We start from the raw sequence: 481,474 nt of genomic DNA, 5'->3' as shown, positions 1-481,474 counted from the left end.
CCTGCGGGTCATCTGTTCTTTGTGTTTGGGTCCCCTCTCAACTTTATACCCCCATTTTATTTTTTTAAATTATTAAGAAGTGGGGTATAGGCCAGAGCTGTGGTGGGTGAGAAGATTCACCAGAGACCAGGGAACAGAACAGGCAGATGTACCGTAATACACTGCTGAGGGGAGCAGCGGGCGAGTCAGGAGAGGTCTGCTGTGCCATAAGGGTTGCTCCCCAGCCGGCTGGGGATCGAACTTGCACTGCAAAGACCACGGACAGCCTCACAGTGCTGTACTTAACCCCCTGCGCCACCAGGGAGGCCCCCAGTTTCATTTTGGATAGATCCTAAGGGCCCTTGGGAATCCCTAGTTATGTTCTTTTTATTTATTTATGCATATAAGAACTGTGGTATAGGCCAGAGCGGGGGGTGTGTGTGTGTGTGTGTGTGTGAGAGAGGATTTACCAGAGACAGAGTGGGGAGCAGAACAGGCGGTTCTACTGAAATACATTGCTGAGGGGAGCAGTGGGTGAGACAGAAGAGGTCTGCTGTGCTGTATGGGTCACCTCCCTGGCTGGGGATTGAACTCGTGCTGCAGAGGCTGTGGATAGCTTCATAGTGCTGAGATTTAACCCCTTGCACCACCAGGGAGGCCCTATAGAGCTCTCATTTTACATGATTCAACCTGCCCTCCCCTTTTTTGATCTCTCCTTAAGTGTTTGGTTTTCGAGTAATGCTAACAACTGGGCAGAATTCTAGAACAGTACTGTTAGGAGCATCAGTGAGATCTGGCCCGATGACACTTGCAGTCGAAGTCTAATGGTTCCCAGGCTGGAGTGGGTGCTCAGAGCGGTGGGACCACCTCATGAAATAGACCACTGATAACAAATTTGGTTTTGCACTATTATAGATTATCTAGGATGGAACAGTTATAGTAGATACTAAAGGTTAAAAAAGTATGTGAAAAAATTCAAGTACTGATCATTGTTTTTGCAGTTGTGATGAGACCTAGCAGTAGGATAAGGCCTAAGTTCTCATAAAGAGGTTAAGCTCTTTCCGTCAATCACCTTGATGTGTGGGAGCAACTCTGTTCTAGCTCAACTCAGTGTCTAAATGTTTGACCAATGTCTGGGGCAATTTTTTTTAGGTATTCCAGTTGTTGGCAGGTTTATCTTTCTTGGCTAGTAGGGTCACATTTTTGGCTATTTCCAACATTTTCATATATGGGAATGAATATACAGATTTTTGGAGTTCTAGTTCTAACATTAGTTACTAGGTGATCTCTGCCAAGTTATTTAACAATCCTATTTTCCCACCTACAAATGAGAAATAATGATTTTAGAGGCTATAAGGATTTTGTTTTGTATAAAATTTAAATTTTGGGCCTCCCCGGTAGCGCAGCAGTTGAGCGCTGGGTTGCAAAGCTGTGAAGCCTCCGCAGCATCGGTTCGATCCCCAGCCGCCGGGCTAGGGTCCCACATGGCGCGCAGACCTTCTCCTGCTGCCCGCTGCTCCCCTCAGCAGTGTATTTTGTCAGTCTGCCTGTTCTGCTCTGGCTCTGGTGAATTCTCTCACCCTCCCGCGCTTCTGACTGTACCCAGTGCTTGTAAAAATAAATAAATTTAAAAAAATTAAATTTTACAACTGACCATATTTGGATCTTCTTACATTAAATACAATGGAAATGTTCATACTAATTTTTTCCCCAAAGGAAAAATTTCTGAATCAGTATTCTGCAGAGAATACAAATGAGTTCAGATACTTGAAATTCAAATTTCCATAAAGAACATAAATAACACAAAATTTTACTTCCAAAATCTGAAATCATCAACATGATTTTGTAGTATTGTCTCTCAGGCTTTCCCTAAAAATTCACTATTATTCAAAGATAGAGCCCTAGTCATATTTTTGAAAAATCCTCTGCCCTAGCACAACTTCCCGAGATCTGTGAAGAAACTGCAGTTCTGGGATCAGGGTCCACAGTACTGGCAGTTTTGTATTTGTAAGGGAAAAACAGTGACTGGTCAGCAGCAGTCTGCAGATTTTCCTGAAACATCGACAAGGGCCTGGTAGTCACTGTGGACGACTGCCAAGCATGTGGGAATAATAAGGGAGTGCACCATTTTTGTGTCAATTCTTGTACAAGAATAAAGGAACAACAACAACAACAAAAAGAATAAAGGAACAAAACTATCTGCGAGTAAGGTATCAGGAAAAAATTTCCATAACCAAACGGCAGGGGAAGTAACCCAGTTTTCAGGGAGAGTGTTCCTGTGGTTCCTTCAATGGGTTCCTCTGGGTGCTGTTGGATTTGTTCCACACCAGCCTGTTCTAAGTTGCACTGATTTAAAACAGAGTAAAACACTGCTGCCCTTGCTAACAGAGACGATCCCACGCCAATCCTTCCCATCCGCGGATAGAAGTTCATCATTCTTCATGCACTGTGCAGTGGTCCCGAATATCTTGTTCTGAATCACTTAGTTCTGAATAATGGGGGTGGCTTTGGCATTTCAGAGAAAGCCACCACAAAAGAAATCCCCAGTCACCAGCTGGAAGAAAGGGGAGAGGGGGCAGCCTGGAGCACACACGCTTACTGATTAAGGACAGGGGCTTGCGTTTGGTCATGCAGCGGCTTGGTCCCGTAGCAGAGCCCCGGTCTGTTATCCATATTGCGAAGATTAACCAACGAGCTTGGGCAAGTTACATAGCCTTTCTGTTGCTTCAGTTTCCTCATCTATGAAACTGGCTTTTGACACCTACCTACAACGGCTCTTATGAAGATTAATAAATGAATACACGTAAAGTGCTCATGAGGGAAATGAACTAACACAGTGGCCTAAGAAAATGTGGCCTGAAGGGATCGCCGGCCTTGGAGGTTACTATTAAATGAGATGATAGACACACGTGCAAGGGACAGGGGTCTACGTGACTACTGTGCTGACTGGGTAGGCTGGGCTCAGACCACAGAGATCCTAGTATTGAGGAAAGGGCTTTAGCTAAGAGGCAAAAGCAGTGAGTACACTCATTTGGGGCCCATATGCTCATGATGTGGTATTAAAAGGATCTCTTTGGAAACAGGAAGGAGAAGGTCCTGGAAGATAAATGAAGGACAGGGAAAGAGGAAAAAAAATAGCAAGCTCACCACTCTGCAGTTAGGAAAAGTTTTTTTCCATTTAATACTAGACTTTCAAGGATTGAGATGCAAGCTTTTTATGCAATTACATCCAATGTTAAAATTGGTAATACATAATTTACAAAGATTAACATCAAAACAATCATCTATTTAGATATGCTTTTGTAAAAAGGAAATATATTAGCAGCATTTATATTTTCCGCAATCACACAGCCTACAGACATGCAGACTAACTCTGTATCTATTTGCAGTGATGTAGTGCTTTGCCCCGCATTTCAAACACCAAAACCCGCCTGGCAGCTAGGGGGTTCTTTTTATTTCGTTATTATAAAATAACTGAAAAATAAAAAAAGGCATTAATTTCTACACCAGTAAGAAAAACGAAGTTTTTGCACTTACCTAACATTTGATTGTCTAAAAAACATTTCAGTTTTTAGTCTTTCAACAAAAGAAAGATAAAATGACAGAGCGTAGTGTCTTTTGCTTCTGTTCTCGCATTTTACAAAGTTTTTTTTTCTTTTTTTCTTTTTTTGTATTTTTTAAAATTTTAGTGTTTAACACTATTAAAGGAAATATTGAATTTTATCTCTTTCTTCTCATTTTCCTGCTTCTGACTAAAAGGAGACCCCCAAAGTGCCCCTAGTCCCCCACCTCCCTCCCACCCAGCTCCCTGCAACAAAAATCAAAAGAAACCACTCAAACGGGCTTGGACATGCGATTTTTCCAGCTCCACACATGAGTATCTTATACCCAGGTCTCTTAGTAATGTACAGTGCTTCTCTACAGTAAGAAAATACTCCAAACTATTTTCTTAATTCTCTTTTTTCTTTAATAAAATATTTATTCTGCTTTTTCTCTGCTCAAGGGGATCTTTGGCATCCCCTGTCTCTTTTGTTTTTTCCTTCAAGATTGACACAGAAAGAAGAAAAAGAAAAAAAGATTCAATGGAATGGAAGGTGGTCAATGTTTCTACCTAAACAAGTCAGAGTGTCGTCATCATAAGGGGAAATGTACAGTTAGGACAGCATTGGTCCAATATTAGAAAAAAGTAATGGGACATGTTTACTATTGTATTGCTTACTAATCACGCAGCAGATATATATATGCATATATATATATATATATACGCATATATATATACACACACAACTTGGCACGTTTAAAAACCATCTTTTCTTTATAAGAACATCTAAAACATATATGCATATGTATGTCTGAGAGACAACAAAGCAAAGCTTCTTAAATTTTATTTTTAAAGAGACAGTATTGTCTGGTAACTTCTGGTCAAGAGAATGGGAAGGAAGGAGGCTCCCTGGATATTCCTCCTGATGATGGAGGAAAGACGGGACAAGGGGGTGGGGAGAACACACTGTCTCTTTAAGAGATGGATATTGAAAACTGTACAATTAAGAAAACAAGAGTAGTGTTTTCAATTGATAATATACACCCACAACAAATGCTCTGATAGGTGAATACTGCTCAACAGTTTATGTAGTGATTTTTGTTGGGAAGGGGGAGGTTAGAGTTTTATGTAGGTGTTAAAATGATTTTATTTTGAAATGATTCTCCATTCGCACAGCACAGAGAGACACACAAGAACCACAGCGCATAAAGAGCATGTGTGCTGGCGGGGGCTCGGCCTTCTCGTTAGAAAAAAATATGTTCGGCAGATTATGAAGGCTAACACAAAAATAATTACAATAAGTACTGTGCCCTTCTGACCCCATGGGGGCCTTCCCTATTCTATGATTCTATTTTGGGGAGTAGAGGTAGGGAGAGGGGCAGCAGTTACAAGTGCTTTGAGTTGTCAACTCACGTTTTATTTTGACCTGGTTGGGCAAGAAAGGAGAGAGAAACTTTTCTAGTCAGGGATCTAGAAAGAGGCCCCAGTTAACTGCTTCTGTTCTAGGCCTCAGAGTAGCTCTTGGAGCTATAGAGAACAGATGGGGTAGCGGTGGGGATCTTGGCCCTATCCCTTTGGATTGATTTATACCTGGGTAGGAAGCAGTGCCTGTGGGATCAGAAGATGACACAGAAATAGCCAAGCTGGGAGGAGAGGCAAGTGCTGTAAAGTACCAACAAGTCCTGGTCATCCTCAATGTGCTCTGCCCTCCTCCCTACATTATTAACCCTCAGGGTGAAGCAATGGAGAGGAAAACAAGTTAAACTGAACTGTTTTAAATAGATCCCCTTCCTCTTCCTCTCTCCTAGCTCCAAGTTTTATTAAGTACCTAATGTCAATGGCATGGCCCCATTCCCCCTGCTGGACGGACCCTTCCCACCCCTGTTCACACTCAGAGAACAGGAGGCAGGACTGTTCACTCCACTGGATTCCAGACGCTTGAGGTTCTCATTCTTTGAGGTTCACTTCCGAAAGCTGTTTTCCGGCATAAACAAAGTACGCCTTCGCAGTTTCCTGCCTGATCCTTCCTCCAGCAAGTAGGTCACATCAATGGCTGAAAACAGAACCAAGGAGGCTCATCAGATACCACCCTCCCACTCCTTATTCCATATTTGAGCTCTAAGGATATCACAGAAGTTCACTGATTCCTTTTCTAACCCATAAGCAGTCAGGCCTTCCTTTAGCCCAAGGTGATAAAAGGTATTCTCTGGGGAGGAGATCCTCGCACCTCCCAGTTTCATTAGCAACATAAAATTAAACACAGGCCCATGAAAGAACTATGCTATTTTCTTAGAACATTATCCATTCTGGGTTTAGAAGTTGTTTTTCCACTCCCTCCTCCCCATTTATCTTAAACCCCAGATATGAACTTGCATCGTCTTACCATTTTTTCCAGGGATTTTTTCCAGGAGATTGAGCAAGATCTGGTTGAGTCGTTCCCGTTGGTTATGCCGTCGCTCCTCGGGGGTACATGCTGGTTGGGATTCTTGACTACTTTCCTCCACCTTTTTTTCACTATCACTGACGTCCACAGTGGTCCCCTCCTGTTCTGGCTCCTCCAGGCTGGGCATCTCATTGGCTGCTTGCTCTTGACTGGCCAGAACTTCTTCAATCAAGGGCAGAGCATCATCCTCCTGGCCCAGGTCTTTCAGGGGTGGCTTTGAGCGTTCAGACTTCCAGGATGATCTGCCAGAACGACAGACGAATTTAATAAAGTAAGACTGAGCAGGGTATTTGGGGATGGAATGAAGGGAAGAAACCTGAGGATGCCTTGAGATTCTGCAGTCTAACTGTTAAGAGTCTTAGTTCAAGAGCTATAAACTTGGCTCTAGTCTATTATTATTTGAACAAATCACACTACCTTTCTCTGAAATTTATTATGTATTTGTAAAATTTAATTTTTTTTCTTTCTTTCAAGAATCCAAAAAACATACCAGAGCTGGGAAAATTACTTAGCTTGCTCTCATTGATTGCTTCATAACTATACAGAAGAGGTATGGGTATGGCATAGCCTTGTAACAACTACAATGAGTATTTAAAAGGAGCTTTTACTTTTCCCGACTTTTCTTACATCTATTATCTAATAATTTCCCCCTTATGCTAGCTAAGCTACTGACACAGGCAAAATAGGTGTTATGCCCACATTCAACAAAAAAGGAAACTGAAGCCTTCAGTGCTCTTTCTCCAAGAACACTCCACTCACGAACAAAAAAGCACAAATAAAAACTATAAACCCAAAGTGCTCAGCTAAAACTGTGCACTTTCTGGCTATTTCTGTTCCTTAACAGAGGTCTCAAGAGCTGATTCACCATGGGATAAGGGGAAAGCTTGCAAAAATCTAAAAATGACTTCTGAATCTGTCTAGAGTTCTGTTCCAAATCTCTTCTTCTGTATCTTTAGTCCTTGCAAACCACCCTCCCTGCCCCAACTAAGGCTTTGCTCCATGAGACCACGTCCATTGCAGTCTAGTTCTTTCATACTGCTGTTGACATTACACTGGGCTACTATGTCAGAGAATCCCAATCTCAGGGTGGTGCTGAATGGGTAGATGTCTAGTCACTTGCTCCATTCAAGTTGTTCATCAAACCCTTAAACTCCTTATATTCCCCACAAGACTCACCGCCCTCCGTTCCTCTTGTAGTTGTCTGGGACATAATGAGGCTGCAGAGAAAATAAGGAACCAGTAAGTGTATTGTAGAAGCTGTCAAAGCTAAATCAGGTTATCCGGGGACAACTCAGAAAAAGGGAAATGGGGGAGGCAAGTAAATAAAAAGGTAAAAGGAAGAAAAAGAATAGGGATAAAGACTTTATAAGCCGGGTGACTGTTTTAAGGTCAGAAGTTTAGTACATCTATTATTCTGTGGGCCACAATGGCTTTTTAGCACTTTGTAAGACGTGACTGATTGACAGTAAAACAGGCTCACAATCCTCTCTGCTGTACCCCAACACTTGTGTAGTTAAGGTTGGGCTTTCAAAGCTAATTAGTGAGCTGTGACTGAATAAGCAAGACCAAAGAACTCTAGATGAGAGGCAGGGCCTTGTGGTAGGCAAAGAGAATATAAAATACTATTTAGAGAAATCCAAAAATAATAATTGGAAGAACAGGGATACAGAGGTTTGCTTTCTTGTTAGACTATTTCTAAGCATCCCAGGATGACAGCTATGAATTCTGACAGGCCCAATATAGGGACACTCAAGGATGAGGACTCAGTCCATGTTCTCATTACAGCAGGTGGACGGATATCAAAACCTTCATGGAAAAAAGAATGGCACAAGATTGGTATTGTATTTTCACAATTTGAAAGAAAAAATACAGGAAAAAGGTTGAAAATGCAAATGTTAACCGTTATTTTCTCAGCGGGCAATACACAATGTTTTTCTTATTTCTGTACTACTCAGATTTTATATCATGATGTCTTTATGTCTCTTTGTCCAGGGGCACAAAGAAAAGGCATTGAATTATTTTTACCAAAGGTTTCTCAGGATTCTTGCTATTCTTCCTACTGACTTCTTAAAATTATGGATGTGAAAAACAAAACTACAACATGGGGCTGAAGGGTAAAGATGGTGAAGAGATGAGAGAGGATAAAAGAGGAAAACCTGACTGAAATCAACAATTTCCTGAGACATAACCCATGCCAGGAAATGCAGAATATTTGTATTTATGTTGTTCAAACATCCCAAATAGAGATGCAGATTTTCATAATTTGGGATGGGAACAGGATGAAGAAGCAAAGTGACTTGAAAATTCTTATGTTGTGAATTCCACACATAAATTACATTGTCCTGACAGGGTAGGAAGGGGACTTACTGAGAAATCTCTTTTGGGAGTGAGCTTCTTGGGGAAGTGGTCGAAGGCATAGTGTTTAGTGCAGACTGGATAGCGGTTCCGGTGGATCTTGTAAAACAGGTGTGCTGACTTGTCAAGTCGATAATCACAGATGTACACATCTTGTTCCTTCACTCCTTTGGGTCTCCCTATGAGTCCAAACATTGTTAAAATCCTCCCTATTTTTCTTTCATCATCCTAAGCTACCCAGAGAGCACAACTGGGAGAACAGCTAGACCCTTAAGAGCAAAACACTAGCTATTTTGAGGCAGAACAATAAGCATTTGGTGATTGCAGAAGAGAGTTTCCAGATAATGTCAAAAAAGAAGAAAAAGAATGAAGAGTGGAAAGGTATAATATAGGACAGAAAGAAACCAGAAATGTAGATTATTTGGTGCTGTAGGGTTTTAAAAAAATTTTTATTTATGAATACAAGAACTGGGGTAGGTGAGGATTCACCAGAGACACAGTGGGGAGCAAAACAGGCAGATCTTCTGAAATACACTGTTGAGGGGAGCAGCAGGCGAGACAGAATAGGTTTGCTGTACCATGTGGGTTAGTTCCCTGTCCAGGGATTGCATTCATGCCACAGAGGCTATCGACTGCTTAATAGCACTGAGACTTTAACCCCTGTGCCACTAGGGAGGTCTGCTGTAGGGATTTCTGACAGACTATTTCTTGGGGGAAAACAGACCAGATTATGGGGCTGTTATGAGGAAAGAATGACATATTTGGACACCAATACTTTATAACTGGGGATGACTTCATATCAGCACCATGGAGCTTCAAGCAGTTTTTGAATGAAATATAACTTCTTCTGGCCTATTTTGCTATGATATTAGAGAAAGAGTTAGATGCTGAATTCTGCTAATAATGACAACTAAACTAACATACATCAAGCTCTTACTGTGAGTCACAAATTGCTGTGCACTTTTGTAATTATTTCACTTAATCTTTATAAAATTCTCTAAATATAGATACTAATAGGTACTAATTCTTAAATTCCTATTTTTAATAGGTTAAATAATTTGCCCCAGGTAAAAAGTGCTGGTGCTGGAATCTGAAATTAGCTTGTCTGATTCTATAGTCTACATTGTTAACTAAGAAGCTTTTAAAACTATTGTGCTTTTTTGTGTAGTGTATAAAGTTGATGATGACCTTAAGGAACACTTCTCACTCTTAAGAATACTAACAGAATGCTAGGTGCATAGTATTAAAAAATGTCAACTAAATTAATAAAATTGAATTAACATTTATTGAGTACCAAGCACTCAGTTAAAAAAAATTTAATATATATAATAAAAAATACACATTAAAAAAAATATATATATATAGCATAGATCTCTGAAGCGTCACAGATAGCCTTGGATAATCTTTTACCAGATAGACAACCAGAAGGGAGCAACTGACCTACAACTGTAGATCAATGAATAGGGGATTGGAGGGCATTTCTTAAGAAGCCCCGGGCACTTACCTTTACAATATGTATAAAGGTCTAATACACAGCAGGTCCCCACTACAGCCTCCAAGGGAATGATCTCATAGAGTGGCACTCGAAATAGTTCGTTATGATAGAACCGGCGGGATGGAGAATGGTGGGTCTCGTGGGGACGGAAATAATGGTGACCAAAGGCAAACCGTTCTTCTCTATGAAGAAAAAGGAGTGTTTTAGCTGTTTGGCAAGAACACAGTGAATTTTCAGTTCTGCATTGATAGGGCAAAGTTGGAAAAAAAGAGCTAGGGCCTCAACACATACTTTTCATTCTTCCAAAGCTTCTCAATGCGGAATATGTCAAGTTTATCTCGATTAATGTGAGATAACAGTCGATAGGACTGACGGACTGGGTGGCCATCAGGAGTGCGCCGACTATCCCTCATCAGATATACACAGTCACCTAAAAAGGCATGAACACAGGAGAAGATTAAAATTATTCTTGTAACAATTTCTGAGAGACATCTATTAGTTTGATCCAAGGTCTACATAGAGAAGACTTAAAACCTAACATAATAAATACACACAGTTACAACCAGCATGAATGACGACGATAATGAATTCTAGATTATAAGAATGACATGAGGGAGATTTTACAGCTCTTAGACTTCTGACATGTCTTTCCCCCTCTTAAAATTAGCTTTATAAACCCTGGTCTTTCTAAATTAGTTTTATTTGTTGGAAGGCAAAGATACATAAGCCTAAAGACTTAGGATAACTAAAGGATATAAAAAAATCTATTTTCTATTGCTATTAAAAGTCATTTAGAAATAATGACTATTATGTAGACAACAGACACTTCTTATTACTTAGAAAGTTCAGTTTTGAAAAGTAGGTTAGTCCTTATATTCACCTTGACGAAGCAGCAAGTCATCTCGGAGCAAACAGATGAAGTAGACACAGCCAGGTTGGGCATAGTGGGGGCGAGGGATCATGGGCACTTCCTGGTAAAAGCAGAAAGCCAATGTGTAAGGCTGGGACTACTACATCCATCTTACTGATCTCTATTTAAGATGAAAAGAACTAAAACCTAGAATTCCCAACCAACGAAAGCTTACTACTTGGTCATTTCAATACACCACAGAGGTTAAAAAAAAAAAAGGAAAAAAGAAAAAAAAGATGAAAGCAACCAGAGTTGTTATATTTGGAAAAGCAAAGGTAGAAGACAAAGTTGTATGGTTTAGTACTCAATACTATAAGTATCCCAAACTATATCCCACACAATCAGTTACTTTGTGTGGTTACTCTGTGCCATCCAGGGGGCATATGAAAATGTGAAGGGAATTTTGATTGTTGCAATGATTGGGGGAGGCTACAAGCTTTTAGTGCCCATGGACTGAGGAAGCCAAACATTCTGCAACGCATTCCTCACAACATTCACTCAAAATGACAAAAACACTGTTAAGAAATACTGCCTACATAGCACCTTTTGTACAGTTGACTTGCCCAAGATCACGAATAATAAATGTGGCAAAACCAAGATAAAAATGTCATTTAACAACTCAGTCAAGTTACTAACCCACTGTCTCTCCTGGAAAGTGATTCTAAGACTAACTTTTGTTGACTAAGTCCAGTGCTCTTTTAACTTAAATACTGCTTAACATGAATGACATTTAGAGTACTCAAGTTTTGGGCTTTATAAACTACTTCTTTTATGGATAGTTGATAATATTTATTAAAAATCTTAAGTTTTAGAGGCCTCCCCGGTGGCTCAGTGGGTTGAGCGCAGCACTGTGAAGCTGTCCGCAGCCTCTGCAGCGAGGGTCAATTCCTGGTTGGCCAGGGAGAAACCCACATGGCGCAGCAGACCTCTCCTGTCTCGCCCGCTGCTCCCCTCAACAGTGTTTTCGGTCATTCTGCCTGTTCTGCTCCCTGCTCTGTCTCTAGTGAATTCTCTTGCCCTCCCACGCCTCTGGCCTGTACCCCAGTTCTTGCATAAATCAATCAATCAATCAATCAATCAATCTTAAAAAAAAAAAATCTTAGTTTTATAATACCATTTCTTCCATAGACTTCTAGGCATTTTATTTTTCCTTTAATCACACAGTTGGAAAAAATGGCAGAATTATCACCCTCAAAGTATAAGAAACTGAGGGTGAGAAAGATTGAGTAACTTGTCAATGGAAATTCAGTGTATTAGGAGGAGAGTAGATAAGATACCATGTGTTATGTCACCTACTTTTAAGGTCAGAGTATTATAAGAGGCCAGCTTACTCTGTCCACGGGCCTTGGGTCACACTGTTCACAAAGGTAGTGCTCCACATCTGAGTTCACTCCCATACAGTCACAGTGCTGCCACACCTGGTGAAAAACAAGTGAAAAGGTATGTGTGTGTTTGGGGGGTGGTTTAGACTAATCAAGAGAAGTTCTAGAGGATAAAAATAAGAAAAATTAGCAAAAGGATAAAGAACTAAGGAATAAATAGGTGAGAAATTTAGGAAAATGGTAAAATAGGGGAGAAGAAGAGTAAGCATTTATCTGAATACAAGGTTACAGACTGGTTCACAATATATAGTTCTGGGCAAATAAAATGGAGAAATGGACAAAGAATAGGATAATGAATACAGTATTAAATTATTACTTACTAATGATAAGGCTCTTTTCAAAGGCTTTACAGTTACAAAATGCTTTTACTTACCCTTATCTAAGTATACCCTCCTAACAATCCTGTATGTTACTCATAGCCCAACTTTCCATCTAAGGTAATGAGTTCAGATGTATCAGTGGGGATACTAGGGCTCAAATCGAGGTCTTGACTCTTTCACTAGTCACTCTATGTGTTGTACTCTATCTGTATTAATACCAAGAAGTACTGCTAATGTTTTTCAAGTTGAAGGACTAGCCTAAATATCATCATTTATCTTGATCCAGATTGTCTGAGAAGTGTGAAGTGAAAAGTGGGTAGAAAGAATGGGAGGTAGAAAAAGAAGTAAAATGAAATAATAGACATAAAAAAAGGAGAAATATGGTGAACAGTGAGGGATAACAGAAACCAAGGTGAAGTTAAAGTTCGTAAAAGCCTGTTAAGCTGAAAGAGGCACAGGCTGCTTTTTTGCGTATGGTCGCCATGCTCATCAGGACCAGGCTTCTGCTTCACTTCCTGACTCTCACCATGCACTTGTCACACTGGATCATGAGGCCTTCATCCTTGTAGAGGCCACAGATACAGCGAATAACATCATCGTCCTTCTCATGCCCATTCTCCTTCTCAGAAGCTGAGGTCTCACTGCTGTCTGCCTCACTTGCTGTCTCTCCCACAATCTCATCAATTTGGGCTGATGCCTCATGTCGGGCATTATAATAGGCCTTTCGTAGGCGGCAAACATCTCTCCCAATTGGTGATTTACGCCCGTAGTACTTCTGAAGAAAGCAGAAGAAAGAAATCATATCTGGTCTTCACAATTTGGCTTAAGAATATAACTGAAGGGCTAGCAGGATTTTCTTATCTTCTCATTTTGGTTTCATAGATTTTCAATATAATCAAATGATGCCTGGCAATGAATTAGAATTTTATCTGCATGACAATCTTTCCATTTGCTTTATTGCTCTGTCATTCAACTTCTGTCAGAGGTCTTACTGTCCACTAGATAAAATACACTGGGACCTTGGAATATGAATTAATACCACAAACATAACATGGAGAAACTCTGAATTTACCTTTGTCTAGCAGATATTAGGGATAGAGCTATAGATTTTAAATAGATATGGAAATTGAGTTTCAGCAGAAGCATGTTATAATTCAAGATTGCTCTAATTCTCCCATAGGTCTGTTTTTCTCTCTCATTTCATCTGTCTTCATAATATATAGTTCTGGGCAAATAAAATGGAGAGATGGACAAAGAATAGGAAATGAATGAAAACAGTAACCAATTATTACTTACTAATAATTATTAGGTTTCTTACTAATAATTATTAGTAAGTAATAACGAGTAAGTAATTATTCTTTCATCCAGTGGCCTCTTTTGTCTTTCAAATACCTATTTCAAAAATCACTGAATAATTTCTTTTCTTCTATGCACCATATTTCATGCACAATAATTTCATTCTTGCCTTTATATCAGTTCAAGGTTTCTAACCAATGACTTTCACATATTCTATAACCTATTAGCATAATACCCATCCTTAAGGTATATTGTTCCATCTATATACCTATACATATTTCTATTTCACATGTACTTACTGTCTTGAGGAAAGAAACTACAGATATGATTTAACTGAGCAAAATGTATTATATACATATAAGCATTTAATACTAAGTTAAGTTTAAAGTTTTGATTTTTTGGAAGTATGATTAAACTTCCACTCTAGTAATATCAATGTCTTTACTATACAAGATAATATAATATTTAGTATACTACAACTCTTACCCTAAAGATATGTAATAAATACTGCTGTCTTTCTTAACTAGAAATATGAAGGTTGCTAGAAAATGGTAAAGGTCTTAAACTTCTAGAATAGTTCTCTTCAGAACAAATTTCTTAAATCTGTGTTTGAAGTCAGCAAAAAATACCTCAGCATTCCGGAAGACCTTGAGCATGTCAGCATCAAAAGCCTCCACTGTTTTATAATAACCAATGAGGATCTGCTTCTCTATGGTGACAAGATCCAGGGGATCAGAAATCTTCTCATAATAATCAGCATTTCTGCAACACAAAGCCAGGGTGTCAGCATGGTACACTCAGTACTTTTCTAAATCTCAGATGATTCCACATATGTGAACTTACTTTTTCTTTGGAGGAAGGTTCAGAAGAGGTGCTGCTAGTGCTTGTCGGGAAGAATCTACAAAAGAACACCAAGGTTTAGTGGAAAGATTACAGGGAAGTAAATATTAACTCCTAACTGAAGAAGGAGAATCCCCAAAATTAAAAGAAAAAGAAATACAAGTTACTGTGAAAATTCAAGTTTTCAGAAATGTGGGTGAAGGCAGGGATAGAAGATATTTTCAGAATTACCTAGAATATGAAAGATTGTATATAGACTATGTTCTTCAAATGTCAGTTGTATAAAGAGAAAAACTTCCTATGAATAATAAGAGATGAGAATTTATTGAGGCAGCTAAGTTGCCTGGGAGCAAATTCCTACTCTACAAATCTTTTTTTTTTTAAAAGGATTTATTTATTTATGCATACAAGAACTGGAGTGTAGGCCAGAGGTGAGAAGGGTGAGAGGAGTCACCAGAGACAGAGTGGGGAGCAGATCAGGCGGATTTAGTGAAATACACTGCTGAGAGGAGTAGCGGACGAGACAGGAGAGGTCTGCTGTGCCATGTGGGTTAGCTCCCTGGCAGGGGATTGAACTCATGCTGCAGTGGCTGTGGATTGCTTTATAGTGCTGTGACTTAACCCGCTGTACCACCAGGGAGGCCCCCTTACTCTACAAATTTTATTACAGCAAAGATTATCTCATTCAAAAAATGTTTTCTAGTTCTCCTTAATGGCCCATAATTAATGCTACTCTGTTGGTTTGGATTCAGTTAAAATCCAGATGATGAATAACTGACTACTATAAATATATTCTGGAACCCATTTTTGTATAGCAGTTAGTTTGTATTATGAAACAGAATTCAAGCTGTAGGACTACTTATGACTTATGACTTTCTAGCAACTTACTAGAGGGAGAGGAAAATACTTCTTGTTTCATGCCCAGAATGTAGTGACATGTAGATATAGCTACGTAGTTAGAGCAGACAGGACTGGTTGAGAAGAGATCGGGAAAATTAAGGGAATAATAGGAACCATAAAACTTTACATTTCAGCACAGGTTGGTCCTCCCTTTTCTCTCTATACCTTTAGGTTAATAAAACTGCAAAAAAAAGTCACTAAAATGCAAATATAAATATTACACAGAGAAAGAAAACCAATTTCCTTAAAATTTAGGAAAAGGAAGAGTGACAAGCCAAAGTTGATGTTAAAAGATGTAATTATTTCTTAAAATTTCCCATTTTAAATATCTCAAAATTTCTTGGTTAGAAAGTCACGTAGGCAGCTCAGGATCCTGTCCACTGTAACTATTCAAGGCCTCTCTTTTTCTTTCTCCTTTTCCTAATAAGCCTGCCCTTGTAAAATGTAAAAAAAAAGAAGAAAAGGAAAGGAAAAGTTACGTACATCACTCAAACTACCAGCCCCCAAATAAAAACTCTCTTCCCTTTCCAACCTTCAGCATCAACATACATGAAAAAGATACGTCTTGCTAGAGGAAAAGAATGGGGTAAAGGTGTTGCTTGAAAATAATTTCCTTGCAACTTCATGTTCTTTATCTTAATTTATAGGGAGTAGAGCCTGTAAATCCTCCAAAATACTTGCAAAATTATGTAGGGGGGCAAGGATCCACAGATGTTATTAGATTCTCAAAGATCAATCTAAAAAGGTTAAGAACCAATGTTGTTATATGTTCATAATACTTGTTTCCTTAAATTGCTAATTCACTCCTTATTTAGGAAAATTATGTCCAAGACAGAAAGACCTGCCTCTGTCAAAAAATAAGTGATTTCTAAATACAGTACCTATGATAAAACCCCAATGAATGCAAAAAAAATCATCATTTAAGTCTCAGGGGTTTATAAATAACAATCCCTGAAGACCATAATCAATTCCATAGGTCAACCTTCTAAATTCAAGTCTCAGTGCTCTCAAGCTATCACCAGCCATTGCAGCATGAGTTCGATCCTTGGCCAGAGAGCTAACTCACATGGCACAGGAGACCTCTTCTGTCTCTCGCTGCTCCCCTCAGCAGGGTATTTCAGTGGATCCACCCGTTCTGCTCCCTACTCTGTCTCCGGTGAATCCTCTCACTCCGGTCACCTCAGGCCTACACCCCAGTTCATGCATGCATAAATAAATAAAGATAAATCTTTAACAACAACAACAACAACAAAAAATTCCCAGCTCTAAACTTACTTATTCTTGGGTATCTCAGGTAAGGAAAAATGATGTAATTTAAAAAAAAAAAAAGATTTATTTGTAATTTATTTATGCACACAAGAACTGGGGTGTAGGCCAAAGGTGCCCGGGGTGAGAGGATTCACCAGAGACAGAATGGGGAGCAGAATGGGTGGATCCACTGAAATACACTGTTGAAGGGAACAGCAGGCAAGAAAGGAGAGGTCTGCTGTGCCATGTGGGTTAGCTCCCTGGCCAGGGATCGAACTCAGGATGCAGTGGCTGGCAACAGCTTGATAGTGCTGAGACTTTAACTCCTGTACTACCAGGGAGGCCCAATGATGTGATTTTTTAAAGAAAGCTAAGGAGGACTGAATTTGTGATTGATATGGTTACCTTTATAGGAGATGATACCGTCACAGATCTCTTTGAAGATTTGGGCTAGGCGGGCGGCCCGAGCCACTTCAATGTTTTCCTCCGCAGCTGCCAACCTTCTTGTTCGAACTGATCGGGCTGTTTGTAGGGCGGAGAACTGGGTCATAAAGACATCTGAAAGGATAAAGTGAAAATTACTTTCAGGAAAAGAGGCAATCTATGTGGCTTTCTCTTCCCCAATGGATTCTTGCCATAAGTTCTATTTTCCCTGGAGAGATTAAGTAAAGAAAAATCAGGAAACATTGCAGTTTATCAGAGAGACAAATGCTGCAAGTTAGAGTGATGAAATTAGTGGCCAAATGCTATACAGTAGAGGACAGAAGTTATAACACTGGGCTTCGGAAAAAGTCTGTGTGTGTAATTTTGGTTTCACTACTTACAAGTTGGATGATCTTGAACAAGTTACTTAAATTCTCTGTATCTCAGCTTCTTAATTATAAAATGGGAATAGTGGAAGCACTTCTTTCATTAGGTAATTGTGCATATTAAATGAGACAATGCTTTTAATATGCTCACCTCAGTTCCTGACATATAATTATTACTATCAGGAGACTTGAAATAATTGGGATACAAGTTTAGAAAATATATGCCCATTAAATCATTGAGAGGTGGGCCTCCCCGGTGGCGCAGTGGTTGAGCGCTAGGCTGCGAAGCTGCCCGCAGCCTCTGCAGCGCCGGTTCGATCCCCAGCCGCCGGCGAGTGTCCCACATGGCGCGCAGACCTCTCCTGCCGCGCCCACTGCTTCCCTCAGCAGTGTACTTCAGTCCTTCTGCCTGTTCTGCTCCCCGCTCTGGCTCTGGTGAATTCTCTCACCCTCCCGCACTTCTGACTGTACCCAGTGCTTGTATATAAAAAAAAAAAAAATCTCTGAAAGGATATAAGATGCTGGGCCAATTTATGTGTCTACCTACCTAGTTCCCATTTAGCACATTCCCTTAAACACCATGCAGAATGAGTCTACTTTTTTTTTTTAAATAATATTTATTTATTTTTATACAAGAGCTGGGGTACAGGCTAGAGGCGCGGGAGGGTAAGAAGATTCACCAGAGATAGAGCGGGGAGCAGAACAGGCAGACGACCAAAATACACTGCTGAGGGGAGCAGCGGGCAAGACAGGAGAGGTCTGCCAAGGCATGTGGGAATCTCCCTGGCCGGCTGGGAATCAAACCTGAGCTGCTGAGGCTGCGGACAGCTTCACAGCGCTGTGCTCAACCCGCTGCGCCACTGGAGAGGCTCAGAATGCTTCTACTTTTGAGGGAAAGAAAGAATAAAAGGAGAGCATCTTTGCATTGAGAAAGGATACTTGGACATGCCAGTTTCTCTGCCTTCAGTTGTTCTGGATAACAGATCTGAACTAAGGAGTACTGTTACATTATTTATGGAACTTTTTTTTTTTTTAAAGATTTATTTATTTATTAATACAAGCATTGGGTATAGTCAGAAGCGCGGGAGGGTGACAGAATTCACCAGAGTGGGGAACAGAACAGGCAGAAGGACTGAAGTACACTGCTGAGGGGAGCAGTGGGCGGCAGGAGATCGAACCGGCGCTGCAGAGGCTGCGGGCAGCTTCGCAACCCAGCACTGAACCGCTGCGCCACCGGGGAGGCCCTGGAAAGATTTTTTTTTTTTAAAGATTTATTTATTTATGCATAAAAGAACTGGGGTACAGGCCAGAGGTGTTGTGGGGGGGGGTGGGGGGGCGCGGATTGAGAGAATTCACCAGAGACAGAGTGGGGAGCAGAACAGGCAGATCTACTGAAATACACTGCTGAGGGGAGCAGTGGGCAAGACAGGAGAGGTCTGCTGTGCCATATAGGTCACCTTGCTGACAGGGGATCAAACTCGTGCTGTAGAGGCTGGCGATAGTTTGATAGCACTGTCTTTAACCCCTGCACCACCAGGGAGGCCCCTATTTATTGAAGGCTTTAAAAGGGAAATTTGAAAGTCTGTGTGAATAACACTGACCTAAATATGGGGTGAATATGTATTCAAATTCACCCTAATTTTCTTTTCTCTAGCATTTGACTTCACCATTTTACCCTGTTGGCAACTTATTTTCCAGGTAGGAACACAGAGGACCTAGCTAATGTCTAGTGACTTTCAGGCTATCAGCAATATTTGGGTGGTTAGTGGTGGGAGTTTATTCCAATTCTTTTTTTTTTTTTTAAAGATTTATTTATTTTTTTATTTATACAAGAGCTGGGGTACAGGCCAGATGTGTGGGAGGGTGAGAGAATTCACCAGAGACAGAGCAGGGAACAGAACAGGCAGACTGATGAAACACACTGCTGAGGGGAGCAGTGGGCGAGACAGAAGAGGTCTGCCGTGCCATGTGGGATTCTTGCAGGATGGCCGGGATCCGAACCCGTGCTGCAGAGGCTGCGAACTGCTTCACAGTGTGGCGTTCAACCGCCTGCGCCACCAGGGAGGCCCAATTCTTTTTTTTTTTTTAAAGATTTATTTATTTTGGGCTTCCCTGGTGGCGCAGCAGTTGAGCGTTGGGTTGCGAAGCTGCCCGCAGCCTCTGCGGCGCCGGTTCGATACCCGGCTGCTCCCCGGCCACCGGAGGGGGGTCCCACATGGCGCGCAGACCTCTCCTGCCGCCCGCTGCTCCCCTCAGCAGTGTACTTCCGTCCTTCTGCCTGCTCTGCTCCCCGCTCTGGCTCTGGTGAATTCTCTCACCCTCCCGTGCTTCTGACTGTACCCAGTGCATGTATAAACAAACGAACAAATAAATAAATAAAACATGCCTCTAAAAAAAAAAAAAAAAAAGATTTATTTATTTATTCATACAAGAACTGGGGTACAGGCCAGAGGTGTGGGAGGTGAGAGGATTCACCAGAGACAGAGTGGGGAGCAGAACAGGCAGACTAAGTGAAATACACTGCTGAGGGGAGCAGTGAGCGAGAAAGGAGAGGTCTGCTGTGCAATGTGGGTTTCTCCCTGGCCTGGGATCGAACTCATGCTGCAGTGGCTGTGGACAGCTTCATAGGTCACATCTTAACCCCTTGCGCCACCAGGGAGGCCTTATTCCAATTCTTTAGGGTAGAGATAAGGAAGTTGAAAAGCTACGGTGGATAGGTTATTACTGATTGATGCTTATATGTCTGGATCTTAACTTTATTGATTCAGACTAAAAGGAATCTCTGAATAGATTTTTGTTTGATAGTAACTAAAAAGTTACAAAAAAATTTGAGACAATCTTTTGGAATTAATAGGAACTTTTTCTAGATCTTACCAGACTTTATGTTTCCATCATCGCGACAGATACCATTCCAGCGGGAATATAATGATGCTGAGTGAATATTATCACTAGTGTGCTTTACTTCCTCCTGTTTCTGCCGAATCTTCTCCCAGTTTCGGACCAAGAACACATGATGCTTTAATACAAAGTTCCTCAAGGAAGGAAGAAAGGAGTTCCTTTATTCCTCAATTTACCAAGTATTTTTGTCCTTGTCATGATGTAAATGCATACTTACTTACAAGTGTATGTAGTTATCAAAAAGAGAATTATAGATGAAGAAACATTACTCAGTTTTGCATCTCGATTTTTTTTACTTAAAATAAAACATTTCCCTGTACTATTTACAAATATCTAAAACGTACAAATATCTATTTGTACTATTTACAAATACTTAAAAGCTGCAAAAATTCTGGGAATTGAAATGGCAGGACTTGAAGGCAGAGCTTTATGGAACATTTGTACAAATTTTAAAGGAAGTTGTCAAGATAAAGTCTGGGCTTAGGATCAGTTATAACAAGGAGAACTGAACTGACATTAAAAGAAGTTTTTTTTTTTTATCCCAAAAGGCACTATTTAATATATTTTTTTAATAAATTTTATTTTTATATTCCCCATACAATTGCAACCCCCTTATTCTGACCCCAATCCCTCCCCTCCCGCCCTCTACCCCCCATAGAGTGTCTCTGGTTCATATTTTTTTTGTTGATTTTGATTTTCACTTTCTTATAGTTATTCATTTTCCCGGTCCCTTATTTAAGTTTTCTAGGTTCCTGCTATGAGTGAGACCATCCGGTATTTTTCTTTTTCTAAAAGAAGATATTTAAGATGGTATGTGCTGGGCAAACCATGTTAGGTAAAGTACACGCCCATGAATCTCTAAACTTAAATGACTTATGTGGATCTTCACTGACTTAAAATTATTTTCATGGTTCTGTAATTTGATTTTCATACCAGCATACAGATAAAAAGATATGACCTTGAATAAATATCAGACTGTGGGCCTCAATAAATGGGAGATTAATGTTATAGTTTCTGACTTTGGCTGCACACTGAAATCACCTGGAGAGCTCTATAAATCACTAATGCTTGGGTTCCATCTCTGAAAATTCCAACTTAAGTGGCATGGAATACACCTGTAACCTATACAGTGTCGTAAACTAGTTAACTTAAAAAAAAAAAAGAGGGCGGGAGGATGGCCTCTCCTTTGGCCAGATGGCCTCCTTCTTTGGCTTGACAGACTGGTCAAAAAGAGAATGTAGAATGAAGGCCCTGCAGGTCTTCCAGGCAGTGATACGCTCCTTCAGCTCAATCACCAGGGACCACACTGAGAACAGAGTGGCTGAGAAACAAACTTTTCCAGGTGGACAATGACCTTCCAGCATAATTGAGGAGAGGAGGTGCTATGTACAGTGATAATGGTCTAATGTCTGTACTACCTCGGCTGGGCCTCCTTCCCAACAAGGAGTGAATGAGCCCAAGAAACATGCAGGACCTGAGACACTTGAATAAGTGTCAATAAATGTGGTGGCTTCTTGGGGAACCAAAAAAAAAAAAAAAAAAAAAAAGGTGGTCTGAGGATACCTGGGTATCAGGAATTTTTAAAGACTCCCTAGACTAACATGCAGCCAAAGTTGAAAACCACTGGAACAGATCATCTCTATTTTACTGAAGTTTAGAATTTCTATGACTCAAAGTGAAATAGGATGAAAGGGATTATACATACAGTAAAGTTATAAACAAAGATGAACTTTCTCATATATTGGAGTGTTATGTCAGGGAAGTTGTACAGTATGTCCCAAGGCAATTCGAGTCATGGCACAAACATATTTATTCACTTCTGGTTTTATCTGAATATAGGAAAGAGCAGAAATGATCCCTACAGATCCTTATTATTGGTCTGTTAACATGTCCACAAAGCAGGGATTTCTCACCTTTTCTCTGCCATGGATTCCTTTGGCAGTCTGGTAAAGCACATTTAACCCTTTTATGAACAATGTTTTTAAAAAGTTTAAATTAATTAATTTATATTATTCCAACATTCTCTCATTGAATCCCCAAGAATCCTTGGTTTCAGACAACCGAATAAAAGGATAGGCTCAACTATCTAGATGTTTAATCATTTTTGAACCGGCAACAAGTCACAAAATTTTAAGAACTCAAGGTAAGAAAAACCTTTTTACCTTTCTCGATTGGACATTGGCTTCATTTGTAACTGGGGGGTCAACCTTGTTGGAGTGTTGATGTTTTCACTGGGTTCCTCAGAGAGATGGCCTCTCTGAAAAGCAGATCAGATTGAAGGGGGAAAAAAAACGATCAATAAGAAATCAAGTAAAAAAAACATCAAAACTATTCTCAAAAACTTTGGTAGTGCCCTTATTCCATTAACTCCCTTAAAAAAGCTGTTTGGAAAGTCATTAGGTCATTATTCACCCTTTTCTTTAGCTTGTGCTTAGATTTCCTCTTCTCTTTTGACCGTCCAGACTTTTTATGTGTGGTTACAGGCTGGCTGTTTTTGCTGCTGGTGAGTCCATTCATGCGTTGACTCTTGCCTCCAATAATTCCTCGACATTTCTCAAAGCCACACTTACACAGTTGCTTTGAAGGGAGAAGAAAAATGCTTTCAGCCTTCAGTTTCATTTACAAGTTCAAAAAGGATGCCTTAGCATCTGAACAACCAACAATAAATAAGAGTCGGGAAATTTTCACGCAGAGGAAAATAACTGACTAGGTGTAAAATAAATACAAATAAGTTTCCATTATAGTAGAAAGGAAATATTAAACTTTGAGAAAACATATTCACCAGAATAGTTAAGAACTTCCTGGAGATGAAAAATGATTAGACAATCTCTTTTTACAGAATTCTGAAAGAATAACTGAGACCTATGTATCTTGATAAGTAGAGGTAAGAGTGAAAAACCACCCTCTCCAATATACTTCTCAATGGCTACAAATTGGTAATGTTTATTGAAGGCCTATGGTATAGTGAACACCGTGAGAAAGTTTAACTTCCTTCTAGGTTTTATTATTCTTACCTGTTTTTCAACATTAAAGGAATGAAAGTTGTAATCATAAGTGAGTTCAGTACCAGCTGGCATATCTTTAAGAGCATATAGTCCAATCCGATATACTCCATTAACAGACCTACACAGGAAGGAATATAAAGACAGAGATTCTTAGTAACTATGCTTGAAAACTACAAAAATTGATAGGCTTTTTCAAATTTGCCTTTTTTTTTCCTATCAGATTAGTCAAGAATTTTAACGATTCTTCCCCTAATAAATACTTTTCTGCATTTATTTCTTCTTTATTCTGATTATAATCATTCTATTTCTGTAAAATATCCTTACTCCATTGAATGGTGTTGGAAAACTGTCAAAAATCATTTGATTGTCATACAGGGTTTATTTCAGTACTCTTTATCCCATTGATGTATATATCTGTATTTGTGCCACTATCACTGTTTTGATTAGGGTTGTACCGAGTTTTGAAATAAGGGTGTATGTGTCCTCCAGTTCTATTATTTTTTTAGCATTGTTTTGGCAATTTGGCGAATCTTGAGATTTAATATAAATTTTAAATTTTAGGTTATATTTAATATAAATTTTAGGTTGGGTTTTTCTATTTATGTGAAAAAAATTTTTGGGATTTTGACAGGGAGTGTACTGAATTTGCAGATCACTGTGGGTAATACTAACATTTAAACAATATTAAATATTCTAATCCATGCACATTCAATACTTCAAGAATGTGTTTCTGTTTATCTGTCATTCATTTCTTTAGCAGTGTTTTGTAGTTTTCACTTTGTCTTTTACTTCCTTGATTAATTCCTAAGTATTTTATTCTTTTTGGTGCTATAATAGATGAAGTAGTTTTTGTAATTTCCTTTTCAGAGCATTCATTGTGTATAGAAAAGAAATGATTTTTGTGTTTGCTTTGTATCCTGTTACTTTGTTAAATTTATTTTCTTAAGTTTAACAGCTTCTTTTTGGAACATTTAGTATTTTCTCCATATAAGATCATTATCGGGCCTCCCTGGTGGTGCAAGGGGTTGAGCACAGCACTATGAAGCTACCAGCAGTCTCTGCAGCATGAGTTTGATCCCCAGCTGATCAGGGAATTACCACATGGCACAGCAGACCTCTCCTGTCTCGCCTGCTGCTACTCTCAGCAGTGTATTTCAGTCAGCCTGCCTGTTCTGTTCCCCACTCTGGTGAATCCTCTCATTCCCCATACCTCTGGCCTGTACCCCAGTTCTTGTATGCATAAATTAAAAAAAAATTCCTTAAAATAAAACTTGACACCAATATGCCTTATGAACAATATTCCTTGGAAAAATCCTCAAAAAATACTAGCAGAATAAGTCAGCAACATATAAAAAAGATTATTCACCATGACCAAGTGGGATTTATTCCTGGAATGCAAGGGTGGTTCAACATATGGAAATCAACCTATATAACATGCATGAAGGGGAGAAACCACATGATCATCTCAATGCAGAAAAGCATTTGACAAAATTCAACACCCTTTCCTGATAAATATAGCACTAGAGGGAACCTATATAATAAATGTATATGTGTGTGTATGTGTGTATGTAAAATCCACAGTAAACAGAATAACAATGTGATAGTCAGAACTGTTCCTTTAAGATCAAGATTAACACGAGAGAGATCAATATGGCTGCAGGGAAACAATGCGAGTAAGTCCTCCCATAAAAGAAAGTTAATAGGGAGGAAAAGTGGCAGGTCCCTGCGAGAACTGGGACATGGAAGATAAATGGGCAACTCTGGCAAACTGCCCAAAGAAGAAAGTTGCCATAAAAGAGGACTAGAAGGGAGGAAAGCTCAGAACCCGGCTACCCTCCCCCACCCACAAAGTCGGCACTCTCCAACCAACAGAAAGGAGGAAAACAAACAAACAAACAAAAACAACCAACAAGAACAAACTACACATCAAGTGGGACTATGAGTGGAAAGGAACTATTTCAGGCACTGCACCCTGTGAACTGGAACTGTAGAGAACCCGGCAAGAATCACCCATGGAGGTGAGTGAACTGCTCCGGGTGCGATTAGAGGAAGATAAGTACTCCATGGAGACCTACAAATAGCCCAAGGCCAGCTGAGAACTACTGGAAAAAAGCACAGGTCAGCCAGTAGGGATCTCTGGCACCACCTCATGACCAGAACAAAATCACCAACTAGCTGATTCCCTGTTGAAATTGAGTAAATAAAGAGAGAGGAACTATAAAGGACAGTGCCCAGCAATACAGCATCAACACCCTGGTGGAGTTTTGGCTTGCCAGTGCTGGTCTCAGTCTGGTAAACAGTTTCCGGCACCCCTAAAGCAGCAATCCAAAGAGATGCCTGCCAACATCAGTGGCACAACGTCCCAAAGCATTGAACTAATTAGAAAGCAAACAACAGGGAGAAAAAAAATATAACTAACCAGGCAAGCCTGCAAGAGAACACACCACAAAAAGAAATACAGTCACCAGAGCTCAACAATGACATGGAAAAACTTCTCAGCCTATCAGATAAAGAATTAATGATCATGATTAAAAAGCAGAAAGAAAATGAAAAGGAAAAAAATGATTTGAGACAAATAGTCACTGAACTGAAGATTACTAGAGGAGATAAAGAACTCTGGGAAAAGCAATGAAAACAGAATCGATGAAATGGAAGAATGGATCAGTACTATCGAAGATACAGAAATAAAAAGAGCCAGGGCCTCCTTGGTGGCGCAGCAGTCGAGCGCTGGGTTGTGAAGCTGCCCGCAGCCTCTGCAGCACTGGTTCGATCCCCGGCTGCTCCCCGGCCACTGGAGGAGGGTCCCACAAGGCACGCAGACCTCTCCTGCCGCCCACTGCTCCCCTCAGCAGTGTACCTCAGTCTGCCTGCTCTGCTCCCTGCTCTGGCTCTGGTGAATTCTCTCACCATCCTGTGCTTCTGACTGTACCCAGTGCTTGTATAAACAAACAAATAAATAAATCTTTAAAAAAAAAAAAAAGAAATAAAAAGAGCCAAAAGAGAAAAGGAGAGAGAAGTGCAAATGAAAAGGTGTGAGGATACTCTTAGACAATGATCAGACTCCATGAAGAGAGGAAATGTAAGAGTTATAAGCATTCCAGAAGGTGAGGAGAAAGACAAAGGAACTGAGAAATTATTCAAGGAGATAATTGAAGAAAACTTCCCAAGCATGAAAAAGGAGATGAATATAGACATACAAGAAGCGAGAACTCCCAATTACCACAATGAAAAGAAAACTACAGCAAGACACCTAATAGTAAAGCTTGCAAGAGTCCAAGACAAGGAAAAAATAATGAAACTGGCAAGGGGGAAAAAACAGATAACTTATTAGGGAAAACCAATCATGTTAACTTCAGACTTCTCCGAAGAAACATTACGGGCAAGAAGAGAATGGAGTAACATATTCAGCAAACTTCAAGACAGCAAATGCCAACCAAGAATACTTTACCTTGCAAAGCTCTCCTTCCTCTACGAAGAAAAAATATGGACCTTCTCAGACAAACAAACTCCAGAAATTCATTATAACTAAACACCCGCTCCAAAAAATTCTACAAGAAGTCCTAAAGCCAAAACCAACAGAGGAATGAAAAAGAAGAACAGAATAAAGCAAGGAATAAAATCGCAAAAAAGACAAACAAAACGGCAAACACAGATGCCAACATATCAATATTAACTCTAAAGAAATAGACTTCAAACTAAAAAAAGTAAAAAGAGTCATAGACAGACACTACATTATGATCAAGGGGACAATACATAGGAAGATATAACGCTCATCAACATATACTCACCAAATGAAGGGGCACCAAAATATATTAGACAATTATTATAGCTCTGAAAACAGACGTTAAAGAAAATACATATATAGTGGGAGACTTCAACACTCCACTCTCACCAATGGACAGATCAACGAGACAAAAAATAAACAAAGACATGAGAGCCCTAAATAAAGACATAGAACTCATGGATTTAACAGACATCTATAGGACACTGCACCCAAAAAAATCTGAGTACACATTTTTCTCAAGTGCGCATAGATCATTCTCCAGAATTGATCACATACTGGGCCACAAGACAAACATCAACAGATACATGAAGATCAAAATCATTCCAACTATCTTCTCCGATCATAAAGGCATCAAGCTAGAAATAAATCATGAAAAGAAAATAAGGAACCCTCCCACTTCATGGAGATTGAAATCCACACTACTGGAAGACCACCGGACTAATGAGGGGATCAAAGAAGAAATTAAATAATACTCTGAGTTGAAAAACAAGGAGAACACCACTTTACAGAATGTATGGGATGTGGCGAAAGCACTAATAAAAGGAAAATATATAGCAATACAGGCTCACATCAACAAACTAGAAAGAACTCACAGAAACAACCTAATCTCACATCTCAAAAAGCTAGAAAAAGAACAACAAAAGAACCCTAAAGCCAGCAGAAGAAAGGAAATAATAAAAATCAGAGCAGAAATAAACAAATTGGAAATTATAAAAACAATCCAAAAGATCAATGAAATCAAAAGTTGGTTCTTCGAAAAAATAAACAAAATAGACAAACCTCTAGCCAGGCTCACAAAGAAAAAATGGGAGAAAACTCATATAAATAGGATTACAAATGAAAGAGGAGAAATCACAACAGACTCAGCAGAAATCAAAAGAATAATCAGAGATTAATATGAACACTTATATGCAAACAAATTCAACAACCTAGAAGAGATGGACAAATTCCTAGAACGATATAATCATCCAAAGCTGGACAAAGAAGAAATAGAACAATTAAACGGACCAATTACAAGCAGAGAAATTGAGGCAGTAATCAAAGCACTCCCCAAAAACAAAAGCCCAGGCCCAGACGGCTTCACAAATGAATTCTACCAAACATTCAGCAGTGAATTAGTGCCTATCCTACACAAACTCTTTCAAAAAATTGAAAAAGAAGGAATACTACCAAATATGTTCTATGAAGGCAACATTACACTAATACCAAAACCAAATAAAGACAGCACAAAAAAAGAAAATTACAGGCCAATCTCCCTAATGAACACTGATGCAAAAAACCTCAACAAAATCCTTGCCAACAGAATCCAAGAATGCATCAAAGTGGGATTCAAGTGGGATTCATCCCAGGGGCACAAGGATGGTTCAACATACGAAAATCAATAAGTGTAATCCGACACATCAACAAAAAGAAAAATAAAAACCATATGATTCTATCAATAGATGCTGAGAAAGCATTCGACAAAGTCCAACATCCATTCATTATGAAGGCCCTTGAAATTCTTGGGATAGAAGGAACATACCTTACCATGATAAAAGCCATATATGACAAACCCATTGCCAACATTATTCTCAATGGCGAAAAGCTGAAGGCCTTTCCTTTAAGATCAGGAACAAGACAAGGATGACTGGCGGTCCTAACCAGGCCAATAAGACAAGAGAAAGACATACAAGGAATCCAAATAGGGAAAGAAGAAGTAAAACTATCACTATTTGCAGACGATATGATAATATACATAGAGAACCCTAAAAGCTCCACAGAAAAACTACTCAAAATAATCAACCAGTTCAGTAAAGTAGCAGCATACAAAATCAACACACAAAAATCGGTAGCCTTCCTATACACAAACAATCTGAAGAAGAAACCAAGAAAACCATTGCTTTTATAATTGAAACCAAAAAAATCAAATACTTGGGAATAAACCTAACAAAAGAGGTGAAAGACCTATACAAAGAAAATTAAAAAACACTGTTAAAAGAAATTGAAGAAGACACAAAGAAATGGATAGACATCCCTTGCTCATGGATTGGAAGAATCCACATTATTAAAATGGCCATCCTCCCAAAAGCAATATACAGATTCAATGCTATTCCAATAAAAATCCCAATGACATTCTTCAAAGAAATAGAACAAATACTGATGAAATTCATATGGAACCACAAAAAAACACGAATAGCCAAAGCCCTACTGATGAAAACAAAGGAGAAAGGAGGTATCACACTTCCAAACTTCAAGCTGTACTACAAAGCCATAATAATCAAAACAGTTTGGTACTGGAACAAAAACAGACACACAGACCAGTGGAACTGAATAGAAAGCCCAGAAATAAAGCCATGCTTATACGAACAACTAATCTTTGACAAAGGAGCAAAGAATATGCAATGGACAGTTTGTTCAATAAACGGTGCTGGGAAAACTGGACCTCCACATGCAAAAAAAATGAAACAAGACCACTATCTCTCACCATGCACAAAAATCAACTCAAAATGGATAAAAGAACTGGACATAAGACCTGAAACTATAAAATATATAAAAGAAAATATACGTAAAATACTACAGGACATACATCTCAGAAACATCTTTAAAGACTCATCACCCAAAGCTGTGATAGTGAAGGCAAAGATAAACACCTGGGATTATATCAAACTGAAAAGCTTCTGCACAACAAAAGAGACATTAACCAAAACAGAGAGATACCCCACTGATTGGGAAAAAATCTTTGCATTCCATCCAATTGATAAGGGACTGATCACAATGATATACAAAGAACTCACACCGCTCGACAAAAACAAAAAACAATCCAGTCAAGAAATGGGCAGAAGAGCTCAAAAGACATTTCTCCAAAGAGGAAATGTAAATGGACAACAGGCATATGAAAAAATGTTCAACATCCCTTATAATCAGGGAAATGCAAATCAAAACCACACTGAGAGACCACCTTACACCAGTGAGAATGACACGTATCAAAAAAACAAGCAACAACAAATGCTGGCGAGGATGCGGTGAAAAAGGAACTCTCCTACATTGCTGGTGGGAGTGCAAACTGGTCCAACCACTGTGGAAAGCTGTCTGGAGGTTCCTCAGTCTACTAAAAATGGAGCTACCATACGAACCGGCAATTCCACTCCTAGGGATCTACCCAAAGGACACAAAAACAGTGATTCAAAAGAGCACTTGTACACCTATGTTTATTGCAGCACTATTTACAATAGGTAAAACCTGGAAACAACCCAAATGCCCAAAAATAGATGACTGGATCAAGAAAATGTGGTATATATACACAATGGAATATTATTCAGCAATCAAAAAAGATAAACTCATGCCATTTGCAGCAATTTGGATGGAGCTAGAAGAAATTATGCTCAGTGAAATAAGCCCGAAGGAAAAAATATCAGATGGTTTCACTTATAAGAATATAGAGGAACCAAGTAAGACATCAGTGTAAAAAAAAAACAAACAACAGTACAAAACACAACAAAGCAAAAACAGACAATTATAAACCAGAGACATACTGCAGGGGAGGAGGAGGGAGAGGGGTGAGAGGGAGGGAGGGAGGAACACAGGGGACTGTGGTGATGGTGCATGGGTGCCTTGGGGAAGGAAATTCTATGGAGACTCAATCTGAGGGAATGGGGAGGGGAAGCAAATATTGTCTTAAAAAATATAAAAAATGATAAATGTTAAAAAAATTAAAAAAAAATCTAGATTTAACCAGTTCAGTAAATATATTACTGGAAGTTGTAGCCAGAGCAATTATATAAAAAAAAGATCTAAAAGGCATCCAAATTAGAAAGGAGGAATTATCTGTTTGCAGATGGTAATGATTTTTTTTTTTTAGGGGGCAAGACAGAATTCTTTTTTTTTTTTTTTTAAAGATTTTTTATTTTATTTATTTATACAAGCACTGGGTACAGTCAGAAGTGCGGGAGGGTGAGAGAATCCACCAGAGCCAGAGCGGGGAGCAGAGCAGGCAGAAGGACCGAAGTACACTGCTGAGGGGAGCAGCGGGCGGCAGGAGAGGTCTGCGCACCATGCGGGACCTTCACCTGGTGGCCGGGGAGCAGCCAGGGATCGAACTGGCGCTGCAGAAGCTGCGGGCAGCTTTGCAACCCAGCGCTCAACCCCTGCGCCACCAGGGAGGCCCGGCAAGACAGAATTCTGCTGGGCCATGTAGGTTAGCTCCCTAGCTATCAAACTCATATGGCAATGGCTAGCAATAGCTTGATAGTGCTGAGACTTTAACCCTTGTGCCACCAGGGAGGCCCAACTTTTCTTTTCTTATAGGGTCTTTGTCTGGTTTTGGTATAAGGTTATGTTAGCCTCATAGAATGAGAGGGAGTGTTTCTCTTCAATTTTGGAAAAAACTGAGAAGTGTTAGCTTACAGTGAAACCATCAGGTTCAGGGCTTTACGTTGTTGGGTTTCTGATTACTGATATAATCTCTTTATCAGTAATTCTGTAGGTCTATTCATATTCTGTATTTTTCTCATGATTTAGACTTGGTAGGTTTCATGCTTCAAGAAATCTGTCCATATCAACTAGGTTACCCAATTTTTGGGCATAAAATTATTCACAATACTCTAATAATTTTTATTTCTATAGAATCTATTCTTTTTAAGTTTGATTATGTGTCTTGGTCTATGTCTCTTAAGCTTCTTGGATGTGTATATTCATGTCTTTCATCAAATTTGGGATTTTTCAGCCATTATTTCTTCAAATATTCTCTCTGCTCCCTTTTCTCTTTCTCCTTTTGCAATACCAATGCCATCTATTTGTCTGTTTGATGGTATCAGAGTTTCCTTAGGATATATTTCCTTTTCAAAAAATTTTTTGGCTGTTCCCCAGGCTTGATAATTTCCATTGCCCTACTTTAAAGTTCATTGATTATCCCTTGTGATTTACTGTTGAACACTAGACATCTGATTCTAATAATATGGTAACCGCAGAAACTAGATTATCCTGCTTCTCCAGGGCTTGCTGTTTTTGGCTGTTCATTTTTTGATTGTTCTAGACAGACTGGGCCAAGGATCAGCCTGAAGTTTAAACTTAATGTCTTCTTATGTCTTTTCTTGCATTTGCATAAACACTTTCTTTTTTTTCTTTTAAAGATTTATTTATTTTTATACAAGAGCTGGGGTACAGGCCAGATGTGTGAGAGGGTGAGAGGATTCACTGGAGACAGAGCGGGGAACAGAACAAGCAGATTGACGAAATACACTGCTGAGGGGAGCAGCGGGCGAGACAGGAGAGGTCTCCCTCATCATGTGGAATTCTCGCCGGCCGGCCGGGATTGAACCTGTGCTACAGAGGCCATGGACAGCCCCACGGTGCAGCGTTCAACTGCCTGCGCCACCAAGGAGGCCCCAGTCACTTCCTTTTTTTCTCCACATATGCAAGTTATTTTTGAATGTCCTAGTCTTTAATGTCTGCTTCCTGAAAAGGGGAAAGTGAAAAATGAAGTAGGGATAAGAGAGAGTACAAACTCTTTAAAATTTTCTGGAATTCACTTCAGCTGGAAGAGTAAATTGCAACAATGGAGGGAGGTGCAATAATAATGACTGTCCTATTTGCACCTTTGTGATCAAAGGTTGCTGCTGCAGATCAGTGATCAGAGAATAGCTTCCCAATATTTGGATGAGAGAGGCCTTTTTATCCCTCTTACTCCTGCAAGTTCTGTGCAAGTTTTCCAGGAACACATATACAGCAACCTGGCATGTGGCTGGGGTTGGGTGATGGATACTACTATGCTAAGAAATCAAATGGACTTAAGTTAGCCTTTCCAAGCTGCAAGTTTTCAACACCCTACTGTGTTCTAAAATAGTTATATCAAGTTCTGCCATGCAACTGCCTATGTGAGTAGATTTCCAGTCCTTCCTATTTTATTACAGTTCCAGAATCCTCCTATCCTATCATTTTTTAAAAAATTGTTTTTGAGATATAATTTTATCCTTAGATTCTAATTTTTTTACTTATTTTTATTTATTATAATAAAGCTGGTATACATGAAATAAATGGGAATATAATAAAAATAAATACAAATATGGGCCTCCCTGGTGACACAAGGGGTTAAGACGCACCCTATAAAGCAATCTGCAGCCACTGCAGTGCGAGTTCAATCCCCGGTCAGGGAGTTACCCACATGGTGCAGCAGACCTCTCCTGACTCTCCTGTTGTTCCCCTCAGCCACGTATTTCAGTAGATCTGCCAGTTCTGCTCCCCACTCTGTCTCTGGTGAATCCTCTCACTACCACCCCCACACCTCTGGCCTGTACCCCGGTTCTTGCATACATACATAAATCTTTTTTTTTTTAAAGAGGCATGTATTTTTATTTATTTGTTTGTTTGTTTGTTTGTTTTGTTTGTACATGCACTGGGTACAGTCAGAAGCGCGGGAGGGTGAGAGAATTCACCAGAGCCAGAGCGGGGAGCAGAGCAGGCAGAAGGACCGAGGTACACTGCTGAGGGGAGCAGCGGGCGGCAGGAGAGGTCTGCGTGCTATGTGGGACCCTCCTCCGGTGGCCGGGGAGCAGCCGGGGATCGAACCGGTGCCGCAAAGGCCGCGGGCAGCTTCGCAACCCAGCGCTCAACCGCTGCACCACCGGGGAGGCCCCACACATAAATCTTTCAAAAAAATTACAAATATGGGGCCTCCCTGGTGGCGCAAGGGGTTAACATTGCACTATGAAGCAATCCACAGCCTCTGCAGCACGAGTTCGACTCCCTAGCCGGCCAGGGAGAACACATGGTGAGGCAGACCTCTCCTGTCTTGCTTGCTGCTCCCCTCAGCAGTGTATTTCAGTGGATCTGCCTGTTCTGTTCCCCGCTCTGCCTCTGGTGAATCCTCTCACCCCCTGCATCTCTGGCCTATACCCCAGCTCTTGTATGCATAAGTAAATAAATCTTTAAAAAAAAAATATGGTGAATGAGCTGATCTAAGAACCATGTAACAGTGTTTAGTACTGTATTATCATACACACACAAATATATATATATGAATATATATATGTATATATATGCAGTTGTATTTTCCTAGTAGTGAGTAGTTAAGGTGAAGTACAGGGCCTCCCGTGGTGGCGCAGCAGTTGAGCGCTGGGCTGCAAAGCTGCCCACAGCCTCTGCAGCGCCAGTTTAATCCCTGGATGCCGGCAAGGGTCCCACATGGCGCGACAGACCTCTCCTGCCGCGCCCACTGCTTCCCTCAGCAGTGTATTTCGTCAGTCTGCCTGTTCTGTTCCCCGCTCGGGCTTTGGTGAATCCTCTCACCCTCCTGCATTTCTGACTGTACTCAGTGCTTGCATAAATAAATAAAATGAATCTTTAAAAAAAAAAAAAAGAAAGAAATAGAAGAACAGCAGAAATTTAACTCTGCCTGGACGAGCTGCATTATGTAAGCTGACAGATATTGTAGAAAAATCAATCTCTGTATGCCCTCAATGCCTTCTCCTGTTGGATTCTTGGCTTTACCTTCCTCTGCTTCCCTTACCATTTCTGCATTTCACAATTTGGGTCACAGCTGTGGTTGATGAATCGAGCCTCATTTCCCATGCGGTAACTGTCAATCACCATCCCGCTATCCAGGTTCAAACAATAGTGGTCACTGTGATTATGATACTGCTCAATCATTCTATTCCTGAAGAGGAGAGAAATGATTAAAAGCTAATTAATGATTAAACTGAAAGTAAATTTCAAATCTTCCATTTTCTATTGTAATCCATTTTACTGAAGTAGAGCTTTTACTACTGTACCTGAACTCCTGTTCACTGACAACTTCCCCAAGGTATTCAATTATGAACTGGCCAGCTTTTAGGGGTTCTTTGGTTCTGATTCCCCAACCTTTTTCCTCAGCTCGAAATCGTTCTAAACATTGCACCCACTCATGCCTCTGTATCCTCTGGTTACAGCACTGCTCACCACAAGGACAAGTGTTGGGGGAACACTCAGCAAAGATCATTCTAGAGAGAAAAGGAATAACAATGTGTCAATTAACATAATAAATCCTTCATGAATTCATTTTTAAAATAGGAACTAAAAGAATTAATGCCTAAAATTAATTTTTATTTTAACATAGTTAGACTGGTTAATGAGGTTATAATACATAACTTTAAAAATTACTAATATGAAAATTTCCAAGTCAAGTTACAAACACTGAATGTTTCTTGTATGTTAAACAATTGCCCGCTCAGCATCCTGGGTAGATACTATCATATTTAGCTTACTTCTACAAATAAATGAACTGCAACCCATAGAGGAATTAATAATTTGATGATTACACTTCACTCTTGTTTTGAAGCAGCTTGTGGCCAGATTTTTTAAAAAATTGTGATAACGGGGGTGGAAGGGGCAGGGAAAGGAGGGATTGGGGTCAAAATAAGGGGGTTGCAATTGTATGGGGAATATAAAAATAAAATTAAAAAAAAAAAAACAACAACAACGACTGCCATTCCACCCTGAAAAAAAAAAAATTGTGGTAACAGACAAAAATTTATCTTAGGGCCTCCCCTGGTGGCGCAGCGGTTGAGTGCTGGGCTACGAGGCTGCCCGCAGCCTCTGCAGCGCTGGTTCGATCCCCGGCCACTGGGTGAGGGTCCCACATGGCACGCAGACCTCTCCTGCTGTGCCCGCTGCTCCCCTCAGCAGTGTACTTCAGTCCTTCTGCCTGTTCTGCTCCCTGCTCTGGTTCTGGTGAATTTTCTCACCCTCCCGCACTTCTGACTGTACCCAGTGCTTGTATACATTAAATAAATAAATAAATAAATAAAATAAATGAATATAAAAATAAAATTAAAAAAAAACAAAAACAAAAACAACTGCCACTCCACCCTCAAAAAAAAATTGTGATAACAGACAAAAATTTATCTTAGGGCCTCCCCTGGTGGCGCAGCGGTTCAGCGTTGGGCTGCGAGGCTGCCCGCAGCCTCTGCAGCGCCTGTTCGTTCCTGGCCGCCGGCAAGGGTCCCACACACAAAAAAAGAATCTTATCAACAGTTTTAATTATATTGCTAGTATACTCATGTTTTAATGGAATTTTGTATTTTATAACTATAAGTGACATTTCCATTGGAAATAGTATTTCTAGTCCATTCACTACCTGAACCTAAAATTTCTAGTGAATTCACAAGTACATTCAATCCAGAAGATGAAAGTTGGCTTTTGTTATGAGCTCATGTTTTTAAAAAAATTTTTGAATTCTTTTACAGAAATCACTTAATTTTGGGATATAGTTTAGAATCTCAGTAAGGCTATTTAGCATGATCAGAACAACAGAGGATGAAGAATATTATGGTAGATCAAAAAAATCACAAAATATTTGTAATCAAATTTCATAAGTCTTGTAAAGAATTTATTTATTTATTTATTTATTTATTTATTTATTTATTTAGTGGGACCCTCGCCAGCGACCGGGGAACGAACTGGCGCTGAAGCTGCGGGCAGCCCCGCAGCCCAGCGCTCAACCGCGGCGCCACCAGGGGAGGCCCAAGTCTTGTAAAGAATTTAACACTTCACAATTTGAAGCACTTTTAGGGTCATTTGATTATTCTCTTATAAGTAGGTCAGTGTCAAATCACAAATGAGTACTAAGTAGATAAAGTATTCACTGTATTTTTCTTTCAATTTAAGCTAAATTTGTGAAATTTAAGCTAAATTTGTGAAAAATTTAGCTTCACTGCTAAGTCTACCTACCAACTTTATTCTTTAGATGACTTCTTTGTTGCATGAATTTTGAATTGCTCTTCTGAAAATGTCCTCCCTTTTTTTTGATTTTTTGATCTTGTATAATGGATTCCCACCTAAGTCCTGTTGTTTTTGTTGTTGTTGTTTTTTTTTTAATAGAGGCATGCTTTATTTATTTGTTTGTTTGTTTTGTTTATACATGCACTGGGTACAGTCAGAAGCGCGGGAGGGTGAGAGAATTCACCAGAGCCAGAGCGGGGAGCAGAGCAGGCAGAAGGACTGAAGTACACTGCTGAGGGGAGCAGCGGGCGGCAGGAGAGGTCTGCGCCATGTGGGACCCTCCTCTGGTGGCCGGGGAGCAGCCGGGGATCGAACCGGTGCCGCAAAGGCCGCGGGCAGCTTCGCAACCCAGCGCTCAACCGCTGCACCACCGGGGAGGCCCTTGTTGTTGTTTTTTAAAACAGGAACGCTTTTTTGCTCTCTAGCTTTCATGGCACATTCCTTGCTCCTCTTCATTCATGATTTTAACTAACTATAACCTCTTGTTCATAATGCTCCACCTATATTTTTATAACAGCTCATAACATACAACAGTAAACTTTAGGTGGGTAAAAGAACTAGACAGACTTCAATTAAAAAAAAAGTTCTGGGCCTTCCTGTTGGCACAAGGGGTTAATTCTCAGCGCTATGAAGCTATCAGAAGCCACTGCAGCATGAGTTTGATCCCTGGCCAGGGAACTACCCACATGACTCAGCAGACCTCTCCTGTGGTAGGTTGTTCTGGCACTAGGGATGTATTTGGCTACAATTAACAGGAAACCCAATTCAAATTGACTTAAACAGGGCCTCCCTGGTGGCAAAGGGGTTAAAATCTCAGTGCTATCAAGCTATTGCCAGCCACTGCAGCATGAGTTCTAACCCTGGCTGGGGAGCTAACCCACATGGCGCGGCAGACCTCTCCTGTCATGCTCATGCCTGCTGCTCCCCTCAGCAGTGTATTTCAGTCAATCAGCCTGTTCTGCTCCCCACACTGTCTCTGGTGAATTCACTCACCCTGGATCGCTGACCTAAACCCCAGCTCTTGTATGCATAAATAAGTAAAATAAATCTTAAAAAAATTCAAGGTTTAAAAAGTTTTGCTGAGTAACAATTATTTAGAAGTTGCCGAAATTTGTGGTTTCTAGGGTTGAAGGCATTGAAATAGATATTCTATTTGTTCTGAAAAATAACTAAGATAAGCCCTTTAGTTGTACATAAAAAAGGATGTTTCTACTTTGCATATGGAAAACAAAACTGTATACTATCAAAATCTAAAAGTAGATGCTATAAACTAAGATGTGAAGTGAAGCCTTTGATTTAGGAATGTAAATTGCCATTATCTTTAGCTAAATAATACCCCTGAAATATCAAGAGAAAAATGTTTTCTTCTAAATGTAGATCTAGATTGGCAAGTACTTTCCCTCATATGGTAAGATTTAAGGTTCAGTAGTCACTGGGAAATGTATTGTATGTGACTGACTTAACTAGCTATGGAGGTCTTGTTTTACACTTCAAATAAATGAATCATTTAAGAGAGGAGTAAATGTTGGAGGCAGGGGAGAGAATCACTCCTACATTCTGGGACCAAGAAAATTTGAGGCCGTAGGGCTTTTCTGCAGCAAAAGGTGAAAGCCCCTAGAAATTCTTATTGGTGGACAAGTGGAAGCAAATTGCAATTAACAAAGGGGCAAAGAATACTCGTTGGTAACCAATGCACAGATCGAACTTAGCTTGCTCACTTGCCTCGCTCTACTTCCTCTATAACTATGTCTAACAAAACTAATACGACTGAGATTGTGAAATTCTGTAAGTCAAAATTGAAGACAGAAACATAAGAGAAAAATTCACTGCTTTCAGGAGAAATAATTGAACAGGGGCCTCCCCAGTGGCGCAGCGGTTGAGCACTGGGTTGCGAAGCTGTCCGCAGCCTCTGCAGTGCCGGTTCGATCCCCGGCCGCTGGGCGAGGGTCCCACATGGCGCGCAGACCTCTCCTGCAGCCCGCTGCTCCCCTCAGCAATGTACTTCGGCCCTTCTGCCTGTTCTGCTCCCTGCTCTGGCTCTGGTGAATTCTCTCACCCTCCCATGCTTCTGACTGTACCCAGTGCTGGTATAAATAAATCAATCTTTAAAAAAAAAAAATAATTGAACAGGAGAAGCAAGCGGGCAAATCATAACACTGCCTGGGCTGCCAATATGTGCTCTTCATTCCACAAACACTGCTTTCTTACTTTCTTTTAGCTGTTTAACTCTGTAAGATGTGAAGAGGTTGGATTAAGTTTAAATGACAATGCTGCCCCTTTTCACATCAAAGAATTGAGGACTACCAAGAACAAAGGCATGCCTACCTCTCCCATCTGCCTGTCAGGCTGGCAGGAAAGCGAAAGATCTTGCATGTTGGTGAAGGAAGAAGCTGGTGAGACAACAGTGAACACCTTGGTCCAAGGTGTCTTGCAGGCTATTACATGTAGTTCAGTCAGAAGGCCTTTTTTTGTTGTTCAAATGATTTTAATTATTGGATTGCATGATTTGTTAAATATGCAAATAAGAAGTTTTAACTCCCCCGCCAAATAAAAAGATACAACAACAAAGAACAAGGGGCCGGACAGAAGGATCCTCTGTGGGGTCAGACAGGGAATCTAATGTTTAGGACCCAGTTTTGTTATACAGCATGCCTGTCCTTACGGATTGCTGAGGGAATGGGTTCAGTATATGCTGTGAGCAAATGTATATAGGACTATAAAACAGCACAAGACTTTGCTCTAGGGAATGAAGAATGTTCTGGAGCATTAATGGATTTGACATAGTGTACAGAAACAATAATCTACCACCAGGGAAGATTTGCAGAATTTGATGATGTTTGGAAGAGCGTACAAGTTTGAAAAGTATTTATTTGAAGAAACTGTAAATACTCATAACTTGTGTTTAAAAATAGTCCTGATTCAAGCTTTCCTTGAATTACCTGCAAATGAGTACAATTCTGCACTAGTTTTACAAAGATGTAAAAATGGACCCTGCAGAATCTTTAACTCCCTCTCCACAATTATTTATAGAACTTTGAACACAAAGATAGGAAAGGGCCTCCCTGGTGGCGCAGGTGTTAAAGTTAAAGCACTATCAAGCAATCGCCAGCCACTGCAGCACAGGTTCAATCCCTGGCCAGGGAGCAACCCACATGACGCAGCAGACCTCTTCTGTCTTGCCAGCTGCTCCCCTCAGCAGTGTATTTCAGTAGATCTGCCTGTTCTGTTCCCCACTCTGTCTCTGGTGAATCCTCTCATGCCCCACACCTCTGGTCTACATCCCAGGTCTTATATGCATAAATAAATAAATTAAATCTTAAAAAAAAAAAAAAAGACAGGAAAAACAAAGCCAGTCTCCATTTTAAGTATTTCTATTTAGCTGAAACTTAATGTGTTCCTTTTAAGTATGTACGGAACATCCATCATATTATGTTATAATTTTCCATAGATATGTATCCGTCACATTTATTATCATGTCATTCATCAGATGTCTGATTAAGCAGTGATATCACATTCCTATTATATAAAGTTGGCAGTACTGTAGCTGAGAGTTTTTTTTCTTATTTGGGGAAATTTTTTTTTTTTTTTTTTTGAGAAATGGGGAGGGTAAATGTGACACCTATACTAACAAAAAGTATATAACAGCAAGTGATATAATTATGTAAAGGTAAATATCCAATTTTAATTTTTACATGATTAAAATACTAATTAAATTATACAAAAGCAGTGCAGGAAGAACAAGACATTTGAATCTTATATGGGTTCAAATTCTGTCTCTGTCACTTAAGTTTTGTATAATATGAAATAACTTACTACCTAAATTCTAGGTTCCTTCATCAATAAAACTATCACCTACATCATGGGCCTATTTTGAGAAACATGAGAATTAATCACTAAGGTAGTAGCTATATTGGTAGACAATATAGGACAATAAAAGATATTTACAAACACAGTAATGTTAGTATCTAAAGAAATGTACATTTAAAATTTAAGGACACATGGTACTCCCACATATCAAACCAATGAAATACTAAAGTACCAAAGATAAGGTCAGATGTGAATACTTTAAGGAGGTAGAACTATGGGGCAAAGAATATATCTATATATTGGTGGTATTACCAAACATTAATTCAGTATTTTAAGAGTGCTACTTGACCAAAAATAGTAAGAATTATAAAAATGTTCAAATTACAAAGTATAAAGAAAGACAATTCTACTAAGAAAATACTCTAAGGGGGATCTCCCTGGTGGTGCAAGGGGTAAAGATGGAACCTACGAAGCTAGGCGCAGCCACAGCAGCACAAGTTCCATTCCCAGCCAGGCAGTACCCACATGGCTTAAAAGACCTCTCCTGACTCGCCTGCTGCTCCCTTTAGCAGTGTATTTCAGTGAGTCTGCCTGTTCTGTTCCCCACTCTCTCTCTAGTGAATCCTCTCAACCCCCACAATTCTGGCCTGTACCTCAGTTCTTGTATGTATAAATAAAAAAAACTTAAAAAAAAAAAAGAGCACTTAAAATATTAAAAAAAAATACTCTAAGAGGACAAAAATCTATACAAAGAATTTCACAGTAGAATCTTTTAAATAGCAAAACATTGAAAGTTCCCTTGAATGCCAAACAACAGGAGAATGGAAAACCATGGAAGACAATATGGCCCCTAAAAATGATGAGTCTATGGACTACACTGATACTTTTTTTTTAAATAAAAGTTTATATATTGGGCCTCCCCGGTGGCGCAGTGGTTGAGCGCTGGGTTGCGAAGCTGCCCGCGGCCTCTGCGGCGCCGGTTTGATCCCCGGCTGCTCCCCGGCCACCGGAGGAGGGTCCCACATGGCGTGCAGACCTCTCCTGCCGCCCGCTGCTCCCACCGGCAGTGTGCTTCGGTCCTTCTGCCTGCTCTGCTCCCCGCTCTGGCTCTGGTGGATTCTCTCACCCTCCCGCGCTTCTGACTGTACCCAGTGCATGTATAAACAAAACAAACAAATAAATCAATCAATAAAACATGCCTCTATAAAAAAAAAAGTTTATATATAAAATACTTATGAGTAAAAGAAATCAGTGCATAAAACATGGATATCCATACCACCAGCTAGCAGTACTATATAAAAGTTTATGTATACGCAGTAACAAGATGTGAATATATAGTGATGCAGATAAGGCAGGATTTCCCAAGTGGCATGTTGAAGTACTGAAACACTGATTTCCTCAGTCCACAGGACAGCTGACTGCAGAGTGCGTAAACAGTTGTCTATGGCCAGGAAAACTTTCTAGAATGGGAAGTATTGACGTGAAGTTCACTGAGTCTTCTACGCTGCAAATTTAAAACCAACAAATTCTATCTCTAATCCTATGCCTCCATTAAACATTTCCATTTTGAAATCTCAATGTTAATTTTATTTATTTATTTATTAAAAAAAAGATTTATTTATTTATGTATACAAGAACGGGGGTACAGGCCAGAGGTGCGGGCAGTGAGAGGATCTACCAGAGACAGAGTGGGGAACAGAACAGGCAGACTGACTGAAATATACTGCTGAGGGGAGCAGTGGGCGAGTCAGGAAGGTCTGCTGCGCCATATGGGTTGCTCCCTGGCTGGGGATCGAACTTGTGCTACAGTGGCTACGGTGAGCTTCATAGGTTGCATCTTATTCCCTTGCGCCACCAGGGAGGCCCCTTATTTATTCTTTTAAAGGTTTATTTATTTATGCATACAAGAACTGGGGTATAGGCCAGAAGTGTGAGGCTGGGGGTGAGAGGATTCACCAGAGACAGAGTGGGAAGCAGAACAGGAAGATCCACTGAAACACAGCGGGAGAGTCAGAAGAGGTCTGCTGCACCATGTGGGTCACCTACCTGGCTGGGAATCGAACTTGTGCTGCAGTGGCTGCAGATTGCTTCACAGTGCTGATGCTTAACCCCTCCCTTGCGCCATGAGGGAGGCCCCTCAATGTTAATTTTAAACTTAAAAGTCCCATATCAAAATCCCAAGTTGTATCCCTGGCAATGGTATTATCATCTCTTAGCAGCATTGATTCAATTATCATATACCTATATGCGTATGCCAATGGTTTATCAACTCATTTACCCCCAAGTATATCATGCCCTTCTCTCTCACTGCCATCATCCTACTTTACTCTTATTGTGGGGTCATATATTGAGATCTAGGAATGTTTCCAGAACTGTGCTTTATGAACATTAGCTCAATTCTCACAACCTCCCTCCCCCAACCAGAAGGCAGTAGTAGTAAGGATTGAAATATGGCACAAGACCCTAAATCTCATTCTTTTTCTGTTACTTATTCAGCCCATAATTATTGCCACCTTGTCCCCCAATTCATAGTTGAAGCCATAGCCCCCAATGTGGTATTTAGACATCAGGGACTTTGGGAAATAAATTCGGTCATAAGGGCAGAAACCTCATGAAGGGATTAATGTCTCAATAAGAAGATCCAAAGATCTCTCTCTCCAAAAGCATGCACTGGGGAGAGGCAGAAGTAGGCTCCACTGGGCGCTGAAACTGTTGGTATCTTGAACTTGGACTTCCCAGACTCCAGAATTGTGAGAAATACATGTTTTTTTTTTTTTTAAAAAACAACTGAAGCAGATTAAGATAGCTCCATCAATTAGATTTTACATATCTCTGTGTAACATCTTGAGGGGATATCAACAAGCTTATGTAACTTTTCCTTCCAAATGAATGCCTTATATATCTTAAAGTCTGTGCTTTTAGAGGACTCAGTTTAGTACAGTACCTATTGAGGCAGTCATCTACACAGCCTTTCCTGGTGTCATCATCTGGCTTCTTACAATTACAGGTGGTAGCCTCGTAACCAGAAAGGGGTTTGACATCAACGTAGACATCTTAAGAGAAGACAGCAAAGAATGGTTTGTGAACATACAGGGTAATTTATAAAATGCCAGGCAAAGAAGAACATTGATGGTGTGGAAATAGAAAAAATAGCCACCAATTTACTCACTTGAACGGATTTTTTTATATAGTGGGACATCTGGCTTTTTGTATAGCTAGAAGAAAAAAAGAAAAATCTTGATATAGCAGTTGACTTCAAATGCCAGACAGTAGCATCAATCACTAAATATATAGGAAATTATCCATGTGCTCTATTCATATGGAATATTTACAAGACTTTCTGGGAACCTCTTAGTATGATCACTTTTTACCTTGAAATAAAGAGTGCCTTACTACATCAGTGTTAACGAGAAGAAAATTAAACATAAGAAAAATCAAATAGTTTAAAGAAATGACTTTTGAATTATGTGTTTTTCTAGCAAGTTGTTGGGTAGACATAAAATCACACTGCAGATCAAAGCTATTTACTTGGATATATTAAAATTCTATATGGCGCTACTAAAATAAAGGAAAACTTGCATAGGGTTTATTTAGATGGTCTGGCAAAGTCTACAAAGTTAAAAAGAGTTTCCCTGACTTTTTTGGAAAGGGCATTGTAGAAAAACACATTTTACATTTTAATTAAGAGAATTAATAAAGGTAAATAAAGGGGAGAGTGCAGGCAAGAAAAATGAAGTGCTCACATTACAATCAAGAATGCAGTAGTAAATAGAATGTATTAGAAAAGAAGTAGTTAGCCCGCCAGTGTTCTACCACAGTAGTTTTTTTTATGGAATATCACTTTTATTTGAATGAACAATTGACTGGTTATTTCAAAAAAGGTATTGAAATGAGTGAAATGAGCTTAGTACTTCAAGAAAGAAAACTGAAAATTGGTGGAATTTTAGCAAAACTCATGAGCTTATTCAATTCACTCTTATTATTTCAATTATGGAACCAAGAAAAAAAAAAAGAGCACCTTCCATTTTTGGTTTCTCATATATGTAAACATTTTCAAAGTACAAGAGTATTATACATTTCTCCTGTTTCTCTTAGTAGGAGAATCTCTTTTGTATGTGAGAAAATGAATTCCAAACTGAAGGAGCCAACAAAAATAAAGCCTGAAATTTCTTAATGCTGCTGGCAGTACATCTAAATTCTCCTGAGACCCGCATCAAACAGGATTCTTATAGAGCAGACTCTCTGCTACCAAAATAAAAGTCCAGAATAATAACAGAAGATTGCCTAGGGAAGCAGGCACTTACTGCTATTTTGAAGAATGATTTAAGGCAAATAGGTCACATTAAATATGCATGTAAATTCATTTTTCTTAAGTCTGTAACCTTCACAGGGACATTTCTTTATACTTCCTAGATGAGAACATAACAAGGAGGCAGAGAAAAAGATTTGCATCCCTCCCCCACCCTTTACCACTTACAAATGAAACCTGGTAAAGATTCCTGGTACCTGATTATGTTTCCACTGCCAAAGGATGTCATAGGGAAGCTGGAAGTCAATTCTCTTTTGCCTTAGATACTTTCCTGAAACAAAAAAATACTATCAATTTCAATACTTATACATACAAAGGGTCAAAAAGCCACAAGATCTAAAATGCACTGGCTAGAAAAATAAGGACTTAATTTTTTTTTTAAATATTCTTTATTTTGGGCCTCCCTGGTGGCGCAGCGGATTGAGCACCGCGCTGTAAAGCTGTCTGCAGCCTCTGTAGCGCGGGTTCGATTCCCGGCTGGCCAGGGAGATTCCCACATGGCGCCGCAAACCTCTTCTGTCGTGCCCACTGTTCCCCTCAGCAGTGTATTTCAGTCCTTCTGCCTGTTCTGCTCCCCGCTCTGTCTCTGGTGAATCCTCTCATCCTCCCACGCCTCTGACCTGTACCCCAGCTCTTGTATAAAAATGAATAAATCTTAAAAAAAAAAAATTCTTTACTTTTTTAAAGATTTATTTGGGGGCCTCCCTGGTGGTGCAAGGGGTTAAGCACTGCACTATGAAGCAATCCACAGCCTCTGCAGCATGAGTTCCATCCCTGGCCGGCCAGGGAGAAACCCACATGACGAGGCCTACCTCTCCTGTCTCACCCGGTGCTCCAAAAGCAGTGTATTTCAGTCAGTCTGCTTAATCTGTTCACCACTCTGTCTGGTGGATCCTCTCAGCCGCCGCATCTCTGGCCTGTGCCCCAGCTCTTGTGTGCATAAAGAAAATAAATCTTTAAAAAAAGGATTTATTTATTTATTTATGCACACAAGAGCTGGGGTATAGGCCAGAGATGCAGGGGGGTAAGAGGATTCACCAGGTACAGAGTGGGGAACAGAACAGGCAGACTGACTGAAATACATTGCTGGGGAGCACCGGATGAGACAGGAGAGGTCTGCTGTGCCATGTGGATTGCTCCCTGGCCAGGGGTCGAACTTGTGCTGCAAAGGATTCACCAGAGACAAAGTGGGGGACAGAAAAGGCAGAATGACTGAAATACACTACTGAGGGGAGCAGCGGGCAAATCAGGATATGTCTGGTACGCCATGTGGGTTGCTCCCTGGCCAGGGATTGAACTCGTGCTGCAGAGGCTGCAGATTGTGTCTTAACCCCTTGTGACACCATTACTAATTTTTAATTTTAGCTACTCTCTTCTACCACATTCCATGTGGCATACGTTAAAGTTATATTTTATTTTATTATTTTTTAAAATTTTACTTATTTATTCTTTAAAAGATTTATTTATTTATACAAGCACTGGGTATAGTCAGAAGCGTGGGAGGGTGAGAGAGAATTCACCAGAGCCAGAGCGGTGAGCAGAACAGACAGACCGACGAAACACACTGCTGAGGGGAGCAGCGGGCATGGCAGGAGAGGTCTGCGTGCCATGTGGGGACCCTCGCTGGTGGTCGGGGATTGAACTGGTGCTGCAAAGGCTGCGGGCAGCTTCGCAGCCCAGCGCTCAACTGCTGTGCCACCGGGGAGGTCCTAAAGTTATATTTTAAAAGTAGCTATATAAAACAACTTATAGAACAAATTTACTAATAAAAGTATACAGGTACTTATGAAACAAACAAAATACTAAGAATTGTTCAATTATTAAAATTATTAACTAGTGCACCTGGCATCTATTTTCCTTCATTGTTATACATAATCTAAGGTGGCCTATAAAGAGTTTAAGGGTTTTCTAAAATAGGAGTCGCTGAATTTAAATAACTTAGGTTATTTAAATTAATATGAATAAATTAACATGAAAATTTATATGGTCTGCTAACCTTTTTTTTTCAACCTATTGATGTGGGACTACTTAATAAGCCATTTTGAAAGCCCCTTTCTACCTTCAAGAGGCCAGTTCAGGGCCTCCCTGGTGGTGCAGGAGGTTGAGCACGGTGCTTTGAAGTGGTCCACAGCCTCTGCAGCACAGGTTCGATTCATGGCCAGCCAGGGAGATACCCACATGGCATGGCAGACCTCTCCTCTCTCACCCGCTGCTCCCTCAGCAGTGTATTTCAGTCAATCTGCCTATTCTGCTCCCTGCTCTGGCTCTGGTGAATTCTCTCACCCTCCCGTGCTTCTGACTGTACCCAGTGCTTGTATAAATAAAATAAATCTTTTTTTTTTTTTTTAAAAAGAGTATCTGAGAGGTCAGAACTATTTTAATAATATTAAGAAGTTATACGCCATTTTCATTATGCTGAATTTGCACTACTGATATAAAAGTAATGGTGAGTAAAACTGCTAATATCTTAGTATGAATCAAGGTAAGAGGCACAAAACTGTACCAGTAGAATGAAACCAGCAATGGGAAAAAAATGAATGGATACAATGCAAAAAATTATCAACTGGGAAATAAACTTTGGTACGCTGAAATAATTTTTGGTATTCTGCATGACCCAGTGGAAAGATACACAAGGCATTTATGCTGTATTATTGAAGTATGATGGTTGTCTTAAGGAAATGCACTTATACAAATATTTGAGTTGTGGTCTGAACCAGTACTTTTTTTAATAGTGGAATATCACTTTTATTTGGATGAACAATCGATGAATTGGTTATTTCAAATAAGATATTGAAAATGAGGGAAATGAGCTCAGTACTTCGAAAAAGAAAACTGAAAAATTTCCAATAAAAAAATATGAATTTCAAGAGAAAACTGGAATTTTGAATAATTTTGTGTCTACTACCCTAAGATTCTGTTTCCTAATACTTAGATTTTTCTCATAAAATAAGAGATATTAATAAATGTGAACAGTTTTGGATATATATAGAGACTGGAAGAGGAATATAATTCGGTGCGTCAACATTTTTCAATAACCAAAGCATGAAGTGGTAAGATCATAAACTGTAGAAATAAAATTTTAAAACAAAGAGAAAAAGGCAAAAAATCATACATGGATTAAAAGATAATTTAACAATAGATTTTAATATAACAATACAAAAAGCTCACTAATTTTATACTCCATACATGTTACAATTCACCTTTAAGGAACTATTACACTTCTATGTTTGGTACACTATCAATGAAGAATTTCTATAATTATTTTATTATTATTAAGATATTCCTAATTTATGTTAATGTAACCATGAAGTCAGGAATGAAGACATGAATGGAAACAATGCAAAATTTATCAACTGGGAAATTAATTTTGGTATATGGAAATAATGATATTATGCAGCTGTTGAAATGAAATGAGCTATTTATTAACTCACATGGAAACATATTCTCCAAGTTGAAGAACAGTGTAGCATGAACTCATTTAAAAAATATTTTTAAATTAATTCGAAAGGATACTGGCACCCTTGTTTATTGCAGCAATATTTACAATAGGTAAGATATGGAAACAACCCAACTGCCCCAAATTATATGACTAGATCAAGAAGATGTGGTATATATACACAATGGACTACTATTCAGCAATCAAAAAAGATAAACTCATGCCATTCACAGCAACATGGATGGAGCTGGGATTATGCTCAGTGAAATAAACTAGGAGAAAGAAAAATATCGAATGGTTTCACTTATAGGAGGAATATAGGGGAACCAAATAAGGAATCAGGGGAAAAAAAAACCTAATAATAATAAAAAAAATTAGCAGGAAACTATAAATCAGAGACATTCTGCAAGAGAGGGGGAGCCAGAGGGATCAAAACGGGAAGGAACAGCACAAGGGATTATGCCAATGGTTCACAGGTGAAAAGGTGGTGGGAATTTTACAGGGAATACATGCGAGAGGAGAAAGTATACAAACATACACTGTACAAAAATGAACAATGATGTAAAGAATATATATATATATATATAACTATTTAAAAAAATATGTTAAAAATATGGTGAGGACTGATTGGGAAAGGGTATAAGGGAATTCTCTGGGGTGATAATAATAATAATGAGAAGGGCTTGGGTTACACAGGTATATAAAAAATTCTTTAAAAACTCAGCAAATGTACATTTATAACTTGTGCATTTTATTGGTAACAAATGCATCTCAAAAGAAAAATCTACACAGTTCTAATAGGAATACTGAACTATTTAGGTGGTGGTATATTAACATTTGCAATTTACTTTGGAGTACATTAAAAAATAACATGGGGCCTCCCACTGTGGTGCAGGCGGTTGAGCACAGCGCTGTGGAGCTGTCCGCAGCCTCTGCAGCGCTAGTTTGGTCCTGGCCAGCCGGCGAGGGTCCCACATGGCATGGCAGACCTCTCTTGTCACGCCTGCTGCTCCCCTCAGCAGTGTATTTCATCAGTCTGCCTGTTCTGTTCCCCACTCTGTCTCTGGTGAATCCTCTCACCCTCCCACGCATCTGGCCTATACCAGGGTTCTTGTATAAATAAATAAATCTTAAAAAAAAAAATAACATGGGTACATAAATATGATAATTAAATAAAGTCAATCATTAATGAAAAATCTAGGGATGGAATATCTGTGTGTCTAAGTTTTTTATAATGCTGAAAACTTTCCTAACAAAATGTCGGAAAAAACAGCTATGTATAGAGGAAAAGTTTGAAAGGATATATGTTAAACTATTATACGTTCTGGTAAGGGAGACTTAATTTTTTCAATTCACACCCTCCTATATTGAAAAGTCTAACTGGGGCCTCCCCGGTGGCGCAGCGGTTGAGCGCTGGGTTGCGAAGCTGCCCTCAGCCTCTGCAGCGCCGGTTCGATCCCCAGCTGCTCCCCGGCCACCAGAGGAGGGTCCCACATGGCGCGCAGACCTCTCCTGCTGCCCGCTGCCCGCTGCTACCTTCAGCAGCGTACCTCGGTCCTTCTGCCTGCTCTGCTCCCCGCTCTGGCTCTGGTGAATTCTCTCACCCTCCCGCGCTTCTGACTGTACCCAGTGCTTGTATACATAAATAAATAAATCTTTAAAAAAAAAAAAGTCTAACTGATCCTAAGAAAATAGGACAAACCACTTACTAAAATGCGTTAATGCCTTTCTTTGCCAATAATATCTTACATGTTTTCTATAGAGACGTATAAAAGGAAGAAGCAGAAAACAAGTTCTATATTTTTAACAAGAATACTTGTTTCTGGGTCCTCCCTAGTGGTGCAAGTGGTTAAGCACCGCAGTATGAAGCAATCTGCAGCCTCTGCAGCCCAAGTTTGATCCCCGGCTGGCCAGAGAGCAGCCCACATGGCGCAGCAGACCTCTCTAGTCTCGCTTGCTACTACCCTCAGCAGTGCATTTCAGTGCATCTGCCTGTCCTGTTCTCCACTCTGTCTCTGGTGAATCCTCTCATCCCCTGCGCTCTGACCTGTGCCCCAGCTCTTGTATGCATAAATAAATAAATCTTAAAAAAAAAAAAGAATACTTGTTTCTCTTTCTCGGATAGAATGCATCCACATTCACTTCAACTAACCTCATGGATAAAATTTTCCCCTCAGTGCAACATCTTGACTTTTCTAGCAACAAGTCTCCATAGTTGTTATGATGCTTTTCCTGGTATTATTGCTATTTCTCCTTTCCAACTCATATATTGAGAGCTGGAGAAAAAAATTATAGGTCAGTCTTTGTTTCCTTTTAATATTTCTAAAACCAGAGCCAGGTAAATAATTTCTAAGTCACACTCACCTAAAGAGATTTCCTTGATCAAATTCTGCTGGAAATGATACCTCAGGGGAACTCAGTCAGGAATTCCTTATTTGGAAAAATTGATTCTTAAGCTAATGCTCATTTAAGAAAAGAGAAAAATAAATCACTTTCCACCCATCGGAAAATTAGATAAAATCCTATCTTCTATTTTTCTTATTGCTCACTAGAGAACTGAGATTTCAAGTCTTGCCACTGATCACTAGGGAAGGAGTAAAGAAATCTTTTACTTTTCTCTTAAAAGAAAATTGAACTTGTGGACAACAAAGTAATTTTAATGAAGAGTCTATAGAAATTCTAAGCCTATGTTGACCTTGAAATCTAAAAAGGATAAAATTCATGATGATTTTCTTTTACCAAATCAATCCTAGTAGGAAAAGGAAATGAATACAAATAATACAAACTAGTGGCTAATGTCTCTACAAAAATCCATTGCTAATGAGGGAGCCAGGCAAATAAGGAAACAAAGGAGAGGGAGATACTCAATGAAAAGGAGAAAGAAAATAATGATTTAGCTTACTATTTCCTGACAAAATATTTGGCTTTTTTGGGAAAGATTTATTTTATTTATTTATGCATACAAGAACTGGGGTGTAGGCCAGAGCGGGGTGTGTGTGTGTGTGTGTGTTTGAGAATTCACCAGAGACAGAATGGGGAGCAGAACAGGTGGATCTACTGAAATACACTGCTGAGGGGAGCAGCTGCGAGACAGGAAAGGTCTGCTACACCATGTGGGTTAGCTCCTTGGCCGGGGATTGAACTCAGGCTGGTGATAGCCTGACAACACTGAGACTTTAATAAAGCCCTGTGCTACCAGGGGGGCCCTATTTGGCTTATTTTTTTAAATAAGGTAACTGACTTAGAAAAGGCTCTGCTTGTTTTTATATATATATTATCTGAGTGTTGGATTATAATATCCAAAAAATTATTATTATAATTTTTGGGCCTCCCTAGTGGCACAAGGGGTTACAATGCAACCTATGAAGCTGTCTGCAGTCTCTGCAGCACGAGTTCAATCCCCCAGCCAGCCAGGGAGCTACCCACATGGCGCAGCAGACCTCTCCTGACTCACCCGCTGCTCCCCTCAGCAGTGTACTTTGGTCAATCTGCCTATTCTGTTCCCCACTCTGTCTCTGGTGAATCCTCTCACCCCCCCACATCGTTGGCCTGTACCCCAGCTCTTGTATGCATAAATAAATAAATATTTTTTTAAAAAAAGAATTCTGTATTTTTTCACTGTTATTCTGTGTAAATGGTCCCGATATTACCCAAAGCAAAGCTATAGTGGTAGTTGAGAGAAAATGTCAGTGTTTGAGTGAAATGTGTGACATGAAGGGGGTTATAAAAAATGATCACTAAGATGAAACACTACAAAACATTAATAGCATTCAAGCTTTTGGACTTTTGAGTCTGAGGAAAAATTGGTGAGATCCAGAAAGACAGGGATATTGTGACTTCCTGCTCTATTGAAAGAATTTCAGCTCCTCAGAGGCAAGCCATCTTCACCTGTTATGTTTACTCTGATTCCCTAAACACCTACAAAAGTGCCTAGTGAAGAGTAGGCATTGAATAAATTTTTGGTGAATGAGTGGATGGATACAAACATATATTCCATGGCATAAGCTGTAAGGTACACCACTGTCTTCTTTTAACCCTATTAAGCAAGAGTGTCACTTTCCCTCACTGTTTCTGAATTCTATTCTTCCTAAGCATCATTTCTTTAACATAACATCCTCTTGCTTTATCTTTTCATGTGTCATTACATCTAAAATTATACACTTTGCCTCCTTCTAAACCTTACTTTAAAATCTAAAATTTTAACACAGCTATTGTAGAAAACTCAACCCTGATTACTAGACCTGCTGTCTCCAATATGTTAGTTAATGTAATTAAATTTATCAACATTTTGGGCCTCCCTGGTGGTGCAAGAGGTTAAGATGCAACCTATGAAGCTACCATAGCCACTGTAGCACAAGTTCCATCCTAGGCCAGGGAACTACCCACATGGCGCATTGTTTTGTCTCTCCTGACTCACCTGCTGCTCCCCTCAGTGTATTTCAGTCAATCTGACTGTTCTGTTCTCCACTCTGTCTCTGGTGAATCCTTTATTCTCCACACCCCTAGCCTGTACCCCACTTCTTGTATACATAAATAAACCTTTAAAAACATGGATAAGGACATGAATGGACATTTCACCAAGGAAGATAAACAAATGGCTAGTAAGTACATGAAGAGCTATTCAACATCATTACTTACTAGGAAAAAATGCGTATCAAAAGAATGAGATACCACTTCACACCCATGAGGACAGCTATTATTGAGAAATTAGAAAATGACAAATGTTAACAAGGATGTGGAGAAATTGAATCCTCATGAATTGTTGGTAGGGATGTAAAATAGTACAGCTAATGTGAAAATAGTATGGTAGTTCCCTCAAAATTAAAGGTAGACTTAACATATGATCCAACAATTCTACTTCTAGGTATATACATAAAGTAATTGAAAGTAGGGTCACCAACAGAGAACTGTAGATCAATTTCCATAGTAGCATTATTCACAATTGCAAAAAGGTAGAAACACATAAATGTACAATGATGGAAGAATGGATAAACAAAATCTGGTGTGTATGTTAATTCAACCATATAAAGGAATGAACTCATACAGGACTACACACATGGAAGAATCATAAAGATATGCTTACAGAAATAAGGCAGACACAAAAAGACAAATATTTTGAGATTCCAGAATTCAAAATACCAAAAATAGTTAAAATTATAGAGACAGAAAGAAAAGCAGTGGTTATTAGGGGCTGGGAGTGGGGGGAGAGGAATTGGAGAGTTATTATTTAATGGGTACAGAATTCAGATTGAGATGATGAAAAAGGTTGTTAAACAATGTGCATATATTTAGCATTATTGAATTTTACACTCACAAATGGCTAAAATGCAAATTTCATGATGTGCACATAATCACAAGTAAAAAAAAAAATCAATAAACATACCCAAAACCACTGTACACTTTAAATGGATGAAATGTAGAATGTATGAATTATGCCTCAATAAGCAACAGAAAAAATATCAGTGTTAAAAATCTTTTGCTTCATCCATCAAAAATCTACTTAGAATACTCAAAAGGAAAAAAAGCCTACTGCATATGCCCATATTTTTGCTTACTATATTCTTTCTGCCTTCCTTCTTTTCTTTTTAGAGAACTTCCTTTAACCATCGGAGAGCTCTGCTGGCAACAAACTCTCTTAGCTATTCTTCATCTATGGATGCTTTGATTGCCTTTTAATTCCTGAAGGCTATTTTCACTGGGTACAGGATTCTGGCTTGACAGTTTTACTCTGAGCACCTGAAAATGTGCTGTTTTCAAGAATTTATATGAGAAATTCACATTTGAATTGTTTTATTCCTATAGGCAAAGAGTCACTTTCTTCTCATTATTTTAAAATTGTTTTGTCTTAAAACCCTAGAAATTTGACTATAAAACTGAGGCTACTAGAGGATAGTAGAGGAAATAGGGGAGGATTATTGGTGCTTTGGTGGTGAGTATAGTTTGGTAACATACATCTGGAGAAATGTGACCTACATTTATAATAAACCAACATTACTTCTATTTGATTTTTCTTTGTATCTGTTTCTTTGCTTAGATTTTCTATTTTTTTTTTTCACATTTAAACCACATTCAGATATTTCCAACAACTTGTTGTTGGCATATAGTGATTGTCTTTTAAAATTCAGTTTGAGATATTCCTGGTTCTTGGTATGATATACGATTTTCAATCTAGACATTTTGCTATTACAGTTCTGGATTTTATATAAACCTATTTTGGCTGGCTTTTTCTGAAACTCGTCCAACAGAGAAAGGGAAGAATTTGCTTAATTTTTGACAGTTGGAGTTTCCCCACTCAGTCCCTGTTGACAACTAAGTATTGGTAGGTTGGGGAGGCGCCTTGTTATGCTAGGGAATGGTGGGAGTGGCCATGTTACTGCTGAGTGATGATAACTCTCTACTGGACTTCCTCTGACATTACCAGTGGAGCGGGAGAAAGAAACTACCAGGTGGGGATGAAAGTAATAGTTCCCCACTTGTCTGTTGGTATTAGTGGGGGTATAATAACATTATTTTCTGTGATATTTGCCTGGAATATGGAGGGAAAGGTCTGAATGTTTTCTGACTTGCTAGTTTGTCCTTTTTCTGGTTTTTCTGGCAAGGGAAAACAGGTTTTCCTTTGCTTGCTTTGTGTGTGCCCAATGGTGTTTGCAGGTGGCCATTTTGGGAAACATGAGGTAAAAAAACCAAAAAACCCAGAGAACTCATCACCATGAAGTTCCTCAGTCCTGAGGTTCCTGGTTGTTCTTCCTTCTTTTTTTCACCCTTCAAATATTTTTGTTTGTATATTTTATACAATATATATAATTTATTTCTCCTTTCAACTAGAGAAATCATAGGACAAAAGAACAGAACAATTTAGCTTACAGTGATTCAAAAGAAAAAACATAGGTCCTTCTTATGGCTGTAATCAGTTCAGTGGCCAGATCCACCTCTGGGCAGAGCAAGAATCAATCTCCTAGATCTCTGGCGCCACCTAGCGACCAGAAAAAAAAAGTCACTAACACCCCATAGAACAGGAAATTTCTTAAGACTGCTTGAAAAGGGCAGAAGGCTTCTGGAGGACCCAGTGGCCAGCCGGGAAGTTAGCCCACGCCAGGCCCCTTCCGACCAGCAGTCTGAGCCCACAGAGGGAGCAGGCACCCACGTCCGGGGCAGACCGGGTGCGCAGAAGAGTGTGCCTGAAACCGGAGGCGCAGGGACTGCATCCCGCTTCGCCATTTTAGAACAGGGACATTTCTTCAGTAAAAACTGCCTAAAACCAGCAGAAAGCTCCCCCAGAAGCCAGAGATGGCTCCTGGAGGAGCCAGAGGGGAGTGGAGAAGTTCACCCAAGATGCCAGCCAGTCCGAGCAACACAGTGTCCCAATGCATACGACAAATTAGAAAACAGACAGTAGGGAGTAGAAGAACCACACGCAACCTAACAACTCCTCAGGAAAGAAGCACACCACAAAAAGAAAACCACTCCCCAGATTGCAACGACAGCAACTTGGAAGAACTTCTGAGCCTTTCAGAAAGAGAATTTAAAATTGCCATGATTAAAAAAGTGATAGATCAGAAGAAGGAAATTGAGTCCCTAAAGAGGGAAAACTTAATGGTCAGAAGAATGAAATTGAGTCCCTAAAGAGGGAAGTAAAAGAAATGCAGGAGATCAAAGAATTAATGGAAGAACTAAAGAACTCTGGGAAAAGCAATGAAAGCAGAATAGATGAAATGGAAGAACGAATAAGTACTCTTGAAGACACAGAAATAAAAAGAACCAAAACAGAAAAGGAAAGAGAAGTACGAAGGAAAAAGAACGAAGAAAGACTTCGGGAACTATCTGACTCCATGAGGAAAGGAAATATAAGAGTTATAGGAATTCCAGAAGGAGAGGAGAGAGATGTAGGAACAGAGAAAATATTCCAGGAGATAATTGAAGAGAACTTCCCAAATGCGAAGAAGGAGCTGAAAATTGATATACAAGAAGCAAGAAGAACACCAAACTTCCACGACGAAAGGAAAAACACAGCAAGACACATAATAGTAAAGCTCCCAAGAATCCAGGACAAGGAAAAAATAATGAAGCTGACAAGAGGGAAGAAACAGATAACATTCAAAGGAAAACCAATCAGGCTGACATCAGACTTCTCTGAAGAAACACTACGGGCAAGGAGAGAGTGGAGGGACATAGTCAACAGACTCCAAAAAAACAGATGCCAACCAAATACTCTATCCCGCAAAGCTCTCTTTCCTCCATGAGAAAGAAATATGGACCTTCCCAGACAAAGAGAAACTCCGGAATTTCATTACGACTAAACCCCCACTCCAAAAAATACTACAAGGAATCCTAAAGCCAGAACCTCAGAGGGACGAATAACAACGAAAGAAGACCAAAAAAAAAAAAAAAAAAAAAAAAGTTATTAAAAGAATAAATAAATAAAATCAAAGGAAAGACAAACACAATGGCAAATACAGATGCTAACATATCAATATTAACTCTAAATGTAAATGGACTAAACTCTTCAATAAAAAGACACAGAGTTGCAGCCTGGATTAAGAAACAAAACCCAACCTTTTGCTGTCTCCAGGAAACACATTTAGCTACAAAAGATAAAAATAGGCTCAAAGTCAAAGGATGGAAAACAATCCTACAAGCAAATGGGCCAAAAAAGAAAGCAGGAACAGCTATACTTATATCAGATAAAACAGACTTCAAACTCAAAAAAATATAAAGAGACCCCAATGGTCACTACATTATGATCAAGGGGACAATACTTCAAGAAGAATTAACACTCATTAACATATACTCACCAAACGAAGGAGCACCTAAATATATCAGACAACTGTTGTCATCTCTGAAAACAGACATCAGAGAAAACACATACGTAGTGGGAGACTTCAACACACCACTATCAACAATGGATAGATCAACAAGACAAAAAATAAGTAAAGAAACTGAAGCTCTAAATAAGGACCTAGAGCATTTGGGCTTAACAGACATCTATAGAACACTAAACCCAAAAAAAACGGAGTACACATTTTTCTCAAGCGCACACGGATCATTCTCCAGGATCGATCACATACTGGGGCACAAGACAAACATCAACAGATACACCAAGATTGAAATCATACCAACCATCTTTTCTGACCACGAAGGCATCAAACTAGAAATAAACCATAAAAAGAAGGCAAGGAACTATCCTACCTCATGGAGATTAAAAACCACACTACTGGAAGACCACTGGACTAACGAGGAGATCAAAGAAGAAATTAAAAAATTCTTTGAATTGAACGACAAATGTATGGGATGCAGCAAAAGCAGTAATAAGAGGAAAATATATAGCAATAGAAGCTCACATCAAAAAACAAGAAAGAACTCAAAGAAACAACCTAATCTCGAAGCTCAAAGATCTAGAAAAAGAACAACAAAAAAAACCCAAAACCAGTAGAAGAAAAGAAATAATAAAAACAAAAGCAGAAATAAATGAAATTGAAACTAAAAAAACAATCCAAAAGATCAATGAAACCAAGAGCTGGTTCTTTGAAAAAATCAATAAAACAGATAAACCCCTAGCCAGGCTCACAAAGGAAAAAAGGGAGAAAGCACAAATACACAGGATCATAAATGAAAGAGGAGAAATCACAACGGACACAGCAGAAATTAAAAGAATAATCAGTAACTACTATGAACAGTTATATGGAAACAAGTTCAATAATCTAGAGGAGATGGACAAATTCCTACAACTCTACAATCACCCAAAGCTAGATAAAGAAGAAATAGAACACCTAAACAGACCAATTACAATTAGCGAAATTGAAATGGTAATCAAAAACCTCCCCAAAAACAAAAGCCCAGGACCTGATGGATTTACAAATGAATTCTACCAAACATTCAGAGACGAATTAGTGCCTATCCTTCACAAACTCTTCCAAAAAATTGAGAAGGAAGGGACAATACCAAACACGTTCTATGAAGCCAATATTACACTAATACCAAAACCGAATAAGGACAACACAAAAAAGGAAAACTACAGGCCAATCTCCCTAATGAATACTGATGCAAAAATCCTCAATAAAATTTTAGCAATCAGAATCCAACAATGTATCCATAAGATAATTCACCACGACCAAGTTGGATTCATTCCAGGGACACAAGGATGGTTTAACATCCGAAAATCAATCAACGTTATCCAACACATCAACAAAAAGAAATATAAAAACCATATGATAATATCAATAGATGCTGAGAAAGCTTTCGACAAAGTGCAACACCCATTCATGATAAAAGCCCTTGAAATTCTTGGGATACAAGGAACATACCTCAACATCATAAAGGCCATCTATGACAAGCCAACAGCCAGTATCATTCTCAATGGTGAAAAGCTGAAAGCAATTCCATTAAGATCTGGAACAAGACAAGGATGTCCACTCTCACCACTGCTTTTCAATATAATACTGGAAGTCCTAGCCAGAGCAATAAGACAAGAGAAAGACATCCAAGGAATCCAAATAGGAAAAGAAGAAGTCAAACTATCACTATTTGCAGATGATATGATAATATACATAGAGAACCCCAAAATCTCCACAGAAAAACTAATTCAACTCATCAATCAATTCAGTAAAGTGGCAGGATACAAAATCAACACGCAAAAGTCAGTAGCCTTCCTATACACAAACAACAAATCTGAAGAAGAAGAAATCAAAAAAACCATCCCTTTTATTATCGAAACAAAAAAAATCAAATATTTGGGAATAAATCTAACAAAAGAGGTAAAGGACCTATACAAAGAAAACTATAAAACACTGTTAAAAGAAATAGAAGAAGACACAAAGACATGGAAAGACATCCCCTGCTCATGGATTGGAAGAATAAACATTATTAAAATGGCCATCCTACCAAAAGCAATATACAGATTCAATGCTATTCCAATCAAAATTTCAATGTCATTCTTCAAAGAAATAGAACAATTATTGATGAAATTCATATGGAATCACCAAAAACCCCGAATAGCCAAAGCTCTACTGAAAAAAAAAGAAGGAGATGGAGGCATCACACTCCCAGACTTCAAACTATACTACAAAGCCATAATCATCAAAACTGTATGGTATTGGAACAAGAACAGACATACAGACCAATGGAATCGAATAGAAAATCCAGAAATAAACCCACAGATTTATGGTCAACTAATCTTTGACAAAGGAGCAAAGACTGTGCATTGGAGCAAAGAAAGTTTGTTCAATAAATGGTGCTGGGAAAACTGGGTCGCTACATGCAAAAGAATGAAGCTTGACCACTACCTCACACCATACACAAAAATCAACTCAAAGTGGATTAAAGAACTAGACATAAGACCTGAAACCATAAAATACATAGAAGGAAATATAGGCGAAACACTACGGGATTTGCACATCAAAGACATCTTTACAGACACATCACCCAAAGCAGTGATAGTGAAGGCAAAGATAAACAGCTGGGACTACATCAAATTAAAGAGCTTCTGCACAGCAAAAGAGACAATAACAAAAACAAAGAGAAACCCCACCAACTGGGAGAACATTTTTGCACCCAACACTAATGATAAAGGACTGATCACAAAAATCTGCAAAGAGCTGATGAGACTCAGCAACAACAAAGAAAATAATCCAGTCAAAAAATGGGCAGAAGAGCTAAAAAGAAACTTCTCTGAAGAGGAAATGCAAATGGCCAACAGACATATGAAAAAATGTTCAACATCACTTGTCATCAGGGAAATGCAAATCAAAACTACCATGAGATACCATCTTACACCAGTGAGAATGGCACATATTAAAAAAACTAGCAACAACAAATGTTGGCGAGGGTGTGGAGAAAAAGGAACTCTTCTGCACTGTTGGTGGGAGTGCAAACTGGTCCAACCACTATGGAGAGCTGTGTGGAGATTTCTGGACCTACTAAACATAGAGCTTCCATATGATCCAGCAATTCCACTCCTAGGTATTTACCCAAAGGACACAGAAACATCAATTCCAAAGAGCACCTGCACCCCTATGTTTATAGCAGCACTGTTTACAATAGCTAAGCTTTGGAAACAACCCAAATGCCCAAAAATAGATGACTGGATCAAGAAGATGTGGTACATATATACGATGGAATATTACTCAGCATTCAAAAAAGATAAACACATGCAATTTGCAGCAACATGGATGGCGCTGGAAGGGATCATGCTCAGCGAAATAAGCCAAAAAGAAAAAGAAAAATACCGGATGGTCTCACTCATAGCAGGAATCTAGAAAACTTAAATAAGGGACCAGGAAAATGAATATAAGAAAGTGAAAATCAAAATCAACAAAAAACTATGAACCAGAGACACTTTTTGGGGGGTGGGGGGCGGGAGGGGAAGGATTGGGGTCAGAATGGGGCGTTTGCAATTGTATGGGGGAATATAAAAATAAAATTTATTATTTAAAAAAAAAAAAAAGAATCCATCTCCTCAGAGATGCAGGTGCCAAAACTGCACCTGGTAAGGGATTGATGTGTGAATGGACTGTCTCTAAGTCTGAGATGTGAAAAAGCCTGGTTAGTTGGCACCCAACAGGAATGCTCTGGGACCAAATATATTATTGTAATGTTTTTTATTGCTTCTTACTGGAACGGGAAAAATATATCTACTTCATCTTCCCTGAAGTGGAGGTATGTCAATTATAAAGCTTTTTTCCTTTTTACTGCTGCCTAATCGTTCACTGTATGAATATACCACAGGAGGTAAAGTTATTTGGGGAAAATATGCCCAGATTACCAACAATCCCCAAAATGATGGTTGCACAGATGCAGTCTTAACTTGTCTGACATCAGTTTCACACAGTAACTCTGTACACTACTGAAGACTATACAGCAATCAGGAAAATCATGGCTGTTATGATGTTTCTGAAAACTACCAAACAATCTTACATGTCCTGCTTTCATCAAGAGAACCATATATTTTATTGCAAAAAATTTTTAATGGCTTAAATTTACAAAAAAATAGTACCATTTTGCTCTCCCACAACTATTTCTAACATTCTGGTTGTGCCAACATTTGTTGTTGTCTGTATTTTTAATTTTAGGCCTCTGTGGGTGTGTGGTATCTATTTGTGGTTTTAATTTACACTTCCTAATGACTAATGTAATGCTACTTAGTGGTTTATTTTTTAATACCTAGTGTTTAGTGGCCATTTGTATATTTTCTTTGGTGAACTGTTCAGATCTTCATATTAAAATTAGGTTATCTTAAAATTCATTCATAGAAATTATTTTTTTGAAAGATTTTTATTTATACAAGAACTGGGGTACAGGCCAGAAGCACAGGAGGGCGAGAGGATTCACCAGAGACAGAATGGGGAGCAGAACAGGCACGACAGGTGAGGTCTGCCGTGCCATGTGGGTTTCTCCCTGGCTGGCCAGAAATTGAACCTGCGCTGCAGCTTTGCTGCACTCAACCCGCTGCGCCACCGGGGACGCCCTGTAGAAATTCTTTATATTTTCAGGAATATATACAGTTTGTGAGTATTTTATCTCAGCTTGTGTCTTGTGTATCTGTTTTTTTAAAGGTATATTTTGCTTGTTTTCACTAACTGAAGTTGTTTCACTTTCTTGTAATTTCACCTTGTAGATTTAACAAATTATCATGGGCAAAAAAGTAAAATTTTACACCTCTTTTGCTCTAACAGTGTATTTTTATGAGTTAATACATTTGTCAAAGTACATTAGTACTTTCTTTTACAGTTACTGTTCTTTATATCTTACATAAGAAAATTACACATAGGTTATAAAAGATATCATCTTATGCTTTCTTGTAGCAGTTTTATTCTTTAGCTTTAAAGTCTACTGAACTATGTCATATCAAGTTTCTAGTCCTAAAGTGTTTCTCCCATATATATTTACAATTAACTTTGTAGACTTATTTCCCCCTAAAATTTTTGTTAGATTTTTGTGTCAGGGTTATATTAACTGCATGAGTATAGAATTGCACAAGGTAAGCATCAAAGTTTAATTTCATATGAGCATTCAACTGTTTCTGTATCATTTGTTGAAAGGATGTTACTTTCCCCACTATATTGCTTTAAGACTTGTGCCCAAATCAAATGGCCATAACAGTGTGGGTCTATTTCTGGGATATCTACGGAGTTTTATAGATCTATTTTATTTTATTTATTTGTTTTTAAGATTTATACATTTATGCCTACAAGAACTGGGGTGCAGGCCAGAGGTGCGGGGGAGGGTGTGTGTGAGAGAATTCACCGAGACAGAGTGGGGAGCAGAACAGGCAGGTTTATTGAAATACACTGCTGAGGGGAGCAGCAGGTGAGACAGGAGAGGTCTGCTGCACCTCGTGGGTCACCTTCCTGGCCGGGGATCGAACTCATGCTGCAGTAACTGTAGATAGCTTCACAGTGCTGAGTCTTAACCCCTTGTACCACCAGGAAAGCCCCTTTATAGATCTATTTTAATAGCAACATGACAGTTGATCAAATTGCTTTACAGTAACTCCCAATAAAAAAACCTTAAAAAAAGTTTATTGATGCACCATTGGATACCAACCCTGTGTTGTTATACCATGTGCACCAACAAATCACCAAATCCACCAGAGTCCACAGGGTCCTCTACCCGCCCTGACTGCGAACCTCCCCTTCCAGCAGCCTCAGTCTATACCAGATTTCAAGGGTTTGTCTGTTTCTTTGTATCACAATACGAGTGAACAGTAACTCCAAAAGTCAAATAATGTTAAATTTCCCAGCCTTTTTTTTTTTAAAAGATCACTGAACTTTTTTGACTATATTTTCAAAATCATTTTGAAGATTTTTTGCAAATCCATATAAAGCTTAGAATTAGTTATCAGTTTTTCTTTCTCTTTAAATATTAGGCAACTTGCCAACAAATAACTGAAAAACGGGTCTTCAGTCACATTGCTTCAGATGACAAGAGAGTTTCTGGCTAAAGAACAATGGATAGTATAGTAAACAAAACCAAAAAGTTTAAATAAGAACATCAGCTCACATTCCCCAGAGACAAGAGGAAAGGTAAGGGCTTATTTGGTTTTGGGGGAAAAAAATCAGAGCCCAACTATGCATCTTTAACAGAAGATGAGTATCAAAAAATACAACAAAACAATCTAAGTTTAAAATTATAGAGAAGTTTTACATTTCTAGGCAACTAATTGTTACTTGAGAATGAGACACACTGAGCATGGTGTGGGTGGGCGCCTGTGCAAAGAAAGGCCAGAGAAGGGGCTGTTTCCAATGGAGGCCCATCTCCAGCTACTAGAACCATGCTCATTTAGTAAAGGAAGAATTCAAAGAGCTTAATTAAGGCTTTGTGGTTTTTTCTTCTTTCTTCAATTTTTACAGTAAGATTGATGGTACTATAGTTTATAGATTATGCTGCATATAATATTAGAGGCTTCCAATCATGGCATATTTCTCCATTTATCTAGGTCTTCTATGATCTTGCCTATTTTTGGATAAATTTATTCCTAATTACATTATACTATTATACATTGTTTTTAAAAAACAGACTTTATATTTTTGACCAGTTTTAGTTCAAAGCAGTACTGAGTAGAAGGTACAGAAATTTCCCATATACCCCTGGTTCTAAATGTGTAAAATCATTTGTATTATCAACATACCCCACCAGAGTGGTACGTATATTAACAACAGATGAGCACATTTATTATCACAGAAAGTCCATAGCTTGATGCAGCCAGAGGTTATTGCTCTTTTCAAATCTTCGTTTTCTTATTGTCTGTTTAATATTTTACTGATCTCTATTCTTTATTATTTCCTTCTTTCCACTTATACTTCAGTTTTCTAGAAATGAATGGGATGGCTTTTCTCTTTCTCACAGCCATTGAACACTGTTACAGTAAATCAAGGGGAAGGGGCATTCACTCTGTTAAGTAAAAAATAAATATCACTTAATCTTATAACTCAAGCTTATAATAATCAAAATACATAAGTGAATGCTGAGATGTACAGTAGTTATATAACTTGCTCAAGATCATCTTGCTACAAGGGTGTGCAATGGGGAAAGGAATCCATAAATGTTTGATTTAATGTGTGTCAAGGATCCTTAAAATAACACTTTTATCCTTGAACATTTTCCATTTCACAACATTTTATCTTAATGTTAATTTTTTTTGTTTGAAATTGTTTTATTGACAAGATACCCCCCTACTCCATAAACATTTTTTTGACATTAACATCTGATACTACCTCTGGCCAAAAAGCTCAAAGCATGAATTGTTTTCGTCAGTACTTTGTAATCACTGATTTTAATAATACATGCCTGGATCAAAATAACATAAATATACTTAAAAAAAAGCTTCATTGAGGAGCCTCTCCTGGTGGCGCAGCGGTTGAGCGCTGGGCTGCGAAGCTGCCCACAGCCTCTGCAGCGTTCGATTCCCGGCCACCGGCGAGGGTCCTGCATGGCCCGCAGACCTCTCCTGCTGGCCCTCTGCTCCCCTCAGCAGTGTACTTCGTCACTCTATTCTGCTCTCCGCTCTGGCTCTGGTGAATCCTCTCACCCCCCCCCCACCTCTGGCTACACCCCAGCTTTTGTATGCATAAAATAAGTAAAATAAATCTTTTAAAAAATAGAAAATTAGGGCCTCCCCGGTGGCACAGCGGTTGAGCGCTGGGTTGCGAAGCTGCCTGCAGCCTTTGCAGTGCCGGTTCGATCCCCGGCTGCTCCCGGTCACCAGAGGAGGGTCCCACATGGCGCGCAGACCTCTCCTGCCGCCCGCTGCTCCCTCAGCAGCGTACTTCAGTCCTTCTGCCTGTTCTGCTCCCTGCTCTGGCTCTGGTGAATTCTTTCACCCTCCCCGAGCTTCTGACTGTACCCAGTGCTTGTATAAATAAATAAATAAATCTTTTTTTTTTTTTAAAAAAAAAAGAAAATTAATTTTTTAATAGAAAATTAAAAAATGAAAAAAATGTACTACCCAATGAGGTTTAGTATAGAGTTGTGCAACTATCACTATAGTGGTTAATTTTATTGAAAAAAATTTTTGAAGTCTTTGTTTTTTAAAGATTTATTTTATTTATTTGTGCATATAAGAGCTGGGGTGTAGGCCAGAGGTGCGGGTTTGGCGGGGAGGAGCATGGGTATAAGAGGATTCACCAGAGACAGACTGGGGAGCAGAACAGGTGGATTGACTGAAATACAATGCTGAGGGGAGCAGTGGGCGAGACAGGAGAGGTCTGCTGTGCCATGTGGGCCAGCCCCTTGGCTGGGGATGGACTTGTGCTGCAGTGGCTGCAGATAGCTTCATAGTGCAGAGACTTAACCTGCAGGGAGGCCCAAGTCTTTGTCTTTTTAATTTTATGTACAAAGAGCTAGCATTGTATCTGCTGAGAAGTACATGTCTTAGATGACCAATTTAAGGAAGTTTACTTAATCCAACTTAATGAAGCTTATATTCTTGTTGTACTGATGGAAACATGTGTGGCACATATTGAAGCCATATTTTGGGATCAGACCTTGCCAGTTTAAACAGATGTGGCAAGAGAAGAAACTTGGCCAAATTTTCTCAGATGACTCCAGTAGAGCTGCTGGTGAGCCATCGTGCTTTCTCAGAGACAATGAGGCAAAATGGTGTAATAGTTAATTTTATGTCAGATATTTGGTCAAACATTCTAGATTTCTGTAAGGAATTGTAGATGATATTAACATTTAAATTAGCAGGTTCTTAACAAATCAGATTACCATCCACAATGTGGGTGGATTTCATCCAATTGGTTTAAGGCCTAAAGAGGAAAAGACTGATTCCCCCAAAAGAATTTTGATTTGACTGTTTTCAGACATCTTGAGCTACAATATCAACTCTTTCCTGGGTCCCCACCCTGCAAAACCACTTTGTAGATTTTGGACATGCCAGACTCCATAACTGCCTAAGCTAAGTCCTTAAAATAAATCTTTTCCTATATCTCATTGGTTCTATTTCCTTGTAGACCACTGACTAATGTAACCAACATTAGTCATTAGTCAATGTTATAATTTTATAACATTTCTGTCCTCCCCCAAGAAACTCCTTTACCATTATCCGTCACTACCCACTCCTTCTGCCTCCAGTCCCTAACAATCATTAATCCATTAATCATTAATCCATATGTTTGCTCTTTTGGACATTTCATATATGTGGAATCATAAAATGTGGCATTTTGTGGTGGTTTTCTTCACGTGTCATGTTTTCAAGGTTCATTTATATTGGTGCATGTCTTACTACTTCATTTCTTGTAATTGCTAAATAACATTCCATTGACTGGACATAACATATTTTATCAATCAACTGAAGGATACTTGGCTTCCACTTTTTGGCTATTGTGAATACTACTGCTATAAGCATTCATATATAAGCTTTTATGCGGCTATAATCTTTCAATTCTCTTGGATATATACCCAGAATCAGAATTACTGGGTAATATGGTACTTCTATGTTTAACTTATTGAGGAACTGTCAAAATGTCTTGTGAAGAGGTTAATACTACTTCATACTCCCACCAGCAGTGTATGAGGATTCCAATTTCTTCCTACCCTCACCAATTCTTTAATGATGTTCAGCAACTTCTCATGTACTTATTGGCCATTTCTCTGTGTGTGTGTGTGTGTTTGTGTGTGTGTATACTTCATACTCCCACCAGCAGTGTATGAGGATTCCAATTTCTTCCTACCCTCACCAATTCTTTAATGATGTTCAGCAACTTCTCATATACTTATTGGCCATTTCTCTGTGTGTGTGTATACATATAAAGTTTTGAGAAATGTCTTTAAATTATTTACCTGTTAGAAAAACTGTATTATTTGAGTTTTATTATTAATGAATAATAATAGTTGTTTTCATGTATGGGTTTTTGGATATACATCTCTTACTTGCTATATGATTTGCAAATGTCTCTTCCTTTCTATGGGTTGCTGTTTCAGTTTCCTAAGGTGTTCTTTGGAGCACAAAGTTTTATTTTTTTTATTTTTATTATTTTTAAAAGATTTATTTATTTATTTATTTATTATTTATTTATTTTATTTTATTCTGGGTACAGTCAGAAGTGCAGGAGGGTGAAAGAATTCACCAGAGCCAGAGCGGAGGTAGAACAGGCAGAGTGACGAAGTACACTGCTGAGGGGAGCAGTGGGCGGCAGGAGAGGTCTGCGCGCCATGCGGGACCCTTGCTGGTGGCCGGGGATCGAACCGGTGCTGCAGAGGCTGAGGGCAGCCTCGCAGCCCAGAGCTCAACCGCTGCGCCACCAGGGGAGGTCCAGGAGCCCAAAGTTTTTAAATATTGATAAAGTCCAATTTCTTTTTCTTTTGTTGCATAAAATTTTGGTGATATATATATATATTGCTATTGCTTAGTTTAAGGTCATAAAGATTTACTAATGTTTTCTTCTAAATGTAACTCTTCTAAGAATTTTAGCTCTTCTTCTTTTTTTTTTTTTTGAATACATTGGTCTTACTTTATTACAACTTATGTTCAAAAAGTTAGTTGAAAGTAAAAATTAACATATGTTGACTGATTTCATGTTGTCATTGACACTGTAATTATTAGGACAAATAGTTACACAAGGGCACTATGTTGACCAATCATAAAATAATGCAGAATGCACTAAGCCTGATCTCAATCTAAAAATTTCAGCTATGATTTACAAATTATGATTAATTTCATATTTTCTAGGTTAAAATCAAAACTCTAATAATGAAAAAATTCATAAGAAGAGTAAGTTTCAGTCTTGAAGGCAGTGTGAACTCAGAACACTCGGAGATCAATTCAGATGTCAGAACATCCCTAAGGTCTGTTCCAACTTTCTTATTTCAGCCCTAGGATAAATGCCAGCCTCTCCTTCTTCTGAGTATACACAGCAGGTAACCTTTATTTATTTTTTTTTTGAAACTATTTCCCTTTATTATTATTATTATTTTTTTAATATTAAATTTTATTTTTATATTCCCCCATACAATTGCAAACGCCCCATTCTGACCCCAATCCTTCCCCTCCCGCCCCCCACCCCCCCAAAAAGTGTCTCTGGTTCATAGTTTTTTGTTGATTTTGATTTTCACTTTCTTATATTCATTTTCCTGGTCCCTTATTTAAGTTTTCTAGATTCCTGCTATGAGTGAGACCATCCGGTATTTTTCTTTTTCTTTTTGGCTTATTTCGCTGAGCATGATCCCTTCCAGCGCCATCCATGTTGCTGCAAATTGCATGTGTTTATCTTTTTTGAATGCTGAGTAATATTCCATCGTATATATGTACCACATCTTCTTGATCCAGTCATCTATTTTTGGGCATTTGGGTTGTTTCCAAAGCTTAGCTATTGTAAACAGTGCTGCTATAAACATAGGGGTGCAGGTGCTCTTTGGAATTGATGTTTCTGTGTCCTTTGGGTAAATACCTAGGAGTGGAATTGCTGGATCATATGGAAGCTCTATGTTTAGTAGGTCCAGAAATCTCCACACAGCTCTCCATAGTGGTTGGACCAGTTTGCACTCCCACCAACAGTGCAGAAGAGTTCCTTTTTCTCCACATCCTCGCCAACATTTGTTGTTGCTAGTTTTTTTAATATGTGCCATTCTCACTGGTGTGAGATGGTATCTCATGGTAGTTTTGATTTGCATTTCCCTGATGACAAGTGATGTTGAACATTTTTTCATATGTCTGTTGGCCATTTGCATTTCCTCTTCAGAGAAGTTTCTTTTTAGCTCTTCTGCCCATTTTTTGACTGGATTATTTTCTTTGTTGTTGCTGAGTCTCATCAGCTCTTTGCAGATTTTTGTGATCAGTCCTTTATCATTAGTGTTGGGTTTTAGCGCTTCTTTAGAGTGATAATTTTTTTAAAAAAGATTTATTTATGCATAGAAGAACTGGGTGTAGGCCAAGGTGCAGGGGTGCGGGATGAGAGCTTTTGCCAGAGACAGAGTGGGGAGCAGAACAGGCAGATCTAAGATAGAAGAGGTACATTGCACTATACATAGATTAACCCCCTGGCTGAGGATGGGGATAGAACTAAGGCTGTTACAGTGATGGCGCTGAGACCTCACCCCTACGCTACCAGAGAAGCACTTAGCTGATAATTTTTTAATATGATGTGAGGTAGGGATCCAACTTCATTCTTTGTATGTGTATATCCAATTATAAAAACATAAGCTGAAAAGATCATTCTTGGGCCTCCCTGGTGGTGCAGTCGGTTGGGCGCAGCGCTGTGAAGCTGTCCGCAGCCTCTGCAGTGTCGGTTCGATCCCCGCCAGCCATGGAGATACCCACATGGTGCGACAGACCTCTCCTGTCTCGCCCACTGCTCCCCTCAGCAGTGCGTTTCTGTTGGTCTGCCTGTTCTGTTCCCCGCTCTCTCTCCAGTGAATCCTCTCACCCCCCCGCACATGTGGTTTGTACCCCGGTTCTTGTATAAAAATAAATAAATTTTTTTTTTTTTTTAAAAAAAGAGCATTCTTTCCTGTGGCACACTTGTTAAGTACCAATTAACTATAAATGTAAGATGTGGTACATATACACAATAGAATACTCAGTAATCAAAAAAGATAAACTCATGCCATTTGCAGCAACTTGGATGGCTGTGTAAGGAATTATGTTAAGTGAATAAGTCAGAAGGAAAAAGATAAATATTAGATGGTTTCACTTATATGTAGAATAGAGAAACTAAATAAAGGATGGGAAAAAAAAAAAGACCAAACTTGGAAGGTGACCATAGCTCTGAGGCATACAGCAGGGGAGGGGAAGGAAGAAGGGTCAAAATGGAAAGGAAGAGCACAAAGGACTATGGTGATGGATCATGGGTGCTAAGGTGGTGGGAGAAGTACAGGGATTACACCTGAGGCGAGAAATCAAATACTGTACAAAATTAACAATGATGTAAGAAAATAAATTTAATTAAAAAAAATAACCCCATATATATAAGGGGTACATCATAAATTTTGATAAGTATTTATTATAAGTAAAATTTGAATTGCATTTTTCTGATGAGATAAACCTTACATCACTAAACATTTCAAAATAAATTAGTTTCCATATATTGAATTTGACTCCATCAATGGTAAGATGTATTATTTTATTTATATGACTATTTTATTCATATAACTGATATGTCAAGGGAAGAGATGAACCTAGGTCTGGTTGATTTGAAGTATGCTCTTTATCTGTGACCTGTGTAAAGCAAATGACTGGCCTCTCTCCCTATCCTAATCATAATTTACTATTTGGACAACAAAACAGCACTGTACAGGAAAAAAAAAAGCAAACAAACCTACTATTCAATAGTCTGGTTTTAAGCCTTGATTCACAGGAAAATAACCCACTACATGTAGATTTTTCCATTATTTAGTCACTGTACCATGAGCAGAAATTAGTCTGAGAGATTAAAATGGGGACTCAAGAGATATAATCTTTATTTACATTAAGTGATTTCCATTCTGGACTTCTTGAACACTACTCATGCTAAAGATGTGACAAATACTGGCATATACATTATTATTCCTCTCCCCCTTGAAATTAACTGACTCCTCCCTACTCTCTTGAATACTTAGAGCTTCATTCTAATATCTAAATTAGCTAATTTGTCATTCAGTACAAAACTAGTGGGCAAAACTGCCATGTTTTCTTTAAATGGGACTTTAATATTACTTTTTATTTTCAAGACTAGTTATCATTAGCTGGTTCTAGGTAGTAGCTAAATCTTCTGAGAATCTATTTCCACTGCGTGACCTGGCTAGTAAAAACAAAAGGCTTTTTCAAGAGAACTTAGGCACCACTCCCAGAAAATATGAAACTTACTCTTAGCTTCATTAAGTAAGCACTAGCATAGTTACCTGAGAATGAAACCTTGTAACTAACTCTGTTGTAGTTAAACCCCTCCTCCAACCAACCAACACAAAATAATGAAATCACACTAATCTTTACTTCAGAACTTGTCTATAGCTGCTGCTTAAAATACACTGCTGGTACTGGGCCCTCTGGGAAGAAAAAGAGGATTAGATAATTACAACAAAGAAAAGATTCCATAAGAGTGTGAGAATCATGTTGAAAAAGGTTTAAAGCATCCAATCAACATCAACTATACAAGTTGTTCCTAAAAACTGTCATCTATGTCAGTAATTTATCATGGGGCACTGGTGGTGCAGGGGTTAAAGTCTCAGCGCTATTAAGCTATCACCAGCGGCTGCAGCATGAGTTTGATCCCTGCCCAGGGAGCTAATCCATATGGCACAGCAGACCTCTCTGTCTTGCCCACTGCTCCCCTCAGCAGTGTATTTCAGTAGATTCACCTGTTCTGCTCCCCACTCTGTCTCTGGTGAATCCTCTAACCCCCAGCACCTCTGGCCTGTATCCCAGTTCTTGCATGCATAAATAAATAAATCTTTCAAAAAAATTAATAATTTATCCTAATTTCTCCTCCTTTTCTTTCAACAAGTATTTGTTAACTCCTGTTATGCAACAGGCACTGGGAAATCAAAGAAGAGTACTATGCTCCTAGAGGGGAAACAGATAACAAAACAGTAAACAGAGTACTTATATATGACATCAAAAAAACAAGCAGAATACAGAATAAAGAAATAGAAGTCCTTTTGGATGGGACAATGAGGAAAACAACTTTAAAGAACATGATATATAAGACGCCAACTGACATTAAGGTCATCATTAAAGGATGAGAAGCAACCACCACAGGAAGATTTTGAAAAGTTCTTCAGACAACGGCAATAATAAGTATAATGAAAGTTTAATGGGAAAGGATTTGGTGTATGTTGTAAGATCTGAAAGAAGATCAGTGTGACATAATACAGTGAATTATGAAAAGATGGGAGCAGAAAGATGAGAAGTGATAGTGAGTTAGAACCAGCCCATTTTTAAAAATCAGGGTAAGGAGTTCTAATGAAAGATTTTAACAATGATCTAGTTCCAGTTATAAAATAATTTCTCTCCATACTACATGGAGAGTGGATTGGAGGGGAAGCAAGATTGGAAGTCGATTTGTTAGATTACTGCAGTACCTAAGCAAAAGATAATCATGGCATTGGGCCCTCCCCACTGGTGGCGCAGGGGTTGTCTCAGTGCTATCACACTATTGCCCCTGTGGCCGGAGTTCCATCCCTGGCCAGGGAGCTACCCACATGGAACAGAGACCTCTCCTGTCTTGCCCGCTCCTCCCTTCAGCAGTGTATTTCAGTAGGTCTGCCTGTTCTGCTCTCCACTCTGTCTCTGGTGAATTCTCTCAACCCCCGCACCTCTGGCCTACACCCCAGTTCTTATATGCATAAATAAATCTAAAAAAAAAAAAAAAAACCAACAAAACCTTAAAATACCCCTATGTTTATTGCAGCACTATTTACAATAGGTAAAACCTGGAAACAACCCGAATGCCCAAAAATAGATGACTGGATCAAGAAGATGTGGAATATTATTCAGCAATCAAAAAAGATAAACTCATGCCATTCACAGCAACGTGGATGGAGCTAAAAGGAATTATGCTCAGTGAAATAAGTCTGAAGAAAAATATCGGATGGCTTCATTTACAGCAGGAATATAGGGGAACCAAAGAAGACATCAGTGTAAAAAAATAATAAAATACAAAACACAACAAAGCAAAAACAGACAATTATAAATGAGAGACATCCTGCAGGGGAGGAGGAGGGAGAGGGATCAGAGGGAGGGAGGAATGAACACAGGGGACTGAGGTGATGGGTGCATTGGTGAAGGAAACTCTATAGGACTATACCTGAGGGTGTGGGAGGAAGCAAATATTGTTTAAAAATGAACAATGATGTAAAAAATAAAAAATTAAAAAACATCTTAATAAAAGGGGCCTCCCTGGTGGCGCAAGGGGTTAAAATGCAGCACTATGAAGCTATCCACAGCCACTGCAGCACGACTCTGGACCCCAGCCAGGGAGGTGATGCACATGGCACAGATCTCTGTCTCGCCGGCTGCTCCCCTCAGCAGTGTATTTCAGTAGAGCTGCCTGTTCTGCTTCCCCTGTCTCTGCTGAATCCTCTCACCACCCCAGTTCTTGCATAAATAAATAAATCTTTGGAAAAAAAAACTTAAAAAAAGATAATCATGGCATTAACTTGAGTGCTGGAATGAATTCGGAAAGAAGCAGGACATATTTCAAGGTGGAAATAACAGAATAGGGAGAGGGACTTGATGAAGTATTAAAAAAAGGGAGGACCTATAATGACTTCTAGGTACGTTTTATTTAGCTAATAAGCTCAATCGTAGGATATTAGAAGGTACTGTTACTCAAATGCTAAACAAAGTCTTGATGTTATTTTCTTTGTTTTAAAGATTTTATTTATTCATGCATACAAGAACGGGGATGTAGGCCAGAGGTGTGTGGGGGTAGGCGTGAGAGGTTTTACCAGTTACAGAGTGTGTAGCAGAACAGGCAGATCTACTGAAATACACTGCTGAGGGGAGGATCAGGCTGAGGGGAGCAGCAGACTGAGGGGAGCAGCTGCCCTACAAATCTTCAAGTAACAGGTCTCAGTAAAATAGTTTTGCTTGAGAATTTACCATGTCAAGGAGAATTAGCATTTTTATTTTTATTTTTTTAAAGATTTATTTATGCATACAAGAACTGGGGTGCAGGCCAGAGATGTGGGGGTGAGAGGATTCACCAGAGACAGAGTGGGGAGCAGAACAGGCAGATCTACTGAAATACACTGCTGAGGGGAGCAGTGGGCAAGACATGAGAGGTCTGCTGAGCCATGCGGGTTAGCTCCAGGGCCAGGGATCAGGCCAGTGATCGAATTCAGGCTGCAGGTGGCTGGTGACAACTTGATAGCACTGAGACTTAACCCCTGCACCACCAGGGAGGCCCAACAGTATTTTCTTTCAAAACAAAATAGAAGATAAATCTTGCTCAGTTTTCAAGCAGCCATATGACCAGGAAAAGCAGCAGGCCCTTTGCCTTTGACTACATACCCATAAATCATCTCACTCCTTTTGATCATGGGAAACATTTGAAAGTGAACTGATAGTTGTGTTTTCTTAGATGACTTGGTTAGGAAATAAAAAACTATAGGTAATGTTGTCCACTGAAACTCCAGTAAATAAGATTTAAGCCATTTGGCTCCTAGATAGCATGGAGTTTGTAGAATTTTTGAGAATGAGTATAGTTTCTCCAAGTTGTTTCATTCAACATTATTTTGTTATAACCATCATAATGAATGGAAATGGCAGAGTTTTTGTATAATTATTCATGAAGATTTAGCCAAAAATTACTCCTCATCTGTATGTTCCCATCTTTTTCTTATTCACTCTTGTAGGGTAAGGAAAAATGTCAGGCTTTTCTGCCCTCCTGCCATCAGGATAGATGATGGATCCTGCGGTCCTGAATGCATGCCTGATGGCGGGCACCTGGAATAGGGTGTGGGCAGAGGTAGATGGGATTCACCTGGGCTGAGACTGTGCTTTTTTAAGGGCGGCATCAGAGGGATGCCAGTAGAAGCCGAGAAGGGCAGCAGAAGCCGAAAGAGAAGCCGAGAGAGAAGCAGAGAAGAAGCAGCAGAAGCAGAGAAAGTCAGAGAGCCCAGAGAGAGTGCGGATTTGCTGGGGGCTGGGAGGACTGCCAGCCTCCTGGCCCCCCAGCACTCCTGCCTGCTGTGTACCAGGTAAATCCTCCTCCTTTATCTGGTTTGCTGGATTAGAAAACCTGCATTGTGTCCATTCCTGCCCATACAACTCTATTCTGTCATGCTGATAAGAGGGGGGAAAAAAATTCTTAGCTGGGTGTAGGGTAAAGAAAATGTCAGGCTTTTCTGCCCTTCCGCCATCAGGATAGATGGTGGATCCTTGTCCTGAATGCATGCCTGATGGCGGGCACCTGGAATAGGATGTGGGCATAGGTAGATGGGATTCAGCTGAGCTAAGACTGTGCTTTTAAGGGCGGCGTCACGGGGACGCCAGCATGCAGTAGCAGCAGGAGCAGCAGTAGAAGCCGAAGAGAAGCCGAGATCACCAGAGAGCCCAGATAGAGTGAAGACTTGCACCAGCACCCAGCCAGCACCCCTGCCTGCCATATGCCTGGTGAACCCCAAATAAAAAACCTGCAAAACTACTGAGGACTCCGACTCCTCCTTTACCCAGTCTGCATGGGATCAGAAAACCTGCACTGTAACCGTTCTTGCCTTTACACTGGGGCCATTACCTATGTGGAGTTTACACATTCACCCATGCCTGTGTGATGTACTCTGGTACTCTGGCTTCCTCCCATATCCCAATATCCTAAGTTAATTGGAGTGTCTCAATTGTCCCAGTCTGAGGGTGTAGGGGATGTGTGAGTGCACCCTGTGATGGGAGGGAGTCCTGTCCAGGGTTGTTTCCTGCCTGTAATGAGCTGCTGGCACAAGCTCCAGCCATCCTCAACCCTCAGCTGAAATACTTGAGTTGTAAAATGAATGAAAAAATTAATACAAAATATTGCTTAATATTAGAATTGTTTTGGGTCTTTCTATAGAAGTTTGGTGATGTTTTCGTGATCAAAAATATGCCTAGAGAACTTAACCTTTATTCTTCATTAAGAAAGATAGCTTGTGGGCCTCCCCTGGTGGCTCAGCGGTTGAGCACTGGGCTGCGAAACTGCCCGTAGCCTCAGCAGCGCCGGTGTGATCCCTGGCCACCGGCGAGGGTCCCACATGGCACGGCAGACCTCTCCTGCTGCGCCCGCTGCTCCTCTCAGCAGTGTATTTCATCACTCTGCCTGTTCTGTTCCCCACTCTGACTCTTGTGAATCCTCTCACCCTCCCGCACTTCTGACTGTACCCAGTGCTTGTATAAACAAACAAATAAATCTTTAAAAAAAAAAAAAAAAAGAAAAATAGCTTGTGGTGAAATGAATTCATTACATATTGTTTTGTTTAAAGTTCGAGTTTCCAAGTGAGGCTTTAGTATATAAATCATATAGTAAAGAAAGCTTCTCCCCACTGGAGAAGTAAAAATAATAACATTAATATTTTACTCAAACACAAGAAATACCATTTCTATTCAGCAATAGATTGTGTATATTGAGTACTCACCAACATGAATGGGGGCTGGGAATAATCCATATTCATGCTCTCCTGGAGTGTATTCCAGCTTCTCTTTTTTTAATTGGATCAATCGGCTCTTTGGGCTGTGATCAGAAAAGAACAGGAAACAGATGCAATGATATTTCCTCATTGGTCAAAGGAGAGCATCAATCTACCAGAATTTTTGTTTTAAAAATGGTTTAAATCTTAAATGCTTATTTTTGGGTGAAGGGGTACCAATTACCTTCAGAGAAATTTTAGAATTTCTACAATTGCCCCTTATACATAAGTCTTTTCAGTATTCTCCAACAGTTTTTCAGAGGAAACTAAAGTTCAAATTTGGTAACTATGTTACCTTATATTTGGTTAAAGATTTACAGTTCATAAAGCACTTTCACAGATTATCATTTATATGAATCCTGTGAAGTACGTAAGAAGAAATGTCAGCTCTAGTTTATGATTTGAAAACAGATGCAACTATGAAGTTAAGTGATTTGCTTTAATTTTAATTTTAGCAGCTGGTGAGAAGACTTAAGAAAACCTGTTTCTTGCTCAATTTCTACTCACTTACTAGTCTCACAATGTCTCCACAGGTTTACCTCTTCCACTTATCTTACTGGTCTATGTTCCTAATGTTTGGTGTGAGTTTAATCTCAGGAGATTTCACAAGTATATAAAATAAAGGGAAAAGAGAAAGAGAAAAAGAGGAAGTGAGAAAAAAAGCCTTTAGTATTTTGCAACCATCCTAGGCTGGTAGGTTCACTGTCGGTTTGGGCGGCTTAAACGAGAACCTTGGTGCCCTTGGCATCATCCCCACAGGTTTTTTAATAGTATGCAGTGGAAAGCCCTCCAAGTCATCAGGGAGACAGCAACTTGAGCCCCCCTGTTAATCTCTGTATACTCTTTCCTCTGGGCTTCCTGTTGCAGCTGTTCTGCAGCAGCTGTCCTCTGTCTCTGAGTGACATCACCCTTATAGCCTGTCTCTAGGCTCAGGTGTACACACTTGCACATGCGCATACACCCATGCTCAGGTGTCCATAGTTGGGCACACATGCCCCTCACCCACGTTCCCAAGCGCCTTCTGCATTCAAGGCTACAGGTGATAGTCACAGAGGCTACTGGTGTACAATCCTGACCATCTGTGCTTACCCTATACTCATTTAGTCTACTCTGATTTTATTTTGACTAAGTTCCAGTAAATAAGGCAAGGCAAGGCTGATTACAATATAACATATTACTTAAAAAAATCTAGTGTATCTAATGATAAAGGACTGATCACAAAAATTTGCAAAGAGCTGATGAGACTCAACAACAACAAAGAAAATAATCCTGTCAAAAAATGGGCAGAAGAGATAAAAAAAAACTTCTCTGAAGAGGAAATGCAAATGGCCAACAGGCATATGAAAAAATGTTCAACATCACTTGTAATCAGGGAAATGCAAATCAAAACTACCATGAGATACCATCTTACACCAGTGAGAATGGCACATATTAAAAAATCTAGCAACAACAAATGTTGGCTAGGATGTGGAGAAAAAGGAACTCTTCTGCACTGTTGGTGGGAATGCAAACTGGTCCAACCACTATGGAGAGCTGTGTGGAGATTTCTGGACCTACTAAACATAGAGCTTCCATATGATCCAGCAATTCCACTCCTAGGTATTTACCCAAAGGACACAGAAACATCAATTCCAAAGAGCACCTGCACCCCTATGTTTATAGCAGCACTATTTACAATAGCTAAGCTTTGGAAACAACCCAAATGCCCAAAAATAGATGACCGGATCAAGAAGATGTGGTACATATACACCATGGAATATTACTCAGCATTCAAAAAAGATAAACACATACAATTTGCAGCAACATGGATGGAGCTGGAAGGGATCATGCTCAGTGAAATAAGCCAGAAAGAAAAAGAAAAATACCAGATGGTCTCACTCATAGCAGGAATCTAGAAAACTTAAATAAGGGACCAGGAAAATGAATAACTATAAGAAAGTGAAAATCAAAATCAACAAAAAACTATGAACCAGAGACACTCTATGGGGGGTGGAAGGCGGGGAGGGGGGGGATTGGGGTCAAAATAAGGGGGCTGCAATTGTATGGGGAATATAAAAATAAAATTTATTAAAAAAAAATCTAGTGTATTATGTCTTATAATGAGCAGGTATAATAAAACACATTTTGCAGATGGGAAAACTGAGGTCCAAAGAGATGTTTTTAATTTTAGCAGCTGGTGAGAAGACTTACGAAAACCTGTTTCTTGCTCAATTTCTATTCACTTACTAGTGAAGTTTTTAAATTTGAAGAGCGATTCTAATGAACCATTCATTTATTTATTAAACAATTATTAAGCACTCAAGACGTCAGTCCAGGTCCTGTTGTAAGTGCTAACATTGGTGAATAAGATAGTTTGCATTCTACTTTGTTGGATAATGAGGAAATAAACAAAATCAGACCGTAAAAAATGCTAGACAAATAATTAAAATGTGACGTATATAGAATAATTCTGAAAGACTTCTGTGGAAGTGACATCAAGCTATGAAGTAAATGTTACTAAAATATCAGTTATGAGGGGAATAGAGGAAGATCAGGTAGAGGAAATAGTTGGCATAAGATCAATGCCAGAATGAGATCGAAGAGTTAAAGAAAATGAAAGAAGGCTGACATAGCCCAGATGAAGTCCCAAACTAGGTCGTGTTTTTTTTTTTTTTTTCAAAGATTTATTTATTTATTTATACAAGCACTGGGTACAGTCAGAAGCGCAGGAGGGTGAGAGAATTCACCAGAGCAGGGAACATGCAGGGTCAGGAAGACCACAGTGCAGGTTTTCTACGATCCAGCAGACCAGGTAAAGGAGGAGTCAGAGTCGTCAGTGGCTTTTTACAGGTCTTTTATTGGGATTTACCCGGTACACAGCAGGCAAGGGTGCTGGAGGGCCAGGGGGCTGGCAGTCCTCCCAGCCCCCAGCAAATCCTCACTCTATCTGGGCTCTCTGGCGTTCTCTCTCTCTCTCTCTCTCTCTCTCTCTCTCTCTCGGCTTCTGCTGCTCTCTTCTCTTTCGGCTTCTTCTGCTGCAGGCTTTCCTGTGACACTGCCCTTAAAAGATCAGTCTCTCAGCCCAGGTGTACCCACTTCAGGTGCCCGCCATCAGGCATGCATTCAGGACCACAGGGTTCCCTCATCTATCCTAATGGGAGGGCAGAAAAGCCTGATACCTTTTACCTACGCTACAGAACAGAAAGGCAGACTGACGAAATACACTGCTGAGGGGAGCAGCGGGTGCAGCAGGAGAGGTCTGTCGAGCCATGTGGGACCCTCACCCGGTGGCTGGGGCTCGAACTGGTGCTGCAGAGGATGCGGGTAGCTTCGCAACCCAGCGCTCAACCGCTGAGCCACCAGGGAGGCCCTCAAGTAAAGTTTTAAAAGCTGTGCTAAGTTTGGGAAAAGTTACAAAGAAGGAAAGGGAAGAGAATACATAGTTTCTACTAACACACCTAAAAACCACTTTCTCATCAAATAAATTTACCCAAAATAATGATTGCCAACAGAAAGATACATTTTTTAACCCAACTAAGTTACATTCTTTATTATCAATGTCACCTACATCAAGAAAACAACTGTGTCTAGAGCCAGGCATCTATGAAAATCTGGTCTTTATTTCATTGGAGTTGAAATTTACCCAAATCAATTAAACAGAGACCCTAAAAGGTTTCATTTAGTTTAAACAGGAATGGAAGCAAAACTGACATTTTAACATGCTGCCATTAGGTTAAGCAAGCACATAAAGACCATAGTTAGGCAGGAAGTACCTGGCACCCTGAAGTGAACACACACACAAACCCACAAACAAATCCAGGTGGTACCTGTATACTGACAGTCCCTAAAATAAATGGAACCTTGTTGACATCCCATCACACTGAGTGGCTCCCTAACAAAAACAATTTTATCTTAGATTTTGCAATGCTGATGTCTACGATGTGTGACACAATTAAGGAAATGACAATCATTTGAGATACTGTTTTCCCAGTTCTTGGCCAAGGCTAATTTTGTTTCTAATTTAGGCATGGACACTTAGTTCCCTGTTGGTGTTAACATGGGAATCTTCCAATCTGTCTCTCTCTCATTTTTTAAATACCCTGTGTTCCATAAGTGCTTTGTAGAGTAGCAGATTAAGAGAATTTGTTAGTTTATCTTGGAGGTTCTGAACACATCTAGTATTTACTGTGGTATTCACCTGTTAGTGTAATCACTGTTTTTTTTTTAAAGATTTATTTATTTATTTATTTATTTATTTATTTATTTATTTATTTATTTATTTATTTATTTATTTATTTATTTATACAAGCACTGGGCACAGTCAGAAGCGCGGGAGGGTGAGAGAATTCACTAGAGCCAGAGCGGGGAGCAGAGCAGGCAGAAGGACCAAAGTACACTGCTGAGGGGAGCAGCGGCGGCAGGAGAGGTCTGCGCGCCATGTGGGACCCTCCTCCGGTGGCCGGGGAGCAGCCGGGGATCGAACCGGTGTTGCAGAGGCTGCGGGCAGCTTCGCAACCCAGCACTCAACCACTGCGCCACTGGGGAGGCCCAGTGTAGTCACTGTTGATTCAAACCACTCAAGAAAAAAATCTTTGAATCTATAGGAATTAATAGTCATTTCATGCAAATGGCCAACAGGCATATGAAAAAATGTTCAACATCACTTATAATCAGGGAAATGCAAATCAAAACTACCATGAGATACCATCTTATACCAGTAAGAATGGCACATATTAAAAAAACTAGCAACAACAAATGTTGGCGAGGTTGTGGAGAAAAGGAACTCTCCTGCACTTTTGGTGGGAGTGCAAACTGGTCCAACCACTATGGAGAGCTGTATGGAGATTTCTGGACCTACTAAACATAGAGCTTCCATATGATCCAGCAATTCCACTCCTAGGTATTTACCCAAAGGACACAGAAACATCAATTCCAAAGAGCACCTGCACCCCTATGTTTATAGCAGCACTATTTACAATAGCTAAGCTTTGGAAACAACCCAAATGCCCAAAAATAGATGACCGGATCAAGAAGATGTGGTACATAAACACCATGGAATATTACTCAGCATTCAAAAAAGATAAACACATGCAATTTGCAGCAACATGGATGGAGCTGGAAGGGATCATGCTCAGCGAAATAAGTCAGAAAGAAAAAGAAAAATACCGGATAGTCTCACTCATAGCAGGAATCTAGAAAACTTAAATAAGGGACCAGGGAAAAGAGTAACTATAAGAAAGAAAATATTAAAATCAACAAACAACTATGAACCAGAGACACTCTATGTGGGGGTCAGGGGCAGGGAAAGGAGGGATTGGGGTCAAAATAAGGGGGCTGTAATTGTATAGGGAATATAAAAATAAAGTTTAAATAAAAAAATTAAAATAAATAAAATGTGCTAGATTAAAAAACAGACAGAGTAGTCATTTCAGATATAGAACTGACAGAATTTAGAGTATGGGGCCTCCCCGGTGGCGCAGCTGTTGAGCACTGGGTTGCGAAGCTGCCTGAGGCCTCTGCAGCGCCGGTTCAATCCCCGGCCACCGGGTGAGGGTCCCACATGGCGCGCAGCCCTCTCCTGCCGCCCGCTGCTCCCCTCAGCAGTATACTTCGTCAGTTTGTCTGTTCTGCTCCCCGCTCTGGCTCTGGTGAATTCTCTCACCCTCCCGCACGTCTGACTGTACCCAGTGCTTGTATAAATAAATAAATAAATCTTTAAAAAAAAAAAAAAAAAAAAAAAAGGAATTTAGAGTATGCTGGGCAGTTAGTTTTTCTGACTTGTGTTACTTCTGACCTACTGAAAAAAGTCTTTTGCTTTTCTTATCAAAAGAAAGTAATTACATTTTATTATGTTTGATTTTCAAATGTAATTTAATATTTCTAGCCGGCATTTTCTTTGGTAGATTATTAGCTTTAATGATTTACCATAAGGATGTATTCAGGAATACCAAATTTAAACAGGCAAATCCACCAACAAATGGGAGAAGGGTTATACAAATATTTAAGTAAAAACAGAAAAATAAAGCTTTTCTAAAAAACTGTCAATTGCTAATAAGTTTATCTTAAATATTGTTTATAACTATTTCCTAGCTTTAGCCTTTTTTGTCACCTCAGTTTCAAATTTTGTCACCTCTAATTTAGGCCCCAACTTCAGATAATAAAACGGTTAGTACATCTTCAACACTCAAAAGCATTTTTGAAGTTTCTCAGATAGCCGGTGAGTCAAACCAAGGGGGTCTGCTCCCACACCTAATAAAAGAAGGGATGAGGAGATTTTTGGAAGCCTCTAGATTTTAAGGAACACATCATTGTTTTAAAGGCAGTCCTGTTTGTCAAAAAATAATGAGGAGAACCTGCAAGTCAAAAAGAAGTTCAATTTTCCTATGTTAATTAAATGTAAGTGATGTTATTTATAAGAGTGTATTTTAGTTACTGTGAATTTTAAGTACACACTAATGTTCCTATAGTGTATTGGAAAAATAACTGTCAAAAACTTTACTATTCATCAAGAAAGACAGTCTTTTTATAGGTTTGAATACCCTTCTCAGTTGGAGTTGGTGAAAATCAAAATCTACATGATTATTGATAAGTTAGTAGCATCTGAAGAACTGCTGGTGTTGTTACTTTCTATATAAGTTTTTATTTTCTGAGTAATTTTTGGTTAAATCTTCATGAATAATTACACAAAGAACTTCCATTCATAATGATTTTATTGGTATTTATAATAGGTTAACCAAAGGCATTCATAATCATCTAAAATTAGTTTCTGATTTTTTAAAATACAATTGTCAAAAAGCCTTAGCTACCAACAAAAACAGACTGGAATAAGTATCAAAAAGGGTTCCATAAATGTCTGTACCACTTATCTTTATTTACTTTTTAATTTTTTTTTTTTAAGATTTATTTATTTATACAAGCACTGGGTACAGTCAGAAGCGCAGGAGGGTGAGAGAATTCACCAGAGCCACAGTGGGGAACAGGACAGGCAGACCGACGAAATACACTGCTGAGGGGAGCAGCAGGTGGCAAAGTCTGCGTGCCACGTGGGACCCTCGCCAGTGGCCGGAGATCAAACAGGCGCTGCAGAGGCTGCGGGCAGCTTCGCAGCAGCACTCAACCGCTGTGCCCCCGGGGAGGCTCTACCACTTATCTTTAACTAATACTACTACCTGGAACAGAATTATAAGTATACAATTTCCTAAATTAGATGAAAGCACCACCTCAAGCAAACTGGTTAGAAAAGGACAGATCAAAATTTGCAGGACAATTCTAGTCCGGAAAGTTTGTGAAAGTAGATTGCTTAAATCAAGATCAACAAGATGAGAATTAATTACCCAGGATGAAATAAACTGGTTTAATTTTGATAAAGATTATATTTTGAAAGAGTATGGTAAATACCTTTACGTTTTTTTTAATCTTTCAAGTTAACAGGCTACACTATTTTTTTAAAAAAAGATTTATTTATTTATGTATACAAAAGCTGGGGTAGAGGCCAGAGGTGCAGGGTGGGGGAAATGGTGTGGAAAGATTCACCAGAGACACAGTGGGGAGCAGAACAAGCAGACTGACAGAAATACACTGCTGAGGGGAGCAGTGGGCAAGACAAAAGTAAACTTTTGCCAAAATTTCCCAGGAAAAGCTTATTTCGAAGCATTAGAAATATGTTACTTTAGTTGTAATAACCACACCACAAGATCTTTTTTAAAAAAAGATTAATTTCATGCATAGAAGAACTGGGGTGTAGACCAGAACAGCGTGTGTGTAGGGGGTGAGAGGATTCACCAGAGACAAAATGGGGAGCTGAACAGGCAGATTTACTGATACACTGATAAAGGGAGAGCAGGCGAGATAGGAGAAGTCTGTTATGCCATATATGGGTTAGCTCCCAGGCCAGGAATCAAACTCAGATGGGAGCAGTGAGTGCATGATAGCACTGAGACTTAACCCCTATGCCACCAGGGAGGCCCACAAGATCTTTATGCACATATCAATACTGCACATATATAAATAAAAGTGGTCAAATAAACATCAAATTAATGATACTGAATCACAAACCAACTAAACATGTAAAATCTCTACCATAAACAGAGAGAATTAACTACACTGAGGGACTGTGAAGTTAAAACTCACCCCTTGTACAAGTCATTTTAGATATGTTATTGACTCCCTAACAATTTTGTTCCTAATTATTGATACTAATGTCTGAAAACATGTGTTAGGATGTTTGTGAATAAGATAACCACATAAGAAATTTTATTTTTTTCCTACCAAGAACAGAAATATATAAGGGCCTCCCCTGGTGGCGCAGTGGTTGAGCACTGGGTTGCGAAGCTGCCTGCAACCTCTGCAGCGCCGGTTCAATCCCTGGCTACTCCCCAGCCACCAGAGGAGGGTCCCACATGGCGCGCAGACCTCTCCTGACGCCCGCTGCTCCCCTCAGCAGTGTGCTTCGGTCCTTCTGCCTGCTCTGCTTCCCGCTCTGGCTCTGGTGAATTTTCTCACCCTCCCACGCTTCTGACTGTACCCAGTGCTTGTATAAATAAATAAATAAATAAAAATAAATAAATCTTTAAAAAAAAAAGAAATATATAAACCTGGTATTCCTGGTGTGTTTTTCCCTGGAACACCCATTGTAGTTTTCATATGGGAGAGTACTACCTTGAAATCCTGGAATTAACGGCAAAACTTTTTTTTTTTTAATAATACATTTTTTTGCATTTCCTTGTCTCTGGTCTTTCCTTAACAGGTATGAACTTCATTAAACTTTGTTTGCTATACTTGTCTTGTCTCAGATCTTAAGGGAAAGGTTTTCAGCTTTTCACCATTGAGAATGATATTGGCTATGGGCTTGTCATATATGGCCGTTATTATATTGAGGTATGTTCCTTCTATCCTGAGAATTTATCGCACCCCTATGTTTATTGCAGCACTATTTATAACAGGTAAGCTATGCCCAAAAACAAATGACTGGATCAAGAGGATGAGGTATATATACATAATGGAATATTACTCAGCAATCAAAAAAGATAAACTCATGCCATTTGCAGCAACATGGATGAGGCTGGAAGGGATCATGCTCTGTGAAATAAGCCAGAAAGAAAAAGAAAAATACTGGATGGTTTCATTTATAGGAGGAATGTAGGGGATACAAATAAGGGATCAGGGAAAAAAAGTAATTATAATAAAGTAAAAATCAAAATCAACAGGCAACTATAAACTAGAGACATTCTACAGGGGCGGTGGGGGGGGAGATGGGAGTAGGATCAAAACACAAGGGACTATGGTGATGGCACATGGATGAATTAGTGGTGGGAATTTCACAGGGACTATAACCGACTTGAGAAAGCATATATTGTACAAAAATGAAGACTGATGTAAAAATATATATAAAATAAATTAATTTTAAAAATTAAAACAAAACAAAAAACCCCACTTTGTGTTACCATTTGCTGATTACACAAATGACTTATAGAATAATTTCCAAATATTATAGATTAAGCTAGATGCTACAATAAATAGCTGAGAAACAACATGGGGACAACCCACAGGTTAGAACATATCAATTTTAATTTACTTTGCTGATAAGGGCAGTTTCTATAGTGTAGTTGGAACTGAAAAACCAAATGAAAGTTCTTTCCTACCAACCTGTGTGTGTGTGTGTGTGTGTGTGTATGTATATGTGTGTGTATATGTATTTATATATATATATATATATATATATATTTTTAGCTAATGTAATCATTGGAATTCTGACTAGGATTCTACAATTTTTATTACAGTAGTTAAGGGCAAAACAATTGAAAGATTAAAACAAAACAGTATCAAGCAGAAAAGATTTTTCATGAAATACAAAAAATAGACAAATGTTAAACATAGGTAATCAACTGTAGACTCATAACTATTAGAGAGCTAAGAGATCAAAAGGGGTATGCATCATAAAACCATTAATTTTGACACCATGTTAATTGTCACTCAGATATGAGAACTTTTAACTAAAGGTAATGTATAATATGTTATAGGAATCAGTATTAAAAAAACAATTTAGTTGGGTTTACAGATCATCTCTTAGAAATAAAATATTATTCTTACAATTCTTTTCATTTGGATTCAGGAGAAAAAAACTTAATATGGTGTATATCAGAAAACCAGAACACATTAATTCAGCTATTTCTCATTTCAGACTTACATTATTTGATACTAAATTGTAATAAAATTAATATAAACAGGATGTCTGAGCCTGATTTTATGCTTTTCTTGACCCAATTTTAAAATCAATCATTTCCCCATGGATTTTTAGCTCTTTTTAGTGGGAAATAGTACTTAGAATACAAACTATATACTAAGAGTGGTCACTACTGAAGGGGAATCACTACTTTGTAGGCTCTTTTGGCTCACAGCTGGAGAAACTGAATTTCAAAAATTCAATGATTAAAAAAAATAATTACACATATGTAGGGGGTTCTGATTCAAGATAGTAACAAAGGATAATAAACTCACCTCTTCTGATGGACATGCCAAATTTATAGCTATATATGGAACAATTCCCTCTGAAAGAACTCCAAAACTAAGTGAAGCCTACATATTAAGCAAAAGAGAAAAAACTTACATAAAAAGGGGCAGGTGAGGGTGAGACACAATCTTCATAAAATGACACAGCCTATGTAAATAAGTGAGATGTCCTAAGTCCTACTGAGTCATAGGCAAGCTGATAGCTTCTAGGGTCAGAATAAGCCTCAGAGGAATAAAGAAGGCTCCAAGAAGGACTAGCAGGACAAGGGCTATAAAGAAAAAAGGACTCTAAGAGACTTAAGTCCCAGCAGAGAGGTATTAAGACATTGTGAGTGAGACCACTGAGAACTATTCAATCACAAAGAATAATTAGGTATATATGAGAATAATTTAGAATAATAAGGTATATATTCCCCGAGGCACGACTCCATTGCTGTGTCTTTGCTCCTTCCTGGTTCCATGAGCCTGGGAGTCCCACTTTCTGTTTCTTTTCTACTTAATAAACTTTTCCTCATATCTACTGATATTTCTCTAAACAAATTTGCCTCTTTTTTCTTGCTTCCCTGCCTGAGAGTAAGCGAAGTTCCTGCTGAGGCTTCATTAGACACCAACCTGTGGTTCTAATGGTTAGAACTCAGTACCGATGCCAGAGTCTAGGGTCAATTCCTGGCTGGGGAACTAGACCTGAAAACCTGAAATCACGGTAACACTATTTGAAGATGTGGACTGAATCTTGGATTAGGGAGCCCTGTTCAAATAATTTAACCACCACAGTGATCACACTGATTATGATAGGCAAAAAGCATTAGATCCTGACTGATGATTATTTCACAATTTCCTGGAGGGAGAGGGCCCAGAGCCAACATGCACAGTTGGAATATGCATGGGCAGGTATAGGCCAAGAAAACAAACTGTGATGCTGCACTATTCCACCCAACCTCATGGACCTATCTTTAAATATCTCCTCAGTAGAGCTTTGGCTATTCGTGGTTTTTTGTGGTTCCATATGAATTTCATCAGTATTTGTTTTATTTCTTTGAAGAATGTCATTGGGATTTTTATTGGAATAGCATTGAATCTGTATATTGTTTTGGGGAGGATGGCCATTTTAATAACGTCGATTCTTCCAATCCATGAGCAGGGGATGTTTTTCCATTTCTTTGTGACTTCTTCAATTTCTTTTGACAGTGTTTTATAATTTTCTCTGTATAGGTCTTTCACCTCGTTTGTTAGGTTTATTCCCAAGTATTTGATTTTTTTGGTTTCAATTATAAAAGTGATGGTTTTCTTGATTTCTTCTGCAGATTGATTGTGTATAGGAAGGCTACTGATTTTTGTGTGTTGATTTTGTATCCTGCTACTTTACTGAACTGGTTGATTATTTTGAGTAGTTTTTTCTGTAGAGTTTTTAGGGTTCTCTATGTATATTATCATATCGTCTGCAAATAGTGATAGTTTTACTTCTTTACCTATTTGGATTCCTTGTATGTCTTTCTCTTATCTTATTGCCCTGGCTAGGACCGCCAGTATTATATTGAAAAGCAGTGGTGAGAGAGGACATCCTTGTCTTGTTCCTGATTTTAATGGAAAGGCCTTCAGCTTTTCGCCATTGAGAATAATACTGGCGGTGGGTAAAAATCTTTGCACTCCAGTCGGCTGATAAGGGACTAATCACAAAGATATACAAAGAATTCACACGACTCAACAAAAACAAAATAAACAATCCAGTCAAGAAATGGACAGAAGAACTTAAAAAGACATTTCTCCAAAGAAGAAATGCAAATGGCCAACAGGCATATGAAAAAATGTTCAACATCCCGTATAATCAGGGAAATGCAAATTAAAACCACATTGAGATACTACCTTACACCAGTAAGAATGGCACATATCAAAAAAAATAAGCAACAACAAATGTTGGCAAGGATGTGATGTACCTTTTACACTGGTGGAGTGCAAACTGGTCCAACCACTATGGAAAGCTGTCTGGAGGTTCCTCGTCTACTAAAAATGAAGCTACTATATGACCCAGCAATTCCTCTCCTAGGGATCTACCCAAAGAACACAAAAACATTGATTCATAAGAACACCTGTACCCCTATGCTTATTGCAGCACTACTTACAATAGGTAAAACCTGGAAACAACCCAAATGCCCAAAAATAGATGACTGGATCAAGAAGATGTGGCATATATACAAAATGGAATATTATTCAACAATCAAAAAAGATAAACTCATGCCATTCGCAGCAACGTGGATGGAACTAGAAGAATTACGCTCAGTGAAATAAGCCAGAAGGAAAAAAAAAATATGAGACGGTTTCACTTACAGCAGGAATACAGGGGAACCAAATAAGACAATAGTGTAAAAAAATAATAACAGCACAAAACACAACAAAGCAAAAACAGACAATTATAAATGAGAGCCATCCTGCAGGGGAGGAGGAGGTAGAGGGATCAGTGGGAGGGAGGGAGGCGCACAGGAGACTGAGATGATGGTACATAGGTGAAGGAAACTCTATAGGACTACACCTGAGTGGGTGGGGGAAGCAAATATTGTTTAAAAATGAACAATGATGTAAAATAAATAAATAAAAATCTCCTTACAATTCCCAGGAGCCAGACAAAATTCTCCTTTCACCGCACTGGTTTCCTCATACATGAGTCTTTTTTTTTTTTTTTTAATTTTTATTTATTTATACAAGCACTGTGTACAGTCAGAAGCACAGGAGGGTGAGAGAATTCACCAGAGCCAGAGCGGGAGCAGAGCAGGCAGAAGGACCAAAGTACACTGCTGAGGGGAGCAGCGGGTGGCAGGAGAGGTCTGCGCGCCATGTGGGACCCTTCTCTGGTGGCCGGGGAGCAGCCGGGGATCGAACTGGCGCTGCAGAGACTGCAGGCAGCTTCGCAACCCAGCGCTCAACCTCTGCGCCACCGGGGAGGCCCCATGAGTCTTTAATAAAAGCTTGCTTGGTTCAACTGTATAAAGTGCTATCCAATGAATTCTTTCTTTTCCTAGAGGGTAAAAGGACCCACTCTGGGTTGGGGGCTGTAACCAACCTCATCACTATAGCAACAACCCACAATTACAGGGGGAGGACACACAAATCCAAGATTCTCCCAGAGAGAACAATTTGAACTCCACAACACTTGGGTCCAAATAGCTACCTGAAAGCCACGGCATTTGTATCCATGAGATCCACAAGACTATAGTAAACTGAACAGGCAGTTCTTAAAGGGCTCATTTAGACTCATTGTAGTTAACCTCTTAGTGTACAGTGCCAGTGGTAGCTGATCAAACACACTTATCCTTGAATTTTTGCTTTCTGAACAAAGAAAACAGAACCAATCAATAGAAAATGAAATTAAGCCTGTCAAATTTAGTGATAAATATTTTCAATCAAAAGTAAATGTGAACGGAAAATTTATAAATGGTAAAGAATAGATGTGTGTACGCTCTGCATGAGTGTGAAATAAAAGTGACTTCAGAATCCAAAAAAAAAAAAAAACAACACACTTATCCTTAAAGCTTCAGCCTTAAGGGCAGGCATTTAAATTAACATATACTGAGGGGTGGATGACATATTCTCCAAAGACTGGAGGCTGGTGGGAACCATCTGTAAGATCTCCCTCTGCCTTACTCCAGGTGCATGTTATCTAATTTCCTGGAAAGGAGCTGGTATACATATTTGTAGTCCCAGCTTTTGTGAGTGCCAACCTAGGAAGACCACCTAATCACCTGGCTCTGATGGTCAGCAAGGTTTTGGCTTGTGGGGCTAATAGGATTGTCACAAACAGAGAAACAGTTCTTTGTTGGATAATCCTTCCCCACATGCCAGCACAGAAGCAGCAGTCTTTCCATGACAGAGGCCTACCAGCTTATCTTCATAGCTGTGGCCTGACAATGAAAACTTCTAGTTAAACACACCCAAGTGAATTTAATGGACATATACAGAAGACTCTATTCAAAAGCCAACAGAATACACGTTTTTCTCAAGTGCATGAGGAACACTCTCCATAACAGACCATAAACAAATCTAAATAAATGTAAAAAGACTGAAATCACATCAAACATCTTTTCTTTCTTTCTTTCTTTTTTTTTTTTTTTTAAAGGATTTGAATATTTATTTATTTATTTATACAAGCACTGGGTGCAGTCAGAAGCGCGGGAGGGTGAGAGAATTCACCAGAGCCAGAGCGGGAAGCAGAGCTGGCAGAAGGACCGAAGTACACTGCTGAGGGGAGCAGCGGGCGGCAGGAGAGGTCTGCACGCCATGCGGGACCCTCCTCCGGTGGCCGGGGAGCAGCCGGGGATCGAACTGACACTTCAGAGGCTGCGGGCAGCTTCTCAACCCAGCGCTCAACCGCTGCACCACCGGGGAGGCCCTCAAACATCTTTTCTGATCGCAGAGGTACAAAACTGAAAATCAATTAACAAGAATTAAATTGGAAAATTTACAAATGTGAACATTAAACATTACATGCCACTGAACAACCAATGGGTGCATGAAGCAATCAAAAAGGATTCTGAGACAAATGAAAATGGGACTATTACATACCAAAACTTAGGGGGATGCAGCAAAAGTAGCTCTAAGTGACAATGTCATAGTGATAAATGCCTTCAACAGGAAACAAAAAAAGATCCAAATAAACAACCTAACTATAAGCCTCAAGAAGTCAGAAAAAGAAAAAACTAAGTCCAAAGTTAGTAGGTGGAAGGAAACAATAAAGATCAGAGGGAAAAAATGAAACAGACTAAGAAGACAATAGAAAAGATCAACTAAGTTAATTAAACAACACAGAGAAACCTTTACTAGGCTCATGACCCTCCCACCCCCAAATAAAAGAAAGAGGACTGAAATAAATAAAAGAAGTGAAAGACAAGATAGCACAACTGATCAAACCGAAATACAGAGGATCACAGATACTACTATGAACAATTAATTACACACCAATAAACTGGAAGAAATGGATAAACTGTTAGAAACACACAAACTACCAAGACTGGATCATCATGTAGAAATTGAAACTCTGAACAAAACAATGACTAGTAGGAAACTGATACAGAAATTAAATATCTCCCCCAAAACAAAAATTTAAAATAAGATGGCTCACCTGGTAAATTTGACTAAACATTTAAAGAATGATAACACTAACAATGCTTCTCAAAGGAAAAGGAGAGAACACTTCCAAACTCATTTTATGAGGCAAGCATTATCCTGATACTAAAATGAGACAAGCATACTAAAAGAAAATTACAAGCCGTTATCTCTGATGAAGATAAATGCAAAAATCCTTAAAAAATATAAGCAAATTGGGCCTCCCTTCGTGGCGCAGGTGGTTGAGCGCTGCACTGTGAAGCTGTCTGCAGCCTCTGCAGACCTGGTTCAAACCCCACCAGCCTCGGAGCAACCCACATGGCGAGCAGACCTCTTCTGTCTCGCCCGCTTCTGCCCTCAACAGTGTATTTCGTCAGTCTGCCTGTTCTGTTCCCCGATCTGTCTCTGGTGAATCCTCTCACCCTCCCGTGCATATGGTCTGTATCCCGGTTCTTGTATAAAATAAATAAATAAATCTTAAAAAAAAAAAATATATATATATAAACAAACTGAATTCAACAATGCAATAAAAGGATCATGCACCATGATCAAATGGGATTTATTTCAGGGATGGAAGGGCGGTCCAACATCCACAAAAAGCAATCAATGTTATATGCCACATTAATAAAATGAAGGATAAGAGTCATACGATCATCTCAAAGGATGCAAAAAAATCACCTGATAAAGAGAAATAAACAATTCCATTTGCAATGACATCAAAAGGAGAAAAAATACCCATAAATAAATTTAAGAAAGGAAAAAAAAAGGGTATGTACACCAAAATCTATAAGATACTGATGAATGAAACTGAAAGATGCACAACTAAATGGTAAGATATTTCACACTCATGGACTGGAAGATTACTAAATTTTGATTTTTATTGATAATAAAGCTAAACTGCCCATATCACCCAAAGCAATTTACAGATTTAATGCAATTCCTGTTAAAATACCAATAGCATTTTTTCCACAGAAAAAGAACAATCCTTAAAGACTGAATAGCCAGGGGCCTCCCCTGTAGTGCAACAGGTTGAGAACAGCGCTGTGAAGCTGTCCGCAGCCTCTGCAGCACAAATTTGATTCCCAGGCAGCCAGGGAGCAACACACATGGTGCAGCAGACCTCTCCTAACCCCCGCACCCCACCGCTGCTCCCCTCAGCAGTGTACTTCGGTTTATCTGCCTGTTCTGTTCCCGCTCTGTTTCTGTTAATCCTCTCACCACGCCCCCCCCCCAGCATCTCTGGCTTGTGCCCCAGCTCTTGTATGCATAAATAAATAAATCTTTGAAAAAAATAAATAACCCAGTCAAAAAGTGGGCAAAAAGGATTCCACCCACAACATGGTAGAGATGTTAGAATCACCTTCTACCTTGCAAACAGTTATAAAAATAGATTGACATGCTCTTGTATGAAAATCCAGACATTTGTACCAGCTAGCCATATATATATATATATATATATATATATAGTTGATGTGAGAATAGGTCCAGCTCCAACCTAGGGCAGTGGAAACTGAGCAGCCTCCAAGCTGAGAAATTGGTAACCCTGCAATGGGGATGGTATGGCCACTGAAAAGTCCCCTTTCTCCCTACCTCCCAGAAATGATAAAAGAAAAGTCAAGCTGACCCAGGGCAACTCCATAAAAAACCCAACAGCAAAAAAGAAGTACTTTAGATTGAACTAACAAATCCTCTGGGATGGCAAAGGGCACAACTGACATCTGAGGCAAGGGCGGTCCAGCGACAGCCACTGTGGGCATACTATATACACAGTGTCGATTTTGAGCCAAGTGCAAGTTATTTCCAGAGTGTGAGCCTGAAGGTCTAGATATTGTCCTTCCCACTAAGAGGCCCAAGCTTCATAGATCATGACTCCAGGAAGAAAAGAACAAAATGTAAAGAAGTGAAGACCACCTACACACAGAAAACAGCTTACTGTGGAACAAAACAAGACGTAGAGGTTACTAAGGTCACTCCTTATACTGAGATTGAGTATTAAAGCCCTAGAATCTCCTCCTATCTCCACCTCACACCAAGCTAAACTAAGAAAAAGACAAAAATAAATCACCAGTGTACCACCACACATACGCATACATATTATAAATAAGGTAATATACATGCCTAGAAAACAAAATATTCAACAAAAAATAGAGCAAAGTGAGAAAGACAGAAGGCCCATGATAAATATAAAGGAAACAGAAATAGAAAAACTATCTGACAATGACTTCAAAACAACAATATTAAAAATAATTAAACAAGATACTGGAAGGTGAGTGAAAGGCAGAGAGGCTGACACAGATCTCAGAAAGATCCAGGAACAAAGAGAATTCCGTCTCACTAAAGAGACGGAAGACATAAAAAGATCACAAAATGAGATTCTAAATGAAATGCAGACAAACTTAGAGCTTTAACTAGAAATAAATGGCAGAAGAAAGAACTTCAGCTATCGAAGACACAAATGAACAAATTACATATTTAGAAGAGAGAGCATCAAGACAAAGGAAAATGAGGAAATTCTACAAGGTTTATTAATTCAATTAGAATAGGAAATCTAAGATTGACTGGGCTCCTAGAAGGGAAGAAATAGTAAAAACTCTATTGAAAAAAAAAAATGAGGGGCCTTCCTGGTGGTGCAAGGGGTTAAACACAGCACTGTGAAACTATCCGCAGCCTCTGCAGCACAAGTTCTACCCCTGGCCAGCCAGGGAGCTACCCACATGGCACAGCAGACCTCTCCTGACTGTCCTGCTGCTCCTCTCAGCGGCGTATTTTAGTAGATCTGCCTGTTCTGCTCCCCACTCTGTCTCTGGTGAATCCTCTCACCCCCCTGCACCTCTGGCCTACACCCCATTTCTTGTATGCATAAATAAAAAAAAATCTTTAAAAAAATGATAATGTCCTAAAATTACACAATGTATTAAATATGGAAGTCCAGCAAGCAGGAGAACATCTAAATTCTTTAATGCAAAAAAGACCTACATTGATATACACATTGAAAACTACCAAAAATTAAAGAGAAAGAAAAAATTTTGCAGGGAGCAAGGGGAAAAAAACAAACAAAACTTGTAAGGGTTCTCAAATTAGGATTTCCCCAATTTCAATCCAGACACTCTTTAAGCAAGAAGAGTGTGGGAGGAAATATTAGCAATCCTAAAGGACAAGCAATTCCAGCCAAGAATTCTCTATCCTGCAAAATTATCAATTAAGTATGCAGGTATAATAATGGTTTTCTCAGATAAAAAGAAGTTAATGGAATTTGCCACAGCCAAACTTGCTCTTCAAGTAATACCAATAGGGATTTTACAAGAAAAGAAAAATTGAAGTACAAGCTCCTTGGAAAATGACAATAGCAATGTAACAACAGTACCAGGGCAAGAATACTATGAAACAATAACACCAAATACTAAAGGGTAGGAAGAACTGGATAGAACTTGTATAGTTAAATGTTGGAGAGCAGACACCAGCTCATACAGGGCTTAAAACAAAGGAATTTCAGTAAAATCCCTACAGTAACCATTATCCAACCATAAGCTCTGAGTTTAAGAGCAGTAACTTCTCCCTAAGAACAAAAGCCCAAGACCAGAGGGCTTCTTCAAAGTGAATTCTACCAAATCCATAAAGATGATCTAATATCTATCCTACCCATTATTCAAAAATAATCAAAAAGGGAGGGAAAACTCCCTAATACATTCTATGAGGTCAATATTACCTCAATCCCAAAACCAAACAAAGACACTACAGAAAAAAAGAAAATTATAGACCAATACTTCTGATGAATGCAGATGCAAAAATCCTCAACAAAATTCTGTCAAACTGGGCCTCCCCCGTGGCGCAGCGGTTGAGCGCTGGTTTGAGAAGCTGCCCGCGGCCTCTGCGGCGCCGGTTCAATCCCCGGCTGCTCCCCGGCCACTGGAGGAGGGTCCCACATGGCGCGCAGACCTCTCCTGCCGCCCGCTGCTCCCCTCAGCAGTGTACTTCGGTCCTTCTGCCTGCTCTGCTCCCCGCTCTGGCTCTGGTGAATTCTCTCACCCTCTCGCGCTTCTGACTGTACCCAGTGCATGTATAAACAAAACAAACAAACAAATAAATAAAATAAATAAAACATGCCTCTATTTAAAAAAAAAAAAAACTGATACAGCAACATATGAAGAATTGTCTACAATGACCAAGTAGGCGTCATCCAAAGGATGCAAAGGCTGGTTCAATATACATAAATCAATCAATGTCATCCATCAGGTCAACAAAAAGGAAGACAAAAATTGCATGATCATCTCAATAGACACCAAAAAAGCATTCAACAAGACCCAACATCCTTTTATGATACCCCCCATCCCCCCATGGGAATAAATGGAATTTATCTAAATATTATAGAAGCCTCATATGGCAAGCTCACAGCCAATATCATACTCAATGTTGAAAAGCTGAAAGCATTTCCACTAAGATCAGGAACATGACAGGGATGTCCACTATCACCACTGTTATTCAACAGTCTTGGAAGTTCTAGCCGAAGCAATTAGGCAAGAAAAAGACATAAAAGCACCCAAACTGGAAAAGAGATGAAAGTGTTACTATTAGCAGATGACATGTTAATTAAAGAAACCAAAAGATTCTACAAAAAAATTCTAGAAGTAATAAATCAATACAGTAAGGCAGGATATAAAATCAGTACTCAAAAATCAGTGGCATTTCTATATGCAAATAATGTTAGAAGAAAGGGAAATAAGGAACACAGTTCCATTTATAATCACACTTTCATATAGAATGAAACACCTGGGAATAAATTTAATAAAGAAGGTGAAGGACCTGTACAATGAAAACTATAAAACTCTGTTAAAGGAAATACAAGTAGACACAGAGAAATGGAAAGATATCCTGTGCATATGGGTAGGAAGAATGAACATCATTGGCCTCATTATCCAAAGCAATTTACACATTTAATGCACTACCTATGAAAATACCAGTGACTTTTTTTTTTTATAATGGTTTTTTTTCTTTTAAAGATTTATTTTATTTATTTATTATATAAGCAGTGGGTACAGTCAGAAGCGCGAGAGGGTGAGAGAATTCACCAGAGCCAGAGCAGGGAGCAGAGCAGGCAGAAGGACCGAAGTACACTGCTGAGGGGAGCAGCGGGCGGCAGGAGAGGTCTGCGCGCCATGCGGGACCCTCCTCCGGTGGCCGGGGAGCAACCGGGGATCGAACCGCTGCAGAGGCTGCGGGCAGCTTCGCAACCCAGCGCTCAACCGCTGCGCCACCGGGGAGGCCCCAGTGACTTTTTTTTTTTTTAAAGGAAGTAGAACAATCAATTATGGCCAGCCACTACAGCACAAAATAAAACATGCTGTTTGATCTCCAGTCAGAGAGCTAACCCACATTGCATGTATCTACAGTGGTAGATACATGTAACTTACATTTAGACATTTATCAAAACCCAGAGACTATAAAACATACATTTATCAAAACCCAGAGACTATAAAACATGAAGAAGCAACACTAATTTCATCTATGGACTTTGGTGAAAAACAATGTGTCAATGTAGTTTCACTGATTGTAATAAATATACAATGTGGTGCAGAATTGTGTACACATGGGGGGCAAGAGGGTGTATATGAGCTGTGTACTTTCCATCAATTTTGCTGTGAACTAAAAATTGCTTTAAATAAAGGCTGAATTAAAAACTAAAAAAAAAAAACAAAACAAAAAAACCCCCAAACTTGTCACCAATAAAAAAGTCAACCAACAAATTTACTGGCTCCATCATCTGCAAGAATGTATACATATATTAACTTGATCATTGTTCTTTAAAATAGTTCAGAATAAATTATATTTTATGAGATGAAGGGTTCCTTTTTTTTTTTTTTTTGCTTTTTAAATTGACTTTATTGAGCCATAATTTACATACACAAACTTCTCCGATGTTAAGTGCATAATGTGAAGGATTTTGACACATGTATATTTGTGTAACCACCAGCAAAATCTTCATATATAACATTTTCATCACCCCCAAATTCCCCCTAGCTTCTGGTACCCCCTATTTCTTGTCTCTTTCCCTATAGTTTAAAAAAAAAAAAAAAAAAAAAAAAAAAAGAAGGGTTCCTTTTAACACATACAGGTGATATTCAGTTCATTTTCAGAATGAAAGACTTTTCTAACCAGAACCATTTTTAAAACACTGATGTGGGTGATGACATGGCTCTTTACATGCATAGTCTGGTTATATTATTAACCTCCCATTTGTAGGAATTTAACTGTGAGAAAAAAGCACATTAGTAAAAAAAGAAGTAACACTGAAACTTTTTTTAAGCAGAAAATTTGATGACTATATTTCAGCTTTTTTATTTAGCAAAAAACACTGCTATAAAATTAAAACTGTGTTTCCTGTCAGTGGACATCGAGTATAGAAGTTTCCCTTTCCACTTCTATCATGTCTAAGTCAGAGTCTCCCAAGGAGCTGGAACAGCTGCACAAGTTCGTCATCAGTGGTTTAAGCACTGAAACAACAGATGAGTCTGAGAAGCCATTGAACAATGCGGAATGCTCACAGACTATGTGGTAATGAGAGATACAAACACCAAGCAATCCGGAGGCTTTGGATTTATCACTTATGCCACTATGTAGGAAGTGGATCAGCAATGAATGTAAGGCTACAAAAGGTAGATGGAAGAATTGTGGAACCAAAAAGGGCTGTGTCAAAAGAATATTCTCAAAGATCCAGTGTTCACTTAACTGTGACAGAGAGTTTTGTTGGTGGCATTTAAGAGGACGCTGAAGAATATCACCTAGGGTATTATTTTGAGCAGTATGGGAAAAATGAAGTGATTGAAGTCATGACTGATTGGGGCAGTGTCAAGAAGACAGGCTTTGCTTTTGCAAGCTTTGATGACCATGATTCTGGGGACAAGACTATCATTAAGAAATACCATACTGGCAGCAGTCTTTCTGCCCACCTGTGACTATGCAGTTGCTTCCTTTCACCAACTCTCTCCCTCCGCAGGGCAGCAGCTGTCCTGTCTGCCCGTGACCTGTACCATGCTGGGACTTCTTTTCAGTGACCTCCCTCAGTGGAGGAAGTTCTCAGGGCCACCCGCCTGCAACCATGCAGGCCTCTCTCAGCAAACCTGTCCCTTTTGGGTCAGCTCTTTCTGTCCACTTGTCTATGCAAGTGTGTTTTACTTTTCTGTCCCTTTCTCTAATAAATCTGCTCTTTAAATATTAAAAAAAAAACAACAAAAAACCAAAACCATACTGTGAATTGCCATAACTGTGAAGTAAGGAAAGCCCTATCTATGTAAGACATGTCCAGTGCTTCATCCAACCAAATTTCTGGAAACTTTGGTGGTGATCATGTTGGTGGGGTAGTGAAAGAAAACAACTTTGGTCATGGAAGAAACTTCAGTAGTCAAGGTGGTAGTCATGTGGTGGTGGACATGGCAGCAGTGGGGATGGCTATAATGGATATGGTAATGACAGAAGCAATTTTGTAGGTGGTGGTAATTACAATGATTTTGACAATTACAACTATTACTCTTGATATTTTGGACCCATGAAAGGAAGAAACTGGAGGCAGAAGTTTTGGTCCCAATAGTGGTGGAAGCAAATACTCTGTCAAACTACAAAACTAACGTGGCTGTACTGGTTTTAGCAGCAGCAATAGGTATGGCAGTGGCAGGTTTTAACTACTAAGAAACAAAGCTTAGCAACAGAGGCGAGCCAGGTAAGTGACAGCGAAGTTATGGTTAAAACAGAGTAGTGAACTCAGCAAAGGATAGTCGTGTCAGGGTCTATTACAAAGACATGAATTAGTCAATATTCATGTATGTGGGCAAAAACCTCAAGGTCTGTAGTTGTGACTAATAGTTAAACAGATTATTTTTTTAATTTAAATTTAATTTTTATATTCCCCATACAATTACAACCCCCTTATTTTGACCCCAATCCCTCCTTTCCCTGCCCCCCAACCCCCCATAGAATGTCTCTGGTTCATAGTTGTTTGTTGATTTTGATATTTTCTTTCTTATAGTTATTCTTTTCCCTGGTCCCTTATTTAAGTTTTCTAGATTCCTGCTATGAGTGAGACCATCCGGTATTTTTCTTTTTCTTTCTGGCTTATTTCGCTGACATGATCCCTTCTAGCTCCATCCATGTTGCTGCAAATTGCATGTGTTTATCTTTTTTGAATGCTGAGTAATATTCCATGGTGTTTATGTACCACATCTTCTTGATCCGGTCATCTATTTTTGGGCATTTGGGTTGTTTCCAAAGCTTAGCTATTGTAAATAGTGCTGCTATAAACATAGGGGTGCAGGTGCTCTTTGGAATTGATGTTTCTGTGTCCTTTGGGTAAATACCTAGGAGTGGAATTGCTGGATCATATGGAAGCTCTATGTTTAGTAGATCAAGAAATCTCCACACAGCTCTCCATAGTGGTTAGACCAGTTTGCACTCCCCCACCAACAGTGCAGGAGAGTTCCTTTTTCTCCACAACTTTGCCAACATTTGTTGTTGCTAGTTTTTTAAATATGTGCCATTCTCACTGGTGTAAGATGGTATCTCATGGTAGTTTTGATTTGCATTTCCCTGATTACAAGTGATGTTGAACATTTTTTCATATGCCTGTTGGCCATTTGCATTTCCTCTTCAGAGAAGTTTCTTTTTAGCTCTTCTGCCCATTTTTTGACTGGATTATTTTCTTTGTTTTTGTTGAGTCTCATCAGCTCTTTGTAGATTTTTGTGATCAGTCCTTTATCATTAGTGTTGTGTGCAAAAATGTTCTCCCAGTCGGTGGGGTTTCTGTTTTTGTTATTGTCTCTTTTGCTGTGCAGAAGCTCTTTAATTTGATGTAGTCCCAGCTGTTTTTCTTTGCCTTCACTATCACTGCTTTGGGTGATGTGTCTGTAAAGATGTCTTTGATGTGCATGTCATGTAGTGTTTCACCTATATTTCCTTCTATGCATTTTATGGTTTCAGGTCTTATGTCTAGTTCTTTAATCCATTTAGAGTTGGTTTTTGTGCATGGTGTTAGGTAGTAGTCAAGATTCATTCTTTTGCATGTAGCAACCCAGTTTTCCCAGCACCATTTATTGAACAAACTTTCTTTGCACCAATGCATATTCTTTGCTCCTTTGTCAAAGATTAGTTGACCATATATCTGTGGGTTTATTTCTGGATTTTCTATTCTATTCCATTGGTCTGTGTGTCTGTTCTTGTTCCAATACCATGCAGTTTTGATGATTATGGCTTTGTAGTATAGTTTGAAGTCTGGGAGTGTGATGCCTCCATTCCCTTTCTCTTTTTTCAGGATAGCTTTGGCTATTCGGCGTTTTTGGTGATTCCATATGAATTTCATTAATAATTGTTCTATTTCTTTGAAGAATGACATTGAAAATTTTTTTTTTATTAAATCTTTTTATTTTTTTTTTCATAGAGGCATGTTTTATTTATTTATTTTGTTTGTTTGTTTGTTTTGTTTATACATGCACTGGGTACAGTCAGAAGCGCGGGAGGGTGAGAGAATTCACCAGAGCCAGAGCGGGGAGCAGAGCAGGCAGAAGGACCGAAGTACACTGCTGAGGGGAGCAGTGGGCGGCAGGAGAGGTCTGTGCGCCATGTGGGATCCTCCGCCGGTGGCCGGGAAGCAGCCGGGGATCGAACCGGCGCCGCAGAGGCCGTGGGCAGCTTCGCAACCCAGCGCTCAACCGCTGCGCCACCGGGGAGGCCCATGACATTGAAATTTTTATGGGAATAGCACTGACTCTGTATATTGCTTTTGGTCGGGTGGCCATTTTAATAATGTTAAACAGATTATTTTAAACAGGCTATTTCTGTTCTGTGGGAAGCATAAAGCATTCCAACAAATGGTTTTAATGTGGATGTTTCTTTCTTCCCCAACTCAAAGATTTATTTATGCATATAAGAGCTGGGGTGTACAAAAGAGGTGTGTGTGAGGGGTGGGAGGTGGGGGCAGAGGACTTACCAGAGACAGAGTGGGGAGCATAACAGGCAGAATGACTAAATATACTGCTGAGGGAAGCAGGGGGTGAGATAGGAGAGGTCTGTTGCACCATGTGAGTCAGCTCCCTGGCTGGGGATTGAACTCGTGCTGCAGTGGCTGCAGAGAGTTTCATAGTGCTGAGACTTAACCCCTTGTACCACCAGGGAGGCCCTTACCCTTGACTGTTAACTGTAATTTTCTGATCATGTGCTGAATAAGTGTGTCTTTTAAAAAATTAATAAAATAATAATTATATTAGACCATCCCAAGATGCATTTCTATTTTCTCATTTGTAGAGACAGAGGTTCATTTTTTTCTTTCAGGCATTGTCAAATGGAATAATGACAATGAATCCCCAGCCATCATGTGGCTATGTTCTGGCTAATGCTATAAATGAGATTTTGAAATATCTTTACTTAGCTCGTGATAGTTGTAATTGTATATGAATGACAACAGATTGGGTGGCTCAAGCACCAAACATTGATGTCTCACTCTTCTGGAGGCTGGGAAGTCTGAGATTAGGTTCAGAATCTGGCAAGAGCCCTCTCCCTGGCTTGTAGATACTGTCTTCTTGTAATATCCTCACATCATGGAGAGACAGATCATCTCTCTCAGCAATGCCCAATTCTTAAAAGGGAACTAATCCCGTTCATAAATATTCCACCTTCAGGGCCTCCCCTGGTGGCGCAGCGGTTCAGCACTGGGCTGCGAAGCTGCCCGCAGCCTCTGCAGCGCCGGTTCGATCCCCGGGCACCTGCGATGGTCTCACATGGCGCGCAGACTTCTCCTGCTGCGCCAGCTGCTCCCCTCAGCAGTGTATTTCGTCAGTCTGCCTGCTCTGCTCCCTGCTCTGTCTGTGGTGAATTCTCTCACCCTCCTGTGCTTCTGACTGTACCCAGTGCTTGTATTAACAAATAAATCTTTGGGGGAAAAAAAAAAGATTCCACCTTCATAACCTACTTACTTCCCAAAGCCCTCACCTCAAATACCACTACATTGGAAAATAGGTTTTTAACATATGAATATTGGGAAGGATGTATTTAGTCTAGGGCATTCCTTACAAAACTGCATGGCATTTGCTTCCTTTCTTTTTTTTCTGCTCTCTGTAACGGAGATACTAGGGCTAGATGCTAGCAGTTCTCCTGGAACAAGAGGTAGTTATGAGAATGTAAGCTTAGTGCTGAAATAGGAAAAAAGGAGTGTAGGCCCTTGAAGACACTGTGAAGATACCACAATAACCCTGAGTTGTGTATCTCATAGCTTATTTTTAATTAAAGAAAAATAAACCTCCATCTTTTTGAACAGCTGGCTATTTAAGAGGATTGATAACTGAAACAAAGTTTAACTAATAAAACATTTTCATGAACTAAGAAGCAGGAATAGAGAATAGTTTGTGGTATCTACATCAGTAGCAAAGGTATGAAAAATCTTCTCAACGTAAAATAAAATGCTATGGTTTACATGTTGACCACTTTAACCTACACCAAGTCAAATACCTCTGAATGCCATCATTTCCTCCTTCAACTTCACATTTTTCCCCTAAATTCAGAATCTTGTGACCTTTTAATGTATACTGTGAATTTCTGCCATTAGTAACTCTCATTCTTTTCCCAATCTGTTGCCAGAGTTATCATCTTAAAACACAAAATTGTACTTCTTATTTTTTTAAACTAAAACTTTTTATTTTCTTTCCTAAAAATCCTATTAAAAATAGGCTATAGGCTTATGAGATAGAGACTGTATCTTAGGATTATTTAAGTCCATGTTTAAGTGGTCCCGATTCCAATTTTAATTTCTAGAACACCAGTAAATTTCAGAAACATTGAACCTTTAAGTTGTTCTATTACATGTAAAATCTTGTCATTCTTGTATATACCTTGGTACATGCTACTATTCTAACACAAACTCTCTTCACCATCTTGCAAACAACTGTAACTAACCTAGCTATATATTATAAAATAACTCTAGCTCAATAACATAGTTCATATCTCCTTGGAACTTTAAAAATTCTCCACTAGATGGGCCTCCCCGGTGGCACAGAGGGTTGAGCGCAGCACTGTGAAGCTGTCTGCAGCCTCTGCAGCACAGGTTCAATTCTGGCCTTCCAGGGAGAAACCCACATGGCGCAGCAGACCTCTCCTGACTCACCCCTGCTCCCCTCAGCAGTGTATTTCAGTCAGTCTGCCTGTTCTGTTCCCTGCTCTGTCTCTGGTGAATCCTCTCACCCCCCAAACATCTGGTCAGTACCCTGTTCTGTATGCATAAATAAATAAATCTTTAAAAAAAAATTCTCAACTAGAGAGCTTATTAAGCTGTACATGCTCAAAGAAACATGGAGTTGTTAAATGCTCCTTACATGGAGTAAGGAGCATTTCACTCATCTGGCATAGTGCTTAGAACATAGAAAACAATCATAGAGGTGTGAATGTAGAAAATCATCAAGATCATTTTAGATACACACATAGTACCATCTTTCATTTTTAATTAACGAAAAAGGCACTGTTAGAATCTAAAATACAGGAATATAATCTAGAAAGACATAGAGAAAATAAAGACCATGGTAAATAACTAGCGCCAAACAACATAATGGAGTATCATGAGTACAATAAATACTGAAGTATTTGTGGTAAGTTCATATTTGGTTATATTACATTTGTATTGTGTTTTCTGATGGTCAAAGTATATTTAAAAACATAAAAGATTAACAAGTCTTTAAAAGATATCAGTCAAAAGGTACTACTACTTACTCTGTAGTTTTGTAAATGTCAGAATACAATCCTGCTTTCTGATACTTCTTCTTTGGGGGACGTGGGGCCTTCTTTTCCCTTGGGATGAGAGAAAGCACAGGCTGCAAGGTGTTTTCAGGTTCAGGAGGCTTGGCTGGGGTTTCTGGAGGACTGGCAATCTCAACTGCTGCTTCAGAAAAGCTAGAAAGAGAAATTGAAAGATAATTATATGGCAAAAAAAAAATTTTTTCCTGCAAATAGCTGTCTATTTAAAAACACCATGGCAATTAAAAAAAAAAAAAGGGATCTTTCTCATCTAGCCATGCTGGAGTAACAGACAACAGACTTGTCCTCCTGAAATAAAGTCAGTAAATAGAAACCTGGAGAAAGTTTATGAAATAATTAACAGATACTGAACAATGCAGTACTGTGAACACTGAGAATATGAAAAGAAAAATAAAATGAGCTAAGTCCTACAAGCAATTTGCCTTTTACGAAGGAACTGTGGTAGAAGGGATAGAATCAAAGTAAAGAATCTGGCCAACCTAGCAAGTTGACAGGTGAGAGATCAGCACATGGAAAAGCTGAGGTAGCTGGAATTAGTGAGTACCAGAGCAGAGAATGCTATGAAGAAAAAAACTCCAGAAATCTGGACATGCATCTCTTTTAGTATGATGCTAAATATACTAAGTTGTGCATGTGCAGAGTGCAATTGTGTAAAGCTGGACAAAGAACTATCACAGTACTATAAAAATTGAACAATTCTCAGAGCTCACATATGGTGGTAGATATTCAGATTCTACCACGGAGTGTAAAAAGGCATTTCCCAATTGTGGGCATTCAACACAGATTTCAGATGGTAATAATACCCACTTCTGTAGGGCTCAACTACCCCTAGAATAAAGGTCAGTCCTAATAAAGCTTAAAAACAATCTTCAAAAGAATCCAAGCTGATTCACTGCTTACCAAAATAAAACAGAACATTTGGAAAAGAACAAAAACCAGACACAAAATTATGCAACCTACACAATGTTCAACAATCCTAACAAAACAATTTAGAGTAAATGCCAAAAATTTTCCAAATTTGATAAGAAATATAAACTCAAGAATGCCAAGAAGCAAAGGAAGATAAACTCAAGCAAAGCAAGTAAGGCACAGATGTCATACTAAATACGCTAAAAATTCTTGATAAGGAAAGAAAAAAAATACACATTGTAAGGGCCCGAGTACAAAAATAAGATTCAGTGAAGATTTCATGTCTGAAAAACACTGCAAGTCAGAAGATAATGAAATTACATCTAAAAACACTAAAATGGGGGGCTTTAGGAAACCTGTCAAAAATGGAATTACAAAAACACCTTTAAAAATTAAAGTGGGGGGCCTCCCCGGTGGTGCAGCAGTTGAGCGCTGGGTTGAGAAGCTGCCCGCAGCCTCTGCAGCACCGGTTCGATCCCCGGCTGCTCCCTAGCCACCGGAGGAGGGTCCCACATGGCGCGCAGACCTCTCCTGCTGCCCGCTGCTCCCCTCAGCAGTGTCCTTCGGTCCTTCTGCCTGCTCTGCTCCCCGCTCTGGCTCTAGTGAATTCTCTCACCCTCCCGCGCTTCTGACTGTACCCAGTGCTTGTATAAATAAATAAATAAATCTTCAAAAAAAAATTAAAAAAAAAATTAAGGTGGGGCCTCCGTGTTGGCACAGCGGTTGAGCGCTGGGCTGCGAAGCTGCCCGCAGCCTCTGCAGCACCGGTTTGATTCCCGGCCACCGGGCGAGGGTCCCATGTGGCCCGCAGACCTCTCCTGCCACCCGCTGCTCCCCTCAGAAGTGTACTTCATCGGTCTGCCTGTGCTGCTCCCCGCTCTGGCTGTGGTGAATTCACCACAGCACCCTCCCGTGCTTCTGACTGTACCTAGTGCTTGTATAAATAAATAAATCTTAAAAAAATAAAATAAGAAAAAAAAATTAAGGTGATTCTGTTATAGGACAGGGAGAGGGGCAGCCCAAACCCCGCAAGCTTGCCTATTCTAAATGGGTTCTGTCATCCTCCGCATCAACACAAAACATCTGAGACTTTAATGGGAAGGAACTTTAATAAAACTAGGAAACAATACAGGAAAGGCAAAGAGTTTAGTTCCTAAATGAAGCACCCAAAGTTACCCGTCCCCTCGTGGGTAAAAGTCCACCCATATGGGAATGGCCCAGAGCAAGGCCCCAAAGCCTGCCACAGGTCTAAAGCATCTTTCAGTGGGGACCCACAGAAAAGGGTCAGAAACAACCAGACAAGCCTGGAAGGAAAAGAGCAAAATCAACATTAAGATAAAAGCTGCCACTGTCACCTTCCCATGGATCTCACCCACATCTGTGTCACCCAGTCCACGACCAAAAGACAAGCACAGTCTCTTCTGCAGCTTCTCCTCTCCCTGCTCAGCTCCACCCTCTCTTGGGTGGGGCAGGGTACCTCGCCCTTTCCTGGGGACCACCCTGTTACAATTCTAGCTCCAGGTAAAGATGGAAAAAACATTTCTACTTATCCTCCTACTAAATATAACTAAAAGCCCTAGAAATTATATACAAAATAAACATCAAACAGATTGGATAGGGGCCTCGGGACCCATGCAATGAAATGGAATTGCCTCCATTTTCTTTGTGCCTCATTGTTGCTTTTTTTTGTCTTTTTTATTTCTCTTTTTTTTTATTTTATTTTTTTTATAGAGGCATGCTTTTACTTATTTATTTATTTCTTTGTTTGTTTGTTTGTTTTTGTTTTATACATGCACTGGGTACAGTCAGAAGCGCGGGAGGGTGAGAGAATTCACCAGAGCCAGAGCAGGGAGCAGAACAGGCAGAAGGACCGAAGTACACTGCTGAGGGGAGCAGCGGGCGGCAGGAGAGGTCTGCGCGCCATGTGGGACCCTCCTCCGGTGGCCGGGGAGCAACCGGGGGATCGAACCGGCGCCGCAGACGCTGCGGGCAGCTTCGCAACCCAGCGCTCAACCGCTGCGCCACCGGGGAGGCCCTTTTTTGTCTTTTTTAGATTTATTTTATTTACACAAGAGCTGGGGTACAGGCCAGAGGCACGGGGGGCGGAGGGGTGGTGGTGAGAGGATTCACCAGAGACAGAGTGGGGAACAGAACAGGCAGGAAAGGTCTTCCGCGCCATGTGGGACCCTCGCCAGCTGGCCAGGATCGAACCCGCACTGCAGAGATTGTGGACAGCTTCACAGCGCTGCGCTCAACCGCCTGCGCCACCAGGGGAGACCCCTGTGCTTCATTCTTAGTGGTAGAAGACTGAATACAGTTTACCTGCTCTCAGAGTATAGGCAAAATGTCTGTCCTCATTGCTTTTATTTCGTATCATGGTAAAGGTTCCAGCCAGTGCAAAAAAGGAGAGAAAAAGAAAAAACCTAGACATGTGAGTCTTATAAAACATTGTTCCTTTTTTGAGATTGTTTTGGTTATCTGGGGTCCTATGAGATTCTTTACAAATTTTAAGATGGATTTTTCTATTTCTGCAAAATAAGTTATTGGGATTATGAAACTCATTACACTAAACCTGTAGAATGCTTTGAGTAGTACTGATATCCTACATATTAAATGTTCCAATCCAATCCATGTCTATTTATTTAAGCTTCTTTAATTTTGTTCAACATTTTATAGTTTTCAATGTACAAATTTTTGCCTCCCTAAGTTTATTCTTTAGTGTTTTATTCTTTTTCATGCTATTGTCAATGGAATTGTCCTCATTTCCATTTTGAAAATGTTTACGTAGGAAAAAACAATTGAACTTAGTATACTGGTTTTCTCAACTTTGCCAAATTCACTTAGCAATTTTATTCCCCACTCCCCTTTTTTAGGTGCAATGTCTTTATTTTATTTAATATGTGAAATCACAGCATCTGCAAATAGATAGCTTTATTTTGTCCTTCACTACTTGGTCTTACTTCTTTTTCTTGTCTACTTGTGGTTATGAATCTCAGTCCTACGTTCAAGTGAGAAAAGTGCACATTCTTGCTTCACTCCTTTTACCATTGATATTAGGTAGGGAATCTCATATATGACCTCTATTATGTTGAGGTAGTTTCTTTAGTATTTCTTATCTAGCCTATTGATTTGATGGGTTACATTAACTGATTTTCAAATGTTAAATCTTGCATAATTGGGATGAATCTTATTTGGTCGTGGTGTTTATTTATTAAATAATTTATTATTTTTTTACTGTTCTCCTTATAAGTGAAATTAATTTCTACTTCTATATACAATCTCATATTTGCTTCTCCTACAATCAAAAATGTTTTCTGCTCTCCTGCTTATCCTGCACACATATAAAATCAAGAGTCATGTTTCTGCTATATCAGAATCACCTTTATGGTTTATAAGAAATGCAAACAGGACCTCACTGGTGGCGCAAGGGGTTAAGATGCAACCTATAAAGCTGTCTGCAGCCACTGCAGCACTCGATCCCTGGCCGGCCAGGGAGCAACCCACATGGCTCAACAGATCACTCCTAACTCGCCCACTGCTCCCCTCAGTGTACTTCAGTCAATCCGCTTGTTCTGTTCCCCATTCTGAATCCTCTCACTCCGCACACCTCTGGCTATACCCCAGTTCTTGTATGCATAAATAAATAAATCTTAAAAAAAATGCAAATATCTACTCACAGAATCAAAAAAACTCCCTATTAAGGAGGTCTGGGATGGATACCTTCCTAACCTTGTTGGTCTTAGTATACTCTTTACAAGAGCATCCTTCCCATCCTACTCGGGCTTTTGACACCCCAGTCTGGACTCATACTCTCTATTCATGGCCCAATTTCTCACTCTTAAGTCTCTAACACCTAGCACTGGGCAACCATGGTTTCCTTGCTTACTCCCTAATGGCTTCAAGACAGAAATTTTCAGGGAATGAGAGAGAAAGCGAAGGCATTCTAAAATGTTTTTTTTTTTTGATATATTTATCTACATCAACACAATACTTTGTGAAGTTTTATTCTGGTTTGTTTTATAAAAACAGTAACAGCTACTGCATTGTTCTTAGGAACTTCCTTCTTTTACCTATTATGTTTCTAAAATTTATCCATTATTATTTAATTCATTAACTTTTATTAGAATATTACATTCCAATGTCTGAAAACCACAATACACTCAGCACTTTTACTAACAATTGGGATTTTCCCAGTTTCTATATGTTGTAATCAATCTTGCTACCTATCTTTCTGAAAAAATGTTTTCTGCTACACCTTTGAAGCAAAAGTTTTTCTAAGTTATATAGGAGGAAGTTGCTACATATATAGAGTTGCTTTGTAATACTTTCCTTTGCTGTAGTTATATATTCTGGATGCCAAAAAGGTATAAAATAAATTTCCTCTCCAAGTTTGTATCTAGTCTCCAGTGTTTTCCATGACGTTTCATGAACAGAAATTCTTAATTTTATTATATACAGCATGGATCTTTTTAAAAATCTACTCAGTTCCATACTAGATTAATATTCTATTGTTGGAAATGAAGACTTGGGGCAAATTCATTGCTTTATTCAGTTATTCCTTTCTTAGGCATAGAACCAAAGAAAATAGTACCCATAATCCTCAATAGACATTTGAGTCATATTAAGAGCAGCAATGTGGAATAATAACCTCAAACTGGAAATAATCTAATAGTAACATGAAAAAATTCTATTATAAACAATGGTTACTACATAACTACAGCAACATGCAACAAGACAGATGGTTTAACATGTATATGTACTTTCTATGTATGTATTCCCCTCCCTAATCCTTTCATACTCTCTAAAGAATTTTAATGAGACTAGAAGGATCTTCTCCTTTAAAGTGTGGTAGAACTTTCTTTTAAACTGTCTGGTTCTGGCATTTTCTCAGTAACAAGATTTTAAATTGTAGGTTAAAAATATGGATGAAATTCATACGGAACCACAAAAACTGTGAATAGCCAAAGCCCTACTGATGAAAACAAAGAATGGAGGTATCACACTTCCAAACTTCAAACTATACTACAAAGCCATAATAATTAAAACAGTATGGTATTAGAACAAAAACAGACACACAGACCAACGGAACTGAATAGAAAGCCCACAAATAAAGCCACACTTATATCAACAACTAATTTTTGACAAAGAAGCAAAGAATATGCAATGAAACATGGACAGTCTGTTCAATAAATGGTGCTGGGAAAACTGGACCACCACATATAAAAGAATGAAACTAGACCACTACCTTTCACCATGCACAAAAATCAACTCAAAATGGATAAAAGAGATGGACATAAGACCTGAAACCATAAAATACATAGAAGAAAATATAGGTAAAACACTACAAGACACACAGCTCAGCAACATCTTTAAAGGTTTATCACCTAAAGCAAAGAAAGTCAAGGAAAAGATAAACACCTGGGATTACATCAAACTGAAAAGCTTCTCTACAGCAAAAGAGACTTTAAACAAAACAAAGAGACACCCCACTGACTGGGAAAAAATTTTTTACACTCCAGACAACTGATAAGGGACTGATCACAAAGATATATAAAGAACTCACATGACTCAATAAAAACAAAATAAACAATCCAGTCAAGAAATGGGCAGAAGAGCTAAAAAGAAACTTCTCTAAAGAGGAAATGCAAATGGCCAACAGGCATATGAAAGTGTTCAACATCCCTTATAATCAGGAAATGCAAATCAAAATCATACTGAGATACCAGTATGGTGCACACCAGTAAGGTGCACATATCGAAAAAACTAGCAACAACAAATGTTGGAGAGGATGTGGTGTACCTTTTACACTGGTGGGAGTGCAAACTGGTCCAACCACTAAGGAAAGTTGTCTGGAGGTTCCTCAGTGTACTAAAAATGAAGCTACCATATTATCCAGCAATTCCTCTCCTAGTGAGCTACCTAAAGGACACAAAAACATTGATTCAAAAGAACACCTTTACCCCTATGTTTATTGCAGCACTATTTATAATAGGTAAAACCTGGAAACAACCCAAACACCAAAAACAGAAGACTGGATCAAGAAGATGTGGTATATATACACAATGGAATGTTATTCAGCAATCAAAAGAGATAAACTCATGCAATTAGCAGCAACACAGATGGGACTAGAAGGAATTATGCTCCGTGAAATAAATCAGAAGGAAAAAGAAAGATATAATAAAGTTTCATTTATAGGGGAACCAAATAAGAGATCAGGGAAAAAAAAAATAACAATACAAAACACAACACAACAAAACAAAAACAAACAGAAAATTATAAACCAGAGATATCCTGCAGGGGAGGAGGAGGGAGAAGGATCACTGGGAGGGAGGGAGGGGCACAGGGGGCTGTGGTGATGGTGCAGGGGTGCATTGGTGAGGGAAATTCTATGGGGACTAAACCTGGGGTGGGAGGGAAAGCAAACATTGTTTAAAAATGAACAATGATGTAAAATATATATAAATAAAAATAAAGAAAATTAAAAAGAAAAAATAAATTGTAGGTTCAATTTTCTTAACAGAAGCATTCAGTTCATTTCCTCTTGAGGAGGTTTTCCCTAGGAATACATACATTTCAACTGAGTTTTCCAATTTATTGTGCATAAAATTCTTATAGTCACTTTTTAATCTCTCATATTTCTTAATTCCTAACTATTCCCTTTATTGATTAGTTTTGCAGAAAAATTTCTATATTTTATTAGTTTTCAAGGAATATGGTCCTCAGTGATTTTATTATTCCCTGGCTTTATTATGCCAATTTAATGTGTACGTTTTATCTTCTTTTCTTTACCATTTTGGGGCTTATTACCTTGTTTTTAAAATTTATTAATTGAACAACTCTTGGTTCCTAAATTTTTAGCATTAAAAAAAGGTATTAAAGACTATGAATCTCCTTTTAGGTACCTCTTTACACAGACCTCAAAGCTTCAATATGTAGCAGACATGGTGTCAAATATTTTTATTTTATTTTTTACTTTTTGTTTTTTTAGATTTATTTATTTATGCACACAAGAGCTGGGGTGCAGGCCAGAGATTCTGGGGGTGAGAGGATTCATCACAGACAGAGTGGGGAACATAATAGGCAGATTGACTGAAACACACTGCTGAGGGGAGCAGCGGGTGAGACAAGAGAGGCTTCACCATGTGGGTTGCTCCCTGGCTGGCACGGGATCCAACTCATGCTGCAGAGGCCGTGGATTGCTTCATAGTACAGTGCTTAACCCCTTGCGCAACCAGCAAGGCCCATTTTTTACTTTTAGAATTATAATTTGAACACAGGTTATCCTGAGTTTTGAACCCAACCCATACATATTTTTTTTAAATGCTTTTTTTCCCCCAAATACTTTTTTTTTTTAAACTAATTTTTTTAAATTTATTTATACAAGCACCGGGCACAGTCAGAAGCGCGGGAGGGCGAGAGCATTCACCAGAGGCAGAGCTGGGAGAAGAATAGGCAGAAGGACCGAAGTACACTGCTGAGGGGAGCAGCGGGTGGCAGGAGAGGTCTGCGCGCCATGTGGGTCCCTCGCTGGTGGCCGGGGATGGAACTGGCACTGCAGAGGCTGCAGGCAGCTTCACAGCCCAGCGCTCAACTGCTGTGCCACCAAAGGAGGCCCCAGCCCATACATATTATAATATTATTTTGGATTCGGGTTTGTTATTAATCAACAAATAGTGACCTGAATCTTTTTTAAAAAGATTTATTTATTTATGCATACAAGAACCAGGGTACAGGCCAGAGGTGTGGGGGGTGAGAGGATTCACCAGAAACAGAGTGGGGAACAGAACAGGCAGACTGACTGAAACACACTGCTGAGGGAAGCAGTGGGCGAGTCAAGAGAGGTCTGCTGCGCCATGTGGGTAGCTCCCTGTCTGGGATCAAACTTGTGCAGCAGTGGCTGCGGATTGCTTCACAGATTGCGTCTTAACCCCTTGCATCATGAGGGAGGCCCAGTGACCTAAATCTTAAGATTGCATACAAGATCCTCTACATGCTCTGACCCCCACAGCCTTTTCTCTAGATTCATTTCATACCATAGTACTCTAATTCTGTATTTTGGCCACAAAAGTTTTCTTGTACTTTCCTGAACCTTCCATGCTTTTTCACATTTATCAGAACATTATGTTTATTGTAGACTTGTTACTTTAAATAGATGTTTATTTTTATTTTTCACATTTTAGTTTCATTATTACTTTCACAGGGATACTAAGTCAATTACATCTATGATATATTCTCATTATCCTAAGTAATATATCATGGACTAAAAGATCCATAAGAATAATAAAAATATCTACATTTGCTTACCATTTTATTATTTATTTATTTATTTTTTAGAGATTTATTTATTTTTATACAAGAACTATGGTACAGGTCAGAGGCGTGGGAGGGTGACAGGATTCACCAGAGAGAGCAGGGAGCAGAACAGGCAGACAGACTGAAGACACTGCTGAGGGGAGCAGTAGGAGAGGCAGGAGAGGTCTGCTGGACCATGTGGGATTTTCCCTGGCCGGCCAGGAATCAAACCTGCACTGCAGAGGCTGCAGATAGCTTCGCAGCGCGGTGCTCAACCCACTGCGACACCGGGGTGGGGGTGGTGGGGGTGGCCTGCTTACCATTTTATTCTTAGCATGTGCAATAAATGACTTTGCAATAAATACATGTTGAATAAACTCTGGTTCTATAATAAGTATTATTACAGTACATGCCAATTAGAGAAAGGTTAAAAAAAAAAAAAAACTGCTGCTGTCCCTTAGAACTCACTGTTCTCTAGAATAGACCACAATCTGGGACACAAACATTAATAATTTCATGAAATCATACCCAGCATCTTCTCAGACCATAAACATACCAAACCAGAAATCACCTATTAAAAGAAAGCAGAGAAAACTTAATATACGGAGACTGAATACCACACCACTAAAAGATCACTAGGTTATCAAGGAAGAAATAAAAAAATACCTCGAGACAAATGAAAAGAAGCACAGAACCATTCAAAAATTATGGGATGCAGCAAAAGCTGTACTAAGTAGGAAATACATAGCAATACAAGCCCACATCAAGAAACACGAAAGAGCTCAAATAAACAACCTTCTCTATCAACTTGAGGAATAAAGAAAACAAGAACAAATCAATCTAAAGCCAGTAGAACAGAAATAAGAAAAAATCAAAACAGAAGTAAATGAAATAGAAATTTAAAAAACAGTCCAAAAGGTCAATGAAACCAAAAGCTGGTTCTATAGAAAAATAAGCAGAATAGACCTCCAGCAAGATTCATGAAGAAAACAAGGGAGAAATCTCAAACAAGCAGATTCAAAAGCGAAAGCAAAATTACAACAAATGCTGCAGAAATTCAGAGGATAATTGGAGACTACTAAAAACATCTACATGCTAACAAAGCCAATAACCAAGAAGAGATGGACAAAGTCTTAGAATTACACAATCATCCAAGGGAATAGATGAATAGGAAAGAAACAGAAACCCTGGACAAACCAATCTCAAGCAAGGAAATTGAAACAGTAATCTAAACCCTCCCCCAAAATAAGAGTCCAGGACCAGATGGCTTCACAAGTTCACAAAGTTCTACCAAATTTTCAAAGATGAACTAATGCCTATCTTACTCAAACTCTTCCCCTCAAAAAAAATCAAAAAAGGAAATATTTCCAAATACTTTTTATAAGAACATTACTCTAATACAAAACCAAAATAGACAAGTCACTCAAAAAGAAAATTACAGACCAATCTCCCTAATGAACACAGAAACAAAAATCTTGAATAAAATTCTAGCAAAGCAAATCCAATAATGCAGCAAAAGAATCATTCACCATCACCAAGTGTGATTCATACTAGGAACACAGGAACATCCAAAAATCAATTAACGTAATTCACCACATCAACAAAAACCATATGATCATAGCAATAGATGCTGACAGAACATTTGATAAGATCCAACATCCATTTATGTTGAAAACTCTCGAAAAATGGGATAAATGGAACATACCATAATAAAAGCCATTTACAACTAAAACATAGTGTCATTCTCAATGATGAAAAATTGAAAACTTTCTCACTAAGATCAAGCCAAGACAAGGATGACCATTCTCACCATTGTTGTTCAACATAATATGGGAAGTTCTAGCTACAGCAATTAGAAAAGAGAAAGATATAAAAGGAACCCAAACTGGAAAAGAAGCTATCATTATTTACAGATGACCTAATAATAGACCCTCAAATTAATTGAAACAATCACTTTAGCAAAGTGGCAGGGTATAAAATCAACACACACAAAAGTCAGTTGCCTTCCTATACACAAACAATGAGATAGAAGAGGAAGAAATTAAGAAAGTGATACCGCTGACAATTACATTGAAAAAAAAAAAAAAAAAGCAAAACAAAACAAAACAAAAAAAAAACCCTATGAGTAAATCTAACAAAGGAGGTAAAACATCTATGCAAAGAAAACTATAAAACACTGTTGAAGGAAACAGAAGACACAAAGAAATGGAAAACTATCCTCTGCTCATGGACTAGAACAATCAACATTGTCAAAATGGCCTATCTAATATATAGATTCAAAACAACCCCAATAAAAATATCAATGGCATATTTCAAAGAACTGGAGCAAATACTACTGAAATTCACATGGAATCACAAAAGACCCCAAATATCAAAAGCAATTTTGACAATGAAGAAAGAGAATGGAAGTATCACATTTCCAGATCTCAAGCTATATTAATTAAAGCAGCCTGGTAATGGAACAAATACAGAAACACAGACCAATGAAATAGAATGAAAGCCAGAAATGAGCCCACATAAATATAGACAGTTAATCTATGACAAAAAAGCCAAAACCATACACTGGAATAAGGACAGCCTCTTCAATAAATGGTGCTAGAAAAACTGGACAGCTGATGGGGCCTCCCTGGTGGTGCAGGGGGTTAAGCACTGCACTATGAAGCAATCCACAGCCTCTGTAGCACGAGTTTGATCCCTGGCTGGCCAGGGAGAAACCCACATGGCGAGGCAGACCTCTTCTGTCTTGCCTGCTGCTCCCCTCAGCAGCATATTTCAGTCAGTCTGCCTGTTCTGCTCCCCACTCTGTCTCTGGTGAATCCTCTTCTCACCCTCCGCATCTCTGGCCTCTAGCCCAGCTCTTGTATGCATAAATAAATAAATCTTTTTTTTTTTAAAAGATTTATTTATACAAGCACTGGGTACAGTCAGAAGCACGGGAAGGTGAGAGAATTCACCAGAGCCAGAGGGGAGAGCAGAGCAGGCAGACTGACGAAGTACAATGCTGAGGGGAGCAGCGGGCGGCAGGAGAGGTCTGCGCGCCATGTGGGACCCTCGCCCGGTGGCTGGGGATCGAACCGGGGATTGAACAGGCGCTGCAGAGGTTGTGGGCAGCTTTGCAGCCCAGCGCTCAACTGCTGCGCCACAAGGGGAGGCCCTATAAATAAATCTTTAAAAAAAAAAAAAAAACAAACACAAAAACTCTGGACAGCTGATAACAAAAGAATGAAAGTAGACCAGGCTCTCACACTACACACAAAAATCAACTCAAAGCAGATCAAAGACTTGGATGTAAAACCTGAAACCATAAAATATATAGACAAAAACACAGGCAAAATATTTCATGACATATACTTTAGTGTTGCCTTTGGGGATTCGTCACCAACAGAAAGGAAATCAAAAGAGAACATGAACAACTGGGATGACATATCAAACTAAAAAACTCCTGTACAGCTAAAGAAACTAAAACTAAAACAAAGACACCCTACTAAATGGGAAAAAATACCCACATACCATACACCTGACAAAGGACTGACATCAAAGATAGAAAAAACTCATAAAACCCCACAAAACCAAAACAACCCAATCAAAAAATGGGCAAAAGAAAGAAACAGACAGAAAAGATGTCTCCAAAGATGACATTACAAAGGCCAACAGGCACATGAAAAAATGTTCACAATCATTTATTAGAGAAATGCAAATCAAGATCACAATGAGATACCATTTCAAAACACATGTGAGAAAGGCCCATATCAAAAAGACCAAAAGAAACAAGTGCTGGTAAGGATGTGGAGAAAAGGGAATCTTCTTATATTGCTGGTGGGAATGCAAACTGGTCAGTCCCTATGGAGAGCAGTATATGGAGGTGTCTCAAAACATTAAGCATGGATCTGCCATCCAATACAGTAATTCCATTCCTAGGCACCTATCCAAAAACTCAAAAATCCTAACTCAAAAGGAAATTTGCACTTTCATGTTTACTGCAGCACTATTTACTACAGCTAAACTATGGAAACAACGTAAGTGCCTCAGAATAGATGAATGGCTCAAGATGATACAGTATATACGCACAATGGAATACTACTCAGTGATCAAGAAAGAAACTCATTCCATTTGTGGCAACATGGGGAGCAAGAAATGATAATGCTAACTGAAATAAGTGAGAAGGAGAAAGATAAATATAGGATGGTGTCACTAATATGTAGAATATAAAATAACTAAATTGAAATGGATAAAGATGATGTTGGAAAACTAACCCTTCATAGCTGACTACAGAATTGAAATACAAAGAACAAAGAGGGAAGAAAACACACAATGGTCTATGGTGGTGTATGAATACGGTAAATTGGTGGTGGGTACACTACAGTAGTAATAGCTGATGGCGGTACCCCAATATTACCTCAATTAAAAATAAAACAAAAGGTAAAAAACCAAACTGAAAGAAAGAACTCCCTTTGTCCAGTCCTTTCTTGCACAAAATCTTGAATATAATTTTGTGGAAAATAAATGTTTGATGTTGCTGACTATACTAGATTTTGCTTTATTTTAAATAAAGCTTTTCTTCTGAAGTACATTTTTTTAAAATCAATTTTATTTTTATTTTTATTTTTTTTAAAGATTTATTTATTTATTTATACAAGCACTGGGTACAGTCAGAAGCGCGGGAGGGTGAGAGAATTCACTAGAGCCAGAGCGGGGAGCAGAGGGTGGCAGGAGAGGTCTGCGCGCCATGTGGGACCCTCCTCCGGTGGCCGGGGAGAAGCCGGGGATCGAACCAGCGCTGCAGAGGCTGCGGGCAGCATTGCAACCCAGCGCTCAACCGCTGCGCCACCAGGGAGGCCTGAAGCACATTTTTAAGGTGATCCTTCCTAAGGCTAATGGTCAAGATGTCACACTGCTACTTTCTTACTATGATGGAGGCAGAAGTCATTTTCTTTATAGTATTTTAAAGCATTAGTACTTAAAAGGTAATGACATCAATACCAAAAATACTGATGGGAAGAGAATATATTAAAAAAAAAAAGACAAAATCTCTAAAGACACAAGAAGGTTGTTACAAAATCAAGTATAGTAGAATACCACTTACATAAAACAACAGCTTGCATGTGCACATATTTGTGAGTAAGAAAAGGTATCAAATACACAATATGTTGTTAGCAGCCTTACAAAGGATGAGAAGGAACAGGATTTGAGAAGAAATGAGATCATGTGAGAAGATTTTTAACTTGTGAAACAGTAAACTTCTGGTTTCAATGGTTTATTTACAAGTATGTATTACTCACAAAAGTGTTAAAAATCCCTTAGTCTCTAGGAAAAACAGTGAATATTTTTATTGATTCATGCATACAGATATAAAAAACCTTTCTATACAGGGTTCACTAGGGCAGACATAGAGGAAAAAACTATATTGTTGATATATGGCCAGTAAAGGAAATCAAATGTCAAGCAACCATTAAGGGTTAATATTCAGACTATATATAATTAGCACTTTAAAAGTAACAGAAAAAAAGGGGGCCTCCCTGGTGGCACAGGGGTTGAAGGCAGTGCTATCAAGCGATTAGCCACTGCAGCTCCATCCCTGGCCAGGGAGCTAACCCACATATGGCTCAGGAGACCTCTCCTGTCTCGCCCGCTGCTCCCCTCAGCAGTGTATTTCACTAGATCTGCCTATTCTGTTCCCCACTCTTTCTCTGGTGAATCTTTTCACCCTCCCGCACCTCTGGCCTGTACCCCAGTTCTTGTATTCATAAACAGAAATCTTAAAAAAAAGAAGTAACAAAAAAACCAAGGAACATAACATTAAGAAACAACTAAGAACTAACAAAAAATGTATTTCATCTGTATGAGGTTGACAAAGATTTTAAAAAATTATTTTCTAAAACTGAGGTAATATTGGTTATACCACTGCGTATGTTTTAGGAATGCAGGTTACATCTCTTCAAATTTATGAAAGAGATGTTAAAAAAGTAATTTGTGGGGCATCCCTGGTGGCGTAGGCGGTTGAGCGCAGCGCTGTGAAGCTGTCCGCAGTCTCTGCAGTGCCAGTTCGATCCCCACTGGCCATGGAGATGACCACATGGCGCAATAGACCTCTCCTGTTTCGCCTGCTGCTCCCCTCAACAGTGTATTTCAGTACATCTGCCCGTTCTGCTCCCTGCTCTGTCTCTGGTGAATCCTCTCACCCTCCCGCATATCTGGCCTGTACCCTGGTTCTTGTATAAATAAATAAATCTTTCTTTTTTTTAAAGTAATTTGTAAAGATAAGGGTGGGATAAATACAACTGTTGTATAAAGAGTGAAAGACTGAACAGGTTTCAAGAAGGCAATTTGACAATATTTATTTTACGGGCTTAAAATATGAGTAGGAGTTTTAATTTGTATTTCTCTAGGGCCTCCCTGGTGGATCAAGGGGTTAAGCAACGTGCTATGAAGCAATCTGCAGCCTCTGAAGCATGAGTTCAATGTCCAGCCGGCCAGAGAGAAACCCATATGGCGAAGCAGACCTCTCCTATCTCGCCCGCTGCTCCACTCAGCAGTTTATTTCGGTTGATCTGCCTGTTCTGTTCCCCACTCTGTCTCTGGTGAATCCCCTCATCCCTCCCAACTCTGGCCTGTACCCCAGCTCTTGTATGCATAAATAAATACATCTTGAAAAAAAACTGTATTTCTCTAATTGTGAGTAAGGGTTGCAATGTGCCTAAGACTATTCATGCTATATATTTGTGAAGGAAAAGCCATTTGCAAATGATGAATAGTGATTTATTTTGAAACACCAACTATTCCTCCACAGTAAGAACTTGGCTTGATATATTAAAAAAGAATTAAATGGTCTTTTTTTGGGAGGTGGTGATTTTTTATTTCCCAATCTATGGAAAACTAGAAAATATGAAAGTTAACTGAAGAAAATAAATTTAACGTTCAGGAAAACTTAAAAATATATTTAATGGTAGGATGAAAGGTTTAGAGCACAGAAAATACAGTGTCACATATAGCTATCTATATATTGCATAAAATACATAATCTTTCTGGGCCTTAGTTTCCTTATCTGTAAAGGGAATGAAGGGTTAGGACTGGGTATTCCCTTTGTTTCTTAATTCTTTCTAATTGTGGGCAGTCATAAATCAGAATACTTTTAAATAGAATAGAAAAGGAACTAGTCTTATACAGCAACCATTACAAGATTAACTGAAAAATTAAAATGTTCTATTTTGCAAGAAGCTAGTTTCCTCTACTCATACAAAATGTTAAACATATTAGTACCTTTTAGTATTCTCTTGTTCTTCTTCTGGGAATGGTTTCTGCTTTTTCTTGGTCTGTTCTTCCAGTAGCCAACTCTTCCTCTTCAACCCCTTCTTATGTTCTGGATTTAGATTTACACTCTGAACAACTGCCTCAATGACATCCGTAACCGTATCAGAACCAATGTGCAGTGCTGCTCCTTCGCCTTCGTTCAATTCTGGGCTGACAAGCTGGGCAGCCTGGAATGCTTGCATTGATACAACAGCCTGGAGGGGGCATTTCCGAGGTCGACCTGGTCTGCGTTTCACAAAGTTATTTCCTGTCCTGGCTTGTCTTTGAAGTTTTTTGGCTTTTAAAATTTTATTGACATGGTCTAGGTTTTTCTTGGTGGCCAAGATTTTGTCATAATTGCACATTCTCCGAGCTTGGCGCTGCATAGCTTCCACTACACTTCTCTTGATATGATGGGGGGAACAGCTGCTTGGCAACTTTTCAGAAAGGAGTGAGATACTATTACTGCAAGAGTCACCGGGGATTGCAGGCACTAAAAGGCTGTCCGGTTTTCCCAGGGCTCGCTCCTTGCTGTGACTATGGCCTGGACTGGAAGAAGGTGGCACAGAGGCAGATGCAATCACAGCATCAATATTTTTCTCCAGGGGTTCTTGGTCCTCATGTTGCACTATCCGCTGCAGCAGACTATCCACAGAGTCATCCCCAGAAGCAACCAATCTTGGACTTCGAGAGGGAACTCCATTCACTAAACAATATGACAAATCACACATAGATAAAAATTGACACAGCTAGTGATCAAATTATTTTTACACTAAATAAAAGACAAAGAATCTTTCATAGCAATATATTTGCTTTTCTAGGAAAGCTCATTTTACTCTCCTAAGATACTGTATAGTAACCAAAATAAACTTAAAATTGGCACACATTTTCCTAATAATATGTATATTAAAAAACAATATCAGCAAAAATTTTTACTCTCTGAAATGAGGAAAATGAAGGTCCAGTTAAGGAACTTGATAGTTAAATGTTGGATAGATCTAAACTTTGAATAAAGATATTTCTAATTCAGTACCTTTTCTGACAATGTTTTCAGTGCAAAAGAACAGAACTGAAAACCTCTTGGGAAAAGCTTTAAAATTAGAATCATAAATATTTGTTAAAATTAGTTCAGAAAGAATATATGTTGAGTGTAAGATTAGAAAGTAAGTGATTTTAGGGGCCTGTCTGGTGACACAAGGGGTTAAGTCGCAGCACTTTGAAGCTATCTGCAGCTACTGCAGCATGATTTAGATGCCAGGCCAGCCAGGGAGGTGACCCACATGGCACAGCAAACTTCTCCTATCTCACCCGCTGTTCCCCTCAACACTGTATTTCAGTCAATACACCTGTTCTGTTCCCCATTCTGCTTCTGGTGAATCCTCTCACCACCCCCAATCCTCTCACCACCCGTACCTCTGGCCTGTACCCCAGCACTTATATGCATAAATAAATCTTTAAAAATAAGTGATTTTAGATAAATTTCATTTTCTTATTGGCCCAAAGATCACTTAGCAACTTTTTAAGAATTGTAATTAATGTGAGCAACACTCAACTTCCTCTAGCAAGCTATGTTAGCTTTACAATATTACAAAAATCCTATCATAACAGATGACTTCCTAAGATACCTAATTTACTACTAGTGATCATGGATTATACTTTTCCAATGTTAATCGATGGAATTCTTATACACACGGCTTTAATATGATTTCAGATATTCCTTTGATAGACCCCTAGCATTCCAGCTTCCAATTTCACCAGACAATCGATGGAATTTTTCTCAAATTACTAATAACTTATTAAAAATAATATCCAGTAGTCTTGTTTAAATTCAGTATTTTCAAATTCTCAGCTATATTTTATACGACTAATAAAAATTCTGCTTCCATTATTTCTACCAAATACATTTTGATTACCTTCCATGTACTCATGACTCGATTGAATTTAATTGCATGATCCTTAATTCCCAGTACTTATTTTTTACCTTTTATGCAGAACATTCCTACTGGGAACATATTTTTTCTCACAGTTTCAATTACCATCAAAAAATACATATTGATCTCCAACTTTATCAAAAATTTCCAAACTGGGGCTCCCTGGTGGGTTAAAGACAGCACTATCAGCTATCGCTTGCCACTGCAGCACGAGTTCAATTCCCGGCCAGCCAGAGAGCAACCCACATGGCGCAGCAGACCTTTCCTGTCTCACCTGCTGCTCCCCTCAGCAGTGTATTTCAGTCTATCTGCCTGTCTGCTCCCCACTCTGTTTCTGGCCTGCACCCCAGCTCTTGTATGCATGAATAAATCTTTTTTTAAGATTTATTTATTTATACAAGCACTGGGTACAGTCAGAAGCACGGGAAGGTGAGAGAATTCACCAGAGCCAGAGGGGAGAGCAGAGCAGGCAGACTGACGAAGTGCACTGCTGAGGGGAGCTGGGGGTGGCAGGAGAGGTTTGCGCACCATGTGGGATCCTCGCCTGGCGGCCGGGGATGGAACCGGCACTGCAGAGGCTGCAGGCAGCTTTGCAACCCAGCGCTCAACTGCTGCGCCACCAGGGAGGCCCTGCATGAATAAATCTTTTAAAGAAATTTCCAAATTGAAAACCAACCCTTCCTTTTACCATACCGTAACTTTTATTTATTATTATTATTTTTTTAGAAATAGATTTATTTATCTATGTATTTATTTATTTATTTTTATACAATAGCTGGGGTACAGGCCAGAGGTGCAGGAGGGTGAGAGGATTCACCAGAGACAGAGCGGGGAGCAGAACAGGCAGACAGACCAAAAGCACTGCTGAGGGGAGCAGCAGGCGAGACAGGATGGGTCTGCCGCTCCATGTGGGAAGCTTCCTGGCCAGCCAGGAATCTAACTGGTGCTGCAGAGGCTGTGGACAGCTTCAAAGCGCTGCACTCAACCTGCTGCGCCACTGGGGAGGCCACATAACCGTAACTTCTAAATGCTATAGTTTCTCAAGACTCTCTAGTCTGATTCTTATTTCAACGTCCTCTTTGGCAATTCATTCAACTACTATCTATATCCTGATTATTCCAATTTCTGTTTTCTTAGAGCTTTCTTCTTACTCTCTACTTCTGTATGCTTCATAGACTTCTCAAGTCATATTCACAAATAATTTATTTCCTTCTTCGGTTCTGCTCCTTCTCCAGAATCCCTCTCTCAGTGAATGATACCGTAAAGACAAAGTTAATTACTATGTATTCTGGAACTGTTTGGTCCAGAATAAACCATCTGTTATTTCTCTTTTACTCTCCCCCAAACCATGTAATTTTGTTTTATGTTAATTTATCTTGAACCTACTTACTTTTCTTTTTCCTACTACAGCCACTCACAATTAAGCTAACTTTATCTCCCTCCCCTAAAGCAGTAAGCATTATTGTTAGGCTATTAAAACATGTACACAAATCTTTTGATGCCTCTCCTATTAAGTGGTAGTATCTAGATCCCCTTCCTGTATATATATACTGCCCTTTCTGTGACTTGGTTCTAGCAAAAATAATTTGATGGATTTAAGAATGTTGTGATATTCAAGGTTAGGGTAGAAAAGGTAAAACAGCTTCTACTTGGGTTATCGCTCAGGACACTTGTTTGCATAACCCAGTTCTTATTTCCGTCCCATCATAAGGAAGTTCAGGCAACATAGTGGCATGATGCCCAACAGATCCACCCAGGATCACAGTTAACCACCACCAGATGTATGTGAATGAGGAAGCCTTTGAGATGATGGTAGTCCTGTCACCATCTGGTTGCAACCACAGAAGAGAGTATGAGAAACTGTCTAGATGAAAACTCAGAACTTTGAGATGATGAAGATAAATGATTATTATTGTTTGACATCAAACTTCAGGCAGTCTGTTATTAAGCACTAGATAACTAGACCATTGTCTTGTTTCCCATCAGCGGTAGTGATCTTTAAAAAAAAAACATAAATTTAGGGCCTCCCCGGTGGCACAGCGGTTGAGCGCTGGGTTGCGAAGCTGCCTGCAGCCTCTGCAGTGCCGGTTTGATCCCCGGCTGCTCCCCGGCCACCGGAGGAGGGTCTGCTCCCCGGTCTGGCTCTGGTGAATTCTCTCACCCTTCTGTGCTTCTGACTGTATCCAGTGCTTATATGAATAAATAAATAAATAAATCTTTAAACAAACAAACAAACAAATTTTATCAGGCATCTGTTTCTGCTTAAATCCTTAAAAAGTTTATTATTACATAAAATTTTTTTGAAAATACCTTTTCCTCCAGGTTTGCCATACTAGCCCTCTCTCTTAGACCCTCTATTGTAACAATAATGAACTTCAATTCCTTAAGCTCAACATGTTTTGTTCTTTCTTTATACAAGGTCTTTAAAAATTTAACTCTGCTTGGAACAATGTTTGCTCACAAATTTACCTGAGTTTATGCTTAATTACTGTTCATTCTTTATAATAGTTAAGATTCACTTCCTTATGGAGAACTTCCCTGACCCATCCCCTCTTGCCCTCCCCCATCAAAAATTACTGAGGGCCTCACCAGTGGCGCAGCAGTTGAGCCTGGGCTGCGAAGCTGCCCACAGCCTCTACAGCCCCGGTTCGATCCCCCACCGCCGGTGAGGGTCCCACATGGCACGCAGACCTCTCCTGCTGTGCCCGCTGCTCCCCTCAGCAGTGCACTTTGGTCCTTCTGCCTGTTCTGCTCTCCGCTCTGGCTCTGGTGAATTCTCTCACCCTCCCGCACTTCTGACTGTACCCAGTGCTTGTGTAAATATATAAATCTTTAAAAATTTTTTTTAAAAAATTACTGATACCCTTCTTCTTTCATAGCACAAGCTGCATTTTTAAATGGTGGTTTAATGTATGTAATTTTTTTTAAAGATTTATTTTTATTTATTTATACAAGCACTGGGTGCAGTCAGAAGCGCAGGAGGGTGAGAGAATCCACCAGAGCCAGAGCGGGGAGCAGAGCAGGCAGAAGGACGGAAGTACGCTGCCGAGGGGAGCAGCGGGCGGCAAGAGAGGTCTGCGGGCCATGTGGGACCCTCCTCCGGTGGCCGGGGAGCAACCGGGGATCGAACCGGTGCCGCCGAGGCCGCAGGCAGCCTCGCAACCCAGTGCTCAACCGCTGCACCACCGGGGAGGCCCTAATGAATGTAATTTTTAAGCAACATATAGTTCATGAAGACTGAGATGTTAGTCAACAAATACACTCTGTCTCTCCAATGACCAGGACATAATAAATCCTTGGCTCAAATATTGAAAATTACTTTTGTCTCCTCTTTCCCTTCATCAACTGTTTTGAGTCACAAAATGTATTTAATACGAGTATAAATTTAAACCATAATTATAAAGCAGGTATTTTGTTTGAAGCTTCATTCCTCAGCCACTCACCTAGGGCTACCTCATTACTTACTTTCTAAATTGTTTCCAACTTCCCAAATTTCACCCTGCCAATTTGTTTGTCTTGGTTGTTTGGCTTGTCTAGGACATGAAGCACTATGTTTTAGATGTAGTAACTTTTTAAAATTTATTGAAGTAAAATATTACATAAGGCTAAATACACTTTTTATTAATACATTTTTATGGATTTTGACAAATTTATCATGAAATATACCATCATAACCAAGATATAGAACATTTTTTATCATCTTAAAAAGTTCCCTTGTGCCCAGGTAAACATCATCTGCCAATCAACCACAGCCCCAGGGAAGAAAACCACTCATGTGCTTTCCTGATACAGTATTTGCTCTATTGTTATCTAGCTTTTACACATCACATTTTTGAGATTCATTCTTTTTGTTACATTCCTTTTTACTGTTCATATTTACAGATTCCATTTTAATGTCAAATTATATGAATATACTTCAATTTATTATATATTCACCTGTGCATATGCATTGTTTTCATCTTCTGGCCATAAAGAATAAAACTCCCATAAATCTCTGTGTATGTAACATTTTGTTTTATGTTTTTTTTCCTTGTGTCAATACTTTAGACTGTAAATACTAGGTTGAACGAAGAGTATGTTAAACCTATGAACTCTTCAAAGTGACTGTACCATTCTACAAAGTACCATCAGCAATGAAAGAGAATTCAAGATGTTATGCATTCTCACCAAGATTTGGAATTATCAGATTACTGGGTATAAAATGGTAACCAATTAGGGATTTCATTTGCATTTCCAGACTTGAGCACATTTTCATGTATTTTGGGGGCAATTCATATGCATTTTTTTTGGGAGGAGATTCTATTACCTTTTATTGGGTACTTCACTTTGTGGTCTGTGTTTTTACTTTCTTTTAATTGAGATATAATTAACATATAATATTAGTTTCAGGCATATAGCATAAAGATTTGATATTGCTATATATTGCAAATGATCACAATAATAAGTCATTATATCCACCACAGTCATACATTTTTTTCTTATAATAATACCGTAATATCTTTTAAAGAGCATGTTTTAAATTTTGAATAAGTCCAATTTATCTTTTGATCCCTGTTAGTCTGTGCTTTTTATCCTATTTAAAATAAAATCGTTCTTACCCAAAAAAAAAAAAAAAAAGTCTTTGACTATCCCATGGTTATAACTTCTTCTGTGTGTACAGTTGTTTAATAAAGGCTAGCATTCATTATTGCTAAAGTAAATGAGAATGCCAGAGCATCTAAGGTTCAGGTTATAATGATAATTAAAAAAAAAAAAAAAAACCCTTAGTTTACACTGAATATTAATTAATTTTGCATTTGCCTGGGCAAGGCAAGGAATGTTTACTAACAATCTATGACATTTTAATTAATGTTTTTCTGGTTCTCATAGGCCATCTACACAAGAGAGAGATGAGTATAAGTTTGTGATTAGGAACTCTCCTTCACCTATTTTTCCCAAAGCCAAAATTGAAACAAGGAATTACCTTCTTCTATGACAGATTTGTTTCTATTTCCTCTTATGCTGATTTATGTGACCTTTTAGGAGTTACAGCTTTATGCAGGGAAATCTGATGTGATCTCTGTCCTGCTAGAGTCCTAGGCTTTGTTTTCTCCTTTGTCTCATATCTTGATGTGTTTCCTGGCTCTGTGCCATCAGAATCAAGCAGATGCCAAGCAGCTCTAATGTTCTTTATTTCTGTTGAGCCAAACTTTGTGAAAGTTTCTTGTTTTCTATTTACTTACCTCAAAGTTCAGCAATCTTTTAAAAAAAGATTGCATATTTAGATCTTAGATTCCAAGAAGTTTGTTCATTTGCTCTACCCATCTAATCTACTACAGTGCTGGAAATAAAGAGCTCTACTTTATTCCAATTATTCCTAAATCCTAACAGTTCCTTTCCCCTCCCAAGCTGCCAAATTACTCTAATTCCAAACCTACAAACTAGGTTTTATAAAAATTCTTTCTCAATCATTTGACAACTGTCAAAACCTTTTTCTTTCTTTCTTTTTTTTTTTTTAAGAACTGGGGTGCAGACCAGAGGTGCAAGGCATGAGAGAATTCACCAGAGTGGGGACCAGAACAGGCAGATTTACTGAAATACACTGCTGAGGGGAGTAGCAAGTAAGACAGGAGAGGTCTGCTGTGCCATGTGGGTTGCTCCCTGGGAATCGAACTTGTGCTGCTGTGGCTGGTGATAACTTGAGAACGCTGTGTCTTAAACCCCCGTCCTGGTCCAAATCTTTCTTAACCTCTTCATGACATCTGCCTAAAAGGCTTCAATAACATGGACCATTGACAATATTTTCTTACACTTTCCTTTCAAATGCTACTGTTTTTGAAATCTCCATCCCTGTTGTCTTCTCAGTGAGTAATTTCTCCCCAGGAAATTTCATTCACTGCCAGATCCAAGTTTATATATATCTTAGAAATCAGCATATCTAGATCTTTATCTCCATCACAGATGTTCAGATGTGTCTCCAACTATAAACCACTACACTTCTAAATGGTTATCCAACATTTTACCTCAATAGCCAAAGGACAGTTCAAATATAATACATCCAAACTGCTAGGATGTAGCATTTTTCTAAAGTTCCTGTGTGGTACATTATTTGCTCCCCTTCCCTTGATGGGATTACACTTCCTACACCTTAATTTAAACATGTGGCTTGCCTTGGCAGTAAAATGTGAAAAGTCACATACTTTACTTCTAAGCAGAAATTTTAAGTGTTTTACTATGGCCCCTTAACCTTTTCCCATAATAAGTAACATTCTAGACATAGGCTGTTCTGCAGACAGTCATAGAAGAAAACATGGAACAGATCCAGTATGGTCACAGAAAAAAATAAGTCTTTGTTGTCTTCAGTCACTGAAAGTTTGAATTTTTTTAGAACTGCAAAACCTACCCTATTTAGGTCGATATAATATGTTAAATAATACTTATCTTCCGGGTCGAAAATCCTTCAATTGCTCTGCTTCTAAACACATCTACAAAAAAAATCTTAGGGCCGGACTCCCTGGTGGCACAAGGGGTTAATACACAGCACTATGAAGCTACCTACAGCCACTGCAGCATGAGTTTGATCCCTGGCCAGGGAGGTGACCTCTCCTGACTAGCCCATTGCTCCCCTCAGCAGTGTATTTCAATCCACCCGTTCTGTTCCCCACTCTGTCTCTGATTACTCCTCTCAACCCCCACACCTCTGGCTTGTACTCCAGTTCTTGTATGCATAAAATAAATAAATCTTAAAAAAAAAATTCTTAGGGCCTCCCTGGTGGTGCAAGGGGTTAAGTCTTAGCACTATGAAGCCACTGGCATCCAATGCAGCATGAGTTCGATCCCTGGACAGGGAGCTAACCCACATGGTGCAGCAGACCTCTCCTGTCTCGCCCACTGCTCCCCTCAGCAGTGTATTTCAGTAGGTCTGCCTGTTCTGCTCCCCACTCTGTCTCTGGTGAATCATCTCACCCACCACACCTCTGGCCTATAGCCCAGTTCTCATATGCATAAATAAAATAAATCTTAAAAAAAAATCTTAAATGAAAAAACATACCATACGTAATACAATCCAGTTGTTATTTTTACAGCTTCATTTCGAATCACAAATAATGCCTCTTGGACACCAGTAATATCAAATAATCTATCTCCAAAAATACAATTCTATTTTAAGATTCTGTGTCTTTCTTTAGATATGATACTGTCACTGTGTTAAATACATTCTTACGCTTTATTTTATTTACACAAATTATAGTAGTGCATGTGTCACACCTTCAGGGATGTCTTCAGTCATTCCAGAGGTTAGTGCCTAGGTTTCTCTTTGTGTCATAACATTTTGTACAGTGATCTGTTATAGAATTTAACATGCCTTTTAATGCTGAATATGTCTGAATCCTAGAGGACAGGAACCCTATCTAATTCACATTTGTATACCCATTATACACAGTTAACTTCAATATTAAAGTTTATATTAAGTATTAAGTATTTACATGAATGAATAAAATGGTCTTAAGAAAAATTACGGCTTTAGGTATTTCCTTTGTTTACTAAAGCAAAATAGCTTGGTGATTTTCTTATCAAAATCAAATTCATTTCTTCAAGGGTTGGGACAGGTTTTCTGTTAAGACTAGGTAGTAAATATTCTCGACTTTGAAGGACAAATGATATCTAATATCTAACCATTTAAAACTAAAAACAATTCTTAGCTTGAGGATTGCCAAAAAGAGACCTTGGATCACCATAAGGCTGTTGTTTGCTAAAAGCCTGTCTAGGTCAACCTGCATTAAAATTAGTCATTCATTATTAAAGAGTTGAAAGTCTCCCTGAAGTAATAGAAAAACAAAGCACTATGTGAGACACAATTACCATTGTTGCTTGAATTCCACTGTAACTTTGGCACAACAGTACTACTAAAAAATAAAAATCTCAAATAAGTTGAAGATAATCGTAAATTCAACAAATACCACAATGACAGAATTTGACAGTGAGGCCTTGGACTGATGAAGAAATTAAATTTGCTGACCTGATGCCACAAGTAATCTAATAAAAACATGGAGTAGGAAAAAAGAGATGATACATTCCTTATTTGTTTAAAACTTGCAGTGGCTTCTAATTGTTAATAAGGTTCTATGTGACTGGTCTTAAGCCACCTTTCCAGCCTCATATTCAGTGTCTTTAACCATACTGGCTCTTGTAAGTTACTAGAATTCACTATTCTCCTTTTTATATGTATTAATCCCACTGCTGGAATGGACCTACCAATCCCTCTTTCCTGATAATGATAAATTGAGTTTTTATTCTTCAGTCCTCAATAAAGGTAGAAGAAATATAACATCCTTTTTTGTGTGTGTGAATACATATACTATCAGTAAGAAGAAAACTGAGAGCATAAATCAAAATATATGTATAAATTATACAAGTATATCACACCATATAAAGAGTTTATATATATTTAAAATATATAAACAGGTGGGACAAAGGGTTAAAGTTTCAGTGCTATCAAGCGATCACAGGCCACTATGGCATGAGTTCGATCCCCAGCCAGGGAGCTAACCCACATGGCTCAGCAGACCTCTCCTGTCTTGCCTGCTGCTCCCCTCAGCAGTGCATTTCAGTAGATCTGCCTATTGTTAATCCTCTCACTCCCCGCACCTCTGGCCTAGACCCCAGTTCTTAAATGCATATATAAACATTAAAAAAAATAAGCCAAATATTTTGCCATGAAATAGTAATAAAAAAAATAAAATATACAAACATTATGAATTTTAAAACTTGAAATAAATAATAGTGTATACTTACAATATCATCAATTGCTTTGTAAGGAGCTCCAGCCCACATTCCCCTATTGTACAACACACCCCTATACTTCATGTTAACTTTTATTTATTTTTTTAAAAGATTTATTTATTTATGCATACAAGAACTGGGGTATAGGCCAGAGGTGCAGGGGTGAGAGAATTCACCAGAGACAGAGTGGGGAACGGAACAGGCAGACTGACTGAAAAACACTGCTGAGAGAAGCAGCAGGTGAGCCAGGAGAGGTTTGCTGCGCCATGTGGGTAGCTCCGTGACTAGCCAGGGTTTGAACTCGTGCTACAGAGGCTGCAGGTAGCATCAGAGTGCTGTGCTTAACCCCCTGTGCCACAAGGGAGGCCCCAAGTCAACTTTTAAAATCTCTAATTGTGTCTGCCTATTGTTTAGCTATATTTTGAATAATTCCCTCTGGACTACACCCAAATCACTACTACTCATGAAGCATACCTAAATGGATATAAAGAGGAGTAAAAGAGGAAGACAATTATATTGCTTTAATGTACATTATTACTAGTGCTTGTATCCTAGGACCTTTTGATTTTTCAAAAATATTACATATATTTTTTCCAAGTTTCAGATATTTATTAATCAGTATTAACCCTAACAGAATGCATAAACATGATTTGTGCATTTAGAAAAAAGTATTTCCTGGTTAAGTGGAAAACTGTGCAGATGGCTTCTGGAAGACCTTCATTTTAAGCAGCTTTATAGTATAATATTTCAGTTAGAAGTCTGGACCTTCTTTCTTCAGTTTGCTGTCATCTACATTCACTGAGTAGAACCTGTATCCATCATTGGCACCCAGTCTGTTCCAGGGTACTGGGTTATTCTTTCTCTCCCAACTGACATCTGGAGTGAACAGAGCCAGACACATGACATAGAGTGCTGCTCCAGTACCTCCCACTACAATAAATACAAAGAGGGGGATCAAGCTAGGATGCTTTTGAACAGAGACTTCGGCAGAGCATGGTTGTGGGAGAGGCTCTGGGCCAGGAAGAAGAGATTCTGTCTCTGCCTTGCATTATATTTTAAGTTAATATAAATTGTAATTTATATTGTAAGTCTACTGTAAATCTATAGTATTATACTGTAAGTATTATACTGTTCATGAGTATCAGATGGGAAGTTATCATCAAAGACTGGTAAAATAAATAGCACTTACCTGTTGAAGAAGTACTCTCAGATAAAGACCTTTTCCGGGTAGGACTACAGTTTGTGCTCTCTGATGGTCGCTGGGAAGACTTATCTGAGGTTGGATGGGAACCTGGAGAGACAGAAAAAAAAAAGAAATCATAGGAAAATCCAAGTCTAAAATTAATGTTAAGCCATTCTGTGTTAGAATGGCAATATTTTAGTTGTTGCCACTGCCATTCCCTGTAATACGACTTTTAAGCTGACATGAGGACAAGCAAAGGATAAACCACACTAGATATTGCCAACAGAATTTCACAGGCTTCATATATGTAATCTCTCCTTTTATATTATCAGAGGAAAAACTAGGTTTAGTGAAAGAATGAACAATATATGATTGAGTTTTTATGCATTAGCTTTATGAAACACATTAAGATTATTTATTGAAAATCAAATTCTGATCAAATCTAATTCTGTTCCTGCTTAATTCAAATTCATCATATAAACTGACAAACGGTACAGTGTAGTTAATAAGGAATTATTTATGTGAGAAAACCAGGTCCAACATGAACATTCAACAAACTCAGAGGTAAAAATTAAGAGCCAGACCTAAAATACACACATCCTATCTAATTCACACAGATCACTTTCCTAGTGTAGGTTTTTCCTCTCTAGCACACTCTGGAAGAACTGGTTGCTAATAAATCCATGGAATAAACTTCCTTTAATGATACACACTTGAGGCTTTCTTGTTTATATACACAAAAGCTCATAAAGAAAGATGAAAGATTAGTTTCCTGAATAAAATATATGTAATTCTAACACTAGATTCTTATAATCTAAAAAGCCAGCTGTTGAGAATATATAATGAATGTCCATTTCGTTTGTCAAAAAATTAGTAGTGCCCTGGAATGTTTGCTTGAAAAAAATTATAAATGTCTTACATTTGAATGGAGAAAAGGTATAAGAAATCAAATAATTGAAGATGAGATTTTTTTAAGATCTGCCTCTAAATGAGAGTTAATTCTTTAATGAAGAAGTGATTAATTCACTGAAGGACAACATGGGGACAGAAGAAATGAATGGAGCTAATTTTCTAATCTTTTCCTTTCCCTAGGAGAAATCATAAACCACGAGCTTTATTCGAATAATATAGTATTTTGAGTCATATCACTGTAAACACTCTTTTAACACTACTCAGGGTGAGATATAAGACTGTGTTGTGTGTTGCCACACAAAAGCAACAAGTTAGATTTTTGGGAAATTAAGGTTGTATTCTGAAAATAATGATGACTGATGGAAGATCTAATCAAGAAGCAAGACTTTATTGCTGAATGTTAAAAACAGATACAAAGGGATTTAAAAAAACAACAGTACAATAAATCCCCCTAGAGTGTGGTTCAGATAAGGTAAGATTTCCATTAAAGAACTGAATACCACATTAAAATGTCTAAGAAGTAAATGCCCAGGCATCACTAAAGATGTAACATTAAGTATTAATACTGAAAATTCATGTACTGGACAGATAAATACTTCCTACTCAGACACACATTCAAGACAGAAGACAACAGTGGCTAAGAAGCTTGAGACATCACACAATTCCCTTTATCACTTTTTTCCTGAAGAATGGGCAAACAATCTTAGAATAAATAGTAGGGAAAGAAAAGGGTGGAGAGCACTTTATAAAGTCTTCTCTCAGTCATAAACTAATATTTATTGAATAAAGTATATAAGCTTGGTACTAGGTTGGATCTTGTGGAAGCGGGTAAAGGGAGAAAAGATATAAAAACCGTCTAGTCTCTCAAGTCGCTTATTTAGGGTCTTGTATGTCATCACGTATTACATACTGCAGGTGGCATTTGTACCACCTATTTATTCTTGAGCTTCATCTTCAGTTGCTAGGCTATTTGGTAACATTCCCCAAATTTCTTGGTCATCTTCAAGAGAGTCTTGATGAAGGCTTCAACTATACCTTTGATCATCAGGATATCCTGAGAATCACCCTGCCTGGCCTCACCCACCTCAGGGTAAAAGAGGGTACAGGCATTTTCTTCAAAGCTCCTTCTTTTGGTGGCATCTGGAGCTGCAGAGGCAGTGGGAGGTGGAATGGGGGTCAGATCCCCGGAGATCGTTATTGGCAGCATTGTACAGCAATTCCTGAGAAACTGAAACAATTGAGAGAGAGATGGCTTAGCTCACTTGGCTTCTGAGCCATTTTTCATTTCCTGAAAGTAATGGAGGCCAGCAGCCTATTCTAAGGATTTAGATTGGAATAAAACTTTCTTCATGAAGGTTCTCACTTTTCATTTTTAAAAGTCTGTTTGAATTCCCTGTTCATACAGAGCAGAGCTATTCTTAACAATATTCCATACATAAGGGGAATAAAACTATCCCTGAGATAAAAGAATCTATAGGGCTTGGTAATCATTAGTTCTAGATCCTTATCTCATTTAAAAACAGAGCTTATAGGAGCAGTAAGAGGATGAGGATACCCATTACCTAATGATGTAAAGCAAACAAGTTTAAGACAGGAAAATGAAGATATAAACTTAAGCACAAGAGGTAACCACCTGTTAAAGATGTTCAGAAACAAATTAAAATTGGCCTGATAGAAGAAATCATATGAAATCTGTAAACACTATCTCCACTACTGCCAGAAATACTGAGTTATAACTGCCATTATGCAGTTAGGTGGCTTGGGAAGAACAAGATAATGCCCAGGAAAAATTAGCATATAACATTTCAGGTGAACAATGTATCAGTTTCAAAACCTAAAACAAAATGCAAAGCATTCTGCAATGTGGAGAAGGCATCCTGAGTTAAGAGTACTGATACTGATATAAATTAAACTATAATATTTAGGCAAGTAAATGTACTTCAGTATTGGTTTAAAAAAGTACTCTAACTCACATGTTTTTTGGGAGTTCCAAAAATGAGATAATGTAAAAAATTAGGTCATATGTACTGTAATATATAACATACAACATATAAATTGGATATGATTTTACCACAGAATTTTTAGAACCTAAATACTTAGTGATGACCTAAAGTGTAGGCAACAACTCAATGTTTAAGATAAAATTAAACAAGGGCAAGGACTTATGCACACATAGGAACTAGAATCAGTCTAAAATATTAAGCATTTATCAAGAACTATTAGTAAAATAAAGACCTCCAATTAATAAGTACTAATGAAACTGGTACCTCCAAGCCTGATAGGTACCTTAAAGGTTGGGAAAGTTCCTATAAAGTTTGGGATTATGTTTGGATTACATCAATAAAACCAGACGAGACCAAATGAGTCAGAACCAGAAGATGTCGTTCTGTTCGGCTCTGTACCAAGGGAAAAATTAGTTTGTTTCCCCTGCTTGGTTCTTTGAAATTAGTTTATTTCTTGAGGGAATTTACTGCTTTGTTGCTATCTCCATGTGATGAATGTTTATGTCTCATAGGTGGTAATTTTAGATCTGCCTGGAGGAATATGTGATGTCTCTCCACTGTTCACAGGACAAGAGGTTTGTATGTATTCTAGTCCTCAAATACTCAGGGACAACACATATAATTTCAGACATCAGGAAATCCCATTATTTTTCATTTCAATATAGTATAAAACAGAATAATTAAGTACTTCAGAAGTAAACAAAGAAATGAGAGTATCTCAATTCCCAAAACTACTAGATATCAACACTACTGAAGCTCATTATACAAATGAGAGTTTCAGAAATATGTTGAAAAATTCTACACACATAAATGAAATAGAAATTATAGACACACCACAAAAGAACTTAAAACTGGACTTCAGTATAAATATAGTGACTACTACAAGTAATTTTCTTCAGTTAGAAAAACAGAGGCCATCATGTACAAAAAGCAGCGTACTACAAAGAGGAAAACTGAAAGAAAAATAAAGAAGAAAATATTATAAATTGGGATAATAAATTAAGAAGAATAAAGAATTAAAAATAAACTTGGAAATGTGATAGTCTTTGAAGTGGTTTTGATTACACGATCTCTAGGTTATATTTGGCATGATATGAGCTTTTAAAGATAAAGACAGATTTGGGGGAAATATGTGTATCAAATTAGACAAAAAGGAGTCAAGATGGTACTTTTACAGCAAAACCATGAGATGAAATCATGGGTAAGAATGTAAGCTAAAAACAAAAAAGAACATGACTGAATTACAAAGGGATAAGACTCTAAATACTTTATATCTTATACAAAAATGGGTGGAGACCAAGAAACTGTTCTGAAGTTGATTTGTCACAAGAGATCTGAATGATGTCTACATAGAAGGAACTGATATAAATCTAAGATTTAAAAAGGGAACACATTTAAAGATGCCTGGATGTGAGGACAGAGTCAAATAAGCAAAAATGTAAGCAAAAATAGAGAAAAGTCCCACAGATAATATTGTCTGTGGGAGAGAGAGGAAGGAGTCATCAAAAAGAAAATAGTGGAAAAAAGATTCAATTTATTTCATTCAAGTCCTAAGTATCTTATGCTAAAAAAGTTATCGAATGTAAATTAGTGTAAGAACACAGTGAAAAAACCAACAGCTGAATAAAATGTGTACTTCTTTAGTTTAACTGAATATAATTGAATATAGTTACATTAACTATAATGAATATGGTATAAATTTTGGTCACACTCCGTTGAGAGTGTGTGACTAAAGACCCAAGAACTCGGGAATAGTTTGAATAAGCAGACTGTTTGATGTTTCTAATACTTAAATTACAGAAAAACAAATTTAGTATGCTAGATTTGGAATGATACGATGCAGCAGTCAGTTCACAGATGATAGAAATGTGAATCAAAACTGGTCGTAATAAAAATGGATATCATCATAAAAAGTATGAACATGAAACACCAAACTATTTGGAAACCTCTGGTCAAGTATTTTTGCTCTCAGTTTCAAGTTCTTAATCCTTTACTATGGTTCACAGCTCATAAAGTCCATGAAGCTTCTTTAGAGTGAGCTGAATGCTGAGATAAAAGCTGGTTCCAGGATAAAAACAGCTGTTTGTAATTGTGGTAAATACATTTACTGAAAGCAATACATTTCATCTGACTCACCAATTAAATGAACTATGAAAATGATTCAGAGACTCCGCTAGTGATTTTTAAGCTAAAAAGTCTGCTTTTCTCCCTCTAATTAGGCTATTTCTCCTAAGTCCCAAATCAGATCATTCACTGAAATGGAATTCCTCTGGAAATTCCCAGAACTGAAGTAACCACCACAATCAATGTTCTGATTTCATTTCACATTTGGGTGTAACATATGTCATGCTATAGATATTGTCAGATGAGAGAATTCTTATCAAATACTGCATTCTTCAGTTAAAAAGAAAACAAAAGCCAAAACAAAATCCAGTGTACTCTGCTCCAACCATTATGTCTTTCCAGTGGATATATCTTTATAATCTGTAACCTGTAAATGAAAAATACTCTGTGCTACTGAATTCCCCATTTTTGAAATCAGGTTATAGGTTTTAGCATGTGCAGTTAGCCATGAGTCAAAAATACTGAAAAACCGGGAGGGAATAAATGACCCTAGTTCAGAAACTCTTCTCTCTAGACCTATTTCATGGCTATCTAACAGATTAAATAATTTCATTTGCATCAAGCTGGTTTTAGACTGTTAGTACAGCTGGTCCTCAAAAAGTATGGGGTTGGGAGAGTTGACCCACATCACTGAAAATATGCACATAATCTTTGACTCTCCCCAAACATAACTATTAATAGCTTGCTATTGAACAGAAGTCTTACAGTAACATAGTTGATTAGCATATATTATGTATATTATATGTATTAGGTATTATATTCTTACAATAAAGCTAGATAAAAAAATCATTAGGAAAATAATTTACATTAGGAAAATGTATTTATAAAATTGTAGGTTTGTCATCTGTTTACAAAAACATCCACAAGTCAATCGTGAAGTTCAAACCTATGTTCAAGGATCAACTGGTATTTAACAGTACAGAACAAAATGTTAAAAATATTGTACTCATGGGCCTCCCGTTTGGCGCAGCATTGAGCGCTGGGTTGCGAAGCTGCCCGCAGCCTCTGCGGCGCCGGTTCAATTCCTGGCCGCTGGAGCGAGGGTCCCACATGGCACGCAGACCTCTCTTGCCACCCGCTGCTCCCCTCAGCAGTGTACTTCGTCAGTCTGCCTGCTCTGCTCTCCCCTCTGGCTCTGGTGAATTCTCTCACCCTCCCGTGCTTCTGACTATACCCAGTGCTTGTATAAAGTAAATCTTAAAAAAAAAAGAATATTGCACTCATTTATTTTCCCTAAAATTTACAAACTTACATTAATTTCACAAATTACAATGTAACTGATCAAATGTTTTAGTCCAACTATTGCGAAAATCTAATCACTATAAATAAGAAAGGATTTTTTTCCTTATCAGTCATCAGTTTGAAATTGATTTCACTTGACAATTTGTATTGTTTTTAGAAAAAAGTTATTTTAGAATGATTTCAGATGTACAGAAAAGGTCCAAAGACTGTATAGAGCAAATTCTCCAAGTCTTCATTCAACTTCTTCTGTTAGTTTTACATAGCTATGGTAACATTTGTTAAAACCATGACATTAACATGGGTATAAAGCTTCCATTTTGTCCTTTTCCTATTTCAGAGTACAATCTTGCTATCACACCGAGTTTATTTAGTTGTACTATCTCCTTGATGTCTCATCTGTGACAGTTTCTCATGCTTTTCTTGTTTTATTTTTCAGGTCTTTGATACTTCTGAGGAGTATATAACAAAGTTGGTATTTTAAAAAGATTTATTTATTTATGCATACAAGAACTGGGGTACAGGCCAGAGGTGCGGGGGTGACAGGATTCATGAGAGAAAGTGGGGAGCAGAACCGGCAGATCTATTGAAACACACTGCTGAGGGGAGCAGCAGGCAAGGCAGGAGAGGTCTGATGAGCCATGTGGGTTGCTCCCTGGCCAGCCAGGATTGAACTCGTGCTGCAGTGGCTGGTGATAGCTTGACAGCACTGTCTTTAACCACTAAGCCACCAGGGAGGCCCTCAAAGTTTGTTTTTTAACTAGACTGGGTTTATGGCTTTTAAGAAAGAATACTACTGTAATCAAGTATTCTTTTAACCACACCACATTACATCAGAGACTATGTTATGATTTGTCACTGTAAGTTAACCTTGCACTTGATTAAGGTGCTATCTACCAGATTTCTTCAGTGTAAAGTTACTATTTTTCCCTTTCACTATTCTTTTATTTTTTAAAAAGATTTATTTATGCATACAAGAGCTGGGGTACAGGTGAGAGGTGTGGGGAGTGAGAGGATTCACCAGAGACAGAATGGAGAACAGAACAGGCAGAAATACTGAAATACACTGCTGAAGGGAGTAGTGGGAGAGTCAGGAGAGGTCTGTCAGGAGAGGTCTGCTGCGCCATGTGGGTTGCTCCCTGGCCGAGGATCGAACTCGTGCTGCAGCACCTGCAGACAGGTTCATAGGTTGTGTCTTAACCCCTTGCACCACCAGGTAGGCACCCTTTCTCTATTCTTTGGAAGTAGGTCACCAAGTCTAGCCCATAGTCAAGAAGGGAATTAAGCTCCAATCTTTGAAGGAATAATTTACATATACTGTGAAATTCTATGCAAAAAAAATTGTCTCGTTCCTACATTTTTTGTATAATCAATTATCTATTTACATTAGAATGAACTCCTGTATATTCACCATATTCGTTATTTTACAATCCAACACTATTTGGTTGCTTAATCCATTTCAACTTTCGCCTTTGGGAGCTGTTTCAGGGTAATAATATCTTGAAAGTAATTGACAACTTTGTAATGCATGGTAGAATAACTAGTTTTTCGGTACATTTGAATAGGATACTGATGAATGTATGATGATTCTACAAGTTATATATGGAAAAAAATATCAAAAGAAGGCATGAGGACAATTTGAAATAACATGAAGTTTAGTTATGTCCTTTTTATACTTTAAGAAGTGAGTCCCAGGCATCCCCTGGTGGTGCAGCAGTTGAGAGCTGGGCTGCGAAGCTGCCCGCAGCCTCTGCAGCGCCAGTTCGATCCCCGGCCACTGGCAAGGGTCCCACATGGCACGACAGACCTCTCCTGCCACGCCCGCTGCTCCCCTCAGCAGTGTATTTCTTCATCAGTCTGCCTGTTCTGTTCCCCGCTCTGGCTCTGGTGAATTCTCTCACCCTCCCGCACTTCTGACTATACACAGTGCTTGTATAAATAAATAAATCTTAAAAAAAAAAAGTGAGTCCCTCTCTTCTCTGCTCCCCAAAATGCATTGTGAAAATCTCAATTTTTGGAGTTAATAGTATTTATAAAAGTCTATATTCTCCACTGGAAGGTAATTCCTTGAGGACAGAAATTAAACCTTACTCATGTTTGTATTTCCTATACCTGGCAAACAAGAGACACAAAATAACTACTAATAAAGATGTAAAGAAAACACCAAATACATAGTTTAGGCTAAACAAAAAAATTCTTTCAAAGTGGTCAAATTAGAAATATACAATTATTTTATTTACTGTCTTATTTTTCTTAACTAAAAATCTTCTTTTTAACTCATTTTGAGGTGACATGAATTAACTTTCCTGCCAACTTGAAAAAAGTTCCAATAGGGGCCTCCCTGGTGTCACAAGGGTTAAAGTCTCAGTGCTATCAAGCTACAGCCAGCCACTGCAGTCTGAGTTCAATCCCTGGCCACAGAGCTAACTCACATGGCTCAGCAGACCTCTCCTGGCTTGCCCGCTGCTCCCCTCCGCAGTGTATTTCAGTGGATCTGCCTGTTCTGCTCCCCACTATGTCTCTGGTGAATCCTCTCATGCCCACCCCACACCTCTGGCCTACACCCCAGTTCTTGTATTCATAAATTAAAATCTTAAAGTTTCAATAGAATATCAAGTCATGTTTTTACCCGATTACCAAGAGTAATTGTGAAGATGCATTATTCCAGAGTAAAGACCAATTAACAAAGGAATTTAGACTTGATGTTATAAATAACATTGTCCCTGATTCCTGGCGCAGACTTTCAAAAACCCTTGGAATTTCCTGAGTAATAAGACTGTGTGTTACCCAAAAAAGTGACTTAAGGTGGGCCCACAGATAGCTTCAGAATGAGAGCTGGTCACTAAAAAGAGCTACAGGATTAGTGGGTCCATTTCAATCTACAGTGGGGCTGGAGATGAGCTGGAGCTATAAGAGAGTGGTTCCCAAGGAAAGGGGAGGTACCAGGTTCCCTACCCAACCCAAGGAAGGGTGGAACTGAACAGGGAGGAGGAGGAGCTGGAGAGGAGACTGGAGGAGGAAGGAAGAAGGATGTTGGAGTGCAAAAAGGAGTCATGGAGGAGGCACATGGAGCAGAGAAACATGTGAAGAAGCTGCATTTGGTTTTTGGTCCTGGACTGCTTGAAACAGATGTGAGCGAGAGCTCCATGGGGAGGTTAACAATGAAAGTGTTTGGGCATCCCCTGGTGGCTCAGTGGTTGAGCGCTGGGCTGCGAAGCTGCCCGCAGCCTCTGCAGCACGGGTTCGGTTCCCGGCAACCAGCGAGGGTCCCACATGGCGGCAGACCTCTCCTGTCGCTTCTGCAGCTCCCCTCAGCAGTGTATTTCGTCAGTCTGCCTGTTCCTGTTCTCCACTCTGGCTCTGGTGAATTCTCTCACGCTCCCGCGCTTCTGACTATACCCAGTGCTTGTATTAAAAAAAAAAAAAAAGGAAGTGTTTATCTTAATTTTGATTTTGCTCCTTTCCTTCCAGACTCGTCGGCTGTTTCTGACGCTTTTCTGTGGGTCCCCACCAGAAGGTGCTTTAGACTTGTGGCAGGCTTTCAGTCTTTCAGGCCTCAGTGGCCCCGCTTTGAGCCAACCTTGTTTGGCTGAGCATTTACCCACTAGGATATGTGTAACTTTGGGTGTTTGGAAATGATATTCTTTCCCATTCTTCCTGTTTTCTGCACTGCACATTAACTATTAATATTCCTTTCCATTGAAGGTCTTACACATTAGAATATTTTTGTCTTGATGCCACAGATGGCAGAGCCTATTTAGAGCGGGCAGGTTTGGGGGTGACCCCCTCCCTGTCCTGTAACAGAGCTAGAGTTGAATTAAGGAAAATCATTTAATCAACAATGCCCACATAATGAGACACCAATAAAAACTCTGGACAGATAAGCTTGGAGGAACTTCCCAAAAGTTGGGAGGGTGACATGACCACATGCCAGAGAGGGCAAGAAAGCTCTGTATCCTTTTACAAACCTCAGACTTTGTCTTGTACATCTAAATTATTTTTAAAAGATTTATTTTATTTTTGCATGCATGCAAGAGCTGGGGTGTAGGCCAGAGATGCAGGGGTAAGAGGATTCACCAGAGACAGAGTGGGGCACAGACAGGCAGATTGACTGAAATATACTGCTGACGGGAGCGGCAGGTGAGACAGGAGAGGTCTGTTGTGGGTCAGATCCCTGCGCGGGGATCGAACTTTGTTGCTGCAGTGGCTGCTGATAGCTTCCTAGTGCTGAGACTTAACCCTCTGCGCCAACAGGGAGGCCCTTTATCTCAATTTCTGATATGATCCTTTATTAAAAAACTGTAATTGGGCCTCTCTAGTGGCACAGGGGTAAAAGTCTCAGCATAATCAAGCTATCCCCAGCCAGGGAGATAACCCATATGGTGTAGCAGACCTCTCCTATCTCCCCGCTGCTCCCCTCAGCAGTGTATTTCAGTAAATCTGCCTGTTCTGGTCCCCTCTCTGGTGAATCTTCTCACCCCTTGCACCTCTGGCCTACACCTCAGGTCTCGCATTCATAAATAAAAAAAAAATAAATCTTTTAAAAAAAAAACTGTAATTGTACAAATAGTGGTTTTAGTACGGTCTCTGAGTTTTTCTGCCAAATTATCAAAATTGAGGAAAGTCACAAATGTAGCGGGCTGAGCATAAGTGTGGGTGGATTGGGAACACTGAAATTTGTGGCTGGCATCCTTTTTTTAAAAAAAAGATTTATTTTTATTTATTTATTCATTCATTCATTCAACCACTGGGTACAGTCAGAAGCGCGGGAGGGTGAGAGAATTCACCAGAGCCAGAGCGGGGAGCAGAGCAGGCAGACGGACTGAAGCACACTGCTGAGGGGAGCAGCAGGCGGCAGGAGAGGTCTGTGTGCCATGTGGGACCCTCCTCCGGTAGCCGGGGAGCAGCCAGGGATCGAACCAGCGCTGCAGAAGCTGCAGGCAGCTTCGCAACCCAGCGCTCAACCGCTGCGCCACCAGGGAGGCCCTGTGGCTGGCATCTTAAGTGGTGACAGCCTTTGAAGGATTTTTGCTCTTAACTTGTGTGGCATTCCCTAAATGCACATAGGTAGTATCACAACTAAATGGAACTGCAAGATCCCAACAGATGAGAGAACTGATGTCATAATGGTGACTTCAGGGGTTTTGTACATTTTCAAAGGGAAAAAAAAAAAAAGAATTCTAGTTAAAAAAAAAAAATCCAGGGTCTCCCTGGTGGCACAGGGGTTAAGACTCAACCTATGAAGCTATCTGCCGCCACTGCAGCACAAGTTCGATCCCCGCCCAAGGAGCTACCCACATGGTGCAGCAGACCTCTCCTGGCTTGCCCTCACATCTTTCCCCCTCACATCTATGCTGCCATGAATTCACAGAGAATGAGTTGCAGCAGCTCAGGCTTCTTTCCATTGTTTCTCACAAACTCTGCTTCTCTGGGTGAAATGGGGTGGCACTTCAATTGAACCCAAGTACCTTTTTCTTTGGCTTCCTCTTTTTTTGCTTTTCCTTTTTTTTTTTTTTTTTTGAAGATTTATTTATGCATACAAGAGCTGGGGTACAGAGTTGTGAAGGGTGAGAGGATTCACCAGAGACAGAGTGGGGAACAGAACAGGCAGAATGACTGAAATACACTGCTGAGGGGAGCAGTGGACGAGACAGGAGAGGTCTGCTGCGCCATGAGGGTTGCTCCTTGCCCGGCCTGGGATGGAACTCATGCTGCAGAGGCTAAGGATTGCTTCACAGTGCGGTGCTTAACCCCTAGCGCCAGTAGGGAGGTCCTGGCTCCCCTTTTTTCTAATAATTTTCTTTCTTGCATTTGAGAGAGCTATCTCAGTTCTTAGAATGCTCGATATGCTCAATAGAAACATTAATTCCTATGACAAGAATCTTACCCTTTGTTTATTTACAATAATACCAGCTGTGTGCTGAGTAATATTATCGATTCTTCCAGTTTTGCCATGGTAACATTTATGGGCACTTCTTTTTGAACAGTGCCCATTGCCTTGATGTCTACAATATTAGTTTTCTTGTAGATTTCCATGTATGTGGCCAAAAGAACAACTTCATGTTTTCTAAAAGGCCTAAAGAACATATAGCAGATGCCTCTCCTCCTTCCCTTTGTGGTGGTCATTTTGGCAATTTACCAGAAGATGGTGGTTCCCCACTGAAAGGGAAGTTCTTTCTTAAGGCAGATTTTTTTTTGTGTTAGACTTATAACCAGGCTCACATTCACCTAGTTTACCCCCACCTAGTTCCTATAAATGACCTCTTGGGTGACTTTAATGTCCATATTGGTACATTCAAAATCTAGCATATACATCACCTCACCTTCACCCAATTTTCCCCTACTTGTTATAATTTCATTCTCAGAATTCTTAAATTAGGTAATCCAACTCCAATGTTCTCTGGAGCCAGATACACTACTTGGTTCAGCAGCTTGACTGAATTGGGCCAGACACATAACACAGACCAGGAAACTGTAAGGACTGAGGCAAACTGAAGAATAAATGTACCAATTAAAGGGAGAAGGGCTGCCATTACTGAGTCCCATTCATCAGTGTTAACCAGGAAATCTCTTGCCAGATGTTCTAATTTTTAAAAAAAGAGGCATAATTCTTTTTATGTGAATATCCTGATTTTTCATTTTAACAACTTTTTAAAACTGTAGAGACCATCGGTCACACATACAAATCAAAGGGTGATGGATTTTAACAACTACTTTATATTATACAGCTCCTAAGAACTGTCCAACGTTAATTTTTTTCTCACTGTCCATTTTCTTCACAAGGAAATACCACCATTCTCATGATTCTCATGACAGACAGACAAATGTTTAATATTTGCACGTTCTGTTTTGTTATAGTGGAGATCTGGATAATTTGAAAATTGTATGAGATCATATATGATTTTTCTTCTTTTTAAAAAAAATTATTTCATATATAATTTTTCAAAGCACTTTAATGTTTTGAAACACAAAGTTAACAGTTAAACAGAGAATATACTAACACAAACTAAATGCAATAAACCACAGAGTAATGCAATTCTGTTAAGGTATCAATTCATCATAAGCTCTTCCTCTTGGCTCCAATGGATCAGAGACTTTCCTAGCATTGTTTATGATGTGATTTTCCCACAAAGGAGAATGGTTATATCTGATACCACATCATTTACCTGCCAGTGTTATACTTCTGTGTCTACAATTAATTGAGCAGCTTCAACCATTCTTTATATTCTCCTCTGTTAAGCAACAGTCATCTTTTTCCTAAAGTTACATTCTGTTTATTGTAGTTCACATTTATTAAACAATTTAATATGACCTTTTAACTATTTCCGAGATTTTTCCTTGATGCTCTGGTTATAAAACTGGGATTTGAGAATGTGCTGCCATCTTTTATTAGAAGTCCTTTTTATTTTATTTTTTCAGTCCTTTTATTGAATGATATAGCTAAAATTTTCTAAAAGCTCACAGTGAAATAGCCATCTTTGGACCAAACATCTCTGAGTTCTAGAACTAGATGTCCAGTTGCCTACTCAACATCTCCACATGAATGCTCAAAGGGTATCTCAGTTTACACACACACACACACACACACACACACACACACACACACACACACACACACGGAGAGAGAAGCAACCAGTTGAGCTCTACAATCTGTTCCTCCTTCGATCCTCTCAGTTACCAGGGAATGGCAATACCAATCTCCCAAATGTTAACAAAGAAATCTGTCACCACGCTGGTCTAAGCATCATCATCTCACTGAAATTGCCTACTAAATGGTTTCCCTATAACTATTTGCCTTCTACTATCCAGTGCTCTGGCACATGAAAGTCAGAATGATCTTTTAAAAATGCAAATCTAAAATCAATACTTCTTTTGCTCTTATTACAAAATCCAAAATCATTAACATGTGGTCTGGAATTCTTCTTTCACAACTCTCTCAATATTCTCTTCTGTGTTTATTCCATTTGCCTACCATAATGAACCACCTTTTTGTCCCTCTAGTTTTTCCAGTAACTAAGCTCTTTTCCCATTCAGGATCTTCAAACATACTGTTTACTCAAACATCAGTTTGAGAAGCTGATGGATTCTTATCCTTCAAATTTCAACTTCAGGCCATTAGTAAATCATTATCTAAACAGATAACCACCTCCCTTTAAGTATCCACTCTAATAGCATTTTATTCCAGTCTATCTTTATATGCTTACCACATTTCCTTAATAAAGCTGAAAGCTAATGAGGCCAGACATTGTTTTATATTATATGCTCGTGACTAGACTAGTGCTAAGACTTTTTAAAGATTTAGTAACTAAATGAATAAATGATTAGTGAATGAATAAATGAGATGAATTCTGTTTACTCAGCTAACTGCTGCTCATCCTTTAGGTAAAAGTATAGTCACTTTCTCAGAGAAGTCTTGCTGAATTTGGTATCTATTTCATGTTCTCATAAAACCCTCTACTTTGTTTTTTATTATGGCCTTATCATGGCCATAATAAAGTGTAATTTTTTTTTGCTTATTATCCATCTCTTCTACTATAAAGTTGCACAAGAACAACTGAACCTCTGTGTTTTATTTCCTAATGTATAAGGCACAATGTCTGGAAAATAGTATTCAATAAATTGTTGATTAAGTATTTGCTCAAAATTTGTTGAATAAACCTAATTAAAGTTTAAGGTCAGACCTCTCTTTATTGCACTTTTGAAAACTACAGAATACTCAGCTGTTCCACCAAGATAGCTTTTGTTTTTCAAAAATTCATGGATAATGAAAACCAAGAATAGAAACTCATCTTTGAAAAGTTTGTATTCCTCTAATTCACAATTTTTTTAAATCTTTTGAGAAAACAATAATACCAATTAACATGTGGGCTATGTGCAGATTGCTTTGAAAAATACTGTAAATTCATTTACTTTTTGCAACAATCCAATCCCATTTTATAGGAAAGAATACTGAAATTCAAAGAGTTTACTTGGAGAATCTGATGAAATGTATGGAATTCCACCTGAAAAAGCACAGAAGCACAGGTACACATAATTTTATTTACATCAGAAGTTTTATGGACTTCCTAGAGTTAATTTACAAACCCTTAGGGTTGAGATCTCTGATAAAAACTTCAGATTGAAGAGATATCATTTATATAAATGGGTTATGGGTCCTTTGTTGTTTTCTGTTTTTATATTCTTAAACAACACTTTGTTATGAATGTTATAAATACATTATCTGGATTTGTTTCATGCCATTTATATCCAATTGAAGCATCTTTTATGAAGAAACCTAAATATACTCTACTCAGCAAAATGAAATTGTTCTGATAATTCAACTTTATGAAATTGCTCATTTTGAGTGCTTACACTTTTAATAAGACATACAGAGTTAAAGTATTTTTCCTATAACATAGAAGCATTTATAATTTCTGAATTGGTGTATAAAAAAATTCTGCCAATTACTAACATACATATGAGCCATTTCTCATTAAAAAAATTGTAATGCCTTTTTGTATAAGAAAGATACATTTTTTTCCTAGTTACAAAGCTGTGTGTTATTTGATAATGATCTCAAGATACAAAATTAACACAAAGACATGCCTTATCTTTTCACATCTACGGAAAACAAAAACTTTGAAAATAACATTTCAAAGTTCATAAAAACATTTATAAACAATGTTTATTAAAACGTTTATAAAAACAAAAACACAGATTTATTAAAAGTTCAGGCATATATTAATAGGCAACCTGTGGGCAAAATCATCTACTTCTCTAATACAAGTAACAGGCAGCAAAATAATCCTCTTACCTGTTAAGGTCTGTACTGCCCTTTCACTGGAAGGCAGCGGCTCCTTTCTGTGAGGCCGATTTAGTGAAATGTCCTGTGCAGAAAAGAGTCCGGGGCTGTCAGTTAATTTTTTCCGGCCACTGGAATTAGGGTTTGAAACTCTGCAGCTGCCTATTGCACTTGTGAAAAGATTTGTATGTTCATCACTGCTGGCTGGATCAGAGCTGGGAGTGAATGCCCCAAGGGACAAACTTGGAGAAGTTTCTGAACAGTCAATCTGTAAAGGCGTCTGCAAGCCCAAGGTCAATGGACTAGATTCTGAAGGCTCTCGGTGGACCCACTGTTCTTCTCTGTTTATTAAGCTTTTTGATGGAGAGAGATGAGGGCAGGTCATATGACATCGGTGCTTTTCCTTATGCTTATATCGCTCTCCAACAGCATCTTTTCCAAATCGATAGCGCTTCAAAGACTCCAGCACAGATCTGGAAGAGCCAGTGTCCATGGAAACTTGGGGTTGCTCAGAAGAACGGTGTTCTCTGTGTTTGTGACGGTGTCTGTGCTTGTGCTCAACCATCCAACCATAGGCCATCTCAGGAGGGACACTAGGATAAGTACTCATGGAAAGAAGAGGAGTCCTGCTGGTTGTAAGAAAGGCCTCCTGTCGAAGTAGCTTATGTTTTTTCTTATGGTATTTGGTGGGATTGAGAAGTAAATGACCAGCATGCATGTAGGAAGGAGGTGGGAGTGGAGTGGTGAAAGAAGGAGATGGAGGAGGTGGATAAAGAGTAGGGGGATACCTTCCGTAGTAACCTAACCCTATGGGAGCAGCTGTAAGGGGTGAGGGAGAGTAAGGCATGCCATACGAGGGATAGAATCCAGTACTAGAAAGAGGAAAACTAAGGCTATGCATAAAAGGCATTTCAGCCATTGCCTCCCTCATCTTAGGGGGTCTCCCTCTCTTCTTTTTTAAGTCAGGCTTTCTAATGTAGTGCAAAGGGTCTAAAGGGAAAGAAGGATGTGTATAGAAACTATTAAAGTTGATTCGAAAAATAGTTGGCAGAAGGTCTCGAGGGATAAAATGGTGACTTCGATGAGTGATTCGAATTTCACTTAGACGACTTATTAATTCCTCCAGATCTGCAATAAAGTCTGGATCCTGTCTATTTCTCAGTTGGGGATATTTCTTTTTCCGTTTTCGTTTCTGTCTTTTCATCTTGTCATAACTGAGGTAATCATGATTTCTGCGCTTACATTTATGTTTATGTTTTTCTTTAAGACTGCTTAAAACTGTGGAGGTTTCAGGGGGAATCAGAGAAACATGCTCAAAAGAATGTCTCCTCTTTTTTTGCCCACAAAATTTCTCTGCCCTGTCTGATGTGCTGTTATTATCTGTTCCAATTCCACTATCGCTGGGAATGGTCTCATCACTATGAGACTCACTAATGGGAGAAGGAGTAGCTTCTTTCAGAGATGTGAGTTCACTCAAGTGTGAAGGAGAATTTGGCAACAAAGTGGGAGGAGATAATCGCCTTCTCCCCTTTGAGGCCTTCTTCATTGCAAGAGTCTGAATCATACTGCCCTGTCTGGAGTGTAAGTGCAAATATGGCACTGAACTGGGTTCAACAAAGCCTGCATCACTACTCACAGGGCTCTGACCTCCACTGGTCCCAGAAGACTGAGAGCAAATAGGTGATGGGAGAATCTCAGAACTGCTAGCAGATGAAGGCAGTAAAGGGGGAAGGATCTGTCCTAATGCTGACCCAGCTGCCTGCTGAGCTGTTTGCTCAAGAACAGCAAGGCTGGTAGGGCTACCAGAAAGAATGCCGTTTAAGACAGTTTTTGGTTTTCGACCCCTCCTCTTTCCTATGTATATTGTTCCTTTCTTGCTGACATTTATTTGTTGACCCAATTTAGAGCCAAATGTGGCAGCAAGACTTGATACTGTATTATGGAGTTTGGATTGCACTTTCCCTTTATTACTTGATTCTACAGAGCTTGAAAGAATCTGATTCAACAGTTTCTTTCTTTTTAAAGTCTTCATTTTATTTATTTTGCGGATAATTGTTTTCATTAATTGTCCATTATTTCTCTTGGTAATCTTTTTATCTGGTTCCATTTCAAGGTCACTCATACTACAGATAGTTGGCCTATGACTGTCATCTAGGTCATCAGGATCCTGAAGTTGATCCTCACTCTCAAAGAAATCGCTGCTACTTCTATGGTTGTCACTTTCAGATTCTATCTTGCTTGGACTTTCAGTGGCAACAAATGGAGCCACTGACAGTACAGGTGGCTTCATCTTGACTGGTGACCTCATTTGCCTCTTAGGCCTGCCTCTCTTTTTTGGAAATGGAGACACAGACAGACTCTGTTTGAAGGAAGGAATTTCAATTTCTGGCTGTAGAATTGGGGGTTCCTGTTCTTCTTTAGACTGCAAAGAAAAAACTTTAGAGGCAGGGATTTTTAAAGTCCTTTTAGGTGGACCTTCCAGTTGAGGCATCTCCTTAGATTTAGGCCTTCCTCTTTTGGGTTTATAAATATCAGACAAAAGGTCACTAGAGACACACATACTCGAGGACAGTTTGTGAGTGGCAAAAGACTTATGAGATGGTTTTTCACTATCAGTTAAGAGAGCAAGAGATGGAGTTGTAGATTTGCTCAACTTTGGCAATCGGCGTTTAAGGAAGTCATGATCTACAAATGAAGATGGTCCAATATTTTTCATAAACTTGGCCTGCTCAGAATTACTATTTGATAGAGAGCTGCATGAAACATTTTTAAATAGCTCTGATCTTTCTAATTCTAGCCCTTTTGGAGAACGGCACGTGCTTCTTGCCACCACTTTAGTCCACCGAGGTTTTCTTCCTTTCCTTTTTTTTAATGGTTTGGACTGCAAACTAGTGCTTAGGCTCTCAGCAACTTGGCAGTGTTTGTCTGATGCAGTTACTGCACCAAGTTTTAGAAAGGGCTTGTTACTAAATAAACTAGTGAAGTTCACAACAGAGGGGGTAATTGTATGAATACTGGATTCAGAAGTCAAATTTGGCTTTTTTCCCAGGGAAGAGCTTATTCTTGTAATATCAATATGTGTCGTTTTTGAATCACTTAGTTCTTTATCAATTCCTTTACATTCAATATTCATGCTATGACCCATGGACCTATGACCAATGTTCAAGTGAGTACTTTCAGAAGAAAACTGGTTCTTTCCAACAGATTCAGAAATTTCTTCCATTAGTTCCACGGTGGGACTTAAAATTAACGGATTAGGAGTCAACTGTGAAGAATTTTCAGGAGGACTTCTGGTTAAAGGATTAACAGACACAGTAGGTGATGGGGAAGGAAGAGTGCTTTCTCCTACTGCACTAAAAGGGGATTTAGCTGTGGATACATCTGAAGCACCTCCCATTTGAAAGTCCGGAGAAGTGCAATATACGGGAGGTTGCTTTTCATGCTTTGAAGTTTCATAAGACCCCCTTTCACTGGATGAGAAACTGTCTTGCTGAATGCATGCTCCTTCATTAAACATTTCTTTCTCCAAATTAATGATTTCTTTTCGAACAGAGAACTTTTCCAATATGCTCTCTTTACTCTGCCGTAAAATATTCTTCTCAAAAGTTTTGTTGGTGGCATTGTCTTTCATTGATTCGGAAAGTTCCTGACTTTCATGACTACTGATGCTTGTACTACAAGAAGCCTTAAGCGGTTCCTGAGTGGGGAGCAGTGCTTCAGCTTTAAGGTTTATGGCATCTTTAGTGACTAGTCCTGCTATAGGACAACTCACTAATTTCTTTCCAATGTCCTTATTAATCAACCCTATTGTTGAATTTGTTACAATCTTCTTTGCACAGTCCTTGGCCACTAGGCCAACAGTAGAACCCAATTTCTTTCCCAAGTCTTTATTAACCAATCCAACTACAGTGCCAAGTCCTAACTTTTTTCCAGATTCTTTATTTACTAAACCTGGAACAATACCGATTCCTAGCTTCTTTCCTGAATCCTTGCTCAGCAGTCCTACTGTAGTGATAGTCCCTGGCTTTTTGCCTAAGTCTTTATTAATGAATACCGCGGTAGTGCCAGTTCCTAGTTTTTTCACAGAGTCTTTACTGACCAGTCCTACTGTTGCATTAAACACTGGCTTTTTCCCAGGATCTTTAGTTACCAATCCAACTGCTGTGCTGATAGTTGGTTTTTTAATTAAGTCTTTATGTATAATTCCTGCTACAGAGCCAACACCTGCTTTCCTGATCAAATCCTTGCTAACTAATCCTGCAGTAGTGCCAGTTCCTAACTTCTTCGATTTTGTCTTGGAAGACTTGGAGGGAGGACAAGTTGCAATGAGCTGTGCCAACTTTTCTGTTACACTTGTTCCTCCATTAAGTAATGCTCTCTCCTTTAAATCGGGATCCCGGCTACCAATAAGAGTAGATGATGCCGCATTAATGTAATCTGCCATTTCTGAGTGTACTGGGGAAAGTTTCTTAGACAAATGATGATTTTCTCCCTGTGAGTGAAGATGGATGCTTTCTTCAGATTGGCATTCAATGGTTGAAACATCACCTGCTTTCTTGTACAGCTTTGAAGGGTCCTAGAATTTGAATTAAAAAAAGGATTTCAGAGAGAGTAAAGCTTATACCACCTTCAGTTTAGCATTATAATCGAACAAACCAATTGAGCACATATCAGATAAATGACAGACAACATTGCTCTAAAAACGAAACCTAAAATGAAAAATGTAAAAAAATAGAAAATAAAATATATAAAAAAATAAAAAATAAATTAAAAAAACCCAAAAAACAAAACCTAATTCTATTACATTAAGTCAAAGTAGGTTAGTTCTTCTACTGTTGTATTAGAAACTTTTAAGATGTTTTTCAGCAATACCAACTACATTGCTGGATATTTCACTGATATGACCTTGTTTTTAAAAGGTTATTTCCAGTAGTCTACATTCATCTTACTTTAGACAAGATACACATTAGCACGTGAATATAATATTTCTCAAAGTGAAAGGCTGTCAGTATATCTCACGGTCATCTTAAAACAATGGCTCACTGACTATCTCTCTCACTGATTTCAGTGATTTGAAACCAAAATGGGACAATTCCTGACTGATTTCTCACTGTCAATTATAATATTAAATTGACAACGAAGGGTCTCCCTGGTGGCGCAGGCAGTTGAGCGCAGCGCTGTGGGGCTGTCAGCAGGCTCTGCAACGCAGGTTTGATCCAGGCCAGGGAGATACCCACATGGCACAGTAGACCTCTCCTGTCTTGCCTGTTGCTCCCCTCAGCAGTGTATTTCAGTCAGTCAGCCTGCCTGTTCTGTTCCCCACTCTGTCTCTGGTGAATCCTCTCACTCTCCCGCATATCTGGCCTGTACCCCAGTTCTTGCATGCATGAATAAATAAATCTTCAAAAAAAAGGAACAACAAAGTTTTCTCAATGTGGGAAGAGTACAAAAGACAATAAAATGCACTCAAATTTTCTTTAGATTGTGTTTTAAAATAAAACCTCAAGAGTTGGAAGTATTTTTAAAGGCATTAATAAAAATTGTTATCTAAGACATGAACTCTTCTATATGCTTCACAAATGAATCATGATATCACAAAAGAGTCTTCTTTATTTTTGGATAACAAAGAGCTATTTTTATTTTGTATTTCAAGCACAGATTTTTTTTTAATTGAAGTAAAATTGACAGTTTTTTTTTTTTAAGATTTTATTATATTTATACAAGAACAGGGGTATAGGCCAGATGTGCGGGAGGGTGAGAGGATTCACCAGAGACAGAGTGGGCAATAGAACAGGCAGACTGGCTGAAATACACTGCTAAGGGGAGCAGCTGGAGAGACAGGAGAGGTCTGCCACACCATGTGGGTTGCCCCGCAGCTGGCAGGGATCAAACTGGCACTGCAGAGGCTGCAGACAGCTTCAGAGCGCTGCACTCAACCGCCTGCGCCATCAGGGAGGCCCAACTGCTTGCTTTTAAAATTCCTATTTACTATGAATAAAATAATGATAATCAAATTTAAAAGTTTTGTCTAGTTGCCTAATTAATTCATTCAGATTAATTACTAAAGCTGGAAATGCTGGGCCAAAAGGTATATAAAATAATTACATACACTGGAAAGATATGTACCAATAAGCGTTCAAATGGGGAAAAAAATTACAAAAATCCAGATTTCATAAGCATGACATTTTTTTATTTAAAGACTTATTTATTTATTTATATAAGCACTGGGTACAGTCAGAAGTGCGGGAGGGTGAGAGAATTCACCAGAGCCAGAGCAGGGAGCAGAACAGGCAGAAGGACCGAAGTACACTGCTGAAGGGAGCAGTGGGCGGCAGGAGAGGTCTGTGTGCCATATGCTCCTCCGGTGGCCGGGGAGCAGCCGGGGATTGAACAGGCGCTGCAGAGACTGCGGGCAGCTTTGCAACCCAGCGCTCAACAGTTGCGCCACCGGGGAGGCCACAAGCACTACATTTTTATTTAATATTTTATGACTTCTGATAATCTACAGTTAGGTAATGATTATTGTAGAAGAAATAATGGAAACATCTAATAACCCTAATTCTGATAATTCTGAAAATAAACAATAAGCTAACAAGTTATATTGTTATGCTTCCAAACCCTGAAAATTTGAATGACTCTTACAACTGTTTTAGATAATTTACTATCACTTCTTTATTGTTCCAACAAAATTAGTGAATTTTCATTTCAAATACTATTATTTTTACAGTTAATTACCAAGTAAATAATTTTCAAATCTACTATTTTTAATCAAAGGGTTATCTTTTTGGCCATTTTAAACTATTGATAATCTTTCAGAAGGGCATTACATATTAATAAAGGGACAAATCCAACAAGAGGATATAAAGTTGCAAATATTGGGCCTCCCCTGGTGGCGCGGTTGAGTGCTGGGCTGCGAAGCTGCCTGCAGCCTCTGCAGCGCCAGTTCGATCCCCGGCCACCGGGCGAGGGTCCCACATGGCATGCAGACCTCTCCTGCCACCCGCTGCTCCCCTCAGCAGTGTACTTCCGTCCTTCTGCCTGTTCTGCTCCCCACTCTGGCTCTGGTGAATTCTCTCACCCTCCCAGCTTCTGACTGTACTCAGTGCTTATATAAATAAATAAATAAATAAATAAATCGTTAAAAAAAAAAAAATAAAATTGCAAATATTTATACACCCAACAAAGAGCTACAAGAAATATATAAAGCAAATATTAACAGACCTAAAGGGAAAAATTGACAGCAACAGAATACTAAGACATTTTAATACCCCACTTTAATCCATGGGCAGGTCATCCAGATAGAAAATCAATGTAGAGATACCGTCCTTAATAACATGGACCAGTTGGACTAAATACATATACAGAACATTCCACACAAAAGCAAAACATAGTCTTTTCAAGAGCTCATGAAATTATCCAGAAAAGACTATATCTTAGGTCATAGAACAAGACTCAATAAATGAGGGCCGCCCTGGTGGCCCAGGGGTTAAAGACAGTGCTATCAAGCTATCACCAGCCACTGCAGCACAAGTTTGATCCCCTGCCAGCCAGGGAGCAATCCACATGGCACAGCAGACCTTTCCTCCCTTGCCCTGCTGCTCCCCTCAGCAGTGTATTTCAGTACATCTGCCTGTTCTGCTCCCCGCTCTCTCTGATGAATCCTCTCACCTCCTGTACCTCTGGCTTACACCCAGTTCTTGTATGTATAAATAAATAAATAATTTAAAAAACCCTCAATAAATGCAAGAAGACTGAGACAAAAGTATCTTTTCTCACCACAGAGTACAAAACTAGAAATCACTTAAGAGAAAAACTTGAAAATTCACAAATGTGTGGAGAGATTATACTACATACTACTGAACAAACTACTGGGTCAACAACAAAAAAGTCCAATAATACTCTGAGACAAATGAAATAGTAAGTTTGAAAGTTGATATGAAAAGATGATAAATTTGTGATAATCATTTTGCAATGTGTACAAATGTTGAATTGTTATGTTGTATACCTGAAACTAAAATAATGCCTGTAAAGTATACTTCAATAGACTGTATAAGGACTTACACAGAAATAGAAGCATAAGAATATAAAAAAACAAAAACCTTTCATATGGTTTCAATTTTGTCAGTTCTTTGGTTGCAAAATCTACTACATTCATCTGTTGATGCTTTCCCTACATTGCTTTGTATTCTTGGGTTACAGTTTTCCAAAGACAATAAAGATGGCCAACAGGAACATGAAAAGTTGCTTGACATTTTCATATTAAGCTACATGAGTTATTTTTCATAACATGTCAATGCACTAAACATGAAGGATTGTCATAATTTAAGACCACAAAAAACAGACATAATTTCTTACATTTCGATTTACATTTACTTTATTACATGTAATGTTGTAGGCACTGTCACATGATTTTGCTGGCCATGTGTATTTCATCAGCAGTGGAATAGCTATTCAAGATCTTGGACCATATTATTTTTCTAAATAGTGGAATTTATTTCAGATTTAGAAAAACCCTTAATCTTTTAAATATAATAGTTCTTTGTATCTCTTATGTTGCATGTTTGTCCAAATTAATCAGCTATCTTTCTACTTTTTCTTTTTCTTATTTGAAAAGAAGTTAAAATTTTAATTGTATTCAAATACACATGAAAAACCATACCAAGTAACTCATGTATTGTCATTTTATCCTTATAACACATGATGCAGTTACTATACCTATCTCCACTAAACAGATCTTTAAAAAGAATAATTTAGGGCCTCCCTGGTGGTGCAAAAGGGGTTAAGGGTTAGCACTATGAAGCTGTCCACAGCTATTGCAGCATGAGTTCAGATCCCCAGCTGCCCAAGGAGCAACCCATATGGCACAGCAGACCTCTCCTGTCTTGCCCACTGCTCCCCTCCACAGTGTATTTCAGTCAGTCTGCCTGTTCTGCTCCCCACTCTGTCTCTGGTGAATCCTCTCACACAGCTCCCACACCTCTGGCCTGTACCCCAGTTCTTGCATGCATAAATAAATAAATCTTTTAAAAAAACAAAGAATAATTCAGATATTAGATTACCTGTTCAAGGTCACTTAACCAGTTAATTAACTGGGGCATTATTTAAACCTAGTGTGACTTTAAGTCAAAACTCTTTTAATTGTTACATTAAATAAAATAGTTTCATTTGCATCTTATACTATATGAGAAGGGTAAAGGCAACAAGAAGGTAACATAAAATATTCAATATGTCAGGCGGTGAAATGTGTTATAGAGAAAATCACAGCATGCAATAAGAAGAGTAAAGGGTTAGAAAAGATTTACAATATTAAAATATGTTGTTTGAAAAATTATACTTGTGCAGAAACCCAAAGGAAATGAAGAAGGGATCTACATAAATACTTAACAACAATACACCCCACGGAAGAAACAAAAGTCTATGTCCTTAGACAGGAGCTCCTGAGGTTTATTCAAGGAATCCAGATCTGCTGGAGTAATTAAGGAAAGAATAGTCTAGGGGACAGATTTTTCCCAGTCCAAGCAAAGGGAAGCCACAGGAAGGTTTTAGGCAAAAGAGGTATGTGACCTGATTCTTCATTCAACAAACATTTATTGCTGCCTGCCCATTCCTGGAGATATATTAAACAGCAAAGACAAAAATTCCTTCTCTCACAGTTGTCTATATTTCAGTGGGAGAGACAAAGAAAAATATAGTAATCTTTAATAAAGAACATCCACCTTCTACTATATTGCCAAAATGAGAGAAAAGATGAGAAAGATGAGGGGTACCCACTATATATTCTCTAGAAATCATGGAGCTGTTCCTTTGGCCACAAGCATGGGAATTTACAAGAAAGGTGATATTGCAGGCATCATGGGCACTGTTTAAAAAGGAATGACCCACAGATGTTACCATGGCAAAACTGGAATTGATATTACTACTCAGCATTCAGCTAGTATTGTAAATAAACAAGTACAGGGTAAGTTTCTTATTAAGAGAAGTACTATATCTATTGAGTATATCAAGCATTCTAAGAGCTGAGATAGCTCTTTGAAAGGCATGAAAGAAAATTATCAGGGGGAAATGAAGTCAAAGAGAAAAATATTCAGGTTCAACTGAAGTTCCAGTCCAGTTGAACCAATGGAAAGAGTCTTAAGTGGTGGAACCCATTCTTTATGAATTCATGACATGATAGGTGTGTGTGTGTGTGCAGGCGCCCGGGGTGGGGGGGGGGGGAGAGACCTCTGTACTATAAAAATGATTCTCTTAGGAAGAAAAATAGAGTAAATTATTAGAATATTGTCAGAAGGCAGTTACCAGTATGTAAAATACTATGGGAAATACAACTGAGAATGTTAAATGTCAAGAACGAATTTACAAAATTGAGGCGACTGGATTAAGTCTCACTGATCAGGTAAAACATCTGAGTAAAGACTTTGCAGTGAGAAAGTTATTAACAGGATCAAGAACACTAATGTGGCAGGACAAGAGCCACTGTCTGAGGAGAGTAATACAGAATGTGATCAGAGAGAATTAGATTATGGAGGGCCTTCAGACCATTAAAAAGTCTTGTGCTTTTATTCTGGATGAAATGGGAAAGCGCTAAAAGGTTTTAAGCAGAATAACAGGATTTCATTACATCTTCAAACATTCCCTCCCTCTAACTGCTCTGTTCATAAAACTATAGGTATTCAAGAGTTATAGCATGAAGTCTTGTTAAGCAAGCTGTACTAGTTATCTGACAAGAGGTAATAGTGAGATGGACTAGAGTAGAAACATTAGAAGTGATGAGAAGATACGCATGTGACTGAAAGGTAATTAAATATGACTATCAGGAGTTCAGTTTGGGACATGTTTAGATTGGAATGCCTTTTAAACATCAAATAGAAGTCTGAACAGGAAGATTTAAATTTGGAAGACAGGAACATACAGATGCAAAGTCTTGAAACTGCTTGACATCCACATATTATTTTATCTTCTGATTGTGTGTGTGTAGGTTTATATTTGTGACTATAAGAGAGAGTAACATTAGAAAATCCTAAGACTAACAAGATCAGCAAAGATTGAGAAGCCTGAAGTAACAGAGTGGAAATAAAAGGAAGAAATATTTCCAAGAGTTACAACTGTCAAATGCTGCTGACATATCAAGCAGAAATGAGAACAAATATTGGTGGAATTTAACAATGTGAGGGATCACTGGTAACCATACAATAGCAGTTTCTATGAAATGCAAAAGTAAAAGACAGGTTTTAATGGATAAAGAAATCTAGACCCATGTAAAGAACAGCAAGGAAACAAAAAGGGGTGGGGTGGGGAGAATGTTATTTTAGCAGATAAAGTAGCAATCAGAAGTTTTATTTTTTGTAGAAGGGCAGTGGAAGGGTAAAGACACCTAGCCTTGGGAGGCCCTATAGGAGTCCCTCACCTGCCTAGTCTTGCTTTATGAAGTACAGCATATGATAGTCTTTTCAGATTAAGCACCTTATAATTTCTACTTTTAAAAGACAGAAAGACAATAGAATGTAAAAGGTCATGATCTGGGGAATCAGAACAGCTGAGTAAACTATTGCTGATCTGACCTACAGATGTTAGTTTTTAAGAGAAGATTTTAATGGGACAAATTTACAGATTGTGTGGTGATGAGATAACCCACCCCCCAAACAAAATATTCAACAAGCTTTGGTTTTTTTAAATGTTAAAGAAATGGATGCAGCAATGTGTTTTCAATCACACAAAGTTGAGAGCACCTAGTTAAAACAAAGTCTGGTGGTCATCTATGAGTGAACAAACTTTTTGTTGGTGGTATTAAAGATACTGAAGAATATAATTTGAGAGACAATTTTGAAAAGTATGGCAAGATTAAAACCACACAGTTATGGAAGACAGTCAGTAGACAAAAGAGGTTTTGAAACATTCAATGATCATAATACAGTTGGTAGAATTTATTCAGAAATACCACACTATTAATGAGCATAAGAAGTGAGAAGGGTCTCCTGGGTCACAAAGAGGTCATGGAGGTAGATCTGGCAACTTTTGAGTCATGCAGGTATCTATGGAAAAACTGTGGTGGAAGAGGAGGCTATGGAGGTCAAGGCAGAGGTAGTTATGGAGGTGGTAATGGTGGAAATAATGAATTTGGATGTGACAGTGGCAACAACTGCAGAAGTCCTGGTTATAGTATTACAGAAGGGTATAGTGGTGGGCCAGGGCATGGAAACCAAGGTGGTAGATGTTATCATGCCAGATATGGAGGACATGATTGATAATTACAATGGTGGAGGAAATGTGGTAATGGGTAATGATTCTAGAAATTATAGCAGAAAACAGCAATCATAATGTATCCGGGGCCTCCCTGGTAGCACAAGGGTTTAAGGGCCAGCACTATGAAGCCACCCACAGCCACTGCAGCACAAATTCAATCCCAGACCAGGGAGGTGACCCACATGGCACAGCAGACCTCTCCTATCTCACCTGCTGCTCATCTCAGCAATGCATTCTGGTCAATCCACATGTTCTGTTCCCCACTTATCCCCCGCACTTCTGCCATGTACCCCAGTTCTTGTATGCATAAATAAATAAATAAATTTAAAAAAACGAATAATGTATCCATAAAGGGCGGTAGTTTTGCTGGCGGTGGTTATAAATCTGGTCAGTGAAATGGTGGCCATGGTAGAAGGTTCTGAAAATATAACAAAAAAGAACTACAGCTACTAGTGGGAAAGCAAGGAGTTGTCACAAAGCTACAGGTAAATTTGAGACAGTCATTCCAAATTCAGTAGAGGAACTGTGAAAAATCTGCCACTGAAGGAAGATGATCCAGAGTCAGGAAAGTTAACATGGCTTAAAAAACTAAACTAGGAAACTTGATTTCAGGGCAACTATGATTAATGCAATATAGTATCAATTAGATGTGTACTGTGAGGTCTTTCATTTGTTGTAGCTTTTTTACTTCTGCTTTCATTGTTTCAGATACATTGCCTGTAAAGCGTGGTAGTGCCAGGAATAAAAATTTAAGGAGTTTTTAACTACGGAAAAAAAGTTGCCTCTCTTTACTCTGAAAAACAAAGGCATCTTTATATTCTTAAAGGAAATACATCAGTGAAAAGATTTAAATACACGTGTGAAGTTGGTTTTGTGTGTGTGTGAATACAAGGACACAGGCATATGTGCATGTAAATTCTAGAGAACTCACCCAGCTCTAATGGAATTTATTGTATCATTTCATCATTCATCCTCTGCTGTGAATTGCTACCCTAAATTCTCATATATACTTGGGTCTATTACACCGTACTCCATTCTGGGTCCTTAATTTTCTCTCTATCCATGTTCTACTTATTTTAACTTTATTATCTAACAAGTCTAATTTCCGCATGTTATTGTTTTCAGAAATATCTCTGCTACTCTTAGTTTTCCATACAAACGTTAAAAGCAACTTATCTAGCACCAAAAAGAATTTTTTTTAAAAAAAGATTTCTTTATTTATTTATACAAGCACTGGGTAGTCAGAAGCGTGGGAGGGCGAGAGAATTCACCAGAGCCAGAGCAAGGAACAGAACAGGCAGCAGACTGACGAAATACACTGCTGAGGGGAGCAGTGGGTGGCAGAAGAAGTCTGCGTGTCATGTGGGATCCTCGCTGGTGGCCAGGGATCGAACTGGTGCTGCAGAAGCTGTGGGCAGCTTTGCAGCCCAGCGCTCAACCGCTGCGCCACCAGGGAGGCCCGAAAAAAAAAAAAGAATTTTTTTTTAATTTTTTATATTAATTTTTAAAATTTTTTACATCATTGTTCATTTTTAAACAATATTTGCTTCCCTCCACCCCCTCAGGTGTAGTCCCCATAGAGTTTCCTTCCCCAATGCACCAGTGCACCATCACCTCAGTCCCCTGTGCTCCTCCCTCCTCCCTGTGCTCCTCGCTCCCTCTGATCCCTCTCCCTCCTCCTCCCCTGCAGGATGTCTCTGGTTTATAATTGTCCATTTTTGCTTTGTGGTGTTTTGTACTGTCATTTGCTGTCTTATTTGGTTCCCCTATATTCCTGGTATTAGTGAAACCATCTGATATTTTTCTTTTTCCTTGAACAGGTATTTGTATACCAATGATCACAACAACATTATTCACAAATAGTCAAACTATGTAAGCAACTTTACTGATATCTATTGACAAATAAATGAAAGAAAAATGTGGTATACACCTATAACAGAATATTATTTAGCCATCAAAGGAAATGCTACAACATGAATAAACCTTGAGAACATTATACTAAATAAGCCAGTCATGAAAAGACAAACACTGTATGATTCGAATTACATGTGATATCTAGAGCAGTGAAATTCATAGGGACAAGTTGCCATGGGTTTTGGAATGGAAGAGAATCACTTTAATGAATGGGTACAGCATTTCAGTTGGGGAAGAGAAAAATTTTTGTAGATGTATTTTGATATTGGTTTCAGAACAACGCAAATGTGCTTAATTACCACAGAACTGCATGTGAAAAAATTTTAAAACGATAATGTTGATGGGCCTCCCTGGTGGCAGAAGAGATAGAGAAGCAGCACTATGAAGCAATCCACAGCCATTGCAGTACTAGCTCAATACTGGCCAGGGAGGCGACCCATATGGTGCAGCAGATCTCTCCTGATTCGCCTGCTGCTCCCCTAAGCAGTGTATTTCATTACTTCTGCCTATTCTGTTCCCCACTCTGTCTCTGGTGAATCCTCTCACCCCCACACTTCTGGTCTGTACTCCAGCTCTTATATGCATAAATAAATAAATCTTTGGCCTCCCTTGGTGGCGCCGCGGTTTAGCACTGGGCTGTGAAGCTGCCCGCGGCCTCTGCGGCGCTGGTTCGATCCCCGGCTGCTCCCCGGCCACCAGAGGAGGGTCCCACATGGCGCGCAGATCTCTCCTGCCGCCCGCTGCTCCCCTCAGCAGTGTACTTCGGTCCTTCTGCCTGCTCTGCTCCCCGCTCTGGCTCTGGTGAATTCTCTCACCCTCCCGCGCTTCTGACTGTACCCAGTGCATGTATAAACAAAACAAACAAATAAATAAATAAAACATGCCTCTATTAAAAAAAAAAAAATTAAAAAAAAAATTAAAAAAAAAAAAGTCAACTGTATCTGGAATTTTTTGCCCTTTAACACTCTTATTTTATATACTTTTCTTTTCCCTAATTTTTATTTCTAGGTAAGACTTGCTAAATAAAATGACATGCTCTATCCTTTCCCCTTCCCCGCCCAAGAACCACTCTTAGTTATTACTTTTGTTTTCTAGTTCATTTCTGCCTTCAGGTTTCTCAAGCACTATTCTTTCTAACAGGATTATTTTGTTCTCTTGGTAACTACTGAGTTCAATTGTTTATTCCATTTATTTTTGTTCTTTTCCATTTAATTAGTCTTTAATGGTAACTTCCCTTGAAATACAAGCTTTACCTGAAAACCAAAAATCACTTTGCTAATTAATCTAGAAACGCTGAGTTTCTGGAAACTTTCAGAAGCTGCTTTTATTATTTATAACTTTCCAGTTTTACTGCATTGTAATCAGAGTATATTGTTTGTTTTTACATTTTGTGGTAGCTTACTTAATACTCAGTTTTTGTGAGTACCATCATTATGGATTGAATTGTGTGGCCCCTTAAAATTCAAGTGCTGAAGCCCTAATTCTTAATGTGATTATATTTGGAGGCAAGACATCTAACACTTTACTTAAGATTACATGATGACATACAGGTGGATCCTTAATCTAACAAGATTAATACTTTTTAAATTTTTTTTAAAGATTTATTTATTTATTTATACAAGCACTGGGTACAGTCAGAAGCGGGGAAGGGAGAGAGAATTCACTAGAGCCAGAGCGCCGAGCGGGGAATAGAACAGTCAGACTGTCGAAATACACTGCTAAGGGGAGTGGCAGGCGTGGCAGGAGAGGTCTGTCGCACCATGTGGGACCCTCGCCAGCGGCCTGGGATTTAACTGGCACTGCAGAGGCTGCGGACAGCTTCACAGCGCTGTGCTCAACCGCCTACACCACCAGGGGAGGCCCTAAAAGGTAGAAATTCTAAGAATAAATAAAAAATAAAGCTAGTGATCAAAAACTGTAACAGAAATGAGGAATGCTGCTGATGGGCTTATTAACCAAAAGAAAATGGGTCAAGAATCTGAGTTTCAGGTTAAAGGGTTAAAGCCCTCCAAAACTGAAAGGCAGAGAGAAAAACTGGAAAACCTGCCTTGTTGGAGCAGCACCCAAACTCCATGCTTGACACCACACTACTCAGGATGGAAACCTGTGCAGAGTCCTTGTCTAAACTATGCCCCTGATCATATGAGAAAATGTTCAACATCACTTGTAATCAGGGAAATGCAAATCAAAACTACCATGAGATACCATCTTACACCAGTGAGAATGGCACATATTAAAAAAACTAGCAACAACAAATGTTGGCGAGGGTGTGGAGAAAAAGGAAATCTCCTGCAAACTGGTCCAACCACTATGAAGAGCTGTATGGAGATTTCTTGACCTACTAAACATAGAGCTTCCATATGATCCAGCAATTCCACTCCTAGGTATTTACCCAAAGGACACAGAAATATCAATTCCAAAGAGCACCTGCACCCGCAGCACTATTTACAATAGCTAAGCTTTGGAAACAACCCAAATGCCCAAAAATAGATGACCGGATCAAGAAGATGTGGTACATATATACCATGGAATATTACTCAGCATTCAAAAAAGATAAACACATGCAATTTGCAGCAACATGGGTGGCGCTGGAAGGGATCATGCTCAGCGAAATAAGCCAGAAAGAAAAAGAAAAATACCGGATGGTCTCACTCATAGCAGGAATCTAGAAAACTTAAATAAGGGACCAGGGAAAAGAATAACTATAAGAAAGAAAAAATCAAAATCAACAAACAACTATGCACCAGAGACATTCTATGGGGGGTGGCGGGTGGGGAAAGGAGAGTTTGGGGTCAAAATAAGGGGGTTGTAATTTTATGGGGAATATAAAAGTAAAATTTAAATTAAAAAAATAATAAATAATAAATAGAGAGAGGGTACTGCTGAGAAGGGGCAGAGCTATCCACTTTTTCTTTTTAAGTTTTTCAAACAAAATGAGGCACTCTATTTTGCTGGAGCTGTTGAGAAAGGCAGCTACTACCCCTTCTCACTCCTCTCCACCCAGGGGAGGCGAAGTCCCTGACCTCAACAGCTGCAGAGTTCTGCCACATCTTGCCACGGTCATATAGGTGCAACTCTACCTCACACCATCCATTGTTTACTGGACCTTCTCCAACCCCCCAGCCCCACTGGTCCCTATCCCTCTAACCCGATGTTCAGAACAAATTATTTTCTTCTTTTTTTTCCTTCATACAAAAGACCCTTTTGTTTGCATTTGTGGCAGTGGGGTGCCAGACCCTGAAAATGAGAGCGGTTCTGACCTGGTGACAGCTTTTAGACCCTTTGCCCAGTAACACCTACCCAAACAAAAAAAGAGAAAAAATATCCAAGAAATATGGAACAACAAACTGTGTGACACACACTTAAGGGGAATATCAGAAGGAAAAGAGAGAGGAACAGAAGAAATATTTGAAACAATGGCTGAGAATTCCCCCAAATTAATGCCAAATACAAAACCCACTGATGCTTAATTAAAGCTCTAGAAAATGAGGCAGGATAAATACAAAAACGAAACCAAACTAAACTTCTAACTTTCATTTTCAAATCACAGTAAATCAAAGAAAAAAACTGTGAAAGCAGAGGGGAACAAAAAGAAACAAAAATTATATCCACCTCAGAAATCATGCATACTAGAGAGTAGAGTGACATAATTAAAGTATTGAAAGAAGAAAAAGACCAACCTAAAATACTGTACACTATGAAATGATCCTTTAAAAGTGAAGGAGAAATACTTTCTCTTACAAAAAGTGAGGGAATGTATTGCTACTAGATGTGAATTGCAAGAAATGTGAAAAGTCAGGCCTCCCTGGTGGATCCTGGCATGAGTTCAATCCTGATCCCCAGGCAGGGAGTTAACCTACATGTTGCAGCAGACCTCTCCTGTCTTGCCCATTGCTCTCCTCAGCAGTATATTTCAATGGATCAACCTATTCTGGTCCCCACTCAGTCTCTGGTGAATACTCTCACCTCTCATGGCTCCCCCACCCCCACCCCACACCTCTGGCCTACACCACAGTCCTTATATGCATAAACAAATAAAAACGAATCTTTAAAAAAAAGTTTCCTGCTATTTGCCAATGCTTATTTAAAAAAAAAAGGAGGGAGGGCCTCCAAGGTGGCGCAGCGGTTGAGCGCTGGGTTGCGAAACTGCCCGCAGCTTCTACAGTGCTGGTTCGATCCCCGGCCACCAGGTGAGGGTCCCGTATGGCGCGCAGACCTCTCCTGCCGCCCGCTGCTCCTCTCAGCAGTGTACTTGGTCATTCTGCCTGCTCTGCTCCCCGCTCTGGCTCTGGAGAATTCTCTCACCATTCGGCGCTTCTGACTGTACCCAGTGCTTGTATAGATAAATAAATAAATCTTTAAAAAAAAAAAAGGAGGGGGTGCTTCCCTGGTGGCTCAAGGGTAAAAGTTTCAGTGCTATCAAGCAATCCCAAGCCACCAGCCAAGCAGTCACTGCAGCATGAATTCAATCCCAGGCCAGGGAGCTGACCCACATGACTTAGCAGACCTTTCCTGTCTTGCCCACTGCTCCCCTCAGCAGTGTATTTCAGTAGATCCACCTGTTCTGCTCCCCAATCTGTCTCTGGTGAATCCTCTCACCCCCTATGCCGCCCCCCCCCCCCCGCTGCACCTCTGGCCTACACCCCAGTTCTTGTATGCATAAATAAATAAAAATAAATCTTTTTTAAAAAGAAATGTAAAATGTCTTTTAGAGAGAAGGAAAATTACACTGGTCAGAAACCTTGGTCTACATGAAGAAAGATCACTGGAGAAGGAAAAAGTTAGGGTAAAATAAAAGCATTTTTCTTATTCTTAATTAACCTAGCAATAAGTTTGTTCAAAATAATAATCGTAACAATGTATTGGGATATATATATATATATATATTCTTACTGATATATCAGTAAGAAGCATGTATCTTCTTACTGATAAATGAAATGAATTATAGCAATGACACAGGGAACAAGGAAGGGAAGGAGGAACTTAGCTTATTTTGCTATTATAAGATACCCATGAAGCAACAGTATCATCTGAAAGCGAATTTCTATTGTTTGTTGTAAATGTATATTGCAAACACTAGAGCTACCACTAAGACATGCACAGAAAGACTGGATAAACAACTGTATGAAACATGTTACAAAATTATGCCAGAAATTAGAAATATTTGCAAGGCAAGATTCTTAAGTCTGCTTATATTCAGAAAATATCTTTTAAATGTTTATATCTGTTGCTTAAGATTTGTGGCAAATAATCAGAAGAGAATCAAAACATCTGACAATGCAAGGCATGGGGGTGGGGTGGGGTGCAGGCAGAAATCTCTTTAAAAAAAAAAAAACAAAACAAAACCATGGGCCACCCTGGTTGTGCAAGGGGGTTAAGCATAGCACTGTGCAGCTATCCACAGCCTCCGCAGCACAAGTTGGATCCTCGGGCAGGGAGCTATCCACATGGCACAGAAGACCTTTCCTGTCTCTCGCCCGCTGTTCCCCTCTGCAGTGTATTTCAGTCGATCAGCCTGTTCTGCTCCCCACTCTGTCTCTGGTGAATCCTCACCCCCCATACCTCTGGCCTGTACCCCAGTTCTTGTATACATAAATAAATCTTATTTAAAAAACACATAATTGGGCCTCCCCGGTGGCGCAGCAGTTGAGCGCTGGGTTCCGAAGCTGCCTGCAGCCTCCGCGGCGCCGGTTCGATCCCTGGCTGCTCCCCGGCCACCGGGGGAGGGTCCCACAAGGCGCGCAGACCTTTCCTGCCGCCCGCTGCTCCCCTCAGCAGTGTGCTTCGGTCCTTCTGCCTGCTCTGCTCCCCGCTCTGGCTCTGGTGAATTCTCTCACCCTCCCGCGCTTTTGACTGTACCCACTGTTTGTATGAATAAATAAATAAATCTTTAAAAAAATAAAAAACACATAATTAAGTCAAGTATTTTAATAGAAAAATAATCACACATTTTCTTTTCAAATGAGGACCACTATGTGATCTTATGAAAGTACTAGATGCTGCATTTGAACTCCATATTCCAGGTGGAAGTCCAAAATCTATGCTCATTCACATATCATATTACCCCCCATTATCATCAATAGTCAGTCAAAACCTATTACTAGAGGAAGCTTAGTTCCTTCAGAGACTATTACGGGAATCAAAAGAATAACAATATGAAAATTATGTGATGTGTGAACTTTTACTAGCAAAGAGCTCTTCTCACTATACATAATTTAAGGAATAAACATAAAATGCCAATGAATTCGTCAGGTTTTTCTTTATCCTATTTTATTCCTCAAGAGAAAAATCACCACTACAGCACATATCTAATTTAACCTGTAACCTTTCTCTAGATTTCTCTTCCCAAATCCCTATATGACTAGTTGGGGAAAGAATACAACTTAGAACCATGTACCCAGTGATTTCAGCTGACCAAGTGAGGGCAGAAGGAAACAATTTCTCTTACATCATGTATTTCAACCTTTCCTCCATATTAAGTTTCATAAAAGCTCCAGGGTTTGATATCTTAGAAGGCCTTTAATTCTGATATTACTTCAAAAGTCTTCATTTCTATGCAGCTGTATTTCAAAATTAATTAGCAGTGTGCAGTTATGGAGCAGTCTGTATGTGAGGGTCTCTGGAGTGATTTAGTCATTAAAATGAAATAAAAGATATGAACATAAAATCATAAAAAGCAAAATGTGAATTAGCAAGTCAATCTGTTATTTAGGCTTAATTCTCTGGGACTAAGAAAACTTTGCCTTTTATCAATTAGGTTCAATAATGACTTTTTCCATTAGCAAGATCAACAATGAAATGAGAAACAATCACATTCACCATACCTCATTATGTACACCATTAATATAAACCACAACACAGGTTCAAGCAGATATCCCTAATATTCTACAGTTTAAGAGAAAGTGAACTGCTCAATCAGGCCAATGCAACTTTTTCTAACAGATTAGAAAAGTTTCTACTACAAAATGAAAACAAGAATTGAGGACACACTTTATGAAACTAAGTACGGTAGTTTTAATCTTCCTGGAATATTTATAATAGTGGCTTACAATAGCAATACAAGGGATCTGCTTTTTCCCCACAATTTATGGGTGCATACGCTTCCAAACAGACATTATTTTGGGAAAAGAATAGCAGCTTGTTTTGTCTCCACGATTTAGGATTGATCATGGCCGCCCCCTTAGCTATCTGTTTTGAGTAAATAGAGGGAGAAAAGAAGGCTTTACTGAAATGTAAAGATCCAGGCCAATTTGCATAATAGCTGCTGCCATGCACAAGCAGGGCTCAATGCCAATTGTATTCTACTACAAAATAACTCTAGCTGAAGCAACTTCCAAAGTAAACAATCAATATGGGGATGAGACAATAACACTATTCAAAGAAGGACCAGGAGATACCTACAAACCATTAGGTCTTCTTGCCTAAATTAACTTTTGTCAACAAGAACAGGGGAGTGGAAAGGTAGCAGCGGGATAATATGGACTTGTATTCTGGACTTCTTCATAAACTGGTATAAGAATGACAACACTCATAGATGGCACTCAACCCACAGACCGTATGTTGAGAGAGAAAATGACCATCTTCTCCTACATAGCAAGTCTCAAATTCTCTAGTGAGAGGTAAAGAGTGTAAACATACAGAGAAAACTGGTTTTAAAAAAAGGCAGAGGGGTCTCCCTGGTAGTGCAGCTCTGATAGCACTATCAAGCTATTACCAGCCACTGCAGCACAAATTCAATCCCCGGCCCGCCAGGGAGCAACCCACATGGCTCAGCAGACCTCTCCTGACTCGCCCACTGCTCTCCTCAGCAGTGTATTTCAATTAGTCTGCCTGTTATGTTCCCTACTCTGTCTCTGATGAATCCTCTCAACCCCCACACCTTTACTCTACATCCCAGTTCTTCTATGCAAAAATAAGTAAATCTTTAAAAAAATTAAAATTTAAAAAAGGCACAGGGCCTCCCTGGTGACACAAGGGGATAAGATGCAAACTATGAAGCTATCCGCAGCCTTTGCAACACAAGTTCAATCCACAGCTAGGGAGCTACCCAAATGGCGCAGCAGACCTCTCCTGCCTTGCCTGCTGCTCCCCTCAGCAGCGTGTTTCAGTTAATCTGCCTGTTCTGTTCCCCACTCTGTCTCTATTGAATCCTCTCACTTCCACACCTCTGGCCTGTACCCCGGATCTTGTACTCATAAATAAATCTTAAAAAAAATAAAAATTAAAAAGGCACAGGGATAACCATAAAACCTCATTGCATAATAACAAAAGTTTCACTTGATAACACTTTTTTCGTGGATGAGTCACTAAGATGTGTTAAATGTTTTCAAAAGGTGTTTGATATATAAAAAATGTTTTCCTAAAGCAAAGTCTAATGTGAGGTTGCTACAGACAACAGAGATACTATGAATAGCTTAGTTTACCACTGCGTTGTGATAACATACTTAAAGGAAACTTTTTGGTTGACCTATTACAGGATGAAGGGTTTCTAAGGGTATTCACTGAAGTTGTCCTTTACCAGGAAATTCACTGAACACTCACATATAGTAGCATTTCTACCTATCAGTAATTTCTTAAAAAGAGCAAACTATAGGGCCTCTCCTGATGGCGCAGGTGGTTGAGCGCCATGCTGTGAGGCTGTTCGCAGCCTCTGCAGTGCAGGTTCAATCCCCGCCGGCCAGTAAGGGTCCCACATGGTGAGGCAGACCTCTCCTGTGGTGCCCACTGCTCCCCTCAGCAGTGTATTCCGCCCATCTACCTGTTCTGTTCCCCGCTCTGTCTCTGGTGAGTCCTCTCACCCTCCCGCGCATCTGGCCTGTACCCTGGTTCTTGTATAAATAAATAATCTTTAAAAAAAAAAAAAAGAGCAAACTGTAGATTGTTGTAAAATAAACCTAGAAGTTTTACTATGTACACTTCTAGAAAATGAAAGTAAATATTTAGGAGCAGTTGTTATAAAACTATATGCAAAAGCACCATCTTAGGGCTGGTGAAACAAATCCTTATCCCCAAGCTATATTTTGGTGGTTGCAGTATTTGCTTTATGCTTACAGATCTTATCCCACAGTTCACAATCTTATTAAACCATTTTTTAAAGCATATTCTGAAATACTAGAAGGTGTCACTTATATGGGAAATATAGAGAAACAAAGGAAGAGTTGGAAAAAGTCAAACTTTAAAACTAGGTAGGGAGGCCCCTCAAGGTTAACTCAAGGGGTTAAGATTATGAAACGCTCCACAGCCATTGTAGCATGACTTCAATCCCTGGGCAGGGAGCTACCCACATGGCGCAGCAGACCTCTTCTGTCTCACCCGCTGCTCCCCTCAGCAGTGTATTTCAGTACATCTGCTTGTTCTGCTCCCCACTGTCTCTGGTGAATCCTCTCACCCTCCACACCTCTGGCCTGTACCCCAGTTTTTGTATGCATAGATAAATAAATCTTTAAAAAAACAAACACCTAGCCCTTGAAAGCTGACCACAGAACTAAGGCACCCAAATAGAGGGATGAGAACCAAGTTGGGAGAGAGCAGAATGGACTATGGTGGTAGACAATGGGTGCTTTGGTAGTGGGTACACTACAATGATTGCTCCTGGGGAAAAAGGGAAGAGCCTATACTTATAAAATACTAACTACTGGGTAAACCAACAGTATTTCAATAAAATAAATAAAAATTCATTCTCTGATTAAGAAAAAATAAAGTCACATTGTGGAAGTTACAAAAAATAAAGTATATTCTGTGTTAAGAATGCAAAATTAGGGCCTCCCTGGTGGCGCAGCGGTTGAGCGCTGGGTTGCGAGGCTGCCTGCAGCCTCTGCAGTGCTGGTTCAATCGCCGGCTGTTCCTGGCCACCGGAGGAGGGTCCCACATGGCGCGCAGACCTCTCCTGCCGCCCGCTGCTCCCCTCAGCAGTGTACTTCGGTCCTTCTGCCTGCTCTGCTCCCCGCTCTGGCTCTGGTGAATTCTCTCACCCTCCCGCGCTTCTGACTGTACCCAATGCATGTATGTATAAATAAATAAATCTTTAAAAAAAAATTAAAAAAAAAAAAAGAAATGCAAAATTAAAATAAGTTCACCCTGGAATGATTTAAGGAGCATTCACTAATAAAAGACAAATAAAATTATTATAATATAATGTGATATATGCTAAAATCAGAAAAATACATGCAATAGAAGCACAGAGGTTAGATTAAACTCTGCCTGTTAGGGTTCCAGAACATTTCACAGAATTGGGTTACATTTAAGAGTCTTTCCACCCACTCATCCTCCCTCTTTTTCTCTACTGCATACTGAAATCTTTTCTTTTTCTTTTTGATTAAGGAATTCGGTAACCATAAATCAATTTTTCTAAGTTTTCATTTTTATCTTAGATAACTTCTTGAGGTTAAAACAAAGGGAAAAATGCCACCTTCTTTTTAGGGCACTTAGGAGAATTTCAAGCTCCACTTGTTTGACAATTCCTAACTGTCACAATGAAGAAGTTAAAATGAGAAGTTACCAAGCTCTCCTGCCTTTGGCTTGTATCTGTAATTTCCTTAGAAATCTTCTATTGTCCCCTACCCATACACGCAAGGACTAGACAAGGAACTATAGGAAAGTCACTCAGCAATTTGGCAAAAAAAAAAACAACAACAACCATAAAGGTTCACTCTTTTTTTTTTTTTTTAATAGAGGCATGTTTTATTTTTATTTATTTATTTATTTATTTACTTATTTGTTTGTTTGTTTGTTTGTTTATACATGCACTGGGTACAGTCAGAAGCGCGGGAGGGTGAGAGAATTCACCAGAGCCAGAGCGGGGAGCAGAACAGGCAGAAGGACCGAAGTACACTGCTGAGGGGAGCAGCGGGCGGCAGGAGAGGTCTGCGCGCCATGTGGGACCCTCCTCCAGTGGCCGGGGAGCAGCCGGGGATCGAACCGGCGCCGCAGAGGCCGCGGGCAGCTTCGCAACCCAGCGCTCAACCGCTGCGCCACCGGGGAGGCCCAAGGTTCACTCTTGTTTCACTGTTTTTTTACTGAGAAAGCTACTCCTGAGTCCTACAACTGTAAGGCTCATTTTTCTGCTTTCACATATACTCTCAGATGTTATTAATTCAACATAGTTTGACTAAAAACAGCTAAAATATTCTAGTATATGTATCTACCATCTGTGCATTTGTGTCAAAATGCTTCTGATTACCTCCTAAATCTGATTTCCTAATATAGTACCAAAACTTTGCACTGCAAACTTGTATACTTGACTTTGAAATGTTTTCTCAAAATGAAGGTAAAATATATATAGTATATTAGGACTTGCCTGTTAAAAAGCAAAGAAGAGTAGAAAAAGACCAAATTTAATACAGAATCTGTTTAAAGAGTGAATTTAATAATAATTTTTTTTAAAGACTTATTTATTTATCCATACAAGAACTAGGGTACAGGTCAGATGCGCAGGAGGATGAGAGGATTCACCAGAGACAGAGCGGGGAACAGAACAGGCAGACTGACAAAATACACTGCTGAGGGGAGCAGCAGGCGCGACAGGAAAGGTCTGCAGCACCATGTGGGACCCTCGCTGGCCGGCCAGGATCGAACTGGCGCTGCCGAGGCAGCGGACAGCCCCACAGCGCAGATCTCAACTGCCTGCGCCACCAGGGGAGGCCCAATAATAAATAATATTAATGGCACCGTATTTTGCTAATCTGTACTCTCCACCTAGAGAACAGATTTTGGAAAAACTAAAGTTTTAGGAAGACCATAAACCCAACTGGAATAAAGATTCATATTTATGTTAAAGGGCTCCAAAGGAGCCAAAGACCTCCCTGGGAGGTTTTTATCCAATAATATATACCTCTCTTAATTCCTGACTTTAAGCACTTATTAGTACAAAGTGATATTCATTTATAATGAAAAAGCAAGGTTATGAAATAGACCCTGAATGACACCCTCATATTTTCCCACCTTTAAGTTTAGGAGGGGAGTAGAGGCTATTAGATGAACAACAAAAGTTTTCTTATCTTCTTGTACAGAATTCTAACCTACTAGATTTTGAAGTAGCTGGTTAAAAAATCTACACATGTAATGTCTATAATTTTTAAACAAGCCAACAATACCCAAGAGTCATGGTAAGCCTTGCCAATTGTACCCTGAGCCCCCAATACATGTCACATCCCTTTTACCCCTTTAATAGTTAAATCCTTGCAAGTTATCCTTAAACCTGAACTCGAATGCCACCTGCTGTTGCAGTTCTGTGCTCAAAAGCTCTACAAATCTGCCCCACTATTATTACTGCTTGACTTTCATTACTGCATGAAGAACAGGGCAGTTCATTATTAACAGATTTGTAAACAAAATTCAGATACTATATCTTTGGTAGGATTTAACATTAGTTATAAATAGTAAGGTTCTTTCTTACTACAAGAAATCCCAAATTTGTCAAATAGAAAATCTTTCTTAAAAAAGCAATTTTAACTTTAAAATATTTCCTCCTTCTAAAAGGAAATCTAATATGAAGTAGGACCACAAGACTTTAAAAACAAAGAAACAATTCTAAGAACAAATGAATGAGCTCATGCAACTATTTTAAAATTTAAAATTATTAAAAGCGAGTCTGGGGCCTCCCCGGTGGCGCAGCGGTTGAGCGCTGGGTTGCGAAGCTGCCCGCGGCCTCTGCGGCGCCGGTTCGATCCCCGGCTGCTCCCCGGCCACCGGAGGAGGATCCCACATGGTGCGCAGACCTCTCCTGCCGCCCGCTGCTCCCCTCAGCAGTGTACTTCGGTCCTTCTGCCTGCTCTGCTCCCCGCTCTGGCTCTGGTGAATTCTCTCACCCTCCCGCGCTTCTGACTGTACCCAGTGCATGTATAAACAAAACAAACAAACAAATATAATAAATAAATAAATAAACATGCCTCTATAAAAAAAAAAAAAAAAAGCGAGTCTGGAAAGGTCTGCTGTGCCATGTGGGTAACTCCCTGGCCGGGGATTGAACTCGTGCTGCAGTGGCTGCAGATAGCTTCATAGGCTGCGTCTTAACCCCTTGTGCCACCAGAGAGGCCCCAAAATTGATTTCATAAACACTCTGTATATGTTTCTATTATGGAATATCACATTACATCATAATGACTGGTTTATTTGCACAGGGTATTTTATGGAGGAATAAATAAGTAAAAGGATGCTGTGAGTCTAGACGAGATTATATTCAAAATTAAGTGATACAGAATTCAGCCCTTCCTTTGTGAAAAGTACAAAGTAAAAAAAGTAATCCCTTAAGTCATTGTTTAAAGTGTAAGAGACACAATGAAAACACATATTCAGGGTAATAAAATGTTCTGAAATTAGATAGTGGGTGCTTGCTTTGGCAGCACATACACTAAAATTGAAATTAGATAGTGGTAATGGTTGTACAAATTATGACAATAATTTACCAAATATACTAAGAAACCCACTGAACTGTATACTTTTTTTAAAGATTTATTTATTTATTTATTTATTTATACAAGCACTGGGTACAGTCAGAAGCGCGGGAGGGTGAGAGAATTCACCAGAGCCAGAGCAGGGAGCAGAACAGGCAGGAGGATCGAAGTACATTGCTGAGGGGAGCAGCGGGCGGCAGAAGAGGTCTGCGTGCCATGTGGGACCCTCCTCCGGTGGCCGGGGAAGCAGCCGGGGATAGAACAACCAGAGCTCAACCGCTGCGCCACCGGGGAGGCCCTGAACTGTATACTTTAAAAGAGTGAATTACATATAGTACTTGAAGTATATCGATAAAAAAATAATACACAATTTACCAAAACTGGATTAATCTAACATAGGGCGCAGTTTAAAGAAACAAAGTAGAAAACCATACACACTGCTGCTATTTAGCAGAAATGCCAAGAAAGCCAAAAGCTAGTAATATCAAACCAATTTCTGTCCTCAATATTTTACCTCAAAACAAATGGAATTACTGTGCAGCAATTTAAAAATTGCTAGGCAAATTAGCTATATGGAGCAAGAGGTAAGATCTTATCATTATCATCTATATATTTTCTTATTAAAGAAACTATACTAATCTATCAGTTCTATAATTTAATAAAATCTCAGGCCAGTAAGCCTTAATTAGAATACGAGGATTCATGTAGGTTTTAATAACTCAATAAAAATCACTTTACTGAAATTCAAATTACATCTCCAACGAACTGTTTCTTAAATAATCTATTAAGTCAGGATAGGCGTTTCTTTTCTAAGCAGAAAACCATCTTTTGGAAGGGGAATTATAATTAGGGCAGTAAATTTTGTTTATAATTCACTGGGTTCATTACGTCCACTCAACTAGGCTAACATGACATCAAATAAACCATTCACTGACAAAATGTTAAGCCAATAAAGCATCAAATTTCAATTCTCTCTGACCTAATTTGTAATCTATATAGTGGAACTGAAATATCTCCCAATCTCTTTCTGTTCACACAGTTTTAATTTTTAATTACCTGCTACAGGAAACAAGATATTTTAGCTATTTTTTACTTGTCACAAAAGCACATGGGTGGGAAAGGCTTAGCTATGTAAACTATCCAATGTAAGTAAGCTATGCTATACATTTCCAAAATCGGAATTTTGTTTAAATGCTAGAACTGAATGTACCATTGCCTATTCTCCTTTTAAGTTAATGTGTGACAGATACAAGTAAATATTATGACTTCCACCTCTACTTTCACTTTCTTAAATACTGCTATAGAAGAATGAATATCACTGTGACAATTTGAGATAACAAAGATACTACTATATGATGCTGCAAGGCAGCAAAACCAAAATTTTTACAGTAAATTAAATGTATTCCTGTCCACTATACAAAAACAAAAATGAGACAGAAAAATCTGGTCTAGAATTAATAATGAATATATTTCTTATAAAACAAACAGGTGATTTCTACCATAGCCATATGGCAGGCTAAATATGGTAAGAAGTCTTCTATTACAATAAAATAGTTCAATTCAGCATAAGATGTAACGTTTGCTACACTGCAGGCCTCACAGGAAGAAAACTACTAAAGAAAAGAAAAATCTCCAAGGATACCAAAAGAAAAGATTGCTCAAAGTTTAAAAGCACGAAGCCATGGCCTAGAGGCAAATTAGGACTCCCAGGAAAGATGTTAGTAATATTCCCTAATTCCTGGCACAACAAATTCAGAATATTAAAGGAATTCATCCCTCAATTAAGTTCCAAGTTCAATTACAGATAAAAATGAGAAAAATATGGACTTTATAATTAGCTGGACAAGTCTGAGATAAAATTTCTATTTTTACTGAAATCATATTAAGTTTATCAATTAACAGGCAAGAATTCAAGTAGTACTCTAAAATATGAATAATGAAGATGAGCCCCACCCAATATAAAACATAATAAAAAGTATCATGTTGACAAACATTAGAGACACAAAATGGAAAGTCAGACCAGATCCAAGCACATAAGGAAAGTCAACAGATGGTAAAAGGTCTCATATTTGAGGAGTAAAGATACTTAATAAGTGTTGGAACAACTATTAGCTATCTGGAAAAAGATAAATTTGGATTCACAGCATTTATTATATATCATGATAAACTCCAAACAGATCAGAGATTTCTTTTTTTAATTAATTATTTATTTATGCAAGTACCGGGGTACAGACCAGATTCACGGGAGGGTGAGAGGATTCACCAGAGACAGAGCGGTTAACAGATCAGACTGCTGAAACACACTGCTGAGGGGAGCAGCGGGCGAGACAGGACAGGTCCGCCCCACCATGTGGGACCCTCGCCAGCCGGCTGAGATTGAACTGGTGCTGCAGAGGCTGAGGACAGCTTCACAGCGCTGCGCTCAACCGCCGGCGCCACCAGGGGAGGCCCAACAGATCAGAGGTTTCTATGTTAAAAACTGAAACATAAAAAGTCCTGAAAAATACATAAGGAGAGCCTCCCTGGTGGCACAAGGGGTTAGCACGCAACCTATGAAGCTGTCCACAGCCTCTGCAGCACAAGTTCCATCCCCGGCCAGGGAGCTACCCACATGGCACAGCAGGCCTTTTCTGTCTTGCCCGCTGCTCCCCTTAGCAATGTATTTTGGTTAGTCCGCCTGTTCTGTTCCCTACTCTGTCTCTGGTGAATCCTCTCGACCCCCACAACTCTGGCCTGTACCCCAGCTCTTGTATAAAAATAAATAAATCTTTAAAATAATGATAATAATAATAATAATTACATAAACAGTTGACCAAAATCATTCTGTACTAACCAGGACAAGAATCTCTCCCCCTCCTTGTTTTTGTCTGGACACTGCTGAATGAAAAAAAACCGTCCCTTTAAAAGAGAAAATGCAGCCTTTGCAGCGCTGGTTCGTTCCCTGGCTGCCAGTGAGGGTCCCACCAAAAAAAAAAAAGAGAAAATGCATACTCTATCTATGTGTTTAACGGAAATTTAAGACCTATTATTTGCTATAAAGATAGCATCAACCGACCACTTTTAAAGAAACAGGGAAATGTTTGTTAAAACAACCTTGCTTTAAAATAAAACCCCAAAGTTTTCATAGACTACTATCATTCTTCACAATAGTCACTCTTTCCCTCCTTAGCCAGTGATGCTTAATCTTTTGAGTCATGAACCTTCTGAGTATCTGGTAAGAGTTATGTAAAAATGAAGTTAAAGACACAAACTTCTGCACAGATTATCATACTATGAGGACAACCAACTATACCCAAACCTTTCCAAAATACCAGGTTGTGAAGTCCTACCTTAAGCTGTAAAAAGGAAGGGAAAACATTCATAAGAATCAAATAACAGATACCATATATAAATTTAATTATTTATATAACTATTTAAGATAGATATTACTAGTGAAAACCATGGCTCAGTAAGTAAACCAAATTGCTTAAATACAATAATAAAGCTGAGATTTGAATTTGGTTCTGACTCCTTAACCCATGCTCTCCATTATCTTTGAAGAACCAATTAATATATTCAACAGCAGTTTTGCAACTATATAGATAACTTCTTTCTAAAACCCAGACTGCACTCTACTACAAAAAAAATATGTGGGATATATATTGAGAGTAAGTAAATATTATGGGTGAAATATTTTCAGTACAAAAACTTCATGATTATGCCATTTAAAAAGCACTATAGAAGGAAGACTATAGACAATCATCTGCAGTCCTTTACAAATTGACTGAGCAAGATAAGCTCTAATACTATTTCAAGTAAAAAGGTCTAGATAAAAGCGTTCACCAACCCCATGAAAATGCTTGAGGTCAGTGGAAACAAATATTATCTTCATTTCACAGATGACGAAAATAATATTCAGGGTAGGTTAGCCAACTCCAAGATTCATCCAGTTAATTTTCTTTAAGAACAGGGCCTCCCTGGTGGCACAAGGGGTTAAGATGCAATCTATGAAGCTAACCGCAGCCACCGCAGCACGAGTTGGATCCCCAGCCAGCGAGCAACCCACATGGTGCAGCAGACCTCTCCTGACTTGCCTGCTGCCCCCCTCAGCAGTGTATTTCAGTCAATCTGCCTGTTCCGTTCCCCACTCTGTCTCTGGTGGATCCTCTCACTGCCCACACCTCTGGCCTGTACCCGTTCTTGTATGCATAAATAAATCTTTAAGAAAAATTTTAAGAACAGGTACAAAATCTTAAAAAAAATTTATCATCTACTCATTCAGTTGATATTTATCAGTAAAACATCCAAGTTAATTACATTTCTTTGATTTGCACAGAATGGCAACTATTAACAATTTCTGGATGCCACAGCAATTTGGAAAACAAATAGTCCACATTGTTATTATTTCTGGAACATATAGAAAGCACATGAATTTGCCATTAAGGACCTAATAGTAGGGCCTCCCCAGTGGCGCGGCAGTTGAGCGCTGGGTTGCGAAGCTGCCTGCAGCCTCTACAGCGCTGGTTCGATCCCTGGCCACCGGGTGAGGGTCCCACAAGGCGCGCAGATCTTTCCTGCTGCCCGTTGCTCCCCTCAGTAGTGTATCGTCAGTCTGCCTGTTCTGTTTCCCGCTCTGGCTCTGGTGAATTCTTTTACCCTCCCGCGCTTCTGACTGTACCCAGTGCTTGTATAAATAAATAAATAAATCTTTAAAAAAAAAAAAAGGACCTAACAGTAAAGTCAAGTTATTTCTCACTCTCAGGGATAGTCAAAAGTGTTAGGTCAATTCTTTCTCCCTACCTCTAGTGTATTACTTATGTGTACATACAATGTAAATCTTCATGTGGGCACATATTATACCTACAGTCTAAAATTAGATATTATAGGGCCTCCCCTGTGGCACAGCCGTTGAGCGCTGGGCTGCGAAGCTGCCTGCAGCCTCTGCAGCGTCAGTTCAATAGCTGGCCGCCCGTGAGGGTCCCACATGGCGCACAGAACTCTCCTGCCACGCCCACTGCTCCCCTCAGCAGTGTATTTCCTCGGTCTGCCGATTCTGTTCCCTGCTCTGGCTCTGGTGAGTTCTCTCGCCCTCCCATGCTTCTGACTGTACCCAGTGCTTGTATAAATAAATAAATAAACAAATCTTTAAAAAAAAAAATTAGGTATTATATACAATGACTATAATTTGCAGTCAGCACATGATTTAAAACTTTACTAAAAAAGTAAACAGAGTTATGAAAAATTAGTCTTTATACTTGGATAGCTACCAGGAAAGTGGGGACAGTTTTTAATATATTAACTTGCTTTATGAGGAACAACAGGTATTAATCCTCACAAATTCAATATTCTTTCCACTATACAACATTAGGAGTAGCAATCTGGGTATATCCATTAAAATATTTGCCATAATTCAACAAATACAAATATATTCATTTGTACATCTCTGAAAACAGCCTCAGCCTATTTTAGGCACAGAAAATAAACTATTTGGAAAAGACATATGAAGATTGAAATAAAACTTCCTAGATGATGTATGAAAGTTAGATAGGAATAGAGAATTTCAAACATTTAATGATCACATATTGTGGGGAATTCTACTCACCCGTTTTGAAGGACAGTGTTCATTCTTTTCATCTGTCATCTTCCCACTTTTAAGTGCTTTTCTTGGGTGCTTGATAGTTGCTTTTATGGCAGGTCGACATACATAGTTCTCCAAGTTCTTTGGAGGTTTTTTAGTTCTCTTAGCCTGAAGACCAATTTTCAATTTTAAATTTCCCTCTGAAAAGTTCGTTTCTTTCACTGAAAACTGTTGCTGTGCATCAGTCAAACCATCATCTTTCCCTGATTCAATGTTTCTTTCCCGACTCCACTTGCGAATATCCTCCTCCTCCTTTGTGTTGTTCTCTAGCTCCACTTCTCTCTTGCTGACCAGTGTGCCAGTATTGATGGCAGAGGGACTCTTTCTTGAAAATCCTTCGGAATCAGAACCCAATCCTAACATAGCAGTATTTCTAGGGTCCATCACAAGTGTATGTTATTGCCAAGAAATCTTAGGAAAAATTTTACAGAACTGTGTTCCATAAAAAACAGGGATCTCCAAAACTTGCAAACAGCATCTCTTTCTCTGCAGGACAGACCATAACAAAAATTTATCAGAATAGCGCCAAGTATTGGTTAACATGAGAAATGGATATAGTGGGAAAGGGTCAAAAGGTTAGGAAGAATCCACAATCACCATGAAAATAAACCATAATGTACTTCAAAATGGATTGAAATTCATTTGTTATATTTAGTTATAAATAAATTTTAACTTTCAGAATAAAATTATTATTCACAAGATACCATGAACCATCTATAGTGGTAGAATACAAATCAGTCTTTAACAACTGCTGTGAAAACTCAAGCAAGGAGTTTGTGCAACTAATGATCAAGCACACAGTAAGAAAAAAAAAATTCCTATGCTTTACCAGTCCTCAATTTTAAGGGAATATACTTCTTGCATCTGAATTGAATAAAATCAGTTTCAATGAAGGTAAAGAATCATGTTTTGGGCTGGCTTCAGTGCTCCAAACTTTTCTAAGAGGTTGTCAGGGCTTTTTAGGTTGGGACTCAGACGGGAATTATCTGTTGCTGGTGTATAATTCAACTCTGAATTCATTCATTCATTCATTCATTCATTCAAAAGTATTTCTGAGCACCTACTATGTGCCTCATATTGTGCACATCCAGTACTCAACTAAACAAATCCTATTCTTTGTAAGACTTCTGTATTGAGAACAAATGTTAAACAGATAATTATAGAAATGATTTATAACAGTTGATATAAAATTTTTTTTAATTAGAAGTAAATTTTTACAATAGCAAATAATGACTGGCATGCTTCAATTCGCCAAATTCTTAAAATATTTTTAAATCAGCTTGCTAATTTATTATTTTACCACAGTTGGTATACCTTACCTGGAAATCTGAATAATCGATACAGGGCAACTCTCTCCTCATAAAGATCGTCAGAAAATAAGCTTACTATATAATCAGAAGGATGATTAGCAAGCATGAAAACAAAACAAAACAATTCACTATTGAATTGGTAAGTAGTATTCATTTTAAGCATATGTCTGAATCAAGATTCAAGACCAATATCTGGAAAAAGAAGAAAATCCTATCCAATAAAAATTTCCACTTATGAAGCTGAATATTTTAGCTTAAGTAATATGCATTAAAACTCTATTTTCCAGGGCCTCCCCTGGTGGCGCAGCGGTTGAGCGCTGGGCTGCCTGCAGCCTCTGCAGCGCCAGTTCCATCCCTGGCCACCAGCAAGGGTCCCACATGGCCCACAGACCTCTCCCGCCGCACCCACTGCTCCCCTCGGCAGTGTATTTCGTCAGTCTGCCTGTTCTGTTCCCCACTCTGGCTATGGTGAATTCTCTCACCCTCCCGTGCTTCTGACTGTACCCAGTGCTTGTATAAATAAATAATCTTTAAAAAAAAAACAAACTCCGCTTGGCCTCCCCGGTGGCGCAGCGGTTGAGTGCCGGGTTGCAAAGCTGCCCGCGGCCTCTGAGGCGCCGGTTCGATCCCCGGCTGCTCCCCAGCCACCGGAGGAGGGTCCCATACAGCGCGCAGACCTCTCCTGCCGCCCGCTGCTCCCCTCAGCAGTGTACTTCGGTCCTTCTGCCTGCTCTGCTCCCCGCTCTGGTGAATTCTCTCACCCTCCCACGCTTCTGACCGTACCCAGTGCTTGTATAAATAAATAAATACATACATCTTAAAAACCAAAAAAAAAAACAAAAAACTCTTGCTTTCCAAAAAAAAAAAAAAATTTTTTTTAACTTCTTACAAGGAAAGTAAGTAAAATGCCTAGCCCAAAGACTAACACATAGCAAAGGTTCAATAAAAATACCAAAAATTTGGGCCTCCCTGGTGGCGCAAGGAGTTAAGATGCAACCTATGAAGCTATCCACAGCCACGCAGCACGAGTTGGAGCCCCAGCCAGGAATCTACCCACATGGCACAGACCTCTCCTGTCTGGCCCGCTGCTCCCCTCAGCGGTGTATTTCAGTCAATCTGCCTGTTCTGTGCCCAACTCTGTCTCTTGTGAATCCCCTCACTCACCCACACACACACCTCTGGCCTGTACCCCAGTTCTTGCATGCAAAATTAAATAAATCTTTTTTAAAAAACCAAAAATTTTATTACTACTAGTAATTTTATAGCAGCAGTTTTAGTAGTTACTCAACAAATACTTGCAAGCTGACTAAACTCTTTAGTTTGTTCTTACTCTATTCATTCACACAGACAGCTCAAAGTGTAGTACTCTTCCAATAGTTCACTCTGACAATTCCTACTGCCTACCACTTTATATATTAACACTTCACAATGACATTCAAAGCGTTTCATAATCGGGCTCTATTCAAATTTGTTTGTCCTTATTTCTCAACATACATCCCCTAGGATTTAGTCAATTTAGTTTTCTTTTCTGTTCCTAACAAATCAGGTTGCTATCTGCTTCTGTGTTGTGTGCCTTCTTTCCCCTATCTTCTCCATAATAAATTCACATCCTAAAATTCAAAACACTCTGAAAATCAAGTGTTTTCATAACTCACTAGTGACAAAACCTAAACCTAACCACAATTGCTATGAACAGTCAGGTATTTCACTGTAGAAGTACTAATATGTTTGATTAAGAAGCACTATTCCAAACACCACAGTGGAAATAACTCAATTTATATTATCTTTCTAAAAGCAAAAAAACTACTGGCATCAAAAGTTTTAGATGCGGCCTCCCCTGGTGGCGCAGGCGGTTGAGTGCCGCGCTGTGAAGCTGTCCGCAGGCTCAGCAGCGCTGGTTCGATCCCAGCCGGCCGGTGAGGGTCCCACATGGTGTGGCAGACCTCTCCTGTCGCGCCCACTGCTCCCCTCAGCAGTGTATTTGGTCAGTCTGCCTGTTCTGTTCTCCGCTTTGTCTCTGGTGAATCCTCTCACCCTCCCATGCATCTGGTTTGTACCCTGGTTCTTGTATAAATAAAAAATAAATCTTAAAAAAGTTTTAGATGAAGTATGGGGAGATCTATATTCTTAGCTCTATGTTTAAGCTTATATTGGCCTGATCCTCCCCTAAATACCTATTATCCATACAGGACCACAATTTTTCTTGCTCCACATTTGTCAGCTACATCCCTAAATAGACTATACTTAAAAGTAAGCTTCATGAGGGCAGGGACCTCTTTTGGCTTGTTCACCATTATATCCTCAGCTCCTGGAACAATGAATAGCACGTATTTTAGTGTCCCAAAATAATTAAATGAATGAATGAATTTTAGGTCTGTATAGCTTCTAACAATGTCTAGCATGTAGAAAATGTTTCTCCTTTTTTGTAATTTCCTGGGTTACAATGAGAACACTACATACAAATTTTGTATGTTGACTGTATTTCATAGAGGTAGTTTTTGTAAACTTACTAAAATATCTCAATTTCACCACTAACAGCTTCCAAATAATATCTTAAATCTTTTGTTTCACAAAGCTGATATAAGAAAAACAACCATGCCCACAGATCTCATTTTTCATTACTAACCACTAACCTCATGTAAACTAACCCATTCACTCCACCATTCTCCTAGTCAACTATTCATATCTTCACTCTCACTGACTTTGCTCCAATCTCCTAATAGTAGAAACAATTAGAAGAAATCTGCCAAAGTTTCCACCATGTATCTGCTCACCTGTCAGTGTCTATTCTAGAATTTTGCCTACCTTCCCATCATACTATATAAATATATCTTATCTGCTTCCTACCTCTCTAAATCCTACTCCCTGTTGTCTTCTCAAGAACACTAGCCTCTTTTTCTCTCACATCATCCATTTCTCACTGATCCTATGATAATGCCAACCAGCACGAAAACATACCAGTTTTTCTAAGAAAACTCCTCTTGAGAGCCTTCCTAGTAGCACAGGGGCTAAAGTCTCAGGGCTACCAAGCAATTGCCAGCCACTGTGGCATGAGTTTGATGCCCGGCCAGGGAGCTTACAGACATGGTATAGCAGACCTCTCCTGTCTTACCTGCTGCTCCCCTCAACAGTGTGTTTCTGTTCAGTTCCCCACTCTGTCTCTGGTGAGTCCTCTCATCCCCAGCACCTCTGGCTTATACCCCGGTTCTTGTATGCATAAATTAATAAAAATAAATCTTTTGAAAAAAGAAAACTCAGGGGCCTCCCTAGTGGTGCAGTGGGTTGAGCGCAGTGCTGTGAAACTGTCCGCAGCCTCTGCAGCATGGTTTGATTCCCAGCTGGCCACGGAGATTCCCACATGGCACGGCAGACCTCTCCTGTCACACCCGCTACTCCCCTCAGCAGTGTATTTCTGTCGTCTGCCTGTTCTGCTCCCTGCTCTGTTTCTGGTGAATCCTCTCATCCTCCCATGCCTCTGGCCTATACCCCAGTTCTTGTATAAAAATAAATAAATCTTTAAAAAAAAAAAAAGGAAGAAAGAAAACCCCTCATCCTCCTCCATTTTCCCATTTCTCTATTCCACTTACATAACAAAACTTCTTGGAAAGTTATCTATATTTCCTATCTCCAAATTTTCACCCTTTTTTCCCTCTTAAACTTACCAATTACACCTTAACCACCATCTCTCAACAAAAATGCTGGTCAAGGTCACCAACATAAGCAATCTATAAACAGACGAATAGCCCCTTCTTCACTTGACTTGCAGGATACCTCTCTCTCAATTCTCCTAATGCTTACTCAAACTCAGTCGCCTTTACAGGTTCTTCCTTTTCTCCCTGAACTCTAAACATTGGAGTGAACCAGGTGTGTTCCTCTATTTTTTAACATAAGAAAATTACATTTTTATTGTTAAAATGATACACATAGCTGGGGAAGAAATCAAATGTGGTATAATACAATCATGTATTATTTGGTTCCCCTATAATCCTGCTATAAGTAAAACCATACAATATTTTTCTTTTTCCTTCTGAATTATTTCACTGAGCATGATTCCTTCCAGCTCCATCCATGTTGCTGCAAATGGCATGGGCTGATCTTTTTTGATTGCTGAATAATATTGCATTGTATATATATACCACCACATCTTCTTGATTCAGTCATCTATTTTTTGGCATTTGGGTTGTTTCTAGGTTTTACCTATTGTAAACAGTGCTGCAGTAAACATAGGGGCACAGGTGCTCTTATTTTTTTAAGATTTATCTATTTATGCATATAAGAACTGGGGTACAGGCCAGAGGTGTGGAGGGTGAGAGAATTCACCAGAGACAGAGAGGGAAGCAGAACATGCAGACTGACTGAAATACACTGCTGAGAGGAGCAGCAGGAGAGTCAGGAGAGGTCTGCTGCACCATGTGGGTAGCTCCCTGGCCGGGGATCAAACTCTTGCTGCAGTGGCTGCGGATAGCTTCATTGGTTGCATCTTAATCCCTTGTGCCACCAGGGAGGCCCTACAAGTGTTGTTTTTTTAAAAAGATTTATTAATTTATGCATACAAGAACTGGGGTACAGGCCAGAGGTGCAGGGGCTGAGAGGATTCACCAGAGACAGAGTGGGGAAAAGAACAGGCAGACTGACTAAAATACACTGCTGAAGTGATAGTGAAGGCAAAGGTAAACAGCTGGGACTACATCAAATTAAAGAGCTTCTGCACAGCAAAAGAGACAATAACAAAAACCAAGAGAAACCCCACCGACTGGGAGAACATTTTTGCACACAACACTAATGATAAAGGACTGATCACAAAAATCTACAAAGAGCTGATGAGACTCAACAAAAACAAAGAAAATAATCCTGTCAAAAAATGGGCAGAAGAGCTAAAAAGAAACTTCTCTGAAGAGGAAATGCAAATGGCCAACAGGCATATGAAAAAATGTTCAACATCACTTGTAATCAGGGAAATGCAAATCAAAACTACCATGAGATACCATCTTACACCAGTGAGAATGGCACATATTAAAAAAACTAGCAACAACAAATGTTGGTGAGGTTGTGGAGAAAAAGGAACTCTCCTGCACTGTTGGTAGGAGTGCAAACTGGTCCAACCACTATGGAGAGCTGTGTGGAGATTTCTAGACCTACTAAACATAGAGCTTCCATATGATCCAGCAATTCCACTCCTAGGTATTTACCCAAAGGACACAGAAATATCAATTCCAAAGAGCACCTGCACCCCGCAGCACTATTTACAATAGCTAAGCTTTGGAAACAACCCAAATGCCCAAAAATAGATGACCGGATCAAGAAGATGTGGTACATATACACCATGGAATATTACTCAGCATTCAAAAAAGATAAACACATGCAATTTGCAGCAACATGGATGGCGCTGGAAGGGATCATGCTCAGCGAAATAAGCCAGAAAGAAAAAGAAAAATACCGGATGGTCTCACTTATAGCAGGAATCTAGAAAACGTAAATAAGAGACCAGGAAAAAGAATAACTATAAGAAAGAAAAAATCAAAATCAACTAACAACTATGAACCAGAGACACACTATGGGGGGTGGGGGCAGGGAAAGGAGGGATTGGGGTCAAAATAAGGGGGTTGCAATTGTATGGGGAATATAAAAATAAAATTTAAATTAAAAAAAATTAAAATAAAATAAAATAAATAAAATAAAATACACTGCTGAGGGGAGCAGTGGGCCAGTCAGGAGAGGTCTGCTGCACCATATGGGTTGCTTGCTCCCTGGCTGGCCGGGGATCGAACTCATGCTGCAGAGGCTGTGGATTGCTGCATAAGTGTTGTGCTTAACCCCTTGTACCACCAGGGAGGCCCCAGATGTTCTTTTGAATCAATGTTTTTGTGTCCTTTGGGTAGATCCCTGGGAGTGGAATTGCCAGGTCATATGGTAGCTCCATTTTCAGTGGACTGAGGAATCTCCAGACAGCTTTCCATAGTGGTTGAACCAGTTTGCACTCCCACCAGCAATGTAGGAGAGTTCCTTTTTCACCACATCCTCGCCAACACTTATTGCTAGATTTTTTGATATGTGCCATTCTTACTGGTGGTATCTCAATGCGGTTTTGTCTTCTTCTCTCCTTTTTTTATTTATTTATACATACAAGAACTGGGGCACAGGCCAGAGTTGTTGGGGGTGAGAGGATTCACCAGAGACAGAGTGGGGAACAGAACAGGCAGATTAACTGAAATACACTGCTGAGGGGAGCAGTGGGCGAGTCAGGAGAGGTCTGCTGTGCCATGTGGGTAGCTCCTGGCCGGGGATCGAACTCGTGCTGCAGTGGCCGCAGCTAGATTCTTGGTTGTATCTTAATTCCTTGCACCACCAGGGAGGCCCTGTCTTCTCCTTTTTTTAAAAAAATATTTATTTATTTTTATACAAGAACTGGGGTACAGGCCAGAGATACGGGGGGTGAGAGCATTCATCAAAGACAGAGCAGGGAACAGAACAGGCAGACGGACTGAAATACACTGCTGAGGGGAGCAGCAGGCCAGACAGGAGAGGTCTGCTTTGCCATGTGGGTTTCCCTGGCTGCCTGGGAATCAAACTCGTGCTGCAGTGGCTGCAGATTGCTTCATAGGTTGAGTCTTAACCCCTGTGCCACCAAGGAGGCCCTCTTCTCCTTTTTTAACTACACTTCCTACATGATCAGATTTAATCTTTTAACTTAAAATTCTAAAAATCAGGATTCACAAATTCCTACTTCCAGATAGAAACCAGCTAAAACCTCTTCCTGGAAATCCAGAAACACCTATCTAAATGCCTATGTGACACACTGGCTGGATGTTTGTAATTAGGCACTTCAAGGTTAATGCCTACATCGATTCATCTTCGCCCACCCCACTTTCCCAAATCTGTTCTTCCCATAGGCTTCTTTATCTCAATAAATGCAATTTCAACTCATAATATTTATGCCAAAAAATTCTAACCACCCATGATTCCTTTCTTTTTTTAATGCTTCATGTCTTATCAGTCAGCAAAGTCGTCTATCTTCAAAATGTATGAAGAATCAGTTTCTCACAACTTGGACAGCTATCAATCAGATCAGATTAATAATATCTGACCTAGTCTATTGCAGTAGCCTCCTAACTGGTTCCTTACTTCAGTGTCATAGTATGTCACTCCTCTGCTCAAAACCCTTTCAATGTCTTCCTATCACATTCAAACTAGAAGTCCTTACAATGTTTTGAAGGCCCTATCTAATCTGCTTTAAAAACTCCCCACCTACCTCTCTTCAATCTCCTACCACTCTCCCCACTTAGTTCTAAGAAACAGGGGACATAGGACACCTCCTTCTGTTTTTCAAATACAAAAGAAATACTCGTACTTTAGGGCCTTTTTGCACTTATTATTCTGTCCAAATAGCACACTACCCACATAATTGCATGGTTTGCTCTTTTACTTCCTTTACTTCTTTTTTTGTTTAATTGAGGTAACATTAGTTTATAACATTATATACATTTCAAGCGTACAGATTTTTACCTCAGCAACTGTTATTTCCACCACAAATACCAAAAGTTCAATCGCCATCCACCACAAAGCTATTTCCTTCCCCACACTGATAACCATTTTGTTGTCAAGAGTTAAAAGGTCTTTGTTTTTAGTTGTGTTTGATTGCTTTTGCTTTTCTTTACATTCCACAAATGATACATTTGTCTTTCTCCTTTTTATTTATTTCATTTAGCCTCATTCCCTCAAGATCTATCCCTGTTGCTGAAAATAGCAAGATTTAATCTTTTTTATGGTTGCATAACATTCCATTGTGTATGTATATTACAACTTGAAAAAAGATTTTATTGAGGTAACATTGGCTCACAACATTGTATGTGATGCAGAGCATAGGAACATATTTCCTCAGAAGCATGTTCTCAACACTCCCACCACCAAGGCAACCAATATCACATCTTAATGCATTCATTCATCACTGGGCAACCTCCTTCATGTCTCTGCTTAAATGTAACCTCACCCAAAAAAAACAAAAAATCCCTGACCATCGTTCATAAAATAGAAAAACACCTATCCTACCACAGTCTTCTCACTCTGTTCTATTTTTTTCATTGCTCTTCTCACCATCTGGAGTACAGTATATTTATATATTGTCTCTATCTTCCCACTGGAATGCAAATTCCACCAGGAAACAGATTTCTATCAGCTTACTTCAATGATGTATCCCAGCATTAGAAATGTACCTGTCACATAGGAGCTATTCAATAGATAAGAATTAATTTCATGCCATAAGTGAGTTATGTTTTATAAGCTTTAATTTGTTCCTTTTTAAATCCCTTCTCCCCCCTCCCATCTTACTTGCTTCTTAATTGCTAATGCCCATTTTTGATCTCATGTTACTTTTGATTAATTATTAAAACAAATCCTCTCTGGAATAAAAACTAACAATATACACAAAATCAATTACTTTATATTCACTATGCACAAGTATACATGTTTAAATTTTTCCCTACAATTTTTGTTTTTTATATTAAAGAATGCCTAATGAAAGACTTGTGTAAGTCTTATTATATTTTTGTTAGTGCAAAGTAGAATTTAGGTATTTCTTCCCAAACTCAAAAGGATTTTGATCAGCACTGATTTGCTTTCAAAGCATTCCAGAGAAGAGTTTTGGAGAGCATGATTCTCTTCAATTTAAAAGTGGAAAAACTGAGGGGGGTGAGGAGAAAAGTGGGGGAAAAATTGAGTAAGTTTGGGTCTCCCTGGTGGTGCAGCAGCTGGGCACTGGGTTGCCAAGCTGCCCACAGCCTCTGCAGCGCCGGTTCGATCCCCGGCCGCTGGGCGAGGGGACCACAGGCGTGCAGACCTCTCCTGCCATGCCCGCTGCTCCCCTAAGCAGTGTACTTTGTCAGTCTGCCTGTTCTGCTCTCCGCCCTGGCTCTGGTGAATTCTCTCACCCTCCCGCGCTTCTGACTATACGCAGTGCTTGTATAAATAAATAAATAAATCTTTAAAAAAAAAAAAAAAAAAAAAGAATAAGTTTCACAAATGATTACATAAATAGCAGGATATCTATAAACTGAAAAGGAATTAATTTAAAAACATTGATCACCACCCTAGAAATCCATACAAAATTAGGAAAACATGTTTCTCTAACTTGATCAAGGTGGAAAAGAATAACATGCTTAAGGTCATTTTAGGCAGCTGGAAAGTCATGATTGGCAAACCCCATATACCAAATTTAAGAGTTTCTAGTAAAGATAAATACAAATTCTGAAGATACTTCACAACAAAGAGTGCTTTTTATCTGCTGAAAGTAAACAGCTTGAAAAGCCGCCCCTACAGCTGCTGACAAAATGCTTTTAAACTTTCAAAACACTGTTCTTTGTGAATGGTACTCTTCCAGCTTTTGTAAAGATATCCACACAATCTAAGTTTTCCATTCAGGCACATGGATGCCATGTTGCTACACAACTTACTCTGGTTCCTACAACAATATATTCAGTTCACTTAAAATTTTTTAATCATAGTAACACTGCATTATAACATTACATACATTTCAGGTGTGCATCATTATAAATCAACATCTATATTAAGTTCACCATTAAAAGTTCAATTCTATCTTTCACCATGGAATTAACCCCTTTACCTTACTTACACACACCTTTCCCTTAAGTAACCACTAATTTGATCTTATAGTCTAAAAGATTATTTTTGTTTTATTTATTCAGTTGCTTTATTTCTTTACGTACCACTTATGAGTGAAATCACATGGTGCTTGTCTCCACCTGACTTATTTCACTAAGCATAGTGTCCTCTAGGTCCATGTCCATCCTTATTGTTGCAAATGGCAGGATTTAATCTTTTTTATAGCTGAACAGTATTCCATACAATATATTCAATTTAAAATATAATTCCATATACATAATTATATATAATTATATAACAGGTTGATGGCCTATACATATATAATTACATATATATAATTATATATATATAATTCCAAAAAGAAACACAAACTAGAACCGTTATAATATTTTTGCTCAAAGAGACAAATTCAACATTCATTTCAAAAGCAACTTTGGAATTTAGAGTATATCTTCAAATTTTTCCAAAACAGTATAGCCCAAAATCCAGGGCAACTAGCACTAAATACTGCTGTTAATATTCTATAATATGCCACTATATACCTGGGCAAACAATACAGATACAGAATTTTTGAACAGGAATTGCTCAGGCTTGTTTTTCACCTTCATACCCTATCTCCTCCATAGAATGACAACCACCAGCCAACCCTCACCTCCCACAGTAATCACATATCCAAGTAACGAAAGCCTGGTTATGGTAAAAAATAAATTCACTATTAATACAGTGCTCTGGTCAGTAAGATACTACACCACTCTGGAAAACAAGGAGACCTCTTTATGTGTAGTTACACTGTTTTTCATAAGGGGTAGAAAGGTAATAGACATTGTAGGGTAAAGAAAATATCAGGCTTTTCTGCCCTTCCGCCATCCGGATAGATGATGGATCCTTGTCCTGAATGCATCTGATGGCGGGCACCTGGAATAGGGTGTGGGCATAGGTAGATGGGATTCAGCTGAGCTAAGACTGTGCTTTTTTTAAGGGCGGCGTCACCGGGGGACGCCAGCAGCACCAGTAGCAGCAGTAGAAGCCGAAGCCGAAAGAGAAGCCGAGAAGCAGCAGAACGAACGCCAGAGAGCCCAGATAGAGTGAAGACTTGCTGGGGGCTGGGAGGCTGGCAGGCCTCCCAGCCCCCCAGCCAGCACCCCTGCCTGCCATATGCCTGGTGAACCCCAAATAAAAAACCTGCAAAACTACTGAGGACTCTGACTCCTCCTTTACCCGGTCTGCATGGGATCAGAAAACCTGCACTGTGCCCAGTTCTGCCCTTACAGACATACTTTGACAGAATGCTATTTAACAAGGCAATATAAAACCAACATATTGATATTTAAGAACTCTAAGTGATGAGTCCTTATGGTGATTTTAGTATTACTAAAAGTAATAAAAATACCTAACATTTACTGCAGTAAAATATTACTTAATATGTTCAAGAGTCTATGTTTAAGATTTTATACATGTTATCTCACTTAAGTCTCCCAATCACCATGAAATACTTGTTACTATTATCATCTCCTTTTTCAGAGATGAAAAAACAGGTTGATGGCCAATAAAAAGGTAGAGCCCAGATCCGCCTGGTTCCTTTTAAATGATATGCTATGTTGTGTCCCAAGGATCATTTCTAGTTCTGATCTTATTACTCCTCTATACCACATTTGACATATTTGCTATTTGAAACTTCCTAGCAGTCATCCACTTTCTTTTTGCTCCCAAACTACTTCTATCTCATCATTCCTTTATGCATTCATTATTCTTAGTCTTTTTCCTTCATTCATTCAGTAATGAATGAAGTACCTTATAATATGCTTTGAAAATTGTGACACCAAATGTACATACAAATATGGTCCTTGGTCTTATGAACTTTACATTTTAGAGAGGGAGGCAGATAAATGACTAATCATATAAATATGTAACTATAATAAAGTGAAGGTGCTACTATATATGAGGAAGTTTATCAAATGAACTTGGAGTGACAGGGAATGTATCTTAGAAAAACATTTAGCTAGAAGCTGAAACCCAGTTTTTACAGGAAATGGGCAAAATGTGGAGGTAAAAATAATGGCCCTACAAGGGAACACTGTATATAGAAAGTCCTTAAATTGTAAAGGTTAACAGTAGATAAACCAAAGAGGGAAAAGCACAAAACAGAAGTGGAAAGACAAATAAATGAAATAGCTTGCAAAGGGTTTTGTTGAGCTGGATTAGGGATTTGGAATCCAAAACTAAGCTCTGAGTAAGGGAGTAACAACACAATTTACATTTTAAGAAAGCCTCTAAGGTTGTTGTGGGGAAATGATTAGAAAGAAACATAGGTTGATTCTGTAATATCAATCATAAGACTGACATAACAAATTAGGGATGTACCACTGGAAATAAAAATGGATGACTGAGATATTTCAGAGGTAAAGTGTCAATAAAATACAGGAAGAGAGGGAAAGAAAACACAGGAAGAGAGGGAAAGAAAAGACGTGAGAAACTTATAAATAGCAAAGTGGTAGCATTTAGAGACTCCTTCAACAAATATTTACTAATTGCCCATTATGTAACAGGAACTAGGAATGGAGAAGTGCAAAAAACCCACAAAAGACCATATCTTCAAAAGGTTGACATTCTAGAAGTTGTTTGCCAGAATGAGATAGAAAGGGAAGATCAAGAGTTCAGTAATAAATACATTAAATTTCAAATGCCTGTGAAACATGTAAGTGGAAAGGCCAAGGAGATAGCTAGAATGTGTGTACAAGATATACTGGAGGCAGGTTAGTATACAATAATGCAAAAATGACTTTTTTCTCTCTTTTGGATAAGCAGACATTTAAATTATCACATGCAGACTGAACAAAGCTAGCAGATTTTTTTAGTTTAAGTAAATAGCTTGTATCATCTGATAAATTTGTTTTCCTTTATGGTCTTTACTAAACAGAGATTGTGTTCACTGTCCTATTTCTCAACATTAAAAACCAGATATGAATTAACTATGTAAGATTTAAAAAGAAAATTTATGGCACATTATGCATTTTAATGTGTCTGGGTTTCATGTACTTCAAGATTCTTATAGATGACCATTTATTTCTCATGATACAGCATATTAACTAAGTAATCATAGCGCCACTATTGCTCAAATCAGAACTCTGGCAGTCATTCTTGACTCTTCTTAGTCCCTTGGTTCCCTACCTTCAATCTAACTTATGATTATCAAAAAATTTACATTATATTCAATTCTTTGCAATTCCACTGCCGCTCACTTATAAACAAACAAACAAAAACCTAGCCTAGAATACAGATGTATTCTGACTTCTTTGTCAGAATGTCTTCTGACTTCTTTGTATCTCCATCTTGCCTCTATCACAGTCCTTTCCCCACGATATAGCCAGAAAAATGATTTTAAAAACAATTCTAGGCGTGGTAGACCTCTCCTGTCTCACCCGTGCTCCCCTCAGCAGTGTATTTCAGTCAATCTGCCTGTTCTCTTCCCCGCTCGATCTCTGGTGAATCCTATCATCCTCCCACACATCTGGCCTGTACCCCAGTTCCTGTATGCATGAATAAATAAATCTTTAAAAAAAAAAATTCTATGTTATTTCCTTGCTGAAAACCTTTGGATCTTAGGGCCTCCCTGGTGGCGCAAGTGGTTAAAATGCAACCTTATGAAGCTCTCCGCAGCCACTGCAGCACTAGTTCAATCCCTGGCCGGGGAGGGGGGCGACCCACATGGCACAGCAGACCTCTCCTGACTTGCCCCCGCTGCTCTGCTCAGTAGTATATTTCAATCAATTGGCCTGTTCAGCTCCCCACTGTCTCTGGTGAATCCTCTCACACTCCCCCCACACCTCTGGCCTATACCCCAGTTCTTGTATGCATAAATAGATCTTTAAAAAAAAAAAAACAAAAAACAAAAACAACAACCTTTGGATCATTTCTTTTCCTTTTTTTTTTTTTTTTTAAGATTTATTTATTTATGCATATAAGAACTGGGGAACAGGCCAGAGGCGCAGGGGGTGAGAGGATTCACCAGAGAGAATGGGGAGCGGAACAGGCCGATCTACTGAAACACACTGCTGACGGGAGCAGCTGGTAAGACAGGAGAGGTCTGCTGCACCATGTGGGTTGCTCCCTAACCAGGATAGAACTCATGCTTCAGTGGCTGGCAATAGCTTGATAGCGCTGTGTTTTTAACCCCTGCGCTACCAATGGATCTTTTCTTAATGACCTTCAGATACGTAAGCCCCAATTCTAATCACAATTTGTAACTCAGATATACAGCATGGGTACAGTGGCTAAGGACAGACTCTGAATCCAGAATAAATAGGCTCAGATCCCAGTTCTGCTATATGAATTTTGGGCAAGATAGTTCATGCCTCAGTTCCCTCGTCTGAGACTAGAAACTTCTGTTAAGAGTTCAAAGAGGGCCTCCCTGGTGGCGCTAAGGGTTAAGACTCAGCACTATGAAGCTATCTGCAGCCACTGCGGCCAGTGCAGCATGAGTTCAATCCCCAGCCAGGGAGGTGACCCACATGGCATAACAGACCTCTCCTACCCACTGCCCCCCTCAGCAGTATATTTCAGTAGATCTACCTGTACTGTTCTCCAGTCTGTCTCTGGTGAATCCTCTCACACACACCCCACATCACTGGCCTTCACCCCAGCACTTATATGCATAAATAAATCTTTGAAAAAAAGTTCAATGAAAAGCATTTAGAATAGTACCTCACACACATTACTGTTTACTTTTTGTTCTTGCTATTATCTGCCCCTACCTATCTCTAGGCTTAACCATTTCACCCTATGTCATAGGCAGAAAAGGGACAATTAACAACCAAAAGCAGCAAAAACATGTGTGGGACATGTGTTTGAATTATTTTTCAGATCCTCAGCCTCTCTGTCTTCCCTCCTCTAGGAGAAGACAGTTAATTTTCTTTGCTAGGACTCTCTTCCACCCCCTTTCTGAATGACTTAAACTTATTGTTTCCTATCTCAGCTTAAAGGTCACTTCATCAGAGAGACATTTTATAACCCCCTAGACCAGGGAAGATTTCCCTGCAAAGTGTTCACAGAGCATAAGTCTCTTAACTACAAATCTATAAGCTTAATATCCCTATATTTCATTAGATCATTCGTTCCTTGAGAATAAGAATCTTGTCTGCCTTATACACTGCTAAAGTGCCTACAATGGGCCTTCCTGGTGGCACAGGGGTTAGTCTCAGCACTATCAAGCTATCACCAGCCACTGCGGCATGAGTTCGATCCCCATCCAGGGAACTAATCCACATGGCGCAGCAGACCTCTACTGTCTCGCCTGCTGCTCCGCTCAGCAGTGTATTTCAGTCAATCTGCCTGTTCTGCTCCCCACTCTGTCTCTGCTGAATCCTCTTACCTCCCGTACCTCTGGCCTACACCCCAGTTCTCATATGCATAAATAAAATCTTTTAAAAAAAATAAGGTACCTACAACATAAAAGATATTCAATAAGTATCTGCTGCCTTTCAATAAACATATTACTACATTTTTGATCATGCATATAGACAAACACAGAAAATTAAATTAAAACGAAACGAAAATTAAAATATTAAAAATTGATCTTGAAATATTGTGAAACATTCTGATACTGTTTATTTTTACACAGCTTAAAAAATAAGCCCTATATGTGCCACCATGTAATTTGCTCTCTAAAAATAAAAGGGTTCTGGTTTAAGATATTTTATATTAAACCACTGAATCAGTGACAGAACATGTCAACAAAATTTTAAAAAGCTAGAATATCTTCATAAAGATACTAATAAAACTATGTTCTTCTATACCCAAATTATTTATACAATATAAATTATACTTACAAAGTTGACAAAGCATAAGGTTTTTACTCAACCACAGAGCAATCCTTCATTTAAAAGACAGTGGCAAACACAATTCCTAATTTTCAGAGTACTAATCATCAACAAATCTAGTTTTTTTTATTTTTATATATTGCAAGATGAGGGAAGTAAACCTTACAACAAAAAAAGATTTCTCCTAATGAATCATTACATTCTGACTTAAGTTAGGGGTTGTCAATTCAGGACCAAAGCATATGGTAAAAACAATTAACAAAAGAACCACTGCCAAGAGGGCTGTAAATATAATCTTCCATTTGTCTTTTCATAATTTTCTATGAAGAAATTGAAAATAGGGCCTCGCCGGTGGTGCAGTAGGTTGAGCACAGGGCTGTGAAGCTGTCTGCAGCCTCTGCAGCACAGGTTTGATTCCCAGCCGGCCAGGGAGCTACCCACATGTCGCGGACCTCTCCTTTCTCACCCGCTGCTCCCCTCAGCACTGTCTTCGGCCCATCTGCCAGTTCTGTTCTCCACTCTGTCTCTGGTGAATTCTCTCACCCTCCCACGCCCCTGGCCTGTACCCCAGTTCTTGTATAAATAAATAAATCTTTAAAAAAAAATTGGAATAGGAATGTAAAATGCATCAATTGATTTGGAAAACAGTCTAGCAGTTCCTCAAAAGTTTAAACAGAGTTACCATACCCATCAATTTCAGTATTAGGTATCGCTAAAGAGAAATGAAGACGTCTTCACACAAAAACTTATACATAGAAGTTCACAGCAACATTATCTATGATATAGGACGTTATTCATCAATAAAATGGAACGAAGTACAGATATATGCTACAAGTGACTTATTAATTGTAATTTATGTTTGCTATTTTACTTTCTTGTTCAAAGTTTCTAATAGCTGAACCTTGGAAAAAACACTAAACGAAAGAAGTAAATTCCAAAACACAATATATGATTCCATTTATGTGAAATGTCCAAAACAGGGCAAGTCTAGAGAGAAAGTAAATCAGCAGTTATCTAGAGCTGGGAGGAAGAGGAAATGGTTAATGAATACCTACATGAAGTGTTCTAAAATTTGATAACTGATCTAAAATAAAATAATTGACATAATTTTTTGAACATACTAAAACCAGTGAATTGCACTTTAAATTGGTAAATTATATGGTACACATTAATGTCCCAAAGTCGTTTACACTATTTCTAACATATCAAAATAATATATCTTATGAAAGGGGCTCCTTTCTACTTTCATAAAAACAATATGGACTAGTGGCAATCCTGTGAAAGCTTTTCAATTAACATATTTCCATATAGCAAAAGCTAATTTATTTGAAATATGTTGATGCATGTGATCTGACTATCCATTTGGAGAAAACAAATGACTATTCTTCACAATATATACAAAAGTAATTCCCTCATGGATTTAAGAATGATACACAAACATAAAAAGTACTTGAGGGAATATTTGTGACTATTTCCATAGTCTGGGAAATTTTAAACCAAATTTCAGGAAACTAGAATCCATAAAGGAAAATATTAACAGATTTTATTATATAAAAGCATTGTATTTCTGAAAGGTAAGACTTTGCAAACAAAATCAAAAGACAGATTGGGGGGGGAAGTAAGTAAATGAAAAAGGATTAATATCGCTAATATACAAAGTTATTCCATAAATCAGTAGTAAGAAAAGGATATACAGGAGATGTGCACAGTTCCAGAAGAGACAGAAATAATCAATTAGAAGCAAAAAAAGGTACCACTTCACTTGTAGTGAGGGAGGTATGAGTGGAAATAAGGTCTTTTTCACTCATCAGTTTGGTTGAAAAAAAAAATTTTTTTTAAAGATTTATTTATTTATACAAGAACCGGGGTACAGGCCAGATGCACGGGAGGGTATGAGGACTCACTAGAGACAAAGTGGGGAACAGAACAGACAGACCAACGAAATACATTGCTGAGGGGAGCAGTGGGCGCAACAGGAGAGGTCTGCAGCGCCATGTGGGACCCTCGCCCGCAGGTCAGGATCGAACCAGCGCTGCAAAGGCTGCCCCACAGCATGGCGCTCAACCACCTGTGTCACCAGGGAGACCCAGCTTGTCTGAAATTTAAGACTAGTAGCTAATACTACCAGAGTGTGGGAAAATGAGCTCTAGTGGTCACCATCATTTTGGAAATTTTAACAGTTATCTATTACAACTTAAAAGTTTACCTTTTTTTTTTTTTTTTTTAAGATTTATTTATTCATCCATACAAGCATTGGGCACAGTCAGAAGGGCAGGAGGGTGAGAGAATTCACCAGAGCCAGAGCGGGGAACAGAACAGGCAGATGGACAAAATATACTGCTGAAGGGAGCAGCGGGCACAGCAGGAGAGGTTTGTTGCGCCATGTGGGACCTTCACCTGGCAGCCGGGGATCGAACTGGCGCTGCAGAGGCTGCAGGCAGCTTCACAACCCAGCGCTCAACCACTGTGCCACCAGGGAGGCCCAAAAGTTTACATATTTTTTTAAAGAATTATTCCTTTACTGTAAAATTTTTAATTAAAAAATGGGGTGTAGGGCCTCCCTGGTAGCATAAGGGTTGAAGTCTCAGTGCTATCAAGCTATCGCCAGCCGCTGTGGCATGAGTTTAATCCCCCGCTGGGGAACTGACCCACATGACTCAGCAGCTCTTTCCTGTCTTCTCCGCTGCTCCCCCTCATTAGAGTATTTCAGTGTTATCTACCTGTTCTGCTCCTCACCCTGTCTCTGGTGAATCCACTCACCCCCCCCCAATCTGGCCTACACCCCATTTTTTAAAAGATTTATTATTTACTTATGCATACAAGAACTGGGGTACAGGCCAGAGGCGCAGGGATGTGTGTGTGTGAGGATTCACCAGAGACAGAGTGGAGAGCAGAAGAGACAGATCCACTGAAATACACTGCTAAGGGGAGCAGCGAGCAAGATAGGAGAGGGCTGCTGAGCCATGTGGGTCAGCTCCCTGGCCCAACTCAGGGAGGGCTCTCTTGGTGGCAGCTCTGAGACTTAATCCACAGACCACTACGGAGGTCCCCAAAATGTTATTATTTCACTCCAATAGTAATTTCACTTTTGAGACTCCATCACAGAAAAATAAAACAGCATGTCTTGAAGTGGCCACAAAAAGAATGCAATATACATACATACACATAATTAAGAGCTCTATCTGCTAATTTTAAGTAAAAAGCAAGCAAGATCTCTTATTTGTAAAGAGGAGGAAAAACCCATATATATTGGTATGCGTTCAGAAATAAGTATGGATGACTACATATTAATTGACAGTACTCGTTACTTTAGAGAGAAAAATTTGTAAGTAAAATATATATATACACACACACACAAACACACTCTTTGTATTAGTTTTATAATTTTTTTAAAATCAATGAAAAGATTTTTTAAAGATTTGAGCAACCTCAGCTATACTTAATAAAAATCCTGAATCATGGGGGGGGAAACACTAAAATTTACATAGCCATCATATGCATATACCACTCAAAGTCTTGTTTTGATCATGTCTACATGAAACTGAGAAGTTAACCAATTAGCTTCAGGATTTACTTTCTAACCCCATTACTCTTATACTGACAAGTTATCTTAAGACATTCCTCTCCTATGTAGGGGAACCAAGTAAGGGATCAGGAAAAACTTTTTTAATAAATTAAAAAATAAAATTAACGGGCAACTATAAATCAGAGACACTCTGCAGGAGATTGCAAGGGAAAAGGATCAAAACAGGAAGAGAAGAGCACAAGGGACCAGGGTGATAGTATACGGGTGAACTGATAGTAGGGATTATACAGGTACTACACCTGAGAGAAGTAAACATACATTGTACAAAAAGGAAGAATGATGTAACATATATATAAAATTTTTAAAAATAGGGCCTCCCTGGTGGTGCAAGGGGTTAATTCTCAGCATTATGAAACTACTGGCAGCCACAGCAGCACAAGTTCAATCCCCGGTCAAGGAGCTAACCCACATGGAACAGCAGACCTCACCTGTGTCACCCACTGCTCCCCTCAGCAGTGTGTTTCAGTAGATCCGCCTGTTCTGCTCCCTACTCTGTCTCTGGTGAATCCTGTCACTCCCATGCACCTTTAACCTACACTCCAACTCTTGTATGCATGAATAAATAAATCTTTTAAAAAAATTTTTTTAAATAATAAAATAAGATGCCTACCTGATGGCACAAGGGGTTAAGCACAGCACTATAAAGCTATCCGCAGGCTCTGCAGCACGATGACGAGTTTGATCCCCAAGCAGCCAGGGAGCAACCCACATGGTGCAGCAGACCTCTCCTGTCTCTCCTGCTGCTCCCCTCAGTGGTGCATTTCAGTCAGTCTACCTGTTCTGTTCCCCACTCTGTCTCTGGTGAATCCTCTCAATGCCCCCCCACACCTCTGGCCTGTACCCCAGTTCTTGTATGCATAAATAAATCTTTTTTAAAAATAAAATAAATTAAAAAAAATTCCTCTTTGTTTCCACTCAATATACCACCACCTACTGTACACCTACTTTTTAAAAATGTTATTCTATTTTATTGTGGTGAGAGCTCTATCCTCTTAAAAAATACCTAAGTATACAAAGCAATATTGTTGACTGAGGCATAATGTTATAAACAGATCTGTAGATCTTATTTATGTTGCTTTGGTGAAGTTTTACCTTCATGACTGTTCATATTTCTCTCCCAATTCCCAACTACATACTTCTGCTAACTAGATCATTCTTTTTTTTTTTTTAAGTAAAAAAAGTGACAAATTGGACTTTATCAAAAATAAGAATTCTGTTCATCATAAGATACCAAGAGAGTAAAAGACAAGTCACACATGGATGATGATTCTTGCAATACATATATCTGAGAATCACATTCAGAGTATACATTAAGAGCAGGTACTTCATAAAAGAAAATGTCCAAATGTCCAACAAACATAAAAAAAGATACTTAACCTCAACAGTAATCAAGGAAATGCACAGCAATACCACAATGATTAGCCACCAGAATGGCTAAAACTAAAAAGAATGACAATGAAATGTTGGTGACGTAAAACAACTGGAATACCCATATACTGATGGTTTTAAAGTCAAACAATCAACATGAAAAACTGACAATATTTACTAGATATAACAATATGCTCATCCCACGACCCTGCAATTCCAATCCTAAGTATATGCCAAAGAGTGCCTATTGCTTACCAAAATGAGTGCCTATTGTTTACCAAAAGAGGGGAAGTGACCAGGTAAGGCTTCATAGCATTACCTTGAACTTTGTCTGAGGAAGGGTAGGTGTTTTGAAGCAGTCAGTCATTAGTAGGAACCATGTTTGGGAATAACAGTTCCAAACAGCTAGAGTATAAGTAAAGGTAAAAAGGCCCAATGAGACACAAAACTGAAGTAGTAGGCAGATCTTGAAGAGAGTGCTAAAACATCAGTTCTGTCAAGAAACATGGTCAGGCCTGAATTCATAAATTGCCTTCAGAAAGGTGTATGCAGGTAAAGCCAGAGAGACAGGGAGTCAATCAGGGTGAGGAACAGAGAGATGATTACCACTTTGCTACTATCCAATTTTGGAAAACAACTACTTTTCTTATAGCCAGTTGCCCCTTCTAATAACTTTGATAGGTTGTATTAACTGATGAGTCTCCAGAAATCATTCCACTGAAAAAAAGTGAGGAGAAAGCAAAATGCAGAGATGAAAGCAGTTCAGCAAAGATTTACTTAAACCACCATTATACTCTCATGTGTTTATTTCCATGTTTTAGAGCAGTCTCTGTTGGTAAAGAATTGAACTGTCATTCCGTAACATTCATAATTAAGATGCTTATGAAATAAAAGATACTGGCCTACAGTCACAGGTGCCCATGAACCCCCGAAAAATTATGTATCAAAAATTTTATTTGGGGCCTCCCCTGGTGGCGCAGCGGTTGAGTGCTGGGCTGCGAAGCTGCCCACAGCCTCTGCAGCGCCAGTTCGATCCCCGGCCACCCAGAGAGGGTCCCACATGGCGTGCAAACCTCTCCTGCCACCCGCTGCTCCCCTCAGCAGTGTACTTCGTCTGTCTGCCTGCTGTTCCCCGCTCTGGCTCTGGTGAATTCTCTCACCCTCCCGGGCTTCTGATTGTACCCAGTGCTTGTATAAATAAATAAATAAATCTTTAAACAAATAAAATGCTGGTTTATTTAAAAAAAAAATTTTATTCGTATATGTGCATTTTGGGAGAACGGATACAAAAGTTTCACTAAAGTCTCAATGGGGCCCATGACTGCTATAACTACCATTGCCACCACAAAAGAGTTGTGACCCTGTTTTTATTTTTTTTTTATTTTTTTTTTAATAGAGGCATGTTTTATTTATTTATTTATTTGTTTGTTTTGTTTATACATGCACTGGGTACAGTCAGAAGCGCGGGAGGGTGAGAGAATTCACCAGAGCCAGAGCGGGGAGCAGAGCAGGCAGAAGGACCCAAGTACACTGCTGAGGGGAGCAGCGGGCGGCAAGAGAGGTCTGCACGCCGTGTGGGACCCTCCTCCAGTGGCCGGGGAGCAGCCGGGGATGGAACCGGCGCCGCAGAGGCCGCGGGCAGCTTTGCAACCCAGCGCTCTACCGCTGCACCACCGGGGAGGCCCGTGACCCTGTTTTTAGAGAAGCTTCTAAGGTAAGGTACAGGATGGATACCTATGAAACTAGGAGGTAGTCATTTTTAAACCCTCTAGCTCCAAGGCCTCCCCTGGTGGCGCAGCGGTTGAGCGCTGGGCTGCGAGGCTGCCCGCAGCCTCTACAGCAACGGTTCATTTCCCGGCTGTACAAAATAAATAAATAAATAAATAAATAAATAAATAAATAAATAATAAAATAAACCCTCTAAGTCTCAGTGAATAGTTTCCAGATTTTTGTGGAAGAAATTCATTTAGAAATATTTGTAGAGAGTTATCTGAATCCCAAATTTATTACTATCTTAAACAGCTTCGTTCTACTTAAGACAACAACCTCTTGGAAGAGAACTGGATGTCTAATACACACTACTAATAATTCTAACTGGGGAAAAAGAAACTGTACAAGATAGGGACCCTCAATTCTCTGGTGATTTCTAGAAAATAACAACAAGAAGTCAGATAAACTCTGGGGAATATGTTGTTTCTAGAAATGTTTCCCTTCAATGTTTTGAAATTATTTTCTCTTCCTGGAACGACACAGTCCAAAACTACTGGTCTTTTAGGCACAGCGCCAATTCAACAGATGTGCCCTACATTTTCCTAATGGTAGAGGTGGAATGGCAAGTGTGAAGTCCTATACTCAAGCAAAAGAGTATTTATTTCAGGCATCAGCTAAGATATTGGATAGGTTTTTTTTAAAAAAGATTTGCTCATTTATGCATACAAGAACTGGGGTACAGTCCGGGGTGCAGGGGTGAGAGGATTCACCAGAGACAGAGTAGGGAGCAGAAAGGCAGACTGACTGAAATACACTGCTGAGAGGAGCAGCGGGCGATACAGGAGAGGACTGCTGTGCCATGTGGGTAAGCTCCCTGGTGGGAGATCGAACTCATGCTGCAGTGGTTGCAGATAGCTTCACAGGTTGCTTCTTAACCCCTTGCACCACCAGGGAGGCCCAGATCTGATAGGTTTTTAAATCAACAATTAATAACTTGTATGCTGTCACTAACTTTATCATGTCCTATTTCCATTCCATTCCATAGATTCTTGCCCACACCTAGAAAATATGTCCCAAAGTACACAATAAGAAAACTTTAGTATTTACATGTATTCTAGGATTTTTATATTTATTAAGTATACAGATAAAAATACCATCTTCTTCAAAGGAAGGTTTAACACTGCCCAGTAAACTAAATAAAAAATTAGGAAGCATCTTGATCTCATTTTACTCTGTAACTTTTCTTTTTAAAGATTTATTTATTTATTTTATACAAGAACTGGGGTACAGGCCAGATGCGTGAGAGGGTGAGCGGATTCACCAGAGACAGAGCGGGGAACAGAACAGGCAGACTGACGAAACACTGCTGAGGGGAGCAGCGGGCGCGACAGGAGAGGTCCGCCACACCATGTGGGACCCTCGCAGCGCTGCAGAGGCTGCAGACAGCTTCACAGCACAGGAACTCAACTGCATGCGCCACCAGGGGAGGCCCTACTCTTAAGTTTTCAAAGCCAAAATGGTTACCACATTAATGGGTAAGGAGTTTCATGTCTTTTGATACCTCACTCATAAACATGTATTTAGTTGTATTACCCTATGTGGTTATTCACAATGGATATCTAGAAAGCTAAGTCTAGCCATTTTATCAGCATACTCAAGTAGAAATAAGCACTGTGGTTCTTAATTTCAGACAATGAAATGTAACATGTTTGTTAACAAGATGTTCCTCAAACTAGATGTACAACTCTGAGAGAGAAAAAAAAAGTCTTCTTTCCCCAACACCTAACCACAGAAAAGGGACTAGAGTAAGCATTGTAGTAATTTTATTTGGCTGGAAGAATAAACAAAGAAATACTTGCTAACCTGTATTAAACCCTGATCTTATGGTCTATATATGAAGGTTTTTCCTCTTTAAACACACACACAGTTAAATTTCTAATTCAGGGCCTCCCCGGTGGCGCCGCAGGTCAAGGGCAGCGCTGTGAAGCTGTCCGCAGCCTCTGCAGTGCGGGTTCAATTCCAGGCCGGCCAGGGAGATTCCCTCATGGCGCAGCAGACCTCTCCTGTCTCGCCCACTGCTCCCCTCAGCAGTGTATTTCACTCAGGCTGCCTGTTCTGTTCCCTGCTCTGCTTCTGGTGAATCCTCTCACCCTCCTGCACTTCTGGCCTGTACCCCAGCTCTTGCATAAAAATAAATAAATCTTTAAAAAATAAAATCTCTAATTCATTGTGGTTTCAAGATGACTGTTCTTTTCTTTACTGATATGCTTCTGCATCTAAACTCTAACTTCCCAACCTGTGTTATCATTTAGCTTGACAGAATCTCAATTTACTTGGGATTTATATCTTCCAATGATCTTTGAAGACACTGATATTCATTCATATTATATATAATAATCAGTTCACTTTAATTATTATGTATGACTGAGTCACTCCCCCATTTTCTCAAATGTCAAAATTAATAGTTTCTCCTTTCAAAGATAATCTTTTTTAAAGTCTCCACATTCAGCCCTATGTTAGTCTTGTTATGTTAGTAAATATTTAAACCCCGGAGTTTTCATTATTACCAGTGAATTTAAGAAAACTTATTAAAAGGTGTGCCTCCGTCACATTCCAAATGATATCATTTACACTAGGAAGCCCTCATATAGCTACTTTATAATCTATGCACTTGTTATAGCGCAAATAAAACTGATTTGGTATCAAGTATGGAAAAGGCAAAACAAAATGTCAAACAATAAGATTTAGCCAAAGATTCATGGGGCTACAACATAAGACATAACAAAAGAGGGCCTCCCTGGTGGCGCAGGGGGTTAAGATGCAGCACTATGAAGCTATCCGAAGCCACTGCAGCACGAGTTCCATCCCAGGCCAGCGAGGTGACCACAAGGCACAGCAGACCTCTCCTCTCTAGCCCACTGCTCTCCTCAGCAGTGTATTTCAGTACATCTGCCTGTTCTGCTCCCCAATATGTCTCTGGTGAATCCTCTCAGTCCCCACACCTCTGACCTGCACCCCAGCTCTTGTAAGCATAAACAATCTTTAAAAAAAAAAGATAGGGCCTCCCTGGTGGCACAAGGGTTAAAGCACCACACTTACGAAGCAGTCCACAGCCTCCGCAGCACGAATTTGATCCCTGGCCGGCCAGGGAGCAACCCACATGGCACAGCAGACATCTCCTGACTCGCCCGCTGCTCCCCTCCGCAGTGTATTTCAGTCAGTCTGCCTGTTCTTATCCCCACTCTGTCTCTGGTGGGTCCTCTTGCCCCCCGCATCTCTGGCCTGTACCCCAGCTCTTGTATGTATAAATAAATAAATCTTTAAAAGAAAAAAAAAGATAAAACAAAAGATAAGTTTACCAGACTTTCACTAATGATGGAATTCACATTCATTAATCTATAACTGTCAGCTTTTTGTGGAAAGGAAGGATGCATATCTAAATGCTATTTTACTAGCAACCACTCATATCTTTCTATTGATTCATCTTAATAACTCAATAAAAATTCAATTCAACTTAATAAAAAATAGGAATATTTGCTTTCTTTTTCTGCAATATCAACAGCCATGCTCTATAACACAGTTCATATTTAAAAATTTAAGCAATATACTGAATTTTCCAATGCCCACAGTGAGAATTTCAAAATGCAAACCAATGTGCACTTCATTCTCTTTCAACTCTAAGGTGACTTTAGAACTTCAGCTCCTATTCATTATCACCAGTATCATCTCTGTAGTGATTGGATCCACTCAGAAAATCAAGAGGAACTAGAAAACGTTTTTAGTATCCTGTCACTATAACTAAAACAAAAAACAAAAAAAACTATGAGACTCATAACTTGTAGATTTCAAAAAAGTTGATAAGCTTTTCTGGCAAACAGAAACGGCATTTCAATGCAAACATCTAAAAACAGTGATGTTAATTTAACCTGTTCCTATCATTTCTTCTCATTTTGCAGAGGGAATCGGAATCCCTATCAATAGGCAATAAGGATCAGAAGTAGTGTAAGTTTAGTTTCAACTACTGTCAACCTTAAGAAGTTATATAGGGCCTCTCCTGGTGGCGCAGGCGGTTGAGCACAGCACTGTGAAGGAGTCTGCAGCCTCTACAGCACCGGTTCGATCCCAGCGGGCCAGCGAGGGTCCCACATGGCGAGGCAGACCTCTCCTATCTCGCCCGCTGCTCCCCTCAGCAGTGTGTTTCGGTCCATCTGCCAGTTCTGTTCCCCGCTCTGTCCTGGTGAGTCCTCTCACCCTCTCGTGCATCTGGCCTGTACCCCAGTTCTTGTATAAATAAATAAATCTTTTTAAAAAAAGAAAAAAAAAAGTTATATAAACCTAACTATGGAGAAATGAGTCCCTATTTAAGAGTACAAACAACATATAAATAGAAGTATTTATGGATGAAGTAATAAAATATCTGGGAGATTTGCTTCAACATTATAGTAAAGGGGGGAGGATGGGGAGAGGCCCATAGATGATTAAAGTGTGATAAATAGATGTTGAAAATTGTTGAGGCTGGATGTTGAGTACATAAGGACCTCATTATACTATTCTTCTCATGTTTGCAATTTCCAAATTTAAAAGCTGAACAAAATCAAATGGAAAAAAGTATACGATCCTGGCATCAACTTGCATGTCTGAGAGTAAATGACTAAGAACTATGAAGGGTCTTCAGGTTAAGTTTCAGCACTACTACCATTAAGGCCGGAGTTCAAACCCCCACCAGGTAGCTAACCCACATATGGCACAGCAGACCTCTCCTGTCTCGCCCGCTGCCGGCCAGGTGAAGTAATGCCGGTGAAATACACCGCTGCTTAGGAGTGTATTTCAGTTGACCTGTCTGCTCTGCTTCCCATTCTGTGGTGAATCCTCTCACCCCCTACACCTTTTGCCTACTCCCCAGTTCTACAAAATGAGCATTTAAAAAAATAAAAACTATGAATAGCAAAAACAAGCAATGTTAAAATTGTATGGATTTTTCAAACATGAAAAAGTTAGATGTTTAATGTAGTAAATACAACTCTGAAGTAGCAATAAGGTTATCAGTTAAGTTTCTGGCATCAAATCAAAACTACCATGAGATACCATCTCACACCAGTGAGAATGGCACATATTAAAAAAACTAGCAACAACAAATGTTGGCGAGGGTGTGGAGAAAAAGGAACTCTTCTGCACTGTTGGTGGGAGTGCAAACTGGTCCAACCACTATGGAGAGCTGTGTGGAGATTTCTGGACCTACTAAACATAGAGCTTCCATATGATCCAGCAATTCCACTCCTAGGTATTTACCCAAAGGACACAGAAACATCAATTCCAAAGAACACCTGCACCCCTATGTTTATAGCAGCACTGTTTACAATAGCTAAGCTTTGGAAACAACCCAAATGCCCAAAAATAGATGACTGGATCAAGAAGATGTGGTACATATATACCATGGAATATTACTCAGCATTCAAAAAAGATAAACACATGCAATTTGCAGCAACATGGATGGCGCTGGAAGGGATCATGCTCAGCGAAATAAGCCAAAAAGAAAAAGAAAAATACCGGATGGTCTCACTCATAGCAGGAATCTAGAAAACTTAAATAAGGGACCAGGAAAATGAATATAAGAAAGTGAAAATCAAAATCAGCAAAAAACTATGAACCAGAGACACTTTTTTGGGGGTGGGGGGCGGGAGGGGAAGGATTGGGGTCAGAATGGGGCGTTTGCATTTGTATGGGGGAATATAAAAATAAAATTTATTATTTTAAAAAAAAAAAGTTTCTGGCATCACTTAAAGTCATAATTTATTAATTATATTGTCAACATCATATGGCCATTAATATCCCTAATGAGTCACTAAAAAAGTGATTTCTAGAGCATGAAATGTAAGATAGAAAGCTATTAACTAAGATGACAAATCTTAAGTATGAAAATCTAACCTCTCCATAAAAATAATATAAACAAAAAGCATTACAATTTAAATAAAAATTATTTTTTTAAAAGATACCACTGGCTCAAAAACAAAAGTTAGTTTCACTTTTTTCTCAATGACAACTACGTTTTCATGTTTTTGGAGATATCTCATGTTTTTGGAGAAGCTACCACCAATCAGCTCTTTCAGGACATTTCAGCAAGGTTGTATGCTACCTTTAAGAGATTCAGAACAACACACTAACTCAAATAGAAGAATGACATTACTTAGCTGAAGACCTAGCACCTACACACATAGTAAAACTTCTCCACTGTGTACCAGCAGTTCATTTTAGGCAGGATTCAATGTAGCAATTCTTTATTCATAAGGCAGGAAAGAGAAGACTTAAAACCTCAAGTGGTACTGCTAATACTGTAAAGACAATGCCTAGGGGCCTCCCTGGTGGCAAAAGGGGTTAAGACGCAACACTATGAAGCTATCCTCAGACACTGCAGCACGAGTTCGATCCCAGGCCAGGGAGGTGACCCACATGGCACAGCATGCCATGACTCTCCTGACTCACCCACTGCTCCCCTCAGCAGTTTATTTCAGCCAATCTGCCTGTTCTGCTCCCCACTCTGTCTCTGGTACGTCCTCTCACACCCCACACCTATGGTCTGTACCCCAGTTCTTACATGCATACATAAATCTTTAAAAACAAAAAAAAGACAATGCCTAGCCAGATACAAGTAAGTTATTTTCCATATTTTAGAATACAAGCCAATAACAGAACATGAAAATCACTTCCTATTCTTGATCCTCAAAGACCCTAAACTTTTTGTAATTATTACAAAAATTTTTTTAAATTGTGAAGTATTTCACACATACAACTACACTATATACAACTATACACACAAGGTATATACATATATGACATGTTATGAAGGAAAGAAACTTACTACCCAAGATAAAAAAAAAATACCGAATATACCACTCTTTCCAAATTTACATGACAATCACACTGAAGCCATGACAACAGCAAATCATTTTCCTTAAGATCTTTCCATTATCATACTGAATCCTGTCATCTGTCCTATTAAAACATCTTTCTGAGTTTCATGTTCTTTTTAAAAGGCAGTAATTATTTTTAATTTTCAGTACTAGATTCATAAGGAGTTTGTCAAATAGTTACTGGATTTTACCCCAGAAGTATTTTCCAGATGCACATATATCCCAAAAGGACCTTAAGAACTTTTTATTATATAGGCCTCCCCTGGTGGTGCAGCGGTTGAGCGCTGGGCTGCAAGGCTGCCTGCAGCCTCTGCAGTGCTGGTTCATTCCCCAGCTGCCAGTAAGGGTCCCACAAAAAAAAAAAAAAAAAAAAAGAGAACTTTTTATTGTAGAAATGTATCCAAACAAGATAAGAATGTAACCAATGTCTGCCTCCTTTCAAACCCATAGCTCTTTCATCTAAAAACATGACATGAAAGCAACACAAAAGTCTGAGTTACAAAGTTGCATGTAAAAAAGAGTTACACTTACTTAGTCCTAGACTAAGTAGTGGCAAAAAGTCTCTGCACAAAATTCATAAAAACTTAACTTCTAAGAATATCCTGTTTTGTTCCTCCTCTTTTTGAATTACCCCACCATCATACAACTCATTGATTTAATTGGATTAGATTTTCTTTTAAGGACAAAGGCCATATATTTTCATTTTCGCATTCCCTTCCTAGGATTAACTCAATAATGTTTGTTGTAACTAAGATAAACTCCAGGAAACGATCTTCAAAACATCTCAGTTCCAGTGCAAAACTGAAAAGAAATGAGTGTGAGAACAAAAAGATAATGATAAAGAATAAAGTTACACATATTTGTGCTATATCATTCTCTTATCACCTCACCCAAATTCATTGTACTGACACTGATGAAATAATCTGCAAAAAATAAAAAACATGGATCTTAAAGTGCTCCTTAATGTCAGCATGCTTAAATACTGTCAGAGACGCATCTTAAACTCATAGCAACATTTCCACACCAAAACAAAATGATTAACAGAAAAAGGCTTTCAAATGAGACCTGAATATAAATTGGCTCTACCTCACTGCAATTTAAGTTCCTGAAATTGTATGCATAATTTGTGTGACTGTGCTTATGCTCATTTTCTACAGTGAGGGTCTTTCATTACTCTCAGAAGGATAAGTGACCCCAAAACACCTAAGTACCACTAATCCACCATATCAAAAACATTCTCTTTTCCAGAGAAACACAGTTAAGTTGGCTTAGTTCAAGTAGTCTCTCCTTAAACTCACAGAAGGAATCCTTACTACAAATTTAGACTTTCGAAGAATTCCTTCAGTCCAGCCAAAAAGTTCTAATATCCACAGGCACATATATCAGCTATTTCCAGATGCCAAAAACAGTTAACTCATAAATGCCAAAAGAAATGCAAAAGGCGGCACACTCTAACACAAACTGGCCACCCTATTTGATACTTAAATACACTTGTATCCTGTCATATTAGAATGTGTAGAGAACATAAATTCCATCCAAAGGGAACAGACTTTTTAGGAAGATTTTCTAGTTTCAATTCCACATTGACTTGCCTTTTTCCCTCTACTTAATACACTGCTGTCAAAACAAGTACCCTCATAGGAACCCAAGGTGTCTCGACAGGGTCACCTTGATTATTCTCACCCCAATGTGGGACCAGTTACTGAATAGTAATTCCATAAATATTTGTCAGAGGAATGAAAGATCCTTTTTCGTTTATATTGAAAATTAAGCCGTTAAGCCCTACACAGCAGCTCCAATACAAGTTATGATAGACATGCGCCCCTCAAACAAACTGAAGTGTTAGAAATGCTCTGTTTCCTCCATTAAGAAAGATAATGTAGTCGTGGATACCCACTTCAGACTGGCTAATCTGGCAAGGACAACCTCCTCTGCACATATACCTGTTTGACAAAAATCTCTACCAATTACAATCCAACTACTCCCATCTTTTCAATAAACTCAGTTTTGTCTGACAAAGACGCACTGAGGTACCATGGTATGGTGTGGACAGATAATAACTATATTTGAGTTACAGACCCCTTTGTCACCAATTTAACATGTGACCTTGGAAAAATTCTCTTTTGATGCCTGAATTTTCTATTTGGTAAAATGGGAGAAAGCATCCATCCTACCAATTTCAAGACTTAGAATCACAAAGAAATTGAAAAAGAATTGTGAAAAATATAAAACGCTTTATTCGATCATAAAGCGTTAATAGAAAGTCAACAAAATGGCCATCCATTCCGTATACTCTCACAGTAATTGTCCTGTTTAAGATGTTCTGGGTCTTCACATTTATACGAGTCACTCTACACAGAAAAACTATTCTTAAGACCACAGCTGGTTCTGACAAGTTTCTCCTGCCTCCACACCTATACGCTATATTGTCTAAACTACTGCCATGACTGCTGTTTCCCAACAAATGAGCGCTTCCAATCCCTAAAAGACACATATAACAACCAGCAGGGTACACAAGTTTTATTTTAAAATAAGCTAACTTTTCAGTGGGATTCCATTACACGCACACAAAAGCAAGCAAACTCTTTCGGAACACTTTTCCGTCCTTGCATACACACACAAACACAGCCGCTATACACCAACAGACCATCTGCCTTTCTAGATCAAAAACATGTCTTTCCCTGTACAAACTAACCAGGAACATTTATTAAACTTACAACACTGAGATCATCCTGTCGTTCCCACATACTGTTGAGCACGTCGGGCGCACCACAGACCTCCTTAGACACGTAAACTGCCCTCAGGAAATCACCCCTCCAGCCACTCCTGTCGCTCCACCACACACAAGCTGGACTACGGGGATGCTCCCACAACACACAAACTAACCTGTCAGGGGCACACAGTCGACTCCGCCTCCACTCGCTCACTTTCCCGCCCCCTCCCCCAGCGAGGAGCCCGCCTGTCAGGGACACCCCTTCACCTCCGCCAGGAGGGACTTCCCGGTCCAGCGCAGGATCTCCCCTTCCCTCCTCGCCCCTCCCCCATCCTTACCGCCGCGCTCCCGGAGGTCCAGGTCCGGGAGGTGACAGTGGCTCCCAGGAAGCTAAGGACGGAGCCGCTGAGGGAGTACTTAGGCCCTAAGGCCTCCCCAGGCAGTTCTACTCACCGTGTCAGAGGCCGAGGCCGACAGAGATGAGAGTGCAGGGAAGTGGGGAAGAGGGGGCGGCCGCCACCAGGCTCCTCCGCTCCCTTGGTCCACGGCGGATCCCTCACGCTTGTCAGGAGGCAGCCAGCGGTGAGCGGACTGGCGGAAATGCGAGAGGAGAAGGGAAAGGCGTGGGGCTAAGCTGGGGAAACTGAGGGGAGGCGGGTCCCGCAACCGAGACGGGGATCGTCTCCCCCTCCGCAAAGCGAACCCAAAATGGCGGCGGGAGCGGCGGCGGCGGCAGAGCGGCGGCGGCGGCAGCTCCTCGGGAGGGAGGGAGGGAGCGAAGGGCGCCTCGTGCCCCCCCCACCTCCCACTCCTCCCTCCTCACGTTCCCCCCTCCGTCCTCCCCCTTCGCCCGACTGGGGCGGCGCAGCGCGCACGCCCGCCCGCACGCGCCAGAGTGTATCTGGGCTCGCGGCGCCCAGCTCCCACCAACCGCCGCCTTCGGCCGCCTCGCGCGCCCGCCAGCTCGTACGCTCGTGCTCAGGGGCGCCTCCTCGCGCGGCTCCCCACTCTCCCTCGGCCCCAGTCGAGCCGGCTCCGGCGCGGCCCCTCACGCGTACCTTCAGCGGCGCGAGCCCGAGACGCCTCCTCCTCCTCCTCGTCTTTCCTCCCCCCTTCCCCGCCCCCACTGCCACCAACCGCCGCCAGGGCCGCCGCCGCCGCCGCCTCCTCCGGGCCCCCCCCACATGCCCTCCGCCCCTCGCGCGTGCGCCTCCCACAATCCCCCCCGCAGGACGGATCCATTCCCGTCGGCCGCGGGAGCCGGGGAGGACGAGGCAGGCGGAGGCCGCGGAGCTCGCCGCTGCCGCTGGAGCTGCCCGAGCGGCGGACGGACATCTGGGGCTACCTACCTCCCGGGCCGCGGCGGCGCGGTGGCGCGGCTCGCCTCCCCAAGCCGCCTCCGGGCCGCCCGCAGCGGGAGCGGGAGGGCCCGGCGCCCCTCCGCTGGCGGGCGCTTGGAGGCCGCGGCGGCTGCGCGCTGAGGAGCTTCCTGCCGTCTGACCCGAGCTTGCTCCTCCGCTGCGGGGCCGGCGCGGTGGAAGCCGCCCTCGGCAGTGTTTGCGCCGCGCCGCGTCCGGAGGCCTGGCTAGAGACTGTCGGCGGAGGAGGGAACGGGGGCTGCACCGGTGAAGGAAAGGAGCGGGACCCCGAACCTCCGGGAGGTAGGGAGTGAGGCCGGCGAAGCCGGCGACCCTAGGGGGCTTCCCACCTGGCTGTGTGTGCGAACCCGCGACCCGGCAAGGACCCCGCGCTGGTCGGCCGTTGGTTTGTTTTTTTTTTTAACCCAGCTTAGATTTCTCAAATTTCACGTTTATATGCCATGATGTGGTACATGTGCACTTTGACGCATTCCTCGTGGAAGGCCAATACATCTTCATCCTCATTTAAGCAGGCTAGGGTTAGGGGGTAATACATATTTCTAGTTCATTCCTGGACTCGATCGCCCATGTCCTGTGTGACCTTACCAAGAAGAAGTGCACCGGAAAATTAGTTGACTCCAAATCTGCCTTCAGGATGGGTGTGTAAAATAATGAGATAATATGTATGAAGTGGAAGTAGCTCGTAGGCACAGAGAAAGTGGAGAGTATTATCCTTCACAGTATTGTGGATGTGATAAGGTTTGTGGGTGTAATTGGTAGTTTGTGTCCTAGTCTTCCAAATTGTTAACAAAAAAATGCAAAAGAAGGCCTATCAGATTTCTTCTGTGACTGCTGATACTTGTTTCTTAAAACAGTAGTATTTACTTTCTCTTCATGATTGAATTCAGAACTCTGAACTAATAAAATCCACGGATAATCCCAAATGTATCTAATCTGGTAGTTTGGGGTTTCACCCAAAGGGTATACAGCAGATTAAATTAGGGGAGGCATCCTCTTCAGTTATCAACTTTTAAGGATCTGAGGATACTCTGAAAAATGGTAGAAATAATTGCTTTCTAAGTCAAGCTTTAATAGACACTTCTAAATTTCCCTTTTAATATGTTTCAATGTATGGATCAGCTTTTGTTTGCTTGTTTTTGTTTATTTTTAAAGAGGCAAGAAACATTAGTTATTCACTGTATATTTGCTTTTCCTAACCATGTCCTAAGTCTCAACTCTTTCGTGCAGAGAGGATTTAGTTTGACATTGATATTTAATTGTGTCATGTATGTAACCGTTTTACCCTAGGACAACTTTCTTTGAGGGCAGGGGCAATGTCTAACATTATATTCTTTTATAGTCTTTTATGCAAGTCTTGGAAACACTGAAATGAATGTTAGACTCTCTTTTTTTAAAAAGATTTATTTATACATACAAGAACTGGGGTGTAGGCCAGAGGTGGGGGAGATGAGAGGATTCACCAGAAACAGAGTAGGGAGCAAAACAGACAGACTGACTGAAATACACTGCTGAGGGGAGCAGCAGGCAAGACAAGAGAGGTCTCCTGCACCATGTGGGTAGCTCCCTGGCTGGGGATCTTCAGATAGCTTAATAGTACTGAGATTTAACCCCTTGCACCACCAGGAAGGCCCCGAATGTTAGATTCTTAACATGTAAGAAGGAAAAGAGAATTAACATTTGTGGAATTTCATACCAGCAGAACGTGTTTTAAGTGCTCAATAAAATGACCACGTTGAATTAATGAGCCCTGATTTATTTGAACCAGAGAAGGTATGGAAGACAGAATAATGGTTCCTTCAAAAATGTCTGTGTCTTACCCCTGGAACCTTGTGACTATGTTACATGGCAAGAGGGAATTAGGATGCAGGTGGAATTAAGGCTGCTAATCAGCTAACCTTAAAATAGGGAGATTATCCTGGATTTTCTGGTAGGCCCACTGTAATTACAAGAGTTGAAAAGATGGAAGGGAGAGATCAAACAACCAGTGTCAGACTGATGCAATGTGACAGAGATTTGACCAGCTGTTGCAGACTTTGAAGAGTAAAGAGCAGCTTTTAAAAACTGGAAAAGCTGAGAAAACAGATTTTCTACTAGAGTCTCCAGAGAGAACACAACTCTGCAGACACTTGGATTTTGGACTACTAAAACACAGAACTCGAAGATGACAAGTTTGTGTTGTTTTATACCACTAAATTTGTGGTGTTTTGTTAAAGCATGAATAAGAAATTAATACAGAAAGGGAAGACATGACTACCCTCCAGAGTACTCTGCTTTGGATTGTGGTTTTGTGCTTTAATTTAAATGAGGGTGTGGTTTAACTGAAACTTTTCTTTAAGCAGAGTGATAGGCACTCAACAAAGCTGCCTAGATTTTCATTATTTCCCCAATGCTCTGCATTGAACCAAATGTTTCCAATAAGACTTGGGATTTATAACAGTCTTTTTCAACCTCAGTGCTATTAACATTTGGGTCTGGATAATTTGATATGGGATCCTCCCCTAAGCATTGCAAGATATTTCGTAGAATCTGTGACTTCTACTCACTAGATGCCAGTAGTACCACTCTCTCAAGTTGTGACAACACAAAAAAATGCCTCTAGACATTATTGGGGCGGGGGGAACGGTGTGAATTATCCCCATTGATAAGCACAGATTTGGAAAAATAATTATTGATTAGAATTACTGATTATCAGAAAAAAGTTTCAGTAGAGAAAAATTCATGACAGACTTAAATATCCTTGTGTGTGTGTGTCGTAGAATAAGGCATTTGACAGTCTCAGTCACTACTTTTTGGAGAAATATTTAATTGGTTGATTTACCATATCCAAAGACTACATGCTAGTTAAATGGGGAACTTTATTTTTTTTATAAGATTTATCTTTTATTGGGGCCTCCCTGGTGACGCAGGTTCTTGAGCGTAGTGCTGTGAAGCTGTCCACAGCCACTGCAGTGCGGTTCCATCCCCGCCAGCTGCAGAGCAACCCACATGGTGCAGCAGATCTCTCCTGTCTCACCTGCTGCTCCCCTTGGCAGTGTTTTCGGTCATCTGTCTGTTCTGCTCCCTGCTCTGTCTCTGGTGAATCCTCTCACCCCCGGCGCCTCTGGCCTATACGCCAGTTCTTGTATAAATAAAGAAATCTTTAAAAAAAAAAATAGAACTGGGGTGTAGGCCAGAGGTGCCGGGGTTGAGAGGATTCACCAGAGACAGAGCGGGGAGTAGAACAGGCTGATCTACTGAAATACACTGCTGAGAGGAGCTGTGGGTGAATCAAGGGAGGTCCGGGTAAGACAGGAGAGGTCCACTCCCTGGCCAGTGGCTGGGAATAGCTTGATAGCGCTGAGACTTTTACCCCTGCGCCACCAGGGAGGGAACTTTAAAAAAGTGTCTCAATCTAAATAGATATTTTGATATAATTGGTTGGAGATACAGTGCAGGTATTAAAAAGTTATAAAATTATTCCCACATGCAGCCAGTATTAGGAACCACTGATTGAGGCTTTGCTACAGAATTTCTCAGATAAAATTATATGGGATGCAATTACTTGAATGCAATCACTGAACATGTTTTTCAAATTTGTAATTTTCACAAAAATTTTAAAGGGTATGTAGTGTTGGTGATAGTCTAAGAAAAACAAAAATATCTCCATTTTTGGGCCTCCCTGGTGGCGCAGCGGTTGAGCACTGGGTTGCGAAACTGCCCGCAGCCTCTGCGGTGCTGGTTCGAACCCCGGCTGCTCCCGGGCCTCCGGAGGAGGGTCCCACATGGCTTGCAGACCTCTCCTTCCGCCCGCTGCTCCCCTCAGCAGTGTACTTCAGTCCTTCTGCCTGCTCTGCTCTCCACTCTGGCTCTGGTGAATTCTCTCACCCTCTGGCACTTCTGTACCCAGTGCTTGTATGCATAAATAAACAAACAAACAAATAAATCTTTTAAAAAAAAAAATCTCCATTTTTATCTTCCTCCAAAAATATTTATCACCCCGCCAAAAAAAAAGCCCATAGGGATCTCTGATTGGATCCTATAAGAGAAAGAGGACTTTAGCAGAAAAACTGGAGAATTCCAAATAAAGACAGTAGTTTAGTTAATAGTATTGTGCCAATGTTAATTTCTTTTTTTTCCTAAAGAATTATTTTTATTTATGCATACAAGAGCTGGGATATAGGCCAGAGGTGCAAGAGGGTAAGCGAATTCACCAGAGACAGAGTGGGGAGCAGAGTAGGCAGATTGACTAAAATACACTACTGAGGGGAACAGTGGGTGAAGCAGGAAAGATCTGCACCATGTGGGTTGCTCCCTGGCCAGGGATGGAACTTGTGCTGCAGTGGCTGCTAAAGCTTCATAGTGCTGAGTTTTAACCCCTTGCACCACCAGGGAGGGCCCTAATGTTAATTTCTTAATTTTTATGATTGTACTAATATGATAATAACAATAGGGGAAACTAGAGAAGAGATGTAGGAAATCTCTTTACTGTCTTGTAGTTCTTCTGTTTGTCTAAATTTTTGGTAATAAACACTAAAAAAATTACAGATGGTTACCATTTGCACCTACTTGTCCATGTGACTCAAGATTTCTAATATTGTGCAAACAAAATAAAGAAATTAGTTTCATTTGATGCTGATACTACAGTGAAACTACAACTCTTTCATAATTTCTGATTTAGAATTTTATTAAAACAACCTTTAGTTCGCTCTTGGTTAACTTTATAACTAATGTTAAAAATTATGAACTTAATTAAAATTTAAAAAATTATGAATGAACTTATAAAAAAATTCATTAGTAAAAGAAGCCATCAACCCACTGAAATAAGATTCAAAATTAATAAAATGAATTTTAATAATACACTTAATCTTAGCTGAGGTCAAAATCAACAAATAAAGCATTAAGGCTACCTAGAAAGAAATGGGTTATAGTCATTCCGGAATGTATGCTCTTAAGTACAATAACCATGTTTACTTCCAAGTTTCCCATTGTTCCCCAGTATAATGGATTCCACATGTCAGAAAAATCACTGATTTTGCACCTCATCCCATATAGGGAAAAGTCTGCTTCCACCCTTTGAATTTGGGTTGGCCTGTAATGAGCTGCAGTAGAATGTGATAGAAGACTGCTCTCTCTGAGCCAAGTTTGAGGAGGTTGTAGATATTTCCTCTCTTGGACTTTTGCTGCTGTGACAAGTCCATGCCACACTGCCTTGAATCAATCAAGGCAACTGAAGCTAACTTTGAATTGCAGGCCAACCTCAGTTCATGCTGAAGCCCAATAGAAAGAACACTCTGGCCCAAAACAAAAGAATCAACCAGGGGATCCCTGGTGGCCTAGGGGTTAAATCTCAGCATTAGCAACTACTACAGCCTGCCTTTGGCAAAGCCTGAGTTCCCTCCCCAGCCATGACCCACATACGGCACAGCAGACCTCTTCTGTCCTGCCTGCTGCTCCCCTTAGCAGTGCTTTTCAGTAAATCTGCCTGTTTTGCTCTGTCTCTGATGAATCCTCTCAGCCCCCACACCTCCGGCCTACACCCCAGTTCTTATATGGAACAAAAAAAAAAAAAAAAGGAATGAACCAGCCTATAGCTATAGACTTGTGAGCAATAATAAATAGTATTGTTTTAAGCCACTGAGTTTTGGGGTGGTTTGATATGCAGGAACAGCTGATTGCAGGTCTTCAAAGGATGCTGTAAGGATAAAAAGCATAAAGCATGTTAATGTATATAGCACAGTGTCTGCCATCTGGTAGTAAATCAGCATGTGTTAGCTTCATTTGCAGCTGTTTTAGTAGGGCTGGATAGCAACTTTTTTTTAAGATTTATTTATTTATGCATACAAGAACTGGGGTGTAGGCCAGAGGTGCAGGAAGGAGGGGGGTGGCGGTGAGAGAATTCACCAGGGACAGAATGGGAAACAGAACAGAAAGATCCTCTGAAATACACTGCTGAGGGGAGCATAGGGAGAGACGTCTGCTGCGCCATGTGAGTAGCTCCCTGGCCAGGGATCAAACTCATGCCACAATGGCTGATACAGTGGTTGACCAAAGCTTGATGGCGCTGAGACTTTAACTCCTGCACAACCAGGGAGGCCTGATAGCAACATTTTTTTTAATAACAGCTTTATTAAGATTCACATACCTTAAAATTCATTATCATTAAAGTATGCAATTCATTGGGTTTTTAGTATATTCTCAGAATTCTGTAACCATTACCACCATCTAATTTCAGAATATTTTTATCACCCCCCCACCACCCAAAAAAAAAAGCCTATAGGTAGTTACTCTCCATTCTTCCCAGCCCCTAGCAAACCATTAATCTAATTACCTGTCTCAAAAAATTGGCCTATTGTGCCTTCCTGGTGGCTCAGGGTTTAAAGTCTCAGCACTATCAAGCTATCGACACCCACTAGAGCATGAATTCAATCCATCCCCAGCCAGGGAACTACCCACATGGCACAGCAGACCTCTCCTGTCTTGCCTGCTGCTCCCCTCAGCAGTGTTTTTCAGTCAATCTGCCTGTTCTGCTCCCTACTGCCTCCAGTAAATCCTCTCACACACACAAGCCCCCGCCCCCCCCTTACCTCTAGCCTATACTCCAGCTCTTATATGCATAAATAACCTAAATCTTAAAAAAAAAAAAAAATTGGCCTATTTAGTGGACAATTCATATAATTAGAATTATACTACATTTAGTCAGTTGTGACAGACTTCTTTCCCTTTGTTTTTGTTTTTTTTAAAGATTTATTTATTGGGCCTCCCCTGGTGGTGCAGGTGGTTGAGTGCAGCGCTGTGAAGCTGTCCGCAGCCTCTGCAGTGCTGGTTTGATCCCGGCCAGCCAGCCGACAAGGGTCCCACATGGCACAACAGACCTCTCCCGCCGCTCCCGCTACTCCCCTCAGCAGTGTATTTCGTCAGTCTGCCTGTTCTGTTCCCTGCTCTGTCTCTGGTGAATCCTCTCACCTCCCGCGAATCTGGCCTCTACCCCGGTTCTTGTATAAATAAATACATCAGTATTTAAAAAAAAAAAATTATTTATTTATTTATGCATACAAGAACTGGGGTACAGGCCAGAGATACGGGAGGTGAGAGGACCCACCAGAGACAGAGTGGGGAACAGAACAGGCAGGTCTACTGAAATACACTGCTGAAGGGAGCAGCGGGCAAGTCAGGAAAGGTGTGCTGTGCCAAGTGGGTAGCTCCCTGGCTGGGGATAGAACTCATGCTGCAGTGGCTGCAGACAGTTTCACAGCTTCACAGGTTGCGTCTTAACACCTTGCGCCACCAGGGAGGTCCTCTTTCCCTTTGTTTAAGCATTCATCCATGTTGTATCACGTATCAAAATTTCCTTTGTTGTTACTGAAGTCATACAATATTGTATGACTACACCACATTTTGTTTATCCATTCATCAATTCATGAACATGTGGATTGTTTTCACATTTTTACTCTTTTGGGTAATGTTGCTGTGAGCATTCGTGCACAAATTTTTACAGTACATATGTTCTCATTTCTATTGATATCTAAGTAGAATTGCTGGGTCATTTGGTAACTCTACATTTTACCTTTTGAGAAACTGCTGATCTATTTACCAAAGTGGGTCTCCCATTTACAATCCCAGCAACAATGTATGAAGGCTCTGGTTTTTCTACATCTTTCCCAACATATGTTACTGTCTATTCTTTTGATTTTAGCTATCCTTGTGAAAGTGGTTTCACCTTGCATTTTTATTTGCATTTTCCTAATGACTAATGGTGTTGAGAATCTTTTCATGTACTTTAGGGAAATGTCTATTTGAATCCTTTGTCCATTTGAGTTAGGTTGTCTTTTTATTATTGAGTTGTAAAGAGTGCTTTTTATATTATGGATATTAGTCCTTTATCAGATACATGATTTGCAAATATTTTCTCCCATTCTGTAGGTTGTCTTTTACTTTCTTGATGTATCCTTTGAAGCAGAAGTTTTTAATTGTGATGAAGTCCAAGTATCTATTTTTATTTTTGGTCACTTGATCTTTTGGCATCTTTAAGAAACTTGCCTAATCCAAGGTCACAAAGATTTTTATTTTTCTATTTCTCCAAATATCTCTAAACATTTATTTTTAGGAAATGAATGATAGGTATTTTGTTCAGGAGGTCACAAAGATTTAATCATGTTTTCTTCTAAGAGCATTACAGTTTTAGTACTTCCATATGACCTATTTTGAGAGGTCCAATTTTATTCTTTTACGTGTGGGCAAAAGAATACCACTAATGAAGGCTGTTCTTTTCCCTATTGAATTGTATTGGCACCTGTGTTAAAAATCAACTGACTGTGATACAGAGTTTATTTCTGAGCTCTCAAAGGGTTGCTGGACCTCCCTGGTGGCTCAGGGGTTAAAGTCTCAGTGCTGTCAAGCTATCACCTGGTGGCATGGGTTCAATCCCCAGCCAGGGAACTTTGGGAGTATATTTCAGTGGTTCCACCAGTTCTGCTCCCCACTCTGTCTCTGGTGACTCTGCTCACCCCCTGCACCTCTGGCCTACACCCCACTTCTTGTATGCATAAGTGGAAAATAAATCTTTAAAAATAAATAAATGGGGCCTCCCTGGTGGCACAGGGATTAAAGACGCAGCACTGTTGTCAAGCTATAGCCAGCCACTGAGCCATGAGTTCAATCCCTAGCCAAGGAGATAACCCATATGGCGCAGCAGACCTTTCCTGTCTCACCTGCTGCTCCCCTCAGCAGTGTATTTCAGTAGATCTGCCTGTTCTGTTCCCCACTGTGTCTCTGGTGAATCCTCACCCCTCACACACCTCTAATCTACACCCTAGATCTTGTGTGCATAAATAAATCTTTAAAAAAATAAAATTGATAGATCAGACCTAAAGAGTGTTCATGCTATTAATAGAGAAAAGGCCTGTAGTATATGATGGTTGCTTTAAGAAACTGAAGGCATTTGTCTAGGGTAAAAAGAAGTAATGTCAGTACTTTGTCACTCATTCTTTTCTTTTTGGTACCCAAACCCTCTCCAAAAGCATTGGGAAGAGCAAAGAAGCAGGGTAGGGTGGGCCAGATACTTTGGAGTGATATTGGGGTCGTATGTAATTTTGGAAGTAGAGATGTTGAGATTGGGTGAAAAACTTCAGTTGAAAAACAGCTGATATGAAAGATTAGAATTGGCTTGGGGGTTAGCTGGTCACAGGTGGAGGAAGACAGTGATGGAGAAGGGAGTTGAAGTAGGGAACAATTGAGAAGAATTGTTGTTCAGAAAATTTATCTGGTCAGAGATGGGCATTGAGTGGTGTTGTGTACCAGGTGGAGATAGATGCTGTATGGTGTTAACATGCTAGGTGGTTGTGTTATTGGTTGCCAGGACCACCCACAAATAATGTGATTCCCCAGAGACTCAGAAGTTAGCAAGTAGTTACATATATGTCTGCTGTATTGCAGCAAAAGAATACAGAGCAAAACCCGCAAAGGGAAAAGGTACCTTGGGCAAAGTTTGGAAGAGACCAAGTGCATGCCTTCAGTAATCCTTCCCCAGTGCAATTACACAGGACAATTTGATCCTGCAGCAGCAGGTTATGATAGCTCACATGAAATGCTGCCAACCAGGGAAACTCAGTCATAGCGCCCAGGGTTTTTTTTATTGGGGCTGGGCATGTAGTCATTAATAGTACATACCTAGCATGTACAAAAAAGTTCCAGACTCCCAGAAGGAAAGCATAGATCACATGGTTTGTATACAGTTGAGGCACAGGGACCCACCCTTAATAGTTCTGGGAGTGGTTGGAGGGCTCCTGAAATCCCAAGTTCCCAGGCCCTAGCTGGGAATTGTCTGCACAGTTGTATTAGGTCACAGGCGATGGTGAGTTTGGGTGGTGTCAGACAGCCGTGGAGGCGGTATACACCAGGCAGAGTTAAGGAAAAGAGAAAAGGAGCAGGAAAGGTTCTCCAAATAATGAGTTGTTTCATGTTTTTGAATTTTATGTAAATTATTTTATGCTATCTATAAGTTTTTACTCAGTATTAGTTTTTGAGAGGTTCCCATGTCACACATAGTTATAACTAAGTTTTACTACTTACTGTATGGTATTCCAATAGGTGGCCATATCTTTAGCATCTCTTCTGTCAACAGACATTTGTACTTTTTACTTTTCTGTAATTCATGCTCTACCACTATGGATATTGTTACACAGACTTCTCAGTGTATATGTATAAACCAATTTGTAGGCATTTATGTATTATAGATGTTAATCTATTGTGCAAGTATCTTTTTCCAGTTGTGGCTTATTTTTTACTGTTTTTTTAAGAGTGCAGGGACAATGCTGAAAAGAATGACAAGGCTTATCTCCAGGGTCCATAAGGTGAGTTCTAACTGGCCTAAATGGTTTGTGCAACTTTCTTTAGATGAATTTATTATTACATGGATTTGTTATATCTAAAATCAAATGTTCTGGAGAACTTCTGCTGACTATTGCTTTAATTTGTAAGTTTACGCTCAAAAGAACAATCACAATTCCATTTCTGTGTCCATACACTTCATTCCCTGTTGCCCTAGAAATCTTCAAGTAACAGGTCTCAGTAAAATAGTTTTGCTTGAGAATTGACCGTGTCAAGGAGAATTAGCGTTTTTATTTTTTTAAAGATTTATTTATGCATACAAGAACTGGGGTACAGGCCAGAGGTGGGGGTATGTGAGAGGATTCACCAGAGACAGAATGGGGAGCAGAACAGGCAGACTGTCTGAAATACACTGCTGAGGGGAGCAGCAGGCGAGACAGGAGAGGTCTGCTGCATCATGTGGGTTATCTCCCTGACTGGGGATTGAACTCGTGCTGCAGTAGCTGCAGATTGCTTCATAGTGGTGGCACTTAATAACCCCTTATGCCACCAAGGAGGCCCCGAGAATTAGCGTTTTTGAAATAGATAAACTTGGTTGCAGTTATCTTTATTAACTCATTCTTTAGTTGAATTAGTAATTATTATCTCCAAAAAAATAAGTTTGCAATTTAAACCTTTAGCATTTGATAGTTGAATAAAATAATGAAAGCATATATTTTAAAAACCATTCTGTTGCTTTACTTTGTTCTGTCACTTATTTAGCAAATATTTTTCAGTGCCTTCCATATGGCAGATTCTTGGTATTCTAAGATGACTCATTTCACTAATAATGGTTAATATTTGTTTGACATTCAGTATTTTCCAGACACTGTGCTAAGTGCCTTATATCTTTTAATCCTATGGCCACCCTGTGCAATATGTGATATATTTTTTTCAAACATACAGAAACGGGATTAGAAAGACTAAATTGGGCCTCCCTGGTGGTGCAAGGGTTAAAGTCTCAGTGATATCAAGCTATCCCCCACCACTGCAGCATGAGTTCAATCCCTGGCCATGGAGCTATCCCACATGGCGCAACAGACCTGTCCTGTCTGGCCCCCTGTTCCCCTCAGCACTGTATTTCAGTAGATCTTCCTGTTCTGCTCTGCACTCTGTCTCTGGTGAATCCTCTTACACACACATACGCACACACACACACACACCCCATATACACACCTCTGACCTACACCCCAGTTCTTCTACACAAAAATAAGTAAATCTTTAAAAAAAAAAAAAAGAAGCCCAGACTAGGTACCAAGTCTGTACCTGATGTATGTAATTTTATGGCCTGTGGTTTTAATCATTGTGCTATTGCATTGTGTGGTCCACGTTCTCTAGGACCTCAAGGTCCAATAGTAGAATCATGCAAAAATAGTTATTATACTATGGTACTTTTACAGCACCTAGGAGGAGTTGGGATAGTAGGATCCAGAGGAAATCCTCTCAGAGCTGAATCCTGAAGGATGAGCCAGAGGGCTTAGTCACTTCCATCTGATCATTTAATTATAGACTAGATATCCTAAAAAAAGGAACCTTTCCTCCTATAAGATTCATCTTTTTTTCTAGGGGTTCATAATAAACCTGTGTTTCTAAAGTAATCCATTATTATAAAATAAAATGAAAATTTAAAAAGCTCAACAGAGAGGTGGATCCTGGCCTCAACTGATTATATTGAAAGACTGGCATTTCTTCTTCCATCATAGATAAGAAAAACCTAAGCCCAGATTGCATAGATATCAGAAGAATTTTGTGCTTCTTGTAGGCTGGTTTAATTGGCTCATAAACGTTATTCTCTCAGGAACTGTAGAATGTTCATTCTGGAACTGTGCAAAGGCAATTGTACATATGGTTGTTTTCCCTGGAAACAGACTAGCTGGATGATTCCATATATAACACTATAAGAAGTAAGGAATCCATTTTGGGAGTGTTTAATTTGCTGCAAACAGTATTTAAAAGTCAAAGGATTCCTGTAGAAATAGCACCATCTTGTGGCCTGTAAATATCTTTCATTTTCCATTTGTCACTTTTTTTTAGAGGCATGATGCTCTCAATAGAATTGAGAAAATTGCGTAAAATCCATACTAGAGTGTATTATTCAGATTGCTATGCTGGGGTAACAGCCTCTGAATTCTCATTGGCTTAACACAGTAAGTGAAACTGTTGCATTTTGTTCTTGCTGTTGGTTTCCAAATGGTTTTTAGGCAAATTGTGGGAGGGAATAGACAGAGGTTCACTATCTTTGGATGCTATCTCAGCCTGTAGAGTTTAAGATTGCTATGGCATATAAAGAAAGAGATTGTAGCTACTCTTAACTGGCTCTGACTAGAATCAACACAAGTTATTTCCATTCACAGTTCAATAGCCATAACTAGTTCACATGACCCAAATCTATACAAGGAAGGCTGAGAAATGTAGAGTATTTGGTATTTTATGAACATTGCTGTCTCTGCTATTCTCAGGCAAAGGTGAAACAATCTGACTACCTTATTACTTTATATTAAATATGCAAGTTCTGGTTCAGAGATTTCTGTGTGCAGTTCACTGACTTGCATGCAGTAGTACAGTTTACTTTCTAAACTAGAAACTGTACATACTCCCCGATTACACATCTCTAACAAAAGATTTTTTTTCTAGGGTACTAGTACAAAGTATTTGTGGTATGTTAGATACTCAAAGAAGGAGATACAAAGATGAATAAAATGTGATACCTTCTTTTCCAAGTGTGTGTGACCTAGAACAGGAGACAAACATTTGTGTATAACATGATATAATAAAAAAGAATATGGGCCTCCCTGGTGGCGCAGCGGTTGAGCCCTGGGTTGCGAAGCTGCCCGCAGCCTCTGCGGCGCCGGTTCAATCCCCGGCTGCTCCCCGGCCACCGGAGGAGGGTCCCGCATGGCGCGCAGACCTCTCCTGCTGCTCGCTGCTCTCCTCTGCAGTGTACTTCAGTCCTTCTGCCTGCTCTGCTCCCCGCTCTGGCTCTGGTGAATTCTCTCACCCTCCCGTGCTTCTGACTATACCCAGTGCATGTATAAACAAAACAAACAAATAAATAAGTAAAACATGCCTCTATTAAAAAAAAAAAAAAGAATAGATTTGGGGACCAAACAAACTTGGATTTCACCGCCTGCAACTTTCTGTCTTTTGGCAAAATTTCTTAACTTCTTGAAACTCATCACACCCATCATAAAACAGGCATGGTAGTATTCTATTTATCTTTCAGGATCTTGCCTCAAAATTAATATGTGTAAAATACTATATTGCCTAACATCTTAATAGGTATTTCTCACCAAAATCCATGAATGCAGTTCACAGCACAGTAAAAATGTCATGCAGTGCTATAAAAGTACTGTGAGCGGGCCTCCCTGGTGGCACAGGGGTTAAGCACCACACTACGAAGCAATCCACAGCCCCTGCAGCACAAGTTCAATCCCCGGCCAGCCAGGGAGCAACCCACATGGCACGGCAGACCTCCCCTGTCTCACCTGCTGCTCCCCTCAGCAGTAGATTTCAGTCTGCCTGTTCTGTTCTCCTCTCTGTTTCTGGTGAGTCCTCTCATCCCCCACACCTCTGGCCTGTACCCCAGCTCTCGTATGCATAAATAAATCTTCAAAAAAAAAAAGTACTGTCAGCAGAGAAGGAAAGATAATTACTTTTGACTGGTGGTATCTGGCAAATCTTCACAGAAGATATGATATTTGAGATGAGCCTTAAAGAAATAAGTTAAGATTTAAGTATAAAGGGAAATTGAAGTAGAATGAGCAGAAATACAGAGGCATAAAAATAAACAACATGTTTTAGCATGGTCATGTGACTGGAATAGAGCTCATAAAGAAATGAAACCAGAGAGAGGTAGTCATCACAGGGCCATGAGTAACATGCTGCGAACTCAGACTTACTTTGACATTAGAAGCAACCCATCCTAACTTTTTAATTAACTGAAGATTAATCAATTATTTGGAGGGATAAATCTCATGGACTGAAAGATAGAGTCAAAGATTTACAGGTAAAAACACCAATTAGAGAGTCTAAGGTCTTGTAAAAGTGTATAGTGTTGTGAGGAAAGGTACATTTTCTGCACTCATGAAGCTACTTGGTGAGACTAAATATAAATACAGGCAGCTTTCATAGTACCTGTTGATTTATCCAGCAGCTCCTTTAGTATCTCCATCTCTCAAATTCTTGTTCTCCCTCTGCCCTCATCATTCCTTAGTAATTCAATCTTTTCATTTCTATATAAGGCCTCTTATCCTTACACTCAGTTGGGGGATTCTCTAGTTAGCATTTCTTCAGGATTGTCTCCTGAAATCTCATCCTTTCTCTTCTCCCCAGTTCAGAAGTTTCCTCATTTACTTCCCAAACTGGTCCATAAAGTGGTTTCCTTTCAGTGAGCTGGATGCTTTACAGTTTCTCTCATTATATGACCTAGTGAAAGATACTTTATTCCAGGACACAGATAGCAAGAAAAATTGAGTGTAATGTATAATTACTTATCTTTCAAATAACATTGCACTAATCCCTTAATAACTGAGATGACTGTGATTTCTAAAGTAAACATCTGAGAATTGTCCAGTACTGGCCACCATTCGTCACGCTGAGTAAGAGCATTAAAAAAAGTTTCCTGTTTTGGTTTGTTAATGGTTGTGCTATGCTCCTGAGCAGTCTCTAATGGAATTGTTTACTTCGATGTGGAACAAAGCCCTGACATAGCAACACAAGCTGAAACAGATTTAGAGTGTGAGTAATAGCATAGGATTTAGAGAATTATAAATAATAACATGGATCCCTTTTACATAAAAGTAGATGTTTGTTAGTAACATTTTTCCCTACTGTAGGCATGGCTTAAAACCTTGGTGCTGTAGCAAGCATAAAAAGCCTGATAATTCCAAAATGTGAAATTGATATCTTTTATAGTTGGGCCCTGGACATTTCTTGCATACGGGGATCCAGACACCCCAAAGCCTTGCTGCTCACCTAGATAACCACGTTCCAGTTGAGAGTTCCAGAGCTGTTTCTCGAACCAGTGAAAATGACCCGGTGAGTACTAATATGCATAAGGGTTTTTTTCAGGGCTTGTCACCTGCGTTGCTGTCATTTTATATATCTAGAAAAACTGACATCCACAGCAGCTAAATAGGTTTACATAGTGTGAGACAGATAGTACACACGAAACAGCAATCTGAACCCAGATCTTCTCCCATTCCTGTCCGATACTGTTGTGACGTAAAGTACTATGGCAGGTCAGTCCACATCTACTTTGATTCAGTCCCAACCATTGAACTCATCTCATACCAGGGATTTGTTGTGTACACAGTAGGTACATAGTAAGTACTAAGTCAGTTCCTTAGAAGTTAAATTTAGCAGTTAGTACTGATTTTACTAAGATGGGTCAGCATATTTTCCCTTAAAGGACCAGATAGTACATATTTTAGGTTTATGGGCCAAAATGATCCCTGTCACAGTTACTTACCTTTGCCATAACAAATGGGTATAGTTATGTTCTAGTAAAATTTTATTTATAAAAACAGGTAGCCAGCCAGTATATCAACCTTGGTTTGTGCAGAATTGTAAAGAAATCAACTTTCTTGTTCATGATCACTTAGCAGAGTGGGTACAAAACCCAATTTTCCTAATACCCAGTCTGATATTATTTTCCACCTTTCAAAATGAATTTCCTAGTATCTGGACAGTAACTAACTTGATTTGTTGGTAAGAACAGCACTTAAAGTGAAGTTTGCAGCAGAAGCTAGGATTCTAACAATATCCAGCATTGCATTTTCTACTTTAGTTCCTATTAGGCTAGATGTTGATTTCTTTTCTCCTTCTCATCATTATTGCTATTTCTCATAAATGAAATTAGTCATGCGGTATGTGCTTAAATGTAAGGAAACCAACAGTTTTTTGCCCCTACCCCTACCTTCTGCATATCCCCATTTTAACATATGCTCTGAGTATGGAAGGAAAAAAAATATTCTCAGTACCCAAAACCATATCTCAGCAGTGTGTGTTTTATTTATGTCTCTAGCATGCACCTACTTTCGAAACACAAAATGAAATAGAATAAATGAATGAAGTCATTGAAGTGTCTTTCGGCTTTCCATGTAATTTTAATCCCTTTATCTGCCAATTCCTCTGGGGTTTCTATGGAAACAGCAGCATGCAGATGAACTTGTCACATGACTGGAGCCTCTATACACAGCACATAAGAATCCAGATGGCAAGAATTGTTTCTGATACCACTACATCTAGGGTTTATGTTGCTGAGCAACTGGCCTCATCATTCAGGTCAACACCAGCTTTATATGCACACTGTGAATTTCAACACAGCAACCAGCATTTTTAATCTAAGATAAGAAATGAAAGATGGGCCTCCCTGGTGGCGCAGCGGTTGAGCGCTGGGTTGCGAAGCTGCCCGCGGCCTCTGCGGCGCTGGTTCGATCCCCGGCTGCTCCCCGGCCACCGGAGGAGGGTCCCACATGGCGCGCAGACCTCTCCTGCCGCCCGCTGCTCCCCTCAGCAGTGTACTTGGGTCCTTCTGCCTGCTCTGCTCCCCGCTCTGGCTCTGGTGAATTCTCTCACCCTCCCGCACTTCTGACTGTACCCAGTGCATGTATAAAAACAAAACAAACAAACAAATAAATAAATAAATAAATAAAAACATGCCTCTATAAAAAAAAAGAAATGAAAGATACCTTTTCCCTCTCAGAGAAATAAGTGATTCCTCAATGTGTTCTAATCGACCCTCTCCACTTTTTTAAAAGTCTGTCACTTTGTTTGTGCTCCCATTATACCTGTTTGCATTTTGTTTCATAGGCCAACCATGGAGAACAGCATGAAGGTCAGCACTACAGCATACCCCTCCAGGATCTGAAGACTGTGTTCCCCCATGGCCTTCCTACTCGCTTCGAAAAGCAGGTGCTCAAAAGAGGCAAGGGAATTGAAGGAGCCCAGAACAAGCTGTGGACAGCCAAGGGGTGGAATTAAATGAGTAGAAGACTTTTAAAAGATGAAATTTGAATCTAAAAAATGCAGATAAATTCAACTATTGATTATCTTCTGTAAAAAATAATCCCTTATTATTTTAGGCCAGTGTTCACCTACTTAAATTTATTTAAGTTTAATCACCTTAAATCCTTTATGGAGCCAGGTAAAATATTCTCAAATAAACAATATCCAACTATTTTCCTTGTGTTACCTAACAGATTTCTAAAAACCTTAGCATTCAAATAATTATTTAAGATGAATTTAATATTTGCTTTAAAATAATAATATGGTTAATGTGCTGTAAAAAAAGAATCATAATATATTCCTGAGCCACACAGAAATGATATTCGGATTTGATGCATCATTGTTCTTTCTAGTTCTTTTTCATTCTCATGGGTTGGTTTTTAGAAAATGTAGTTTTGTGGTCATAGCTTTAGCCCAAAGAGTGTATGTAATCTTGGGTTACTTGGTATTCATTGAAAGAATTCATAGTAAGCTGAAAGTAAAGTTTATTGGCATAATTGGTTCTTCTAACTAAATCCTGCTGAATTATTTTCAGAATAATCATCTTAGAAATGATTCCTTCTCAATGAAATATCAAACTTGACTGTGCAGGTGAATTTTAATTTAGAAGCTAGACGATGTCATTTCTTTAATGTACTTTATTTCAGAAAATTAGAGGCGAAACCAGTAAGGTGTCAAAATTTTACTCAGTTTGAGATAGGACACAACCAGAAGAAATCATATGTGATTGCGCTTTAAACTATGTGAAGACACTTACAGTGCATTCAGGGCTGTGGGGGTCTGCCTTTAATTAACCATGTTAAATTACTTTTGGAATGACCTGACCACCAGTGCATTAGCAGGAATTACTCATACATTCTACTAGCCCTTCTGTATTCTTTCTCCAATCCAATTGTTTGGTTGGGATCTTTTTAAAAATACCAACACTATTTTAATCCTTATATAATATTCTTGGAAAAAGTGTTTGTTAGCTATTTTTATGAATAGGCATTATTAAATACTTAATTTGTAAATTACTTTCACACATCAGTGCTTCCCAAATTTTTTCACTAAAGTATCTCTGGTGGCAAAAAGGGAATAAATTTTATGTCTCAGTTCTTTGGTAAGAGTGTGTGCTGTTGGTTAATAAGTATGGCCTCAGCCATCATACAGCTGGTCACTGCTCGCTGCCATGTATCTACTTCTAGAGGAAAGTCTAGGTGGTTATATAATAAGAATTAGCTAAAAATAAATTTAAAAGAATTAATATTTATTCAATGCTTACCATGTGTCAGATACCCTGTTAAGCATCTGAATGCTCTTAGTATTAACGTCAACTCTAAGTGTTATAAAGAGCTAATTATGAGGTCATCTGTCTGGATTATTTGTGAATTTCAATTAACTGATACAGTATCTTTTTTTTTTTTTAAAGATTTATTTATTTATGCATATAAGAACTGGGATACAGGCCACTGGTGTGAGGGGTGAGAAGATTCACCAGAGATAGGGCGGGGAACAGAACAGGCATATTGACTGAAATACACTGCTGAGGGGAGCAGCAGGCAAGACAGGAGAGGTCTGCTGCACCATGTGGGTAGCTCCCTGGCCAGAGATTGAACTTGTGCATCAGTGGCAGATAGCTTCATAGGTTGCGTCTTAACCCCTTGCACCACCAGGAGGCCCTCTGTACTTTTTTTAACAGAAGTAATCAAAAGCTGACTATCACGTTACTTGATGTAGGATAATGTATTTAAGTTTTTAGATTAAATATATGGACTGATTTTCAAATTCAAGTTAATCTAATCTCTCCTAATAGAATAAATGAAAAATATGGCGGCTTGGTCCTTTTGGTTGCTATATTAGGCATAGTATCTATACCAAGAACTATATAGAAGCTCCATATGCCACCCTCTCTCCTTCTCTTTTTCATTAGGTAAAGACATTCAATGAAGCATGCCTGATGGTGAGGAACCCAGCCTTAGAGCTACTACATTACCTGAAAAACACCAATTTTGCCCATCCAGCTATACGCTATGTTCTCTGTATCCTTTTCTGCCTGCCTGCCTGGTCATGAGCCAATGTTTTCCTTCATCAAATTTGGAAAAAGAAGAAATGCAAGAATGCTATTTGTTGATATAGAAATATGCTTTCTGGTGATACTTTCTTTAACAAATGCTTTAGATGGGGAGAAGGGAACAGGAAAAACCCTCAGTCTTTGCCATATTATTCATTTCTGTGCGAAACAGAACTGGCTGATATTGCATATTCCAGATGGTAAGAACCTTCTATCTTTTTTTCTAATTTCGATCTTTTTTTTAAGATTTATTTTTATTTATTTATGCATACAAGAACTGGGGTATAGGCCAGAAGTACAGGGGTGAAAGGATTCACCAGAAACAGAATGGGGAGCAGAACAGGCAGATGTACGGAAATACACTGATGAGGGGAGCAGCAGGCAAGACAGGAGAGGTCTGCTGCGCCATGTGGGTTAGCTCCCTGACCGGGGAACGAACTCATTCTGCGGTAGCTGCGGATTGCTTCGTAGTACTGACACTTATTAGCCCCTTGCACTACCAGAGAGGCCCCTCCCATACATTTTTTTTTTGAAGATTGATTTATGCATATAAGAACTGGGGTACAGGCCACAGGCGTGGGGGATGAGAGGATTTACCAGAAACATAGTGGGGAATAGAAAAGGCAGATTGACTGTTGGGGATCGAAATGCTGCAGTGGCTGCAGATAGCTTCATTTTTTTTTTTTTTATTTTTTTTTTTATAGAGGCATGCTTTATTTATTTGTTTGCTGGCTTGTTTGTTTGTTTTGTTTATACATGCACTGGGTACAGTCAGAAGTGCGGGAGGGCGAGAGAATTCACCAGAGCCAGAGCGGGGAGCAGAGCAGGCAGAAGGACCCAAGTACACTGCTGAGGGGAGCAGCGGGCAGCAGGAGAGGTCTGCGCGCCATGTGGGACCCTCCTCTGGTGGCCGGGGAGCAGCCGGGGATCGAACCGGCGCCGCAGAGGCCACGCGCAGCTTCGCAACCCAGCGCTCAACCGCTGCGCCACCGGGGAGGCCCCAGATAGCTTCATAGTGCTGAGACTTAACCCCTTGTGCCACCAGGGAGGCCCAAGAACCTTCTGTCTCTGCTACATCGAGGTCAGTTATCCTGTTAACTGTGACTTTAATTTGTGTCATTGTAGCCTTAAGTAGCTGACCAGGCTCTAAGAGCTAAGGCAGAAGCTATTGCTCTAGATGCAGTAGTCTAAGATAGTTCATCATAATCTCTTCTTGATATTACTGATGAGCAGGTTGCAAGGTTCATCAAAAAGAGGAAATTCAAGGGCTTCTCTGGTGGCACAGGGGTTAAATCTCAACAATATCAAGCTATCTTCAGCCACTGCGATGGCCTGAGTTCAGTCCTTGGTCAGGGAGCTAACCACATGGTGCAGCAGACCTCTCCTGTCTTGCCCACTGCTCCCCTCAGCATTGTATTTCAGTCAGTTTGCCTGTTCTCAGCAGTGCACTCTATCTCTGATGAATCCTCTCAGCCCCATACCTCTGGCCTGTACCCCAGTTCTTATATGCATAAATAAATAAAATAAATCTTTAAGAAATAAAAAATAAAAACTGCCAGGAAGCTAAGGTTATCTTTAACCCACTTGGTATGCCTTATGTATTGATGGTAATAATAATGTTTAAGATGAACCAGAGGAAAAAGTAAAAAGAAGCCTTTAAAATATGTATGGGGCTTTCCTGGTGGTGCAAGGGATTAAGATGCTATGGAGCAATCCGCAGCCACTGCAGCACGAGTTCGATCCCTGGCCAGGGAGCTATCACATGGCACAGCAGACCTCTCCTGACTCGCCCACTGCTCCCCTCAGCAGTGGATTTCAGTCAATCCACCTGTTCTGCTCCCCACTGTCTCTGCTGAATCACCTCTGGCCTGAACCATAGTTCTTACATGCATAAATAAATCTTAAAAAAAATAAGTATGGGAAATTAAAGTCATTTCCCATTATTTAAATAGGCATAGAGTATTTTGAGTTGAATACAATCACATCCTACCTGGTTTATTTCTTGTATCTTTTTTTAGCCCATCTTTGGGTGAAAAACTGCCGGGATCTTCTGCAGTCCACATACAACAAACAGCGCTTTGATCAACCTTTAGAGGCTTCGACCTGGCTGAAAAATTTTAAAACTGCAAATGAGCGTTTCTTGAGTCAGGTGACTAGATTTCCAGAAGTTTGGTGCTGGACAGTTTTTAAGTAGATTTTTATCTTCTTTGTGTCTTCAGTGTGAGTAGACTATGGAGAACTAATATTGTGGTTGGGGTAACTGTATTTTTGTATTTCATTCATACCTTGTGCTCACAGTCAGCTCGCAACTTGAAACTCATTTATCCATGTGAGGTAAAGAGGCAGCTCTAAAGCTGTTCCCTTCATGGGTGGTAAAAGTCCAGATTGATTCATTGACTTTTCCAACGTCATAGCCTCAAATCCTCCAGAGTCCATAATTTTCTCCAGATCTTTTTCAGAACTGGTAAAAAAATTCTTTACTGTAATGATTCTTAGATACGATCTGTAGGTCAGGGGTTTACAACTCTGGATATAAATCAGAACCACCCTAGCATCTTGTTAAAAATGTCAATAGCAAGACTCATATTGGACCATTTCTCTCAGAATTCCTTATGTGTTCTTTTAAAACTCCATGCAGAAGGCCTCCCCTGGTGGCACAGCGGTTGAATGCTGGGTTGCAAGACTGCCCACAGCCTATGCAGCACCAGTTTGATCCCCGGGCACCAGCAAGGGTCCCACAAAAAAATAAATAAATAAATAAAACTCCATGCAGAAATGGGCTAGAAAGTATTCACTTCCATAGTGAGTCTACAGGGCTTGAAAAATAAAACTGACTCCTAATAACCTTAACCTCCTACCTTCTCAGATGTGGATGGGTTCATCCTTAAGCTAAGTAGCTCCTTTTTTGTTTTATTTTGTTTGTTTGTTTTTAGATAAAAGTTCAAGAGAAGTATGTCTGGAATAAGCGAGAAAGCACAGAGAAGGGCAGTCCCTTGGGAGAAGTGGTTGAACAGGTATTAAGAGAGACACTGAATATGTACTATGTCAGGAACAAAGAAGCCTTTTAGGACTGGAAGCCACTGTCTGTTTCTCCACAGGGCATAACGCGAGTGAAGTGTGCCACAGATGCAGTCGGGATTGTGCTTAAAGAGCTAAAGAAGCAAACTTCTTTGGGTGTTTTCCACCTCCTGGTGGCAGTGGATGGCGTCAACGCTCTCTGGGGAAGGACTACACTAAAAAGAGAAGATAAAACCCTGGTAGGAAAACTGAGTTTCTCTTTTCTACTTTCTCTGATTTCTTGGTACCATCATATACATCAACCGGGACATAACCTTGTAGACTATACTGTCTATTTTCTTGCTCTAGGAGTATTTGAATTAAGATGTATAGTGAAAATAGCATCAGAATTTGATGCCAGGTTCCACTATCCACCCAGAACTGAGAATTTTAAAAAGAGCATAACAGCAGAAGCTATGATTTCTTTGTCAATTTCTTTCTTTCTGTTCTCTTCTCAAAATGAGGCTGTGTATTGCAAACACAGAAGATCAGAAGTGGGCTTCCCCGGTGGCGCAGCAGTGGTTGCGAAGCTGCCTGCAGCCTCTGCAGCACCGGTTCAATCCCCGGCCTCTGGCAAGGGTCCCACATGGCGCGCAGACCTCTCCTGCCGCCCGCTGCTCCCCTCAGCAGTGTATTTCATTGGTCTGCCTGTTCTGTTCCCTGCTCTGGCTCTGGTGAATTCTCTTACCTTCCTGTGCCTCTGACTGTACCCACTGCTTGTATAAATAAATCTTAAAAAAAAAAAGAAAGATCAGAAGCATCAAGGAGGTGGTTTGAGGTTGAGGCAGTGGGTATTTTTTCCATGTTTTTAATCTCCAGGCATGTGGCAGTGGTGGTGCCAGTGCTGTGTGGCTTATTTCAGAGGCTGAATCTTCAGGAACTATGAGTATATAGTAATTGAGGATTTTTTAGTTGTTGTCCACTCAGTTGTCTCAGTGGGACAATAATGATCTCTTCCTCCCCTTCCTTTCTTTCCCTCTTTCCTCTCCCCTCCCTCTCTCACAACCACTGTGTAGATTGCGCCAGAGGAATTAGCACTTATTTACAATCTGAGGAAAATGCTGAAAAATGATTGGGTAAGTGCATATGATACGTAACAGATTTCAGAAAGAAACATTTTCATTATAAAGATTTGACTATTTCATTGCTGGTACTTTATAGTTTCTAATTTTATGGACAGAAAGTTTTATATCTTATTGAATTCCCTTAACTGTACCAAGCTTAAAGTTTTTCAAATGGTTTCTGATCTTTCAAATTGACTAGAGTATGCTTATTCAAAACTGTTTCATTTAAATTTTGGTGGGATTTTACTTTGCAGTATTTCAAATTTTTATGTCTACTTACGATCTTTGGAAAAGATATTAATTAAAGTAAGGTCATGTAACAATTTATTGTCAGAGCCAAAATCCAGAACCAATAACCAATATCCCAGTATCCTTTAGAGAAAAAGAAAGTGTTGGATAATGCATTGCATTCAGTTGTCATGCCTTCTTTTAGCCTTCTTCAAGGTGGCATTATCTCCTGAGACTTTGTCTTTTATAACCTTAGTGTTTGTTTCTAATTTTAGTTGCCATTTAACTGTACTCCTTCCCAATACCTGCCAGAACACTGTATGTCAAAGAAAAGTCTACAGATGGTTGAAATACATTTTACTCTCTTTTCCAGTTTTTTCTGATTCACCTTTTTCTCCTTTTTTTCAGCATGGAGGTGCCATTGTGTTGACATTGAGCCAGACTGGTTCTCTCTTTAAGCCCCGGAATGCCTATCTGCCCCAGGAGTTGCTGGGAAAGGTCAACACATTACAACGTTGGCTTCCCCTTAGATAGACATTCTGTCTGAAGAGACATCCTTTTTTATTTTTACATAATTTGAGACTTAGAGAAATACTGTATTCCTTTATAATATCACCTGATTTCCTAAAGTATTTATTTTATTATTTTCTTTCCATCTTTGTTTCTAAATTAGGCGACAGTAATCCACATTATGCCTCTTTACATATATTTAAATAATGTGTATTTCCTAAAACTAAACACAGTCTAATGTGTAACCACAGCACAGTTATCAAAATCAGGATATCAACATCAGTGTGATGCTCTTGCCTAATCTGTAGAACTTGTTCTTACTTTGCCAGCTATCCCAATATCCTTTAGAGAAAAAGAAAGTGCAGGATAATGCCTTGCATTCAGTCGTCATGTCTTCTTTCTTCAAGGTGGCATATCTCCTGAGACTTTGCCTTTTACAGTCTTAATGTTTGTCTTTCTAATTCTGAAGAGTACATGCCAGTTATGGGTTATCTTATGGGATTGTCTGATGTTTTCTCCTTATTACATGTGATGTCAGAAGTGGTAGCGTGTCTTCTCAGTGCATCTTATCAGGACACTTGTGAAATCTCTCCTGTTACTAGTGATGCTAACTTTGAACACTTATTTAAGGTGGTATCCTTCAGGTTTTCCCTCAGTAAAGTTATTATTTTCCTTCTGTAGTAAATGAGTATCTTGTTGAGATAAAATTTGAAACTAGGTAACTATCCTCTTATTCCTCAAACATCCCCATACTCGTTTTAGCATCCATTGCTGATTCTTCCCTAAATGAATTATTATAATTGCAAAACAGTATTTTGATGCTGAATTCCCTCCTATTTGGCCAGTAGGAGCCCCTTCAAGCTGGCTTCTATGTCCTTTTTACATGCCCCCATCATTCTTTAAGCACTTCTGTACATTTTATCACAAAAATGTGTTCAGGCTACACTTGTACTTCCATGCCCTAGTCCTGGAATCAGCCATTTCTGTAAGGAGACTTGGTTGGTTTTAGAGGAGAATGGTATTTAGAAACCAAGACCCAAGTGTGCTCCTGGGGTTTCAATTCTGGACCCTCCGGCAGAACTAGCAAATAGATACATGTGTTATTCATGTATACAGACCTATGTGAGTATGTGTATGTACCATGGCCATGTGTGTGTTTATACACATCTACGTCTGCTTCTCAATATTACGAAACCATGAGTTCGTACTAATAGTACTGATTTGTGCTGGCATCACAGCATTCACTATATCCTTTCCCCTTTCCAAGGTCAAACCCTCATTATCAACAATAGTTTGCTCTCCTTTTCCATACTGTATTTACTGATCCATTCAGTGTTGTATTTTTTTTTTGTAAAGATTTGTTTTTTTTATGCATATAAGAACTGGGGTACAGGCCAGAGGTGCAGGGGGTAAGAGGATTCACCAGAGACAGAGTGGGGAACAGAACAGGCAGACTGACTGAAAGGCACTGCTGAGGGGAGCAGCGGGCGAGTCAGGAGAGGTCTGCCATGCCATGTGGATTGCTCCCTGGCTGGGGATGGCACTCTTGCTGCAGTGACTGCGGATAGCCTCATAGGTTGCATCTTAACCCCTTGTACCACCAGGGAAGCCCCATTCAGTGTTGTATTACAGTAAAAGTAGTTTCAGAATTGTTAGCCCTTGACCATGAAAAACTAAACTAGAGCTCAGTGTTTGTTTAAGATAGTTTTTATCTTTAGCCTTAGGGTCCTTCGTTTAAATTCTCTGTTTGGAAGTTAGCTTGCCTTAGTTTCCCCCTCCCCTTCAGTGTTGTAGTTGAAATACACTCTTTTTTTTTTTTTTTTTAAATATTAAATTTTATTTTTATATTCCCCCATACAATTGCAAACGCCCCATTCTGACCCCAATCCTTCCCCTCCCGCCCCCCACCCCCCAAAAAGTGTCTCTGGTTCATAGTTTTTTGTTGATTTTGATTTTCACTTTCTTATATTCATTTTCCTGGTCCTTTATTTAAGTTTTCTAGATTCCTGCTATGAGTGAGACCATCCGGTATTTTTCTTTTTCTTTTTGGCTTATTTCGCTGAGCATGATCCCTTCCAGTGCCATCCATGTTGCTGCAAATTGCATGTGTTTATCTTTTTTGAATGCTGAGTAATATTCCATGGTATATATGTACCACATCTTCTTGATCCAGTCATCTATTTTTGGGCATTTGGGTTGTTTCCAAAGCTTAGCTATTGTAAACAGTGCTGCTATAAACATAGGAGTGCAGGTGCTCTTTGGAATTGATGTTTCTGTGTCCTTTGGGTAAATACCTAGGAGTGGAATTGCTGGATCATATGGAAGCTCTATGTTTAGTAGGTCCAGAAATCTCCACACAGCTCTCCATAGTGGTTGGACCAGTTTGCTGAAATACACTCTTGATTGATTCATTCATTTCAGTTTATGTTCTGCTTAAGATCTTTCTCCCTATCCTCATTAATAGATATTTTATGGTTTTTGAGTATATGAATTGTCAAAGCTGTTGTCGAAGTTAGAACTGTGAAGTATATAAATGTATGTGTGTTTGTGTATACATACACACACAGAGACAAGTGGCATCCCCCCTCAGGTATTCTCTCTTTTTGAAATATAATGTCTGTGGCCATACAGAGTGACAGTAGCCTGCTATGTGAGGAGCCCTATGTAAGGCAGGGGAGCCAGAGAGTGAAGGGTTGAGTAGAAGAAAAGCAAAGACCTTGCGTTTAAAGTGCTTCAATAGAACTGATCTCTTTGTCATTTCACAAACTCTGTCTTTTATACTTTTTCTTCTTCAGGAAGGTTTTGATGCCCTGGATCCCTTTATTCCCATCTTGGTTTCCAACTATAACCCAAAGGAATTTGAAAGTTGTATTCAGTATTACTTGGAGAACAATTGGCTTCAACATGAGAAAGGTCAGTTGTTTAATTGTTTTGCCTATCAAGGCTTTGTGCTCACAAAAAGAGTCCCGCTGAATCAGAACCTTGATCTCTTCTTTCTTCAGCAGTGCCCTGTAATTTGAATTTCATCTTTTTTCTCTTAATCTTGTCTTTCCACCTGATTAGATGGTACAGAATGGTGGGGGGTGGGTAGTTAAGGTTTAACTTACAAAAAAAATTCCGCCTCTCCTCCCAAGCCTGCCCGCCTTTGTCTGCATAGGTATGTATCTTTTTCCTTTTCCTTTCCTGTTTCTAATAAACCTGTCCCTTGAAAATGTAAAAAAAAAAAAAAACAAACCTCTCACTCTCCTTAAATTCTTATATTAGTCTAGAATAACACGCCCACGTTAAGAGAGGAGGCCAGCCCAAGGCCAGATGCTGGGCCGAGTCGCCAGGGGTTTATCCTTTTTGAAATGTAACAGTTCTGTCATTGCTGCCACCCTCTCACTGTTGCATTCATTCACCATTCAGCAAATTTCAATTGGGAGACTCACCTTCTGGGACACCCACAGAGTAGCTGCCACTGTGTGAGAGGCACCCCAGGACCAAACCAAATGCTTGCTACACTACACGTATAAAAGTATTCCATTGCCCAGTTCCCCCTTTCCCTCCACTCTGGGGGCGAGAGTATGGGAGGAAATAAGGTGGTTTTATCACTAGAAACAAAGAGCTAACCGCAGTTGCTAACAGGTTATTGCAGTCGCGGGACCTGCAGCATCCTGGGTCAGGAGGCGCAAAGGAGGGATTTCTAATGGGATCAGGAGATTTGACAAAGTCCTAAAGCCCAGACAATATTCTTGGGCAGAGGGCAGGAGTCGGTGGTGGATTGGGGGAGTGGAGACAAAATGGAAAATTATGTATAGAAAAATAATACAGAGTTTCTATTGGGATAAATGATCTAAAAGTGAGATCCCTGGGAGAATGCTAATTAAAGCCGAATATAATCTGGATAATAGCCTCTGCTGAAGATTACATAGGTAACAATGCTGTAGGAAATAATGGCCAGTGATCTGTTTGACTCCATTGTAGCTCACACAGAAGAAGGAAAAAAGGAACTGCTATTCCTGAGTAATGGGAATCCTGGGCAGCTGGAGCGACTCTGTGCCTACCTCTAAGCCAGGATCACGGCATGCATGGAAGACAGTGGACATTTACTTTAATGGCCCCAATCAGATGGGGAGTTCACAGTGCCCAAGAGAGCCGCCAGCCCCTGTCCTCATGGGACTGGACAGCACCGCAGTTAGCTCCAGACCTTCATTGAAATGGGTTACTTTGTGAAGTGACTCTACTGACGACAAGACAGCTGCTTGTTCCTGAAACTAATATCAGTTTATTAGATGTGAAATAATTATAAATACTTTTAAAATTAAATATCTTTTTAAAACTGTTGTGTCAAATTTATATATAATATGTAGAGTATTTAGACTGGCCAGATTGCATTTCTCAGGCATACTGCTTGCTAGGGACCCGAAAAGACTAAAATCTACAGAAATTTCCATTATTTCTATTTTTACATAACTTCTCCCTCTCACACATTTCCCATTTAATTCCTATTTTTACATGATTATCAGTGATCCCTGAGAACCTTACTAAAACTCTAGCTATGTCTGGCAGCTCTGTATGGCACAGCCCCTTTCTACCGGTACCTGAAAATATTAAGTACTAAACCCCTATAGCATGCTTTGTATGAAATGAGTTAATATATCCTTAATAGAAACAGTATAGTACTATCTGCACACTGTCTTTGGGAGAGTTGAGAAAATAGTCAAGTCAAGAAAATAGACTCAAGTCAATTTCAGTCAAATTCTCTCACCTTACTAGGTTGTTGGTGTAATGTTAGAATCCTGATTCCTAGATCTGATACTTACTGGCTATCTGTCTTTAGAGTCTCTTAGCCTACTTCCTTGTCTAATTTCATCTTTATGTAATGGTAATAATGCCAAACTTCCAGGGGTTTTGTGGAAATCATATATGTAAAGCACTTCACAGATGTAAGTCCCATTAATGGTAGGTAGCTGTGTTTCTGACTTGGATTTTATAATGCTTGCTTTGAGGCATTGCTGTGAGGGGAATTGTGAGTGTCCATCAGCTCCTTCACTACAGATCCAGCTTCCCTTACCCCTAAGCCACCCCATCAGAGATAGAATGTCTACCCTGGCCCTATCCCTGGTCAGTCTAGCTAGACCAATGTTCTAGCATCAGACTTAAAGATAGCAGCCTTAGAAAAACTGCTTAACCAGCTCCCACATTGGAAAAGATTGAGTCCGCTTAACAAATCCCTTTTAATATTTTTGTTTCTCGGGTTGAACCCTGATTTGATAACTTCCCAATATGGACTAGATTTGCCTTTTCAGTAGCGCAAACTCATTGCCTCTCCATTCCCACTACCACTGCCTTCAGAATCCCATGAATTCTTGTTGAGTTACTATAATCATTAGCTAATTTGGAAAGAATTCCCCCAACCACTGGTGCCTCCACTCTCAAGTCCATCTTTCTGAGGGCTGCCTATGTGAGCTTTCTCTTTTTTTCTTTTTTTTTTTTTAAAGCTTTATTCATGCATACAAGAACTGGGGTATAGGCCAGATGTGCAGGAAGGTAAGAGGATTCACCAGAGACAGAGTGGGGAGCAGAAAAGGCAGCCTGACTGAAATACACTGCTGAGGGGAGCAGGGGGTGAGGCAGGAGAGGCCTGGCGCACCATGTGGGTATCTCCGTGGCCAGCTGGGATCAAACCCGCGCTGCAGAGGCTGCGGACAACTTCACAGCGCTCTGCTCAATTGCCTGCGCCACCAGGGAGGCACTCTTTTTTTTGTAAAGTTCTATTTATTTATGCATACAAGACCCAGGGCACAGGCCAGAGGTGTGGCAGGGTGAGAGGACCCAACAGAGACAGAGTGGGGGGCAGAACAGGCAGATCAAATGAAACACTGCTGAGGGGAGCAGCCAGCCATCCTTGGCTTGCCACACCACGTGAGCAGTTCCCTGTCAGGCCGGGGATAGAACTCATGTTGCAGTGGCCACAGACAGCTTCATAGGTTGCTTCCTAATCCCCTGCGCCACCAGGAAGACCCTGCCTATGTGAGCTTTCTAAACATCTAAACACAGCCTCCCATGCAGTAGAGGTGATAGCATGACGGTGCTGAAACTTAACCCCTATGACACCATGGTAGCCCAAGAATGACCCTTCCTTCTCTTTAAATTAGAGTAGGGAGTCCTCCTGGGTGGCACAGCGGTTGAGCGCTGGGTTGCGAGGCTGCCCGCGGCCTCTGTGGCACCGGTTTGATCCCCGGCTGCTCCCCGGCCACCGGAGGAGGGTCCCACATGGCGCGCAGACCTCTCCTGCCGCCCGCTGCTCCCCTCAGCAGTGTACTTCGGTCCTTCTGCCTGCTCTGCTCCCTGCTCTGGCTCTGGTGAATTCTCTCACCCTCCTGTGCCTCTGACTGTACCCAGTGCTTGTAGAAATAAATAAATCTTAAAATTAATTGATTGATTAATTAATTAATTAATTAATTAGAGTAGGGAGCCTCCCTGGTGGCACGAGGGGTTAAGCACAGCACTATGGAGCAATTCTCAGCCTTTGCAGCACGAGTTCGATCCCCGGCCAGTCAGGAGCTACCTGCATGGTGCAGCAGACCTCTCCTGACTCACCTGCTGCTCCCCTGCTGCAGTATACACCTACTGCAGTGTATTTCAGTCAGTCTGCCTCTTCTGTTCTCTACTCTGTCTCTGGTGAATCCTCTCGCCCCCCACACACACCTCTGGCCTGTACCCCAGCTCTTGGATGCATAAACAAATCTTTAAAGAATAATAAATTAGAGGGCCTCCCCAGTGGCTCAGCAGGTTGAGCACAGGGAGCTGACCCACAGGACGCAGCAGACCCCTCCTGTCTTGCCCTGCTACACCCCTCAGCAGTGTGTTTCAGTAGATCTGTCTATTCTGCTCCCCACTGTTTCTCATGAATCCTCTCTCTCCCGCGCACACACACCCCTCAGGCCTACACGCCAGTTCTTGTATGCATAAATAAGTAAATCTAAAAAAAAAGAAAGAAAAATGTGTGCAGAGGCGCATGAACGGGGTGGTTAACTGTAGCACCTAATGGGACAAAAATTGGAAACAATCCCAAACATCAGTTACCAGCAGAACAAATCACGTGTGCTACAGTCATACAAAAGGTTATTCTGAAGCCATGAAACTGTATCAAGAACAGAAAAGAATGTCACAAAGCATATGGAGCAAAAGAATTCGTGCTCCTCAGCACTATGACGACGGAGGTAGACATATTAGACTGGACGGACCGACGGGCAGAGGGCGAGAGACGCGGGGGCAAGCCACAGGCTTTACAGGGCATTAAGATTTGGAAGAGGGGGAGCGTGGAAGCCTTTAGGGGGGCGTCTACTTTTCCCGCTGGGTCTTATTTTTGCCGGAGGCGTTATTAGCCAGGAGCCCTGTCCCGGGAGCGGGAGCGGGCGCGGGCAGGAGCACGTCGCGGGAGCGGGAAGCGGCGCCCAGGAGCCCGCAGCGTGGCGCCCGGGCTCCCGCAGCTTCCGGCCCCGCCCCGCCGCGCGGCGCCCGCTAGGAAGGGGCGGGGACCGACGAGCGTGTCACTGGGGCCCAACGAATCGCTGTTCTACGGGCGAGGACGTGTTTATGGGCCAATAGGGCGCAGGGAATGCGGCCCCGCCCACAGCCCGCCGGGCCAATCGGCCGCGAGCCGCGCGCGGCCCGGAGGGCGCTGTGCTACCCCGGGGGGCTGCGCGGCATGGCGGGCGGGGCCCGGGAGGTGCTCACGCTGCAGTTGGGACATTTTTCGGGCTTCGTGGGGGCGCACTGGTGGAACCAGCAGGTGAGGTCTCCAGGAGGCGGGCCCCGAGAAGCTTTCGGCGTCTCCAGCCCTTGCTTCCGGCCTGTCCCTCTCGCCAGCCTGAGTTCGGTCCTCGCTCTGTGCCTCCCCAGGATGCGGCGCTGGGCGGGCCGACCGATGCCAAGGAGCCGCCGGGAGAGCTGTGCCCCGACGTCCTGTACCGCACCGGCCGAACGCTGCACGGCCAGGAGACTTACACGCCGAGGCTCATCCTCATGGACCTGAAGGGTGAGGCGGCGCCAGCGGTCTGCCCCTGCCCGGTTGTCCCCTTCGCGTGCGGAGTTTCCAGCATCCGTTCGCTTCAAGATCGTCCCACCTTACAAGGCAGAAGGACCGGAGCTGAGCGAAGGGAGAGCTAACCGCGTTGGGCCAACACAGAGAGACGCGAGGAGGACAAACTTTCTATGTTCAGAAACCCTCTCTGGAATGGACTGCTCACCCCGAGACAGTGGCATGTTGAACAGGGGCTTTCCTGTAGGGCTACTGGGTTGGCCTCTGCCCCGGGCCCCACAACTAATGACTAAGCTGGGAATGGAAGGATGGACTCTAGATTTCCTAGGCCAGGGTTTTGTTTTACACCAAGAAAGCGTGAAAAGCCAGGTGCTGGAGGGAGTAGGTTGTGAGGTAATCAAAAGAGGATTAGCTGAAGAGGGAGGGGCTGGGCTTGAATCTAACACTGTCCATTATTTTTGTACAGGTAGCCTGAGCTCCCTGAAACAAGAAGGTGGACTCTACAGGGACAAACAGCTAGATGCTGCAATAGCATGGTATCTGCCATGAATGGAGAGGGGTGTTTGGGAAGCTAGAGACTCAGGGGTGACTCTCACAATATCAAATCTCCGATTTCTTTCAGGCAGGGGAAGCTCACCACACACAAAGAGGAACTTTATCCCAGGAACCCTTACCTCCAGGACCTTCTGAGCGCAGAGGTGAGGGCCTCTGCCTTAGACTTTAAATCCCAGTGCTACAATAGAATGCCTCCACAGGGCAGGGAAAAAGAGGATGTTACTAATGGTCTTAAAAGAAAAAGCATCTTTTTTCCCTAAGGACAAGGGCTATGTGAACCGAAAGGAGGCAGTGGGGGTATGGCAGCAAAATCAGGGAGGGTGAATCAAATTTAGCCTCTGGACTGCCAGGAACTAAATGTAAATTTTCTCATCCCTTCCAGGGAGTGCTGAGTAGTGATGGTATCTGGAGGGTCAAGTCCATTCCCAATGGCAAAGGTGAGATCCTCTGGATACTATGGGATGGGGAACAGGGCAGACCTGCGACATGGACAAAGGTATACTTTCTGCGGTTTTTCCTCAGGCCCCCCACCACGCACCGCTGCGACTCTAAAACCGCTTATCCCCATGGAGGGTAGCATCAGAGTTTGGTCAGATTTTCTGAGAGTTCATCTCCATCCCCGGAGCATCTGTATGATTCAGAAATACAACCATGATGGGTATGGAGAGCCCCAGAGGCTGTGAAGTGAGAACCTGGGAGGCCACTCATCCCTGCCTCTCCCCAATCTTTTGGCGGAGGGGATCTTGGGTGGGGGGCGTGTCTTTAAGTCCTGGATTATGTTGATGCGTGACAGGGAAGCAGGTCGCCTGGAGGCCTTTGGTCAAGGAGAGAGTATCCTGAAGGATCCCAAGTACCTGGAAGAGCTGGAGGACAGGCTACACTTCTACGTGGAGGAGTGTGACTTCCTGCAGGTAGCTGTGTGGCTTGGTGGGCACCAGGTGGATACTTCCATCCTCCTGCCTTTCATCACTCACCTCTCTCCAGGGGTTCCAGATCCTGTGTGACCTGCATGATGGCTTCTCCGGGGTAGGCGCTAAGGCTGCTGAGTTGCTACAAGACGAATATTCAGGGCGGGGAATAATAACCTGGGGCTTGCTCCCTGGTCCTTACAGTCTTGGGGTAAGTACAACTTGGAGGAAAAACAGACAGGGTAGGGAAGGAGATGAGGAAAAGATAACCCAGTGAAAAAGTTGCCTAAGACAAACTCTTTCTTTCACCAGGAGCCCCAGAAAAACATCTATCGTGTGCTAAACACAGCTTTTGGGCTGGTGCGCCTGTCTGCTCACAGCTCTCTGGTCTGCCCCTTGTCCCTGGGTGGGAGTCTGGGGCTGCGACCTGAGCCACCTGTCAACTTCCCTCACCTTCTTTATGACGTAAGTCTCCCCTTTGGGGTACCCTCCCATCCCCCATGGCAGCCTTTTTCTATAACTGGTTCTATTATTGAAGACTCAGCTAGAAGAGGCCTCTTAGGTTACACGGTTTTATGCTTGTCCAGCCTCGGACTCAGCACACCCTTGCTTTGTCCCGAAGCACTGGGACCTGTCTGCCATTACTGTCCTGCCTCCATACTCTTTTCTAGGCCCGAAAGGCCAAGTGTTCCTCTTGGTATCCTCTTTCCAGGCCACTCTGCCCTTCCACTGTAGTGCCATCCTAGCCACAGCCTTGGACACCGTCACCGTTCCTTACCGCTTGCGTTCCTCACCAGTTTCCATGGTTCATCTGGCTGAGATGCTGAGCTTCTCTGGGAAAAAGGTATGCAGCCTTACATGGGTTGGGGTGGAGCTGAGAAAAAAGCTCTGTAACTTGATCTGTTCCTTATCTTCAGGTGGTGACAGCAGGAGCAGCCATCCCCTTCCCCTTGGTTCCAAGTCAGAGCCTTCCTGATACCTTGATGCAGCTTGGAGGAGCCACCCCATGGACCCCACTGTCTGCATGTGGGGATCTTTCTGGAACACAATATTTTGCCCAGTCAGTGGTGCTGAGGGGTCTAGATAGAGCATGCCACACCAGGTGAGAAGTTGGGGTCATTAGGAGCCCTTGTCAGACTTTTGCTCATGTCCTTTTTCTCTGCTATGCCTGGGCAATCTAAAGGCGTCGTCCCTCTCTTCACTCTATCCCGCTTAAAAAAGAGCTTCCTGATTCAGCTGAGGGCCAGAGAACATAAGAATTCTTAGTTTCTTGTTCATGCTGCCACAGATTAAGATGGTTTTGGTTTTGGCTTTGTTCTGGCAGTCAACTCACCCCGGGGACGCCTCTGCCCTCCCCGCTGCATGCGTGTGCCACGGGGGAAGAAGTCCTGGCCCAGTATTTACAGCAGCAGCAGCCAAGAGTCAGGAGGTCAGTGAATGTCTGTGTTGCTCCTATACCCCTCACACACTCAGCCCTGCAGCAACTATTGGCTCACTGTTCTCTACCCCACAGCTCTTCCCATCTGCTGCTGACTCCCTGCAAGGTGGTCCCTCCTTACCCCTACCTCTTCTCCTCAAGCCTCAGCAAGCAGGGTTTGGTTCTGGATGGTCCACCGACAGGGGCAGGTATGTAGGAGGTGAAGAAAATCAAGATTTCAGGCAAGTTTCCCTCCCTAGGTAAAGACACTTTAAAAAAAAAAAAAAGACACTTAAAAAGTTCAGTTGAACATTTCCTTTATTCACTCTAGTACTGGTCTACTGAGGGGACAGTACACAGAATGTATTGAGTTTACTTTACAGTCCAGTCTGCCAAAGGCCTAGAATTCCCCATCTGCTCAACAAGCGTCCCAGGATGGAATGACAGTCCATTCCTGGGTCTTCCTTTTCTCCCCCGCTGCAGCAGTGGAGAGCATCCCAGTGCTTGGGGCACTGTGCTCCCCTTCGTCCTTGAACGGGACCCTGGAAGGCTTGGCCAAAGAGCTCACCAAACTCGACCTGCGGCGCTGGGCCAGCTTTATGGATGCTGGCGTGGAACAGGAGGACCTGGAAGAGATGCTGCAGGAGCTACACGACCTTGCCCAGTGCTACCAGAGTGGTGACAGCCTCATGAACTAAAGTTCCAAGAAAAGAGCTAGTTTACAATAAAAACTGCTGAGTGCAGGAAGGAGCTCAGTGTCTTGGGACTCACTACAGCAAATATGCATTTATTACACTTAGAAACACTGTGATTCGATCCCAGAACAATAAATATGTACCATCAGACAGAAAAAAAAAAGTAGAAAAAGAACTGAGCCCCATCTCACACAACACTATTTACAATGTCCATTCATTCCTAAGGTCTTCGTGACAGCCCCCAAACAGCAGGTCCAGCCGGCCCCAAGCCTGCCTGTCCTTGTTCTTGGCCCCTGCTCCTCCAGCTCCGAATACTGAGCTCATGGGTGTCCAAGGAAAGTGCACACCCACTCTCTCCCTCAGCAGGGTGCCTGTTGGGTTTGATCCAGCGTGGACAACACCCACAGGCTTCCACAGTCTCATTCATCCAGCTCCTCCTCGGACAGAAGGTCCCCGTGGTCAGACAGCTGGTCAGTATTGCTAGTGCTAGTTGCATCATCCTCATCCTCAGAGCTGGCCTCGCAGGCAGTGTGAAAGAGCTGCATAAGTTCTCGAAAACGGTGGGAAACCTAGGAGGGGAGAAGGGCTGGATTTTCAGGTGTAACAGTTTTTACATTTAACGAAGCACCGCATACCCAGTTCAACAACCTTAACTGGTTTCACACAGAAAGACTGAGCACTCCTTAGAGAGAGAATCAGATGAAGAGACTAAGTACTTAGTCCAAAAATCACACCCCTAAAAACAACTAGAATGGAGTTTCTGGGGCATGTACCTTAATGGAGTCTAATGTCCTTTCTTGTTTGACTACTGCGAAACTCCCTGGCAAACTGGGGCGACCGCTACAGTCACTAGTTGGCATCTCGTCTGTATCTCTGTCTTCGCCACCCCATCCTCATCTTGCCAGGTCCCCTTTCTCCCCTTGAGGTAGCTCGGGTAGAGCTGACCCTCTTACCTCGTTAGGGGTCTTATTTCCCAACTGCTGGGAGATGATGCTGAAGGTCTGTGGCTGTGCTCCTTGCTCCTGGCACACGGTGAGAATCACCCGGTCAGCTTCCCTGCAAGCCACATGTCAGGGAATCTATTAGTACTGTGAAATGTGTCCCACGCGCTTGCCAACACACACCCCACCCATCCCGACCTACCTTGTCCACAGGACCACCTTTTCCCCAGTGGAGCTGACCTTGCTGTTGTTGGCACATACCGTAGCTTCTGTGGCCTTTGGTTGCAGCTCCCCCTCTGGACTCTTGCCCTGTGTTCCACTGTCTTTAGCCAAACCTCCTCCAGAGGTTTTGGGAGAAGTCTCTGAGGTGTCAGTTCCCGGTGAAGATGATTCCTGCACAGGGGACATTCTGTCCACTGCTTTCACCCCAGCTCTGCTTGTAGGCAGCCAGCTCTCTTGAGTAGCTGGTTTCCCAGACACCTGTCTTCCCCCTAAGTCTTTGGTCCTTGAGCAAACAGGACTTGGGAAGGAAGCAGCAGTTTCAAGAGTTCCGGGCAATTTCTCAGTCTCTGATGCATTCCAGACTGGCACAGAAGTCTCTGCCTCACCCACTGTCTCAAGGTCCTCCCTCTCATTCTGAATTCTGGGGGATACCCTGGGGTTCAAAAGGTCCTCAGGTTCAGCCTGGTTTCTCTGAACAGTGTATAGCACAGCTCCAGTTCTGGGGGGAAGCTGAGGAGTCTCTGGAGAGGAAAGTGTTGGTCCATCCAGGAGGGGTGGGTCTGTAAGAGTCACTTCTTGAGGGTACAGCAGAGTGCTCTCCACTGCCAATCCTGCATAGGAGGGAAGTAAGGATTAAGGGTATGGGCAGGGTCAAGATGTACCTGAGGACTACAAATGACCACAGGGTCATGCTGGTGAGTCACTGTGATTAAAGCTCAAACCTAAAAGAGTGAAGTGGGGATGGGGGCTGATGTCACTAAGCAAACATATAAAGTCCAATTACCATAGCGGAGGAGGGATGTGTCTTCAGAATATCCATCACAGAGGTTCTGTAGGTAGGGGAGAGGATGCAGGAGTGGGAACACAGAGAATTCTGAAAGCTGACTTTATTTTTAGTTCTGCGAGAGGACTGAGGCCACAGGAAAGAAAACTAAGGGTTTCCTGTTGGCTTATTAATAATGAGAGGTGGAAGTCCTCCCCCGAAAAAACTGAGAAGACTGATCAGGCTCAAAGCTGAAAACACGTGGGAAAGAGACAGAAACAGAGGATGGGCGGGCCGGCGTCACTCACCAGGAATGCTTGGCTCTCCCTTCCTGGTGGTCCTGCCGGTTCTGCTTGGCGCTGATTCCAGGCTCTCTCGCTCTTCTGGAGCATCCTCTTCCATCACATCTTTGCCTTGCCCAGCTTCCTTTGCACCAGGCACAGGGCTGGGCTCTCGGTGGGGGCTGCTGCCCACCAACTCATGGGGCTCCTTGCTCTTGTAGGATTTGCTGTCACAGACCTGCAGAGATGGCCTCTGGGTCAAAGATCTCTGAATCTCCTTTGTCTTGGGGGCCGACCAAAGGAAGAAACCCTGCCATGAACTCAGCAAGTCAACTGACATGCACACTGGTGATTTTACGTGGCCCAGAACAGAGCAGTGGACCCTATCACTCTTCTAACCAAAGACTGTATCTCTGCTACCAACCGACCCTACACGAGAGAACCAGCATTATCTTTAGGGTATGTTTTTTTTTTTTTTTCCTAATTCATTTATGCATACAAGAACTGAGGTACAGGCCAGAGGTGCAGGAGGTGAGAGGGTTCGGTGGGGTAAGATTTACCAGAGACAGAGCAGGGAACAGAACAGGCAGATGCACAGAAATACACTGCTGAGGGGAGCAGAGGGTAAGACAGGAGAGGTCTGCTGTGCCATGTGGGTAGCTCCCTGGCTGGGGATTAAACTCAGGCCACAGTGGCTGGTGATAGCTTGATAGTGCTGAGACTTAACTCCAGAGCCACCAGGGCAGCCCCCTAAGGTCTGTTTCTTGACACAAGTTTATTTCTTTAAAAAACAAACACAACCTAAGGAATATTTTTGAACTGGTTGAAATTTTTTTAAAGATTTGTTTTTTTATGCATACAAGAGCTAGAGTACAGGCCAGAGACGAGGGGGGGTGAGAGGATTCACCAGAGACAGAGTGGGGAACAGAACAGGCAGACTGATGAAAGCACACTGCTAAGGAGCGGCCGGGGATCGAACTCATGCTGCAGAGGCTGCGGATTGCTTCATAATGTGGTACTTAACCCCTTGCACCACCAGGGAGGCCCATGAACTGGTTGAAATTTTCTCCCAACTCCAAAAGCTTTAACCATAGATTCTTATTAAAAAGAAAAATCCATTCCCTGCTCATGGATTGGAAGAATTAACATTATTAAAATGGCCATATTACCAAAAGCAATTTACAGATTCAACGCTATTCCAATAAAAATCTCAATGACATTTTTCAAAGAAATAGAACAAACACTGATGAAATTCATACGGAACCACAAAAAACTGCGAATAACCAAAGCCTTACTGACGAAAACAAAGGAGAAAGGAGGTATCACACTTCCAAACTTCAAATTATACTACAAAGCCATAATAATTAAAACAGTATGTTACTGGAACAATAACAGACACATAGGCCAATGGAACCAAATAGAGAGCCCAGAAATAAAGCCACACTTATATGGACAACTAATCTTTGACAAGGGAGCAAAGACTATGCAATGGAACATGGACAGTTTGTTCAATAAATAGTGCTAGGAAAACTGGACCACCACATGCAAAAGAATGAAACTAGACCACTACTTCACACTACAAGACATATAGCTCAGTAACATCTTTAAAGACTCATCACCCAGGACCTCCCTGGTGGTGCAAGGGGTTAGGACGCAACCTATGAAACTGTCGGCAGCCTCTAAAGCACGAGTTCGATCCCCTGGCCGGCCAGGGAGCAACCTACATAGCACAACAGACCCCTCCTGACTTATCCACTGCTCTCCTCATCTGTGTACTTCGGTCAATCTGCCTGTTCTATTCCCCACTCTGTCTCTGGTAAATCCTCTCACCTCCCACACCTCTGGCCTGTACCCCAGTTCTTGTATGCATAAATAAATATATCTTTAAAAAAAAGAAAAAAAAAGAAATGGGCAGAAGAACTTAAGACACTTCTCCAAAGAGGAAATGCAAATGGCCAATAGGCATATGAAAAAAAATTCAACATCTCTTATAATCAGGGAAATACAAATCAAAACCACAATGAGATACCACCTTACACCAATAAGAATGGCACATATCAAAAAAACTAGCAACAACAAATGTTGGTGAGGATGTGGTAAAAAAGAAACTCTCCTACATTGCTGGTGGGAGTGCAAACGGGTCCAACCATTGAGGAAAACTGTCTGGAGGTTCCTCAGTCCACTAAAAATAGAGCTACCATATGACCCAGCAATTCCACTACTAGGGATCTACCCAAAGGACACAAAAACACTGATTCAAAAGAACACCTGTACTCCTGTGTTTATTGCAGCACTATTTATAATAGATATAACCTGGAAACAACCCAAATGTCCCAAAATAGATGACTGAATCAAGAAGATGTGGTATATATACACAATGGAATACTATTCAGCAATCAAAAAAGATAAACTCATGCCATTTGCAGCAACGTGGGTGGAGCTAGAAGGAATTATGCTCAGTGAAATAAGTCAGCAGGAAAAAGAAAAATATCAGATAGTTTCACTTATAGTAGGAACATAGGGGAACCAAATAAGACATTAGTGTAAAAAAATAATACAATACAAAACACAAAACAAAGCAGACAATTATAAACCAGACATATCTTGCAGGGGAGGAGGAGGGAGAGGGATCCGAGGGAGGGAAGGAAGAGCACAGGCAACTGTAGTTATGGTGCACGGGTGCATTGGTGAAGGGAATTCTATGGGGACTTTACCTGAGGGGGGGCGGGGGTAAACAAATATTGTTTAAAAATGAACAATGCTGTAAAAAAAATTAAAAAAGCAAAATCTAGGGTCCTCCTTGGTGGCCTAGGTGTTAAGTCTCAGAGCTATCACCACAAAGACCTTAGTTCGATCCCTGGCCAGGGAGCTAACCCACATGGCACCACAGACCTCTCCTGTGTCACTCGCTGCTCCCCACAGCAGTGTATTTCCATACATCCGCCTGGTCTGCTCCCCAATCTGTCTCTGGTGAATCCTCTCACCCCCCACAACTCTGGCCTACACCCCAGTTCTTCTACGCAAAAATAAAATCTTAAGAAAAAAAAGCAAAATCCATTATATATTTTAAAAGATTCCATTTACTTTGCCTACTTATATGTGTGTATGTGTGTTGTGTATTATTTATGTATGTGTAACTTTTTTTTTTTTTAAATAAAGAGGCATCTGTTTTTATTTATTTATTCATTTGTTTTGTTTATACATGCACTGGGTACAGTCAGAAGCGCGGGAGGGTGAGAGAATTCACCAGAGCCAGAGCAGGGAGCAGAGCAGGTAGAAGGACCGAAGTACACTGCTGAGGGGAGCAGCGGGCGGCAGGAGAGGTCTGCGCACCATGTGGGACCCTCATCCGGTGGACGGGGAGCAGCCGGGGATCGAACCGGCGCCTCAGAGGCTGCGGGCAGCTTCGCAACCCAGCGCTCAACCGCTGCGCCACCGGGGAGGCCCTGTATGTGTAACTTTTTAGGAATTCAGTAAGACACAAATCTGTAGTAGCAAATAATACCCCAAAAGGTGGGCCTCCCTGGTGGCGCAAGGGGTTAAGCACTGCACTATGAAGCAATCTGCAGCCTCTGCAGCACGAGTTCGATTCCCGGCCGGCCAGGGAGCAACCCACATGGTGAAGAAGACCTCTCCTATCTCGCCCACTGCTCCCCTCAGCAGTGTATTTCAGTCAGTCTGCCTGTTCTGTTCCCCACCCTGTCTCTGGTAAATCCTCTCACACACACCCACATCTCTGGCCTGTACCCCAGCTCTTATATGCATAAATAAATAAATCTGCCTCCTCACCTTACTGCTGCAGTGGCTACAATTTCTTCTTTTGCTCTTCTTCAGCTTGGAATCAGGACCTCCTTCATGGCAGGAACAGGCACAGTCCTTGGCCCCATCTGGCCACTCAGCTTCCTAGGAGATAAAGGGGCTTAGTTAGCTGCCAAGTATTTTTGGTACCAAGAAAGGAAGCCAAGTTGTGAGCCATCTGAACATATCCACCCTGACATACGCCTCCCCAAATTTTCTCTTTTTATCATATACCATCTCTATATACTGCCTGGGGAAATCAACTCCCAAATTCAATTAAAGCCTATAATGCATCCTGGGAAAAAAAACCCTAAATGATCCAAAGGCTGACACAGCCCAATTACCCAGATGTTTCAAAAATTATGTATCAGCCAAATACAATCTAAGGCAAAGTCACCAGAAAGCTCCATCATGAGATATGATCTGCTAACTCGACTGTGTCTGCCCCTCTATGCCTTGGGATCTCGCCTCTCCCCTTGAGAGAAAGCTTAGAACATAAGAAGAGTCACTTGATGATACTCTGTTCAATAAACCCAAGAAATAAGTACCATTATTATTTCCACTGATGATGAAGAAACTCAAACAAAGAGAGATTAAATAAGTTGTCCAAGGTCATATAGAAACTAAGACATTTTTTCCCCATGAAAGAAGGCAAGATATATAGTAAAAAGACATTAAAAAATCAGAAGAAAGAGCAGTAGAAAGCAGGAAGTACAAGTAGATTCTGGAGCTGTATTACTGGGGGCATATTCTAGCATTGCTACTGATTAAATACGGCCTCTCTCTGCACCTATTTCCCCTTTTGCAAAATGCAAATGAACAAATCTCTTCAGAGGATTATTGTGAGAATTAAACAAGATAATAATCCATGCAAAATACCTTCAAGCAATACATGATACTTTGTAACACAGGTAATTATGAGCTGTCTTAAAATGGAGAATTTTGGATTACAGTTTCATACGAATAGAAAGTACAACAGTAAGTCCCTATGGCAAGAGAAACAGCTCCAATCTAGAGAGATGAGGAAGAGACAGATGCTTCTAATGAGGTCATTGTGGGTGAGGTCTATTCAAGAACTGTGCTGTTTTGCTCATGGGTCCTTAAAGTCCACAGCAGCCTGATCTCTGGCTCTTGCTCCATGACTGCCTCAGGCCACAGAGGCGTGGGCCCACACTTACCCAGAGAAACATTAATACAGAAAACTCAAGGTTGATTCATGAAAAATGGATAATCCCCAACAACCTGGTATACCTTATCATGATTTTGGATCCCAATCTCTTTTCTTCTTTTGTTCTTTGAGGCTGTGGGAATTTTGGGAGGTTCCTCTTCCTCTTCCACATCAGGCAGTGCCACTTCTTCAAAGCCATCAAACTGGGGAGGAGTGGATACCACTCAACACAGACTCTGAGTAGATATCCCTCCTACTCATGGCCTTCCCCCTTCACAAACCTATTGCAGCTTCAGGGCCTGTACCTCATATTCTTTCTCTTCAGTCCAATTGATCTCTTCAAAGTCACCCATCCGGCTAGCTGCTGGGCGCAGATGGTCAAAGAAGATGGAAAACTCATCTTGTAGGTGGTCATGGCCCTTGAGAAGCTGCCACATCTGTGTCTTGAGCTGGGGGAGTTGAAGAGGGAAAGATGAAGTGTCCAGTGCTTCTCTAGGCTGCAATACCAAATCAATACCATATACTTCCAAGTGCTACTTTCCTAGTCAACTAGGAGACACACTCCTCCAGTGCTTTAGGCTTTAGGTAAGCCTAGAGTCCTTGCCTTCTTCATCTCCTCCAGGAAGTCCATGATACCCCAGAAGCAACAGGACATGGGATAGTTTAGGAAAAAGGGAGAAGGAACTGACTAAGGCTCAGATGACGGCGAAAAGGAAACAGGACAGGAGAGAATACCTCAGTGATTTCCTGCGGCAGGCAGTCCGCACAGCTTTGGAGGACTTTGATAATCTTCTGGTGGTGTGACGGATTCTCAGCAAAGCAAATTTCTAGTTGCCGAAGAAACTTGCGACTCTTCTCAAAAGCCTGCTGCTCCTCAAACTACCAGAGTGGAAAGAGGGCAAGAGAGGAGTCACCTATTCAGTTAGAGCAAGACTTAAAGGTTCTACTCTAAAAACCAAGAAAAATGGCTTGCAGCATGACACAGCTCTAATTTACAACTGTGAGGTCTTCTTTAAGCTCTACCATCTACCTTGGGCTACTAAAGTCTGCGAACCCAAAATAACAATGACATAAATGAAAGAGTCAAGAGGCTGGGCCTCCCTGGTGGCACAGGGGTTAAAGACACAGCTCTGTCAAGCTATCACCAGCCACTGCAACATGAGTTCAATCCCTGGCCAGGGAGCTAATACACATGGCACGACAGATCTCTCCTGTCTCTCCCACTGCTCCCCTCAGTAGTGTTTCAGTAGATCCACCTGTTCTGCTCACCACTCTGTCTCTGGTGAATCCTCTCACCCCCCACATCTCTGGCCTACACCCCAGTTCTGGTATGCACACATAAATAAATCTTTAAAAAATAAATAAATAAGAGTCAAGAGATAGCCATGTCTCAAGTTGCTTACTGTTTCATGGGTTGTGAAATCAGACATTCAAATTCATGTGGCACTTCATGGTTTACAAAGAATTTTCATAAATACACTCATTTCACCCTCATAATAATAACATGGAAAGACTAAGTTATATGCATAATCATTCCATTATCATTTTGACTGCCATTAAGACTATCAGAAGACGCTCATGAAATCCTTTACTCCTGGTTTCTCAGTCATGACATGAAGCCCAGAACTACTGGGGTATCCCTCATGTTTATTTTTTTTTTTTTTATTTATAGAGGCATGTTTTATTTATTTATTTGTTTGTTTGTTTTGTTTATACATGCACTGGGTACAGTCAGAAGCACGGGAGGGTGAGAGAATTCACCAGAGCCAGAGCAGGGAGCAGAGCAGGCAGAAGGACCGAAGTACACTGCTGAGGGGAGCAGCGGGCGGCAGGAGAGGTCTGCGCGCCATGTGGGACCCTCCTCCGGTGGCAGGGGAGCAGCCGGGGATCGAACCGGCGCCGCAGAGGCCGCGGGCAGCTTCGCAACCCAGCGCTCAACCGCTGCACCACCGGGGAGGCCCGGTATCCCTCATGTTTAGACACGAAATATCACTACTAAAGTGGCCTTCCCAGAGCCCCTTATCCATCTTACCTATAACACTCTATTTCCCTTTCCTGCTTGATTTTTCTATAAGCATATGTATCATGTATTTTACTGCTTACATTTCTTTTTTTTTTTAAAGATTTATTTTTATTTATATGAGAACTGGGGCACAAGTCAGAGGCACGGGAGGGTGAGAGAATTCACCAGAGACATAGTGGGGAGCAGAACAGGCAGACTGACCAAAGACACTGCTGAGGGGAGCAGCGGGCAAGGCAGGAGAGGTCTGCCATGCCGTGTGGGTTTCTCCCTGGCCAGCCAGGAATCGAACCGGCGCCGCAGAGGCTGAGGACAACTTCACAGCACAGCACTCAACCCACTGTGCCACCAGGGAGGCCCTGCTTACAATTCTTACAACCTCCAACATATATATATGTTTGTGTATATGTGTGTGTGTGTGTGTGTGTGTGTATAAAACTGCTTATCATCTGTATTTTCCCATGAGAATGTAAGCTCCACGAGGACAGGATTTTATTTTGTATAATTGCTATATTCCTGGTTCCTAGAACTCTAACACATAGTAGGCAGTCAACAAATATTTGTAGAATGAATGCCCATTTTACAATAGGCGGGAGCAGAGTACGAGTCCTCATTCCTCATGTAAAGAAAATGGGAGATTAGGGGTTGCAAAGACCATTCCTTGAAAAGGAGGACACTCTTATCCCCTTGGGCAAAGGAAAGCCTGGAAGCAAGTCAGAAGCCAGAACAGTGTTCATCAATTCAATTCAACTCCAGTCTCGTTCTGTCCCCAGAAACACAGTGTACTTGCTATCTCTGTCCATCTACTTACTAATCCACAGGCTAGAGCTTGCTCAGGCAATAGGAAAGCAGCAAAATCCTTCAAAAGCTGAGGCCAGTCTTGGAGTAGAATTCGTAGGCTTTTGTAGAGATCCACAGCTGTCTGCCTCTGAGCACTTGACTCAAATTCATAGATGACCTGGAGGAAGTCGTCATACTTGCCAGGGATATGTTGTAAGGCCTCTCGTACCTATATAGAAGAATTTCAATCAATATCCTTTCTTTGGGTTCCAAAAAGAAGCAAGGGTACAGAGGGAGAAAGAGTTATTATGAGAGATTGCCAAGAATTATCCTCCAGAAGTTACTCTTTCAACAGGTTCTAAAATCTGACTATTAATGGGAGACACAGAGCAGTGAGCAAATACAACTCCTTTTCTGGTAGGGAGCAACTCAAAAACCTACATTTTTCTGGCAATACAGCACTACCTGCAAGAACATTAATCTTTCTCTAAACTCATAGCCCTAATCTTTCCTCCCTGATTTCATCTCCATATTGAAATAGATAAAGGAGTGTTTTATACATAAAGAAGGAAGCATGGTATTACCTAAGGGTAAATAATACATAAATTAGAATGTTAATAAAGTATAGGGAGAAAAATCATGACTATCACTGCTAACACTGTACTTTGCTGGGGGGACAAAAGAAACAACAGAATGTGATAGCAACTGAATGAGATAACTAATCAGCACAGCTACTAGAAACAGGTTGGGTGATTATCTCTGAAGATCAAGATGCTTCCCTGAGACCCACTCTCTGACTAGTGACCTGAGATCTCAAGCTAGAGGGTCAGTAAGGTCCTCATTAGCCTAGCCACTGAAGTTACAACCTCCCACTGATGAGAAAGGTATTATTTTTCCCCAATTTCTGGGCAGTAGAGGGGTAATGCTAAGCTACTAACACTAAAACTGCTGATGATTGAACTCTGTGTCTGTGTCTCTTGTGGTTCTCTCACACAGATCTTTTGTTGTTCCAGGAGAGTTAAGGCAGAGGTATTCAAGGTTGCTGGCAGCCTGAAAATAAGATTTATTTTGGGCATCCCCAATGGCACAGGGGTTAAAGTCTCAGCGGTATCTAGCTATCACCAGCCACTGCAGCATGAGTTCGATCCCTGGCAAGGGAGCTAACCATATGGCACAGCAGACCTCTCCTGTCTCCCCACTGCTCCCCTCAGCAGTGTATTTGCGTACATCTGCCTGTTCTGCTCCCCACTCTGTCTCTGGTGAATCCTCTCAACCTCCCCATCTCTGGCCTACACCCCGGTTCTTCTATGCAAAAAATAAATAAGTAAAACTTAAGGGAAAAAAAAAAAAAGAAAGAAAAGCAGACTTATTTTAAAAATACCTCCCCTAGAAGGAGAAGTAGCCTCATTCACAGGGACAAAGAGTGATAGGTAGCAGCATTTGCCTACCCTGGTCAGATAAGCCTGAGCAAAGGCCAAATCCTTCTGTTCCCTGAGCGGATCCCGTTCAAGAATGTCCTCATCATACAGCAACAGCAACTTGGAGGTGTCTTTGCTGGCCCGGGCCCGACTTCCCCGCTTGTTTCGCGCTCGATGATTGCTCCGGCCCTTTCCAGCAGCTTTGATGCTCTCTCCTTAGAGTGCATGTGAAAAAGACTGTTTCTCTGGCTCTGGAACCCCTCCTCTTCCCATCCCACCACATACACCCAACCACCCAACTCCTATTCAACATTTTGGAGCAATTCAGAAGAAAAGCTATTGGAAAATGGTAAGAAAGGCACACCTGTCTCCACCAAGTCAGCCCTCTGCAGTCTGCAACATAACTGCACCAACAGGGATGACTATGAGATACTTAGCCACTACATTTGAGAAAGGAGTCTAGAGGATATGACTCATTTTATGCTCTCAAGGACTACGTCTTGGTGAGGAAAGAGCAGTGTTTCTGAAACAAACACCACTCTTAACTCATATGTCACAGGTTAAGTAGGAAAAAGTATAAAAACTTGGATGAACCTAATACAAATGCAGCTGCTGATAAGAGTCAAAGTTAACATTTCTGAACATCTTTTCTCTGTAAAGCCACCAGGTTAAATATCTGTTTGTGGGAAGGGAGTTTGCAGGGGAGATCCAGGATTTCCTCTGGAAACTCTCCAACTGGTTTTCCTAACAGCCACCTGCACACTGGCTCCTAGACAATGAGACCAAACTCACCCGGTGGTGTCCTGCTGGCCTCCACCGGAGCTGTCTTGGGTGAAGCAAAGGTGGTAGGAAGCTTCTCAGCAGGGTCTCCAATTGCTTCATCTGTCATTTCATCTTCTTTCTGCATGCTTTCCATTCCTTCGGCTTCTTCCTCCTCCTCTTCTTCAGGCTCAGAGTTCTCTTCCTGAGAGTTCTCTTCCTCAGACTCCCCCTCCTGACTCATGCGCCTTTCAGATGCCAACCAAGTCAGTTTCTCCATTGTTTCCTGCAACCCCCACACAGAGTGTTCACAGGACTCCTGACTGCTCACAAAGAACTGAGTGCACAGTTTACTGGGACGTACTGAAGATGGTCAGTGGGGTAGGGGTAGGGGGTGGGGGACTCAATTATCTGAAGCTTCTGAGTTTTGGAATTAGAGATCACTGAGATTGCTGCCTAATAGCAGGAGGGGAGAGGAAGCATTCTGAATGGTTCACCTTTAACCCAAGGATAGTTTTTTCCCTTTCTTGATCCACAATTATGATCATATATCATATATGAACGTGTGTATGTGTGTTTAAATTGGGTTCAGGTGATGCAATTTAATATTTAATAAGCTTAAGTAAAATTTCAACCTTTCCCTCTCACCTCAGTGCATAATCAAGCCCCACAATGCATTCAAAACTCCAATGACTTCAGGACTAAAGGACTTTAGGATTAAGGGCACTAAGCAAGCAGATGGCTTAGCAATAAATGGAACATATGACTGAGTCCATAAAGTATATATGGATATTCTAAGTCTCACCTGGAGTTCTGGGACAGAGAGCACAGATTCCTCAGAAGCCGATGACATCTCATCTTCCTCATCTTGGGTAAGGTCGTCAAAGTCTTCTTCTTCTTCTTCCTCTGGTCCATCTTTCTCTCCTCCAGTTTCTGGTCCCGCTGGGGTCCCCACTGACTGACCATCAACACTACATGAGTCCTCAGGCTTCCCTGGGGGACTGCTCAGAACCAATTCAGGGTCAGTAGAGGAAGCAGTCTTTGGCGATCCTCTGCTCACATCTATGTTTCCTTCATCGGGAGACTCCAGAGAAGCTGAAGCGGTGTTAGCTGCTTGACTCGTCTCCTCCTTCTTTAAGACTGTGTGTTTCTTCACCTCTCTAGCACCACCTGACTCCTCACTTGCGAAGCCAGTGTCCAGTTCCAAGGAGTGTTCTTTTTTTACTTCAACACAAACATCCTGCTCAGGGAATCCTCTGGAGATTTCCTCCCCAGGGTCTTTAGGTTCCATCTTGACAATTACCTCTAAATCCCCAGTGGGGGGATTTAGGGGTTCCTGGAAGCCCTGAGGCAGAAGTTCCAGAGCTGGCCTTCCCTCCTCTGTTTTCACAATTGTCCAGCCATAGGCATTGTTCTCTGACCATTCTTCCTGGCACACTCGACCAGCTGGTGGAGGCCCAGGGCTGTGCTCCTCTTTGGGGAAGACAGTAGCACAGAGGGGAGACAGCTCCAGGGGTTCTAACTTGGGTTGTAAGCTTTGAAAAGCATTTTTCCCATCAGTTGAAGGACAACCAATGTCCACATTCACCTGGGCCTTATCTTCAGGGGTGGAAGGTACAGGAAGATTCATGGAGTTGCCAGAAACAATTAAGGGTGGGATGGAGGAGGCCACAAGGGGCTGGTTCAGTGGACAGGGGAAAGAAGTAGGGTTAACCAAGAGGGTGGTGATGGGAATGGTCTGAGAACTCTGGGCCACAGCTGCATTGACAGGCTGAATCACGTTGCAGCCACTGCCAAGGCTCACAACCTTCACAGTGGTGGCAGGAACGGTGAAGATAACAGGTGTGGTGTGGATGAGGGGAGCAGCCTCCAGCCAGAGAGAGGTCTTAGCCCCCTTTCTCTTGGGACCTTTCCGTTTCACGCATGGTTTTTGAATCTTAGAAGAGGCAAGTGAGGGCAGCATAACCTTAGGCACGGGGACACTGGAGAGTAGGGTCTGGGGCTCAGACAGAGGGAAGCTGGTCCTGGCCTTAGAGGGCGTAGTAGGCAGTGTGGTTGGAGACTCGAAACTATCACTCCCGGACATGCCTAGTGGAGGGACACCTGGCACTGTCTGTAAGACAGTGGCTGGCTGGATCAGGTGAGGAATCCGGACCACCATTTTGCTCGGAGGGGCCTCTGACTGAGTCAACCTAGCGGGTGTTTTTCCAGAGTTGGAGCTAGGCTGGAGAGAGATGCTGGGTCTGCCAGGGAGAGGCTTCATGGCTGATGATCGCTTTTGTCTCCGACCCTTCCTGGAAAAATGGTTGGTAATTGGCTTCAGTTTCAGGACTACACCCTTTGGTAACAGCAGTGGATACCAAGTTTCACTCCCCAATTCTGAACTGCCTTTTTCTAGGCCTGCGTCCGAGTTGATCTCAGCAATTCCAGTCACATTTCCTACCTCTCTGGCACTATCAGCTATGTGCCGCAGTTCCTCCTGGATGGACGGGAGACTGGCCTATTGGGAACAAGCATATGTCACAAGGTGGTAAAAAATAAATACAGACATACACACACAGAAATATTGGGGCTTTTTAGATTTTAGGAACACTTCCAAAACAGTCTCAAGACAGCTTTTCAAGCAGATTTTTCTGCACCATATCACATTTCTATGAAGACTGCATTCCAGTTATATATTCTAGAAACATTTCTTAGAATTTCCTTTAGGAAACTATCACTTTATCATTATTTACCATTATTTCTAAAAGTATGGAGAAGTAAGATAGGAAGAGTAAATGAGGAAGATTTTCTAATTCCTAGTTTTACAACTAAAGCATTAGAGGGATAAACTAGTCCTCAGTGTTTCCTATTGGGTTTTTAGTGACCTTCTCCAACATACTTTGAGGAAGACAGCTGTACCTTTAACCAGAATGGAAGCCGGTGTTCTTCCCTCTCCACAGGTGGCTTCCACTGATGTGGCTGAATTTCTTCACAGCACTTTACTAAGATGGGCAGTTGTTTGGTCTTCTTATAAAACTAAGTGCAAAGAAATAAAACATGAGCTACCTTCCTTCCAGAAACATTTCCCTCTGTCAAGCTGGGAAGTGGAGTGGGCAGTGGTCTGAGATAGACACACACATACACACCACACTCCTACACATACATATGTAGCAGCCTATGCTGATGTATCTGCAATTCAAATTAAACCAATCTCTATCATTAATAACAGATTTTATGGTTCCTCAATACCTTGTAACTGATGTTATTCATTCTGGTTACCATGAAGGGAAAAATTTTAGATCAAAGAAAAAAATGAAGCAGATGATCAAGTACTCCTATCAGATTTGCTTCTGCAGAATAGCTGCAATGATTGTGACTGAACCCTCATCCTAGACACACAGGAGCTTCCTTTTAAGCAAATAATGGGGTGAAGGACATTAGAAGGGAGGGGAAAGGTGAACAGAGACTGAGACAGTTCAGCTTTAAAAGTAGATAAAAGAGGGTCTCCCCGGTGGCGCAGCAGGTTGAGCGCCGTGCTGTGAAGCTGTCCGCAGCCTCTGCAGCGTGGGTTTGATTCCCGGCAAGCCAGGGAGAAACCCACATGGCGTGGCAGACCTCTCCTGTCTCACCCGCTGCTCCCCTCAGCAGTGTTTTCCGTCAGTCTACCTGTTCTGCTCCCGCTCTGTCTCTGGCGAATTCTCTCACCCTCCCGTGCCTCTGACCTGTACCCCAGTTCTTGTATAAACAAATTTTAAAAAATCGTTTAAAAAAAATAAAAAATAGGCCTCCCCTGGTGGCGCAGGCAGCTGAGTGCAGCGTTGTGAAGCTGTCCGCAGTCTCTACAGCACCGGTTCGATCCTGGCCGGCCGGCAAGGGTCCCACATGGCATGGCAGACCTCTCCTGTCACGCCTGCTGCACCCCTCAACAGTGTATTTTGTCAGTCTGCCTGTTCTGTTCCCTGCTCTGTCTCTGGTAAATCCTCTCACCCTCCCGCGCATATGGCCTGTACCCCGGTTCTTGTATAAATCTTGAAAAAACATAAATAAAAATAAATAAAAGTAGGTAAAAGAGGGGACGTGAACTAGCTCTGATAGTAAGCATCCACTCATTCAGCCTGCTAAGTGCCAGGTTCTTTGCTACAAGCTGAATGTACAAATAGAGAAGCAATTCCTGCTCTTAAGGAGCTTACAGAGTCATAGGTAAGATACTCAAGTAGACCAATGACATTCTGTATAAAAAAGCAAAGACAAGGCCTCCCTGGTGGCCTAGGGGTTAAGTCTTAGCACTCTCACCACTACAGCCTGAGTTTGATTCCCAGCCAGGGAGCTAACCCACATGGCCCTGCAGACCTCTCCTCTTTCACCCACTGCTCCCCTCAGCAGTGTATTTCAGTAACTCTGCCTATTCTGCTACCCACTCTGTGTCTGGTGAATCCTCTCACAACATGCACTTCTGGCCAATACCCCCAGTTCTTCTATACAAAAAGAAGCACAGGCAAGGATGTACACAAAAAGGACCAACAATTCAAACTTCAACAAAATATTTTCCTGAAGCAGGTACAATTTTGATGAATCTTTTTTTTTTTCAAAAGATTTATTTTATTTATTTAGGCATACAAGAACTGGGGTGCAGGCTAGAGGTGTGAGGAGGTGAGAGGATTCACCAGAGACAAAGTGGGGAGCAGAACATGCAGAATGACTGAAATATACTGCTGAGGCAAGCGGTGGGCAAAACAGGAGAGGTCTGCTGTGCCATGTGGGGTAGCTTCCTGGCCAGGGATTGAACTCATGCTGTAGTGGCTGGCAATAGCATGACAGCACTAAGACTTTAACCCTTGTGTCACTAGGGAGGCCCTATAGATGAATCTTAAGGAAAGAGAATTTGCAACATGAGGCAGAGGAGGGCAGAGTAAACTTCACATTCAAAATTATGAACATGTTTGGTTGTTTTGTTTGTTTTTAAAGATTTATTTATTTACTTATTTATACAAGCACTGGGTACAGTCAGAAGCACGGCAGGGCAAGAGAATTCACCAGAGCCAGAGCGGGGAACAGAACAGGCACACTGATGAAATACACTGCTGAGGGGAGTGACAAGAGAGGTCTGTGCACCGTGTGGGACCCTCGCCAGCAGCCAGGGATTGAACCGGCACTGCAGAGGCTGCGGGCAGCTTCGCAGCCCAGCGCTCAACTGCTGTGCCACCAGGGGAGGCCCTGTTTTGTTTTTTTTTAAAGATTTATTTATTTTTATACAAGAACCAGGGTACAGGCCAGATGCGCGGGAGGGTGAGAGGATTCACCGGAGACAGAGTGGGGAACAGAAGAGGTTGACTGATGAAATATACTGCTTGTATAAAATAAATAAAATAAATAAAAAATAAAATAGAGCAAGGGGAAGAAGAGTTCACAAAGGAGCAATCTGAGGTAGAGATCTGGTGTCACAGGAAATAGCAGAATAGGGAGCTTGAAGAAGCTGAAGTTACCTACTGTATCAACTGAAAAGCTACTAGGATAAGAACAGAAAAATATTCATTGAATAGCCAACTGGGAAATAAGATCTTTGTGGGGATAATATTCACATTTTCATGGTTAAAGAATTAGGGAGAAATCCGTAAAACAGGCAAATTAAATATATCCATTTGGCTTTATTCCCTCTGAAACTCTGGGAAAAAAAAAAGAAAGAAAAAAAATTTTAAAAGATTTATTTATGCATGCATGCAAGACCTGGAATGTAGGCTAGAGGTGTGGGAGGTAAGAGGATTCACCAGAGACAAAGCAGGGAGCAAAACAGGTGGATTGACTGAAATATACTGCTCAAGGGAGCAGCAGGCGAGAGAGGAGAGGTCTGCTGCACCATGTGGGTAGCTCCCTGGCCAGGGATCGAACTCATGCTGCAATGGCTGTGGATAGATTCATAGTGCTGACACTTAACCCCCTTGCACCACCAGAGAGGCCCAGAAAGAAAATTTTTTAAGGCAGAAGCCCAAAGGAGTGACAGAATGAGAAAAAAGACTAATGCAACAAAATTTTCAAAGCTGAAAATCAGATAGATGAGTGGTAACTGACACAGGATAATGAAGGAGGCCAAATCCCATGTACAGAAAAAATTAAGAGTTAATGACATCCACCAACAAGACTAACAAAAGGCAAGACACCAGATGACTCCAAAAGTGGGGGTAAAGCTGAAATTAAGGGTTTCCCTGGTGGCACAGGGGTTAAGTCTCAGAGCTGTCAAGCTATCACCAGCCACTGAAGCATGAGTTTGATCCCTTGGCAGCACTATTTATAACAGCTAAGCTATGGAAACAACCCAAATGTTTCAAAATAGATGGAATACTACTCAACAATCAAAAAAGATAAATTCATGCCATTGGCAGCAACATGGATGGAGCTGGAAGGGATTATGCTCGGTGAAATAAGTCAGAAGGAAAAAGAAAAATATCGGATGGTATCACTTACAGGAGAAATATAGGGGAACCAAATAAGGGATCAGAAAAAAAAACAATAACTAAATAAAAAGCCAAAATTAATTAACAGGCAACTATAAATCAGAGACATTCCACAGGGAAGAGAAGGGAAAGGGAGCAAAACAGGGGAGGGAAGAACACAAAGGACTATGACGATGATTCACAGGTGAACTGGTGGTAGGAATTTTATGGGACTACACCTTTTTTGATTGTTGAGTAGTATTCCATCTATTTTGGGACATTTGCCAAGGTCTGTGCCCATACCGCCTCTAATAGCTGTCTGAAGATGCCTGATAGCAGTAACCTGATCAGCATCACAAGCCTGTGCCTGCGCCACCTCTAAATTAGGCTGTTCCCAATTGCTGCTGCCTCCGGCATTGCCCAGCCTGGCCTCCAGATCTCTGCTGCTGTCTGGGACAGTACTACCACAGCAGCATGACTTGTGATCACCTTCAGCTGCCACTGTGAATTGGGTTCACTGCTTATTGTTATGCCACCAGCTCCAGGCTCTCATGGAGGGGACAATGTCATCTTTCATGAGCATCTTTTCATTTGTACTACTCCACACTGTGGATGCTATCTCGAGTAGGTCAGATGGCCTTTGTGGCATTAAAAATGTTTTCCTTTTTCTTTACAGCTCTCTCAATATCTCCCTTGTAAACAAAACCTGTTGTTACACCTGTGTTTGAGTCATGTCTTGCAAATGCAAGTGCACAGGTGAAAACCCATGGAACATGACATTCCTTAGGTTTGCATGGTTTCAACCACACAACTGACATAAAGGAGGAGATTATCCAGACAGAAAATTAACAAAGAAAAAAAGGCTTAAATGAAATGTTGGATGATTAGAACAGATGGATTTAATTGGGCACTTATAGCACTTTCCACCCCAAAAGAAATAAATACTTAATTCTCTAGAGCACAAAGAATATATTTTAATATTGGGAGGTTGTATGAGTCTAAAAATATGTCCATTTCTTCTAGATTGTCTAGTTAGTTTGCATAGATACTTTTGAAATAGGTTCCTTTTTTTAAAGATTTATTTATTTTTATTTATGCATGCAAGAACTGGGATATAGGCCAGAGGTACAGGGGGTGAGAGGATTCACCAGAGACAGAGTGGGGAGCAGAACAGGCAGATCTACTGAAATACACTGCTGAGGGGAGCAGTGGGTGACACAGGAGAGGTCTGCTGCACCATGTGGGTAGTTCCTTGGCTGGGGATCAAACTCATGCTGCAGTGGTTGTGGATTGCTTCACAGTGCTGAGATTTAACCCCCTGCACCACCAGGGATGCCCAAGACTTGGACAATTTTATATTTTGGGGAAATACCCACAACAGAGGAAGGAGATAAATGGATCAATGTCCCTGGAGAGGCATGAGGGGAAATCAATCTAGCACACAGATGAGAGGAATAAGCCTTAGATAAAAGGTTCCTTCTCTTCACTGAGACGACACAAATCTCGGAAACGTCATGTTCATGGGTCCTCTCCCACGCACTTACAATGCCAAGATGAATCACAGAGTGTAACAATAACAGGGTTTAATTATAAAGGGAAAACTGAGAAAAAGGAAAGAGTTATTAAGGCCACAAATGACCATCTGTCCTAGCCCAGAGAGTGTCCACAGAGCACAGTAGACAAAACCAAAAGCTGGGCCTCCCTGGTGGCACAGGGGTTAAAGTCTCAGCACTATCAAGCTATCACCAGCCACTGCAGCAGGAGTTCAATCCTTGGCCAAGGAGCTAACCCACATGGGGCAGCAGACCTCTCTGTCTTGCCCGCTGCTTCCCTCAGCAGTGTATTTCAGTAGATCTGCCTATTCTGCTCCCCACTCTGTCTCTGGTGAATCCTCTCACCCCTCACCCCACACCTCTGGCCTGCAACCAGTTCTTGTATGCATAAATATATACAAATAAATCTTAAAAAAACAAACAAACAAAAGCTGCTTGTGAATGATGCCGTTGTCCTTCCAATGAGAGCCTGGAGCTGGCATCACACCAATAAGCAGTGGACCAGGACCCAATTCACAGTGGCAGCTAGAGGTGACACTTCAAAACTGTCATAGTTTTTTTTTTTTTTTTTAAAGATTTATTTATTTATTTATACAAACACTGGATACAGTTAGAAGCACAGGAGGGTGAGAGAATTCACCAGAGCCAGAGCGGAGAGCAAAACAGACAGACTGACGGAATACACTGCTGAGGGGAGCAGTGGGCGGCAGGAGAGGTCTGCGCACCATGTGGGACCCTCACCTGGTGGCCGGGGATCGAACCGGCGCTGCAGAAGGTGCGGGCAGCTTCGCATCCCAGCACTCAACTGCTGCTCCACCGGGAAGGCCCAAAACTGTCGTAGTTTTAAAACCCAAACCCACTGGAGTGTGAGACCCAATCTGCGCAGGGGTTAGTGTTTCATACTAGGCATGGTGGTGGGTGCAGCAGAGCTGGGCACAAACTGTTGCACCACCAAACTAGAAGCCACAGGGCTCCTCTTATAAGACTAAGAAGAAGAAAAAAGGGGTACACTAAGGTGGGGTGTGCAGGAAACACTCACTTTGACAATGTTGTTAGGAGATCTGTTCATGCTGAGATTCTTGATTCTCACTGTCAGCTGTTGCGTAGTCTTGCAGGTTAGAAGGTACTTGCTGATTAGAGGCTTAGGAAACTCAGTCCCTTCAAAGTGCTTCAGCCCTAAAGCTAACAAACTGAGGAAGAAACAGTATCACTAAATTGCACTTCGAAGTCCATTCTTTAAAAAGCTCCCCCAGACTAACTCCCCATTTTATAACCATATTTTCTACATCTAATTCTTACATAAGTTAATGGTTACTCAGTAAAAATTTTCAGATATTTACTGAGTACTAGTGAGTACTATGAATAAGATTCAATCAAGAATTCACAATCAAATGGGAGGAGGGAGAAACTAAGCAAAAATGTCAAATAATAAATGTCACTAATAAATGTCAAATCATTATAAGCTGTATACTGATACCATGAAGTTCAATGAAATACAAAAGAAGAAGAGCTCTAATAAAACAAATATAAAAATGGGCACCACCTCCCAATATTACATATTCAGTCACAGTTACCTATGTACATATTTGCTGATGGCAATGAGGCAATACATATCAAGAGCCATAAAAATGTTCATAACCTTTACTGATTGTCTCATACTTGGAAATTTACCAAAAGGGATAAACTAAAATGACTTTCAAAAGTTCTGTGCACAGGGCCTCCCCAGTGGCACAGCAGTTGAGCGCTGGGTTGCAAGGCTGCCCGCAGCCTCTGCGGCGCCGGTTCGATCCCCGGCTGCTCCCCGGCCACCAGAGGAGGGTCCCACATGGCGCGCAGACCTCTCCTGCCGTGCCCGCTGCTCCCCTCAGCAGTGTACTTCGGTCCTTCTGCCTGCTCTGCTCCCCGCTCTGGCTCTGGTGAATTCTCTCACCCTCCCGTGCTTCTGACTGTACCCAGGGCATGTATAAACAAAACGAACAAACAAACAAATAAATAAATAAACATGCCTCTGTTAAAAAAAAAAAAAAAAAAGTTCTGTGCACAAAGATCTTTGTGAAGGGCCTCCCTGGTGGCGCAAGGGGTTAAGGCACAGCACTATCAAGTTATCTGCAGCCACTGCAGCACGAGTTCGATTCCTAGCCAGGGAGCTACCCACACAGCACAGCAGTCTTATCCTGTCTCCCCGCTGCTCCCTTCAGCAGTATATTTCAGTAGATCCACATGTTCTGCTCCCTACTCTGTCTCTGGTGAATCCTCTCACCAACCCCATCCCTCTGACCTGTACCCCTGGTCTTGTGTGCATAAATAAGTCTTTATTTTTATTTTTTTTTAAGATTTATTTATTTATTTATACAAGCACTGGGTACAGTCAGAAGCGCGGGAGGGTGAGAGAATTCACCAGAGCCAGAGCAGGGAGCAGAGCAGGCAGAAGGACCAAAGTACACTGCTGAGGGAGCAGCGGGCGGCAGGAGAGGTCTGCACGCCATGTGGGACCCTCTTCCCGGTGGCCGGGGAGCAGCTGGGGATCGAACCGGCGCTGTAGAGGCTGCGGGCAGCTTTGCAACCCAGTGCCCAACCGCTGTGCCACAGGGGAGGCCCCATAAATAAGTCTTTAAATAAAAAAAAACAAAGATCTTTGTGAAACCTTAGTGAAATTACTAAGCAAAAGAAAGGACAAAAAAAAAAAAAAACTAGTGACAAATAAAAAGATTATAGGGTAATTAAATATTGCTTTGAAATGCAGTATAAACAGGCGTAGTGGGTTCAGCGCAATGCTGTGGAGCTGTCCGCAGCCTCTGCAGCACAGGTTTGATTCCCGGCTGGCCAGGGAGATACCCACATGGCGCGGCAGACCTCTCCTGTCTCGCCCGCTGCTCCCCTCAGCAGTGCTTTCAGTATGTCCACCTGTTCTGCTCCCCGCTGTTTCTGGTGAATCTTCTCACCCTCCCACGCCTCTGGCCTGTACCCCAGCTCTTTTATGAATAAAATAAATCTTAAAAAAAAACAAAAAACAAAACAAGACCAAAGAAACAAAAACAAAAAACAATGTTGCACCATACAAGAGAGAAAACCAATTTCAAAAAGATGCTAGGTTAAAAAAGCAAAAGAAAATTCTACTTGAAATGCCACTAATTATAAAAGAAATGCAAAGGAAAAAATCGTTATCTTGGGATGATTACAATAATGAATTAAAAAATGTTTTCCTTTAGAAATAAATGTGCTTTAACAACATCACAACCTTGTGGCCTAGGCACTAAATCTCAGCATTACCACCACAAAGGTGCACCACGATGTCCTGAGTTCCATCCCTTGCCAGGAAGCTAACCACACGGTGCAGCAGACCTCTCCTGACTCACCCGCTGCTCCCCTCAGCAGTGTATTTCAGTACATCTGCCTGTTCTGTTACCCACTCTGTCTCTGGTGAATCCTCTCATCGCCCACACCTCTGGCCTGTACCCTATTCTTGTATGCACAAATAAATAAATCTTTAAAAAAAAAAGATAATTTAAAATGGTTGCAAGGGGGACCTCCCTCCCTGATGGCGCAAGGGGTTAAGCACAGCACTGTGAAGTTATCCACAGTCTCTGCAGCACAAGTTCGGTCCCAGCCTGGGAGCTGATCCACATGGTACAGCAGACCTCTCCTGTCTCCCCTGCTGTTTCCCTCAGCAGTGTATTTTAGTCAGCCTGCCTGTTCTGTTCCCCACTCTTTCTCTGGTGAATTCTCTCACTCCTGCACCTCTGGCCTGTACCCCAGTTCTTGTATGCATAAATAAATAAATCTTTAAAAAAAGAAATACTTCCAAGGGGCCTCCCTCGTGGGGCACGGGTTAAGTCTCAGTGCTATCAAGGTATCACCAGCCACTACAGCATGAGTTCAATCCCCAGCCAGAGAGCTAACCACATGGCACAGCAGACCTCTACTGCTCCCTGCTCTGTCTCTGATGAATCCTCTCATCTCTCCCCCTGACCCCTGCCCCCAGCCACCTCTGGCCTACACTCCAGTTCTTGTATAAATAAACAAACAAATAAATAAATATGAATCTTCAAAAAAAAAAAATGCTTCCAAGTTATGTATATCATTTCCACAAAAGCACAGTCTTTGGCATGGCTGAGAATAAGTTCAAACTACAGAATTATGCCTGTTTACACTGCTTTTTGTTTTGTTGTTCTGTGTCCACATTTTATTATATATGTATAGTTTCCCCTATGCTCCTCAGGAAAAAGAACTAGGTATTATTAGGTTATTTTATGCTTTCACTCCCCCACAGTAAACCCCTTACTTGTCCTCAGCCTTGGTGAAGAAAATCTTTTCCTGAGGATTCTTTGCCTTCAGAGAACATACTGGAAGCAGCTCGGGATACATGAAAACCTTGCTTGTGGCCAGGATCCAAGCCACTTGCTTTGGCAAACAGGGAAATTCAGAGGCTGTAAGAAAAAAAATCTGTGATAAATGAAATTCTAGACGAGAACAGGGCCTCATAAAAGGTTCTAAATGCACTTCTGCATCTAGATAGAGCTGCCCCTACCTAATTTGACCTCGTGCCCATACCACATACTCTCCCCAGAAAAATTTCCAAAGTCTCTCTCAGTCTAACATGCCCAAATGGAGTCCCCAGTCAATGTCATAAAAAGCTGATTCTCTTATTCTTTCCTATATGGAACACTTAACACGCTACGATACATAAACAATCATAAAGTACCTGGTATAATATCTGCACATAGCATATGCTCAAAATTTTTTTACCTCCTTCCCCCTTTAAATCCTTGAAAGATAAGTGACCTTCAACAATGCTGTCTTTCTTCCAGGATAAGATTCCAACTTCTTTAATTTCCCTCACAAATCTGGCATTCCAATTTTTATTTTATTTGATTCTTACTTAACTTTCATTAAGTTCTCCCAGATTCCTCCTGAGGTTGGGAACAGAAAAACCACAAAGGGAATGAGACAATTCAGTCTCATTCATTCCTGTCTTGATGTCTAAGCCTCTCAAATGCTCTCTCCCACGTCTCCCTTTCCAGAGACAGACACTACTGTACCCAAATTTCTCTTTCCAAAAATGTTATTTTTACATCCCCAGAAGAAAACCAAAGGATACTTCATGTGTGAAGCTATTACTTTGGTATCAAACGAAATTTTAATTACCAACATAACCAATAAAGCAGTTTGAGATCAGTGTCTATGACACAATGCACTTAAAACTATAGTCAATCTAACTGTAAGAGTTAGGGATTTAAAATCAAATCCAAACACAAATCCAAATTCACAACAAACCACTTATTTACTAAACCAGGACACAAATTGGAACCAAGTATTGTAAGGGAACAGCAAGCATTTTCTCAAAAAAACCAAACCTATGAATTTCTTTAAAATATTGAACCTGGCAAATATATACTATCTCCAATTTGTACCTTCCTCCCAAATAAATATTTCATTCAGGAGTAAGCACTGTAATACATAAGGGAAATAAAATGAGTTGATCTTAGTAAGAAAGTAAAAACCTACGCATGACCCAGCTCTACCACCTGACTTCCATCTTTACATGATCCCAGTTTGTCTTGATCTCACTCCTAGTGCTTACACTCAGATCTACTGAAGTCCCATATATCTACCTGCCACATTGTGTCCTGTCTACTGCCTCCATTCTTAACATAAGCCCAAATAGCATGTAATTCTAGAACTCAGTAATGACACAAAGTGAGGATAAAAGAGAGTAGGAAGAAATTACAAATGTCCTCTCTACTTCATCCCTAGGAAATTATGGGATAGGACTCCCACCTCTCACTGCAAGTAAAAACTTGAAGTGGACACATCTGTCCCCTACCAGTCTTCCTGACAGTTTTACGAGGACTCTGGTCAATGCTGACATGTGTGTTGAAGTCTTCAATGAGCTGCATAGCTCCCATCAGGTTACAGGGTTGGAACAAAGTCTGAAACTTGGGGTTGAATTGATGGTGAAGGGCGATGGAGCTTTGAGCAAAGGTTCCTAGCTCTTTCTGGGAAAACAAAACACAAAGGAGATCTAAGTTCCAGAAAATTAATACCAGCAGAAATTAGGCTTTGAGAGAGAAAGCTGTCCTTCCCACTACAGGATAAAAACAGGTAAAAATCATCACAAAGTCTTCTATAATTAACATTATTCCATTAGACTGCTCTTATGTTATGTCCTCATATATCCAGGGGTTTTATTTGTGGAAATATTCATTTACCCTGGTTTTATTCTCAGAATGAGTGTTCCTCAGTTTTTTGGATATATGGCCTAGTCCCCCAGCTAAAATTAAGTTCTCATGAGTGAGAATCAGCTAAAACAAAGTACCCTTCATGATCCTTTGAACACAGTGGGAGAGGAATATACCTGATTGATTAACAAGAAGCTTGGAGTACTAGCCAACATACCACTTAAACTACAAAGAGATTTACTCAGGAAGCAAAGAAAATCATTATCTGCCCAAAAGTTCAAGGGCAATTTTTTTATATAAAGATTTATTTATTTATGTATACAAGAACTAGGACAGACCAGAGGTGTGGGAGGCCAGAGGATTCACTGGAGACAGAGTGGGGAGCAGAACAGGCAGGCAGATGGAAATACACTGCTGAGGGGAGCAACAGGCGAGACAGGAGAGGTCTGCTGAGCCATGTGGGTTACTCCTTGGACGGCTGGGGAGCAAACTCGCACTGCTCTTAACAGCACTGCTCTTCACAGCACTGCTCTTAACCCTCTGCGCCACCAGGGAGGTCCCTCAAGGGCAATTTTTATGGTGTTGATTTAAAATTAAAAGCCTTTCCTTCAAAATGTCATGAGCAAAATTAATTTTATACATAAAATACTGGTATTGAGCCGAGTGAATGGATAATGATTTCAACACAAAGAAGAGAATTATCAAAAAACTAAGAAGTCAAGGTGGATATACAGATGAGGAAGCGACCCAATAAAATTGTCAAGAGGAATCCAATCTCTGTTTTTCTTTCTTTCTTCTTCTTTTTTTTTTTTAAGATTTATTTTTTTATTTATACAATAGCTGGGGTACAGGCCAAAAGCGCGGGAGGATGAGAGGATTCACCAGAGACAGAGTGGTGAGCAGAACAGGAAGACAGACTGAAAGCACGGCTGAGGGGAGCAGCAGGTGCAACAGGAGAGGTCTGCAGTGCCATGTGGGAATCTCCCTGGCCAGCTGGGAATTGAACCTGTACTGCAGAGTCTGCGGACAGCTTCATAGTGCTGTGCTCAACCTGCTGTGCCACCGGGGAGGTCCCTCTTCTTTTTTTTTTTTTTAAGATTTCTTTATTTTTTAAATTTCATTACTTTGTGACTTTTTTATTAAGATTTTATTTATTGGGCCTCCCTGGTGGCGCAGCAGTTGAGCACTGGGTTGCAAAGCTGCCCGCAGCCTCTGCAGCACCGGTTCGATCCCCGGCTGCTCCCCAGCCACCAGAGGAGGGTCCCACATGGCGCGCAGACCTCTCCTGCCGCCCGCTGCTCCACTCAGCAGTGTACTTTGGTCCTTCTGCCTGCTCTGCTCCCCACTCTGGCTCTGGTGAATTCTCTCACCCTCCCACGCTTCTGACTGTACCCAGTGCTTGTATAAATAAATAAAAATAAATCTTAAAAAAAAAAATGATTTTATTTATTTTTATTTTTGCATAGAAGAACTGGAGTATAGGCTTGAGGTGAGGGTGGGTGAGAGGATTCACCAGAGACAGTGCGGGGAGCAGAACAGGCAGATTTACTGAAATACCCTGCTAAGGGCAACAGCGGGCAAGACAGGAGAGGTCTGCTGTGCCAAGTGGATTAGCTCCCTAACAGGGATCGAACTCAGGCCTTTGCGTTGGTAATGCTGAGCCTTAACCCCTAGGCCACCCAGGAGGCCCAATCTCTGTCCTTTCATGGGAATCAGCGACTTGTTATTTCTACAAATATAGGAAGTCATATGAATAACAAATGAAACATGCAGAAGAATACATGGAGATTATGATGGGCAACTCTCTGTGAGAAATGACTTTTAAAATTAATTGCCTACTTAATTTAGGGATATTTGGAGCCTTACCAGAAATATCTTGGTGGTGGCAGCCTCCGAACTGAGATTGGGGTTGGAGGTAGCAAGAAGGTGAATTTGTGTCAAGAGCTGAACATGCTAGGAAGGGAAAGAAAATAATATACATGTTATGATGTCCTTTCAGTAACCCAGAAGATCTTACCAAGATGTTTGCAACTTTATCATACATGTTTTCTTTTGTGGAGAGACTATGGAAACAATATAGTATCTTCACATGAATTTCTCAGTATGTTCCCCTTGAGCAAAACTATAGAACCAGAGGAAGTTTAACCACAAACCAGAGGGACTGAGATTAGAAAGAGGAAATAACTACTCTGGCAGTGAAAGGTGTTAAATTTCATAACGAATTATTAAGAATTCTTTGAAAACTTCTAAGTTTGAACACCATCAGGGTCCTTATGTATATTCTTGCCTGAATTATAAGGACACAAGTGAGATGACCTTCCAAGATCTGATGTGAAGATCCTCTGTTCCTAAGGTATCAATGAGTATCAAGGCATTTATTTCTAACTTTTACAAAACTGCTCATTTGGGGCTTCAATATCAGACCATTGGAGTCTTACCTGCTGCATTTGCTGCTGGAGTCTCTTCCTCTGTGCTAGGTCTAGAATCAAAGTTTGTTGAACTTTCCGGGGCTTAACCTTCTCTACCTCTGGCTGCTGCTTGCCTAAAGATTTCTTAACCTTCAGCTGTTCAAGGAGCTCCTTCACTGTTCGATGTTGCTCATTTAGCAAGTTAGCCAGTGGCTCTTCAAACCTATTCCCAACAGGGAAAAAGTTAAATATGAACATTTCCCACAAAATATCCAAACCCTTATAATGGTGGCCTGAGAGTCTGAATAATTTCCATCTGCTGCTCATCCCCAAGTCCCATACCAGCCAAGAGGCAGACTTATAACCTATGCAGATCTTTTCCAGAAGTTAACATAGATTCAAATAGGAAGGTTCTGAACTGCAAATTCCTCCTCCCATTCTTCTATCATTGTTCCCCTAAGAAATATACAAGAGAGGAAATTTAAAAAATCTAAGAGCAAAGAAACACCAGAATAACAAAGCATTTAAGAACTAATGGGAACTCATCATTCCTGCATCATACTAATACAGCCATTTTAATATGGGATTAGATCCTAACAGAGATAAAGAATCTTCTGAAAGTCCAGCATCTGTCTTCTAATGTACCCATTCTCCCACTTCTACCCATTCAGGCTGCTCTGCCTTCCTTTCTTAAAAAGTCAAATAATTTCTAGCATGAAACAGGAAGGGGGGGCCTCTCTGGTGGCACAGGGGTTAAAGACAGTGCTATCAAGCTATCACCAGCCACTGCAGCATGAGTTCAATTCCCCAGGGAGCAGCCCATGTGCTGTAGCAGACATCTCCTGCCTCGCCACCTGCTCCCCTCAGCAGTGTATTTCAGTGGATCTGCCTGTTCTGCTCCCCATTCTCTCTGGTGAATCCTCTCACCCCCCACACTCTGGCTTACACCCCAGTTTTTGTATGCATAAATAAATAAATCTTTTAAAAAAAAAACAGGAAGGGGATATATTAACATACATGGATAAGCTGAAAAATTTAGATAAAAAGAAGTCTATTCAAGTTTTACCATACTACCCTGCACAAAAATATCTTCGTTTAGTCCTCTAATTCTTCCAAGTTTTCTAACCTTCCCCTACCAGCCCTACCTCCTGAGAGAGAGAAAAGAGAGAGTCACACGAGACTGTGTACAGGGCTGAAGCAAGAACCTAACTACTTCTTGTATTAGTTCTAAGACAGAGGCAGAACAAGACACATAAGTGAGTAAGCATATGTTGAGTATGTAATCAGGGTAAGACCAGCTTAGGTAGCTATGATGAGCAGGTTATTTTATTTCAAGAAATCTTCTATACCGTAGCAATAGTTAAATAAGAACTTTTTTTTTTTAAGATTTATTTATTTATGCATGCAAGAGCTGGGGTGCAGGCCAGAGGTGTGGGGGGTGAGAGGATTCACCAGAGACAGAGTGGGGAGCAGAAAAGGTAGATCTACGGAAACAGTGGGTGAGACAGGAGAGGTCTGCTGCACTACGGGGGTCACCTCTCAGGCCAGGGACCGAACTTGTGCTGCAGTGGCTGCAGACAACTTCACAGTGCTGAGACTTAACCCCTTGCACCACCAGGGAGGCCACTGATAAGAACTTTTTTAAATAGTCTCTGAGGATAAGAATTATGTTTCCTTTTAAAATACTGACTTACTGACTTCAGGTTTAGGCAGGTAACACCCAGGTAAAGATATGGGACTGACCTCTGTAAGACCTTTACTGAGAACTGAAAACTCTTGATTATCTGCCCTACTAACAGAGGAACAGAAGAGCAGACACATGAAAAAAGTAGATAATAGCCTGCACCTAATTTTAATAGGCATCACTGGGACAGCTGGAAGGGGAGCATACATAATTCACTTTCTCCATGATATTTTATTTAGTTACAGATGAGCATTTCCAACTCTAAGACAAGAGACAGCAGTCCCAACAGATCTATTGAATACCAAAAGGTAACGGAGGGCCTCCCCTGGTGGCACAGCGGTTGAGCTCTGGAATGCGAAGCTGCCCCCAGCCTGTGCAGTGCCGGTTTGATCCCCCGGCTGCCAGTGAGGGTCCCTTATGGTGCGACAGACCTCCCCTGACGCATCCGCTGCTCCCCTCAGCAGTGTATTTCGTCACTCTGCCTGTTCTGTTCCTCGCTCTGGCTGTGGTGAATTCTCTCACCCTCCTGCGCTTCTGACTGTACCTGCGCTTCTGAGTGCTTGTATAAATAAATAAATAAATCTTTAAAAAAAGAAAAAAGATAACTGAATTTCAACAGGGATTTCAAAGTAGTTACATAATTCCCAAATTTAAAGACTCTATGCATGAGAGTCTTAACTACAAATCAGAATTGAAACGTTTATAGATTAAATCCTATTATAATAAGATCCCAGGAGCAAAGGTTACATTCTGCTCTACCAGAAATTTGTTCTTTTACTGCTTGAAATAAATGGGTCAAACACTGTAAAATTAAAGAAGTGTTAATTAACTCAGTAGGGAGATCCTTTTATAATTTATTTCAAATCATCACATTGTATACATTCAATATTTTAGAGTTTTACTTGTCAATATCTCAAAAAGGTGAAAAAAAGGGAGAATCCTGAGATTTTTGTTATCCTTTATATATTACAGTATTTATCACAACGGAGTGTGACTGATATTTCTGGTTTTTACACACTGGCTAGTATAACATGATCTTTTCACTACAGTTTAAGTGAGTTCCCTTAAAGGTCTAGTTTTCAGATGGATCCCAGCTTTCTAGTTAGATAATGCTGTTAAGTTAAAATACGGAGCTAATTAGAGACTGTGGGTCTCTTAAGTTTTGCTTTGTTCTACCTATGGCACAAACCATACCCTGACCTCTGGGCAGATACTAATAATGATTGCATTCTCAAATTACATTAAAGTACTAACAGATTATGGAACTTCATCACAAAAATAGTGGAGAAGGGCCTCCCTGCTGACACAAGGGGTTAAGCACAGCATTGTGAAGCTATCCACAGCCTCTGCAGCACGAGTTCGATCCCTGGCCGGCCAGGGAGCAACCCACATGGCATAGCAGACCTCTCCTGTCTCACCCGTTGCTCCCCTCAGCAGTGTATTTCAGTCAGTCTGACTGTTCTGTTCCCCACTCTGTCTCTGGTGAATCCTCTCAACCCCCACACCTCTGACCTGTACCCCAGTTCTTGTATGCATAAATAAAGAAATCTTAAAAAAAAAATTAAAATCTTTATTTCTGGGTGGAGCAACAGTGCCAACTTTATGTGAAGATGACAGTAAGTAATTTCAGACTCCAGGGCATTACTGCAGGTACTTCATGGTTTGCTCAAAATGCCTAGGTGACTAACACACTACTAATGGTAAATAAGGAGAACAAAAGGAACATGCTAGATATTGCAACTTGGGGTAGTTTCTGTGGCTGGCCACATAGAATCCTACACACCTCTCCAGAACCACTCACCTGGAGAAGCTGCTATGGATACCAGCTACTATTTTTTCTCCTTTCCCAAACAGATACAGCTTGGTCTATAGCTGCACTGCCCCATAACAAGGAGAATTACTAACCCAACACTTAACCCTCAACAGGGTTCTACATCTTCTTATCAATAACAGCAGGTAGTTAGGGGTGGGAAATTGTTAACTGAAATTTCTAAAAACCTTTTCAGGCATAAACATTTCCTCCATTCTAAATCTCGAGGTCTTTGGTTAACTCACCGTAGGGCTTGAGGGGTGTTGAAGTTAGGTCGAGGCTCAGTCATACGCTCCTCCTCCTCTGGTCCATCATCTTCCATGTTGGAGAAGCCCATCTCATCTTGAAACTAATGACAAAGGAAAAGGAGGTTTTCTTGGGGAAATGGGTCTGGGAAAGTCACTCTAGCAGTAAAAAGGGAAAGTGGAGACTACAGATCACAGCACTTCAACAATGCTGGCACTCAGGAAGAACTGGCATCAGAACCTTTCTTACTTCAAGGCTTCTACAATCAGCAAACAGATGACTATTACAACTTGCAATGGTAAGGACCAAGCACAGATAACTCAAAAATTACTAGAAACACCTTTCAAACACCAAATTTATGAGAAAGATAACTGTTCAGATTAAAATTAGTGCATCGCTAAAGATGCAATAAATGACATTTGGGGAGGTTACCCAAAACCTTGCAAGGAAAACATTACTATGAATAACCTACATGCAGATAATCAAGAGTATATTAGCTGGCAAAATTATCCTGCCACTATATTCTCTTCTGAGTGGACTGATAGGGAAATTGGCTCAGTCAGACCATTCTTCTGGAGGGTGGGAGCCTGAGAACAAAGGACAAGCTTTTAGAGAATCCACTTTACCATTCTAAGTTCTCACTCAAGGATCATTACTCACAGTTTCAAAGAGCTCTTCCATCAGTTCATTCACTTCCTTTTCTGCAAAAATGTCAAACAGTATGTTGTTAGTACAAATTCATTTCATTTTGCAGCAGAGGGAATTCCAAGAAACCAAAATATGTTGTTTTCAACAAGACATTTAACAAAATCCTCTTATCTATGTATCATCTCTTCACTAAAAAACAATTATTGAACTCTAATTATGCCTCGACTTCTATTAAAGATGATGGGATACAACACTGAACTAGGTAGAATTTTACTCTTGTAAAGTTTAAATTTTACTGGGAAGACATACATAAAATGTTGAGTTAGACAATTTTACAAGAATAAATTCATGAATTGTTGGCCAATCCTACTGAGTGGAGTCAAGAGAGAACTCTCTAGCACTGAGTCATAGGACCCTGTCAGTAATTCCAGAAAACATACTTTGTTGTCTATAAACAAGACAAAGCTGTTAAGGTTTGTCAGTCCAATTGATAGATGTAAAATTCTATTTTCTCTGATTAACTGAATGTGGATTAAAGTCTTACATTTAGACTTTAAAAAAAAAAGACAGCTTTTAAAATGCATGAACATAGCTCCATAAAAATATGAAAAATATCTGAAAGTTTTAGTTGACACAAGTTCAATATAACACAGCTGCTCCAAAGAGTCAAATATGTCAATGAACTAGAGTCACAGATCATCTCTAGAGGATGTGACCAATTTTATAAAAGTCCTCTTAAGAGGGTATTAAAAAAGCAAATGTTGGCGAGGATATGAAACAATTGGAACTCTAATGAGGTAAAATGGAAAAGAGTCTAGCAGGTTCTTTTTTTTTAAGATTTATTTTACTTATGCATGCATGCAAGATCTGGGGTGTAGGCCACAGGTGCGGCGGGTAAGAAGATTCACCAGAGACAGAGTGGGGAAAAGAACAGGCAGATCTATTGAAATACACTGCTAAGGGGAGCAACGGAGGAGACAGGGAGGTCTGCTGTGCCATGTGGGTTAGCTCCTTGGCCAGGGATTGCACTCATGCCACAGTGGCTGGCAATAGCTTGATAGCACTGAGACTTTAACCCCTGCACCACCACGGCAACCCAGCCTGGCAGGTTCTTATAAAACTAATTATACATCTATGCACTGATTTCTCTCTTAGAAACTTAACCAAGAATAATGAATATATGTCCACAAAAGGCTTGTACAAGAAAATGAAGAACAGGTTTATACCAGAAAGTCAAAAATTAGAAAAAGCCCATATGTCCATCAAACCTGGGAATAGGTATTTTAAAAGGCAGGCTATGGCATATTTATACAACAGAATACTACTCAGCAATAAAGGGAACACACTAATGACAGATGTAATATGTAAGAATCTCAATAACACGCAGAGTGAAAGAACACTTATACAACAGAGGGCAGACTAAAAGATTCCATTTACATGAAATTCTAAAACAGGCAAATCTAATCTGTGATGGAAAAAAATCAGAACAGTGTTTGCCTCTGGAAAGATGATGATGTGGGACCTGACTTGGAAGAGGCATGAGGGAATGTTTTGGGAGAGAATTCAATATTGTGATAGGGGTTTGGATTACACAGGTGATGTCAAAAATCACTGAATGGTAAACTTCAGATCTGTGTAAACATTGTATATAAAATACCTAAAAAGAGACACTGTAAACAATTATTAAATTGGAATTCATGATATATGTGCGGAAATAGAAACTGGATCCTCACAACACAAGCCATGCAGCAAAACTGATATGCTGGCTTTGTTGGTGCTGCCAGCACCCCCCAGCAAGTACAGCGGGACAGATGGACAGATGGCCAGTATAGAGGGCCAAAGGCAGCTGGCAGCATCAGTGGCAGTTTTTCTCCCTGCTGCTCCAGTAACCAGTGCATGCTGATCTAAAAGCAGCAACAGTGGCAGTTCCTGCCTGGACTGTGCTGCTTGAGGGCAAGTCCCCACTCTCAGTTTGAATACTGAAGCCCCCAAGCCTCAGTTAGCAGCTGTGGGAGTTTCCCACTAGCTGCTCATAAGTGCTAAGTGGGAAGCTGCAGAACAGCTACATGGCGGCCACCTCAGTGGGCTGGGCTTCATGGCAGCCCTGCGCTAGCTGTGTTTCAGTGCCAGAGGCCCTGACTCGGGGCTCTGGCACCCAGCCCCAGAAATGAACTGCTTATAGGTAGCAGGCATTTTACCACCTGTCACCAGTGGCCCCACTGGGGTTCAAGCTGCTAGCAGAGACACTGGCACTGCCAGAGGGCCAGCACCAGCAGTGAATGCAACAGTAAGCTTCAGATCCTCAAGTTCAGGCTGCAGGGAGGAGCATGGGGCTCCAGTGGGCCAGTTCCAGTGCTGTGGCTCCCTGGAATTGCAGGCAGTAGAGACCTATGGAGTCCCAGGCCAATAAGTTGGGCTCCCAGCAGGAGCCTGTAGCAGCTGGGATCCATGTCCCAGTGCTGGTGCAGGCTCCCCCCACTCTTTATGTTGTAACACCTCGTCCCACTAATGAGGCAGTAGGTGCAGATATTTTCACCCCAAAAGTCTGACCTGAGCTCAGGGCAGGTTAGGTCTGTGCAGGTACCAAGTTTTCCTTTTTATATTTGATGCATGGATTATAAACCAATCAGGTGTGAGCTAAATAAACCTAAAAGGAGCACCATAGGCTTTGGCCTGGTTTGTCAAAAAGTGAGTATGTTATTGGTTTATCGAACATCTCACAAAGTTATTAACAATGGTGTGTCTGACACAACCTGCTGGTGACCAGCACTATTGGCCATGTTGTCCAGGGCTATTGACAGGAGACTGGCACTCTGTGTCTGGGTCAACTTTGAGGGCTATCCACAGCTTCTGATAATCCAACACTGCCTCCTGGTGCTGCTGTCTCTGCTGCTGGCAAGTCAAATGTCCATGGCTGTCCAGCCCAGCCTTCAGACTTGCTGTAGGCTGCTGTAGTGTCATCTTAGCAGCCCCGCCTGTGAGCATCTCCAGCTAACACCGTGAATTGGCACAACAGCTTGCCAGTGTGCCACAAGATCCAGGCCCTCACTGACAGGACAGTGCCATCTTGCACAAGCAGCCTTTTGTTTGGGAATTCTGGACACTTTGGACACTATCTGGGGTAAGACGGCCAGCCATGTGTGGCCTTAGAAATTCTTTGTTTTTCTTTTTAAACAAATCCCACTGTTGTTGTTCCCTGAGACTGAGTGGTCTTGCAGTTGATTGCACAGGTGAGAATCCACAGATAGCGACCCGCCCTCTCCCTTAGTACTGTCCTTTCCTTTGGCCTGCAACAGCACTCCTATAGCACCATTTCAAAATGTTTAGGAGTGAAGTGTACAACTTCACTACAACTTATCTTAAAAAGATTACCCCAAAAAACTATGATTCAGAGATGGATACCTATAAATATAAATAACTGCATGATAATGTAAATGTATTACAAGTTAGTAATAGAAACTAGATGGTTGGTATAAGGATGTTCACTGTACAATTCATCCAACTATTCCATGTTTGAAAAGTATCATTAAATGTAGTGGGGGAGAAATTTTTTTTAAATAAAGGCTAGAATTCAGGAAAAAAGATAACTTGAGTAGTGGTGAGAGATCTGGAAACTATAGTATTTATTTTATTTTTTTAATATTTTATTTTATATAATACTTACATATTTTTCATTTTTGCACAATGTATGCATTTTCATTTTGGTTATATTCCCTATACAATTGCACCCCCCCTTATTTTGACCCTAGTCCTTCCTCTCCCCGCCCTTCCTCTCCCCACCCTTCCTCTCCCCCCATAGTGTGTCTCTGGTTTATAGTTGCTTGTTGATTTTGATTTTCACTTTGTATTAATTAGTCTTTTTCCTGGTCCCTTATTTAGGTTTTCTAAATTCCTGCTATGAGTGAGACTATCCAGTATTTTTCTTTTTCTTTGACTTATTTCACTGAGCATGATCCCTTCTAGCTCCATCCATGTTGCTGCAAACTGCATGTGTTTATCTTTTTTGATTGCTGAGTAATATTCCATTGTGTATATGTACCACACTGTGTATATGTATCACCGATCCAGTCATCTATTTTTGGGCATTTGGGTTGTGGAAACTATAGTATTTAGAGAAATGAAGAAATTTGGTATGTTTGGCACAGGAAAGAAAGAAACTTAGGAAAAGAACATCTTTTACTGTATACTCAGGAGTAAATTATATTTTTTAGCAACAAAGGACAAGCAGGGGGACTACAGTGAGTAGACTGAATTCAATAAAGAAAATGTTACCTGAGGAGGTATTCAAGACCAGGGTACACTATCTGCACAATTGAGCTTTCTATTGCTGGAAGTATCCAGCAGAGACTAACGGACCACTTCAGAGACATTGTAAACAAACTCTCATAGGCCCACATGAAACTTTGGAAACTGTGTTTTTGTTTGTGTGTTTTAATTTTTGTCATCCATGTAATAAGACTTCTTAAAAGGGTTATGAACAAATATGACAACATCAGAGTCAAGGGTTAGGAACAAAATAAAATTTCTACTCTACTAAAAAAGATGACCCTGTATTCAGATGTCCCAGAAAAGTACACTATTTACTAGCTAAGTATTTCCAGCAATGTAGAAAACATTTCTGTAGCAATAAACAAAATAATGTCTTTGAGAAGCTTACAGTTTAGGGGAAAAAGGTTTCAGAAATATGTTTCCCATTATTGGAAAATTAGTCAATGAAATAACTTTTAAACAAATGATTCCACTCAGATCAGTTATTTGTTTTCTATGCCTTCAATCTTGTTCTTTACCCACCATCTCAATACATTAAATTGGTATTAAAACAAAATGATCTTCTAAAATCCCTGTTAGTTCCTATTGATTTGCTGCTTAAAACTCTTTGAGATCTCCTTTTTGACAAAACAAAACTCAAATTTAAGGTTCTCCATGACCTGAACCTGCTTAACTTTTGAAATCACCACTCACTCACGGTTATACCAAGTTACTTAAAATTATCCAAACACATTAATGAATTGTTATTTCACAATTCATGGCCTGCAGATGCTTTCCTATTTATTTGCAATATCCTCTACCCCATTCACCAAAAATGTTTTTATTTCCCCTTCAAACATAAGCTAAAACAACTCCTATAGACTCCTTCCCAAATTCCTCCCACTGTACTCCATGCAAGATTCTAGAAAATTTATACCCTCATTTAGGTCATTAGTATATACAACCAACTATAGCACCTATCACCTGAATTTTAATTGTATGTATTTGAATCCTCCTACTAAGCTGCCCTGACATCCTACAGGGCAGAAGCCATGTCTTACTCATTTTGGTATATTAAGAACAATCCCTGCCAAATATTAGGGACTCAGATTGTGGAATATTTAAGTGAATGACTGATAGGTTTTCTGAATATATATGTATATTTAAAGGATTATAGAAGTGAATTGTTAGAGAAGCTTCATGTCTTAACTTCCAACTTTACCCCAAAATCTGCAAAGTAAGCAAAGGTAAATGAGGAGCAGTTAAGAGCATAACTCATTGTAAACAGACTCACTGGTGATTCTCACTGCCCGGTCAGTGCGGAAATCTTCTGTGTCTGGTTCATCAAGGTCTTCTAGGAAATTATATTCTGGATCATCATCATCATCTGCCTCATCTAGGAAAAATGTTTCAGATATTTATTCCCAACTTTGAATTCTTATCTTTAGTGAAAATTTAAGATTTTTAGCACTATAAGAATCTGTTCTCCCAAAAGCAAATTTATTCTTTTTTTAAAAAAGATTTATTTATTTATGCATACAAGAGCTAGGGTACAAGCCAGATGTGTGGGAGGGGTGAGAGGATTCACCAGTGACAGAGTGGGAAACAGACCAGGCAGATTGACTGAAATACACTGCTAAGGGGTGCAGTGGGTGAGTCAGGAGAGATCTGCTGCGCCATATGGGTTGCTCCTTGGCCCACTGGGAATCGAACTCATGCTGCAGAGGCTGCGTCTTAACCACTTGCACCACCAGGGAGGCCCCAGCACATTTATTCTGAAGTTTATGAGGACAAACTTATTCTGTTTGCCCTCACTGCTTTTGCACAGATCATTTCCCACAGCTGAGTCATCTTACCTAATCTTTCTAATAAGATGTTTCTGTCTTCTTTCAGTATGAGACTTAAATCTCTCAGAATGCAACAAATGCCACAAAATTGAACATATAATCTAACTCAGTAATTCTACTTTAGGGAGTACATCTCATGAAAATGCTTTTTGTAAAATTATTAATACTAAGATTTGATAGTGAAAATAGAAATGGGGCATCCCTGATGGCCTAAGGGTTAAGTCTCAGCACTGTCACCACAACAGCCTGAGTTTGATCCCCAGCCAGGGAGCTAACCCACATGGCACAGCAGACCTCTCCTCTCTCACCCATGCTCCCCTAAGTAGTGTATGCCAGTAGATCCGCCTGTTCGGTTCCTCACTCTATCTCTGGTGAATCCTTTAATCCACCACACCTCTGGCTTACACCCCAGGTCTTGTATGCATGAATACATCTTGGGGAAAAAAAAGAAATGATCTGAGCTCCCAACTATAAGAGAATCACTATAACTGTGCCTTAATATGACAAAATAAATAAATCCTTTAAAAAACATGACAAAATAGTGTACACATATAAAATATAAAGATGGAACCATTCTATAATGTTCAATAAACATGACAAAAGTACAACGCAATATATACATAATAATACCAAGTATGAAAAAATTATATACCTACAATAAAAATTAGAATATAAAAATATGAATGTTAGCGTATAGAAATATAGATGTTTTCCTCCCTCACAATTTTCTCTAATGTTTTTCTTTTTTTTTTTTTTTTTTTTTTTAATTTTTTTTTTTTTTTTTTTATAGAGGCATGTTTTTATTTATTTATTTGTTTGTTTGTTCGTTCGTTTTGTTTATACATGCACTGGGTACAGTCAGAAGCGCGGGAGGGTGAGAGAATTCACCAGAGCCAGAGCAGGGAGCAGAGCAGGCAGAAGGACCGAAGTACACTGCTGAGGGGAGCAGCGGGCGGCAGGAGAGGTCTGTGCGCCATGTGGGACCCTCCTCCGGTGGCCGGGGAGCAGCCGGGGATCGAACCGGCGCCGCAGAGGTCGCCGGCAGCTTTGCAACCCAGCGCTCAACCGCTGCGCCACCGGGGAGGCCCTCTAATGTTTTTCTTTTCAAGATTTTTTTTTTTTTTGATTTGCAGAATGGGCAATCTTTTTTTAATGAGATGTAATTTACAAAGAGTGGAATGCATAGATTTTTTTTAACATTTATCATTTTTTACATTTTTTAGACAATATTTGCTGCCCCCCACCCCGTCAGATTGAGTCCCCATAGAATTTCCTTCCCCAAGGCACCCATGCACCATCACCACAGTCCCCTGTGCTCCTTCCTCCCTCCCTCTCACCCCTCTCCCTCCTCCTCCCCTGTAGTATGTCTCTGGTTTATAATTGTCTGTTTTTGCTTTGTTGTGTTTTGTACTGTTATTATTTTTTTTTTACACTGATGTTCTTATTTGGTTCCCCTATATTCCTGATATAAGTGAAACCATCCGATAATTTTCTTTTTCCTTCTGGCTTATTTCACTGAGCATAATTCCTTTTAGCTCCATCCACGTGGCTGTGAATGGCATGAGTTTATCTTTTTTGATTGCTGAATAATATTCCATTGTGTATATATGCCACATCTTCTTGATCCAGTCATCTTTTTTTTTTTTTTTTAAAGATTTATTTATTTATTTATTTATACAGGCACTGGGTACAGTCAAAGCACGGGAGGGTGAGAGAATTCACCAGAGCCAGAGAAGGGAGCAGAACAGGCACACTGACAAAGTACACTGCTGAGGGAACAGCAGGCGGCAGGAGAGGTCTGCTCGCCATGTGGGACCCTCACCCAGCGGCCAGGGATCTAACCAGCGTTGCAGAGGCTGCGGGCAGCTTTGCAACCCAGCGCTCAACCGCTGCGCCACCAGGGGAGGCCCCAGTCATCTATTTTTGGGCATTTGGGTTGTTTCCAGGTTTTACCTGTTGTAAATAGTGCTGCAATAAACATAGGGGTACAGGTGCTCTTTTGAATCAGTGTTTTTGTGTCCTTTGGGTAGATCCCTAGTAGTGGAATTGCCGGATCATATGGTAGCTCCATTTTTAGTAGACTGAGGAACTCCAGACAGATTTCCTCAATGGCTGGACCAGTTTGCACTCCCACCAGCAATGTAGGAGAGTTTCTTTTTCACCACATCCTCGCCAACATTTGTTGTTGCTTGTTTTTTTTGAAGTGTGCCTTTCTTACTGGTGTAAGGTGGTATCTCAGTGTGGTTTTCATTTGCATTTCCCTGATTATCAGGGATGTTGAACATTTTTTCATATGCCTGTTGGCCATTTGCATTTACTCTTTGGAGAAATGTCTTTTGAGTTCTTCTGCCCATTTCTTAACTGGATTGTTAATTTTGTTTTTGTTGAGCCGTGTGAGTTCTTTGTATATCATTGTGATCAGTCCCTTATCAGTTGGATGGAGTGTAAAGATTTATTTATGTATACAAGAACTGGGGTACAGGCCAGAGATGCGGGGGGGTTAGAGGATCCACCAGAGACAGAGTGGGGAACAGAACAGGCAGACTGACTGAAATACACTGCTGAGGGGATCAACGGGCGAGACAAGAGAGGTCTGCTGCGCCATGTGGGTTGCTCCCTGGCCGGCCTGGGATTAAACTCACGCTGCAGAGGCTGTGGATTGCGTCATAGTGCGGTGCTTAACCCCTTGCGCCACCAGGGAGCCCCTCTCTCTAATGTTGATGCTATGACGTCTTTTCAATTCCTAAATAAAAGTTGTGAAGGAATCCTTGTATTATGTAATTGTTACATTGGTGATATTTTTTTTTTTAATTTATTGCCAAAGATTATATTATAGCATTGATATAATAAATGGAATATTTCTCTTAATTTCATTTTCTCATATTAGTGAGAACAATTTTTTTTTTAAGATTTATTTATTTATGCATACAAGAACCGGGGTATAGGCCAGAGGAGTGGGGGGGTGAGAGGATTCACCAGAGACAGGTGGGGGACAGAACAAACAGATTGACTGAAATACACAGCTGAGGGGAGCAGTAGGCGAGTCAGGAGAGGTCCGCTGTGCAATATGGGTAGCTCCCTGGCAGTGGATCGAACTTGCGCGGCATTGGCTGCGGATAGCTTCACAGGCTGCATCTTAATCCCTTGTGCCACCACGGAGGCCCTAAGGTGATATTTTCCCCCAGACAACTTTAGATCAAGAGCCATCTAACAGAACTTTCTATGGTGATAGAAATGTTACATGCATACATTGTATGATAAGGTAGCTATTAGCTACATGGAGCAACTAAGAACTTGAAATGTGGCTAGCACAACTGAGCAACCAAGTTAAAAAAAAAAAAATTTACCCAGTGAGAATAACTAAATTCCTTAACAGTGTGTAGCAATTACACAAGAAAACAGGAGAGGAAAAATTCTATGTATTACAATGGAACGACATCTAAATTACACTGCTGCAAATGCAGAACACTATGTAGATTATGATTTCTTCTATCAAAAAAACAACTCTTATTCCACATAAGTATGTACTTGATTGAACACACAAAAATATCTAGAAAGGGGGACCTCCCTCGTGGCATTGGGGTTAAGTCTCAGTGCCATCACCTGAGTCTGATCCCAGCTGGGGACCTAACCCACATATGACCCAAGAGACCTTTCCAGTCTTGCCAAGTGCTCCCCTTAGCAGTATATTTCAGTAGATCCGCCTGTTCTGCTCCCCACTCTGTCTCTGGTGAATCCTCTCACCCCACCCCCAACACCTCTGGCCTACACCCCAGTCCTTCTATGCATAAAAAATAAATAAATCTTAAAAAAATAAATGTAGAAAGTATAAGGCCTCCCTGATGGTGCAGGGGTTAAAGTCTTAACACTATCAACCTATGGCTAGCCACTGCAGCATGAGTTCCATCCCCAGTCAGGAAGCTAACCCACATGGGGCAGCAGACCTCTCCTGTCCCACCAGCTGCTCCCCTCAGCTGTGTACTTTAGTAGATCTTCCTGTTCTGCTCCCACTCTGTCTCTGGTAAATCCTCTCACCCCTCCTACCCCATACTACCCCAAATACCCCAGCTCTGGCATGTATTTTTTTTTAAATCTAGAATGTATTAACAAAGATTGAAGCATAGAACTCAATATTTTCACTTTGTATCCTTTCATGGTTTTCTTTTTTTAAAAGATTTATTTATTTATGCATACAAGAACTGGGGTATAGGCCAGAGGTGCAGGGGAGTGGGGATGGTGAGGGGATTCACCAGAGACAGTGGGGAGCAGAACAGGTGGATCTACTGAGATATACTGTTGAGGGGTGCAGAGGGCAACACAGGAGAGGTTTCAGCTGCACTATATGGGTTAGCTCCCTGGCTGGGAATCAAACTCATACTGCAGTGGCTGGTGATAGCTTTGTCTTTAACCCCGCGCCACCACGGAGTCCCCCATGTTTTAATTTTCATAAGTGAGCATCTCTGATTAAAAATAAAAATACACACACATTTTTTATTTGCAATCATTGTGAAATCTCTACTGATTAATCCCAGCCTCACCTGATGTCTTTATTCAACTTTTTTTTTTTTAAAGATTTATTTATTTATTTATACAAGCACTGGGTACAGTCAGAAGCACAGGAGGGTGAGAGCATTCACCGAGCCTGAGCAGGGAGCAAAGCAGGCAGAAGGACTGAAGCACACTGCTGAAGGGAGCAGCGGGCGGCAGGAGAGGTCTGCGCGCCATGTGGGACCCTCGCCCGGTGGCCGGGGAGCAGCCGGGGATCAAACCGGCGCTGCAGAGGCTGCAGGCAGCTTCGCAACCCAGTGCTCAACCGCTGCACCACCCGGGAGGCCCCTTTATTCAACATTTATACTTACTTTATGATATATTAATTAGCATTGTTTATACATACCTGTTTTTTCACATTTTAAAAGGACAGGTTTATTAGAAAAAGGAGAAAGAAAAGGAAGGCACCGGAATAGTCACAGGCGGGCAGGTGAACTAAATACACACCTATTTGTATGTTAAGCCTTTATCACCCATTTGTGGGTTTATCTCACCAATAAAAATTCTGTAACTCCTGGGTCTCCCTAGTGGTGCAGGGGTTAAAGTCTCAGCACTATCAAGCTATTGCCAGCCACTGCAGCATGAGTTCTATACCTGGCCAGGGAGCTAACCCACATGGTGTAGCAAACCTCTCCTGTCTCACCCGCTGCTCCCCTCAACAGTGCACTTCAGTAGATCTGCCTGTTCTGCTCCCCACTCTGTTTCTGGTGAATCTTCTCATCCCCCTGCATTTCTGGCCTACATCCCAGTTCTTGTATGCTTTAAATAAATAAAAATCAATCTTAAAAAAAAATTCTGTAAATCCTTAAGAATGGACTCCTGGGTCCTCCCTGGTGGCATAAGGGGTTAAGTCTCAGCACTATGAAGCTATCAGCAGACACTGCAGCATGAGTTCGATCCCTGGCCAGGGAGCTACCCACATGGCACAGCAGACCTCTCCTGTCTTACCAGTCGCACCCCTCAGCAGTGTACTTCTGTAGATCCACTATTCTGCTCCCCACTCTGTCTCTGGTGAATCCTCTCACTCCCTACCCCCCACCTCTGGCCTACACCCCAGCCTTGTGTGCATAAATAAACACACCTTTAAAACAAGAAAGAATGGACTCCTGTCTTTCTAATCACTCTATAGTGCGTGGTAAACAGTCTCTTCAAAGCAGGATCTTTACAAATGTTGCTGAATAATGAAAAAGTTCTGGGAAGAACCTCTAACATATGCGTAGTGTATATAGTTGGGACCCCCATCTGTTTGGGAGAAAGAACTGCAACAGAGAGTTTCTGCACACACCACACAAATGGGTCAGCCAATACTATTCTCAGAGAATGCATTTGGCAAACATGTTGAAAAATAATTTAGGAAGGTGTCCTTTGAGTTCTGTTTGGGTTTTAGTACCTTGGCTGTGGAATCTGTCCTCTGGGCCTAATTACTTTTTTTTTTCCTTTTTAACTAATTAACAATGTCAGCATCTATCCAGCTGCTCTCAGTTTGGTGGACACCACCAGAGAGGCCTCTTAATTATTTTCTGTAAATGAGACTCTCACTTTTAATAATATGCAGATCAGATGGTACTAGGAAAATGTGAAACCAGTTAGCCATGCAATGCTACAAAAATAGACCAGCGTATGTTTGATGTTTGGCACTGGGATTTATACCCAGCATCATTGTCTTTACCAGTATTCAGTAAATTCAACTGGTAGATCCAGGGCTCCACGCCTACCCTAGTCATTTGTTTTGTGTTCTCTTTTTAAGCTGTCCTAATGGGCTATCAAAAAACAATGAGTGGTAAAGAAAAGATTTCCACCCTCCGCACTATCAATTGTTCCATTTCCCCAATCAATCCTTATGGTAAACTTTTACTGAAGCAGAGCCCCTAAATTATTAAACCTAGCAGGCCTGTCTATCTGGTGGCACAGGGGTTAAAGACAGCACTATCAAGCTATTGGCAGCCACTACAGCACGATTTCAATCCCCAGCCAGCCAGGGAGCTACCCACATGGTGCCAGCAGACCTCTTCTGTCTCACCCGCTTCTCCTCTCGGCAGTGTATTTCAGTATAATCTGCCTGTTCTACTCCCCACTCTATGGTGAATCCTCTCACCCTCACACCTCTGGCCCGTATCCCAGTTCTTGTATGCATAAATAAATAAAATTTTTTAAAAATTTATTAACCCCCCCGTTGTTGAGTTCCTTGGGGCCCTCCAGCACAAGAGCCTGCCCTGACCTCAATGAAGGTCCAGTCTAGGCAGATGCCCTGCTTTTCCCTTTTACAATAGGCTCCAGGATACACTTAAGAATGGACCAATTTGATTGGCGCTCACCAGCACCAATCAAACAGCTGGGACTGCAGCATTCTCCCACTCTGGTTTCTAGGGTTCTCAACCTGTAAAGTCCCCCCACCTTTTGGCAGTTATGCAAATATAGGCTCCGAAACATCCCAATATGAGTGGCGCTCCCATGGGTACCAACCAACTAAAAGAGCACCATGTAGAGTATTTAAGCCAAGCCCCAACACGTACGTGTGTGTGTGTGTGTGTGTGTGTGTGTGTATACAGTTGGAGAGGCTGTCAGATTCCTCCGGAAGACTATTGATGGGCTGTAACACTGAACCCTGTCCTTTAACACCACACCTTTGCAGACCTGACCCTGACTCTGCCTCCAATGTCCAGCATCTCCGAGAGCTATAACAGTAGTCTCCTCCTCTGACACATCCAACACCACACGCTGGTGGTGCTGCCTTTGGTACCAACCAGTCCAGTGTCCAGGGCTGTCTGGCCTAGACTTCAGATTGCTGTTGCTGACCACTGTGTACCACCTCTGCTAAGACCTTAGAAACCTTCATGACCTTCAAACTTCCAGAGCCTTATGACCTTTGAGACCTTCAAACCATTGCTACTGCCCTTGGCCCTGCTTCTCACTCTTTCCTTTCTCCCAACTTCTCTGTCTTCTCTGTAAATAAATGCTGTTGTACTTGAACCCTGAGCCTGAGTAGCCTTGAAACTGAGCACATGGATGAGAATCCACAGACAGTGATCTGTCCCCTATTTTGGCACTGTCCTTTCATCTATATTGCACAGCCTCAGCACTGTTTCAAGGGCATCAAAGCTGCTGCCATGAGAAACTGATTTAATTTACAGTCAATGCTGTGTCTTTTCCTAGGTCTAAGGACAAAAGCAGAATTGTTCATGAAGTCATATCCATTTAAGAAATGCTTTAATAGACCTTGAGACTTCTTTGATTGAGATATGTTCTTAGAATTTTAAACTGACTTCTGGATCCAGCAGCAAAACAAAGTGATTCTATAATACTAATCAGCACAATTTCTCAGAAATTGGAACAAAATGGATAGAACTACTTTGTACCCGACTATTCTTTTGTACAGAGATTCTGAACCTTGGTGTTATGGGCATTGGGGTAAGTAGATAGAAAAGTATAGATAAATGGATTTCAAGAGATTTATAAACCCCCAAAATACCACATGAAAAAATTTTCAGGTATGTAAATAGTACACATTTCTGGGGAGAGGGTGCATAGCTATCATCAGACTCTCAAAGGAGTGAGTATCAGAAAAGCCAGAAGCTTAGACTTCTTTCAGAAAGACTAAAGGAATAATAAATCAGAAATTAGTACTTCAGTTTGATGACTCAGCTTCCAATTTTATATTTTTCTCCTTCACACAGTTTTATGCATTTTGTTGCTTAGCAGTTTTGCTATAGAGGGTGGGTGGAAAGAAGAAAAATGTTATGATTCAAACCAATTTGCTTCTTATTATTTGTTCTTTCTGAATATCTGGGTAAGCCCTAAATTTATAGGACTAAAATTCTTCCTATTGCTACATTAATGTGAAAAAATAAAGGGTAACTTTATATTTGAAAACTCCACCTTCCATCCCTTGGGGGCACAAAAATATAATCGCGACAGAGAAGAGACCTGAATAGTTATATTTGTACAATGGTTGACTGCTTTACACCCAGCCTGTATTACTCTTATAATATGGGGGGAGAGGGAAAGAAGAAAACTCTTAGGGAAGATCTATCCTACAGAAGGCACAACATTCATTATGTAACCTCATTTCTTTTTTTTTTTTTTTTTTTTTTTTTATTTTCTAGAGGCATGTCTTATTTATTTATTTATTTATTATTTGTTTGTTTGTTTGGTTTATACATGCACTGGGTACAGTCAGAAGCGTGGGAGGGTGAGAGAATTCACCAGAGCCAGAGCAGGGAGCAGAGCAGGCAGAAGGAACAAAGTACACTGCTGAGGGGAGCAGCGGGCGGCAGGAGAGGTCTGCGCGCCATGTGGGACCCTCCTCCGGTGGCCGGAGAGCAGCCGGGGATCAAACCGGCTGCAGAGGCTGCAGGCAGCTTCGCAACCCAGCGCTCAACCACTGCGCCACCGGGGAGGCCCATGTAACCTCATTTCTGCTCATCTGCCTGCTCTCTCTCACTGCCACTATTAACAATAGCTTTCAAAGGTCCCTTTCAATTATCATCTCTTTCATGTACCTGTTTCTGATCATCCCAAATAGAAATTCCAACTGTCTTCTAAAACCTTATAACGGAATTGATGCCACTTTAATGGTGTGAGTTTATTCCACAACTTTATTCATCTGAAATATATTGCACATCTAACAAAGAGCCAGACATTATTCATTCATACATGTTTTTTTCCCCTGAAAAAATGACTATGCTCCTTCATTTCTCATAGATTCCAGAACAACTTCCTCGTAAGAGGAAAGTATTCCATAAACATTTTTTTTTAAAGATTTATTTTATTTATGCAAGAGCCGGGGTACAGTACAGATGCGCCAGAGGGTGAGAGGATTCACCAGAGAAAGAGCGGGGAACAGAACAGGCAGACTGATGAAATGCACTTCTGAGGGGAGCAGCGGGCGAGACAGGAGAGGTCTGCTCGCTATGTGGGTTGTTCCGAGGCCGGCGGGGATCGAACCGGCACTGCAGAGGCTGCGGACAGCACAGCGCTGCGCTCAACCGCCTGCGACGCCAGGGAGGCCCTCCATAAACATTTTTAATTGTATTGTTTTTACTGAAATAACAATGGCTTACAACTTTTTTTATTTTAAGATTTATTTATGCATAAAATAAATAAAGGGGTGTAAGCCAGAGGTGTGGGGGCGGGGGCGGTGAGAGGATTCACCAGAGAGAGTGGGAAGCAGAACAGGCAGATGTACTAAAATACACTGCTGAAGGGAGAAGCCGGCAAGACAGGAGAGGTCTGCTGTGCAATGTGGATCAGCTCCCTGGCCGGCCAGGGATTGAACTCGTGCTGCAGTGCCTGGTGACAGCCTGATAGTGCTGTCTTTAACTCCTCTGCCACCAGGGAGGCCCCCGGCTTACAACTCTGAATATGATTTAAGAGTATAGGTTCACACCTCTTCAGAAGTATATTACTTCAATAAACATTTGCAAAATGATGTACGATATAATTAATAGTCTCAAAAAGTACATCCAGGGACTTATTTTTGATTATTCACTTATCCTGACTTATTCCTGACCCTCCAAACATTTAGTCTATTTCCATCCAAACTATTCCTTGCTTACTATCTTACAGCATTTTCTTTATTTTTGGTCAATAAGTTTATTACTATATTGTCTTTACTAAAAAACCTCCATAAAAAATGGTTTGGTTTATTAGTTCTCAACAGCCCACTCCTGAGCTCTGAGGAAGCCTGTTTCCTTCTGGCTACCTGATCTTTCTTCTGAGTAAGAGATTTTGGGACGGTTCCACCTCTTCTTAACTTCTTTCTTAGGCTTTTTCTCGTAGACTGGATTCTCTAATAAAGCTGCATGAGCTTTCTTACACATCTCCCACATCATGTCTGGAGTTATGTTGTTCTTCATTTATCAAAAAAATTGTTTCTTATAAGCATCTTCATCTTCTTCTATTAAGTAATCTGCAACATTCTGGCCCATTATGTGCTTCTGATGTACCGCTGCACTGAATTCCTTGCTTTCTGAGTCATAACCAGGGAATCGTATGATACTGTGAGGACCAGACAAGCCTCCACCTACAGCTCCCTTCAGAGCCCCCAAAACTTTATTCCAGTAGTGTTCTGGCAAGTCCAGCATCCAAACAGCAAGTGAAGGCATCTGGCTGACAATCAATGCTTTTAACATTGTATTCATCTCCAGTCACTTCTACTTGACCTTCACAGATCTTGTTCATAACGAAAATATTTAGAAGCCTGTGGGCCAGCAGCAGGAGAGTACCATATGCTGCAGCATAATTTGTCAGGCCAACACTCATACCGTACTTTGGGAGTTCATAAGCATAAGCTGCACAAACTCACATCTGCTTCTATACAGACATAAGTAACCTAACAAGTGATCTATCTGTTGTTTACAGGAACAATTATCTTGTTTTGGGGTGCTGTACTTATTTTTTTTCCCTCGAGTATCAAACATTTTTGAGCATAGTAATCAGTTTTGCCCTCTTGTCTTCTAAACATCACTTAGTATCTCTTGAAACAGGCCTTCTTCTTGACAAGATTTACAAACCCCAGCCTTCAGAGCAGACACCAGATCCTGGCTTGCCACAGACCTATAGGCTCAACAACACTCAGCAGGGGGTAAGGGGTGGGGGAAGGGAGAAGCATTTTTCTTTTTAACACATAAATCTTTTTTTTTTTTTTTTTAAGATTTATCTATTCGTACATACAAGAACTGGGGCACAGACCAGAGTTGCAGGGAGTGAGAGGATTCACCAGAGACAGAGCAGGGAACAGAACAGGCAGACTGACTGAAATACACTGCGGAGGGGAGCAGCAGGCAAGACAAGAGAGGCCTGCTGCACCATGTTGGTAGCTCCCTGGTCGGGGATTGAACCTGCACTGCAGTGGCTGCGGGCAGCCTCAAAGGCTTCATCCCAACCCCTTGCGCCACCAGGGAGGCCCTTTAACACATATATCTTATGGTTGTTCTTAGAAGACAGGGAAAAGAATAAAGACATGCTCCCTAGGTTGTTTGTAACTACATTTGATAGGACAGGATCTGATCCAGAATTAGTAGCAACAAATTTGGCTAAAGGTTGATATAAGACGGTAGATGACTCTGTTAATATAAAAATGTAAGACTATGACTTTTTCTCAGTTATATAGCATTTCTTATTTAAGTGTGTGCCTTCTCCAATACCACTAATAAGAATATTCAATTTAGGGGCCTCCCTGATGGCACAAGGGGTTAAGACGCAACCTATGAAGTTATTCACAGCCACTACAGCAGGAGGTTGATCCCCGGCCAGGCACAGCAGACCTCTCCTGGCTCACCCGCTGCTCCCCTCAGCAGTGTATTTCATGGATCTGCCTGTTCTGCTCCCCACTCTGCCTCTGGTGAATCCTTCACCCCCCACACCTCTGGCCTACACCCCAGCTCTGGTATGCATACATAAACAAAATCTTTTTTAAAAATTATTTATTCATTTACATTTAAACATTCTTGTTTATTTTTTCACAATATAGGGTTTCTCCCCTCAGGTGTGGTCACCATAGTTTTTCCCACCAACAAAGTGCCCACAGTTCTCCACCATATTCTACTGTGCTCTACTCCCTCTTTTACTTATATTCTAAAACAAATAAGGGTTGCAGTAGGGATTCTTAGGACCATATATGCCTATGATGAACACTTTTTGTCTGATCAAAATACTTCCCCACTGCCAGTAACTATCACCTTTTTTAGAAAACTGTCTCTCCAACCACGTTTTTCTCTGAGGTGCTGCCAATCACTACAGGACTAAGAGGTGAAACAATGTCCCTGTTACACAACATCAAGAAAGTGATCATGTGAGCCAACCAAGCCAATCTGAGTAGTTCCCTTTTATTTTTCAAACTGAAGCCTATAAGAGAGCCTTTCTGATGTGGGAAGGAACCAAGAAGTAAACATGGAAGCAAACATTATGGCCATAGTTCTAGCTTTGACAAAAAATTGGTTTGAGAAAAAAGTAGGGATTATAGCTGTGGAGAGGGAAGGCGTGTTTTAACAGCGCCTCAATCCAATACATGTTTTTCTACCCTTCCCCAAAGTCTGATTTCATAATTGGGTTTTTTCTTTTCACTTACATCATAACGAACTTAAAGTTATGTGCACTTTTATGCTTCAGGGGAGGACTCTTGGCATTCAAAAGATTCCCAAAGATTTTAGGTAAAAACAAAAGATGGGGGAGCAAATTAACTACTGATTTAAATTAAACCTACAGTTAAAGACACAATTTGATTAACCAAAACACCCCATTTTTAAAGTATCTAACTAATGATAGCAGATAATAAATAGATAGCAGATAATAAATGGGAACAAAACCACTTACCCTCATTCCCCACATCATCATTCATGAGTCCCCCCAGCCACATCTTCCAGTCCTCGTCATCTGCTGTGTTAGGGTCATACATGTCGGGGGTGATGTCTGGAGCTCGAAGCTCTGCTTCAAGTTGCCCCAGGGGAACATCTTTCAGGGGCATCTTGGACCGCGTTCGGAATGCAATGAGACTGTCATCCATAGGCTAGACAACAGAGAAGGAAATAAAAGTATGTCACTGAAAACTAATGCTTCTAATCTCCAAATCATGATCATACCCTATGAGAGTCTCTTCTTAGCTTAAACTATAAGTCTCTTCTCTGAACACTCTGGGTTTATTATTCTCTTTATTTGTCTAAGAAACTTGAAGGACAATTACATCAGTTTTGAAAAAACATTCCAGGATCATTCATAATAGCTTTTTTGAGATATAATTTAAATACCATAAAATTCACCCTTTTAAATTATACAACTGAGTGGTTTTTACTATTCAGAGTTGTGACCATCACCACTGACTCCAGAAATACGTTGATCACCCAAAAGAAACCCCATTCCCATTAGCAGTCACTCCAATTCCTCCCTGCTTTTAGTCCTTGATAATTAGTAATCTACTTTGAGTGCACGTGGATTTGTTTAAGACAGACATTTAATACAAATGAAATCAGACAATACACGGCCTTTTGTCTCTGGCTTCTTTCACTTAGCATGACATTTTCATAGTTCATCCATTTTGTAATATTTTTTCAGTACTTCTATCATTTCTACTTCCATTATATGGAGAGGCCACATTGAATTTTTCCATTTATCGGCTGGTATACATTAGCTTGTTTTCTTGGGGCTGCTAGGAACATCTGTGTACAAGTTTTTACATGGACATGTTTTTAATTCTCTTGGAGTAGAGAATTAGATACGGTAACTATGTTTAAATATTTTGTGGAACTAACCGTTTTCCAAAGTGATTACACCATTTAATTTCCTACCAGCAATGTATAAGCATTCGCACATGTATCCACATCCTTGTTACAACAATGTTATTGTCCATCTTTTTTCCATAGCCATCCTATTTGATGTAATGTGGTATCTCAGTGTAGTTTTAATCTGTATTTTCCTACTGACTAATGGTATTGAATATCTTTTCATGGTCTTACTGGTCATTGGTGTATCTTCTTTGGAGAACTTATTATTTGTATCTTTTTCCCATTACTGAACTGGATTACCTTTTTAGTGGTGAGTTGTAGGTATTATGGACACAAGTCCCTTATCAGATATGTAATTTCAGTTATTTCCTCCCATTGTACCACTTTCATTTGAAGCAAAAAAGGTTTTAATTTTCATGAGGTCCAAAACAGATCTATTTTTTCCTATCATTTGTGCTTTTGGTGTTATAGCTAAGAAACCATTATTTAGTTAAAGGTTGTAAAGATTCACTCCCAGGCTTTCCTTTAAGAGTTTTATAGTTTTAGCTCTCACATTTAGGTCAATGATCTATTTCAAGTTAATTTTTGTGGGTGGTATCAGCGTGTGCCAACTTCATACTTTTATTTATTTATTTATTTTAAAGAGGCATGTATTTTATTTATTTATTTGTTTGTTTGTTTGTTTGTTTGTTTATACATGTACTGGGTACAGTCAGAAGCGCGGGAGGGTGAGAGAATTCACCAGAGCCAGAGTGGGGAGCAGAGCAGGCAGAAGGACCGAATACACTGCTGAGGGGAGCAGTGGGCGGCAGGAGAGGTCTGCGTGCCATGTGGGACCCTCCTCTGGTGGCCGGGGAGCAGGCAGGGATCGAACCGGCGCCGCAGAGGCTGCAGGCAGCTTCGCAACCCAGCGCTCAACCACTGCGCCACCGGGGAGGCCCAACTTCATACTTTTATGTATGGATTTCAGTTGTCACAGCATCATTTATTGAAAAAATTATTCTATCCCCATTTATTGGTCTTGACACATTTGTCAAAAATTAATCGACCAGGGCCTCCCTGGTGGCGCACGGGGTTAAGACGCAATCTATTAAGCTAACTGCAGCCACCACAGCACGAGTTCGATCCCCAGCCTGGGAGCAAACCACCTCTCCTGACTCACCCACTACTCCCCTCAGCAGTGTATTTCAGTCACTCTGCCTGTTCTGCTCCCCACTCTGTCTCTGGTGGATCCTCTCATTGCCCAGACCACTGGCCTATACCCCCGTTCTTGTATGCATAAATAAATAAATCTTTGGGGAAAAAAAACAATTGACCATAAATGTAAGAGTTTATTTCTAGATCTCAATTCTGTTTCACTAACCTATATGTCTTTATGGCAGTACCAGACAGTCTTGGTGTTACTGTAATTTTCTAGTAAATTTAAAATCACCAGGGGCCTCCCTGGTGGTAAGAGGTTAAGACGCAACCTATGAAGTTATCCGCAGCCACTGGAGCACAAGTTCGATCCCTGGCCTGGGAGCTACCCACATGGTACAGCAGACCACTCCTGACTCACCTGCTGCTCCCCTCAGCAGTGTATTTCAGTCAATCTGCCTGTTCTATTCCCTACTCTGTCTCTGGTGAATCCTCTCACCTCCCACACCTCTGGCTGTACCCCAGTTCTTACATGCATAAATAAATAAATCTTTAAAAAATAAATAAAATCACCAAGTGTAAGACATCCAATTTTGTTCTTTTTCAAGATAAATTTGTCAATTCTGGGTCCCTTGCATTTCTGTATGAATTTTAAGATAAATGTGTTATTTCCTACATAAAAGGCGACTGGGATTTGGACAGGGATTGTACTGAATCTTAGATCAATCTAGTAAATTCTCTCTAGACTACTGTAACAAACTCCTAACAGATTTTATGTTTGTTTTCTTGCTTGCTCTAGCATATCTTAACCAAAGGAGAAATTTTAATATCAGTCAGAAAACATCACAAAATGCATTTCTAATTATTAAAATAAACTCTAAACTCTTTATCATGGTTTTCCAAGATCTTCATGACCTAGCCCTTGCCTAGCTCTCTGACCTCACCTCTGTTATCCCCTATGATCACTTTCTATGCTTCAGCCAGTTTCTGTTTCTTGAACAAGTAACACCGTCCCATCTTAGGGACTCTGACAGTGCTCTTGCCTCTGTATGGAACACCTTTTCCCATATGTTTCATATGCCTAACTCCTTTACTCAATTAAATATCATCTCCTTAAGGTAGTCTTCTTTGATCATCTGATGCAAAGTATACTGAAAGGCATTACTTATTTGTTTTTATTTAGTTCAGAGAACCTACCACTATCTAAAATTATTTATATATTTATGGTCTCTTTCCAATAGACCATAGGCTATTATATCCCAACTTCAGCCATTCACTGTGTATTGGCTGAATAAATGGTTATATTAAACAGTATTATTTCCCAATACTACTATTTATTCACCCCAAAAGAGAGTGATTAAATTAAATGGCTCAGTATTCTTCTGAATGTTCACAGATTTTTTTTTATTGACCCACTACTCTGGTGGGGAAATCTTGTACATTAAAAAGAAATGGCTAAATGATGGAGTTTAAAAAGCCATTTGATAATACAGGAATGACTGTCTTAAGCAAGAAAATCAATGAATGCTAAAATTAATGGGAAAGGGATATTTGGCTTCTGTGTGTATTGCCATAAGATAAACACTAAATTTAAAATGCCAAAGTAACAATTTTGTGGTGAGGAAATCAAACACACAACCTTAACCACATGGTCAAAATCTATCATGATACTTCCATTTTTTAATTGTAAGAGGCTTGTGTACATTTTGTACATAAATTCCTTATTGGATTTACAATACTTTTGTCCCATTTCTTTTTATTAATGGCAATGTTTCCATGTTCAAGATTTTAAATTTGATCAAGTCCATTTAATTTACTTTTTACTTTTGTCTCTTGTGATTTCAGTGCCATAGCTAAGAAATCACTGCCTATCTTGAACTCACAAAGATTTCTGTTTTCTTTAAGAGTTTTAGATTTTCAGGACCTCCCGGTGGCGCAGCAGGTTGAGCACAGCGCTGTGAAGCTGTCCGCAGCCTCTGCAGTGCCAGTTCAATCCCCAGCCAGCCAGGGAGATACCCACATGGCGCGGCAGACCTCTCTTGTCTCGCCTGCTGCTACCCTCAGCAGTATTTTTGGTCCTTCTGCCTGTTCTGTTCTCTGCTCCGTCTCTGGTGAATTCTCTCATCCTCCCTCACCTCTGGCCTGTACCCCAGTGCTTGTATAAATGAATAAATCTTTAAAAAAAAAAAAGTTTTAGATTTTCAGATATGGTAATTTTTTTTCAATTCACATACCATAATATTCACCCTTTCAAAGTATACAAGCCTGGTTTTAGAATACTTAAGAAGTAGTACAACAATTACTACTATTATGCTGTACCAGAACTTTGTTGTCATCCCAAATGTGAGCCCCATACTCATTACCAGTTAATCCCCATTGATGAGGAACCCCAGGACCTGGTAAACTTAAATGTATGTTCTGTTGCTACAGATTTGTCAACCATGAACATTTTATTTAAATGAAATCAAACTTTAAAAGAAATTAATATGACAGCTATCATATGCCTCTTGATATGATGCTCTGAGGTGGCCACATTACTGCTGTGGTGGTGCTTGTACCAAAAGTCCACATTATGAAGAAATATCAGAAAATCAAAATTGAGGACAATTCTATAAAATAACTAGCCAAATTATTAAAAACATCACAGTTATGAAAGAAAAAGAAAAACTATAAACTGTTCCAGATTACATACTAAGAAACAACTAAATATTTTTCCCCAGTTTTTTTTCTTTTTTTTCCCTTACATTGTTGTAGTCCCCATAGTTCTCCCACCACCATGTCACCCATGAACCATCACCATATTTACTTGTGTTTGTCCCTCCTCTTTTTTGACCCCCCCGCTTCTGCTCCCTTGTTGTGTGTCTCAGATCTACGGTTAGTTTACTAGTTTTAATTTTTTGACAAGATAACTAAATAAAACATGTAATCCTGGACTGGATTCTAGATCAGGAAAAAAATTATTTTCTTTCTTTACTAAGGACATTATTGGGACATCAGGTAAAATCTGAATAAGGACTTTGATTAGATGCAATTACTGTATCCTTTTGATAACCAAATTTTCATTTTTAAGAAATATTAAAGTATTTAGGGGTAAAGGAGCATCATGACGGCATGATACACTAAAATGATTTAGGAAAAAATATGCATGCAGAGAAAGAGGTAAAGAATGATATAACAATTGGTAAAATATTACTATTTGGGGAATCAGGATGATGGCTGTTCCTGAGTCCCACATTTTAAAATGCTCTCTCACATATTCCTTCCTACCATTCTTACTTACAGAAATATAGCACAGGGCCTCCCCGGTAGCACAGGGATTAAAGTCTCAGCACTATTAATCTATTGCCAGCCACTGCAGCATTAGTTCAATCCCCAAGTAGGGAGCTAACCTACATGGAGCAGCAGACCTCTCCTATCTCACCTGCTGCTCGCTCCCCTCAGCAGTGTATTTCAGTAGATCTGCCTGTTCTGATCCCCATTCTGTCTCTGGTGAATCCTCTCACCCCCCTGCACCTCTGGCCTACACCCTAGTTCTTTTTTTTTTTTTTAATAAATAAATCTTTTTAAAAAAAAAAAAAGATTTATTTGTTTATTTATTTATACAAGCACTGGGTACAGTCAGAAGCGCGGGAGGGTGAGAGAATTCACCAGAGCCAGAGCAGGGAGCAGAGCAGGCAGAAGGACCGAAGTACACTGCTGAGGGGAGCAGCAGGCGGCAGGAGAGGTCTGCGCGCCATGTGGGACCCTCCTCCAGTGGCCAGGGAGCATCCAGGGATCAAACCAGAGCCGCAGAGGCTGCGGGCAGCTTCGCAACCCAACGCTCAACTGCTGCACCACCGAGGAGGCCCTACACCCTAGTTCTTATATGCATAAATAAATAAAAATAAATCTTTCAAAAAAAAAAAGCACAAATCAAATTGAGTAACAAAGACCTACAATTTCATGGCTCTTAATATTTTATATCAGAATTTACTATCCTCTCTCCCTTCCCAACCTGAGCAATAACTGAATTACTCCATTTGGCTATCTCAGTGATTTAGAATTGTAATGTTTACCTGGAAAGAATCCATACAGACAGGACTGGAATCCAGCTCCTCATCTACTGCATGCAACTTCTCCATGAAAGTACTATCCTTCGTCTGTTTGGGCTTTGGAGGGGGTGGGGGCCCCATGGGCACTACCTCAGCACTGATGTGCCTGATGGCAGGTGTAGTGACTTTCTCAGCCTGATGAAAAGAAATAACTGTTTTAAAATGAAAGGAAGAAAGAAAGGGGGAAGAAAAGAAGAGAGGCCTCCCTGGTGACCTAGGGGTAAAAATCTCAGCACTATCACTACTACAAACTGAGTTCCATCCCTGACCAGGGAGCTAACCCACACATGGCACAGCAGATCCCTCCTGTCTTGCCCACTGCAACCCTTAGCAGTGCATTTCAATAAATCTACCTGTTCTGTTCCCCACTCTATCTCTGGTGAATCATCTCACCATCCCCCAACTCTAGCCTACACTCCACTTCTTCTACACAAAAATAAATGAAAAAAAAAAAAAAAAAAAAAAAAGGGAAGAAAGAAGCAGGACTTTCACATAGGACTGATCTTTCTCTTCCCATTTAGATACAAGTCTGTAAAAACAAAGGCTCATACGGATACATTGATCTAACTAGATTTCATCCTATTTTCAACAAAGCCAATAGAACATTACTTACATTATCAAAAATGGGGCCACTTTAGGACAACATTAGAAGGGTAGAACCAAAAAATGAAACACCACTAGTTATTCATTTTTGGTCACTTAATGAGAATTCAGAAAAGTTATTTCTCTATCAATGAATTTCAGTTTTCCTTCAACTGCCCACTGACTTAAGTGACTTAGAAATCTAAACAGTTATAACCTATAACCAGACATAAATTCCAGGAAGATAATTGCTTGATTACTAACCTTGAATTTGGCAAAGGGTGTTTAGCAAAGGTTGACAACTCAGAGTCACCATGGATAAATAACCTACTTATAAAATTATCTTTAACTTATCTCTTTTGTGTAATGTAGATTTACCTCTGATAATATGCCACTCTCTTCATCAGTTTCAGTCATCTCAGAAGACTGCCTCAATCTGGATTTCTTTGCCCCACGTGGAGATGAGGCAGTGCTTTCAACATCACTTTCCAATAAACTCTACAAAACAAACCCAGTATACTTTTGTATTTCTTCTCCTACCTCATTCCACTGAGTTTGAAGTAGTTCAAGAAAATGAACCACAAAGTACCAATCACTCAGTGAGAGTAAGAGAAAATTTTAAGGCATTGGCATAAAATTCATTTACAAACAAGTCAAAGAACACATTTTAAAAAGAATATTATACAGCAATGAAAATAAATGACAGCTATAAGTAACGGCATAACTGAATCTCAAAGGCACAAAACTGAATCTAAGTAACGCCAGACACAAAAGTCCATTTATATAAGGTTCAAAAACTGTAAAAATTTGAACTTTAGTATATAGAGGTACACATTTACATTATGTAACTATAAAGAAAAGCAAGGGAATAATTACCAAAAAGTCAGGATAATAGTTATCTTCAGGAAGAGAGAAGTGATTGTGATAAGGAAGGGCATACATACAACGGATATCCTAACAATGTTATATTTATTAACTTAGGAAGAAGTTTCATGAGAATTCACTTTGTAATTATTTAAGCTGTGCATTTTAATTTTCTAAGCACAGGTGTATATTATGTGTGTTATATTTCATAATACAAAATATGAAAATTTTAGGAATATGAAAAACATAAAAAAAGACTCACTCTTGGATTTATGCAAAGAAGTAAGCAGAAAAAGAACTGTCTCATTACTCTCTAAAGAACAGATGATATCAGTAAGAAAACAAAGTACACCCAACTTTGTTGAGCTAAATTTTTTCTATATTATCAACTAGCACTCACAAGCATAACAACCACTGACCTCTTCAGCAGTCTCATCTTCTTCCTCATCATCTGGTTGGTACTCTTCATCTGAGGAATCATCTTCTTCCAAATGGATATCCACAAACTGAGGAGGCTACAAGTACAATTATAGAAAGAAATAAAGTAACAGGAAACACAAATCACATGTATTTGGAAAACAAAGATAAGAAAGAAGACTGGGGCAAAAAAATTCCTAAGAACACAATGAGCAACTAAAACAACTAGCAAAACAGGGAATCCTAAAATGAGATTTAAACCAAAGGGTAATGGAGTGAGGTGGGACAGGGAGGGGCAAAAGTTGGGTTTAAAACAAGAAATTAGGTCCAAAAAAAAGTCAGCATATAAAAAGCAAGTATTTAGGTTTCAAAATTGGAAAAAATAATTACTGCTTTCAGATTTACCTTAATTTCATTGGCCTTCTTAATTGGTGAAATATTCCATGTTGGAATTACCTACCAACAAAAAAATATAAATAAGTTCTCTTAAATAAAGGAGACTTTCACTTTTACTTCCTCTTTTTTTTAAGAAGTAGGGTACAGGCCAGAGTCATGGGGGGTGAGAAGATTCACCAGAGAGAGCAGGGAACAGAACAGGCAGATGTACAGAAATACACTGCTTATGGGAGCAGCAGGCGAGACAAAAGAGGTCTGCTGTGCCATGTGGGTTGCTTCCCAGCCGGCCAGGGATCAAACTCACGCCACAAAGGCCGCAGACAGCCTCACAGCGCTGCGCTCCACCAAGGAGGCACCACTTTTACTTCCTCTTTACACAAAGAACCATCTACCTAAAATACAGTTGCAATAATCTAGGAGTATTGATTATCCCTGATGGCATAATTTTCAAATATTTGTCAGCGTTTGATAGGAGAAAACCGTGCTATTTCTATCATTAGCACGTCTATCATTAGCACTTAGCAAGACTATATTACATATAAATGGAGAAAATAATATCTTGTCTACTTTATATCACAGCTTGTGTTCCCACAGAATGTATGCGAAAACTATTTGTAAAATGTGAAAGTATACAAACCTAAGATATTATATAGTAGCTTTTTGATCTGTACTTTTCAAAAATTAATGACATAAACACACCCTATGTCTGACTCCAAAAAGCTAGCCATAAAAAGTTCATATGGGGGCCTCCCTGATGGCACAAGAGGTTAAGCACAGCACTGTAAAGCAATCTGCAACCTCTGCAGCACGAGTTCGATCCCTGGCCAGCCAGGGAGCAACCCACATGGTGCAGCAGACCTCTCCTGTCTCACCTGCTGCTCCCCTCAACAGTGTATTTCAGTCAGTCTGCCTGTTTTGTACTCCACTCTGTCTCTGGTGAATCCTCTCATCCCCCATTCCTCTGGCCTGTACCAGCTCTTGTATGCTTAAATGTTTAAAAATAAACAAATAAATCTTTTTTAAAAAAGTTCATATGGAAGGACTCTGGAGTGAAATGTCATGTTCCATAACTTATTTTCAAATAGCACAAGGAAAAAAAGTGGTAAATTAATACAGAGGGGTACAATAAGTATGACAACGTTACATTTGTAAATACATGGAATGTATATTATAAAATCTTTCAATTTTTTGTATGCTTGATAACAAGAGAGTTGAGGGGAAGGTTTTTAAAGAATTTTGAAAGAGCCCTTACATACTGACAGTGGCTGACAAAATGCCACTGGAATATATAAATTTTTTACCATTTAATTGTGACCAATCAAAAACAACTACGAGCAAAATTCAACATGCCACCACACTATGGTTCTGTCTCTATAAGGGGTCTTAGGTTCTCCACATCACCTCAGTCCTGACATGTTCTGGCCATTTATCTACCTCTGTGAAGACAGTTCGACTATAGGAGAAACAGCATGCTGTTATTCAAGTCTATACCCATTCCCATGTTTACTTCTGAGTCTACTGTCAAATATATCAGGAAGGGAAAGCTACATCTGGAAGTGTGTTGGAGTCAGTCTATTAAGAATTAAGCAGCAGGGTGGGCCTCCCTGGTGGTGCAAAGGGTTGAGCACAGCAGTGTGATACTATCCGCAGCTGCTGCAACACAAGTTTAATCCCAGGCCAGCCAGGGAGCTACCCACACGGTACAGCAGACCTCTCCTGCTTGCCCACTGCTCCCCTCAGCTATGCATTTTAGTTAGTCTGCCTGTTCTGTTCCCCACTCTGTCTCTGGTTAATCCTCTCACCCCCCGCACCTCTGACCTGTACCCCAGTTCTTGTATACATAAATAAATAAATCTTTAAAAAAAGAAAATTAAGTAGGGCCTCCCAGGTGGTGCAAGTGGTTAAGCACCACACTAGGAAGCAATCCAAAGCCTCTGCAGCACAAGTTCGATCCCCAGTCAGCCATGGAGAAACCCACATGGCACAGCAAACCTCTCTGGTCTCACCCGCTGCTCCCCTCAGCAGTGTATTTCAGTCAGTCTGCCTGTTCTATTCCCCATTCTGTCTCTGGTGGGTCCTCTCACCCCCCGCACCCCCTCTCACCCCCCGCACCCCCTCTCACCCCAGCTCTTGTATGCATAAATAAATCTTTAAAAAAATAAGAACAATAATGTGGAATTTAACAAAATATATTTTTAAAAAAATTAAGTAGTGGGGTTTCCTGGTGGTCTAGGGGTTTAGTCTCATTTCTATCACCTCTAAGGCCTGAGTTCAATCCCCAGCCAGGGAGCTACCCCACATATGGTGCAGCAGTTCTCTCCTATCCTGCCCGCTGCTCCCCTTAGCAGTATATTTCAGTAAATCTACCTGTTCTGCTCCTCACTCTGTCTCTGGAAAACCCTCTTACTTCCCACACCTCTGGCCTATACCCAGTTCTTATACATACTAAATACATAAATCCTTAAAAAAAAAATTAAGTAGCAAGAGACCTAGACTATAATCCTTTGCTTTCCCACAAAACTATAGTCTTGGCTTGTCCAACTTCTCTATACCTACGTTCATGCTTAGTAAGCATAATCCAGACCTTGACTTGGATTTCCTTGGGTGGTGGTGGGGGGGTGTGTGTGTTATTTTACATATATATAATCAAATACAGAATTAATGTTAATTATACTCTATTTGTCAAGTAGATTTCATAGAATTTCCACTGCATTGATGGCTGTTTTCATCATTGCTACCGCATGTTCATTTGTGATTACCTCCTGGAAAAAGATAAAATCTCACTTTATGCAAACAGGGTTAGTCAACTAGACAGAAAAAAAAGTGAGACAGCTGACAAAAGAATTTTGACAAAAAGTAATCCAAGTCTGCAGTAGGAGAAATATGGTGTCTGGAACACTAAGGGGATAATCAAATATTAATCTGTACCAGTTAAACCAAGTCTGGAGCAATGAATTATACTCTAGGCCTTTTTTAAAAAGGATATGGACAAATGAAGCACATTCAGAAGAAAAGGATCAGACTGGTGAAGGTTTTCAAAGTCTAATGGCATGAAGAACAATTACAAAAACTGGGGGATGTCTAGCAAGTAAAGAATGTTATAAAAAGACCTGTGGGTTTTCTTCAACCAAGGAAAGGTCATGTGGGAGAAGAACTGACTTATTTCTTCTATTGGGCTCCAAGGAACAGACCTAGATAAACAGATATGCATTCTACAATATGCAAACTATAGATATGCAAACTACAATACACATTCTGGGTCCCTAAACCATTTGGTTCCTTAGTGTCAGACAGACTGGACTCCCTCAGGACTATCACCTGCCATGTCAAAGTAAAGCATAGAATGGACAAGTGCTTGTTAAACAGGATATAAAATGGTTTCAAGCATCAAAAAGCTTGCTAGACCAGAACACTTCAGAAGTCTTCAAGTGGTTCTCATACTTTAGTGTGCAAAAGAATGAACTACTGTGTTCAACAATGCATATTCCCAGGACCTACACATGGTGCTGATTCCTAGGCAAAGATGAACCGGAGAACGTGCATATTAAAAAAGCACTCCTGAGGCACCCTACACCAGCGTGATCTTGATATAAGTGGTCCCTGAAACACACTTTGAAAAATACTAATCTAAATACTTTACCACATGAATGGAATGGTATAGCATGAATGGAAAAATTGACCTTGCTGATTGCTTTCTACCATCCTATATGATTATCTATCTAGCACTTACAAAAAAAGCAATACATCAATTAAAATATCAACTAAAATAAACTAAGATAATGATTTCATATATTCTGTCTCTTTTTTTTTTTGAGGAAGGTTCAGACCACAAATTTTTCCTGGAATTTTCTCCTATAAATACCAGGAATGGGGCCTCCCTGGTAGCAAAAGGCGTTAAGTCTCAGCAATATGAAGCTATTGGCAACCACTGCTGCATGAGTTCCATCCCCAGCCAGGGAGCTGACCCATATGGTAAAGCAAACCTCTCCTGTCTCGCCCACTGCTCCTCTCAGCAGTGTATTTCAGTAGATCCGCCTGTTCTGCTCCCCACTCTGTCTCTGGTGAATCCTCTCACCCCCTACACCTCTGGCCTACACCCCAGCTCTTGTATGCATGAAGAAATAAAAAATAAACCTTTCAAAAAATACACAAGGAATTACATCTTATTTACCAAACCCAAAACAAAACCACAAAAAACCTACCACTCCTTTTTCCACGACTTCCTTCAATTTAGAGCGTGTCATTTTGGGCTCCTAAGGAGGGGGAAATGAGAAGAAAACAGTCAATAAAAATCATCATGTTATTTTCTGGTTGTAAGAGGTTAACTTTGGCCCCAATTATCGAACTATTTACAAACTCCCAAGTGACCTCCTACACTTAGCCAGAGTACAGATAGCTCTGTTCTATGACATTAAAAGAGTGACAATTAACTACTTACAAACATTGGCATATCTTCTGTCTCACTGATGGCTGCTTTCATCATTGCTACCACATGTTCATTTGTGATTACTTCCTGGAGAAAGATGAAATCTCACTTTACGTAACAAGGATGTATCATCTAGATAACACTCTCTGTAACTCTGCTAAACATAACTTGGAAAATAAATGAGAGCTAGATACTCAAATAGCTTCACAATCGGGTAAAGCAGGCAACAGAATGCAAAGAGGCAAGTTTTGAAAAGAAGCACACAGGTTTAAACAGTGTCCCACTAATAACCAACCTTATTAGCTACTATTAGGAATAAAAAGATATTCTAAGGCAACTATTTGTGTAAGAGAAACAGTAATAACAAAAGCTCTGTAAACAATAGTGTTGCAACAGTATCAAAAAACACAGCATTAGACATGTTCAAAGTACTATAAATTATTAACTGAGCATCTTTTTCAGACATTGAGAGGAAATCCACTGTGAACAATATCATCTGAAATCTGCTAAACAATAAAATAAAATAAATTACATCAGTGGAAGAAACAGTTTAGGGCCTCCGCTGGTGGCGCAGCGGTTGAGCGCTGGCTTGCGAAGCTGCCCGCAGCCTCTAAAGCGCCGGTTCGATCCCCGGCCGCCGGGCGAGGGTCCCACATGTCTTGCAGACCTCTCCTGCTGCCTGCTGCTCCCCTCAGCAGTGTACTTCGTCATTCTGCCTATTCTGTTCCCTGCTCTGGCTCTGGTGAATTCTCTCACCCTCCCATGCTTCTGACTGTACCCAGTGCTTGTATAAATAAATAAAATAAATCTTAAAAAAAAAAAAAAAAAAAAAAAAAAACAGTTTAACTTCCAATTAAAAGTTCTTCTTTAACATGTGTTCATATTTCAAACTTGTGCTGAATACAAAGAGAAAACTATCTCAAAATATAAAATGTTTCTCCAAAGGCAATTCAAAAAATCATTAATTCACATACCAACAGTCAAGAATTTCCTGAGTATTTTTATTTGCTTTCCCTGAAAAATTTCCAGTACAATCAGGCAGTCTTACTCACATGAAGGATGTTTCGCACATTGACTGCTGTTAGGTTGTGCTGTTTGGCACCATCCTCTAAGGTACGGTCAAGCATGTCATCCAGTTTCAGGTCATAAGTCAAAGTCCCTTCTTCTTGAGCTCTTCCATCCCGTTTTCTCTTGGTACCTTTCTTCTTTTTTCGCCTCTTCTCACTTTCTTCACTGTCTTGTTCTTCTGCAAATAAACCAAGAACATTACCAGAATCTCTAAAACAAGTGCTCCAGGAATTTTAATCAAAAAGGATAACTGTAGGGCCTCCCCTGGTGGCGCAGCGGTTCAGCACTGGGCTGCAAAGCTGCCCTCAGCCTCTGCAGCGCCGGTTCCATCCCCGGCCACCAGCAAGGATACCACATGGCGTGACAGACCTCTCCTGCCACGCCTGCTGCTCCCCTCAGGAGTGTATTTCGTCAGTCAGGCTGTTCTGTTCCCCGCTCTGGCTCTGGTAAATTCTCTCATCCTCCTGCCCTTCTGACTGTACCCAGTGCTTGTGTAAATAAATAAATAAATCTTTAAAAAAAAAAAAAGCGGGCCTCCCCCATGCAGCGGTTGAGCGCTGGGTTGCGAACTGCCCGCAGCCTCTAAAGCGCCGGTTCGATCCCTTGCCGCCAGGCGAGGGTCCCACATGGAGAGCAGACCTCTCCTGCCGCCTGCTGCTCCCCTCAGCAGTGTACTTCGTCAGTCTGCCTGTTCTGCTTTCCGCTCTGGCTCTGGTGAATTCTCTCACCCTCCCATGCTTCTGACTGTACCCAGTGCTTGTATAAATAAATAAATAAATCTTAAAAAAAAAAATAAAAAAAAAAAGGATAACTGTAAAAGAAAAGCAAACTGCCAGCTGTTAGACCCAGGAACCAGAAGACTATGTGGTAGAGGTTCATTAAATCTTCTACATGCTTTATGCATATTAATTCATTTGGGTACTGTAACAAGCCTAGGAGGTAGGGACTATTATTTTTCCCACTATACAGATAAAGAAACTGAGGCAGAAAGATTAAGAAATTTTCCTGAGAAGAGCCAGTAGTGACAGAACCACATCTTGAAGCCAAGCCCTCTAGTTCTAGTATCTGCAGTCTTAATTACTTCTCCTTTCTGGTCAAATAATACTTCAGAAATTCTGGGTTTGTGTCCCAGTTCGACAACTAAAACTGACTACCTTACCAATGGCATCTCATTTTATTCTTTTTTTTTTTTTTTTTAAGAGGCACGTATTTTATTTATTTATTTGTTTGTTTGTTTGTTTATTTGTTTATACATGCACTGGGTACAGTCAGAAGCGCGGGAGGGTGAGAGAATTCACCAGAGCCAGAGCGGGGAGCAGAGCAGGCAGAAGGACCGAAGTACACTGCTGAGGGGAGTAGCGGGCGCCAGGAGGGGTCTGCGCGCCATGTGGGACCCTCCTCCGGTGGCCGGGGAGCAGCCGGGGATCGAACCGGCGTCGCAGAGGCTGCGGGCAGCTTCGCAACCCAGCGCTCAACCGCTGCGCCACCGGGGAGGCCCTCATTTTATTCTTTTGTTAATATATCTGCCCATCAAGAATGCCATGCAGGGCCTCCCCGGTGGCGCAGCGGTTGAGCGCTGGGTTGCGAAGCATTCCCGGCTGCTACCCGGCCACCGGAGGAGGGTCCCACATGGTGCGCAGACCTCTCCTGCCGCCCGCTGCTCCCCTCAGCAGTGTACTTCGGTCCTTCTGCCTGCTCTGCTCCCCACTCTGGCTCTGGTGAATTCTCTCACCCTCCTGTGCTTCTTACTGTACCCAGTGCTTGTATAAATAAATCAATCAATCAAAAAAAAAAATGCCATGCAGATTAAGTGAAATAATATCATTATCAGAGTCCCTTATAACCAATGAAATATTATATAAATAACTTAGTTATTATACCATTCAGTAAAAAAGAAATGGAATGAAGTTTTGATTCTACTTTATATGTGTTTATATGTTACTACTATCATGTTGTTAGCAACGCTGTTAACTGCAACTGACCCAAGAAAAGTTTGAAAGAAAAAATACTAGTATAGTATCTTTTATATACTAGTATACTAGTATAATATTAATACTTTACTAGAAATTTACTAAAATTTACTAAAGTTAACCCCCAAAATAAAATCATCTCTACGAAATTTAGATCTATAAAATTTAACTAAAATATACAGAAATGAAGACCAAAAAGTGAAATTTACAATGGAAGCAGCTAAAATTCATAAAATTATACTTAGTTGAAGAATCAAATTGTCTTAAAAATAGTGTTTTCAAACTACTTGTGGCAAAGAAACAGTTTTGTTTTGGAATAGACTAATATTTTTATAAACAAGAACATAGCCATAAAATCAAATGTTGTAACATTTCTAAACTTTTCCATAAATTATTGTTTCAAACCAGTGACAAACAGTTCTCAAACTAGCCCTGGCTTTCAAACCACACTTAGAGTTCTACTGCTGAAAGTGCTACTGAAAAATACTTAGTCCCAATAAAAATACAGTCAAAAATGAAACATAGAAATAATGTAGGGCCTCTCTGGTGGTGCAGGCAGTTGAGCCCAGCACTGTGAAGCTGTCCACAGGCTCTGCAGTGCCGGTTAGATCTCCACCTCCTAGGAGCAACCCACATGGCGAGCAGACATCTCCTGTATCGCCCGCTGCTCCCCTCAGCAGTGTATTTCGTCAGTCTGCCTGTTCTGTTCCTCACTCTGTCTCTGGTAAATCCTCTCACCCTCCCGTGCATCTGGTCTGTACCCTGGCTCTTATATAAAAATAAAATAAATCTTTAAAATAATAATAATAATTTAAATAAATTGAAGAAAATTCATCATAGAACTACAATGGAAATAAAATTCAATGAAGAAAATTTTTCACTGATGAAAAATCATTAGCATAATTTCACTTGAAATGACTGTCTTATAAACATGGAATCAAAGCAATCACTGAGAGGCTACATCATCTCGATATCTAAATTACATCAAACACATTTCGCTGATTCTGATTCTGATGTTGAGTTCATTAGGGAATATGTGCCTGTAAGGAAAATTTAATATATTCAAATTTCAACACATAGCACAGATATACAAAAAAGAATGACAATTTAACTATTTCTTACTCTGTTTTAGAACTAATCCTTTATCTTTTAAAATATTCAGATACTGTTCACGCTAAGAAGGCTAAAGAACTTAAATTTTAAAAATATTAAAGGAAGCCACTCTATAGATATCAAACTGGAAAAGATAAAAAAAGAAAATCTAATTTTTCCTTCCATGAGAAAGGCAGAAATTGGCTAAAAATTAAACAAGCCCCTAAAAGTAGACCTAATGTTGCAACCAATAAATTAAAAGTAAAGTACATTGTAACTGCACCATAAAGTAGAAGCCAGTAGAAATATGGGTTGGTTCTGTGGTATCTAATTATCATAGTTGCTTTGATGTACAAAAATTGCTTAGGGCCTCCCTGGTGGCGCAAAGGGTTGAGCGCATCTCAGTGAAGCTGTCTGCAGCCTCTGCAGTGCAAGTTTGATCCCCAGCCAGGGAGCTACCCATGTGGCGCAGCAGACCTCTCCTGACTCGCCCGCTGCTCACCTCAGCAGTGTACTTCAGTCTATCTGCCTGTTCTGTTCCCCACTCTCTCTCTGTCCCTCACCTCCCACACCTCTGGCCTGTACTCCCAGTTCTTGTAATCATAATAATTTTTTTAAAAAATTAATTTATACCATGTATCCACTAACATACACTAATATCAGATATAAAATATACTTTAAGGTAGAAGGCAGGGATAAAAAGAAATACTTCATCTGAATGAGTCTTATAAACTAAGAACATAGCCATAAAATCAAATGTTGTAACATTTCTAAACTTTTCCATAAATTATTTTGTTTCAAACCAATAACAAACAGTTCTCAAACTAGCACTGGCTTTCAGACCACACTTAGAGTACTACTGCTGAAAGTAGAATGTCAGTACTACTGCTGACATAAGAATTCTAAATTTGCATGTATCTAATAATACTACTTAAATATATTAAAAAATGACATTGAAAAAAAAAAGAAACCCACAATCATGGTTGGAGATTTTAACAAATGTCAATGAACAACTAATGTAACGTACAAAGATATAAGTATGGACATAAAAGATCTGAACAGGGCCTCCCCTGGTGGCGCAGCGGTTGAGTGCTGGGCTGCGAGGCTGCCCGCAGCCTCTGCAGCGCCGGTTCGTTCCCTGGCAACCGGCAAGGGTCCCACACACACAAAAAAAAAAATCTGAACAACATAAACGTAACCTAACAGACATATATAGAACAATATACTTGACTTAAACAACATTTAAACACTCACAAAATACATATTCTTTTTAAGGGCACACAGGTTAAACAGAGCATAGGTAAAGCAACTTTCCAAAATTTTCAAAGATCAGGAATCATATTCTCTTACCAAAATGGAATCAAACCAGAAATAAACATAAAGAATTTAACTTGAAGTTGTTCAAATGTTTGGAAATTAAGCAACATATCTCTAAATAATCCATGGTCAGAGGAGACATCATTAACATAAGAAATATCTTAGGACAAGTGAAAACAAAATGATACATCAAAACCTATAGAATGCATAAGTTTCATCACAATTTTTTTTTCTTAAGATTTATTTATTTATGTATACAAGAGCTGGGGTACGGGCCAGAGGTGTGGGGGTGACAGGATTCACCAGAGACAGAGTGGGGAACAGCAGGCAAGACAGGAGAGGTCTGCTGCGCCATGTGGGTTGTTCCCTGGCCAGCCTAGAGATTGAACTTGTGCTGCAGTGGCTGCGATAGCTTCAGAGGTTGCATCTTAACCCCTTGTGCCACCAGGGAGGCCCTTCATCACAAATTTTTAGTTAAATTTCAATTCAATTTTGTACCATAATTGCCAATTCAATAATATGAATTTTTATTCACATTACTTCACCTAACAGAATTGTTATTCGACATGCATTTGAGTCGGTTAAAAATTTGTTGACATAAAGTTCTTTAAGGAGGAAAAAACCTATAGAATGCAGCTAAAGCAATGCTTAGAGGGAAATTTCTAGGTTAAATTTATTTTAATTATTTGTTAAATTATTTTAATTATTTAATTACTTCATTAATTATTTACTGGTTCTTCTTTTTATTAAATTGTACTATTACTTATTGAGGTAAATGTCATGAGAATCATGTATAGGCCGGACTCACAGGAGGGGCAGAAGGGAGATGAGTGAGAGAATTCACCAGAGACAGCCTGGAGAACAGAACAGGAGTATTTATTGAAATACAATGCTAAGAAAAGCAGCAGGCGAGACAGGAGAGAACTGCAGCGCATATAATTACTTCATTTATTAGATATGAAAGAATATTAAAAATCTTACAAAGGTAGGAAAGAACCAACCACAAGTTGAATTTTAGGAAGGAAATAATAAAGAACAGAAATAAATGAAACCAAAAAAAAATATTAAAAAAATCAAAAAAGCCAAAAACTGAACCTCCCTGGTGGCACAAGGGGTTAAGCACAACACTGTGAAGCTATCCATGGCCTCTGCAGCACAAGTTCGATCCCCAGCCAGGGAGCTACCCACAAGCTATAGCAGACCTCTCCTCTCTTACCCACTGCTCCCCGCAGCAGTGTATTTCAGTCAGTCTGCCTGTTCTGTTCCCCACTCTGTCTCTGGTGACTCCTCTCACCCTCCCGCATCTCTGGCCTGTACCCCAGCTCTTGTATGCATAAATAAATAAATCTTCAAAAAAAAAAGCCTTCTTTTACTTACCTGTTTTATATATTTCTAATAAAAATAGTAATATTTTAAAAAATTGTTTCAAGGGAGCTAATCATAACAATTCCACCCAGTGAAAAATAAGTGCCTATGTTCGTTCACCAAGAGATTTATAGCACAATGTTCTGAGCAGCACCATGCAGAGTAGCCATAATTGTAAATGCCCACTGAGTTGAATGAATGCCTATCTAATGCCCACTGCGTTGAATGAATTAAAAAAATGTAGAATACTCAAACAACAGAATACTACATAGCAGTGAAAATGAACATTCTATAACTAGATGCAACCATACAACTCAACTTCATAAACATAATGTTGAGTGGAAAAGACAGTCACGAAACATACATACATCCCATTCACAGAAAGCACAAAACAATCTATGCTGCTACAAGTCAGGTTAGTGGGGTGTTGGTAATAACTGCGAGGACTTTTCAGGTACTGATAATATTGTCTCTTGTTCTGGTTGCCAGCCATATGGGTGTATTCAATATTTGAAAATTCAATGATTTTTAAATATCTTAGGATATTGCAGTTTTCTACAATAAAGCAGGGTTTTTTAATTGAAGAAAAGAAAAAGAAAGCCTACCCATCGGAATAAAGAGTCCACCATCTTCTATCTCTTCCTCTGCTTGGTGAGTCCTGAGGGGCTTTTCTTCAGGTAAAGCAAAGACATCTGGCTGAGGTGGTTTTCTAGGCAGGGTTCCTGGTTTTGCAGAGTTGCTGCCTGAGGGCAGTGAAGGCAGCTCCCTTCCAGAATGCATTTGAGGTTTTCCTGGAAGATTTACAAATATTGCTCTACACTTTGCCCAGTCTCAAGAATACTCTGTTATAAAAGGTAGCATCATGGGACAAAATCCTGTCTAGTTAGTAAACTTCATGAATGAAGTATACACTAAATAGGCATTCCTCTCTCTCAAAGACAGTGTTATAAGAAAAATAGTAAAACCAAAGCTCAAATCACTTTATTTGTCATGTCAGAGAGTTGAACTAGATTGCTAAGGTTTTTCTATTTTAATATGCCTTGATCCTTACATTGTTCCCCTGTGGAAAAATCAGATTCATAATTGTGGGGGTGGATATATTCCTGATCCTATAAGATGAACATTAACACCACATTTGATTAACTATAACTAATAAACAATAAAATGTCCTGAACTTTCTGACTCTGTAAATCAATTTTATAGAAGAGTAAAAATCACCACAAATTATAAATATATGATTCTACAGTTCATTAGACAACTTTCTCCTTTCTCATCTCAACTCCAAACAAGTATTACCATTCTTCTTTGGGGGGAACATGGGGAAGAGGGAGTACCATTAATAAGGCAAAGAAACATTCATATGTTATCAAAAGTAAACATCAGAAAATAATTTTTCAAAAGAATGTATATGATTGTGTATATACAGGATACCTCTAGAACATACACAAGGAATTGTTAAATAGTGACAGCTTCTGGAAAAAGAACTTGGGGAAAAAGAGGAGATAGTAAAAGGGTGCCTAACTTTTCACGGCGTACTTTCTGTATTTCTGAAATTTTCACCATGTTTGTGTATTACAGAGTGAAGAAAAAAAAAAACTTCAAAGAGAGCAAGTTATTTGCCACTAAGCTCAATTCAAAATAGAGCGCCTTGGGCCTCCCCAGTGGTGCAACGGTTGAGCGCTGGGTTGCGAAGCTGCCAGCAGCCTCTGCAGCGCCGGTTCGATCCCGGGTTGCTCCCTGGCCACCGGAGGAAGGTCCTGCATGGCACATAGACCTCTCCTGCCGCCCGCTGCTCCCCTCAGCAGTATACTTAGGTCCTTCTGCCTGCTCTGCTCCAGCTCTGGTGAATTCTCTCACCCTCCCACTCTTCTGACTGCACCCAGTGCTTGTATGAATAAATAAATAAATCTTAAAAAAAAAAAAAAAGATAGCCTTTCTACTTTTTTTGAACGGCTTGTCTAATAATCCTTCGCAATTTTAACTGGTGTAAACTGGCTTCTAAAAAGGAGGATCCGGGGCCTCCCCTGGTGGCGCAGCAGTTGAGCGCTGGGCTACAAGGCTGCCTGCAGCCTCTGCAGCGCCATTCGATCCAGATCCCGGGCCACCAGCAAGGGTCTCACATGGTACGATAGACCTCTCCTGCTGTGCACACTGCTCCCCTCAGCAGTGTATTTCATCAGTCTGCCTGTTCTGTTCCCTGCTCTGGCTCTGGTGAGTTCTCTCACCCTCCCATGCTTCTGACAGTACCCAGTGCTTGTATGAATAATAAACCTTTAAAAAAATAAAATAAAATAAATAAATAAAAAATAAAAAGGAAGACCCTAAGACATCCCTGGTGGCTCAAGGGGTTAAGCTGCAGCACTATGAAGCTATCCTCAGCCACTGCAGAGCTAGTTTGATCCCTAGCTGGCCAGGGAGGTAAGTCACATGGCACAGCAGACCTCTCCTGTCTGGCCTGCTGCTCCCCTTAGCAGTCTGCCTGTTTCTGCTCCCCATTCTGCCTCTGGTGAATCCTCTCACCCCCCACACATCTCTGGCCTATACCCCAGTTCTTGTATGCATAAATAAATAAATCTTTAAAAAAAAAAAAAGACAACCTTAAGGACTCTACTTAAAAGCTATTAGAAACAATAAATTAATATAGTAAAGTAACAGATTAAAAATCAATATACAAATATTGGGCCTCCCCTGGGGGCGCAGGTCGTTGAGCGCAGCTCTGTGAAGCTGTCCACAGCCTCTGCAGTACTGGTTTGATTGCAGTCGGCGGGCCAGCCGGCGAGGGTCCCACATGGCACAGCAGAGCTCTCCTGTCGCGCCCACTGCTTTCCTCAGCAGTGTATTTCGTCAGTCTGCCTATTCTGTTCCCCTCTCTGTCTCTGGTGAATCCTCTCACCCTCCCACTCAACTGTATATACCCCAGTTCTTGTATGCATAAATAAATAAAACTTTAAAAAAAATAAGTCTTTAAAAAAAATGGGGCTGGGAAAACTGAACAGTCACGTGTAAAGAATGAAATTGGATACAGTCACATGTAAAGAATGAAATTGGACCACTCTCTAACTCCATACAAAAAATAAAATCAAAATGGATAAAAGACCTGGATATAAGACTCAAAACCACAATTTACCTAAAAGAAAACATAAGTGATACCTTCCATGATATCAGCATTAGAGATGTCTTTAGGACACTCTATCAGCAAGAATAATGAAAGCAAAAATATACAACTGGGACTATACATCAGATTAAAAATCTTGTGCACAGTGAAAGAAAACATCAGCAGAACAGGAAGCCTACTAAATGGGAGAAGATATAGGCACATCATACATATGATAACAAGTTAATATACAAGATGTATAAAGAACTGATGTGATTCAACAACAACAAAAAAACAAAACAAAACAGGGGCCTCCCTGGTGGCACAACGGGTTAAGTTTCAGTACTATGAAACTATCCGCAGCCACTGCAGCACTAGTTCGATCCCGAGTTCCATCCCCGGCCAGGCAGCTGACCCACATGGTGCAGCAGACCTCTCCTGTCTCGCCTGCTACTCTCCTCAGCAGTGTGTTTCAGTCAATCCACCTGTTGTTCCCCACTCTGTCTCTGGTGAATCGTCTCACCCCCATCCCCCCCCCCCCGCACCTCTGGCCTGTACCCCAGCTCTTGTATGTGTAAATAAATAAATCTTTAAAAAAAAAAACAGCCAATTGGAAAATGGGTAAAATACTTGTTTCATTTATTTTTTAAAGATTTATTTTATTTATTTACGCATACAAGAGTTGGGATGTAGGCCAGATGTGCAGGGTGATGAGAGGATCCACCAGAAATAGACTGGGGAACAGAACAGGCAGATTTACTGAAATACACTTCTGAGGGGAGCAGCAGGCAAGACTGGAGAGGTCTGCTACACCATGTGGGTGAGCTCCCTGGCCAGGGATCGAACTCAGGGTTGAACTAGTGCTGAAGTAGCTTCAGGTAGCTTCATAATACTGAGACTTAACCCCTTGCACCACCAGGGAGGGCCCCTACTTCTTCTTCCCCACAAACTATCGAATCCTATGAATCAATCCTTCAAGTTCCAATTTCAAAAACTCCTAATTGGGCCTCCCCTGGTGGCGCAGGTGGTTGAGCGCAGCACCGTGAAGCTGTCCGCAGCTTCTGCAGCGCCTGTTCAGATGCCGGCCAGCAAGGGTCGCACATGGTGCTGCAGACCTCTCCTGTCACGCCCGCTGCTCCCCTCAGCAGTGTATTTCGTCAGTCTGCCTCTTCTGTTCCCCCCTCTGTCTCTGGTGAATCCTCTCACCCTCCCACAACTCTGGCCTATACCCTGGCTCTTGTATAAATAAATAAATCTTTTAAAAAAATTTAAAAACCCTCCTAATTATTTGTATCACAAACTCTAGCACTTAATCACATACCTATACTGCTCCAGAGGAATTACGTGTTTATGTCTCACTTTTCCAACTAACCTATATAAGCTTCGTGACATTAGAACTATGCCTTATGCTTGTTTTATATTGTCTACCACCTACAGGAAAAGTTCAAACCCTTGAACATGAAAAAGTCCTTCATAATAAGCACTATCTCCAACTGTGAAGTCATCTCTCACTACTTCTTCCAAGCAACTATATCACCAACCTCTTCTGCCTCTGCCTCTGTTCAAATTATTCTTGGCCTGCAATGCCCCATGCCACCATCCTGTCAAACTACAAGTTATCCTCCAAGTCCAATTCTGCTGAGCTTTTTCCAACATCCCAGACAGTAATTTCTTCCTTTAAGCCACCACCCTCCTTCACAAGTCCTATTTCTTGGACACTCACAAAATCACAAAAGGACTTATATAGTTCATCCCTCTAGACATTAAAGGATTAGAGAAAAGAAAGAATACAGAAGAAAATCTAGGAAATGGGAGTTTATAGTTACCCATACACTCACAGCAGTTCCAATTCCATACCAAATTAGGATCCTCTTTCAGAAATATTAATAATACTATGTTTCTATATTTACAAAGCCAAATTTTTTTTTATTTGTTTGTTTGTTTTGTTTATACATGCACTGGGTACAGTCAGAAGCACGGGAGGGTGAGAGAATTCACCAGAGCCAGAGAGGGGAGCAGAGCAGGCAGAAGGACCGAAGTACACTGCTGAGGGGAGCAGCAGGCGGCAGGAGAGGTCTGCGCGCCATGCGGGACCCTCCTCCAGTGGCCGGGGAGCAGCCAGGGATCGAACCGGCGCCGCAGAGTCTGCGTGCAGCTTCGCAACCCAGCGCTCAACCGCTGCGCCACAGGGGAGGCCCAATTTTGTAGAAGCACTGAAGAGAATGCAGTGGCAAAGGCAATGGCAAACTAGTATCAAAATATAAAATGTAGCCTAAAGACTTTTGTATCTTACCTTCTTCTTCCTTGACTTCACTAGGCTCTCCTGAAAGAGGATCCTTTGTGACAGAAGATGGATCACCCCTATCTTCTTGAGTATCTGGCCAGGGCTTGACAGTCATTTTCTTTCCTCTCCTTGAGCCAGTGATCTGGAATTTTCCTTTACCAATGTGTACATCAACAGGCTGGGAAGACTCCATGGATGACAGGGTGATTCCCTGAGAGACAGCCACATCAACAGCCTCTAGAACTGGTACATTTGTGATCTGGGTGACCACACAAGAGCTTAAAGATAGATCCTCCATACTAGGCTGATTTCCTGCACCCTGCACAGACTGTACTTCAAGGCCAGCTGCTCTGCCATGAATTGCACCCCAGGACAGTGACACGGACACCAAGTCTTTAACCTGGTCAGATTCTGGTTTAACAGTTGACTCTAGGTCTGTATCATCGTCCTCCTGGTTGTCTTCATGCTGTGGAGACTCTGTCATTGTAGTTCTTCTCTTCTTACAGGGCAACATTTTAAAAGCCCCACTTGTGTTCCATCCTGAAAGGATAAGCACAAGGCCTCAGCACTTTCTTATTGTTAATGATAATAACATTTCCTCAAACATTTCACTCACTCATTTTCAGACATGAATATAGTACTTCACACCAAATGCACAAACATTCTTGGTTGAATGACTTAACCTCTTTAAATTTCAGTTTCCTCAATTAAGAAAAATGTATTCTTACCTCAGTTATAAGAATTAAATAGTAGGTGATTAATAAATGTTAGTCATTATTATTGCCCTCAGGGAAGCAGAATAACATGCTGCTGAGAACAAACTGTGGAATCAAATTGTCTGGACTTTATTTCCCACGTCAGTTTCTCTCCAGCTCCATGACCTTGCATAAGTTACTTAACCTGAATCTCAATGTCTTCAGCTATAAAATGAAATAAAGGGGCTTCCCTGGTGGCACCAGAGGTTAAGTGTCAGCCCTATAAAGCTAGCCACAGCCACTGCAGCACGAGTTCGATCCCCAACCAGGAGGTGACCCACTTGGTGCTGCAGACCTCTCCTGTCTCACCAGCTGCTCCCCTCAGCAGTGTATTTCAATACATCCACCAGCTGTACTCCCCATTCTGTTTCTGGTGAATCCAATCACCCCCACACCTCTGGCCTGTACCCCAGCTCTCATATGCATAAATAAATAAATCTTTAAAAAATAAATAAAATGAAATAAAAATACTCTATACTCTATATTGGACTCTTGGTTTCAATTCCAGTTATCACAAAGTTAAAGTGAAGGCTATCTTATGTTCTTCCAGCACTGTTTGCAAACCTCTTTATGATGTCATTTTTGCAATTGGTTGTCTCCTTCCCATCTTCTTCCCCCAAGACTATGGACTTTTTGAGGGAAAGAGTCTTTCAATTAGTACCTCTGATAATCAGCAGTATCTGCCCTACTGTGGAAACCTACTGAAAGTTCCCTGAAAAAAATGAAGAAAGGATATGAGCTTCCTATTCTGTGCTTTATTCTATGCAGCATTTGGATCAAGAGTTAAGCATTACATGGAAACTAAGTGCACCTTTCTGCCCAGAAAAACTTTATTCTTCATAAAACAGGTGCAAAGATAAAATAAGTTGCCTTGTATTACAGTGAGTTCTTCATTACTGACAATGTTCCAGCAAAATCTGAATGCCTACCTATAGGGCCAATAGATGAGAGCTTGGTCTAGAGAGCTGAAAAATAAAGTTCTAACTCTAAAAGTCTTAACTCTAAAAGTCTGAACTTTAAAGTTAGTTTTATACCTCACTAATTAAGTTTCTTCAGGACTCCAGAAGAGGCACGACCCTCTCACACCCCAAACCAACAAAGTATCTTATCTTGGTAATTAAAGCTCACTAAGGGAAAACTCAGTTGATTCCTGTGACAGAGGGTGTGGTAAGTGGGCAAGAAACAGAGTGAGAGAAGCTTAGAAATCCTGCATTTCACAGATCAATTACTGAGAAAAGGAAAAAAGAAATGCAGCTACTATTCAAAGTCACGCTGCAGGGATTGGCTCCGGGAACTTCAAAGAGCAGGAGCTCTAAAGAGGCCCCCTCCCCTTTGGGAACCGGAGTCGGACCACAGGATGAATGAACGCGAATCTGGAGGCAGGCAGACCCGCCGCGGGCCCCCGGCCCGGGAAAGACTTCAAAAGGGAGGTGAACTGCGCTTTCACCTCTGCGCCGCGCGCTGGCCCAAGCCCCCGCTCCCAGCTAGACCCCCTCACGCCCGTTCCTCCTGTCACGCACCCCGCTCCGGCCCTCAGACCCCGCTCCGGCCCTCAGACCCCGCTCCGGCCCTCAGACCCGACCCCTCCGCCTGGCCATCCTCCGCCGGGACAACCTGCTCCCAGGCACCTCTTCCCGCCCCAGTGCACAAGACCCAGTTCCCTCACCAGCTGGTGCGATCCCGCGGAAACTCAGCTTCGGTGCCACCGGAAGTCAACCAACGGCAGCGCCTGACGTGCGCGCCCCCGAGGCGCGGTGCGCGGCGTCAGGAAATCGACGAGTGTGCGCCAACCTCCGGACGCCATCCTATTTTAGGGCGGAACGAAGCCACAGAGCTAGTGCATCAGTTGTTGGCAAAAAAAAAAAAAAAAAGAAAAGAAAAGACAATGCCTGGTTTTCTCGGCCGTAGGTGCTGTCCTGCTGAAACCCTAACTGAAGACTGAGATTCAGTGGTTTCGTTAGACAACTAATCCTTCCCGCTGTGAGGCACTGGAATACCAAACCAAGGAAATGAGAATTCATAAAATTTCAAAAAGACGAATCTGTTGGTTACAAAAGTGCCGTTTTCTGAATAAAGCTAAAGCAATCGTGGACTCAATTCATAGTAATTATATCTGTAGAATACTCTGCATTTTACAAAATGCTTTCACTTACGTTATCAGAGGTGTTTTTTGATCTTCACAATAAACCCAATGGATAGCACCATATCTTCCAGCTTACACAGGACGAATTTCTGGCTTAGCTAGGTGGGTGATTTCAAAAGATACACAGCCCTCAAGGGGAATCAGTTATCCTAATTTTAGCTTCTGGTTCATTGATCCAGTACCCAGGAAGGTGGCTAGGGCATAGTCTATGATCTATAATTCAATACACGTATTTTGAATGAATGACTCCTTATGATCATGTTCTTATATGCTTTCCAGAAGAATGTCAAAATTAGAAAAATTTATTTTTTTATTCTACAGGTAAACAAATATCTATGCATTTACATAATTCGTTTGACCTGATCCAGTCTGTAAACAGAATCCAACAGAATGAAAGTATCAACCAAAATGAAGGGTGAAATTCATGTTAGCAGGAAAATAACCTCCCCAGTATGACTCTAATCTGAATCACTCTAACATTCCAAAATGTCAAGGGAAGTCTCCAGATATTTGGAATTTCATGCGCTCCGCTTTTGAAACTGCAGAATACAACAGATTTGTTGATTGTGTTTCTTTCTCCCCGCTCATCTTTTTCTTGCTCACTAACCAGCCCTAAGCACTTACACTAGTTAATTTTGACACTCTTCGTTAGTCTTTTTTTTAAATGCTTTAATTTACACACCACAAAATCCATGCGTGTACGTGTACAATTAAATTATTTTTAGTAAATGTTCAGCGTTGTGTAACCATCACCAGTTTTCGTCTTTAATCAAAGCTTAAGAAAGCTTCCATAAAAACCTTTTGGAGTCTCAGAAATGCATAACAATAAAGGCAATTGATAGTGAAATGGAGACAGTATAAATTTTTATTTCTCAAAAATCCTAGGCTCCTCTCACCTAGAACATTCTGCTGCTATATTAAGCTCTGGAAACCGGAATCACAAGATCTATAAGCTCTCATAAGATAATGTACCAACACTTTCCTACTCAGGCCTCCGGGTTTTCACCACTGACAAGTCGGTCAGTGGGCGGGGCCTCATTCTCAGGAAGTCTCGATGGCAGGAGGGGTCACCTCCGGAGAGCTTCCGGAAAGGGGCGGGGCCCGCCTTCCGGAACTTTTCGGATAGAGGCGGAGTCTTCTGACGAGAGCCGTTCGGTGGAAGGCGGAGCCTACCTCGCATCAGGACCAGTCTGGCTGCACCTGCATCCTTAGCTCAGAGCATCCCAGGAGCATCTTAAGAGGAGACCGCAGCTGGCAATCAGCGGCCAGACCGTCGCAGGAGGCATCCACCAGATACCTTCTCCCAGGCCTGACCTAGCGCTTTACCAGCGGAGGTCTGGGTACTGATCAGGGGTTCCCAGAGTTGGCTGACCATTGCAAAAGCATTTATAGCAATAAGCTTTTGATTACGACATGGCTGAGATCACCAATATCCGACCTAGCTTTGGTAAGTAGTTTCAAGCAAACTAAGCCTCGGGTAGCTGAAACCGTTTTAAAGTTAAGGGAGCCCAGTGGCTGGGCAGGAAGTGAAGCCCTGCCCAGGGCCTTCAAGAGCCTGTCTAAAACGGGCCTGGGATGTGGGCCTGTGGTGGTGGGCAGCAGGCAGTGGAAGTGGAGAGGGCCTGAACTTGAGCTATGAGCTGCAGAGGCTAGCAAGGCCAGAGCCACAGCGAGGGTGGGGAGCTCCAGGATGCTAAAACCTTGTATGGTGCACTGTCAGCACTGCTGGAGGTGAGAAACAGCGAGTTTGCAGCTATCGCGAACCCCTCCTTCTGGGGATAGAGAGGTGAGGTAGGCCGAGCCCTCCCCCTTGGGGCACGCAGGGCGGTGCCCTTCCTCCCCCTCCCACTACTCAGGGCTGCGGGGGAGGGAGGTGGCAAGGGGGATGGGGCATCAAGATGGCAGCTTTGAAACTGTGGGATGTGTGGCTGGCTGCCAGGGGAGGCAGCGGCCTCTGGGGAAAGAGGGTGCGGGGGTGGGGAACGAAAAGGAAACCACTCCTTAAGCTGGTCAGCTGGATGCAGTGGCTGGAAGGAAACGTGAGCCCAGCAAATTCTATTCTGCATCGTAATGGTGGGGTTCCTCCGATGCTACCAAATGGCGCTTGGCTCTGCTGGGCTGGGGAATGACGTGATGTCTATTTCTGGGCCTCCTGGCAGCGCCTAGGCTCTCCTTCCCGGGCCTTTGTTCCCTGTTTCCCTGGGCTGATTTTTCAAAATGGGTAACTAACCCGCGCTGGTGCTGGCGGGGCCTGTTCCAGGCCAGAGGGGGAGGGGCGAAAGAGGCCGAGCCCGGGGGAGGCTGCTTTGTGTACCAGAGAAAGCATTACGTCACCTCGGAGCTGCTGGTCCCCGACACAGCATTATGGTCTCCAAGATCAGTTACACTCTCTAGAGCAGAGGGTAGTGAAAAATAGGGAAGAAGATGGGAAAGAAAAGCTTGATAAGCCTGTTTTTTCCTCTTTGGGGATTTCTCCAGAATGTCCTGAGGTAGCAAACTTCCTGTGCTGTGCTTTCCTGGTCCCCCCCAAAAAAGTATTGCCTTGCTTATCTCTCCTGTAATTCAAGTTAGGAGAAGTCAGTGAGTATTGCTGTCAGCCTAGGGTTCCATCATATCCCTTAAGAGATTCTATCCCTCAGACAATGCAGAAGTTTTGAACATGCAGATTCCACTATTTAGGGTGGGGCCATGATCCAGCTATGAAATGGTTTTTCTCATTCTGGAGTAAGAGGCTTATGGAAATGACGGAACCCAATGTCCTTCAATATCAAGGAGAAAGCAAGTCAGGGAAAAGTTTAACATCTTCATACTCTTTAACTACTTGTTCCCACTGACTTTCCTAGGCTGTTCCTTGATTGTATTTCTCCTTCCACCTCACCTTCTGCCTCTCTTTTCTTTACCTATATTTCCAAAATGGAAGTTTCTTTGTGATCATGGGAGCACCCCATGGTTTTCTTCTTGCCCTTTCTTTTTCTTTTCATGCCTTCTTTCCAACATTCTTTTCCCTAACTGCAGCTCCAAATTCCTTGGAAAAGTAGATGGTGTGGAGTACGGTGTAGCAGGAATATTAGTGGAAAGAGAAAAGAAATTTTGTTGGCCCTTTACATACTACGTTTTGTTTAGTACTTACTAACATCCTGTGGTGTAGGCATTAGGGTATATATATTTTATATATATTAAATATATGTATATGCCAGATGATGAAACTGAGGCTCAGGGAGATAAAATAACTTGGCTAAAGTCAAGCAAGTGAGGGTAGTGCCAAGATTTAAAACCATGTCCATTTGAAGCCAAAGTTCACACTCATTTCACTGTATTGCACTGGCCTGCTTGGCAGAAAAAGGTTATTTTAGACAAGGGTGTGGCAGTGGCAGGTCTGATCAGAGGCTGGGAAAGCCCAGGTGTGTCCTGTAGGTCTTTCAACCTGCACAGAGGGTCTCACTTCTAACTTAGCAAGTCTCATAGTGTACTTCATGTCAAGTGCCATATCTCTTGGGAGATGTACCAAGCCAACACTCAATTATCCTTGACCTTGGAGGATAAAAATAGTGAGTAGCATGGGTCACTGCAATGTATAGTTACTTTAAAATGCTCACTTTAGCCATTAGTTCCAATTTTCTTTTCCCGCCAAGCGTTTGCCTAAAGCAAGAAGAGGGCTCTGAGTTTCAGTATCTTAGATTTTTCTGGTTCAATGCCTTGGATGTATGGAAAGAGGCAACAGTTAACAAATACTAAAATGAAGAAGAAAGGAAGGCAAAAGTGGAGGAGAGCACTCAAGATAATCCACAAATGGGCTCATCTATTTCTTTTGTTTCCTTCTATCCTCCTGAACCATGAGAATCCTTCTATTTTACCCACCCCACTTCCATTTCCTGACACTACAAGTTGAGACCCTGTAAGCAGCAGTGGGTCCATCAAGATCACAGAACAAATGTATGGTGAAGCCAAAAGAATCACCCAGATGTCACCCCACCTGGGCACCTTCAGCTTTCTTTCAAATCACTCTCAAAAATGAACCTGTCTTGGCACTTTCTTCTTCCCATAGAAACAACCAATGTTGAGTTTCTTTTATCACTAGCAAGCAAATTTCAGGAAAGTCTCTGATTGGTGTACAAAGCCGCTTTTTCAGATTGTGTCCATTCTGATTTACAATTGAATCTAATCAGTTGTTCAAGCAAATATTTACTGATGCAAGAGACACAAGGATTCAGTGATGAAATTGGTGTTTCTTCTGCCTCCTGACAAGAAGCTTATCACCAAGGCTGCCCCCATTTTGTGACACTTTTCCCTGACAGGTCTTACTTCACTTAATACTCTGAGAATAAACAATCACTAAAAAAATAGTAATAAAAAACAATCACTATTATAGTGTTAGTGGTCTTATTCCTTATCTATATAATGTTATTTTAAAATATAGCCCATTCTCCTCTTACCTAGTCCCAACTTTCATATAACCATGGAATGTTTGAGGTAGAAAGAACTTTAGAGACATTTAGTTTAGTCCCCACTAAAGAAATTCCTGTTAGACTCTGCATGACCAATGGTGATACAATGTCTGTTTTAAAGCTTTCAGTTGGAGATGCACTGGCTCATGAACTAATTTGGACCAGTATGAGATAATAATAGTAGTAATTTGATTCTTTTTATTGAATCAAAATCTTCTTCCTATAGCCTGTAGGAACTGGTACTGGGCCTGCTCTCCAAAGTAAAATTAAATCATTCTTCCATCAAAATGCCTTAAATAATGGAAGAAAGTTATTATTCTGATACCACTCAGCTCCAGTTCCTTCAGTTCTTCCTCATTTGAAATAGTGTCTAAATCTTTTACTATCCTAATTATCCATAATGTAGAGAGACTCTAGTGTCAGACAGACCAGGGTTTTTTGAGTTTTTTTTTATGTGTGCTTTATTGTTGTTGAGAAAAGTCTAGTGACATCTTTATTGCTGGGGGGTGGCGCAGGGTGCACTTAGGTGTTCTTGGTGGGACAGGTCCTCTTCCTGTTCACCACACCAGGCCTCTCGCAGGATAGGCACTGGCTCTGCGAATGGCCGCCATGTACAGATCCAGGAGGTGCTTCTTGTAGATCATGAGCCAGCTGCTGCCGAGGGTGGCTGTGTGTTCTTGTTGATGGTGGTCTGTATGCAGGAGGTCTGTGTGCTGGCTGAATCTCCATTTCATGATTACCACTACACCTTTGCCGTGGCTGGCCAGCTCCACACCCAAAATCTTGCAGTGAATCAACCAGTCTTAACAGAAGGAATTGCAGGCCTTGGTTATTGGGTTTAGTGCTATAGGTTTGCTTGTCCCTCTTAATGAGGAAGCAAGAGCTGGTCCACATGACTCTCCACTGCTGGTGCACAGAGATGGCGGCAGCTCCTTTCACTGCAGAGGCGAGTGAATGAGCCAGACCACAGTTTAAATCCCATCACTGACATTTGCTGCAGTGTGGCCCTGGGCAGATTCAAGTCTCAGCTGTAAAGTGGGAATCTTTTTTTTTTTTTAAGAATTATTTATTTATGCATACAAGAACTGGGGTACAGGCCAGAGGTGTGGGGGGTGAGAGGAGTCACCAGAGACAGAGTGGGAAGCAGAACAGACAGACTGACTGAAATACACTGGTGAGAGGAGCAGCAGGAGAAATAGGAGAGGTGTGCTGCACCATGTGGGTTAGCTCCCTGGCCAGGGATCGAACTTGTGCTGCAATGGCTGTGGATAGCTTGTCTTTTTAGTTTATTAACTCAAAAAAATAAGAAATTAATAACTCACTTATTCTTTGAACACTTATTGTGTATCACATGATTCTAGGACCTGGGGAAATAGCAGTGAAATATTTGTTGATTCAACAAATATATATTAAGTACCTGTTATATGTTTTAAGTACTAGGGATACGGCAATGAACAAAACAGACAATATCCCTATCCTCATGAAAGTTTTTTTTAAAGATTTGGGTTTTTTTTTAAAGATTTATTTATTTATTTATAAAAGAACCGGGGTACAGGCCAGAATCAAGGGAGGTTGAAAGAATTCACCAGACAAAGCGGGGAAGAGAACAGGCAGACTGACGAAATACACTGCTGAGGGGAGCAGCAGGCGCAACAGGAGAGGTCTGCTGCACCATGTGGGACCCTCGCCGGCTGGCCAGGATCGAACCTGCACTGCATAGGCTGCGGACAGCTTCACAGTGTGGCGCTCAACCGCCTGCGCCACCAGGAAAGGCACAAGATTTGTTTATTTATGCATACAAGAGCTGGGGTGTAGGCCAGAGTTGTGGGGAGGTGGGTGTGAGAGGATTCACCAGAGACAGAGTGGGGAACAGAACAGGCAGAATTACTGAAAATACATAGCTACATGGCTGAGGGGAGCAGCAGGCGAGACAGAAAAGATCTGCGGTACCCTGTTGGTTAGCTCCCTGGCTGGCAATCGAACTCATGCTGCAGTGGCTGGCAATAGCTTAATAGCACTGAGACTTTAACCCCTGCACCACTAGGAAAGCCCAAAGTTGAACTTTTAAATAGCATCACCTTAGTAAGAAGGTGACATGTGGGCCTCCGTGGTGGTACAAGGGGTTAAGATGCAACCTGTGAAGCAATCCACAGGCACTGCAGCACGAGTTTGATCCTGGCCAAGGAGCTACCCACATGGCACAGCAGACCTCTCCTGTCTCACCCTCCCCTCAGTAGTGTGTTTTGGTAGATCCACCTGTTGTGCTCCCCACTCTGCCTCTGGTAAATCCTCTCACTATCCCCCACACCTCTGGTCTGTACCCCAGTTCTTGTATGCATAAATAAATCTTTAAAAAAAATAAAAAGGGCCTCCCTGGTGGTGCGAGGGTTAAGACGCAACCTAGAAGCAATCTGCAGCCACTGCAGCACAAGTTCGATTCCTGGCCAGCCAGGGAGCAACCCACATGGCACAGCAGACCAGTCCCAACTCGCCTGCTGCTCCCCTCAGCAGTGTACTTTGGTCAATCTGCCTGTTCTGTTTCCCATTCTGTCTCTGGTGAATCCTTTCACACACCCCCACCTCTGGCCTGTACCCCAGCTTTTGTATACATAAGTAAATAAATTTAAAAATAAATAAAGGAAGGTGACATGTGAGCAAACATCTGACATTTTCCAGTCCCTATTTGTTCCTACTTAAAACGCTTGTAAGGACGCATGGAACACATTTTTAAAGTACTTAGGCCCGGAGTTCTTCTTTTTTTCACCTAACTTCTTTTAGCACCACACCAAAACCATCTAAAGTCACCCCCACATTGCTCTACCCCAAATTCAGTCAGGCAGTTACAGAGACCCACAGTGTGCACACCCTTACTGGATGCTGTGGAATAGTCCCCTGAAATCAGGCTCATCAGCTTATATCTTTCATGTAACAGTTGAGATAAAGGGGTTCTTTTTTTTTTTTTAAGATTTAGTTATTTATTTATACAAGCACTGGGTACAGTCAGAAGCACGGGAGGGTGAGAGAATTCACCAGAGCAAGAGCGGGGAACAGAACAGGCAGACTGACGACGTACACTGCTGAGGGGAGCAGTGGGCGGCAGGAGAGGTCTGCGTACCATGTGGGACCCTTGCCAGCGGCCAGGGATCGAACCGGCGCTGCAGAGGCTGCGGACAGCTTCGTAACCCAGCGCTCAATCGCTGCGCCACCAGGGGAGGCCAGAGATAAAGGGGTTCTTATACCATTTCCAGAGTACCTTTATGTGAAAACAAAATCTATGAGCAAACCAACCCCTCAAGTGCTAAGGAAGGTCCAAGAAAAGATCAGGGACTAAGGTGGGGCACTTCAGGAAAATCTTTCCAGAGAAGATAAATGTTTCATCCAGATTTGATGGAACAGAAGACCATAGATTGGTTGAAGAGAATGGGTGAGGGCTTCTTTAAGCCCAGCAGTATATGAGCAGGTTTTGCTTAGGAGGCTGGGTTGTAGATTCATGTGACTCCAGCAGAGACCCTTTGCAGGGGAGCTCTGGGCAGGAGGTGAGGTCCATCTGCCTAACATATCTCTGGTTTTCACCTTCAGATGTGTCACCAGTGGTGGCTGGCCTCATAGGGGCCTCTGTGCTAGTGGTGTGTGTCTCAGTGACCGTCTTTGTGTGGACATGCTGCCACCAGCAGGCAGAAAAGAAGCACAAGACCCCACCGTACAAATTTATTCACATGCTCAAAGGCATCAGCATATACCCAGAGACCCTTAGCAACAAAAAGAAAATCATCAAAGTGCGGAGAGACAAAGACTGTCCCGGGAGGGAAGGTGGACGAGGGAATCTATTAGTTGACGCAGCAGAGGCTGGCTTGCTGGGCCAAGCCAAGGGTCCCAGGGGACCTAGCTCTGGATCTTGTGTTGACCAATTACCCATCAAAGTGGACTATGGGGAAGAACTGAGGAGCCCCATGGCGAGCCTGACCCCAGGGGAGAGCAAAACCACTTCTCCATCATCTCCAGAGGAGGATGTCATGCTAGGATCCCTCACCTTCTCAGTGGACTACAACTTCCCGAAGAAAGCCCTGGTGGTAACAATCCAGGAAGCCCATGGGCTGCCGGTGATGGATGACCAGACCCAGGGCTCTGACCCCTATATCAAAATGACCATCCTTCCCGACAAGAGACATCGGGTGAAGACCAGAGTGCTGCGAAAGACCCTGGACCCTGTGTTTGACGAGACCTTCACCTTCTATGGCATTCCATACAGCCAACTGCAGGACCTGGTGCTGCACTTCCTCGTCCTCAGCTTTGACCGCTTCTCCCGAGACGACGTCATTGGGGAGGTCATGGTGCCGTTGGCTGGAGTGGACCCCAGCACAGGCAAGGTACAGCTGACCAGGGACATCATCAAAAGGAACATCCAGGTAAGGAGGAAGAGTGTGTTGGAGAGGGGACAAATGGAAGCAGGGAGGAGATGGGATAGGTGCCTCGGGCTATGACAGGGAAGTTCTTGGCTACCAAGGAAAGAAAGCGGGGACAGTAAGACAGAGGGCCAGCCTGGCAGGTTAGGGCTTGTCCAAGAAGCTACTTCCCAAAGAGAGCGGGACAGGTACCTTCGGAAATTTCATTTAGTGATTGTCATCCTGAAGCTGCATCCAGCTTGCTTGGAGCAAGTTGCCCAACAGTCCTAGACCCTCATCACATTAGGGGCATGGGGGCTGATTTCTCCAAAATAATGTGTGGAGGAATCCAGTGAACTTACTTCTCACATCTGAGTAGCTGTGAAAGTAGTTCAGTGATTTTCCCCTCAGCCTCACCTTCCCAAGCCTGGGGGTATAATGGTCTCATTTACAGACCTCTTAATAACCATTCCATCCCTGCCATTTAATGAGTTGCTTCACCATCTGAGCCCCTTACCAGGCCCAGACTTTGCTACAGGTACTTCCTTCTCTGCAGTCTCCTCCCCTCCCTGTTTGCGCTGGAGGGAGGATGAGAGTCCTCCATTCTGCCTTGTCCCAGCCGCACCTGCATTGGCTCTTGAGTTGTAATTTCAGGGGTGCAAGAAATGTATCCCCCACCCTCACCAGTAGATTCATTTCCCCCATAACTGTGTAGTTCCACTCTGACAGCGCGGCTTCCCATTCCAGCTGTTACATGGTGAGTTATATAACCCTTGTAAGCTTCTGGTTCTCCTTCTGTAACACAGAACTGATATTACTTCCTTAAGGGTTATGAGGATTAAATGAGATCATGCACCTGGCATGTTACTGCCCTTGGGCAGCTTTTACTTTAGTGAGAGGAGAGGGCAGTTACCGTTTTTGTGAGTGTGGGAGGTGCTGTGAAGGAAGTTACTTTAAGCTTAGAGTTTGAGTCCTTTTTCAGTATATATGTAAGTGGTTAATGAGTTGCCTCACCATTTGAGCCCCCAGATTTTGAAATAAAATTTGAGTCTTTTCTTCAGGTAAAAGCACTTTGAAGTATAACCTGAGTTTCAGTGCAAGTTCCACAAGTTATGTGACCATAGGCAAATTGCTTAGCTACTCCAAATCTGTTTCATATAGGAATTAAGATGATGACTATCCATAGCCCCTCATGCACAGTAAGCCTTCAATACATTGTAACCACTATATTATTATTGTTATTAATTTTTTTCTGTTTTTAATAAAGTTTGACTTCTGGGGGATATGTGTGGGTTTTAGAAATGTTTCCACTTTGTTTTGACAAAGTGGAAGAAGACAAGGGAGACTTGAATCAGTGGAGAAAGGGATCAAAAATTCAAAAAGGAGGGCCTCCCTGATGGCACAGGGGTTAAAGACAGCGCTGTCAAACTATCACCAGCCACTGCAGCCAGCCAGGGAGCTACCCACATGGTGCAGCAGACCTCTCCTGCTTCTCTCACTGCTCTCCTTAGCAGTGTATTTCAGTAGATCTGCCTGTTCTGCTCCCCACTCTGTCTCTGGTGAATCCTCTTACCCCCCACACCTCTGGCTTGCACCCCAGTTCTTGCATAAATAAATAAATCTTTAAAAAAAAATTGGGCCTCCCCAGTGGCGCAGCGGGTTGAGCGCAGCGCTGTAAAGCTGTCCGCAGCCTCTACAGCATGGGTTCGATTCCCGGCCGGCCATGGAGATACCCACATGGCGCCGTAGACCTCTCCTGTCTTGCCCGCTGCTCCTCTCAGCAGTGTATTTTGGTCGTCTGCCTGTACTGCTCCCCGCTCTGTCACTAGTGAATCTTCTTACCCTCCCGCTCCTCTCTGGCCTGTACCCCAGCTCTTGTATAAAAATAAATAAATCTTGGGCCTCCCCGGTGGTGCAGTGGTTGAGCGCTGGGTTGCAAAGCTGCCCGCGGCCTCTGCGGCACCGGTTCGATCCCCAGCTGCTCCCCGGCCCCGGAGGAGGGTCCCACATGGCGCGCAGACCTCTCCTGCCGCCCGCTGCTCCCCTCAGCAGTGTACTTCGGTACACTGGGTACAGTCAGAAGTGCAGGAGAGTGAGAGAATTCACCAGAGCCAGAGCGGGAGCAGAGCAGGAAGAAGGACCTAAGTACACTGCTGAGGGGAACAGCGGGCGGCAGGAGAGGTCTGCGCGCCATGTGGGACCCTCCTCTGGTGGCCGGGGAGCAGCCGGGGATCGAACCGGTGCCGCAGAGGCCGCGGGCAGCTTCGCAACCCAGCGCTCAACCACTGAGCCACCGGAGAGGCCCAAAAATAAATAAATCTTTAAAAAACATTCAGAAAGGATATTGAGGTCACTAAAATCATGGGACCACCTCCCAGAAAGAGCCCTGCCTGTAGGTGCCATTCTCATATCTTGATATTTTTCCACCTGCCAGTAGGGGGAACTGGACTGGACTTAGAGGGGGAGGTGGGAGGCACAGGACTAGACAGAAGAGGCTTCAGGGCAGCAGAGCTAAATGTGCATCAAGCTCCTTGAACAAGGTTTGACCATTGGAGGTCACTGCATTGGGTTGGGGGGATATGGAAGGGGAGGCAGGAGTGGTCCCCTGGAGGGATCATCTTAGCTTCTCTGCTGGGTGGCAGGCACTTGTCATGCACATCTCCACCTCATAGTGGCCGGGGAAGTCCAAGAATTTTGAAGAATATTAGAGGAATTTAGGGCATAAACACTGGCCCAGTACCAGGATACAGTGAGACATCCTAGAGCCCAAGACAACATGGGTTCTTGTACCCTCTGAGATTGGAGTCACAAGGCTGGACAGAAACTTCAGCAGTGACTTACTTCATCCCCTTGCATCCCTTCCTTCCCCTGCTCCCCCATCTCTTTTCCTCAGGGTTCTGCCAACCCCTTCCCATGCCCTGCCTCCTCTTTCTATCAGCTCCAAGTGCTCACATGCCCAGCCTTCACAAGGCTCTCCTTGCAAGGGGATCCTTGCCAACACAGTCACTGGAGCCCCAGTCTTGGTAAAGCCACCAACTAGCCAGCCTTGCCCAGACAGCTCATGCACTCACAGTGCAAGGCCAAGAGTGGAGGATGGCTCTGTGCCAAGCTGTAGCTGGGAAGAGACTGGCAAGGAAAGGGAATGATTTGGACTGAGAACAAAACAGCCTCAAATCCAGTAGCACAGACAATGGCATTTGCTAAACTGCCAGGGGCTCTTGGCAAGAGCCAAGTTTCTTTCCACTTTATTAACTCCCTTCAGGAGGGATAAGCTAAGGCTGAGATCCTGAGCAACACATCTCCTGGGAAAGGCCCCATTTAGGATACCTAGAGCCTCGTAGCCCCACACCAAGCCTCCCACGCCTTCTTAAATCTGTTTTCCCCACCTAGCACCTGTAGGCAGAGCTGTTCCATCCTGAACTGTGGCTGTCATTTCCCTACTTTACGCATCTCGATGATTCCCTAGCAGGCTATGTCCACCCCATAGCCTCCCTTCTGTAGCCAACAGATTGACTTTCCTAGTAGTTTTGTTGGCAAATAGCAGAGCTGCTCTGGCCTACTCCACACTATCTGTAAAGAGCTTTTTCTAGTCTATGTAAGGCATTCCCTTATTAGATGGGGGCCAAATTATCTTCCTCCCAGGAATCCTGGATGGATTCCTGGTGAAAGTTTTATTTCTCCAGGCAACCCCTGCCCCCCATCCCTAACTGCATTTTCTGACCTTCACCAGAAATGCATCCCTTGTCCTGTCATAGATTAGTGCAGTCTGTTGAAGAAGCCCAGGACTAGTCATCATTTTTTTTCCAAATTTTTATTTATTTATGCATACAAGAGCTGGGGTACAGGCCAGAGGTGCAGGGGAGAGGGGGTGAGAGGATTCACCAGAGACAGAATGGGGAACAGAACAGGCAGACTGGGGCCTCCCTTGTGGGGCAAGGGGTTAAGATGCAACCTACGAAGGTATCTGTAGCCACCGAAGCACGAGTTCGATCCCCAGCCAGGGAGCTACCCACATGGTGCAGCAGACCTCCCCAGATTCACCCACTGCTCCCCTCAGCAGTGTATTTCAGACAGTCTGCCTGTTCTGTTCCCCACTCTGTCTCTGGTGAATCCTCTCACCCCTCCCCCCCACACACACACCTCTGGCCTATACCCCAGGTCTTATATGCATAAAGAAATAGAATAAAAAAAAAAAAAAAAAAGAACAGGCAGCAGCGGGTAAGTCAAGAGAGGTCTGCTGTGCCATGTGGGTCACCTCCCTGGCTGGGGATTGAACTCATGTTGCAGTGGCTTCAGATAACTTCATAGTGCTGTATCTTAACCCATTGTGCCATCAGGGAGGCCCCTAGTAGTCATTTTTGATTCTGTCCATTTTACCATCTAACTGTGAGCCTTAGTCTCCCCCTAGGCTAAATCATGAAAGCTAATGGTCTTTGTGAGAGCGCTCAGCTCTTGTGAATTTACAAAAGGCTATAAGAAACACCCAAAATTAACCCTTAATGATTAGTGATGGAAGACCACAGTATAAACTTTTTTTTTAAAGATTTATTTATTTATGCATACAAGAACTGGGGTACAGGCCAGAGGTGGGGGAGGGTGAGAAGATTCACCAGAGACAGAGTGGGGAGCAGAACAGGCAGATTGACTGAAATACACTGCTGAGGGGAGCAGCAGGTGAGATAGGATGGTCTGCTGTGCCATGTGGGTCACCTCCCTGGCCAGGATCGAACTGGTGCTGCAGTAGCTGCTAACTGCTTCATAGTGCTGACTTTTAACCCCTTGCTCCACCAGGGAGGCCCCAACAGTATAAACTCTGTTCTGTTTTATTTTTTCCCACAGTATAAATGCTATAATCCCCCAAATCTCTTGAGTTCGACTTTGGAACTAGGTTGTTTTTTTTCCCTCCTCTTTTGTTGTTGGTTTAAGTAGCAGCTTTTTTTCCCCCTTTTATTTTATTCAGATAGAAATTAAAGTGAATTTGCATTCGCTTGTGGGGCCACAAGGCTCTAGGTATCCAAGGAGAAGGAAGGCAGTGCAGAGAGGGCTGGGGGATAAAGAAGGGACAGTGGGAAAGAAATGATTTATGAAATAGATAATAGAGCGCTGTTAGATTCCTCCTAATTTCTCCAGGTCATTGTTTTCCAGACCATTTCCTGTCTTTCCACTGCCAGATCTGCTGTTGATGACCTGGGACAATGGTCATGGGAAAGAGAGGATTCTTAAAATCTCAGAATTACAAGGGACCTTAGAGGTCAACCCAGTCTAGCCAAAAGGGACTGAAAAGAAAAGAAGAAAAAGGAATGTCCATTTTCCAGGAACAATAAAGAAATAAACTATAAAGAAAGTTGCTGTGTACATGTACTAGGGAAAAGACAAAAGGACATGTGGTTGAACATTAGATTTTTGTTTCTTTTGTTTTCCCATGATTTATGTAGAGGTCACATTTAAGACTTCTGGCCCCAATAAAGGTTTGTTGAGGATGTGTGGCTAGCAAATCACTCTGGAAGGGACTCTGTTAATGACAGGAAGTAGGCTTATCCCTCGTCTGAGTATTTCTTCATCTGGATGTCTTCTTTAGGACCACAGCTCCTGTTCCTTTTTTTCCACTGAAGTAGAAAGGAGCCTGCTCTCTGAGAGCAAAGCCTCCCAGCTCTGTCAGGCATGGATAAAACCCTTTCTCCCACTTGTTCTTCTGCTTGCTTGCCCCTCAACAGGGTCTTTGCCTCCCTCAGCCAAAGGGCTGGGAAACCGCTCTCTCCCAGCTCTTGACAAAGAGCCCTTGAGAAAGAGCCTTTGACAATGCTACTTGGAATAGGAATTGGGTAGAAGAGAAGGGGAGGGGGAGTGAAGGGAGGTTGAACTCTTGCCTTCAGTGCATGGTGGAATGACATTCAGGTGGTGTGGCTGCAGACTTGGGCTTCACAGAGGGGCAGCTGAGTGGAAATGGAAATTCTGTTCATGTAACTTGGCCAAAAGTAAGGGGGTGGGGAACAGATAGAGAATAGTTGCCTGAGGGGGGATTTTAGGGGAGAAAGTTTTCCAAAGGGTAACCAAAAGGTGTCTGCTTTCCCAAAGAATTAGGGAAATAGCACCAGGATTTAGATTAAGAAGATCTTGCTATAATAGATGATTTAGGAGGGGCTCCCTGATGGTGCAAGGGGCTAAGCACAGCACTGTGAAGCTATCAGCAGCTTCTGCAGCACAAGTTCGATCTCTGGCTTGCCAGGGAGCTACCCACATGGCACAGCAGACCTCTCCTGTCTCGTCCATTGCTCCCCTCAGCAGTGTACTTCAGTCAGTCTGCCTGTTCTGTTCCCCACTCTGTCTCTGGTGAATCCTCTCACCCCCCCACCTCTGGCCTGTAACCCAGGTCTTATATGCATAAATAAATAAATCTTGGGGCCTCCCCTGGTGGCGCAGGCGGTTGAGCGCAGTGCTGTGAAGCTGTCTGCAGCCTCTACAGCACTGGTTCGATCCTGGCTGGCTGGCGAGGGGCCCTCATGACGAGGCAGACCTCTCCTGTCGTGCCTGCTGCTCCCCTCAGCAGTGTATTTTGTCAGTCTGCCTGTTCTGTTCCCCGCTCTGTCTCTGGTGAATCCTCTCACCCTCCCACGAATCTGACCTGTACCCCAGCTCTTGTATAAATAAATAAATAAATCTTTAAAAAAATAGATGATTTAGGAAACAGAATTTTAAGCAAATAAACCAGGAAGCCTAAATTGTAATCTTGTAATTAGTAATATTTTTACAAATGATACTTTGTTTTTAATCAAATTTACCTTTTCTGTATCCTTCTTCATGTAAGGTGTAAGTTTATTTAAAGATTGCTTATTTAGTATTTAGAACCAGTGTTTGAGGATGGCGCAAGAAATAGATGTCAATTCTAGTTAACATTTCATTATTTATGGAAGGGAATGTTGGCAAAAAAATCCAAAAGTTCTTTCTAGATCAGTGCTGTTCACTGGAACTTTCTGTGATGATGGAAATGTTCTGAACTGTCCAGTATGGCAGCTCCAGCCCTATGTGACCCTTGAGCATTTAAGGTACAAGTATGACTGAGGAACTAAGTTTTTAACTATTTAATTTTAATGAATTATAGTTGCAATTGATGCATGTAGCTAACTAACAGAACTGTGTTGAATAACTCAGCTCTGAATATTTTGGGAAGCATTTGGTTTTCATAAGGAATTACTTTCCTGATGCTGTTTGGCAGTGGCTAATAATAAAAATGAGTTTCAATTTTCTGATTATGTTTTGAGTTATGTCAAAAGAAAGCATTCTAGAAGTATATTAGCTGGCATGGGAATCCAGCCTGTACTTTTAAACTGGCTGAGAGTACTTCTCAGGGTTATAATCAAGAGTTGATATTATGTATGTTATAGGTAAGTACAAAGTGCAAACTTCAATCTAGCAGGAAAAAAAAATATGAAAAAAATTTTAAGTATTTTTTTAAAGATTTATTTATGCACACAAGAACTGGGGTACAGGCCAGAGGTGTGGGGGATGAGAGGATTCACCAGAGACAGAGTAGGGAACAGAACAGGCAGACTGACTGAAATATACTGCTGAGGGGAGCAGTGGGCGAGACTGGAGAGGTGGCTGTGCCATGTGGCTAGCTCCCTGGGCGACTGGGGATCAAACTGATGTGGCATGTGGCATGTGGTGCTACAGTGGCTGCGTATAGCTTCATAGTGCTGCAACTTAACCCCCTCCCAGTATTTTTTATATGTCAACTCTAGAAGCTAAAAAAGCTAAGTTTAAATTTTAGTTAGTCATGTACTGACTGTGTACTATGCCTTATGGGAGACATTTTCATGTGTTCCTGGCACGTAATAGAAGCTCAAGATATTTTTAAAACCATGTGAAATATTTCATTCCTCGAGATGACTTTAGGCTTATAATCAAAGCACAGACTGTATGGATTGTCCCTTTATGATCTAATTTTCTGTTGTTCTTTCCTGCCCCGAACATACTCCAGCAAGTAGTGCCCTAGCCAGTGAGATTCTTGGCAGTAGGGTTCCTCATTGTCCATCTCTTCAGCCCTAGTCACAAGCAGAGTTCCCTGTATTTGTGACTGGCTGGTGCAAGAGTACTGGGTCTCTAAAGGGCACTGTGCCCAGAGACTGGTGAGAGACGAGTGTGCCTGAAGTTGGGGTATCTCTCAGAAGGGGTGGGCCAGGGACCTGGAGAGGTAGGGATGCTCTAGTTACACAGCAAAGTCACAGCACACAGGCAAGAGTGGTCCATATGCACAGAGGTGACAAAGTTAATGTGGCAGTTGTTAATATTTTATTAATAATGTTATTAGTCTAGTGGCAGCTGGAGAATGAACTAAAGTGGAGAAAGCCTAAAGCCACAGAGATTTCAATGATTCATTTGGTGGGTATGTGCTGTATGTAAGGCTAGTAGTGACTATAATCTATTTTTGCTCAATCTGAGAATAATTATTGGAATATGTGACATTTCTTGAAGCAATGAAGAAGAGAAGGAATAAGACAAGGAAATGGGGGAATAATTTTGTCCCTAATTCAACTTATCAGGTCTTAAAATCCCTTTTTTTTTCCCTTTAGCCCAGCCTCATCCCCACTTTCTAAGCTAGAAACACAAGAAATTATCCCCAAGCTTTTCCTTGTCCTTTACATTCCCACTAGTTTGCCACCCCAACCTGGAAAGCCCTGACAAGTCCTCGTGAGACGTCTCTCATCCCCATGTCCATCTCCTCTGCCATAGTTCTGGTTCTGGGCCTCATCATTCCTTCCTCAGCCTGTTTCAGCAGTCTCTTAACTGAGCTTCCTGACTAGGTTTTCTCCACTTTAGTTCATTCTCCAGCTTCCACTAGAATAATAACATTATTAATAAAATATTAACAACCGCCACATTAACTTTGTCACTCTGCATATGGACTGCTCTTGCCTGTGGGCTGTGACTTTGCTGTGTGACTAGAGTGCCTCTACCTCTCCAGGTTCCTGGTCCACCCCTCCTGCGAAGTACCCCAACTTCAGCACACTCACCTCTCACCAGTCACTGGACACAGTGTCCTTTCAGGACCCACTGTTCTCATGCCAGCCACTCCAGCTTCTCTGCCCATCATCTCATCATCTCTTACACAACCCCCATAAACTCAGCCCAGATGTCAGCTAGAAGAGCCTTCTCTGAATCTCCCAGCAGTACCTACACAGATGTCTTACTTCCCTGACAAGTACATTTTTGTTGGTATCTCTGTGTCTTCTGTTGCGTGATAAGTTCCTTAGGTGCTATCAGCTCTGTTAGTTTTAAGTTGTTCAAAATGTTCTTGGAGGACTAGAGATTTTTTTCAAGTTCAAAATAGAGCCTAGAATAAAATTAAAGATGGGGAAACAAAGATGTGGGTATAGTGGAGAGGGAGGTGTGGTAGGGGACAAGCCAACTTGGCTGGAGAGATGCAGGGGGCAGGTGTGACAGTTCCTCTCTTGTGAAATGGAGGAATAGGCTTCAGGAAGTTCTAGGACTTGCCCTAAACCAGGTGGTGACATGTGAAAATCCCAAAGCTAAGACTCAAACCCAGGTTTCCTACCTCTTGCTCTACAGTCTTCAGAGCTTTTTCATCCCCAGAATGAGAGAATAGGGGAGAATGCACTTCTATCTCACCCACTAAATGCCAGGTACTGTCGCGTTTTAGAAATGGTGGCTTACTTCATCCTCTTAATAATCCTATGAGGTAGGTACTATTTTTATCTCGGTGTTATAGATGAAGAAACTAAAGTACAGAGATGTCTGGTCACTTGCCCAAGGTCACACAGATAAGAAGTAGCAGGGAGTGTCTTCCTGAAACTAATCTGTGTGTCAATCATACTTAAGTTAAAAAAAAAAGAAGTAATAGTGAGGATTTGAATCTGGGCCTGTCTAGCTTCAGCCTGTGCTCTGAAATCATAGGCAACGCCGCCTCTCCTTGAGAACAATTTGATTTATTTTGCTTTTACTTTTTGAATGCTTTGATTTAGTATCGTGATTATAAGGAGGACATTTCCCTTTATCCCTCCTTGTTAAATGTCCTAGTAATGTCTTTGCAGGAAGCACACCTCCCATGTCGCCTCCTCACTCCTGTGCTTGCTTCCCTGCAGCCCTTCTTCCCTCTCCTCTGCACACACTCTGTGCCACGCCCTGCTCTCTGTGCCTGGAGACTCATCTGCTGTTTCTTCTCCACAGAAGTGCATTAGCAGAGGGGAGCTCCAGGTGTCTCTGTCCTATCAGCCCGTGGCACAGAGAATGACAGTGGTAGTCCTCAAAGCCAGACACTTGCCGAAGATGGATATCACCGGTCTCTCAGGTAGCAGCTATTTACTTCAACCTATTTCTGACTATCTGAAGAACAACCCTCTCACCCCATGCCTGTGGCTCAGACACACCCCCACATTTCAGGATCCCTTGCATTGCCCTTCTCACTTCTCACTCATTCCTGTGTCTGAATTCTCTGCCTGATGAATATGTAGATTTCCTACAGATTTCCCTGGTGGAGGAGTGCTTTGGGTGAGCAAATGGAGTCTTTACATTTGAGGTCCTGTTGTAGAGCAACCCTGATACAAAACGGGGTGCCTGACTGTGGGTCCTCACCCGCGCGCTTAAAAGGACTTATCAATGCTCTACTGCAGGCACATGCGAAAGGTTAATAAAAGGTTTATTTACAAGGGAAGGGGAAATGAGGAAATGTACAGCTCAGGGAGAAAAGTGGGAGACAAAGTTTTAAATGAGTCCTACCCGATCCGCCGATCAGGAATCCCAAAATGGCGCTCTCAGAGTTGGCCGCCAGCCAGGAGCGGTGAAGCCAGGAGGCGAGCGATCGCGAGCCAGAGAGAGAGCCCAAGGCCCACGTGTTTGGTTTTTATATTCAACCTGGCTACCCAACTCCACCCTCAGGTCCCAGCCACCTTCTCCTTGGTGGTGATGGGATTTGTCTTTCCCAATGTCTTGATGGCTTTAGTCTGGAGTGGGGGTGGGGTCCACAAAGCCTGCATGGGATTAGCTCAGGACATCATTTCCCCCTAACAGTCCAAAATGTCCTGAACGGCACCTGAGCTCTAAATGATGCGTCTGAAAAAGGTTGCAGGCATCTTGTTAGTCCCTGCATCTTTGAAAATGTTTCTTGGTGTCACAGACAGCTCACTTGACCTCAGACCTTACTTGAGGAAGCTGTTCTGTTCTATTCCTGCTCAGTTTCCTTGCTCCTTCATCCAGGTAGCCTCACATAAGTCAGGGTGCCCGTACGGTGCAGTACTGGAGACCACATGGCTACCAAAGCCATGAACACCACAATCCCCTCGATCCAACCCAAATCCACCACTGTGTCGGAGAGGACTGTGTCATAGGCCTGTTTCTCTTTCTCTTCTCTCTCTGGGGGCCCCAGATCCTTATGTCAAGGTGAACGTCTACTACGGCAGAAAGCGCATTGCCAAGAAGAAAACCCATGTGAAGAAGTGCACTTTGAACCCAGTCTTCAATGAGTCCTTCATCTATGACATCCCCACTGACCTCCTGCCTGACATCAGCATCGAGTTCCTCGTCATCGACTTCGATCGCACCACCAAGAACGAGGTGGTGGGGAGGCTGATCCTGGGGGCGCACAGTGTGACGGCCAGTGGAGCCGAACACTGGAGAGAGGTCTGCGAGAGCCCCCGCAAGCCTGTGGCCAAGTGGCACAGCCTGAGCGAGTACTAATCCTGTGTTCCTGCTCCTCGCCTTAACCCCGGGGCCAGGCTGGGGAGGGACATGGCGGGGAGAGAGATCTCAGACAGAAGTGGACTCAAACCTCATTTTAGTTGTAGAAGAAAATTTCTTACAAAACAAGCCCCACAAAGAACACCCCACATGACCACACTGCAAATCAGTTCTTAGCGATGATGATTTTTTCTCCTTTGCAAGGCACTAGAAATCCTTTTTTTTTGTTTTTTTAAATGGGGAAAAAAAGAGAGGGAAAGACCTCTACAAGTCTATATGTAACAATGTAACCTTATATTTGCATGTCTAATACAAACTGAAAAAATTATCCTAACTGCCAATATCCAGTTACAGATTTTAATTCATGAAAATTGTGTTTTGTGCCGAATCGTATTTGCTGATTACCTGAAATTGGCCTCTTTTCATTGGGCTTCTCTGGAGTGTTACTCCAGTACCCTCCTCTGCAGAACAATATTTTGCTCTTGTAAAATCTCATGTTTTCACCATCCCCATGTTTTTTCCCTGTTATCTCTTACATCTCTCTCTCAGGCTGAGCTCAAGGTCCAGAGTCTGTAATAAACCAATAAACAAAGGTGGAACTCTTATAGTAGATTTGCAGGCCAGATGAGAAATGGGGCATTTTTGTTGTCCACACTCCTGCTGTGAAGGGGAAAAGGGCAGCCTATGATTAACTGTGATGAACACCGTAGGCTTCTTAGGTAGAATTTAGGTTTACAAAATGAGATGACTTACCTAAAAAGAGCTTGGGAGACTTCAAAGTCAGAGGTAGAATAATACCAGTGAACGCAGCCAGTTGATCCCAATACTATTTGCAGGAATGAAGATAAGGAGGGGAGAAACAAAAGGACTGCTGAGTTCTTAGAACAAAAGAATCTCTTGACAAGGAAGAAGGGCTGGGGAACCGTAGGGGTCAACCCTTCCTTCTGCCAGTGGGCAGTGAAGATTGAGAGAGAGCCAGCATCTCCCTGGGATTAGAATTCACATCTCTCTAGTCCTGCCCCAGCCCTAATGCTGACTTTTCAAGTGGCAGAGACTTCATCAACAAATCCACTTTGATAGGTAATAGCTATTTCTGTCAGCCTGGCAGTCAGTTGAGTAGCAGCTTGAAGCCAAGACCTGAACGGTGAGCAGAGATGTGAAGGTCCACATAAGAGCTTCACATTTAATGTGCTTCTGGGAAGAGTTGAAAGGCTGAGTCTCCATGGAGAGAGTAGTCAGTCATCTTGCCTTTGCTGTCCCCTTAACTCCTTTGGATTTAAAACCAGTTTACCCCCAACCCCTTTTGTTGTCATTTTGAACCTGGATTCTTGACAATGTGGAACAGCTCTAAGTAGGCACATGGCCTGCTCTCTGTCCCTGTCAGCCCCACTCCCATAATCTGATTCATTATCTCATCATCAGTTGGGTTTACACCACCAGTCTCTAGCCTGTATTCCATGGAATGTAAATACTGTATCATACGTAGATGAAAAAATTTTTGTTTTCTAAAAATGCATTTTGAGATAGTTTAATGTAAATCTGACAGGAGCATTCTGAAGCCCCATTAGGAAAAAAAATTAAATGGTTCCTCTTCATCGCCTTAATGTCTGAAGATCAGAAATCGCTGAGCAACCCACTTTTGTTTCCTTCCCAGAAACAATGCAAAGCAACAGGTGGAGATAGTCTGGTCTTTGCCCTGCTGTGTGTGCCTCTGTAGCTCCTCCTGACATAAGTCTGGGAAAATGGCCTCACCTCATTTCTCTTTCCCCTACTCCTTGTAGCTTTACTCCTTGCATTCTTTGGGTCTACTGAGCAGTGGGTGGTGAAGTGACAGGGAAGGAGCCAGTAGTGTGGTAGCCTAGGAGCTGCCTTGCTGTCTTTCTCAGAAAAAAGCAAAGAGGTGGATAGTCCAGGTTCCTCCCTCCTACCTCAGGCCTGATCCATCGTGGCCTTGACTTTGCTGTCCCAAAGTTTCTTAGCTGACTTTGGCTTTCACATTTGTTCCTCCCAGAGCTAACTGAGAAGTGTGGAGGGAGAACGCCTCCCCCAGAGAGTCAGTTGAAAGACAAGAGAGTGACATCCTGGCTTTTGCACAAGGCACTCATGGTCAGGAGTAGGTTAGGGAATGGTCACTTCTAATTTTCCAAGAGTCAGTCCTTCTCTGCTGAGCTCTTGATTCCTTTGGCAAGACAAGAGTTTTTCTTAAAAACAAAAGCCCCCTTATGAGTTATCCCTTCTTTCAGTTCTCAGTGGAGCACATTTCGAGGTAATCTTCTTAAAAAGTACCATGATGATGTAACAACATTGATGGTAAAAGTGTCCTAGCACTTGGGATGCTTTTGGCGACAATTAACAGGAAACCCAATTCAAACTGGCTTCAATGTTAAGCCACAATGTATGCATTTTATGATCAGTGCTCTAGATATGAAAACAGATAGAACTGTCTGTGGACAGGGGTGGCTTGCTCAGGAGAGGGAATACCATGCATCCTTTTTCTTGGAAGGCTTTTATTATGGCCGTGACAGTGACATTGCCCTCACCATGATCCTTCTCCAATGTGGTAGTCTTTCTTTACCTCGTGTCTTCTCTTGTAAAAATGAAACTCAAAAGTAAAATAAATGTGTCAAATTTAAAACAAAAATGAAAAAGCTAACATGAATTGTGTGAAATTGCATAATGCTGTAACGCTAACCTACAATATGTAATGCTATCTTGTATGTTGAATTTGTTAATGCACCACACAAGTGCAAAATAAAGACTGATTCACATTAAATAGACACGGTGATGTCAGCATGGTTCTCTTGGAGGCGCCAATAGGCTGTTCTAAGGCATGTTTCCCAAAGTATGGTCCCCAGACTACCTGCTTCAGAATCATCTGGGGTACTTGTCAGAAAAATGCAGATTCCAAAATGAAAAAAAAAAACAAAAACACGGATTCCAAACTCCAGTCCAGTCCTAGACTCTTTCATTTGATGGGTGACGTGGTTTGCTTTTCTTCTCAACATGTCATTCTAAGATCATAACCAGCAGAGTGAGAGATGATGGTTTATAGTCCCGTGATTAGTCTGCCCATTTAACTGGAAATACTTTCTCCAGAAAGCATTGCTGAGACTAGCTGTTTCTGTTCTCACATTCATTCCTGAGTCAACAATTTTTATTTATTGAATGTTTACCATAGGATAGGTATTGGGGTATAATATATTGATGAGTCCTGCTTAGCAGAGGGCAAGTATTAATCAAAGACTCACACTAATAAAAGTGTAATTAAAAACAGAAATGCTCTGAAAAGGAACAGGTTAATGCAACATGTTGGGGTCATACTGCAGTGATGTGACCATAGCAACTGCTCTTTCTCTGCATGCCTTCAAGTCTGGAATGATTCACTTTTGGTATTTTCTGTTCTGTGTAAATTAGCCTCCCTTTGTGTACATTAGAGATAAAGAAATAGGAGAAAAACTCCCTGTTCCTTTAAGTTTCAGTGAAGGTATTAAAATATTTTTAAATTACAAGACTAGAGTAATAAACATAAGAAAATTGGAAAATAGAGAGGAGGGAAAAAAAATAACCAAGATTCCAAAGCCTTCGCAACCATTTTATCTTCTAGTTTTATTTCCTGTGAATTTTCCCCCCACATACATCACTCATGATCACTTTAGAAAACATGTAAAATAAATCACATAGAAGAGGGGGACTTCCTACAGGCAAGTCCATGTCTCATTCCAATTCATTGTAACTTTTAGGATTGTAATCGTGGCATGTATATAAATGTATGTATTCTTTGTAGGTCTTAACAAGTAACATGATGATGTAACAACAATGGTAGGGTGTTCTGGCACTAGGGATGTATTTGGCTACAATTAACAGGAAACCCAATTCAAATTGACTTAAACAGGGCCTCCCTGGTGGCAAAGGGGTTAAAATCTCAGTGCTATCAAGCTATTGCCAGCCACTGCAGCATGAGTTCTAACCCTGGCTGGGGAGCTAACCCACATGGCGCGGCAGACCTCTCCTGTCATGCTCATGCCTGCTGCTGCCCTCAGCAGTGTATTTCAGTAGATCTGCCTGTTCTGCTCCCCACTCAGTCTCTGGTGAATCCTCTCAACCCCTGCACCTCTGGCCTGTACCCCAGTTCTTGTATGTATAAATAAACAAATCTTCCAATTTAAACATTAAGAAAATGTGCTAGTTCACCTAATGGAAAGTCCAGAGGTGGGGCAGTCTCCTGAGCTGACTTCTGCAGAAGGTCCTGGAACTATCAAGGATCCAGATTCTTTCTGTGGGCCCACTCTGACATTCAGTGAGCTTAGTCCTAAGGCTCTTATGGTGTGACTATAGCCACTCCCAGGGCTTCACACTTTCCACTCACTTACACACTGAAAGAGGACATTGCTTCAGAACCTCTCCTAGAAAAATAAGGTAGATCATTTCTGGAAGCACCGAAGTTTAATCTCTCTTTTGATCTTGCTGGTTCCAAATGTGTCACATGGTCATTTCTGACTAGTCACAGGCAAGGATGGAATTATCTTCAGACCATTTAGAAATGCGCCTCCCTGGTGGTGCAAGGGGTTAAGACGCAACCTGTGAAGCTATCCACAGACACTGCAACACGAGTTCGATCCCCAGGTGAGGAGCTGCCCACATTAGGGAGCTGTCCACATGGTGCAGCAGACCTCTCCTGACTCACCCGCTGCTCTCCTCAGCAGTGTACCTCAGTCAGTCTGCCTGTTCTGTTGCCCAATCTGTCTCTGGTGAATCCTCTCGCCCTCTACCCCACACCTCTGGCCTGTGCCCCCATTCTTGTATGCATGAATAAATCTTTTTTTTAACATTTTTAAAATTTTTTAAAAGGTTTCCAAGTACCAAGAATACTCAATTTTCTTTTTTTTTAAGATTTATTTATTTATTTATACAAGCACTGGGTACAGTCAGAAGCGCGGGAGGGCGAGAGAATTCACCAGAGCCAGAGCGGGGAGCAGAGCAGGCAGAAGGACCGAAGTACACTGCTGAGGGGAGCAGCGGGCGGCAGGAGAGGTCTGTGCGCCATGCGGGACCCTCCTCTGGTGGCCGGGGAGCAGCCAGGGATCGAACCGGGGCCGCAGAGGCCGCGGGCAGCTTCGCAACCCAGTGCTCAACCGCTGCGCCACCGGGGAGGCCCATTTTTAAAATTTTTTTTAAAGATTTATTTATACAAGAACTGGGGTACAGGCCAGAGGCACAGGAGGGTGAGAGAATTCACCAGAGACAGAGCGGGGAACAGAACAGGCAGATCCACTGAAATACACTGCTGAGGGGAGTAGCGGATGAGACAGGAGAGGTCTGCTGCACCATGTGGGTATCTCCCTGGCTGGCCGGGGATTGAGCTCTGCTGCAGAGGCTGCAGACAGCTTCACAGCGCTGTGCTCAACCCGCTGCACCACTAGGGAGGTAAATAAATAAATCTTTTTTTAAAAAAAAAGGAAGAAAGAAAGAAAGAAATGCCCTGGAACTGAGAGTGGGAAATGTCATTTCCTTTAGAAGGTAGGTGACTGCTGGGTGGACAAAAGGCAAAGAGCAGCACATTTTTTAAAAAGATTTATTTATTTTTATACAAGAGCTGGGGTACAGGCCAGAGGTGCAGGAGGGTAAAAGGAGTCACCAGTGACAGAGTGGGGAGCAGAACAGGCAGACGACCAAAATACACTACTGAGGGGAGCAGCAGGTGCGACAGGAGAGGTCTGACACGCCATGTGGGAATCTCCCTGCCCAGACAGGAATCGAACCCGTGCTGCAGAGGCTGTGGACAGCTTCACAGCACTGCCTCAACCTGCCACACCACTAGGGAGGCCCATAAGAACAGCACATTTTTTTTTTATACAGTGCCTCTCATTCCAAGGGGATCGCTCTCTCTCTCTCTCTCTTTTTTTTTTTTAGATTTATTTATTTATGCATACAAGAACTGGGGTACAGGGCAGAGGTGCGGAGAGGTGAGAGGAGTCACCAGAAACAGAGTGGGGAACAAAACAGGTGGACTGAAATACACTGCTGAGGGGAGCAGCAGGCGAAACAGGAGAGGTCTGCTGCACCATGTGGGTAGCTCCTTGGCCGGCCAGGGATCGAACTCATGCTGCAGAGGCTGCGGACAGCTTCAGTGCTGCCCAAACTCCTGGCGCCACCAGGGAGGCCCTCCAAGGGGATCTCTTTACAACAAACTCTCAGAGAAGAGTTCCTGGGTTACTAACTGTCTCACATACTGACCTCACCCATCTCCCATGATCTTGTGGTTTGAAAAGAGAGACAGCCTAGTTCTTGGAGTCCTTTATAAATAATTCAAGAATAACCTAAGTTTAGTCATAAGGCATAATTTCTCAGAAAACTGAGAACATGTCTATTCTTAATCAGTATACTTTTTATAAACTAGCAAACTGGGGAGTATCCCAACTGCCTAAAACAATTGCCTAAGTCAAATACCAATTATGAACACCTCTAAGAAATGCTCAAAACTTTGCTTGGCAAAACTCCAAGTGAAGGTCCAATACTCAATAGGCCCAGGAATAGGGGCCTCCCTGGTGGCACAAGGGGTTAAGTCTCAGCACTATCAAGCTACTGGCAGCCACTGCAGCATGAGTTTGATCCCCAGCCAGGGAGCTGATGCACATGGCGCCGCAGACCTCTCCTGTCTCGCCTGCTGCTCCCCTCAGCAGTGTATTTCAGTCAGTCTGCTGTTCTGTTGCCCACTCTGTCTCTGGTAAATCCTCTCACCCCCTGTACTGCGGGCCTGTTCCCTGGTTCTTGTATGTATAAATAAATAAAACTAATTTTTTTTTTAAATTGGCCCAGGAATAGATGTGCAAACAGAAATCTGGATAAAAGCCAGAGAACTCATTCACTGCTCTTGCATTGAAGCCTGAGGTGCTGTTCATCCACCTCAATCTCATCGAAGAGCTATAACAGAATCCTAAGGGACTAATTTTCTTTTTTTAAACAAAGCCCAAGCTTTTTAAATTTTTATTTTTTAACTATTTCTTTTATTTTTGTGTAGAAGAACTGGGGTACAGGCCATAGGTGCAGGGAGTGACAGAATTCACCACAGACAGAGTGGGGAGCAGAACTCATGTTGCGGTGGCTGGCAATAGCTTGATAGTGGTGAGATTTTAACCCCTGCACCACCAGGGAGGCCCTTATTTTCTTTTTTTAATAAAAAATAGCAAACATAGTTAATATGCCTGAAAGTTTACCAATGCTGAGCCCTGTTTTAAGCATTCAAATTAACACCCTACCAACAATCCTTTTGGATCTGTGCTATTAATACACCCCCATTTATTTGTTTATTTATTTTAAAGATTTATTTTATTTATCCATACAAGAACTGGGGCACAGGCCAGCAGTATGGAGTGGTGAGAGGTCCCACCAGAGACAGAGTGGGGAACAGAACAGGCAGACTGACGGAAATACACTGCTGAGGGAAGCAGCAGGAGAGTCAGGAGAGGTCTGCTGCGCCATGTGGGCAGCTCCCTGGTGGGCTGGGGATCAAACTCATGCTGCAGTAGCTGCAGACAGCCTCACAGTGCTATGCCTAAACCCTTGTGCCACCAGGGAAGCCCTACACCCCCATTTAATAGACAAAAAAACTAGAGGTGCCCAGAGAATACAACTGAGGCTTGAAGGACTGTCTGGTTGTTTATTCATTGCTGAATACCCAGCACACATGGGACACAATGTAGCAATCATTGGCAAAGGTTTGTTGTATGAGGGGAGATACCAGGACCAAAACAGTGTCTAGAAAGGAGACCAAGAGCAAACTCGAGAAGACTTTGCCTCTTATTCATTCTGAGTCAGTTCAAAAGAAGTTTGGTTAAAAGTTGAGTTTTAGGGGCTCCCTGGTGGTGCAAGGGGTTGAGACGCAGCCTGTGAAGCTGTCCGCAGCCTCTGCAGCATGAGTTCGAGCAACCCACATGGCACAGCAGACCTCTCCTGACTTGCTCGCTGCTCCCCTCAGCAGCCTACTTCCATCAATCTGCCTGTTCTGTTCCCTGCTCTGTTTCTGGTGAATCCTCTCACCCCCCACCCCATCTCTGGCCTGTACCCCAGCTCTTGTATGAATAAATAAATAAATCTTTAAAAAAAAGGAAAAGGTCCTCCCAGTGGCGCAGTGGGTTGAGCGCAGCACTGTGAAGCTGTTGGCAGCCTCTGCAGCATGGGTTCGATTCCCGGCCAGCCAGGGAGATTCCCACATGGCGCCAGACCTCTCCTGTGGCACCCGCTGCTCCCCTCAGCAGTGTATTTCGGTCATCTGCCTGTTCTGTTTCCTGCTCTATCCCTGGTGAATCCTCTCACCCTCCCACACATCTGGCCTGTGCCCCGGTTCTTCTATGCATAAATAAATAAATATTTTAAAAAAAGAAAAAGAAAATTAAAAAAAAAGTAAGTTTTAGGGCCTCCTTGGTGGCGAAGGGGGTTAAGACTTGTCACTCTGAAGCTATCTGCAGCCACTGCAGCATGAGTTCAATCCCCAGCCATGGAGCTGACCCACAAGGCACGGCAGACCTCTCCTGTCTCACTTGCTGCTCCCTTCAGCAGTGTATTTCAATAGATCCACCTGTTCTGCTCCCCACTCTATCTCTGGCAAATCCTCTCACCCTCCTACACCTCTGACCTACACCCCAGCTCTTGTATGCATAAATAAATCTTTTAAAATTTTGCATTTTAAAGAAAGAGATGAGTTTTACATTATTGCTTTTTTTGGTGGCGGTGAGTGTCTCTTAGCAGCAACTGGGCCCACATCTTCTCTTGAGGTGACTAAGGATATGAAAATCAGAGTTACAACGTTTGGAAGGACTGTACGTGTTATTTCTGACTAAAGGGACATGCAGGCGTGCCTCCTCAACTGGCAGTTGGGTTACATTGCACCTGAGCACACCTACAGAGTCACTTGCATAAAAACCTTGAGTTTCCCTGCCTCCACTCCCTCACCTACACCCTCCTCTGCAAGGCTAGGGAAAGCATCTGGTGGGAGATGTTCTGGGAGCTGAAAGATTTTCATCTAGTCAGAGTAAAACTGTAACAAACTAGCAATAACGAGCTCTTGGAAGGGCAGGAAATGAGATGACCCCACCCCAGCAGTTTTTGTTCAAAAAACTAGGTGACTTAATGATATGATCCTGTGTACTGAGGAATGTATACACTGCACCAAAAGCTGCTCATCAAGGTTTTTTTGCTTCTTTTTAAGCAAGGACTATTCAATAAATCTAAAACATTTCAGTAATTGTTTCAAGGCTAACTCATGTTTAAAAGTTGATTAAAATTCCAGAATACTGTACACATGAACACCTGAAAATTTAATCCAGTGGTTTCCTTCATAACAATGTATGCATTTATCTTTGTTTGTCCCCAAATTCCTTGTTTCCTGACTTGTGAACTATATTATGGCATCCTCCTTGTTGCTTACTCCCAGCTGTTCTCCATCCCCTCACCACCATGGTCACTAAAATTTTCCACAGCTATTAACTACAACCTATCTCTGATTTACACAGTCCTCCAATGATCTCCCAAGACACTTCATCATGCGGCTCTGTGATCCCTAATCTAGGAATCCATGATCCCTAATCAAGGAATGCTGTGCCTGCAACCAGAATCATCTGGGGAGGTTTTTGTTTTGATATGGATTCCTGGATGCTTTCAGACGACTATCAAAATTTTCAGAGGCTAAATTGAGAAAATGACAAAAAAAAAAACATCTCTCTGGCTGCTTCTGATACAAAATAACCAGTTTTTGGTGACCACACGCATGTTAGACCAGCTTTCTCACCAGTGAGCCCTGCCCTTTTGATCTGCTGCCATATCCCAGCTCTTATCCTTTACCCCAAGTTTGCTTCTTGATGCCTGTTCTGTGTATAACACGATAGTCTTGATTTTCCTGTTCTTAATTCTGGTGATTCTTGACTTCTCTGTTCTAAATCATACTTTGTCTCTTTTTGAGAAACTTCATGATCTAATCCCACCTATATCGTTCAATGCATTCTTTTAATTAGTCATTTTAAGTCTCTGCTTTATTGCCTACTTATTGTCTGTCTTCCCAATGAATTACCCCCTGAAGCAGAAACATGTTTAAGGAGTTTTGTGTTGTTGTTGTTTTTAAAGATTTATTTATTTGTTTGTTTGTTTATACATACAAGCACTGGGTACTCAGAAGCGTGGGAGGGTGACAGAATTCACCAGAGCGGGGAGCAGAGCAGGCAGAAGGACCGAAGTACACCGCTGAGGGGAGCAGCGGGCGTCAGGAGAGGTCTGCGCGCCATGTGGGACCCTCCTCTGGTGGCCGGGGAGCAGCCGGGGATCGAACTGGTGCCGCAGAGGAACTGGCGCCGCAGAGGAACCAGTGCCCCATAGGCTCTGGGCAGCTTTGCAACCTAGCGCCCAACCGCTGCGCCACCGGGGAGGCCCTGTTGTTGTTTTTTTAAGATTCTTTTTTAATTAATTTTTGAGTAGAAGAACTGGGGCAATAGCTCTGAGACTTAACCCCTATGCTACCAGGGAGGCCCTGTAAGTTTTTTTCTTTAAAAGATTTATTTATTTATGCATACAAGAACTGGGGTACAGGCCAGAGGTGCAGTTGGTGAGAGGATTCACCAGAGACAGAGCGGGAAGCAGAACAGGCAGACTGACTGAAATACACTGCTAAGGGGAGCAGCGGGCAAGACATGGGAGGTCTGCTGCACCATGTGGGTAGTTCCCTGGCTGGCCGGGGATCAAACTCTGCTACAGAGGCTGTGGATAGCTTCATAGTGCTGCGCTTAACCCCTTGTGCCCCCTGGGGGCTCCAAGTTTTTGTTTTTATTTTTTAAGATTTATTTATTTATTTATGCATACAAGAACTGGGGTACAGGCCGGAGGTGTGAGGATGAGAGGATTCACCAGAGATGGAGTGGGGAACAGAACAGGCAAATTGACTGAAATACACTGCTGAGGGGAGCAGCAGGCAAGACAGGAGAGGTCTGCTGTGCCAAGTCGGTTAGCACAGGGATCTAACTCGGCCATGCTGCGGTGGCTGCTGATAGTTTCATAGTGCTGCAACTTAACCCCTTATGCCACCAGGGAGGCCCCAACTATCTCCCAGGCTCTGTAAGTTTTTAAGCTAACTTATTTTAAAGAAAACTGGCTACATCCCAGTTCTCACCATCTGAACAATGAAGGGAAAAAGATCTGCAAGACTCTATAGAAGGGTTGACTTAATTATGCTATCTAACTACATTTTCCTAAAAGCTAAAATCTCTTCTGGTTCCTCCAGCTCATATTTGGTTCCCTGCTCCCAAACAGGTGGCAAGCCAACTCAACTCATCAAAGGAGAGTGTGCTTTCTGCAGACAAGGGTTAAGCAGCTCCAGCTTTCTTCATATATTTGGGGGCAGTCTAGCCAGAGGTGAAGAGCACACTGTTGAAACACAAGTAACCAATAAACCAAGGAAGAATTAGCATCAGACTCATCTCCCCGCTTTCTTTTTTTCCATTATTTTAAAAAATATTTTTATTTATTTATGCATACAAGAACTGGGGTGTAGGCCAGAGGTGTGGTGGGGGTGGTGGGGGTGAGAGGATTCACCAGAGCCAGAGTGGGGAGCAGAATAGGCAGATTTACTGAAATAAACTGCTGAGGGGAGCAGCAGGTTGAGATAGGAGTTCTGCAGCGTCATATGTGGGTAAACTCCCTGGCCAGGAATCAAACTCAGGCAACATTGGTGATAGCGTGATAGCGCTGAGACTTAACCCCTAAGCCACCAAGGAGGCCAAAATAGTTATTTTCTTAACTTATTTATTTTAATTTATGCTATACCTAATCATTTCACAGCAATTTTCAGTGAGGCAAAAAGGAGAAAGACAAAATTAATTTGTGCAGTGAGAGCATTTGGAGATATTTTAAGGACAGGGTGAATAATCTGTTTAGTCAGAGAACCAGGATTTCAAACTTCTTCCCTGTATGGTTATATAAATCACGTAAGTTTCAGTTCCAGCAAAGATGATGAAATACAGGAAGAACAATTTGAATATAAATTTTAATTTGAAGCTGAGCAAATCCAAGATTACGATAAATCCAACAGTTTCAGTATTGAGCCATCTTTTAAAGTCAAGCACTTGTCAAAGTTCGTAAGGACACCTGGCCCATCATGTGATGGGTTAACACTCCGGACTTTGGATAAGGCCTCCTAAAAAATAAGGACTTCAAATTTCTGTCTTATCCTTCTCAAAGACTGAGTTTGGAAAAGAGGCAACACTACCAACATTTATTGGACCTTAATGAATTTAGAAAGTAATAATAGGAGTAAAGAGAAATTTCAGTAGTATCTCTTTGATCTTATCTCTCAATTAACTTTTTTTTTTAAGATTTATTTATACAAACACTAGGTACAGTCAGAAGTGCAGGAGAGTGAGAGAATTCACCAGAGTCAGAGTGGAGAGCAGAGCAGGCAGACTGATGAAGCACACTGCTGAGGGAAGCAGCGGCGGCAGGAGAGGTCTGCGCGCCATGTGGGACCCTCGCTGGCGGCCCGGGGATCAAACCGGCGCTGCAGAGGCTGTGGGCAGCTTCACAACTCAGCGCTCAACTGCTGTGCCACCGGGGAGGGGAGGCCCTTTTTTTTTTTTTTTAAAGATTTTACTTATTTATTTTTGCTTAGAAAAAGTGGGTGTAGACGAGAGGTGCAGGGGGCAGGGGTGAGAGGATTCACCACAGAGTGGGGAGCAGAACAGGTGGATCTACTGAAATACACTGCTGAGGGGAACAGTGGGTGAGACAGGTGAGGTCTGCTGAACCATTTGGGTATCTCCCTGGCTGGGGATCGCACTGGTGCTGCAGTGGCTGTTGATTGCTTCAGTGCTGAGACTTAACCCCTTGTGCCACCAGTAGATCTGCCTGTTCTGTCCCACCCTCCCGCGCCCCACCCCCACCTCCCAGCCTGTCTCTGGTGAATCCTCACCCCCTGCACCTCTGGCCTGTCCCCCAGTTCTTATATGCATAAATGAATCTTTTTTTTTTAAATATCTTTTATTTTTTTTATTTTTTTTTTATGGAGGCAGGTTTATTATTTGTTTGTTTGTTTTTGTTTATACAAGCACTGGGTACAGTCAGAAGTGCGGGAGGGTGAGAGAATTCACCAGAGCCAGAGCGGGGAGCAGAGCAGGCAGAAGGACCGAAGTACACTGCTGAGGGGAGCAGCGGGCGGCAGGAGAGGTCTGCGCGCCATGCGGGACCCTCCTCTGGTGGCCGGGGAGCAGCCGGGGATCGAACCGGCGCTCCAGAGGCTGCGGGCAGGTTCGCAACCCAGCGCTCAACCGCTGCGCCACCGGGGAGGCCCGAATCTTTTTTTTTTAAAGATTTATTTTTATTTATGCAAGCACTAGGTAAAGTCAGAAGCGCGGGAGGGTGAGAGAATTCACCAGAGCCAGAAGGCAGAGCAGAGCAGGCTGACTGACGAAATATACTGCTGAGGGGAGCAACGGGCAGCAGGAGAGGGTCTGCGCACCATGTGGGACCCTCGCCCGGCGGCCGGCCGGGGATCGAATCGGCGCTGCAGAGGCTTCAGGCAGCTTTGCAACCCAGTGCTCAACCGCTGCTGCGCCACCAGGGAGGCCCCAATAAATAAATCTTTAAAAAACACTCCTCTAACGTTCAAACTAAGTCCTCCCTACCAACATTGATGTAGAGTAGTGGAGATAAAAGTAGCCAACTTCACATAAAAAACAAATCACTCCTTTTTCTCACATTTAATATAGTCACTTGAAACAACTTTAATTAATCCTTCATCAGGTAACAAATGTGCTATAACTTTCAATGTTTTTCCTGTTTCTCCACTAAGGAGGTAATCTCACTGAAGGGGCATTCCATGGCATGGTCCATAGCACCTGACCCAGGTGTTCTGTTATATCAAATTCGAGTTACTGGTATTTTCTAGAAGATAGAATCTCATTGTATTAAATTTTGTCTTTTTTAAAAGATTTATTTATGCATACAAGAACTGGGGTATAGGCCAGCGGTGCTGGGGGTGAAAGGATTCACCAGAGACAGAGTTGGGAGCAGAACAGGAGGATCTACTGAAATACACTGCTGAGGGGAGCAGCAGGTAAGACAGGAGAGGTCTACTGTGCCATGTGGGTTAGCTCCCGGGCCAGCAGGGATCCAACTCGTGCTGCAGTGGCTGGTGATAGCTTCATAGCACTGTCTTTAACCCCTGTGACATCAGGGAGGCCCCTTAAATTTTTCTTAAAATCGCCCTTTTGCAATGACTCTACTTTTCTATCCATTCAGTCAAGTAAAAGCCCAGCAATTTAAAAAGCTTCCTATTGTGTCATACAAGCTATTTGTAGGTGTGAAAAACTTTCCTTACCCTAAACATCACAGTAGCCCACTTCTTGCTAATATCCCATGACATTAAATTCTTTTTGAACTCTTATTAAATGGCTGAGACACTATCTTCTGCATTTTGTAATGGACCAATGTGGTAATGACATAAACAGTTCCAGTGTTAATCAGCTTGTCTCTGAACTTTTTTCTCTCCAAGATTCTAGGCAGTAATTGGTTTTAATACCCTCCAACTGAATAAAATTGATTATTTGGAGTTTATAAAATAAGGATCACTAAGAACAGAACTATGATTTACACATATCATATCCTTTACACTATTCAGCAACATGAATTCTCAACACAACTGATGGGTTGTAATTAACCCACTTGAAATATGTCTTAAAAATACTGATTTATTTTTAATACACAAAAATAAATTCCCTTCAGTCTTATAGATGTTACTTCCTGGCATTGTTGTTTTGACTATCCTTTAAGAACTATATAGCTGTCAACTTCTTGCTTAATGCTATCCTCTACATCATTAGTAATGAGAAACTAAGGCATAAACTCAAAAAAGCTCTAAGCTACTTTAAATGTGGTAAAAGACTGTTAAAATAGAATTGCACTATACCTCTTCCACTCTCATGCTTCTCCAAAATGCTATGTTTTCTCTTAAGACTTTTGTCCTGCATAGATTGAAATTCTGGGTTTTTTAATTTTAGACACTTGGAGTACCACAAAACATGATTTATTTAGTAGCAAAAACATTTTCAACAATTCCAAAAGGGACCATTACTCAACTAAAACAGTTACAACGATCACTTTTCTTTAAACCTAGAACATAGACCATTGATTATAAGGAAAAACATCACAGCCTTGCCCTTCTACCTGTAAAAAGAATGAAAAACAAGTGAGCTGCATGCTTTTAAGAGGTGATACACAGTCATGTTAAGGGTTTAAAGTAGACAATGCTTCAGTGACATTAACTGTTCAATATACGCTACATTATTCTAGCACTTTTGTACTTAATCTCCATGCTTAAGTTCAGAGAGCAAAATAATCCTGATTCCAAAACAGAGAACTCACCACCAATTTTTAAAGCTGTTTCTTTCCAAGAGGATAGTTTCTCAATTATGCATAGGTATCAAAGTGGTATTCTCTTAGGCTGTTTTGTCAAGGCTAAGCTTTTCTCTCTGAAGTGACTTAACAAGGTCCCTGATTAAAACAAAAAACCTTCAATGAGAAACTTAACTCATGGGAATTTTAAAGCTTCAAGAGTGGCTCATTAAACAGAAATACCACAGGCTTTTTTAGAGCACCGAGTCTAGTGATTGTCGATGCCAAGGAGGCACATATATATTTCACTCAAACTCCTATTTCTGTATGGAAAATGCAGTCAATCTCATAAAGGGCCTAAGAAACCTTTTGCCAGGTCTTTCTATTCTAAATAACACAGGGAAGTCAAGAGAAAGCACTAGGAGGCCATGAAAGTAAATGCATGGGTGTGTGCATTTCCGGGGGGGGGGGGGGGGGGGAATAAACCTGTCAAAGGTATAGCTGCTGTGACCAAGGATTTAGATTTAAACAAGAGTTTAGTCAAATAATGTTTCCCAAAATGTTTATACCTTTGAAGGTAAATAAAGGTGAAACCCTGAAATGAAAAGTAAAATTACCTCCAGGAGAAAACTGCAATATACTATGCTTGTTTGTTCTTAGAAATGCCAGTGCATTTGGATCAAATGTGCACGTCTCAGAAAAACCAGGTTCAGACTAAGAACACTGTTCTATTTTTTTCTAGCAAGTTCCTTCAAACATATGGCCTGATTTCCCAAATTTTTTCACTCCATAATCTGCAATGTTGGCTAGCTATATGCTGAAGTTTTAGCACTGATCTCCTCAACAGTGATCTGCCTATATGATTTTTGTCTGTCTCCAAGAAGCACGAAGTGAAAAGACTGAGGTCCCCTCTAAGACTGTCACAGGAAACTACAGATGAAAGGTAATGTGGAGTCGAGCATGACAAAAAATTCTTCTAGTGAACTTAAAAAACATAATAGTACACGTATTCGCCTGGGTATAAACAATGTACATTGATTAACATCAGCAACAGAACCCAAAACATTGGTAGATCATATCCTAATGTGACAATTTGAAAGCAGACAGTGCTCCATGGGATTAATAAATCAAAATTAGCTGAGACAACATTTTAAATACCACATCATTGAAAACTGAAAACTCCTAGTAGGCATGTCCCCTTTATCAGTTACTTTTTACAGTAACGGTCATAACAGGAGAAAGAACAAGCACCATGCTCACTAATGCAGGTTACTGGACTGCTCTGACTAAGCACTGCAGTTCAGATAAACACTTCAAATCTCAAGTTACTGAATCTTTCTTCTTCCGGAATGGTGATTTCAGCCTCTTCCATACACTGTTTTTAGGTTTAGATTTTTTCTCCATGGCGAGGACTGCCTCCTTTTCTTTCCTACGTATCTCCCGCACAAGGGCATGGAATACATCATCAATGTAGTAGCGGTATGCAGCAGATGTCTCAAAAAAGGGGCAGCTGAATTCCCGGGCCAAAGCCAGTCCTTCTTCCTTGGTGACCTTTAAAAAAAGTAGACATCAAAAAATTTAGTGGTGGGCCTCCCCGGTGGCGCAGCAGTTGAGCGCTGGGTTGTGAAGCTGCCCACAGCCTCTGCAGTGCCGATTAGATCCCCGGCCACTGGGCGAGGGTCCCACATGGTGTGCAGACCTCTCCTGCCGCCCGCTGTTCCCCGCAGCAGTGTACTTTGGTCCTTCTGCCTGCTCTGCTCCCCGCTCTGGCTCTGGTGAATTCTCTCACCCTCCCGCGCTTCTGACTGTACCCAGTGCTTGTATAAATAAATAAAAAATAAAAAATAAAAAAATTTAGTGGTAATAGTGGAAAATAATCACAACTGTTCCCAAAAAGCAAAGGTGCTACTTTAATAGGAAAAGAGTTAAACTCTGGAGATGTTTGAACAGAGAGCAGTGATTTTTATAATGTTAGAGGAAGCTGTACTATGAGACTTCCAAGATTTCCTCAGCTTTCAAATTCTATTCTATTTCTAGTATATTTTGAAGATAACTTTTTGAAACAAGGAACAGTTATAGATATCAACTAATGTTGTCTTCATACTTTTCACTTTAAGGACACAAAACATAAGGCAAAGAAATGTATATACTTAAACTATGCTATGAAAAGCTGCAAGGAACCAAAATCAATAATCCAATTATGGAGATACACCATATTTTTTCCCTATTTTTAAACACTTAAGACACTTTAGATATAAACATTTATTTTTATTTATTTATGCATGTAAGAACTAGTACAGACCAGAGGTGCTGGGGGTTGAGAGGATTCACCAAAGTGGGGAACAGAACAGGCAGACTGACTGAAATACACTGCTGAGGGGAGCAACAGGTAAGTCAGGAGAGGCTGCTGCACCATGTGGGTAGCTCCCTGGCTGGCCGGGGATCAAACTCATTCTGCAGTGGTTGCGGCTAGCTTCATAGGCTGCATCTGTTTAACACCTTGCGCCACCAGGAAGGACCTCAACATGAACATTTTATATGTAAATCCCAGAATAGACTGTTTGAACAGGGATTAAGTACTATGATGGGCATCCCTGGTGGCCTGGGGGTTGAGTCTTGGCGCTATCACCTCTACAGCCTGAGTTCGATCTTGGCCAGGGAGCTAACTCACACATGGCGCAGCAGACCTCTCCTGGCTCGCTCATTGCTCCCCTCAGTAGAGTATTTCAGGAAATCCACCTGTTCTGCTCCCCACTGTCTCTAGTGAATCCTCTCACCCACTTGCAGCTTGGCCTACATCCCAGTTCTTCCATACAAAAATAAAATAAAAACATAAAAAAAAAAGTATATCATGAAGTCAAAGCTAAGTTTGCTTCTGAGGTTTTAGAAACTAAACATTCCATGATCCTTCACTTAATGTATATTTTATTTGTCATCTGATTATTATATGGTGGATTTTATCCTATTAACTAATTCTTCCAGATTTTATACAATAGCCAAGTAGTAGATATGGAGAAATTTTCAAGGTTAAGGAGAATCTAATTTTTGAATTTTTATTTTCAGGCAAAGAAATGTATAAACAAACCAAAAATGACTGCTCACACAAGTTATAGATAGCATTTTCAATGCTATGCTCACCTGTCTTAGCTGATTTAGGTCAGACTTATTTCCCACAAGAACCACAGGTGTGTCATCAGTACGTCTAACTCGATATATAAGTTGCTTAAACTCCCGAACTTCATGGAAACTTCGACGATCAGTGATAGAATAACAGATGATAAACCCTTCTCCTGCTCTCATATACTGATCCCGCATTGCTGTAAACTCTGCCTAGAGGGAAACAAGGGTTGTTAATGTATTGATGCAATCTACAATTACATACCTATTGGCTATTTATTTTATATTAAAGAAAAGATAGGTTGATTACCTGCTATCCTGAGTCAGAGTGCATGAAAAATTAAAAGAGATGAACTAGTGATCTTCCCTGCATACGCCGTCCCCTCCCCTTTGTACTAGAATGAAAAGACCTTTCCTCATAGCATTGTGGGATTTAATACCTGTCCAGCTGTATCCAAAATGTCCAGATTGGCAGGCTCATCATCAATACGAATCCGGATTTTATAAGCGTCTTCTACAGGAGGGAAGAAAGGTGCACTATATATAAACTCACTAATGCAAAAACATTCAACCTTTTTTTTTTTTAAAGATTATTTATTTATACAAGCACTGGGTACAGTCAGAAGCGGGGGAGGGTGAGAGAATTCACCAGAGCCAGAGCAGGGAACAGGACAGGCAGACTGACACTGCTGAGGGGAGCAGCGGGTGGCAGGAGAGGTCTGTGCACCATGTGGGACCCTCCTCTGGTGGCCGGGGAGCAGCCGGGAATCAGAACCAGCGCTGCAGAGGCTGCAGGCAGCTTCGCAACCCAGCGCTCAACCGCTGCGCCACCGGAGAGTCCCCCAACCTTATTTTAAAATTCATTTTATGAATAAGTACATTAGACCTAAGTTCTTTAAGTGCCCATTATTATTCAGAAAACATGCAAAATTCATTGAGATATGTAAATTGGGTCTTTAAAGATTTTTTCCCACACATAAGTAATGACGTAAGTTTATTCATAGTTTAAGTTTTAAAGACTTCATCTACAATTCTGAGATTAAAAAGTTTTTTTTGTTTTTTCTAAAGTACTATTTTTTTTTTTTAAAGATTTATTTATTTATTTATTTATTTACACAGGCACTGGGTACAGTCAGAAGCATGGGAGGGTGAGAGAATTCACCAGAGCCGGAGCGGAGAGCAGACAGAAGGACCGAAGTACACTGCTGAGGGGAGAAGTGGGCGGCAGGAGAGGTCTGCGCGCCATGTGGGACCCTCCTCCGGTGGCCGGGGAGCAGCCGGGGGTCGAACCAGCGCTGCAGAGGCTGCGGGCAGCTTCACAACCCAGTGCTCAACCGCTGCGCCACCGGGGAGGCCCCAAAAAAAGTTTTTTTAAAAAAAATATTAGTCCAGAAAAGTAGCTTTACCTCTTATTAAATAATTGTTAGTAAGTTATACCAAGTTATACTATGTAGTTTATATATATTTATTTAATAGTCACAATAACCCAACGAGGTATTATCTCTATCTCACAGATTTAAAAAAAATATTAAATGCTAAAATGTGGGCCTCCCTGGTGGAGCAGGCAGTTGAGCACCGTACTGTGAAGTTGTCCGCAGCCTCTGCAGCGCGTGTTCGATCCTGGACAGCCGGTGAGAATCCCACATGGCAAAGCAAAGCTCTCCTGTCTCACCCGCTGCTCCCTCAGCAGTGTATTTCATCAGTCTGCCTGTTCTGTTTCCCACTCTGTCTCTGGTGAATCCTCTAACCCTCCCATGCATCTGGCCTGTACCCTGGTTCTTGTATAAATAAATGAATCTTTTTTTATTTTTTTAAATTTATTTATTTATACAAGAGCTGGGGCACAGTCAGAGGCGCGGGAGGGTGAAAGTATTCTATTCATCAGAGACAGAGTGGGGAATAGAACAGGCAGACGGACCAAAGACACTGCTGAGGGGAGCAGCAGATAGGGCAGGAGAGGTCTGCCGCGCCATGTGGGTTTCTCCCTGGCCAGCTGGGAACAGAACCCGCACTGCAGAGGCTGTGGACAGGTTCAAAGGCACTCAACCTGTTGCGCCACCGGGGAGGCCCAATAAATCTTTTTTTTTAAAAAAAATAAATAAATGCTAAAATGTGTTCCCCATATCACATAGTTAATGAACTAATCAGGGATAAAACCAAAGATTGCTGGGCCAAAAGCCTTACATACTTTACCATATGTTATAGAGCCTCCTCATTTTATGGGGGGGGGGGAAGGTTCAATTTTTTCTATTTTCTAAATAATCCATATTGTCATAACTTCTCCTTTATGAAAGCAAATTTCTCTATACATATTATAGTAACCTTGCAGAATACAGGAAAGCTAAAAAGAAAGAGAAAAAAACCCACTCATTACTATCATTCAAACAAGTGTTGCTTACATCCTGATATATTTCCTTTTAACATTTTTTCTTGAAAACCTGCTTCTGCCTCTTTCTCAAGAGTCCACTAAATTAATTTTTCTCAAACTACAACTGATGAACCACTAGAATTAGTGAATTGTAAAGAACTTAGTGGGCTGAAAACAGCATTAAAACAATTAAGCAGAAACTTAAAGAGAAAACACCAGAGCACAACCACAGGTACTAAGTATGGTTTCATGCATTTCAATTATATAAAGATAAATACATGTATACACATATACACTGATATTTATGTTTACTGATTACAATATAAAGTTTTTTTCCTTAGAGTTAGCAATCAAAGTTTGAGACAGAATGCATTAAATTATAAATTCAGTGAGAGCAGATACTGTATCATTTTGCACCCAGTGGGCCTATCACAATGCTTGGCACTTAATAGGAACTCAAGAGACATAAATATCTGCTGTTTAATCAAATAATACTGTTGGGAAAGAAGCTGACTAACTGGGGAAAAGTTGATTACAAAAACTCTTTCAGGGCAGAAGTTTATGGGCTTTACTTTAAAGAAAGGAAAACAAGGCCTCATTGGCGGCACATGGATTAAAGATGCAGCTCTATCACCAGCTACTGTGGCATGAGTTTGATCCCTAGTCCTCCTGCGCCAACCCACGTGGCGCAGCAGACCTCTCCTGTCTTGCCCGCTACTCCTCTCAGCAATGTATTTCAGTCAGTCTACCTGTTCTGTTCCCCACTCTCTCTGGTGAATCCTTTCACTGCTCCCCAACCTCTGTCTACACCCCAGTTCTTGTATGCATAAAGAAACAAATCTTTAAAAAAAAAAAAAAGATATTTCAGGAGCGCTAAATTACCTGAGCACTAAATGATTTTTAAAAAAGATCTATTTTTATTTACTTTTGCATACAAGAACTGGGTTATAGGCCAGAGGTGGGGTGTGTGTGAAAGGATTCACCAGAGACAGAGTGGGGAGCAGAGAAGGCTAATCTACTGAAACATACTGCTGAGGGGAACAGCAGGTAAGACAGGTCTGCAATGCCATGTGGGTTAGCTACCTGGCAGGGATCGAACTGTTACAGAGCAACCCTGATATAAAATGGGTTGCCTGACTGTGGGCCTCACCCACACGCTTAAAGGGGACTCTTTAATGCTAAACTGCAGACACACACAAAAGGTTGATAAAAGGTTTATTTACAAGGGAAATGAATAACTCAGGGAGAAAAAGGGGGACATAAGTTCATAAATACGTCCTACTACCCGTTCCACTGACCTGGAATCCCAATGACCCGCCAAGCTGGCAATAAACCCAGTACATCATGTGGCAGAGAAAGAGAACCCCGGCCACATGGCCAGTTAAAGATTCAAACAGAGAACATAGTTGCTTAACTCCACCCTCAGGTCCTCGCAACCTTCCCTTTGGTGATCATAGGATTTGTAGCTCCCAGTGTCTTGATGGAGTGGGGGTGGAGTCCACAAAGCCTGTATGGAGTTTGGTCAGGACATCCTTTCCCCTAACAGAACTCATGCCACAGTGGCTGGTGATAGCTTGTCAGTGCTGAGACTTAAATCCCTGTGCCACCAGGGAGGCCTCCTAAATTGACTTTATTCCTAGAATTCCCATCATAGTTTGAATCCCAGAAAAATGTTCTAAATTTGATATAGGAGAAAAAACAAGATTGTTTTGATTTTTCTCCAATCCACAGAAATCCCTACTGTATAAAAACGACCTGTCCATGGCACAAGGGGTTGAGCACAGCATGTGAGGTTGTCTGTAGCCTCTGCTGCACAAGTTTAATCCCCAGCTGGCCAGGGAGCTACCCACATAGCGCAGCAGACCTCTCCTGCTCGCCTGCTGCTCCCCTCAGCAGTGTATTTCAGTCAATCCGCCTGGTCTGTTCCCCACTGTCTCTGGTGAATCCTCTCCGCCCCCCACACCCCACTGCTGGCCTGTGCCCCGGTTCTTGTATGCATAAACAAATATTAAAAAGAAGTAAATAAAAATGACCAGTACAAACCTGGGTTAACACAGAATACTCACTGGCTTTGTGGAAAACAGAGCAGCAGACCCTCACTCAATGGAAATTCTCCTAGACCCAGGGTCAAATCCTAAAAATTCCAGTAGAATGGTAGCACTTCTTTGCTCTCTTCCATTCTTTTATACTGGAAGATAACCCTGTATTTTATTTTTTTTTTTAGCTTAATAGGTAGCATTTAATAGGTAAGAAACTAGGAGAGCTCAACGGTCATAGATTTTCTTTTTGGGGTGTCATAAGGCCAAAATTAAGGCATTGATCAGGCTGGTCTATTTTCTGGAGGCTCTGGGAAATCATTACCTTTCAAACTCCTTTAGGTTGTTGGCTGAATTTCTTTTCTTGTGGTTGTAAGACTGAGATTCCTGCTTCTATACTGACTTTTTTTCCTGGGGTTTTTTGTTTTTCTTTTTTTTTAAGATTTATTTTATTTATACAAGCACTGGGTACAGTCAGAAGCGCAGGAGGGTGAGAGAATTCACCAGAGCCATAGCGGGGAGCAGAGCAGGGAGCAGAGCAGGCAGAAGGACTGAAGTACACTGCTGAGGGGAGCAGCAGGCGGCAGGAGAGGTCTGTGCACCATGTGGGACCCTCCTCCGGTGGCCAGGGAGCAGCCAGGGATCGACCCTGCGGGCAGCTTCTAAACCCAGCGCTCAACCGCTGCGCCACTGGGGAGGCCCTCTATACTGACTTTTATCTGGGAGCCACTCTTAGCTGCTAGAGGCTACTTGGATCCCTTGCAGGAGGCCTGCTCCATTTTCAAAATAGCCATGGCATATACACTCCAGGAAGATAATCCTTTAGACTCAAACCTGTTTGCTTATTGATGAAGGCTACGAGTAGAAAATTTGGGAAGGAAGCATCACAAGACCAAAACTGGCTCACAAAAGGCCAGAAGCTGGAGGTGGGGGTGGAAATGATTAACATAGTCAAACAAACTATAGAAAAGTAAAGTATTTGGAAGCGCAGACCTGAGGCAGGGCTAAGGAGATTGAGAGCCATTGTAAAAGAATCTACCTAGTCAAACTAAATATAGAAAAAAATCCTCAGGAGTCAACCCTGGAAATAATTAACTTAACAGCAGTTAACAATTCCACAAAGGGACGAGCCCCTCCCAAAGTGAAGACTATCTGTAAATCTCTGCTGACAAGATGCAGCAGTTCTCCTGTGTGCGAATCTGCAGGTGTTTCTCTTCACCAACTTTCTCCCTTGCAAAGCAGCAGAGCCTCTCCTCCCAAGGCTGCCCGCCTGTAACCAGCTAACAAATCTGTCCCTTGCAGAAGCAGCTCTCTGCCCTCTTGTGTCAGTGTAAGCATCCTTTACTTCCCTTCCTTTTTTATAATAAACCTGCCCTTTTGATATAACTAAACATCTCTGCCTTGTGGGGAAACTCGCTGCTTGCCACTAAAAGGGGAGTTCTGATTGATCTTTTCTGAACCGAACACCTCTCCAAACCGATATCACTTATGGTTCAGAAATGACAGCAATGATCTTAAGTCTTTACAGAGAATTGATAAAATATGGCCAAAAATGCTTTTTACTCCAATAGTGATCTGCCAACAATAAAGCGCTAAAGATTGTAAAGGACATAAGACATTAATACATAGTAAACTTAGGTACAAAGAAGTTAATGAGAGTTTGGTATGGAAGAAATCTAGGCTCTGCATGTCTGGGTTAAGAGAGTTCAGCAGGCTGGCTCTACTTGTTTTTCTGCTTCCTTTTGTGGAAGTTCAAACCAGCTGACTCATACTTACAGAGTCAGTCTCAAGTCAGATCCTTAGAGAAGTGACAGCAAGAGACTTAAGTGGTCTTTACACTTTTCCTTTAATGTGGCAATATGTCAATCATAAAAATATGACAATCAAGTGTCCTATTAGTGTTCAATAAAAACCTAAAGGTGGCTTATGTACACATCAAGTTGTAAGAAAAAATGTTTACCATGCTATGATACTCTTAATTACATGCTAAAAAAATCCTCAGAACAGAGTTAAACACCATTTTAGAAACCTAAGTGATAACCTGACTTACCAATAGTGGGGTCATGATCTTCTGGAAATCGGTGACTGATGAACTGCATGGTCATGGCTTCAAAACAAGAAATGAAAGGTAAAATTCACACAGAAGTAACCCACAGAAAGAAAGAAATGCCAACACTGCATAAGAACCCATCTCCCATTTGGTCTGGGTGCAGATCATTTGTCTTAAGTACTTTTCATCCTTCCTTCTTGAAAAATGAAAATACTCACCACTTTTCCCTACACCACCAGCACCCAGCATCACTAATTTGTACTCCCGTGAGAGCCCTGCAGGGCTGCTACAGCAGCTACCAGCCGGTCGAGCGCCAGAATCCATTGTCCTCTTGGAGAATCCTGGGGGCCCCTTAGGAAAAGGGACCTAAAAAGAAAGATTTAATCCAGGAAGGAGACACCTTGACGAGAGCCCTAGAGGCAATGCCCTACCTTCCCATTCTCTGGCCTATTACGTTCCCTCCTGAAGTCTTTCTGGAGGCCCTAAGAAATCTCCCACACCCTCACCTTCCCTCCAGGACAGCTCAATCCTGTGACACATCACAGACTGTCCGCATTACCACAGTTTCCAAAAAGGAAGAAGACTGTCGTTTCTTTGCAGACTGGGTCACCGGCCAGGGGCGGGCGTCAGCGAGCGCGAACCCCCGAGCACCGAGCCCAGAAACTCCGCCCGGCGGCAGGGGTCCTCCGCAGCCCGCGGCGCCAGCGGTTCCGCCCCCTCCCTGTTCTCCTCCGAGACGGCTTTTTCCCCGCAGCACCCCCGCCCGCCATCACGCAGCACCCCCGCGCCTCACCGGCCGAGCTCCAGCTGCTCTTACCCTCGGACGTGAGGGCCCCGGGCCGGGCCGACCACTCACTCGTCTTCCTTCTGGCGGCGAGGATCGGACGCTGACCTGTGACCCCTCCCGCAGCCGGGGAAGATGGCGCCACCGGCACCCACGTCCCGGCGGGAGGGCGGGGCCACCCCGTGACGCCCGCGGCTGGGCCCACCCCCTCCGGGGAGGGGCCGCTGTCGGGCCAGGTCCTCAAACCCAGTTCGGTGAGTGGCCGCCACTCATTCTACTCCGGTGGAGACCCACATTCACACAGGTTTAAACACTTACACAAGCCAATAAAGGAGATTGTGATCAAGTGCACACATGGGATCTCTAAAGCAACTATTCAGGGGTTGTTTTGACGCTCGTGCTGAAACCTTATCTGGCCAAATGTAATGAGTAAAGAACACGAACATCCACCAAATCCTCCCCATGTCAGAAATGAGATGAAGTTCACGTGCTATGGCAGTAAGAGCCAGTTTTCCCAAAGAGCTCTTGAAAACAGTATTAGGTCTCAAAGATGTTCAGTTAATCAAAGATCTACATGTATTGTAAACATGTTAATGAAGGATAAGATGGTCAAAAATCACTTTTTGGTTTAAACAATGTACTATCCTCCAGTAGAAAATCAAACTTGTTTTTAGGTGACATCGAATTAAACGCAGTCATAAATGAAGGTACTATCACTATATTCTCCTATTCAGGTAGTGAAATTTCTGTTTAAACTTCTATCCACTTACCGTTCTGCCTTAAAAGAACTCCCCCCTTATAATAAAATTTGCATTTCCTTTAAAAATTTTCTTTCACAGTCCCTTTAATCACGTCAATATAAAGGAGGGCTCAAATGTGAAATGGAAAAATCCAGCATAATATTCCTTTATACTTTCACGTGAACTTTTAAAAGTTTACTTAGCAAAGTCATAAAACTCACGGAACTATACAGAAACTTTGAGCTCGCGTGTATTTTTCTGGTGGAATTATAATTTCATTATGGTCTGAGTAAAAATTTATGAACTTTAGTGTATGGGTGGGTTGTAAAAGAAAGAAGAAACCATAAGCAGAATATTTATACATTTATTTATAGTGAAATTATGGTCTAAATATTTACAACATATAGGAAACCAGAGGATCAATTTGTACAAAGCCAGCCTGCAAAGTATTCAAATGTGCAAAAATGACAGTTCAGTATCTCAAACTACTCCTGGTTCAGCAGACTAGCTCCTTCAATTTCATACATCAATATTTGATACAAAAAAGTTCTTTTGGCAAAACCTGTAATGCCAAGAAAAAGGACAAGTTGCAATTTCAGTCACTAAGTCCACCATCCTATTGCAAGCAGTCAAATCTCTTTTTTTTTTTTTTAGCTGCAACCAGTTCTGAGAGAGACAGACCACTGTTTCATTTCTGTGATGAGTTTTTGATCAAGTAGTTATCTCTGACCCAGCTGAAAACAAGGAGCTTAGAAGGGCAATAAAAACAGCAATGGCGATCTGAGACAAAAATGTGCCTGAAAGTGCCAGCTTTGAATCATCCCAATAAAAAGACACAATGAGGGTGGAGGGACGGGGGAAGGGACCCTCTCCCTACCCGGATCCAGCCATATCCAACTGTAGTAGTAAAACTGCATTTTCCAAAACAGAATCCAAAAATGAAATAGGAACGAGCTGTTCTTAGATTTTAAGTACTGAAAGGATGTCTTAAAATAAACAATTCCCCCATGAAGAGTAAGGCTTTTTTGTAATCAGTTATTATCAAAATTGACCAAACAGCAGTAAAATAGAAATAAAACCTTCTCTATGTCAGAATAGGGACTATTCATTTGGAAAAGGCTGGGCTAGATCAAATGTATATGGAAATGACCCTGTTGGGATGCTTTGTTGCATAAGCACATTTTACCAACCATTAAAAAGCTTCTGAGACAAATTTGTGATTCTAAGTAAATTGTAACAGATGCTATGCCACTGCAGAAATAAGGATGTTTTAAAAAGAATGGAACCCCTTCAATAAAGGGGACACTGCATCTTTAAGGACCTCTGCAAAGGTCTTCTGCAAAGGTCCTCTGCAAACGTCCAAGATGGTTCCCAGTACAGGCCTCAGAGTCTTGTTAAATCAAATGCATGCATTATTGCTAAAGAAGAGTCACCGAAGGTCAAAAGTCAATTCCAATGTTTCCTACGGGGCCATCCAGAATGGCATCTGTTGTTTAGCTCGTGGTTGTGATGAAGGGTACTGATATCCCAAACTCCAGCCCTGTGGAAAACTACTTGCATTTTTATGACCTCCATGTTCCTCCTCTTCATCAGATGAATCTGCAGCATAAGCCACCAAGCCAAATCCCTTCTCTGTAGTTTTCATCTTCTTCACTGGATAATCTAAAATAGAGAAAAACAACCCAACCCCATTCCCCACCAAGAAAAAAAAAAAAGATAATACCATAAATTCGTTAATAAAAAAAAGATGTTAATTGTAAGTGGTTAGTTGGACACCATTTTGAGGTCACAGGGTCAATGGTCACCCAAAAACGTTGAAGATCACACGAAAAACAGCAACAGCACCAGCAAATGTGAATCCACCAGAACCATGTAAGAAAACAGAGAAAGAAAAAAGAAACACAAAAAAAAAGAAAAAAGAAAAAAAAGGAAAGTTAGCAAGTGAGTCTCTGGTGCCTGATATTTCACCTTTTAAAGAGTTAAAAGAAAAGAAGTTAAGAAAAGAAAAATACGTATTTTCTTTTGTTCGATTTTATTATGACTATAGACAAGGAGCAAAATGATCCCATGTAACCCTACAGGATTTAGAGTTCTGGAACACTGAAGCAACACTATTTTATAAAAGCCACAGGCTGATCAACAGTTATAAGGGGAAATGTGGCTCATCTCCCAATACAAAGAAAAATCAATCTTTATTAAATCTATATCCGATTACTTCTAGGTATTCAGACAACAAAGGCAACAAAATTTTGAAATGACCTACCAATCATTAGTATTTCCTAGGGTTTTAATGTCACTGATGCTATGTATAAAATATAAGTCGACTGACTCTTTTCTAGACACACGTCGGTTGAAAACAAAAGGCTGTGTAACTATATGCTGTCCATATAAATAAAAAAAAAAAATTCTCATTAGCCAGATTACAGAGGTTGGATTAAACACCTGAATGAATCACACCTGAATGAACTTCAGGTCAGAAAACTAAACACTTAAGACCAGTCTTAGCTACTCCCTGTTCCCCCAGCTACACCTTACTCACCATGGTTCCCTGTTAAGGTCCCAGACCCATTCCTTTCATCAGACTCTGATTTTATTCCAGTCACTGGAAAGGCTGGTGGAGGCATCAACTGCCTATTAAAATAAAAAATGAAATACTCTTTCAGAAAAATTCAATTTTAACTTCTCCAGTACTTAGGTGGAACAATAGTCTGCAGATAATCTTTTTTTTTTTTATTTTTTTATAGAGGCATGTTTTATTTGTTTGTTTGTTTTGTTTATACATGCACTGGGTACAGTCAGAAGTGCGGGAGGGTGAGAGAATTCACCAGAGCCAGAGCGGGGAGCAGAGCAGGCAGAAGGACCGAAGTACACTGCTGAGGGGAGCAGCGGGCGGCAGAAGTCTGCGCGCCATATGGGACCCTCCTCTGGTGGCCAGGGAGCAGCCGGGGATCGAACCGGCGCTGCAGAGGCTGCGCACAGCTTCACAACCCAGCGCTCAACCGCTGCACCACCGGGGAGGCCCCAGATAATCTTTTGAGTTAATTTTAACCAGTAATTTTAACTCCTTTCACATGATCCCCCTACCCTTTAAACTTAGTATCAAATTACAAGGTTGTAAGGTCTGTTGACACAGCCAGAACATTCCAAAAATAGAACTGTTATGGGAAATCAGCTCCCCCTTATCAAAGATAATACAGGAAAGGAGAATTCAAGAACTGGATAGCAGGATGGATTTTCATTTAAGAACCTCTATGAACAATAGGTCATTGTCGTAAAAAGCAAGAATGGCTTGTGTAACCTATTATTCCCTATCCATGCACTGAATTATTCAGAATGTAGCTGTTTTAAAGATTTTATTTTCCACTACTGCATCAAACAGGAACACGTTTGAGCCAAACGATTTCACTTTTTTTTTAAAGATTTATTTTATTGGGCCTCCCCTGGTGGCGCAGAGGTTTGAGCGCTGGGCTGCGAAGCTGCCCGCAGCCTCTGCAGTGCTGGTTCGATCCCCAGCCGACGGCGAGGGTCCCACATGGCGCGCAGACCTCTCCTGCTGCGCCCGCTGCTCCCCTCAGCAGTGTATTTCGTCAGTCTGCCTGTTCTGTTCCCCACTCTGGCTCTGGTGAATTCTCTCACCCTCTCACGCTTCTAACTGCACCCAGTGCTTGTATAAATAAATAAATAAATCTTAAAAAAATTTATTTATGCATACAAGAGCTGGTTGTATAGGCGAAAGGTGCAGGGCTATGTGCAAGAGGATTCACCAGAGACAGAATAGAGAGCAGAACAGGCAGATCTACTGAAATACATTGCTGAGGGGAGCAGCAGGCAGACAAGAGAGGTCTGCTGCGCCATGTGGGTTAGCTCCTTGGCCGGGTATTGAACTTGTATAGTAGTGGCTGCTGATAGCTTCACAGTGCTGAGATTTAACCCCCTGAGCCACCAGGGAGGCCCGTCATTTTGGTTTGAGAACACAGAAGCTTGTGGAGCCTCCCTGGTGGCCTAGGGGTTAAGTCTCAACCCTATCACTGCTACCACCTGAGTTCTATCCCTGACCAGGGAACTAACCCACATAAGACACAGCAGACCTCTCCTGTCTTGCCCACTGCTCCCTGTACCAGTGTATTTCAGTAAAATCTGCCTGTTCTGCTCCCCACTCTGCCTCTGGTGAATCCTCTCACCACCCCCCACACCTCTGACATATACCCCAGTTATTCTACGCAAAAAAAAAAAAAAAAAAAAAAACACTTTAGAACACAGAAGCTTGTGTCAATTGAAATAACATGTGAATATATCCATGTGAGGTTTCAACCAACTCACCTGTCCCTCTCTCGCTCTTTGCCTGAGGAACTTGCCAGCTTCGATCCTGCACCTTCAATCTCATTCTGACTGGAGAAGCCTGTACCTAAATTAGTCATATGAATGGGTCCATGCTATGAGCAGAAAAATACATTGGCATTAGCAAATCTACAACTGCTGTATTGAGTTTAGCTCCTTAATGTAACTCAAGTGCCTCATCTTTCTGGTAAATGGCAGTAAGCTGCTCTACATAGTTTTTTGGGATTTGGAGTACAGCCACAGTGAAAAAGACATTATTTTTTCTCTGTAGGACTTTGTCAGTGTTGTTGTGACTCTTTATGTGAAGTCTGTTTCAACCATCCATACTGGTTTGTATAAACCTAATTATAAACTTTGAAAATGTTTCAAAGTTCTGATTTCAAAAAAATGTTTCCACAATTCTAACAAAAAGTAAAGGTGCTTGAATGAAACAAAATTGCACCCAAACTACATATTTTAATAATCATAAAAAAATTCTAGTGAATGACTATTAAAAATTATGTGTCTGCACAGGATTACTGTGTTTCTCTTATGGGGTAAGGGGAGGAAATGGGAAAAGAAATCACTCTCTTTTTTTCAGGGCAGAAAAGAATAGTAAGTTGAAAGCCAAGGTTTTAAACTCAAAGCACATATTGGTGGAATGACAGCTTTTGGAGAGATGTATAAGGAAGTAAGAACTATACAGCTTTAAGATTATTCAAGAGTCCAATGTATCAATGAGAGTGCAGAATTTGATAAAACTCAGCCCAGATGCTGGTCATAGGGGACTTCTCTCCAGTGGAGAGTTTTGTAGTCTTATCACACTGACCCCAAAGACAAAACCCACCCAAAGGGAATCATTCTTGCTTAAATTAATCCCCCAAGAATTAAAAACCTAATCTAAATGAATTTTTCTGGGATCCCAGTATTGGGAGAACAGTTGATATATTTGTGCATTTCTCTTTTTTCAAAAGGGAGAATTAGTAGGATGAGATGAGGAAAGTAAGACATGGTATTTTATTTAACCTGGTATCCAAGAAGTCCAGATTCTCGTTCATCTGGTAGCTCCTCTGTGAATCGCCTCTTCTGTGCCTGGGGTTGAGTTGGGAGTGGGGGCTGGTGGGGGCTGGGGTGGGGGCTGGGGACCAGCAGGCAAGGCAGTTTTGACAGGAGCAGCAGGAATAAAAGGCCCACTCATCGGATTCTGGGACCAAAACAAACCAAAGGGGAAAAAGAATGTGAGAATACCCAACTAACAAATTAGTAAACAATGATTACATATATTGTAATGATCAATATATACCAACATGAGTTTTTCATCTTTGTTTCCTTTATGTATAAAATTTGCTAACAGTTCACCTAGCCTTCCCACCTTCTTCAAAGGGAAACATGAAACGGATCTCTTCCGTGCTCTAAACTCAGGAGAAACAATGTATATGGGCTATTAGGGGCAAATATGACTGTTAAAAAACAAAAACTGGGCCTCCCTGGTGGCATAAGGGGTTAAGCACCGCACTACAAAGCAATCTGAAGCCTCCGCAGCACGAGTGCGATTCCTGGCCAGATAGGAAGCAACCCACATGGCACAGACCTCCCCTGCCTTGCCCGCTGCTCTCCTCAGCAGTGTATTTCAGTTAGTCTGCCTGTTCTGTTACCCACTCTGTCTCTGATGAATCCTCTCACCCCCCCACATCTCTGGCCTGTACCCCAGCTCTTATATGCATAAATAAATCTTTAAAAAATATATAATAAAAAATAAAAAAATAAAAAACAAAAACTCCAGCCACTTAATACAGTGGTTATCAAGCAAGAACATTCTCTTCACTTAAGGCTCTTTAATCAATGTGATTAGCTCTTTCCGGATAAAGCTTGTGGCAAAGGCAGCTTCATCTACCACTTTCATTGGCTAAGGAGTTGTTGTGTCAAGAGTGCGTCTGTCCTAATGTTTTAAGAAGTTCTTCCAAAAAGGAAAAGGGGTGGTCAAATGGCAGTATATACTAGACAAAATAAACACCCCTACAAATAAAGCTCTTAATAACAAACAGCTAACATTTATTGACTGTATCTCCTTACTTAATCCTTACAACTATTATCAAATATGCCCATTTTGTATATAAGGAAAACCAAAGCCTGAATCAGGTAAGTTATATTCCAAGATCACGCAACTCAAAATGAGAAAGTCATGCTCAACCCCTGCAGTCTAACCTTAAACCTTAACCACTCTGCCGTGTTGCTTCCTAATTACAAAAGAGTGGCTCAAAGCTTGAGAACTAGAGCTCTACCTACAAATAAAAAGTAAAATAATTATGAGTAGGGATCAGAAAGTCTAGTTCCTAAGTCCCTTTCTGCCTCAAATGTACAGCCCCTTTCAGTGCTCACAGTCCACGGGTGAGGGGCTGGGCAATGGTTCGAGGCTACACCTTACTCTCGCATGGGTACACTATGAGAAGCCCACAAAGAAGGGCCTACCATAAATCCATTTCCATGCTCTCACACTGACCTCTTTCCTACCACAAAAAAGGACTCTACATAGTTATCTACCTAGATGAGCGACTCACCTACTCTTGCTAAAATCCCAGTTTCTTACATGCTTGCTCATTCTATGGTATTGTCTGTGGCTGATTTTGCGCCACAGAGTGTACTAGCTATGACAGACTCTATGGCCTACAAAGGTTAAAATATTTTAACATCTGATTTTTTTTTTTAAGATTTATTTATTTATGCACACAAGAACTTGGGTACAGGCCAGAGGTGTGTGTGTGAGGGGAGGGGTGAGAGGATTCACCAGAGACATAGTGGGGAACAGAACAGGCGGACTGACTGAAATACACTGCTAAGGGGAGAAGCAGAAGAGTCAGGAGAGGTCTGCTGCACCATGCGGGTAGCTCCCTGTCTGGCCGGGGATTGAATTCGTGCTGCAGTGGCTGTGGACAGCTTCATAGGTTGTGTTTTAATCCCTTGTGCCACTAGGGAGGCCCTAATATCTGATTCTTTATAAAAAGCTTGTTGAGGGCCTTCCTGGTGGCACAGGGGTTAAAGACACAGCGCTATCAAGCTATTGCCAGCCACTGCAGCATGAGTTTGATCCCTGGCTGGCCAGGGAGCTAACCCACATGGCGCAGCAGACCTCTCCTGTCTCGCCTGCTGCTCCCCTCAGCAGTGTACTTCAGTATATCTGCCTGTGCTGCTCCCCACCCTGTCTCTGGTGAATCCTCCCCCCCCCATACACACCTCTGGCCTACACCCTAGTTCTTATACACATATATAAATAAATCTTAAAAAAAATAAAAACTTGTTGTCTACTACTATAAACTGTTTTATGACGACAAGATTTGTAAACTTTAGGATGAAAACACACACAACAAAGTATTCAGGTAGCCTGGCAATGGGAACACAGCAAGACAACAGGAAAAAAAGCCCCCACATTATGTATTTATTTCTGGTTAATCCCTCCACTCTTCCACCCCTCCCCTGCCCTAGTTTCCCCTAATTCAACAGCACCCTATTGTACATCCTCACATCCTACCTGTCCAGTGCTAGCTGGAGGCTGCACTTGTGTTATCGGGTATTGTGTTGGCACCGGTGGGACTCCAGTAGGTAATGCTGGCAAGACTCCAGGTGCCAATGAAACAGCAGGTGGCACTATGCTTGGGACTCCATAGGGAGGTTGAACTGGCTGCTGAGGAGGGGGAACAACAGGGTAACCAGACTGATAGCCATTGGATGGATAATATGGTGGCTGAGGAGGGACACTACTTATAGCAGAGGGTTGTGTATAGCCTGAGGGGGAAGAAAAAAAGTGTTTAATCAGCTGCAGCAGAATGAGACATTTTAACTGAATATTAAACTTAATCTCTAGGGAAGCAAAATACTGAGGCATGACTGGATTTCCAAATTATCCCTAAGTTGAAGGGAACATTATCGGTGCCCTGGCACGGTTATTCTAGCCTCAAGTATCACACTTTACACATAAATAATCACTAGCAAAACATTCTCTAAACACTTTAAGACATACACACCTGGTAAAGGTACAGCAGTATTAATCTGATTCACAAATCTAGAATATTCAGCATGAACCTGCAAGAGAAGGGAAAACAAATCAATCATGGATAGTCCTAATGTGTGGGCTATTTATAAAGGCTCGATTATACAATTTTAAGACCAAAGTAATTAGGAATTAAGTTACTTCCACTGATGCTCTGATCAAATTTAAACTCATCTAACTTAAATTTTAAAGCACACCTATAAATTATTAAGCAAGGTTTTGGGAATCAGAAGCATGGAAAATGCTAAATCCCACAAACTAGACAAATGCTGGGGTACAAAACCAGAGAACCACAGAAATTAAACTGTTATGAAAGCTATAAGTCATCAGTATAACTTCAGAAATCATTCACTCTATCTACAGGGTGGTCCGCCTATTCTTAGGGAACTCACAGCTAATAGAGGCGTGATACTTTCTCCAACTCCAGTTCTTCATTATAAGGATCCTAAGTCTATAAATTCAAGTAGCAACAAAGGAAAAGATTGGGAATGGTAAGGAAGTTATTTGGTACAAAGTTTGGTAAATCAGGTTACTTCACAAAAAGCAAAGTTTCCCAAAAGGGTACCCTTAAATAGCAAGTAACACAAGGATGAACATAATCAACCCCCAAACCTTATTTCCTTTAGGTGCTTCAAAAACAGTACTATGGGCCTCCCTGGTGGCATAGGTGTTAAAGTCAGCGCTATCAAGCTGTTGCCAGCCACTGGTCTGAGTTCACTCCCCAACCAGAGAGCTAACCCACATGGCGTAGCAGACCTTTCCTTTCTTGCCCACTACTCCCCTCAACAGTGTACTTCAGTAGATCCACTTGTTTTGCTCCCCACTCTGCCTCTGGTGAATCCTCTTACCCCCTCACCTCTACCCTACACTCCAGTTCTTGTATGCATTAAAAAAAAAATCTTAGGGCCTCTCTGGTGGCGCAAGGGTTAAGTAGCAACTTAAGAAGTTATCCGCAGCAGGAGACGCAACCTATGAAGCCACTGCAGCACAAGTTCAATTCCCGGCCAGCCAGGGAGCAACCCACATGACACAGCAGACTTCTCCTGACTCACCCCAGGGCTCCCTTCAACAGTGTACTTCAGTCAATCTGACTGTTCCGTTCCCCACTGTCTCTGGTGACTCCTCTAACCTCCCCACACACACCTCTGGCCTGTACCCCAGCTCTTGTATGCATAAATAAATCCCTAAAAAAAAAAATCTTAGAACAAAAAAAAAAAAAAAAAAAACAGCACTCTGGTTTAACTCGGTTATTTTATTACTTAAAAAAAAAAAAAGAGGGGCCTCCCTGGTGGTGCAAGGGGTTAAGAAACAACCTATGACGTTATCTGCAGCCACTGCAGCAAGAGTTGGATCCCTGGCCAGGGAGCTAACCCCCATGGTGCAGCAGACCTCTCCTGGCTTGCCCACTGCTCCCCTCAGCAGTGTATTTCAGTCAATCTGCCTGTTCTGTTCCCACTGTCTCTAGTGAATCCTCTACTCCCACACCTGTGTTCTGTACCCCAGTTCTTACATGCATAAATAAATCCTAAAAAAAAAACAACCCCAGAATGGACAATCAAATAATTATCCCCAAAACACTACTAACTGGTCTAAAACTATCATAGCTCTAATCTTTTACTTTAAAATTAATATTAAAAAAAAAAAAACTTATAATGCCATCATAAACAACTTGACTGGGATGAAAAGCATTTTATTTTATTTTTAAAGATTTATCTATTTATGCACACAAGAGCTGGGGTACAGGCCAGAGATGCGGGGGGTGAGAGGAACCACCAGAGACAGAGTGGGGAACAGAACAGGCAGACTGACTGAAACACACTGCTGAGGGGAGCAGTGGGCGAGACAGGAGGGGTCTGCTGCGCCATGTGGGTTTGCTCCCTGGCCAGCCAGGGATTAAAGTCATGCTACAGAGGCTGCAGTTTGCTTCACAGTGCGGTGCTTAACCCCTTGCGCCACCAGGGAGGCCCATGAAAAGCATTTTAAATAACACATGTGAGATTTTAGAATCCTAGGTAATGCAGATTTTGAAATTTCACACTGAAACAGCTCCTGAAGATATGCATGCCTGTGACCCTGGCTAGGGAGTTTGACTTCGTTATAGAGAATATAAGCTGCTAGAAGAGTGTAATGGTTTGACCAGTGTCTCCCTCTCTACACACATACCCCATTTACATCTGCCTGGACCTCAAATGTAACCTTATTTGGAAATGTGACCGTTGCAGATGTAAGTTATTAAGATGAGGTCATACTAAACCCAATGATCACTATCCTCAGGAGACAGACACAAAGATACAGGAAAGGCAGCCAGGTGAAGGTGGAGGCAGACTACAGTGACATGACACAAGCAAAAACTGCCAAGAACTCAGGCGATTATCTAGGAGGCAGGCCTAGGATACATTCCTTCTTGGAGTTCTCAAAAGGAAGCAACTCTGCCCATATCTTGATTTTGGACTTCTGTGAGAATTAATTTCTGTTGTTTTAAGTCACTCAATCTGTGGTGATTTGACATGGGATGTCTGAGAAATGAAACCAGGTAGGAAAAATGGCTAAGACACGATCCAAAATAGTAGTAGTTCTTCTGAATGAGTATATATAACTCACTGTTTGCAAGAGATTCTCACAGAGCTTCTTGGCAGCAGCCAGGCCCTCAGGTTTGGGATGACTGTAAAGGAATAATGACCAATAATTCAAAGGGGAAAAAGAGAAAAAATACAGGATTCTGCTTTTACTTTGACTGCTGTTTTGTAAATTTGATATATTCAATATAGAGCAAATCCAAGCTTCTGAAAAACCACAAAATAGGAAAACAAAATGTTAAATAAGCTCTTTAATATATAACTATCAATTACCACAAATATTTTATTGGTTTCTTTCTGAGTAATGGTATGTCTTGACATAAAGATGGTGAACGATCATTAAAATTACTACAAAATATAGTCATATTGTCATAGGTTCTAATGTAAGTTACATTAGGCTCATACAGCTCATTGTAGGATCACAGGCTTGTATAAAGCCCAAGCAAACTGAATACTAAAAACCCCAGTTCTACCTCCTCATTATTACCTAATTGGGATTACTCTTAGAGTTTATCTTAGCTCCTCAAGTAATTACTACTACTTTATTAAGTCCAACCCCTCTTACTCTGGAATCATTCCTACCTCTACAGGTAAGTTGACAAGTACTCAAATGTCTGAACCCCATACATTCATACCTGATGTAAATATACATAGGTTCAAAAGCTTCTCGGCCAGATGCTGGCTCAATGCAGCCTGAACCCTTGCCTCGTAGGAAGACTTTGGCACCTGTTTCAATCTGAATGTGCTGCAAATAGGAGCAACCTGGACCTTCCACTTTTTCCTTGACGTTAAAAGTGGGTACAGCATGTTCTAAACCCACAAATAATTTATCTTGAACATAATGCATCTGTGGAAGGAAAAAACACTTTAGATTAAACAGAAAATACATACCTTAATCTTGAAAATTAGTATGCAAAAATACTTTAATCCTCTAGATACTCTTAATCACTTCCAGGAATAAGGACACCTGCATTTCTACCATGATCCCATAAAAATAAACCCTGTCTGGTAGCAAAACTTGTGAGAACTACATATTCCAAGTACCTATCCACATTAATACTTTCTTTACTCTGTTCAGCAAAATATTTGTAAGCTGTGAAAACCCAAGATTCAATACTGAAGTAAACATACCCACTTCATCCCTTTATAAACTATGTGCAAGTTGTGATATAATATACAATAACACATAACATGTATATATACACATAAGAAATTATTATAAATAGCACAGTCTCCTATAAACTGCAGTGGAATGTTGGGTAGTACAGTCAGCCCAGTGACTTTCTCCAATAAGGGCTGCTCTCTCAAACCCTTTTTTCTAGGAGGATTGTATCAGCAGAATCTTACTTCATCAGACTCAGCCTTCTTAGTCCTCCAGCTGCTATCAACTTACAAACATAAGTTCCAACCACTAACTTCAAAATGTACAATAGATATTCTGTGATCTACCAACCCCCTTTATAGAATGTATCTGTTTGAAGATATATATGCTCAGATAATCAGTGAATCTTGGAAACCTAACTGACCTATAAACAGGTGTCAACAGTGGGTAACGTTCAGGTTAGAATTGCAGAATTCTCCCCCAACACACACACTTGCTGTATTATTTGGCATGTATCATTTTAATAGAAATGATAAAGCTGTTCATGATCTCTCCACAAAACATACCCCTGACTGGAAGGGAGGTTTCTGGCTAACAGCTGGAGACAGTTGTGCAATAGGTGCCGGCTGGTGATAGACAGTGACTGTTGCACCATTGAAAGTTGGACTAGTCCCTGTGGCAGCTTTCACTACCCCATTGGTGATAATTTCTTTGATTCGGTTTACTGCTCCTGGGAAAAAACACAGCTAGTAAGATACTATACCAAAGAACTGAATAAACAGACTAGTACCCAAAGGTCAACATAGGCCAGTGCTCAATTCCTCAAGTATTACTCCATTTTCTAGGTTACCCAGCATGTGGCTTACAACCTCTCTAAACCCCCATGGACATTCATGAGTAGTTCACAAATCAGAGTGAGAATACAGCCATTAGGAAGCAGACAACTTATTACATATTGCTCTGTATTTTGCCCTTTAAAAAAAAGCAGTATGTAAGCCCAAAATATCACTTACTGTCCACTAATTCCCGTGTCTGGCCCTGAACATGAAGATACAATGGCCGATCCCTATAAAGAGAAATATAAAATGATGATCCCAAACTAGTCACACCAAAGAAGGAGCCAACTGAGTTAACAAGTGTAATTCATAGTCTTTAAAGCTTCCAAATAAGTAAAAGAGATGATATGCACAGAAATGGTTGTTCCTATTTAATTTCTAAGAATACAGTTTCTCAGTTAGGGGAATGAATAAGCCTTTCTTCTTGCTTAAAGTTAACTGGCCCATACAGAGATCAAATCTATTCTTAAGGGTTCAAGAACATTAGTAGCCAATCAATTGAGATAACCCATTATTCTAGAACAGAATTTCTTTGTATTAGATATCTGTTAGGTTATAGGCAAATGTACTCTTATTACGGAAATTAATGGTGAGGTAAGGATAAATTAAAAGACGCACACAAACTGAGATCTATTAGGTTCCAAATGTAAAGATGACTTAGATTCAGATTTTGATTATAATAATGAAGAAAAGTGATCAATGACCAGTTTGTAAAAGGTGAAAAATAACTTCAAAAAAATAATTCAAAAAGCAACTAACACAAATACAAAATGGAAATAAATACTCTTAGTTTGTACTAAGGAGCAAATTTTGCCTGCTAATTGTGTTTGGTTTAAGCCACTGTTAAAATGTTGCACTTCAAAAGTACCTGTCCTCAAAAATTGAAATGAAAGAGATGAAATGACATGGAGATGAAAAAGGATAATTTACAATCTGTAATTATCAAAGATGCACTAAGGAGATGGAGAAAAGGCTTTTTTTAAAAAACAAAAAAATCAGCCCATTTTTAAAGGAATTATTTCCATAGAACAAAAGTTTTAGAAGTATATTCATTAAAAGTTAACAAGTATTATTTTTAAACTTTTGTCTAATTTGTTTTCTCCAATAAAAATTAAAAATAAAAAAAAAACCAAGAAAATAACTGCCAATATTTCTTACATCTATTTTGAGTCTCAGTATTTGCGTGCACATGCACCCCCGCCCCAAGCTACTAAACAAAAATTTACACATATTGCCTGAGAAAGGAAAATACGAAGCTAATGTCAGTGGTATATCCCAAACCTTCCCCAAAGTAAAGGATATGCATACACACCCTAGTCCCACTTTGGCCTTCTCCTCAGTTGTCATGAACCGCCCTCGAGTTGACACTGCAGCCCCACTAAGTCGGCTGATCTAAAAATGCAAATATTCTATTAAAATATGATGTGCCAATTGATCAATTTTAATGATAGCTAGCAGGATTGACTTTCCTCATTCATTCTACCAATATGGCAAAAATGAGTTCTCTTCTATATCTAAAATTTGAACTGCACTGTTTCTTACTCAAACCAACCCAGGAGATTAACCCATATCTGATTCTTTACCAAATAATTCCTCTGAGTTAAATTAAAGCCAACCCTTACTTCAAAGCCTAGGACCCAAACTCCTAACATCTGACTCCTGTTAGTCTGTATTAGTGATCTTGGTTTTCTGAAACCACATCCACCCACCACCTTCCCCACAGAAGCCCAACATCTCCACACCTCGTCTTGAGTCTGTCCTCGAGTCAGCAAGTTCCTACATGTAAGAGGCACATCATTGATTTCTACTTCAGCTACCACCAGGTCATCTTTGCTTTTATTGCTAGTTAGGCCTTTGCCAGGAGCCTGAAGCTACAAAAAAGAGAAATTTAAATTTATATGATGAAATAATATCTTTTCATTGTCCTCAGTCCCAAGCCCCACCATTTCCCTACTTTTCCTCTTACCGGCCTACGATCAGACTTGAAAACTTGATAATTCTTCATAAATGAAACAAGCAAACAAAACCTCAGTAAAATGACACCAAGTTTAGTTGATCTATCTAAAGATCAGTATATGATTTCTCTACAATCTCAACCACATGTACATTTTGATAACCACATAATTACAGAACCTGTGGGACTAAAATCTGCAGATCACCAAAAAAAAAAATATTAAAGGCCAAGTTATAATGTTTTATAGCTCAATTAGCTAGCTGTAAAGTAATAAAATACAAGGTAGAGTTCAATGCACATGATGAACAAGTCCAACAACACATATACCTCACTCATGCAACACAAAGTTGCCTTTGCGCCAACACTAGTCACAATGTATCAAATCCAATTAATTCCATCTTTGCAATGAACTACAAAACCCTTAAAGTGTATTTAGTAACCCATTACTCTGTATTAAAGAATGAGAACAGATGAAATGCAAGAACCAAAAACTGATCTGGTTTCTCTCAATTTAAACTACAAGCAATTCCAGAGAGCTGGATTTCAGTGTTATCTAAAAAAGTTTTAATCTCAAGACGCCTCCTCCAACTCTTAGCTGCCTCATGCCAATGTCAAGCTAAGGTGCTCAAGGGAGGTAATAGTTCTTTGTGCATTCAATACATTTTAAACCTAGACGCAAACTAAACAGACTCCATAATATCTCCTTACCCTAATTCTTTAGCCCCTTTCAGTTCACATTTATACTTCTCATACTTCTCACTGAATCCTTATAACCAACTTTAAAGGTACATTATCAGTATTATCCAACATTACTGTGTTTTCTATCTGGGAGCCCAATATAGGTGCCACTAACCACATGAGATGGACTGCAGTCAACCCCATCATAAATGAGGGAACTGACGCACCAAACGTCAAAGACACACAACAAATAAATGGGAGTTCTGTGTTTCAAACACACCTATTCTAATTCTAAATCCAGTATTTATGCACCATACTGCCTCCTGCTGTTTAAGTGCCACTTTAGAAATTATTCTTCAGAGAAGAAAATGAACCTAAATGATTAATATCAAGAATTTCAATATTCAAGGAACATTCCACCTTTGTCAGTGTGCTTTTACTTCCTTGCAAACCTTAGAAATGGTCAGACTGACAAAATCTTTGCAAACATTAAAAATAATGAATAATGGGCCTCCCTAGTGGCCTCTGGGTTAAGTCTCAGTTCTATCACCGTGATGGCCTGAGTTCGAGACCCATTCTGCTCCCCATTCTGTCTCTGGTGAATCCTCTCACCCTCGGCATCTCTGGCCTGCACCCCAGTTATTTCATGCAAAAATAAATCTTTGAAACAATGAACTTCCAATTCTGTAAAGATTCCCATCAATTCTAAGCAACTTTAATATCTTACATTCAGACACATATGTCTTACTACTAAATATTCTGTTGATATTCTCTACTAATAAATTAGAAAGTTAGGGGCTTCTTTGGTGGCTCAAGGGGTTAAGTCTCAGCACTAAGCAGCTACTGCAGCACAAGTTCGACCCCTGGCAAAGGAGCTAACTCAGAAAGGTGCAGGATACCTCTCCTGTCTAGCCCACTGCTCCCCTCAGCAGTGTATTTCAATCAATCTGCCTGTTCCACTTCCCATTCTGTCTCTGGTGAATCCTCCCTCCCTACCCGACACACCTGTGTTGAAACCCCAGCTCATGCATTCATAAATAAATCAATCTTAAAAAAAAAAAAAAAAAGGAGAGAGAGTTGGAAGATTAACAAAATGCATTTCCCCCTTCCAGGTTTAGTGAGGTAAAATGAACAAATAAAAATTATATATATTTAAGGTGTACACCTTGATGTTTGATGTAAATGTACATTGTGTCATATTCACCACAAACATGCTAATTAGCATATCCATAACCTCATATGAATTGCATTTTTAACACAGAACTCATCTCTTCATAGATCACATGGAATGCAAATTTTAACTTAAGCAAAAGATTTTTTCAAGTAACGATCACAACAAAATGGGATGCCTTGGAAGATAGTTAATTCTCCAACTCTAGAATCTTCATAAAGCAAAAGCAAAATCTTAAACTGCCCAAGGTGACTCTTAAGTCAGACATCTGTACCTCCTCCACATCTTGAACAAATTACATCATGAACCTAATTTTCTTCACCTGAAAACTGGTAAGTTATCTACTCTGAAGAACCATTGTAAGGATTAAGTAAAAAGCATACATTCACAAACCTTTTCCCTTCTGCAAAACAGGAGTGGCAGCTCTCCTCCCCAACTACGACTATGCAGGTACCTCTCTCTCCTTTTCTTAGTAAACTTGTCCTGTTAGGGCCTCCCTGGTGGCGCAAGGGGTTAGTTAAGATGCAACCTATGAAGCCATCCACAGCCCCTGCAGCACGAGTTTGATCCCTGGCCAAGGAGATACCCACATGGTGCAGCAGACCTCTCCTGTCTTGCCCACTGCTCCTCTCAGCAGTGTATTTCGGTTAATCTGCCTGTTCTGCTCCCCGCTGTCTCTGGTGAATCCTCTCACACACACCCCCATCTCCTCTGGCCTGCACCCCAGTTTTTGTATACATAAATAAATCTTTTTTTTAAGAGGAAAAAAAAACTTGTCCTTTTAAAATGTTAAAAAAAAAAAAAAAAGCAGACATTCTAGCAATATACTCCTCCTGTAGAAAGATACTTCCATTCTATCACAAGATACATTCAAGGGATCAAAGTTCAGATTCAGTCTAGTTGTAAGGTTCTATCAGATTTTTATAAAATGATCAAATAATTTTCTCCATTTGTGTGAAAACGCAAAAACAGTTCATAAAGTATTTGTTTTTAGTTCATGTTTAATTGCACTTTAGTTAGTCATCAGAGATTTGAATCCACGGGTTCTAATTAGAGACACAAATTCTCTAATTTGAAGTTCACTTGATTTATCTGAACTTGTCTTTTAAGTTTTGGAAAAATCATACATGTAATCACAAAACATATTACATCACTGCTTTAAACAAAGTGAACAGAGACAAATTCTATTTAGCCCATAAACATTACCAGCCCAATCAAACCTGCCTGATAAAAGACAAATATGACAAAATATCATGTGTACATTACAAAACAAAATGACCTTTAAACTACTGTACTTACATTTTCTCCTTTATTAACACAAATGATTGTGAGATTAAAAGATTGTGAAATAACACCTATTAAATGTGCTATAAGCAGAGTCCCTTCAACTCCAAATACCTTCTCAGCAGCATTCTGAGTTGGTTTCAGCTTCCCTTTGGCCATAAGCATGGCATTGATCTTGGCAGCCACAGCAGCAGCAGCATCCAACGCTCCAGAAGGAGCAGCTGTGGATCCCCCAGGATTCCCCCCACTGCTGGTAACCTCCCCACCTTGGGCTACAGGTGGAAGGAAAAGAAGGGGGGCCGGCGCTGGTTGGTCCCATTTGCTGCGACGTCTACAAAAAAGGAAAAGAAGAAAATTAAGGCCCAAAGCTTTCACTTAACTTACTTCCTATAGCACCCCATTTTCCCTCGCTCATATTCTCTTTACACCTCCAAATCACCTATCAGGGATAAAATTACCTTGTCTCTTTAAATAGGTAATTACTGCAATATTTTCCCGTTCTTCTTTCAACCCTTTTCCGGAATCTACTTCCTTTCTACTCTGTCATCCTTATCAAGACTCCATTCTGTTCCGCACGCCTTCGTTTATCGCCCTCCCCGGATTCGTCCTTCCAAAAACGCCTACTCTCCTGTGCCCTCTGATCCCCGGCGGCCTTGTTCAGGGACTCTGGGCCTAGCTTTCCCCACAAGTGCGGCTGTCCCACATACACACTTTTCACTTAAGCGCCCCTCCCCCACGCGGATTCCCAAGGTTCCTCAGCCTTTCCCGAGCCCCATGCTCTCCGTGAGGCCCTCGCCCGCAAAGCTTTACCCGCCGGCTCCAGGATGTGCCGCGCTCCCCGCGGACATGGCGACCAGCCCTGCTCATCCACCCGCCAACTACCCCACTACCACCACTCTCGTCATTTCCGCCCCCAACGCCCTTACGCACAGCCTCTTCCGGTCGTGAGGAAAGCAGTTCCGGTGAAAACGTCTATTCGATTGGATTCAGGGAGACTTCACGGCGTCTGGCTTTATCTGAGACTGGTAGGGTGTGACCTTCCTGCTTGAGCCTTGCCCTTGAGAAAGATGGCTGCTAACATTCATATTAAAGCCGAATTGGCGTGGGAGGAATCCACATTTGTTGTGGGCAACTTGGTAGCCCCAAAGACAACACGCATGAGTCAGAAAATTAAAGGGTTTCTTCCCTAAATTCAGCTACGATAATGTGGACTCTAGCCTTTGACTAGAGAGAGAGATTTCCCGCGATTTTTGTTATATCGCGTTTCGGTTACAGGTTCAGGGACAAGAGAAATGACTTGTCCAAAGGTCATTTGAAGACTTTTCTTTCTCCTTTTTCTTTTTTTGAAGAGTAGGACATAGAAAAATACGAAGGTGAATAAGCCAGAGTCCTGCTTTTTTGGTCGGTCTCCAATGGGCAGGGTAGGCATGCTGGCAAAAAGTTGTAATAAGCCAAGGTAAAGATAAAATGACCAACTTGATGGGGCTGTTAACCTCAGAGCCCTCGATGTTTATTAATGTCCTCTAGTTTTTTTTTAAGTGTTTGTAGGGTAAATGGTTTGGTAAATGGTTTTCAGGCTTCTTTGCCCTCCCACCATTAGGATTGCCCTGCCTGATGCGGCACCTGCAGTTATTACACTGTTGCAAACTGTCTTGTTTATTTCTGTGGGCCATAGGAGAGGTATTGAGATGGTCACCAAGAGAAGGAAAAGAAAAAGGAGAGAAAGAGAGGGGGGTGGGGGGAAAGAAGCCTGCGCTGGCCTCCTGGCACCAGGCACCCTGCCGGCTGTGTACCTGTTTGCTACACTACATGTAAAACTCAATAAAAGCCTGTTAAAGCCACTGAGGGCTCCAGGACTCTCCTTTACCCATCTGCGGGATTATAGATAACCTGCTCTGTGCCTTTCTACCCCTACAGTGTTTTAGTGTTTTTGGTTTTTTTTCAAGATTTTAATTTTATTTATTTATGCATATAAGAGCTGGGATACAGGCCAGAGGTGGGGGGGGGGGGCAGGTAAGAGGATTCACCAGAGACAGAGAGTAGGGAACAGAACAGGCAGATTGACTGAAATACACTGCTAAGGGATGCAGCAGGGGAAGCAAGAGGAGTCTGCTGTGCCATGTGGGTCACCTCCCTGGCCAGGAACTTGTGCTGTAGTGGCTGTGGATAGCTTCATAGTGCTGAGACATATCCCCTTGCCCTACCAGGGAGGCCCTTACATGGTTTAGTTTATTGAATTGTCTGCTATATGTTGTGGGACAGAATTGGGTGTAGACTGGAGGCATGGGGGTTAAAGAATTCACCAGAGACAGAGTAGAGAACAGAAAAGGCAGATTTATTAAAATAGATTGCTCAGGGAAGCAACGGGCAAGACAGGAGAGGTCGCTGTGCTGCATGTGGATCCCAAATATTTATATTCATGCATTAGGTTAGGGTGGCTAGTCTCAGGTGGTCACCATTGGCGATGCTAATTTGCATAAAGTATCCTTAGCTTAATGGCCCAAGTTCTCTGGGGTAGTCCTATTCTTTCCCTTTATCCATTTAAGTTGACCCTGCCTGCCAGGTGAGGAATGATGGCTTAGTTGTTAAATTTAGCAATGATACCACCACTGGCTTAGTTATTAAATTTAGCAATGATACTGCCACATTATGTAAATATCCAGTATTTGTTTTTATCATTCTGACTTACTTTGTTGGACATAATTCTCTCATATCCTCCATTTTGTTGAAAATGACTGCATTTCATCCTTAATGGCTGTATAATATTCCATGACATGTATATACCACATCTTCTTGATCCAATCCTTGTCACTGGACACTTAGGCTGCTTCCATGTCCTAGCTACTGTAAATAATGTTGCTATGAATATTGTAGAACATGTAGATTTTTTTGTTGCTGTCGATAGTTTCATATTCTGTGGACATTGTTCCAAGTGTGATTAAATGGCTTTAGTAGAAAGTTGGCTCTCAAAGAGAATTTTAGTACTATATTGGTTACACACACACACTTAAGTTCTTACAGGCCAGCCAATCCTAAATTCCCAAAATACCTTTGACTGAAGATAGTAGCCACAACATGTCTTAATCGGGCTGTCCACCCAGGTGGAAGTCCTCCGGCCGTGGAAGGATATATACCCAAGAGTAGGGTTTCTGGGATGTAAAATATTTTCAAATTAAATCCAGATTATTTTCTATATTGGTTGTACCAGTTCACATTCCCACCAGCAATGTAATAATGTTTCTTTGTCTACACCTATTCTCCAATACTTTTTGGGAGTCTTTATATTTTGTTTTTGGTTTATTTTTCTAAAGATTTATTTTTATTTATGCATACAAGAACTGGGGTGTAGGCCAGATAGGCCAGGTAGTGAGACGATCCACCAGAGACAGAGTGGGGAACAGAACAGGTAGATTGACTGAAATACACTTCTAAGAGGAACAGCTGATAAGACAGGAGAGGTCTGCTGCGCTGTGTGGGTTAGCTCCCTGGCCAGGGATCAAACTTGTGCTGCTGGTGGGGCAGACCTCTCCTGTCATGCCCACTGCTCCCCTGAGCAGTGTACTTCATCAGTCTGCCTGTTCTGTTCCCCGCTCTGTCTCTGGAAATCCTCTCACCCTTTTGCACATTTGGCCTGTATCCCGGTTCTTGTATAAATAAAAAATAAATAAATAAATCTAACTTGTGCTGCAGTGGCTGCAGATAGCTTCAGGGTGCTGAGACTTAACCCCTTGTGCCACCCTCAGAGACTTCTTAATATGTATCCTTCTCACAGGTGTGAGATGGCATCTCTTTAAATTTTTAATCTGCATCTCTCTTAGAAGTGATGATGGTGGCATACCTGGTGGCCTAAGGGTTAAGTCTCAGCCCTATTGCAATTATGGCCCGAGTTCAATCCCTGGCCAGGGTGCTAACCCACATATGGTGCAGCAGACCTAGTCCTGTCTTACCTGCTGCTCCCCTTAACAGTGTATTTCAGTAGATCCATCTGTTCAGCTCCCCAGTCTGGTGAATCCTCCTACCCCTCCTCCCATCCCCATATCTCTGACCTATACCCCAGTTCTTCCTTGCCTAAATAAGTAAATAAAATGTTTGGGGGCTTCCCCGGTGGCGCAGTGGTTGAGTGCTGGGTTGCGAAGCTGCCCGCAGCCTCTGCGGCACCGGCTCGATCCCCAGCTGCTCCCTGGCCACTGGAGGAGGGTCCCACATGGCGCGCAGACCTCTCCTGCCACCTGCTGCTCCCCTCAGCAGTGTGTTTCATTGGTCTGCCTGTTCTGCTCTCTGCTCTGACTCTGGTGAATTCTCTCACCCTCCTGCGCTTCTGACTGTACCCAGTGCATGTATAAACAAACAAGCAAACAAACAAATAAATACATAAATAAAACATGCCTCTATTAAAAAAAATTTAAAAAAATAAAATAAAATGTTTTGGATAAAATTTCAATAAAAGTCTCTCAATCTCATTCATACAGCTGTTTGTCTCTTTTCTTTTCTGTTTACTCACCTTAACATTGTTAAGGTCTGGTCTATTTACCTTTTTGGAAAAAACAAGATTTAGTTTTATTCATCAGTATGTTCAATTTATCAGGTGGTGGGAATTTTGTGGGGACTACACCTGACAGGAGAAAGCATGCATTGTACAAAAAAGGAAGAACAATGTGAAATATATATAAAAGTTTTAAAAATGTGTTCATCAATACATCAATAACATGCTAATTTAAAGTGTTTTTATTTTTTTTTATTTTATTTTTAAAGACTTATTTATGCATACAAAAACTGGGTTACAGGCCAGATGTGTGGGTGGTGAGAGGATTCACCAGAGACAGAATGGGGAACAAAATAGGCAGATTGAAATACACTGCTGAGGGGAGCAGCAGGCGAGTCAGGAGAGGTCTGCTGCACCATGTGGGTAGCTCCCTGGCCAGCCAGGCATTGAACTTGTGCTGCAGTGGCTGCGAATAGCTTCATAGGTTGCATTTAACCCCTTGCACCACCAGGGAGGCCCCTAAAGTGTTTTTATATCAGGCCTCCCTGGTGGCTCAAGAGGATACATCTCAGCACTATGAAGCTATTGACAGCCACTGTAGCACAAGTTCAATCCCCAGACAGGAAACTAACCCACATGGCACAGCACAGCACTCCTGTCTCACTCACTTCTCCCCTCAGCAGTGTATCTCAGTAGGTCAGTCTGTTCTGCTCCCCACTCTATCTCTAGTGAATCCTCTCACCCTCCTGCACCTCTGGCCTGTACCTCAGCTCTTATATGCATAAATTAAATAAATTTTAAAAGTGTCTCTCTTCTGCAATTTATTTTGTGTGACTTTTTTTCTCATCATTTAAATCAAATTTTTTTTGAAAATTTTATTTATTTATGCTTACAAGAGCTGGGGTGTAGGTCAGAGGTGCAGAAGGGTGAAAGGATTCACCAGAGTAGGGAGTAGAACAGGTGGATCTACTCAAATACACTGCTGAGGGGACAGCTCCATCAATCTATCACCAGCCACTATAGCATGAGTTCGATTCCCAGCATGGCCAGGGAGCTAACCCAGATGGCACAGCAGACCTCTTCTGTCTCACCAGCTGCTCCCCTCCCAGCATATCCCCTCCCAGCATATTTCAGTAGATCTGCCTGTTCTGCTTTCCATTCTCTCTGGTGAATCCTATCACCCTCCACACCTTTGGATTAAACCCCAGTTCTTGTATGCATAAATAAATAAATATTTTTTTAAAAAGTTAAATACAAAAGTACAAGATAATGAAGATGTCACAAAATGGAAGGAGCCTGAACCTGAAGGACTGTTCCAGGTACAGTCCCTCTGTCCATTGGCATTGGATTGTGATGTGGACAAGTGATGAGTTTTTATTGTGCTAAATTACTAAGGAAAAAATAAACTTTATAAAAATATATAGTGAGTCTAATCATAGGAAATAATCAGACAGACCCAACTGAGGGATGCTGTATTTAAAAATATGTAACATTTTAAAAAAATCATAAAAGACAAAGCCTGAGGAACTGTTCTAGATTAAAGGAGCCTAGAGATACGTGACAATTGAATGTAACGCATATTCTGAGATTTCTTTTGCTATGAAAGATAGTATCATGCAACCATTCCAGGCTAGGCAGTTTCATTGTCAGTTTTCACAGATGAAAAGCGAATTTGGAGCCATTGCTGGATTTTGCAGGCCTTTAATGCTGAAGCAGGGGACCTATCGGAGTCCAGCTCCAGCAAATACACAGGCAAGGCAAAACAAGAGAGACTCAAACTCTCAGAGACAACAGCAATTCCTCTGCCTAGCCACCTTTACATTGCTAAGGGCAGCAGCCATACAACTGATGCATTTGTTGCAAATGCAAGGCACATCTGTTGTTTGCTAGAGGTAGGAATGGTGGAAAACACAAGCATTTCAAGGTATGGGCTGCCTGTTGTATGGACAGTGAAAAATAGCCTCATTTTAACTCATTTTCCTTACAGATAGTATAGGGATAATTGGCAACATCTGAATAAGATTTCTAGATTAATAATATAGCTTTTTAAATTTGTTGGTTTTGATCATTATTTTGTAGTTATGCAAGAGACTAGTCTTGTTTTTAGGAAACACACAAGGAGTAATTTGCAACTAACTTTCCAACTGTTCAGAAACAAATTATGTACACACAAAATCACAGAGAGGGGGTATGGTGGGAAAGGGCAAATAAAAAAAAATGTTCAGGGCCTCCCCGGTGGCGCAGCGGTTGAGCTCTGGGTTGCGAAGCTGCCCGCAGCCTCTGCAACGCCGGTTCCATCCCCGGCTGCTCCCTGGCCACCGGAGGAGGGTCCCACATGGCGTGCAGACCTCTCCTGCCGCCCGCTGCTCCCCTCAGCAGTGTACTTCAGTCCTTCTGCCTGCTCTGCTCCCCGCTCTGGCTCTGGTGAATTCTCTCGCCCTCCCGCGCTTCTGACTGTACCCAGTGCATGTATAAACAAAACAAACAAACAAACAAATAAATAAATAAATAAAAACATGCCTCTATAAAAAAAAAAAATGTGTTTAAAAAAAAAATGTTCACTATTAGGGAATCTGGGTAAAGGAGATAGAGAAATTCTTTGTACTTTTCTTCTAGCTTTCTGTAAACTAAAATTACGTGAAAACAAAAAATACAACGGTTAAAAAAGAAAAGGCTATAACAGTAAAAACAGTGACAATATGGTATCCTTAAATGTGAAAGGTAAAGGTAGCTCACTGAGTTCCATGGGAATTGAATTATGTTGATTAATTTAAGCCTCCACTGTTGAACCAGTCACTGTCAGGGTCACTTCATGGGTGTATGTTCTGAGAAGAGCTTCATTAGGCAATTTCATGCTTGTGTGAACATCACAGAGTATGATAACGCACCCACCCTTGGGGACCCTGTTGTGTTTATGGTCTGGGTCTGTTGATAGAAATGTCATTAAGTGACTGTCTTGTCAAGAAGGAAGATAAGTGGTTTATACTAATCAGGATCCACCCTGGAAGGACAGAGTTAAAATCATGCTATTTTTCACCTTCTCCACAGTCAGCCCATACCTTGAAATGTTATGTTTTCCACATTCCACAGCTAGAAAAAACAGATGGGCTTTGCTTTTGCAACAATGTATTGGTTGTATGGCTATGGGCACTTAGCAGTGTAAAGGGAACTAGGTAGGGGAGTGGCTATTCTGCCTCTCTCAGAGTTGGATTCTGTTGCATTCTTTCTCTACCTGTGTATAGAGTCCTCTGCAGCAGGATTAAAGGCCTGAAAAATCCACCAAAGTCTCCAAATTCTTTTTTCATCTGCAAGAACTGACAATGAACCTACCAGACCTGGGATGGTTGTATAACACACCCTTAGATGGGAGAGAGTTAGCTTCCTTAAAGTTATCTGGACACTTTAAGGAAGTGGACACTGAAACAAAATTACTTCTTTAGAAAAGGAGGAGGGGAAAATGGATGGATGCTTTGAAAACAATCAACAAGGGGCCTCCGTGGGGGCACAGGGGTTAAAGTCTCTAGTGCTATCAAACTAGCACCAGCCACAGCAGCATGAGTTTGAGCCCTGGCCAGGGTGCTAACCCACATGGCACAGCAGACCTTACCTGTGTTGCCCACTGCTCCCCTCAGTACTGTATTTCAGTAGATCTACTTGTTCTGCTTACAGCTCTGTCTCTGATGAATCCTCTCACTCCCTCACCTCTGGCCTACACCCCAGTTCTTATATGCATAAATAAATCTTTAAAAAAAAAAAAAAACTACAACAGGGGCCTCCCTGGTGGTGCAAAGAAAGGGTTAAGATGCAATCTATGAAGCTATCCACAGCCACTGCAGTACAAGTTGATCCCCCGCCAGGGAGCTACCCACATGGCACAGCACACCTTTCCTGACTCACCCACTGCTCCCCTCAGCAGTGTATCTCAGTCAATCTGCCTGTTCTGTTCCCCACTCTGTCCCTGGTGAATCCTCTCACCCTCTACACCTCTGGCCGGTACCCCAGGTCTTGTATACATAAGCAAATAAATATAAAAAAAATCTCTGGGACTATCACAAATTAAACATTTCCTCTTTGAACTCTTATTAAATCTTTAGTATAGCACCTTTTGTACTGTATTTACAAGTGTTGTTTATGTTTCTGTTGCCCTTATTAAGATGAACTCTTGGAAGGCAGAGCTAAGTCTTAATCATCTTTATGTACCCAGTGCCTGAATGGCGTCTGTCCTTACCAGATGCCTGGGAAATGCCTTCAGGATGAAACTATGAAAGACCAAGCTGATCAAGAACATGTAAAACACACAAAAGATGAAGACAGTTGGGTGCCTCCCTGGTGGTTTAGAGGTTAAATCTCTGCACTACCATTGGAAAGGCCCACTGGGACAGACTGCATTCGATCCTGGCCAGGGAGTTAACCCACAGATGGCGCAGCAGACCTCTCCTGTCTCACCTGCTGCTCCCCTCAGCAGTTTATCTCAGTAGATCTGCCTGTTCTGCTACTCACTCTGTCTCTGGTGAACACTCTAACCCTCCACACCTCTGGCCTGCACCCCAGTTCTTCTATGCAAAAATAAATAACATCTTTTTTAAAAAATGAAGGCATTCATGTGAAGCTGGAGACTATACAGATCCTAGCATGCATGTAGAGTGTAGCAGGGTGCCCTGCCCAGGACTGAACTGGTAATGTCAATTATGAAGACTTAAACTTGTTTGCCTTTATTTTTTTAAAGATTTATTTATTTATGCATACCAGAACTGGAGTACAGGCCAGAGGTATTGGGGGTGAGAGGATTCACCAGAGACAGAGTGGGGAATAGAGCAGGCAGACTGACTGAAACATATTGCTGAGGGCAGCAGCAGGCTAGACAGGAGAGGTCTGCTGTGCCATGTGGGTTACCTCCCTGGCCAGGGATTGAACTCGCGTTGCAGCATCTGGAGATAGCCTAATAGTGCTGTTTTTAACCCTTATGCCACCAAGGATGCCCTAAACTTATTTACTTTTAGAAGAGTGCATATGTTACAGGCCAGGGAGAGGAGCACCCCAGACCCCCCAAACCTGCCTGCTCTAAATAGTTTCTGCCATGCACTGCATCAACACAAAATATATGAGACTGTAATGGGAAGGAACTTTAATACAATTAGGAAACAATACAGGAAAAGCAAAGAATCTAGTTTCTAAAGCTCCCAAAGTTACCCATCCCCTCATGGATAAAAGTCCACCCAAGCAGGATTGGCCCAGAGCAAGGCCCCAAAGCCTGCCACAAGTCTAAAGCATCTTCCAGTGGGGACCCACAGAAAAGGGTCAGAAACTATTAGACAAGTCTGGGAAGAAAAGAGCAAAATCAAAAGCAAGACAAAAACCGCCATTGTCACCTCCCCACAGGTCTCACCCACATCTGTGTCAACCAGTCCATGACCAAAAGGCAAGTGTAGTTTCTTCACGTGTCTCTCGGCTCCATGTGTCTCCTCCAGGTCTCCTTCTGGCTCTCCATCCTGCTTCCTTCCTTCCTCAGTCTCCTCTGCAGCTTCTTCTCCTCTGTGCTCAGCTCCACCCTCCTTTTGGGTGGGGCAGGAAACCTGGAACCTGTCCCTTTCCTGGGGAGCACCCTATTATAATCCCAGGAGGAACTTATGCTCATCTTCAGGCATGGGATGCATCTGCCTCCCTCCTTTCTTAGGAAGGTAAACACCTTACACCTGAAAAGGAAACCCGCTCATCTATATGATTTTCAGGTAAGGGAGATTAGGTGACAAAAGGCTAGGGTATTCAGAACAAAACCCAGGAAACCTCTGGACACTGTTTTGGGTGAGGTAAATGGTTATTTTTGGCCTCAGTAACTCTTTGTTTTTCCTTGTTTGTTAAATAAATCCTGTTGTTGTTCTCTGAGCCTGAGTATTATAATTGTGCACACAGGTGAAGATCTCAGATAGTAACAGTAAATAAACTATTTGGGCAATGTCCTTGGCCAGTTTTAGTGCCCCGTGCTGCCCTGTATCAGTTGGCCAGTGTAGGGTAAAATGTCAGGCTTTTCTGCCCTCCCGCTATCGGGATAGATGATGGATCCTTGCGGTCCTGAATGCATGCCTGATGGCGGGCAACTGGAGTAGGGTGTGGGCATAGGTAGATGGGATTCACCTGGGCTAAGGCTGGGCTTTTAAGGGTGGCGTCACGGGGACGCCAGTAGCTGAAAGAGAAGCCGAGAAAGCAGAGAAGCCAAGAGCAGAGAAGCCGAGAACGCCAGAGAGCCCAGATAGAGTGAGGATTTGCTGGTGGCTGGGAGGACTGCCAGCCTCCTGGCTCCCCAGCACTCCTGCCTGCTGTTTACCGGGTAAATCCCAATAAAAGACCTGCAAAAGCCACTGAAGACTCTGACTCCTCCTTTATGCTGTCTGCTGGATAACAGAAAACCAGCATTGTGGTCGTCCTTCCCCTGCAGCAAGCCAGCCAAGAAGGGGGCACCCGAGGTTGATTGGCTCAAGGGTCCTCTCCTTGCATTGGTCACCTTTAAGTGCAGAGCAATTGCAAAGAGTTACTGAGGCCAAAAATGGCCATTTATCTCACTTGAAGCAGTGTCCAGTGTTTAAAAGTCCTCCAGGTCTTTGCCTTCTCTGTCAGGCTATAACAGCAGCAAAACTGGGAATAGTTTCAGTCTCTCAGCTACTTGCAAAGCCTCTTTAACTTTTGCTGAGGTTGACTGCTGAAAGGCTGTCCATGACCTTCAGAGGCCCGCAACAGCTGTCTGGAAGATTGGCATGGTGGGGGCAGAAATCACTGGCCCTGTGTAAGGAAAGGTAAAAAAATATCAGGCTTTTCTGCCCTCCCACCATTAGGATTAATGATGGATCCCTGTGGTCCTGAATGCATGCCTGACGGCGGGCACCTGGAGTGGGGTGTGGGCATAGGTAGATGGGATTCACCTGGGCTGAGATGGGGCTTATAAGGGCGGCGTCACAGGGACGCCAGCAGAGCAAAAGAGAACACCAGAAGGAGAACAAATGAGAGCGAAAGGAAAGAGAAGCTGAGACCACGAGGGAACGCCGGAGAGCCCAGAAAGAGTGAAGATTGGCTGGGAGGCTGGCAGGCCTCCCAGCCCTCTGGCACCCCTGCCTGCTGTGTACCCGATAAAATCCCAGAAAAAGCCTGAAAAGCCACTGAGGACTCCAGGACTCCTTCATCCGTCTGCTCCAATCATAGAGATCCTGCCCTGAGCCATCCTGCCACTATATCTTGGAATCATTGAAGATCCAAAAATACTGAAATCCCAAACACTGAATCCTGGGGGCTGCTTCAGCAGTCCCCTATATTTCTTATCAGAGTCTCCACCCCCACTGATATTTTGTTTGCATTTTCCCTGGGGCTGTCTATCAGCACCATCGTCCCCACCCCCTCACATCCCCCTACCCCCAGTCCAGGGGCACTACCTATAACAGGCTTTGGCTGAAGTGGCTTCAGCCACCAATTACAGTTGTGTGTTTGATTGTTTTTTTTTCTCTCATAGATGGGCAGAGGTGCAGGGGATGAGAGGATTCACCAAAGACAGAGTGGGGAGCAGAGGAGGCGGATTTACTGAAATACACTGTAAAGGGGAGCAGCAGGTAAGACAGGAGAGGTCTGCTGTGCCATGTGAGTTAGCTCCCTGGCTGGGATTGACTCAGGCTCTTGAGGTGGTTGTGCTGAGATTTAACCCCTAAGCCACAAGGGAGGCCCCCTGTATTTAAGATTAATTTTATTCATACAAGAATTGGGGTATAGGCCAGAGGTGTGGGGATGAGAGGATTCACCACAGACAGAGTGGGGAACAGAACAGGCAGGTCGACGGAAGCTCACTGCTGAAGGGAAAAGTGGGCGAGTCAGGAGAGGTCTGCTGCCCGTGGGTTACTCCCTTGCCAGGCATTGAACTCGTGCAGCAAAGGCTGCGGACAGCTTCACAGGCTGCATCTTAACCCCTTGTGCCACCAGGGAGGCCCCTTGTTGTGGTTTTAATTTGCATTTCCCTAAAGGCTAATGTTGAGCATCTTCTCATGTGCTTATATGTTATCCCTGTATCTTCTTTGATTAAATTCTGTGCCTCCCTGGTGGTGCAGGGGTTAAGTCTCAGCACTAACACCAACTGTGATGGAGCATTCCTGGTGGCACAAGGGGTTAAGACACAATCTGTGAAGCTATCCCCAGCCTCTGCAACAGGAGCTACCCACATGGTGCAGCAGACCTCTCCTGACTTGCCTGCTGCTCCCCTCAACAGTATATTTCAGACTATCTGCCTGTTCTGTTCCCCACTTTGTCTCTGGTGAATCCTCTCATCCCCCACAACTCTGGCCTGTACCCCAATTTTTGTATGTATAAATAAATCTGGGCCTCCCCTGGTGGCGCAGGCGGTTGAGCACCATGCTGTGAAGCTGTCCTCAGCCTCTGCAGCACCAGTTCAATCCCAGCTGGCCGGCGAGGGTCCCACATAGCGCAGCAGACCTCTCCTGTCTTGCCCTCTCAGCAGTGTATTTTGTCAGTCTGCCTGTTCTGTTCCCCGCTCTGTCTCTGGTGAATCCTCTCACCCTCTGCACCTCTGGCCTGTACCCCACTTCTTCTATGCAAAAATAAATAAAATCTTGGGCCTCCCCGGTGGCGCAGCGGTTGAGCGTTGGTTTGCGAAGCTACCCGCGGCCTCTGCAGTGCCGGTTCGATCCCCGGCTGCTCCCCGGCCACCGGAGGAGGGTCCTGCATGGCACGCAGACCTCTCCTGCCACCCGCTGCTCCCCTCAGCAGTGTACTTCGGTCCTTCTGCCTGCTCTGCTCCCCACTCTGGCTCTGGTGAATTCTCTCACCCTCCCGCGCTTCTGACTGTACCCAGTGCATGTATAAACAAACAAATAAAAGTCCCCCATTCTCTTTAAAATAAATAAATAAATAAATAAATAAATAAATAAATAAATAAATAAATAAAATCTTAAAAATCAATTGACTATACACGTATGGGTCTATTTCAGGATTCTCAATTCTGTTCCACTGACTTATGTATCTGTCTTTTCTTTTTTTTTTAAAGATTTACTTATTTATGCATACAAGAGCTGGGTACAGGCCAGAGATGTGGCGGGGGTGGGGGTGAAGAGGATTCACCAGAAACATGAGGGAGAGCAGGAGCCTTTTTGTTGAGTCCAATTCCTCCTGTTCTCTGTCCCTCTGTCCACACCCTGGTGCTGTTTCCCTTGGCAGACTAGACACTTCCCGGGGGAAAGACTGGTACGTCTGATATACAGGAAGCAGGGAAGAGAACAAAGGCGCAAAGAAAAGCCTACTGGGATGTGTGATATAGTCTGAAGAGCCAGATTCAAGTAGAGACTTTTATCTCAAATCCTGGCTTAGCTACTCTTTCCTGATGGCCTTGGGTAAGTCACTTTCACTCCCTGTAAAATAAGTTGAATGAGATGAGCTTGAAGCGCCCATCCATCTCAAAAAGTTTATTACAGTCTGAGAAGAGGAACTGTATTTAGTTTTTGTCTCCCCTGTACCTAGCACAGTGCCTGGTAGGTAAGGGTTTGGCAATGTTGTGATTGGTGAATGATTGAACAAAATACTGGAAAATGGGACCTCCCTGGTGGCACAGGAGTTAAAAGACAGCGCTATCAAGCTATCGCTAGCCACTGCAGCAGTGGGGGATTTCCATCCCCCACCTGCCAGGGAGCTGACCCACATGGCACAGCAGACCTCTCCTGTTCACCCACTGCTTCCCTCAGCAGTGTATTTCACTATATCTGCCTGTCCTGCTCCCCAATTTGTCTCTGGTGAGTCCTCTCACCACCATCCCTGCCTCTGGCTTACACCCTGTAGGGTAAATGTTTTCAGGCTTTTCTGCCCTCCCACCATTAGGATTGACCTGCCCAATGCAGCAACTGCAGTTGTTACATTGTTGTGTTGTTTACTTCTGTGGGCCATGGGAGGAGTATTGAGATAGTCACCAAGAGAAGAACAGGAGAGAGACAGGAAAGAAGCAGGAAAGAGAAGGGGAGAAAGAAAGCTAGAAGAGAGAGAGAGAAGTCCAGAGTGAAGACTTGCCAGGGGTTTGGAGGCCTACTGGCCCCCCAGCACCCCTGCCGTCCCTGTGCCTGTTTGCCACACTACATGTAAAGCTCAATAAAAGCCTTAGAAAGCCACTGAGGGCTCCAGGACTCCTCCTTTACCCTGTCTGGTCTGCTCCCATCACAGATAGCCTGCTCTGTCCCATCCTGGCACTACACACCCCAGTTCTTGTATGCATGCATCTTAAAAAACAAAACTGGAAAATGGCCCAAAGTGACTTCTTAGACTTGGCCAGCTGGTGGCAACACCTCTCTATATAACCACAGGGGGTGTTGCTAGTCTTCGACCTAGAGAAGAGATTTTGATTCAAAATGACTAAAGTGAAAAAGGAAGTGATCAGAGAACTAAATATTTCAAGTGGATGGCAGAACCTCAGAATTATGACCCAGCTTCTTTTCTTTTCTTTTTTTTTTAAAGATTTATTTATTTATGCATACAAGAGCTGGGGTACAGGCCAGAGATGCAGTGGGTGGGGGGCAGTGAGAGGCTTCACCAGAGACAGACTGGGAAGCAGAACAGCCAGACTGACTGAAATACACTGCTGAAGGGAGCAGCGGGAAAGACAGGAGAGGAGTGCTGTGCCATGTGGGTTGCTTCCTGGCCAGCCAGGGATTGAACTTGCGCTGCAGAGGCTGCTGATTGCTTCATAGTGTGGTGCTTAACCCCTTGCACCACCAGGGAGTTCCTTACCCAGCTTATTTTCTCCAAGCCGAGAGAAACTAATTCCAATGCTGTAAACACACATCTTCACTGACAGATTGGCAGGCAATTCTGGGCGGGTGGCAGAGTAAACATGGTCCTGAAAGACTGGCACAGTCACACAGGAGCAGTCCATGAGGCCACAAGGTAATCTGCTGGTTCACTGATCTTGGACTGGCATTCCCCTTCTGGGTGTTTCCCCCTTTCACACCCATCCTTTGCTGGAATACCCAAACATCCTGGCACAGGGGCCAAGATCTTTCCCAGAGGGTTCTCCTATAGAGTTAATCAAACCCTTTGCTGACTTAATGTCCTGAAGGTTCCCCACCAGCGGCCCCCTTTACCCCACAGTACTTCAAGGAATCTGAAACCCAAACATCTTAATTAACTGGTAGATGGCAGGAAGTTGTTGAGTATTATAAAATTCTTGGAAAGTTTTCACTCTGTTTTTTTTTAAAGATTTATTTTATTTATGCATACAAGAGCTGGGGCATACGCCAGAGATGCAGGAGGGTGAGAGAATTCAGCAGAGACAGAGTGGGGAGCAGAACAGGTGGATCTACTGAAATACCCTGGTGAGAGGAGCAGCAGGGGTACAGGAGAGGTCTGCTGTGCCAAACCTTAGCCGGGGATCAAACTAGCACTGCAGTGGCTGCTGATAGCTTCACAGAGGTGAGACTTAATCCCTTGTGCCACCAGGGAGGTCCAAAAGGCCTCTCTTTTATCCACCTACCTCCTGTCCTCTCCTTTGCTCCATGGCAGCAAATCCTACCAGGGGTAGGGATATGGGCACAAAAGGGGAGGGCCCAATGAGGCATTTTTTTCCAGTTAGGACTGAGCTCATGGGCAGACAGGATGAGGTGTGGTGAGGGTGTATCTCAGAATCCATAACTCTGAATGTAGTTTGGGGATTGCAGGGGGTGGGGGTACTGCTATCCTCTGATTCCAGACTTGAGCAGGAAAGTGTGAAATGGCAGTGGGAGTGAGAGGTTACTGGGGCTACTTAATACTCAGGAGCAAGAAAAGTATTGAGGGCATGCCCCAGGGCCACTCAGGTCCTCACAGGCTGGTGGTGAGTCCCCAGTGGGGAGGAGACCCCAGTGGGGAGGAGACAGGAAGTTGCGACTTCCTCCCTGCCTTTAGCCTCAAGGTCACTGGCTGTTGCAATGAATTCCAACCTGTGTTTTAGTTGGCACTGTTCCTGGGGCAAGGTGGTAATAGCTGCTCAGCACCCTGCTCCCTCCCACCATAAATACCCCCAAATTTTTCTTTGAAATGATCTTCATTCACACAAATAGCAACAGTGCTTTCCACATCTATTATCTCATTTCAGCACACCAGTCCTGTAGAGACTTATCTGAAAACATTAAGGACACTGAGGTGCAGGAGAGTCAATTACCTGACACCGCCACACTGCTAATGAATAGCAAGTCTGGGACCGCAACACCTCTGCACATGCGCACACGCTCACACACCCCCCATTCTGATTTCTGCCTCTGTCCCCTCCCACATCCCTTTCTCCAAGCCCCACAGAATTACTACAGAAAAGGGGGGCCCTGCACATAGTAGTAGAGGGGTCTCCAGTTGATTTGTGTTATCCCTGTAATGACCCTCTCTCCCTGGGTTGGAGACTTGGGGCCTCCCTCCATAGGATGATTCCTTCTTCCCCAGGCTCCCCTCCACAACTAGGCCACTCTGCTTTATGGGAACTGGAGGTAAATATTAAGAGTTTAGACAGGTCCAAGTCAGAGGTGAATAATGAATGCATGAATATGTGCTCTTGGCGGGAAGGGGAAGCAGGAGTGGAAGAGGACCAGGCAGGGCCCACTGAGAGCTGCTTTCTTCTCTGGGGGAGAAGGCATTGCGGTGAAAAGCTGAGCCCCAAGCCAGGAAAGCTTGAAGGCAGAGAGCTTTGAAATTGTAGTCAGGAGGGATAGACGTTAACACTGAATGTTCAAAAATAGGATCAGTGGGGGGACAGAAAAGTGAAAGATGTGTGAGAACCCATCTCTCAGGAACAGCCACCTCAAAGAAATGCAAGATAGGTTTTGGTCAAGGGGCAGTAGGAAGGCCAGTGCTATGGGGACTCCCCAGGTTCCCGTCTTCACTTCTCCCTGTTTCTCTCCTGACCAGCATCCTTCACTGGATCCATGTTTGAATGTTATAAGCTGCATTCCCCTTTCTTGGTGGCTTCTGCATGCTGCCTAACGCCCCCTGGCGCAATCTTCCTCCCTCCACTCCTTATAGCACTAGGTCTCCACAGACCAGGCTACAGATGCTGAAACACATGCCAGTGTTTTCTAGCTCTGGTTTTGTAGGCTGAGGAGCTACGGGGGAGTAGAGGACTGTGGCTTGGAAGGGCCTCTTCTGGCTCACCTATCCAGACTTGGCAAACTTTCTGCCTCCAGATCGCCTTGTCTGTGAGAACATTCCTACCCTCACAAATTCCATAATGGATGAGAAAGCCCTTTGTAAAGGTCAAATGCTGATGGATAAGAATGACAGCAAATGTAGGGTGCTGGCTGCACCCTCAAATCTGCCTCCTGACCCCTCTTCTCATCTTACCCCGTGGGTTCTAGCAAAAATGAGCATGAATGCCAGAAATTACACAACTCTAGACTCTCTCCTTTTCCCCTCCCCCACACACCAGTGTAAGGTATCAACCAGAAATAGGAAATAAACCAAAACAAGAACTGAAACCAGGGCCTCCCCTGGTGGTGCAGCGGTTGAGCGCTGGGCTGTGAAGTTGCCCGCAGCCTCTGCAGTGCTGGTTCCATCCCCAGCCGTCAGCAAGGGTCCCACATGGCGCGCAGACCTCTCCTGCCGCCCGCTGCTCCCCTCAGCAGTGTACTTCGGTCCTTCTGTCTGCTCTGCTCCCCGCTCTGGCTCTGGTGAATTCTCTCACCCTCCCGCACTTCTGACTGTACCCAGTGCTTGTATAAATAAATAAATCTTAAAAAAACAAAACAAAACCTGAAACCAACTGAGCCTTGCATCTGCAAAGGGAACTGTTTTTGGAAAGGTTACCCCAGGCTCTGACATGGGACAGGGCAGAGTGGAGGCTGAACCTGAAAATGAGTGACATTGGGGACAGGCTAACAGGAGCTGTGCCAAAAGGGAGAAGAGGGGGTGACTGGCTGATGCAAATTCTGAGCAAGGCACACAAGTGAGAACAAACAAGTTTTCTAATATTGGCATCCCTAACAGCCACTGGAACCTGACTTCGTGCCTCTTCATTTCTATCCTTGTATTTGTGAACATCAAGGACGTGAAAGTCGGCAGCTGTTTCTTGTTAGTGCCCCCCTTCCGTGAGGCGTCTGTCCTTCCTGTGAGAGGAAAGGCCCCTTTCGGAGCAACACAGCTCACTGCCCAGCTCTCCCCTTGCCCACACCCTCAGGACTCGCAGACCAGTAAGAGACAGCAATTCATGGGGTTTTAGGTCTTTAATTTTCTGTGCCTTATTCTTTTTTAAAAAACAAATTGGCAAAAAATGTCTGGGGCTGGTGGACAACTAGGGCCTATTGAAAAACCCCCAAAATGCACATTGAGGTTTCAGGTCATGGTTGTTGAGGTGGGGGTGAGGTCAGGGTTTGCAGAGATCTCCCAGTTCACCCCAAGACTTTTTTTCCAAATGGCTGGGGAAGAGGACAGAATAAGTCCTCCCTTATTGTAGATGAGGGGAGAAGTCATTGCTCCCCCCATCTGTCAAGTTCTTCAGTGAAATAGAGATTTTGCTCTCTGCTTCGTATAGTCTTCTTAAAAATATAAAACACGTGCAGTTGGCTTTGGTACAAAAAAGAAAAAAAAAAACATTCTGGTCCCTGTGGGTTTCTCCCTCACCCCCTCCCCCCAATAAACCATTATGGCCACCTCAACCTCTATTCCATCAACTCTAGGAAACCAGGTGATTTTCCTGGTGTTTCCAGGGAGGAGAGAGAGGAGAGAACAGCAGTAGGAGTTGAGGAGAGTGGAGAGAGCAACATGCCCCTGTCCGCAGTCCTTCCTGAGGGGGCAGTAGGGTCCTGTGGCTGCAGCCTTCCCGCAAAGACAGATGTTGCTAGGGAGGGGAGGGGTGTCAAGGCTAGAACCCAGCAGCTGCATGGTTAAGCCTCAGTAAACCCCAGTAGTGTTAAAGGACAAGGCCCCCTGGTCCATATGGCTTGGTTCCCATGTCCCTGGTGCTCTAAATCTCTCCTCTTCCTCCATAACTAATAAACAATAAATAAATAAATTTCCCTAAAGCAGAGGGAAAGAGGCATGAAAAATTGGCATCTGTGGTGTAGCTTCTGGATGCCACCAGGGGGCACTGTAGCCTAATTCCCCCAGTATGCTAAATGGCCCCAGGTATCCAAGGATCCCAAGAGCTGGCAAGGACAATCAGCAGTTCTTTTAAATGTTCCCTCAGCATTGGCAGAATGGAGTCCCCAAGGTTTGCCTCCCCCTGTAATGTTCTTCTGGAGGGACACAGGGCAGGGGGCGAGGGGGCCCCCTTAGCTCTCTGAAGCTACAGGCTCCCCGTCTCGACTCTCAGTTTCTTCCGGGATGTCCTGCATTCGGCTGAAGTCTGAAGGAAGATGGGGCAAAGTTAGTCAGTAAACAGAGGCTCCCTTCTTAACCCCAACTGGGGCAATTGCATCCCTACACTAATGGGCGGAGGAGCTCTGAGAGCTGCGAGATAGCAGAGGTCTGTGAATTCTTGGGCGAAAGAAAACAGGTGTCAACTAAGCAAGTAACAGACCCGCACCTAGGTACCCTGTCCATTTTGTCAGTATATGAAGGCACAAGATTAATAAAATGCCTAATATTTTATAATTGTTGTATGAAGTCACAACAACTTTTAGTTACTTTCAGTTACCTAAACCAATTAGAAGAACTTGAAATACCTGAAAGTTTTATACTTAGAAATTGATTGCTGAGTCCCTCTCAAGAGCAACCCCAGACCTCAGGAGTCTGTTGAGCCATTCTAAATATTCTTGTGTCCCAGGATACATGCGTATTTGTAAACCACAGCCCCAAGGCCTCACCCAGGCCTGCACCCCACTTCTAGTCCACGTCTCCACCAGGGTCTCACCTCGTGGACTATGGGGTGGAGAGAGACGGCTGCTACCTTCTTCCTCACTACCCGTGTCGGGGTCACTGCTGTCCTGCAGCCGCTCCTCTGGGCTGCCCAGCTCCTGTCTGTCTCGATCCTCAAAGGGTCGATGGATGGAACGCATAGTCACAGGCAGGTCTAGGCGGTCATGGCCTCGGCTGGACTGTGGACGGCAGGCAGGAGAAGCAGTAGGTTGGGGAACAAGTAGTGTGAAGCTTGCAGGCCCTGCTCAGCTGGGGGCAGTGGGCACTGCTGGATCCCAAGACTCAACTCTCTCTACTTGGACTCACCAAGGAGTCACCTTCAGTAGATCAATCACCAACAGGTTTCTGTCTGCACCCACCAAAATTTTTCGGTTCTCCAGCCAGTATGCTAACTAACTCATCAAGTCTGCTGCCCAATTTTATCTGGGCTCAAATCCCCAACTGCTTTCAGGTTCTCCCCTATGTCCACCCCAGGTCAGTTCACTAATCCAAGCCCCCCTTACCTGTGGGGGGGTGAAACTCAAGTACAAGGCATCGCCTGCAGGGAGGCTACGACGCCGAGGGTCCAGAGGCCTGCGGGCCCAGGGGGCCTCAGCAGCTGGGAGGGGTTCTGTCTGGCCCAAGGCAGCCAGCTGCCGGCGCGCCTCTTCAGCTTCCCGCTCCAGCAGAGCCCGGGCCTGTTCACTCTCCCGGAGCCGGGCTTCCAGGCTGCCAGCCTCCGTGGCCCTCTCTTCACCCAGCCGCCGGCATCGCCGCAGCTCTTCCTGCAATAGTGCGTGTTGCCGCTGCAGTAACGCCAGTTCTGTGGCCTGCTTTTCGGGAGCCATTGGGATAACTCTGCCAGCCTCTCCATCCCGAGAGTTGGTTCGGGACAGCTTCTCACGCCGCTCGGGGCCCTCAGGGAGTCGGGCTTCCATCAAAGTGTCCTGCTGGGCCACAGCTGCCTGGGAGTGGAAAGGGGACAGGTGGGTATATCAGAACCCCAGTTTCTTCTACTCCTCACCCTTAGTCCCCAGGGCCCAGGTCATGATTCCCAGAAAGGTTAAAATGGGGGAATGTGTAGAAAGGCTTGTTAGGATGACTGCTCCCCCAAAGGACAGCTCTAGTCTCTTTCTGGGACCTCCCGTTACCTATTGCAGCCTTTGCCCCACTGACCTGTAGGCCATGTAGAAGTCCATAGAGATTGACCAACCGCTGTAATGCTTCCTGAGGACAGAGGAGAGAGTGGGAACAGGGCCCAAGCTTCAGGATGGGAGAACTGACTAGAAATTGAGTAAGTGTGGGAGTGGAGACAATAAGACTCCAGATATTCTGAAGTATAGATTCTCCCCCACAAAGCTCCAAGTTTAAGTCTAACTTCTCAGCCTCCCTTCAGTTTCCTGTACCACCAAATGCCCGTCTCACCTCCTGTGGAGATCGCAGCTGATTTCCATTTCGATCCTGTAGGAATGGATGAGGATGGGGAGTCAGCAGGCACATGAGCTCCATTCCCAGGACTATACTGTCCCTGATCCACTCCCTAGCCAAGTCCTGACATCTCTTGAGAACCTACCTTTTGGCTGGAGTCTGAGTCAGCTCTGCAAAGTTCAATTGAGCCATTGAAGGTTCTGGCCTCACCATCTGTTGAGAAGCAGAGGTCTGAGTTCACTCCCAGGGACATGGCATGATTTGGTCCCTGCTACTACCCCATTCTCTTTAACCCCTGCCACCCACTACCTTTGTCTCCCTTCGACACTCACTGGCAGTGACCCCAGGACTCATGTTACCACCGCTGTCAGGTTCCACAGACAGGGCTGGTTCCCGGGAGGTGAGCAGCAGTTCCACTCCAGGCCCCACCAGCAGGTCTTTCAGGCCCTCCACTGTGGGAAGAGAGGAGGGGATGAGGACAGGAGCAACACAGAAACTGTGGGGAACGGGAGGGGTGCCTGGGGAACAGGAGGGTTGCCATTTATTCCAAATAGGGAGCATTCAGGCCTCACACACACAAGGGCTGGGTCTCACTCACACTACTGCCTATGAGGCCAAGGTACATTAGAGGAGCCTGAAAGGTGTTTAACAGGAGCAAGAACTAAGCCCCTTGCCCTGCCCTTTGAGCACAGGGTACGGAAGAGGCACTCAGGGGAGTTTATGGACTATGGGGTCTATGTGCATCCAGGTCTAATCACGTGTCTACATTCTGTGATGGTGAGTGGATGAGTCACGACTCTTCCCTAGAGGTCCCTCACCCTCACGGATGGCATCCTGCAGCAGCCGCTCGCCACGAGGGGACTCGAGGGACTCGGAGCGGAAGAGGCCCCTGGGCAGGGTAGGTAGGGGCATCCCACTGCCGCCATCCTCTTCCACCTGGAAATGGGTCATCTCGGCAAACAGCCCGACCTTCTCTTGCAGCAGCTCCACCAGTGCCCGGTCTTTCTGTTGCAGCTCCACTGTGGATAAGAACAGATGAGCATACGGGAGGGCCAGAGGCACCCAGCAGAGCCAGAAATGGGAGGCCACCCTAGAGGTTAGGGGCTGAGGCTGGGCAGTGAGGAAGGACTTAATTTTGGGGTTTTTATTGGTCATGTATGAAAAGAAGCTTTTTTGGGAGAAAGTAACATAAACACTCTTGTTTTAAAAACTAAAGGAGGGGCCTCCCTGGTAGCACAGGGGTTAAAGACAGAGCTATCAAGCTATCACCAGCCACTGCAGCATGAGTTCGATGCCCAGTCAGAGAGCTACCCACTGGCACAGACCTCTCCTGTCTCACCCGCTCGCTGCTCCCCTCAGCAGTGTATTTCTGTACATCTGCCTGTTCTGCTCCCCACTATTCTGCTCCACTCTGTCTCTGGTGAATCCTCTTACCCCCCTGCACTCTGGCCTACACCCCAGTTCTATGAATAAATAAATAAATATCTTAAAAAAAAAAAAACAAAAAAAAAACAACCAAAACCTAAGGTAAAATTTGTGACACCAAGTCCACCAGTTTTCATTTTCCGACCTTCCTTTACTTAGGGAATTTGTGCAAGTTTTATCTGGGCACATGACTGCCCAGCTAGACTACATTTCCTAGCCTAACTTGCTGTTAGATATTGCCATGTGACTAAATTATATAGCCAATGGATGCTCACAAGGGTATAAAATCTCCTTGTTCCTTTACTCCCCATTAGCTGGACTACAGAGATGTGATAGTGGGAGTCAGAGCAGCTGCTTTGTAAATCTTCGTGAGACGGGAAACCTTCATGTTGAAGATGGCAAAGCTGTACCATTACCCTGTACTCCCCCTTTCTGGACTGTTATGTGGCAAGAAATCATCTTCTACTTTATTTAAGCAATTGATTTTTGTTGCTCTTTCCGTATAGCAATTAGATTATACTCTAATATAAAGTCCTATAGTAAAAAATTAAGTCTCAACTTGGTCATCCTAGTTCCCCTTCATAGGTAGCTAAGTAATAATACTTTTCTAGATATGACACATATACATACTTGACACACAAAATACATACAGCATATACCTAGTCCCATTATTTTCACACCAAAGGTAGCAGATACTTTATATTGTTTTAATTCCTGCTCTTCTGACTTAATATATTCTGGTTATAGATCTATATCAGTCCTCATAGTGCCATCTCATTTTTTAAAAGTTTTATATCATCCCATTTCAGATGCATCAAATTATTTAATGAGCTCTGTGGGTGGACTTACTCTTGATTCGTCGCAGGTAAGCCTCATCCTCTGTCTCAATCAGGGGGAAGTCCTCCCTGGATGGGCATCTGGAGAGAGACCAGTTTGGGTTGGGGAAAGAAGCCAGGTGACAGACCAGGAATCAGCCTTTCCTCCTCCTAGAGAGGCTTCCCTGGTAAGAGTTAATCAGCTCCTTGCCCCGGTTTCATTCCCCCTTGACCCTGGCTTTTTCTTAGCATTGACCATGTGCATTTCTGGTGTGCACGGCCCCCTCCAGGAGGAAAGACAGCACAGCACAGGCTTAGGCAGCAATCCAAATGGACTCAAGTCTGGGCTCCACTATTTTCCAGGGGGTAACCTCTTATTTCCTCATCTGAAAAGTGAGGGTAATACCTTCATCACAGGTCTGTGGGTAGGATTGAAGGAAACAATGTGGGGACCCCTGGTGGTACAAGGGGTTAAGTCCCAGCACCATGAAGCTATCCACAGCTACTGCAGCACAAGTTTGATCCCTGACGAGGGAGCTACTCACATGGCGCAGCAGACCTATCCTGCCTTGCCTGCTGTGCCCCTCAGCAGTATATTTTAGTAGATCCACCTGTTCTGCTCCCTACTCTGTCTCTGGTGAATCCTCACCTCCCTGTACCTCTGGTCTGTACCCCAGTTCTTGTATGCATAAATAAATCTTTTTTATAAATAAATAAATAAATCTTTAAAAAAAAATAAATAAATCTTTTTTAAAAAAGGAAACAATGTAACTATGCTTTGAAACACACAATACATCAATTTCAATGAATAATATTAATTATAATTTTCACAATTACAAATATTAATACTGCTAATAAGTAGGTGGCTCTATATCTATTATCAATGAGGCTGGTAAATTGTCCCTAGGCAATTTCGTACTTCCATGTGCATTTCTGAAAAATACGTTCAGAAGTCTAAATTGCAAGGGAAAAAAAAGTGAGTTTACATATACAAAGTGAAGAAGAGTTCATTTCCTGAAATAGAAAAAAATCATAAACATCCCAACTGAAATTCTGGAGACATAATCTTCAAGAACCCATTTTTAATGCTGCACGCACACTTGGCCTTTCCTCTCACAACACACAAGTGCCTGCCTCAGTCCTGCCATGTGTATCACAGGAGTTGCAGACATGAGCACACTGAACCATCTCCTTGCTTCTGTTGGATGGGGTTTGTTTCTGAGACTTCTCTGGAGTCCAGTGTCAATGCCTTCATTATCGATACTCTCTTTCATTTATTTTTAGAAAATAAAGGTAAATGAAATACAGAGTATAAGTAATAGCCACTACCTAGGAGAACAAAATGTTAATGCAGCTGAAATTGCTGCCAGCAGGGGTGCCTGTGTGACAGAGCTCAAAGTATTCCTCTGCTTGTCAACTGATGCTGCCTTGGAAAGTTGGCTGAGTTGTTGTTCTTGTGTAAAACAAAACTTTGTAGGATATAAGGATTCACAAGGCCTTTCCTACGTGGGCCTCCTTGCCTCTCCCTGAGCCTCTGTCTCACCTTCAAACACTTGGTAGTTCCCAGGGAGTGCTGAGGCCAGGGCCCCACGCTGCAGTTACCCCGAGCCCATGCACATACTCACATGCGCACACTCTGCTGAATGACGCGGATCCAAGTGCTCCGGTCATCCCGGGAGGCCGTGTGGACCTCGTACATCTCAGGGGGGGCTGCACTGATCAGAAACATCCCTTTCTCCTGGTTGGCGATGTCCCGTACAATAAGATTCTGCAGGGATACCACTGAGGGCTTGTCCTGCCAGTCAGAGGAAAGGAAGGATTAAGCCTGGGCATCCTGATGCTCGGCTACTTCAGTCTTCAATCTTGGAACACTCAAAGGACTGAAAAGTCAATTGACAATTTACAAGCCCAGGCTTCGGTACATGCCCAAGAGGACATAAATTCATATCTGACCCTTGACAATTTAAGATTTACTTCTGTCATCTGCAAAAACAAGGTAAGAATGTACAGGTGTTTGTACACAGTATTTGCTACTCATTTCTTCTTCTCATTTCATATAGTGGTTACGGTAATAGTTTGACTCTGGAGGATTCTAGGGCTCTTTGGGCTTGTGTAGGAAAGCAAGAAAGGCTTGTAACACATTTGTGTTGTGGAAGAAGCAGCAGGAAGGTCTCACCAGGGCAGGAAAGATGTATTTCTGGTCCTTCTCCTGGAGAAACACCAACACATCTGTCATCAGCAGCATCAGCACATCTAGCAAGGGGACAAAGACAGGAGAACAGATAGCATTAGAAGGTCGGTCTGACTGGCAATCTCCTCATTCTAAGAACCAGGCCTACTCTGTTAGTTAGGGCTCCTAATTCCCCTCTTTCTGGCCTTTCTTCTCACTGGCTGCTTCCTCTGCCTTCCAGACCTCTTACCACCCAATTCTTCCAGCTCAGAAATGGGGTTGGGGGCGGAGGGCGGGAGATGCATGTGCTAGCAGATAAAAAAATCTTGGGCTCTAAGAAACCATAAGGGATCACCTGAAGCCTTTGGAGAAAACCCTCTTTACCCAACTGATGCATGTTCCTTAACATAGTGTCTACAGACACCTACATGTCCACTGCTGGGCTTTAGGGGTCTACAAACCCTCTCTGGCTGCGTAAGCAATTTTACACAGTAGTATAGCACACATGTGTATTTTTCTATGTGAAAGGGTCAGAATTCTAGAAAGTAAAAAGGCTTCCCCAAACAGAAAGGGCCATCATTTTTCCAGCTTTCCTCTTGCTGTCTAACAATGAAGAATGTAAGACCTTTTTGGACACCTGGCCTACACTGCCCTGCCTCAGCACCTGCCCAGCATTTTGTGCTTGGCAGAGGGCAAAAGTTGGGTTCCTCAGGCATCTCCCATGGCTGAACCACCCACCTCCTTCAACCCCAGCAGGGCCTCCTCCCCTCCCCTTTCCACCTCACCTGTGAGGTTCTCAGACCCTACGAGGGCCTGTCCTTTAAGTCTGAGGGGGAACAAATGTCAATTCCATAAAAGTTGGATGTCACAGTCAAGAAAGACACTCACCCTTCATCTTCAGCTTACTAAACTGTGAGCACACAGAAGGGGAGGTTTTTTGCTAAATGCTTCAGAAATAAAGCTCTCCAGCCTTGCTATTTTTAACCCCCCATGGTTTATATTCTTAGCTGCTGCGTGGGAGGGATGGGAAGGAGAGAAAGGATGAAGAAAAGTGGCTGAGGAAGACTGTAACCCCCAAGCCCACGGAATGGGCATTTCATAACTTGGGTACAGAGGCTCAGGCAGGCTCTGGCCTCAGGTGGCACAATTTACTCTGTCTCTCATTCTTTTCTCTCAAAGTCCAGGCCTGACATTCTCTTGCCTTGATTTAGGTAGCAAAGACTGCCGGTGCAGTCCAGGAATAAAGTCTGGGAATGGGTCTTGGATTATGGGTACCCCAACTTGCCCCGTCTGCTCCTTTCTCTTCTCCAGCCTGCTTGTCCTTCACTGGGCTTAGCACCCTCCTCTGAGCCTTCCAGAATATCGCCCCAAAGCTCCTGCCTGTTGTCCAAGATTCCAACTGACAGAACCAACTGCCCCAAATATGACCTCTAGCTAACTCTGCAGGCAAGCAAGGACCAAAGTAATGAATACATACTTGTACAGAAGTCTTTGTTTGCCATGAAGTGAAAGCCAGAATCTAGATTTTTGCTGCAACAGAACCCAAAATTAGATCCGACTCCCAACTCTTGCCTGACCGGCCAAGTTGACCACTGACCTTTGAAGCGCCCAGCTGCTGTCTTCCAGAGCAGGCAACCATCATGGATAAGCTTGCGCCGTAGAAGCTCTTCCCGGCCAAAGGGGCCTTTACTAGGCACTGGGGTCTGGGCCCGAGGGTCCATGCGGTTGTAGATCTCCTGCAGGCGGGCCCCTTTCTCCAGCTCATGCACATCCTGGTCCACGTTGGACAGCAACTCCTTCACCAGCCCCAGTGCTGCCGTCAGGTCGTGGCGTTCTTCCTCAATCCCTGGCACCGGGGGTCCGTTCACATGAGAGCTGGCTCAGCCAGCTTCACTCCAGCCCCGGCTCCCTTGTCTCTTGACCACACCTTGGGAGCCTGCCCAGGATGCCACATCTGACCCTATCCCTTCCCTTGGTGTCCCCGAGCCTTTCTCCTCCCGGGTGGTCCTCTCCTGCCCACCCTCTGGGGTATCCCCTCACCATGGGAATGCTGCAGGATGCGGTTGATGAGTACCGGGTACTTGGTGATGCGCTGGGTCACCAGCAGGATGCACTCCTGGACCCCATGCCGCTTCAGCACAGCAGAGCGGGTCACCTTCTGCAAGTGAATCAGTGGGACTTAGGGTTGGAGTGGGGCGGGGGAGGGCAAGGAAAAGAGTGCCTGACGGGCTTAGGGCTTGGAGTCTGACCTCTGGGGCAGCCCCAACTCTGTCATTTACCTCATGCTGACTTAGCTGACTGCATCTGGAAAACGGAGTAACATGCCACAGGCTTACCATGAAGATCAAGGACTAGGAGGGAAGGGCACTCACTCGACCACCATGAGGGCTTACTGGTGACAGGATCCATAGGTGAATGGGGAACGCTAGCCCCCTGGTAGGTGTGGCACATACACTCCCCGGTGAATGCAGCTCTAAGTGTGGGTCCTGAGAGGTTTGCTCACCCGGATGAACTGTTGGAAGCGTTTGTCCCGGGCATATAGCTCCTTATAAAGCTTTAAGGCTTTGGTGTGGCGGCTACAGAACTCCGAGTAGGTCTTACGCATCTGCTCAGCACTGGGACCAGAGAACTAGAAGTTGGGGGAACAAGGCTGGGTCAGCATATCCCCCAAAGCCTCACCCTGTCCCCTCTTCACCCTCAAGACTCCCACCAGACCAGCCAGTTTCCTGCCTCTCCAGCTTTCCCTGGAGGCAAGAAACACACAATCCAGTGACACTGCATGGGTCCTGCCTTTTCTTACCTGGTTAATGAGCAGGTCCCCCAAGCGATGGATGACAAAGTTTCGGGTGCTGCCAGGGCACAGGGCTTGCCGTCGGCGTTCTAACAGCTGGCTCAGGAAGCGCGTGTGGATGTCACTGAGCTCATCCACACAGGGGAACAGACCCTGGACCACTCCGGGCTCCAGCTGTAGCTCTTCCAGCATCCCCGTGCGGAAGAGGTGGGTCATGATCTTCAGTGTCCGCACATGGTGCAATTCTGTCTGGATCAGCTCTGCGGGGAGAGTGGGACAATTGGCCTCTATTTTGGGGTGGCTGCATTAGGTGGGGACCCTCAGGGCTCATCTGAGCTGTTAAGATCCCTTCCAGATTAATGTTCTGCGTCATGATGATCTTGGATCAATTTCCTATCAGTTTTTACCTTTATGTCTAGCCACCTCAAGATATAAGTTGTGTTAGCACAATAATAGGTGTCCTCCTCATGTCTAGGTTTCCCAGAGTCCCCAGCACAGTCTGGGCATGAAGGAGTCAGAGAATAAAGACTAAGAACTGATTTGAAAAAAGGGATGGGGACTCCCTGGTGGCACACGGAGTTAAGACGCAGCACTATGAAGCTATCCACAGCCTCTGCAGCACGAGTTCGATCCCTGCCAGGGAGCTACCCACATGGCACAGCAGACCTCTCCTGACTCGCCCACTACTCCTCTCAGCAGTGTATTTCAGTCAGTCTGCCTGTTCTGCTCCCCACTCTGTCTCTGGTGAATCCTCTCACCCCACACCCCTGTGCCCCAGTTTTTGTATGCATAAATAAATAAATCTTAAAAAAAAAAAAAAGAGGTCAGTAGGGTATATGGGAGACAGTCTTTCAAGGTAGGGGTTGGCAGAAGAAGGGCACAGAGAAACAGAATGTAGAGAAGGAACAGAATGGATGGCCCTGGTGGCTCACCATAAATGACGTCCTGCTGCTTCATCACCTCCTTTTTGTGTTGCTGTAGGAAGCTGTTGTCCACAGCAAGGCTCCACGAGTCAGCCGCAAAGTCCTTCTCATCCATCTCAAAGTCACTCATCAGCTTATTGTATATAACCTCTGCGCCTGAACATAGCGAGGGAAACTACTCAGAGCCTGATTCTCTTCCCGGGACCCTGGGCCCTTCCTAGATTACTTCCCACCCTCCATCCTGGGCCTGCTCCCACCAGCCACTCATTCCACAGTCCCCCCAGGTGCAGGCACAGTCACCTTCGTCGATGAGGGACTCCACCGATAGGGTTCGGTTGCGCATGTTGAGGGAGTCTGTGGACTGGGAGAGGATCCGGCGCAGCCCCAAGGGAGACTCATCATTGAAGTGTCTGAGGGCAGGGGAGACTGGCTGCATCATCCCGACCCAGGCCAGATATCCCTTCCCTGGGGAGACCCAAGCCTGGGATCTGAGAGGCAGTCACTGAGTTCTCCTTACCTGTACGTCTGTAATTCTGAACTCAGGGACAGGAAGGCCCTCCCAGCCTCCCTAGTCACCACAGCCTGGCTTTCCCTCCCCTAGCAGAGGCTCACCCAGCAATGTTGGTGGTGGAAACACTCTTGGCTAAAGACAAAGAGGAGCGGCCTCGGCGGGAGCCAAGCAGGGACTGCCGGAAGCTGTCCGAGGGGTAGATGGCAGAGCTAGGCCGCTCCCGGGTGGTAGCTGTGGGGGGACACCGAGCAGGCAAACATCACACCTGATGCCTTCCCAGGATTCAGGCTCCCAGGCTTCTCACCTAGAAATGAGACATCCTCTCCCATTCACACTTAGCCTTCCTCTCTAGTCCAGGAATGATTAACAGTGAAGCCACTTTATATTTGTACAATGCTTTTAATGTATACAAAGCGCTTTTCTACCTTGTCTCTTCTCTAAAATAAGCCTATGAGGAAACCGGAGCTCAGAAAATGTTACAAACTTGTCTGGAGCCACACACCCCAGCCAGTGGCTGGCCAAGCACTCGGCACTCTAAGCACCAAGCTCTTTTTATTACATTGTAGCCAATACATCCATGCACAGTGTGAATGAATGATAAAAACACAGGGTGAGGCCAGGCCCAGATGGCCAGCCACCTCAAGCCCTCCGCCCCATTGGAACTCTCCTGCCCTGCCCTTAATCCCAGGAGTCTGGACATGCCCAGGGCCCACCAGCCAACAGAAGGGAGGAAGGTGCTCTGCCAAGGATGACCTCAAGGGGGCAGCAGAGCTTAGGGTTGAGGCTGGGGTCCTGAGACCCTTGGAGGGGCTACTCATACTCACTCTTACTGCGAAGTGAAACAGACTGCAAGGCAGTGTTGTTCTTGATCAAGGCAGCTTTCTGTTGCTGTGAAACAGGGCAAGGGAGAGATACCAAGAACAGTGTCACCTAGGGGTGACCTCCTTGGGCATGGGACAGGAACTGGGCAGCTGGCCTCCTTGGGGAAAAGTTAGCACCATAGCTATGGGCATCAGGGCGGCTGAGCCCAAAGCTGGTGTCTCCAGCAGTAGTCTAGCCCAGAAGGGGCTTGAGGCCTGGGGTGGAGGTTCTGGGCTGCCCCCTGGTGAGGAGAGGGGTTGAGGAACACAGGGGGAGAAATGAATGGAAGAGGCATGAGGGCACCACACACTCACTACCCTCTCCCCCCAGCCCTCTGCCCTCCCTGCCATCTCACCTTCTGCTTGACCTTGGTGCAGTTGGCGAGGGTGTCTTTACAGCGGTTGTGGATAGTCACATTGCAAGCTGGGAGGGTGGGGTAGAGAGGGTGAAGGGAGGGCAGGTGGTACAGGAGGGGATACACCCACATGCAGACACCATCTCCCCCTGCACGTCGTCTCAGAAACTCTGCCCCCAGCCCGAACTTCTCAACCATCACCATCCCCAGTCCCTCTCCTCCCACCTCCCCTTCCTGACTCCAGTTAAGCAATTAGGAGGGGTGGCCAATCCTGACTCCAAGGTGACCTGAGGGGTAGACTAGAGGGAAGATGGGGTTTACTGGCTGCCAAAGATGAGCTCAAGAAACACAAAGGTGGTTAGAACGACAGATGGAAGAGCGGACGCCCACGGAGAAGATGGCACAGGAGCAGCTGGGATGGGGGCTTGGGGCAGGGGGGAATCACATTCCTTGGGCATCTTGTGAACCCCTTACAATCACTTGAGACTAACAACTCTCTGTGGCAGATTGAAATAGCCTCACTTTACAGATGAGGGAGGAAGCTGTCCTCCAGAGGTCAAACCATGGCTAGAGGCCAGAGCTAGTGGGAGAGCTGGGATTTAGATTCAGAAAGGCTGGTGGCTCTTTCTGTTGAGCCACATGTGTGCCCAGACTCTGGTCAGGCCTAACAAGGGGGAAAGCTGGTGGAGTGGCAGCACGGGGGCCAGTCCTGCCCCTCCTGCAAGCCTGCTGCTTGCTTACTGTGCTGCTCAGCAGGGCCTGCTCGGTTTGCAACTCCTCTCAGTGTGCCTTCTCCCTTCCAGGCCCGGGGAGTCCTGTTCCCCAACTAAGGCAAACCCACAGCTCCCACACTCCATCTGCTTCTCCCCCATCACCCACCCCACCTTGGCATGGGGAGGAGAGGAAAGGAGAGGCGAAAAGCAGTCAAGCCTCGGCACCGGGACCACTGCTGTCCCTTTCCCCACAGGCCTTCAGGCCTCGGTCCTCTCCAGCTCCCCGCCCCCGTACAACACCGGAAACTCTGCTAACTCCTTCAGACAATACCCAGCACCAAGTTCACTTCCACAAATACAAGGCCAGTAGGGTGGGGCAGAGGGACAGACAGAAGTGGGGGCTGGGACTGCCCTTACCCCCTGGAGCTCCCAGAGGGTGGGAGCTCCTGCCCCCAGCACCTAGTGTCTCTGGATCGAACCTCCGCTTTCCACCTGCTCTCAAAATAGCGCTTGCTGCCCGCCTCCCTGGTTCCCCTGGCAACAACTTCCGGATTGGGAATTTTGTCAGCTCTCTAGAGGAATCTAGATTGGGGTTCCCTCCTCATAACTCTAAGTTGAGCAGTGAGGAACCAGGGAGGCCTCACGGGTTCCTTCTGGGGGTTCCTTCCACAAGTTCCATAGGGAATTAGTGGCTGGAGTTTCTGTTCTACTTTTCAATGACATGTCACACCTTTAAACCTGCTCTAATCAGAAGCAGCTCTTTGCCACCAACTTGGGGGGGGGTGTGGAAGGCAGAGCAGAAGTCCTCTGTGTAGGGATCCTGGAAAGGAAGAATTCCTTGCTTATGCTTTCTAAATATAGGGCTCCCCCACTCAGATCTGGGTAAAGATCGGAAGTTTGAACCCCTGGACCCTGACACACACATTCCTGGCTGTTCCCCTTTTATTCTCTGTGTCTCAGACTAGAAATTCAAGACCAAAGGTCCAATTCCCATCCTCTGCTTCAAACTGCAGAGGTTTAGAGACTGAAGAGATTTCAGGCTCCACCGAGTCAATACAAAGTGGGGGCAGAGGACTCTGAAGTCTACCCAAGACAGGCAGAACCAGTTGCAAAGCCAGCATCTTTATCCCATCTCTCTCCCCCAACATTCCTCTTCCTTCTCCAATTAGTTCCCCTAGCCCTCAACAGCTGTTCAAGGAGTTGGGGGATACCCAGTGGACGACAGCTGCAAGGGGAACCATCCCAGCCAGCCACCCCTCCCCCAATTCCCAAACAGCCCCATTTACGGCATATTCTGAGAGCCACCAGCCCTGGAAGCAGGGGATCAAGTCTTTGGCCCTGGCATTTGGGCCTGACTAGGGTTCTAAGAGGAGAGTGACCTTGATGGATTCAGGGCAGAAAGGACAAATGGAAAGATCAGGCTCAGCAGGCACAGTCAGAGTGACATTCAGGGTACAAACAACTCACTTGGGCAGATGAGCGCTTCCTTGGCTGTGATGCTCTTGTTACAGGCATAGCACATGGTCATGCCCGAAACAGAGATGGTGGTGAAGAGGTGCCCATTGGTGTAGCGGGCATCCTTGGCTTCCTTCATCTTCTCTTTTTCCCGGGTCTGTGGAAGGGGTGAGAGAGACAGGAAGTGAGGCTGGAAGAAGTCAGTGTGTCCGAGGTGACCAGAGACAGCCGAGGGGGGCTGGAAAGACACCACCTCCTAAAGTAGAGCCTGCACAGGGGGTCGGCAGTGGCTAGAGCAGCTCTCTGGACCTCAGTGGCCTCTGACCTACCTGGACCCTGCGGCTGGGCTGCCTCCTGTTGCCGCTCATCTCCCTGGATCTAGACCTCACCTCGGCGTCCTCACTCCACCTCCCAGCCCGGGCTCTGCTCGCCCCCTGAGCTGCTGTACTCTCTTCTCTGTGCCGGGAGGAAGATGCGCAGTGAGGAGGGGAGAGCAGGAGAAGCAGAGGATGCCAGCTCACCAGCGCTTTAAAATCTATGAGAGTTAGCTCCTCTTATAACCATGACAACCAGTGCTGGTGCCACTGTCTCCCCGCTGTCACAGTGGGGGGTAGGAGATCCCCTTATTAGATTGGCTGAAGGGGGCAGAATACCTCTACTGCTACCCCCACCCTCTAGGGCGGGAGCCTCAACCTGTAACTCTTCCACATACACCCAGCCAGGGGTGCAAAGCCCCTCCCTCTCCAGGAGGCAGCTTGCCCCCACCAGCCCAGCTTCCAGGCTGAAGGAGCTTGGTTTTGCTCTAGGCCACTCCTCCTCTCTGGGGTGTTTAAGGAAAGCAGTTCAGCTGCTGGGTGTCTCCTTCTTAGTCGTGGCAGGAAGTCCCTCCTGCAGTCTAACTCGCACCCCTCTCATACCCTGCAAAACCTAGGATCGCTCCCTCTATTCCTCCTCCTCCACTTCGTCTCTCCCATCCTAGGACGTCCTTTCTGGCATCTACCCTTCAGCCTTCAGCTGCAGTATCAGTTCTTCTGGTCTCTGTAGAGGCGGGGCCCAGCACACGTGCTTTCTCAAAAGCCCAGAGCTGCCATTTTCATCTCAGCTCCTCTCCGCTTTGCCCCTCACCTCTGCAGGTCAAGACATCTCTGATGCCTTCTCTGTCCCTCTTCAAGCGTCCCCAAAGCCTGAGGAGGTGAGAAGATGGGAGTCCATTTTCCCACCTATCCCAGCCCCTTCCTCTCTGGTCACCTGAGACCCCTGGGTTTTCCCTATACTCTTAGAGGACGGACAGCAGGAAGACTGGACAAGCCCACACCCCTCCCGCCTCTCAGAAACCAAAAAGTAGAAGCCAAAGAACTGAGACTGAGGGGATAAGCCCCAAGTTAGAGGACACTGGCTGGGGCCCTGGACAGAGCTGGAACTCGGGGGAGTGTTCAGTGTGGCCCCAGTTCTGATTCTCAGCTCCAGTCACATAGCCTTCAAGGGGGAAAGGGGAAGCTGCACTGGTCAGGTGTTGAGGGCAGAAGAGGGAAGTGTGGAGGCGCTGAGTCAACAGCACTAGGGTCAGAGGGCACTAGACCGCAAGAACACTAGGGTCTCAGGGTCCCCTATGGCCCAGGATCCACCTCTCCTGCCTCCCTCAGAAGTTCTAGGTTTGTCTCAAGATGACTGGTGCCTGGAGGTCTCAGGCCACTCACCTCCCCACCATCTATTTTTCTCTTCTCTTTTTCCTCCCACTTCCTGGTCTCCTTCCCATGTCCTCCCGTCTCATGGTCTCCCTCCTCCACCTCAGCCTCCCTTTCTACAAGCTTTCCTACTGCCCTTGGCCTCTCTCTCCCTCCTCCAGGCTGAAGACAACTCCTCCCCCACCAAGGCCTTGTTAAGGAAGTTCCAACCTCTACCCTCTGACTCTAGTCTCCAATCTTCCAGGATCCCTTTTTTTATTCTGGTCTATCTACTTGCAGAAAAGAGTAGAAAACACTCTCTTTTATCTAAATTCTGTCCATCTTGCTCCACATTCTAGCTCTTTAGTTCTAATGCTCCCCTTCTGAATAACCACCTTATAGGGCCTCAAAGACAAAGTCCAAACATTTCACTGCCACCCCCTTCTCTTCTTGCCTGCCTCCCAGCCTTCTGTGACACAAATAAAAAATTGAGGATTATTACATTTGAATAAAAAGCAAGCACACAGGTAAACATGAAAACTTACATTAAAAAAGAACATGGGGGGCCTCCCCCCGTGGCGCAGGGGTTGAGTGCTGGGTTGCAAAGCTGCCCGCAGCCTCTGCAGCGCTCAGGGCCACTGGAGGAGGGTCCCACTTGGCGCGCAGACCTCTCCTGCCGCCCGCTGCTCCCCTCAGCAGTGTACTTCATCAGTCTGCCTGTTCTGTTCCCTGCTCTGACTCTGGTGAGTTCTCTCACCCTCCCGCGCTTCTGACTGTACCCCAGTGCTTGTATACATAAATAAATAAATCTTTAAAAAAAAAAAAAAAAAGAACATGGGGCTGCCCTGGTGGGCATCACAAGGGGTTAAGTCCCCTTGTGAAGCTATCAGCAGCCACTGCAGCACTAGCACAAAGTTTGATTCCCAGTTCAATCTCCGGCCTGGAAGCTGACCCACATGGCACAGCAGACCTCTCTTGTCTCACCCGTTGCTCCCCTCAACAGTGTATTTCAGTCAGTCTGCCTGTTCTGCTCCCCACTCTGTCTCTGGTGAATCCTCTCACACACACACCCCACACCTCTGGCCTGCACCCCAACTCTTGTACGCATAAATAAATGTTTAAAAAAATGAATATAATTATATACATAAAATATTAAATAAATAAATAAATAAATAAAATAAAAAGAACGTGTCTGGATTAGGGTCTACTCCAGAGTGGGTGGTGCTGCCCAACAGCTACAACTCCCCTTCCCAGATGACCTCTGCTCTCAGGGAGCACTCACCTGAGAGGGGAAGGAGAGAGGACTGAGACAGCCCCTTCAGCCCCTTCTCTCTGGCATCAATGCCCCACAGACCATCCTGGTACTCTGAGCCTAGCCTCCTCCGCCTTGGACACTCACCCTCTCTTCTAGAGACCCCCTCTCTAGGGGGGCCAGCAGCGGGCAGCAGCCCCAACAGCAGCACATCCCAACACGGGAGCTGCCCAGCAGCAAGCGGCCCCAGCACTGCCTAGTGCTATTGTCCCAGTGGCAGTCTGCGCCCTCCCCTGGGCTCAGGCTAGGCTGGTGCCTGCCCCCGAGTGGAGTAAATGGGCTTGTTCGGTTCTTTGTCCTCTCTTCCAGGTATTCTTAAGATAATCACATCACTTGCCCATTGACAGCCCCACCAGCCCCATCAGTCCAAGGAAAAGGGCCTATTACCCCACAATCTGCCAAACCTGGTCCCAACACTTAGAGGCCTTTCCGGCTCAGTTAATCTGCTGTCCAGTGTCTAGGGTCATGCTAGCTCATACACCCTTCTGGAAGTCTTTCTTGCTGCACAGCCCGTCTACTCCACCACCAACCACATCAAGGGTGCCGGGAACAAAACACGTGAGAGACTCAAAACACGCTTGGAAGGGCCTCCCTGGTGGCGCAGCGGTTGAGCGCTGGGTTGTGAAGCTTCCCGCAGCCTCTGCAGCGCAGGTTTGATCCCTGGCCCCCAGGCGAGGGTCCCACAGGGTGCGCAGACCTCTCCTGCCACCCCGCTGCTCCCCTCAGCAGTGTACTTCGTCACTCTGCCTGTTCTGTTCCCCCCTCTGACTGGTGAATTCTCTTATCCTCCCGCGCTTCTGACTATACCCAGTGCTTATATAAATAAATAGATAAATCTTTAAAATATAAATAAATAAAACCTGTGCTTCTTCCACCGTAGACCTTCCTTTAAAAAAAAAAATGCTTGGAAATGAAGGGGAAGGAAGGATGGCTGAAGGATGATGGATGGACACCAAGACATGGGGTCCCAGTGGTACCCTTGTCCCTGCTCCAAGGAGGCCTTCTTCCTTATCAGAGCTTCTGAGTCTTTAATTGCTCTTATTTTGCATTTCTCCCACCCCTCCTCTCTACTTCCTCTGAGCTTTCCTCTGGTCATCAGAAAAAGGCCAACCCAGAACCTTCTCATACGTCATCTCAGATCTTGGTCACTTTGGGGAAAGAGATGGGGTGAACAGCAGAGGGCATTGTGCTTGGTGGTTCAAAAGCCTAAAGGTAGAGGCTGTCTCCCCTTTTCCAAACGCTGTTGCCCAGGCTGAGAAGAGGCAAACAGCGAAGGGCATGAAGGACAAGGCAATGCCCAAGCCCGGCTTCCTGTGCTCCCTCTGTAAGCGAGGCCTGCGTTTCCAGGTGTCCCTGCTCCTCTGTCAGGTACATGTAAACCAAGAGCTCTGTGAGAATTGTGGGATGCTCACAATCACCTCTGCTCCAGCTTCCCCTTCCCCAAAATGGCGAGATCTGTCTGGTGACCAGGAGCCCCTGGACTGCAGGGGTGCAAGTCACATGTTGTGAGGGGCCCTGAATCATGGGGGATGAGTTACAGGGCTGAGGTATGAGAAGGTGAAATGCTTATGGCCAGGGGTGGAGAAGAGGGCTGGGCACAGCCTTGGGGAGGCGAGGCTACTTTTTGGGCTTCCAGGGACAAGATGAAGGCAGGAGGCGGAGGAGAAGGCAGCTAAAGGGAAACACAAAAGCCAAAGCCAAAAACAACACAAAAAGACATCGCTGCACACACAAAGGCACTTAATAAATGCTTGCCTAATGAATGAAGATGAGACACTGGACAATAGGGGAGGCACATCTGTGAGGCAGAAGAGGGGCACTAAGGGCCACAGGAAATAAAATCTGGCTAGAGACCCTGAGACCCAGGCATCCATCCTGGAGCTCAGCCTGCCCCCCACGGGCCACACCTGTCGGGTCAGGAGAGAGACAGGCAGAGAGGGAGGGGGGAGTGATGCAAACAGACGGGCATTTGTGCAAGTGAACAATAGCTGTGCCAGGACTCCCTGCCCTCCTGGCACAGGGCAGGCCGGCTGAGTTGGGAGGGGGACAGCTGCTCCCCGCACCATCCCCCAAGGAGACATAAACAATCCCAGAAGGGTCCAGCCAGCAATTTCAGTCTTTTTCTCTTAGCTCTGGGAGGCCTGACCAGTCTGCTCACTCAGGCTCCTAGATGATACTTCAGACCCCAGACTGAATCAAAGAATGGATCTATTTCCTACTCTCCAAGGAGCATGAGCCCCCTACTTCAGTGACCGATCCAAACCGTAAACCAGAGTGTCTGGGGGCTGACACACACACACACACACACACACACATACACCACATGCAAGCATGAAACTCATCTGCTCCCTCCCTGATCCCAAGGTCATGGTCCCAGGGAAGCCAGAGGGACTGAGATCAGACCCCTCTTTCAGTTCTTTGGGGAGCCTTAGCCAAGTCTTTCTCTTGACACCCTCCCCCCAAGTCCCTTAGTGACTTCCTTAAGCTTCATTCCTGTCCCCCAGGCTCCCTTCCCTTCTCCTTCTCCCAATCTTGCCTTCTCCCTTCCCCCTCAGCTCTTTCCCTAACCTCCGGGACCCCTAGAATTTTTTTTTACGCCCCTTAAATGCTTCAGTCTCTTGGGAGACCCCCAGTTCCTCAACTTGCCTCGAAAACTGCCAGCCCTCACATCTCCCACCTGGTTCCCCCAGCCCTGCTCTCCGGATCCACTCCTAGTCCTGCACACAAAGCCAGCCACCTCTCCACTATTCAGAACAAAGAAAGAGTCTCTCCCTCTCTTCCTCAGTCCACCTGCCCACCACACTCCAGCGCAGGGGTCCTAGAGATTTTAAGGGGACCCCTGGTCTCCAGAGCCATTCCTGGATCTCTGGACCCTATGGCTCTTAGACAGGAAAGGACCCTTTTGTTCTGAGTCTGGGGGAGGAGGGAGGGAAGCACAGGAGGCTAAAGAGAGAAAGAGGGACCTATGGGGTTTGGGACTTGAGGAGGTAGGAAGTAGAGCAGAGAGAATTGAGGGGGTGGAGAAGTGAAGACAGCCTGGAAGAATAGAAACAGAGTGAAAAGAAAAAGGAAGCTTGGGGAGTGGGAGCTCGCGAGAAAGATGCTATGAGGGTGGGAAGGAGAAAGGGGCAAGTGCGACCTTAAATTTCTCCCCCTATCAGGAGGTGCCAGCAGGAAGGCAAAGACTGGCAGAGGGGTATGGTATGGAGTGGTTAGCTCTGACCCCCCAAATAGGTAGCAGGGGAGACCATCTTCTACAAATAATCTCATTTCCAGCAGCCCCCCTCTACTTCCCACCACAGTATAAAAAGAAAGGAGACAGCTGGTGTGCTTGGGGGAGGGGGAAGAGGGGATCCAGGGTTTGTTGGCTAAGAACCAACTCCCCTCTTCTGTAACCACAGCTTTCCGGAGGTGGCCCTCCCCTTCCGACCAGCCCAAACTGACAACCACCCTCCTCCAGTGGCCTCTTTGCCCTCTCCGATCCACCCACTCAGCCCCCCCCCACGCAGCACCCTAGCCAGATGCCTAACCTCCTCACCCCACCCCCAACGCGGCCATCCTCAAGATAGGCAGAGACAAGCTCTGGGTTCTAGTCCCTCCGGTGACAAAAAAGACAAAAAAGCAGCAAGAAGACCCAGGTATCTGCCCCGCCCCCTCCCCAGTGCTTCCAATAATGTAAAAAGGATCCAGTAACTACCCTCCCAGAACACCTCTCCACATCCCCCTCCAGGTCTGATTCCCCACCCTAGGCTCCCCCAAGGCTTTCCTTTTTAGGGTGGAACCAAATTTCCGTGGTTTCAAAAAACCACTCCGCCCCCCTTGGCTCTCCTCCAGGGTCTCCGCAGCTCAAACGGTTGAAAAATAAACAGACTTTCCGTGCTGTGGCCAGGCCTGGCACTGGGCTGAGTAGAGCCTGTCTGCCACCCCACTGTTCCACCACTTCAGCCACCTCTCCCCTGGCCCTGTTTGTTTTAGGTCCCACTCCAATCCCGGGTTGCTTTCCTGTGAGCAGAATCTTATCCCAACCCCCCCTAAGAAAAAAGTTCCAGGATGGAACCTCTCCCAAGTTAGCCTCCAGGCGGGTAGTCAGACTAGGAGCTAGGAGGGAAGTGCAGGGAGGGATTCCATTATTTCTGAAGGTTCCAGAGGGACACTGCCAGAAGCTGTAAGTCAGCACAGGTTGGGGGCGGGGAGCCCAGGACCAGGCAGGGGCTAGGAGGGGAGCCAGAGATAAAACCACCATTAGGCCGGTCCTGGCCTTTCTGATAATGGGTACTGTGTGCTGCCTGCAAGCACGACCCTCCTCCCAGCTCTCACTCTCCACCCACCAGTCTGCTTCATCAATTCCTGGGGTACGGGGTATGGAGAGGTCACTGCCTCTGGGAGTGGGTCTGGGTACAATGACAGGGATAAAGGATACTTGGGAAGGAGAGGCCAGAGGTCATGCTGGGGATGGGAGGACGATGATAATTACACACCAAGACTCCTGAAATGATAGGTGAAGGTGTCCCAAGAAGAGACAGGAGAACGGGGGGGGGGGCGGGGGGGCAGGAGGACAGTGCCCAGTGGGTCAGCCTAAAGACCCCTGTTCGGGAGAACAAGGAGCTTGGGAGCTGCCGGGGCACCGAGAGATGAGGGACCGGTGTTCCGGGACCCCCAGGGGTACTCAGCACCCCAGGGGTGGAGGAAAGGCTCTCAACTACACAAAGGCCTCTGTTCCCTTCACCTGAGCTTGATGGCTTGGGGGGAAATCAGGCGTCCAGAGCCCAGTCACCCGCCCACCGGAGGCGAGAACTGAATCACAGCTGGAAAGTCCATTTGCGACGAGAGGAGGAGCTGACTTTTGTTTCGGCGGGGCGCGGTGACGGCGGGAGGAAACCGGGAAACCACCCCCTCCAGCCCCGCCGCCGGATGGAGGGACAAAGGGGGACCAACCCGGCCCGCGACCGCCGGGTGGGGGGCGCCGGGAGCAGCCCGGTGGGGCCCGGGCCGGAGAGCCACGCCGCCCCCACCCCCGCTCCGCCTCCCGCTCCATCCCTTACCCGGGCAACTTTCTTTCCGGGGGCCCAAAACGCCCGGTCCCGCGGCGACCACCCTCAGGTCCACTCTCTGGGGATCGGGGCGCGGAACCCGGCCGGAGCCGGAGGTGCGGGTCTCACCGACGGCTCCCCAGCCCCCTCCCCACGCGCCCAGTCCCCACCCACCCACCCACCCGTCCCGCCGCCTTCCCGCCCGACGCTCCGCCCGATTTTGGCGCCCAGAAAGCAGGGGAACAGATGGGGGGCGCCCGGGGGACCGCGGGCGGAGGGAGAGGAGTGCGGAGCCCACCTTGCTCGCCAGTTCTTTGCTCCGGTCGATCCGCGCCCGCGTGAGGGATTCGATCCGAGACATAATCCGAATGGGGGAGCCCGGGAGGACGCGGCGCGGACCCAGGCGTCCCGCTATTGTGCGGGGAGGGCGGGGAGGGGTCGGCCCCGCGCGCGCCGGCCCGGGGACAGGAAGTCTGGCTCCCCTCGCCCGGCACCCAGGGCCAGTTCCTCAAACCCGAGTCTCCACCCCCGCGGGGGCTCAGGAAGGGGGAGGCGGGGCGGAGGGAGGGCGGGGTACCGGCGCGCGGGACGGCCCGCTGGGCCGCGGAGGGGCCGTCCTGGAAGTGCCGGGGTCGGAAGATTGGCAGGAGGGGCCCCTCAGTTTCCCTTCCCTTTCCGCCGCGGCGCTCTCACCCCCGCCGGCTGCATAGGTCAGGCACCCGCCACCCCAGCCCAGCCCAGCCCAGCCCTGCAGCCCTCGCCCCACCCAGGTCTGGCCTTTCCCCTCCCCCTCCGTGGTACTTGAGTCTTTAAATTAAAGACCCGCCGGCGGGACTGTCTATCCGCCCCCAGCTCTCCAGGGAGCCCCGGACTAGTTCCTTCCTGGTCTTGGGGCCCATCAAAGCCAGCCAGAGCCTACCGACCCCTTTTATGATTGGGGGCAGGGGTGAGGAGAGGGCGGGGGAAATCAAAGAGGAACTAAAGGCTGGCTCCTGAGAGGGCGTGAAGAAGATTCACCCCAGAGGTCTAAGATTACGAGGACAGGATTGTCCCTCAAGCCACCATTTCTCTGGGGCCGGCCAGACTGCACTCTGCCCATCCCCCTCGGGCCCCGCCTCTGCCAGCTCCTGCGGGGGGTGGGGGGTGCTGCTCGCCACCTTTCCCGAGGGCTGAAAGCTGAGGAACTCCTTCCAGGAGTCTAACCCCAGTGCTCTGATGCCTGTAAGGACAGAACCAAAAGACCAGAAACCAGCCTGCTCTGGTTAGGGGGCAGCTGGGGTAAGGCCAGTCTCTCCATACGAAGGAGAGTGAGGTGAGGCATTTTCTTTCCAGGCCCTTCGCCCCAGCCTGAGCCAACCTCCACCTTCATGAGTTTCCTGCTCCTGGGAAAATTCCTACTCCCACTCTAACTCTAATCACACTGCAGTTCCTCTCTGCCTCAGGATCTCCTGTTTCTCTAGAGAAGCAGGCGGCCCTGTGACATGACATCCTGAGTTTGCAGGGTCCTGCCTGATTGGGGTCCCAAGAGGTGTGGGGGAAAGAGGGAGGGAGAGCCTCCCTGGTGGCTCAGTGGGTTAAGCACTGCACTATGAAGCGATCCGCAGCCTTTGCAGCACAAGTTCGGCCCTGACCAGGGAAGTGACCCACCTGGCACAGCAGACCTCTCCTGACTTGCCCGCTGCTCCCCTCAGCAGGGTATTTCAGTCAATCTGCCTGTTCTGCTCCCCACTCTGTCTCTGGTGAATCCTCTCACCCCCCACACCTCTGGCCTGTACCCCAGCTTTTGTATGCATAAATAAATAAGTCTTAAAAAAAAAAAAAAAGAGGGAGGGAGAGCAGGCCCAACCCATATCCAATCGGCAGCAGGGCCAAGCTGCAGGTTTCAAGCCCAACTCAGCACTCCCGTAGGTGCCAATTTTAGCCTCTGCCACTATTTCGGGCTCCACAGTCTCACCACTGGCTGAGCTGGTTGGGCTCCTCACCCCCAGCACCACCCCCACACAGCTCCTCTGGCATCCCCTCCTGCCTAGCAACTCCTTCACCTCCTTCACCCATTGCCCTGTTTAGGATCCTTATATAGCAAAGGCCAGAAAAAAGGAGGAAATACCTGTGCCCCTTCTCGGATGCATGGAAATCAGAAAGATGAAAGGACTTTCCCAGGGCTGGGGGAGGCTGATTCCCTCAGGCTTGCACCTGTAGGGGACACCTCTGGGGAGACCTTAGGAACACTCCAAAACCAGCAGTCCAGAGGCTTCCAGGCCCAGAACCCCAACTTACCTCCCAGGAGTGGGCAGCCAAAGCTGAGGAATGTACTAAATTTAAAAACAGATAGCCAGAAGCCAGTGGCTCCACCCACTGGGGGCCCAGAGAAAAGGGGTGGCCTGGAACCTCAGCTTTTCTTCCTGGCCTAGGCTGGACACTGCAAGTTAAGGCCAGAATCTTAAAGGGCCACACTCCAGTCTGGGACCTAATAAACCTGGGATTTAAAACCTAAGGGGTTTTTGAGGGAACTCTTGGTCTTTAAACCCAACCCCTCAGCCCCTCTGTCTCAAACCCCATTCTTCAGCCCTCTTTCCATTCCACCTGCCCTTTGTTAATTATCCTGCCTCTCACTCTCTGCCCTCCCTTCCCAACAGGAGATGAACAGCAAGGAAAGTACAGGTACATTGGGGTGAGAAAAGGAAACCATTTTAAGTTCTAAAAACACCTGAGCTATTTTATGGAAGCAGGCCTGCAACTTGAGTTAATTTTCTTTTCTTTTTTTAATATTATTTATTTATACAAGAATCGGGGTACAGGCCAGAGGCAGGGGAGGGCAAGAGAATTCACCAGAGGCAGAGCAGGGACCTGAACAGGCAGAACAAGGGAGAGATCTGCTGCGCCATGTGGGAATCTCCCTAGCCATCCGGGAGTCAAACCCCCGAAACCGCACTGCAGAAGCTGCAGACAGCTTCACAGCACAAGGAACCCTTTTCCTTTTCTTTGCCATCCCTGCCCCTTCTTCCATACCACTTTCATCCCAGCACCACTCTCCTCCATTCCTATCCTGCTACCTCCCAGAGTTTTAAAAAATATTTTAGATACCCAAAAACAAAAGCCAACCCTAATTTCTGCCAAAATTGAAAGTAGTCCCCACTACCTTTAGCTCATTTAACTTGATAAATGTGTCCACCACTTTTGGGGTAGGGGCGGGCATCCCAGGGAAGAACTTGTTTGCCAAGTCTTGGCCTGAGTCTCTGGTTAGCATAGCTAGCCACTGCGTTAGAACCCAAGAGTTACAGGGCCTCCCCAGTGGCGCAGCGGTTGAGCGCTGGGTTGCGAAGCTGCCAGCAGCTTCTGCAGTGCCGGTTCGATCCCCGGCTGCTCCCCGGCCACCTGCCGCGCCCACTGCTCCCCTCAGCAGTGTACTTCGGTCCTTCTGCCTGCTCTGCTCCCCACTCTGGCTCTGGTGAGTTCTCTCACCCTCCCGCGCTTCTGTCTGTACCCAGTGCTTGTATAAGTAAATAAATAAATCTTTAAAAAAAAAAAAAAAAAAAAAAAAAAGAACCCAAGAGTTACAGTGCCCGAGTGTGTATTCTGGGAGGAGGTGATAAGGCATAATCAACTCCAGTGGTGAACCTTCAGGAGGTGGTGGGAGCAAGGAAGAGAGGGGATAAGCTTAGGTTTACTGAAAGAAAGAAGCAATATTATATCATCTGGGCTCACAGTACAGCTCTACATCCTAACTGTGGGATCTTGGGCAAGTCATTAGCCTCCAAGTTAGCTTATCTATAAAATGGAGATGAAAATAGTTATCTTTGCCAGAGTTGTTACAAGAATTAAGTGAGATGACCTCTGAGAAAGTGTTTTGGCAAGCCTATAGTGCTAATCAAATAGGACGGAATAAGCCACTCCCCTCTCTCTCTAGATTCCACTGAGCTTCTCTTCAGCCCCACCCTTTAATGTTTACCTGCAAGTCCATCCTGAGCTGGGACATACGGAAAGAAGAGATCTAGTGCGGTAAACACACACATTCATGATGGTGGAAGGAAACTGGCCAGGGGATGACAGATAGACAGACAGGGAAGTAGGAAGACAGGACCAGAGAGGCTGGTGAGGGCAGACCAAGTAGGACGCTGCCTGTCTGGCCTCCACAGTGTCTACCCACATTCCCCTTCACCAGGTTATTCAATCTTTCATGGAGCTGTTAGACCAAGGGTGGGGAAACAAAGACCTCTGGGATCTGGCTGGCCCTGGGCATTCATTCCCTTTCACTGCAGAAAGAGGATGAATGGGGGCCTCCCTGGTGGCGCAAGGGGTTAAGCACCGCACTATGAAGCAATCCACAGCCTCTGCAGCATGAGTTCTAACCCCGGCCAGCCAGGGAGCAACCTACATTGCGAGGCAGACCTCTCCTGTCTCGCCCGCTGCTCCCCTCAGCAGTGTATTTCCTCAGTCAGTCTGCCTGTTCCGTTCCCCGCTTTGTCTCTGGTGAATCCCCTCACTCTCCCACACATCCGGCCTGTACCTTGGTTCTTGTATAAATAAATAAATCTTCAAAAAAAAAAAAAAAAGAAAAGAAAAAGAAAGAGGGTAAATGTCCAGCCAACTCTTCTACCCCGAACTGAGGGCAACTGCCAGTGGGGGGACAGGACTCAGACCCACGGATTGGATCTTAGTGTTGGCTATGTTCTCTAGAGAGCTCTTTTCCCCATGGGAGGGAAGAAGCCTTGCAGCCCCACCCGCCCTCCCCTTGCCAGTTCTAAGTTCTCCGTCTGCGCCTCCTCATCCCAGACCTAGCTGGTCTCATGCCTGTGGTGAGAAGGTGCTAACAACCTGGTTTCATCTCTGCCTTCCCTACCCACCCAGAGGAAGGGAATCCTGGCTACCAGACTAGCAGAGAAGAAAGCCCTGGCACATGGGGCCGGGAGGTGCCCCGACAACCTTCCAGGGTGAGAATCGTGGCTGCTAACAGTGACTGTGACAGTGTCATTTCTGCACTTTCTGTCAGTGCTCAGAAGCACTGGGGTTGGAAAGTACATGTGCACTTGGGGTGGCTATGGGAGGAGCAGGGGGTGGCTCATTCTGCCAGTAAATGGGTAAAGTAGAAAAGAATTCAAGCAGCAGGAGGAACTCAGGTTTCATGAGAGCCTCGGGGGTGATAACAAGGAAGAGAGCAGTGAGCTGCTCCATGGTCCTTGGTCACTGGCCTTCCTGGGATGGGAACTGCACTCAACCCACACAGAGGGGTGTGCTTGTGCTCCCATAACCTTATACTTTCTCTCCTTCTACTCTGCCTATGGTCTAATTGCAACTCCTTGAGCTGCCCTATCCCCCCTAAAATTATGAGTGTAAAAGCACTTTGCAGACCCTAAGACTCTAGGAAGAAGTAAAAAGTATTGGCTGTAGTTCTTATCATTGTTCTGTCCAGTGGCCAAGATTTCCGTTGCCCACCTCCTAATTATGTGAGACCTAAAGAAAGGGAGGGCTAGGCCACTCCTCAACCTCTGAGGCTTCTGGCATTTCTCGTCCAGCTATCTGCAGCTGGCTGCTAGAGGAAAGATGATTTGCTGGGGTGCAAGGAGGGAGGCTGGGAGAGATAGCATATGTTCCCTTAAAACTGGAACCACTGGGCCTCCCCAGTGGCGCAGCGGTTGAGCGCTGGGTTGCGAAGCTCCGTGGCCTCTGCGGCGCCGGTTCGATCCCCAGCTGCTCCCCGGCCACCAGAGGAGGGTCCCACATGGCACGCAGACCTCTCCTGCCGCCCGCTGCTCCCCTCAGCAGTGTACTTCGGTCCTTCTGCCTGCTCTGCTCCCCGCTCTGGCTCTGGTGAATTCTCTCACCCTCCCGCGCTTCTGACTGTACCCAGTGCATTTATAAACAAAACAAAACAAACAAACAAACAAACAAATAAATAAAACATGCCTCTAAAAAAAAAAAAAAGATTATAAAAAAAAAAAAACAAAAAAACTGGAACCACTGCCCTGAGTCTCCATCAGATGAAGCTGGGGAGGGGAAGGAAGTGGGGTGGACGAGGAAGGGAACTAGGGAGGGCAGAGGGTCCCAGTCCTGCTGCATCCCCAGCTGGCTCCTACCTTGGCCTTTCCAGTCATTTCCCATAAGAAGCTGAAGGTCCGTCGCAGGGCCGAGCCTGCCCGGGTCCCGGAGCCCCGTTCCAGTTGGCTACAGCTACAGAGAGAAAATGAAGAGAGATGAAGAGATGGAGATGGAATTGGGAAAGAAAAACAAGATAGTCCCAGAGAAATGGTGGATGAAGGTGCCCTGGCCAGGAGCAAGAATGTTGGAGGTGGGGAGGATGAGGACTGAGAGGACTTAGGAAGAGAAAGGAGAGAAAGACACTCCCTACCCATCGACCCCACCCCACCCCACCCCACCTCCTAGGACTTCCTAGCTGTGGAGGTGGATGCTAGTGTTTCCCAGGACCACTATTTATGAGGAAAACTCCAGGCTCCTCCCAAATAAATGCAGACTCCCCCTTCCTACCTAAATTGGGCCCAGTCTCCTCTCTCATGCTGCTCCCCAAAGGAAGTGATAGGAAGTGGGGGCTCTTTAGGGGAGCATGTTCCCCTCACAAAACAAGAGCCTTGTGTGCGACCCTCTGCTGTTTGGAAAGGGCCTCTGGGCCTAAGGCCAAAAAGGACTGAATTTCCTAGGATTTCATCAGCCCCTTCCCGTGAGCTAATCCCAAACCCAGAGCCAGGAGGATGTGTCAGCTAGAGATTTTCAGGACCACAAATCAGAGTCTGATATCTTAAAGGGCCCATTACTAGCTCACACACCCACACGGTTTTAGAGGGCTGACCCACTCTAATTAGACTTCAGCTGTATGAGCCAAATAAACAGGTGCTGATTTTGCATGCTTATTTACATAGCTTTTGCAAGCTCCCAGCCTCCACCCCATTCCTGAAATGTTCTCTCCTGCTGGGGCTCTACAGCCCTTGTCCAGCACTCCTAGGAGCCACTCCCCATTGGTCACTTATCTGAGCCATCCAAAGCTGCCCCACAGTCCTTGGTCACTGTCTCTGCCAAAGACGGACCTCCACTCACCTTCTGGCCCTCACAACAGCAAGCAACTCCCACTCTCTTTTAATCACCTGACACCCTGGGTATCAACTTCAACTTATACCCCTTTATTCCCCCTAATTTCTTCCCTATTCCACGGAGCTACCAAGAACCTTCGGAGCCTTCCCTGGCCAAAGAGAAAAGGGTAAATTCTGTGCAGTTAAGAGAAGATATTTGGAGTCTTTAATCAGAAACATGAAGGGGAGCAATGTTTGGGAAACAGAGACCCTACAAAATCCATGCCCCACTCCTACAGTCCCTCCCCCACATCTAGGCCTTTGGCCGGTGCCGAATCCCCCAAACTCACCTTCCACTGAGGTCAGCAGCAGAGAACTGGGATAAATTCCCTGCCAACACAAAAGGACATGAGAAGTGTCCAGCTAAAGCCAGACAAAGGCGCCCAGAGCCTCCCCCACCCCCTCCACCTGGATCAGGTTCCCAAGCCGCAGGTGCCTGTGACGCCATTCCTGAGGGCGGCAGGCACTGGGGAGTAAGGGAGGGCGGGTCTGAACAGTGGAGCTGAAGGACTTAGGAGCTAGGGGAACAGAGCACCCAGGTTATGTGGTGAAGGGGCTGAGAGCCCGATGTCTGCTGTCTCAGTTCTGTTTCTAGTGAATAGGGTGGGAGTTGTGGAGGTTTCACAATGAACACCCAATGCCTCATCTTAGGGACAAGGCATGTTGCAGATAACTGTCCTCCATCTCTGGTGACAGGGAGGCTAGAGAGCTCACTCTGTCTTATGTCCTCCTTCACTGGAAGGAGAGTCTCTGAATGCCAAAGTTCTGAGTTCGGGGAATCTCTCATTTGAATAAAGGCATTTTGGGAGCTCTAAGCATTTGTGGTTACACACAACTCAGGACATGTGGACCATAAACAGCTAGCTCTGAGGAGTGGTGATGAGACCTGACAGAACCACCACTGCTTTGCTCCCCGCTTTTACTCACCAGCTGGATCTGAGCAGCCAAAGAAGCAATTGATGCCACTCATGGATACAGACTTGGAAAGCATTCCAGTGGCTCGGTGGTCCAGAGGCCCAGCAGATGGATGACAGGAGTCCTGACCCTAGAAATCATGTCAGGAATCCTCACCAAAAAGCCAGGCTTCATCCGCCTCCCTGCCATGCTCTTCATTGGCACACAGCTGGCACCTTCTTCTATTTTGCTTCCCACCACTCACTAGCTAGGTATCTGGAATATTCCACTAACAACAGAGGAAAGTTATTCCTGCTATTTAGCATCCATCACTTTGCTGCTCAAGCCTGTTCAAGCCCAGGCTTCCTGAACAAAGTATTTTAGGGGGCTAAAACCCCTGGTGGCCTAGGGGTTAGGTCTCAGAGCTATCACTGTCCTTAGATTACATGGGATATTATAAAACTGGCCATCTATCAGGCTATAAGACAAATCATAACACATTTCAAATAATCGGTATCATAGAAACCATAGGAGACAATCCAGAAGTCCCTTTCTAGTAATCTAATAAAGAATATGTGGGCCTCCCTGGTGGCACAAGGGGTTAAGACACAACCTAGGAAGCTATCCACAGCCACTGCAGCACCAGTTCGATACCCAACCAGGGAGCTACCCACATGGTGCAGCAGACCTCTCCTGACTCACCCACTGCTCCCTCAGCAGTGTATTTCAGTCAATCTGCCGGTTCTGTTCCCCACTCTGTCTCTGGGGAATCCTCTCCACCCCCCCACAGACACCTCTGGCCTGTACCCCAGTTCTTGTATGCATAAATAAATAAATCTTAAAAAAGAGATATTCCTATTAAAAAATTTTTAAAAAAGAATATGTGATGTATTTATACATCAAAATACTATTCAACAATAAAAATAGACAAACCATTGCTTACCTAACAATAACTGAATCTCACAAATAGAATGAAAGAATCAAAACACAAAAACATTATATGCTACAGGATTAAGTTAAGGTTTAAAACAAGCAAAACTAATTGTTGTTTAGAGAAGCACATAAATTTATGTTGTTTAGAGAAGCACTAATCTATAAGGAAAATTGATCTCAGAAGTCAAGGAAGTGGTTGTCTCCACTAGGAGAGAGGGGACTGTCAATGAGAGCACGCAAGGGGCTCTGAATTTGGGTGACACTTTTTTTGCACCGGAGGTGATTGTTTCCTAAAAATTCATTACATCGTACATGTACAATTTTTTATATACTTTTCAGTCTTTATATTATACTTTAAATTTTTAATAAGCTTTAAGAAGTATATATAGATTTAGAAATTTTAAACATCCTAAATAAATTTACTGGTCAAAGAAGAAATCATAATGAAAATTTATTTTTTTAAAGATTTATTTATTTATGCATACAGAACTGGGGTACAGGCCAGAGGTGTTGGGGGTGACAGGATTCACCACAGAGGGGGGAACAGAACAGGCAGAGTATTGTAACACCCTGCTGAGGGAGGCAGTGGGCAAGTCAGGAGAGGTCTGCTGCACCATGTGGGTAGCTCCCTGGCTGGTGGGGATCAAATTCATGCTGCAGTGGCTCCAAATATCTTCATAGGCTGCATCTTAACCCCTTGCACAACCAGGAGGCCCCATAATAAAAATTTAAAAGCTATTTTATGGTAAGAATAATGAAAATATTACAGACAAAACTTGTGGAAGGTGGCCAAAGTGATGTTTCAAAGGTAATTTGTAGCATTAACATGCTTATATTGAAAAAAAATTTAAGTTGAGCATTAATAACTTATGCAACTTTAAAAGTTAGACAAAGAACAAAACAAACCCAAAGAACAGGAGGAACTATATAATAAAGATGAAAGCAGAATTCAATGAAACAGCACTTGAAACATAACAAAGATAAAAGAGATAGGGTTAATAAAAACAAGCTGTATTTTTTTTCAGGAATGGGCAAATACAACAGACAAACCTCTGTTAAGAGTGATGAAGAGAGAAAGAGAGATGACACCAATAAAAGTAGAATGAAAAAGTGGGCCTAAATACAGAAAGAGCCAAGATCAGAAAGATAAGAGAATATGACCTTCAACTTAATGTCAATGCTTTTGAAAATGCAAACAAATTCTTTAAAGAAAAAAAATATATATATAACTTACCACAACTGAATCTAGAAGAAATAGAAAGTCTGAATAGTCCTATTAAAGAAATGGAATCAGTAGTTAATCTTTTTTTTTAAATTTTTTAAAGATTTATTTATTTATGCATACAAGAGCTGGGGTACAGGCCAGAGATGTGCGGGGTGAGAGGATCCACCAGAGACAGAGTGGGGAACAGAACAGGCAGACTGAATGAAATTCACTGCTGAGGGGAGCAGCAGGTGAGATAGGAGAGGTCTGCTGTACCATGTGGGTTTATACCTGGCTGGCCAGGGATTGAACTCATGCTGCAAAGGCTATGGATTGCTTCATAGTGCAGTGCTTAACCCCTTGCGCCACCAGGGAGGCCCAGTAGTTAATCTTTCTGTAAACAAAATAAAATACAGCAGGCCAAAATAGTTTTATAGTGCCAGAATAGTTTCATAGGCAAGGGACAGACCTTTCAAGGAGTAGACCACTGAAATGTTATACAAACTCTTCCAAAGACTAGGAAATTAAAAGTCTCCAATTCTTTCTATAAGGCTAGTATAACCTGGATTCTTAACCTTAGATAGCACGACACGGGAAAATTATGGACCAATCTCTCTCATTAAAATAGCACAAAAATCCCAAACAAGATATTTGCAAACTATGGTAGATTTTAAGTGGCCAAAAAGTTTTGCAATTCCTAGGAGTCTATTTCTTCACTTTGAATCTGGGCTGCCCTGTGACATACTATGAGAATAAAATGTGCCAGATGTAACATTATGTGATTTTTTTTTTTTTTAGCCTAACCCTCAAGAAATCATAAAGCCTCTACTTTTCCTTACTTGGAATGTAATTACCATGCACACAAGCTTAAACCATCCTCTTGAGGGGTCAAATGGATGAGAACCAAAGTATTGCAGCTGACAGGCTTGAATGAATAAGACTATCCTTGACCACGCACCCTATTCAAACCACCAGATGACTGTAACCACAGGAGTGAGTCCAAGTGAAACCAACCAAACTAACCAGCTAAGCTCAGTCCAAATTACCCACCCACAGTATTGTGGCAGTGGGGTCGGGGGGAATGGTGGTTGTTTAAGCCACTAAGTTTGGGGTTAATTTATCATGCAGCAATAGAGAATTGATACCACAAATTAAATACAACAGTACATAACAAAGATAATCCATCATGACATACTGGATTTATCCTAAGAATGAAATGGTGGCTTACTGAGAAAGCTCTTGAAATGCAATTTTCCCCAATAAAATATTAAAGGAGAAAATAGCATAGGGTAAAATTAAACATCAACTTACTATAAAACCAATGATGTGGCAGTAAGGAATAAAAGAAATCTTCCTTAACTGACAAAAAAAATCTTTCAAAAACTTACAGCTCATAATCAATTTTAGTAATGAAATACAAGATGTGCTTCCTCTAAAATAAGAAACAAGACAAGGATACCCATTACCACCGTTTCTCTTCAGCATAGCAATAAAGCCTTAACCAGCACAGTAGGACAAGAAAAAGAAACAAAAACAATAAATATTGTAAAAGAAGAAACAAAGTCCACTTAAAGATGACATAATTGTCTACTTAAAAAACTCCCACTGAAAAATCCACAAATTGTTATAACTACAAAAAAACAAACGAAAAGCTTAACATCATCAATGATTATTAAGATCACTATATAAGGATTAATTCAATTTCTTTCCTATAAACCAAAAATAATTATAAAATGTTGTTTAATAATAAAAAAGTTATAATATCACCAAAAACTTTAAGGTACCTAGAAATAAATATAATAAAGATTAACAAAACCTATAAAAATAAAACTCTTTTCATTTATTTATTTGAGAGTCTAACTAAAAAGAGAGATAGATTATATTTCACAGAGAGGAAGACTCAATAGTAGAAAGATGTTGATTTTTCCTAAAGTAATCCTTGAATTCAATATAATTTTAATCAATATCCAGCTGGACTTTTTAAAAAAATTTAAAAAGATTTATTTATTTATGCATACAAGAGCTGGGGTACAGGCCAGAGGTGTGGTAGGTGAAAGAACTCATCAGAGACAGAGTGGGGAACAGAACAGCCAGACTGACTGAAATACACTGCTAAGGAGAGCAGCGGGTGAGTCAGGAGAAGTCTGCTGTGCCATGTGGGTAGCTCCCTGGCCGGGGATAGAACTCACACTGCAGCATCTGCAGACAGCTTCATAGATTGTGTCTCAACCCCTTGTGCCACCAGGGAGGCCCCTTAAAATATTTTTTAAGATTTATTTATGCATACAAGAACTGGGGTGCAAGCCAGAGGTGTGGAGGGTGAGAGGATTCACCAGAGAGAGTGGGGAACAGAATGGTGGATACACAGCTGAAGGGAGCAGGGGTGAGGCAGGAGAGGTCTGCTGTACCATGTGGGTTGTTCCATGGCTGGCAGGGGATCCAACTCATGCTGCAGCGGGCTGGAGATAGCTTGATAGTGCTGTCTTTAACCCCTGTGTCACCAGGGAGGCCCCTGGACATTTTTTTAAATTGATAAACTGATACTAAAATTCACATGGAAATGTAAAAGACTTCAAGTAGCCAAGATCATGTATCATCTTAAAGAAAGATAATAAAGTTGGAGGATTTACACTATTACATTTTAAAGACTTACAATAAAGCTACATTAATTGAGACAATGTGACATTGACAGGATTGACAAACAGATCAAAGAACAGAAAGCAGAACCCAGAAATAGACACACATTCATTTGATTTTCAAAACAGTTACCATAGTAATTTAATGGGGAAAGTAGAGTCTTTGTTGTTGTTTTTTTTTTTTTCTTCAAAGATTTATTTATTTATGGGGCCTCCCTGGTGGCAGAAGGGATTAAGATGCAGCACTATGAAGCTATCCTTAGCCACTGCAGCAAGAGTTCGATCCCTGGCTGGCCAGGGACACACATGGCACAGCAGACCTCTCCTGTCTCTCCCACTGCTCCCCTCAGCAGTGTATTTCAGTACGTCTGCCTGTTCTGTTCCCCACTCTGTCTCTGGTGAATCCTCTCACCCCCCACACCTCTAGCCTGTGCCCCAGCTCTTGTATGCATAAATAAATAAATCTTTAAAAAAGAAAGAAAATTTGCTTATTTAAAAACAACATAGGAAAGGGAAAAGACTAACTACTTTTCTCCATTTTGAGTAAAGATCATTGGAACCCATAAATACAACAAAGGATTAGTATTCAGAATACATAAAGAATGCATTCAAAACAATAAAGTCCCTCAAAGAACCCACTGGAAAAATATAGGCAAGGACATGAACAGGAATGTCACAGAAGAAGAAACACAAATACACATATGAAATGATATTCAATTTCATTTGTATAAGGATAATTCAAATTAAGACAACAATGAGATTTTTAAGTATTCGATTGGCAAAATTAAGAAGTTTAATAACTTCAAATGGTGGAAAGGATGTGGATCAAAGGGAACCCTTAGATACTACTGATGGGAATGAAAGTAATTTGCCATTATCTTGTGAAAATGAACTTGGCATTCTATCATACAACTCTACTCCAAGTACCATACCCTGGAGAAGTTCTTGCAAGTGTGTACCATGAGATGAGTAAAGGGATGTTTTTAGTGACACTCTTCATAACAGCAAAGAATAGAAATTATTCAAATGTCCATCAACAGAAAAGTGGAATTAAAATGAACAAATTATGCATGTGTAACACATGGATAAAAATTAGAAACAGTATGTTCAGTGAAAGTCCCAAGTTATGCAACATTGATACAATGTCACATTTGTTAACAGCAAAAAGGGAGATAATATATTATTAAGTGACACATATATTTGTGTTAAAGCTCTTCAAAAATGTAAATGAGTGAAAAGGAAAATTCACAAGTGATTATCTCTGGTACAAAGGCAGGGGAGTAAGAGAAGAGAGGAAAACATAAGTACTGTTTAGTGATGTTCTAATTCTTGAGATGAGCGGTTGATTTACTGGACATTCATTTTTTTTTTTTTTAAGATTTACTTATTTATTTATACAAGAACAGGGATACAGGCCAGATTCGCAGGAGGGTGAGAGGATTCACCAGAGATAGAGCAGGGAACAGAACAGGCAGACTGACTGAAATATACTGCTGAGGGGAGCAGTGGGCGAGACTGGAGAGGTCTGTGGCACCATGTGGGACCCTCATCCGCAGGCCAGGATCAAAACCGGCGCTGCAGAGGCTGCGGACAGCTTCACAGCGCTGTGCTCAACTGCCTGCGCCACCAGGGGAGGCCCCTGGACACCCATTTTAAAACATAATTAAGGGCCTCCCCGGTGGCACAGTGGTTGAGCGCTGGGTTGCAAAGCTGCCCGCAGCCTCTGTGGCGCCGGTTCGATCCCCGGCTGCTCCCCGGCCACGGGAGGAGGGTCCCACATGGCGCGCAGACCTCTCCTGCCGCCCGCTGCTCCCCTCAGCAGTGTGCTTCGGTCCTTCTGCCTGCTCTGCTCCCCGCTCTGGTTCTAGTGAATTCTCTCACCCTCCCGCGCTTCTGACTGTACCCAGCGCTTATATAAATAAATAAAAATAAATCTTTAAATAAAAAAAAAACATAGCTCAAAGAGGAAAAACACAACAGGGAGTATTAGCAACTCAGGCAAACTAAAGAGCACCAGTCCCATTTAAGGGTGTCTAGGTTTTGAAAAGTGTAAGCACTCTGCTTGGCCAAACAAAATAAATTCAGGAGCTCAACTTGACTCATAGATAGTCTGTAAGCCTGTCCTGAGTCTGACTTCTGGTCTGTGGACTTTGGTGAGATATTTACTTGCACTCATTACTGCAAAAGGAACCAAAACCCCTAAATACATAGACAAGGAGAAATTTAAGGGGAGTGCTTAATATTAGATGAAGACAGGAGAGGAATCCATCTGAGCAGGAAGGTATAAAAAGTGAAAAATCCAGGGCCTCCCCTGGTGGCACAGTGGTTGAGCACTGGGCTGCGAAGATACCCACAGCATCTGCAGCGCCGGTTCGATCCCCGGCCACCAGCGAGGGTCCCACATGGCACACAGACCTCTCCTGCCACGCCTGCTGCTCCCCTCAGCAGTGTATTTTGTCAGTCTGCCTGTTCTGCTCCCCACTCTGGCTCTGGTGAATTCTCTCACACTCCCGTGCTTCTGACTGTACCCAGTGCTTGCATAAATAAATAAATAAATAAATCTTTAAAAAAAAAAAAAAAAGTGAAAAATCCATGAGGGAAAAGAAGAAAACCTATGATACCAAGATGGAGGAAAGTGGAGCAGAGATGGTGAGAGAGGGGAGAGGAACAAGATATGGCCATTTCTTGGCTCATGACAAGTGCCAGCCTCTATTTTTCTAATCTATTAACTGTGACTTGAAAGATAGCTTTTATTCTCCTGATTTTCAGAAAGATGAAATACATTTTTCAGCTGTAAACAATCTAGGGGTCAGTTTGACCCCCAAATCCTGTTCTTTCCGTCACATCACATTGAAATGGGGATAATGCCAAGAGCTGAGGAATAAAACTGGATGACAGGGTAGGGTGGGTCCTGACGTGTCCCTCACAGGCTGTCACAGCCCCTTCCCCTCAGCCTCTCCCCCAAAGCACAGGCACCCAACCAGTGATGGGGTTGGAAGCCCCTGCCAGCTAGAGGATGAGCTGGAAGGAAGACCACCTCTAGTCACCAGGGATGTCTCTGTACTCAGGGACTCAAATCTAGCCAATCCCATGTCTCCTTGGTGGCCCCAAGGTCCTGGCTCGAGATCCCCCTAATTATGGTCCCTTAAACCAGGATTATCTATATACTTTCTCGTTGGATAATCCTATGATTATCTCATTAGATACTTATTGTCTCTCATCCCACAAATAATAATTCAAATTCTGAATTTTTCAAATCTGAGAAATGTAGGGTCTGCAGAAAGAAGTGGTTGTAACAGCTCGGGGAACAGGGGCCTTTTAATCAGACAGGAACAGAGATACCCACATCAACACTGACACAGAAAGGAAGAAACAGAGAGTCTTAGAGAAACAGACAGAGGCAGGATACCAAGAGTGGGGGACAGAGCACACAGACCCAGGCAAGCAGACAGAGGGGTATAGACCACAGATTCAGATTCAGTCAGATGAAGTCTGGTGATGCCTGGGCACAGGGACCAAGCAGCTGGCATAACACAAGAGGCACAGAGTGGCACTGGGCCGGCCAGGGTGGGGGTGGAGTGGGGGTGGGCAAGGCAGTGACCCCGGGCAGGGGGGGTTGTTTGTCCATACCACGCAGGAGGGTTGGCCACCTCGGTGCTGCAGTCCCAGGAGGGTGTCCAGTTTCTCTTGGCTCTGCAGAAAATGGCCCTTCCCGTGGCATGCACATCCCGATGTCTGTGGTCTGCTCCTGTAACACACATTGCCACCACTGCCTCTGTATCCAATGGCCAGTGACGAGCACAAGAGAGGAACACGACCTCAGCCCGGCCCTCTTGCTTGCCCCTCGCCTAGCCCTTCCTGTTGGCATAGGTTTAGCCAAGACCCAAACTGGCCTTCCTTTGGGGCAGGCCTTTAGTAGAGCAGCAGAGCTGGCTGCAGGCAAGGGCGACCCCTACTGGTGTAAGAACCGCAATTACCTCAGAAGAAGCCCATGTTCAGGGAGTAAGGGCGAGGTAGAGTCTCACTCTCTGCTGGGTTTCTGATGTCAACCTTTGCTCCTATCTGGCTATCTGGTGTGCCAAGGGCTTCTCCTCACTTGACATAGGGACAGAATTAACTTTAGAGTGAAAGGTGATCCCAGGAAGACCCCGAGATACAGCTGGCACCTTGAAAGTGTTCCCCAAGGCTTCTCTGCTTCACCCATCTGCTCTTAGGAAGGCCTGGTGAGCCCTGCAAGCACAGCTTCTCACCCAAGTTCCCCTTCCAAGTCAGTTCAGGAACAAAGTCCTCAGCCCATGGCCAGCCCAGCCACCCTGCCCAGGAGCTGCAGGCTGGTCTACTCACCAGAGCTAAGGGAACTTGCCCAAGAAGACCATTGCCAAAGCAGAGACACGGTATCCTTCCATGGCCACAGCTCTCATAGAGACCACTCACACTGAACTCTTAGCTCTGGCCCCTGGGCCTTCTCTTTCTGACTTCCTCTGTCTTTGGAGAAGTGGTCAGGGATTTTCCAGGAGGATAGGAGAAGAGATGGGTCCCCCTCTCTCTTTTTTTTTTTTTAAGATTTATTTATTTATGCATAAAAGAACTGGAGTACAGGCCAGAGGTGGAGTGGGGGAGGTGAGAGGATTCACCAGAGACAAAGTGGGGAACAGAACAGGCAGATTGACTGAAATACACTGCTGAGGGGAGCAATGGGCGAGTCAGGAGAGGTCTGCTGTGCCATGTGGGTAGCTCCTTGTCTGGGGATCAAACTCATGCTGCAGTGGCTGCAGATAGCTTCATAGTGCTGCATCTTTACCCCTTGCGCCACCAAGGAGGCCCCAAAAAGGGCACATTTAATGCCCCTACCTGGGCATTAAACCTCCCCAAATTCTCTGGGCTTCAGTTTCCTTATCTGTAAAATGGGAATATCAGGCCCTGTGATCCTTTAGTCCCTTCCAGCTCCAATGCCAATGGTTCAATGAAACCCAAAGTAGGAGGTGGAAGCAATAAGACCTATGTGTCTGGATATTCTCCCCAATTCCTTACGTCTCCTCCATTCCCACTCGCACCCCTCCATGAGATCAGAGAGAAAGGAGTCAGGACCACTAGGGACTGCCACATTTTGCAGGCAGAGTCCTTTTTCCCCAGAGACTCACAAAAGGCCTGGGTTCTGTTCTCCAGGAAGGGGAGGAGGGGCCCAGTCTCTTCAACTGCTGTCATTCCTCTCCACAGACTTTCTCCCAGTCTGGCACTTGAGGGAAGGAGGCACAGGAAGCTCTCTGGAGGTTACCTGCTCAGTGGCTCCTGGAGCTCCCTGCCCGGGCCCCAACTATGTCTTTTGAAGGGGTAATAGTTGTGGCTGTGGGCCCGGAAAGCCCCTGACCGTCGGAGAGGTACAGCACGGGTGCCCCCATCTTCTTCCTTCTTTTTTCCCTCCTCCTCCTCTTCCTCCAGCAGCTCTCTGGACTCCACCACAGACAAGCAGCAGCGAGTGTGGCCTCGGGGCACGAGGTCTCCACCTGTGAGCAGCTCCTCGGGAACGTCCGTGTTCATGGGCGGCACACTCAAGCTAGTCTGAGTCAAGGAGACAAGGAGACAGAGCAGGGTGAGCAGAGTTCTAGAACTTTGGGACCCTTGGAACTAGAAAGTTGTCAGAGTCAGCAGGACCTAGAACATCTCATCACCTGTGCCTTCACTAAGGCACAGAATAGAGAATGGTTGACTTGGGGTCACCAGAGGACTTAACTGTAGAGCTCAGTGTAGAACCCAGGTTTTCTGATCCCCAGTCCAGTGTTCTGGTCAGTTTCTAACCCCCAGTCCAGTGTTCTGCATGATGACGTCCTCATTCTCTCATTATTCCATTTACTGAGCACATGGATGGTAGAAAACAAAGCCAAACAGAGAGAAATAGATTGTTTCCCTCCTCAAGGAATGCACAGTCTCGTGAGCATGTGTAAGCTCACACATGTGTGTGTGCACAAAGGCACATGCTACTAGCCAGACTTTGCCAAATGCCAAAAGAGAAGTTTCAATGGAAGATTTTATGCTGTCAAAGTTGGAGGACTGAGAAGAAGGGAAGCTGAAAGAAGTAGAGAGCCTGTGAGAGGGGCCTGAACAGGGGGAGTGGTTAGAATCTGGCCAAATTGGAGAGAGAGTTCTCACCAAAAAAAGCAGCCAGGGGAAGACTCTAGAGTGAGAAAATACAGTTGATCCCCCTTATCTATGGTTTAGCTTGTTACGGTTTCAGTTTCCCTTGGCCAGCAACTGTCTGAAAATATTCTGTGCAATAAGATATTATGAGAAGCAGGCGAGAAAGACCACATTCACATAATTTTATTACATTATAGTTACAATTGTTCTATTTTATTATTAGTTACTGTTCATTTTCTTATGTGCCCAATTTTTTTTTAAAGATTTATTTATTTACACAAGAACCGGGGTACAGGCCAGATGCTCAGGAGGGTGAGAGGATTCACCAGAGACAGAGCGGGGAACAGAACAGGCAGACTGACCAAATACACTGCTGAGGGGAGCAGCGGGCACGACAGGAGAGGTCTGCCTCACCATGTGGGTTCTCGCTGGCTGGCCAGGATCAAACCCACACTGCAGAGGCTGCGGACAGCTTCACAGTGCTGTGCTCAACTGCCTGCGCCACCGGGGATGCCCTTATGTGCCCAGTTTATAGATTAAACTTTATCACAGGTGTCTATGTACAGGGGGAAACCTAGTATGTGCGTGCGCACGTGTGTGTATATATATATGGTCTGGTACTATCTGTAGTTTCAGGATCCATTGGGGGTCTTGGAATGTACCCCCAGTGGATAAGAGGAGACTACTGTATTGTTGTTTCTTCCAAGACTGTGGTCTTGTGGCGAGTAAGAGGGCGATGGTGACCTCTCCCCTGGGAACAGAGAGAAGGGCTCCAAGCATGGGCCACAGGGCTGTCCTCAACTCTCTCCAGAGGGCGTGGTTCTCACTGGCTGCCTTGGGGCTAGCCTCAGTGACTTAGAGTTAAGCACCATCAGGCATTCTTCAAGTGGAAAATGCTAAGCCCCACTCCAGAAAGAAGTACCAAATACCAGAGTACCTAGGTGACGGAAAAGTGGGAAGGGCACTCACACTCACTGAATACTTCTGAGTGCCTCACTCCTACGCCTCTCTCTGCACCCACTGCTATAGCGAGTCTCCCAGGCTCCACTTTTCCCAGGACCGCCCCCAGCTACCGAGATGTAGGGAGGACCCAGAAGGAGCAGGAAGCGGGGCCAGAACTCTTCCTCTTTCCAGGCTTTCTGTGAGGGTATCACCCCTCTGCCAAGGCATCCTCCCAGCACCCTCCCCAGCAGTGTCCAAGATGTTGAAAAGTTCTTCTTTCCGGTTGCTTTTCCTTCTCACTGAAACCTGTCCACTGTCCCCGGTGTCCCTAGGACAGTCAGAAGTGCTAGCGTCTGTGCTGCTGCCACAGAGAAGGAAGGTCAAGGATCTAAGGACAGAGATGTGAGGCCCAGGAGCTCTGCCCAGGCCCTGTTCCTGTCCATGCTCATCACATCTAGAAGCAATGTACAGAGGACACCTCAACCAGCCACCAGGAGAGTCTCTCTCTCCTAGTCTACAAACCTGGGCCTCTGATGCTCCGGCCACAAATGGGATGCGCAGATCTGGAGGACAGATGAAGCCGTGAGCCAGGCATAGTCCCTGAGATTTGAGGGCAGGGGGGATGTTGACAAAAAATACTGTGAGAGGTTGGGGTGAAGGGAAGAGTAGGAACTGTGGATGCTCACTAGGAAAAGAGGAGTGGGTCTTGTTCTGGGAACAGGATGAAAGTTGGGGGGCACTGAGCTGGAGGGGGCACTGGGAGATTTTGGGTGCTTTGGTATTGAGTGACCTCACAAAAGAGGAAGAACTGCTTGGACTATCCTCTCTGTACCCCAGCTATCATCTGCTAGTCCTGCTCCAGTTCTGCCCACTTAACTGGATTTGGCAAGAGATATTAATGCAACTCCTTTCTTTTCCCTCCGGCCCTGGAGATGTCACCTGCTAGTGACAGAGTCCTGCTTCCCTGGCACTGTGGACAGGGATCTCTGGTCCTGAGGTCTCACTCTTCTTCCTCCAGGTCAGACCACCTGGGATCTGCATTCATCTCAAGGATCTACTCTGTTTCCAGCATCTTTGTCTTTGGTTCATGGTCTTTGCCCTCCAGAAAGTTGAATCTGGTCCTCCCTGGTAGTGCAAGGGGTTAAGCACAGCACTGTGAAGCTATCCACAGCCTCTGCAGCATGAGTTCGATCGCCAGCCAGCCAGGGAGCAACCCACATGGCGCAGCAGACCTCTCCTGTCTGGCCCGCTGCTCCCCTCAGCAGTGTATTTCGTCAGTCTGCTTGTTCTGCTCCCCACTCTGTCTCTGGCGTATCCTCTCACCCCCCACACCTCTGGCTGTGCCCCAGTTCTTGCATGCATAAATAAACAAAAATCTTTTTTAAAAAAAGAAAGTGGAATCCACTGGCTCCTTCTTACATCTTCACTCCATTTCTCAGAAAGATTTTCCTGTTTTCTAGATTTCACTCCTTCATGCTATGCTATCTTGTCAATTTTTTTTTTACTCTAATCCTTCAAAGACACAGCCCCTCTGACATTTCAAACTGGGGCCCCAGGTGTGCCTTCTCTCAGTGGCCTCTCCTTCCACTGGCCCTCTCCCAGGCCCCTCCCTAGCTATCCTTGCCTACTGAGCTCAGGAAATGGTGCAAGGGAGCAGCCAGGACTTGGTCTCACACTATAGCTTTATTTAGCTCCCAACGAGATCTCAGCATGTCACATCACTGCTTCTGCTGAGCAGTAAGATAGGAGATTCTGAAATAGGTCTGGGATCAGATAGTTGAGATGAGGGTAGAGCGGAAAGCAAGAAGGGGGCTGTAGTCATTTTCCTTATCTTCCTAACTCTGGACTGAATGGTTTTCCCACTAACACAGACACATCAGTGTCTCCTTCCCCTCCTCTCGTGTGGGACCTCCACTGACTGCACTGGTCACCCCTAAGTCACTGGACAGCCCATTGGTGCTGAGAGGAGAGCATGTAATATTTTACTAGAGAGAAACGGCTGTTATTAAAAATCAGATCAGGCCTCCCTGATGGTGCAGTGGGTTGAGCGAAGCACTGTGAAGCTGTCCACAGCCTCTGCAGTGCCGGTTCGAACCTGGCTGGCCAGGGAGATACACACATGGCGGGCCAGACCTCTCCTGTCTTGCCTTCTACTCCCCTCATGTACTTCAGTCCGTCTGCCTGTTCTGCTCCCTGCTCTGTCTCTGGTGAATCCTCTCACCCTCCCGCTCCTCTGGCCTATACCCCAGTTCTCTTTTTTTTTTTTTTTTTAAGATTTATTTATTTATTTATACAAGTACTGGGTACAGTCAGAAGTGCGGGAGGGTGAGAGAATTCACCAGAGCCAGAGCGGGGAGCAGAGCAGGCAGACTGAAGCACACTGCTGAGGGGAGCAGCGGGCGGCAGGAGAGGTCTGCGCGCCATGTGGGACCCTCCTCCGGTGGCCGGGGAGCAGCCGGGGATCGAACTGGCGCTGCGGGCAGCTTCGCAACCCAGCGCTCAACCGCTGCGCCACCGGGGAGTCCCGATGTATTTATTTTTATACAAGAATTGGGGTATAGGCCCTCCCTGGTGGCGCAGCAGTTGAACGCTGGGTTGCGAAGTTGCCCGCAGCCTCTGCAGCGCTGGTTCGATCCCCGGCTGCTCCCGGCCACCAGAGGAGGGTCCCACATGGCGCGCAGACCTCTCCTGCCGCCCGCTGCTCCCCTCAGCAGTGTACTTCGGTCCTTCTGCCTGCTCTGCTCCCCGCTCTGGCTCTGGTGAATTCTCTCACCCTCCCGTGCTTCTGGCTGTACCCGGTGCTTGTATAAACAAACAAACAAACAAATAAATAAATAAAAATACATGCCTCTTATAAAAAATAAATAAATATATCTTTTAAAAAATTAAAAAATTAAAAAAAATTAAAAAAATTAAAAAAAAATCAGACCATAATTTCTTTAAGGTATTATAGTGGCTTTGGAATCTCTTGGAGTCTGTTGGTGCCAGATTTGCTACCACCAGAAGGCAGGTGACCGTGGGAACTGGCTTACTGTTTCTGAGCTTCAGAATCATCTGTAAAATGGGAATGAAAATATCCAACTTGCAAGGCCACTGAGAGACTTGATAATGTATTACCTAATATGTGTTTGGCACATATTAGGTACTTAATAAATGCTATAATTGTCACTGTTATTATTTAGTAGCAGAGAGAAGGCAGGACATAAAGAAATGCACAAGCTGGAGACAGAAAGGTCCAACAGAAGCAGAAATAGGCAGTCTATGAAGGTTGTTCCCTCTCTTTTTCTCTTAAAAGAGAGAATAAATAACTGTGGGCTGACACCAACACAATCACCACAGGGATCAATTCCAAACAACTTCCAATGCAAAAGCATGCAACCAGGGCAGGAGAGTGCAGGTAGGAAGAGCGCTTCTGTCCTTTGGGACCCTGATGTGCCCCAAGGTGTCCTCCACCAGGGGAAGGGAGAGTGGCCACGGGTTGTTTAGAGTAGGGGTTGGCAAGCTGCAGCCTGTGGGTCAAATCTGTCTTCTATCTTTTGTAAATGTTGGGAAAAGTCAAAGGAAGAATACTACTTTGTGACACATAAAAATGATATAAAATTAAAATTTTGGTGTTCATAAATAAAGTTTTTTTTTTTTTTGAAGACAGCCATGCTCATTCATTTACATATGGTTGATGGCTGTTTTTACATTACGACAGCAAAATTGGTAGATGCGACAGAGACCATATGGCCCGCAAAGCCTAAAATATTTATTATCTGGGTCTTTACAGGAAAGGTTTGCAGACTCCTAATTTAGAGCAACTGGGTCTAGAAATCTCAGGAGGGGGAAAAAAGAGAGCAAAGAGAGACATGAAGGCTTACTGCACACAGTCAGGCTTCCTGCAACAGGCTCCAGGAGGAGTTATTAAAGACCCCTGCATACCCATGCCCTAAATATCATCTGGAGCCTAGAGGAGGAAAGTATTAACCCATAGCAAGTTGCCTACGTCATCTTGTGGGATCCTCACAAACATTTCTGGAAATAGAATTTATTGTACCTATTTTACATATGAAGAAAAAGGCGGCACATGGAGTGAAGTCACTTGCTCAAGGCCACAGGGCTGTCTGTAGGAGGTGGAGCTGAGCTTTCCAAGCAGAAATATCTGCACTAAAGTAGATCCCCCCTTATCCATGGAGGGGGGAAAGGTGGAGGGGTGGTAAAAGATGTTCCAAGACCCTTAGTAGATGCTGACACTGGATAATATTGAACCCTATCTATACTGTGCTTTTCCTATACATACGTTCCTATGATAGAGCTTAGTGTATTTATAAATCAGGCATAGCCAAAAATTAATAATAATTACTAATAAAATAGAACAATTATATCACTATAAGACACATATAACTAATACAAGTTATATGAATATAGTTGTTCTCTCACATATTATAAGTAACATCTAATATATATAATTTTTTACATTCTAAAATATCTAATATTTTTGGGTCTCAGTTGACCCTGGGTAACTGAAGTCATGAAAGGTGAACCTTCAGATAAGGGGGGGCAGCTCTATAAACCCTGAGGTCTTTCCTGAAACCAGAAGACAAGCTCCCAAAGGCAGGCAGTGGCAAGCTATGAGAGAAACCTGGCGACATGCTGATTCCCACCCTTTTCTGCCCCCTCCCCACGCAGCCAAAGATATGAAACCTTCTGAAAGAACTTTAAAAAAAAATTATTTATTTAGTAGAAGAACTGGGATGTAGGCCAGAGGTGGGGAGGTGAGAGGATTCACGAGACAGAGTGGGGGAAGAACAGGTGGATTGACTGAAATACACTAAGGCGAACAGCAGGCAGACAGGAGAGGTCGGCAGCTCCATGTGTGCATTAGCTCCCTGGAGGAGGGTGGGGGTCTGGGGTGGAGTGGTGTAGGGGAGGTGAGGGAATCGAACTCAGACAGGCTGCTGAGACTTAACTCCTAGGCCACCAGGGAGGCCCCCGAAAGAACTTAGATGAGGGTTCCAACGCAGTTCAAGTTCTCCTTTCTACTCCCTCTGCTGTCTTAGAAATCGGAATGTGGTGATGGCACAGGCGGGGCTCTGCTTGTTTGCTGCCAGCAAACACTGGTGGTAGAAGTGTTGACAGCAACCATACAGCTGGGCACTGCTGACTGTGGGCAATGGGCGGGTGCTACTGCAGCCCAGGAGGGGAGCTTCCTGGATCTGGCTTTGGGGTCCTAAATCTCCTAAGGGGGAAATAAGGGAAAAGACCCCAAAGAATCAGATAATGAAGAATGGGGAGGAAGGGAGAGGACACGGTCTGCTGGCTTCTCCTCCAGGTCTCTTAACCCTGGGGGAACGGGTTACAGAAAACCCTTTGATGGTTCAAAATTTAACCTACCTGCTTCTTCTCCCAGAGAAAGTAAACCATTAACTCAACAGTGTCCTGCAAAGAGGGTGAAAGCTGGGTTTCACTTAGCTTCAGAAAAAGAAGGCCCCAGTAGCCATAGTTCTTTCCCACCTCTGCTCCCCAGAAGCCCCATCCTATGGCAGGCCATAAAACCAAGTCTCCAGCACCCCCACTCCAGCCCAACTTCATTACAACATTGCTCTGTTTCTCAGTGGGAAACCATGAGATTTAACTCGGTGCCCACCGCTAATGTCTGGAACTCTGTCTCCTAGGACTTTCCTGTTACCTGCCAGAGTAGTCCCATATCCCAAAACTCAAAGGGTATATAGAAGGGGTTCAGTCGTCCTTGCGTTAGCACTTCCCAGGTCTCAGGTGTGGAGGCGAGGACCCAGGAGGATATACACGCAAGTACAATGATGGCATCTGTGGACCGTCCCTTAGTGGGCGGGGCAGCTGCAGGCGAAGACACCTGCCCAGGTCAGCTTCCACATTGATCCCTGATAGGCACCTGCCTCCAGGGCCATGAGCAGTTATTGATTCTATTGTTAGTCCTTAATTCTGGAAGTTCAAAGCTAGAGTCACCCATACCCACCCTGGAATCTAACTACACTTCCTTCTACTAAGTCACCAATCGGCACCCTCACCTCTTTGATATATGAAGCTCACAAATCAGTCAGGAATTTTGCTGCTTTAGACTTCCAAATGTGAGCTCAGGCTTTTTTTTTTTTTTTTTAATTCTTTTGCAAACTGACCCTAGGGACCCTGTCCTCTTCCTTTCTGCTGGGTCTCTATGCTTATTCTACCAGGAGCTTCTTGGGCTATAGACTTATTCATAATTTGTGGGGACTAGGAAACAAAGGGGCAAACTAATTAGTCCTCTTCTACCTCCTGCCAGTTTCTTGACATGTTTTCTGTGGGTGCTGTGCCAAAAGGGTGGGGCAAGAGAGGGTATGAGGTTCAGAGGGACACACCTGAGACTTTGACCACTGTGTTGCAGGGAATTAACTGATCAAATCCCAGTGAACAGTTAAAGATGGTGGGTGGAGCAAGGAACCCCTAATCCAATGGATGGGATCTTCTGGAATCTGGAAGTCCCTATCAAGCATGAGAGGGTGGCCCTCTAAATCCCACAGTTACCCCCGGGAATTAAAGGAACATTGTTAGGATTAGAGGAAGGGGACCCTGGGTGAATTAGGGTCTCATGGTTTCTAAATTCCAGACCCATCCTCTGTGTCCATAACCCCTGAATAAGAAAAAGACTGAATGACAAACAATGGACTTTGGAGTCGGATGAATTTCCATCTGAACCTCAAGACCCCAGTCCTACAATTTACCTTTTTATTGGCAAAGGACAGTTATTTAACTTCCCTAAACCTCCTCTTTAGTATTATGGGATTATGATATATCAACTCATAGGACTGTGAGGATTAAGAACATATATAAAGGGTTTAGCCACACTTATCAGGCAAAGTAGTGTTAATTAACCCTTGGCCATTATTGTGATTCCCTATCTGCACACCCTTACACACATACACACAGACACACACACTCATACACACACACTCACACACACAGCCCCCTAATTAAAAATGGTAGCTGAGTGCAGGAGGCATTCAAATGATTAAATTATTAAATGTAGGAAGCTACAAATTCTACTATTCTGCCACTCCCTAGGCTGTTGAGGAGTTCCTGAAGGTCTCTAGCTTGGGTCTCCCATTCAGGGATACCTAGGGAAAGAGAAAGGCCAGAGGGGAAACTCACCAGATCTGGGGGAGCTCCCAAAGACAGGACCTGTTCCTGCCCTCGCCTGGTGACTTCAATATGGGGGGAAGGTCCAGTTTCAGGTAGCCCTCCTAAGACTCCTGTCCAGTCCAGCACCTTAATGGGGGTGCCTCTCTCTTGCTCTTTTAAGGGAATGGCTCATGGTCTAGAAGTTTGCATAGGAGACAGGGAAGACTCATTCCAGTCCAGACCAGCTGCCTCTCCAACTACTGCAGCCCTTCCCTTCCCTTCCCCGCCCTACTTCAAACACCCTCCAGCCAGTGCGGTGCCCAGGACTTTAACCCCTTGGGTGCCATGGCTGACTCTGAGGGTTCCTGGGTTCCCCTGTCCTCAGCATTCCCTGTGCAATGGGCCACCACCAAATTCAGGCTTATGTGGAAATAGGTATAGGAAGTCAAGCTGGTATCACCATGAGGTAAGTGAGTATGGGGAAACCTTACATCCCAAGAAAGCTTCATTCTCCCTCCATCAGGGACAGGGTGGAGCTGAGGGTAGAAAGGACATCTCAGGCAAAGGCCCACAGCTGGAAACCTACTTAACGGCAAGGTCCCAAGGTCCTACGGGGTCAGGGAGGTCCTCAGCCCTCTCTCAAATGTAACTTCAAAACTGCTCCTCTGCCCCTTTAAGAAGCAGGTTGCCACAGCAGGAGGAGGAAAGATCTTATTTTCTGTGGTGAAAGTACAGGGAGGAGCAATTACCAGAGTAAGTCCCAGTAGGTCTGTCTGAGGGCTGAGGGCTGAGGGCTGAGTCAGCCAACAGATCAGAGTGACCAAGCATCCTAGCATGTTGTAGATGCCTGGCAGAGGCTCTCTGAACAGTTCCGCTCCCTTTGATAAGGGTTTGGGGGGGTGGGTACTGACTCCCTCTCACTGCGTGGGGGGCAGAAGACAGTGTGGGCAGACACTGGATTTCCTGAGATAATGGGAAGTCAGTCCTCTCTGATGGGGTGCTGTGAGCTAGAGGAAAAGGCTTGTCAGAGTTGGAAAAACTTAGCTGGCTCTGCCAACTCACTAGTTACGGGATGTGGAGAAGTTACCTGTTAGCTCTGCTTCCTCATCTGTAAAATGGGAATACTAAAAAAGATACAGATTCGTGCACTCGCAGAACTAAACTGCTGGGCTCATCCTAGTTATTCGATATACGAGCAGTTGCCACTGGCTGTGTGACCTGGATAAGCCACTTCACTCTGCATCCTGGTCTGTTAAATGAGAGGTTAAAGTAGGGGACCCGTGGTCTGGCCTTGCTCTAAAAGTCTCACTCTTGGTGAGAGGAAGAAGGCAGCTGCTGCCAGAAGTGGAAACCATGTGCCTTTTCCACCTGGCTGGGTCCCAAGCCACGAGAGGGACCAGGGTCCTCGCTACACAAGAACACAGGGGACTGCCTGCCTTGTCTTACTGGTGTGGGCCCCAGAACGCCTCTATGCAAAGGACCTCGTGACTGCGCAGAAGACACAGGTTCCAGAGGGGCGGGCTTACTTTACCTGAAGCTGCAGAGTGGGAGACCAGGCCCAGTGCTACCTCTGTCTGGTCATTGCTGCTGCCACCACCCTGAGCTGTTCTCTCAGGGATTAAGCCTTGATAACCTGCCATCCTTCCGCTGAACTCTGCATTACTCTCTGCTTTGTGGAAAATCTTATACCCATTTCCCGCTGAGTCTCTTCAGGTGGGGTCCCAAAGCCCAGTGCAGAAAGGCCACCTGGTTCCTCCTGGTACCAGCCTGGGTGTGTAGGTGAGCAGTTGCCAGGTAAAAGTTCAGACAACGTGGGAGGGACAGAAGGGGTGTGGAAGGGGTGTGGAAATACTGGCAGCTGGGTTACTATCTATACAGTCTTTTAGGGAGGAACCCCTCCATGCTGGTACTTAATCTCCAGGAAAGATATCCGCCTGGTGCTCACTTTCCCCTTCCCTTACAGACCTGCAGACAATCTGAGATTAGGGTTCATACCTCCCTAGGGTGGTTCCCCTTAGAGTGTGGCAGTGCTGTGGTCCACTTATTCTCATGATAAACTACCTCAAGAAGTTGAGAGGGCTCAATCCTAAAGCTAACGTTCCAGTCAAGTCTCTATCTATATATTTTAGAGGCTCTTAAATTCTCTCACAACGTTAACTCAATGGAGGCTCAAATTCCGTAACGACTCTAAGGAAGTTGATCTGTCAGAAGATGAAGGATCTGGTTTTGGTCTTTTTTTCCAGGTACCTGCAACACTCCCTGCCTTTGTAATGCTGCTTTTGTCACCTGTCAGGCCTGGCTCCCCTCCTAGTCTCCTCCACCATAAAAAGGGCCATGCAGGACCCAAAGTGCTGAGTTCTGCAAGGAAAGATGCAAGAAAGGCCCCAGGCTTGGCGAAAGGAGTCCATCCCAGAGTTCAACTGATGAAGAAATATCTTTACCTTCCGGCTAGGAAGTTTATCCTGCCCAGTAAGCCAGAGCGCCACCTCCTAGAGGTTAACTCCTGTTTTCTTTTCCTTTTTTTTTAAAGATTTATTTATTTATTTATTTATTTACACAAGCACTGGGTACAGTCAGAAGCGCGGGAGGGTGAGAGAATTCACCAGAGCCAGAGCGGGGAGCAGAGCAGGCAGAAGGACCGAAGTACACTGCTGAGGGGAGCAGCGGGCGGCAGGAGAGGTCTGCGCGCCATGTGGGACCCTCCTCCTGGCCGGGGAGCAGCCGGGGATCGAACTGGCGCTGCAGAGGCTGCGGGCAGCTTCGCAACCCAGCGCTCAACCGCTGCGCCACCGGGGAGGCCCTAACTCCTGTTTTCAGTGGAGGCCAAGCAGATGGAAGTGTGTCGGCTCCTCCAAAGACTAACACTCCATGGTCCTAGAGAGCAAGGTGACACTTGTCAAATTAGCTCCCCTTTTCTTCCCTACACTTGTTCTCTACACCAAGCTTTTGACTCATTGCTCTCCTCCCCTTCTCCTGAGCAAGTTCCAGATCTCCACAAGGGACACAAATGCAAACAGATCCTCCTTGCCCTCTGACCTGGCCAGTCCTGGGGTGTCCAAGCCGCAGGCCCTGAAAGAGGGATGTGAGCTGTTGGAGGGCCACTCCATTTGGAGCCTCCTGTTGTCTCCATGTCCTTTTCATCCTTGCTGGGGCCCCGGAGGCTCCAATTGCTGGGCTAAGGAAAGGTTAAACCGGTTGGGCAGCACCCCTCTACCCCCACAACAGAATCTAAACTGGGAAACTTGGTGGCAGGAACAAAGCGGGTATTTGTTGGGTTTCCCTCCTGCCTGGGAGGCTGTTGTCGACCACGGCATTCCTGGGTTGGACAGAGTCAGCTCAGCGTGGCTTCTCTGCTGCTGCTGCTGCAGCAAAACTCACTGCCTCTTAACCAAGGCTGGGTAACAACTCCTGGGGTCCAGGTGCCTCTGCCTGGCCTTAGCTCAAAGCAGAGGCTTTAAAAACAGATGCAGGCTCAATAAAAGCTAAGTCCTAAATAGAGGAAGGGCCAGATCAGGGGCAGGGAAGTTTTTCAAGCAGTCCTTTAGGGGCCTCCCTGGTAGTGCAAGGGGTTAAGGCACAGCACTATGAAGCTCTCCACAGCTACTGCAGCACGAGTTCGATCCCTGGCCAGAGAGTTACCCACATGGTGTGGCAGACCTCTCCTGTCTCACCTGCTGCTCCCCTCAGCAGTGTATTTCAGTCAGTCTGCCTGTTCTGCTCCCCACGGTCTGTGATGAATCCTCTCACCTCCTGCACCTCTGGCCTGTGTCCCAGCTCTTTTATGCATTAAAAAAAAAAAAAAAAAAAAAAAGCCCATAAATACATAAGGCCTCCCAGGGCCTGAGAGCAGCTCATCCGCAGACCATCTTTCTCCCTCCAAGAAGCTCGGGGAGGTGCTAAGAGGCAGGAGAGGTTTTGGGGAGTATGTGAGGACTGGGGAGAAAAGAGGGAAATAGGGATGAAAGCAAAGGTGTTCAAAGAGGGCCAGAGACCTCCACGGGAACAGGCCCCACCACCTTACAGTGGAGGCAGGCACTGCGGGCTTGCCCAGGAGCCTGGGCACTCAGGGCCTGAGCTCTGACTACCCAACTCACCCAGGTAACAGGCACAGAAAAGTCAGTGTGGCATTTGTTTTTATTAGAAAACCCCATTTGGTAAGCGCTTCCCTAACCCAGAACAGAGACTGGGCAGCCTCCAAGAGTCCCACAGCTTTCATTACATCTTCCCCCTCTTCTGAGAGGGGAGGGTAGGCGAAGGGAGTGGTGTCAGGCAGTCTCCGAAGTGCCCCCTCCTGGGCCCCTGAGAGAGTTCATGTTGCCAGCAGTACACCCCATGGCATCTCAGAGGTGCACCAGAGGGCCCTCTAGGCTCAGGGTGTTGCGAAGGCATTCCTGTTTGTATGGCTTCAGGATGGAACCAAGGAGGCTCTCATAGACTCCAAGGCCAGGTCCTTCACTCTGGTTGACAGCAGGGCAGGAACCAGCAGAAAGTGGCCAAGGGCTAAGGGAGACGAGACTGAGATACCCTTTGGAGTCTGGAAAGCACCTGGAATTCTTGGGAAGAGAGGGGAGTGGCAGCCCCACTCAGTTCTTCTTGGTTTTGGGAGTGTCATATTTCCTCTTGCTGGAGTACCACAACAGCAGGGGGATGCCTATGGAGGGAAGGGTCATGACCCCAAAGGCTGCCCAGTCCAGCTGTGAAAAACAAAAAAGGCCTTGCTTAGAAGTCTGAACTGGACCCAGGAGATGGGAAGAAAGGCCCAATGAGAAAGGCAGTAGTCTAGCCCACACTGTTAGCAGAACGTGGCAGGAAGGCTCCTCTGCTCACTGACTCAGAAAGGCTCTCTAAGGGCCAATCCATCTTTCAAAGTATGGAGCCAAAGGCTTCTGCTACCCGAACCCAGACTGGAGAAAATCTTAGCAGAATGACCAGATCTTGCCCTGAGAGTTAAACTGCCTGTGACCTAAGCCCTATTCACACCCCTAGGGCCTCTCTTGCATTCCTCATCTCACAATCTGCCCACCAGCCTCACTAAGCTACTTGCCATTCCTGGATCGCATCACACATTTCCGCACTTCTGAACTGCTCCCTCTTCTTGGGATGCCTGCCCCTCCTTACCTCTTCTTTGTTTGAATTTCACCTTACCCTGCTCCTCAAAGATGAGGTGAGCTGTTGGGGCTGCATGTTCCTGCAGCACCTCGTGTATAATCTATCACAGCGTTTTCCCCAGTGAATTATTCTGAGTCCACTACGAGCCCATCTTGAATGGAAGGGACGTGTCTTGTTTGCCATTGTTTTTCCAAAGCAAAGCACAGAACTGAGCATGCAACTAGAAATGTTTCATAATTATTCACTGAATGCATGGATAAATGCATTTCTTCATTCAGCACTTCAGGCAAATCTTCAAAACAAAATTCTCTCCTAGACCAGATCAAAACAAAATCCTCACTTCACCTCTGATTCTCTGCAACTCCCTGAATCTAAGCAGATATGCTTATAATCTCAGAACAGATCCACGACTCTATAAAGAAGGGTCAACGAAAGGCTGAGTAGAGAAAAAGGGTAGTTTTTTAGTTCTGTCAATTGTGATCGCCTTGTCAAAAATCCCGGTTAAACCAGGATATTTGCTGGCTGCCTGTATTGGACACACATACATACACACAAATAAATATGGCAAGAGCCGATGGACTAAGTAAATCTTCCAAACAGCCCAAGGGTCCAAGAACCAAGAGGATATCCTCATCCCAGGGGAATAAGAGGGAGCACTGTAAAGCTTACAAAGTGGGGGGAGAATCTCCTATCAAACTCCCGCTGAGCCAGGATTCCTCCCTGTCCAGGCGCACTGGTAAAGCCAACCTGAAATGAAGAAAAGAAGGGTGTTAGACAAGTCTCCAACTCTTCTCGTCTGAGAAAAGGCAGGCCCAACTACTCCAATTCTAAGTGTTAGTCTTAAGGCTTCAAGATGAGAAAAAAGCTTTTGAATTAGAGAGTTGGATGACTCTTAGTGTTGCAAGGAAGACTAAATCAGGAGCCAGGAGACTCGAGAAACATAAGATGAACAGTGACCAAACAAGGCAGACCAAGCACACAGCTGGAATTAAAGCCAAATCCTGTCTTAGCCTCAGGCTCTGAAGGGCCGGTCACCATCAAGGCCCCTCCAGAGGACCAGGTGTGAAATGAGCTATCCCTGGCCATCAATTCCTTATTCCTCAGGTGGAAATACTCTTCTGTACCTCACAGGTTGACATGAGGCACAAAATGAAATGAGAAGGATTCTGAAAGGTCTAAAGCCCTACCCAAATGTACATTACTAGAGTGGGGCTGAGCCTGGCCCACATTCCTTTGTCTCAGAGAGGAGGCTAGGAGTTTGGAGCACATTGCAAATAACTTTGTTCTAAAGTGGCTGCTGAGCCTTTGATTTTGTGTCTTTTAACCCATCAAGCACCTTGTAGAGCCAAAGAGTGCTAAAGTTAGTTCTGGAAGAAGAAATAACACAAAAATGTAAAAATGTTAAGTAGGATCAGAAGAATAAGGTTCCATGTGGTTTATAAAAAAAGAAAATTCAGAAAGTGCATAGAATGTTAGAGTATCTTAACTTTCCTTTATTGCTGTGGTTCATTCTGTTAAGTCCCTTCCCTACTGTGTACTCACTCAATAGCCTACAGTTCATCTGTAAGCTCCTGTTAAAGCTCTTCGTAAATTCAAGACCTAAACTTCTTTTTTTAAAAAAAAAAAGATTTATTTTTATACAAGAACCAGGGTACAGGCCAGATGCGCGAGAGGGTGAGAGGATTCACTGGAGACAGAGCAGGGAACAGAACAGGCAGACTAAAGAAATACACTGCTGAGCGGAGCAGCGGGTGATACAGGAAAGGTCTGCCTCGCCATGTGGGAGTCTCGCTGGCCGGCTGGGATCAAACCTGCGCTGCAGAGGCTGCGGACAGCCTCACAGCGCAGCGCTCAACCGCCTGCGCCACCAGGGAGGCCCAAGACCTAAACTTCTTGAGGACAGGGACAGTCTTAATCTTCTTGGTATTCCCCAGTACAAGCACAGTACAAGGGTTCAATACATTTCTATCAATCAAAATCAATCAAAAGACTGCTTACTACTAAGTTTCCATTGTATATGGGAAACAGCAAACTAAGGTAAAGCCCCTGACCACAAGGATTTTATAATTAAATTAGGAGGTGGAGGTGGGGAGAAAAATCTATACATAAGCGAGAGGACAACTAATGACACTGAATTAAATACTGAAATGGCATAAACTATAACAGCCACAGAAGTTTACATGCAGACAGTGAATGTTCACTGAAAGAATGAGTAGGAAAGAACAATATAAATTGTAAATGCAGAAGCGAGAAACAAATGCAGCTCAAAGCTGGTCTTGAGAAGACTTCAGAGAAGGTGAAGGGGAGAGAGAACCTCCGAGAATAAAGGCAAAGTGGAAAGAATCAGCTCGTGGGTAGGAGGGTACTGGAAGGAGCCTGGCGTTATTAGGAAGCAGGGTCTGTGTGGGAAGAGTAAGAGAGAAAGCTGAAGAGGCAGAGCACAGCCAGACGGTGGAGGGCTGCAGCCGAGAGGCAGACCTCAGCCTTCATGCAATCAGCAGGAGTGTTCTAAGCAAGGGAAAGACGGAATAATCTGAGCAGCACAGAAGAACTATAAGGGCAAGAAGAATAAACTGAAAATAAATGACACAATCCAGATTAAAAGCAAAGTAGAAGGGAGATGAGGAAGGGGATGCTTCAGTTCTCTCTCACCCATTTCAACTGCTTAATTCTGGGACTTTACAATTTGAAATTGTTTCGAAGGATGCAATCCTGAGTTTCTGGTCATTCTGAACTGCCTCAGCACTCAGTGGCTGCTTAGAAATGATCTGAAAGATTTCCAAGAAGTGGGGGGGCCTCCATGGTGGTGCAAGGGGTTAAGTCGCAGCGCTATGAAGCTATTTGCAGCCACTGCAGCATGAGTTCGAACCCCAGGCAGGGAGGTGGCCCACATGGTGCAGCAGACCTCTCCTGTCTTGCCCGCTGCTCCCCTCAGCAGTGTGTTTCAGTACATCTGCCTGTTCTGCTCCCCACTCTGTCTGGTGAATCCTCTCACTCCCCACACCTCTGGCTTACACCCTAGTTCTTGTATGCATAAATAAATCGTTAAAAAAAAGAGATTTCCAAGAAGACAGATTTGCACCCCATCCAATTAAGGGGTTGGGAAACTCACCACAACAGGTCCATCCTCCTGGGCCAGGTAAGTAATAGTTGCTGAGGTGAAGTTGAAATAACCAGCCTTGAGAGGGCGCAGAACTACGGTGTGAGAGACATTGCTGGCACTGGCCCAAGAATTAAGGAATGAAAGAAATGAACCTAAAGGTGTAACCTTTCAGCTTGGGGGTTAAATACACCATTCACAAAAGGAGTTGCTAACACATTGATTTCCTACTTGCAATACTCTGCAAGAAAAGAAATACAGACTTTTTCTGCTAAGTTTTAAGTATATGTCTTTCTAGACAAGTGTGAAGAGTCTGTGATGTACTCAACATTGAAGTTTCTCATTGTGCTCAGTATCGAGGTTGCTGAAGAAAACCTGGTTATGGGTAAAAAATGAGCGACTTAAACTCACAGAAAATCTTTCCTTGATTATAACTGAAAGAGGGTCTTGAAAAGACAAACTAAAAACAAAACCAAAAAAAATACAAAGAGAACAGTTATCCTCACCAGGAAGTCTAAATATACTTTAATTCACAAGGGGAAAAAAGAATCCAGTTCCTAACTCAGGAACTAAATGATAGGTTCAACAAAAGACTCACTGAGGGCCTCCCTGGTGGCTTAGGGGTTAAGTCTCAGTGCTATCACCACAATCGTATGGTGGCCTAAGTTTGATCCCCCACCAAGGAGCTAATCCACATGGTGCAGCAGACCTCTCCTGTCTCGCCCACTGCTCCCCTCAACAGTGTATTTCAATAGATCTGCCCATTCTGCTCCCCATTCTGTCTCTGGTGAATCCTCTTACCTGCTGCTCCTCTGTCTGCACCCCAGTTCTTCAATACATAAATAATCTTTAAAAAAAAAAAAAAGACTCATTGAATGAGTCTTTAAAAGGATTGAGAAGAGTCTTTAAAAGGATTCACATACTAGCTTCTTGAGCATCTTTGCTCAGCTACAAACATCTTCCAAGTATCTACATTTTTCCAATATAGTGCATTTTAAGATCTTATAATCTATATTTCAGGAACCTACCCTACCTCCTTCTTTAGTTCTACTCTAAATGACCCTCACACAATTTTCACTGGTTTGTCCTGTCCTACCTTATGCATCCAGAGAGGTGACAGAAAAACAGTCAGCCATGTCTAGACTGCTAAACGTGACCCTATCACTTTGTTGGCAACCTCTCCTCCCCACCTCTAGAGGGTTCACCCAGAGTCAAGAGGATACGGGGCAATCCGGTCCCATTTGACATTGAGCATTCCAGAGACAATGCCAAAGTCTTCTGGAGGGAAGGAATCATCAGATAATTCCACATCCAATGCAGCACTAGGAAATGGAAGAAACAAAAGCAGTAAGTAATGTATATAAACTTATAGCAATCAAATCTGCCTGCTTATACTAAAAAATAATAACTACAGAAAAGAGATATAAGTTACATAGTAAATTTGGGTTCACTGCATTAAAAAACCCAGGTCAACAAACAGACTCTATAGCTTAGAAGCACTAAAATACTCAAGTATTTAGGAAGGACTGGGCCCAAACCCACTCCTGCCCCAATTTCTTCTCAAACATGCACACGCCCATGTGAGCATGCTTCGGGAGAGGAGCAAGATGAATAGAGAAAACTAAAGGGAATACAACTGAAGAACGGCAACAAAAATGCTGATAGGCTAATGAAATAAAGCAGCTGAAACTTTAAATCCCTGAGGTAGCAAAGGATCAAACATTTTCTGTCTCCTCATCTCTCCATTTCACGATTCTTGCTTCTTCCCCACTCTGAAACTTTTCCAAGTCAAAAAAGTAGAAGATGGTTTCTTGCAAAAGAGGTAACAATGTCCTCCTTTCCCAAAGGTAGGTCCAGCAATATACTGACTCACTCACACCTGTTGCTGGAAGTCTCCCAAAGCTTAATCACTACTCCTAGCCGAGAAATCTAAGAATCCCAAAAAAGGAACAACTTGAAGCTGCAGGGCCTCCTTACCTTGAACCAACGTTGTAGATGTTGTATTGTAAGGTCAGGTCTCGCCCCTCCACAGCATATCTGTTCAGCAGTGATTTGGAAGCCAAAAGCCTGGCTCCTTCCTCTGCATTAGTGACAGCAAATAGAGCCAACACCACAGATACCAGGAGCCTCATCTTTGGTGGAAAAAAAGCAAAGTGAACAGTCAACCCCAACACGTAAAATCATCAATATCTGCCTGAAAATGCTCCTTTGCAAAGTATATTAGTGCTCTTTTCACTTTATCAAAGCACCAGCCCCTTCCATGGAGTAGTCCATACACCATACGCGACGAGAGCTGATCCATTCGCGAGACTCTCCCACTGCCTCCACCTTGCAGCCCTCGGAAATCAGTTTAAGCACCAAAATATTCGCTAAGTTCTTCCACTCAGGGGTCCTGGGTGCTCCCCAACTGGTGGGGTTTTCTGAGAGAAGGCCACGTGGACAGAGCAGAGCCTCGCCCGATGTCAGGCCGATCTCAGAAGTACAGCAGCCTCTAGCTTTCACACACTGGAGTCCCTCATGACTGCTGTCTTCCCACAGCTCGTCCCCTCCGTCCGGCTGCACTGGAACACTACCCGGCAATCGCGGGGTCCTCCCCGACGCCCCCGTACCCCACCCTCCCTCCTTCCCAGGGATCCCGTTCGTCCTCGCCCTCCACATCCCTTTCTGGGTACCCCCACCGGTTCATTTCAATCTGGCCCTCGGCCCTCCCTGCCAGGTTTACAGCTCCTCTCAACGGCGTGCCCGCTCCCCTCCCCGTCCTCCCCGAGCTAACCTCCAGCCGCTGGGTGAGGGGTGGGCAGGAGACGCTCCCCGCTCCCGCCCGCACCCTCAAAGTCCACGGACTCACCGTGCGCATCCTAACACCCTTTCGGGGTCCAGCAAGACCGGAAGAAAACGTCAGCAACCGACACACCGGAAATAGGCTCTGTCCGGAAACCTCGGTGCTCCGCCCGAAGCCTTCTGGGAATTGTAGTTCTTGAAGTAGCTCCATCTTTTCTTTTGCAAGGGCCCGCCCACCGACCTCGCAAATGCTGACACTTGTAGTGGCCTGGGCAGTTTGTGTACATGTTTTTCTTACCCTCCCCTCTTCAGTGGCGTTTCTAGCTGGCATGTGACCAGCAGCTAACTAGGTACTTTGTGGAACTGGCAAACCCAGAGATTTGGGCCATTTATCCTAGAATGTCCATTGTATTGTCAGACTAGGAATTACAGAAAAGTTATTACCTCTGGGCCGCCGAGTGAAAACTTTGGTTATCCCCTACATACAGTAATTCACCAAACCATGAGTTTGAGATGCGTAAACTGTAGATCCTTCCTTCTCCATTCTCATTTTAACTGTCAGAGGAATCTCACAGCTTTGTTCATACTCATTAATTAATTAATTAATTAATTTTACTGCAGTGGTCTCCTTGCCTTACCCTGTTTTTCTCTGAACTTTTCAGCTATTACACAAACTTCCTAAAACAATATTTTGCTCACTTTCTCATTTCAGACATTTAATCAGTATGTTATTGAAGTGCAAATAATATTTTTAAAGATTTTTTTTATTTATGCATATGAGAGCTGGGGTGTAGGCCAGAGGTGTGGGGGGAGGGGGGTGTGGTGGTGTGAGAGGATTCACCAGAGACAGAGTGGGGAGCAGAACAGGCAGATCCACTGAAATCCACTCCCAAGAGGAGAAGGGGGTAAGACAGGAGAGGTCTGCTGCACCATGTGGGTTAGAGGCCTGCAAATAAATCTTTACTGACCATTCTATCACCTATGCTAATTTCTGGGAAAACAAATATTTGTAAGACACAGCACTTGACTTGCCATGCTTAGAGGGAGGGACAGATAAGCAGATAATTTTGGCACTGTCTTCAGTGCTCTGGGAGAGGTTAGTATGTGGTTTTCTAGTGTGTGGTTTGTCTTTTCATTCCCTTAATTATATCTTTTTGATAAATAAGTGTTACTCATTTTAACTATAATGTCCTCTATAAAGCACCTATTACCTCCAAAATGCTAGTTCTTGTGCACTCATGGACTCTTGACATTTGGGAAGGAAAGACTCCCAAGCTAAGACAAAATACTCACACATAGGCCTCCCTGGTGGCTCTAGGGGTTAAGTCTCAGCACCATGAAGCTATTGAAAGTCACTGCAGGATGAGTTCGATCCCCGGCCAGAAAGCTGAGACCCACAAGGCACTGCAGACCTCTCCTGACTCGCCCGCTGCTCCCCTCAGCAGTGTATTTCAGTAGATCAGCCTGTTCTGCTCCCCACTCTGTCTCTGGTGAATCCTCTCAACCCGTCCCCTCCCCCACACCTCTGGTCTACACCCCAGTTCTTCTTTGCAAAAATAAATAAATTTTTTAGAAAGTGCTGAGATGACCCCAAAAGTACATACACAGTGAGAAATAATAATAACAGGATTTATTTACATAGGGAATGAGAAGAGAGAGAGAATCCACAGGATGATCCACAGGATGACACGTGGCCAGATGCTGCGTGTCCTACCCCAGATAGTATCTGCTGAGTAGAGACAAAGATCTGAGTTCAAGCTTCCATTGGTAAGGTGGTGGTTTCTCCAGGCACCCCTCCTCACCATCAGTTCAACTGCTAAAGCCCCAGCAGCCTTTTAAATGCTCAAAGGCCCAGCCCCAGTCCTTTTCCCATTAGCCCCTTCTCAGGAGGTGGAATCTGGAAAGCTCCACCTGCCACCAGCTAGTTGGCCATGAGCACCACCCAGTGGCTTGGAGGTTTGTCCTCACTATTACTCTTTTTTTTTTTAATTTTTTAAAGATTTATTTATTTATTTATTTATTTATTTATTTATTTATTTATTTATTTAAGCACTGGGTACAGTCAGAAGTGCAGGAGGGTGAGAGAATTCACCAGAGCCAGAGCAGGGAGCAGAACAAGCAGACAGATGGAGGACACTGCTGAGGGGAGCAGCGGGCGCTGCAGGAGAGGTCTGCGCGCCATGTGGGACCCGTGGGACCCTCCCCGGTGGCCAGGAATTGAACCGGAGCTGCAGAGGCTACAGGCAGCTTCGCAGCCCAGCGCACAACCACTGCGCCACCAGGGGAGGCCCTCCTCACTATTATTCTTAACAAAGGGATAGATGTGATGGAAAACTGACTCTAACTTCTCTAGTATTCCTTTAACAAAAATGTACTGGTGGCTTTCCTATGTGCCAGACACTGTTCTAGAACTTAGGGCAATAACAGTGGACCAAACAGACAAAACTCCAGGACTTTCTCAGGCAGCAGTACCCAGCAGAACTCTCAGTGATAATGAAAATGTTCTATAAAACCTCCATTTCCAGGGCGTCCCTGGTGGCACAAGGGGTTAAGCACAGCACTATGAAGCAATAGCAGCCTCTGGAGCATGAGTTCGAACCCCAGCCGGCCAGGGAACAATCCACATGGCTCAGCAGACCTCTCCTGTCTCGCCCGCTGCTCCCCTCAGCAGTGTATGTAAGTCAGTCTGCCTGTTCTGCTCCCCACTCTGTCTCTGGTGGATCCTCTCACCCCCACACCTCTGGCCTGTACCCCAGCTCTTGTATGCATAAATAAATAAATCTTTAAAAAACAAACAAACCAACCTCCATTTCCAGCCACAAGTGTCTACTGAGCACTTGGAATGTGATAGGTTGGGCTGGGGGACTGAAGTTTTTAGTTTTATTCCTTTTTAACTAATTTCAACTTAAGCTTGAATAGCCACACAATGACTAGCATATTAGGCTCCACAGTTCTTTGACTCCGTGCGCTGGGACCCCGCCTCTCATTGCTACGACAACCACTTTTGTGAGGACACGGGATCTAAAGAACTGTGAGTGTGTGGTGAGGGAGGGAGAAGGCATGCCCGAGCCTCATTGTGTTAGTGGCCATAGATCTTTATGATAATGATGAAGAAAGCGAGTATGTCTTTATCTTTGGCTGTCAAAGTAAGAAGGCAGGGTGGGACACAAGCCTGAACAAGGGTAGTTCTGCCTGGTGTGAGGGGCCCCCTCAGAACTGACCTGTTCTTCTCCCTCTTAGGAGACCAAAGAAGCTTGGGGAGAGGGAGACCCAAGGGCAGAAAATCCCTCCCTTAACAACCTTGATGTACCCTTGACTTCCATCTGCAGCTCCATTGATGAAGTAGGCTACCTAGGAAGCCAGGACATAAGCAGCGTGAGTTCCTCCCTATCTGATCCTTGCTCTCCTACCTCACAAGTGTAGTTAGCTGAACTCCCTCAAGACTTCCTGAGGCAGCTTCCATACCTTCTCTGTGTCCTTCTAATTCACCTCTGTATCAAGCATGGCTCAAATGCATTTCTTCCAGAGGAAAATAGCAACAGTAATAGTCATTACAGTTTACACATATTGAATACTTACTACATGCCACCTTACGAGAATTTACATCTCATTTATCCTCATACCAACCCTATATGGCAGCATTTTTTCAAATAAAAAAACTGAGGTGCAGGCAAGTTAGATAACTCTCTCTAGATCACGTAAGTAGCAGCAGAGATGCTAGTGCTTGAGCTCAGTTTAATTTGAGATCACATACACACAACTGCCTCTCACTTAGCTACCCCATTTTTATTAGTCCCCCATGACACCCTTTCAACTTTTATATGTGTTAAACACACTTAGTAAATGGACTTTTTGTTTGCTTGGGGGAGGGTTTAAATGCTAGCCATATTTTTTGTTATTGAGTTATACTGGACATATAAAAGCTGCACGTATTTAAAGGGTCCAATCTGATGTTTAGACATATGTATATACTCATGACATATGTGGATACTCATGAAACCATTACCACAACTAAGAAATTCTCTCTCTCTCTCTCTCTCTCTCTATATATATATATATATGTATATATATTATCTCCAAATATAAACAACAGGATTTCTAGAACAGATACATTAGAGGA

General features: G+C 42.4%; 9 protein-coding genes, 2 non-coding genes and 3 pseudogenes across 27 annotated transcripts; 4 read left to right on the top strand and 10 right to left on the bottom strand.

The window, feature by feature from the left end:
* Positions 1–3,121: 3,121 nt before the first annotated feature.
* ASH1L (ASH1 like histone lysine methyltransferase) lies at positions 3,122–216,633 on the bottom strand. Of its 2 annotated transcripts, XM_037499166.2 has the most exons (30): positions 216,587–216,633; positions 215,982–216,119; positions 182,467–182,988; positions 149,353–153,916; positions 133,288–133,389; positions 132,864–132,974; positions 121,378–122,113; positions 104,875–105,054; positions 76,507–76,601; positions 45,251–45,324; positions 43,914–43,959; positions 43,689–43,797; positions 34,951–35,157; positions 34,689–34,835; positions 23,431–23,539; positions 22,829–22,993; positions 22,579–22,673; positions 20,393–20,550; positions 17,115–17,267; positions 14,565–14,619; positions 14,351–14,483; positions 12,952–13,200; positions 12,055–12,141; positions 10,694–10,784; positions 10,105–10,243; positions 9,823–9,995; positions 8,331–8,497; positions 7,140–7,180; positions 5,904–6,205; positions 3,122–5,573 (listed from the first exon to the last, which is right to left on the bottom strand). In XM_037499166.2, exons 3-30 carry the CDS (start codon positions 182,884–182,886, stop codon positions 5,482–5,484), a joined length of 9,000 nt encoding a protein of 2,999 aa, XP_037355063.1. In that variant the 5' UTR covers positions 182,887–182,988; positions 215,982–216,119; positions 216,587–216,633; the 3' UTR covers positions 3,122–5,481. The 2 variants fall into 2 exon arrangements, with proteins under 2 accessions (XP_037355063.1, XP_037355064.1); XM_037499167.2 differs by lacking the exon at positions 132,864–132,974 and having other exon boundaries at positions 215,982–216,615.
* LOC119235660 (40S ribosomal protein S29-like) lies at positions 65,444–67,484 on the bottom strand (annotated as a pseudogene).
* LOC119235661 (heterogeneous nuclear ribonucleoprotein A1-like) lies at positions 98,543–99,851 on the top strand (annotated as a pseudogene).
* Positions 215,849–245,468, top strand: DAP3 (death associated protein 3). Of its 4 annotated transcripts, none has more exons than XM_054690940.1 (13): positions 215,849–216,110; positions 227,182–227,235; positions 232,166–232,288; positions 234,065–234,166; positions 236,172–236,280; positions 236,420–236,512; positions 238,331–238,461; positions 239,246–239,326; positions 239,411–239,569; positions 240,386–240,445; positions 241,070–241,159; positions 243,967–244,084; positions 245,138–245,468. In XM_054690940.1, exons 2-13 carry the CDS (start codon positions 227,194–227,196, stop codon positions 245,221–245,223), a joined length of 1,194 nt encoding a protein of 397 aa, XP_054546915.1. In that variant the 5' UTR covers positions 215,849–216,110; positions 227,182–227,193; the 3' UTR covers positions 245,224–245,468. The 4 variants fall into 4 exon arrangements, with proteins under 4 accessions (XP_054546915.1, XP_037354832.1, XP_037354831.1 ...); XM_037498935.2 differs by lacking the exon at positions 215,849–216,110 and adding an exon at positions 217,126–217,189; XM_037498934.2 differs by lacking the exons at positions 215,849–216,110; positions 241,070–241,159 and adding an exon at positions 217,155–217,189.
* Positions 245,469–248,847: 3,379 nt separating this feature from the next.
* MSTO1 (misato mitochondrial distribution and morphology regulator 1) lies at positions 248,848–252,994 on the top strand. 3 transcript variants are annotated; one of them, XM_037501206.2, is made up of 14 exons: positions 248,848–248,951; positions 249,062–249,197; positions 249,667–249,736; positions 249,823–249,898; positions 250,138–250,192; positions 250,278–250,413; positions 250,549–250,666; positions 250,740–250,874; positions 250,976–251,128; positions 251,376–251,507; positions 251,581–251,765; positions 251,988–252,092; positions 252,177–252,293; positions 252,528–252,994. In XM_037501206.2, exons 1-14 carry the CDS (start codon positions 248,868–248,870, stop codon positions 252,760–252,762), a joined length of 1,737 nt encoding a protein of 578 aa, XP_037357103.1. In that variant the 5' UTR covers positions 248,848–248,867; the 3' UTR covers positions 252,763–252,994. The 3 variants fall into 3 exon arrangements, with proteins under 3 accessions (XP_037357103.1, XP_037357102.1, XP_037357101.1); XM_037501205.2 differs by having other exon boundaries at positions 252,177–252,289; positions 252,567–252,991; XM_037501204.2 differs by having other exon boundaries at positions 252,177–252,289; positions 252,564–252,990.
* Positions 252,386–332,298, bottom strand: GON4L (gon-4 like). Of its 3 annotated transcripts, none has more exons than XM_054691806.1 (32): positions 332,249–332,298; positions 329,837–330,367; positions 325,055–325,240; positions 318,690–318,883; positions 317,650–317,724; positions 317,414–317,464; positions 313,221–313,271; positions 312,818–312,913; positions 311,913–312,032; positions 310,917–311,087; positions 304,820–305,012; positions 291,406–291,507; positions 285,876–285,916; positions 285,215–285,318; positions 281,506–281,698; positions 280,934–281,020; positions 278,713–278,884; positions 277,171–277,315; positions 273,928–274,078; positions 267,827–267,943; positions 265,731–267,425; positions 264,959–265,211; positions 264,197–264,381; positions 262,780–262,977; positions 260,684–260,827; positions 260,254–260,397; positions 260,032–260,151; positions 258,772–258,885; positions 255,010–255,220; positions 253,919–254,549; positions 253,729–253,831; positions 252,386–253,361 (listed from the first exon to the last, which is right to left on the bottom strand). In XM_054691806.1, exons 2-32 carry the CDS (start codon positions 330,339–330,341, stop codon positions 252,996–252,998), a joined length of 6,918 nt encoding a protein of 2,305 aa, XP_054547781.1. In that variant the 5' UTR covers positions 330,342–330,367; positions 332,249–332,298; the 3' UTR covers positions 252,386–252,995. The 3 variants fall into 3 exon arrangements, with proteins under 3 accessions (XP_054547781.1, XP_037357099.2, XP_037357100.1); XM_037501203.2 differs by having other exon boundaries at positions 253,155–253,344; XM_037501202.2 differs by lacking the exon at positions 325,055–325,240.
* LOC119235833 (60S ribosomal protein L5-like) lies at positions 301,875–304,579 on the bottom strand (annotated as a pseudogene).
* Positions 332,299–333,833: 1,535 nt separating the features above from the next.
* Positions 333,834–356,011, top strand: SYT11 (synaptotagmin 11). 2 transcript variants are annotated; one of them, XM_037500032.2, is made up of 4 exons: positions 333,834–334,172; positions 340,750–341,576; positions 351,738–351,858; positions 352,933–356,011. In XM_037500032.2, the coding sequence occupies exons 1-4, from the start codon at positions 334,139–334,141 to the stop codon at positions 353,241–353,243; spliced, it is 1,293 nt and encodes a 430-aa protein (XP_037355929.1). In that variant the 5' UTR covers positions 333,834–334,138; the 3' UTR covers positions 353,244–356,011. The 2 variants fall into 2 exon arrangements, with proteins under 2 accessions (XP_037355929.1, XP_037355928.1); XM_037500031.2 differs by having other exon boundaries at positions 351,738–351,861.
* Positions 356,012–369,622: 13,611 nt separating this feature from the next.
* RIT1 (Ras like without CAAX 1) lies at positions 369,623–379,123 on the bottom strand. Of its 3 annotated transcripts, none has more exons than XM_037499971.2 (6): positions 378,974–379,123; positions 378,399–378,546; positions 378,181–378,237; positions 372,167–372,240; positions 371,748–371,939; positions 369,623–370,160 (listed from the first exon to the last, which is right to left on the bottom strand). In XM_037499971.2, exons 2-6 carry the CDS (start codon positions 378,502–378,504, stop codon positions 369,930–369,932), a joined length of 660 nt encoding a protein of 219 aa, XP_037355868.1. In that variant the 5' UTR covers positions 378,505–378,546; positions 378,974–379,123; the 3' UTR covers positions 369,623–369,929. The 3 variants fall into 3 exon arrangements, with proteins under 3 accessions (XP_037355868.1, XP_037355869.1, XP_054547268.1); XM_037499972.2 differs by having other exon boundaries at positions 378,998–379,123; XM_054691293.1 differs by lacking the exon at positions 378,399–378,546 and having other exon boundaries at positions 378,998–379,019.
* Positions 379,124–380,054: 931 nt separating this feature from the next.
* Positions 380,055–398,545, bottom strand: KHDC4 (KH domain containing 4, pre-mRNA splicing factor). Its single transcript, XM_037498902.2, is given in 15 exon segments — positions 380,055–381,366; positions 382,244–382,335; positions 384,025–384,137; positions 385,048–385,143; positions 385,145–385,225; positions 387,548–387,801; positions 388,041–388,098; positions 390,668–390,728; positions 391,278–391,489; positions 392,311–392,474; positions 392,758–392,810; positions 393,893–393,972; positions 394,323–394,451; positions 397,782–397,998; positions 398,478–398,545. Coding segments are annotated over 15 exon segments (1,848 nt in total). The 5' UTR covers positions 398,516–398,545; the 3' UTR covers positions 380,055–381,166.
* LOC119237354 (small nucleolar RNA SNORA42/SNORA80 family) lies at positions 386,374–386,509 on the bottom strand. Its single transcript, XR_005123291.1, has one exon. It is a non-coding gene; the product is annotated as a small nucleolar RNA SNORA42/SNORA80 family (small nucleolar RNA).
* LOC119237359 (small Cajal body-specific RNA 4) lies at positions 391,893–392,021 on the bottom strand. Its single transcript, XR_005123296.1, has one exon. It is a non-coding gene; the product is annotated as a small Cajal body-specific RNA 4 (non-coding RNA).
* Positions 398,546–415,766: 17,221 nt separating the features above from the next.
* Positions 415,767–457,745, bottom strand: ARHGEF2 (Rho/Rac guanine nucleotide exchange factor 2). 6 transcript variants are annotated; one of them, XM_037498217.2, is made up of 26 exons: positions 457,447–457,745; positions 455,802–455,919; positions 447,432–447,549; positions 446,795–446,834; positions 445,500–445,593; positions 431,432–431,576; positions 429,252–429,319; positions 428,860–428,923; positions 428,137–428,266; positions 427,825–427,934; positions 427,534–427,680; positions 426,611–426,861; positions 426,314–426,439; positions 425,851–425,968; positions 425,408–425,656; positions 423,817–423,893; positions 423,266–423,435; positions 421,675–421,742; positions 420,219–420,419; positions 419,733–419,852; positions 419,546–419,613; positions 419,398–419,433; positions 419,149–419,199; positions 418,497–418,937; positions 417,989–418,172; positions 415,767–417,481 (listed from the first exon to the last, which is right to left on the bottom strand). In XM_037498217.2, the coding sequence occupies exons 1-26, from the start codon at positions 457,707–457,709 to the stop codon at positions 417,408–417,410; spliced, it is 3,531 nt and encodes a 1,176-aa protein (XP_037354114.1). In that variant the 5' UTR covers positions 457,710–457,745; the 3' UTR covers positions 415,767–417,407. The 6 variants fall into 6 exon arrangements, with proteins under 6 accessions (XP_037354114.1, XP_054546904.1, XP_054546905.1 ...); XM_054690929.1 differs by lacking the exons at positions 455,802–455,919; positions 457,447–457,745 and adding an exon at positions 449,566–449,583; XM_054690930.1 differs by lacking the exons at positions 445,500–445,593; positions 446,795–446,834; positions 447,432–447,549; positions 455,802–455,919; positions 457,447–457,745 and adding an exon at positions 441,703–441,711.
* Positions 457,746–470,480: 12,735 nt separating this feature from the next.
* Positions 470,481–477,495, bottom strand: SSR2 (signal sequence receptor subunit 2). The gene is made up of 6 exons (XM_037500215.1): positions 477,422–477,495; positions 476,551–476,705; positions 475,797–475,895; positions 474,586–474,694; positions 472,143–472,220; positions 470,481–471,058 (listed from the first exon to the last, which is right to left on the bottom strand). The coding sequence occupies exons 1-6, from the start codon at positions 477,428–477,430 to the stop codon at positions 470,948–470,950; spliced, it is 561 nt and encodes a 186-aa protein (XP_037356112.1). The 5' UTR covers positions 477,431–477,495; the 3' UTR covers positions 470,481–470,947.
* Between the last annotated feature and the right edge of the window lie 3,979 nt (positions 477,496–481,474).

Source organism: Talpa occidentalis, unplaced genomic scaffold, assembly GCF_014898055.3.
Source record: "Talpa occidentalis isolate TD23 unplaced genomic scaffold, MPIMG_talOcc4v2.1 talOcc4.9, whole genome shotgun sequence".
NCBI lineage: Eukaryota > Metazoa > Chordata > Mammalia > Eulipotyphla > Talpidae > Talpa > Talpa occidentalis.
Note: the sequence above shows the minus strand (reverse complement) of the source record. Positions and strands in the feature narration are given on the sequence as shown.

Bases quoted from the DNA above. Each gene is read 5' to 3' on its own strand.
- ASH1L (XM_037499166.2), bottom strand. From the start codon at position 182,886: ATGGACCCTAGAAATACTGCTATGTTAGGATTGGGTTCTGATTCCGAA. The intron at 153,917-182,466 runs GTGAGTAGAATT...TTCAAATTCTAG, and splicing joins AACACTGTCCTTCAAAACGG to GACCCTTCAAAGCTGTACAA. The intron at 132,975-133,287 runs GTAAGTGCTATT...TGTTCACTCCAG, and splicing joins TGAGAGTACTTCTTCAACAG to ATGTCAGTTGGGAGAGAAAG.
- DAP3 (XM_054690940.1), top strand. From the start codon at position 227,194: ATGCTGAAAAGAATGACAAGGCTTATCTCCAGGGTCCATAAG. The intron at 240,446-241,069 runs GTAAGTGCATAT...CCTTTTTTTCAG, and splicing joins AAATGCTGAAAAATGATTGG to CATGGAGGTGCCATTGTGTT. The intron at 241,160-243,966 runs GTCAACACATTA...TTTCTTCTTCAG, and splicing joins CCCAGGAGTTGCTGGGAAAG to GAAGGTTTTGATGCCCTGGA.
- MSTO1 (XM_037501206.2), top strand. From the start codon at position 248,868: ATGGCGGGCGGGGCCCGGGAGGTGCTCACGCTGCAGTTGGGACATTTT. The intron at 250,875-250,975 runs GTAAGTACAACT...TTCTTTCACCAG, and splicing joins CTGGTCCTTACAGTCTTGGG to GAGCCCCAGAAAAACATCTA. The intron at 252,294-252,527 runs GTAGGAGGTGAA...ATGGAATGACAG, and splicing joins CCACCGACAGGGGCAGGTAT to TCCATTCCTGGGTCTTCCTT.
- GON4L (XM_054691806.1), bottom strand. From the start codon at position 330,341: ATGTTGCCCTGTAAGAAGAGAAGAACTACAATGACAGAGTCTCCACAG. The intron at 281,021-281,505 runs GTAAGACTCCAA...TTCCCTTCCTAG, and splicing joins TCCAGCAGCAAATGCAGCAG to CATGTTCAGCTCTTGACACA. The intron at 253,362-253,728 runs GTAAGAGGGTCA...CTGAAAATCCAG, and splicing joins GAAATAAGACCCCTAACGAG to CCCTTCTCCCCTCCTAGGTT.
- SYT11 (XM_037500031.2), top strand. From the start codon at position 334,139: ATGGCTGAGATCACCAATATCCGACCTAGCTTTG. The intron at 341,577-351,737 runs GTAAGGAGGAAG...TCTTCTCCACAG, and splicing joins TCATCAAAAGGAACATCCAG to AAGTGCATTAGCAGAGGGGA. The intron at 351,862-352,932 runs GCAGCTATTTAC...TGGGGGCCCCAG, and splicing joins TATCACCGGTCTCTCAGGTA to ATCCTTATGTCAAGGTGAAC.
- RIT1 (XM_037499971.2), bottom strand. From the start codon at position 378,504: ATGGATTCTGGCGCTCGACCGGCTGGTAGCTGCTGTAGCAGCCCTGCA. The intron at 378,238-378,398 runs GTGAGTATTTTC...CTTGTTTTGAAG, and splicing joins TGGTGGTGTAGGGAAAAGTG to CCATGACCATGCAGTTCATC. The intron at 372,241-378,180 runs GTAAGTCAGGTT...TCCCTCCTGTAG, and splicing joins AGATCATGACCCCACTATTG to AAGACGCTTATAAAATCCGG.
- ARHGEF2 (XM_037498217.2), bottom strand. From the start codon at position 457,709: ATGAACACGGACGTTCCCGAGGAGCTGCTCACAGGTGGAGACCTCGTG. The intron at 427,681-427,824 runs GTGACTGTGCCT...CGCTATGTTCAG, and splicing joins GGAGTCCCTCATCGACGAAG to GCGCAGAGGTTATATACAAT. The intron at 417,482-417,988 runs GTGAGACCCTGG...ATCTTCCTTCAG, and splicing joins TCCACCCCATAGTCCACGAG to ACTTCAGCCGAATGCAGGAC.
- SSR2 (XM_037500215.1), bottom strand. The intron at 474,695-475,796 runs GTATCCTCTTGA...TTCTTGGGCCAG, and splicing joins AAATGGGACCGGATTGCCCC to TGCCAGCAATGTCTCTCACA. The intron at 471,059-472,142 runs GTAAGCTTTACA...TGTTTTTCACAG, and splicing joins GGAGATTCTCCCCCCACTTT to CTGGACTGGGCAGCCTTTGG.